The sequence below is a fragment of the Diabrotica virgifera genome, chromosome 7, assembly GCF_917563875.1.
Source record: "Diabrotica virgifera virgifera chromosome 7, PGI_DIABVI_V3a".
Taxonomy (NCBI): Eukaryota; Metazoa; Arthropoda; class Insecta; order Coleoptera; family Chrysomelidae; genus Diabrotica; species Diabrotica virgifera.
In genome coordinates, this window is record NC_065449.1 from 161347880 (window position 1) to 161924595 (window position 576716).

Consider the following 576716-nt stretch of genomic DNA (forward strand, 5'->3'; position numbering starts at 1 on the left):
GATGAAATCTGTTCTGAAATGTATAAAAAAAGGTGGTGATCAACTATTTGCAGCAATCCATAAATTAATATTACTTATATGGCAGAATGAACTTGTACCAGAACCCAGGCAACCAAGTGAGGTCAATAACATCGAGGAAACGTCAGCTTTTGGTTGAATATATACACATGTTTGAACATTACGTAGTATAAACGTCTTTTGTAGGAGATTTTAAATACGTAAGATTAATGACGTTAAAATACGTTTAAAAATAAGTTTTCATTTCAGACAGCCCAAGTCTGACGTCACAAAAATGGGAGGAACTTAACGGGTAAATGCTTATAATGTTTGTATATTGACGTTTATAAGCTTAAATTGTCATAAGAAATTTTTCATTTATTGTTTACGTGCTTTATGTGGTAAAACAGGACTTTTCATTTAGATAGTTAGTTGAAGAAACGTGTTAATTAAGAGATTTTTATTCGTTTTTCTCAAGTGAGTAGTGACAGTTTAATGCAATAGTTCGTCTTGAAAACGGTTTGAGGTTATGTGTTTTGTTTTGCCGAATATTTTCTGTTAATGAACTAATTATGTGTTATCGAGTTTAATTAAATTAATTTGTTAATAAATTATTTATTAGATAGTTTACATGTTATTTAAATTTTGACACAGTAAGTATACCTTAGCCTATAAGCTAAATTTAAAACAGTTAAATGGAAAATAGCAATACCAACAATAGCCATACAAATAATTATTATTGTGTATTTTTAAAATAATAAAATGAAAATTAATCTAAAAAAACGACATAAAAAGTACGTTTTTTATATCACCTATTTAAAACGTGATAAAAATGACGTCAATTATGGTGGGACATATTCACGTAACTTTCGACGTCGAGAAAACGTGACAAACTGACGTGGTTTGGTGATCATTATGACGTCTTTTCAACGTGTTGTAAACGTTATTTGGTTGCCTGGGAAGAGTGGCTGAAAGGAATAATATGTCCGTTGCATAAAAAAGGTAATCAACTGAATTGTAAGAACTGTAGAGGCATCACTCTGCTAGTATCTGCGTAAAAAATCTTCGATAATGTATTGTTTGAAAGACTGAAACTTTTCACAAAGGATATTGTTGGTCAATATCAATGCGGATTCACTTCTGGAAAGTCAACTATACAACAAAGTCAAGCACATAGGCAAATTCTAGAAAAGTCACTAGAATATAACATAGATACCCAGCATCTCTTCGTCGACTTCAAAGCAGCCTATGACAGTGTTAAAAGAACTGCATTATATAATGCAATGATAGATTTTGGGATCCCACCTAAGTTGGTTAAGTTGACCCAACTAACAATGCAAAATGTAAGCGCGTGCGTTTGAATTCAAGGAGAAAATTCGAAGTTCTTTGAAATTAATAATGGTCTCAGACGGGGAGACGCGCTGGCGTGTCTCCTCTTTAATATTGCCTTGGAAAATGCAGTCAGAAAATTAAATATTAGAATGAATGCAACTATTTTTAATAGATCGGCGCAAATTCTCGCATTCGCTGACGATATCGTTATAGTGGGCAGAAGTATGAGAGACATGGTGCAGTGTTTTATAAGGCTTGCGGACGCGGCAAGTGAATTAGGACTTGTGATAAATGAGGAAAAAACCAAATATATGTTGATTTCTAAAAACTCCCGAAATATCGAACAGATAATTCAAATTAACAACCATACCTTTGAGCAAGTCAAATACCTTTGAGCAAGTCAAGGAATTGACATATCTTGGATCGCTAGTAAACTCAATAAACACGACAAGCGACGAAATAAAAAGACGCATATCAATAGCAAACAGAACTGTTCGCGGTCTCCAGAAACATTTAAAAAATAAAAATATAAAACGTGCAGTAAAGCTCAATATATACAAGACCTTAATAAGACCGGTATTGATATATAGGGCTGAAACGTTCACCTTATCTCAAATTGATGAAAGACTTCTTGGTATTTTTGAGAGAAAATTCTTAGAAAGATTTTTGGAGCCGTAAATGAAAGTGGGCTATGGCGTCGAAGATACAACTTTGAACTCTATCAGTTATACACCGATCCAGATATTGTGAAATTCGTTAAAGTGCAGAGACTTAGATGGGCTGGACACATTGTTAGAATGCCAGATCACAAGTACACAAAGATATTAACTTTTTCAAAACCAGAGAGCACAAGAAGTAGAGGACGACCACGAAGAAGATGGATTGATGATGTGGAAGAAGACCTAAAGATTCCAGGGGTCCAGAAGATGGAGGGAAGTTGCCAGGAATCTACAGGCAGTGGCGGTCTCAAGGACGGGGGCGACGGGGGCCATCGCCCCCCCCCCCAAAACCTTAGTTTTCTGAAAAATTGAGAAGTTAATATACATATTAATCCGAAGTGTGAGATCGAACTAATGCAATGCTAATCTAAAGGAGCTGTGCAAGAAATCAAACAGGAAGCCAAATTTGCCGTTAGAGCTCCTTGTTTCAATCACAGTTTAAATCTATCACTGTCCAAATCATCTCAAGTTCAGGCTGTTAGAAATGCAACGGGTACCATACAACAAACAGTTTCGTTCTTCACGTCTTCCTCAAAGAGAAATCAAGTTTTGAAACACTATGTAGGTGGCCAGCTACCTGGATTGTGTGAAACACGTTGGGTGGAAAGGCAAACATCGTTTTTGCAATTCAGACTTAAGTTCCCTGAAATCATTCAAGCCCTGGAATCAGTAGCTTCATGGCAAGATTTAAAAGCTGCATCCAAGGCGAGAACCTTGATTTGTGTCTTACTGAACAGTACTTTCATTATCACTGTAGTGTGTATGTGTAACATATTTTCACTTACACTGCCTTTTAGCAAGCTACTTCAAAAACCTGACATTGACTTGAAATGTGCATTGAAACATTTTACGGACATGACCAAAGCACTTGCCAATCAACGGAACACAGCGATTGTTTGCTTTAAAGATTTGTTCCAAGAAGCAAAGGACATCGCTGAGAAGACAAATTTTGATATTAGTATTCCAAGAATATCACAAGTGCAGAAGAATCGAGCCAACCACGCAACTAAAGACCCAGAGACATACTTTAGAGTATCAGTGTTCCTTCCCATTTTAGACTCTGTAATAGAAGACACAAGTCTCGTTTTCCTGAAGAAACATTGGAGTTGTACAATCTTCACGTATGCATGCCTGAATACCTGATAACCAACTCTGTTCAGGACATGTCTGAAAAAAATTGAGTGTTTAGTAAGGAGGTACAGTGAACTTTTTGATATGTCTCAAGCTGAAATGAAATGCTTATTGAAAGGTGAACTACAGCTTTGGAAAATGCAATGGAAAGACACGGACGAATTTCCAAAAACAGCGCTGGACGCGTTAGACAGTTGTAACAGAGATTTGTTCCCTACAGTCAGCAAGCTACTTCTAGTCTTAGCTACACTTCCCATCAGCAATGCTTCTGCAGAGCGTAGCTTTCAATCTCTAAAGAGAATAAAGTCGTGACTAAGAACACGGATGCGTCAAGACAGGTTGACTGGACTTGCTCTACTCCATGCCCATCGAGACATCCCTGTAGACCCAACGAAAGTTTTAGAACGATTCGCCAAAAGTGGCCATCGAAGACTTGAATTCGATTTGTAATTACATTCTTTTTAAAACCTTATAACTTGATATTTTATTACTTATAACCTAATAAAACTATAACAATGTATAATGTGAACCTCATTTTTTCCATTCTAATAGACTAATTTGTATTGTATATTTATTGTAAATTTTAACATTTTAAAAGGTAAAATGTGTTTTGAGCTCTTTCAATTCAAGCGTAAAACTAACATTGTCAGACCAAACCTCTGAAGTTTGACGTTTGTTCGTGATAAAGTAAAACCACCTAAATCGTCAAAGGTTTAGAAAGATGAGACTTGCTTCAGAGGCTTGCCATTGAAAAATAATATCACCCACAAACCTTTTCTATTAGACTTTGAGTTGTTTTCAATAGTTCTAAATTGGTTTTTGATACAATCACAAGAATACAAAATATATTTTGAATATTTTATTTGTAAGTTAGCCGAACAATATTTACAACAAGCTTTAGAGGCTAGCTTTTTTATTTTTTATTATAGTGTAAAACTGTTTCCACTCATACTAATTGTAATAATAAGTGATTTTCCTTTTTCTCCGTTCGTCACAACCACTAAGTGACAGTCAGTCCATATTCGGTCCATCAACTGTTCAAATGAATAAAATGCCTTTAAAACTCTCAAAATCTTGCCATATTTTTAAAAATTTTCCGGACCCCCTTTCCGGCTGGGGGCTGCACCCCCAGACCCCCCTGCAACAGACCATCGCCCCTCCCAAAATCTGACTCTGAGACCGCCACTGTCTACAGGAGTGGCGATTTCTTTGCGAGTAGGCCAAGATCCACAACGGATTGTCGAGCCACTTATGATGATGATTATATTTCTACAAAGGTCATTTAACACTACAAATTTAGAACTATTAACTATCAAATTTAGGGGAAGTAGAAATAAAACAGTAAATTAATATAATAATATTTTTCATATTTTTAATTGTCATAAGTTTTAAGCTGAATTTAACAATTTAACGTCATGCCGTGTCATCTCCCATAATACAAAATCAACTGACTAACTGGCGATGAAACGGACGGCGATGTAATTGATTGGCGATGAATCGGCGGCATCGAAAAGGTAGCGATGAAACGTCTCATTTCGAAATTTTTACCATTTTTTAACTTTGGGGGGATTTTTGGGGAAAATAACTGCTACCCTCCAGCCAGACTGGCATCTTTGTATTAGACTATCATGGAAGAGTCACCAGAAATTTTGTCAGATTGCCTAAAATACCTAGGTACCTACTCAAAAATGTCTAACAGCTGTCATGCTATACAGGGTGTTTGGTAAAGAATGGGCCATAGCTTAACCTCAGGTTCCTGAGGATAAAATAGGCCGATTTAAGCTAACTTACCTTAGTACAAAGTTTATAATAACCGAGATACAGGGTATCAAAGTTAAACTTTTTTTTTATTTATTATTGATTATTTCCTGACAGGTATGAGATAACAACATGAAATTTGGTATGTGGGGGTTTTTTGGGTCGATAAAACTAAATTCCCTACCAAAAATTATGCATTGCCCAGAGGGCGCCACGTACGCCTTTCAGCACTCATTTATTACGTTCAATTTTTTTTATCCCTCACTCTGTATAATTTTGACATTAAAATTTTTATTCTGCTATTAGTTTTACTTAAAAAAGGTATACTTCTTTCATCTCCCTAAACTCAACCGTTTTCGAGATAAACGCATTTTAATTCTGCGATACACCATCATTTTTAGCATAATATCATTGTAGTTACACCCGAAAAATAACTTAAAACCATAAAATTATCCAAAAATGTATCGCAAATTTCTTCAAATAGAATTTGCGATGCAGTGACATAAATTTAAGAACTGGCACAATTATTATGGTTTTAAGTTATTTTTCGGGTGTAACTACAATGATATGCTAGAAATGATGGTGTATCGCAGATTTAAAATGCGTTTATCTCGAAAACGGTTGAGTTTAGGGAGATGAAAAAGGTATACCTATTTTAAGTAAAACTAATAGGAGAATAAACATTTTAATGTCAAAATTATACAGAGTGAGGGATAAAAAAAATGAACGTAATAAATGAGTGCTGAAAGGCGTATGTGGCGCCCTCTGATTTTAATGATTATCTCCAACATGGACTCTCAAATGCTTTTTCAAACTTCTTGCTTCACTAAATTGCTTAAAACAAATTTCACATTTATAAGGCTTTTCCCCAATGTGTATTCTCAAATGCCTTTTCAAATGTCCTGCTTCACTAAACTGCTTAGCACAAATTTCGCACTTGACTAGCTTTTCTCCAGTGTGTACTCTCAAATGCTTTTTCAAACAGATTGATTCAGTAAATTGCTTACAACAAATTTCACACTTGTAAGGCTTTACTCCAGTGTGTACTTTCAAATGCTGTTTCAAACCGCTTGCTGAAGTACATTGCGCCAAACAAATTTCACACTTGTAAGGCTTTGTTCCAGTGTGCATCCTTAAATGTTTTTTCAATTGTCCCTTTTGACGAAATTGCTTAGAACACATTTCACACTTGTAAGGCTTTTCCCCAGTGTGTACTCTCAAATGTATTTTCAACTGTCCTGTTTCACTAAACTGCTTAGAACAAATTTCACACATGTAACGCTTTTCTCCAGTGTGTACCCTCAAATGCTGTTTCAAGCTGACTGCTTGAGAAAATCGCTTAGAACAAATTTCACATTTATAATGCTTTTCCCCAGTGTGTACTCTCAAATGTGTTTTTAAAGTACATGAAGACATACTTCACTGAACTTCTTAGAACAAATTTCACACTTGTAATGCTTTTCTCCAGTGTGTCTTCTTAAATGCTTTTTCAAAAGCCCATCTCGACTAAATTGCTTAGGACAAATTTCGCATTTATAACGCCTTCCTCCAGTGTGAGTTACTAACGTTCTTTCTGAGTTCGTTTTAACCTCCTTCTGGCGTAAACCTAAAATAAAAATTAAGTTATAATACTTGGCACGCAGAAATGTCATCTAATAAACAAAGATGTAACAACTCTAGAATAAATATCGACGTCTGTTAGTATTTTGTGGCCCAAACTAGTTGGTGCACTGTCACGAAACCAGTGTTTTTATGTATTTGTATACATTGACCGATAGGAAAAGTCAAACAATAAGGAATTCACGTAATTTTACTCTTGTTGCCATATTCTAAATTTAAAAAACTATAGACGGAATAATCAGATTTTTGTCATGCCATTCCTATTACAGCGAGCATTTCATTGGCTAGAATTAGTGATGAGTTTTTATAACTTCATTATTATATTTGGTTATATTGTAAATGGTAACTGACGTCTGTTATAATATTGGAGTATATTATATATTGGAGTCAAATTATTGTTTTCAAATTATATTTTATTAAAAATGTATAGACATTTTCAATTTCTTTGCAACACGGAAATGCTTTAGTTGCATAATACTCTGGTTAAATCGGAGAGTTCAGGAAGAGTCTATACCGGTTTCGGAGGTTTTTCCTCCTCATCAGTAGGTAAGTATGAAATTCTATAAAATATTTAAAACTATGGACATTACAAACACTGATTTTGACGAACGCACTTTTTTAAAAAAATATTAGCCGGCAAGTTTTTAATCGCTTGAACAAGCTTTTTTTTCTCACCCATTACATTACCCGTCGCACCCTTCCAAACGATCCACTTCGGAGCGTAGTCGCCGGCGTTAGAAAATCGCCTGTTTCAGCCACTCTGTGGAATGCAGAGTAGCGCTGCAGCGTGGTCCGTGTGGTTTGGGCGTTAGTGTCTTCATTTTCCAATTGCATAAACGAATTTTGAATAAACCTCGACTTTAGGTAATTTAAAAACCCATAATAATTATATGTAACACAAATTTGTTTTAATAATATAATAATTGTAGGAAAAACATGGAAAGAAATACAAATATATTTAAAAATCAAATTAAATACATCCTCTAGATTAAAAATACAAAATTATAGGTACCCACTAGTTTGATCGTTTGAATTTGATGCAGCGCAAGACAATAGTGGCAAAACTATGAACAAGCTAGGGCGATCGATATATTATTATCGTCTTTTCACGTCGGAATCAGAAACTCGCATTAGGTTTCTGGAATAGGTTCAGTTCCAACCTATTACCGAAAAGACCATTCCAGGGTGACGTCATTTGACAGCGACTGGTGGGCAAAATATTGTAAACAAACTAGGTTAAGTGTAGAAAACCATTTTTTAATTTAAGAATATGATTAAAATACCAGCGTTTTGTTCAGTTTGAAAGTGTTCCAGTAAAGGTAAAAGAGATAAAGTAAGTTTTTTTATAATACCAGCCGCATTTAAAGACCGAGATGTTTTAAATCACTATAAGCACAATACACTGTAAACAGAACGACGATATGGGCCAAGAAAACTGATTTTCTGATTATACCGGGTTTTGCATCCCCTACGAGGGTGTCCTATATCCAATATTTGAAATTTTTGTAGTTAAAACCACAGATAAGGCGAGAAAATAGCAAAAATAACACCAAAAACACAATTTTTGCCCCTCAGCAACGGTGTCGAAAGTCACGTGACCTGGAATGGTCAATTCTGTACCATCTCTAACTTCGATTGATAACTTATTTTATATTTTAGTAATTTAGTTTATATTTTAACGACAGTTTATTTTTTAACCAACTTCACTTTTCCTTCCCTATTCTTGATTGGCCAATTAGTTTGTAAGAGTCTTGTTGTATGGTAGGTTTAGTTTGTTAGGCGTTAATTTTAAGAAATGTTGCTGGCTAAATGGGCACAGGTCCCAAAGGCCATAAAAGAAGAAGAAAGTAAACAAACAAAAATCTTGCATAACCTTCTATAGGACAATGTCAGTTTGACACTTATAGTACAGATAGTTATCTTTGTTGCACAAATATGCAAGGCAAGAGAGTAAGAAGTTATGGTATTCACACTCTTTAATAGGTCTGAAATTAGCAAGCTGAAAATTTGTTAATAGCTTAAGGGTGTCTAGTCGGACAAACTTTGATATATGGGAACACTGGAACAGGAAAGGTTTTAATTGTGGAACAGGTTAAAACTTTGGAATGGTCAGATCACGAAAATGGCACATGTATTTTGTCCTACAGAAGAGACGTAAACTCTCCCAACAGAGATTATACTCTCATGCAAAAATCAGACTGCTATTTATCACCTGTCATAATTCCTGTCATTTGACATATTCTACGTGTTCCACTCATTAAAACGCCCATTTGATGATAAATAGCAATCTGATTTTTGCATGAGAGTTTAATCTATGTTCGGAGAGTTTAAGCCTGTTCTTTCGGACAAAATACATGTGCCGTTTTCGTGGTCTGACCGTTCCAAATTTTTAACCTGTTCCACAATTAAAACTTCCCCTGTTCCAATGTCTCATATATCAAAGTTTGTCCAACTAGACACCCTTAAGCTATTAACAAATTTTCAGCTTCCTATTAATCAAACTTTTTTTTCATACGCGGGATCCAGACCTATAAAGACAAAGAGAAACAGTCTAGCAGGTAACATACATACAGTATGGTCCAAATGAAAGGAATAAATTCGTTATTTCGTAAACTGGCCATTTTACGAAAAAAATCCCGAAAGAGGTCGATTTTTATTTTTGAATTATGATATTTTGGCATATATATCACACAAGTGACGTCATCCATTTGGACGTGATGACGCAATCGATGATTTTTTTAAATGAGAATAGGGGTCGTGTGCTAGCTCATTTGAAAGGTTATTTAATTCTCTTTAGTCATAAACATTAATATCGTTATTTATACAGGGCGTCCAAAAACAATTTTTTTATATTAAATTAATTGACAAAAAAAGAAGAATGCATGTAATTTATTTAATTCAAAATACATTTACTACTGTCAGAAAAGAGGAAAAAATGTTTATTTCAAAAATTAACATTTCTTTTCGTTTAAATTAATTGTTCAAACTTTCAAAAAGCAGGTGCCTAGCGCGAGATGGCTTGAACATTGAATTTAAGCGAAAAGCAATGTTTATTTTTCAAGTAAACTTTTTTTTCTTTTTTCTGACAATAGTAAAATGTATTTTGAATTAAATAAATTACATACATTCTTCTTTTTTTTTGTCAATTAATTCAATTTAAAAAAATATTATGGAAACTCTGTATAAATAATTATGTTGATGTTTACATTACTGACTAGAGAATTGAATAACCTTTCAAATGAGCTAGCACACGACCCCTATTCTCATTTAAAAAAATATCGATTACGTCATCACGCCCAGATAGATGACGTCACGCGTTTGATATACAGGGTGTCTGCGTTTGCACCATATGGGAAACTTTTTTAATATCAATTTTCCGAAAAAAAGTCATTCTTTATAAAGTGCTCTGCATAGTCTAAAACCTAAGATGCAATCATCAGATATCAAATTTTGTCAACAGTATACGAGGTATGTCAAAAAATATTAATTTCGCTCAAGAGCAAACTACCTTTATATTTCAAAATATCAAAAAATTTTATTATAAAAAGTTATTTGTAATTAAAAACCATATTCAAATATGCAATAACAGCCTTCTACGTGAAAAAAAATTTCTGAGATTTTCCTAAATTACCGATTCCGAACATCATTTTTATTTATTAGACATGTAATAATTCTTTTATTAATAATTTTAGAAAAAAACTTATTCTTCATAAAAATCTGTGCATGGTCTAAACCTCAAGATAAAACCATCAGTTTTCCAAGTTTGTTAATTTTATACGAGGTGTGTCAAATAATATGAATTTAGAAAGAATATAGAAAGAATTCTTTCTAAATTCATATTATTTGATACACCTCGTATAAAATTAACAAACTTGGATAACTGATTGTTGCATCTTGAGGTTTAGACCATGCACAGATTTTTATGAAGAATACCTTTTTTTTCCTAAAATTATTAATAAAAGAGTTATTACAGGTCTAATAAATAAAAATGATGTTGGGAATCAGTAATTTAGGAAAATCTCAGAAATTTTTTTTCTCGTAGATGGCTGTTATTCCATATTTGAATATGGTTTTTAATTACAAATAACTTTTCATAATAAATTTTTTTGATATTTTGAAATATAAAGGTAGTTTGCTCTTGAGCGAAATTAATATTTTTTGACATACCTCGTATACTGTTGACAAAATTTGATATCTGATGATTGCACCTTAGGTTTTAGACTATGTAGAGCACTTTATAAAGAATGACTTTTTTTCGTAAAATTGATATTAAAAAAGTTTCCGATATGGTGCAAAGTTACGCAGACACCCTGTATACGCTAAAATATCATCATCTAAAAATAAAAGTCTACCTGTTTCGGGATTTTCCTGAATGTCGTCGGTTTACGAAATAACGAATTTATTCCTTTCATTTGCACCATACTCAGTGCCGGATTTACCACTAGGCCGACTAGGCCGCGGCCTAGGGCCGCAAGCAAAGGGGGGCCGCAGCGTTTTGTAAAAAAAAAAGAATGTGTGTGTACTTTGTACGCACGTAAGAAGTTATACTTCTATTATAATATAATTTCAACGAAATAAATATACCTACTTAACAATTTTTCAAATATGAGAATATCTATTCTACTAAACATGTGGTACGGTATTTTACAACGTTTTGACAAGAGTAGCAAAACATTAACTACTACAGACTTGAATGTGACTTGCAATATACAAATCTCTAAAGGAGTATGCATTGAGTCTGAGAGACAACTTTAATTAATATGAAAAAACAGGAAAAGAGTTGTCTAAAAATTAAACCTATATTCTTGAAATAAAAAGACGTCCGAAAAGAAAAACACTTTCTGGCTAAGAAAAAGAAGATAAATCCACTGAACCCCACTTTAATGGCAAATAAACCTTAAAGATTCAATGTTGTAATTGACACGCTTTATTCAGAATAATTGAATGAAAGGTCCGAAGTTTATTTCAGTCTTAATGAAGAATATGGATTTAAAACAACTTATCATCAATTTTCAATGAAGAAATCGGGGTAAACGTTTCTATTTTGACTAAAAAGTATCTAATCGACATAGATGACGACTTTGGAGAAGAGTGTGTACAGTTCAAATGCTTTGTTGAAGGTATATTTGATGAAGAAAGAGAACCGCGTGACAAAAAAATTACCAAGCCTCCGAGAAATACACTTTTGGAGTATCTGAAAATCATTCATGAAAAACAGTTGACAACATTATTTCCGAATATGGACACGGCTTTGCGCATTCTACTATGCATGATGACTTAATGTGACCAACTCCAATTCAGTCGAATCCGGGACAATGCTGAAAAAAATACCTAAAATCCGGGACTTTTAAATGAAAATCGGGCCATTTGTTATTTTTTTAAATATAGGACTCTAATATCATCATTTTATTGGTTATTTAACATTTTTATGTTGAAAATGATATTTTTGATGGGCTTAATCAAATGATAACGCGCAAACACCTTCCCGAGCTGCTGTCTCTAAATCAATGCTCGATGAAGCTGTTGGCTTGAAAAATTGAGTCAATTTTTTTCTGCTGAACGCGGAGCAGATACCTCTTCGGTGTTTTTCACTTTTGATGTGACTTAGTATATGCGCTCTACCACTGTGGGCGATCGAAAATTCCGATCAACAAGTATCACACTTCATGTCACTGTTAGAGTTACTTTTTTTTTAAATAGAAATTCTTCTTCCAATATTTTATTGAAAGTGCAATTTTGTTTTTTGTTTTTACTTTCTTGTGTTGGTTCCATATTCATATTAACAATAATAATATATTGGAATGAAAAAGTCAGGTCAAAAACAATAATTCCGAGATGGTCACTAATCGATTTTCGGATTCAAACTGATTACTGTACTGACAATAAAATAAATGTTTAGATAAAAAAATCATATTGCAACGCAGCAGATTTGAATTTGGCTCAAAGCATGCAACAGTTTGGAAATTAATCATATTTCGCGAACGAACTCCAGAGGTTTATCTACTTAAAGTGGTTGACAACACCGAAAAAAAAGATGCATCAGCAATCATACATTACATCGTTCGATGCATGTAGGCATGATTCATTGTGACATGAATTATTATTGTTTTTGAATGGTCTTTTCGGAAGACGATAATTAAAACACACAAATAAAAAAAATTCCACAGTTTTCGTTTTCTTTCATAGAACTATTAAAATTTATACCACGATAAAAAAATTTTTTTTCGTCTCAACAATTTATATATATATATATATATATATATATATATATATATAATGTTTTTGAACTCCTAAGTGGAGCATAGAGCTTCAGTGAAAACGCGCCATCGGGTTCTATTTTGCCAGATCTTCGTTTCTGATGGTGTTTGGCCAGAAAATACGAACAATTCTTCGTAGACATTTGTTAACAAAGACCTGCAAAGACCTGCAATTCTTAGACCAACATTTTAATTTGATGTAAATTCTTAGAATAATAACGAAAATATAGATTTTTATCAAAAAGTTGAAAATTCGGATGGCCCGGAAGCCTTGTTCGGGACGCCGGGACACAACTTCGTAATTCGGGCCATGTCCCGGATTTTTCGGGTTAGTTGGTCACACTAGATGACTGATGACATCTATTGCATCTGGAGAAAGATCATTCAGAGTGTTGAAAAGAATCAAAAACTACTTGAGTAACTCGACTTCTGACGAAGATTCTAGATTGTCTAGTTCGGCCAGTTTTGTTTCAAATGCTTTTTGAAGCCTTAGACTTGAAAAATTAATTAAAGATTTTGCAGCCAAAAAAGCTTGAAAAGTGAGTTTTTAGAGTTTAGATATGATATTTATTATAAGAGAATAATTAATAATGAATTGAACGATCTAGAAGTTTATTTGTTGTATTCTTATGCCTGGTTGCACCAACAGATCTAAAGCTTAAGGCGTGCATTAACGAAAAATATGCGTTGCACCATTGAGTCTTAGATCAATTTTCAGCTTGCCACAATGGATTGTCACGTGGATTGCATTGATAAGAATTGAAAATTATGGTGCAACGTATGTGACACTTAAATCGGCCCTATCTATAAGCTGAGCTAGATTAAGACAAGAATCTACAGGTCGAGCAAGTCTCGTAAATTTCACGATTGCGAGCCACGCTTCACGCAACCGTGTTTGCGTACTTGTGTTTCGAGTTGCGTGGTCGTGCGGAGTTATATTTACCAATTCGCGCAATCGTACTTGAGACGCTGTGTCGTCAGGTGAGGTGTTTGAAAATTTGTGTAACTTGATTGCTTGATTCTGTGGTGTGAAGGTGGTTAAACTTTTGTTTTATTTTTTTTTTGTTTTGTTTGTTTTTGTTGTTGCGAATATATCGCAGAAAGTTTTTAGATGAAGTAATTGTATGATGAAGATAACACAGAAAATACAAGAGGGCAGCATACTTTGCAAAACAACTGCTACAATTTGAAATCAACAATTTGTTAAGTTGTTGTCTTGCAGGTAAAAAAAGTGACTTTTTAAAAAAATTATATCTTGGAAACTAAAAATTATTTTTATTTATAATTGAAACATGTAAAAGTATAGTACTCTCAAAAAAATTTCAGCCAAAAATATTCATTTTTGTAGAGTGGACTGCAATTTTTCGACAACAGCCCTTTTTTGCGGTGAGCAGCATAACAAGTCCAGTCTCATCTGAAATCAAAGTTTCTTGTAGTTTATACCTCTGGCTAGTGAATGAACAAAGGATTTTTTATTAGATGAGGTCATTTTTGTTTTATAAAAAAAACTACTTTAAAAATGAGAAAAATTGGGGTCAAAAATGTGTTTAAACTTATGTAAAATCTTCAAATTTCATTTTTTTTAATTCCTTCGTTCATATTCTAGCCAGAGGTATAAACTACAAGAAACTTTTTGATTTCAGATGAGACTGGACTTAGTTATGCTGCCAACGCAAAAAAACTTAAACTCTACAAAAATGAATATTTTTGGCTGAAACTTTTTTTGAGACTACCTTAAGTACTATACTTTTACATGTTCCAATTATAAATAAAAATAAATTTTAGTTTTCGAGATATAATTTTTTTAAAAAGTCACTTTTTTTACCCACAAGACCTATGTAACCCCTTAAAAAAATGTTTGGAAGAATATGTTTGATGGCCAAGATGCATACATATATTTAGAAGGAAAGTTCCTGATTTCTGTAGTATAATACATAATACTGAAGAGGAAGTAGCTCTAAGTGCCGGACTCCACTTGCGATTTGTAGTTGTGAAGATTGAACACATTCTTTCAAATAGAAGTCAATCCATGATTATTTAGTCACAAATGGATTGACTTGTATTTGAAACAATGTGTTCAATCTTCCTGATTACAAATCGCAAGTGGAGTGCGGCGGTAATAACACCAAAATATTCCATATAGGTCCATAGAAGGTACACAGACATTGAAAAATTCCTGGAATATCCCCGAAAACATGTTCCCTGAACATCCCAGGAAAATCCTGTGTCAGCATTTTAAACATTACCTGAATGTTTTATTGGAACATTCCATGAATGTCCACGAATGTTCTCTGGACATTCAAAATATATTTTGTAGACATTCCCTGGATATACCAGAAATACAGTGATGAGCGCTGTAATAACCGGCAAAATAGCACAAAAGATGTATTAAGTAGTGAGATAAAAAGACATGAAACTAGTCGAGCTGGGTAGCGATATTAACTTATACATTTAGATTGTATTGATTGTGTACCACCTTCAGACGTATCAGACGAGTTTGGAAACTACCACTGTCACAGTGACAGTTTTAGTTGACATACTCCTCCGATATGTGTAAAGGTGGGATCAATATAACGTAAATTTAAAGGTTAATTTCGCTAAATTTCCCAGCTCAACTAGTTTCATTTCTTTTTATCTCACAACTAAATATGTCGCCCATATTTTGCCGGTTATTAGGGCACTCATCACTGTACATTTTTGCTGATGTGACAATACCTCCTATCTGTTTTTTCATGAGTTTTGTATGAGAGATGGAAAAACATGTTTTAAGGTCACCTCCTGTGTTCATATGTAAGTTTTGACTTGTTTTGTAGTTCATAGATAGTTTAATTTACTACAAAACAAGTCAAAAAATATATGAAAACAGGAGGTGACCCTAAGACAAGTTTTTAGTCTCTTACAAAACTCATGAAAAAACAGATAGGATGTATTATTACATCACTGACGATATGTGGCCATACCAAATAATACATCCTTGATAAATATAAACATTTTTATTGAACAAAATCTTTTCATACATTTTTTAATGCAATTTACTGATATTCCTAAATATTTCAAAAAAATGTGTCACATTTGCTTTGTAAACCTTTCTTTTGCCTTTCGTAGCCACATATTCCGTTTCCTTCCTGGTTTTTTGTAGACCACTTCTCTCAGCTGATTCTAAAAAAAATAAAATAAATGGTAATTTTTCTATCCTTTACAATTAACAATCAGAAGAAATATTATTTACAGATAATGATATGCATAATAATAATAGGTTTGTTCTAGCATCAGTTTGAAACCATTAGCGAATAGTGGACCAGCGCGAGTAGAGGGGATCGCACTGGTGACTGCATTATGTTCTTTTACTGACCAACTGTTTGCTGATGGTTTTTGACTAGTTTGACTGTTTGCTAGAACAAACCTAATAATAATGAATATTTTGTATTTTGACAATGACATCTGATGTGGAAGTCAAAACATTAATAAAATTATTTTTTCAAGTTAACTTTCACATGCGCGTCTTAAAATTGTACTTTTAATACTTATATCATAAATAACTATTAAAACTATCTTAAGAGGAAACAGTATCGATCAACAGGTAGCGAAAATGTGTTCCAAGATTGCGGCTGTAATTTTGAATATTTTTTCAAGATATTTGGCACACATATTCGTAATATAATAAAGAATGGCGGTACAGAGCCCAATTTGAAAAATATATTAATATGTGGAAATTACTCTGTAATTAAATACAATATAAAAAAACGAGCTTGTACCGCTATTAAGAAGAACAAAAAAATACACTTTTTTCAAATACAACTTTTTTATCCGATTTTGTGTTATTTTGGAACTACTAAAATTTTTTATTTCATTAGTAGTTCCAAAATTACACAAAATCTAGGCATCGGATAAAAAAGTTTATTTGAAGAAAGTGTATTTTTTTGTTCTTCTTAATGGCGGTACAGGCTCGTTTTTTAAATATTGTATAATTACAGAGTAATTTCCACATATTAATATATTTTTCAAATTGGGCTCTGTACCGCCATTCTTTATTATTTTACGAATACGTGTGCCAAATGCCTCGAAAAAATATTCAAAATTACAGTGACAATCTTGGAACACGTTTTGACTATACTACATTCGCTCTCGCGAGATTTTTTTTGAGACATTAGGAACAGGAAACCTACAACACAAAAATTCCTACCTCACACTATTAACTGCTAAAATCAACTCAAATCAACTTAATCTTTCATTAAAAAAAGAAGAATTATTAGAAATAGTGGGAGTGTCTACTAATCTCATAAAATTTTGTGAAGTTTATTTCTACAAAATATTTTTATTTTGTACAATAAATAATTTTCTCATTTGCTATCAATACATTATAATGGTTTAAATAAATAAATATTGATTGGCGTAAGGTTTATGTTATTTTTATGTCTGTATACTATTAATAATATTGGATATGAGCAGGTGCGTTGGTTTTGTAGTAATTTCCAGTCACTTCTGACAACTGAATTTTTCAAAAAAGAAATTACTAACGTCAGTGTCAAAAAAAATCTCGCGAGAGCGAATGTAGTATACCTGTTTATCGCTACTGTATTACCTTAAAACATTGTAATTTGCTAAACCAGTATATTTTACTCTACTACTACTCTACTAGCTACCTCATTTTCCACTGTTTCTAAAGACTTGTTTACATGGGTAGAGTTTTGAGGAGAGTAGAGTAGTGGTAGTACTCTACCAAAAATGGCTTGATACCATTCACATGAGGAGAGTACAAGTATAGTACAGGGTGATCAGTTAAGGGTAGCGAGCGGCCATATCTCATAAGATATTGGTCGTATAGATTTGAGAAAGAAAAATCATGATAAAAGTCGCCAAGAGAAATTACTGGAAATTATTTTCGAGTTTGTCAAACGTCCGCTAGAGGGCATAACAACCAACACAAAGTAGAAAAATGGAATTTTTATAGAATTTTGTCTAATGAAAGTTTATCGATGATATCATTTTCATATTTACAGACCATTTCCCTACATTTTTTGTCTAAAACGTTTTGTTCTATCTATCAAAATAAAGCGGTGGGGGAAGTTCAATTGTTTTTTTAAACAAACCAAGATTTCTTCCGTTTCTTTTGACCGATTTTAGCAAACTTAGGCTCATATGAAAGAGCATAATTTGCACTACAAAACGCTTATTTGGTTTTGAATTTTTACGTTTGCTGTCGCCGCTAGATGGCGTTAACTGAAATGGTAGCAAATTTTTGAGTTTTTAAAAAAAAAAACAAATGTAATGGTATATTAATTTTTATATATTTTAAAAGAGGATAAATTTCTCTATAATTTAATGAAAAGAATTTATTATCTACCTTTTTTTGTACCGTTGATATTGACCAAAATATAATTTTATTACATTAAAAAATGGCACGCCACTGTTTTTTATCAAAATAAAAATCAGTTTTGTAATCTCTTATTAGTTGCTAACAAAAAGAACCTCTTGACTTTTTTCGTTAGACAAACGGTTTTAGATTGAAAAAAAAGTAAATTAGTAATGTTTCGAGATATGGGCGCCCCATGTAAACATATCTTATTTTCTCAATCCAAAACCGTTTGTCTAACGAAAAAAAGTCAAGAGGTTCTTTTTGTTAGCAACTAATAAGAGATTACAAAACTGATTTTTATTTTGATAAAAAACAGTGGCGTGCCATTTTTTAATGTAATAAAATTATATTTTGGTCAATATCAACGGTTCAAAAAAAGGTAGATAATAAATTCTTTTCATTAAATTATAGAGAAATTTATCCTCTTTTAAAATATATAAAAATTAATATACCATTACATTTGTTTTTTTTTTTAAACTCAAAAATTTGCTACCATTTCAGTTAACGCCATCTAGCGGCGACAGCAAACGTAAAAAATTCAAAACCAAATAAGCGTTTTGTAGTGCAAATTATGCTCTTTCATATGAGCCTAAGTTTGCTAAAATCGGTCAAAAGAAACGGAAGAAACCTTGGTTTGTTTAAAAAAACAATTGAACTTCCCCCACCGCTTTATTTTGATAGATAGAACAAAACGTTTTAGACAAAAAATGTAGGGAAATGGTCTGTAAATATGAAAATGATATCATCGATAAACTTTCATTAGACAAAATTCTATAAAAATTCCATTTTTCTACTTTGTGTTGGTTGTTATGCCCTCTAGCGGACGAAACTATGCCTCAAACTCGAAAATAATTTCCAGCAATTTCTCTTGGCGACTTTTATCATGATTTTTTTTTCTCAAATCTATACGACCAATATCTTATGAGATATGGATGCTCGCTACCCTTAACTGATCACCCTGTACTGATGCTAGTATAGTGAAACCGATTTTTGTATTTTTAAACACTCTTGATTATAAGTGCACCTTAAATTCTTAATTTTTTGCTTAAGCTCGTTTACTCCAAAGCCCCCTTTGCCATTCTTTCTACGATTTCATCCTCTGCAGCTTGCTGCAAACTTTTATTTCTGTAGTATACACTACCTAAATTCCATAAACACTGGTATTCGCCGTATTATAGCTCTACAAGTTTTAAAGTTTCATCTTCAGTGAACTTCATTTTCACTATTTACACAAAACACAATTCCAGCCAGAATGACAGCGCCCCCATGTACTCTCCTACCTACTCTATTCTGCCATAATTGAGCGTGTTCCATGGGTAGAGTGTGCAGCCGAGTAGACATTTTGGCAGTAGTGGTGGTCATAGAGTAGTTACTTTGCCATAGGTTGCTAGTCACTCTACTTTAACTCCAACTATACACTCTACCAGCTATTCTACTGTGCTGAGCATTTTTACAGGTAGAGTTACTCTACTCTATCAAGTACTTGCATCATTACTCTACCTGTGTAAACAAGTCTTAAATCTACTGAATGAAAATCTACTTAATCTTAATCTACTCTTAATGAAAAATGTCTAAAATCATTTACCCACCTAGTATTATTGTAGAATTTAAGACAGTCCAGTGCCTTATAAATAATTTCAATATGAATATTTTTCACTTTAATTCTCCTTTGATACCACTCCATTTTAGATTTTGGGGAACTTATTTCATTGTGTTTATAGACCATATTTATTGAAGGAACCCAATCTGGAGATTGTTATTATCGATTAAGTCGGCTGATTTTCCTATAAGATTAAAATGTTAACATCTTCAAAAATCGTTACTGTTGTAATTGTAACTTACCAGATATAAAATGATTACAGCAGACAGGACAGGAAAATTTTCATTTCGCTAGTAAAACCTGTACATTGTATTGCATTTAACCATTGTTGTCTCTCAGATACCTTATTTAGTTCAGTTTAAAAGTGAACTTTATCTTGACTTTATCACAATTACTTTGCATTTCACACTTCAAAACACAACACAACACCAATGAAGCATATTATCTTTCTAAATTAATACTTCCAGAGAAAATGTTAAATTAATCTTTGTACAACACAAAATTACAAAGAAATACAACTAAAATTATCTAAAACTCATTAAGAACAGATAGAATAAGATTTATCTTTTACACCCAGTAGCCATATTGACATATTGATTTAATTTTGAAAACGATTATATTTAAATTTGGTAAATATAACGCCGCACGACCACGCAACTCGAAACACAAGTACGCAAACACGGTTGCGTGAAGCGTGGCTCGCAATCGTGAAATTTACGAGACTTGCTCGACCTGTAGATCCTTGTTAGATTAAGCTGGAGCTTAAGATTTGTCGGTGCAACCAGGCATTAATATTTTTATTTTTCAGTACCGTAGCCTATTACTATTAGTACAGTTCATATTATTTTGCTTGTTCTTTTACTTATAATGTCTTTTCAACTCGGCTTTTTTTAGTTTTTTGTTGTCATCTGTACTTTTCCCTCCGAATGAAACAAATAGTATTTAATTTTAACAATTGACTACAATACTAATTATTTATAATATAATCAATTTAGCAATATTAATAATTTTACAAATAACTGTTGTTTGCTAACATTTTGAATTATATATTTTCTATCTTCTTCTTAAGGTTCCTTCTCCATTACTTAAGGTTGGCTATAACTACAGCAAATTGCTCTCTATCTTGAGCGGATCTTAGTATCGAATGTGTGTCCATGTCTGTCCAGTTTCTCACGTTCTTCAGCCAGGAGCATTTTCTTCTTCCTGAACCTCTTCTTCCTTTCACTTTCCCTTCTATTATCGAAAAAGTTGTATCTTTCTCCTATGTAAATTATTTCCTAGATAACTCGTTTTTCTTTTTTTTAGAATTTTTAGTAATTCTCTCTCAGTCTCCATTCTTCTCAGCACCTCGTTGTTGGTCACGTGATCTGTCCAAGAGATCTTCAGCATCCTTCGAAAAACCTCTCAAAGGCTTCTGTAAATATAGAATTCTTTCTATAAATTTTCTTTTTCGAAATTTCTATAAATATAGAAATTGTTAGAGCTGTTTTGGGGTTTTAGCCAAATTTTCAAACCAAGATTATTTAATTAGTAAACACATTTCAACCTACATATTTATGTCCGTATTCAAATAGAACATTAGAGGCATTTCTATTCATTTATGTTATACTTTGTATTACGAATTTTAAAAAGTAAAATTAAAATAAAAGTTTTAATTATTATTATTAAGTGGTTATGCTTTAATTACATAATCGTGAAGATATCGGGGGCCGCTCGGAGTAATTTGGCCTAGGGCCGCAAATACCCTAAATCCGGCACTGACCATACTGTATGTTTTTTATTTATTAACAGCAATTTCCTGTTAAACGTGACGGTAGCGAAAAACTAATATATTATGAGGAAAATTTTGTTGAATGTTTGCCGTCAAGTTTGTATAGGTTTGTGTTCACAAAGAGGGGATGGCATTAGATAAACTTTTTGCCACAGATATTTGAAAGTTAAAGATGTCATATTAAATTTTTATTTTAGACTCTAAGAAATTGTATGATAATATTATTAATAGTTTTGGTGTTGAAGCTTAGTAGTTGTGAAATATTCAGCGGTAAACTTACATTCTGCTCTTGAAGTCTAGCAATTAGTGCTCGCGTATGGTATTTATTAAGGTCACAATCAAATATTATATGATTTAAATCTGCATTAGTGTAGTTATCACATGAACAGGGCGAGTTGATACGCATTCCAATTTTAGCTAAATGTGCAGGAAAGTTGCTATGGTTTAATCTTAAGCGACTTCGAGTAACGTGATAATCAAATATACATGGTGTTCGGTAAAGAATGGGCCATAGCTTAACCTCGGATTCCTGGGATTGAAATAGGTCGATTTAAGCTAACTTACTTAGTACGAAAGTTGATAATAACCGAGATACAGGGTGTCAAAGTTAAACTTTTATTTTAATTTTTCTTGAATATTTCCTAACAGGCATGGGGTAATAACACCAAATTTGGTAAACAAGGGGTTTTTTGGGACGAGAAATCTAAATTCGCCACCAAAAATTATGTATTACCCAGAGGGCGCCACATACGCCTTTCAGCGCTCATTTAATATGTTATTTTTTTAAATACCCCCTCTAGATACTTTTTGGATCAAAACTTTTATTCTCTCAATATTTTTACTTAAAAAAGGTATACTAGATTCATCTCGCTAAAATTAACCGTTTTCGAGATAAACGCATTTTAAATCTTCGAGGCAACATAATTTTTTGCATAATATCATTGTAGTTACACCCGAAAAATACCTTAAAACCATAAAAATTTCTAAAAATGTATCGTTAATTTCTTCAAATGGAATTTGCGATGCAATGACATAAATATGAGGACTGGCACAATTATTGTCGTTTTAAGTTATTTTTCGGGTGTCAACTACAATGATATTATGCAATAAATTATGTTGCCTCGGAGATTTAAAATGCGTTTATCTCGAAAACGGTTAATTTTAGCGAGATGAATCTAGTATACCTTTTTTAAGTAAAAATATTGAGAGAATAAAAATTTTGATTGCAAAAGTATCTAGAGTGGGTAATAAAAAAAATTGAACATATTAAATGAGCGCTGAAAGGCTTATGTGGCGCCCTCTGGGTAATACATCATTTTTGGTGGAAAATTTAGATTTCTCGTCCCAAAAAACCCCAGTTTACCAAATTTGGTGTTACTATCCCATACCTGTTGTATTCAAGAATAAATAAAATAAAAGTTTAACTTTGACACCCTGTATCTCCGTTATTATCAACTTTCATACTAAGGTAAGTTAGCTTAAATCGACCTATTTTAACCTCAGAAATCTGAGGTTAAGCTATGGCCCATTCTTTACCAAACACCCTGTATATTATGTGGGATATTTTGCGGAAGTTGTGGATATACGTGTAAGTGTATGGATTCCTCGAAGATTGAACAAACTTGAGCCAAATAGTTTCTCATTTCTTTCTTAATTTTTTATGCAATAGGGAACTTGCACATTTTTATTTTATTACATAATAATGTTCAGTTTTGTATAAAAATTAGATTTCCAAAATTCCAAGCTTCAAAAACCAATAATAACTTAATAACTGGAAGCTCAGGGATCTGCTCATCATGGATTTCATTAGAGACTTGATCTAAAACTAGCCCTTGGTTGTTAATCTCCCGTTCGACTTCGCTTTTGATGGTATCGCGTCTAGTCTCTGGGATAAGGTTGTTTCTTATGATTACCCGGTATTGATCTGATACTCTTTGCTCCGATATTTGAATAGCTGGGCACTCCCTGCAAAATTCGGCATACAACTGTTGTCTGTAGTACAAATTATTAGAAGTACAAATTTAAAGTCTTCTGTATTTTAAAATAGTTCAAACGACCCATGACATCACATAGTTTAACTAGGTATATGGTTCCGTTTATGGTTATATTTAGGTACATTCTTCTTCTTTAGTTTATTGGCCTCCACCTACTTGGGTATTTGGCCAGTTCGTCGTGGCCGAATAAAGGAAAAATATTTATCTTCTAATGACATTTATCGTATGTCATTGTAAAAATATATACCAGTTTGTTGAGATTGGAGTTTGATACAGTTTTTGAAGGAAAGGAAAGAAGGTTTACTATGGGAACAAAACCATTTTGTAAAAGTACAAGTTTTCTATGAATTGTTCAAACGATCAAAAACACTTGTAACGTCACATAACTGTATTTTTTACTGACGTTTATAATGTCTAATTTAAAATTATATACTCTTTTTCTCATGATCATCTGTCAGTGCGTCACAGTTTTTCGATTTCTTTCTAACGTATTAAATTGTATATGACAGAAAAAGGCACGTCGGTGATTACTTTGGTAATTATTCTGGTTCGGTGATTATTCTATTCGGTGACTATTCTCTGTCGATAGATGGCGCCATAATAAAAAAAAATATATTTTTTTAATTAGATAATAATATTACAAATATAATTTGTATAATTTATAAGACTAGACAAATCAAAAAAATACCATTTTATAAATGCAAGAAACACATTTGATTTGTTTATATTCCTTATTGAAAATAAAATGTGACAACTGTCAGATTTAACTAAAATGTCATGTTAGAATAAATGTCATAAATGTGTATTATCACTGACTCACGGTTCTTAGACATTACTACGGTAGCCTAAATCGACTAACCAATGAACATTAAGGGTGATGTTACGTCACGAGAGTTTACTGTCATTTGAATCGTAATATGATTTTTTTCGAATCCTGAGGAAACCAAGTATTTTAGAAAAATTTAAACGCAGGATGCAAGATTACATTATTACCGAGGGCGGAAAGCCCCTTAGAATAAACAAGCAGATTCTATTGAATGAAATATTTGAAATTAAATATCACACTTCTCTTTTATTTTCAGCCCTGTAACTTATTAAAATAAACATTATAGAAGTTTTCAGGGACTTTCAGCCCTCGGTAATAATGTAGTCTTTCATTCTGAGTTTAAATTTTTCAAAAATATTTATTAGTTTTCTCAGGATTCGAAAAAAATGAATACAATTAAAACACATTGGGAATTTTGACATGCGTCAAGGTTTTGCATTAACTCAATGTAAAATTCTGAACTGTTGAATTCCAGCTTCCCTAATAATTATTTTACATCAAAAGACATTAGAAACTATTTGAAGAGGATTGAAATCTGTATTGGAAATAACTGTTAAAATTGGTCTACGTAATTAAACATATTCCAAAATTTTGTAAAAATGTAATACATTTTAGTTTTCAGCCCAAACTTAGGCCACACACAATGAAATAATCTTCACATTTTTGAACTGTCAATATTTTTATTTTATCATCTATTGTTTAAAAACAATACAGTTGATAAGATACCCTCAGTTGCGGAGAAAGGATTAATAATAAAGATTTTTTTATTCAGTCAATGGTGTGAGCACTGTCAGTTAAATAGTAACGTGTGGCCTTACTTTTACACGCATACCTATTGTGGCAAATGTATCATATTTTTCAAAATTTTGGAATGCATTTAAATCGTAGAACAATTTTAACTTTTGATTTGAATACAGATTTTAATTCTCCAAGTATTATCTCATGACTTTTGATGTAGAATAATTAGGGAAGCAGGAATTCAACAATTCAGAATTTTACATTGAGTTTCCTATGGCCCTTTTTACGATTCGCCACCCGGTATAAGATAAAATGTGTACTATTTGTCTTATTATTTCATAATAACACAAATAATACACATATATACACAATAACACACATTCAATGATCGAAAATAATTTAAAAATATGGGAATGCAAACTCTTGTGACGTAAGGTCAAAAATATAAGTCTCCCCACCACCGTCGGACAAGACAACCGTAATAAAGTCTAATAACCGTGTCACTGACTTACCCTTTTTCCTATCATTTGTTAAGCACTGAAAAATGATCATGAAAAGGACAATAGTTTTGTTTACTTTGTTGGTGTAGAATGTAAACAAATAACCCGATGACGTCACGACGCGTTTTGGGCTGGCTGGTATAATTTGAATTTTTAATCGTCTTTAGGGGCCAGACGAAAGACAAACTAAACTTTTTTTTATCTTTGATACATGTTTTAAATTACGTTCTATTGTGATTTATAACATTTTTTTCGAATTTAAAATTTTTTGCAAGTTCCCTATTCTGGAATGTAATCGCTGGAGATTGTTAAATTTACTATTTCATTTAAATTTGCTGAATTCTTTGCCATTTCATCCACTATCTCATTTTCTTTGAGTCCGGCATGCCCTTTTACCCAGATAAAGACCAAGTCATTGCTATTATTTTTAAATCGAGCGATTGTCTTTTTAATATGGCATAACTCATTGTTATGTTTTTTGGTTATTGGTTGTGATATTGCCTCAAGAGCAGATAAAGAATCTGATAGTATAACCGTGTCTCCAAAGTTCTGTCCAACCGCGTAAGTTAGAGCTCTTTCAATAGCATAAAGTTCGGCAGTGAAGATAGATGTAAATTTAGGTAGTCTAAAACAGTGTTTCCCAAAGTGTGGGTCGTGACCCCCTGGGGGGTCGCAATGAGGTACTAGGGGGGTCGCCGGAAATTTCCAAAATAAGACAAAAACACTACTTTGTTAAATCATGTATTTTTATTTTAATAAAGCCGTAAATAAAAATTAACAATTAATTATCAAACGAAACATAAAACTAAATATTAAAAGTCCTTAAAAGTAAAAGAAAAAAATAAAGTCAAATATTACAATGTTAATGAGACCCATGCGCCTGTTTTTTTTTTTGAAACTAGTCTTTCAATACTAGGCTGTGTATTTGAGACACACACAATTATATCGTTTTCAAGTACGAGACGATTTCTCACTTTTGTTTTAATGGCAGTCATAGACGAGAAACTTAACTAACATAAATATGATGTTACAAATGGAACCAAACATTTTACAGCTTCATTCGCCAACTGAGGGTATTCCTGCATCTTTTTGGTCCAAAATTCGTCCGGGTTCTGGGAAAAAAATTGGAGCTTCAACATTCCATCACTTGATATTTCAATAAGTTGTTCTTTCATGTTTATTGGTATTTCAGCATGTTGAAAGGAATCGGCTAAAAACGGATTCAGTATCCATCTGCAACTGTCGTAACTGTTTTGAATTTCTTCGGGGAAATAATCACAGAGCTGTTGTTTTAAATTAAGCAAAGTAACTTGCATGCCTGCATAAACTTGTTCAAAATTTGTAGCACTGTAACATACATTTTCTATAATTTCCTGAACGCACTGGAATGAATCGAGCTGCTTTTTGCCAAGTGAAGTTGACCATAAATCGATTTTTCTTATAAATCCCTTAATTTTATCTGTGGCTGTAATTATATTAATGTCGCGACCTTGCAAATTACTGTTCAAAATATTTAATTGTTCGAATATATCAGCAAGGAAACCTAGTTTCAAAAGCCAAATAGGATCGGAAAATTGATTTTCATATGGGGACTTCTCATCTTTCAAATACATTAAAAGCTCTGCTCTTAAGTCAAATACTCTTTTTAAGACGTTGCCCCTTGAAAGCCACCCAAGTAGCAATTTGTCGACGCGACAACGTTGTCTACCGCGTGGCAACGTTTTCTTACAACGTTGTTATTGCCTAGAAGACGACCCTATTCTGCACTGATTTGGTGGACGATTTTTGAGTTGTCTTGACGTTGCCTAGGCAACCTCCTGTTTAAGCAACATCGTTTCGTAAGCGTTGCATAAGGCAACTGAAGCGACTATAAAAAGCACCTGCGCGTGCAATGGTTGCTCAAGGAGTCAGACTAGTTATGTTTTTTTACCTATATTTTTAACACCTGTATGGTGAATGCGAAAACCAAAAAGTAAACTGTTTTGACATCGCATTGGGTATTTAAATTTATATAAATACATAAAGGACTTATTACCTGATGTGAAATTTTTAAACGCATCTCAGATTACCGTCAATATGGATATTTCACCTTTAAAAAATACACGCGCTCCTTTTTTATGACATTTTTGATAAAAAATATGCGAATTTAAAAAATCAAATTTTAATATAAAAGTCAAAATTTATGTTAAAGATGTTCTGTATAAATTTAATGTATTATATGGTGCTTTTAAAGGTATCAGAAAATGCCTGCATTTTTATATTCTGTGTTTTCATTTTCTTTACATCCCAAAAATCTCAAGTAAAACCAAAATGGCGCATTAAACAATATTACCAATATTACTAAAAAAATACCTTATTCCCAACCTTAGACGGATAAGACAACTTAGAAGTCCAATCGCCAACTAAACCCGGCCGCGCCGACTATCAAAACCATTTTAGAACGCACCCTCTTATTGGGTGACAGAGGTCATGTGACCAGTGTCAAAAGTGTATCATTCTCATTAACAGAGTTGCCACATTTAGTAGATTTCTACTTTTTGGTAGATTTTTGATATTTTTTAAAAAATTCTAATTAGGCAATATTTTTTAGTAGATTTTTGGTATATTTCAACAGAATTTGATCCATTTTTTCGAATCATGAGGAAACTATAATAAGTATTTTTGAAAAATTTAAATCCAGAATGAAAGACTGCATTATTTAGAAAAACCAAAACGTTTCTTTTGAACGAGATATTTGGAATTAAAAGTCACACTAAATTTTTTCTTTTTTTCACCCCTGTAACGTATTAAAATAAACATTATAGAAGTTTTCAGGGACTTTCGGTCCTCGGTAATAACGTAATCTTTCTTTGTGCGTTTAAATTTTTCAAAAATACTTATTAGTTTTCTAAGAATTCGCAAAAAATGAAAACATTTAAAATACATTGAACATTTTAACAGACGACATTTTGCGCCTATCCCCTTAAGTTAGCTGTTGTTTTTATTATAAAAATCCCAAATATATCCCAAAAATCCTTAAGTATATTTTAGTTTTTGATTTAGTAGATTTTAGCTAAAAAATGGTAATTACCAGTTGGTGGTTTGGAATAATTAGGTAAACCTCTTGGGACATTTAGGACGGATGTGCATATCACTGTATTACTGTATTTACATGGCCTAAAAAGAATCTACTGATTTTGTGAAAACAAAACTACTGAAAGAGTAAAAACTAACCTGGCAACCCTGTCTACCACAAAGCAGATATACAAAGATTAAGGTTATCAAATCTCAAATCTACTGATAAAACAATGGAATGGAAACCAGCTATTAAAAAAAAACAAATAAACAGGTTGTTAAATAAATCGAAAATTTCCATCAAAATAAAATATATAATAATAAGAAAAAAATAAGGTTATAAAGTAAATTCTTTTTCTCCTCTGGAAGTTGCCGCAAACGTGTCACACCTCTAGAACTAGAACAACACAGGGTCGTGACGTGACAGACAACTATATACTCAACTACAGAGTCGGCCAGGGCGTAAATTAGTTTAGCATTATAACATTTATAAGTCGTTGCGATTGTTGAAAAAACTGAACTGTGATATGTAGTTGTCACACTGGTAATAAATTAGTTGCCCGTATAACTACAGGTTGTAACATCGTAATGTCAGTCGGGGTAGGGGACGTTGGCCGAAACAACTGAAAATGCTCTCGGGCAACGTTGTAGACAGTGCATTTGTTTGTACTGACAACCAATGCGTCGCAAAATTGCTACTTGGGCACCTTACTTCGGTGTGATAAAGAAGATTTTGAATGTTGTTCTGAAGCTATTTTCTTGTGGCATTTTTATAATCAAGTATATTCAAATGGGAAATAAGCCACAATTTTACCTAAAAATGATTTTATTAACGTTTCGACGCCCAAGTCGGGTGTCGTTGTCAAAATACAAAATAATACTAAATAAACAAAAATGTTGTTGCTTAGTAAAAAATTCTTCTAATAATTTATTTAATCTGACTTATTTATATCGGCAATTCAGACACGTATTATACATTTTAAAGTAAACGACTTTAAAATGATATTGCCAATATTGATGAGTTGCGTTCCTGGGACGACTTTACTAAAAGATAGTTCATTCGATTACATGAAATCAATCCCAACTCAAGAATATCCGCCACAAAAAATCACATGCTATGATTTTTTGTGGCGGATATTCTTGAGTTGGGATTGATTTCATGTAATCGAATGAACTATCTTTTAGTAAAGTCGTCCCAGGAACGCAACTCATCAATATTGGCAATATCATTTTAAAGTCGTTTACTTTAAAATGTATAATACGTGTCTGAATTGCCGATATAAATGAGTCAGATTAAATAAATTATTAGAAGAATTTTTTACTAAGCAACAACATTTTTGTTTATTTAGTATTATTTTGTATTTTGACAACGACACCCGACTTGGGCGTCGAAACGTTAATAAAATCATTTTTAGGTAAAATTGTGGCTTATTTCCCATTTGAATATACTTGAAGATTTTGAAATATAGCACCCATGTCTTCGCAGATTTTTCGAAAAATACGGGTCTGTAAAGCTTTTCCTTTAATGGAATTTACAACTTTAATGATGGATTTCATAACACGGTCCATTTCAGGAGGTAAAGCTTTTGACGCCAGAGCTTCTCGATGTAAAAAACAATGTCTCCATGTGGCATTAGGCATTATTTCTTGTAATCTGACGACAAGACCAGATTGATGTCCTGTCATAGCTTTAGCGCCATCTGTGCATATAGCAATACATTTTCCCCAGTCAATAACATATTTACTTGTACGTTTCACAAAACTGTCGAATAAACATTTTCCAGTGGTATTGGTCTCCAATGGGGAACAAAATAAAATATCTTCTTGAATGCCATTATTTGTATCATATCTTACAAACGTAAGAAATTGGGCACAGTTAGATATATCCGTGGATTTGTCCATTTGAAGAGAGAAGTACGTGCATTTATTAAGATTTTCCACAACTTGCGCTTGAATATCTTCTGACATATCACTAATTCTTCTTTGGATAGTATTATTTGAGAGGTATTGTTTTTAACTTTGCAGACTCTTTTTCACCAATCATTATATGTACCATTTCAACAGCTGCTGGCAAAATCAGATTTTCAGCAATTGTGTGCGGATTACTAGTTTTGGCAACGCGATAAGCAACTTTATAACTTGCTAATAATGCTTTTTCGTTAGTAGTGGTTGCCAATTGAAAAGTATCTTGCTGTTTGTGAAAAACGTTCAGCTTTCTTTCAAAGAATTCTACGGGTTTGTCTTTTTTATCTGGATGTTTGCTATTTAAATGTCGAAGTAACTTTGATGGCTTCATGCTTTCGTTTGACAATACTTCTCCACAAATAACACATTGTGGTTTATTGGAAATAATGGTAAAACCATATTTAAGATATTCATCACTGTAAAGTCTGTTTTTCTTTTTATTACTGCCACTTTCAGACGTAGATGGTTCTGCACTTCTTTTTAAAAACTTATCCATAATTTGTAATTTATCGTAGACGTAAATACGTAAACGGGAATACGTAAGTCGCAAAATATTTACTCATTACTTAATACCGCTGCATTCGCCACAACGTGCTGTTTCGAACTGAGGTCTCATTGCACATCGCCGCTTATATAAAGCCAAAACGAGGCTACGAGAACGTTCCAGAGTGCCATCTAGTAGCGAAGTAAGGAGTAGAGCCTTCGCGAATATCATGGAAAAGTATTGCGATGTAGACACAAAGATGTCGCGGTGTACAATGTGCAGTCGACTTTTTATTATTTATTTTTATTGTAAATGCTAGTCTGGCAGAAGTACTACTAGTGTACTAGTGGGACAGATCGCAATTATTAAAATAATTGTTGAATTTTTTAAATGTATTTAGTTTGAATTTAAACAGTAAAGTAAAATAAAATTTGAGAAACCATCAGTTGTAAATTAGGCACGCTATTTTTGTCGCTATTTTGGTTTGGGTGATGAGTAGGGGGTCGTGAACAATTTTTTTAACAAAAAGGGGTCGCGCTTTAGATAAGTTTGGGAAACACTGGTCTAAAAGAATTACCACTTTTTATAGTAGAAACATAATAAGCGCTACCTACACTATTACATGTTTTGGAACCATCTGTATAGATGTATTTATAATTAGAAAATTCAGATAAAATTAATTTTATAGTTTTGGCATGGTAAGTTTCTGTATGTAGGTTTTATGATCTTTGGATTTGTATAGGTGGGTTATGATCAGAGGCGTGCGGTCCATGGAAGCGGGGGAAGCACCGCTTCCCTATTATACTTCGATATAACAAAATATATTATTAACTAATATTTAATTATCAAAAATTTTTCCCTAATCACAGTAATCTACATATTATTACCTAGCTAGACAATAGGCATTGAAAAAGATAAAAATTAATCGCATAGGAAGGAACTCAATACGCACACAATTCAACTATTCGGTCCACCCCTGACAGAAGCGCATCTCAAAATCGCTGCTTGTCATGCAGTTGTCCCGTTTAAAAATTGGTCAGGGTTTCAATGACCGCACCCACTAGTTGCGCGAATTTTGGTACCCTGGAAGCAATCGTTCGAGCGCTTCTAAAAGTGGGATGCTCTGACTGTTACTGCTACTGCTAAGGGATGCTTAGGTACATACATTCGCTAAAAGAATATTTTGATTTAAATTTTTTGAAGAGATTTTTCTTTTTACTGGTCTTTTATTTGACATTTTACAGATGAAGTCAATTGACATTGCATTTTGTATAAGACAAATTGATGACTTTATTAATACGATAATTAAAAAACGAGAGCAGTTTAAAAATATTTGTGATAAAACTGAAAATATGGAGTTTGAACATGAAAGAAAAAGAATGAAGACTGATAATGTCGGCAACAGAGAGACCTTTTGATAATATTCTACAACAAATGAATTTTCGCATTCAAAATTTTAACGAATTAAAATTTGTAGAATTATATATAATCCTAATATTTCTAATTATAATTCATCAAAATTTCCCGCAGAGGAATTTATTTCACTACGATTAAATAATGAACATATTTTGATATGCCAGCTTTGCATTATAAGTTAAGTGTTGTTTATGAAACAGCTGACATTAGTCATAAGGCTGTACTCAGAAATCTGGGTATTTCTTTATAACTACTGGTTTAAACAAGTCCCTGTGTGAAGTGTCCAAGTTGTGTAAATTACTACTAACTATCCCAGTCACAAGTGCATCAGTTGAATGTGAACGAAGTTTTTCAGTATTAAAATGCATTAAAAGTTTTACAAGATATTTAACAAGCGAAGACAGACTTTACAAGTCCATTGAAAAAGACTGCATTCAACAATTATCATAAGTTGATAGGAGGATAGAGCTCAAGTATAAATAAGTGTCATATTATTGAAAGTTCTGTGTTGTGAAAATGCCTCGGAATAAAAAAAAAATTAAATAGATCTCTTCTTTAGCAAACGAAGCCCGGAGCGAGGACTTAAGGCCCGAGCAAGCAATACAGATCATTGATAGGTTACTAATAACTAGAAATAGTGGGAATAGAGTGCCTCACGCATTGATCGGGGTAGGATTTAGTGTGTGACTTCTTGTACCCAGGACGTCTCACATAAGCACTTTGCTGATAGAGAGCCCCTATAGCGCATCAGAGTGTTATCAGGTGGGAAGTGGCTCGACCCTCGACCCTTAAGAAAATATTTTTATATCCTTATTGAATCGCTTCCCCTTTAGAAAAAGTCACCGCACGCCACTGGTTATGATGTTATTAAATATATGACGTACATTCCTAATTGTTTGACTTTTAGTTTACCTCGAATATAACAAATAAGGATTTACAGTAATAAACTGTTGTAATTTTATGTTCTATTTTTTATTATTGATCAATCAAGTAACCACCAATTTCATAAATAATTATACATATTATTATTTATCTTATAATTACTTTACATTTTAACGGTTATCTCCAACATGTATTCCCAAATGGCGTTTCAAATAATCCTTTCGACTAAATTGCTTAGAACAAATTTCACATTTATAAGGCTTTTCCCCAGTGTGTATTCTCAAATGCCTATTCAAATGTCCTGCTTCACTAAACTGCTTAGCACAAATTTCGCACTTGTAATGCTTTTCTCCAGTGTGTACTCTCAAATGCTTTTTCAAACCGCTTGCTTCAGTAAATTGCTTACAACAAATTTCACACTTGTAAGGCTTTACTCCAGTGTGTACTTTCAAATGCTGTTTCAAACCGCTTGCTGAAGTATATTGCGCCAAACAAATTTCACACTTGTAAGGCTTTGTTCCAGTGTGCATCCTTAAATGCTTTTTCAATTGTCCATTTTGACGAAATTGCTTAGAACACATTTCACACTTGTAAGGCTTTTCCCCAGTGTGTACTCTCAAATGTGTTTTCAACTGTCCTGCTTTACTAAACTGCTTAGAACAAATTTCACACATGTAAAGCTTTTCTCCAGTGTAACGCTTTTCTCCAGTGTGTCTTATCAAATGTCTTTTCAACTGTCCTGCTTCTCTAAACTGCTTAGAACAAAATTCGCACGTGTAAGGCTTTTGTCCAGTGTGAATTCTCAAATGTGCTTTTAAATTACTTTTATCACTAAACTGCTTAAAACAAATTTCACACTTGTAAGCCTTTACTCCAGTGTGTACTCTCAAATGCTTTATCAAACTGCCTGCTTGAGAAAATTGCATCAAACAAATTTCACATTTATAAGGCTTTTCCCCAGTGTGTATTCTCAAATGTTTTTTAAAATATCCTGCTTCAGTAAACTGCTTAGAACAAAAGTCACACTTGTAAGGCTTTTCCCCAGTATGTATTCTCAAATGCTTTTTCAAACTGCTTGCTGCAGTTAATTGCTTAGAACAAATTTCACATTTATAAGGCTTTTCCCCAGTGTGTATTCTCAAATGTTTTTTCAAATAATTTGCTTCATTAAACTGCTTAGAACAAATTTGACACTTGTAACGCTTTTCTCCAATGTGTATCCTTAAATGATTTTTCAAATATCTATTTTGACTAAATTGCTTATAACAAATTTCGCACGTGTAAGGCTTTTCCTCAGTGTGTAGTCTCAAATGTCTTTTCAAATTACATGCTTTACTAAACTGCTTAGAACAAATTTCACACTTGTAACGCTCTTCTTCAGTGTGTGTCCTTAAATGACTTTTCAAAAGCCCACCTCGATTAAATTGCTTAGAACAAATTTCGCATTTATAACGCCTTCCTCCAGTGTGAGTTACCAACGTTCTTTCTGATTTCGTTTTAACCTCCTTCTGACGTAAACCTAAAATAAAAATCAAGTTATAAAACTTTGGATGCAGAAATGGCAGATAATAAACAAAGGTGTAACAACTCTATAGTGTCTGTCACTCCGAGAAGTCAGTACAGGTTCTTAGGGAGCGCAACGAAGCCAGTTCGCAGCCTCAGCTTGCTTTGATCATCGTGCTTGGAGTACAGGGATGAAGAAATATTACAAAGATTTGTTTGTACTAATAATTTATGAACAGTGTTTTATTTACATCATTTTAATGAAAATAATCTGTTTACTGATAGAAAATCTTAAATATTGCGGTAATTCTATAATGAAAATGACAGATGAAAATACGATACAATCAATCATATATACAGGGTGTCCCAGACTAATTTAGCCACGCTATATCTCTTAAACGAATAGAGATTTTCGAATGGGACAAAAAGTGATATATTCTACTTGTAATACACTTTTATATGGCGTACAAAAAAATCATTCCCTAAATATTCATCCCTTAGTTACAACCCCTAACTTTAATTTTTTTAATAGCACCCTGTATATTTTTTTACAGTTTTGGATGTGGTCTTTTCTCGTCTATTCAACACATTTTTTCAAAATAAAATCGGTTCTTAAATAACCAAGAAACTATCAGTTTATTTTTGTTAATTGTGTGTCCCAGACTAATTTATCCAGGCTATATTTCTTAAACGAATAGAGATTTTCGAATGGGGCAAAAACTGATCTATTCCATTTGTAATACACTTTCATATGGCGTAGAAAAAATTTATCCCCTAAATATTCATACCTAACTTACAGGGTGCTAATTAAAAAAAAATAAAGTTAGGGGTTGTAACTAAGGGATGAATATTTAGGGAATAATTTTTTTTCTACGCCATATTAAAGTGTATTACAAATGTAATAGATCAGTTTTTGTCCCATTCGAAAATCTCTATTCGTTTAAGAAATATAACCTGGATAAATTAGTCTGGGACACATAATTAACAAAACTAAACTGACATTTTCTTGGTTATTTACGAACCGATTTTATTTTCAAAAAATGTGTTGAATAGACGATAGAAGACCACATCCAAAACTATAAAAAAATATACAGGGTGCTATTAAAAAAATTAAAGTTAGGGGTTGTAACTAAGGGATGAATATTTAGGGGATGATTTTTTTCTACGGCATATTAAAGTGTATTACAAGTAGAATAGACCACTTTTTGTCCCATTTGAAAATCTTTATTCGTTTAAGAGATATAGCGTGGCTAAATTAGTCTGGGACACCCTGTATACTCTCGGACAAAAATATTGCATATGCATGTGGAATGAAATTTTTTGTGCTGCTTTCCTTGCCCCCCCCCATGTATCATAGGAATAGGATTTATTTTCCGAATGTAATGTTTTGAAGTATCATATAAATGGTATAATCGGATTTAAATCTGATCTTGGCTAGATGCTGGCCAGTATAATTTTTAAATTGAATCTCATCAAGTCAAGTATTCACTATGCTAACGGCATGAAGACTTGCATTAGCACCAATATGTCATATCCAATATAGCTTGCTTTCAAATGGCAAAACATGATATAAAATGTTTTCAATATACAGCTGGTTCCAAAAAAACTGATACGACTCTTAGTAAGATTTGATCATTTTGAGCAGTGTATTAAATACCGACCAATCAAATTTTGACTGGTCTGACATATTATATTTATTATGACAGACAAATAATAAAATAAACAAACAAACAACAAACAGCTGATTACATGTTAATTCATAAATTATAATAATTATTAAGGTCTAAATTTTGATATTATTTTGAACTCCTGCATTTTATAAAGAGTATATAAATGATAGTTTTTACATAATAATAGGGTTGTTGTTATTATTTTTAATATCATTAAGGAATAAAACAAACGACTTAACTCAACAATATATTAAAGTAAGAATTGTTTTAAAACTGTTGTTCTGCTTACGTTAAAATGGTTCGCTATGGCAGATAGTGACCAAACATCTTCTAATTTCGTTACAATTCTTGCTTTTAGTTCTTTTGCTAGCATGTGGAGCCATTTTTTGAGGTTGAATAGAATAAGTTATCTGACAAATTTTAAGATTTGGCAGTGACAGTGACAGTATGTAAATAACAAATTTTATCCTTCAAAATACACTGCTCAATTTTCTACAAAATACGCTTTAAGAGTCGTATCAGTTTTTTTAGGAACCAGCTGTACATATGAATTCGCACTCGCCTAATCACCTCCACGTGTTCGGTATGTCATTTCAAAGCAATACCGCTTTGTAGCACTATATGCAGCCACCACAAAAACTAACGCTCTGTATGAGGTTACAACTGACATACTGTCGCCAACTCTTCTGTAGACATCTTCTGTGACATGTCAGATGTAACATCATAGAGAGTGTTAATTTTGGTGGTGGCGGTATAGTGCTATGGAGTGGTATTTCTTGGAAATGAGAGACCGAACTTGTTGAGGTGAGTGGGTGAATGACCGCTGATATGTATATTAAAAACATTTTAGATCATGTTTTGCCATTTATCAGCCATATTTGATAACAAATTTGTGTTAATGCACCATGACGCAGGTCTTCATGTCGGCAGAATAGTGAATACTTACCTTGATGAGATTCAATTTAAAAATTATATTGGCCGCCATATAGCCCATATTAAATTTAAATCCGATTATACCATTTATATGATACAATAAAACATCGCATTCGGAAAAGAAATCATATATGACACTGGGGGCAGCACAAAAAATTTTATTTCACACGTTAATTTCAAAATATGCAATATTTTTATCCGTGGGTGTATGATGAAATAAAACTTTTGAACAGAAAATTATACTTTATTTATAGTACCTATAGGCGCTAATTACAAATATGTATACAGGGTGAGCCACGCTCAACGGGACGGAGCCTACCGGGGAAACGGCTAAAGATATTCAAAATTCCTTTCGTAGGAATACGTAGGTCAGTACCGGCTACAAATTAAAATTTGTGAAATATATACAGGGTGTCCCAATTTAGCGTAATGATATAAAGTTATATATTTTTAAATGGAACAACCTATATTTCACTTTAATTTTGAATTCTACTGAACAAAATAATGTTATTTTATTCAACATTCCCTATACGTATTCTTGACCGATTTCGATTTATTTGGGTTTTTCTGAAAATGTATTATTCGCGAAATTAATTAATTACACATTATCGCATGAATTTTAATTAACGTCGTTTTGACACTTAATTGTCAACTGTCCATGCTTTACATCAGAATATTTACCATTTTAAACTAATCTACAGAGTGTTCGCAATCTGAAGTGTCAATGCCGTACAATATTTTGTATAATTACTTTCTTAACTTAAATCGGACACCCTGTATTTTACTTTAATTTTGAATTCTAATAAAAAAATTATATTACTTTATTCAACAATCCCTATACCTATCTTCGATAATTTTCGATTTATTTTCGTTTTTTTGAAAATGCACTATTCTTGAAATTAATTAATTACACTTTATTACATAAAGTTAAACAAAACACACTGGAAAAAATTAATTTACATTAAATGTTCAAAATGTTGTCCATTTTCTTCAATACATAACCTCACTCTGTGTTCAAAATTTTGTTTTACTTTTCTCAACATTTCTGGAGTAACTGTTGCAAACGCATTACGAATACGCGTTTTCATGTCTTCCGGGGTTGTAGGTGGAGTTTGATAAACCAATCCTTTAATATATCCCCCCAAAAAAAGTCCATTGATGTTAATCCAGGTGATCTAGGAGGCTAATTGACAGCACCACCCCTACCTATCCACTTTCCGGGAAATTTTCTGTCTAAATATTCTCTAACATTACGCGTGTAATGTGCTGGAGCACCGTCTAGTTGCAGAAACATTGTTCTTCTAATATTTAAAGGGATATTTTGCAAAAGTATCCAAAAGTCTCTTCGTAGAAATCTTAAAAACTTTTGTCCATTTAAATGGCCATTAAAAAAATACGGTCCTATCACATGTTCTCCTATTATTCCACCATATACATTAAGGGACCATAGGTTTTGTCGATCAATACATCTATATTCATGTTGATTTTCCGTATTATAATAGTGAAAGTTATGTCGATTCACGAGTCCATTATTATGGAAAGTAGACTCATCAGTGAACAAAATTTTATCAAAAAAATGTTGATCTGCTCCGTTTTTGTCTAGAAACCATAAACAAAACTCTAACCTACGTTCAAAATCAGTTCTATACAAATGCTGATGCATTTGAATATGATATGGGTGATATTTTATATTTTTTAAGAATTCTGCGTATAGTTTGGCTAGTTTGACTTACACAATCTGCCTGCTCACAATTGACAATCTCCCTGGCCATCGTCCTTGTACTTGTATTTGGATTCTCAATAACTGATTGAATAACTTCTAATTCGGTATTTTCATCTTCAGTTATGGGATTTATCAATTTTCGTTTAGTATAAACAACACTACCAGTTTCACGAAACCTTGTTAAGACTCTTTCAAATACTTCTTTACGAGGATGACGTTTTAAGGGAAATCTCTCAGCATAGACTCTTGATGCTAACAAACTGTTTTGATCACATTCACCCAGTATTAAAATCATACTAGCTATAATACCCGGCTTCGCCCGGGAGTTGATATGAGATTACGCGGTAGTTGCAATAAAAAAATAAACTATGACGTAATAGTAAAAAAATTTATTGAAAACATTCGCTCATTTTTTACACTATTTGCTTATAAACAACGTTTTTCATTTTATTGTCTGGAGTATATATATATATATATATATATATATATATATATATATATATATATATAGATTTTTCGGATTTCCTACTCTTGAGCAAGCTACATATAGCTGACCGTGAGAGAAGCAGGGTTCTTTGAGGTTAATGCCACAATATTTTAAAGTTTGTCCTTGCGCTTTGTTAATTGTAAAACTAAAAGCTAATTTAATTGGAAATTGCAATCTTTTAAATTGAAATGGCAATTCAGAAGAGATCAGTGGTATTCTAGGTATAAATACTGTTTGTCCTTTGTTCTTTCCAGAAATAAGTTCAGCTTCAATAATATTATTCGATAGCTGTTTTACGATCATCCTCGTTCCATTACATAGTTTTGGAGAGCTGAGATTTCTCAGTAGTATGATTGGAGATCCAATTTTCAGACGAAGGCAGTGTAATGGCATTCCTGGTACTTGTAAAGAGTTCAGAAATTCTGTGGGGAAGTTGACACTTTCCTCGCTGGATACCATCGTGTCCATCGATTTATATATTCTCTCTTCACCAGGTATTTTCTTTAGAATATTAAAATTGATAACGTCAACAACATTATTTTTAGTAGCCAAAATTGCTCTTTGAAATAACCACTCTACGTTGGTATAGTTCTGAACAAAATTTGGATAAATTTTGTCGATTAGATCGTTTTCAGTAGTGGCTATGTTACAGAAATCACTATTGAGTTCAATGAGGCTGGTCGTTTGGTTAGTAGGATATGTGTCTTCACCTATTTGTAAAAGTATTTTAGCAAAATGTGCTGTTGTTTCATCTTTTGATAATTCAACTCTCATGTTTTTTGTTAATTGCAGTATTTGTACTTGTGACCAGAGATGTGACTTTTTTAAGCATGCATTGATTTCGTCTGCTGGTGTTGACTTGGGAATAACTGGAAGTGTTTGTCGAAAATCTCCCGACAGTATGAGTAGAGCTCCTCCCATTATTTCAGAGTTTTTTCGCAATTCTTGTAATGTTCTGTCCATTGCTTCAAGTGATTTTTTATGGGCCATGGTGCATTCATGCCATAAGATAACTTTAGCTTGTTTTAGACATTGACCCCGTCCAGATTTTCCTGAGATTTTACATACCGGGAATTGTTGTTCTGCTATATTCAACGGTAGTTGTAAAGCAGAATGGGCAGTTCGTCCTCCTTCCATAAGTGTGGCTGCAATGCCGGATGATGCTAGTGCCAGTGCGATGTGTTTTTTAACACGTATTTCTGCCAGTATTAGATTTAGTAGAAACGTTTTACCGGTGCCTCCTGGTGCGTCCAAGTAAATAATTCCACCAGTGTTGTTAATTATCCGGTCCATTATAACGTCGTAAACTTTTTTTTGATTGTCATTGAGGAGTGGTTTGTTGTGAGCAATGTATTCAAGCAGTTCATTGACGTTGTAGCTTTTTTCTTTGCAATTTCGTAGTTTAACACACTGGTTATTTATTGCTAAACATTTATCTTCTAAGCGAATGAGTGTTTCATTGAAGATGTCATCATTGAATTCTATAGTCAGTTCTGGATTAGTTTGTCGGATTTGGTACAATATATCATCACTCATACTCCTCTTGAAAGCGTCCCATAGTTGTTTTGGGTTCGATGGGTTACATGTTGTTAGAATTATGGCGAATAACTCTCGAAGTTGTTCAGCTGAAGCTATGAGTGTAGCTTCTTGTAGTGTTAATTCCCAGTGGTTATCGTTTTCCAATAATCCTAAGCGTTGACATGCTTCTCTGTACGTCTGGCATAGGTAGCCGTTAATAGTCCTGAGATCTGTGAAACTTGTTGGTCCCCGTATTTCGTGTAACAACATCCGGAGATAGAAACATTCGGCATTGTTTGGATGTACAGTGTATACTCGACCTATTGTGTCAGCTTTCATGATTTCTGGATGACCCTCCTCTGGCATTCCTTGTTTTCGTCGTTGAAAAATTTTCCTTGTTTTGTCCCACGTATAATAAATAGGGACGTCAACATACAGTAATGTCTTTGCGAATGAATCCGTTTGGCACAGTTGGAAAAAAGCTGTTAATGTTGTGTTCTCAGGTGGTTCGCTTGCAATTTTTCTAGCCGAGTCTCTTGTGAAGTAAACTCTTTGTCCATTCTCCAAATGTACTGCTAGATGCTGCACAGCTGGTTTGCGTTCATGTATGGGAAAACTAAAAATCCTCCATGCTGCTTCGTTATTGTTGATGTATCTTCCCATTTGGTACATAAGAATCTCATCATTTCTGTTATTTTGTTCGCTATTTTGGACTATTTGGAATACTGCCATATCACTACCTTTGTTTACGTACTTACATATGTATTTAATAGATTTTACTGAATTGCAGTATTCAACGTTTATGTGAGCTTGGAACATTTTCGAAAGTAGTGGGTTATATGGTACTACCCATTGGTTATCTATTTCCAGTTCGTCTTTGCATTGTATTCTTATTTTTGCTGTGAAGCCACCATTTTTCGGTGATCATCTTCTATATTTCGGATAGCCGTCTTCTTCAGTTTTTGTATCATCCAAGTATGGTTTTGGATATTTTTTTGTACATTTTCCATCACTCATGCATGGTGCATTGAAGTTTAATGATCCACATGGTCCGTGAATCATGTTTTTCACTACTATGTTGTACAGTTCCGGATCTTTTTGTAGATTGGGAAATTTTGCTTGGATGATTTTGTCAATATCCGTGGGATAAATTTTATCGTGTAGCCATATGAGATTGTGTGAGTGAGGTAATCCTCGTTTTTGCCACTCAATTGTATACATCCAGCATCGAACGGTTCCAAAGATGTGGTATTTTGTGATGACTTCAATAAATCTTTTTTGTTTTTGTCGAAAAACTCGGGCTATTATGTCGTGTCGATCCATGGAGGTTTGTCCGTATTTTAGTTGTTCTTTGATGTCTGGCCATGATGAGTTGCATGTAAATGTTATGAAGAGATCAGGTCGTCCATATTTTCTTACGTAAGTCATGGCATCTTGAGTATATTCATGCATATGTCTTGGACTTCCTGTGTATGATGAGGGTAAATTACCATTGTTCCAATATCGTCAATATTGCCGTCATTCATGATCGCGTCTCGAAGATGGATGTATTCTTCTGTGCGTAGTTTCTTCTGATTCAGTCTTATGTAAAGCATCCGTTCTGCTTCTATTTTTGCGTACATATCTACCAGAAATTGTTGAAATAAACGGCGAGTGTTGACTATGTGATTGTATGTTTCATTGTCTCTGATCATTAAGCGGTAAGCATAGAACTCCTTGGAAGTGACTTTTTTGTTTGTTTCTATGCCTGTTTCAGGATGCAGTTGTTTTATATTGAAATGGTATCCGTCCTCTCTTCGTAGTCCGGTAGTCCTTTTCCTCTTCGTTGTACAATTATGTCACGGCTTGTATTTTCATTGTCTACAATTACGATGGCAACTTCATCTATCTGAGGTGCATTAAATCTACGTTCGTGCTCTCCAGGTGGTCTTTTATCGGCTCGAATTACAATTTTATAGTCATCAGAAAGCATGCGGTCTAATGTTGTTTTGAATATGTAAATCAATTGATTGTATCTGTGTAAGATCTTCTGTACATTTCGGATTATTTCGCGACTCAATCCATTAAAATTTGTGCATCGTTGATCAATTTCTTGTTCTTCATTTCCGATGAAATATACTTGCAGAAATTTATAGTCTTCGTTAGGCATTGGCAGTAACGATCCTATTTTGTGATAAATTTGCCCCTGAATTGAAAATACATATTCAAATTTATTTCTATTAGTGTTGGTCGAAGTAACACCGAAAGAAGTCATTTGAAAGCAGGAGTTATATGATCTTATATTTTGAAGAAAGTGTTTTGATTCTTGTGTTTCCCCGGTCATGTAATGTAGAAATTCCTGTGGAGGTGCTTCCAGTGGTGGTAGTCGAATTTTTCCATTCATGCAACAGAGACCTGCTGTTTCTTTACTGAATTTTTTTGCGTGGCAAAATTGGCAAATGTTATCCATTTTTCCGATCACAACATGTTTATGACTGTAATATTTTTTCGTCGGTTCGTAGTGGAATGCTTCCTTTGTTAAATTATCTTTTAAAATTCTCGATTCTTCTATACTTTCGTTCTCTTTTCTTTCTTCATTTTTTGTGCTTCTCAGAGTTCTCATCCTAGTTCGTTGATTTTGTAAACGTGCTTCGCGCTCTTCTTCCGTTTCATTTCTTCTATGTTCTTTTTGTTTCTGCCGTTTCGCTGCAGAACTGGCAAGATCTCCTCCTTTTTTACGTCTAGGCATTGTATTCTGTAAAATATAAATTAAATAAACATTTTATAGACAAACAATTAAAAGAAAAAGAAAAACAACCATTAGAATTAATTAAAGACACTATTAATTATCTTTTCAAAAATAATTATTTTTTCAAAAATAATTAATATAAATAATTAATAATCAAACTGAGAACTTCCTTTTTCTGAAGTCGGTTAAAAATACTTACATTTGATATTTCACAATAAAGGCTCACAGACGACTTTTTTCTTCTCGGCTTCAAAATCGAGAATTAATTAAACACACTATTAAAAATACTGACACGTGATACTTCAAAATAAATGCTCACAGATAACTTCTTTCAGTTCCTTTCGCAATCGCTTTTCAAATCGAACTAACTCTGGCGGGTGATACCGGGCCCTTATATATTCAGAGAGCTAGGCTCTAGCATATTCGGAAAAGTTCGAGAGAATTTTCTTTTACACATTCTAGAATGTACTCGACATTATCGTCCGCCGTAACAATAAGTTCTGCAGCTATAGCATAAGTAGTAAAGGCGCGAAATTTGAAAACTTAAATTTTTAAATATTTTCAGAATTAATAATTAATAATTTGAATAACTAAACTTATCTCGCTTCAACTCCAAAATATATATATTTATTATATATAATGATGATAATGATGTTAATACCGGAATATTTAAAAGTTTGGCGAAGGGGCGAAATTGGGAATATTTAAAAATTTGGTGGAGGAGCCAGGTCTAGGGCTAGCCAAGCTTGCTAGGAAAAGCCCTTATATCTTTAAAAATACGCCCTTTAAGTTAAAACGGGAACTTACTTGTTCGAGGGGGGATAAAGGGCTATTGCACTATATAAGTCCCTTTATCGTATCGGGAATCCTTTTTAAGTTTTATCGGCACACACATTTTATCAACTTAGTTTTATTATATATAATGATTTACTCGGTCTTCAATAGGGCTTTTCATTCACAGTAATTTGTTTCGAGCTTCTGTCATGTGCCACATAAAATTAATATGTCTACGTCATACGTTATTGGTATATACCAATGATACAAACCAAGACGTATGACGTAGATATATTAATATTATGTGACACATGACAGAAGCTCGAAACAAATGACAATCGATGAAAAGCCCTATTGAATAATCTGCCATTTCTATTAATTGAAAGCAATACAGTTAATAGTTTGACTATTAGTTTGACAGCTAGGTACCTTTTGTTTTTTCATGGCATTCTTTATAATTTATAATGAGCTATGTAATTAACGACATTTAATGTTCCGGGTAACATAATGCAAATAGATCTGAAGATACTATATATTAATATAAAATTTTATAATAGCTTGATTATAATAATTGTTACAGCATTCAAACATAGGGTATTTTGTTTAAGTTAGAACTTTATGTAATAAAGTTAGCCCAGGGTAATAAGGTTTTTTCCATGACACTCGAGCAGCCAGGGTACTGAAGCGTTTATTCGACAGGTAATACCTATGAGAACAAATTGTAACTATTTCCTGCGTAGGATCTGGCGGCCATTTTTATTTATAAACAATTTAATGTTGAAAAACGGCATTTTTTCCGTTTTTTGTCAAATCAATGGAAAACAGTGTATCTTGTGGTTACATTAGTACAAAAATCGTCGAGAGCATGGAAAAACCTTTAAAATGACGTATTACAAAGGTATATATACTTATTTATTGTTAATATAATTGAGAAAAAAGGTCTAAATTTCAAAAAAATTAATTTTGCAATAACTATTGTAATAATTAGTGTACAACTTTGAAATTTTTGTCACATGAGGGTTTATTAGTTCTTAACACGTGACAAAAATTTCGAAGCGATTCATTCAATTGTTTATATTTTATTCAAATTGTTTATCCCAGAGAGCTTTTTTTTGCAATGACATAAGTCAGAAAAACAGAAAGCTAGAACCATCCTTCAGGTGTCAAATGAAAGAGCATAAGCTAAACTTTGAAACCTGTTTAAAAAAGGTTAATAAAGAGTACATTTATTAGTAATAAATAATTATGAAAAAGTCTCGTCAATTTTTCCTTATAAACAATTTGAATAACTTTCTTGTTATAGCCGGTACGAACATTTTTTATGTACATTTTAAAAGACGGCATTTTTATACGAACTTAGGAAAAAATAAGTTAGCCTAAGTCACTTAGGGCCAAAGTTAGCAACATTTTTTTTTAAATCCACAGCTAATTTGTTTATGATAAAAAAGAATCGAAAGTAGCGCTCTTCCACTTTCAAAGAAACGAAATATTCAGAAAAATTTTTGGATTTATTTGCTCTTTAAGGGAGTCGTCAATAAAGCTTCAAAAATGAAGTACAAACGCGACCCGCTTGCTACCGACGAAGTAAAAGCATAAAATCCGTGCGACCTAAAATTGAAATATCAACTTCAAAATCCTACAATTTTTTGTAACTTGGGAACCAACCAATGGATTTTAATGTTTTTTATTTTAATTTGTATGTACTTTTAGCGTACTTTTCAAATATGGAGTCTGTTGATTTATAAATTATTTAATAAACAATTTAATTTGTTTAAAAAAATTTTTTTCAAAAAAATTTTTTTTTACTGTATTTTAGGTGAACAACTACAATGTTATGTATGTAATAATTAATAAAAAATTGTAATAACTATATTATTACTACACTCACCGGCACAAAATTCGGCCACCCAAAATTTTTGATTAAGTTTAATAGTTTATAACTTTATTATTTGTGCTCCGATTTTTAAGATTCTTGTACCAATTTGTAAATACATATATTGATATATGATAACAAAAAAAATTTTCTTGCATGGCATTATACAGGTGTGAATGGAAGCGTTGTATTTTCTACTAACTTTAAAAAATTCTGTGGAAAAACGGAAGGGCTCATTTTGTGTCATAGTCCTGTCATATTATTCCAGAGACATCACTAAAATTTTGTCTTTTGAATTATCCGAATATCTCTTTTCTTGTAAGAGCTGTATCATTTTTTGTAAGTAAAACACTGATTGACTCATAAAATAGAGGTTCAATTGATAAGATTAGAATGGCCCGCATGCAGCCCAGATCTCAATCCTGTTAAGCATTTGTGAGATGAATTAAAAAAGGTTATTCGCCGTTATCACAGGCCTCCAGAAAATTTGGTACAGTTATGGCCTTGGTACAGAAATATCGGACTATTCCCCAGGCAATATTAACACACCTTTATTCGATGCCAAACAGATTGCGAGAAGTCGTTGCTGCAAGAGATGGACATACTCACTATTGAATTGTTTCGTTTTGTTGTTAATTTTGTTTTGTTTTTTTTTTAATTTTAGTGCGCTTGATATTTTTAATTAAATAAACCTTCAAAGCAGTGTTTTCATTTACAGATCTTACAAAAAAAGAGATATTCGGATATTTCAAAAAATAGCTTACAAATAGATGTTTACATGTACTTTTTACAAAAAAGTAAAAAATGTCTCCACTTAATAGTAGCCGTTGTGCATACTTTCCAAAGGAGTTCTTCTCACATGGAATGTTTTTTAATAGAAAATTCGTATAAATAGTTTCTATATAGGTACATTTTAAAAAATCTTCTTAATTTGTAATTGAAAAAAACTTTATATTTTTTATTCATATAAATATAAAATCTAAGACATAAAAATGATTTGATAAACAGTGAATCAGAAAACTCAAATTACTGCAACTGTAAGCAAACTTATCGAGTAAAAGTCGCACTTTGATAGAAATTTTTCTTTTATTATATGATATATATATACCAAGAGGGGCTAAATTAAAATTTTTTTGGCATATATTTTGTAGTTTCGTCATCCATCTGAGCGTGATGACGTAATCTGTTTTTTTTTAATGGGAATAGGGGTCATGTGGCACCTCATTTAAAAGGGTGTTCAATTGTCTATTCAGTAATATAAACAATAATATCCTTATTTATACAGGGTGACCAAAATAATAATTTTTGAATTAAATTAATTGACGCAAAAAGAAGAATGTATGTAATTTATTTAACTCAAAATACATTGTACTGCTGTCAGTGAATAAAAAAAAATATTTCACAAATAAACATTTCCATTCGCTTAAATTAAATTACAAACAACCTCTTTTCATTTTTAACATTTAATTTGAGCGAAAATCAATAGGCCTGGATCCCGCGTAAGAAAGAAAAGTTGATTAATAGCAAGCTGAAAATTTGTTAATAGCTTAACGGTGTCTAGTCGGACAAACTTTGATGCACGGGAACACTGGAACAGGGGAAGTTTTAATTGTGGAGCATGATAAACGTGTCGTCCTGACAAGTTTATGATTGTGAAAAATAGCAAGTTGTTTTTAATTTTATTCGATAGCCAACGTTATGTAATATATACGAAAATGTTTGTCCGACAAAAATGTTGGGCATTTTAACGAGTCCGACACGTAGAACATGTCACATCACAGGAATTATGTTGGTGATGAATAGCAGTCTGATTTTTGCATGAGAGTTTAATGAAAGGTTAAAAAAGCAATTGGAAGTTCTGTCCGACAAAATTAATGGGAAGTTTTCGTAGTCGGACATTCTAAACAGGTAAGATATAGACAAAAATGCTGGTGATAAATAGCTTTCCGACAAAGATAAAATTTAATTAAGTAAATTATTCCTTACCAAGAATGACTGTTGTCGGAAAAAAATAAGGGGTAGATTTTGTAGTCGGACAATTTAAAAAAATAATTTTTGAAATTTCAATAAGGGGTGATTATTCTATGTCAAAAGTACCTGCAATCAATTACAATCGATATCTTTCGATTTATCTCAACATCATTTAGATACCTCACTGTAATACATTTATAGTAGATCAGGCAAATTATATTATGGATTGAGTGGTCTAGCTATCTTTGTCTGCCACATGCGCGGGATCGCTTGGTTAAAAGAGATAGATAGACCACCTATCGACTTTTTGCACTGTATTCCCTGTCTACCCTTATGTCTACGAATACATTTCCATTTAAGAAAAACTGTCACTTTTGACAATAATTCATAATAAATTGCAATCGTAACTTCAAATTTAAACTAATCGATTTATTTTGGCAGCAAATTATTTCTTGCCATGTGACATATTAATTACATTATTATTTCATTTGTAGAAAGTTGAGAAAAATTACGTTATACAATTTTAGTAATAATTTATTTAGGTACCCTTTTTCAATCAAGCAAAGCATTATAGCACGAAGAATGATATTCAATAGAACTTTCACAATTATCTGGCAACTGAACCTCATTGAATTGATGACCAAGTATTTTACTAACTTTGTAAAATGTTCGAAAATTACTCAAAAATGTTCCGTTGAATGGTTTCACTTTTGATCTGGCGACTTAAAATTTAAACTGTTAACACTCAAAAATAGACACAAAAACACTCCATAGTTAATATAAATTTTAATTTCCAACACACGTGGCAAACAGAAACTCAGAGACCATGTACTTTCAAATACTACTTTGTATAGCACAAAGTGTCACACTGACAAATGCAGCCTTCTAATACATACTTCTAAGCATAATGTGTCATATTTACGTCTATTCTTATAAGCACCGAAGTTTTAGACTCTTCACATTTTTCAATGTCGTTTACAGGGTTAAGATTTGAGTATCGAAAAAAATGTATACAACGTTTTTTGTAGGAAATTTTCCGTACTTTTTGATGCGCCTAATTAGAAAACCCTAAGAGATTGCTTTCACATGTTCTTTGACATTTTTTTTTATTGTCATTTTGAGAATATCTAGAACAAACTCCACCCAGAAAAATAATTCTTTTGCAATATATACATGCATTGATACTTACCTTACTGTTTTTGGAGTGTGCATGTATATATATGCACATGCAAATATGTGAATATAAATAATAATATACAACTAAAATAGCTTTATCAATATGTGACTAAGTCATTCTGAAAAAATGTTTTTTATTTATTTACTTCGATTTGCCCAAACTTTTTGTCCGACATATAACTTTTTGCGTTACAAAATATAATTTGTACATAAACAAATCAAAATTAGCTTGCTATTTATCACCAACATTTTTGTCTATATCTTACATGTTTAGAATGTCCGACTAGGAAAATTTCCCATTCATTTTGTCCGACAGAACTTCCAATTGCTTTTTTAACCTTTCATTAAACTCTCATGCAAAAATCAGACTGCTATTCATCACCAACATAGTTCCTGTGATGTGACATGTTCTACGTGTCGGACTCGTTAAAATGTCCAACCTTTTTGTCGGACAAACATTTTTTCATATATTATATAACGTTGGCTATTGAATAAACTTAAAAACAACTTGCTATTTTTCACCATCATAAACTTGTCAGGACGACACGTTTATCATGCTCCACCATTAAAACTTCCCCTGTTTCAGTTTTCACGTGCATCAATGTTTGTCCGACTAGACACCGTTAAGCTATTAACAAATTTTCAGCTTGCTATTAATCAACTTTTTTTTCTTACGCGGGATCCAGGTCTACAATGTTTATTTGCCAAATAAACATTTTTGTCAATTTTCTGACAGCGATAGAAAGTATTTTGAGATAAATAAACTGTATACATTTTTCGTCAATTAATTTAATTTAAAAATTATTTTTTGCCACCCTGTATAAATAATGATATTAATGTTTATATTACTGAATAGATAATTGAACACCTTTTAAATGGGGTGTCACACGACCCCTATTCCTATTTAAAAAAATCATCGATTACATCATCACGCTCTGGTGGATGACGTCACTAATATGAAATATATGCCAAAACATTGTAATTTAAAAATAAAAATCGACCTGTTTCGGGATTTTTCCACAATCCTCCATTTTAGAGAAAATTACTTTTTTTCCATAATTTAGCCCCTCCCTGTATATATTATATATATTCATAACAATTTTTTATCAATTATTATATACATAACATTATTTGGTAGTTGTGCACCTAAAAGACGGTAAAAAATTTAATAAATTGTTTTCTTTTTGTTTAAATAAATTAAATTGGTTATTATAATTTATGAATCAACTGACTCCATACTTGTAAAGTACGCTAAAAGTACATACAAATTAAAAAAAACATTAAAATCCATTGGTTGGGTCCCAAGATACAAAAAACTGTAGGATTTTGAAGTTAATATTTCAATTTTAGGTCGCATGGATTTACATACTTCATTTCTGAAGCTTTATTGACGACTCCCTTGAAAAGCAAATAGAGCCAAAAATTTTTTATAAATACTTCGTGTCCTTAAAAGTGAAAAAGCGCTATTTTCGATCCTTATTTATTATAAACAAATTAGCTGTATATTTTTAAAAAAATGTTGCTAACTTTGGCCCTAATTGACCTAGGCTAAATTATTTTGTTTTAAAGTTCGTGTAAAAATACCATTTTGTAGAATATGTAAAAAAATGTTTGTACCGGCCATAACAAGAAAGCTATTCAAATTGTTTATAAGGAAAAATTGACGAGACTTTTGCATAATTATTTATTACTAATAAATGCACTTTTTATTAACTTTTTTTAAACAAGTTTGAAAGTTTAGTTTATGCTCTTTTATTTGACACCTGCAGAATGGTTTTATCATTCTGTTTTTCTGACTTATTTTATTGCAAAAAATAAGCTCTCTGGGATAAACAATTTGAATAAAATATAAAAAATTGAATAAATCGCTTCGACATTTTTGTCACATATTACGCACTACAGAACCCTCATTTAACAAAAATTTCAAAGCTCTACACTAATTTTTACAATAGTTATTGCAAAACTAATTTTTTTGAAATTTAGACCTTTTTTCTCAATTATATTAACAATAAATTAGTATATCAATCTGTGTAATACGTCATTTTAAAGCTTTTTCCATACTCACTAAGATGTTTGTACTAATGTAACCACAAGGTACAGTGTTTTCCATTGATTTTAGAAAAAACGGAAAAAATGCCGTTTTTCGACATTAAATTGTTTATAAATAAAAATGGCCGCCAGATCCTACGCAGGAAATAGTTACAATTTGTTCTCATAGGTATTACCTGTCGAAAAAACGCTTCAGTACCTTGGCTGCTCGAGTGTCACGAACAGGGTATATTTTTGCCTTATTACCCTGGCCTAAGTATAATTAATTGATTTCAAGAATAGTGCATTTTCAAAAAAAAATGCTAATAAATCGAAAATTACCAAAGATAGGTATAGGGATTGTTTAATAAAGTAATATTATTTTTTTGATTAGAATTCAAAATTAAAGTAAAATACAGGGTGTCCCATTTAAGTTAAGAAAGTAATTATACAAAATATTGTACAGCAATGACACTTAAGATTGCGAACACTCTGTAGATTAGTTTCAAATGGTAATTATCCTGATGTAAAGTATGGACAGTTGACAATTAACTGACAAAAAGACGTTAATTAAAATTCATGCGATAATGTGTAATTAATTAATGCGAATAGTACATTTTCAGAAAAACCCAAATAAATCGAAATCTGTCAAAAATAGGTATAGAGAATGTTGAATAAAATAACATTATTTTGTTCAGTAGAATTCAAAATTAAAGTGAAATATAGGTTGTTCCATTTAAAAATATATAACTTTATATCATTACGCTAAATTGGGACACCCTGTATATATTTCACAAATTTTAATTTGTAGCCGGTACTGACCTACGTATTCCTACGGAAGGAATTTTTAATATCTTTAGCCGTTTCCCCGGTAGGCTCCGTCCCGTTGAGCGTGGCTCACCCTGTATACAAAAATTTAATAAAACTGAATTAAAATTAAATAAATAGGTAAATATAAAAAATTCATTTGCTTAAAATTAAGACTGCTTGTATGCGTATGGTATAATAAATAAAAATAAATACATGTAAATAAAAGTATGTTTCAACTACATCACACTTTGTAGCAATGTCTTCGATTTTATACCGATCATGTATTTCCTTATATGCATTGGTAACTTCCAATAACTCTTATTTTAAATAATCATCAAAGTATATGAAGAATGCAGGGGAAAACAAGGAATGTCACATTTTATACATTATGAGATAAAACCAATAAAGGTTCCATTCTTATTATATCTAAAAACTACTTAGATTTTTAGCAGAATTCTAGCAATTCTTATTCTATAATTTTAATATAATATGAATCTATATAAACTTATTAATTTAATAAGACTCGATAACCTAGTCGATAGTACTCAGTTTTTGCTACCATATAGCGAAAAAACCCAAAATTAATGAAAAAGTGATATTCCTTGTTTTCCCCTGTACTCTTCATATATCCTTTTCTCTTCACCATTCACTGATTTGGAGTTTATTCCAAGATCTTCGAGGAAAATCAAAGGCTATAGCGGGATAAGACGGTGAAAATTGCACCAGGCTCGACTCAGTTTTGGGTTTGGCCGTTCGAAAAGATATAATTGAAAACTCACTTAGTCAAAATTTCAAGTCTCTAGGTACTTCTGGTGGCCCGCTAAGGAAAAGAACGTGTTTAAAAAATATTTTTTTTTCAGGCGCTCTTTTCCGGTCAAAAATCTGAAAAAAATTCATGAATGGGTAACTTAATAATACAAAGCTGTCTGATTTTTTTCAGATTTTTAGCTTGAAAATTGAGCCCAGGAAAAAATTTTGAAATTTTCAGGGATTTTTAGGTTATTTTGTAAATTTTTCGCCAACTTTAAAATCATGTTTTTATTATGTGCATTTTTTCCATTCCTTCGAATGAAATAGGCATAATTATAATTTTCAAGGTGGAAAATGCCTAAAAATCGAAAAAACTGTTTTTTTTGGTATTTTTTAGAACTTTTCGACTCATGACCTCAACAACATACAGCTAAATTAATGATAATTTATATGTATTCTTACTTTTAAAATCAAAATCAGCTATTTAAACTTTTTTTTTAAGTTATACTTCTTCAGGCACGAGGGTGAATTTTTATTTTTCTGGGCGCATGCGCACACCAACAGTATGGTATTAGTCGCTACATCTTTTAAGTTATGTAGCGCAAATAAGGTGTGCGGTGCGTGAAAAGAATATATTATTAGTGTTTTTAGTAAATATATTTGTTACAATTTTTGTGTCTGGATTTGTCTTCCTCGGGATATTTTATAATATGTAATAGTAAAATATTTAAAGTATTTTTATACTTGTCTATTTCTCAGTATGTATGAGAAATCTTGTAACCTGTCAAAGCAAAGGGAGTATAGCTCAGTGGTAGAGCGTTCGACTGGAGATCGAGTTGTCCCCAGTTCGAATCCGTGTGTGTTTTATTTATTTTATTTTTGGTATTGTTTTAATAAAAATTTTTGGAAAGTAGTAAATAAAAATTAATTTAATATTTAAATAAAATACAAATAACCTGTTGAAAGCATGTTTATTTCGTTGAAATCATATAACAGAAGTATCACTTCTTACGTGCGTACAAAGTACACACACATTCTTTTTTTCTAAGGCATGCACAAAACCCCAAAAAAAAAACGTTTTCGGCGTTATTACTAAATAACCTCGAAAATCTGTCAAAAAATAATGTTTTTAACATTTAACAGATTAAAATTTTCTTGTGATCGATAAAATGTAATAAATTAATACTTAAAAAATGATTTGTCTGCACGATTATTTGAATTTCATATATGTACATATAATAATATCGTCCCACTATCCCTTACCAGATATAAAAAAATATTATAAAAAATTAATAAATTAATTCTTTTAACGTTTAAAAATTAACATTTTTGTAGTGATCGATAGAAAATGTTCACTTATTATAAAAATTCTCGTTGCGGTTGTGGTTTTAAAAGCGTGCTTAGGTTAAAAAAACGCCACTTTGGTACGCTAGGAAGCGCTCGTAGCCATTTTTTTTGGAAAAACTCAAAATTTAGCCCTTTAAGTACCTGCCGTCAAAGCCATTAACTACTACGTAATAATAGCTATTTGTATAACAAGGGAGGAAAGTGCTACTTTTCCTCCCGAGAATGAAGTTTACTGTAAGTAATCATAATGTAAGAAGTAATCATTCAAGTAAGGCACTTTACTCCCATGTTATACATATGGTTTTTCCACCTTCCTCAAATAACAAGTCATTTTTTCATTTTTACTTAATTTATTTATGTAACTAACCAACAAAATTTATTAGAACTAAAACTAACAAGTAGGTACAATATAACTATCAAATATAAGTCAAATTATTAATGTACACATTGTTAAATCAAAATAACAATTTACTGTTTTTATCATTCTGAAAATACAGGGTGTTTTATAAATAAATGTTAAAATGTATAGATACTTACGTAATAGAAAATAGATATTGTACAGGGCGTCAATAAGTTATATTTCATGAATAAAATACCATGACGTCACTTTTACTTTTCCTCCCTAGGGAGGAAAAGTACAACTTTGCTCCCTACAATCAGGTCCGGAAAAGTATACTTTCGGTAGAGGTAGGTGGAAATAGTTATTTTCCTAACAAGTGCAGAAAGTCATAATTTTCCGCACGCGACTGCACATTGCCGAACGACGCGAAGTGGGAGTTCGGCAAGCAGTCGAGTGCGGAAAAGAGACTTTCTGCAAGCGTTAGGAACAATATTTTTTCTACGAGTCTTTAAAAAATGACCAAATCTTAATCAATTAATTTCATTAATATGAAAATACATACACAAATTAATTCTTTGACAAGGTTGTCAAAACCAAACTTTCAGCATAATTGATTAGCATGACGACGATCTTGGTTTCCATGACGACGATTCAAAACCACTGTTATTGTCTACTGATTTGACTTTCGAATATTATGTCAAAATTATTTTATTTCATCGAATTCTGGCGTTAATTTCATTAAAACATGAACACAATAAGATATATTTGAAATAAATTAGTAAATAAGATCTCAATATTAGTTTATTGCTGTATTATAATTACTTTAAGGCCATATTAACATATCTAAATTAACACGCGTGCGGAAAAGTAAAAAACGCGTGCGGAAAAGTAAAACGCGTGCGGAAAAGTAACACGCGTGCGGAAAAGTAAAACGTTATAAACTAAAACTTGTGCGCGAAAGTAGACATTATTGCACGCTCGTAGAAAAATAGCTATTTGTATAACAAGGGAGGAAAGTGCTACTTTTCCTCCCGAGAATGAAGTTTACTGCCCGACGCGTAGCGGAGGGCAGTAATCATTCAAGGGAGGAAAAGGCACTTTACTCCCATGTTATACATATGGTTTTTCCACCTTCCTCAAATAACAAGCCATTTTTTCATTTTTACTTAATTGATTTATGTAACTAACCAACAAAATGTATTAGAACTAAAACTAACAAGTAAGTACAATATAACTGTCAACTGTCAAATATAAGTCAAATTATTAATGTAAACATTGTTAAATCAGAATAACAATTTACTGTTTTTTACCATTCTGCAAAATACAGAGTGTTTTTAAATAACCGTTAAAATGTATAGATACTTACGTAATAAAAAATAGATATAGTACAGGGCGTCAATAAGTTATATTTCATGAATGAAATACCATGACGTCACTTTTACTTTTCCTCCCTAGGGAGGAAAAGTACAACTTTGCTCCCTACAATCAGGTCCGGAAAAGTATACTTTCGGTAGAGGTAGGTGGAAAAATCTTTTTATAATATTAACGTTAATGAGGAATTATTATTTAAGTAAATTATTCAATTATTTAAATTACTTAATTGATTGAATAGTGCAACCTAAATAGTGCAGAGTGTTTAAAGGGATTAATAAATTAATTATTAACCCGCCGTTACACGCGCTATGAGGGAATCCCTCACCATATTTGTTTATAACCAATGAAATTGTGTAAACTAATACGATAACCTTAAGCACCCAGGAATGCCTTTAGCATGGTTCATGAGAGGGTATGAAAAAGTTATAGAATATTTCAGGCGGTCAGTGCGCTGTGTGATAGTTGAAAGGAGAGACATCCCTCTTCAAGTGAGGGAATTCCTCACTGCGCGTGCAATCACAGTGAAATCACGTTTCTATTATCTCAAAGAAACTTTTAGGTTTTTATTTAATATTTAGGTAGGTTTAATTAAAATATTATTGTTTGGATTAGGTTAGGAACAGTGGCACACCGAGGGGGGGTTTGGGGTTAAAATCCCACCCAGAGCATATAGAAATATATATAAAAGGAAGTAGGAAAATGTAACTTGTCTTTCACAAATAATACAAAAAACTTTCGGTGCCCAAGCAAACCCCCTCCCCCCCAGAGGAAAATTCTAGGTGCGCCACTGGTTAAGAACCCATTTTTAAATTTACCTATTCTAATTGGGAAATAAGCCACAATTTAACTTGAAAAATTGATTTTATTGACGTTTCGAATTCCACCTCGGACGTCGTTATCAAAATACAAAATATTAATTACATAAATGCCACAAAGAAATAGCTTCAGAACAGTTGTTAATTTTAATTTGTATTTTTAGTAAAATTAATTCGCATAAAGAACGTTAATTTCTTCAGTGGCTTGCTGAAATTGAAAATTAAGAAAACTTGCTTTTGATCTATATTATTTTTACTTTCGTTTTGTTAAATTAATATAAAAAATGGTTTACGAGACTTTCTATAATATGTGAGTACAACCCATTTTATATTTAGACATGTTGACATTCATTCTTCCTCGAAATAAGTCGAATTTATGTAGGTGAGGGCGACGCTCATACGCGTGCAACCACGTCACAATAGAAGACGCGTGTAACGGCGGGTTAAAAAGTTGCTAGGTGCTCATGAAATAACAAAATTCAAATTCAAATTAATATACAGTATGGTGCAAATGAAAGGAATCAATTCGTTATTTCTTAAACTGTCAACTTTAAGGAAAAATTCCGAAAGAGGTCGATTTTTTTAATTGTGAATTTTTGGCAATGTATCATACTAGTGACGCCATCCATCTGGACGTGATGACATAATTGATGATTTTTTTAAAATGAGAATAGGTGTCGGGTGCTAGCTCATTTGAAAGGTTATTGAATTCTCTATTCAGTAGTATAAACATGAACATTATTATTTATACAGGGCGACCAAAAATTTTTTTTAAGTTATTCTTCTTTAGGCGCGATTGAGAGTAAAATTTCATAAAACAGCGCGCATGCGCAAACAGCCAGTATGGCGTTTAGTTGATAAATCTTTTTAGTTATGTATAAATATATCAGTGCAAGAAAAGGTGTGAAAAGAATATATTAATGTTTTTAGTAAATATATTTATTATAATTATTCAGGAGTAAGATGAGTATTATTAAAATATTTTATTGTATATTTATTATACCTTGTCTGTTTGTTACCGCGAATTGTCATTAGGTACGTCCGAATCAATATATATATATATATATATATATATATATATATATATATATATATATATATATATATATATATATATATATATATATATATATATATATATATATATATATATATATATATACGTCTTCATATCAAGGCGAGATCCGACTAAATCGAGGACAACCCGAGATCCACCAATAGGAAATTAATTATTGGAGTATATTGTTCATAAGTATCTTTATAATTAACATATTAATCATGGCACACTTAGAGGGGAAAAGATTTTTGTACTTAAATTTTTCTGATAAATTTACAGCGAAACGAGATCCGTCGCTGAAAAGTAAAGGGGAGGACTTATATACGAAATTTTAGATATTTACCGTTCAACGCGAGATCACACACTGATGCCAGCTCTAAAGAGTATTAGTCGATCGGTTGGAGCTCGTGTTGTATTGTATATTTCCCACGATATAAAGATATATAATGGGCGTAACTTTTAAGTATCGCTTCTTTTGTGTCTTTAAAGTCTACGATTGACCTTTCAGAAAGTCCCTTAGTTTTATTACATACATAAGGGTGTGAAAAAAGAAAAAGAATACTTGACAAATAATAACCATTTAATAATGATAATTATTTGCAATACAATATTTTAAAACTATACATTAATATTCTTAAAAAAACACTTACTACGAAACCAAAATGTAATTATTATATTCTTAAATAATACAAATTGTTACAAAATAATTATTTAAATGATTGCTTGTTTTAAAAATACCTTACAAGAAAGTAAAATTTTTTATAAATATTGTTAAAGTTTAAAAAATAAAATAACTCAATATGTAATTATTATTTGATAGTTAAAAAATGATTTTATCTACGACTGATACATAATATATGTATTATACTTGTGGTGTTTGCACTATAATGCCATATAATAATCCCTTAGGGATTAATAATGCGGGATTAGTAGCTATTAATCCCTCTGGCACAACAATCACAAAATTCACCACGGAAACAAAATAATCAACCTCAAAAAGTGTCACTGTCAAACGAATAGTATATTTGACAGTTTGTGTTGAGATGGACGAAAATGAAGAATCTTTTAATTGTACACCACCAGAAATTGTAGAACTACCTACAGCAACAGCATCTACCTTAATACCTGAAACATCGAAATCCATTTATAATAAAACGTACGCAACCTTCAACGAATGGCGTGTTCGAAACAACGCGAAATCATTTTCCGAAAATGTTCTGCTGGCCTATTTCGCTGAATTAAGTGCAAAATATAAACCGTATAAAAATACATCGATCTCCGTCCGTCATATGTGAAAATAAATTCATTCTTTCTAAATTATCAAAAATCTAAATGTACAATACAACGTATAGGAAAGAACAAATTTGCAGATATTGGTAGGCAGATTGCCAAATATTTAAACTTGCCAAATCCTCAAAGTTATACCGGCCTTTGTTATCGCAGATCATCTGCCACTCTGTATATTGATGGAGGAGGCGATTTAACTGGATTAAAGCGTCATGGGGGCTGGAAGTCAACACAGGTAGCTGAAGGATACATTGATCAGTCTATGGGAAACAAGGCAACTACAGCAGATACTATCGCTAAAGAGATAAACAGTAATGTACCATCTTCTTGCTCTACAGCAATCGAGATCCCAAATATTTGTATTAAAAACTCTACTAAAGTTAATGATGATTCTCAACCAATTCAGTTTATTAATTGTACTATTACTAATTTTAATGTTTTTAACAAATAAAGTTGTTCATTAAAAATCTTAAATTAATTAATTTGTCGTAGATAAACTAGAGTATACTACTCGCAATAATGGCTCTCATTCCCTCGGAATGTTATTCCCTCGCCGCTAACGCGGCTCGGTTCGTAAATATTCCTCGGGAATAATAGCCATCATTATTGACTCGTGGTATAATCTACTATTAAGTAAAATGATTTAAAAGATAAAAAGAAACACACATAATTTTCAGGGTCAACTCCTAATTGCATGAAAATTTGGATTTAGATTCTACCCATCCCCCACTTCAAAGTTGAATTTGTGCCGTTGATTGTTTTTACTTGGAGGGTGAAAAAATATACGTTTAAAATAAGTCCGGAAACAGATCTGACTAAGTTTAAGCAACTTTTGTTCTATAGAGTTTTTTTAACTTAGGTACTAGGTTAATTTAGTAGTAGGTACTAGAGTCACTTGCGACTAGAAATATTTACTTTTCAACAAAAAAAAACACGATTTTCGGCGGTTTTTCGCAAATACTCAAAAAGTAAGTATTATATCGAAAAAATATTCTTGGAAAAAATGTAGCATATAAAAAAACGAAAAAATGGTATATTCTTAGTCTATAGAACCAGTAAAAGTAAATTTGTAGCTCATAAAAAGACGATCTTATCCTTCAAATTCCAAATCAAATATTTTAACGTGATACATAGTACCAAAAAATGAAGCTCTTTTCGGGGAAAACCCATTAAAATTTTTTTAAAGTGTTAACAAAAAGCTTTATTTTATTTTATAAAAGTTATATACGGGTAGGAGAGACAACGGAACGAATTTTCGAACGTTTAGACAGACGACATCCCAGATTTACCAATTTCTGGACAATTGATCCAAAGGCTGGATTCTAACAACGAAACAGTTGTGGATTTTCAAGTTTTCAATGAGAGTTAGAATGAAAAAACATTAGTGACCTCGAGTATGATGGTTTGGAGAATTTGGCTGGTTATATCTGCCATAAATTGAAGGACTCCAGTATTCAATCCGAAGATGTTTCAACGTACACGTGGGTTGATCATTTGAGTAAGTGTGGTTTATGTAAACCATCAGACACTCTCTTGTCATATATTAAGTAACTGGAGACAATTTTTCCTTCCACATGAATGGTGATTCCATTTTGGTAACTAAAAATTATTTAGAAAACCTTATGTCCAAAAGTGTAACTGTAGACTGTTCTAACAAAGCGAACAAGTTATTTTTTAGGTCTCGGATGTACTTCCGAATTAAAGAATTAAACAAGTCTCTTAACAACCTGACATTGCGTAAAAGAAAAATTATGAAAACTGCTACATAGTTGCTGTATGTACGTCTATTTCACATGCACAAAATTTAAATAAAGTGCATGGCATGAAAACTGTAAAACTTATTTTTGTCTTTCCAAGCCTCTTACTTAAATCTGATAAAATACATTATTTAAAAAGTAAAAAATTTTGTTTTTTTATCAATCCATTAAATTTATGGTTTTATTTTGGGGCTTTTCTTCCCCTTGGTAAAAATTATATTTACTAATGTGTAGGCCACTAATCAATTTTTGCCAACTAACGAAATATAATAATTTTAGTAGATATCGATTATATGAATATTTTTATTTTCCGGATACCAATATAATCAAGAAACTGGGAACTTTACAAATAACTGAAAATCAATTTAAATAAAAGTAAATAGTTTAATAATTTTCCTCTAAACTATAAAAATCACTTAGTTTCTTTTAGTCATAATTCATTCATTTGTACTATTCTCAAATTTCATTCGCGTTCGTATTACGAACGCATAGACGGGACTATGCTTTACTCTGTTGTTAACGTCATGCGCCAATCGGACGAGCTTACGTAACTAGAATATCAGGGTGTGCATATTTCCGGGTCCCGGTGAATTCGTATCTATTTTAATCCCCATCCTAATTACAGACCAACTGGCAACTCTGGTGCGCAGGTAATTTTTAAATAACGCATTAACTACCGGTGAATTGGTAACTTTCATTTTTTAAGTATTGTTGATAATCTAATATTGGTATTCCAGGTATTTAGCGCTGCACTCCTAGAAAATGGAAAAAATGTCACAGGAAGTGAAACCGATGATGAAACGAAACGCAAAAGAGGAAACTTGGATGATTGTTTTAATAGAAGTAAAATTAAAAAACGGTCACCAAGCAAAGCAGGCAACGAAAACAAGGAAGACATGGAAAATGTTATGATTACAATAACGAAAGAGCTAATGAATAAAAACGATGAAATGCTTCAGGAAATAAAACAAATAAGGAAAGTATAACAACAAACCAATAAAGAGTTAATGGGTGTAAAAGCAGAGAAACAAAAATTAAAAAAAGAAGTAAAACAGCTACATGAATGAATTTAGCAACTGGAGAAATTTAGCAAAAAGAAAAGCTTGATCGTAACTGGGTTGAAAGTAGAAACAAATGATTATAAGAAATTAAAAGAAGAAATGGAAAATTTCAGAGCCCAAGAGTTGCAAATACAAATAAAACTAAGAAGTGCAAAAAAAAAATAGGAGAAACAGTATGCGCAATAGAAACAGAAGCCCTCACGGATAAAATGGAAATCCTAAACAAGAAACGTAAACTAAAACAGCATAAAGATCGTATCTATATAAACAACGATTGGACATCGAAAGAAAAAGAAATACAAAAGGAAATAACTAAAATAGCAAAGGACGAAAGAAGCAAAGGTAAGCAAACGAAAATCGGCTACAAGAAATTAATAGTGAATGGCAAAATCTAGATATGGGACGAAGAGAGAGAACAGCTGATAGAAAATTCAAAAAACTAATAAACGAAGAACAGCGGCTGAAATATGATATTGACATGGCAAAAAAAGACTCGGAAATGCAAACGGTTAACGAAAACAAAATAACGCACACAAAATAAAGAAAGAATCTCAATAAGAAGAAAATAACAAAACCCATTAGAATGGGCTCTTGGAATATTAGAACCATGCTGGCAGCAGGTAAGATGCAAGAAATAGCTCTTGAAATGGAAAAATACCAACTAGAAATCCTAGCCGTACAGGAAATACGATGGAAGAAAGAAGGAAAAATTGAGAAGAAAAACTTTAGCATGTATTATTCGGGAGAAAACAAACAGGGAACGAATGGTACGGCATTTATGGTGAACAAAAAAATGAGGGAAAAACTGATACAATTCAAAGCAGTTAATGAAAGGATATCTTACATAAGAAAATAAACAAGCCCACATCTCGATAGTCAATTGCTATGCACCCACCGAAGAAGCAAACCAAGAAGATAAAACAGAATTCTAAGACATCCTGAAAGAAACCTGTGAAAATATTCCGAGGAATGACATATTAATAATATTGGGTGATTTCAATGCAAAGATCGGAAAGGAGGACTATAATCGTAATGTAGCTGGCAAAGAAACCATTCATGAAACTACGAATGATAATGGAGGAGAAATCTGCAACCTAGCAGCAGCAACAAATACATATATAGTTAGTACTGGGCATAAACATAAAAAAGAAAACAAAATAACATGGATGATACCAGGAAGAATGGATGGAAACCAAATAAATCATACTCTAATTTCGAAAAAGTGGACACAAATAGTACAAGACGTAAGGTCATATAGAGGGGCAAATGGAGGCACTGACCACATATTGTTGATAGCAAAACTTAAGATGAAAATAATCAAAGCAAATAATCATAAGGAAGGAAAAAGGAGGAAATGGAATATAGCCAATCTGAAAACGCAAGAAACAAAGCAACAATATGGAGAACAACTGGAACAGAAATTGGGTCAGTACGAGCACATAGAAATAGAAGGAGAATGGAAAAACATAAAGAACAGCATAATAGAGACAGCAGAACAAATAATAGGATTCCAAAAAAACAAAGAATCGAAAGAATGGTTTGATGAGGAATGTCACCAAAAAAGTCGACTGAAGCACCTCACAAGAAACAAATGGCTACAAAGTGCCGAACAGGAACAACTGGACCAATATAGAAAATAAAAACAAGAAGCATTGAAACTCTATAGAAGAAAGAAGAATACATGGATCTCTGAACAAATGCAAGAATTTGAAACGAATAATAAAGACAACAAGAAATTGTTCGAATAGATAAAACAACAACACAGTACCAAAAAATCTGTCACAAAAATAAACAAAAAAGATTGGGAAAAACATTTCACGGACCTATACAAAAACGACAATAAGGCATATTCAGAGGATGAGGATATAAGAGATAACAGAGATGAAGAGGAAGTCGCACGTACTTATTAGGAATTCATGGAGGTATTAAAACAACTAAAAGTAAACAAAACGCCAGGGCCAGATGAAATCAACAACGAACTGATCATCAACGGCGGAGAGGAGCTCACGAAGCGAATGCACAAGTTAATGGTTACAATTTGGAAGGACGAAAGCATGCCCATAGAATGGAAAAACGGACACATCGCACCAATCTTTAAGAAAGGAGATCCAACTAAGTGCTGCAACTACAGACCAATTATGCTACTAAATACAAAGTATAAGATATTGACCACAATTATAAGAAACCGACTAAATCAATACACAGAAAAAATTATAGGACCATATCAACAGGGTTTTAGAACAATAGATCAAAGGAAGATCAACAATAGATGCAATACACGTACTGACACAAACAATTGAAAAAAGCTATGAACATGACATAGAATTACACATACCTACTATTCATCGACTTCCAACAAGCCTTCAACAGCATATACAGACAACAATTATTAAAAGAAATGAAAAAAATGGAGATACCGGCAAAATTAATAAGACTAACTAGAATGACAATAAAAGACTCAACAGCAAAAGTTAAAACAAATGAGGGCGATACAAATGACATCAAAATAGAACTTGAAGTAAAACAAGGAGACAGTCTGTCAACGATAAACGACACTATTTAATATCGCTCTAGAAGGAGTAATTAGGGACACAGGGCTGAAAAAGACAATTATTCAAAGCTCAACACAGATCATAGGATATGCAGATGAACTGGGACTGGTAGCACGAGATAAAAAAAGACTAGAAGAGGCACTTTTAACCCTGGTAAGAGAAGCAAAGACGAGAGGACTAATAATCAATCAGAATAAAACAAAATATCTTATAAGCACACGAGACAATGTAAACAGAATAGCAGAAATAAAGATAGGTGAAAATACATTCCAGAGAGTAGATTGCTTCAAATACCTGGGGGTGATGGTGGACGGCAAAAACGGAAGGAGTATAGAGATAAACGACAGAATTAAAGCAGGTAATAGAGTGTATTGGAAATATCACCAACTACTCAAGGACAAAAACCTGAGCAAAAAAAACAAAATCAGCAGCAATCAGATCAGTGATAGCCTATGGAGCAGAAGTAATGTGCCTTACGAAAAAAGACGAAGAAAAGTTAAAAATAATTGAGAGAAAAATTATAAGGATACATGGCCCAGTAAAGACAGAAACAGGGGAATATTGAAAGCTGATGAACCATGAAATAATAAATATAAATAAAGGAGAAGATATAGTAAAATTCATTAAAGCACAAAGCCTCAGATGGTTTAGGCACACACAAAGAAGAGGGGTAGAAGAACTGATCAGGAAGATAATGAACTGGAAACCAGTAAAAAATAGACCAAGAGGAAGACCAAAAATTAGATGGGAAGATCAACTGCTAGACGATATATCAAAGATGGAAATTGCAAACTGGAGAGAAAAGATTCAGGACCGGAGAGAGTGGAAGAAGATAGTAGAGAGGGCAAAAAAACATCACAACCTATGAACTAAGACCTAAAGGAAAAGCGGACTAATTTACCGCGTGAAATGGATTAAAAGAGCTCATATTTGAGCGAACTATACTCTAACAAGAGTGAACGGTCCATATAATAATTCCAGGTATGTACCTGTATAAATTACCCTCCTTGAAGTTGGTGTAAAAGGTATTCACCATTTATGTATTGTCTTTTGGAAGGATTACTAGAGAAAATCCAAATAAATTTTGAAAAAATGGCTGAAATCGCTGAAATTCTTGTAACAGATTCCGTAATGAGTGTACATGGGTGGTAAATGATTTTAAATTTCACTTAAAGAAAGTGCTAAAAAGTCTAAAACATTTATGGTACTGTTCTGCATCTGGTTTCCAGGCAACCTGTTATACCGACGGTTAGTTTTTTTAATATTTTGAGTAGTAACTATGTTGGTTATCAACAATTTGATGTCAAAAATGCACATTTTGCCATTTTTTGTCTACCAGTAAGAAGAAAAACATTCAAAACAAAATTTAAGATAACCGCATTCTAGAGCATGTAAAACAATTTAAACAAGGTTTTATAAATTTCGCTATACTTAATTGTTGCTTATAAAACTATAAATTAAGTCAGTTTAACGTTAATATAACTTATGTAAAAAATACAACTTATATCTCGATATTACGTGAAATAGCTCAAAGAAATGAGTAAAAATACATGGTTTTTATGACACTCAGTGTAACTACGTAACAATTGTTTTAGTTTCTATATGGACGGAATAACAAAATTTATGTAAATCTGACCAATTTTTTCTCAATTTAATTATTTATTGACAATTTAAATGAAAAATAGCCGATTTTAAGAATTTTCGTCTATAAGTTACAATGTTTTACCAAAAAACTGAAAAAAGAACCGATTAGTTTATTGAAATAGCCTTAAAATGAGTTGAAGTAAAATAGAATTGGAGCTTTGTTTATCAATAAACATTAACTATTCAAATGTATTTCTTACGTTTTAAGCTAACTACCTGAGGTACCCCTAAACCCTAAAAATGTCATCAAAACGACGATTTTGAAGCTCTTCCGACTGGATTAAAGAAGCTATTATCGATTCAAACAAAAGTTGTGTATTTTTAATTCTAAATTTCAACTATTTAATTAAAAATAAAGTGTTTCAGTTGAAAATTCAAAGTTGCTACACCCACCGCTTTCGCAGGCAGAATAAGAACCCTGCTATTGCATAAGTATATAGATTTTGAAAAACCATTCAAAAAGCATTCCAAAGTTTTTTCGATATGCCGTCTAGTTCTCGAGATATTTGACAATCGCCTTTCTGGACAGAGCCCTTAAATAATGTAAACATATTCAAGCTAGACATAAGCCGAGTGAGAGAGCTGACCGTGAAATTCATTTGCGATGTTTCCAAATTTACCGGATCTCGGGTTGTCTGCAAAATATATATTTACCATATACACAACGGATCGCGCGCGCTGCCCTCTACAGCAGATTTAGTGGAACCACTGCAATATAAAATTCACCAAAAGGGGTGCAAAATGAGGTCCAGACAAAAATCGATTTCCTTGTACCCTAACCATTGTTACATCGAGATGTCACTATATACACGTGAATACAAGGTGAGATCCAAAATCGGATCTCGCCTTGCAAAACGGATCTCATCTTGTATAGCTTATGATACAAACGGATCTCGCCTTGATATGAAGACATATATATATATATATATATATATATATATATATATATATATATATATATATATATATATATATATATATATATATATATATATATATATATATATATATATATATATATATTGATACATGTATCCATGTAACTTCCAAAGTAGATACTCGTAATACGTTGTCACTTCATATATACCGTTATGACTTCCGATTTCGGAAGTCACAACGTTTTGCCTAAATTTTTACGAATTTGGCTACTAGATGGTATTAGAAGGCTTATATCAAAAATTTCACTAGAAGTCACATCGTATCTAATATACTCATAAGATCAGATTTTAGTACGACGGTATATCATCAGCGCTAGTGTCGCTCCCGTACGAGAATACACGTGATATACACAACGCGTAGGGACTTCCGTATACCACACCGCTCGTTGTGACTTCCGTTATTTGGCAACGCTGTATAAACGTTCCCAGACGCCAGACATTTCATTGTTATAGATTTGCGGTCGTAGTATTTTGTGCAGCTGTTATTTAAATATGAGTAATAGCAGATCTGCTTTACTTTCATAGTTAGCGTTAAATTAAATATATTATCTTTATAATTAGTATATTATACATGTACAAAATTCAAAGTGTCCATTAAATAATATAAATTATTTTTTAATAACCTTATTAAAAAATAAATTTAGGTAAATATTTTCATTTCACGAAATTGCCGAAAATCGCGTATAGGTATTTTGGACCTAGGCTGAAAAGTCAATTTTACTGATTGTTACTTCGGAAGTAAGTAAAAGTATAAAAACACCCAAAAAAATTGAAACAATGAATTAAAAGTGATAAATAGCTCTAATAAAGTAATAAATTCTAGTAATAATATGAAATACAGTAAACTCTCTCTTAACAGACACCTCCCTTTGCCGGGCACCTCCTCTATATGGACGGTTTTTCAAACAAAAATAATTCGGCGATATATGAACCTGTACCCTTCAACTGACAACTGACACTCAACACCGGACGTTGACAGTAAAAATGATGTGTAAATGCGGATCTTCTTCTTCTTCTTATGCCGTCTTCTAACCAAGGTTGGCGATCACCTTTTTAAACGCTTCTCTGTCTTTTGCAAAGTGAAATATCTGTTCAACACTGAGGTTAGTCCAATCTCTGATATTCCTCAGCCAAGATTTCTTCTTTCTTCCCAAACCTTTTTCCCCGCTACTCTTCCTTGCATGATGACGTGTAGCAGAGAGTATTTATAGTTACGAAGTATGTGGCCCAGATACGATGTTTTTCTTATTTTAATTGTGTTCATAAACTTCCTGACATGTCCAATTCTTCTTAACACTTCTTCGTTTGAGACTTTTGCAGTCCAAGGAATTTTCAGAATACGCCTATACAGCCACATCTCGAATGCCTCCAATTTTTTTACGGATTGTGCTTTTAGAGTCCAAGCTTCTACCCCATATAGTAGTTGCGACCAAACATAACATTCGACGAACCTCAATCTAATGTCCATACTCAATTTCTTATTTGTAAACATTAACTTGAATTTTATAAATCCTTTTTGAGCTATTTCTATTCTCACCTTTATTTCCTCATCTTGATCTAATTGTGAGTTTATAATTGCTCCTAGGTATTTATACCTCTCGATTCTTTCTATCGGTTTACCTCCAATGTCAGATGTATGTTGTCAACAGGGTTTTTTGAGATCACCATTAATGTGGTTTTATTTATATTCATTGTTATTCCCATCTTTTTGCTTTCTCTGTTAATGATATATAGGAGAATTTGTAAATTGTCTATATTCTCTGCCATGATTGCGTTATCGTCTGAAAATCTTATGTTATTAATGATGCTACCTCCAATCCTTACACCTTCAATTCTTTCCCATAGTGCCTCCTGAAATATTAGTTGGGAGTACACATTGAATAATTGTGGCGACAGCACCCATCCGTGCACGACAGCACGTATCCGCAAATGTGGATAGTAAATATAAAATGAAGAACTTTTTCCAAATATTTTACGATATAAAACTACATTTTTTATTATTTATTAAGCTCAATATTCCTTGTTGGCCTAAGAATAAAACGTTTACATTTCTGATTACATTTTATTTTAGTCTTATAAATTTTATTTAATTACAATTCAGTCCATTTATACAATCTTTCACCACCTACTTCCCTCTCCTTCAGTTCAATGCTAGTTGTTTCCATCTCGCAATGTTACTTTTCTTCAGGTCTTCGTACACACTGTCCTCCCATCTTTCTCTTGGCCTGCCTTTCCTTTTCTTTTGTTATGGTCTACGTAAGAGTACCATTTTGGCATTCTTTTACTTCTCATTCTTTCGATTTGCCCCAAATGTTATTCTCTGTGCTTTGATCGTCATCGTTATCGTTGGCTCTTTATACAGTTCTTCCAGTTCTTTATTGGTTCTCCTTCTCCACTGATCTATTTTCGCACCTCCATATTATATTGCTCTTAGCATTTTTCTCTGCAATCTTTCTAAAAGGTCTGTTTCTGACTTTTCAGCACCCATGTTTCGCATGCTCTGCGTATGATACTGTAGGTCATTTTTTATCGTTTCAAATTGATACATAGCCCGATCAAAGAACAATCTGACCCAAAAAAAATAAAGGATGGATGAAAATTTGGGAATAGGTAGTTGAAATTGTCTATTATTATATAAGAAAAAGTTAACTACTCTACGCACCCTCCATTTTACAAAAATTGAGGGGAATACCCCTTCTCGGAGGTGAAAAATATAGAGTTATTTGCGAGTGAATATATTCATTTTCAACAACAAAAAACATGTTTTAGACGGTTTTTCGCAAATAACTCAAAAAGTAAGTATTTTATCGAAGAAGATATTCTTAGTAAAAATCTAGCTTATAAATAGTGAAAAGAATGGAGTACGCATGAAATCTGTATACCCAGTAGAAGCGGAGTTGTAACTAATGAAAAGTAAGTCCTTATTCGTCCAATTCCAAATCGAATATTTTAAAGTGAAATAACCAAAAAACGGAGAACTTTCCGGGGAAAACTTTTTAAAAATTTTTTTAAAGTGTTTAAAAACAGGTTTATTTTTGTTTTTTTTAACTTCTAACATTAAAAGTAAGTGAGTTACGCTCAAAATATTTTTGCTCCCTTTTATATTTTGGTAAAAACAATCGCGAAAATCACCCCCTAATTAGCATCCCAAATAAAATGAATCGTTACTGCTTCACAAGGTATTTTGTTTATGTATTCTTTATAATGATCTATAAGTTTTATTGGTTCAAACTGTTCAATTTTGAAAAAAATTGGTTTTAAAATAAAAAAAATTTTCTGATTTTGAAAAAAATTCCTTTTTTTTTCAAAATAACTGAAAAATTATTAGTAATACCAAAAACCTCAAACAGTAATAAAATGTACGTTTTGAGTTCTGATTATTTTGGATTTTTTGTTTTCCTGGTAGACAAAAATTGGTTATGCTAAGACTGTTCAAAGTTTGCATACACTCGTGATTAGTGACTTGTTCAAGCCATTTTAACTAAAGCCATTTCAAAAAGAAGCACTTTGAACCGATGAAACTTACAGATCATATAAAGAATACATAAGAAAAGTAAAATGTGAAGCGGTAACGATTAAATTTATTTGAGATGCTAATTAGGGGGTGATTTTCGCGATTTTTATACCAAAAAATAAAAAGGGTTGAGCCCTTTTATTTGCGTAACAATATTTTGAGCGTAACTCACTTACTTTTAACGTTAAAAGTTCCTTTAAAAAACAAAAATAAACCTTTTTTTAAACACTTTAAAAAAGTTGTAATTAATTTTCCCTGAAAAGTGCTCCGTTTTTTGGTTATTTCACGTCGAAACATTGGATTTGACGAAGATGAAATTTAATGAAAAAAGAAGATTTGATGAAATTTGACGAAGAAGGACCTACTCCTCATTAGCTACAACTCTGCTTCTACTGGTTCAACAGACTTCATATGTACACCATTTGTTTCACTTTTTTATAAGCTATATTTTTGCTAAGAATACATTTTTCGATAAAATACTTACTTTTTGAGTTACTTGCGAAAAACCGTTCATAAGCATAAAAATGAACATATTCACTTGCAAATAACTCGAAAAGTATTGACTTAGTGAAAAAACTCTATAGAACAAAAGTTGCTTAAAATTAGTTATTTTATCCAATTCCGGACTTATTTTGAATGTATATTTTCAACCCCAAGAAGGGTGTATTCCCCTCCATTTTTGTAAAATGGAGATGTAGAATTGTAAACATTTTCTTATATAAGAATAATAGACAATTTCAACTACCTATTCCCAAATTTTCATCCTTAATTTATTTTTTGGAGGTTTTCGATAAGTTTTGTATTCCTTGATCGGGCTAACAGATCTTTACACAAGTGATATTTGATATTAGGTATGAATACTGTTTACGCTATATTAATTATGTAATACAAATCTGTTCACATCTTTTAACTGTTAGCAACGCAAGCAAAATTTTAATGTGTATGTCGATCCATGAAAGAATTGCTGACCCCATTATTACTCTGATAATAAATACCTCGATAAATTTTTGTGTTTTGACTGAAATATGAATCTTAACTTAATTGTCGAATGAAGATATTTGGGTTCAATAGACGTCATTGTATTAATTTGTAGGCCTTAGCGTTTTGGTTAAAATTTCATAAATTATTTTCGGATTAAATTTCACAATAAATTTTGTGCATGATCTGAGCCATCAACCTATACATATAATTAAAGTAACTGAAATAATTTTAGTTATTAAAAATTTTAAATTAACAAAATACAAAATATTACTCTAGTAATACATTGTTACTCTAGTAATATTTATTTTGATGACACCCGACTTGGTCGTCGAAACGTTAATGAAATAATTTTTTTTAGTAAAATTGTGGCTTATTTCTCATTAAAAATAATTAATTATATCATATTTATTTTTCCCTTAAACGGACACCTGCCTTAAACGGACAGTTTATGCGGATCAACTACTGTCCATCCAAGGGAGAGTTCACTCTATAATAGAATAATTGTATCTAATTATTAAAAGTATTTGCTTTAAACGTGTGCAGAAATACATCATATTAACAGAGCTCGGAAAATAAGCACTTAAAAATTCTAAAAATGTTTTAAACAAATTGTTACAGTTGCTATTTTTGTGCCGTAAAAATTTTTTTGGATCACTGTTACTGTTAAAAAAACTGACACTGACACTGACTTTGGATAACTGACAAACTCCCTGAGCGTTTTTTGCAATTATAGGATTTGCAACATTTTGTTTTTTATTTGTTACTAAGCTCGATTTTCTTGGCCGGAGTGTATCTACCTTTATATTGTTCATAATATTTTATTATTCAATATTATATTATTAAATTTAAAATGTCGTTAGTAAACTCCAACTCCGACGACAACCTGGAGCTAAAATAAAATCACTAAAAATATTTGTTAAAATTACTATTACCTAGCATCATTTTATTCATTATATTCATTTATTCTTCTTCTTCATCTTTTTGTGTAGACATAACTCTGTCTGTTTTTCAATGTGACTCCCGTAAGTTGTCATTCCATCGTTTTCGTGGTCTTCCCACTGATCGCCTTCCTATTGGGGAACCGTCTCTCGCCGTCCTTACTACTCTGTTTATTGTCATTCGGCTTTTGTGGTCATTCCACCATTCTACTCTTCTGTTTTTCACCCAGTTATTAATGTTGTCCACCTTGCATCTCTGTCGTATACGTATATCTGCACTTCTGGCTCTATCACATAGTGTCTTACCATCGATTTTTCGAAGTGTTTTCATCTCTGCTGTTTCTAGCATTATTTTTGTCCTTTCTGTATCAGATTGTGTTGCTGTCGCGTATGTCATTATTAGTCTGAGGACTCTTTTGTAAATTCTGCCTTCCATTTCTTTTCCGATATTTTTATTTCTCCATATTGTGTCATTCAGGCAGCCTGCGGCTCTGTTTACTTTATTCACCTGAGCTTGTACTTCGGTTTCGAGCTTTCCGTAGATAGAGCTAGATAGTGTGATGCCTAGATATTTAAACTCTATGACTTGTGCTATTATCTGACCGTCCAGCTCTAATTTACAACTAGATTTGTTGTTATAACCATGCATTTAGTCTTTTTTGGGGAAATCAACATGTTAAATTTTCTAGCGGTTATATTAAATTGGTGCAGCATACGTTGTAAATCATCTTCACTTTGAGAGATTAGTATTGCGTCGTCTGCATAGCAGATTATTTTAAGTTGTTTTCTCCCATTTGGTATCTTTCTTTTGTTCTTACTTTTTTTTATTATTTCATCCATGATCAGGTTGAACAATAGAGAACAAGACAGGGAGTCTCCCTGTCTTATCCCATTGCCAGCTTCAATTGGGTCAGTTAGTTCTTTATCTACTTTTACTCTGATCGTGTTGTTCTGATAGATATTTTCGATCGTTTTAATTATTCCTAGAGGTACCTCTCTTGCGTAAAATAAATGGATAACGTCTTTTAATTTGACTCTGTCAAATTCCTTTTTAAAATCGACGAAACATAAGTATGCCGGTTTGTTGTATTCTACTGATTTCTCTTGAATCTGCCTCATTATAAATATAGCGTCGGTACATGATCTTCCCGACCTTAAACCTTGTTGTTCTTCTGCTAATCTTATAATTGTATTCAGTGTGTTTGTTATCACTTAGTGTTGTGTTTAATAAATTAATTCCTCTGTAATTCTCCGGGGGTCCGAATTACAGACTCATATTCATTTACAGAATTATGTTCATTAATAGCTGTAATTGACTAATGCATAGTTTTAATTATTGTAACAATTATTATTACAGTTAAACTATATAATATTAATGATATTTTATATATAGAATTAAGCCGTTTAACCAATTAAGCCAATTAACCAATTTCGATTTCCAATGCGAAAATGACATGTAATGAGAAATCAAGAAAGTTACCGCCTTCTCCAACGGATTTTTCAAGGGAAGGTAAGTGGTAAAAGAGGACGTGGTAAAAGTGGTAAACTTTACGAACGTGGTATAACATGACTACCACTGAACTGTCCCGCGCTGCGGTAAACAAAGTCAAGATAGCCATGATGATCGCCAACATCCGGAACGGGTAGGCACTTTAAAAAGAAGACATTCTTATTGGAACGCTAGATACCAATGAATTCCACTGCCAAGTGTGAGACTCTAAGATAACAGATCACGCTCAAACTACGAGGTAAATTTGGCAGAAGAGACGTTGTGACTTCCAAAAACATGACAACATCGCTGGAAGTGACAACGCGACTTGAACTACCCTATTTACAGAAGCCACAACGTATTATGTCCGCTTCCGTATATACCTATATATATATACAATATTTATTATGGTAAATCCTTTCCCCTCAAAATGTAGATCTATCGTAGCACCCCCCCCTCTTATCAAATATACAATTTTTAAAAAATAATCCCAAGTAGAAAAGGTGGAAGCCAAACAGCCTCTTCTGTATACCGGAAGTCACAACTTAACGTGCATCAATATATATATATATATATATATATATATATATATATATATATATATATATATATATATATATATATATAAAGTAATTAGGTAATATTGACTGATACTATGTAGATTATAGTTTTGTTTTGGGGTTGCAGTCATTTATTTTTTAGGGGCAGGATAAGTAAAACTCTGTGTTATTACCTAGCTTTCGTTATTATTTAACTTTTATTTTATTATTAAAAAAATAACTTTTTTTAGGAATAACCTCAAGTTGTAAGTCTTTTTTGTTATTTTTTATACAATGTATTTTAACTTAATTTCATTGTATTTATAATATACTCATTTCAGCTTACCCTGAAGAAGCAAATATATTTTGCGAAAGCTAGGTAATAACACAGAGTTTTACTTATCCTGCCCCTAAAAAATAAATGACTGCAACCCCAAAACAAAACTATAATCTATATATATATATATATATATATATATATATATATATATATATATATATATATATATATATATATATATATATATATATATATATATACAGTCCTCGTAGCCTAGTTGGTATATCGTTCCGCCAGGGAACGAGAGGTCTTGAGTTCGAATCCACTGCGATCCTATATTTTTTTTATTTTTTTGAAAGCGGTAAGCACAAAATTAGTTTGGTGTTTAAAAAAATTAAAACAAACTTTTATTTAAAGTATATTTATTTTTAGGAAATCATATAATAGAAGTATAACTTCTTACGTGCGTACAAAGTACACACACATTCTTTATTTTTAATAAATTAATTTACGAAAAAAAATAATGTATGTAGATTATATAATTCAAAATATATTTTACTTTCAGAAAACGGAAAATAGCTATTTGTATAACAAGGGAGGAAAGTGCTACTTTTCCTCACGAGAATGAAGTTTACTAAGTTGAAGTAATCATTCAAGGGAGGAAAATGCACTTTACTCCCATGTTATACATATGGTTTTTCCATCTTCATCAAATAACCAAGTCATTTTTTCATTTTTACTTAAGGCTATGGGTACATAATTCGCAAATATTTTACGGCTATCCCTACCTTTTTTGTCTTTACATGGCAAATTACGTGTAGTAAAATTCACACTGGTATGGATATGTGTACATATTACTAAAATGTCATTCTACTTGACAATGTCATAACTAGCTTAAAGAGATGGCTTTTGAATGTTCTTGGATAACTGGTATTTTTTGTATAATTGCAAATTATTAATTCAGTTAATAAATGTGATAATTATTTCACTAGCAATGTATTCAGTGATTTTAATAATATGTACCTACAACAAAAACTAATACTCAATCGAGAAAAGAGCAAAAGTGTTAAAGTGATATTTTAATAATATATTGTTACTATGGAACGCTTACAATTTTGAACATCTTTAAAAACAAAATACTTGGATCACAGAATATATCTTAATGTATTCTCTGCTTCTATCTTCCATAAATAATACACAATAAATAACTTTTTATAAAGTTCACCTCTTAAATCAATTATTTATCAAATACACTATATATCAATATTATTTAATCAACAACTAAAAATATTCCCGATTCATGTCAAATAATTATTTAAAATTGTCACTGATTGTCAGTGTCTGACTGACAATATTCTATTCGACTAAGTGCGTTGTATGACAAAGATAGATTTGGAAAATATTACCACGGACATTGTGTACGTTTTTTTCGAATCCTGAAAAAACCAATAAATATTTTTGAAAAATCTAAACGCAGAATGAAAGACTAAATTATTACCGAGGACCGAAAGTCCCTTAGAATAAATAAAAAGTTTATTTTGAATGAGATATTTGAAGTTAAAAATAACACTAAATTTTCTCTTAGTTTTTCACCCCTGTAACTTATTAAAATAAACAATATAGAAGTTCTCAGGGACTTTCGGTCCTCGCTAATAGCGTAATCTTTCATTCTGCGTTTAAATTTTTTAAAAATACTTATTAGTTTTCTCAGGATTCGAAAAAAATGAATCCCCATTTGAATAGCATTGCAGCCGAAAAAACGTACCGATCCTCTTAATTTATTTATGTAACTAACCAACAAAATTTATTAGCCATTAGAGTGAAAACTTAGTCTTTTTTTTTTCATTTAAATTCACGTCAATGATATTTTTTGTAATTACAAAATTTTTACCATTTTTTTAATTTCGGTTGGGATTTTTGGGGAAAATAACCGCTACCCTCTAGCTAGACCGGCATCTTTGTATTAGGATATCATGGAAGAGTCATGTTATTTATAGTATAATGGGAAGAGTCACCAGAAAAATTTTCAGATTGCGTAAAATACCTACTCAAAAATGTGTAACAGCTCTCAGGCTTTTAATTTAAAATTACTTTACATTTTAACGATTATCTCCAACATGTACCCTCAAATGATTTTTCAAACTGCTTGTTGCAGTAAATTGCGCCAAACATATTTCACATTTATAAGGCTTTTCCCCAGTGTGCACTCTCAAATGTCTTTTTAAAGTACCTGCTTCACTAAATTGCTTAAAACAAATTTCACATTTATAAGGTTTCTCTCCAGTGTGTATTCTCAAATGTTTTTTTAAATTTTCTTTTCGACTAAATTGCTTATAACAAATTTCACACTTGTAAGGCTTTGCTCCAGTGTGTGTCATTAAATGCTTTTTCAACTGCTCATCTCGACTAAATTGCTTAGAACAAATTTCGCACGTGTAAGGCTTCTCTCCAGTGTGTGTCATTGAATGCATTTTCAAATTCTCATTTCGACTAAAATGCTTAGAACAAATTTCACATTTATAAGGGGTTTCCCCAGTGTGTACTCTCAAATGTGTTTTCAAATGTCCTGCTTCACTGAACTTCTTAGGACAAATTTCACACTTGTAAGGCTTTGCTCCAGTGTGTGTCATTAAATGCTTTTTCAAATTTTCATCGCGACTAAATTGCTTAGAACACCTATCGCACGTGTAAGGCTTCTCTCCAGTGTGTGTTATTGAATGCATTTTCAAATTCTCATTTCGACTAAAATGCTTAGAACAAATTTCACATTTATAAGGCTTTTCCCCAGTGTGTATTCTTAAATGCCTTTTCAAATGTCCTTCTTCACGGAACTGCTTAGAACAAATTTCACACTTGTAAGGCTTTTCTCCAGTGTGTGTCCTTAAATGCCCTTTCAAAAACCTATCTCGACTAAATTGCTTAGAACAGATTTCGCATTTATAACGCCTTTCTCCAGTGTGAGTTACCAACGTTCTTTCTGATTTCGTTTTAACCTCCTGACGTAAACCTAAAATAAAAATCAAGTTATAAAACATTGCATGCAGATGTGAGATAATAAACAAAGATGTAAAAACTCAGAATAAAGTAGGAGTACGGTACGTGCATTCACATCTCTAAAAGTTTATCGTTGTCTGTTAGTATTTTGTGGCCCAAACTAGTTGGTGCAATGTCGCGAAACCAGTGTTTTTATGTATTTGTATACATTGACCTTGAAACGTTTTGAATGCTTGCTCAGATAGGGACAGGGGTTAATAAAAACTACTTGGATACTGGGGTCGAAATGGGACTTTAAAGAAGAAGGAGCAAGAACACTCAATCTTTCAATGCGAACGGCAGCTCAGATTTAGTTAGGTGGCGGGCAGTGAGTTTGTTTTAGGGGATTAAAGGGTTTAAGAACAGCTAACTAGCATTAAAAAATGAACAAAGAATACTTACAAAGACTAGTACCTTCCTACTATATAAAAAAAAGGACGCCGTTTGGAAAAGGTCCTCTAATTCTCTACTAGATACTTACTGGACAGATTTTTCAACTTACGGATACTATTTCGGGCGACATTCACAGGATGTTATTCTTTTGGGTCTAAATTGGCAATTTACATCTTTTTGGGCTGCTATGCCACCTTCTATTTTTTCTTTTGCTCATTAACTCATTACAACTTGCATTAGTATTTTTGTTAATATTTTTCCCAAGGGTAGCACAAATAAAAAATACTGAACTAAAAGACACAAATAAATGGACATGATCAATCTGTTTATTAAAAACTTTTAAAACTTTCTCTAGTCAAAATCATATTCAACAACAAAGGAAATACATGACTTTTACAACAAGAATGACAATATAAAACAAGAAAGACAAAAATATTCAAGCTACAAAAATAATTGAAAATGTTTCAATATTTATCGAGCAGTGTAATTATTTGAAAACAAAACTTGACCTACAAAATAATTTAATTTTACAAACAAGTTATTACTTTAAACAAATGCTTACGACAGTTAACAGAATGCTACAAAAATTTATATATTTAAGCTTCTAAAATTATTATTCTCACAGATTTTTAATGACCACGAAAATAATTTTTATAATAAAAAAAAAACAGATTAAAAATTTTACCAATTGCACATCTAAATGTTTTCTTGAAAGTCATCACTTTTATTAAGAAAAATTGTACCATACCTACCTTATTACGAAATAATTTGTCACACACCAAAACCCAAGAGACATCTGTATCCTCTAGACGAGGCTAATCTGTATCCTTGACACGAGGCTAAAAAACAAAATGGACGGCTAATCACACGGGACTCTAAGCATGAGGAAGGCAGTATTGCGGGACTCCTGAATACCAATAGGGGATGATTATGGCACTGACCGGCAACCACACTAAACATGTCCAAACATATCACCATATCCTCCAACAGTCAATAATTCAGGCTGGATCGTCAAAGGTCATTTTTCAAATCCTTTATAGAAATGGACCATTGCTCCTAATCAGTCATGACGTTACAAACAAATCACCACATCCGATATTCAACTCTGGCAACTATTCATGCCGGTGTTATGCAAATTAAACCAATTCGACGCATTTTATGCTATACGTCTCATGCCGGCATGCAGGCGCAATCAGACGCGCGCTGCCCTTGCGAGTTTCTTCCTTCGATGTTATAGCGAAACTGACCTCGAGCTCGAGCCTCGAGCCCATCGTTGCCACATTTTATTTACGAAATCTACTGCATGTTTGGCCAAAATCTACTAAATCAAAAACTAAAATCTACTAAGTAAAAAACTAAAATATACTAAAACTTTATTAACATATTTATATAAATACTTTGTTTTTTTTTTTATAATAAAAACAACAGCTATAGTTAGAAATTTATGTGAATTTGATGGCAGTAATCGATTATTTATTTGAGTAAACTTAAAATTTTTTGTTAATTATTAAAAATATTGTACAAAATGTACGTTATTATTAATTAAATTTATGTCAAAAATTGAAATTCAGTAGTATTTTGTAATTATATCCATAGAAAACAAATCAAAACTTTACCGATTTAGTAATTATTCAATATTGATAACTATCGATTAAAAATCGAAAGCGGCCATCATGTAAAAGTCATCTGTCATTTGTCATATGAAATTTTTATTTTATCTATAATTTAAATAATCTTAAATTGTAAATTACAAATGTAAGTAAATTCCACTTCAGGAATTAATGTCTAAAATTCTAATTAAAACATTCTTAAATTGTTAATGCAAGTAAATTCCACTTACACAATAATTTTAGAGCACAAAATATCTATAATATTGACCAAATAGAGGTTATGTTTATATTTATATGTTTACTAACAAACAACCCAGACGAGCAGAAGGCACAAATGGAAAGGAAGTAAAAACGTAAAGTAAGTAAGAGCCGAAGACGAAGGAAGAGGAAAGAAGTCGGAAGCCATTTCCGGTTGTTTCCTGTTTCACACGTGCCATGACGATGAAAGAAAAGCGACGTTGTCAGCTTTTTTTGAAACAAGAAAGCGAAAGCTTTAAAATTAATTTAAAAATGTGATAAATACTAAAAAAATCATTTCATTTTATTCATAACAAAATGTTGAAATCTACCAAAAATCTGCTAAAAAATATTGCCTACTAGAATTCTTACAAAAATGTGAAAAATCTGCCAAAAAAGTAGAAATCTACTAAATGTGGTAACGCTGACTCGAGCCTCGAGATGGCTTCCTACGCGTCGCCTCTCCTCGCGTGTCGAGTCGAAGCGTTGTGGCACAACCACCGCGTCCAATCAAAAACTATCCTCTCCGCACTATTTTTCAAAAATAGCGTATCATAGGAGAGGACAGTACAACGGAATTTTACAAAACTCGTTCAGAATGGTTTTACAAAAACATTCTCAGGAAATTCGAAGGATAAACAAACCAATTAACGCAGATGTTTTTCTACGCAGCAATTTGTATGAACAAAAAGTATTATACAGAGTACTGTAACCATAATTTTCAAAATTCAATGGATTTATAAAAAAAATATTCGAGTAGTTTTTTGAACCCTTAAATGCTACAACGTACAACCCTTAGGAAAAGTCAAAGAATAAGGAATGCACGTAATTTTACACTTGTTGTCATATTCTAAATTTGAAAAACTATATATAGGGCAGTCAATGAGGATATTTGGCTCCGAATTCCATCCTACTGAATCGATTTACTTGATATTTTCACAGTAAGTAGGGCTCAAGAAAAGTCTACCCTATGCCGAGATGTGCTTTTATCTTGGTGGTGGTTTCCACCATAGGCGTAACCAGGAGGGTTTTGGGGGTTATAACCCCCCATTGGGATGGAGTTTGAGCTCTATACGCTTAACACCATACCACTCAGAGACCTTTCAGTAGTTGTAACCCCCCCTTTCAGTAGTTGTAACCCCCTCTTTCCAGTAGTTGTAACCCCCCCCTAGGATCATCCTGGTTACGCCTATGGTTTCCACCCCTTCTCGGGGGTGAAATATTTTTTGGTTAAAATAGCCACGGAAGAGACTAGAGAACCTAATTCTAAGCAAAGACTGTTCTATAATTATATTTTTAAAACTCAATACTTTTTGAGTTACTCGTGGTTGAAAATTGGCCATTTTCATTGAAAAATGACACCTTTACGGACGGATTTTTGCGAATACCTTAAAAACTATGTATCTAACAAAAAAAGTATACAAACTATTTTTGTAGCTTACAGAGAAACAAAGAGATTCGATCCTTCATAAATCTTCTAGTTATAATACAAAAAGGGATATGGTAGGTGAGAAGAGTTTGTTTTTTGGTGCATGCTCAAATCGGTGTATTCAACTTGAAATAACAGAGAAACCGTCGATTTTAGGTGTATAGTAATACTAATAACTTATGTAGTACTTGAGAAGACCTTTAAAATGAGCAATATTAAATGTCGATTACCTTCAAACTAAGCGGGATATGCTGCAAAAAAAAATTATGACTAATGTATTTTAAGAAGAAATGAGAAGTATATTTAACTCCTCATCCATCAGAATTTAAATACATCGTTTTCCTTCTACAATACTTTTATTATAGTTTTATTTCTATGTTAAAAAAATTAGACTGGTATAAAATGAATGGTTTTTGAAAAATGTTTTTCAATGGTTTTCTCCATGTAACTAGAAAATCATATGAGATACGAAAAAAAGTTACTACACAAAAATGTAGGGATTTTTACATAAAAATTTCGTTTTTATTTTTCATTACAGTATCTCTTATCGTTTTCAAGTTACAAGGAGGAAATGGAAGATTTTTAAGAAAATTTAAAAATACGCTTATAATTTTATCTATTTTAAAAAAAAAACATTCATTTTAAACCCGTCCAACTTTTTGAAGATGGAAAGAATACTATAATCAAAGATATTGTAGGAGTAAAACGATGCATTTACATTCTGGTGGATGGGGGTTAAAATTACTTCTCATTTTTTCTTAAAATACAGTAGTTATCAATTTTGTTTGCAGCATATCTCGCTGAGTTTGAATGTAATGGACCTTTAGTATTGCTCATTTTAAAGATCTTTTCAAGCACTACAAAAGGTATTGGTAGCATTGTACACATGAAATCGACCGTTTCTCTGTTATTTCAAGTTGAATACACCAATTTGAACATGTACCAAAAAACAAACTATTTTCACTTACCATACCTCTTTTTGTATTATAACTAGAAGATTTATGAAGGCAAGTGTCTCTTTGTTTTTTTATAACCTACAAAAATGTTTTATATAGTTTTCTTAGTTAGATGCATGGTTTTTAAAGTATTCGCAAAAAACCGTTCGAAAAGGTGTTATGTTTCAATGAAAATAGCCAATTTTCAACCACGAATAACTCAAAAAGTATCGAGTTTTCAAAAAAATATATACAACAGTTTTTGCTTAGAATTAGGTTCTCTAGTGAATTCCGTGGTTATTTTAACTAACAAATTTTCCACCCACGAGAAGGAGTGGGAACCACCCCAAGATAAAAGCACACGGCATAGGGTAGACTTTGAATTAGGAGATAAGTAGAGGCTATTTCCAAAATTTCATTAAAATCCATGCAGTAGGATAGAATTCGGAGGTAATATCCTATTCTTGTTCCCATTGACTGGTGTAATAGGGAATAATCAGATTTTTTTGACATGCCATTCCTATTACAGCATTTCATTGGCTAGAATTAGTGATGAGTTTTTATAACGTCATTATTAAATTTGGTTATATTGTAAATGGTAACTGGCGTCTGTCATAATATTGGAGGTTATAAATATATGTATAATGCCAAATTATTGTTTTAAAATTATATTTTATTAATTTAGTTTATATTTTAGGTTTGTTTCAACACAACGAGAAACCGTCCATGTAACGATCACCGTCCTGCACAGTAAACAAAATAATCCAAGGAACGCACGATATACAGGCACAGAACGCATGGAACGTATTATTTTATAGTAACCTGATCGTTACATGACGGTTCTGCGTTGTGTTGGAACAAACCTTTTAACGACAGTTTATTTTTTAACCAACTTCACTTTTCCTTCCCTATCCATGATTGGCCAATTAGTTTGTAATAGTCTTGTATGGTAGGTTTAGTTAGGCGTTAATTTTAAGAAATGTTGCTGGCTAAATGGGCACAGATCTCAAAGGCCATAAAAGAAGAAAAAATAAAGTAAACAAACAAAAATCTTACATAACCTTCTAAAGGACAATGTCAGTTTGACACTTATAGTAGTTATCTTTGTTGCACAAGTATGCAAGCCAAGAAAGAGAGTAAGAAGAAGTTATCTTTGCTTCACACTCTTTAAAGACAAAGAGAAACAGTCTAGCAAGTGGCTGCTTTCGTAAATACATATGTTTTTTATTTGGTAACAGCGCTTTTCTGTTAAACTTGACGGTAGCGAAAAAACTAATATATGAGGAACATTTAGTTGAATTTGTTTGCCGTCAACTTTGTATACGCTGTGAGCTCGTACGTAGAAGGGATATTTACAAATTCGCGAGCGCCAGTAGTGGCAAGTCTGTAAACGATTACTGGAAATTTGACATAAATGTCAAAGTGATTAATTTAAAATTAAAATTAAAAACATTAATTATAAAAAGTATTAGTTTGTCAAAGCTGTGTTATATATTTTTACCTTAAATATACAATACGTTTTAAATACTGAATTTAAGTTTTTTTAATGTTCCGTAATATCTAATTATAAATTAATATATTAATCTTACCGCCATCTACACGATAATTGTGAAAGTATCCGAAGTACGAAATTCATATTTTATCAATAGAACGTCAAAATGATTAGCAAAATCTTAAAAAAATCGATTATAATTTAATTACTTTTTTGCGTTGTAAATATTAAGCGATAATAATTAAATAATAAATTTAAAAATTACCAGTGAAAGTTGATTAGTAATCCGCCAGGAGCGACACCAGCGAAGCTCACAGCGTATACGCTGTGAGCTTCGCTGGTGTCGCTCCTGGCGGATTACTAATCAACTTTCACTGGTAATTTTTAAATTTATTATTTAATTATTATCGCTTAATATTTACAACGCAAAAAAGTAATTAAATTATAATCGATTTTTTTAAGATTTTGCTAATCATTTTGACGTTCTATTGATAAAATATGAATTTCGTACTTCGGATACTTTCACAATTATCGTGTAGATGGCGGTAAGATTAATATATTAATTTATAATTAGATATTACGGAACATTAAATAAACTTAAATTCAGTATTTAAAACGTATTGTATATTTAAGGTAAAAATATATAACACAGCTTTGACAAACTAATACTTTTTATAATTAATGTTTTTAATTTTAATTTTAAATTAATCACTTTGACATTTATGTCAAATTTCCAGTAATCGTTTACAGACTTGCCACTACTGGCGCTCGCGAATTTGTAAATATCCCTTCTACGTACGAGCTCACAGCGTATAGGTGGGTTATGATGTCATTAAATATATGACGTACATTCCTCATTATTTGACTGTTAGTTTACCTCGAATATAAAGAATAAGGATTTACAGGATACATTAAAATTTATCTTCTAAGAAGCTGTTTCTGCAGCAGACATGCCCAGTTGGCCATATTCTGTGCAAATTAATAAACTATTGTATTTTTTATGTTTTTTTTATTATTGATCAATCAAGTGACCACCAATTTCATAAATAATTATACATATTATTTTAGAATTACTTTACATTTTAACGATTATCTCAAACATGTATTCCCAAATGCTTTTTCAAAGTTCCAGCCTGACTACATTGCTTAGCACAAATTTCACTTGTAACGCTTTTCTCCAGTGTGTACTCTCAAATGCTTTTTCAAACTGCTTGTTTCAGTAAATTGCTTACAACAAATTTCACACTTGTAAGGCTTTTCTCCAGTGTGTATCCTTAAATGTTTTTTCAAATGTTCGTTTGTACTAAATTGCTTACAACAAATTTCACATTTATAAGGCTTTTCCCCAGTGTGTATTCTCAAATGTCTTTTCAAACATCCTGCTTCACTAAACTGCTTACAACAAATTTCGCACGGGTAAGGCTTCTCTCCAGTGTGTACTCTCAAATGCTTTTTCAAACCGCTTGTTTCAGTAAATTGCTTACAACAAATTTCACACTTGTCAAGGCTTTTCTCCAGTGTGTATCCTTAAATGGTTTTTCAAATGTTCGTTTGTACTAAATTGCTTACAACAAATTTCACATTTATAAGGCTTTTCCCCAGTGTGTACTCTCAAATGTGTTTTCAAATTACATGCTTCACTAAATTGCTTAGTACAAATTTCACACTTGTAAGGCTTTTCTCCAGTGTGTGTCCTTAAATGATTTTTCAAAAGCCAATCTCGACTAAATTGCTTAGAACAAATTTGGCATTTATAAGGCTTTTTTCCAGTGTGAGTTACCAACATTCTTTCTGATTTCGTTTTAACCTCCTTCTGACGTAAACCTAAAATAGAAATCAAGTTATAAAACTTTGCATACAGAAATGGCACATAATAAACAAAGGTGTAACAACTCTATAGTGTTTGTCACTCCGAGAAGTCAGTACAGGTTCTTACGGAGTGCAGCGATGCCAGTTCGCAGCCTCAGCGTACTTTGAACATCGTGCTTGGAGTACTGGGTCGAAGCAATTGGCAGTTCGTCCTAAGCAATACGCCCTCTAGTGGCTATTGCAGTAACGTTGCTAAGAGCCATTATTTATTTTCTTTCACGTTGAAGGAATATTGTGTTTGTCTTTTTCGAGTTTTCTAGTACTTTATTTTAGCTTTAAAAATAAATTAATATTGTTGTGTTCCCGTTGTAATAGTTGGGTCAAAAGGAACCCAGAATAAGTTTTCATCTCTTCCCAAAACCAAAGAAAACGAATCAGACTGAAACTCAGGTGGGTTTGACATGTGCTTTTTACAATAATTACAAATGCTGAATGCATGATTTGAATTTCTACTAGACTTGTGTTATGGATGGATTTTACGGACTGTGATTGGTCCTATTCAAATCATTGACATTTAAAAGAAATACGTCAACAACCCTGTTTTCTCGTTTGTTTTTGTTTATCACTTGTTTATGCAGTATTTATGTTATGTAATATCATAGAAAAGAGGGTTTATGTATAATGTAAAAAGTTTAATGTTTTTTATTTTTAATAAAGGTTCTAAGAAAAAAATTCTTGAAAAAAATGATTATTTTTGGTCTTCTAAAGTGTACTAGTACCTTAAATACTTACAACCAACCACAATGGTTGGTTCCTTTAAAAAGGAGGAAAATTTCTGCTGCACCACATTCGTTATAAGTGTGTTGAGCAGAATATATCATTAGGTAAAACTCATTAATATTTTTAATTGTTTGGTATTGGCATTCACATTAGTGATTCAGCCAGTTAGAAGTTAATGTAGTAGTCCTCTAACCTAAATAGCCCTAACTACCCTAAGGGAATATCCATAAGAAAAATTCAATAATTATAGCAAAAGGAACAAGCGTGACATACAAGACGACGGGTGAAGCAGTTGACACTTCACCTGCTTCCAATGAAAATGTAAATTATACATGTAAACATTGCTCCAAAAAAGTTAAAAGTAAAGTGACGTGCATAAAGTGCAGTGAAATATTCCACCCAGCATGTTTAAAACAAGCTAGTGAACTAAAAAACAGACTGGAAACATGAACCATCTCAACAAGTTGCTGAGATTGACATAAATGAAGACTCCTACCTTAGAGAAGAAATCAAACTCTTGAAACAAATAACAACAGACAAAGACACTATAATATCCGATAAATGCCAGGTAATACTTTTACTCAACGAGAAAATAACGTCATTAGAAAATAAAATTTCCATCATTTAATAAAAATCTACCAAGACCATATCAAAATAGCAACCAACCAAAAAACTTGCTTCCAATAGATAAGGTAAGTGATACAAAAACCTTATCTGTAACAAAAAAACCAAATCAACAAAAATAAACATCAAGGCAATTTGTCATCACCAACACATATTGGAACTCCTAATTTACAGGGTGATCCAATAATAAAGATTAACCAGGTAGCAGCTGAAATCATGAGAGTACAAAGTGAACAAAAATTAAATGAAGTAATCAACTTAACCAATGACAATCTGGCAGGAATGAAACCTTCAACATCAAAAATAAATTAAGCTAATCATCACCCGTCGGAAACAGAAGGTTTTACCTCAGTAAAAAGGAAAACTAGGAAAACCCGTAACCATAATATAGGCAGTGGAGATGGGGATGAAAATTTCCAGGGTACAGATAAAACTGAGAAGAAAATCTGGCTTTTCTTGTCACGAGTCCCTGATACTGTAACAGAAGACAATATAAAGGCCTATATTACGAAACAATCAGGAGAACAAAATACTTATGTAAAGAAACTTCCAACATACTTTGTCCGATCCAATAACCAAGCCTTCATGATAGGAGTCGATCCCTTTCTACAAGAAAAAGTTTAACGAAAAAAATTTCTGGCCGAAAAACGTATATTTTAGTCGATTCAACTTCAGGCAAGGTCAACGGTTCCTGGAACATCCTCAACCTAACCAAGGGGAAACTTTTCAGATCAGTTGAATGGAACTTTTTGACGAATTCATTGGCTGGAACAATAGCTAGCAACTGATTCCGATATTTTTATACTTTTAACAATATTTTATCAGTCTCGTAATCTTGTTCTCTACTAAATGTTTGTTACCATTAATGTTTTTAATAAGATAACTTTAGTTTACTTTAGTGTAGTATTTTTTAATAACCTACTTATTGTACTATAAGTATACCATGTTTGTGACTTGTCTTATGTCATGTAAATGATACAAAAAGATCAATAAATTTATCTATATATCTATCATTAACTGGGACACACTCTTCTCGTCCACGTCTTCTTACCCCGTAAGGCCGCGTTCAGAGTGGACGAGCAAAGAGCAAAGAGCAAAGAGCAAAGAGCAAAGCGGAGAAATCAAACTCATACTGGGAAATGAAGGTACACAGAGTGCTAGCAAAGAGCAAAGCGGCGAAACCAAACAAGTTTGATTTCTCCGCTCGCACTCTTTGGTCCATGTTGTGAGACCGCTCCCGTCTGAAAAATTTTTTGATTCGGTTTCTTTGTCAATTCATATTCAAAAATGTCCCCTTTAAACAAATCTGAAGAGCACCGGGCGGAATTTTTGGGCAGAAATTGTTTAAACAATTTTATCTACTCTATGTTATATTATGTGTAAGTTTTTAGTTTGTGAAAACTGTCATTCTAGATAGCAGTGCGTGAAGTGTTTAAAGTGAGCGTGAAGTAACAATGTATTTTAAATGGGACTTACTTTTTCGCATTGTAACACACTTTCATATAATCAAATATCCTTAACTTTGGCGTTGTCATGGTGATGACATAATGAGCAATAAATTACGACAAAAGTTTTTACAGTTTTGTGGTTTGAAAGAAGTTAGAATTTTTAAATATCAAAGTTCTAAAAATTGTAGAATAGAAATGAATTCCAGTGACGAAGAGTTACAGTTTTTTTATTTGTTTATGGTAGAGTAGATAAAATATTGTATGAAACTGTACGTGAAGTACTTTTTGCGAACTTACGCGATGTATAGCACTCGCGCCGCTGTCGCTCGTGCTCTAAATATCGCGTGCGTTCGCAAAAAGCATACTTCACGAACTGTTTCATAAATAACTATTTTTAAACAAATACAAAAGATCACGTTTTTTTGCTCCGAAACATATATTTTTAGGTTTTTTGGGTTATTCTAAACAAAAAAGGTATCTTGTAATTTTTCCCAAAAATTAATAGTGTTCGAGTTATAGGCGATTTAAAATCTGAAAAATGCGAAAATACGCATTTTCGAGGCTTAAAAATTCATATTTCAATTAGTATTTTTGAGGTTGCCAGATACTTAAATTGATGATTAAACATTCAGCTTCGATTCTGAAGAGTGATCGCGTCTAACCTTAATTTATACCGTTGTTTTTTAATTGTTAAATATGCGTGTTTATCCGATTTTTTTGCCGGTGCGGCGCGCTCTATTTCAAAAATCTCCTATTTCCTCCGAAAATTATTTTTCCTAGATTTTTTGGGACATTCTAAATAAAATAAGTTTCTTGACATTTTTCTCAAAAGTTAATAGTTTTAAAGTTATAAGTTAATAAAAAACTCATTTTTGGATTTTAAATCGCTTATAACTTTAAAACTGTTAACTTTTGAGTAAAATGTCAAGAAACTTATTTTATTTAGAAAATCCCAAAAAATCTAGAAAAAATAATTTTCGGAGGAAAATATGAGATTTTTGAAATAGAGCGCGCCGCACCGGCAAAAAAATCGGATAAACACGCATATTTAACAATTAAAAACATCGGTATAAATTAAGGTTAGACGCGATCACTCTTCAGAGTCTTGAAGCTCAATGTTTAAACTTCAATTTAAGTATCTGGCAACCTCAAAAATACTAATTTAAATATGAGTTTTTAGGCCTCGAAAATGCGTATTTTCGCATTTTTCAGATTTTAAATTGCCGATAACTCGAAAATTATCAATTTTTGAGAACATTTACAAGATACCTTTGTTGTTTAGAATGACCCACAAAACTTAAAAATATATGTTCCAGAGCAAAAAACGTGATCTTTTGTATTTGTTTAAAAAAAATTGTTTAAACAATTTCTGCCCAAAAATTCCGCCCGGCACCCTTCAGATTTGTTTAAAGGAAATTATAAATATTTTTAAATAGGAATCCACAAAGAGACCGAATCGGAAATTTTTTCAGACGGGAGCGGTCTCACTACATGGACTACTGTGAGAGTAAAGAGCAAATATCCTACCGCTCCTATCCATACTGCCGAGTGGAAAAAAACTAAACTCTCGTCTAGCGTAACTACCCGCTATTAGCACTTCTTTGCTCTTTGCTCTTTGCTCGTCCACTCTGAACGTGCACTTTTTGCTCTTTGCTCGTTGCTCTTTGCTCTTTGCTCTTTGCTCGTCCACTCTGAACGCGGCCTAAGAGTTAAAGGCGCCTGTGTGCAAAAAAAGGTTTTGGCACCCCTTAAGTTATTTTGGATCAGATGGAGATTTTTATTTATTTTTTTGACGTTAGGTAGGTATATGCTTAAAATAAAGCAAAAAATTGAACATTTAGAAATAATATTCATAGTCCATTCACCCACGGTCGAATATTGCAAAACCTCCGAATTTTAAAGAACCGCTTGAATTGACATGAAATTTGGTATACACATAGCTAATAATGTCAAAGAAGGAAAGTGCTATTATGCTGATGTGTGCTTTCTCCCTGGATGTGAGTTTCACCCCTTCTCGGAAGCGAAAAAACATACGTTCAAAAAAGTCCGGAATTGGATAAAACTCCTAATTTTAATCAACTTTTGTTCTATAGAGCTTTTTCACTAAGTCAATACTTTTCGAGTTATTTGCTAGTACCTAAATATATTCATTTTTCAACAGAAAAAAAACAGGCTTTTAGACGGTTTTTCGCAAATAAATCAAAAAGTATTTTATCGAAAAAAATATTAACACTAGCTACTAGATGTTTGTGATGCAAAAAATATACTAGGTGAATTGACAAAAACAATATACATATTTTTCATAATAATTATAATAATTTGACCCATATCTAGTATTTATTTTTATTTCGGTTTTTGTAAATATAGAAAATTCTGGCCGAGAATATTCTCTTCTTACATCACTATTTGGGAGTTAACTTAGACTGTAAACTTTTATTTGAGTCACATTATACGTCAAAAATTTCCAAATCTTTACAATTGCTTGGTTTTATAAAAAGATGCACTAGAGATTTTCAGAATATTGAAGCAATTAAACTACTATATTGTTCTTTAGTTAGACCTCATCTAGAGTATTGTTCTTGTGTATGGTCTCCATCTTATAATATTTACATATCAAAAATCGAGACAGTCCAACACAAGTTCTTGAAATATGTAGCATATAAACTGGGTACACCTTTTGAGTTAAATCAAGTAAATTATCATCAAATTGAAACCCAACTTGGCATTTTCTTATTGCGAAACTGACGAATAATAATATAAGATGCAAAGATGGTTAATGGCGAAGTTAATTCATCAGTTTTGTGTCCTCAGCTACTTGAGCACGTTGGTCTCCAGGGCGCATCTGTTTTGAGATGGACTTTGAGAGGTGACTCAAATTTTTTTGCTGAAATTGCTTGAAAATAACTTAAATAATAATATTTAAGTTATCCTCCTACTCAAAATAGTCCGGAACATTGTTTAAATAATCAAAATGTCAAAATATTAAGGAAAAATTCGATTTTTTTATTGGTTTTTTGATTATAACTTTAAAACTATTCATTTCTGAGAAAAGTTGTACTGACATAAAGGTTGCATAATTAAATTTCCTACAATACAGAATTGGTTAAAAATTTAAAAAATAGTCACCCTTGTTGCAAAATAGCAATAATTGCGAAAAAATTATACAAAAACAAGTATTCGCATTTTACATTTTTCAACCATTTACGCTACACTTAGGACTTTCATATTTTACCCAGAAAAACTTTATGATATAGTGAAACAGTACTGTAAATTTCATTAAGATCGGTTTAATAGATATTGCAAAATAAATTTTGCAATCCAGCTTTCGCATAAAAAATCATTTTTTTTAAATGTTGCAGAACTGAAAATAAAGCAGATAGCAAGTTGATTTTTTTTTTGCTTATAGAAGTGTACTGTACCTTTCATTTGCAATTTGCAAAATTAAAATCGATTAATTACCACGGCGTCAGGAATTTTTTTAAATAAACAATAGTTTTTGGTGCTACGCGCAGGACAGCGGTGTTCGATTCACACAAGTTGATTTCCACCAAAATTTCTTCCAATCTTTATCTAATATATTATTTTCTTACTCTATATTTTGTTGTATTTGAATATTTTAATTCCACAAAAATCAAACTAATTTTATTAATAATAATAATAATAATGTTTATTTAGGAATAACAATAAAGATTTACAAAAAAAATAAAAAGCATAATGTTTGTGAAATATTGTTTTTCTACACGGGGTGGCAACGTGGCATTAGATAGAAAACAAAGTGTTTTAATTTTCGCCTGCATTTTACCCGATTTTCGCGTGGTGCAGCGAACATTGAATGCTGAGTGAGTGAAAAAGGTAAGGTATAAACTGTGCCCTACCTAATGCAAGAATAATATAAGTAAAAACGGTAAAAAATAGTATAAAATACTAAACGGACAAATAAAAGTGAGGTTAACAGCTAACAGATAAGCTTATAAACACTGGCGAACGCTGGTCAAATTTCAAGCGGTGTTGCCGGATTTAAAAAAAATAGAAACACCTGCCGAAAAACAAAAGCAATTTTGGTGCGTGGATAATTGGGCATACCTCCTCGTGGTTGAAACGGGTGTGCCCAGTTAACGCTACGTACAAAATGGCTGAGAACGAGTATAGTGTGGACGAAAAGACAAGAAAAAGAGGAGATGAATCGGAAGATGAGGCAGACGATAGCAGAAGTAAAAAAGTACATCGGTCGCCTGGGAATGATAGGCAACTAGAAAAAATATTGGAGAGCCTAAATATTATCACAATGGAAATAAGGGAACTAAGAGAAGAGCAAAAAGAGTACAGAGCGGAAATGAAGGAACTCAGACAAGAAAATGAAAAGCTGAAACAGGAAAACAGAGAAACCCAACAAAAAGTGGAAGAATTGGAAAATAAAATAGACAGAATGGAAAAGGACAAAAGACGAAATAATATAATACTGCAGGGAGTAGATATGGATACCTACGATCAAAACATAACAAAAGATAACGTCCAAGATTTTTTATGCAATGCACTAAAAGTTGAGACAAAAATAAAAAGCGCAAGAAAAATTGGAAGTAAATCCTGCTTGATTGAGCTCGAAAATGCAACGGACAAAGAAGAAATTATGAAAAATAAAGGCAAATTGAGAGACATAAAGGGAAAAGAAATATATATTAATGACGACATGGACAAAAATGAACGGATGATACAGGGTAAAATCAGAACGAAGGCAAAAGAGGCTAAATTGGAAGGAAAAAACGTCAAGGTAGGATTTCAAAAAATAAAAATAAATGAGGAGGTATGGACATGGAATAAACATCAGCAACAACTCTTAAAAATAGAAAACCAAAACAGAAACCAAAAAAACTAAACGACGTAAATGAAACGGTAGCAACAATGGCAATGGACAAGGAGACGATTGGGATTAAAAACAAGAAAATGAAAACTAATTTGGGAACATGGAACGTAAGAGGCACTTATGAAACGGGAAAACTTAAAGAATTAATTAGAGAAACAAAAAGATATGAAATAGATATATTAGCTTTACAAGAAACAAAACAATTAGACACAGAAATAGTAGAAATAGATGATATAGTATTTTTTAAAAGTGGGGGGAATAACAGATTGCTAGGAACAGGCTTTATCATACAGAAAAGATGGAAAACCAGAGTGATGAATTTCAAGCCGATATCAGATAGAATGTGCACAATCAGGTTAAAAGGGAATCAACGAAACATAAGCATAATAAATGTACATGCACCAATAGAAGACGCCACCGAAGAAGACAAAGATGCATACTATGAGCAACTAGAGAGAGAATATGACAGATTACCAGCATTTGATATCAAAATAGTAATGGGAGACTGCAATGCTAAAGTGGGAAAAGAGGATATATATGAAAATATAACAGGAAAATACAGTAAACACGATGTATCAAATGATAATGGTCAACGAATTATAGGTTTTGCCACAGAAAGACAAATGGTAATAAAAAGCACATACCAACGCAGAAAAGATATACATAAAGGAACGTGGATTTCCCCTGACAAAAGGACAATAAATCAAATAGACCACATATTAATAGAGAAGAAGCACGCCCATAATATAATAAATATAAAAAGTATGAGAGGAGCGGAATGTGACTCAGATCACTTTTTGGTAAGAGCAGCCTATAGAATAAATGCTAATATAAAGAAAGACAATCAAAGGGACAAAGAAATCAAAAAACAATTCAACACAGCAATACTAAAAGATAATATGACACAGAAGAAGTACGAACAACAAATAACCAGCAGACTAAACGAAGAACCAGAAACACTAGACCCGGAAGAAAAGTGGGAAAGCATGAAAGAAGCAGTTTTAAACACCAGTAAAGAAATATTAATTAAAGGTAATAGAAAACAAAAAGCAAAAGAATGGTATGATGAGGAATGTCAAAAAATAGCAGAAGAAATTAGAAAAATAAGAATAAAAAACTTAATAAATAATAGTGACATTAGCACACAAGAATATAGAGAATTGAAGAGAATTATGAAGAGAACATGCAGAAATAAAAAAAGAAAATACAACGAAGAAAAACTCAAAGTGATAGAGGAAAAATTCCAAAAAAAGGAAATAAGATCCTTTTACCAGGAAACAAGAAAAATGGAAAGGGGATATCAGAAACATAACCCATATATGAAAAATGAGGAAGGAATATTAATAAATGAACCCGGGGAAATAATGAGAAATTGGCAAACTTATTTTACACAACTTTGAAACAAAAACGAAGAAGAAAGGGGAACAATCCAGGAAATTGAAGATGACCATATAGTAATAGAAACACCTACGAGGGAAGAAATAGAAAATGAAATAAGAGGGCTAAAAAACAATAAAAGCCCAGGAATAACGGAAATATCGGCGGAAATGATAAAGGCAGGAGGAAAAAGACTACACAAGGAGATACATAGCCTGATAAAAAGTATATGGGAAACAGAAAGAATGCCAGGAGAATGGACTAGGGCAAGGATATGCCCCATACATAAAAAAGGTGATAAAATGAGATGTGAAAATTATAGAGGTATCGCGTTGCTAGAAGTCGTGTACAAAATATTGACAAACATCTTAAGAAAAAAGCTGAATCAATACACGGAAAAGATATTGGGCGAATATCAGGCAGGATTCAGAAGTAATAGGTCGACGACAGACCAAATATTTGCGTTAAAAGAAATCCAAACTACGTGCTACGAACATAAAATAGCAGTATACGTCCTGTTCGTCGACTTTAAACAGGCCTATGATACGGTAAAGCGGCAACAGATGTACGCACTAATGAAAGAAATGGGCATACCAAGTAAAATCGTCAGGATGGTAAAGATGACTATGGATAACTCCACAAACGAAATAGCATGGAAGGGACATAAATCAAATAATTTTGAAACAAAGGAAGGATTAAGACAAGGAGACCCACTATCAACGACTCTTTTTAATGTAATACTGGAAGGAATAATCAGGAAAAGTAAAATAAGCACACAGGAAACGATTTTTAAAAATGGCCACCAATGTATTGCATTCGCAGATGATCTAACATTATTATCGACAAGTAAGAAAGAGCTAACAAAATTAATGAGCAATATAATAAAACAAGCCAAACCTTTTGGTCTTCTCATAAATAAGGAAAAGACAAAATACATGATAATGGGAGAAACAGATAAAGAAAATGAAGACAATTTCACATTGGAGATAGAAGGAGAAAATGTATGCGCATTTAAAAGAGTTTCAGAATTTACATACCTGGGTGTAAAAGTAGATGAAAAGGGACATGGGGAAGGGGAAATAAAAGCAAGAATAGCAAAAGCAAACAAAAAGTATGGAGCATTGCGTCCATTAATGAAATCCAAAGATGTGTCAAGAAAAACAAAAATAAGAATCTACAAAACAGTTATCAGACCTACAGCTACATATGCATGTGAAACATGGGTGCTTAAAAAATCAGAAATAGACCTTTTAGAAAGATGGGAGAGGAAAATACAACGAGCAATATATGGAGGCGTGAAAATAGACGGTCAATGGAGAAGAAGAAATAATAAGGAACTTGAAGAACTATATAATGAACCAAAAATAACGACGGCAATCAAAGCACAGAGAATCCGATACTTAGGACACATAGAAAGAATGGGAAAGGCGAGAATGCCAAAAATGGTTCTATTACGTAAGCCAATACAAAAAAGAAGAATAGGAAGACCAAGAAGGAGATGGAAGGACAGCGTATATGAAGACTTAAAACAAAGTAATATTGTAAACTGGAAAGAAAAAGCTTTGGACAGAAAACAATGGAAGGAAGTGGTGAAGAAATGTATGGAAAGACTATAATGTTAAGTGTAGTATTAAGTGTTTTATACAAACAAATGTAATATTGTATATATTATAGTAGTATAGGATATAGCATTATATATAAATATGTAATAGTAATTGTAAGGAAAAATTAAATCTTTCAGCCCTAGGCCTTCACGGCCTGTTGAGCTTAATAAATAATATAATATGTTTTTCTACAACCGTGTTAAAAATGCACTTTTTAGCACTCCGTGCGTGCGTTAAAAATGCTACTTTAAGGCACTAGTGCTTTAAAATATTTTTAAGGCCCTGCAGTTCGTATTGACCGTATAGACAATTTTGATGTAATGTCAAAAAAATAATAAAATGGAATGTCAGTCAAGTTCAAGTAGAAGTTTTTGTAGATATTGTCCTGTAATTACGTTTGTAGAAAAAATATTGTATGATATGCGTGTTAAAAAGTACATTTTTAAGGCACTCATTAGAATTGCAGAACTCGCTATCGCTTATTCTGCAAGCTTTCACATGCGTGCCTTAAACGTGTACTTTTAACACTTATATCATAAAATAACTATTAAACAACTGCATATGTTTAAAAATAATAAACTTTTATTCTCTAAGTTAAAATATATGAACAAAGGAAGTTTTTGCTAAAAAAAATGTTGTTTTAAAAGATAGAGTATGTGATTTTATTTTGCAATAAACAAATTTATTTATTTATATCGAAATGTAATAAAAATTAAAATGTATCAATCATTATCAAAGGCCATTGGAATGCCCAATCAACTATCCGCTGTCCTGCGCGTTGCACCAATATAATTAATGTTTATTTAAAAAAAATCCTGACGCCGTGGTAGTTAATCGATTTTAATTTTGCAAATTGTAAATTAAAGGTACAGTACACTTCTATACGCAAAAAAATTTCAACTTGCTATCTGCTTTATTTTCAGTCCCGTAACATTTTGAAAAAATAATTTTTTTTTGCGAAACCTGGATTGCAAAATTTATTTTGCAAAATCTATTAAACCGATCGTAATGAAATTTACAGTACTGTTTAACTGTATTATATAGTTTTTCTGGAAGAAATATGAAGGTCCTAAATGTAACATAAATGGTTGAAAAACGTAAAATGCGAATACTTGTTTTTGTATAATTTTTTCGCAATTATTGCTATTTTGCAACAAGGGTGACTATTTTTTAAATTTTTAACTAATTTTATATTGTAGAAAATTTAATTACGCAACTTTTATGTCAGTACAACTTTTCTCGGAAATGAATACTTTTAAAGTTATAAACAAAAAACGAAGAAAAAAATCGAATTTTGCCTTCATTTTTTGACATTTTGATTATTTAAACAATGTTCCGGACCTTTTTGAGAGGGAGGCTAACTCAAATATTATTATTTGAGTTATTTTCAAGCAATTTCTGCAAAACAACTTGAGTCACCTCTCAACGTCCAAATGTACTAATATTTTTACAGATGCGCTCTGGTCTAATGTACCTCTCCGCAGAACATGATTAAACCAAACTTTCTATTCACAGAACCAACTATGCTTATAACAACTTTTTATCTCGAGCACTAAGATGGGCAAATATTCACTCTGATCTTGATTTTTTTGCACCGAAAGCTGAATTAATTTCGGGCCTCAGGCGTATGTTTATTTGAGTAGTTGTGGAATAGATAGTCATTGTTGTGATACGTAAATCGGTAAAAATTTGATATAAACGCACCGATTAAGATATGCAATTTTATATACATTCACACTGTTGCCATATCTAGAACCGCTTTTTATGGAGTGAAAATGTAAAAAAAAATATATATGAAATAATAATATAGAAAAAGTGAAATAATAATTTATAATCATTTGAAATAATTCTTAAGTTCTCAATATTTTTTAGTGACCAAAACATAACCTGACCAAACCTAACCTAGCGTAATCGAAAATGATATAAACAAGCTAATAACGGAAGATTTAAGCAGCATATTACCTTTAAAATATGCTTTAAAATGACTAAATTTTTAACCTGATCAAACCTAATCTAATCTAAAATAATATAAACAAGTTAATAGACCATTCCAGGGTGACGTCATTTGACAGCGACTGAAGGGCAAAGATCTTGTAAACAAACTAGGTTAAGTGTAGAAAACCATTGTTTAATTTAAGAATATGATTAAAATACCAGCGTTTTGTTCAGTTTGAAAGTGTTACAGTAAAGGTAAAAGAGATAAAATAAGTTTTTTATAATACCAGCCGCATTTAAAGACTGAAATGTTTTAAATCACTATAATCACAATACACTGTAAACAGAACGACGATATGGGCCAAGAAAACTGATTTTCTGATTATACCAAGTTTTTGCATCCCCTACGAGGGTGTCCTATACCAATATTTGAAATTTTTGTAGTTAAAACCACAGATTTTTTATAATAAAACGAGAAAATAGCAAAAATAACACCAAAAACACAATTTTTGCCCCTCATCAACGGTGTCGAAAGTCACGTGACCTGGAATGGTCAATAACTGAAAATTGAAGTGACTTAGTACCATTCAAATACATATTATTTAAGTGACTAAAACATAACCTGATCAAACCTAACCCTAATATATTTTTCTAATTTTTTAGATTAAATTAAACGTCGCCTTTCACCTCAAACACCCAAATAATTATAATTAAATGATTAACACTTCTATATTTCCATAAGGAATTATTTTTTTTTAATTTTATTTACGGGCGAACCCATTTTACAAAATAAGTACAATTTTTAAACAAGTATGATAATTTAAAAAAATACAATTACATAACATGTTAAAGGTATAAAACAAAATAAAACATTTATAAGCTAAAAATTACAAGACAATTCAACATGAAAGTATACAGACAAATAATATAAATAATAAACATAAAAAGTAGGTACCTACATCTGATATAACCGTCGTCAAGTGATATTTGACAATACGGCCTTGAATCTATTTAAGCTGAAGGAAAAGTCGACTTCCTGAAATTGATTTGCAATTCTTTGGCTTCGAGATAAGAACGAATAATGAGCATAATTTGTTCTATGCATTGGTACAGAAAATGAAACCAACTGTCTTGTCTGGCGGTTGGGAACTGCGAAATTAATTTTGGCTAACATATCTGGGCAGTGGATTTGTGAGTTAACCAGCTTAAATAATAGAAATAAGTCGTGATGTAATCGACGGCTTTTTAATGTATTCATATTTAGCATCTGTAAAATATCGTCATAATGCATATACTGGCCAAGTTTAAACGCAACATGTCTAAGGAAATTATGTTGCACATTCTCAATTTTATCACTAATTTGTTCTATATCTATAATTTATCCATAATTATGGTATCTATAATTTGGTCTTACTAACCTGACTGGTTTCAACATAACTATATCTGATATTTATCTAAAATTATCAGAACTGGATGCGAATAAGGGTCCTGGTCCTGATGGATTGCCTCCCAGCTTTCTCAAAAACTACTGTTTTATATTATCCAGACCTCTTTTTCACATCTATAATCTATCCTTAAATAAGGGTGAATTTCCAGAATGTTGGAAAAATAGTTTTTTAACACCTATTTATAAAGCGGGAGATAATTCATTGGTGAATAATTACAGGCCCATTAGTATAATTAGTGTAATACCAAAGATATTTGAATGTTTTGTATGTGACTATCTTAAAACTTCACTTGAAAAACAGCTAGCAGACCAACAATTTGGATTTCGTAATAGCAGATCAACGGAATGTAACATACTAGTGTTTGTGGACTTCCTGAGGAAGGCCTTGGAGAGGGGCTGTAGGGTACATGCGCTATACACCGATTTCTCCAAGGCCTTTGATCGGGTCAACCATAATATTTTAATATTTAAACTTAATCAAATGGGTGTTAATGGTCCACTTCTTGAGTGGCTGAGAACATACTTGACTGACCGAGTTCAGATGGTGCGTTTCAGGGATTTTGTTTCCAGTGAGATTAAGGTTCATTCAGGAGTACCTCAGGGTTCGCATTTGGGGCCCCTGTTATTTAACATATTCATCAATGATATACACCACTGCTTCCGGCACAGTTCACCTCTTCTTTTTGCAGATGATCTAAAGTTCTACACAATTATCAACAATACAGAAGATTGTATTAATCTTCAACATGATCTTGATCGGGTGAGTGAGTGGTGTGTGTTGAATGCCATGGCCCTGAATGCATCCAAGTGTCATGCTATTTCTTTTGGACGATCGAGAGACCCAATAGAATATAATTATAATATACAGAATATTTCTGTTGACTGGGTTACTGAAATTCGTGATTTGGGAATTAATTTGGACTGTAAACTTTTATTTGAATCACAGTAAAAAATTTCAAAATCTTTACAAATGCTTGGTTTTATAAAAAGATGCACTAGAGACTTTCAGAATATTGAAGCAATTAAACTACTATATTGTTCTTTAGTTAGACCTCATCTAGAGTATTGTTCTTGTGTATGGTCTCCATCTTATAATATTTACATATCAAAAATCGAGACAGTCCAACACAAGTTCTTAAGGTACGTAGCATATAAACTGGGTATACCTTTTGAATTAAATCATGTAAATTATCATCAAATTGAATCTCAATTGGGTATTCTCGCATTGCGTGACCGACGAGTAATTAAAGATGCAAGGATGCTTTATGGCATAATTAATTCAACAGTTTTGTGTCCTCAGCTACTTAAGCAGGTTGGTCTCCATGTACCTCTCCGTAGAACTCGATTGAACCAAACTATCCATAGTTCCTATGTTCCTATCCATAGAACCAACTATGCTTATAACACCTTTTTATCTTGAGTACTAAGATGGACAAATATTCAGCCTGATCTGGATTTCTTTGCATCGAAGTCTGAATTCGTTTCAGGCCTCAGGCGTATGTTTGAGTAGTAGTGGAATAGGTAGTCATTATTGTGATATGTAAATCTGTTTGTGATATTTATATTTTATTGTATTATTATAACTATTTTATTAAATTTTAACAATTATTGACACACATAAGTATATTAAAATATTATTGTGATATATAAATCTGAATAATGTAATTAAGGTTGTGATATTTATATTTTATCGTATTATTGTTTGACTATTACTATTTTATTGTATTTTAATTATTGACACACGTATTATGTATATTGGAATATATTATAAATAAACTTGTAAGCTTATTGGGCTGCAGCCCGTTGAAAATAAATAAATAAATAACTATACAACTCACAATAAAACACTGAAAAACGTTTGTTTTTCTATACTTCCACAAAATTTATTACAACTATGTTATTACTACAGCTGTTTCGGCAAAGTGCCTTTCTCAAGTGATATATTTAACACTTTGCCGAAACAGCTGTAGTAATAACATAGTTGTAATAAATTTTGTGGAAGTATAGAAAAACAAACGTTTTTCAGTGTTTTATTGTGAGATAAAATGAACTTCCCATCAAGTAACGGTCGAATCCATCAACTATACAACTGATAATAGGGAGACCACACCGAAGAGCAATATTCCAAATGAGATCTAACCAACGAACAATATAGAATCTTTAATGGTTGGATGGACGTAAAATCAGAAGTAACTCATTTGATATATCCAAGAAGCCTCAAAGATTTGTTAATGATGGTTTTAAAGTGCCCATGAAAAGTTAGTGAGGTATCTAGCCATATTCCAAGATCTTTGATTACACTTTGCGATGAAAGAACAAATGAATTAATGCTGTAATCATATAGTAAAGGGTTATTAGTTCATAATTGATGGATTCGACCGTTACTTGATGGAAGTTCATTTTATCTCACAATAAAACACTGAAAAACGTTTGTTTTTCTATACTTCCACAAAATTTATTACAACTATGTTATTACTACAGCTGTTTCGGCAAAGTGCCTTTCTCAAGTGATATATTTTACAATGTGTTTGCCTTTTTAAGTCTTTAACTGAAGAGGTTGAGGAGTGGGGAGCTGTTTGTCTCGAGTTGGTCATTCAGAATTATATCTGTATTTTTCAATTTATTAATTTCCATTGATTCTAAAAGTGATAGCTTAAGGCCTTTATTTTGAATATGTAGAATTTGAAACTCTTCATTGAAAGAATGATTATGATCTAGAAGGTGAAGTGCGTATGTAGAAGTGTCTGTTTTTCTATTGTTGAAAGCCCTTTTGTGTTCTGCTATCCGTTTGTCAAAAGTTCTGCCAGTTTGACCGATGTAAGTTTTCGGACAGATGTAACGATTACCAGACTACACAACAAACATGAGTTCTCCGTATATCATAAACCTACCCATACTGACACAACTATACACAATTCATCATCCCATCCTACACAACACAAATTAGCAGCCTACCATAGCATGATACATAGACTGACAGAAATTCCTATGACAAAAAATAACTTCGAGACAGAACTAAATATCATTAGACAAATAGCAGTAAACAATGGCTATAACGAACAAACAGTTAACAACATTTTAAACCAAAAACTCCATAAGAAAGCCTTGAAATTAGTGTATCCACCACCACAGAAAGAACCCAGTACCTTCTGCTCTCTCACATATACTGGCAAAATAACAACAAAAATAGCCAGATACATAAAAAAGAAAGGAATAACACCAGCTTTCAGAACTAACAACAACTTAAGCAAACATATTAAAAACAATAAAAGCCGAAAGAGAAAGCAACTACAGAGTGGTGTGTACAAACTAACTTGTGGTGACTGTCCGAAAACTTACATCGGTCAAACTGGCAGAACTTTTGACAAACGGATAGCAGAACACAAAAGGGCTTTCAACAATAGAAAAACAGACACTTCTACATACGCACTTCACCTTCTAGATCATAATCATTCTTTCAATGAAGAGTTTCAAATTCTACATATTCAAAATAAAGGCCTTAAGCTATCACTTTTAGAATCAATGGAAATTAATAAATTGAAAAATACAGATATAATTCTGAATGACCAACTCGAGACAAACAGCTCCCCACTCCTCAACCTCTTCAGTTAAAGACTTAAAAAGGCAAACACATTGTAAAATATATCACTTGAGAAAGGCACTTTGCCGAAACAGCTGTAGTAATAACATAGTTGTAATAAATTTTGTGGAAGTATAGAAAAACAAACGTTTTTCAGTGTTTTATTGTGAGGTTATTAGTTTGATAAAAACGCATGACATGACACTTACTTGCATTCAGTTCCATACCATTACTGATGCACCACCAACTTTGAAGTTTAGTCAAGTCGTCTTGTAATTTTTCAGCATCTTCACTTGACCTTATTACAGAAAATACCTTTAAATCATCAGCAAATAGGAGTACCACACCATGGTGAAAGTTTTTAACTCTATCATTAATAAACAGATTAAACAATAAAGGTCCCAAGTGGGATCCTTGTGGTACGCCAGAAGTTACAGAAATTTCATTGGATTTAATACTGTTTTTTTTTGGCACAGGCTTTTGCCATTCAGCCAGTCACAACTTTTTTAAGTTCTTCCTAAAGCAAATAAAAGAAAGTAATTATCACAATACCCATTTGATTATCAGTAAGGAATAACATGGTTACTCGCTTCTCGTCTAGGGACCCATCAAGACATTAAATTAATACACAAACTAGACTGGGTCACGGAAAGAAGGTTTTAAACAAATGGGGTAAATCAAAGGTTACTAGTTTAACTGTGCTCACAAGTTAAGGTTACTTTTTGAAATAAATTCTGTTAAATAGTCATATACGGTTTTATTATTTAATGACAAAAGGTAGCAAATGTTATAGGGAGGAAGGATTTTATGTTGGATTAAATTTTTTATTAAGTCATCAGTTTGTTGTATATATTTTGTACATTCAAAGAAAATTTAATACTGTTAAAACGTACAATTTGTTTTCTATTGGAAATATAATCTGCAAACCAGTAACGATCCAGTGATACCAAAACTTTCAAGTTTAGTTAATAGGAGCTCATGATTAACTCTGTCAAATGCTTTTGATAAGTCTGTATAAAGAGCATCAACTTGATGACCTACCTCCATTGCTTGTGTTATATAACTAATAAAATATAGAAGGTTGACTTCTGTAGATCTGCCACTGCAAAATCCATATTGTTGAGACGCTATTTTCTGCCTAAATACTAATGATAGATGCTCTGTTAATATGGCTTCAAACAGTTTGGGAATGGTGCTTAGTATAGATATAGGACGATAGTTCTTTATATCACGCTTATTACCGCTTTTATAAATTGGTGTTATATAACTCAATTTCCAGTAAATTGGGAATTGACCTGATGATAATGACTCATTGAATATATAATATAAGGGACAAGCTAATACAAAACTACAGTATTTCAATAAGATAGGAGGTACTGCATCAGGACCTGGACCTTTCCTTGATTTCAGATTAGTTAGATGTTGATAGACTTCGGAGATGCTAACAGAATAATTAGAAACATTATGATCACTATCAGTTACGAGTATTTGATGTTGAGTTATATTATCCTTACTATACACGGATAGAAAATGAGAAGCAAACAGATTGGCAGATTTAGACATAGAATTAGACCTAACATTATCAAGGAACATTTCAGATGGTAAAGAATTCTGGTCCTTATTGGCATTTGCAAATTTCCAAAACAACCTACTGTCAGCCTGTATAGAACACTGGGCATCACTCACATACTGATTATAGCATTGTTTAGTTAGAGAGTACTTTACACTGAGATCTGAGACACGAAAATTTGTCGTAACTGTCTAAATTCAACAATGTCTTATGTTCTTGGTGTGCCATTTTTTTTCTGTATAACTAGTTCCCGTAATTCAGGTGTAAACCACGGAGGAAATTTCTTAGCAGAATTTTTTTTGATGGGGACATGAATCTCGATTATTGAATATAAGACATCGTAAAATATATTAATCATTTCATCTAAAGATTCAAAGATTTAAGATTCAAAAATTTATTGACTACGTTTACAAAAAAAAAAATTTTTTTTGAATTGTAGCAAGTCAATTTGATATATATAAAATACATGAGATAATGTGTACATATACACAATATAACATATAGAAATATAAATACATTCACGCACATTTACAAAATAAAACATCGGAAAACATAGTGAGTAATATTCATGTCCATGACACTGCACTTTAAAATGATCGAAATATTCACTAACAGAGTAAAAAGCAAATCTCAGTAGATATTTTTTCAGAATGACTTTAAATTTATTGATTGTAAGGTTTTTAAAATCTATAGGTAAGACATTATATATGTTAAAATCAATTGAGTTTTTTTGTGATTTACTCAAACGATATTTGACTGTTCTGATATTATTTGCACCTCTTGTGCTGTAATTATGCAAGTCAGACTGTAACTAAAGTATCTGCAGTTTTGTGTGTTTCCACGAGAACATTGTATAGCCATAGTGTTGGCAAGGGCATTATTTTATATTTAATAAATAATGGTTTGCAAGATTCCAAGTAACCAACTTTTGCAATTATTCTAATTGCTTTTTTTTGCAATTTAAATATTGTTAGTGCATTGCAAGAGTTTCCCCACAAAATAACGCCATAGCTTAAAAACGAATGGAAGAGAGAAAAATAAATTGTTCTTAAGGTATCAACACTTGTAACAAGTTTTAGTTGTCTAAGTAAAAATAAAGTACTGGAAAGTTTACCTTTGAGATGGTCAATATGGTTATACCAAGTCAGTGTGTTGTCAATTGTCATGCCCAGCAATTTTACAGTATTTTTTTCCACATGAGCGTCGAATGGATTAGATGAAATGAATAAATTTTGAGTTTTGGTGTCATTTAGTCTAAGTTTATTTGCTGCGAACCATGATTGTGCATTTGAATTTACGTTCGTAGAATTGATTTCTAAAAGAGAACGATTTCTGTCAGAAAAAATAAAAGTAGTGTCGTCTGCAAATAATACTGTTTTACATGGAGCCATAAAATTGGGCAAGTCATTAACATATATAATAAATAATAGAGGGCCCAAAACAGAACCTTGTGGAACTCCATGCTTAACATGCTTAAATTCAGAGAGACAATTTCCGTATCTGACTGCTTGGTATCTATCACTTAGATAAGATTTAATTAGTTCTAGAGGAATACCTCTGATACCGTAAAAGTGCAGTTTTTTTAGTAAAATTTCATGAGAAACACAGTCGAAGACCTTTGAAAGATCACACAACGTTACAGCAGTTTGGTTATGCTTCTCCAGGCCATCCACTATGCCACTCATCACATCTAAGAGTGCATGAGTTGTGGAATGATCCTTTCTAAACCCATATTGTGAACTGGTAAGAAAGTTATTGGTTTCAAAGTACGATATTATGCGTTGCTTCAGAATTTTTTCTATTATTTTACTGAATATGGAAACAATAGAAATTGGTCTATAATTGTCTACAAGATCACGATCGCCCTTCTTAAATACAGGAACAATTTTGGAGTATTTAAATCCAGCTGGAAATATCCCGATTGAAAAAATGTTATTAATGAGATGTGTTAAAGGATCAGTAATTATTTCACAAGTATTTTTTATAAAAGAAGCGTTTAGCTCATTTGTATCCAAACAATTTGAATTTTTTAATGAATTTATAACCTCCGATACTTCTTGTTGAGTAGTTGGAGATAGAAAGAATGCACTCGATGGAGCTGGGAAGTTTTGATAGTTCAAGATTATGTCGTCTGATGTATTAGGAAGGGTTTTTATAATGTTCTCAGCAATTTCAACAAAAAAGTTATTGAAAGTGTCACAAGATTATAATGAAACTAAAACCAAATTGTAAAGCACATTCCAGTGATAGGTTAGAGAGATAAACAAGGTCAAAAATTAAATTTTTAAATACATTTGCAGTAGAATTCTTATATCTGGCGTACAAAATATGCCAGCGCGTGTAGTTAAAGAGGTTAAATAATTTTTTGTTAAATACGGCAACATTGCAGAATCAAATGCGCTCAACCCATGTTTAAACCAAATTTATACCAAATGCGCAACTGTCATGGCGGCCATATTTTGAAATTGTGTGAAAATATCATATTTTTAAATGAGATAAACACAAAAATTAATGCTGAGCGCACTTATTTGTGAATTTTAAATTGATAAAAAAGTAAGGCAGATATCATATACACAGCTGTCAGACTCGTGGGAGGACTGAGTCAACACCAAATAAATACCGTATACTGAAATATATTAGGATTGTTCTAGCATCAGCTTCAAACGGTTTGAAACTATCAGCGAATAGTGGACCAGCACGAGTAGAGGGGATAGCAATGGTGATTGTATTATGTTCTCTCACTGACCAACTGTTTGCTGACGGTTTCTGACTAGTTTGACTGTTTGCTAGAACAAACCTATTATAAACTTGTAATCATATTGGGCAGCAGCCAGTTGAAAATAAATAAATGAATAAAAAATAAACCAGTTAGTAATAAATTTTTAAGAATCGTGAAATCAACATATTTCATCCCTGCTTTGTTATCTACCACATACCGAAATTGTTGTAAGTAAACATCACTAGACAGTTGTGTCTCAGATAGGTCCGTGAACCTGGCCCCCCGAAATGCGAATATTCGTGTGAAAATTTGCGCATCGTTTGCCCATCGTTTGACCATGTTTGCCCTCTAATTACTTTTTTTTGCCCACCTTTACAATAAGAGATACATACATGACATAAAAAACATAAGACCCAAATTTGCTCCGAATTGAAAAAAAAGATATGCTCTCGTTTGACCATCGTTTGACCACGTTTGCCCACCTTTTAATTTTTTTAGATATTTATTATTTCTCGAGATATGACATAATTGACATAAATGACATGAAATAAAATTTTTTCGAAAATCAAACTCGCGCGTTCGTTTGTCCATCGTTTGACCACGTTTGCCCACCTTTTAATTTTTTCAGATATTTATTGTTTCTCGAGGTACATACATGACAATAAGAGATACATACATGACATAAAAAACATAAGACCCAAATTTGCTTGAAAAAAAAGATATGCTCTCGTTTGACCACGTTTGTCCACCTTTTAATTTTTTTAGGTATTTATTATTTCTCGAGATATGACATAATTAACATAAATGACATGAAATAAAATTTTTTCGAAAATCAAACTCGCGCGTTCGTTTGTCCATCGTTTGACCACGTTTGCCCACCTTTTAATTTTTTCAGATATTTATTGTTTCTCGAGATACATACATGACAATAAGAGATACATACATGACATAAAAAACATAAGACCCAAATTTGCTCCGAATTGAAAAAAAAGATATGTTCTCGTTTGACCATCGTTTGACCACGTTTGCCCACCTTTTAATTTTTTTAGATATTTATTATTTCTCGAGATATGACATAATTGACATAAATGACATGAAATAAAATTTTTTCGAAAATCAAACTCGCGCGTTCGTTTGTCCATCGTTTGACCACGTTTGCCCACCTTTTAATTTTTTCAGATATTTATTGTTTCTCGAGATATTACATGATTGACATAAATGACATAAAATATAATTTTTCGAAAATCGAACTCGCGCGTTCGTTTTTCTGTCGTTTGACCACGTTTTTCCACTTTTTCGTTTTTCGATACACTCATTATTTTCCGAGATACGACATACACGACATAAATCACAAAAAATCTATAAAATAAATTTTTTTCGAAAATCGAACTCGCGCGTTCGTTTGACGTCAAATAAACGTCAAACTGATAGTTTCGAATTTATTCTGCTCTCAGAAAAATTAACTTTTTTAATAATAAAAGTGTGTTATTATATAAAAAAAATAGTGAATTTGATGAAGAAAATCGTGGCTTTAAACTGACGAACTAACGTGATAAATATAAACTAATTTAACTATTTTATTTGTGTTTATAAGTGACGGACAAAAAAAAACTAGACTGACAGTGTAAAGTGCTAAACAGCAGGACGGAAAGGGGCTCTTGGCCCACGACAGAGCCTTCCAAACACCGGATGACGACTAAGATAAGTACCTTAGATGATTTTATAGACAATAACATTTTTGAAATCTGGCCTGAATTGACAGATGACGAATTAGCTAATGATTTAGAAAATTCAAAATTAAATAAGACAAATAAAGTAAATTCAACCCATAACAATAAACTCAAAACAAAATTAGGTCCATCAGACAAATTAAAAATAATAAATAATTCACAAACAAATAAAACGAAAATAGATATTGCAGACATTGAATTTCTAAATGAAGCTAATTCTACAGATTCTATTGGTAGCATAGTAACAGTAATTACTGATTCCATGTCTAGTAATAGTAATATATCCAAAGATATTTCCCATAATAATGCTAGCGAGGATGAAATAAGTGAAAGCGAAGATGAAATCAGTGAAAATAGTACAAATATAAGCAACGTACAAAAAGAGAAAAGAAAAAGACTTAATTCCTTAGGAAGCGGCTCAGACAAAGGAGAAATTAAACGAGCCAAAGAAATGGACACATACCACAAAGAACTAGTTCGATCATTGGACACATTGACTGAACAGATGAAAAAAATGGAGACGGAAAATAAGCGCCTAATGAATCAAATCTATCAGATGCAAGAGAAAAACAAGTTCCAAATGGCCAAACTAGAAGAGAAAATAACCGGCAAAGATCAAGAAATACAGAAACTAACTCAAAAGCTACTTGAGACGATAGACAAAAATGCGGAAAAAGAAAAGCTAATATCAAAATCGAACGAAAAACCGACCCAAGCTGAAAAACAAAAGCAGAAGCAAACAACGGCAGAAGAACCAACAAATATGCATGAAAAGGGAAGACGTAAAACTTCTGCTAATAGTCCAAATAAAGAAAACTTGATTGAAATGGAAAACAACAATACTGAATGGACAGCCCAGCAGCAACAGAAGAAAAAACAAAACAAAAAAGGCAAAATGACAGAAAAAAACGTCACAGAAGAAGAACCGAAAAATATTAGCGCTGCTGAAAAGCAGACATTAATAATACAAAAGAGAAATGAAGAAGCATGCGTAGCCAGAGGCATGCTAAGAAAGAAATATGAACAAGAGAAAGATCAACACACTGAAACAGAAATGGAGACTGAAAACGAAAATGAAAAAGAAAAATCGAAAAAGGATATTCCCAAACTACCAGCACAAAAACAAAATACTGTAACAACAACAGAAAAAGAACAACCAACGAAGGCTGCACCCAAACCACCGGCGATTATCCTCAAATCAATAGGAAAAAGCCAAGAGATATTACAAAAAGCCGCAGAAAGGGGAATCGGATCCGCGAATAAATTCGCTAAATCCGGAAGATCAATCGTCATCCAGACAAATAACAGAGAAGGGTACCTAGCAATGATCAAGATACTTGAAGAACAAAATACAAAGAACCCTGAAAGCCCTATTGAATACATCGCTTATCCAATAGATTCAGAGCGCACCACAAGATTAGTAATCAGAGGATTACATGAAACAACAGAAACAAGCAATATACAAAAAGAACTAAACAAAAACGGAATCACGGCGATTAAAGTTACAAATATGATCTCCAAGAAGGAAGACAAGAAAAAATTGCCACTTTTCTTAGTTACAATCATGGACGTATAAATAAAGATATATCTTTATTTATACGTCCATGGTTAGTTCTGTTTACACCAATATTGCCCATTGCACTCACTACATTGGCCATCCTCTCGAACATCAACATAAAGTTTTTCATCTGTTCGTTTACAATTGCTATGAGATTTGCCGTTTCGTTGTCCTGTTTAGATTCATCTGTCTTCTTTGTTATTTGTGCGTAGCTTTTGTTGGTACTTCTGTCTGTAGGTGCATGTTCTTCTGTTCTGTTTCTTGTTTGTGCCTGTGCGGTGTATGTTTTTCTTTTTGGTGTTTTGGAGCATCCTCTGTAATTAGCAGTGTGGGCTTCGCCACAGTTTGCACACTTTGGTTCGGTGTTCCTGCCCTTTGTGCACTCGCTGCTAATGTGTGATCCGCCACACTTAACGCATTTAGTTCCACAGTGACAGGCTTTGGATTTATGGTAGAATCCTTGGCAGTTATAGCACTGCATAACTTCTGTATTTTTTCTTATTTCTTCTTCGATATATATTTTCATGTAACAGAGAGTTGTCAAGCTTTTCATTTTTTCTTTATCTTCTTCGTTTATTGTAACCATGGACGTATAAATAAAGACGTCCATGGAACTAACTAATCGGTTGGCAGATCTGCGTATTGGGTCATGGAATCCAAATGGGCTAAAACAGAAAATTAACACCTTGGACGAGTTTTCCAACAGACTCGAACTAGACATCATAGCCTTACAAGAAACTAGGATAACGGAAAAAACAAAAACAAAATTTCCAGGTTATGATGTCTATAGAAATGACTACACAGCCACATCAGGAGGCACGGCGATTCTGGTGAAAAAAGGAATCAAACACCAAGTAATTCCTACACCAGACGGACTCATCACTATGGAAGCCACCATAGTGAGGATCAAGACAGGAAAAGATATACTGAAAATTGTTTCAGCATATGTTAGACCAAATGATCCAATCTTCAAGGAAGACTTGAATGTCATATTAAACACAGTAGAGCCCTCTATCATTATAGGAGATCTGAACGCAAAATCGCCGAACTGGTTCGATAGAACCACAAACCGCAACGGGAGAATATTGTGTGGCTATCTCGAAGAACGACCAAACACCGTGGTGGCGGGACCCATAGAACCTACATGCTTCCATGGTGGAAACAGACTTCCCACATTCCTAGACATAGCAATTCTACAAAATGTAGGTCAACAATACGAAATATATTCAATGAATGAGGGTGACTCAGATCACAACCCAATTATACTGACCCTGGGAGCAGTAGAAACAAGCAACTTGCAAACCTATAAGAAAAAACGAACAAATTGGCCAAACTACAAAAGAATAGTAAGTGAAACTATTGGTGCAATACCAACAATAAATACAAAAGAAGAACTAGAGGAATGCGTTAAACATCTAGAAAAAACGATACAAAACGCTATCGAGACCAGCACCACAGAAGAAAAAACTCCAACAACAAAAGGAAGATTCAGGGAAATCAGCAATGAGCTGAAAGAACTGATAAACGAGAAAAACAGGAAAAGAAGAAGAGCCAACAGAACAAGAAACCCAGAGGACAAAAGAATTGCTAATGAGCTGAATAGGGAAGTCAAAAAACAATTAGACGATCATCGAAATGAAAACTGGGACAACTATATCCAGCAACAAAACCCAAATAAATCCGCGTTCTGGAAGCTATCTAAAATACTAAGAAAAGATAAAAAAAACCAATCCCTCCTTTACACGGTGAAAATAGAATTGTCTACACAGAAGAAGACAAAGCGGAAGTAATGAAAAACACGCTAGAAAGAGAATGTAGGGAAAACTATCATCCCGATGAAGATCTAGACTTCACAGAAGAAGTCGAACGAAGATGTAGAATTCTAAAAAGAAGAAAGGGTATTATAGGTATTACACACAGCTCCCCTGAAGAGGTCAGACAACTGATCAAGCGTACTAATGCCAAAAAAGCTCCAGGACCGGACCAGATTACGAACAGAGCTCTGAAAAATCTGCCAGGAAAAGCAATAGTGTACATAACAAATATAATAAATAACATCTTAAGACTAAGACATTTTCCTGACAGATGGAAAGAGGCTCACGTAATCATGATTGAAAAACCAGGAAAAAATGGCACATTTCCACAGAATTATAGACCGATAAGCTTATTACCAGCATTAAGCAAAATCGCAGAACGGGTCATAATATTAGCTAGGCTAAAAGAATAATCTGAAGCAATCGGAACAATACCTGAAGCACAGTTCGGATTCAGATCCGAGCACTCGTGTGAACTTCAAGTGCTGAGGTTAACAGAGTATATCACGAAAGGGTTCAACGAAAAGAAATATACAGCGGCCGCCTTTCTAGACGTCAGTAAAGCATTCGACAGAGTCTGGCACGACGGCCTGCTGTATAAAATGAACCAATCTGGTTATAGTGAGGCGATGAGGTGTCTTCTCTCGTCATACCTAGCCAACAGGAGGTTCAGAGTTCGGATAGGGCCAACCCTGTCCGAAGTTGGGAACATGGAGGCTGGTGTACCACAGGGGGCAGTGTTGTCGCCATATCTATATACCATATATACGGCAGACACCCCAACTGAACCCAGATCGTTGCTAAGTCTATACGCAGATGATACAGCGATAGCTTTTAGCAGTACACACCCAGATTTTGCAACAAGACATCTACAAAGAGCTCTTGATGGACTACAAGAATGGTGTGTGCAGTGGAAAATAGCTATCAATCCTGACAAAACACAGGCCGTCATGTACCAAAAAACAAGAGGCAGGCCAAATGAGGTACTATCCCTATTTGATACCCAAATTGAATGGTCAAATCAAGCCAAATACCTAGGCGTAATGTTGGACAAAAGGCTGACCTTTACAGAACACGTAAAACAAACAACCAACAAAGCTAAAGCCCTTAGGAGTCAACTCTCATCGCTAATAGGTCGAAAGAGTAAACTGAGATTTAAGACAAAGATTAGGATGGCAAATTGTATAATTTTGCCAACACTAACATACGCCTCAGCCGCATGGGGACACACGTGTAATACCAACAAGAAAAAAATACAAACCATCCAAAACCACATGATCAGAGAAGCTCTGAATATACCTAGATATGTCCCATTCAAGAGAAGTGGGGAAATGTCATTGAGTGTTAAGGAAGATTTAATCAGTGAAATTATGGATAGAGAGAGGAGAGCTTCTAATATTGTAGTGTTTAATGTAAATGAGTCCAAAATGAAGACCCAACAGGACAGAAATGATGAAGACTTGACTACGGTAAACAAGATATTGGAAAATTTTGATATAGACAGAAAGAGCATTAAAGTTTTTAGACTTGGAAAGTTTACACCAATGAAAACTAGACCAATTAAAGTTATACTACCATCTAAAGAAAAGGTTATGTCTGTGCTGAAGAATAAACAACTGATTAAGGAAGCAGGTATCAAGATCTTTGCAGATCAAACCAACCAGCAACGTGAGTATTATAAAAAAGTACAAAATGAACTACAGAATCTGATCGATTCGGGTGACCATAGTAAAACTATTAAATACATTAATAATAGACCCACGATTGTCAACAAAAATAATATAAATAATCAAAAAAAACTAAAAATTGCACCTGATATACAACTTAATACAGATGTTATATATATAAATGCTCAAAGTGTTTTGCAAAATTTAGATCTAATTAGGGAAAGTCTGTTATGTTTTAATCCGAAGGTTATTTTATTAAGCGAGACCAGGACCACCAAGGACATAGAAGATAATGAAATAAGAATTGAAAACTATATGTGTGTTCGTTGTGATTCATCAAGTAGGTATACTGGTGGAGTGTTAGTATATGTTAAAAGTGACTATAGATGTTCTGTTGTAAGAAAGTATGTCCTTGACAAAAATTATTGGTGTGTAATTTTAAAAGTTAATTTTTTAACATCAACTTGGTACATAGGTTGCATATATCATTCGCCTTCATCATCAGATGCTAGGTTTATGGAAGAACTGGATAATATTTTTGATTTTATTGTTTCAACGAACCACTCTTTCATTTTAGTGGGCGATTTCAATTTAGATCAATTGTCAAGAACTTTTTATGTCAAAAAAATAAATGATCAAATGTTGAGCTACGGTATTTGCCAATTAGTTACAGAACCTACTAGAGTGACAAATGTATCTAAAACACTGGTAGATTATGTCCTGTCAAATACTAATAATATCATAGTAAATGTTCATGAAACTCCAAAATTAACTGACCACTCCATTATTTCTGTTAATCTAAGAAATACTAAAAGTACAGAGCATTATAATGTTAAGAAATTTAGAAATTTAAGTCAGAGTAATATTTTGACAATTCAAACTAATTTAATGTATTATAACTGGAATTTGAATTCTGTTGATGTTGACTCGATTTTTAATGAGTTATTTTTAAATTGTGAGATTGAAATCAATAAAACAGCACCTATTCAAATCTGCCGGTTTAACTTAAAGCTACCTTGGTTTGATAACGAAGTTTACTCTCTTATAAAATTACGTGATAATGCTTATAGAACTTTTAAAACAGCACTTGAACCGTTTAAACAGGAGTTGTGGAGTAATTTTAAAAGATATCGTAATGAAATTGTTAATTTGTTAAAAACTAAAAAAAATCTTTATCATTTTAATAAAATAGATAGATTTAGACACAACCCCAAAGAAATGTGGAGAACATTAAAAAATTTAGTGAACATTAAATCCAAGGGTTCACCTCAATATGTTCAATTTGAAACAGGTATGTATTCAACATGTCAAGATAGCAAAGAAATCGCTAACCAGTTCAACAGTTACTTTGTTTCAAGTATCAACAATATTGTTGGAGCTTTGGATTTGAGGCAAACCTGGTGTAATAAAAATAGTAACTTATACCTACCAATAAATAAATTTAAATTAGTATCTTTAAACAAATTATGTATGTATGTTAATAAATTAGACAGTAAATGCTCAGTTCATGATATATTAAACGCTAAAATTCTCAAAGACATTTTTGAAACAATTGGGCATATTATACTAAATTTAATCAATACTTGTCTGTCTACTGGTAAAATTCCGAATCAACTTAAAGTTAGTACAATTGTACCAATTCAAAAAATCAATAATACAGTGAAAGCTGAAGAATTCAGACCCATCAATACACTACCCCCAATTGAAAAATTGATTGAGCTTGTTGTGTATGATCAAATTATTGAACATGTTAAAACAAATGCTATTTTGATAAGTAATCAATCTGGTTTCAGAAAGCAACACTCTTGTGATTCGGCACTTCAATTGACAATTAGTAAATTTAAAACTGAATTGGATCAAAACAAATATGTAGTATCTGTATTCTTAGACCTTAAGAGGGCGTTTGAGACCATAGACCGTAATATTTTACTGGCAAAATTGTGGCAGTATGGCATTAGGAGTGGAGTTTTTGACTGGCTGAATAATTATCTATCAAATCGCAAGCAGAAGGTTAAATTCCATAATTGTATGTCAGATGAACTTAACATTGATCTAGGTGTACCTCAGGGCAGTGTCCTGGAGCCATTACTTTTTATTCTCTACTTGAATGATATAGATCTGTTTGTGGATTGTGAGTTTGTCAATCTTTTTGCTGACGATACGTTAATAGCTTGTAGTGATGTATGCTTGGAAAATGCAGTGGCAAAAATGAATTCAATTCTAGAGGCTGTTTATAATTATTTAACATTAAACAAGTTAAAATTAAATGTATCAAAGACAAAAGCTCTAATTGTAACCAGTAGATATAAGTATAAAAAAATCAATATAAATAGCATTAATTTATCCATAAATGGTGAAAAGATTGAAATAACAACAACTATTAAATACTTAGGATTTCAACTTGATAACACTCTTTCATTGGAAGATCATTTTGTTTATATACACAAAAAAATCAGCAAGAAATTATTCTTTTTTACAAGAATAGCAAAAAATTTATCTTTAGAAACTAGACTTACTGTATATAATTCAATAATCCAACCACATTTTGATTATTGTGCATCAGTCTTATATTTGTTCAACCTAAATAAAATGGGGCAACTTCAAAAATTACAAAATCGTGGCATGCGTATAATATTAAGAATGGGTCGATGGACACCAATAAATTTAATGCTGAATACATTGAACTGGTTTTCGGTATATCAAAGGTTTCAATATTTTGCATTGATTTTTGTTTATAAAATTAAAAACAATATAGCTCCCGATTATTTTCAGCAATTTATTAATTTTCCTAATACACACATACACGATACTCGAAATAAAAATAACATATACTCTTCTAAAATGAATTATAGCAGCTCAATGAATTCATTAATATTTAGAGGTTTCAGAGAATTTAATGAATTGCCTAATGAATTAAAAGACTGTAGGACAGTTAAAAGTTTTAAAGATAAATTAAAGGTTTTCCTTAAAAATTTAAAGTAGTATGTATTTGAATTGGCGGTGAACGTGCACAATATTTTTGTTTATTTTTATTGACTTTTATTGGTTGGGGAACTTGTTAATTTGATTATAATTCGTTATTAATTTTGATTATAATTGAAGAGCTTATTGCAACATAATGGTAAGCCACAATTCTACAGAATTCTCTTTTATTGCATTATGTATTTGAAGAAACCTATGTTAAGCCATATAAAAATTATTTGGCGATTACTGCAATAGATGGCGGAGTTATTGCTGTATCGTGTTTATACAATCGCCCATTTCTGTTCACTTTTTCGCGTAAAACGTGGTAAGCCACATTAAAATGGCGTCGACATCAGGTGCACGTGCTGAATTAAGAGCGGTTTTAAGCGAAAATAGCAGTTTAAATGTCAATTTTATTGATGATAGGGATGACAGTGTAGCAGACAAAGACCAGTGTAGCCCAGTGGCGATGATTTTCCGTCTCAATCTAGTGAGGTAAGCTTTATTTTCTGATTTTTTGGCTTACCATGTTTTTGCACAAAAATATTCATATATATTACATGGAACAATATGGTATGTCATGTGGCTTATCGAGTTATTGATATAAAATTTTTGAAATATTCGCAAATTCTAGAGTGTAATACAGTCTCTTTTTGTTGTTCTAGGATGAATTGCAGGAACCAATACCCAGGCTTTTTAAAGATAAGGAGGTTAATTCAGAGAAGAAAAAACCAACAAGATGGAGACAACGAAATGAGGAACACTATGATCGAAATGAAAGAAAAAGAATCCGTAATTCAGGACAGCAGTATACTTCTAAGAAAACCAAGACGATTATTAGTTCACGTGAAATTGGCGAAGAAAATTCCGTTTTACGGAAAGGCAGACCTGCAATAATAGAGTTGTCAAACATTCCCAAGAAATATAACGAACCTCTGAAAATTGCGAAAAATAAACTGGACAATATAAAAAGTTTGTTTATATCCCGCCAGTGTACCACACTTTTTATAATCAGTTAAACGCAGCTTCTGAAGTTAATGAAGAAGTGGAAATTGTAGAAACATAACTTAGTTGATTTTTTTGTATTGCGATTTTTTAAATTTAAGAATATGTTAAGCCACTTTTTTTTTAATAAACCTATTTTTTTAATATAAATATGTGTTTTTTTGTGAAATAATAAATGTACATGTATTTTAATAACTAATATAACTAACTAACAAGCGTTCAGGTTTTTACATTTAAACCAATATTTTTTAGATTTTTTTAAAACTTTAAACATTGATATCTCGGTTTTATTATTTTGTGGCTTACCATTATGTTGCAATAAGCTCTTCAATTTGTTATTATTTTTTAATTTATTATTACATTTATTATCTTTTTTTTATTGAATTTTTTTATTGTGAATCATTGTATTTCACTCACGACTAACTTACGCAATCCTTTCCTGGGGACACTCTTGCCATATAGATAAGGTGTTTGGTCAGCAGAGAAAGTGTATTCGCATAATCACAGGTCAGGGTTATCGGGACGATTGTAGGCAGTCTTTCAGAAACCTGAGGATTCTCACACTACCTTCTGTGTACATTATGCAGTGCCTGTTGTATGTTCATCAAAATGTAGATCTGTATAAAACACAACAGCATACTTATCAGACTAGAAATCATGATGCCCTTGTACCAGACTTCAGTCGACTTGAGAGGACCAGAAATGGAACCAGATACCTAGCATTGAAATTTTATAACTGTATACCAATATCTATTAAAAGTCTTGATTTTAACCAATTTAAGAGACAAATTAAAAATTATCTTCTGATGGGTGCTTTCTACTCATTTGAGGAGTACTTCAGATCTAAATTTTGTTTTGTCCTGTAATTTAATTAGTGTTTAGTTTTTAAATTTTAGTAATAGGTTTTTTTTTACTGAAGTACTGTCAACTTTTAATGTAATTTTAGACAATTTTAATTATTGCTGACCCGTAAAAGTACATTTGTACATTATTACCAATAAATACTCTACTCTACTCTACTCTACTATTGTATTTTCCTTCGTTTTATATGTAAAAAAATGTATTTAAGTTAAATTTGTATATTAGGTTACCTATTTTGAAATAAAGATATCTATCTATCTATCTATTAAGATACGTATTTGGACATACGCAACAAAAGAAAGTCCTGAGAATGATAGACGAAAGAGCACAAGAAATATTTAATAATATCAGGAACCATCCTAGCAGATTATTAAGAGAATTGACTAATTACGACAAAAACCAAAGAACGGTACATAGACGGCCTAGACAGCAGTTAGCTGGATATAGAGGAAACCCTTAAGAATGAAAAATTGAAATAGCCACATGATATCGAAAGACAAATGTCGCCCTTCAGGCACTAAGTACCCTTCAGGTAGGTCAAATGGACCATAGCCGCGGAATGTGAGCATCGAGGTCACGTACCGACAGACGTGGGCTTGATGGCCACACCTTTCGGGCGCTCAGCTGTCGAGGAGAACAAAATTTATTTTGTCAATTCACCGGCTGAGTGATTGAGCTCACACGGTCTGGACAGCGAGACACTGATTTAGATCGGTGCCTTGATGTCCGGAACACATTTTTTTTAGGACACAAGTCCAAAGTAAAGTAAAAACTTAATTTAGTCATTAATAGGGAGAAAAGCTTCTTCTAGCTACCCCTAAAACCAGGTGGCTTAACCACATGAAGTAATACAAAGGATGTCCCATTACCCAGGGCATCCAAAGTAACGTTAAGGTCAATGCCTCCCCATTCGGTATGTCCTTCGATGGGGAGGGGTGGAGGTATAGCTTGGGGGTCAGATAGGTACCACTCTATTACGGGGTGTGACCGGTTTGATCTTCAGACATGTGGGTTCCACTTTTCCATTGGAACACACATGTTCCCCGGGGCTGGGGTTGATACGAGCATGTGTGTGTGTGTGTGTGTGTGTGTGTGTGTGTGTGTGTGTGTGTGTGTGTGTGTGTGTGTGTGTGTGTGTGTGTGTGTGTGTGTGTGCGCGTTCGTTTGTCCATCGTTTGACCACGTTTGCCCACCTTGGTCAAACGAAGGAAAACGAACGCGCGAGTTCGATTTTCGAAAAAATTTCATTTTATAGGTTTTTTGTTATTTATGTCGTGTATGTCGTATCTCGGAAAATAATGAGTGTATCGAAAAACTAAAAAGTGGAAAAACGTGGTCAAACGAAGGACAAACGAAGGCGCAAGTTCGATTTTCGAAAAATTATATTTTATGTCATTTATGTCAATCATGTCATATCTCGAGAAACAATAAATATCTGAAAAAATTAAAAGGTGGGCAAACGTGGTCAAACGATGGACAAACAAACGCGCGAGTTCGATTTTCGAAAAATTATATTTTATAGGTTTTTTGTTATTTATGTCGTGTATGTCGTATCTTGGAAAATAATGAGTGTATCGAAAAACGAAAAAGTGGAAAAACGTGGTCAAACGACGGACAAACGAACGCGCGAGTTCGATTTTCGAAAAATTATATTTTATGTCATTTATGTCAATCATGTCATATCTCGAGAAACAATAAATATCTGAAAAAATTAAAAGGTGGGCAAACGTGGTCAAACGACGGACAAAAGAACGCGCGGGTTCAATTTTCGAAAAAATTTCATTTTATAGGTTTTTTGTGATTTATGTCGTGTATGTCGTATCTCGGAAAATAATGAGTGTATCGAAAAACGAAAAAGTGGAAAAACGTGGTAAAACGACAGACAAACGAACGCGCGAGTTCGATTTTCGAAAAATTATATTTTATGTCATTTATGTCAATCATGTCATATCTCGAGAAACAATAAATATCTGAAAAAATTAAAAGGTGGGCAAACGTGGTCAAACGATGGACAAACGAACGCGCGAGTCCGATTTTCGAAAAATTATATTTTATGTCATTTATGTAAATCATGTCATATCTCGAGAAACAATAAATATCTCAAAAAACTAAAAGGTGGGCAAACGTGGTCAAACGACGGACAAACAAACGCGCGAGTTCGATATTCGAAAAAATTTTATTTCATGTCATTTATGTAAATTATGTCATATCTCGAGAAATAATAAATATCTAAAAAAATTAAAAGGTGGGCAAACGTGGTCAAACGATGGTCAAACGAGAGCATATCTTTTTTTTCAATTCGGAGCAAATTTGGGTCTTATGTTTTTTATGTCATGTATGTATCTCTTATTGTAAAGGTGGGCAAAAAAAAGTAATTAGTGGGCAAACATGATCAAACGATGGGCAAACAATGCGCAAATTTTCACACGAATATTCGCATTTCGGGGGGGCCAGGTTCACGGACCTGTCTCAGATAAGCGAATCGACTTGAACTGTTTACTTAACTGAGGCAAAATTATCATAAATTTTTCATTCATTAACTCTATATATAGACTAAAACTTACTTTGTTTGTCAATGTTGGACAGTAATTTCGATCTTTTCGTATTTCTACAATGTTCTCCATGATCATGATATATCTCTGTTGAAGCTCCTATCTGTAATTTTATATCTTTGTCCGAGTCCAATTCTTTCGTATTTGTAATTTTAAATCGAGATTCACAGCCATGATTTACCCCTAAATTATCGTCATCCAGTTCTTTTTTTATTTCTGTCTTAACTTCTTGCTTGATAATGATGGAGAATGAGCTACTTATTTCACATTGTAATTCATGTTCTTCTATTTTAATATCGTCCGAACAATACGAGTCTGGTAAAGAATCCTCTGTGTAATTACTCTCAAACATGCATTCTTCCAGTTCTGATTTAATTTGTACATTGTCATGTTTCTCTAGAGAAACACCATCTTGGTCAGATATTAAAACATTTTGTTTCCTTTTTATAGAGTCTTCACTTAACTCCATTTCGAATTAAACCGTATTGTTAAATAATGGTTGTAATGTGTAAAATTAATACAAAAAAATATAATTAAATCAAATCAAAACCAAGACGTCAAGCTACAAAAACCAAAAATATTCAAGATATGACAGATGACAAATGTCACACACACTCATACGTGCTCACACACTACACACTTATTTGATACTTGACAGCCAAAACATCATACTGAAAAAATAGGGCAGTATAATATGTTGTCAAAATTAAATGTGACAGCCGGGATCCAAATATGGTTTATCTTCATTTATCTACATATTTTAGTTGTTACCAGTTGATCTTGCTTTTATAATAGGTTTAGTTATAGTCCAGAAAGCCACTGTGCATCCGCTAGGAAAAATATTCTAATTCAGATTTTTTGCACAATCTTACTCAAAAAGGACTCCTTTTAACAAATTTGCATGTTGCCAGGACCAAAAGGTGGTCAAAAATTTTTTAAACGTTTTTTTTTTGTTTTTCTCCTAAAATTTTTTTTTTTGTATGGAAAAAGTTTTTTTTAGGTTTTTTGGATCATTCCAAACAGAAAAGGTCTTTAGTGACTTTTCTCTAAAAATGATAGTTTTTGACATATAAGCGATTAAAAATTGAAAAATTGCGAAATCGGCCATTTTTAACCCTCAAAAACTATGTGAAAAACTGAAAATTTGAATGTTGCCAAGGTAGGTAGATATTCTTTAAACATCTGTTGATGAAATCCCGGAGAGTTTTTTGCAATACAATATTCAAAACTCCTATTTTTTTTTAATTGCTAAGCAAGCGTGCTCGACACTATTTTCCACCGACAGTATGGTGCAAATGAAAGGAATAAATTCGTTATTTCGTAAACCGGCGACTTTAAGGAAAAATCCCGAAACAGGTCGATTTTTATTTTTAAGTTATGATATTGTGGCATATATGGTATACTAGTGACGTCATCCGTCTGGGCGTGATGACGTAATCGATGATTTTTTTAAATGAGAATAGGGATCGTGTGGTAGCTCATTTGAAAGGTTCTTCAATTCTCTATTCAGTAATGTAAACATTTACATAATTATTTATACAGGGTGTCCTTCTACTTCTTTTTTTGTCAAATAATTTAATTTAATAAAATTTTTTTGGACACCCTGTATAAATAATTATATAAATGTTTTTATTACTGAATAGATAATTGAAGAACCTTTCAAATGAGCTAGCACACGACCCCTATTCTCATTTAAAAAAATCATCGATTACGTCATCACGTCCAGATGGATGACGTCACTAGTATATCATATATGCCACAATATCATAACTTAAAAATAAAAATCGACCTGTTTTGGGATTCTTCCTTAAAGTCGCCGGTTTATGAAATAACGAATTTATTCCTTTTATTTGCACCATACTGTCCGTGGAAAATAGTGTCGCGCACGCTTGATTAGCAATTAAAAAACAAAGAAGTTTTGAATATTGTATTGCAAAAAACTCTTAGGGATTTCATCAATCGATGTTTAAATTATCTACCTACCTTGGCAACATTCAAATTTTCAGTTTTTCACATAGTTTTTGAGGACTAAAAATGGCCGATTTCGCAATTTTTCAATTTTTATTCGCTTATATGTCAAAAACTATCATTTTTAGAGAAAAGTCACTAAAGACCTTTTCTGTTTAGAATGATCCAAAAAACCTAAAAAAACTTTTTTCCATGCAAAAATAATAATTTTAGGAAAAAAACAAAAAAAAAAACGTTTAAAAAATTTTTTACCACCTTTTGGTCCTGGCAACATGCAAATTTGTTAAGAGGAGTCCTTTTTGAGTAAAATTGTGCAAAAAATACGAATTAGAATATTTTCCCTAGCGGATGCGCAGTGGCTTTCTGGACTATTAACTTTGAATAGAATCTGAAATTTAAATTTTAATTAATGCACTTAGATCATTGTTTTAGGCTGCATAGGGATTACGAACACTCGATATGAATCGTATCCGCCATGTTTTATCATAAAGCCGGCCTCAAACGACTCGTGTATTGTACCTTCGGAGATCCGTGGAAAAAATGTACACCCAAAATAACAAAATTCAGTCTGGCAACACTGTGCGAATGTTGATAGGTTTGTTCCAACACGACCGAGAACCGTCACGAAACGGTAACGCTTCTGCGCAGTAAACAAAATCCGTTCCAACAAAAATATGATCGTCATCGGATCGTCCTTCCCACTGTTCCAACAAGAATTGTGATCTTTCGGTGACGGTTTCGTGATGATCATTTCAGTAATCGGGCAAGTGCATAATGTGCTGGTTGGACTGACTTGCGCACTAGGACTTAATTCTTTAAAGTTTTTGAGCCTTTGATCGACTAAAAGCACACAAGCTGTCACCAATAAAAATGACAAATATATGATTACCGTCATGGGACGATAACTGGGCGATACAATTACGAACATGCGCACAACAAACGGTACAAGTAGTTTCGTGACGGTTTCTGGACCGTCCAAAAGTTCATGTTGGAACAAACCTGATAGTAACATATTCTTTTTAAGATAAGCACAACTGTAATTTAGTCCAAACAAATTAATATATTTTTTTGCCAACAAAAATGAGATTTTTCAACCAAATAATGGTTCAAATATGATGTGCAAAATAATGTTTAATTGGGTTCTGCTAATGGGCTTACTTTTTTTGTCATTAAAGTAAAAAAAACTAAATTTTACTCATTAAATCAATGTTGTCCGGTTATCGTCTAAATTATTTTAACTGTACTAATGTCCGTTGAGTAATTCTGAATGATGAATAGGTCGTTAAAACATCTTATCTATAGCGGCTTCTGAAATATCTTAAAGATATCGAATTTCATTGATAAAATGCGCATATTCCACCGATCTTCGCTTCGAGATTACTTCGCAAATACAGAATTATTCGAACAAACTAAGGGCCGGTTGTTCGAACGCTAATCAACAATGATCATTATCAAATATTTAATTACTGTCACCAACTGTCAATGTCTACTTTGTTTGGGTTGCTGAAAACATAATTGATTACAATTATGAAATTACTTAATCAATTATGTTAATAATTGTTATGTTAATTGATTAACTAATCTCATAATTATAATCAATTATGTTTTCAGCAACCCAATAAAAGTTGACATTGGTGACAGTAATTAAATATTTGATAGTGATCATTGTTGATTAGCGTTCGAACAACCGGCCCTAAATGTTTATAGTGGCTTAATACCTCTTTTAATACTAATACAATTAACAGCCCATAAAGAAGGAGAAGTGAAGAGCTGGAAAAGTAGCTAACTTCGTAGTATAAAAAATTGATATTTGTCAGACTAAAAACAACAAATCATTTTGAAAATGGCATCCCGGGAAGATTGGTCAGCAGAAACGCAATCAAAACTTTTACAAGAAGAACAGAGGGTTTCGGTTTTAAATGAAATTAAGGATCATTTAATATCAATTCCACAGTCTGAAGCCTCTAAAGTTGCCAATAGTTTTAACATACCTCTGGTCTTTGACTGTTTAAATAATTCCAATACGTAAGTACATTACTTATAAAATAGTCATTACCTCAAATTTATTTTACCTTTTTTACAGAGAAGAAGTTGATCTAGCATGCGAAGTCCTTAGTTTGTTTATGAACAACTTGAGCATTGGAGAGAGCACAAATAAATATGATGTACCATTAGAAAGAGCTTTGCACCACCCTTACCCTGGCGTAAAAATTATGGCTCTCAATGAAATACACAGAAACGTATCAAAAGAAGAAGGTCTTATAAATGTGTGTCGAAGAATTTCCTTGTTAAGCAGTGTAATCCAATGTGTTGGGGATAGTGAACTAGCAGTTGCTCAAGAAGCTGCAAAAATTGTTTCAGATGTTGGTATTTCGGATTTAGGCTTAAAAGTTTTGGTGTCTGGTGATATTGTTAAGGAGATACAAGAAATCATGTGTATAAATGAACTTACAAGGCTTAGAGTCTATGAGGTAATCCTTTTTACTACTACTACTACTACTACTACTACTACATGTCGTTTGTATGGTTTTTAACATTTTCTGACTTCCAATCGCTACTTGTGCAGTTGTTCCAAAGGTTCTCTTCTATTTCTCTTTCTCTCAGCTCGTTATTTATTCCTTTACTCCAACTTTTTCTCTGGCATTTTAATATGTCCTCTTGTATTTGTTGTCCATCCATTCTTTGTATATGTCCGAACCAGATAAATTGTTTTGTTGTTAGGTCATTGATGATTGTTCATTTGATTCCCATTATTTCTCTAATGCATTCGTGGGTAACCCTTTCCATTCTAGATCTTCCTGTGGCTCTTCTTCAAAAATCTATTTCTGTTGCTCTCAGAGTTGCCAGTGTTCTTTCGTTCAGTGGCCATACCTCACAGCTGTATAAAGTGGTACTTTTCACTATAGTCTCATATATCCTCTTTTTATTTTCTTTGCTAATGGATTGGTCCCATAACATGCTGTTTAACATTGTGATGACTTTTCTCCCTGACATATTTCTATCTCTTATGGCTTTGTCTAATGTTCCATTGTGTGAAATAGTGATATCTAGATACTTCACTTAATCATAGCAGTGCTTTATTGTGGTGTTATGGTCTAATATGATATATTTTTTTTTCTCCTCCAATGCACAAGTATTTGGTTTTTTTTATTTACTTGGAGACTAATCATACTCTTCAATAAATTTTCTGCCATATAGTTTAATTCATAAGTCATAATCTTGAGCCATTATTACTTGATCGTCTGCGAAGTTGAGTGTATTTTGTATTTTGACAATGAAACCTGATTTGGGCTTCGAAATGTTAATAAATTCATTTTTTTAGTAAAATTGTGGCTTATTTCCCATAGAAAATACCTAATTATAAAAATGCTACAAGGAAATAGCTTCAGAACAACATTGAGTGTATATACCACGGTGTTGGTGAGTGGTATCCCCATTGTTGTACATTTTTGAAGATATTCTTCTTTAGCGGCGAATCGATTGAGGGTAAAATTTGATTGATCCGCGTGCATGCGCACACTGACAGTATGGTATTAGTCGTTATACAGGCTCTGATTGGAATTTTGAAATGATCTGTCAATAATTGTTCAATATGGAGGTTATCGGTAAACAAAAATATTGTATAATATTAGTTTTTATTGATGTGTGGACAGAAATAAAATCAAATTTATAATTATAGTGACTTTTTAAATAGTTTTGAAAAGCCGCAGGTACGTAATTCTAAATGTTTCAGTTGGAAATACCTAATAGTTTCAATACATATCTATTTGGAAAATGTAAACAAAATAATGTAGTTACATATTAGTAGGCAATGCTTTAATTTACATAATCTGATTACGAACAAACTTTCTACAAATCTTCATCTCATATATCGTTTTCTTACTCTATATTTTGTTGTATTTTATTTCGACAAAAATCAAACTAATAATAATTTTATTAAATTCATATAAATTTATGGTGTAAACATTTAGTTTGTGTATATTCCCACATGACATATACGCGAATGTGGTGCAGTTTGAAATGCCGTCAACTTTCGTACGGCACGGTAGACGTGAAGTGGGTTCAAGCCCCAAGCAAGTTATTATTTTTTTATTTTTTTTATAGATTTTATGATTGTAAGTATATTATTATATAATTTTTGAAGATATTTGATTTTTAAATAAAATAAGTACAAATAACCTTTTAAGTATATTTACGTCATTTAAATTACCTATTATATAATAGAAGAATATCTTCTTACGTGCGTACAAAGTACACACACACATTCTTTTTTTTTTCTATCTTGGTATTTAAGGGGGAAGTCTACTGTGACAAGGGAAAAAACAGGCCGAGTTTCCGGATTTTTTTTTCTAACATATGACTCGTACATTAAACTAAATTAAATTGTCATCTTTATTATATATTCAAGTATTTGTAAAAAACATTTCAAGTCGAAATATTCAAAATTGCTGTCGTGGCACTCCCTCAAGCGCAGGTCCTTCTTTTTTTAGGTGCCCAAACAGTATACATGAAATCTCACGTCTGGGTGATCTGAAACAAAAAAACAAAATATGGTTATCATCTACATAGTATTGACTCTCGTCTGATGGAGGATTCTTTTTAAACATTACTAAAAAGATATTTACTCATACTGTAGGCTTTTACAGCAGGTATATCACTGACGAAGCGTCCATGTAACCACTGTTACCATTGGTAACAGTTAAAAATCTTGCAAATAAATATTTTATGACGATGAATGATTCTATTTATCAATATTTTTACCAATACAAATATATCATTATATTATGTGTTAATAGCACCTAATTCAGTAAATAGCCAACTACTCGAAGACACATGAAAATATTGGTGAGTTTATGTCAGTTGCACTTTATTATACTGTTACCAGTCTCATTTGTAGTTACAATAGTTATATACTCGCTGTCGCTCGGGACTGGCTAGTGTCTGAAAATTTTGAAAGAGCGACTGCGTAAGTGCGCTGTGTATATCAGTAGCCCTGTTACCAGATTTAAATGTGGTTACAGTACCTATAAAAAGTGTGCGTGCAATTTACCATGGATGAGTGTCGCTGCGTAATCAATCAACTACTTGAAAAGTATTTCTCCTTATATGATTTTGAAGAAAAAAATGAGATTATTGAAAATGAAAGACCTATTTTAAAAAATTTAAAAAAGGAATCAAAAAAAGTAGTTCGATATTTTAAATTTAGTTGGTACAGTGAAAATCCTTGGTTATGTGGTTGCAAGAAAAATAGACTGTATTTTTGGCCATGTCTTCTGGTTTCTAAAGAAAAATGGGCGGACCAGGTTCACGATTTAAATAGTTTTAGAGTTTTAAAAAGGAGACATGAAATTTCTCCGTTACCTACATGTAAGATGTATACCCAATTTGATTTAGTTTGGCAAAACAAGAATCGAAAGTTCTCTTAACCAAGCTAAAGCAAATATTGCTAAACATAATGAGTTTGTTAAAAAAATAGATAGGTATATCCTTAGCATACTTATAATAGATAGGGTCAGTCAGGGTAATTGGAAACACTATTTGAAATATCATGACATCTAAGCATTTGAAATTTATTTAAAAATATACTGTTTTATTTTATAATAAAATAAAAGCTTTTAGCTATTATACGATAAGTCTACAGTAGAATGTCTTAAAAACTAGTAAGAAAAAGTCACAAAAAATAAGATATTTAAAGTTTCCATTTACCCCATAAATTTTAAGAAAAAAACTAAAAAATGGGGTAAAAGTAAACAACAATCTCAGGCTTTTAAACAAGTAATAATATGGTGTTTAATTTTGGTTACCATTCAGTAGGCACACTAGTTCCATCTTATCAGTTGGTATGTTTCTACCCTTTATGCAGTTGTAAATAACGCAATGTGGAATACTGTAGTAAGCGGCAGCCTCCCTATATGTTATTTTTTTTTTGTTTGAACATCTGACACCTCATTTTTAAATCATTCAAAGAGTATTTCGTTGGTATCCATATGTACTTCCTCAACATTTTAAAAATGGCAAGACCTGTAACCTTAATATAAAAAATTGATTTCTATTTACCTCACATTGTTACCATTTATCGCTAACAGACGTTTTCATTTACCCCATGCTCAAGATTTGAGAAGGTAATTGTGAACACTTACTGTACTGACTTCTTGTAGTAAATAACATTCAAATTAACATTGTAGGCAATATAAATATTCTTGTACTAGCTGTAAATTATACAGGGTGTCCCGAAAAGATTGGTCATAAATTATACCACATATTCTGGGGTCAAAAATAGGTTGATTGAACCTCACTTATTGTCGAAGCGAAGATCGGTGGAATATGCGCATTTTATCAATGAAATTCGATATTTTTAAGATATTCCAGAAGCCGCTAGAGATAAAATGTTTTAACGACCTATTAATCATTCATAAATACTCAACGGATATTAGTACAGTTAAAATAATTAAGACGATAACCGGACAACATTGATTTAATGAGTAAAATTTAGTTTTTTTTTACTTTAATGACCAAAAAAGCAAGCCCATTAGCAGAACCCAATTAAAAATTATTTTGCACATCATATTTGAAACATTATTTGGTTGAAAAATCTCATTTTTGTTGGCAAAAAAAATATATTAATTTGTTTGGACTAAATTACAGTTGTGCTTATCTTAAAAAGGATATGCTACTATCAACATTCGCACAGTGTTGCCAAACTGAATTTTGTTATTTTGGGTGTAAATTTTTTCCACGGATCTCCGAGGGTACTATACCTACCTATATACAATAGTGCACACAAAAAAAGTTACAGCCCTTTGAAGATACAAAATGAAAATCGATTTTTTTTTATATATCGAAAACGCTTAGAGATTTTTTATTGAAAATGGACATGTGCCAATCTTTTGGTGGTAACATCTTAAAAAAAAATTAAAGTGAAATTTCTCCACCCCATAAAAATTTTATGGGGGTTTTGTTCCCTTAAACCCCCCCAAACTTTTGCGTATGTTCCAATTAAATTATTATTGTGGCACCATTAGTTAAAACACTGTTTTTAAAACTTTTTTGCATCTTAGTACTTTTTCGATAAGCCAGTGTTTATCGAGATATTTTGAATATTTGTCTAATCCACCACATATTTGTATACGGTTAAGTACCATTATAGAGACTTGTTAATCATCTTAAAATTTGTTTATAATTTACATTTTTAGGTATACTTTGAAAAAGAAGCCACATCTCGATTAAAGGTGACTTTTCAAAAAAAGACTAAGAGGCAAAAAAGTTTTAAAAACACTGTGTTTAACTAATGGTACCACAATAATAGTTTAATTGGAATGTACACAAACATTTGGGGGGTTTAAAGGAACAAAACCCCCATAAAATTTTTATGTAAATATATTAAAAAAGAAGCTGCATCTCGATAAAAACTGGCTTATCAAAAAAATACTAAGACACAAAAAGTTTTAAAATCGTTGTGTTTAACTAATGGTACTACAATAATGAATTAATTGAAACGTAAACAAAAGTTTGGGGGGGTTAAAGGGAACAAAACCCCCATAAAATTTTTATGGGTGGACAAATTTCACTATAATTTTGTTTTAAGATGTCCCTGCCATATGTCCATTTTCAATAGAAAACCTGTAATAGTTTTTGAAATATTGAAAAAAATCGATTTTCATTTTGTAACTTCAAAGGGCTGTAACTTTTTATGAGCACATTTGTACTAAGGTAAGTTAGGTCCAATCGAACTATTTTTGACCTCAGAATGTGTGGTATAATTTATGACCAATCTTTTCGGGGCACCCTGTATAATCACTATGCGTACCTAATACAGAGAGATAAAATTTGTAAAATATTGTCACTGTTCTAAATCGATTTATGTGTTTAAAAACAATCAAATTTAAATTGCACAGAATGGACATTCACTTGGTTTGTAAACAAATGAATAACATACCACACAATAAGCAAAGATGGAATTGTAATTCTGTGTATGTGATATTGTTTCAATATTTCATTTCTACTAGGGAGAACTGTTTCCAATCACCCCTGTTTCCAATTACCCTGACTGACCTTACCATATGTTTTTTGGCCAAATAAGAATTAGCGTTTCGTGGTCATTTTGAGGGCGATGATTCTGATAATCGAGGCAATTACAGGGAATTGTTAACATTAATTGCCAAAAAAGATCAAAAATTTTGCCAACATCTAGAAACATCAACTGTTTTTTCGAGAGTTTCAAGTGATATACAAATTAATATTATTGAAGCTATATATACATTTAGCCATATCTTAATTTTTTTAAATAAGATTTTTTGCATCTGGTTTTGGTAATATTTTAGAAAAAGTCACGCGTCGCAACTGAGGTATATGCATTATCGGTGCTAGGGTATAAGGTGCCTACATGCACCTTATAATTGATTATATATTATCATTAAAATATGTCTATATGTATTGTCTATCAACCCATTATAGCATATACCAGACAGATAAGTGCTCTAAACTTTGTTGCAAACACACACTAAACACAGTTGCTCGAAATGACATAGTGTAGTTTACCCCCAAGGTCCAATGTGCCTCCAGTAAGGTGTCATTCCATCGTTTTCATGGTCTTTCCACTGACCATCTTGGATCTAAGATTGAACAATAAAGGACTAAAGAAATCCCCCTGTCTTATCCAAGTGTCAGCTTCAATTGGGTCAGTTAGTTCATCTTCTACTTTTATTGTGTTGTGAGATGTTTTCAATCGTTTTAATTATACCTAGAGGTACCTCTCTTGAGTATAACAAATGGATAACATCCTTTAATTTGACCCTGTAAAATGCTTTCTGAGGTCCCTGAAACATAAATATGCCTGTTTGTTGTGTTCTAAAGATTTCTCTTGAACTTGCCTGATTATAAATTCACAAGAGGTGGTCATTGTGACTTAACATGGCGAATTTTCACATCACCAATGATATTTGCATTTTTATTTTTAGATAGTTGTTAATATTTCTAAAGAATCGGAGGCTAATTTGGAATTACTAAAATCGACAGGCATAGTATCCCAAATTTTAGAAGAACTGAACAATAATGATGTGTTATTGAAAATGAATATTGTGGAACTTCTTACTCAGCTTGGACTAAATATACATGGTTACAATTACTTAGAACAAAATGGAGTTCTAAGCAAATTGTTTGCATTAATTGAAGATGATGAAGACCAAATTACTGTAAAGTTTTGTGAACCAGGTACAATATTTATATTACAATTATTAGAATTTACTTTATTTCATTCTTTGTTACTTTAGATTTGGTGAAATACTATGCTCTGTTTTTAAACCAGGAGGAGTCATTCAAATGTACCGTGCTGTAATGCTTGTTTGTAACTGGTCTAACCTGATGCAAGTTTACTCTACTGTTATGAAATTTTGACACTAATGACATTTATGAAATTTTGACGCTATTGGCATTTCATAGGTTAATTAAGAGGATCGGTACGTTTTTTCGGCTGCAATGCTATTCAAATGGGGTTACATTTTTTTCGAATCCTGAGAAAACTAGAAAGTATTTTTAAAAAATTTAAACGCAGAATGAAAGTTTGCGTTATTAGCGAGGGCCGAAAGTCCCTGAGAACTTCTATAATGTTTATTTTAATAAGTTACAGGGGTGAAAAACTAAGAGAAAATTTAGTGTTATTTTTAATTTCAAATATCTCATTCAAAATAAACTTTTTATTTATTCTAAGGGACTTTCGGCCCTCGGTAATAATTTAGTCTTTCATTCTGCGTTTAGATTTTTCAAAAATATTTATTGGTTTTTTCAGGATTCGAAAAAAATGAACACAATGTCCGTGGTAATTTTCCAAATCTATCTTTGTCATACAACCCACTCAGTCGAATAGAATATTGTCAGTCAGATACTGACAACCAGTGACAATTTTAAATAATTATTTGACATGAATCGGGAATATTTTCAGTTGTTGATTAAATAATATTGATATAGTGTATTTGATAAATAATTGATTTAAAAGGTGAACTTTATAAAAAGTTATTTATTGTGTATTATTTATGGAAGATAGAAGCAGAGAATACATCAAGATATATTCTGTGATCCAAGTATTTTGTTGATAAAGATGTTCAAAATTGTAAGCGTTCCATAGTAATATATTATTAAAAAATCACTTTAACACTTTTCCTCTTTTCTCGATTGAGTATTAGTTTTTGTTGTAGGTACATATAAATTATTACAATCACTGAATACATAGTTAGTGAAAAATTTATCACATTTTTTAGCTGAATTAATAATTTGCAATTATACCAAAAATAACAGTTGTTATCCAAGAACATTCAAAAGCCATCTCTTTAAGCTAGTTATGACATTGTCAAGTAGAATGATATTCTAGTAATATGTATATATCCATACCAGTGTGAATTTTACTACACGTAATTTGCCATGTAAAGACAGAAAAGGTAGGGATAGCCGTAAAATATTTGCGAATTATGTACCCATGGCCTTAAGTGTATCAGCGATTTTTTGTGTTTTCTGTGTTATTCCTTGTATTTTTAGAATTTTAGTCTGCTTTTATATAAAAAACAGTTGTTTTTAGAACTCTTTAGTAACATATTATATACTGGTACGGAAGAACCTCGCAAAATGTGTATATGAATATCTCCCAATAAATGAGCGCCTAATTAAAATTACTCTTGATGGACAGCCAACAAAGGTTCATGTACTACAAGTATATATGCCAATATGCGACGGGACAGATGAAGAAGTAGAAGAGTTGTACCAGTTAATAAACAGTAACATCGCTAACATACCCAAAAAAGAGCCAGTCATAATATTGGGTGACTGGAACGCAAAAATAGGCAAAACAACATCAGAAGAGCTGCTGAAAGGAACAGTTGGTGGGTTTGGAATAGGCGAACGAAATGAGAGAGGAGAAAGGCTATTACAATTTGCCATCGACACTGAACTTAGTATCACGAACACCATGTTTAAACATCACCCGCGAAGACTATCAACTTTGACTTCACCAGGGGGAAGATATAAAAATCAAATAGATTATATTCTTGTCAGCAAACGATGGAAAAGTTCGGTAGTAAACGTAAAGACAAAACCAGCGGCGGATTGCGGAACAGACCATAAACTGTTACAATCCGAATTCCGTATCAAATTTTGTAAGAACAGTTAAATATATTCCTAAAGAGCCTGGAAAATACAAAGAAACACTAAGACATAGTAACACACCAAACATTACTGGCGATCCCAATCAAACATGATAACATACAAAGACGTGGATTATAGACGCAATAAATATTACAAACCCCAAAGAAACCCAACGGAAAGAAAAACACTGGATGACTGATGAGACACTGAACCTAGTAGAAGAACGAAGAAACATTAGAAACAACGCTGCAAATCCAACAGAAACTGAAAACAAGATAGCAGATGTAAACAGACGCATAAAATCATCAAGTAGAAGAGACAAAAATAATCACATTAAAGAAATATGCAAACAACTAGAAGAACATGCCGACCGTCAAGAATCTAGAGAACTGTTTGCTAAAGTGAAATACTTAACTAAAGAGTTTAAACCACAAACGCAGGTCATTAAAGATAACTTGGGAACGATCATCACCAATGCAGAGGGCATAGCAGCGACATGCCCAATAGAAACCGCAATAAAAAAATTGAAAACTGGAAAATCTCAAGGAGAAGACGGAATCACGGCGGAAGCACTTAAAGAAATGGGAGACGTAGGAGTTGAAGTGATGTTCAAACTGTGTAATGAAATCTGGAACACAGGAAAATGGCCAGATGATTGGTGTAAGCTTACTTTCATACCCATTTATAAGAAAGGCTCACCAACTGATTGTAATAACTACCGCACTATAGCCCTGATCTCCCACGCAAGTAAAGTCCTTCTAACTATAATTAACGAAAGATTAAAATCAATTCTTTTACCACAGATCCCACAAGAACAATGTGGATTTGTCCCTGGAAGAGGCACACGAGAACAAATTCTTAATCTCAGACAAATTATAGAAAAATCTAGAGAATTTAATCTAGAAACATATTTGTGCTTCGTCGACTACTCGAAAGCGTTCGATAATGTAAAGTGGCATAAAATGTGGGGAATACTGAGAGACATGGGTACCCCCGAACATCTAATATACCTGCTGAAACAACTGTATATTGAAGCGTTTTACATGTCTGCTCATTATGGGGACAAGGAAAGAACTAACTATAAAAATACTGGGGGGGTAGAAGTGGGGCTAGTAGAAGGAACAGACACGCAAAACCTTCATGCGAGACGGCAGCTCATTTGTTGTGCGGGAGCTAGGTCGTAGATTCGTTAGGGAAGGGGAGGGGTGTTAAGATGACTAAACTACCATAACCAAATACAAAAGGGTACTTACTCTGACTAGAGGATCTTTCTACTATTTAAAAAAAAAAGGACGCCGTTCGAAACAAATCCTCTGGTTCATATATGGGTACTTACTAAGACTTTTTTCTCACTTACGGGGTACCAAATGGGGGGACATTCATCATTGATTCCTCTTTGGGGTTAGACTGGGCAACATCTTTTCCCTTACTGGCTTCTATGCCATATTCTTTCTTCTGTACTAAAACTTACACACAGTTGCATTAGAATTTAGTTAAAATTTTTCCAAAACAAGGTTACAGAAATAAAATGGTAGATACACTTACAAAACGTTTATTCAAAACTTTAAACTCTTACCAGGTTTATTCAAAATTTTACTACAAAAACAATGATTACAATGATTACAAACAAAACAATTACAATTGAACTTGTTGGGCAGTATATGTCAAATAAAATTTGACCTATTTATTTCAACACAAGATTTGACGTAGCTGTCAAATGTCATAAGTCTCTGCCTTTTTTTACCATTATGAAAGCAAATTTCTTTATACAATTATTTACCAGCAATTTATCCACTTGAAATTAAAATTAAAAAAACGTATCATACCTTAAAAACAAAAAAAAACTCTTCGTCACAGTCACAAACTACAGGGGAGGGGTTCATCAACAAACAGGGTCATCGAACTGAGGCAGGGGGCAGGGGGAGGACATGGCTTCTTTCTTCAATTTCAGGACAAATGGGGACTTGGAGACTTCATTTCTGGGAACTGGAAACAAAACATCACGGAACAGGAACGACATTTCTTCGATGAAATCAGGGCTTGACCATCATACATAACACAGGAAAAAATGGGCAACAATGCGGTTTGTAGAACTGCGTGTTTGACTCTCAAGAGGCTTCGATTTTCCATTAAATCCAACACTATATGTGGAAAAAAATCCTCTCAGAGCACTCACCACACATTCAGATCTTCACAGCGACCATTCTACATTTTACCGGCGGGGAACAAAGGGACTACGCCCTACTTCGAGCGAGTACCAGCCGAGGAGATGCTATCACCTTGGGACGTAAAGCTGGACTAATTTGCGCTTCGCTCTGAAGCTACTACAGGGGAAAAATACGACGGAAGTACCGAGCGATTTTGATCCTTAGGGATGCTTAGTTGACAAGAACTCAACTTTCAGTTCAAGATTTCTTCTAGAAAGTTCATCTACGCATCTCACTTCTTACAAATTGTAACAAATTGAAATGTTATGCAATACTTCATGGCTGTGTACAGGGACGGCTTGGGATCTTATAATGATATTGAACTTCACAAAATAAATTTAAAAAAATGGACATTCTTTTTGGGAATTGGGATATTAAATTAATGTTGGAGTTTTTTCAAACGTTACAAAGCCTCCGCACAAAAGAGAAACCTGGATAAGATTATCCAGTTTTCGATAACAAACAGAAAAAAATCCAACATGGACATCTTAGGTGTGACAGGACAACAATATCAAAATATTTAGATAATGGCTAGTGGGGATTAAACAAAACAAAAAAGTCGTTAGGGATTGGGCTAGCGTGCCATCAATCGCCAGACTCTTTAAAGTCGAGTAGACTTAAATGTTTTATGACTCTACTAAGAACTGTAGGTGACAAGAGTTTCTGTGCCTTGGGAAAGAAACTAAACTTATGCCCTGTGTGGACCTCGCTGACATCCACAGCAGTAACACAAGCGACATACCAGGGCAGACACAGCCTTATCACCTCGTTGCCTAACCGCGAGCGGTTCTCAAAAACTAAAAAAAATATGACAGATATACATCTGCCCAAACTCTGCTAACACCTAGCGAGTTTCACGGGACAATTTGGCAACGGTTCTGCAAAATGAGGATTTAGACAATCCAGTCTAAATACCTCAGTGAGATAAAATCTCACCAACAACTTACCTCAACAACTCATTCAAATAAGACAGGGTTAGACAAAGGGGTATATGACAACAACAAGGACTAAAATCAAGACAATATTAACAAGGGGGGAGGGGGGGATACGTGTGACAACAACAAAAGACCAAAAAGACTAGTATACTGGGTTCAAACGGGATATCAAACATTTTAAACAAGACTAGTGGAAATGAACGCAACATACGATATAGAGAACACTACATCATTACGTTTTCAAACAACAGTCCAATCTAGGACATAAGAACCTTTCATGAACGTTCACTAGACAACTCTCTCATTTTCAAATCACAAACTGGGGGAAGACTTCATTTTCAAAACAGGGCTACACTTCACTTTTCGAAACAGGGGATATGACTTCATTTCTCAAGACAGGGGGGTTGGGCTTTACTTTTCAAAACTGGGCATATACTTACTTTTCAAAACTGGGGGCATTTCATTTCTCAAGACTGGGGGTGGACTTTATTTTTCAAAACGGGGGGGCTACTTTTTCAAAACAGGGGATGAAAGCAACACACAAGGGAAAGACCAAAGGGACATTGGAAAGTATGACAGTCCTGACGAACAACCGCTTCCATTTATCGACCGAAAGCAAGCTTCACCTGTACTCAACGCGGCCAGATCCTAACCTCACCAGCCTTGTCACAGCTTCTGCTCTTGGCCTACTTTCAATCAACAAACAGAAGAGAGGTCAACTAACTATTCGCCAAAAAAAATCAAACTCCAGCACGGACACGGGCTAACAAACAACACGGGCTAATAGACAACACGGGCTAATAGACAACACGGGCTAATAGACAACACGGGACAACAGACAACGGGCTCTAAAATTTCCAGACAAAACAGGGATAGACAAACAAACAGGCAACAACATACTCAATGACTTCTAGATACTCAGGGGCTTACAAACACAAACAATATTGAAATTTGGTTCCTATATGAGCTCACACGGGATAAGACATTTCTTGCTCCGACTACTAATGAAAGTGTTCACAGATAGCTGAACAACACTTCCTTCATCACGAGTATTACACTTGTGACATGTCAGATACAAAAAGACATACTTCATTCACGGGGGGACTTCTACTACTTCACTGGGGGGAGACTTCAACTACTACTTCACGGGCTCTTTTTAACTAACCTCTGGCATCCTTTTGACACCTACAAAGATAGATTAGTCAAAAAAACAAGGGGCAACACAGACAAGGGGGGGCTTTTTCTTGAATAAGTGGGGGGCCTCTCGACGGTTTCCCTCTTCACTTCTTCATGAATAAGTGGGGGGCCTCTCCACGGTTTCCCTCTTCACTTCTTCACGGGGTTACTTCTACAAGGGGTGACTTCTTGAATAAGTGGGGGGCCTCTCCACGGTTTCCCTCTTCACTTCTTCATGGGGTCACTTCTCAAGGGGATGACTTCTCAATGGGATGACAAAACTTTCACAGACAATACGGGACTAAGCTCATACACGGACCATACCAACAACATTACACATCTACTCAAATGACCAAATCAATAAATCACAAAAAACGGTTATTCTGTAAAAAACTGTTGATAATTTTGGATTTCGAAAAATGAAATCGGTTTTTAAAAAATATTTTTATTTCTAAACTACAATTTTAAATATGACTGAACTCGACAAGACCAAGAATAATAATGAATTTTACAATGCAAATATAATGAAACAATCTAACAAACTTCTGGTGGAAACTGCAGAGTAAGCTGCAGGTGTTGGTTGGGATTCTGCCAGGTCCGGACTTTCGTACCATGTAACTCCTCCGTCCTTAAGAGGAAAAAATAACGGAGGTATTTTTGGATTCCAAATTTTGGGGACATCTTTCTTCCAATGGGATTTCGTCAGGAACCTTCTTATTTTTGTAATATTTTCGGCATCTAGTAATGACATAAATTGTAACGATTAGTATTAATATAGTTAGGATGACTGAACCAGTGCTGATAATGGGTGTAGTTGGAAAGCCAATTTCTTCTACAGGTGAAAGATTTCTGGTGATTCTGTTAATTTCGTATAGTCCTTCCACATCGATTTTGCTTAAATTGGTTACTTGATAATTTACCTTTTCAGTCGAAAAATGTTCTAATTTTGGTAATATAATGATTTTTCCAGATTGGATACGTGGGTTGTTTGAAAATTTTAAGGTTCCAACCTCTATTTCACATTTTGGTGGGATTTCTATTAACGAAGGTTCTTTTATTTCCAAAAACGAATTGGACACACATTTTGAGATGAATTTGACAGTACTGGACGGACTTATCAAGATTTGGTTATCCATAACGTGTTCAATAATGGGTTCTTGTAGATTTATTTCAGTGGCGTAGCATTTCTCTGGATTACGTCCATCAATCAATTTATAGGTGCAGGTATCTATTTGGGTGTAGTCCTGTTGACAGTAGTATCTGGTTTCGAGGATGGGACATTCTTCTTTTATCGATAGTGATTTTTCTCCTTTTGCCAAGTAGGGATATAAAGGAATATATGTTTGATGATTTTGTATTACGGGGTAAACATGGAAGAAGTCGTAATTTTCTGATTTGAATATAGGAACATGGATAGCGAATATAAGCTTGGATTCATAAAAGGTTACTTGGGTACTGAGAAAGAGATAGTATGTTAGCACATTGTTAAATTTTGCGATTTGTTCTTCTTTGTATATATGTGATAAATATGACATCATTTCTGAGATTTCTTGGGTAGATATTATTGAATTGTGAAGAGTATTTAATTTAGAGAAAACGATCGAATTTTCAATATTGTCAATAAATGTTATTAAATTTTGGCAATCGAGATTAATTTGGTAAAGGATACTTTGATAAGTTATGTAGTTACCCAAAGTAATTATTTTGGTTTCTAATGAATATTTAAATTTTTCAATATTGTCTTGCAATTTTTGTTGATTTTGCCACAAGGTTGATAAAGACTGATTATAATGATTAACAAGCCTTTTGTACAAAGTTGACTGAAGGTTAAGTTCATGAATTACATTTTTCTGATTTAATTGTAAAATATTGATTGCTTTATCGTATCGTTCTCCATCGTCGGCATCTAAAGTTCCAAAAGCCCATTTATTAATTTTGCCTATTCCATCTATTAAACCTCTTTTAGAGCGAATATGTGGATTTAAACTTTCAAATTTTCTTTCAAGAATTTTTATTAAGAATTCGGTTCTTTTTGTCATTTGTTCAGCTAAGTTATGAAAAGATATAGGGTTAGAAGCATTACTTACTATTAGACTATTCTTAAGGCTATAAAAATGTTTAGTTAAACTAGTTATCTGTTTAGTTACTTCTCTTAAATCTAGATAGTGTATAAAAGTATGCTTAGTGTAAATAATTTTACAGGGTCCTAACAATATGGGTAACAAAGGGTTCGATATAGGAGTAATTTTTACATCTTCTCCTTCACATCTATGTTGAAGTGCCAGGAATATCAGGAGCAAACACGTTGTCCGGATTTTCATTTTCCTGAAAAGATATTTTTGGTTTTATTTTGGGTTTTCTGATTATATTTTTATGGTAATTTCCTTTATTAGTTTGTAATATAAGACCTGAATCTTGAACAATTTCAGTCTTTTTAAATTTGGGTGCCTTTTTATCGCGCAATTTTGTTTTGACGTATGCAACGTCTTGGTTAGAAAAATCTGGAGGGTCATTTCGATTTTCATTTAATTTATTAATTATTTTTTCTTTTGTTTCTTCGTTTCTAGTTTTTATTATTTCATATAACTGTTTACTTGCTTTTTTATGATTTTGTACATAGTAAGATAATATAAGGTTATCGTCCAAGTCAAAAGGATCTGGACTATTAATATGTCCTTTTATGATTTCAAATGGGGTAAATTTAGTGATGGAATGAATTGAATTATTATAACTTAGAATAGCATGTTTTATTAATTGATTAGGGGTTAATTCTTTATTTTCCTCTCTAAGACAGCGAAAGCATTCTATTAATGTAGAATGAAACCTTTCTACGGGAGAGTTGGAATTACTATTTTTAGAAGTTGTGAAATGTAGTTCTATATGGTGAAGTTTACAAAAATCTTTAAGGTCATTATTTTTGAATTCTGTGCCACAATCGGCGGTAATTTTATATGGTAAACCATGGTGGCTTACAAAGAGAAGTAAATTTTCCACTACAGAGGTGCCATTGACACTAGGTAAAGGGTATGCTTGGGCATATCTCGAAAATGAATCTATGATCGTTAAATATGATTGATTAGAAATTTTAAAGACATCTACATGAATATGTTCAAAGGGTTTTGATGCAGTGGGAGTTAAACTAAATTTTATAATTGGAGGATTTCTATCGTATTTATTTTTAAGACAGGTTTCGCAATTATTTATAAATTGTTCGATATCTTCTGCCATTTTTGGCCAATAGTAACGTGATCCTAAAGACATTTTTACTTCGTTTATACCACGATGTCCTTTTTTGTGTACATGATAATATTCTAATTTTCTTTTTGTTCCTGCGTATTTATTATGTCAGTTAAAAATTTTGTGGAATGTACAAATTTAAAAGCAGAATTTTTAAAATAATTCTGAACTATTACTACAAATGTTTCTGGTAAAATATTTTCTCTAAAATACAATGCATAAATCTTTTTGGGGTCTATATATTCTTTTACAAATTTAAAAATACTTTCTTCAATATTTCTTTGGGGTAAAGTAACATAAAATCTATTATTATCAAATATTTTTTCATTTTTGCATTTTATTTTATTTATTTCTCCACCTATTATTATAATTTGATTTTTATAAGTATTTAAAGCTCTTTCGGTTATGGGTATACCTAGAATTGGATTTTCTAAAGAAGTATGACACGTTTCTAAATCTGAGTCTTCTGTTTCTGGATTTTCGAAAGGGGGTCGAACTTGTATGTCCGAAATAATATTTATTTTATTTGTTGATCCATCATTTAGTAAGGAGTCAAGGTCTCCTTCTGAAAGTTGCGGTAAATCGTCTAAGTTGCTTAGTTCATTATCTATTATTTCATTTATGTCGCCTAAATTAACATCCATCGATTCTGTCTCGATAGCATTCAAGTCGGAATCTATTTTAATTCTAGAAAGTGCGTCGGCTACTTTATTATTTTTTCCTTTTAAATATTGAATATTATAATCAAATTCTTCGAGCTTAAGTCTCCACCTTACTAAGCGAGAGTTTGGCTCTTTAAGTGAGAACAACCACTGAAGGGGTTTATGATCAGTTAAAATTTGGAATCTGCGACCGAAGAGATAAGGTCGAAAATATTTGCAACCATATACAATCGCTAATAACTCTTTTTCTATGGTTGAATAATTAATTTCGGCTGAATTCAAAGTACGTGAGGCGTAACATATAGGATGGTTATCTTGCATTAGAACAGAGCCTATTGCGAAATTAGAGGCATCTGTTATTAATTGAAAAGTTTTATTAAAGTCAGGATAAGCTAAAATAGGTTCTGAAGTTAAAAGATTTTTACAAATATTAAAACAGTCTAAGAATTCTTTATTGTGGATAACTTTCTGATCCTTTTTCAAACACATGGTCATAGGTTTAGTTATAGCTGCAAAGTTTTTAATAAATTTTCTATAGTATCCTAACAAACCTAAAAATGATTTTATTTCCTTCTGTGTACGAGGGATAGGAAAATTTTTAATAGCTTTAATCTTTTTTGGATTAGGCTTAACTCCGTCTGGGGTCACTATATGCCCTAAAAATTCAACTTCCTTTCTGAGGAATTCGCATTTATCAATTTGTATTTTTAATTGTGCATCTTTTAGTTTTGCAAACACTAATTTTAAATTTTGAATGTGCTCTTGGAGACTTGTGCTAAAAATAATTATATCGTCCATATATACCATACAGATTTTATTTTGTAAATCCTTTAATATTTCATCCATTACCCTTTGGAAGGTGGATGGTGCGTTTTTTAAGCCAAAAGGCATTCTTAAAAATTCGTAGTGTCCATTATTAACGCTGAATGCTGTTTTTTCTATGGAGCAGGGGCTCATCTCGATTTGATGAAAACCGCTAGCTAAATCAAGAGTAGTAAAATATTGTGCTCGTCCTAATTTGTCCAATATTTCGGTAATATTGGGTATCGGATATCGATCACTAATGGTTTTATCGTTAAGTTTCCTATAATCTATAACGCAACGAAATTTTTGTTGATTGGAAGAATCGAGTTTCTTCTTTACGATCCAAAGCGGCGATTCCCAAGGACTGCTGCTGGGTCTAATAATCCCGTCGTCTAACATTTTGTCAATTTGCTTTTTAATTTCTTCCTTGTGGACATACGGATATCTGTACGACTTTACATGTACAGGTTCTTCGTCGGTTGTTTTAATAACATGTTTTACTTTTGACGTAAATGTAAGTGGGTCACCGGGTTTCAAAAATATATCTTTATATTGAGAGCATAATTTGATAATTTCGGATTTTTCTTCTGCGTTCATATGATCCGTTCTAACAAGATTTTGTATTTGCATTTTATCTATTTTATGTTTATTTTGTCTATTAGAAAATTCAAATTTATAACATTGATAAACATTAGAATTATATGGATAAGCGTATAGGGGTTTTAATAAAGTTATAGATAAATTTTTATTTGTTTCATTGACAAATTCTACTAAAGCTAAACCATTATTTGCTACAGTTAGCATTTCTGGTACATACATATCACCTAAAATTATCTTATCAATTAATATTTCACCGTTTGGTACGGTCACAGGCACTTCCTTTAAAATCTTTTCATAAGGGCCAACAGATATTTCAAACTTTATGTCTGATGGTTTTCTAAATTTAATAGGGATTATTGCGTTAGTGCTAACAAGACATTTATTATTAAGGTCAATATTAAACCTCATTGATAATAGGTCATTTATACCGACCACGCCGTCGAAAAATTCGTGGAAGTCGTATAATATGAAATTTAAGATATTGTCGCGGTTAAATTCTTGAAACGCTGGTATCGCAGCTTGGTATTTGATATTTTTCGTACCGAGAGACGTGGAAATTGAAACGTTGGAATGAAATATACAATCTGAATAAAATTGTTCAGCAATACTTGGTTTTAAGATTGACTTAGTACTACCGGTATCTACCAATAATTTTAATGGAGGATTAGAAATAGTAATATAAGGTAAAGGGTTATTAGAGGTTAAATTCAATTCGATTAAGTTATTTGGTTTTCTGAGGCGGCTTCCTGAAAATTCTGAGAAAAATAATCTAAATCTACTTGCTCACTGGAATGGATATCTGCGTCGACGTCGCTATGCGTCTGTTCGCATTCCTGTCCATCGTAATCATTATTATATAATTCTTCAGCTATTATATTTGGCTTTTGCCCATTATTTTGAAAATAGTTTCTCCTAAAATTATTTGTTCTTCTATTGAACGTTGACGGGAATCTAGAATTTGTAGACATATTCATCGGTTCCGGTTTCGGAAGGCGATGCTGGGGAATTTGATTTGGTCTGAAAATATTCGTATTTCGGGAAGGTCCGAAGACTTCTGAGTTCGTTGGGAGATTTTTAGGGGGTAACTGTTGAGGCTGTACGTTAATAGGTTGGCGAGGCCATGGGGGATTTTGAAAATAATTATTATTTGTATTAAAGTTTGGATTTGGGGGAATAGAAGAGTTTGGTTGAAAATATTGATTGCTCATAGGATTATAAAATTGCCTGTTTGGATTAGGGAAATTCTGCTTTCTGAAATTGTTTCTATTTTGGTGTGATTTATTGTCATTAATATCGGAATAGAGTTTTTCGAAGTTCTCGAATTCATTTACATAAGCTATGGCGTGTTCTAAAGAAGCTGGTGCTTTTAAATGCATATTATTTCTTAATGTGCCGGTACAACCCGCAATAAAAGTATTTAGTGCTGTATTTTCGCAAAATTGTATGAAAACAACTTTTTGATTTGCATCAAGATTAGTATCATTGCTAATTCTTTGTACTATACTACTTCTCAATAATTGTAATCTATTTCCAAATTCTATTAAATTTTCATTTCTTTGTGGCCTAGTTCTAGTCAGTTCTTGTGTTAAACATTCTAAGTTACGTTTATCAGAAAAACATTGTATAAGCGCGGCTTTTAAAGGTGTCCAATCATTTAATTCTACCCTATTTCCTACCATAAGCTCAGCCTTTCCTACAAGTTTATTTTGAATACATTCAAAAATGTGATTATTTAATTCTTGGTCATTATATGCTCTATATGTAATAACTAAATTATCGCAAAGAGAAATAAATTTGTTTAAGGTATTAGTATCGCCATCATAAGGTCTAATATTTGAAATTTTTGATTTAAATAATTCCCAATTAATAGGACGACGTTCAGCTTGACTAGTTGCCATTTTAATATTTTTCTTATCTTTACTCTTTTTACTTTTAAAGCTTACTTTTAAATTCTTAAGAGATTCTACCAAGGAATCTTCATCAATCATAAAAATTAAAATATCGTTTCATAAACAATGTCTTAACAAAACTATCTTCCGAATTTATGAAAAATAAATAAGGAAGGCAAGAAGGAAACTTGGCACTCACCTCGATAGTCTTTGCCAACTACTTCTCCAAATTCGTCTACCCAAATGAAGGTCTGCTGTCACTGAAGGGCTGCTTTCCACTGGGGCTGCTTTCCACAAAACGGAATGTTCGTTTGGATTTGCACTTAAGGTGTTAAAACGCCAAAGTCCCGAAAAGTTCTGTTTTCCGATAAATACGAAATTCACAGTTTCGCGACTCGCACAAATCCTACTGACTGCGCCAATTTTGGATTTCGAAAAATGAAATCGGTTTTTAAAAAATATTTTTATTTCTAAACTACAATTTTAAATATGACTGAACTCGACAAGACCAAGAATAATAATGAATTTTACAATGCAAATATAATGAAACAATCTAACAAACTTCTGGTGGAAACTGCAGAGTAAGCTGCAGGTGTTGGTTGGGATTCTGCCAGGTCCGGACTTTCGTACCATGTAACTTGATCTATAGGAATACATGCAAAAAATACAACATACTGTTATACTTCATAAGTGGATTCAATATTCAAAATATTTAACGTTACTTTTTAATCAAAATTTTCAAAAAGATTTTACGTTACTTTTTTATTCAACTGTTTGTCTATATATTTCATCAATATTTTCAAAAGATTCAAATCAATGCTTTCATCATGGGTACAATATCAATACAATACAGTTAGTACGCTACAATAACATACAATTCTGTTCTACGATACTTACAATACAATACAATACCAGTATACATATGGGGTTACAAGTTAAATACACTATGATGTATGAAATGGTACATGCCTATACAATCAACAGCATGACCAAATCAACATCACAACAAAATGTGTACATACTTACACCTCTTTGGAAAAATCATTAACATTCTGCAACAAAAACTACAAAAATGGGCTCTTTCATGGGGACTAACAGACTGAAACAGTTTCGGGGGCACTAACAGACATGAAACAGTTTCTGGGGGCAAGACAAGAGGAATCTGGGCTAAACTACATGGGAAGACTGGGGCGATATTTACTCAGGTCAAACTTCAGGGTGAACGTTACAAATGTAACACTAAGTGGGGGGTGGCTAAAGACATTGGGGACTAGTAGATAGGCTAACTACTAGTTGAACATGTCTACAAGCTAGACTTGTAACAGTGGGCATACAAAACATGACACGAGTCAGGCTTCCATGTTATCGGAAACACCTGCACCACAAACTGAGATCGGCTGCCCAAGGGGACGGGCACTGCCTAACAGTTGTAGTACAAATGAGACCGAAAGGAGGCTAAAAGGACATGGTAGTGGGCACATGCTAATGGGATCTGAGGGAGGCCAAAAAAGTACAGGCCCCACTTTGCCGGGGCCATTTGTGTGTGTGTGTGTGTGTGTGTGTGTGTGTGTGTGTGTGTGTGTGTGTGTGTGTGTGTGTGTGTGTGTGTGTGTGTGTGTGTGTGTGTGTGTGTGTGTGTGTGTGTGTGTGTGTGTGTGTGTGTGTGTGTGTGTGTGTGTGTGTGTGTGTGTGTGTGTGTGTGTGTGTGTGTGTGTGTGTGTGTGTGTGTGTGTGTGTGTGTGTGTGTGTGTGTGTGTGTGTGTGTGTGTGTGTGTGTGTGTGTGTGTGTGTGTGTGTGTGTGTGTGTGTGTGTGTGTGTGTGTGTGTGTGTGTGTGTGTGTGTGTGTGTGTGTGTGTGTGTGTGTGTGTGTGTGTGTGTGTGTGTGTGTGTGTGTGTGTGTGTGTGTGTGTGTGTGTGTGTGTGTGTGTGTGTGTGTGTGTGTGTGTGTGTGTGTGTGTGTGTGTGTGTGTGTGTGTGTGTGTGTGTGTGTGTGTGTGTGTGTGTGTGTGTGTGTGTGTGTGTGTGTGTGTGTGTGTGTGTGTGTGTGTGTGTGTGTGTGTGTGTGTGTGTGTGTGTGTGTGTGTGTGTGTGTGTGTGTGTGTGTGTGTGTGTGTGTGTGTGTGTGTGTGTGTGTGTGTGTGTGTGTGTGTGTGTGTGTGTGTGTGTGTGTGTGTGTGTGTGTGTGTGTGTGTGTGTGTGTGTGTGTGTGTGTGTGTGTGTGTGTGTGTGTGTGTGTGTGTGTGTGTGTGTGTGTGTGTGTGTGTGTGTGTGTGTGTGTGTGTGTGTGTGTGTGTGTGTGTGTGTGTGTGTGTGTGTGTGTGTGTGTGTGTGTGTGTGTGTGTGTGTGTGTGTGTGTGTGTGTGTGTGTGTGTGTGTGTGTGTGTGTGTGTGTGTGTGTGTGTGTGTGTGTGTGTGTGTGTGTGTGTGTGTGTGTGTGTGTGTGTGTGTGTGTGTGTGTGTGTGTGTGTGTGTGTGTGTGTGTGTGTGTGTGTGTGTGTGTGTGTGTGTGTGTGTGTGTGTGTGTGTGTGTGTGTGTGTGTGTGTGTGTGTGTGTGTGTGTGTGTGTGTGTGTGTGTGTGTGTGTGTGTGTGTGTGTGTGTGTGTGTGTGTGTGTGTGTGTGTGTGTGTGTGTGTGTGTGTGTGTGTGTGTGTGTGTGTGTGTGTGTGTGTGTGTGTGTGTGTGTGTGTGTGTGTGTGTGTGTGTGTGTGTGTGTGTGTGTGTGTGTGTGTGTGTGTGTGTGTGTGTGTGTGTGTGTGTGTGTGTGTGTGTGTGTGTGTGTGTGTGTGTGTGTGTGTGTGTGTGTGTGTGTGTGTGTGTGTGTGTGTGTGTGTGTGTGTGTGTGTGTGTGTGTGTGTGTGTGTGTGTGTGTGTGTGTGTGTGTGTGTGTGTGTGTGTGTGTGTGTGTGTGTGTGTGTGTGTGTGTGTGTGTGTGTGTGTGTGTGTGTGTGTGTGTGTGTGTGTGTGTGTGTGTGTGTGTGTGTGTGTGTGTGTGTGTGTGTGTGTGTGTGTGTGTGTGTGTGTGTGTGTGTGTGTGTGTGTGTGTGTGTGTGTGTGGTGTGTTGGTGTGTTGTGTGTGTGTGTGTGTGTTGGTGTGTTGGTGTGTTGGTGTGTTGGTGTGTTGGTGTGTTGGTGTGTTGGTGTGTTGGTGTGTTGGTGTGTTGGTGTGTTGGTGTGTTGGTGTGTTGGTGTGTTGGTGTGTTGGTGTGTTGGTGTGTTGGTGTGTTGGTGTGTTGGTGTGTTGGTGTGTTGGTGTGTTGGTGTGTTGGTGTGTTGGTGTGTTGGTGTGTTGGTGTGTTGGTGTGTTGGTGTGTTGGTGTGTTGGTGTGTTGGTGTGTTGGTGTGTTGGTGTGTTGGTGTGTTGGTGTGTTGGTGTGTTGGTGTGTTGGTGTGTTGGTGTGTTGGTGTGTTGGTGTGTTGGTGTGTTGGTGTGTTGGTGTGTTGGTGTGTTGGTGTGTTGGTGTGTTGGTGTGTTGGTGTGTTGGTGTGTTGGTGTGTTGGTGTGTTGGTGTGTTGGTGTGTTGGTGTGTTGGTGTGTTGGTGTGTTGGTGTGTTGGTGTGTTGGTGTGTTGGTGTGTTGGTGTGTTGGTGTGTTGGTGTGTTGGTGTGTTGGTGTGTTGGTGTGTTGGTGTGTTGGTGTGTTGGTGTGTTGGTGTGTTGGTGTGTTGGTGTGTTGGTGTGTTGGTGTGTTGGTGTGTTGGTGTGTTGGTGTGTTGGTGTGTTGGTGTGTTGGTGTGTTGGTGTGTTGGTGTGTTGGTGTGTTGGTGTGTTGGTGTGTTGGTGTGTTGGTGTGTTGGTGTGTTGGTGTGTTGGTGTGTTGGTGTGTTGGTGTGTTGGTGTGTTGGTGTGTTGGTGTGTTGGTGTGTTGGTGTGTTGGTGTGTTGGTGTGTTGGTGTGTTGGTGTGTTGGTGTGTTGGTGTGTTGGTGTGTTGGTGTGTTGGTGTGTTGGTGTGTTGGTGTGTTGGTGTGTTGGTGTGTTGGTGTGTTGGTGTGTTGGTGTGTTGGTGTGTTGGTGTGTTGGTGTGTTGGTGTGTTGGTGTGTTGGTGTGTTGGTGTGTTGGTGTGTTGGTGTGTTGGTGTGTTGGTGTGTTGGTGTGTTGGTGTGTTGGTGTGTTGGTGTGTTGGTGTGTTGGTGTGTTGGTGTGTTGGTGTGTTGGTGTGTTGGTGTGTTGGTGTGTTGGTGTGTTGGTGTGTTGGTGTGTTGGTGTGTTGGTGTGTTGGTGTGTTGGTGTGTTGGTGTGTTGGTGTGTTGGTGTGTTGGTGTGTTGGTGTGTTGGTGTGTTGGTGTGTTGGTGTGTTGGTGTGTTGGTGTGTTGGTGTGTTGGTGTGTTGGTGTGTTGGTGTGTTGGTGTGTTGGTGTGTTGGTGTGTTGGTGTGTTGGTGTGTTGGTGTGTTGGTGTGTTGGTGTGTTGGTGTGTTGGTGTGTTGGTGTGTTGGTGTGTTGGTGTGTTGGTGTGTTGGTGTGTTGGTGTGTTGGTGTGTTGGTGTGTTGGTGTGTTGGTGTGTTGGTGTGTTGGTGTGTTGGTGTGTTGGTGTGTTGGTGTGTTGGTGTGTTGGTGTGTTGGTGTGTTGGTGTGTTGGTGTGTTGGTGTGTTGGTGTGTTGGTGTGTTGGTGTGTTGGTGTGTTGGTGTGTTGGTGTGTTGGTGTGTTGGTGTGTTGGTGTGTTGGTGTGTTGGTGTGTTGGTGTGTTGGTGTGTTGGTGTGTTGGTGTGTTGGTGTGTTGGTGTGTTGGTGTGTTGGTGTGTTGGTGTGTTGGTGTGTTGGTGTGTTGGTGTGTTGGTGTGTTGGTGTGTTGGTGTGTTGGTGTGTTGGTGTGTTGGTGTGTTGGTGTGTTGGTGTGTTGGTGTGTTGGTGTGTTGGTGTGTTGGTGTGTTGGTGTGTTGGTGTGTTGGTGTGTTGGTGTGTTGGTGTGTTGGTGTGTTGGTGTGTTGGTGTGTTGGTGTGTTGGTGTGTTGGTGTGTTGGTGTGTTGGTGTGTTGGTGTGTTGGTGTGTTGGTGTGTTGGTGTGTTGGTGTGTTGGTGTGTTGGTGTGTTGGTGTGTTGGTGTGTTGGTGTGTTGGTGTGTTGGTGTGTTGGTGTGTTGGTGTGTTGGTGTGTTGGTGTGTTGGTGTGTTGGTGTGTTGGTGTGTTGGTGTGTTGGTGTGTTGGTGTGTTGGTGTGTTGGTGTGTTGGTGTGTTGGTGTGTTGGTGTGTTGGTGTGTTGGTGTGTTGGTGTGTTGGTGTGCTGGTGTGCTGGTGTGTTGGTGTGTTGGCGTGTTGGCGTGTTGGCGTGTTGGCGTGTTGGCGTGTTTGGGGTGTTGGCGTGTTGGCGTGTTGGCGTGTTGGCGTGTTTGGGGTGTTGGCGTGTTGGCGTGTTGGGGTGTTGGCGTGTTGGGGTGTTGGCGTGTTGGTGTGTTGGTGTGTTGGTGTGTTTGGGGTGTTGGCGTGTTGGCGTGTTGGTGTGTTGGTGTGTTGGTGTGTGGGTGTGGGTGTGGGTGTGTGTGTGTGTGTGTGTGGTGTGTGTGTGTGTGTGCCACTCCGATGGTCAGACCAAATAAAATGCGCCACCGGGTACTCTCTGTCTAAGGCAGCACACCGCGCCCAGGAGAGAGAAGAATGGATAGCAACCATTCGTCAAATACCATAACGTCACCACATCCTTACGAAGGATAAAGGACAGAGGAGGAGGAGTAACATATTAGTATAATATCATACTTATCGATTACCATCGAAGGCCGATATGATCAAAACCAAAAAAGAAGATGTATTTGGTAATTTTTCTAGTGACTTTTTTGGGTGTGAATCTGTCTTTTTAGTTTACTCCTCCTGGTTTAACAAACCATGGTAGCATGTGCAGTGAAATTACATGATTTTCTTTTTTTAATATGTCCTTTATGACTTAAGACCAATGCAAAGTGTCCGAAGAAAGTGCATATCCATACTTAATAAATTATTAATCACAAAATTTCTATTTCTTCTTTGTTATTGAAGTATATACGTGGCTTGTCTTTTTAGTTTTGCATATAGCCACAGAGGGCGCCATCAACAAAACCTTCCGACACAAACGTAACCTCAATCTTTTTTGACATAAATCGAGAATTTCATTGCGATACAACTAGTCGCGTAGATACAGTGAATTTTTGAAATTAGCAAGTCGGTCGAAAAATGGATTTTAGCCGAGAACATTTTCGAGCAATAATTTTTTACAATTATCGGAGAGGATTATCCCAACAGCAATGTCACGCTGAAATGGTTTCTGCGTTTGGGAATGAAGCATCACACCAGTCAACTATTTCCCGCTGGTATTGCGAATTTCAACGTGGTCGCTCCAGTCTCAGCGACGAATCCAGGCCAGGTCCACCCTAGTGATGTTAGAAGAGAATATTCTCGAGAACGAGAATATTCTCGGCCAGAAAATTCTCTCGAGAATATTCTCGGCAAAAATTTTCTATATTTTCAAAAACCGAATCAAGAATAAAAACTAGATACGGGTCAAATTATTATAATTTAAAAAATATATGTAGGTATATTTTTTTGCCAATCCCATGAACCACTAGCCAGGGTGTTTACAGTGCCAATATTTATTGTTTTGGTGCAATATTAACGTGCAAATATTTAGAATGGTGTTCATTTAAGCAGAGAAGAACAAGTTGAGGAAACTGAGTTTGTAGATAATTTAGCAACTTTAAAATATGGTGATGAGTTGTCTGAAATAATGGCAGATTTGGCACTTTATCGGTCTAAGGAGGGATTTTTTGGAAAACCATACGTTGTAAAATCAATTGAAAAACTAGACTTAATCATATGGTGAAAAGGTACATGTTTCGGAAAAAAATTAACTAAAATAATAGTTGATATATTAAGCATGCATTCATCCAGTGCAGCGACTGGAAAGAAGTTTCAGTACTTATGGTTTTTTTTATCCACTCCTCTAAAAGAAACCGGCTCACTGTTGAACGGGCTCGTAAGGTAACTTTTACTGCTCACAATTTAAAATTGTTAGACGTAGACCAATCCATGACTGGGCTGGCCACTCGTGAAAAACAAAATCCCACAACTCATCATTACATTGAAATACAGATTGTAGATTACTAGGATGAGCTAATGATAGAAATAGATTCTGAATCTGAGGTCTCATCTTTTATCATGCCAAATCGATTATTTACTGTTAAGAAAATTTCATTTTTTTTATCAAAGAAATTTTGTGTTTTCTGTTGTTTTCGTATTTTTTTTATATACAAAGAACACTGTTGTTTCGTCTCATAATTTTGTATATAAGATCATGAGTTTTAAAACCCTATTTTTCATCTTCAACAATATTCTTAAATGCGTCATGGGGTTCATTCTCAGAAAATTCTCCATATCGAGAATATTCTCCGATTTTTCATTCTCGAGAATTTTCCAACACTAGTCCACCCAAAACATCAGTCACGCAGCAAAACATTGATGCGGTTCGTCAGATAATTAAGGAATACCGCCGTGTAACATACCAGGAGATAGAGGCATCATTGGGCATTTCAAAGACCTTGATCCAAAAGATCCTACATAAAGAACTGGGTGTTAGGAAGTTGGTTTGCCGTTGGATCCCTCATTTGCTTACAGAAGAACAAAAAGCGGCTCGCGTCAATTGGTGTTGAAAAACATTGGAAACGGTTCAACAAAGGAAGGTCAAAAAACGTTGTTAGTGGCGATAAATCTTAAACCGGAAAATAAATGACAATCCGCTGTGTGGGTGTTTCAAGATGAGGAAAAACCAACAAAAGTGATCCGTCCTCAAAGTGTGTCAAAGAAAATGGTCGCAACTTTTGTGTCAAAATCTGGTCATGTGGCAACAATTGCTCTAGAAGATCGAAGAACGGTTACTTCTGATTGCTAGGTAACCGTTTGTTTACCAGAAGTTATCTCGAAACGCCGACAAAGCAACATGACAATGCAAGTGCTCACACTGCCCAAAAGATAATAGAGTTTTTGGAGCTTGAAAACATCGAATTGTTAAACCATCCACCGTATAGCGCCGACTTAAGTCCCAACGACTTCTTCACGTTCCCAAAGATCAAAAATTCAATGCATGGGCGGCGATTCCAGTAGCCAGAAGAAGCCATCGATGCCTTTAAAACAGCCATTTTGCAGGTGTCAGCTGAAGACTGGAATAACTGTTTTACCAATTGGTTTGAACGTATGCAAAAGTGTATCGATATTGGTGGGACATATTTTGAAAAGCAATAAAGTACTTTAAGTCTATATATTTTTTGTTTTTATGGCTATATGCAAAACTAAAAAGACATCCTATCGTATAAGTATGATATAATATGTACAATAGTTAATAACAATTAGGTACTTTTATATAGGTACATAGTTTTGTTTGGTGTATACTAAATTTTATTTAATTTTAGGTATTTTAAAATTTTTTGGAAACATGGCTCACTGGAAGCCCACTGAACTGCTACTAAAATACCCTAAAATATTTGACAGACTATTTGCTAATATTGAAAGTAGTGATCTAACGATAGTAGGCATTACCTTAGACACACTAGGTATTATAGGAGTAACGACTGAAGGAAAATGTGCTTTAAAGTCTACAGGTAAGGTCAAATGATTCAACGATTTTAAGTGAAACCAGTTTTATTGCATTTTTGAAGTGAATGCTTCTTATCGCTCGGGATGGAATTTTCACGAGGCCAAAATCCTTTTTGGCGTCATTCAAAAATCTTGACACGATTGCTAACCTTGCGGTATATGTACATATTTATACACTTATTTTAATTTAGTAAACTAAATACCGATCCTGAATTTTCTATTGTTTTTTTTTTTCAGTTTTTCCAAAATTAAAGTACGACACATGTTTTTATGGTAAAACTAAATATAGATTCCTTGGCTGGTTTTGGGGAGGTTTTAACCCTATAGGGGCGATTTGTTTAATGTTTTCAAAAAATATGGCGCGACACATGATTTTATGGTAAAACTAAGTATATTTTTCGAATATTGTAATATTGGCTTTTGTTCCGGTGGTTTCAATTCTTTGGGGTTGATTTGTTCATTTTTTTCCAAAAATTATAGTGGGACACATGTTTTTATACTAATAGATTCCAAATTTTCTATGATTAGCTAGCGTCGGGGTGGTTTCAACCTTAGTGGTGGATATGTTCAATGTTTAAAAAAAATAGTGCGATATATGTTTTATGATAAAACTAAGTAGGGATCCCGAATATAATATTCACTGTGTTCAGGGTGGTTTGAATTCTATAGGGGTTGATTTGTTCTGTGTTTTTCAAAAAATATAGTGCGACAAAATGTTTGTATACTAAAACTAAATATAGATGCTAAATTTTCAATTCTTCAGGCTTCGGGGTGGTTTAACCCTATAGGGGTTGATTTGTTCAATTTCTTTGGAAAAAATTGTACGACATAATTTTTGTGGTAAAACTTAATATCATCATCAATGGTGTTACAGCCCTATGAAAGAGCCTCGACCTTCCCAAGTCTATTACGCCAGTCAGTCCTATCCATTGCCAACGGTTGCCAGTTTCCTGCGCCTATTTTTCTCCCATCCTCATCTACACCACCCTTCCATCTGAGCTTTTGCCTACCCGTATTTCTACTTCCCACAGGTTGTGACATAAGGATTCTTCTAGGAGGGTTGTTCTGCTGTGATTTTGCTAGATGTCCTGCCCATCTTAGTCTTCCTATTCGTATAAGAGATACTACGCCTTTATCACCAGATATATGTGAGTGCCGTTTGCCAAAAGCTGATGTCCATTTTCGATATTTTTCAGGAGAGCAAATTCAAATGTCCACGATGTCCATAAAATCACAGTTTTAGAAATATCATAATATTTGGTTTTGAGTTTAATGTTTATACAGCTATTTATATGAGTTCACATATAAGCTAAAACTATAATTTTATGGCCGTGGTGGAAATTTGAATTTGCTCACATGAAAAGTACCAAAAATGGACATATCTGCTTTTGGCAAACGACCACTGATGTTTATATCTGTTATATACCTCGTAGTTGTACCTCCTCCTCCAAACACCATTTTCACAGATGCCACCGAATATTCCTCTCAGGATCCTTCGTTCAAATATAAGCAGCAGGTTTTCATCTGCGTTGGAGATGGTCCATGTCTCCGATCCGTATGTCAACACTGGTTGTATAAGGGTTGTGTATATGGATATTTTTGCTTTTTGGCTTAAGTTTCTGCTTCTCATATGTCTACTCAATCCAAAATAGCATTTGTTTGCTAGGATTATCCTTCGCTTGATTTCTTCCGTCATGACGTTCTCCTTGGTGATCAGGGAGCCTAAGTATGCAAATTTGTCCACCATTTCAAATGTAGAGTTATTAACCGTGAATCGGTGACCGATGTTTCTGGCTCTATTGTTGGGTGTTGATCTTAGTTGTCATCGTAGTTTTCTCCTCGTTTACTTGCAGGCCCACATTTTTTGGGGCATTTGAGAAGCTGGTATACATTTCTTCTAGCTTGCGTGTTGTGCGGGCAACTATGTCCACGTCATCTGCATATGCCAAAATTTGGGATGATTTATTAAAAATATTTCCTCTGTTGTCTATTCGGCCATCTCTGACCGCCTTTTCCAGAGCTATGTTGAAGAGTTGCTGTGTTTCGACTTTGCAAACTTTACGCATTGTAACCTTAACCAATCTTATCAGTTTACCGGTTTATCAGTTTATCATCCATGGCTTCATACAATTTATTTCTTAGGACACTATCATAGGCCGATTTAAAATCTACGAAAAGATGGTATGTGTCGATATTGAATTCATTGGTTTTTTCCAGTATTTGCCTTAATACAAAGATCTGGTCTGTTGTTGATCGACCAGGCCTAAAACCACTTTGATATTCTCCAAGACGCTCCTCTGAATGTGCACTTACGCGCACATGTAAGATACTCGAAAATATTTTGTAATCTGTATTAAGGAGGGTTATTCCACTATAGTTTCTACATTCCAATTGGTCACCTTTTTGTGTAGCGGGGAAACGATTCCAATACACCATGCTTCCGGGATTTGTTCCTCATTCCAGGCTCTCAGTATTATTTTATATATTTGATTAGTCAGAGTAGCACCTCCATATTTACTAAGTCTACCATCACTTCCTGGAGATTTATTATTTTTTAGGTGTTTTATTGCATCCCGTACTTCTTGAATTGATGGAGGCTCTAATGGTGTATTGTTGCTTGCTCCTGGGGGTAGTTGATTTGGATCTTCTACTTCGATAGTAAGTAGTTCTTTATAGTGTTCCACCCACCTTTTCAATATTTCTTCTTTTGTATTGAGTATGTGCCCCTCCTTATCCTTACATAGTCTTAGCCTTGATTTGAATTCCTCTCTTGCATTATTCAGAGTTTTATAGAATTTTCTTGTTTGATTTTCCTGTTTTAATGCCTCAAGTTCTTCCAGTATTCTATTTTTATAAATTCGTTTTTTTCTTCTATGAATCCACTACTCTTCTCTTCTAAGGTCTTTTTATTTTTGTTGTTTTTCTCGGGTTCTTCTTTGCTGCGTCTGTTTATATGCATCGTTCTTTCTTCTTGTAATGTCCTCACACTCAGCATCGAACCAGTCATTGCTTGATGGTGGTTTTTCTGGCCCTAGAATATTATTTGCTGCGTCTTTAATATTATTTTTACACATTTCCCGTTGTTCCCTGATTGTTAGATTCTCATTAATTATGTAGTTCTAGCATCTATGATCACATGATCAATTTGGTTGTTCGTTAATCCATCGGGCGAGGTCCAAGTCCTCATATGTATTTTTTTGTGTAGAAAACATTATGCTTCCTACGATCATGTTCTTTGCGGCTGCGAAGGTGACTGCTCGGTGTCCATTCGAATTCGTATTATTATGAAGACTATGTTTACCGATGCGCGGTAGATATATTTCTTCCCTTCCGATTTTTGCCTACCGATTACTATTTTAATGTCACTTCTGGGTCAACTGTCATATGTTCTTTCTAATTCATCATAGAATTCGTCTCTTGTCCTCTGTTGGGGCATGTACATTAATAAGACTAATATTAAAAAAACTTCCCCCTGATCCTTAAGCAGCTGACCAGTGGATTAATCGGCTTAAAGTCTATAACCAAGTGCTTGACTTTATTATTGACTATAAAGGCTGTCCCAAATTCATGTCTAGTTATATGGCAACTATAGTATATATTGTAGTTTGTTTTTTGGATTATGCCATAGCCTCTCCATCGTACTTCTTGCATCGCAGTAACATCGGCGTTATATTGTGCTAATATGTCGCACAGTTTGCGGATGTTTTCAGGTTCGATGAGTGTGCGAACGTTCCAGGTAAATACTTTAAGATCATTGTCCATATTTTTTTGCATATGTTGTCGTCGAGATTTCCTTCCAGCATTTTTAACTTTAGATTTCGTAACTATGGGTTTTTACGGGGTTGGGTAGTTAACCCAATGCTAAACCCTCTTTTCGGAGGGCGATTTCACCCGCTCTCGTCAGTTTTCGACCCAACTTTCCACCCAGGGTTGGATACCGGATCTCCAGATTGGGTTGCTCGGTTAACAGGGGCACCAGCAAACATACGTCGATTTAATGGATTTACGCGGCCAAAATTATTTTACAGCACATTTCTACTAAAATTGGTACAAATCAAAGAAAAATATTGTTTTTCAAAAATTTACTTGTATTTTTCATAGAAAAAAATCAAAATTTAAAATGAATACAAAATATGCGGGTTTTTACTTATACCTCAGTCGGTATCTGACATATCGGACTTAGTATTTGGATCACCCGGTAGGTAACAGCATTTGAATTGTTTCAGAGAAAAATGACCCTGGTTTGACCTTTTTCTGTACACGTTTCTTACTGCTTAAAATTGTTAATAGTGGGTTAGAAGTTAAAAGAAGTTTAATTTCCTGTATGCAACTCTGTATTTCCCTGTACTAGATTGAATCTCTGAGATGTCTTTTAGTATTTTTGAAGCACTCCTTTTTCCACGAATCTGTAATGTCTGTGGCGCATGAAAGATAACTTCATCATCAAGCAAAGAACGTATTTCTTCTATTTTCTTCTTTTTATCCTTTCACTGGAGTCCCCAAATAATTTAGAAAGATGACCTGGTTCCATTTATTTGTTTTCTATCAGTTTAAAAGTTACATCTAACCAATCTTTAATTGTTTGTAGAAATATCGCATCTTTTCGTGAGTCTTTAACTATTTCTCTATCATCGCCGTTTTAAAATCTCGAAATTTTTTCTTTAAATTTATTAAATTATCAGGTATAAGAGGTCAATAAGTTAATTTTTAAATATTTTAATTTGTCCTCTAGATTAGGAAAATCTTATAGCTCCATTTGGTCGAAGAATTTTATGTATCACTATTTTTACGCCAGCGCAAAGGCACCAGATGTAGCTGAAACAAAAAAAAATCGTAACTTATTACAATTAAAACAAATAAGTAGGTACTTTTATTTTCGTAACGTCATCCTTTCTAGCAAAATTAAAACCTCTGTATTTCGAGCATCCGCAGCTAAATTGTACACCATTAATTAGCCAAATATATACAGTATGCTATAAAATAAATAGTATTGCTCGATCGGAGGCGATAATATAACTAAATAAATGTCTTATAAACATAAAAATTAAACATGTCACTAGAAAATTGCTTGTTTTTGACTTTCTAAAAATAATATAAAATAACAGTAAACTTTCTATAAATATTTCCAGAAATATTGATTCTTACCTGAATTATTCGATTCCATCACAATCACTTTGAAACATAAGGTGAATATTACAAAATATCACATTTTTTAAAAAGTTGAATACTAAGCTAAGAGAACAAAAATTCACTAACAATTACCTGCGCGCGCATTCGCACGTGCACACGTGCGTGGTGAATAGTTCTGGAGTGGGGATGGTAAGTTTTTGTTAAGACAAACCATCAAGTGTCTCTGGGACGTGTCTTGAATTTTTAACGTCACTTTTGAAATTTGACTTTTGGCCGGCTAATTATTGAAAATCAACGTATGTGGCAGCGTGAAGGTGAGAGTCGGATTTGAGCAGAAGAGGCTAATTGGAGTAAACTGGAATCAACTCCATGTTTTCGCATTCTACCCCTTTATCCCCCAAAGCTTAATATAGATTCAGAATTTTTTATTGTTGTCTAGCTTTGGGGTGGTTTCATCCCTGTAGGTGTTGATTAAATAAAATCGAATAAACATACAGAGGGTAGCGAAACCATGGCGACTTTTGTTACATTTGGGAAAAATGAAATGAACATAACAACTAGAAACTTCCAGAATAATAAAAAAAGAAGGATGGAATAAATTGAAGAAAAGACATAAAGTATAATAATATAAGGTTAGCTCTTCCTGTGATATCTTTTATATACCCAGGAGTGAAGAATGTGATCTATACATTCTTCGCTCCTTGGCGTATTTACTGCTATAAAAATTTTCATTATGATCTTTTCTCCTTATTGTTGTTTCTGTCGGAAACATGGTGAAGTATGTGACATATATTTGTGTTTTGTTATTTTATGTTACAAATATTGAGTAGTATTAGCATATACAGTGATGAGCGTGCTAATAACCTGCAAAATAGCGCAAAAGATGGAAAACATTAAATTGTGAGATAAAAATAAATAAAACTAGTAGAGTTGTTAAATTTAGCGATAGTAACATATAAATTGACATTATATTGATTGTTTCCCACCTTTAAACCTATCAGAGGAGTATGTCAACTAAAACTGTCTGTGACAGTGGCATTTCTCAAATTCGTCCGATACGTCTAAAGGTGGGAAACAATCAAGATAATGTCAATCTATAAGTTACTATCGCTAAATTTAACACCTCCATTAGGTTCATCTCTTTTTATCTCTCAACTTAATATGTTTTCCATCTTTTGCGTTATTTTGCCGGTTATTAGTGCGCTCATCACTGTATACTGATAGTTATATTAATAAAGTTGTTTTTTAGGAAACAAAATTACTTATGCACTAAAAACCATCATGAAATTGTTATCCTCATTTCCAACTGAGATAAAGCTTAGAGCCTTGAAATGCATAGAGAATCTTTTGTCAGCGTCTGGCACCCAACCTATTGTGAGCCAGATAACAATGAAATGGTTTTCCTTACTGACTGACCAGCCAATGGAAGTTATTGTGAAATATGCTAAGAATCCTTTTACTGAAATAAAGTTAGCCGGTCTGGGAATTATACAAATTATGGCATCACAACAGTGGGGACAGGAGGAAATAAAAAATAGTCCAGGTAAAACTAACAATTTTTTTTTATTCGAGTTTATATATTTTTAAAACGAGGAAGACGAAAAGTCTCAGTTATAAAGTTGACTACAATTACACAATTAAAATAATTGTGAGCGGCCGTGGGTAACGGCATAAACGCTGGCCTCATACGCCAGTAGACGTGGGTTCGATCCCTGCCAAAGACAAGCCATTTTCATTTCCAATAATGACACGAGCCGTCTCACCGTGCCTCGGAGAGTACGTTAAGCCGTCGGTCCCCCTGGGCTAGTGTACATCGACACTAGTTACTTGAAACAGGGTTAAAGATGTAATTGGCGCTGGAACTATCCGAAAGGATCTCCCCGGCAAAAATGCCATACGATATTATTATTATTATTAAAATAATTGAAATAAAAATAATAAACAATATTTTAAATCTAATTGCGTAGAATTATATCATCTGTGATTCTTTCCGTTTCTCACGACATCGAATATTGTGCTGTTTATCTGGCTTACATTCTCAGGGTTTTGGCGTGGATATCATATTTATTTTTGTCTGAGGGACTTTGAGTTTGTACTTTCAAAATAATGAAAGTCGTAAATTCTTCATAATGTGTTTTTGACGACGATGAGACTGGACAATGTTTATCTTATAAAGATAAGTAGTTCTAAGTGTTACCAACGAGTCCAAGTGTCCTTTTCGTTGATTTGGCATTTTTCGTGGGAATCAGGAGAGCCTTAGCTGATGTGGCTCTATGATTTGGATTCGTCAAAAGAAGATTTACAAGTTTAGTGGGCTGTGACTTAGTAACATATCCTGGCTATTTTATTGGTAGAAGAAATATTTGGCTTCTTTTAATTGGATAACTATCTGGTGATTGCCAGAATGGGAGGTAATTTCTGTGATTAAGAAGGAATATTGTCTTGAATTGGGACGAGAACGAGGAAGTCTAGTTTGAGCTGTATAGGGCAGTCAAGTTGGAGCCGTAGCGAGTTCAAGTTGAGTTAGCGTCGGAGGTCTGCAGGGTTGCAGTACCTGAAAGGTTTAATTTCCATTTTAAGTTTGTGTAAGGTGAAGTTATTGTGCAATTTTATTATAGAAGTCTTTGTGTTGGAGTTCCATGATGGTCTAAGCAAGTTGCTAGATCACCGCGTTTTCGCTGTTTTTCTTCGAACCCGACTTCGTATAAAAATGCGATATATAATCTTTTAGGGTTCAAGCAGGAGTTAGAAGTTTTTTTTGTGTTAGCAGTTTCTAACATCATAGTTAAAACATGGAGTTGCTTTTATTTTTTTTATCCTGTTTAATATACGAAAGGACTAATGAGTTCTTCAGTATTTTTGTTCGCGCAGTGACGATTTGTTTTAAGAAATAAATGCAGAATTTTTCTATAAACTATGGGAGTACCTAACCATTGATGTACTTTTAATGTATCTATTTCTTTGTAAAGTGACATTTACTGAAGTGAACTGTGCCTTGAACTTAAAACCAACCAAGAGAAGATACAGGACTAGTATACAAAGTATTATTTTTTTTTGTAAACTTTTCATTTTCTTTTTGGTATGCAAAATGCTCTCTTTATGTAAAATCGCGATCTTATTAATTTTGTTTCATTGTGTTTCAATAAATAATGTTTGATTTGCAAAATACAATTTTAATATTGTCTTTTCCCTTTCTCTTGTTTCGTAAGTACAACAAAGATTTAGCTGAGTAAAGACATAGATAAGGTAAGTCACGCCATAAGTATTTTATATATTTTGTATTGACTAGGTTTTTGCTTAATTTTTGATTTAGCTGTCTTTTCTTTTACGTTTCTATTTTTGCATATTTATGGTTCCCACAAGGAAACCAGTGGCGCCCAATATTTTATTTCTTTTTATTTGATATTGTTATTTGATTTTTCTATTTTTTTTTTTATTTTATTTTAAGCTAATAAGAGAATATTAATAATATCCCGTTAAGAACCAGCCCATATCTCTTCCGTTACTGAGCAACCGAGGACATGTTCTTCAAATTGTGTAACACGTTTACATCCGCTTATATGACATATCAACGTCTTGTCAAATTATATTTTCCATTATTCCTACAGGTTGAATTTCGTCCTTACAAGATGAAAAAGGGGGAAAGGCAGTTTTTGTTTTTATTTGACCCAGAGGACTACCATCTCCAGATGGCTGGTTCTGCCTCTTAGGCGTTATCAATAGAGCTATGCAGTAACAACTCTGAATCAAACACCAACAGAGTGCCTTATTTAAGGGAAATTACCGCGAATGCAATAATTCCACTTTTGAGACGCAAATCAGCTACATCTCTCGTAAACCGAGGAAGACGAAAAGTGTCAGATACAAAGTTTACTACTATTAAAATAATTGTAATAAAAATAATAAACAATATTTTATGAGATGATGGTCCAACTCTGGGTCAAATAAAAACAAAAACTGCCTTTCCCCCTTTTTCATCTTTACTCATATTTTTGAGTACTTGAAACTGTCTTTCGGACCTTTTCCTAGACGAAAAGAGAGTAGATACGTGGCCGTGTCCTTTCTGCTTTCTTCTATATTCGTCGTCTCCGTGCTTATAAATTGTAAAAGCCGGAGATTCAGGATACAGCCAGAAAGCAGTTTCTTTTAACGAAAAGTCTTAGATTTAAAATACCTTTTTAAATTAAAATTTTAACTAGCTGACCCGGCAGACTTCGTACTGCCTTAATAGATAAAAACAAACTTTTGTATACAATAAACTTAAAATCAACAAAAGGAATTCGTAATTAATAAACAAAAAATGCTCGATGTGAATGAGGTTTCATTATTAATTTTAATTAATTACACGTGATGTTTGAAGTAATAAAGTTTAGTTAGAAGTAACAAAATAAAGTTTGTAGTGCAACAGTTACAATCTTAAATTTGTTTATCTTATAATGAATATAGCAGCTTTATTTTATTTAAATTCAAAACAACCCTGTATTTATAATTGGGTTCGGGGTTGTCCAACTATATAGGTGTTAATCAAAATAAAATTAAATTAAATATCATTAAATAAAATGAAATAAAAATACTAAATAAATAAAAAAAATAGTAATAAAATTAAATAGAATCTAATAAAAATAACTAAAATTGAATAAAATGAAATAAAATAAAATAAACGAAAATAAATAAAATACTTAAAATAAATAAAATTAAACAAAATTAATTAAAATTAAATAAAATTTTATAATTTGCTGCTTGTTCTTTTCGTGTGCTCAGAACCTTTCTCCTGCTTGCCGTTCGTCAGAAAAGTTCGGTTTGTATCTGAGACTTTTCGTCTTCCTCGGTTTACGAGAGATGTCGCTGATTTGCGTCTCAAAAGTGGAATTATTGCATTCGCGGTAATTTCCCTTAAATAAGACAGTCTGTTGATGTTTGATTCAGAGTTGTTACTGCATAGCTCCATTGATAACGCCTGAGAGGCAGAAATAGCTATCTGGAGATGGTGGACCAACTCTGGGTCAAATAAAAACAAAAGCTGCCTTTCCTCCTCTATTAATTTTTCTTATGAGCATATTATGAGAAAAGCAATTGATGGATGGAAAAATGGCATCTCAATAAATAGTCATAAGATATACGTACGTTTTACAGATGACACAGCCCTTCTTGCAAAAAGTCAAGCAGAACTGATTTTGATCTTATACGTCTGGTCGAAAACAAAAGTCAAATATTTGGTCTGCAGTTAAACATATCAAAGACAAAGATCGTGATAGTGGATAGACGACATAACAATCATCCACACATAACCACAATTGACCGGTTTGAGGTTGTGAGCTCATACTTATATCTGGGATCATTGATCACAAACACAGGGTCACTACAGGAAGAAATAAAACGTAGATGTGATCTAGCAAAAGCTGCCACAGCAAAAATGACCACAATATGGAAGGATTGTCAAATATCATGAGCGTTAAATATGAGGTTGATCAACTGCTTAATATTCCCTATAGTGACCCTCGGATGTGAATCTTGGACCCTAAGACAATCGGAAAGAAGAAAGATAGACGCCACTGAAATGTTCAGTTGGAGACGACTGCTACGAATTCCTTTTACTGACCGTAGAACAAATAATTCAATTTTAAGAGAGCTAAAAGTTAGCCCTTTCCAGTAAAGTCCATATCCAACAATTAAAATACTTTGGACATGTTATGAGAGTAAACATGTTATAAGGGAATGTTATAGACATGTTATGAGGGGAAATATTACATGATCGGTCATATTACACGTATGCGCGCTAATGGTGAATATTAAATTCTTAATTTTATGTCAAAAAATGTGCAATAACTACGTCTTAAAGCCCACCAAATTTCATTGGCATATCTCAACCGGTTTTAAAGCAATAAAATAAATCGTCAGTTTGTAAGAAAAAATTCAACATCCCGTATCTCGGAAACGAAACATTTGCGGACATACATTTATAAAGCCAACTGTCATTATTTTTTCATGCAGAATTTCCCCTTAAAGTTTGTCGCACTTATTTAGAAACACCGTGTATTGATGAAGAACATGTCTAGTTGTTAAAGTACCTAACTTTTTTATTATCCAACATAAAGGAATGAAAAATGAATAACCATTTTCAGTTTCGTTGCAAAACGAAAATACACCCGCACCATATTCTAGTCCAATCAGAGTGCAGCAAGCACCTCTACCGGTTTCGAAACTTATTAGTCTCTCATCAGGAGGCACATATGCCGCTCTCTCTGATCCAACCAAAACAAGCCCCGGCGTGCAGTCACGGATTGCAACGAACGAAATGGCATAGATGCCCTAGCGGCAACTGCTAGCAAAAGACTAAGTTTTCACTCTAATGGCATATAAAACAAAATAATGTTATTCTACATCCCACCAGACTGAAAACAATGGGAACCTTCTCTGGTTACACCTCCGAGGCTTCTACAATTTGCAAGCCATGCGGATGCCGAGACTAAGGAAGATTAGGGAATTTTACAATTTATAATTCACGTCCCATCTGCTCAGCGCGGTAAAGTTCCAACGAGAATGGTTCCCTTCGTACTCCAATCAAAGTAAACATGTAAACCAAAAATGAATAACCATTTTTAATTTCGTTGCAAAACGAAAATACACACGCACCATATTCTCTTCTATAAACGAATGAATCAAAAAACAGAACGTTAAGAAAACCTGAGGCTATAGTTGGGTTTTAATTTCAGTACATATTTTATAATTAACTATTTAGATGGGAAATAAGCCATTTAGAATATTCCACAGGGTGATGCGAACTTTTAGAAAAAAAAAACACAGTTGATTGGTACACCCAGTATACAATAGAAATTTACCTGTTTAGCAACAATATTATTACAGTGGTATTGTTAAAGAATCAGGCTATAACATGTTTAAAAAATCACTTAAATCGGCCAACCGGTTTAGGAAATATGAGACATCAAAAATGACCAAATTTTTAAGTGGGCCGATTACTATGCACGTAAGTTTAGATTAATAAATTATTTTAATATCATCAGTGATTAATAAGCAAATAAACAATTTATAAAAAATTCAATAAAATATTTTCTTTTTGTCATTTCTTTCACTTTTGCGAAAACGTAAACAAAACCATTTCTTAACTGTGTGAATAATATAACTCCAATATAAATTTAGTTGTGAAAACAACTGTTTGTGTAATATATAACCTCTAAATGCAAAAACAGGACAAAAAAACAGCAAAAAATCCAACAAAGTGACAGCTACAAGTAAACGAACCAGAAACTTGTACTTAAACTCTGAAAACGTACCCAAGCGTCTTTTTTGTACCTATCTCTTTTCGATGTACTTAGTCTAGAGCATTCATAAAATTAACATGTGTCTTCACTTAGTAACAGGCGGTAGCTGGTTTGTTTTTAGTTTCATGCATGGAAGACAAGACTAGATAAAAACTATGTATTTTATCTTGCCAGGTATTAATGACGCATGGGTAAAGAACCATATACTCAACTTGTACAATATTTAAAAAATCTGAAATTTATATTTTTATTCGATAATTTAATATAATATGTCATTTTTAGGACTTATTGAATATCTTTTGGATAGAAACATCGAGGTAATTAAAGAATGCAAAGAAGTAAAATACGAAATCATTAAGCTATTGTCTAGCAGTACCATTTTTGATGAATTTACTTTAAAAAGGCTACAGAAATATGTGAAAGAAGGGCCTTTCCATGTGGAGGCTATTACGGAAGTTGCATTTGAAAGCAATGAATAAATGGGTTTTTTATTTTTGTTTTAATATATTTTCAGCTAATAATAATAATAATAGATATTTATATTTTATTGTAAAAATATATTGAGTTTCATTCTACTCCTTTTTCTGCAAGTTTAAGACTGAAATTTTTACCAAATAATGTCTGATTTTCAAGAAAGTCCCAATGTAAAATTCAGATATGAATGTATCATTAGAACAGTAGAACCTTGTATTATAATAGTTTGGTCCACTATTATTATCAAGAAAATATCAGACATGTTTGAGGAAACGAATGGGATACAAACAGAATTTGAAAAAATATTTCGCAGGTCCAGGATTGATTTTTAAATAAGATTTGCACGTTTATACATATTGACACAGACAAAATGTATTACAAAATTCCTAGCTGACTTCCATGGACTGTCTTAATACATCCAACTAAATTATTTTCATCCAACGTCTGCTAATGAGGGTTCAGTAGAAGTACAGTGGAACCTCGATAACTCGGATTAATCGGGACCGCGGCCGATCCGGGTTATCGAAAATCCGGGTTAGCCGGAGAATATGGTAAAAATTAATAAAATACGGTATACGTACAGATAAACTCCGTTATAATTGAAATAACATGAAATATATGCACATTACCTACACATCTAAATTACTAAAAACACGCAAACACAAACCTAAGCAAACGGAAGCGAACAATACAAGCCTGTACTACACATACAATCGGAACGATGTTATGTTATTTAAGAACACTGAAAACATAAGACCATTTAAAAAAGAATTTTTTAAATAGTCTTTTAGTCTTTTTTAAACAATGCTAAGACAGTTTGAAATAAATAAGGAATAACAGGTGCTTGTTGTTTCCGATAATAACGTCGCTCTGCTGCCGGCGCCGTGTGTTATGAGTCATTTTTACTATCGTATAGTTCAAATTCCACAAACACACATCTTTCAAATATTACATTACATACATTTTTATTGTTAAAATGTTTGTCTGACGAAAATCGGTCCGGGTTAGCCGGACTTCCGGGTTATCGGGGTTCCACTGTACCTTTAAAGTCAAGGGGTAACACCATTAAGTATTGTACATGAGGCACATTATTTTTCAACAGTCGAAAATAACGTTGTCTTGACATTTGAAACTTGACATTTACAACTTTTTTCCAATTTGTTCGGTCTTCCATCAATCTAGGCTCAAATAGAATGTTCATTTTCCGGATATCTGCTTGGATGTTATCTCTCCATCTCATTCTGGGACGTCCGAGTAGTCTTTTGCTTGTAGGAATCTCCTCCCATGCCAGTCTTACAAGTTTCTCGTTATGAAGTCTGTGCACGTGGCCTGCCCATCTTAGTAGCGGTGATTTAATTTCTTGGACAATATCGGTGTCATTGTATAGTGCTTTTAATTCGATATTGGTTCTGATCCTATACTGGTTTATGTTAATGTTATGGTGAGGTCCGAATATTTTTCGTTCAAAACGTCTGAGCTTTTCCTTGTTTGCTTTGCTCATGGTCCACGTTACGCATCCAGTACAGGTCTGACGATGGAATTATAGATTTTGATCTTGGAACTCCTTGTAATATTTTTTGATTTTATAAGCTTATCTAGTGCGAATATGCGAATAAGCTTATCCAGTGCGATTTGCCGACTGGATTCTGTCTTATTTCTTCAGTAACATCGTTGTCAGCTGTGATTACGGCCCCCAGATACTTACAGAGGTACTTAAAGATACTTTGGTATTGAGAACTCCCCTAACCAAAGAAATTCTCGACCAAACTCCAAGTATGTACTCCGGTACATGCTTGGCTTCTTTCTACGCTATCATATGTCTGTCAAAAATCTATGAAGAGATTGTGCATGGGTCTGTTATACTCCCATCCCTTTTCTAGAAGCTTTCTCGGCGTGAATAGTTGATCTATTGTTGATCTGTTTGCCCTAAAACGGGCTTGATATTCTCCTAGGGGATTAGTCCACTAAGAATGATGCTTGAGAGGATTTTATATGCCGTGTTCAGCAGTGAAATTCTTCTATAATTCGCGCATTTTGTTTTGTCCCCTTTTTTTGTGGATGAGCACTATGATGTTTTCCTTCCTTCTTGCTGGTATTCTTTGTTCTAACCATATTTGTGTTATTAACTGGTGGATTTGGCGATGTAGTGCGTCTCCACTATATTTCAGAAATTCTGCTTCTCGTCCGTACTCGGCGCTTTGGGATTGTTCAGCTTATTTACGGCCTTTTGGGTTTCTTCAAAGGAGGGATCCTTGACGTGCATGTCCGCTGTGATATATCGTCGGTCGAGCGTTATAATGTGGTATTAGCATATGTTACAGTTTAGCAGGAAAAAAATTTAAAAAAATGCTCACTGTATTTTTATTTTGACACGCTTTAGTTATAGAAATTTTTCATTTTTATATGTATAATGACGTAATAAAGAGTTATTTCTTTCTACTAGTTATTTATAACATTTTATTTATTTATTTATTTTTTTATTTAACAAACAAAAAGTATTTTGAAAAAAAATCATAAAATGTTGATAGAACATTATGATGTTATTGAAACATCAACTTTTACAAAAATGTAACGAAATTGTTCTAACTAACAACATCGTGTCCTGTAATATTCTAATAAACATAAATTAAGGACAACATTTAAAGTAAATAAAAGAATCAAGTCTCTAAATAATTTTTTACAAGAATTTGGCTAAATTTACTACTGCTTTGGAATGTTGGAAGAATTGCATTTTGATGTTGAGGGCAGTTCATTGTCTAAATTGTCATTAGTTAAACGACCTTTGTTTGTTTGAATAAATGCGCTACAAAAACTTTCGCATAATTGACATTGCTTAAAAAAAGTTAATGTGAACTGGGAGTCCACAGGCGGCAAAAACTTGAAAAGCTTTTTTAAATGCAGTAGTTTATCTAAAGGTAGTAAGCATTCCCTGGGTTCATCACAAGATTTTATCGATGGTAAAGATATTGAAGTGGTGATTAGACAAGATCCGTTTGTTTTTCGTACTGGAGGCTTGCATAGAATTGAAACTTCAGTGAAGGGTCCATCATGTTGGTATTTCAGCTCAATATAATGTATTCTGGAAGAATAATATCTCAACTGCTTTACTAGATTTCTTTCAGTACAAAATTCTTGATACAAATCATACAACTTTTGCACATTCAACGAAGTTTAAAACTATTCCTCATTCGAATCTCGAAATTATAATGTCTAACAGAAATACCGGATTGCTATTGGTCTCATTTGATAGAACATTATAATGTTAAGCTATTTTTAAATTTGTCATTTAGAACAATTTAGTATTGTCTAAATTTAAAGATACGATCAAATATTTATGCAGAAGTCAAATTTAATAGAACAATATGACATCCCTAAGTGTTGATAGAACATTATAACACTCGACCGACGATATATCTCTTCTTTGTGCGGTTCTTCCTGTATGATTTAGAAGGTCCCTGAAATACCTTTTCCATTCTTCAGTTAGTTCTTTACCATCGATTATCATATGACCTTGATCGTCTCTCAGTGTAGGGATAGAATTGGTTATATGTCCTCTTTTCCAGTGGAAATTGCTTTATAGAAATCTCTGGAGCCTGGTTTGGGTCGGTCTCTCTCCATAGTTTCATATTTTTGTTGTTCATAGTTTCTTTTCTTTATGCGTATTATTTTTCTTATTTCTTTTCGGCAGTCATCGTATTCTTTTTCACTTTTGTCTGTTTGTAGTTGTATCCATGTCTTCCTTACTGTTGGTCTTTTGTCCAGCTGTTTCCGACATTCCTCGTCATACCATGTTTTTGTCCTTTTCTGCCTACTGCTTCCAAGATTTCCATTTGAAAAGCGTGAGAGAATAATAAAATGACTTAAAAAATGTTCAGAAGAAGTCAAATTTACTGACAGCTCTAGACTGTTGAGCCATTTCTGAATTTAGAGTTTCTACATTTTATATTGGTGACTTCGAGACGAAAACTTTTTTTTTTCTTCTCTGGTAGTCGTCTTTTCTACACTGGTCGAATTACAGCCACTTGACTTACAGTCGGAAAAATGAAAGAATACCCATGAAAGAACATATAAAACACGCTGTATTTTTCTGTCACTGTGTCACAAAGAAAATTGCCCAGCGCAAGTACATGTAATAATAATTATTACATGTACTTGCGCTGGCCAATTTTTTGTGTGACACGGTGACAGAAAAATACAGCGTGTTTTATATGTTCGTTCATGGGTATTCTTTCATTTTTCCGACTGTATCAACTATTGTACAAGTCCTCAGGACTTCGGCAAACGTACTATAAGCACTCCGCAAACACCAGTGGACTTTTTATCTGGTCCAGGTATAACCAAGGCTCTTGCATCAGGATAACACAGAACTTACACAATCTAGCATAATCTCATATAAACATAATATGTACTTAGAATTAGACATCTTTCCAGAAAGCAGTTTCAGAACCTTATTATCCATCTCCAGTTTTATTTTTTTTTTTTTGATAATTCTTGTAAATCTTAATGTATATTATTAATAGTTTACTTTTCCACATTTTTGATGTAGTTCTTTATTTGGAACTCTTGCAACTTCCTATTATCCAACAGGATTCATAGCAATCAGGACGTATTTGGATTCACTTTATATATATATATATATATATATATATATATATATATATATATATATATATATATATATATATACAGAGTGTCCCAAAAGTAGTGGAACGGTCGAATATTTCGCGAACTAAACATCGGATCGAAAAACTGAAAAATACGTGTTCAATCATTTTCAAAAATCTATCCAATGACACCAAACACCAACCCCCACTACACCCCCTGGAGGTGGGGTGGAGGGTAACTTTAAAATCCCAAATGGAAACCTCTAGTTTTTCTTGCAGATTTGGATTTGTTACGTAAAAGTAAGCAACTTTTATTCAAGACATTTTTTCGAACTGTGGATAGATGGCGCTATAATTGAGAAAAACGATTTATCCTGATACCATAGGTAAATTATAGAAACGGTCTAATATCTCGAGAAATACACTTCCAAATGAGAAACCAAAAAAAAAAGATTTTTAATACTTTTCGAAAACCTATCGAATAACACTAAACATGACCCTCCAACCCACCCCCTGGAGGTGGGGTTGGGGGTAACTTTAAAATCTTAAATAGCAACCCCCACTTTTTATTACAGATTCGGATTCATCATGAAAAATTAAGCAACATTTATTCGAAACATTTTTTAGAATTATTGATAGATGGCGCTTTAATTGGAAAAATACGATTTATTAGCGCCATCTATCAGCAATTTTAAAAAATGTTTCGAATAAATGTTGCTTAATTTTTCATGACGAATTCGAATCTGCAATAAAAAGTGGGGTTGCTATTTAAGATTTTAAATTTACCCCCCCACCCCGTCTCCAGGGGGTGGGTTGGAGGGTCATTTTTGGTGTTTATCGATAGGTTTTTGTAAAATATTAAAAACCTGTTTTTTGGTTTCTCATTTGGAAGTGTATTTCTCGAGATATTAGACCGTTTCTATAATTTACCTATGGTATCAGGATAAATCGTTTTTCCCAATTATAGCGCCATCTATCCACAGTTCGAAAAAATGTCTTGAATAAAAGTTGCTTACTTTTACGTAACGAATCCAAATCTGCAAGAAAAACTAGGGGTTTCCATTTGAGATTTTAAAGTTACCCCCCACCCCACCTCCAGGGGTTGTAGTGGGGGTTGGTGTTTAGTATCATTGGATAGATTTTTGAAAATGATTGAACACATATTTTTCAGTTTTTCGATCCGATGTTTAGTTCGCGAAATATTCGACCGTTCCACTACTTTTGGGACACCCTATATATATTATTAATTATCTGCAGTTCTTAATAATTTGTTACGTTTCTGACTGTTTTTGTCTCATCAATGCCATTTTTCTTATGATATGCAGTAACAGGTATCTACATAATATTTGTTTTTCATGATAGGAAAAGTAATAATAGAAAGTTATTTTTCAAGTTATATTTAAAACATAAGTTATCATCTTACATCACAATGTTTTAATATCTAGTCTTTTTGTTTTTTATTTAACAATACTCTCATCAGGCTCATACAAACTCTAAGATTACTTAACAAACCATACATATCATTCTACACCTAAGTATGTACTTAAAATACTAAAAATCGTTAAAAATAAAATGAAAAATAATATCCCTTTAGAAACAGTGACTTCCTGTCTCATGGCAATTTAGTGATAGACCTTATAGGTCCACACTTAAAAAAATATTACTTCCCTCATGAGACTTTTTTTATTCGGTTATTCATATCGAGTCGGACAACTTTTCTATGTCGGAAAATTTTCGAGAGGGAGCGTTTTGTAAGTAGAGGTTTGTAAACTTTGGTGCTTCTGACAACTGGAGTACCCTTAAAAATTTGTCGGACAATATTACCAGTAAATTGTAAGTATTTTTATCAAACATTCCTGAAAAAAAAAATCATCATTTATGACTCACAATAAAATTTATACCCTCACAGCTGATTTTTGCAGAATTGTTTGTAAAAAATATTTACAAATAACTGGTAATATTGCCCGACAAATTTTTAACGATACTCCAGTTGTCGGATACACCAAAGTTTAGTGGTTTCTAAACTTTGGTGCTTTCGACAACTGGAGTACCCTTAAAAATTTGTCGGACAAATATGACCGGTAAATAAGTATTTTTATCTCAAACAATTCTGCAAACACATCATCATTTATCATGATGTTATATATGACTCCTAACGAGTCCTATAATTTATACCTTCAAGATTGTTTGATAAAAATATTTACCATTTAATTGTTAATATTGTTCGACAAAATTTTAAGGATACTTACTTCAGTTGTCGGACTGAAGACAATATATTTACGGAGGACTATATTTACGAAAGGCTCCCCTCCCGAAAATTTTTCGAAATAGAAAAGTTGTCCGATTTGCCATGAGTAACTGAATAAAAATGGTAATATGAGGAAGTTAATGCATATTTTTTAGTGTGGGCCCAAGGCGCCTATTAAGTGAGGTTAGTAAAAAGTAATAAAACTATACAGAACAAGTAAAAACTTCGTTTGTATAATGGTATAAAAAGTTTATTGAAAAACTATTAAAAAGTCATCCAAAAGGATTTGCAAAACGTTTTCAATCTAGATCAGATCATCTTCAGTGCGTTCTGCTTAGTACATGAAACTAGCAACCTTATAGAATAGGTGACATCGAGAAATATGATTTACATTTTTAAAAACTGATGTTAGTAGCAACTCTAAGTCGATGTTAAACGATAAATTTAAGAGTGCTCAAAGGGCAACATGATTCACTGCTCGATGGTAACGTGTGGTACTTGCCAGTTCGATGGACACAGACCAACCGTTCACGTTACCATCGAGCAGTGAATCATGTTGCGCTTTGAGCACTCTTAAATTTATCGTTTAACATCGACTTAGAGTCGCTACTAACATCAGTTTTTAAAAATGTAAATCATATTTCTTGATGTCACCTATTATATAAGGTTGCTAGTTTCATGTACTAAGCAGAACGCACTGAAGATGATCTGATCTAGATTGAAAACGTTTTGCGAATCCTTTTGGATGACTTTTTAATAGTTTTTCAATAAACTTTTTATACCATTATACAAACGAAGTTTTTGCTTGTTCTGTATGATTTTTAATTATGGTATACAGCCAGATACTGGGACTTTCCCATTGATTTTTAATAAAACTTTCTACTAGGTGGACAAAATTTTTGCACACAAATGTACCTAATTAGTTAGTTTAAAATTATTATTCTTCTAAGGAAGTTAATGCTTCAGAGAACCATGTCAATTTGACTATACTCTATGGAAATTAAAAGCAGTATATTTTATGTTTTGTTATAGTAGCACTAGAGGTCCGTCCCAGGACGAGATGATTAGGTAAAATTAGGCATTAACAAAGCAAATGTAATAAACAGTACTGTATGTGTACCCGGCCATCAATAAAAATGTAATGTTGGCGCGTTAAAAACGTTAAAAGAAAGAAATAAGAAATTAAAAGAAAACTAGATCTGATAACAGATGGTGCTAGCATTAAATATATTTATTGTGATTGTTTTAGTATAATAGGCGAAGCAACGAAGCACTAAAAAGCCCAAAACTTAGGAATTTTGTGCAGTAAGATGAATCGTCATGCAACTTTTTGCATTCGATTCGAGAGAGTGTCAGGCAATTTTGTGAACTAAATTGATCTCCGGCAAAAATTTTTGTGCATGAGAAAATGCACTTTCAAAGTGCATCTCGAAGAGATGGAAAATGAAAAATTTAGAACTCGGGAAATATTGATGGAAACGAGTTCAATTTTTATACTTGGGGGTTTTGGAGGTCACTGAACACGAATTTCATGACGGATATGGCCTCCGAGGCACCTGGTGCCCAGGGTGGAACTCATCGCCTGGGGCGATCGAATAATTCGCGAAATGAAGCTTGGATCGAAAAACTGAAAAATACGTTTTTAATATTTTTCAAAAATCTATCAAATGACACTAAACACGACTCCACCCCTTGGAGGCGGGGTGGGGTAACGTTAAAACCTTAAATAGAAACCCCATTTGTTATTGCAGATTTGGAATGCTTACGTAAAAATAAGTAACCAAGTGGATACATGGTGCTATAATCGGAAAAAAACAATTTATGTGATACTATAGGTACATTATAGAAACGGTCTAATATCTCGAGAAATCCACTTCTAAATAAGAAACCAAAAAATACTTGTTTAATTTTTTTCAAGAACCTATCGAATAACATCAAATACGACTCTCCACTCTACCCCTTGGAGGTGAGGTGGGGGGTAATTTTAAAATCTTAAATAGGAGCCCCCATTTTTTATTGCAGATTTGGATTCCTTACGTAAAAATAAGTAACTTTTATTAGAGACATTTTTTCGAATTATGGATAGATGGCGCTATAATCGGAAAAACACTATTTATTAGCGCCATCTATCAACAATTCTAAAAAATGTTTCGAATAAATGTTACTTATTTTTTCATGAGGAATCCACATCTGCAATAAAACATGGGGATTCCTATTTGATTTTAAAGTTACCCCCACCCCACCTGTAGGGGGTGGAGTGGATGGTCGTGTTTAATGTTATTCGATAGGTTCTTGAAAAATATTAAATAAGTATTTTTTGGTTTTATATTTGGAAGTCTATTTCTCGAAATATTAGACCTTTTCTATAATTTACCTATGGTATCACGATAAATGGTTTTTTTCCGATTATAGCGCCATCTGAACAAAAGAACAGAAGAACAAAATAGTGCCGGCATTGCTAATGGAGAAGAAAAGGTCCTCAGGTTCAATGCAAGTGTTGCCAACATGAGTCATGTTGCCAGATGATATAAATTTGATGGAAATAACCGCAAGAGACATAGAACTTTGTGTGGAGCTTAAAGAAAATGCGAAAGAAATAGGGCTAACCGTCAACGTAGATAAATCTAAATAAACCCCTAATACAAGCAAGAAACCAAGGAAACTTGCAGAATTTGACAATAGGTGATGCTAACATAGAAGTAGTAAAACATCTCACATACCTGGGTGTACAGATAACTGGGGATGGCAGCGAAGAGGAGGAAATACGGAAACGGATAATGCTTGCTAACGAAGCATACTTCCCTCTGTTGCAGTGTTTGGATCCAAATACATCCATTGGAAAGTTTAAAATATAAATAAAAACATCATACGACCAATAGCAACATATGGAGTATAAACATGGATCATGACTGAAAAGAACACCTAGTAGAACTAGCGAAACTATGGTGGAACGTCGGCCAACAGGAAGACCAAGGAAGGGGTGGATAGACGAAGTGAGAACCGATGCTAAAGAGATATTCAGGGTGGACAACTGGAGGAGAGCAGCCAGGGACAGAGATACTTGGAAGTGGATACTGGGGGAGGCCAAGGCCCGAGTTGGGCTGTAGCGCCATAGGAGACAGAGAGAATTGAACTATAGAAATAAGTAAATAATGAATAAACTATTTGTTTAAGATCAATTTTTTAACCCCAGTAACAAAATTAGAACAAAACTTGTTGTATAGATTAATTATTATAATCGGTTCAAAAGCGGTCCAAATTCGTTTTATATCCAAATGGCTACAGCCTGTAGAGTATTTGGAATGAAATTGAATACAAAGAAGACAAAAACGATGGTCATCAGCAAGCACCAAAACAGAAGGTTGAAGGTCAATGTCGACTGTACAGATTTGGAAAAAGTAACAAGAATAACGTACCGTGGAAGTAATCTTGATGAAACTTGGGACCACTCACTAGAGATGAGGACTCGTCTGGAAATGGCACGTACAGTGTTTTACAAAATGCAAAAAGTTCTATATACAACCGCCAGCTGGGTATCTCATTAAGAAATATTATACGTAAGTGCTATGTTTTCTCCACCTTGCTCTATGGTGTCGAACCCTGGACAATGACAGCAGCAACACAAACAAGAATCTATGCATTCGAACTCTGGTGTTACCGTAAAATGCTCAGAATATCATGCATGAGCCATACAACAAATGCGGAAGTCTTGCGGAGGATAAACAAGAAAAGAGAGTTTATGCTTATAATAAAAGAATGAAAAACACAATATTTTGGTCACATCGTAAGAAATCAAAAGTATGAACTGCTCCAACTTATAATCGAAGGCAAAATAAATAGCAAAAGGGGACCAGGAAGAACACGCAACTCTTAGCTTAAAACCTACGACAATTGACGAATATGACCTCCATAGAATTGTTCAGGGCGGTTACAAATAAGATTAAATGGGCAAATGTAAATGCCAACGTTCTTAAGGATAATGCATCGTAAGAAGAAGATGTAAATAGTTACGTTACACCGACCTGTATAGTTCGAGGTTTGGTGAAATCAGCTGTTTTTCAGGAATCTGTTTCATCAAGTATTTTCATCAAGTAACCGGCTACTGCCATAAAATATGTTAAAACTTTGGTGAGAAAGCAAAGAACCCCGCAACACTCGGTTATTAGGCCGCGGAACAAAAGTGCGGAAAAGTGGCCGCGGTCAAATTTAACGAAAGTTCGGTCAATGGTAGTTCTCAGTGGGTAGATTAAAAAAGTCCATGGGACCCAGGTGTGAGAAACTATTATTTTGAAGTTGAAGCAACAGCCTTCTGAAGTTATTGGCTTCAGGTGCTCGATTTATGTTAAGTGCACTAATTCACTATCAAGTGAACGAAAATATTTATTATTGAAAGAAGAGAGACACATTTTCTTCATGAATATTTGCGTGTTGCATATGTATTCGTGGTCCAACATAGATGCATCGTATTTTAGTCTTCAGAAAACCTCCCGAAAAGTCCTCAGAAAACTGAAGAAGTTAGATAAGAAATGTGTTGCTAGAGCGACAAAAGAATTATCATGTTTTCACGATTGCTTTAGCACACATATCCCTATACCAGCATAGCTGCAGCTTCGTCTTATCTTAAGAAAACTGCTGAACAGCGGCGGATCTATCAAAATCGAATAGGGGAATTCCCCCCATAACACGGTCAAGAAGTAAAGAAAAAATTATTGAAACATAAAAGTACATTAGTTGACATGAAACTGAAACTATAGACAGGCAAATTCAATCCAATAAACTCGATACTTAGGAAAACAAAAGGAAGTTATTGCAAGTTGTTATCTGTCTTTTATTGGAAGTCTCCCGCAAAGGCAAATGTTCCACCACCGCTACTGAATTGCCTTCAGTACAACTGAGTAACAACTAGAACAAGTGCTGCTAGAGCAGCACAAAACATCTCACGTTTTTACGCAAGCAGAATAAAGTGCGTCTAAAAACCATTAGATATTCCGACAAAGCAGTAGTTTGTGCAAATAAATTAGATGGTTTGCAACATGGACTTGATCTCAATACGAAAAAAAAAAAACAAAGTAAGTACATGGTAGTCAGTAAACGCGAAATATGAATTACAATCATTAATGGAATAATCGGGTTTTAGTCTTTTCGGTTAGATGCATCATATATGTCGTTTTAACTCTAACTGACGATCTGTCAGGATACTTAACATTGGGTTGATGTTTTACAAAGCCTAAAACTGAAATAAACAACGCAGGAAAAGCAAGATCAGCGTTCGGAACGATTAAGTCTCTTTTCAGAAGTCACGACTTACCGCTTGGTATCAAAATCTTTATCATCAGATGCTATGTATTTTCGTTGTTATTTAGTGAGGAGTAGAGGTCTTGGACACTTTCTGAAGCTTCTTTAAGAAAAATCGAAACACTTCGAGATGTGGTGACAGACACATTTTAAGAATTTCATTGGTTAAGAATTTCACTAATGAGCGCAAAGAACGCCAGATTATTAACACAATCAAGACCGTAAATTGGAATACCTTGGCCGTGTTATACGCAATAAATAGAGATGTGGCTTGTTGCAATAAATTCTTCAGGGCAAGATATTTGGAAAGAGAAAACCAGAATGAAGAAGAATATCTCCTCTTCAAAACCTAAGGAAGTGGTTCAATACATCTACAATCAGACTATTCCAAAGAGCAGCAATAAGTTAGGATCGACAGGCTGATCCCCAACATTCGGAACGGATAAGAAAAAGAAGCGAAGGTCATGCTATGCTCAATTTAAATCGTTTATGTTAATTTATTTTTTTCTTTAATTCTGGACCGTTTTGGGAGTAATTCCCCTATTCTCCCCCCTCTCTCGTAGATTGGCCACTGTTGAGTAGGTTTCTAAAGATAAGGCGAAACTGAAGTTATGCTGCAGTTTTGGATAAGTGTGAAGCATTCATGAAACATGATAATTCCTATGTCGCACTAGCAGCATATTTTCTTTCGCACTTCTTCAGTTTTCTGAGGAATTTTCGGAGGTTTTCTGAAGATTAAAATACGATGCATCTATTCTTGATCATGAATTCATAAGCAACACGCAAATATGCATAAAAAAAATGAGTCTCTCTTCTTTCAATAATAAGGATTTTCGTTCGCGTGACCGTGAATTAGTGCACTTAACATAAACCGAGGACTTGAATTCAATAACTTCAGATGGTTGTAGCTTCAAAATAATAGATTTTCAGACCTGGGTCCCATGGACTTTTTTAAACTACTTTTCCATAAGGAGTGCTGCGAGGTCCTTTATCTGTTTAGAAAATAGTTTGTACTGAGTTCTAAAATATATATCATTCTTCATAATATTTTTCTTTTAGATTTTCCTAAAAAACTAAAAAATAACGGTAACCCTTACATACTACTTACACATTACAGTACAAAAATAAATATATACAAATATTCATATACTTAGCCTACATCATTGAGATACAACGTTCATATTATTGTTGTTGATATTACTAATAGCTAAAGGCTTTCTCATTGTTACAACTTTGGTAATAATCCTCAACATTGAGACGAGTGGCGCTTCAAAAGCAACTGAAACGAAGAACGATAGGATATAAGAGAGCATCATTTGTCCGAGGTAAATAATTATGGTGATTATACTGCCGAGATGTAAAGGTCCATCCATGCACATTACCATAGCTCTGATCGCTATGGGATGGACTAAGTAAGCGCAGTAGGTTACTCGACTGAAAGGGTAGAGTATGGTAGCTGAGAGAATTTTGTCGACCACACCTAAAATCAATAAAGTACATCAGTAAAAAACAAATTATTGGGTAGATTATATAAAAGATATCGTCTACAGATTGGTAACTATAGGGCTTTTCATTCACAGTCATTTGTTTCGAGCTTCTGTCATGTGTCACATAATATTAATATACAGGGTGAGTCACCACTAACGCGACGGAAGATTACAGCGAAATGGTAAAAGATTTGAAAAAAATTTTTAATTAGTGGTTTGTAAGTTGATCAAATCTACATTTTAAAATTATTTTGAAGTATACAGGGTATTCCAATAAATGGCGGCGTATCAAAGTTATATTTTTTCTTATGGAACATCCTATATTTTATTGAATTTTTTAATTGTCCGCAAAAAATAAGGTATAGTTTCATAAGGCTTCTCTATACCTATGTATAGAGTGTTCTGAGTTATGGTGACTTTTCTTAAAATGTAAAGTTTTAAAAGAAGGCTTATTCCCAAGTTATTTAAGAAATTATAAAAAAAAATACTTTTACATCTAAATATTTGGATATTGGTTGAATGTATTTCATGATTAATTGTTACACATTTATTTACAGGGTGTTCAAAATTTACAGTTTTATTATTGGAATATTCAATGTGTCATATGATTGTTATTTTAAATGGAACACCATGTATATTAACAAATAATTATACTAAACAAATCTACCTCTTTCGAATGGTATATGGATGTCCTATACCTAGGTGTCATAGTTTTTGCGTAATTTACAATTATTAAAATTCTTAATCTGTAAATCGATTTAAAAAAAAAAGAAGTTAATTAATGGCATTGTATGACATTGTCATTTTATGACAGTACGGTCTGGTAATTAATTTATAATTAATGTATTCCATGATTGATTATTACACATTTATTTACAGGGTGCTCAAAATTTACGGTTTCGTTATTGGATTATTTAATGTGTCATATGAAGCTTATTTTAAATAAAACACATGTATGTTAATAAATTATTATACTAAACACAGGTTCCTCTTTCAAATGGTATAGGGATGTTCCATAACTAGCAGTCATAGTTTTTGCGTAATTTACAATTTTCTTAAACAGTAAATTGATTTTAAAAATAATATTTATGCACTCTCGATTTTTAAACTGTATGAAATAAATGTTTGTTTACTGTATCAAAATTATGTCTATTTACTAGACCATTATTATGAAAATGAGGTAGATTGGTCTGTATACAATATATTTAAAAAAAAATCAGGATCTGCTCCAAAGTCTAAAGTCCATAAACGATAAGTTAAATATTTATCATAATCCTGTTCGGTCTAATGCTGGTGTAGGACACGTGTAGGTTTTATACGGACACGGATAATAGTGGTTTCTCTTAAGTATTCTAACAGTCGTTTGACCGATTTACCCTAAATTTTTTCTTTGCTAGTATTTGGGTTTTCCGTAACAGAAAGCAGGACATCAAGTTCCTTGACGTGATCACAAATAACTGGTTTATTTTTATTTAACTTTCCGAAATTTCTCAAAAACGTCCTTTTTTGGGTGTCTTCTATCAGGATACCTACTTTTGAGCGTAAACTTTAGAAAGTAAGATACAATTTTGCAAACACTCCTCAATGCAAAGTACCATGTCTGCTCTTTCGTAGATAACGTGGTTATTCATTTTTAGGAACAATTAAATTTGAATATCATACATGGATATTTATTTTTTTGATAATTACCAGACCGTACTGTCATAAAATGACGATATCATACAATGAGATACATCTTTTGTTTTAAAATAGATTTACAGATTAAGAATTTAAATAATTGTAAATTACGCAAAAACTATTAGACCTAGGTATAGGACATCCATATACCATTCGAAAGAGGTGACTTCGTTTAATATAATTAATAATTAATATACATGGTGTTCCATTTAAAATAAGCATCATATGACACAATGAATAATCCAATAATGAAACTGTAAATGTTGAACACCCTGTAAATAAATGTGTAACAACTATTTAAATGTAAAAGTATTTTTTTATAATTTCTTAAATAACTTGAGAATAAGCCTTCTTTTAAAACTTTACATTTTAAAAAAAGTCAACATAACTCAGAACACTCTGTACATAGGTATAGGGAAGCCTTATGAAAATATACCTTAGTTTTTGCGGACAATTAAAAAATGCAATAAAATATAGGGTATTCCATAAGAAAAAATATAACTTTGATACGCCGCCATTTATTGGGACACCCTGTATATTTCAAAATAATTTTAAAATATAGATTTTATCAACTTACAAACCACTAATTAATTTTTTTTCAAATCTCTTACCATTTCGCTGTAGTAATCTTTCGTCGCGTTAGTGGTGACTCACCCTGTATCTATGTCATACGTTATTGGTATATACTATATACCAATGATACACACCAAAGACGTATGGTCTAGATATATTAATATTATGTGACACATGACAGAAGCTCGAAACAAATGACAGTCGATGAAAAGCCCTATAGTAACTCAAGAATATCGCAGTAAAAGATAGAAATTAAAATCTACATGTACTAAAATTTCTTGTCAATTAGATTCGGACTAGAAAAAGATAGCCCCATAGTAAGATATACTAGATAGCAATAGTAAAATTTTCTCTATTAACAAATTTGGACCTCGGAGGTAAACTAGTAGACCTGGATCCCGCGTGCCAAAAAAAGTTGATTAATAGCAAGCTGCAGCTTTCATGAAAATTTGTTAGTAGCTCAACGGTCTCTAGTCGGACAAACTTTGATATATGGAAACACTGGAACAGGGGAAGTTTTAATTGTGGAACAGGTTAAAAATTTGGCACGTCAGACTACGAAAAGGTTCCATGTATTTTGTCGGACAGAACTTCCAATTAATTTGTTACCATTTCATTAAACTCTCATGCAAAAATCAGACTGGTGCTTATCACCAACTGGGCATTTAAATGAGTTCAACACGAACATGTCAAATGACAGGAATTATATTGTTGATAAATAGCAGTCTGATTTTTGCATGAGAGTGTAATGAAACGGTAACAAATCAATTGGAAGTTTTGTCCGACAAAATACATGGGGCGTTTCCGTAATCTGACGTTCAAAATTTTTAAACTGTTCCACAATTAAAACTTCCCCTCTTTCAGTATTCCCGTATATTAAAGTTTGTCCGTCTAGACACTATTAAGCTAATAACGAATTTTCAGCTTGCTATTAATCAACTTTTTTTGGTATGCGGGATCCAGGCCTATACACCAGTGGCGGCTCGTGGCTTTAGGGACAGGGTCGGCAAAGTTTTGTCTCCGCAGATAGGTATGCCATCTAATTAAAAGGCTTCAATTTCATAGAAGATTTTTGGTTTTTGTTTTTTTTATTTTTTTTTTGTTTTTTCCTATAAATTTAGAACCTAAACCTGTTTATAAATTAACTCTAGTCTATGTTGTTTCGAAGTAGCAAAATGGGTTATAACGTCATTGTAATAGTATCCCAAGAAGCAATTGGACGTAATATTACGACGTCTTAACGTTGGATTAAATGCCCCAACGTTAATACGTGACGTTGCGACGACGGTCAGAAAACCGCTATTGGCACCTAAGTGTGGAATAGAAATACGGGTTGCCTCGACGTCCCCCTCTCGACTTCTCAGCTCGAGATATTTTATCGTCAAATTACGTTAGTTTTTAGGACTTTGTTCTTGTAAAGTAATAGTATAAAATTCTCTAGCACAGAAGTACGGCCGACACACTTCATTTTTACCAAATAGGTTAATAATCTTGGAGGATATTAAATCATCAGAAACTAAGGTTCCTACTCTATTCAGAATATAACCTAAGTGACTTGTATAATTATTTTATTAATCATCTGCCTCATTCCATAATGTGGTCGAAAATTTACAAACGCAAGGAAGTGTACTGTTAAACGAGGTACATATAAAAATTGCTAAAAACTAAAAGCGCCTCAGAAATTTACAGGTTTAATCGAACAAAACGGTAAAAATAGAAATAACCATCGTAATTAAAAAAAACATATTATTATGTCTAGACCCATACAAAATTATCCTTGATTTATATATAAACAAAATTCGTTAATTAAAATCAAATATTCATTAAAATCTAGCAAAAAAATTGCCAAACATCCAGGCAACCAAACGACGTTTTTATAACGTAGATAACACGTCATAAAAATGACTAATTGACGTGTTTCTATGACGTAGTAGTGACGTTGAAAATCACGTGTATTTGTCTCATCGATTTGACGTCATAATTGTGACGATTTTAAAACGTAATCGTATCTACGTTTAATCTTTAATACTTTCAAAAAGTGACCTCTTTCAGATGTTTCAAAATAGTATAAAAAATAGGTACAGCCGGTTCCTAAAAAAACTGATACGACTCTTAGTAAGATTTGATCATGTTGAGCAGTGTATTTGATTGATCTGACATTATATTGATTATGACAGACAAATAATAAAATAAACAAACAACAAACAACTGATTCATGAAAAAAGTAATAAGTATTTTAGAAAAATTTAAACGCAGGATGGAAGATTACATTATTACCGAGGGCGGAAAGCCCCTTAGAATAAACAAGCAGTTTCTATTGAATGAAATATTTGAAATTAAATATCACACTTTTTTTTATTTTCAGCCCTGTAACTTATTAAAATAAATATTATAGAAGTTTTCAGGGACTTTAACCCCTCGGTAAAATTGTAGTCTTTCATTCTGAGTTTAAATTTTTCAAAAATATTTATTAGTTTTCTCAGGATTCGAAAAAAATGAATACAATTAAAATACATTGAGAATTTTGACATGCGTCACAATTTTGCATTAACTCAATGTAAAATTCTAAACTGTTGAATTCCAGCTTCCCTAATTATTTGACATCAAAAGAAATTAGAAACTATTTGTAGATGATTGAAATCTGTATTGAAAACAACTGTTAAAATTGGTCTACGTAATTAAACATATTCCAAAATTTTGTAAAAATGTAATACATTTCAGTTTTCAGCCCAAACTTAGGCCACACACAATGCAATAATGTTCACATTTTTGAACTGTCAATATTTTTATTTTATCATCTATTGTTTAAAAACAATACAGTTGATAAGATACCCTCAGTTGCGGAGAAAGTATTAATAATAAAGATTAATAATAAAGTCTAATAACCGTGGAACAGAATAAGCTATCTGACAAATTTTAAGATTTGGCAGTGACATTGACAGTATGTAAATATTAAGTATTTATCCTTCAAAATACACTGCTCAATTTTCTACAAAATACGCGTCAAGAGTCGTATCAGTTTTTTTTGGAACCAGGTGTACATAACATGAAACCTATAGGCCTACGTCTCATGTGTCGAAGATATAAGTGCTACCACTTGTTTAAGATCGCTTATGCGCTAGGCTAGGAGCAACATTGATTCTGCATGATTTTACCAGCCTTCACATTATAGAATTTTCACTAGTTATATATACCTACTTACTGTGTCAAAACTGAAACAACTAAAAATATGAAACAAAAAAATATGAAACTAATAAATAATTTATTAACAAATTATCCAGCATACTTAATATCTTAATTTAACGCTGTCTTAATACCTTCATTTAACGCTTAATTAAAAACAAATAACCATAACCTCAGATAGTTGACATAAGAAGAATTACTGCATTAAACTAACTCACTGAGCAAAAACGCATAAAAATCTCTTAATTTACACGTTTCTTTAACTAAACATATAAATGAAAATATTGTTTTATCACACAAGACACAAACCGCGTAAACAATAAATGAGAAATTTCCTATGAACACTTAGCGTTACCTATACCTAAACAAAATTGTTTGAAGTCAATACAAACAAGCAAGCTCCTCCCAATTTTGTGACGTCAGACTTAGGCTGTCTGAAATTAAAACGTTTTTTAAACGTAATTTTAACGTCATTAATCTTACGTATTTAAAATTACCTACAAAAGACGTCTATATGACGTAATGTTCAAACACGTGTTATATTCAACCAAAAACTGACGTTTTCTCAACGTTATATGACGTCACTTGGTTGCCTGGAATTATGTTTCAAAAAATGGCTGAACCATGGCGATCTTTCATTAATGGCGGATTTGACTCGCGACCTAAATTGCACTACATTTTAACTGATTTGGTTTCGGCAGGGACACCCCCTGCCGACCTTTAGTATAACCTATTTTTACCTTGCACACCTCGAATTTACCTATTGGTATACCTAATACGTCCTAAAGTAAGCGCAAACAACCTGGTCTTGACGACAGACTCCCGACGTCCGGTCGTCGTCGTGAACACACCTTAATCTGGTGGACGATTTGAGATTGACAGTTGACGTGTGACTTGCATTTTCTTTTGTGATTTTTATAAACAAAAATAAACTAATTTTCCAGTTTTTAATAACAACAGTAAATTTAATAAAAAATAGAAGATTTACTTAAGTACTACGTTGTTATTACCTACGTTGTATTGTCGTTCTCACCTTCCCGCAAGTACACGCAGCAATCTACCATATACCTACTGAGAAAACGCCCGACGTCTCCTGAACGTTAGGTTCGATACTAATAAATACTCTGTAATCCCCGACGTTGAGCAGTCGTTAAATGTCTTCCAGTAAATTACATTCTAGTATAGAGGTTATACCCGACGTCAGCTTAACGTTAAACCTTAACCTAATAATTAACGTTGGTATTCTCAACGTTGGATTGTCGTTGTCGTCTTCCCGAAAAATACGTCTACCATACTCGATAAAACACCAACGTCCTCTGAAAGTTGGCATCTATCCTAAAAAATACGTTGTAATTCCCGACGTTGAGTAGTCGTTGATGTATGCCACTTAATTGCACTTATACTACAGATAGGTTAAGACCGACGTCAGCTTAACGTCAAACCTTATCCTAATAATTGACGTCGTTATTCCCGATGTCGGTTGGTCATCAGATTATATTACTTATTAGCAGCAACGTTGGTCCATAGGAAAAACAGACGTTGTCCTTGGTTAAGGCTTATTCTGCCCTACTAAGCGAAAAGGGGGTAATCTACATTTTATAAAAAAAATGAGGTACTATTGTTTAGTCATTAAATACACCTTCATACATGCTCCAAACCCACATAGAATCTGTGAAACTATATACCTCATAATGAATTGGACCATACAGTAATAGAAAAATATATAGAATCTTTAAACTCATTCATATATGAGACAATATATAAATGAGTATCCGAAAAATAAAAATTGCAGATACCCCCTTTTCACTTAGTAGGGCAGTATTGTGAACCAATTTTGTCCTTAAATTTAACGTCCCATTAGGACAAAATTGGTTGCAGGTCGTAAAATTGCTACTTGGGATATTACATACCTAGCGGGAAAGTACTCTATTTCAGCCGAGCGGCAAGGTAGTTTACCGAGGTGCGAAGCACCGAGGTAAACTACAGACGCGAGGCTAGGATCAGTTCCCGCGAGGTTTGTATACTATTTTACTCACAATCGGTTAGTAGTTTATGGATTTCTAATACTCACAATCTACCAATAATAATTTCGTTTCAAATATCTGTATCCATTTTCATTATGTGATAAGATGAACTATTTTAAGTAATTTTAACCCACGGTTATTAGATTTTATTACGGTTGTCTTGTCCGACGGTGGTGGGGAGACTTATATTTTTGACTTTACGTCACAAGAGTTTACATTCCCATATTTTTAAATTATTTTCGATCATTGAATGTGTGTTATTGTGTATATATGTGTTATTATGAACTAAATATATATAAATATATATATATATATATATATATATATATATATATATATATATATATATATATATATGAAGACAAATAGTACACATTTTATCTTATACCGGGTGGCGAATCGTAAAAAGGGCCATAGGAAACTCAATGTAAAGTTCTGAATTGTTGAATTCCTGCTTCCCTAATTATTCTACATCAAAAGTCATGAGAGAATACTTGTAGAGAATTAAAATCTTTATTAAAATCAAAAGTTAAAATTGTTCTACGATTTAAATGCATTCCAAAATTTTGAAAAATATCATTTGCCACAATAGGTATGCGTGTAAAAGTAAGGCCACACGTTACTATTTAACTGACAGTGCTCACACCATTGACTGAATAAAAAATTCTTTATTATTAATCCTTTCTCCGCAACTGAGGGTATCTTATCAACTGTATTGTTTTTGAACAATAGATGATAAAATAAAAATATTGACAGTTAAAAAATGTGAACATTATTGCATTGTGTGTGGCCTAAGTTTGGGCTGAAAACTAAAATGTATTACATTTTTACAAAATTTTGGAATATGTTTAATTACGTAGACTAATTTTAACAGTTACTTCCAATACAGATTTCAATCCTCTTCAAATAGTTTCTAATGTCTTTTGATGTAAAATAATTATTAGGGAAGCTGGAATTCAACAGTTCAGAATTTTACATTGAGTTAATGCAAAACTTTGACGCATGTCAAAATTCTCAATGTGTTTTAATTGTATTCATTTTTTTCGAATCCTGAGAAAACTAATAAATATTTTTGAAAAATTTAAAATCAGAATGAAAGACTACATTATTACCGAGGGCTGAAAGTCCCTGAAAACTTCTATAATGTTTATTTTAATAAGTTACAGGGCTGAAAATAAAAGAGAAGTGTGATATTTAATTTCAAATATTTGCTTTCCGCCCTCGGTAATAATGTAATCTTGCATCCTGCGTTTAAATTTTTCTAAAATACTTGGTTTTCTCAGGATTCGAAAAAAATCATATTACGATTCAAATAACAGTAAACTCTCGTGACGTAATCTCACCCTTAATGTTCATTGGTTAGTCGATTTAGACAACCGTAGTAATTTCTAAGAACCGTGATTTTAACCGGTGAGATCGTTGCTAGGTAACAAAACGAGTTTGTTGAATGTGACATTTAGGCGATACACGACGCCATTAATTGTACATATAATCAAATTGTGTTTATTTTACAAAAATGTCTGATAGTGAATTTGAATGTACGCCACCAGAACTGCGGGTAGCTGCAGAGAGAGCTACTGAAGGAATAATTCCTGAAAAAAGCAGGGAGAGGTATGAACAGGGCCCCCGTAAGAACTACTGGCGCCTGTGTGCAAAAAATGATTTTGGCGCCCCTTAAGGCATTTTGATAATTTTTTTTTTATTTATTTATTTTTTTGAAGGTAGGTAGGTAGGTGCAAATAAAGCAAAATAGGAACAAATAACACCATAGCAAATCTTAATTAAATAAAGTTTAAGGGGCTTTATTGAATCAATTCTGCTGGACCATCTTGTCACACATAGAGGGTTTAGACTTAACCCGAGAACATTTTTGCTCACCTCACAACATCCCACCTTTTTGTGGATGGCGAACCCAGAGTAACGCGATTTTCAAATTTTGTCCATTTAAGGTACGTTTTTACTGCAACGGCTGGCTCGTTAATCGCTGAAAGATCGTCGCTGAATCTGAGCATTGATTGCGGTATACTGCTTGTGTGATTTGTTGGCGGTGCGTGTTTCGGAGTTTTGTATTTGAGAAATTTTTGTGAAGTGAAGCTTGTTTTTATAAGTATGTATCATTTCATAATTTCCTAATAAATGGTTGTTTATCACAATTTTGAAGTATTCTTCTTCTTGTCTTCTTTTCAATATTGCACGTTTTTCTAATCTTGTAGCATTGGACAATTCTTTCTTCAACCTCTATTTCCTCTGCTCGCATGTATTTTAACAATAATTGTTTTCTTTGAATAATAATATTACTATTGTCCGTCTGTCGTCTGTCCGTCCGTCCGTAAACATAACTCCTCATTATACCAGGTAGAATGAAAATGAGGTAGGTGTCCAATGAAAGCTTATGATCCAAGGATACTACTACAGGTGAGAAAATTTGACCTAAGACTTCCGCTTTTAGAAATGCCCGTCTGTTCGTCGTCCGTGAAAATAACTCCTCCGTCATTCCACTAGGTAGAATGACAGATGAGATGTCGAACGAAAGGTTATGATTCAAGAATGGTACTAAAGGTGAGAAACTTGACCTAGGACTTCCGGTTTTAGAAAGGCGACCGGGAGTACTATTTTAAATGTATACTTCCGGTTTTCTGACTATCTGTCCGTCTGTGAAAATAACTCCTTCGCCATGGCACTAGGTAGGTATAATGGCAAATGAGATGTCGAATGAAAGCTTATAACCCAACGATGGTAATAAAAGTGAGAAATTTCACCTAGGACTTCCGGTTTTAGCAATTCGACCGAAAGTACTGTTTTAAAGTCGTCGGAATAGTACAAGTGATATATTATTCGACGCGGCTCAGCAATACGAGAACAAATATATTTTTCCGGTTTCATGATTGTCTGTTTGTCTGGCCGTCAACGAAATACGCCACTATAACCGCCCAGTGTCTACGATTTTGTCTGATCTCATAGTCTCAGAGCAGTCACCAAAAATCGACACTTGCTGCCCCTGGGTACAAAGGTTATAGACGCTTCAGTCAAAACGGCTCCTACAATTCACACAACCACACGCACAATCAGATATACCGCATTCACTGTTCAGCTACAGAGTTGCCAGATGTGATTTTATAAATCTCCCACTTAGAAACTGAAATTCCCTCAAATTGAAGCTCAAATCTCTCAAATTTAAATTTTTGGCACATTTTAATGAAGTAGTAGTCATATGTAAAGAAGAGTAAACCAAAATTATACTACTTATTACCAGAGGCCCTGGAAATAATTCATAGGTCCTATCGTCTTCGATTATATGAGAGTATAATATACAGTTCTATCGTTGATTGAAATATTGATATGGGTTCCAATACCTCAATCAAAGGTTCTATGTACATTCGCAAATTTAATTCCCCTAGACGGTTTCAAATTAACAAAAAATTGTGGGAAAATACCCCAATCTGGCAACCCTGTTCAGCGACGATCTTTCAGCGATTAAACGAGCCAGTCGCGCCAGTAAAAACGTACCTTTAGACGGGACTTACCATAATACTTATAACAGATCCACAGGGTACCAGGCGGTGCCGTGGACGAAAAATTGTTTAAACAATTTTTTTAAACAAATTCACAAAAGAAAATTTTTCGTTTTGAACAAATTTTTTTTAGATAACTATGGTCATTCTGAGTAAAAATGGTTCCTTGTCATTTTTCTCTAAGATTGATTGTTGTCGAGTTATACGCGATTTAAGATTTGAAAAAATGGCCATATACCTAACTCGACAACAATCAATTTTAGAGAAAAATCACTAGAGACCTTTTATTCTCAGAATAACCCAAATTATCTAAAAAAGATTGTTCGAAGTGAAAAAATTATTTTTGTGAATTTGTTTAAAAAAGTTGTTTAAGCAATTTTTCGACCAAGGTACCGCCTGGAACCCTGTGGATTTGTTATAAAGACCTCTTTTTGAGTAAGTTTTTGCAAAAAAAAAACATCGAAATAATTTCGCTAACGGGGGCAACGATACAGCTTGGGCTATAGCGCTAATTGTTAATAATTAAAAACAACAGCTTTGTAATAAAATAATGACAAAAATTTCTTCAGGATCTTGAAGGAGGGGTTTTAAACTTTGACTTCGTCACTTTTTGACTCTCATATTAATAATTTTTAATCGAGTTATTAAGCCTTAAAAATGGCCATTTTCGCATTTTTAAAGTTTAAATCGCGTGTAACTCGGCAACAATCAATTTTAGTGAAAAATGACAAGAGACATTTATTACTCAGAATGACCCAGGCGATCCAAAAAAATTTGTTCGAATGAAAAAAATTATTTTTGTGAATTTGTTTTAATAATTTTTCGACCAAGGCACCGCCTGGCTCTCTGGATTTGTTCTAAGGACCTCATTTTGAGTAATGTGCAAAAAAATCGAATCGAAATAATTTCGCTAACGGGGACGACGAGACAGGCCGGTCTAATTAGTTATTTGATGGGTATGCTATTATCAAATATTGTCGATTCATCATTTGAGTGTCACACAATCGTTGGGTTATCGATGAGATAGAATTACCGCCCACACACTACTACTTACATGTTTAGAATTTTTCCACGAAATCAGGGCTTAGTTAGGTATTTCTTATCTACAGTTTTGTCTACGGAATGGGTGTTTGTTATTTTTATAGCAGGATTTTTTATTTTATATCTATAGGAAGACTAATAATTAATAATGTCATCCAAACAAAGTAAAACTGATCTATTTAATTTCTCAACTTTTATTTTAAAATTAATTTTTGCTTTTTGATTTTTTTTTTTTTTGTAAATATTTTTGCAATTTTTGATCCTCAATTTTTGCGCCCCTAAAGGATGGCTCCCGTGTGCATTGCACACTTTGCACTTATGGTAGCGGGGGCCCTGGGTATGAAAACACCTATGAACTATACAGTAAATGGTGCGTGGCTAAAGGTGTGCTACTGTAACTATTAATATTTATAATTCCAAATAGTTTTCTTTTTGTTATTGTTGTTGTTGTCTCTTAATTAAATAAATGTTAAGTGGATTCTATTCTTTCTAAACCATCTTTTAATCAAAAATGACATTGCCATTTGCAGGTAGAAAAGTGACAGATGCTAGCTGGGAAAGTATACTTTCCCGGCTAGCTGGAAAAGTAAAGTAAGTAATAAGTCGCTTCCTGATTACTTCAAAGGTTAGAAATCCATAAATTACTAACCGATTGTAAGTAAAATTTATTATTGTTTTGGAGAGGTTTTAATAGCTATTTGTATAACAAGGGAGGAAAGTGTAACTTTTCCTCCCGAGAATGAAGTTTACTGCCCGACGCGTAGCGGAGGGCAGTAATCATTCAAGGGAGGAAAAGGCACTTTACTCCCATGTTATACATATGGTTTTTCCACCTTCCTCAAATAACAAGTCATTTTGTCATTTTTACTTAATTTATTTATGTAACTAACCAACAAAATTTATTAGAACTGAAACAACAAGTAGGTACAATATAACTGTCAGCTGTCAAATATAAGTCAAATTATTAATGTAAACATTGTTAAATAAAAATAACAATTTACTGTTTTTTACCATTCTGCAAAATACAGGATGTTTTATAAATAAACGTTAAAATGTATAGATACTCCGTAATAGAAAATAGATATTATACAGGGCGTCAATAAGTTATATTTCATGAATGAAATATTATGACGTCACTTTTACTTTTCCTCCCTAGGGAGGAAAAATATTTTCCTCCCTAGGGAGGAAAAGTACAACTTTGCTCCCTACAATCAGGTCCGGAAAAGTATACTTTCGGTAGAGGTAGGTGGAAAAAGTTTTTTTCTATTGACATTTGAGACAAGTTTGACATTCTCTCTTGTTTCATGGTGTTTCGACAATACGTTTTGACTCTTTTGAGACAAGAGAAATCCCGTTCATTTGAGGCAGAATTTAACCACATTTGAGCACAATAATTTATTAATTTCGGGAACAGTTTGTTATACCTGATGAATTGCAGTATATAAAATTATACATATTTTGTAACTTATCCCACGTTCCGAAAATATGTAGATCAGCATATAAAACTGTTCCAGCATATAAATCCATTTTCTTATTTTATTTGATTAAAGAATAATGGATAATTTTTAATGAACTTGTCTAATAGATATTTTGAAAATTCTTCGGAAATAATAATTGAATTATCCTTCCACTCAAAAAGGTCCGGAACATTGTTTAAATAATCAAAATGTCAAAAAATGAAGAAAAACTTCGATTTTTTTCTTCGTTTTTTGATTTTAACTTTCAAAGTATTTACTTCTGAGAAAAGTTACACTGACATAAAAGATGCGTAATTAAATTTCCTACAATATAGGTTTGGTTAAAAATTTTAAAAAGTGTCATCTTTGTTGAAAAACAGCAATAATTGCGAAAAAAACATAAAAAATAGTTATTCGCATTTTACGTTTTTCAACCATTTATGCTACACTTACGACCTTCATATTTTAACCAGAAAACCTTTATAATACCTTTATAAGATCGATTCAATACATTTTGCAAAATAAATTTTGCAATCCAGCTTTTGCAAAAAAAATTAATTTTTTCAAAATGTTGCAGTACTGACAATAAAGCTAATAGCAAGTTCAATTTTTTTTTACATATAGAAGAAAGGTACAGTATTCTTCTATGCGTAAAAATAAATTCAACTTGCTGTCTGCTTTATTTTCAGTTCTGCAACATTTTGAAAAAATGATTTTTTTGCGAAAGCTGGATTGCAAAATTTATTTTCTAAAATCTATTGAACCGATCTTAATGAAATTCACAGTATTGTTTTATTATATGATATAGTTTTTCTGGATAAAATTATGAAGGTCCTAAGTGTAGCATAAACGGTTGAAAAACGTAAAATGCGAATACTTGTTTTTTATGATTTTTTCGCAATGTAGTACTGCTATGGTGCAACAAGGGTGACAATTTTTAAAATCTTTAACTAATCCTATATTGTAGGAAATTTAATTACGCAACTTTTATGCCAGTGCAACTTTTCTCGAAAATGAATACTTTTAAAGTTATAATCAAAATGTTTCCTTCATTTTTTGACATTCTGATTATTTAAACAATGTTCCGGACACAATGTCACCTCTCAACGTCCAAATTAATGTTACTAATATTACAGATGCGCGCCTGGTCTATAGGTACGTGTCTTGTTGCCGTTTGCAGATCACCGCTCGGCAGATTGTTTATGTGCCGTACTTGCCATTCAAATAAATACGGGGAATGTATAATTGGTTGCCTATCGGCTAATATTCCATAGCTTGTTATTACAAACATAGCTTGTAAATGGTATTTTTGGCCGTAAATAAACTATTTATTTATTATTTATTTATGACAAGCAAATGGTCAATCTGGGTACGGCTTGCCGAAGCGGGCCTTATAAGAATTCACACAATCGCAATCGGGTGCATGGCTAGGATCATTAATTTGAAAAGTCTCTTACGCACAGCGCACAGGGATCACTTAAAATATCGGATCGATCGAATTCTTTTAAAAACAATGAATAAAATTTAGTCTGTATTATCTCACAGATATTTTTTTATTTCACAGAAACGAATATCATCAACTCTGATTAACTTATATATTTAAAAAAAAAATCTATAATGTGTCCATAAATGTGTGGGTCGACACTGCCGACCCTGCCGACCCTGACTAGCCGCCACTGCTAAACACTATGTCATTTCGTGCAACTGTGTTTAACGTGTGTTTGCAACAAAGTTTAGAGCACATATGATGTTAATAAAAATATGAGACCTATATCGAAAACGGCATATCATGCGAAACGAAAAATACCAGTTCCTTCAACTTATAATCCAGGTTAAAATTGAAGGCAAGAGAGGAATAGGACGCAAGAAAATGTCCTGGCTCCGAAACATAAGGCAATGGACAGGGATTAACGACATACAATCTCTGATACACATTGCAAGAAACAGAGAGTTAACGGAAAATGTGATCGCTAAATCCATTAGTGGATTTGCATCTGAAAAACAAGAAGTTTAAAATGATCTTTAATATGACGTGGCAAAATTATTTCTGCTTTGAATTTTCTTTTAGGGAGGCCGCACACCTAAGAAACATGAAACAAATAAATTGTGAAAAACGAAACCGTTTCATGTTATATAGGTACTAGTTAATCAAAGAAATAAAAATAAAATTTGTATAGTCAACAATGGAAAATGATGATGACGAGGTCGTTGCTGTCGTAGGCGACAGTTTTATTACTGTCCAAAACCAAAAACAAAGAAAAAAAAGAGAAAACGACGATATTGGGTGCATCCATATCTACTTATAATGATCATAAACATTTGCCAGGTATTTTCTTGGTATTCCCTATTCGAATACCTCTACATTCTACAGGTTATAATTGTACAACTCTTCATACTGCGCCATCACAGAAACCAATGCCTTGGTTTCATATGCAAAGACATGATTTATTTCATGAAGCACATTTCAGGAAGATGTTTCACGCGCATGAATCACACTCGTTGCATTGGTAGGCGGACTGCTATTTGTTTAGCAATGTTTTATTTTCATGAAACGTATTTCACGTTTCATATTTCTTTGGTATACGGCCTCCCTTGGTTTATAGATTTAATTTGGACGCTCGCTCCCTGCATCGAGTACATATAGTTTGTTTCTTTATTCGTGTTCACTTAATTTACGAACTCACTATATCGATTTATTAACCTAGTAGGAAATTACATATAATATAATATATAATATTATATATAGTATTATATAATATTAACCGAGTATGTTCTTAACTAGATGCTAGATGTTAGAGGTAAAAATATTGTGAAAGGTAAAAAATAGGCAATCATACAAAAATTAGACAGACTTCCAAAAGGAGAGCGTTCTGTGTTTTGATTTGCTTAATGTAATTTTGATTTCTGATATCGTTCGATTAGTCGAACGACTTTTACAACCAAAGGGCATCATAGATCCATACATGAAAAATTGAATCCCAGATCGTAAAATACACTTTCAGGAAATACTCAACATTAATCAAATACACACGCGATATATCAAGCATTAGATGGTAAGAAATATTTTATATCTAACTTATTATTATGTTAACCAACATTACCAAAACCGCAACCAAATGAATACGAAAATAAAAGACTGGAAGAGAATTATAATATAGCCACCATAGTACAATACTAAATGATTGGCATTATGTAATCGAAAATATTTTTTTTTATTTAGCTAATGCCTCGACAACTAATGGCCATTGACATGGTAGGTACGGTGAATTGTTGCAGTTAGGTACCCAGTGTGGTGTGTGTGTTGAGTCAGTCATTCAGTCTTTAAAAAAGTAGATGACTTTAAAATAATGATATTGTCAATATGTTTGACTCGCGTTCCTGTGAAGATTTTATTGTAATAGTGATTCGCACCAGAATGTTATGTTGCTACGTATTTTTCTCATTACTATCATTATGCCGCACTGTCGTTTATGACTTGAAAGAATTTTTTTTCGATGGTATAAAACTGAAAAGGGCCAATCTTACCTCCATATCCTGTCATACAGGCGACAACAATCCAAGCCAATGATAGAGCCCATGCAGAATGACTTAACGAACTGTAAGCAGCTCCCATCCAAGGATTTAATTTTGTTTCATATAAACCATAAACTAGGGATAATAACATTCCAATTGATATAGTCCATCCCGTGATTAAAACGAGCTGAAAAAGAAATTAATTATTATATAACCAATAAAAGGGAAATCCCAGTTGTTGGCTGCATACTGTAGTTTAAAACAAATGACTTTGATTCAATCGAAAGGAAAACTATGTGGGAGAACCTAGCAAACAAACAAGTAAAGAAAGACCTGATAGATGCAACAAAAATTATATAATATGAAAACAATAAGTACAATAAGAACACAAAATATGCAATCGCAACTACATATTTCAAACCACGCAAGGAATTAGACAAGGAGGTAGCCCAAGTCCAACTATAAATGTAATAGATGAGATAATGAAAGAATGTAAGAAAACATAAATAGGGAAACCCATCTTATTGGCTGTATACCATAGTAAAGATACTGAAGACCGAAGAAGTAACAAAGAGTTTCTTTTGTAGCTGGTAGGTACCTACATAAATTTTTATTAAAAATTTCTTGAAAAAGATCCAAGTTGGACTAAAAGTACATCATAGAATGACAAACGTTTTCGGTCTTAGCAGACCATCATCAGGTTAAATTATCTAGATCATAGTAGTTGAAACTAGCCACAGAAATTGGTCACATGACCTTTAACTTACAAATTGGAAGCCATTTGGACTTAATCAGATGCGACGATACGTCGATGTTTAAAGATTAAAAATTTTGTAAGTATGTATGTCTTATCTTTGCTTAAGACTACACCGTGTACGTCCTTGTTAAGTGAGAAAGCCGGAACCAACCTAGTTGGGTGCACTATGGAGCAGAAAATTGGATCTTGAACAGAAGACACCAGAGTAGGATACAAGCAGTAGATATAAAATACCTCAGAAGAACGATAACAGCAAGAAGGACAGACAGACTCAGAAATGATGAAATAATAACAAACATACTTAAGTTCAATCCGTTACTTGACACAATAAAGGAGGAGAAATTAGCATGGTTTGGTCATTTAACCGAAAAGGATTGTAACAGGGAAATTAAAAGAGTATGGGAAGCTAAATCCCTAGGGAAAAACAGAAGAGGCAGACCAATAAAAGAGTGGAACAGACACATAACAGATATATTACAGAAGAAGGTCAAATCTTGGCAAGAAGCTGCACAAATGGCGAAGAACAGAAAGAATGGAGACAATTCATCAATGGCTAGAAGCATCTTCCTCGACACCTAACGATAGAAGAGAAACGATTCTGTATGTATAATTCTAGAACGGAAAAATTCAATACTTTCAATAAAATAACAAACTAAAAACTTTTTAAAAAATCCCAAGGAAAAGAAATTTCCCTGTGTACCTAACCATCAATCACAAACAATTTAATTATTTATAAAAAATATAAAATGTATTAAAATCCCTTTAAGGGCTACATCACAGAAAGTTTTCGATATTTAAAATATCATCTTCAGTGTTAAGAATTAGTTGATCACAAGCTGAGCCACCAAAAAATACCAGGGTATAAATTATTTAAATGGTAAAGAAGTTTGTTATATTAGCATAGTTGCTTAACATTCCAAAGGATTGACAAAATTTATAAAAATTGGGTCCGTAGGCACCAACGACTCCCCTCCCCCATCACGTGGGTTGCTGAACAAGTGAGTTTGTCTCTCAGTTGACTGTTGTTGACATCTAACAGTCTTCATGTAGAGACAAACTCACACAGTGTTCTAAACACTGATGATGATATTTTAAATCTCAAAAATGTTCTATGATGTAGCCCTTACAGGGATTTTAATAAATTGTATACCTTTTATAAAGGATTTTTCATTAATTTTTTTTATCTTTTTATTACCTTTGACATTTGTATTTTGCAGTTTTTCTTAAACAGTAACCATCCAGTACACATTCCAATCAAGTATGGTCCTAAACGTGTCCAGGGTTTGTCGTAAATTTTGTCGAAAAGCGCTAAAGGATCATCAGAGCCAGGTATATGGCTATTGCTGTAAGCTATATAGCCGGTAGTCATCCAAGAACTCACCATGAACGTGATTAGCAAAGCAGCAGCACTTTTGAAGTGACTAAAACAACAAAAAATATAAAATTAACCGCAAAATTTTTGCACCACCAAAAATTATGCTTATTTTTAAAGTTGATTTTATCGTGAACTGATTAACAGACTCTGCTAATTTTAGACTTTTCTTTGGTATTTACACTGGTGGGCAAAGGTGTACTTAAACTTCTTTTTTCGTAGAAATAAATAATCATTTCGTTATAAAAGGATACAAGAGCCGTCTTATATTTCAGTTTGTTCATAGAGTACCATAAGCACGCTAACCGGTTTCGAACCTTGTTAGGTTCTCATCAAAGAGAGCATATGTTACCGGCCAAACCCGATTTTAGGACAAACTAGTCTGGCCTAGGCCAAACTAGTTTGTCCTAACCGCGTTAGGATAAACTAGTTTGTCCTGAAGTGTATGTTTTTATATCAGGATAAATTAGCTTAGCCTAGTCTAAACCAATTTAATCTAGTCGAAAGTAATTGATTAGCTACATATTGATTGCCGATTTAAACGTAAGTTTAGAAGACACTATTAATAGTTGTAAGACTTTTAAGTATTTAGACACCTCATTTTGTCATTCTACCTGGTATAGTGATGGATGAGTTATATTCGCGGAGGTGGGCAGATAGCCTAGATCAAATTTCTCACCTTTAGTACCATCCTTGGATTATAAGCTTTCATTTGACCCCTCATTTACCATTCTACCTGGAATAGTCACGGAGGAGTTATATTCGCGGCCGGCGGACAGACAGTCTAGGTCAAATTTCTCACCTTTAGTACCATCCTTGGATTATAAGCTTTCATTTGACACCTCATTTATCATTCTACCTGGTATAATGACGGAGGAGTTCAGTTCACGGACAGACAGACGGACGGACAGACGGACGTGGATAATTCAACGTTTTCACATGTTTTCAAAATTGGTGAAAAAAATATTAATTCGTACTCGATTTTATGCGTAAGTGTATCTTTTCTTTTAATTTTTGGAGAAAACCTCATCCTTTTATTATTTTTATATTATTTAATTATACAAGAGTATATTGATTTATAGCATGTATCAATATCTTCATTCGATGTATCATACTATATGATACAATATATCGATGTATAATTTTTTTTTGCCATCCCTGTTGGGACGTGATTTGGGAATTTTCCGCATGTAAAAGTCCTTTTACATGTTCGCTAAATTACTTTCGACTCAGCTAAATTGGTTTAAACTAGGCAGTACTAGTTTATCCTAAAGTGTGAGTATTTATTATATCAGCATAAACTAGTTTGGCCTAGGCCAAACTAGTTTAGCCTGAAGTGTGCGTCTGTATATCAGGATAAACTAGTTTGGCCTAGGCCAAACTAGTTTAGCCTGAAGTGTGCGTCTTTATATCAGGATAAACTAGTTTGGCCTGAAGTGTGTGTATTTATATCAGGATAAACTAGTTGGCCTACGCAATACTAGTTTATCCTAACGCTCTTAGGACAAACTAGTTTGTCCTGAAATCGGGTTTGGCCGGTAACACATATATTATTATCTCTGAACAAACTGAAACAAATTGGGCTGTTAGTATCGATTCACAACGAAATAACATTATACGGGTGTCGTGGCGACATCTGCTAAAACCAAGAGACAGTTTTAATTTAATAAAATTAAAATAATATTAAAAAAAAAGCTTTATTGCGACCAAGCTCCTCGTAATACCTTCGTGGTTTCTAAATAGTTTTATTTTTAATATTATTTCGATTTTATTAAAGTAAAACTTTTACTTGCTTTTCTTTTTGTTCTTTGTGGAAGAAGAGAAATGTTTTTCTTGTGTTAAGTTTGAGACACCTTATAGGGAGAACAAGCTACAAGGGTGGGGATAGATACATCAAAATCATGTTATAGTCTTATATTTTGTGAACATTTTGTTATTTGAATTACCCTGATAACTAAAAAATATAGAAAATAGGCGGTTGCATTCTTTAACATGTGTTAATTGAAACAATACTAAATTCACAATAAAAAATATCAGTTAACAACATTTTAAAAACAGAAAGACACCTAACGTATACAGCGCAAAATAAGAGAGACGGAATTTTTTAATGGAGGCTCTGTTATAATTTGAGGTGAAAGATACTTGACAGCAAGAATTGAGTTGGTGTCTTTACGTAGAGGCTCTTTAAATACATTTAGGTACATTATAGATTTTCTTTCTTTGAACACATTCTTTCTTTCGTGCCGTATATAGGAAATCATTTTATCTTAATACATGAAAAGGCAAGGTCTCCTCACGTATCGCGTGTCGTTGCTCAACATTTAAGTGAGGGAAATATTTAGATAATGAATTGGCCCCCTCAGTCCCGACATGAATCCTATTGATAAACTTATGGGATATTGTCGGTACAAAATTAAGACTATGTCAGCCTGTTCCTGTTTCTCCTGCAAGATATAGAAACTATACTTACGATATTCTTCGAAGAGCTCTCGATATTCTTCTTCTTCTTTTGGTGCCTATTCGTTTCGAATATTGGCGATCATTCTGGCTATAATTATTTTATTAACTGATGCTTTAAATAGATTAGTTGTTGTCGTGGAGAACCATTTCCTCAGGTTCTTTAACCATCATATTCTTCTCTCGATATCAGTTCCTGTTATGTAGAGCTTAAGCGCAAAATTTCGGACCAATGCTTCTTAAATGCATTATTTTTTTTCGAATCCTGAGAAAATTAATTAATATTTAAAAAAATATTAAACGCAGAATTAAAGATTACATTATTACCCAGAGCAGAAAGTCCCTTAGAATAAACAAAAAGTTTCTTTTGGATGAGATATTTGAAATTAAAAATCACACTAAATTTTCTCTTTTTTTCACTCCTGTAACTTACTAAAATAAACATTATAAAAGTTTTCAGGGACTTTTGGCCCTCGCTAATAATGTAGGTAATCTGTCAATCTGCTTTTAAATTTTTCAGACATACTTAATAGTTTTCTCAGGCATTGAAAAAAATGAATTCATTGAAAAAGCATTGTCCCGAAAATGAGAGTAGAGCAAAACCTTCTATTTTCTTTGTTTTTAAGATATCAGGGAAATTTAAAAGTTACAATGTTCATAAAACATGAGACTACAACATGATTTCGATGTATATCCACCATTGTACCTATTCTGCCTATAGAGTGTCTTAATGAGAAAACCATTTCTTTTTTTTTCACCTAGTATAAGCTGAAACGAAAAGATTGAGTAAACCTTTGCTTAACAGTGTAAACAAACACCAAAGAAAATTTTAAAACAATAAAAAAAAATTAGTGAAACCAGTTAATGCATTCACGAGAAAATCAAACATTTTAGTAGTGCAAAACTTTTCCGCTTAAGTTTATAATATACAGGGTGCGCCAAACCTCTGGTTTTCTTTGATTACGGCTAAACTATGAGATACATAAAAAAATGTTTATAACAAAATTAATGTGTATCAAAGATGTCTATAATTTAAAATTATTTTCGATTATACAGGGTGAGTCAGAACGACGGTATGAACCAAAGTTTTATTTTTTTAAATAGAACACCCTGTATATTAAATAATTTCTGAATGTATTATTTAAAAATATGATAAATTTGTATAAGGTCTTATAAGCCTAAAGTTAATAATTTTCGAAATATTTACATGTTTATTGAGAAAAATGGTAATATTTATAGTGTTGTGGATAGTGTGTGTTTCCAAGGTAATAAAATTTAAGTGATAGGTCAACGTTTTTATAATATAGTGTTATTTTTAAATAATTTAATATCTTTTACTTTTAGCCATAAAATATACAGTGTGGTCACTATTTGAAAATACAAAATTTTCTCATTTTTTTTTAATGGGACACTCTGTATATTAGTTTTGCATTTTGTAGTAAATGTTACAACCTTTCTTTTGGTAAAAGGTTGTATGTACCTAGCTTATTTCGTTTTGTAGATATTTAAAAAAAACTATAGATTTTACGTTTTTGCGGATTTTTTATTAAAAAATTTTCTTGCAAAAAAAATAATTATAATCTGGTTTTAGAAACATACACTAAAATATAAAATATGAAAATAAAAACGTAATTAAAGATTAAAATAAATCGTATGCTAGTACAATTCAGTTGAATTTAATAACTAAATTATTAAAAAAATAGTTTACCATACTAATGAATGCATAAATTAGTTACTAAATTAAATAAACAACAAAATTTTAAATCTGTCCTAGTAATTTTTCTACCGCAGCAACTTTCCTGTACCAAATTAATTGTTAGTTATATTGTATTTACGATTAAGATCAGTTAATAACTTTTTAATTTACCTACATCTTGAGAACGTATAAAGTATGTTTTGAAACAAATAAACGTTATGGAAGTATATTAAGAAGTAAATAGTAAGTATCTATGTACCTACTCGTGTCACAAAAGCTGGTAATAATTTCTAATTGTTTCGCTCAAAACAAATATCATATCCACCAATTGTTCGATTGAAAAATTAAAATTTAAAATATAAAAAATTGTTAAAAAATTTCAACTACAAAAGTATTACCACCTATTGTGACACCATTTAATACTATTTATATTAATAAATAATTTGGCTGATACATTTAACATTCAATTGTTTCAAAGCATATGTTATAATTATTATGTTCTCAAGATGTAAGTAAATTTAAAAGGTAAATTAAAAGTTTAACTGATCTTACTCGTAAATACAATATATCTAACAATTAATTTGGTACAGGAAAGTTGCTGTGGTAGAAAAATTACTAAGGTCGATTTAAAATTTGGTTGTTTATTTAATTTAGTACCTAACTAATTTATACATTAATTAGTATGGTAAAATATTTTTTGTAAAATAATTTAAAGTTATTAAATTCAATTGAATTGTACTAGCATACGATTTATTTTAATCTTTAATTACGTATTTATTTTCATATTTGATATTTTAGTGTGTGTTTCTAAAACCAAATTATAATTATTTTTTTTGCAAAAAATTTTTTAATAAAAAATCCGCAAAAACGTAAAACCCATAGTTTTTTTAAATATCTACAAAACGAAACATGCTAGGTACATACAACCTTAACCAAAAGAAAGGTTGTAATATTTACTACAAAATGCAAAACTAATATACAGGGTGTCCCATTAAAAAAAATGAGAAAAATTTGTATTTGCAGATAGTGATCACACTGTATATTTTATGGGTAAAAGTAAAAGATATTAAATTATTTAAAAATAACACTATATTATAAAACTTTGACCTATCATATCACTTAAATTTTTATTACCTTGGAAACATAATCCACAACCCTATAAATATTACCATTTTTCTCAATATAAATGTAAATATTTCGAAAATTATTAACTTTAGGCCTATAAGACCTTATACAATTTTTTCATATTTTTAAATAATATATTCAAAAATGATTTAATATACAGGGTGTTCTATTTAAAAAAATACAACTTTTTTCATACCGTCGTTTTGACTCACTCTGTATAATCGAAAATAATTTTAAATTATAGACGTCTTTAATACACATTAGTTTTGTTATAAACATTCTTTTGTATCTCATATTTTAGCCGTAATCAAAGAAAACCAGAGGTGCACCCTGTAAATAAAAAAAATTTCATCCTATAAAAGCGAAAATTTTATTATCAATATGGTTGTATTGCTAACATAGATTTACCTTGTGGCTAAAATTAATATGACAGCTCCAACTACATAAAATTGTGTGTCATCTGAGAGGTACCAACTCCAAAGCATACACTAAAAATACAAAAATATTATAATTAAACACTGTGATTATACAATAAATGCAGTTACTGTTTTCTTACCATTTGATCTACTGGAAATAGTGTATTAATATAAAGAATATTCCTCCACCAATAATTTGGACAGTTTATGTGGTCACTGGTGGGAGGTTCAAATACTGAGTTGTAGGCAAACCATTTCATGCTAACTTCAACTACCCCGAGAGTGAATAAATAGGGGAATGTCAATCTGTAATAAAAATGATTGGTATTGATTAATAATTCGTTGTTAGTCCAGACGCTAGGGATGGGAAAAACCTACCGGTTTAAACCTAAAACCGGTTTTTTACTTCGCAATAACCGGTTTTACCGGTTGTTTTTTTGTCCCGGTTATAACCGGTTTTTTTCTTTTTAAAGTAAAAACCGGTTATTAGGTTTTTACGGTGATTAGGATTAGGTTAGGTATTATTTCGGATCCCAATCATAATTATTATTCTCAAGTAATTATTCCAAACAAAACCATAATTCAAATTTTATTTTATTTTATAAAATACAGAAGAAAACTGAAAGTGCAATCTCACATCAGCAAGAAACAATTATTAAGTTTTATTATAATATTTCCTTGAAAAGGTATTTGTAATCATAATATTTACATGAGAAGTGATCTGGTTGAGTTAGACGCAAACATCATCTATTTTTCACACTTAACTCTTGACATTGAAAGTGGGTGAATGACTTTTTCTGATTACCAAAAATAATGCTCCGATCATGATTACCGAATTACTGATTACGAATACGAATCTCTAAGAATTTCGCTAAGTTTTCAAAACGATACACTCATACAGGAAGTATTAAATGAGTTAAAATGTACCTATTCTACAAACATACAAACGTGTTAAAAGTAATACATGTTCTTTCGATAGTACTAATTTTGATCATATTGATATCGAGTATCGAGTCGAATGGAGTATCGCAAACTTAAGTGTATTGTAAATGTAACTTTGTAACCTATTGGATTAAAAAAAACCGAAAACCGGTTTTTCCAAAAACCGTTTTTTTTGGCCGGTTATAACTGCCAGGTTAAACCGTAAGCAGAAAAACCGGTATAAACGAAAACCGGTGTTTTGTCAAAAACCGCCATCCCTACCAGACGCGTAACGCGATCTATAGGGCTTTTCATTCACAGTTATTTGTTTCGAGCTTCTGTCATGTGTCACATAATATTAATATATCTATGTACGTCATACGTTATTGGCCAATGATATAAACCAATGATATAAACCAAAGACGTATGACGTAGATATATTAATATTATGTGACACATGAAGGAGGCTCGAAACAAATGACAATCGATGGAAAGTCCTATTTTGACGACATTTTTAGATTACAAATGTCGTAATGGAGTCTATGAAATATATATGTGAAAATAGGATCACATAAATTACAGTAGATAAAGAAACTGTAATCTTTGTGCTTTTTTGATTTACAGATTTATAGCTGAGATTGCTGAATTTTTAGATTACAAATGTCGTAATGGAGTCTATGAAATATATATGTGAAAATAGGATCACATAAATTACAGTAGATAAAGAAACTGTAGGTAATCTTTGTGCTTTTTGATTTACAGATTTATTGCTGAGTCTAGATTTGATACCAATTACTTTTCTTCAGTGGCAGATTTTATAGTGTTTAATCACGTTCTCGTAGACCGTAGACCTTTTTACAGATTTTTGATGTAGCTCTCATCATCACTGCTTTTGACTTTTTCCTCATGTGGAGTCGGTTTCCCTAATTACATTTCTTGATCAGTTTCTATTTTGGGTCATACAAATATCTCCTTTATTGCTTTCCCGTTCCAGGTCTTCTTCTGTCTTCTACTACTACTCCCCCCAGAAACGTACGAATCAGCAATTATTGGATAATATACACATTCTTAATTTTATCCTTTTTTGTCTCTCCACTTATCTATAAAAGTGTTATTATTTTCACCAAAGGCATTCGTTGTTCCTCTTTCTTTTTAAGTGACCAACATTCAGTTCTGCATATCAATCATAGCTGATTTTGTGGCAGTTTTATAGAATTTTTGCTTCAATTTCATTAAAATCTGTCTGTTACAAAGCACTCCACCCGCTTCCTTCCACTTTCTCCACCTATTCTGATTCTACTGCATGAATCTCCATTCATTTAGAATTAAGCTACAATAGAAATTGTAACCTACGAGCAATGGAATCTTTAGATGCCCAAAATATATACTTATGTGAACTTATTAGTGATCAAAGTGTACAGCAACGTAAACTACGAATATCAGAGGACTCCTCACGCCTTCATGTTTCTATTGCTCCATGTCTCTGTAACATCGATGCTATAGGTACTGAAGACTATCAGTTTTTACAATAATTTCACCTTCAGAGTTATCATTTTATTTGTAGTAACTTATTTGTTTATTTGTTTTTAAATAAACATTCCAAATTATTTCTTTTTGCCCTACTAAGATTTAATACTTTTCCTCAAGTACTTGTCTCTATTGTTAAAGTTTTTTGTTCCTTCCCTTTCAATATTTCCTACTAACACTACATCATCACCATACGTTAAGCTACAGGAAATATTACCCAGTAGTTTTCTTGTTTTCTGATCTGACACTAATAAGAATAAATAAGGACTATAACCTAAGCACCGAGCCCTGTGCAATCCTACTTTTACATGGAATTTATCAGTCTCTCTCACACCTTTACTGACACTAGTTGTTATCCCTCATATAATATGTGTCTTCCAATTTTCACTTATTCAATGGTAACTGATTTTTTATTAAGCGCCCACCATAGAATCTATTAAAGAACTATATCAAACGCTTTCTTAAGATCAATGAATACCATACAAGCTTTGTTTCTTTACTGCTGTATTTTTATGCAATAAAATTTACAGAAAATATAATAAAATTACATCTCTTGTTGATCTGTCTTGCATAAAACTAATTATTGGATATTTCGGTTTCTTCTAAAGAATCTACAGGGTCTCCCAGATTAATTTAGTCACGCTATATCTCTTAAACGAAAAGAGATTTTCGAATAGGACAAAAAGTGATCTATTCTACTTGTAATACACTTTAATACGGCGTAGAAAAAAATCATCCCCTAAATATTCATCCCTTAGTTACAACCCTAACTTTAATTTTTTTTAATAGCACCCTGTATATTTTTTATAGTTTTGGATGTGGTCTTCTATGGTCTATTCAACAGATTTATTAAAAATAAATTTGGTTTGTAAATTATCAAGAAATCAATTAATTTTTTATTTTTGTTAATTAAGTGTCCCAGACTAATTTATCCAGGCTATATTTCTTAACAAAATAGAGAATTGTTAAAGGGACAAAAACTGGTAGATTCCGTTTGTAATACACTTTAATATGGCGAAGAAAAAATCATCCCCTAAATATTCATCCCTTAGTTACAACCCCTAACTTTAATTTTTTTAATAGCACCCTGTACATTTTTTTTATAGTTTTGGTTGGGGTCTTCTATCGTCTATTCAACAGATTTTTTAGAAATAAAATCGGTTTGTAAGTAATCAAGAAAATATCAGTTTATTTTTTATTTTTGTCAATTATGTGTCCCAGCCAGACTAATTTTTCCAGGCTATATCTCTTAAACGAATAGAGATTTTCGAATGAGGCAAAAACTGATCTACTCCGTTTATAATACACCTTACGTTTTCTCCTACAAAGACCAAATTTTGAAAAATAAAAAATAGTGTTTAAATAAAAAGAGTGTGTACTTCGTACGCACGTAAGAAGTTATACTACGGAGTTAAAATAGTAAAATTTTCAGTGACAATAAAGCATAATATTTCTTTTCTATTCTATTTTTTAGGGCTATCTTGATTAATTTAACAAAAATAAAAAATAAACTGATATTTTCTTGATACCTTACAAACCCATTTTATTTTTAAAAAATCGGTTGAATAGACGATAGAAGATCACATCCAAAACTATAAAAAATGTACAGGGTGCTATTAGAAAATTTAAGTTTGGGGTTGTAACTAAGGGATGATTTTTTCTTTGCCATATTAAAGTGTACTACAAATGGAATAGACCAGTCTTTGTCCCTTTAAAAAATCTCTATTTTGTTAAGAAATATAGCCTGGATAATTTAGTCTTTGACACTTACTTTACTTTACTTAGTCCTAAGCCTTTCTACCTTTAGGTGTAAGGCTGGTGGAGTTGAGTTTGGCATTGTAGTCTCCATGCTTTCCGATCTTGCGTTAGGTTTCTTGCACTTTCCAATGTCAATCCCTTCTTCTCGACTTCTTTCCTGATTTCATCTACCCACATAACTCTTGGTCTCCCTCTTTTGTTTTTCCCCTGCACTCTCGTTTCGAACACTCGTTTTGTTAGCCTCTCGTTCGACATTCTACACACGTGCCCGAACCATCTAAGTTGTCCTTCTACTATTTTTTCATTGATTGGTTCTAGTTTTAGGTTTTATCTAATTGTTTCGTTTCGTATTTTGTCTGTCCTCTTTCTGTTTGCTATTTTCCTCAGGAACCTCATTTCCATAGCATTGACTCTGGATTTTTGTCTCCCCGTCAATGTCCATGTCTCGCTGCTATACATGATTTTTGGTCTAACTACTGATTTAACGACTGCCGTTTTTACTTTTTCCGGTATCTCTTTTTTCCCAAAAAATGTTGTTTTCATAGTGTTAAATAAGCTTCCTGTTCGTCCCATTCTCTCGTTTATTTCCATGTCTTGTTTACCATTTGATTCGATTATTACTCCTAGGTATTTAAAATATTCCACTTGCTCTAGTTGTTTCCCGTCTAATTCTATTGCGTGTGTCTTCCTCGTATTTGAAATTATCATTGTTTTTGTTTTCTCTGTATTAATTTTCATATTTATGTTTGATAGTTCTTCTTCTAGGATTTCAAGATTGTTCTGTAAGTCTTCTCTGTTTTCTGCTATCAATACCATGTCGTCTGCAAATAGTAGCTCCGATAGTTGAGTCTGTTTCATTTGCCACTTAAGTCTTTGACACTTAATTAACAAAAATAAAAAATAAATTGATTTCTTGATTATTTACAAACCGATTTTATTTTTAATAAATCTGTTGAATAGACGATAGAAGACCACATCCAAAACTAAAAAAATATACAGGGTGCTATTAAAAAAATCAAAGTTAGGGGTTGTAACTAAGGGATGAATATTTAGGAGATGATTTTTTTCTACGCCATATTAAAGTGTGCAAGTAGAATAGATCACTTTTTATCCCATTCGAAAATCTCTATTCGTTTAAGAGATATAGCGTGGCTAAATTAGTCTGGGACACCCTGTATATCCATAAAGGAACCATAAAGAAGATTTATAGTCACAAAAATCACATTTTTATATAAATTTAAGAATAGGAGAATACATTGGATAACAAGTGGTCAGTCAAAAAGTAGCCGCAAATAGTTTTCATTAAATTAGTGGTAATTCATTTTTGGAACAAAATTTCGTTCATGACGTAGCTGCATGTTTTTTTTATATCGAATTGAAGCTAATTTTTAATACAATCATCGTGAATCGATGATGAATATATATATATATGAAAATCCTATATTGTGAATATGAAAAAACAGTTATTGTAATTCGTAAGTGATGTATCTTGATTATAAGCAATAACCTGTACATGTACATATCTATGGAATACGCATATCCCAGAAAATAACTCTGTGTAATACCTTCACAAACTACTATGACTACTGTAAAGTGTACCTACCGAGCAAACCTGTAAGTTACCAATCCAAGGAAGTGTAGTATCCCCGCTATAAATCCATTACCTTTATTCAAGGAATCTAATTTTCCTTTAGCATTTGTTCTAAAGTAAAGAAAAGAGACTAAAAGACCACTACAAAAGAAAAAAGTGTCCACACTGAATGTTCCATTGGTCACTGTTTGAAAGAGGAACTCTTTCTGTACAATTCTTCTATATTCCATATTATCTAAACAAAAATAGGATTTAGTTAACATAATAGTAATATGCGTATCAGTAAATAGGAGTCTCAGATGAGGGTGTTAAAAATTATTTTGGAACACGAAAATAACAGTTATTTTATAACATACTTATATTTTTTATTTCTAAAGGCTTAGTTTAGTAAGGTAAAGTTTTCAATCCTAATAGCAACATTATTAATATTAAAAAATATTAAAAATACAGTAGTAGTAAGTAGTAAGTCTCGTTTTATGCGGTGGATACGTTCTTCAGAAAAGCGCATATAAAAAAATCGCATAAAAAAGACTTTACTTGCATTGAAAAGGTAGGGAAACGTTCCGTGGTTTTCTAAAATCACATAAAATGGTGGACGTTTGTCCACCAAAAATTGTGTCTTTGATGTTTTTATTCCACTGGGCCAAATAAAATCTTAAAGAAGAAATTAAAAACGCATATTAACGATATTGAGATTGCAAAAACCTCTTCTTATGGAACATAAAACTTTACGACACTTAATTAAATGTTTCAATCTAGAAATCACGTGCTGTTTATTATACTGCTACTTGAAATCAGCAACATTTAAACTCTTACAGACTAAACATTTAAATTTAATTTCAAAACAATTACAGGTTATACCTTTCAACTTTCAATACGAAACTCAGATTGATGTAATAGCTACATGCTACATCATGTAACAAGGGGAATACCCGAATTGCAAATCCTCAGATTACTGACATCTGGATGGGAATAATTATTAATTATACTAGTTGTTAATAATAGGTCTGGATCCCGCGTATGAAAAAAAGTTGATTAATAGCAAGCTGAAAATTTGTTAATAGCTTAAGGGTGTCTAGTCGGATAAACTTTGATATATGGGAACACTGGAACAGGGGCAGTTTTAATTGTGGAACAGGTTAAAAATTTGGAACGGCCAGACCACGAAAACGGCACGTTTATTTTGTCCGACAGAACAGACTTAAACTCTCCGAACAGAGATTAAACTCTCATGAAAAGATCAGACTGCTATTTATCACCTGTCATAATTCCTGTCATTTGACATATTCTACATGTTCCACTCATTAAAACGCCCATTTGGTGATAAATAGCGGTCGGATTTTTGCATGAGAGTTTAATCTCTGTTCGGAGAGCTTAAGTCTGTTCTGTCGGACAAAATACATGTGCCGTTTTCGTGGTCTGGCCGTTCCAAATGTTTAACCTGTTCCACAATTAAAACTTCCCCTGTTCCACCCTTAAGCTATTAACAAATTTTCAGCTTGCTATTAATCAACTTTTTTTCACACGCGGGATCCAGACCTATAATATAAATTTTTGTATGAAATACAAACCGCACAACTTCAAAATCGCATAAAAAAATCCGCATAAAAAGAGACCTTACTGTATTACTAAAAGATTTTTAAATTGAAAACTTATTGGTCCATTTCTTTTAGTGTAATATATAATATAAAATCTTTTAGTAATATTTTTAATATTTTTCAATATCATTAATGTTGCTATTAGGATTGAAAACTTTACCTTTCAATTGCCAGATGACTCTAGTCACCTAATCCATACACGTCAGTTGCAATGTGGAGATAAACTTTCATGGTTTGGTCACTTCGAGCAGAGAGCAGCAGGCCTACGCCTCTCCGATGATGACTCCAATAAGAGTCGAAAATCGTCGATTCAGAGTACTGGACTGCGCTCCCTGTTCTAAGTGAAAAATAAGATTGTTTTGCCTTCGCATTGCAACTGAATAAAAATGGTATACGTTTTTATTTTATTTCAAACTTCTAAGTTTAATGAAATATTAAAGAGAATAGACGGGAATAAGGATATTCGTTTAATTACTAAGCTTGTAAGACGACCAAGAACCTAAATAGAATGACTTAATTAGTTTTAATAACGTCACTCTAAATATTTTACGTTGCAGTTTTATTTTAGTTTATTTTGCTAATTAGAACTATTATTCATATGATTATTAAATTTTAATAACATCCAAATACATAGTCAAATGATCGCCAAATATTTGTTTTATTTACTCTCTCATTATGGTCAGGTGGTTCGCAGATATATTCCAATTTTTATAGTGGATTCGCATAAACAGAAAGGTTGGGAACCACTGCTCTACAAGATAATACCTTACAAAAATAATTGTATTGTATTTTAGAACTGAGAAGTCCCAGATGTAAATAATAAATCTCAAAATTCTCGTGGAACCACTTTCTAGTAACATCCTTAATCTCTCCCTTTGTCAATTTATAGGGCAAGCAGATGACGAATAAAAGAGAGGAAAGAGACTCTACAATATGCAATCACATTTCGTCTATTCGGCTAGAAAAAATTTCAACGAAAGTTGATTCCGTGGACTCAAAATAAAATATGAGTAAATTGAAAAATAATGACAGCTTATGTTTCATTTCGTTTCAGGGATGATCCTCCACCCCATACGTCTCCCAAGTAGCACAATAAAAACATTTTAGTTTTATTTAAGGTTTATAAAGGTTTTATTGTGGTAAATAAGAAGATAATGGTTTTAAAGTTACCTTGAAGATATACTGGCAGAACTTTAAAACTGTTAAGCATTTGTCACAAGTTTTAAAGTGTCTAATAAGAGTATCAAATAAGACTAATTAATCTTAATAGAATAGATAATTTGTCTTATTGTAGTTTTAAAATGGTTTATTCTCAGTTCACTTTAAAACTAATCAGTTTTATGAAGAACTTCCGGACTATTTGGTTTTATTAGATTCTAGTTTGTTACCTTTTAGTTTTATTGTAGTTTTAAAGATTCTCCTAAAATGACTAATAAAACCTATTATTAAAACTACTTGATCTCAAGACTATTATGTCAGTAAAACATATGCCTTAAAACTACTTTTTTAGTTTTCTTTAAAGTTGCTTTCTTAAAAGCAATTAGTAGGCTATATTAAAACCAAACGCTCTTAACTGAATCAATTTGATTACCGTAAAGACTAAAGTAGGCTTCTTGTTAGAAACAATAAAACTAAACTCATCCCCTCTTCTTTCATATCCAAAGTGTTGTAAAAAGTGGAAGCACAATTAGTATGGAAGAAATAAGTCGCACAATAAGTATAAAATAAAACCATTTGATCTTAACAATTCTCTGTCGATAGACCAATTAGTTTTGTTTGGATTTCGGCCATATTGCTTTCTGGAGATGCTGAAAGCCATGATAGATTACAATATAAGGCTTACATAAATATTATAAATAAGCGTCTTAAAGATATAAATTCGATTTCTTTTAACATTATAACATTAAACTGGTAGATAAAATTATTTTTCTTTCAAATTAATATTTTTCGCATTTTATTTTTTTTATTTTTTAATCGCCAAAAGTCAGAAATTTTAGGGGGCGTGAGTCATTTAGACCTATTTTTGTTAACATTATCAATAAAGTTGGGTCCGCAAGTGTTTTTCTACCTTGACAGTCCGAAATAACCAAGTACTTTTTATTATTTTATGGTTACAAATACGTATCTACCTATCATAACACATGTAAAAATTTGTTGGCCTACATGGAGTATATGGGTTTAAAGAATCATTTAATATGGTAAATTGTCTTTAAAAGTCTCCATGTAAGAAACCTTTTTAAGTTTGCTATAAAACTGTATGCACTTAAAGTGTCTTTCAACATGGTTTTAAAAGCACCTTCACAGCAGCTTTAAAACCAGTTGCTTAAGAAAACAAAGTTTTAAGAAGGTTTTTATTTTTGGTTTTATTGACCTCTTTCAGAGTGGGCCCTTTTATGCTGAAAGCGGTTTTATTGCAACCTTAAGGTTTACTTAAAAACCAAATGGTTTTAATTTTAGTTTTATTCTACAGTTTTAAAGCATCCTTAAAAGACTTAATAAACCCGTTCCATGCTACTTGGGCTGTTTGGTCTCTGCAAACCTCTTCAGTGGGGCTACATGAACACCTCTGAATCGAACGAAACCAAGCTGCCTATGCCTATCTACGCAGAATTATAAAAATAATGAATTTGCACCGAAATGAAACATAAGCTGTCTTTAATTAATAATTAATAATTAATAATTAATAATTAATAATTAATAATTAATAATTAATAATTAATAATTAATAATTAATAATTAATAATTAATAATTAATAATTAAGAATTAATAATTAATAATTAATAATTAATAATTAATAATTATTAATTAATAATTAATAATTAATAATTAATAATTAATAATTAATAATTAATAATTAATAATTAATAATTAATAATTAATAATTAATAATTAATAATTAATAATTAATAATTAATAATTAATAATTAATAATTAATAATTAATAATTAATAATTAATAATTAATAATTAATAATTAATAATTAATAATTAATAATTAATAATTAATAATTAATAATTAATAATTAATAATTAATAATTAATAATTAATAATTAATAATTAATAATTAATAATTAATAATTAATAATTAATAATTAATAATTAATAATTAATAATTAATAATTAATAATTAATAATTAATAATTAATAATTATTAATTATTAATTAATAATTAATAATTAATAATTAATAATAATTAATATCTTATATTTTCTAAGACTTGAAAACAAAACATTATTTATACATCTTTAAAATCTTTACAAAATACTAATATTGTGAACAACATATCTTACCTGAGTATTTGAAAATAACGATGCATGTGTGGCCTAAAATAACCCAAGCCATACTGATGGCTTTTAAACCGTGAATTACTGATATGGTATCGCTTCCAACAGTTTGGTCACAGATGTAGCTCATGTTTATCCTAACTGAGAATGATAATAGCAGTTCCTTTAAAATAAAATCTAAAAACAATAAAATTTAAACTTGAGTCCTAAAGATTGAAACAGTAAATACCAAAAAATAATCTTTATCTGATGTGTTTGAACTATTTTGGTTTTTTGAAATTTCTTGAATAACAAAAAAAATATTATTTTTCTTACAAAATGTTCTTCATTAATATTTCATCTAGTTAATTACTATTAGCGCCTTCTTTTCTCAGTTCTCGAATTTGTCTGAAATGTCGCGAGCTTCAACAAATTATTTCTTCTGTCTACATAAGCACATATTTTCATTCTCCGGTTCTGTTTGGTAAAGTTTCGTCACTACTAATTGTTAAAAGCTTATCCAAAGTGAGTATCATAATATTTTTAAAATGAATCGAATGCACTTTTCTTCGAAATGTTTGTTTTACAATAATATTTGCTGGAGTTTTTTCCTGTTGACGTTTTAGCTTTTTCCATAATAGCTCCTTGATCCTTGCATTTGTTATTTCAAAAAGTCTATAACTTCCTCGAACTCCGATCTTGGTTAAACACTTAGAAGCTATAACTCTGAACAGTATTAGTGAGATTTTAATGAACAAGAACGTCATATATATGCCTTCAATAATAATTACACTCTTGAATGAAACTATTTCACTGGAGTAATAGTATGGGCAGATTATCGGAGAATAGGCCATTTTTGGGAAAAGTTATTTACCAGCAATTTTATTGCAGGAATCGAATCTTATGATTCTATATAGTAATAATATAGGTATGCAAAGTCCGCAGATAGTGTGCTACTTTTTTTTTATAAACAAAATGGCGCCAGAAAATGGTAGTTTTTTCAATTATTGCTCTATAACTCCAAAAATTTTAACTTTGCAGCAAAAACACCCAAATAAAAATTCACCGTAATTAAATTCTACATCGAAATAGCTATTTGTATAACAAGGGAGGAAAAGGCACTTTACTTCCATGTTATACATATTATGGTTTTTCCACCTTCCTCAAATAACAAGTCATTTTTTCATTTTTACTTAATTTATTTATGTAACTAACCAACAAAATTTATTAGAACTAAAACTAACAAGTAGGTACAATATAACTGTCAAATATAAGTCAAATTATTAATGTAAACATTGTTAAATCAAAATAACAATTTACTGTTTTTTATCATCCTGCAAAATACAGGGTGTTTATAAATAAACGTTAAAATGTATAGATACTTACCTACGTAATAGAAAATAGATATTGTACAGGGCGTCAATAAGTTATATGTCATGAATGAAATACCATGACGTCACTTTTACTTTTCCTCCCTAGGGAAGAAAAGTACAACTTTGCTCCCTACAATCAGGTCCGGAAAAGTATACTTTCGGTAGGGGTAGGTGGAAAAATGTTTTTCCCGATTTACTTCGACGAAAATTTTCCTCGGAAAATGCGGGTTCTTCCAACAAAATCTTGAATTTTCAACTAAAATTTTAGGTAAGTAATTATGTATCAATAATTAAATAACTTGGTAAAATAAAAGCCCTTTTTGTATAGATTATATTTTCAGAAGCTGATGGAAATTGAATGAACAGTTTAGCAACAATTAAATTGTTAATCATCAATTAACTGTCGCTATAATAGCCACAATATTTATTATACATAAGAATAACTTTAATTTTTGTATAAAAAGATACCATACCTATCTAATTTACTTTACAGAATTGAAATTGGACTATTTAAGTGGCCTCAGGAATATTTTAAAATTGTAATCAATTTTTTGGCTTATAAACAATTAGAATATCTCGGCAACTGTTAAATAACATTAAATTATGAAAAACGTATTGGAAAGAACGCAGCACGACGCTTCTTTTAAAATAAAGAACGTTAAATTGTCATGACTGGTTTCTGAGACACAATCGATCAAATTTGACCGGCATCTACGGCAAAGATATCAACAATAGGATGGTAATTTTTAAACCATCACCTTTATATTTCGGTTCTCTTTCCCCGCACAAATTTTCATATATTTAAAAGATTCATAACATGTATTATAATAATAAAATCTATCGGAATTACGAGTGAAAAGTACCAATAATACCAAAATTTCAATCAAAAATTAGGTTGGAGAAAATGGAATCTCAAAGTTCAAAATTGGTATACGTTAAAAAAATATATGTATTTTCTCGGCTCGAATAGAGCCACCTGACTAATGCATTATTAAATGTCAGAGTTGCTTTTGTTTTGTTATAATAAATTAATTTATTTTTACGATAATAAAACTACATATTTTTTCCAGTTGTAGACTTTGTTTTAGATAAACTTACCACAACGTACCTTTGAACGCTTAAAATACAAATCTTCTCGTTTGAAAGTTGTATAATTATTTAAACAATATTTGTTTAAAATAATTAAACATTTTTGTTATAACAAATTATTTAATTTATTATAACAAAACAAAAGCACCTTTGACATTAATAATGCGTTAGTTAGGTGGCTCTATTCGAGTTACTTGGAACCAAAAAAAAAGAATGAAGAAAATTGCTCCATGGGAAGCTGAGAAAATGCATTTTTTTAACGTAGGTACACCAATTCTGAACTTTGAGATTTCATTTTCTCCAACCTAATTTTTTATTGAAATTTTGTCATCTTTGGTACTTTTCACTCGTAATTCCGATGGTTTTTATTAATATAATATATGTTTGAGTCTTTTAAAGATACGAAAATTTGTGTGGGGAAAGAGAACTGAAATAAAAAGGTGATGTTGTTCTGAAGCTATTTCCTTGTGGCATTTTTATAATTACGTATTTTTTATGGGAAATAAGCCACAATTTTACTAAAAAATCGGGTTTCGTTGTCAAAATACAAAATACAGTATTTTGTATTTTGACAACGAAACACGATTTGGGCTTCGAAACGTTAATAAATTCATTTTTTAGTAAAATTGTGGCTTATTTTCCATAAAAAATACGTAATTAAAAAAAGGTGATGGTTTGAAAATTACCATCCTATTGTTGATATCTTTGCCGTACATGCCGGTCAAATTTGATCGATTGTATCTCAAAAACCGCTCAAAACAATTTAACTTTTTTTCTTTAAAAAAAGCGTCCTACTGCGTTCTTTCCAATACCGTTTTCATAATTTAATGTAATTTAATAGTTGCCGAGACATTCTATTTGTTTATAAGCCAAAAAATTGTTTATAATTTTAAAATACTCCTGAGGCCGCCTTAAAAGTCCAATTTTTGTAAATTACATTAGATAGGTATAGTACCTTTTTATACAAAAATCAAAGTTATTCTTATGTATCGTAATTATTGTGGTTATTATAGCGACCGTAAATTGTTTATTAACAATTCAATTGTTGCTAAACTGTTTATTTAATTTCCATCATTTTTTGGAAATATAATCTATTCCAAAAGGACTTTTATGTCACCAAGTTATTTAATTATTAGTAAATAATTAAGTCAAAAAACAAAAATAACCATATACAAAACCGTGTTTCGGGGTCTACCCCTTTTCAAAGAGGCTATGCAAGTAGACTGAATTGAATCATAACGAAACGAAGAAGAACTGCATATATTAAAATATTTTCAGCAGAGTGTGGTTAGACTGTCCTCTAACGGGGAATGACAAAATGAGTAAAAATAAATTTCGACCAAGAGTCAGTAATCTGTTAACCGAGATACAATAGTACCAAGCGGCGCCGCTAGGAGAACACTCCAACAATGTGTCTCAGATTACTTTAACGAAACGTGGTCATTTTGTACTCTAAACCGAGTAAGGTATGAAAAAGAAAAGAAAATAATCGTTTTCGTTTTAATTCAATTCGAGTCTCTTGCCATCCTCTGACACCGTGTTTCGGGGTCTACCCCTTTTCAAAGAGGCTATGCAAGTAGACTGCAAGTAGACTCTTGGTCGAAATTTATTTTTACTCATTTCGTCATTCCCCGTTAGAGGACAGTCTAACCACACTCTGCTGCAAATATTTTAATATATGCAGTTCTTCTTCGTTTCGTTATGATTCAATTCAGTCTACTTGCATAGCCTCTTTGAAAAGGGGTAGACCCCGAAACACGGTGTCAGAGGATGGCAAGAGACTCGAATTGAATCAAAACGAAAACGATTATTTTCTTTTCTTTTTCATACCTTACTCGGTTTAGAGTACAAAATGACCACGTTTCGTTAAAGTAATCTGAGACGCATTGTTGGAGTGTTCTCCTAGCGGCGCCGCTTGGTACTATTGTATCTCGGTTAACAGATTACTGACTCTTGGTCGAAATTTATTTTTCCTCATACACAAAACCCTTATACAACCAGTGTTGACATATGGATCGGAGACATGGACCATCTCCAAGGCAGAAGAAAACCTTCTGCTTATATTCGATCGAAGGATCCTGAGAGGAATATTCGGTGGCATCTGTGAAAATGGTATTTGGAAGAGGAGGTACAACTACGAGGTATACCACAGATATAAACATATATTTGGTGGTAAAGACGTAGTATCTCTTATAAGAATAGGAAGACTAGGCAGGACATCTAGCAAGATCACAGCATAACAACCCTCCTAGAAGAATCCTTATGTCACAACCTGTGGGAAGTAGAAATAGGGGTAGGCCAAAACTTAGATGGACGGATTGTGTAGATGAGGATGGGAGAAAAATAGGCGCAACAAACTGGCAACGGTTGGCAATGGATAGGACTAACTAGCGTAATAGACTTGGGAAGGTCGAGGCTCTTTCATAGGGCTGTAGCACCATTGATGATGATGATGAAATAATTACTTAGGTACCTAAAATTTTAGTCGAAAATTCAAGATTTTGTTGGAAAAACCCGCATTTTCCGAGGAAAATTTTCGTCGAAATAAATCAGTAAAAACATTTTTTGATACAGAATTTAATTATAGTGAATTTTTATTTAAGTGTTTTTGGTGTAAGTTAAAATCTTTGGAGTTATAGAGCAATAATTGGGAAAAACACGATTTTCGTGCGTCATTTTGTTTATAAAAAAAGTAGCACACTATCTGCGGACTTTGCATACCTATATTACACAGGCCTACAGAAAAAAAAAAATTGTTTTGGTGCCGTGAATCCTTAAGCTGATTTTTACTATATTAGGGGCGATAAATCGAAATATGGATTTCGTTTTTTTGTATCAGCTCTAGTTTTATGGATATGGCAAAATCCGAAATTAGAGCTTTAATATTTGAGATAATGAAGAATGTGCTATTCAAAGGAATGAACATTGTTAATTAAACTTATTCCTCAGTATATATTTGTTGTCCTCACTGTATTATGCCTTATTTATGCAAGAAATAATACTTTATTATCGTTACATTACTATTTTATAAGGAAATAAAACAGCTTGGAGAGTATTTTTAAACTTTTAAAATGATATATTTACCACTTGTAAACCCATTCAGCCTCCATCTAATAATGGCTCATAGCCCATGGACCATGCGTCGCCTACATAGGAAGGAAGCTTCCCCAGATAAGTATGGAAAAACTTAAAGCTGGAATCTTTGATGGACCACAGATCAGACTTCTTACAGAGGATCCGGCTTTTGTGGGGTCAATGAATGAAGTAGAGAAAAAAGCTCGGCTTTCATTTGTGGATATTATGAAAAATTTTCTGGGAAATCACAAAAGTGAAAACTATGCTGAGCTGGTAAACCGTTTGCTGAATGACTTCCAATCACTTGGATGGAATATGAGCATCAAAGTCAACTATCTTCACAGCCACCTGTACCGTTTTGCTGAAAACTTAGATGACACAAGTAATGAGCAAGGTGAGAGACTTCACCAAGAGATAAAACCATTGAGGACCGCTACCAAGGAAGACGGGGCATGGGCAGCCTATGGAAAACTCAAAGACATCTTCAAAAGCGATATACCAATTTCTTTAAAACGTAAAACATGTGACCAATTTGTGTTGCCTGTGGTGACTTATGGTGCCGAAACTTTGACATTGATAGCTACAACTTCTAAAATGCTGCAAATAGCTCAGAGGAAACTGGAAAGGTCAATGCTGAGTATATCGCTTCGTGACCGAGTGGGAAATTAAGACTTAGACTAAGAACATGAGTTACCGATGTAATTTCCCGAATTGCCACCCTGAAATGGAACTGGGCCGGGCACGTCGCCCGAATCAGTAATTGGAGGTAGACGAAGAGATTACTTGAGTGGAGGCCGAAATTAGACAAAAGAAGTAGAGGAAGACCCCTACTCGTTGGACTGACGATCTTAAGAAAATGTCAAGAAATTGGATGCAAAGTGCTCAAAATGGAGCACAATGGACAAAAATGAGGGAGACATATGTCCAGCAGTGGACGCAAAGGGCTGGAGGATGATGATGATGATGAAATGGCTTAAAATATACGTATTTTTTAATTGTTTGGCTTTTATTTTAATTTAGTATATTCATATCAGCATATTCCAATTTTAATGCATAAAAGCTGGCATAATCTACGTTATCTTGAAAACTAGAGCTGATAGAGCAAAACTAAGGCCATATTCGGAATCAGCACCCCAAAGATACCCAAAATCAGCTTTAAATACTTCGGCACCAAAAACACTGTAGGCCTGTGTTATTATTACATAGAATCATAAGATTAGATTCCAGCAATAAAATTGCTGGTAAATAACTTTTCCTTGTATTTTGCTAATCAGCCCAGAGTATACATTTAGACGTATATTCCATTGTTATTAACAGGCATACAGGTAAATCTTAATTGAAATAAATAACAATAAGAAATATGTGGATTGGAAATTTTAATCGTAGGTATTAAGCTTAGGTGCTTCTTAATGATACCTAATATTTTATACTTGAACCAATTATGTAGGTATCCACATAATTGATTTATTAAAATTCATGCAACATTTGAAACAATAAAATTTTTTTACATATTTTTGAAGTTTTAGGGAAAACAATTATGTACTAAAATATATTTCAAAAGTCTCTATAATCTAAACCTAATTAACAAAATAATTTAATAATAATTAATCTTTTAAAAATACAGATTTACTATTATTCGTTATATTAAACTCGTATAAATATTATGTTTATGGGATTAAACCACAATTATTATTAATTGTAATGAAAATTACATTTTTCTAGTTCCATGTAAGATTAGGATATTTTGTAGGTAGATGGAATATTTATTTATCATTATTAAAAAATGGTTTTTGTCCGAAAATATTCAATGTTTTATAGTGTTGAAAATAAACATTTAATTTAATCCTAAATTGGTTATTAAGAAGCGATAATGGTTATTTATGATATAAGTGTTAAGAGTACAATTTTAAGGCACGCATGTGAAGGTTTGCAATTCACATGAGTGCCTTAAAAATGTACTTTTAACACGTATATCATACAATATTTTTTCTACAAACGTGTTAAAAATGCAATAATACAGTTTAAATTAAATTTTAAAAAACCTTTTAAAAAACCTTTAATACATTGAAAGGAGATAGTTTTAAATTGCACCGTATAATATTACGGACATTATCAACCATTGTTGACTTAATTGTTTACGGAAGTTTTGAAGCATCTGTCAGACGCCTGTTAGTTTTTTAAAACGCGGTTGTGGATTTTCAAATTGCAAAATAAATTCATTTTTCAAGTTGCGCAAATTAATATTAATGTTAATAAATAAAATATACAAGGTGTCCCAAAAGTAGTGGAATGGTCAAATATTTCGCGAACTAAACATCGGATCGAAAAACTGAAAAATACGTGTTCAATCGTTTTCAAAAATCTATCCAATGACACCAAACTCTAACCCCCACTACACCCCCTGGAGGTGGGGTGGGAGGTAACTTTAAAATCTCAAATGGAAACCCCAGTTTTTGTTGCAGATTTTAATTCGTTACGTAAAAGTAAGCAACTTTTATTCAAGACATTTTTTCGAACTGTGGATAGATGGCGCTATAATTGGGAAAAACGATTTATCCTGATACCATAGGTAAATTATAGAAACGGTCTAATATCTCACGAAATACACCTCCAAATGAGAAACTAAAAAACAGATTTTTAATCTTTTTCGAAAACCTTTCGAATAACACCAAACGTGACCCTCCAACCCATCCCCTGGAGGTGGGGTGGGGGGTAACTTTAAAATCTTAAATAACAACCCCCACTTTTTATTACAGATTCGGATCTGTCATGAAAAATTAAGCAACATTTATTCGAAACATTTTTTAGAATTGTTAATAGATGGCGCTTTAATTGGAAAAATACGATTTATTAGCGCCATCTATGAGAAATTTTAAAAAATGTTTCGACTAAATGTTGCTTAATTTTTTATGACGAATCCGAATCTGCAATAAAAAGTGGGGGTTGCTATTTAAGATTTAAAAGTTACCCCTCACCCCACCTCCAGGGGGTGGGTTGGAGGGTCATGTTTGGTGTTATTCGATAGGTTTTCGAAAAAGATTAAGATCTGTTTTTGGTTTCTCATTTGGAAGTGGATTTCGTGAGATATTAGACCGTTTCTATAATTTACCTATGGTATCAGGATAAATCGTTTTTACCAATTAGAGCGCCATCTATTCACAGTTAAAAAAAATGTCTTGAATAAAAGTTGCCTACTTTTACGTAACGAATCCAAATTTGCAAGAAAAACTGGGGGTTTCTATTTGATATTTTAAAGTTACCCCCCACCCCACTTTCAGGGGGTGTAGTGGGGATTGGTGTTTGGTGTCATTGGATAGATTTTTTAAAATGATTGAACACGTATTTTTCAGTTTTTCATTTTTCATTTTGCTTTCAAAATTTGACATTTTACTTTTAACTGCAGTGCCTTAAAAATTTTAAAGCACCCAGTGCTTTAAAGTGACATTTTTAAGGCTCCTATGGAGTGCTAAAAATTGCATTTTTAACACGTTTGTAGAAAAATTTTGTTAAAATGCAAAGATATTTTGTTTTCATCATTTAATAGAATGTAAATAATGTTTTGAATTAAGAAGTTTTATTAATCTACCAAATGAGTATCATCTTAATATGACACGTACTCAGGAAAGCGCATAATTCACATTTTTCATGGAATTACAATGAAAGCTTAACTTTTAAAAAGCGATATCTGGTAAACCCAGTATAAAAGTAGTACCGTAGAAATACAATAATTTTTTGGTGAGTATAATAGTAGTAATTATTTCTAACTTTAAGACAAGAAAAATTATTAATTTTCTTGATTCTTGATTAAAAATGTATGTAATCACAAACCTATTACAACCAACGTTATAATGATACATGATACATTTATTAATTGAAATTTTGATGTTATAGTCAATTTCAACGGAAGTAGAAAAATATATAGGGTGAGGCAGATAACTGGCCTATTAGAAATATCTCGAGAACTAAAGGCAACAGAGTTATGAAAATTGGAATAAAGGGGTTTTGAAGGATGATCTATTAAATGAAAATATTTTCATCTCTTTGCAACTTCCGGTTATACCGGAAGTTGCTTATAACTTCGTTTTTTTAAATGGGACACCCTGTATATTTTTACATTTTTGGATTCTCTTCGATGTCTTCTTTCTTAAAATATGAGGTTTTGTAATATTATACAGGGTATTTTAAAAGATAATTACGTTTTTTTTTATTAATTTCGTAGCAAAATTCACACCCTGTAGAATTGTAGTAGTTTGACATCTAAAACTCTACTTACATTCAAATGATTTTTAATATACTCTACTATTGTTAAGAATCATTAGTATAGCTATATTTTTAATTTTAGTATACAGGGTTGGTCGAAACTCGGAATGAGTATTTTCTGAGTTTTCTTAAATGAAACACCCTGTATTTTGTATTGTAGTGAAATGATATTTTATAGTACTTTTTTATTTTTTAAGCATTCCCTATACCTAACTGCTTTAATTTGTGAGTTATTGGTGATTCAAGCTAAACATTAATTGCAACAAAAAATAAGTAAAATTTTATTAGGTTGGCCGTGAAAATACTCAATCCCAAATAATTTTTCAGAAATAAATACATATTAATCCAGACAGGTCCTTAAAATTACCAATAATGGTTTACAATCAAAATACCTACGTAGTTAAGATTGTTGGTGCGATTAACAATTAAGCACAAATTAAAGCAGTTAGGTATAGGGAATGCTTAAGAAATAAAAAAGTACCATAAAATATCATTTCATTACAATACTAAAATACAGGGTGTTCCTTTTAAGAAAACTCAGAAAATACTCATTCCGAGTTTCGACCAACCCTGTATACTAAAATTAAAAATTTAGCTATACTAATGATTCTTAACAATAGTAGAGTATATTAAAAATCATTTGAACGTAAGTAGAGTTTTAGATGTCAAACTACTACAACTCTACAGGGTGCTAATTTTGCTACGAAATTAATAAAAAAACGTAATTATCTCTTAAAATACCCTGTATAATATTACAAAACCTCATATTTTAAGAAAGAAGACATCGAAGAGACTCCAAAAATGTAAAAATATACAGGGTGTCCCATTAAAAAAAACGAAGTTATAAGCAACTTCCGGTATAACCGGAAGTTGCAAAGAGATGAAAATATTTGCATTTAATAGATCATCCTTCAAAACCCCTTAATTCCAATTTTTATGATTCTGTTGTCTTTAGTTCTCGAGATATTTCTAATAGGCCCTTTATTTGCCTCATCCTGTATAATAATGTAAATCCAGCGTTAGTAATACATATAATTATTATCATCATATAAGCTATGCGGTCTCGATTCAAAAGTAGCATCAAAAATAGCAAAATTCATTTTCACCTAAACAGTGTGTTTTTTTATGGAAGATCGGTCCATTCTAATTCTTTCTTTATAATTTGTTCTGTATCTTTGTATCTCTTCGTAACCTGTAATCTCTTCGAGTGACCCACAACCCGCGATTTTACGCTTTACCGTCCTATTGCATCCGTTGCGATGGTTTGAGTTACGGAACTTATAATGTAATCTCATAATAATATTCTCATAGAGAACTCCAAATAGAAAATTATAAAAGATTTTTCTGACGAAATATACAGGGTGTAACAAAAATACAGGTCATAAATTAAATCACATATTTTGGGACCAAAAATAGTTCGAATGAACCTAACTTACCTTAGTACTAATATGCACATAAAAAAGGTTACAGCCCTTTGAAGTTACAAAATGAAAATCGATTTTTTCGAATATATCGAAAACTATAAGAGATTTTTTATTAAAAATGGACATGGGCATTCTTATGGCGGGGACATCTTAAAACAAAATTATAGTGAAATCTGTGCACCCCATAAATATTTTATGGGGGTTTTGTTCCTTTAAACACCCCCAAACTTTTGTGTACGTTCCAATAAAATTATTATTGTGGTACCATTAGTTAAATTCAATATTTTTAAAACTTTTTTGGCTCTTATTATTTTTTCGATAAGACAGTTTTTATTGAGTTGTGGCTTCTTTTTTAATATGTTTACATAAAATTTTTATGGGGGTTTTGTTCCTTTAAACCCCCCAAATGTTTGTGTACCTTCCAATTAAACTATTACTACGATACCATTAGTTAAACACAGTGTTTTTAAAAATTTTTTGCCTCTTTGTATTTTTCTGATAAGGCACCTTTTATCGAGATGTGGCTTCTTTTTTAATACGGTTCAAAATATACCTAAAAATGTAAATCATAAATAAATTTTCATAATATTACAAAGTTTCCATAATCGTACTTAACCATATACAAATATTATGTGGTGGATTTGACAAATATTCAAAATAACTCGATAAAAACTCGACTTTTCGAAAAAGTACTAAGAGGCAAAAAAAGTTTTTAAAACATTGTGTTTAAGCAATGGTACTACAATAATAATTAAATTGGAACGTACACAAAAGTTTGGGGGGGTTTAAAGGAACAAAACCGCCATAAAATTTTTATGGGATGTCTAAATTTCACTATAATCTTTTCTTAAGATACTACTGCCATAAGAATGCCACATGTCCATTTTCAATAAAATATCTCAAATAGTTTTCGATATATTGGAAAAAATCGATTTTTATTTTGTAACTTCAAAGGGCTGTAACTTTTTTTATGTGCACATTTGTAATAAGGTAAGTTAGGTTTAATCGAACTATTTTTGGTCCCAGAATATGTGATTAAATTTATGACCTGTATTTTTGTTACACCCTGTATAAATATCTTTGCATAAAAATTCATAAAGTAGTATGTGAGTGAATTTCGAATTAATGGAGTCAGACGGAGTTATTGGAGGGTGTTATCTTTTTACAAAGATACCACTTCGGAATTTTCCTCAGTGGAACTCGGAACTACAAAATAAACTTATTTTAAAGTACAGTTTTTACTCATTTCCAGTAAAAATGGTAAATAATATTGTGGTACAACAGGAAAAAATCTTCGGAAAAATAATTTATTGCCCCTACTATTTTTCTGAGGATTTTTGTCTTGAATATTAATAATCTGTTTTATATCTATAACCATATCTTTTAGATCCAATGGTTGGATACTATGGGAGACTTTAATTTAGAAATTAAACAATTTTCATGCATTTGTTGAATTTATTTTGGCTTTTACTCCACCATATCCATTTTTACGAACAATAATAAATTAATTGTTATAAGAAATACTCATCATCATCATCTTGGTGCTACAGCCCTTAGAGGGCCTCGACCTTCTCAAGCTTTCTACGCCATTCTGTTCTGTCCCTTGCTTGCATTTTCCAGTTGCCAACTCCGATCTTCTCGGCATCCTGTGTTACCCCGTCCATCCACCTCAGCTTTGGTCTACCCCGTCTTCTCATTCCCACGGGTTGCGCTGTTTGAATTTTTTTATCATGTTCGATTCAGGGGCCCGGGCTACATGTCCTGCCCACTGCAGCCGGTTTCGCTTAATTATAGTGATAATATCTTTTCCACCAAACGTATGCTTGTAGATATTCTGCAGTTCAAAGTTATATCTACGCCTCCATATTCCGTTCTCACAGACCGCTCCGAATATCTTACGTAGCACCTTTCTTTCAAAAATCGACAGAGCGGATTCATCTGTTTTAGTTAGCGTCCATGCCTCTGATCCATATGTGAGAACGGGGACTATCAATGTTCTATACAGCCTTATACGAGTTTTTTGAGACAGACGTTTGTTAGCTAAGTACTTTGATAGACTATGATAACACCTGTTTGCAATTATTATTCGTCTTTTTATTTCCTCTGATGTGTTATTATTGGGGTTAACCGATGTCCCTAGATATATGAACTCTTTGACCGCTTCGAAATTTTGGTCATTGATGATTAAATCTGCGTCAACATTTCCAGCTCTTATGTTTGTGTTAGTCGCCATGCATTTTGTTTTATATAAGATTTATATTTGTTTTAGTATAAGAAATACTAATATTCAATAAATATTTTCAGAAGAAAAATGCTTGATGTTGGTTAACGAACATACGACAGTAGTTGATGGCCATTTTAATTTAAGATACACACGACCTAATTAATGCACAAAATAATTTGTTACAATTATAGCAAACATTCAATAATCACGCAGGATAAGGTTGGCAAACCAATAAGTTAATAATGTACCTCTTTTATGTGCTCAAATATTTTATAGCCATTTTTATATCTTTCATGAGAACGTTATTTAGCTTAATACCTCGACAACTAATTCAGAGAGAGTAATGTGTAGTGTGTGTTGAGTAAATGTCTTATTATTAGTAAAGTAGACGTCATTGTCTTTACAGAGACGTTTAGATTTATTATGAAACTAACTTTACTATGTCCTTCTGTTCAAAATAATTTTAATTTAATCCTGTAACAACTTTTGAAATATACTTTAATATCAGGATGGGAATAGATTAAAACTACATATATACATACTCATAAGATTTTCACGCGGTTTTGAAGCGTTGCTACTATTAATATCTATGCTACGGCTGTGATCATCATTGCTACCATTTGTAGTGTTATTGTTGTTCACTACATAAAGCCCTGTAAATAATAAATTATGTACACAGTTAAATTTTTTGTACGTGACCTAAAGCAAAAGCATTTTATTTATTTACATGATATATACGTTATTTAATATGCTTCCACCACATACCTACATATCTCAGTAACGGCTTTTGGGGGTAGGCAGGATAGGCCGGGCCTAACCAATAATTCTAAGAGCTTTAAAATAGAAAAAAACATATTCAAAAATTATGTTGAAGCATGTACATAACTTTTAAATGTACTAAATCACTCAATACATTAGCGTCCGTTAAGACAACTTTGTTATTATCAAATTCGCAGAAAACATCGAATCGTATTCAGGCATTTTAAATATCATTAATAGGCCCGCTCGAAGCTGGCCGACTCCGCTGACATAAGATCTCCGTACAAAAAGCTTTCGAAGTGAAGAAGCTTGCCGGACAACGATTTTAATATTGTCGTGTTATGCCTGGTATATAGGCCCGATTCAAACTGGCCTTCGCCCACTTCGCCGTGCCTCGTTGCTACTTGTAACAATTATCGAATTGTAACTGACAAATTTGCACAAAGCAAAAAAAAAGGATAAACCTGCTCTATAAATAATAAAATATGTAAACTATTTGTATATTTTAGTTCATAATTTGATTTAGTTTTAAAAATATAATTAAATATAAATCTGTTACAGTTACCTTCTAAGTATTTTTATAGTGTGAGAAATAGAGGTTGAACCTCGCAAAATGGACACAAGTCCGGTTTTATTTTTTTTTCTGGTATACCAAGGGGCGCTCGTTATGAAACTAACTTTTTCTTAAACAATTTCGCCCAGGAACCCCCCTTTTCATCCCTTTAAAGGGGGTAATTTGTGGTTTTTGCGAAACGTAGCGCTTCCTGTACGTTTTGCAAAAAATTTACGTAATAGTAAAATGAAGAGGACTATATTTCCTACTATTTATTTAAAGACAGCATATGTCTATCACCCACCGTTTAGCGGGGGTGGCGCCCCAACGTTGACAAATTTTTAAAAAAGATGTTTTAAAAAAATATTTTTGAAGTGAAAACTTCTTTAGGGACGTTGTGCGATTTTTGGATAGGGGAAAAAGCATTGAATTCGCGACCGTCATTGCGACCGTCATCGCGACCGTCATTGCGACCGTCATCGCTTATGCTATATATTATTTGTATGTATATATATAAATTTTATAGAAATATTTAAATTTAAAATAAATGTAAAACCTATTATAGGATGGGGAAAAAAAGATTTATTTCGCGACCGTCATAGCGACCGTCATCTCTTCGACGAAATAAATTTTGTACGTATCTATATTATGGGTATCTATACATAAATTGTATAAAAGTATTTAAATTTAAAATAAATGTAAAACCTATTTTTCGATAGTGAAAAAGGATTTATTTCGCGACCGTCATCGTGACCGTCATCTCTTCGGCGAAATAAATTTTGTAGGTACCTATATGTATTGAAGTGAAAACTTCTTTAGGGACGTTGTGCACTTTTTAGACGGGAAAAGTATTAAATTGGCGACCGTCGTTGCGACCGTCATCGCTTCGAAGAAATAAATTTTTGAAGTGGAAACTTCTTGAGGGTCGTTGTGCACTTTTTGGATGGGGAAAAATTATTAAATTAGCGACCGTCATCGTTTCGACGAAATAAATTTTTGAAGTGAAAATTTCTTTAGGGACGTTGTGCACTTTTTAGATAGGGAAAAAGTATTGAATTAGCGAACGTCATCCCGACCGTCATCGCTTCGGCAAAATAAATTTTTAAAGTGAAAACTTCTTTTGGGGACGTTGTGCACTTTTTAGATGGGGAAGAAGTATTGAATTAGCGACCGTCATCGCTTCGGCGAAATAAATTTTTGAAGTGAAAACTTCTTTAGGGACGTTGTGCACTTTTTGGATGGGGAAAAATTATTAAATTTGGATGGGGAGAAAGTAATAAATAAGCGACCGTCATCGCTTCGAGGAAATAAATATTTGAAGTAAAAACTTCTTTAGGGACGTTGTGCTTTTTTTGGATGGAAAACGTATTAAAATATCGACCGTCATCGCTTCGATGAAATAAATTCGTGAAGTGAAAACTTCTTTAGGAACGTTGTGCACTTTTTGGATGGGGGAAAAGTATTGAATTATGGACCGTCATCGCTTCGACGAAATAAATATTTGAAGTGAAACTTCTTTAGCGACGTTGTGCACTTTTTCGATGGAAAAAAGCATTAAATTAGCGACCGTCATCGCTTCGACGAAATACATTTTTTAAGTGAAAACTTCTTTAGGAACGTTGTGCACTTTTTGGATGGGGGAAAAGTATTGAATTAGGGACCGTCATAGCTTCGACGAAATAAATATTTGAAGTGAAACTTATTTAGGGACGTTGTGCACTTTTTAGATAGGGAAAAAGTATTGAATTAGCGAACGTCATCGCGACCGTCATCGCTTCGGCAAAATAAATTTTTGAAGTGAAAACTTCTTGAGGGACGTTGTGCACTTTTGGGATAAGGAAAAAGTATTAAATTAGCGACCGTCATCGCTTCGACGAAATAATTTTTTTAAGTGAAAACTTTTATAGGGACGTTGTGCACTTTTTGTATGGAGGAAAAGTATTGAATTAGGGCCGTAATCTCTTCGACGAAATAAATGTTTGAAGTGAAACTTATTTAGGGACGTTGTGAACTTTTTCGATGTAAAAAAGTATTAAATTAGCGACCATCATCGCTTTGACGAAATAAATATTTACGTGAAAATATTATAAATATTAAGTGAAAACTTCTTGAGGGACGTTGTGCACTTTTTGGATGGGGAAAAGTAGTAAGTCAGCGACCGTTATCGCTTTGACGAAATAAATTTTTGAATTGAAAATTTCTTTAGGGACGTTGTGCACTACTTGGATGGGGAAAAAGTATTGAATTTGCGACCGTCATCACTTCGCTGAAATAAATTTTGTTTTGCTATAAATACTTTGATTGGTTATAGGATACAGTATCGTGGTATGAGCTAGATCAAATAGTGAACAAAAAGACATATATCTGGAAAGTTTGAGCTCTTTAGTACGATTTTTATCTTAGTATAGTCTTGTAAAAACAATTTCATATATCATTGTTATTATCCAGTCGAACCCGCTGATTAGAATACCGGTTATAGGAATATCCCGGTTTAAGGAACAGAAATTTGAGGACCCAAAACATTTTTACTAGCTACCAATGATCGGTAATTAGAATATTTCGGTTATAGGAATACATTTGCTTGGTACAAAGGACATTTCAATAAGCGGTTTCGACTGTATTATAGATATGTCAGTGGCGGCTGGTGGGGTAAAATTTTGGGTAGGCCAAGCCAGCAAATTACATATAGCTATGTATAATAATACATAATATGCAAATATAAATTTATTTTTATTTATAATGGTGTAGGAAACAGAGGTTGAACCTCGCAAAATGGACACAAGTCCGGTTTTATTTTTTTTTTCTGGTATATCAAGGGGCGCTCGTTATGAAACTAACTTTTTCTTAAACAATTTCGCCCAGGAACCCCCCTTTTCATCCCTTTAAAGGGGGTAATTTGTGGTTTTTGCGAAACGTAGCCCTTCCTGTACGTTTTGCAAAAAATTTACGTAATAGTAAAATGAAGAGGACTATATTTCCTACTATTTATTTAAAGACAGCATATGTCTATCACCCACCGTTTAGCGGGGGTGGCGCCCCAACGTTGACAAATTTTTAAAAAAGATGTTTTAAAAAAATATTTTTGAAGTGAAAACTTCTTTAGGGACGTTGTGAGATTTTTGGATAGGGGAAAAAGCATTGAATTCGCGACCGTCATTGCGACCGTCATCGCGACCGTCATTGCGACCGTCATCGCTTATGCTATATATTATTTGTATGTATATATATAAATTTTATAGAAATATTTAAATTTAAAATAAATGTAAAACCTATTATAGGATGGGGAAAAAAAGATTTATTTCGCGACCGTCATAGCGACCGTCATCTCTTCGACGAAATAAATTTTGTACGTATCTATATTATGGGTATCTATACATAAATTGTATAAAAGTATTTAAATTTAAAATAAATGTAAAACCTATTTTTCGATAGTGAAAAAGGATTTATTTCGCGACCGTCATCGTGACCGTCATCTCTTCGGCGAAATAAATTTTGTAGGTACCTATATGTATTGAAGTGAAAACTTCTTTAGGGACGTTGTGCACTTTTTAGACGGGAAAAGTATTAAATTGGCGACCGTCGTTGCGACCGTCATCGCTTCGAAGAAATAAATTTTTGAAGTGGAAACTTCTTGAGGGTCGTTGTGCACTTTTTGGATGGGGAAAAATTATTAAATTAGCGACCGTCATCGTTTCGACGAAATAAATTTTTGAAGTGAAAATTTCTTTAGGGACGTTGTGCACTTTTTAGATAGGGAAAAAGTATTGAATTAGCGAACGTCATCCCGACCGTCATCGCTTCGGCAAAATAAATTTTTAAAGTGAAAACTTCTTTTGGGGACGTTGTGCACTTTTTAGATGGGGAAGAAGTATTGAATTAGCGACCGTCATCGCTTCGGCGAAATAAATTTTTGAAGTGAAAACTTCTTTAGGGACGTTGTGCACTTTTTGGATGGGGAAAAATTATTAAATTTGGATGGGGAGAAAGTAATAAATAAGCGACCGTCATCGCTTCGAGGAAATAAATATTTGAAGTAAAAACTTCTTTAGGGACGTTGTGCTTTTTTTGGATGGAAAACGTATTAAAATATCGACCGTCATCGCTTCGATGAAATAAATTCGTGAAGTGAAAACTTCTTTAGGAACGTTGTGCACTTTTTCGATGGGGGAAAAGTATTGAATTATGGACCGTCATCGCTTCGACGAAATAAATATTTGAAGTGAAACTTCTTTAGCGACGTTGTGCACTTTTTCGATGGAAAAAAGCATTAAATTAGCGACCGTCATGGCTTCGACGAAATACATTTTTTAAGTGAAAACTTCTTTAGGAACGTTGTGCACTTTTTGGATGGGGGAAAAGTATTGAATTAGGGACCGTCATAGCTTCGACGAAATAAATATTTGAAGTGAAACTTATTTAGGGACGTTGTGCACTTTTTAGATAGGGAAAAAGTATTGAATTAGCGAACGTCATCGCGACCGTCATCGCTTCGGCAAAATAAATTTTTGAAGTGAAAACTTCTTGAGGGACGTTGTGCACTTTTGGGATAAGGAAAAAGTATTAAATTAGCGACCGTCATCGCTTCGACGAAATAATTTTTTTAAGTGAAAACTTTTATAGGGACGTTGTGCACTTTTTGTATGGAGGAAAAGTATTGAATTAGGGCCGTAATCTCTTCGACGAAATAAATGTTTGAAGTGAAACTTATTTAGGGACGTTGTGAACTTTTTCGATGTAAAAAAGTATTAAATTAGCGACCATCATCGCTTTGACGAAATAAATATTTACGTGAAAATATTATAAATATTAAGTGAAAACTTCTTGAGGGACGTTGTGCACTTTTTGGATGGGGAAAAGTAGTAAGTCAGCGACCGTTATCGCTTTGACGAAATAAATTTTTGAATTGAAAATTTCTTTAGGGACGTTGTGCACTACTTGGATGGGGAAAAAGTATTGAATTTGCGACCGTCATCACTTCGCTGAAATAAATTTTGTTTTGCTATAAATACTTTGATTGGTTATAGGATACAGTATCGTGGTATGAGCTAGATCAAATAGTGAACAAAAAGACATATATCTGGAAAGTTTGAGCTCTTTAGTACGATTTTTATCTTAGTATAGGGTAGACTACCCAGTGATTGGCCGGTCACATTTCTATTAAGGGATTAAATCATAGAATTATGTAATAAATGTTTATCATTAGGAATATTACGTTCCTCCCTATAAAAAATCAGTTGTAGGTTATACAAAACCAAACATTTCTAGTCTAGATTCAAATTTAAGTTCCAAAAAATCTTGTGTAATACCTTTCTGTCAAAAACTAGTTATTGGCATGGCTTCTCCAGTAATTAGCCACTAATTTGTCAGTTATTGGCCAGGACGGATTATGAAACTTCTAGTGATTAGCCACCACCAATCAGTTATTGGCCGAAAAAGATAATCAAAAAAGAAACAGGTTTAGGTACTAATTAAAATATGTAGTATTTATTCACAGTAAAAAATAGTACACAAAATCAAAATAATTCCCTATTAATATAACTCCCTTTTAATATAAAAGTAAAAAATGATACATAAGTATAAGACTTAATTAATTTTATGTTGGTTTTTTAGACATATATTGCAGCTAAATGTTTGTGAATTTGATTTATGCATATTAAGTCTATTTATGCAAGAAATGTGGTAGGCCCTTCGGCAAAAGTTACATTTAATTCCAAGATTTTGCTCTTTAAAATTATAAGTACACGAGAAGCAAAGACCCTCAGTCAGCTTAGGATTTTTAAATAACGAATTATTCTTGTAGGTTTCCATTACCTCATCGGTAAATAAACTCTTTTTTACCTTCTCTATTGCAATATTTTTCAAATCACATTTTTTGTTATCTTGAAAAGACGAGGAAGATGGTATATCTGACAAAAATTTATCAAGAAGCCAATTGTCTTCACATGTATTAAAAGAATCCTTCTCTGGTAAGATAGGTTGCTCGGTAAGTTTGTTCAACATTTTAGGCTTATCATCATCTTTTATTTCTCGGTTTATACTTTTCTCTGTTTTTTTACTTTGTGTTTTTTCTTTCTTGGCAGTTTTTAAACTTTTAACCTTCTTGGAAATTTTGCTTACTGTAACAGCCTTCTTTTCCAAACGTTGTCTTTTTCTCTCCTCCTTTTCTGCAGCAATCTTTTTTTTAGATTCCTCCTCCTCAGCTTTTCTTTTAATCCACTGGGTAGATGTAATTGCATATGTTATTTTTTCGGTGTTTCTGTTTCCTTTTCGTTTAGGTGTCTTTGCAAACTGCAAAGTCTCATTCAGATTTGGAGGTCTTTGTTCGTTTGTGTTTTCATTATTATTAGGCCTTGATAGTTCAATTTGCTCCGTGCCTGTATGTTCAGGGGGCATATCTTGGACATTAATAATTTGAATATTTTCATCCAGCAGCCCATCTAATATTTGATCGTGACTTACAATTAATACAGGAATCTCATTAATGTTGAAATCGGAAGGTTCAGGCTCTTCTGTATGGACAGTGCTATCGGTAGGCATATTTAAAGTTTGCTGTTCCACCGGAATCACTTCTATGGCCTGAGGAATGTGTTTAAAACTTTTCCATAACTTAAACAACAGTGGTTGTTCATTTTCTGTGACATCCTTATAATCATTGTTAAATTCTTGAATAATGCGATTTCCTACTATGCGAGAGAAATCTTTGTAACTTAAAAATGTGTTACTTAGATTTTCTGACTTTGTTTCGGATTCAACTGTCAATATTTTTTGTCCTCCAAGACACTTGGAATAATCTAAAGCGTTTGGATTCCAAGGGTATAGTCCGCAAGCCTTGAATCCACTTTTTATTGTTTCTGACTTTCCAGTTTGTTCCACGGCAATTTTCAGAACATTTGCAAAATGCTCTTTTGATAATGTCTCTGAATGATGATCTCGTCTCCATTGTATAACAGCCTTTTTCCATCCACTTTTGATAGGCTTGAAAGCTGACACATCTGCCGGTTGAAGAAGTCTCGTAGAGTTAGGATATAGACATATTAAAACAATATTTAGTTTTTTACATAAGATACTAAGGTTGTACGTCATGTGTGTTCGATGACCGTCTAAAAACAAAATGACCGGAAAAGACGTATTCACCTTTTTTAAATGCGGATAAAGTATGTTTTCAATATAATCACACATTAATTCTGCTTTCATCCAGCCCGTATCAGAAAGGCCAATGCCCCATTCACCAGGAACAGACTTGGCGATATTCGCAGGAAGCCGTTTATATGGATACACGACCATCGGTGGTGTTATTCCTCCAGATGCTGTAAAAGTAAACATCACAGTGATGTTAGATTTAGACGATGCATGTTCTACTTCATAAACATTTGATGCCCCCCTAGGCGCTAGAACTTTACTGTTTTTCGGGCACAGATTAAAACATGTCTCATCTGCATTCAGAATACGATCGGGGTACTGTAACACTTCCGTAAGTCCTTTTTCTATGAAAAAACTTTCAACTTCAAAAAACCATTTTCGTATGTCACTTTCCGAAACATTTGCGCTAGCCGCGGTTACAGCTTCTGTTGTACGCAAAGAAATCTCGGGATTTCTTCGTAGGAAAGCTTTGTACCAAGTTTCGCCAGGACGATTGTTAATAAAAGGATTATCTCTGGGATTACTATCAAGAAACTGCTTAACTGATTCCTGCACATCTTCCTTTCGACGTGGAAACCCTTTCCTATGATTTTCGAAAATCCAGTTCACCAAAATTTTTTCTTCTTCTGGTAGAAGAACTGGATTAGGTCCTAAATTTGGTTTCGTAAATTTTTTACTTTTTCGAAATTGTAGGGTTGCCCTTGGAATTTTATAGCGCCTTGAAACTTCTCGTAATGAAAACCCGTTGTTTATTTCATCTAGGGCAGTTTGAAGCTCTTCTTCTGTATACTTTTTTTGATATTTCTCTCCGTCAATAATTTTAGGCATTGTTCCAAAAAAGTTCAGTTCAATATTACCTGCAAATTTGTAAAAATCAGTTATTGGCCCTGTGTAACATCAGTTATTGGCCCCCGGCCAATAACTGATTTTAATGATTTGTTTGTAGCATATAGACTAGCAATAGAGTTAATACGCCAAAAGAGTTCAAAATCATTTATAGAAAATATAATTTCGTCGAGATATTTAAAATTCAGTTATTGGCCATCAGGCCAATCACTAATGTAGTATGTGTTTTATAATCTAGAGATTGGCCGTCATTTATTTTCTTAAATTTACTAGTTATAACATAAAAAAATTATTTAATTAGCCACCAATTACGTAACTAACACAATCAAAGTAAGAAAATCAGGGTTTTAAAGAAAATAAACTGCACAAACACTTACCAAAATGTAGTCGCCCTTAGCAAATACTTTAGAAATCTAACTAATACTACACATGACTGAGAGACCTGTTAACAACGAGTTGTAGCACGCAAATGGCAGACTGTTTAACAACGAAATTTTATGGAAGTGGCCTTGAATGTTGGAAGACGAATTTGATACTGGTATTTAGTATTAGTTGTACAGTGGTGCCTTGTTTTTAAAAGTTTTTTAATGGGGGCCAATGACTAACACAAATATTAAATATGGCCAATCACTGGGTATTCTACCCTAGTCTTGTAAAAACAATTTCATATATCATTGTTATTATCCAGTCGAACCCGCTGATTAGAATACCGGTTATAGGAATATCCCGGTTTAAGGAACAGAAATTTGAGGACCCAAAACATTTTTACTAGCTACCAATGATCGGTAATTAGAATATTTCGGTTATAGGAATACATTTGCTTGGTACAAAGGACATTTCAATAAGCGGTTTCGACTGTATTATAGATATGTCAGTGGCGGCTGGTGGGGTAAAATTTTGGGTAGGCCAAGCCAGCAAATTACATATAGCTATGTATAATAATACATAATATGCCAATATAAATTTATTTTTATTTATAATGGTGGAGGAAACAGAGGTTGAACCTCGCAAAATGGACACAAGTCCGGTTTTATTTTTTTTTCTGGTATATCAAGGGGCGCTCGTTATGAAACTAACTTTTTCTTAAACAATTTCGCCCAGGAACCCCCCTTTTCATCCCTTTAAAGGGGGTAATTTGTGGTTTTTGCGAAACGTAGCCCTTCCTGTACGTTTTGCAAAAAATTTACGGAATAGTAAAATGAAGAGGACTATATTTCCTACTATTTATTTAAAGACAGCATATGTCTATCACCCACCGTTTAGCGTGGGTGGCGCCCCAACGTTGGCAAATTTTTAAAAAAGATGCTTTAAAAAAATATTTTTCCCTAAATGTAATTAAATTTAAGAAGAAACCCTGCGGCAATTAATCACAAATAAGGGGCTGATTTTTTGATATAGGTTTCATTTAAGGGAAATTGCAAATTTTTTAATTACAGGGTGTTACATTTTAAAAAACCCCTTTTTATACCATTTGAACCGCCCATGCTAGAGTAAAAAAAATTTTCAGCGATTATCCATGTACTAGTGGTATTTACAAATTTCTATAATGCACCCCCATATTTTCCTCAGAACCACCCCAAAAAAGGAGAATTAATAAAAAAAATAATAAAAAATTGATTTTGAGCCACCACTGTGGTTTTAGGGTGCAAAGAAAATAAAATATGCATAAGTCATAATGTGTATCAGACAGTGTGTTCTTTTATTTTCCATAAGTACGTTATCCATAAAATGAATGTGACGAAAAAATAAAACAAAAACTGGAGCCCGCCAAAGCATTTCTGAGGTTTACGGAGCCACTGTGCCGTAACGGTTGCTTATACGAAAAAAATGCATAGAACCTTAATTGTTGAGAAAATACTGGTCTTTAATTCTGTATAAGTTTGTTTTAAAAAAATGCATAGGTAATGAGAAAATCGTCAAAACATGCTCTCCAAGAGATAGGGGTAGTTTCTGCAGTTTATTTTCAAGGATAGGGGTAGTTTCCGCAGGGATGTTGCAATAATCATATATATTTATGAAAAGCCCTATTGATGGAGCATATATCCATATGGGTCAAAAAGCAAAAAAAAAATTTCAACCCCCCTTATTTATTTTTTTTGGCTACAGGGGTTGCATTAAGAAATCGCTTTTGTTGTCGATACATGGTTAATAAGAACGTGCACAAGAAAATCACTTTCTTTATTAATTCTCCTTTTTTTTTGGGGTGCTTCCGGAAAAAAATGGGGGAGCATTATAGAAATTTGTAAATAACACTAGTACATGGATAATCGCTGAAAGTTTTTTTACTCTACATAGCATAGGAAGTTCAGATGGTATAAAAAGGGGTTTTTTAAAATGTAACACCCCGTAATTAAAAGTGGGCAATTCCCCTTAAATGAAACCTATACAAAAAAATCAGCCACTTGTGATTAATTTCCCTAGGGTTTCTTCTTAATTTTCATTACAATTAGGAAAAAAAATTTAAGGCACTCATGGGAGTGCCGACAGAAGTGAAAACTTCTTATAGTATATAAATTACGAGCTCAATGCTTTTACCATATCCTAAAAGAAGTGCTATACCTATATCATATACGATATACGCGATGCGTATGCCCTATGCTATTTATGTATAGATAAACATAATTTATATATGTACAAAATTTATTTCAGCGAAGTGATGACGGTCGCAAATTCAATACTTTTTCCCCATCCAAGTAGTGCACAACGTCCCTAAAGAAATTTTCAATTCAAAAATTTATTTCGTCAAAGCGATAACGGTCGCTGATTTACTACTTTTCCCCATCCAAAAAGTGCACAACGTCCCTCAAGAAGTTTTCACTTAATATTTATAATATTTTCACGTAAATATTTATTTCGTCAAAGCGATGATGGTCGCTAATTTAATACTTTTTTACATCGAAAAAGTTCACAACGTCCCTAAATAAGTTTCACTTCAAACATTTATTTCGTCGAAGAGATTACGGCCCTAATTCAATACTTTTCCTCCATACAAAAAGTGCACAACGTCCCTATAAAAGTTTTCACTTAAAAAAATTATTTCGTCGAAGCGATGACGGTCGCTAATTTAATACTTTTTCCTTATCCCAAAAGTGCACAACGTCCCTCAAGAAGTTTTCACTTCAAAAATTTATTTTGCCGAAGCGATGACGGTCGCGATGACGTTCGCTAATTCAATACTTTTTCCCTATCTAAAAAGTGCACAACGTCCCTAAATAAGTTTCACTTCAAATATTTATTTCGTCGAAGCTATGACGGTCCCTAATTCAATACTTTTCTCCAATCCAAAAAGTGCACAACGTTCCTAAAGAAGTTTTCACTTAAAAAATGTATTTCGTCGAAGCGATGACGGTCGCTAATTTAATGCTTTTTTCCATCGAAAAAGTGCACAACGTCGCTAAAGAAGTTTCACTTCAAATATTTATTTCGTCGAAGCGATGACGGTCCATAATTCAATACTTTTCCCCCATCCAAAAAGTGCACAACGTTCCTAAAGAAGTTTTCACTTCACGAATTTATTTCATCGAAGCGATGACGGTCGATATTTTAATACGTTTTTCCATCCAAAAAAAGCACAACGTCCCTAAAGAAGTTTTTACTTCAAATGTTTATTTCCTCGAAGCGATGACGGTCGCTTATTTATTACTTTCTCCCCATCCAAATTTAATAATTTTTCCCCATCCAAAAAGTGCACAACGTCCCTAAAGAAGTTTTCACTTCAAAAATTTATTTCGCCGAAGCGATGACGGTCGCTAATTCAATACTTCTTCCCCATCTAAAAAGTGCACAACGTCCCCAAAAGAAGTTTTCACTTTAAAAATTTATTTTGCCGAAGCGATGACGGTCGGGATGACGTTCGCTAATTCAATACTTTTTCCCTATCTAAAAAGTGCACAACGTCCCTAAAGAAATTTTCACTTCAAAAATTTATTTCGTCGAAACGATGACGGTCGCTAATTTAATAATTTTTCCCCATCCAAAAAGTGCACAACGACCCTCAAGAAGTTTCCACTTCAAAAATTTATTTCTTCGAAGCGATGACGGTCGCAACGACGGTCGCCAATTTAATACTTTTCCCGTCTAAAAAGTGCACAACGTCCCTAAAGAAGTTTTCACTTCAATACATATAGGTACCTACAAAATTTATTTCGCCGAAGAGATGACGGTCACGATGACGGTCGCGAAATAAATCCTTTTTCACTATCGAAAAATAGGTTTTACATTTATTTTAAATTTAAATACTTTTATACAATTTATGTATAGATACCCATAATATAGATACGTACAAAATTTATTTCGTCGAAGAGATGACGGTCGCTATGACGGTCGCGAAATAAATCTTTTTTTCCCCATCCTATAATAGGTTTTACATTTATTTTAAATTTAAATATTTCTATAAAATTTATATATATACATACAAATAATATATAGCATAAGCGATGACGGTCGCAATGACGGTCGCGATGACGGTCGCAATGACGGTCGCGAATTCAATGCTTTTTCCCCTATCCAAAAATCGCACAACGTCCCTAAAGAAGTTTTCACTTCAAAAATATTTTTTTAAAACATCTTTTTTAAAAATTTGTCAACGTTGGGGCGCCACCCCCGCTAAACGGTGGGTGATAGACATATGCTGTCTTTAAATAAATAGTAGGAAATATAGTCCTCTTCATTTTACTATTACGTAAATTTTTTGCAAAACGTACAGGAAGGGCTACGTTTCGCAAAAACCACAAATTACCCCCTTTAAAGGGATGAAAAGGGGGGTTCCTGGGCGAAATTGTTTAAGAAAAAGTTAGTTTCATAACGAGCGCCCCTTGATATACCAGAAAAAAAAATAAAACCGGACTTGTGTCCATTTTGCGAGGTTCAACCTCTGTTTCCTACACCATTATAAATAAAAATAAATTTATATTTGCATATTATGTATTATTATACATAGCTATATGTAATTTGCTGGCTTGGCCTACCCAAAATTTTACCCCACCAGCCGCCACTGACATATCTATAATACAGTCGAAACCGCTTATTGAAATGTCCTTTGTACCAAGCAAATGTATTCCTATAACCGAAATATTCTAATTACCGATCATTGGTAGCTAGTAAAAATGTTTTGGGTCCTCAAATTTCTGTTCCTTAAACCGGGATATTCCTATAACCGGTATTCTAATAAGCGGGTTCGACTGGATAATAACAATGATATATGAAATTGTTTTTACAAGACTATACTAAGATAAAAATCGTACTAAAGAGCTCAAACTTTCCAGATATATGTCTTTTTGTTCACTATTTGATCTAGCTCATACCACGATACTGTATCCTATAACCAATCAAAGTATTTATAGCAGATGCTCAGTTCTTCAAATAAATAACACCGTTCAGGATCAATTTTCACAGAAATAAGCATTAAGAAGATCTTGTTCTTCACGTGTCATATCATAATTATTATCCGACGTTGACGATCACCATTGCGAAGGCTTCTATTTGAGAGTCTGTTATTTGAGTCCATTCACTGGTTAAATGTTTTTAACCAAGAAACTTGTTGTCTTTCTACACCTCTACGGCCCTGTATTATGCCTTTAAGGATCAGTTGTAATATTTTATATCGATTTCCCCTTACTATATGCCCCAGATAAGACATTTTCCGGTGTTTACCAGTATTTAGCAGTTCTCTATCTTTGTTGACTCTCCTTAGTACTTCTTCATTAGTGTTTCTTGTTGTCCAATGTATCTTCAGCATTTCCAATGCTTTAATTCTGTTCATGGTCGTTACTTTCAGCATCCACACTTCTGCACCATACACATCAAACACACCAAATATAGCACTTAACTATTCTTTGTCGTAGTTCTAAACTGAGATGATTATTGCAAAGAAACAAAGAAAGAATGAAAGTAAGAAAGAAAAAAAAGAAAGAAAGAAAGAAAGAAGGAAAGAAGAAATAAGAAAGCATTCAAATGAATGCAGTTATCCTCAAATTTAAGAAATGACTTCCAACATTCCTAATGATCACTTCTCTAGAAAAAGATTGGATATTTATCAGTTATACAACGGAAACCAAGTGCAAATCCTGGATTAACACCGTTACATAAAATAAATAAAATTTCAGTTTATAATTAAACCATCATATTTATTGTTTTATCATTAAGTAAGATCGTCACTCCATCTCGTCTTACTTTTCTCTTCATCTTTTTATTCTCATCGTTGCCAATTTATTTTGTGCTCATTTCATCATTTATTAGATATTTTTTCGAGTGGTACAATCTGCAAATTTTCACTTACTCAGTAACGTCTCTGATTTTTGTCACCTCCATATGCCAATTTTTTTATATCGCTGGTACGCTCACATATGGGAAGCGAAAGTAGCTTTAGTCAAAGCTAAAGCAGGAACGTATAAAAATCAATACGATAAACTTGATACCACAAAATCCTAGAAAAAGTATATAAATAGCCAAGCATAGAGCTAAGAAAGCACAAGATTTTAATCAGGATATAAGGAAACTATACGAATCTATGAAGGAGTTGGAGCTTAAGTATACGGAGGGAAACTTTTATATTTATCATAAATGTTATATTACTTTATCAGAAATCCATCATTGTTTTTACTGTATTAATATTGTATTGTGTTATTTATTGTGTATTGTATTAGTATATTGATTCTGTTTAATTTTGTATTAGGGATAGGATTGTACTTATATTCTTTATTGCAAGTGGCTGAATGACTAACGTCTATGCCATTAAATAATAAAACAAAAAAGTATACGGAGGGAAATGCTAATCCTTAGTGAAAGCCTAAGTCTAGTGAAATTTATGCTATAGAGATGTGCCAGCAGACAGCAGTAACTCACACAGAGGAACTGCAGAAACAGGTCTTCAAAAATTATATCTGGCAGCCAGGCGGTAATAAAGGCACTGGAATCGATCTTTAGAATCGGATCTTTAGAATCTGATTCGGATTGTAAAAAGTAATAAACTAAGTTTAATCTGGGTGCCTGGGTACACTAGTGGTGAAGCGAACGAAAAAGCGAACCAACTTGCTAGAGCAGGAACAAAAGGAAGTCATAGGCTTAGAACATCTCATTGGAAGAGCAAGAAGCACATCCAAAAGAACAATATCAGACTGGGTGGAACAGATGAACTATAACCACTAATACTAACAAACTGGCCTCATACATTCGAAGGATTTTATACGTGAACCTTCGAAGAAGAGATCCAAAGATCTACTAGATATGAGTAGGCATGATTTGCGAGTCATCGTAGGTCTCTTACTAAGACACTGATGTTTCAACGGGAACATGAATAAAATCAGCCTAAGAAAAAGTACGAATTGCAGATACTGTCAGACTGATAGCAAGAAGACCGAACACGTTCTGTGCAACTCTCCAGGATTGGATAGGATAAGGCTCAATAGATTTGTCAACTCAAGCACTATGACTTCGTTAGAAGTATCTTCTTCTTCTTCTTGTGCCACTCCTATCGGAGATTGGAAATCATCAAGGCTACCCTGATGATAGAAGTATCTCCTTTGGCCATAATATACTTTGTTAAAAAGGCTGCGCTGAAGGGACAACTTTAACCTAGGGATGGTCCACAATATACCTCTTAGGTAGAGTTGAAGCTTGGTTAGACTCCCACTCAAATTGAACCTAAGTTAACCTAACCATTGGATTACCTTCAAACGTGATGCTGTGTTTTCAACAAAACTTTTTATTAATTTTTTTATTATCACCAATATCTCAATATTTATATACCCATCATATCCCAATAAATGACCGTTTTGGGGTGTAATTTTCAGGGGCAACTCCGAATTGCATGAAAATTTGGATTTAGGTTCTAATTACCGTCCACTTCAAAGTTGAATTTGTGCCGTTCGTTGCTTTTACTTGGGGGGTGACAGTCACCCCTTCTTGGGGGTAAAAAAGAAGTGTTTAAAATAAGGAAATGGATAAATTGACAGATTATAAGCAACTTTTGATCTATAAAGTTTTTTACGTAAGTCAATACTTTTCGAGTTATTCGCGATTAAAAATGTTGATTTTTCGACAAAAAAACTACGTTTTCAGACCGTTTTTGGCAAATAACTCAAAAAGTAAATATTTTATCGAAAAAATGTTCTCAGCAAAAAAATAGCTTATAAAAAAACGAAAAAAATGGTGTATCAGTAAAGCATATAAATTGAGTAAAAGCAAAGTTGTAGCTCATGAAAAATACGTTATTATTCATCTAATTCCAATTTGAATAATTCAACGCCAAATCACCGAAAAATTGAGCAATTTTCGGAAAAAAGCTTATTAACATTTTTAAAGTATTTAAAAAATGATGTATATTTGTTTTTTACAAAAGTTTCTAGCATCAAAAATAAACGAGTTACACTGACAAAAATAGTTGGCCCCTTTTTTTTTGGTAAAAAAAATCGTGAAAACCTCCCTCTATTTAGCACCCTAAATAAAATTAATTGTTACCGCTTTACCATTTATTTTTACTGTATGTATATTGTTTATATGATCTGTAAGTTTAATTGGTTTGAAGTGCTTATTTTTTAAAAAATTTGGTTTTATATTAAAAAAAAATTTTCTACAAATTTTTGAAAAATTTCCTTTTTTCAAAATAACTTTAGAAGTATTAGTGATAATAAAAATCTTAAAGAGTAAAAAAATGTAGTCGTGAAAACCTCCCTCTATTTAGCACCCTAAATAAAATTAATTGTTACCGCTTTACCATTTATTTTTACTGTATGTATATTGTTTATATGATCTGTAAGTTTAATTGGTTTGAAGTGCTTATTTTTTAAAAAATTTGGTTTTATATTAAAAAAAAATTTTCTACAAATTTTTGAAAAATTTCCTTTTTTCAAAATAACTTTAGAAGTATTAGTGATAATAAAAATCTTAAAGAGTAAAAAAATGTAGGTTTTAGTATTATAAATATGCTAATTTCATTTTGTTTCTCCGTAAGATAAAAATTGGTTAAGATATGGCTGTTCAACATTTGCATACCCTCGTGATTAGTGACCCGTTCAAGCTTTTTCAACTATAACCTTTCAAAAATAAGCACTTTTAACCTGTGAGACTGACAAATCATATAAAAAATAGATAAGTAAGTAAACTGTCTGTAAATCGGTAGCGATTAATTTCATTTGGGGAGCTAAACACGGGGAGATTTTCATGATTTTTTTTACCAAAAAAATGAGGCCAACTTTATTTTGAGCGTAACTCGCTTATTTTTAATACTATAAACTTTTATAAATAATCAAAATAAAGCTTTTTATAAAAAATTTAAAAAAGTTTGAATGTGTTTTTTCCGAAAAGTGCTTAATTTTTCGATGATTTCACTTTGAATTATTCGATTTGGAATTAGACGAATAAGAACGTATTTTTCATGAGCTACAACTTTGTTTTTACTCGATTGATAGACATTACTGATACACTATTTTTTTCGGTTTTTTATAAGCTACACTTTTGCTAAGGATATTTTTTTCGTTAAAATATTTACTTATTGAGTTATTTGCGAAAAACCGTCTGGAAACGTATTTTTTTTTGTCGAAAAATAAACATTTTCAATCGCAAATAACTCGAAAAGTATTGACTTACATAAAAAACTCTATAGAACAAAAGTTGCTTAGAATCAGTCAATTTATCCATTTCCGGTCTTATCTTGAACGTATGTTTTTTCACCCCCGAGTAGGGGTGACTGTCACCCCCCCCCCAAGTAAAAGCAACCAACGGCACAATTTCAACTTTGAAGTGGAGGGTAAGTACAACCTAAATCCAAATTTTTGGTGCAATTCGGGGTTGCCCCTGAAAATTACACGGTATTGCCGTATTTCCCGTTCATTTACTGGGCTAATACCTAACCTGTCAATATTGACAAAAAGTAATTAGTTACTGAAACTATTGTGCAAAATAAAGCAGGTTAATTTAGTTTATTTAAAAATCTTACCATTCTTGGCTTTTAAATCTGGCATAGCCATATCAAGCTGTTTGTTAAAATGAGAGAAATGTTTATCTTTCATATTACACTTTTTGAGATGCTCCAAATAGTAATCAAACGCTGTACCCAAAATCAACATGAAAACAACTCCAGCGGTGGTAACCCTAGAAGTAAAAAAATGTTCGTAAAAATATCACATAATCTGACTTAAACTTATAATTATTATGCCCATAACAAATGTGGACATCCTGTATAGTAGTATCAGCTGTCTAAGAGACTCGTTAATATTCAGCTCAACGGGATGCTGTTGTCCGAGATGTGAAATTACGTAAACAAGGGATAATTTCATAAAACATATACAGGGTGTCCCATAATTAATTGGACATTAACTAATGGTTGATAGTTGACATTGAATTAAAGCGTTTGAACTCAAATTGCTGTGGCAAAATGTTGCTAGTTTTCGTTCTACAGGGTGATTCATTAGTTTTTTTTTGTATTATTTTTAGGAATATATTGAAAACTGTTCAACCGATATAAGTAAAATTTGGCATCTTGCTGTTATTTAATATGCATAGTAAGAAAATGTTATTAGTTTCACCTTTGACACCAGGTGGCGCCACCTACTATAACATTGGTTCATTAATATGACCATATTTTTTTTTGTCCGTCCTGTATGCACATTCTCGGAAAAAACATAAAATAGCATTCAATTATTCTATTCAATTTTTCGCAAAACGTGTATTCTGTGATCTTAAAGACAACGTCAAGGCGTAACTACGAATTTCTTTACTATTAGTTGTCAAAGAGCTGCGCAGGGCGAGTCTTTTATTTGTCAAAGTACAATGTTGTTAAGTTTTTTATAAACCACTTAAGAGGAAAGGCGCAAAATGTCGCCTATCAAAATTTTCAATGTGTTTTAAATGTATTCATTTTTTTCGAATCCTGAGAAAGCTAATAAGTATTTTTGAAAAATTTAAAAGCAGAATGAAAGATTACATTATTACCGAGGGCCAAAAATCCCTTTACCTAGAATAAATAAAAAATTTCTTTCAATGAAATGTTTGCAATTAAAAATCACACTAAATTTTCTCTTTTATTTTAACTTCTGTAACTTATTAAAATAAACATTACAGAAGTTTTCAGGGACTTTCGGCTCTCAGTAATAATGTAATCTTTTATTCTGCTTTTAAATTTTTCAAAAATATTTATTAATTTTCTCAGGATTCGAAAAAAATGAATACCTTTAAAACACATTGAAAATTTCGACAGGCGATATTTTGCGCCTTAAGATAAAGATAAAATGCCACATCATAATGCCACATCATAGTGAATTTTCGAATGCACAAATGTGCGATATGATCGGTCTGTGTGCCCAGGAAATTTTTTGTTCTCGTAAAGCAGCTCAACGCTATTTCGAATTTTATCCCAATAGAAGGCAACCAAAAAAATATTAGGTCATTGTTCGACAGATTAGGCGAAACAGGGTCATTTCATGTCAAAAACAGGAATGCCGGCAGACCGAGAGTAATTGATGCGGATATGGATGATGGAATTGTTGTTGATGATGGAGTGTTACAGAAGATCCAGAAACCAGCACAAGGCTTGTTTCTGCGGCTACTGGTATAAGCAATTCTACGGTGTTCAGAATAATACGGACAGAAAATCTGTATCCGTATCATTTTACTCCAGGACAGAATCTTTTAATTCAGGATTTTCCAGCAAGGCTCCGATTTTGTCAGTTTATGAGAGGGCGGCATTTAGACGATCCAATGTTTTATAATAAAATTTTATTTACCTGAGGCCACATTTACTAAAAGAGGTGTGTTATAACTGGCGCGATAGACATACCTACGCGACAGACGCACAGACAATCCTCATGCCTTATTAAAGAACATTCTTTTCAAATTGAGTTTTCCATAAATATCTGGTTTTATAAATTTGGGGAATGTATTATAGGACCATTCGAATTACCAACTAGGCTTGACGGAGTAACGTATCTAAATTTTTTGAGAGAAAATTTACCAACATTTTTAGAAAATATACCTCTAAATTTGAGACCTAACTCTTGGTATATTATGCATGATGGTGCACCACCACATTATAGCTTAGAAATTATAAATTATCTAGATGAAATTTATCCTCACAGGTGGACAGTCCCGAAGATACTTTTGTCGTTTCCCTCCAAAACCTGGGATAACCCCTCCATCCTCGAGCGGTATTCATTGGATATATTAATGGGCATGTTATAGATTTAAACTTATATTTTTGTTTTATTTTGTTAAACGTGTTGCTTGAAGAAATAAAACAAAGATATAGTCAATCATTACTTTTATGGTATTGCGCGATATTTGAATTTTTCAACAAAATATGTTGAAAATAAATATAATTTTTATTTTTTTATTTTGCGGCCTGCGAGGCCCCCTTCGAGGCCTAGGCCCCTAGGCAGCTGCCTACTTTGCCTACTGGTTAATCCGGCACTGCAGGTGGATTAGAAGAGGTAGTATATACTGATTGCCAGCCCGGAGTCCCGAACTAAATCCCCTAGACTTTTACTTTTGGGGCTACTTAAAGTTACTTGTTTATGTAAAAAAATAAACCATTAAGAATTATGGCAAACTATTGTAGAGGGAGTTAACGTTATTAGGGCCCAAAAAACTCACTATTAATAAAACAGAACTTACACAAAAGATTTAGATTATGTATTCTATCAAATGGCCTTACACCACTATGTGGTAAAAAGGTCTTTTGAAAATATATTCTATCAAATGGTGAACATTTTGAACGTTTATTGTAATTTGTTTTGGTTTCGTTTTGAATTATTTACTTTCTCAATTGTTTTGAATTCACTTTGTTTTTGTTAATTGTTTTTCTTTTAATTTTTCAATTGTTTTAAATTTGTTACTTTGTAAAAGGTTTACTAAAAATAATTGTTTAAATCATATGCCTTTTGTTTTACAAAAATTATAAAATTATCACTAACTACTAATAAATTTAACATTTACTGATATTTAAGAAGTTTTTAATAATAATGTTTTAATTTACATTTTTTTATAAAAATTTTTTTCATTTTATGCACGTCTTCCAAAAAATACGTTTATTTCGAAAACGGTGTACTTTTTTGATTTGAAAGAAGAATACATTTGTTGTGTAGAATTGAATGTTATTTCATGTTTTTTCCGAGAATCAGCTTACAGGGCGGACAAAAAAATGGTCATATTAATGGACCAATGTTATATAGTAGATGGCGCCACCTGGTGTTAATAGTAAAACTGGGCCTTAGCCGCCGGCAGTTTCTCAACTGTCATCAATACGACTAACTTCACGCGTAAGTTTGATACGAGAATTATAAAAAAAATATGAGCATTATTTTGAGCATTATAAAGTGAGTGCAAAGCAATGAACTGTCAATACGGATGGAATAGGCAGGAAGACAATTAATGCAGCCACGATACAAGAGAGAGGTCCTAGAGAGAGACAGGCAAGGTGCTGGAGACTTTGACAGGCCGTGTAATTTGAGTTGCCTATATCAACTTAAACGGGGAAATATAAAAGTAAAATTCTAAATATAAAAAAAGTAACATAAAAACATAATCAAGGACTTCTTCACTTTATATAAAACAGTCAGTAATTTAGTATTTAAATAGTTTTAAAATTATTTAACTCCCAAATACTTTGGGAAAGTAGGTATTTGTTTTGATAAATACAAATAACAATTCTGAAAAGTATTTAAACTGATTTAAACACCAAATATGGTAATCTGTACTCTATTTACTCTGTAAATACAAAAAGTATTTAAATTTTGAAATATGTACTGCCAATCAGCCCTGAAAGTTAAAATATGAGGTCCATTCAACGAAATGTCAATACTGATTTAATCGGGTCCATTTATATAGGCAACTCAAATCACACGGCCTGTCAAATTCTCCAGCACCTTGTCCGTTTCTCTCTAGAACCTCTTTCTTGTATGTTGGTGGTAATCTCGCTTCACTATTTGAATGGGACAGGGCCATTCCATCCGTATTGACAGTTCATTGGTGCAAAGACATATTTTTTTTTGTAATTACACTTTCAATTTACCGTGCACTTCTCGTAGACTCTGTCGAAAAGGGTTGTCATGTTGAGAAATTGCAGCGTGCCCAGTAAAACTAATAACATTGTCTTATTATGCATACTAAATAATAGCATGATACCAAATTTCACTTAAATCGGTGGATTAGTTTTCACTATATCCCTAAAAAGAATAGAAAAGAATATTAATGAATCACCCTGTGGAACGAAAACATAGCAAATCAATTTGGGCTCAAATGCTTTAATTTGATTAATTTGATGTCATCTATTACTCATTAACTAATGTCCAATTAATTATGGTACACCCTGTAGATCCCTTGTTTATGGAATTTCATACCTCGAGCAATAGCACCCCGCTGAGCTGAATATTAACGAGTCTTTTAGACAGTTAGTACTAATTATATTTATTTACTCGATGAAGTATACCCTGTCCTATTGAAAAAACACTACCTATTTTATTGCAATCCCAAGCGTCACGTTTAGGAGAGATATTTGATATTTTTACTAATAAAAGTGAAACAATGCATCATACAGACTTGAGAAAAGATTAAGTTCTGACTAAAAAAGTCCAATACTCTTCCCAAAGGTGCTGTAAGTATATAAATAAGCTTTATTCCTACCCTAAGGCAATGAAAGTGGGATCTGTCCAGTAATTATATCTATTGTGTTCAGATCTGACTTGCTCCACTTTTACGGTCATATTAGCAGAAGATGATGACGTCTCTTCCATAATTTTTTGAGCATCATTAGCAGAACAAGCATGAGGTAAACATAATCCGATATGGAGAATTCTTTCCTGAAATATAAAATTTATAATTAGTTGAAATAATAAGTATAGAATTAAAAATAATATAATTAATAACACAGCGTTGAGAAAGCAGTTGATCGCATTAAGGGGGAGGGGGGTATGGTTTGAAATATTTAATTTTTTTATTATTTCCAATAAAAGTACATACTTTCAAAAATACTCCCTGAAAATTTCAGATTGATCGGAGTCAAATTACCAGAGATACAGCGTGTTGAATATGCCTATCTACCTTCGACTCGCTTTGTAGTGCAGAGACATGAGATTTTTCTCGAGACACATCCCCCTCCAGGCCTAAACCAAATTTTTGGGTAGTATGTACATCTATATTAATCACCTATATTATGTTTCCTGCAGCCCATTTTGATGATATACATAGTTATAAACAAATGAAGATTAAAAAACGGTAAATTTTCGCTTTTTTCGTCTATTACTAAAAAGTGAAGCATTCTAAACAAATTTTAGGATAAAAAACTCATAAATCATATAAAAATCTTCAATATGGCGTTCTCTGAATATGTCTATCCTTAGAAAAATAAATCATAAATTTTGAGTTTTTATAAATATTCATAACTTATGTAAAAATTAACTTAGACCTTCTTATTACACGGAATGCTGAAACTTCTGATGCTTAAATCATACCCTAAATTTCAAAGCAATTGGTCAAATAGTTTAAAAGTTATTTAATTTGTTTTTCCAAAATTATTTTTTTTGCAACACTATAAGTCAGAAAATTATAAGGTTACAGTAATACTTCGGACAGTTTATGAAAGAAAAATATTTATACTATTAACGTAATTAAAAAAAAATGACAAAAATTAATTTTTTCTTCAAACGTCAAATAATGATGACATTACTTATCTAACTTGATCCTGTCAAAGTTTGATGTCTCCGCCGGCAGCAGTTTTTTTCCCATTTCTCTACGGCGTAGGGAAAAATGTCATGGCAACAATATGAAACATGTCACAAAGCAACAATACAAATGTCATTAACAACAATTAAACATCATTTTTATTTATAGTAATATTAAAAGTACAATTAGTTAATGAGGCATTTTCAAAATTGAAACCGTGCAAAAATGTTCCCGACTCTTGGTACGCATTGGTAATTGTTGATGATACTCCTCTTGTATCGCACCACTCTTGGAAGTGCTTGTACGCTAACCGATACTTTATTCCGGACTTGGAGGGCCCCAAACGTGCTACTGCATCATTAGCCGCGGACTCAATTTCGTTTAGGTTTTCCATTTTCGCACTAAATTTGCGGTTGCAACAACAATAAGCTGTCTTTAATAATTGCAAACAACTGTCAAACAACTGTAACCAGGGAGACGCAAATCCCACCGACGACTTAATTATTTTAATTTCTAACATCTAGAAATCTAGACGACTTTGATAGTTGTCACAGTTAATTTCGAGTAAAAATAGCGTATGAATTGTACTATTTATGGTTGAAAATTGCTACGTTTGAAGAAAAAATAGTAGTATTTTTCGGCAAAGAAGCGACTTTTCTTGACTTGCTCTCTATTACGCGCCTCACTTCGTTCGGCGCGTAATATCGGGCGCGTCAAGAAAAGTCATGCTTCTCCGCCTCATAAAGTAATATACTATTAAACAGTGTAAAATTATTTTGCAAAAACATGTCGATTTTTTGCTTACTTATAAACAATTAGAATAACTTTTTAACCGTTACCCGTAGAAAAAATATTTTTGCATATTTAGAAAGACTGAATTTTTGTACATATTTAGAAAGAGAAACAATTGTCCTAGGACAATTAGGGAGAAAGTTAGCCCCCCTCCTTTTTTAATTCACATGTTCTTGCAAAATAATTTTGCAATATTTAGAATTATTTTTTGTATTTTTTTTTTAATTTAATTAATAGTGTAAATATTCTTCTTTCATAAACTATTCAAAGTATTACTGTAACTTCATCATTTTCTGACTTATAGTGTTGCAAAAAAAAAAATTAATTTGGGAAAAACAAATTAAATAACTTTTAAACTATTTGTAGAATATAGATAATATTTATAGAAACTCAAAATTTATTATTTATTTTGCAATTTTCTAAGCAACCAATAAGGATAGACATATTCAGCGAACGCCATATTGAAGTTTTTTATACGATTTATGAGCTCCTTACTCTCAAATTTGTTTAGAATGCTTAACTTTTTGATAATAGACGAAAAAAGCGAAAATTTATCATTTTTTGATCTTTATTTGTTTATATCTATGTATATCATCAAAATCGGCTGCAGGAAACATATGTTATTATTATAGATGTCCATACTACTAAAAAATTTGGTTTCGGCCTGGAGGGAGTTGTGCCACCAACAGGATATTTTTTTTCCTTATTTCTCTGAACTATTGCCGCGGCTTCTCTGTTACTGTTCGCCTTCTCTTTTGTAGATTAGGCACTCCGCGATTCAAAAAACATATTCCAATGTTCATCACTTTACGATTTGGCAGACAAATCCGAAATTGAAGATGCAGTTGTCAAAACTTTAAACGCATTTTTCTCAAAACTGCTTTTTCAAATGCGGTGGACATTGTAACTGAAAAACTACTTGACCGATCCATCTGACTTTTTGCACAGATTTTCTTTAGGCATTTCATGGGGTAACAATATCGAGATATTTTTCGTTTTGCACTAATTTTTGTTCAACAATAATAAATCTAAAATCAATGGAAAAATTCCAATAGTTGGCTGTATACCATAGTTTAAAAAAAAAACTCATACAGAAGTAAAAACTTTAAGTTGTATACTGGTATAAGAGGGTTTATTAAAAAACTTCATAAAAGTCGTGCAAAACGTTTTCGTTCTAATTCAGAACATCTTCAGTGCCTAGAATGAAGTATTTCCACGTTAGATGAAGGCAAAAAAGGTTAAAATTGTGACTGTTAATTAGAAAAAAACATGTGGAGAATACTTACCTACATTCCGCTAAGTAATAATAAATAATAAATCTGTTGATTTTCACAAAATTTTTACCAAAAATTTCGTATTTTTGACATTTGAGTGATACCAAAAATTCAAAAATCATTAAAAATAAAAAAAAAATCGACGTTGTTACCTCGTGAAACTTATAAGCTAATTAAATCTTTTTAAATTTTTTGTTTCGTATGATCCAGTGACGAGTTCTGATGTCCACCGCAAAATCCATTTTTTTAGCTGCCGGTCAAAATTTGTCACCAATGGCTTATTTTTCAATATTTTGGATTGAATTTTTTTGTAAATATTCTTTGAATTGTACTTAATCTGTTTATTTAATTTAAAAATAAAATAATACTACCATAGCTTCGAAAAAAATTCACAAAAATGTGCTTGATACATACGTTGATTTCAAACCACACCCCCCCCCCCCACCCTTAACAACGAAAACCAAAAGTAAGATGATAGATGAAATTGACTGGAATCTGAAATCAATACATACCACAATCGAGTATACGGCATAATATAATATCAACCATGAATGGAGTTTGTAAACAGCATTAATGTAATCACGTAAAAACACAAAAGAGAAAATTTTAAAAATGGATGACAAAATAAGATATTCATTTTGATAAAAGAAAAAAACAAACCAAAGTATAAAGCCCTATAAATGGAATAATCCTAAGTCCGAAGATACGGAAAAAAGATATATTATGTAGCTGACTATTATGACTACCTAACGAAAAAATGCGAGGAAATTGAACAAGTAAACACAAATATCACAGCAGATGTACACAAGAAATTTATTGAAAAATTAACGAAAATGTAATGATTTTATATATGGATTATTATTCTAGGTATGAATGTATTGAAGATCTTCTTCTTGTTGTGCTCTATTCAATTAATGGATATTGTCGATTACTTCCGCAAATTTTTCTTAATTCTCTGCTATTCTAGTCAGTTCTTCATAATTTAAACCCATCGAATGTCGTATATTTCGGGTCCAAGGGAGTTTTATCGTCACGACATCACGTTTTCCTACAACTTTGCATGTTGTTATGAGTTGGGCAGGAAATATTTCTAATTCCTTAAATATTTCCAATTCGCGGACTTTGATAATGTGGAGTAAGTTTCTTTCTTTGCTTTAAGGATCGAGATCCTGTTTATTTGTTATATGGTCTCAATTATTCTGGTCTTATTTTCCTGTAAGTCTAAAATACCTCCATCTTGTTCATGGTTGGAATTGTTAGCGCCTATGATTCGTATTCGTATCTTAGTTGATGTGTTGTCCTTGCATAGTTGTCCTTTCATTTACATATATGAATGCGCCTCTTTTGTTTGATCCATTTTGCATTGAATCTTGAGATTCGCGTCCAGTTTGTTATGTATCCAGCAACCCAAGTACTTTAATTTGTTTACTTTTTCTAAGAATATTCATTATTTAGATAGATATTCATATTCACCTCTGTAGTAAAGCTGGAGTTGAGATGCAATCTGAGTTTGAAAAAAGAGACTGGAAAGGGCGGTCCATTGGTATACATCACTGGTCCTGGTATATATCCCATAGTTAAACCAGGGCTCTGTGGTTTTAGAGACGCTTCGGCAGCTCTCGCTGATCTGGAGTGATTCTAAAAAAGAAAATAAATAGTGAGAAATAAGTGATAATTAGGTACCTATATTTTAAATATTAGTTTAAAAAATCAACCTCTTTCGGAATTTTTGCATAAAGTCGGCGGCTTACGAAATAACGAATTTATTCCTTTCATTTGCACCATATTGTATATTTAATAGAGCCCCAATATATTCTAAGTTGAAATCTACTGAAGAAAACAATGCTTCAAAGTTTGTAAGTGCATATTATTTTAAACAGCAATATATTTATATATACACCGTTATTTAGGCGTCAACGCCCTTCCAGTATGGGAGTATCAGTGAGCCGCAAGCCCTTATCACTTGCCGTACTGCTCCCTCATAGACCGATCAGACGCCCGCATATTCTAGTCAGATTCTTATGAATTTTATACTGACGCGTTAGCATTTTTGTTTTTCGTTCACCGGGCTGGGGATTTAAGTCGCATTCATCACAGTGACGTGATCCCGCTCAACAAAGCGGCCAATCGCTCGTCCCGCTGAGCTATCCGATCGACATTAGATCGACATAAATACATAAAATACCTACATAATATCGACATATTTGATCGTCTTGGTTTAAAGTTTTCAATTCTTCTGCAGTATTCACAAAGAGATCAATCGATTCAGAGTATTTACTTTTGTTAAATTATCTTCGCCACTGTAAAAAAGGAACGAAGGAAATTTTGGGTGCATCCTTATATACACGAAAACTACAACAGAAGTTTATTTATTGCCACCAAAGAGTTCTCGGAATATGACTCTAAATTACCAACATTTTACAGAATGTCGAAAGATACATTGAAAGAATTGGTGTTCATTCAGGGCCGTAACTACTATGTTGGGGGCCCCGGGTCAAATGTGATCTGGGGCCCCTTTACCCCCAGCGCAAGGGGGGGTCCAGAAAAATGTTCGATATTTAACCCCTTGAAAGCGCATTTTCCCTCCTATGGGAACACCACACTCTCTTCTTTATTTTTTTTTCAGCATGTTCTGCAATAACTATAAAATTAGCAGCGCTAATGATTACAGCTTCATCTGTATCTGACATTGCGGACGGATTATCAACGAATGCGTTCGTTCGCTACAATGTAAATCAGGGGCGGCCTGTCGGGGTAGGCAAGGTAGGCGCCGCCTACCCTCTTCAAATGTAGTACAATAATATAAATTATTAATATAAATTACTTATTTAAAAATTGTAATTTATAAATTTTGACACAATACCTACAATAAAATAGCAAAGATGATCCAAATTATTTTTAAAAATATCCAAAAAATTTTCTTCGTAGTTATAATTATTATACGCTCCTTGTAGTATCAGTAGTACTGTATAAGATTCTATATTCTTCCTTGGTCAGGCACTTGAAAACGTAGCCTGAAATAGAACGACGCCAACACCGAATTGACGTGCGATCTCTCTCTCTGTTTACGCGAGCAGGCCTGCTGCAGGTCTGCTGGTAGCGACCGTATTCTACGATTTTGAAAGGGCGGATAGGCACAGAGTCTTATAGCCGGACCTACAAAATTTTATCAGTTGCTTCTCTTGTGTCTTGTGAAACTGTTTTAAATAATTGTTTTTTGATTTTGGCTGTTATTACTAGGTTAAGTATTAAATAAAACTAGTTAGGACAATTTAAATTTGTTTATGAAAACTGAATAATAAACAGGTAAATTTGAGATCGGTCTACTGAAGGGCATTTTAATTTTATATTAATTTAGTAATAATTCACTAACGACAAATAAATCTGTGAATAGTTATTTGTCAGTCGTCCATTAAATTTTTATTGTGTTTCAATAAAATTTGGATAATTTAAAGTTAAACTGACGAATTGTGTTATTAGATTATATAGATAATTAAAAATTTAAAGCGAGGTTAATTGTTAACTTATCAATTTATTCGAAGAGTAAATTATTATTTGATACATAAATAAAATAAGTAATATTTGACGTTGTTGAAACGTAGGTGTGTTAGTTTTATTGGTGGAAAAACTTTAGTCATCGAATATGAATATTTTAAACGATGTAATATGCAGTTTGATCGAGACGCCTTTTTCAAGGCGCCAAAATCAAGAAAGATCAGAAATTATTTCAACGGGCCGGCCTTTACCAAATTTAACAATTTTATCCACAGATAAGACAAAAGACAATCGACCATTTTCGAGATCGTTTAAAACAATATGGTATGAAAATCATAAATGGCTAAGCGGAAGTTATTTTAAAAATTCACTTTTCTGTTGGCCTTGTCTGTTGCTCTCAAATTTGAAGCAAAATGTTTGGGTGAGTCAGGGATATTCAGATTTGAAAAATTTATCAGCTAGTGTAAAAAAACATGAATCTTCGAAAGAACATTTAAACAATTGCTTAGGTTTAAAACGGCTAGAAAAAAATAAACAAACTATTGACAGTGCTTTAGCTGGACAAATTTCTCTATCTAATAAGATATATAATGAAGAAGTTGAAAAAGATTGAACAAGTTGAAGAAATTGATGTTACAATTCTGTTAGTAAAACAAGAACGTGCATTTCGCGGTCGTGATGAGAGCCATAATTCTTCAAACATGGGTAATTTTAAAGAAATTTTTAATTTAGTAGTTAAACGCGATCAGGAAATCCAGGATCATGTTAAAAAATAGAAGGGGTGTTCACGGGTTTGTCAAAAACAATACAAAATGATTTAATAGATTGCCTTGCCGATTACGTAAAAAATGAAATTTCAACAGAAATTAATGAAAGTCAATTTTTTTCTATACTAGCGGACGATACTACTGATATAACCGAAAAATCACAGTGTACTTTAACAATCCGTTTTGTTAACAAAGTTGGTCAGGTAACAGAAAGGTTTTTAGGGTTTTTTGATGTTAGCGAGAATAGATCTGCAGACGTCCTATATAGTTTAATTTCAAACGTGCTTGAGCCATATGATTACAAAAATAAATTAATTGCTCAATTTTACGATGGTGCAAGTGTAATGTCTGGCTCTTTAAACGGATTACAATCAAAAATTAAAGTAGATGCTCCAAAAGCAATTTTTACACATTGTTGCGCCCATAGATTACATTTAGTATTGCAAGACGGCTCAAAATGTATTACAAATTGTAGGATATTTTTTGTCGCCTACCCGAAGTATATGTGTAGCCTACCCGCATACTGAGGTCACGAGCCGCCACTGATGTAAATGGTCTTACTTTGTACCGAACGAATCACCAAGCGAACACATACGAATTCGTTTCTTCGTTCGTGTTCACTTTGATTTAAATGCACCTTAAGGTGCTTTAAGCTACTGCAGTGTGAGCCAAGCACACTCAGTGAAGCTAATCAGTGTACTGGTGGGACTGATCCTAATGCGCTCATTTTATCTTATGTATACCTTTCTTTTCAATATGTGGTTCCTTTCACGTACCAAGATGTGGTCTGGGGTAAATTGATTAAGACAAAGTAGCTGGGACCTGTTGTCCCTATTCCGGTTTCATTTTAGTTTTTATTTCGCCAAAATAACTAATTTCCTCAGTCACAATTTAAATGTTTACGAAATGTGTCGGGGACCCCAGCTTAGCCTAATGGCATTTTAGGTTTTATTACGCCGAAATAACTAATTTCTTAAGTAATAATTTAAATTTTTATGTTAAGTTCTCGGGGGCCCCAGCTTAGCTCAGGCCTCAGGGGACCTGTTATGTTCCAATTGCATTTTAGTCTAGAAGACTAATTTCCTAAGTGAAAAATTAAAACTATGTTGCGGTCTTTTTAAAATTGTGTCATATTTCGTTGGGATCGGCTTTTAAAATACATATTTTTTTTCCCGTTAAAATCTATGAACGGGGCCTCCGTGGTCGGGGGCCCCGGGGCACTGCCCCAGTTGCCCCAATGGTAGTTACGGCCCTGTGTTCATTGTAGGTCCTACCATTTAAAAGCAAAATACTAATATTGTCATAAATTCCGCCAAAAAACGTGTTCTATACTTTATTTCAACTTAAGAATGGAACGTTGAGCTTATGCAGATCAGTGTTGCCAAATCTCTCAGGCACGTGTTGCTACTAGACTGTCGATATACGATTCATTCTAATCAGACGGCGTGCGCATTCTAATCAGAACGTTCCGTTCTTAACATGAAACAGTCTATAGCACTTAAGGCCGTGACAACATATCCGCACCAAGCAGAGATAGCAAGGCAATGCATAAATGGGGTTAAAAATACGATGAAGACATACACTGGACCTAGACATGGCTGTCGAACAATTTCCAAAGTTTATCATGTCGTATGAAATATGAAATATCAGTAGTGAAAAGTAGAGAATAAAGCCATCACATCAAAATGTGTTAAAGTGACTTTTAGTAACCGTAAAGTAATTATCCACGAATAAAACTACAAGATTATTAACTGCCGCATTAAAATAAATCAAATACCAATAATATCTTACAAAACACCTTACACAGACAAAAACACTACGAGTATTCACAAAGCGAAAGTAACTTAGCCATAAACTCACTCATTTTTACTGGTTGTGGGAAAGAGGATCTGTATCCAATGTAAAAATTTCATAATGCTTTCAATACAAGCTATTGAGACTAATGACTAATGGACCATCGTTTTGTCCAACTTTTATGTAAAAATATCAAATACTTAAACATTAGTCACAATAAAGTAGCTTTTATACGTCTTGGGCCCACCAAAAAAAAAATTTACCTCCCTCATGAGACTTTTTTTATTCAGTTATTCATGTCGAGTCAACTTTTCTGTTTCGGAAAATTTTCGGTAGGAGGGTGCGTCCTAAATTTTGGTGCGTCCTACAACTAAAGTACAGAAACCACAAAAACCTTATGGGAAATGACTCTCTGTCAAATGCTCTGAAACTTTGGGTTCTGTTAGTACTTGATGTCTATAACAAAAGACTCAATAGGCACGTAGCTCCAAAAAATCATGGTTTTAAGATATAAACCTCTGAAGTTATAGGTACAGTGAGGACGTTTGAGTTGGAATAAATTCATTTTCTTAAGAATGGGCGACCTGTAGATAAATTACGAATCAAGTCGATTTTTATTTTTAAAATATAATATTTTGGCTTATATATCATACTAGTGACGTCATCCAACTGGGCGTGATGACGCAATCGATGATTTTTTTTAAATAAGAATAGATATCGTGTGATAGCTTATTTGAAAGGTTATTCAATTCTCTATTCACTAATATAAACATTAACATAATTATTTTTACAAGGTGCCCAACATTTTTTTTTATTAAATTAATTGAGACAAAAAGAAGAATGTATATGTATAATTTATTTAATTCGAAATACATTTTACTGCTGTCAGAAAACAGAAAAAAAATGTTAATTTGAAAAATAAACATTGCTTTTCGCTTAAATTAAATGTTTAAAGTGCTAAGAGGCAGGTGAATGGCAGCTTTAATATTGAATTTAAGCGAAAAACAACATTTATTTATCAAATAAACATTTTTTCTGTTTTCAGACAACAGTAAAATATATTTCGAATTAAATAAATTATATACAGTCTTCTTTTTGTCTCAATTAATTTAATTCAAAAATTTTTTTTGGGCACCCTGTACAAATAATTATATTAATGTTTATATTAGTGAATAGAGAATTAAGTAACCTTTCAAATGAGCTACCACACGATCCCTATTCTTATTTAAAAAATCATCGATTGCGTCATCACGCCCAGGTGGATGACGTCACTAGTATGATATATATGCCAAAAAATTATAATTTAAAAATAAAAATCGATCTGATTCGCAATTTATCTCCAGAGTCGCCGATTCTCGAGAAAATGAATTTATTCCAACTTAAACGTCCTCACTGTACCTATAACTTCAGAGGCTTATATCTTAAAGCCATGATTTTTTGGAGCTACGCGCCCATTGAGTCTTTTGTTCTACACCTACACATGAATGACTATCGGAACCCAAAGTTTCAGAGTATTTGACAGAGAGCCATTTCCCATAAGGTTTTTGCGGGGTCCTTTGTCGGACGATATTACCAGTTAATTGTAAACATTTTCTATCAAATACTCCTGTAGGTAAAGCTCAACTGCGAGGGTGTAAATTTTAGTATTTTTTAAGATGCGTGCGCACCCTATGGGGGCGAATTACGGAGTCATAAATAATGTTTTTTTTGCAGGATTGTTTGATAAAAATACTTAAAATTTACTGCTAATCAACATCATCAACCAGTCTCAAAATTGCATGGCTGAACATAGGCCTCTTCCTCCTGTTTCCAACCTCGTCTGTCTTGTGCCGGTCTCATTCAGTTTTTATTTAGCCTTATTAAATCGTCGGTCCATCTTGTAGGTGGTCGACCGACGCTTCTCATGTCTTCCCTTGGTCTCCATTCCAATAACCTCTTTGTCCATCGCCCATCTGTCATTCTGGCTATGTGTCCTGCCTATCTCCATTTTAGTCTGGCTATCCTTTCAGTGACGTCAGTCTCGTTGGTTCTTCCCCTGATCTCTTCGTTTTTTATTCAGTCTCGCAGAGTTATTCCTAAAGCCGCGTTTACACGATTACAATTGGCGAGACAATTGTCAGAAGACAACTGACTGGCATGAAATTATTGTCTTCGTCTAAATACCTCAGGCCAATCGCCTTGCCAACTGCCCTCACAATTGGCCCAAAATTCAGTTGCTCCGGGAGTAGCGACAATTGGCGCCGTGTGAATGGTGTAGGCCGGTAAAGCTGATTTAACATTAGTTTTAAGTCCTCACCGGATACAACAGATGACGAGCAGTCGGCCATATTTTAGCTGTCTACTGCCATGGCAATAGTTGGCCCCGTATAAACATCTTCTCCTTCAACTGGACTGGCCTCCGACAATCCGCAACCACGTGATGACAATTGTCTCGCCAATTGTCATCGTGTAAACGCGGCTTAACACTGACCGTTTTATTTTTCTCTGTGTGACTCTCAGTTTGGTAGCCGCGGCTTTTTTTAAGGTAAGTGTTTCTGCTTCGTATGTCAAGACTAGGAGGACGCACCTTCCAGGATCAAATACCTTTCTCTTTAGGCATGTGGGTAGCTACTGGTAATATTTTTCGACAAGTTTTTAAGGGTACCTACTCCAGTTGTCAGAAGCACCAAAGTTTAGAAACCTCTATATTTACGAAACGACCCCCTCCCAAAAATTTTCCGAAATATAAAAGTTATCTGAGTCGACATGAATAACTAAAATAAAGTCTCATGTGTGAGGTAATAATTTTTTCTATGGATGCTATACAATGTGCAATTTCTCTCACTACTTACATATATACTCAAAACGAACAATTTCTCATGCAGTGAGAAAAGTCGGCTATTGCAGTGAGAAATATTTTTTCTCACGGGTTGTCGTACGGTTTTGCATATATGATCGCCGTTTCAATGGTAACATGCACAATACAAACACAATTAATGTTGTCAAATAAAATGTGTTGGAGCAAAAACTTACCAGGAATTACCTTTCAAGACTGTCCGAAAATGACTTTTAATTAGAATTTTAAGTAAATAACGTAAGTATATAATTTTTAAGAATATTAAATACCTGCAGGTGTATGTATTTTATTTCAATTTATGTATACAGGGTGTCCCAAAAAGATTGGTAATAAAGTATACCACATATTCTGGGGTCGAAAATGGTTCGATTGAACCTAACTTACCTTAGTATAAATGTGCTAATAAAAAAAGTTACAGCCCTTTGAAGTTACAAAATGAAAATCGATTTTTTTTCAATATATTAAAAACTATTAGAGATTTTTTATTGAAAATGGACATGTATCATTCATATGGCAGGAACATCTTAAAACAAAACTATAGTGAAGTTTGTCCACCCCATAAAAAATTTATGGGGGTTTTGTTCCCTTTAACTTCCCCAAACTTTTGTGTACGTTCCAATTAATTCATTATTGTGGTGCCATTAGTTAAACACAACGTTTCTAAAACTTTTTTGCCTCCTAGTATTTTTTGGATAAGTCAGTTTTTATCGAGATGCGGCTTATTTTTTAAGATATTTACATACAATTTTTATGGGAGTTTTGTTCCTTTAAACACACCAAATGTTTGTGTACGTTCCAATTAAACTATTATTGTGGTACCATTAGTTAAACACAATGTTTTTAAAACTTTTTTGCCTCTTAGTCTTTTTTTGACAAGTCACCTTTTATCGAGATGTGGCTTCTTTTTCAAAATATACCTAAAAATGTAAATTATCAATCAATTTTCAGATTATTAACAGGTTTCTATAATCGTACTTAACCATATACAAATATGTGGTGCATTCGACAAATATTCAAAATATGTCGATAAACACTGGTTTATCGAAAAAGTAATAAGAGGCAAAAAAGTTTTAAAAACATTGTGTTTAACTAATGGTGCCACAATAACAATTTAATTGGAACGTACACAAAAGTTTGGGGGGGTTTAAAGTAACAAAACCCCCATCAAATTTTTATGGGTTGCACAAATTTCATTTTAATTTTTTTTTAAGATGTTGCTGCCATAATAATGCCACATGTCCATTTTCAATAAAAAACCTCTAAGAGTTTTCGATTTATGAAAAAAAATCAATTTTTATTTTGTAACTTCAAAAGGCTGTAACTTTTTTTGTGCGCACTATTGTATATAAGTAAGTGAGGTTCAATCAACCTATTTTTGACCCCAAAATCTGTGGTATAATTTATGACCAATCTTTTCGAGACACCCTGTATAATATACGTAAAAGCACCTAAATTATTTAATTTTAAAGTTTGAACTCTTGACAAAACCGCATCCATAAAAAAAGTACAGTGTACAACACATGAGAAAATAACATATTTCTCCCTCGCTTGATTTGCGGCCCTCGCCTCGTGCTGCGCTCGTGAGGAATATGTCTTTTTTCTCACTTGTACAATATACTATTTTTTTTTAAATATTGGGCCCAAGAACTAATACAACCCACATATCAAAAAAAGTTTTAAAATAAAAAACTACATATTTCCAAATCTATTTCGGAAACGAAATTGTGCATGAGGTATAAAAGTAGGCTGGTTTTTTTAAAACCTAATAAAATTATATTATAATGCATTTTATCTGCATTAGTCACATAAACAATGCACGGATTATTACCACTAGGACTAGGTAAAGGTCAGATTCTGCAATGAGTAATTCGTATTGGAAATGTAATAATGCGTTATTTCGTTGTTTCTATCACATTGCCTTACAGTTGCATAAGTTAAGTTAAAAAGTTTCTTGTGTATGCATTAAGTGTATTTCAGAAATAAGATTTTAATGTTAACAACTCCATTAATTAAGCGATTTTACGCATCTGTTTTAGTAAATCTGTGTGATTTCATCCATTAACGATCATGTACTCATATACCTACTCGTATAATTAAGCAACAAAATACAGGGTGATTGATTAGTAGGGTGAAGCTCAATAGCTCCGCTATAGTAATAGATAGCAATAAAAGTTAATAACAAAAATTTTAGCCACCTTTGAGCTTCACATTACAAAATTAGTTAGAGTATTACAGGGTGTTCGATAACACAGTGGCAGACCAAACTTATGTTTTTTTAAATGGAACACCCTATATTTTATTTTAAATTCGAAATCCTGTTCCCAGGATTCTTCTCCATCACAAAAATATAAAGGTTTGTTATGTTATACAGGGTATTTACAAAGTTATAACCAATTTTATATGAAAATCGTAACAAGTTCAACTCCCTCTATAAATAAAAATAAGCAAAACAACAATGGTTTATTAATGCCATATTTTTTAACGTATTGTCAAAATTTTCAAGAATGGTCGATATTGCTAATTTTCTTTATATCAAATACAGGGTGAGTCAAAACGCAAGTACATTATTTTCTCAGTAATTTTAAATGGAACACCCTGTATTTTATATCACTATTGAAAAGTACCATTACCGTACTTTAATTTTTAGAAACATTCCCTATGTCTAAATTTATTAGTTTTCGAGATATTTTCATTTTTCAATGGACCAGTAGCGTGGCCACCCAAATCGCCAGAATTTAATAAACTGGACTGATTCTTTGGGGTTACGGTAATAATGAAGTTTATAAAATACCTCCAACAACAAGGGATGAGATGAAAAATAGAATACAAAGTGTATTTCGATGTGTTAATTTACAAATGCTTCGTAGAGTAAGTAGCTCATTCAATGATCGTTTTTAAATGTGTTAGGAGATAATTTTGAACACCTTTAATATTTATGTAATTAAATATTTAAAATATTTTATTAAAAGTAGCTTCTAATTTTTTCAAACATGTTTTTTTGCAAAATGTGTTACTGATAAATTATGTTTCGTTCTTTATTTGTTACATTGTTACATTTACATACAAAAGTAGTGTTTAATTATTGTCTTCACAAAATATTGTATTTTGTGTTTGTGTGTTTTTTGTAAAATTTATTACTAATTTTCTTTGTTTATTTGTTGCATTTACATAAAAAGATAGTTTTTAATTGTTTCAAAAATATTGCATGTAGTGGTTGTGTTTTTGCTTGTAAAATGTATTACTAATAAATTATTTTTATTTCTTTATTTGCTACAGTGTTACATTGATTACCGGATTGATAATCGGTAATCTTCAGTTGTCAATTCAGTCATGGCTTACTTAAAATTTAGATTTTAAACACCTAAAATAATTTGCTCTGAAAAATGAAAATATCTCGAAAACTAATAAATTTGGGCATAGGGAATGTTATATAAAAATTAAAGTACGTTAATGTTACTTTTCAATGATATAAAATACAGGGTGTTCCATTTAACATTACTGAGAAAATAATGTACTTGCGTTTTGACTCACCCTGTATTTGATATAAAAATAATTAGCAATATCAATAATTTTTAAAAATTTTGACAATAAATAAAAAAATATGGCATTAATAAACCATTGCTGTTGTGCTTATTTTTATTTATACAGGGAGTTGAACTTGTTACGATTTTCATACAAAATTGGTTATAACTTTGTAAATACCCTGTATAACATTACAAACCTTTATATTTTTGTGATGGAAAAGTTAACAGGATTTCGAATATAAAATAAAATATAGGGTGTTCCATTTAAAAAAACATAAGTTAGGTCTGCCACTGTGTTATCGAACACCCTGTAACATTTTAACTAATTTTGTAATGTGAAGCTCAAAGGTGGCTATAATTTTTGTTATTAATTTTTATTGCTATCTACATATTACTATAGCGGAGCTATTGAGCTTTACCCTACTAATCAATCACCCTGTATGTATATTATCAAAAGTACACGACCAAGGCTCCCACTTAGTAAATTCTACAGCTGTGATCATCTTAAGGTACTGTGCTTTGTTTTTAAACCATGAGGAGTAAACTAAAAAGACAGATTTACGCCCAAAAATGTCACTAGAAAAATCACCAAATACCTACATCTTCTTTTTTGGTTGATCATGTCGGCTCTCGACGGTAATCCATAAATATTATATTATACTAATACGTGTCGCTAAATAGTTCCAAAAACAACTGTTTTTTTATATATAAAAGCAAACTAAAAATCTAAAAAGGAACATCGCAGAAAACACAAAAAATTGCCGATATAACTTAATCAGCCTATGAAACGCCAATAGTGTAAACATTATATAAATGTCAATAGTGTCAAAATTTCATTACAGTGGAGTAAACTTGCCTGCGGCTGGACCAATTTCAAACAAGCATAGAGCACGGTAGACCAATTACAAACAAGCACGGTAGATTTGAATTACTCCTCCTGGTTTAAAAACAGAGCACATATATCTAAAGGTATCATCATCATCATCAATGGTGCTATAGCCCTATGAAAGACTTTCAACCTTCCCAAGTATATTACGCCAGTCAGTCCTATCCATTGCCAACCGTTACCAGTTTGCTGCGCCTATTTTTCTCCCATCCTCATCTACACCATCTTTCCATCTGAGTTTCGGCTTACCCCTATTTCTACTTCCCACAGGTTGTGACATAAGGATTCTTCTAGGAGCGTTGTTCTGCTGTGATCTTGCTAGATGTCCTGCCCATCTTAGCCTTCTTATTCTGATAAGAGATACTACGTCTCTACCACCAAATTTTTGTTTATATCTGTGGCATACCTCGTAGTTGTACCTCCTCCTCCAAACACCATTTTCACAGATGCCACCGAATATTCTTCGCAGGATCCTTCGTTCAAATATAAGCGGAAGGTTTTCATCTGCCTTGGAAATGGTTCATGCCTCCGATCCATATGTCAATACTGGTTGTATAAGGTTTTATATATGGTTATTTTTGTTTTTTGGCTTAAGTTTCTGCTTCTCATAAATCTGCTCAGTCCAAAATAGCATTTGTTTGCTAGGATTATCCTTCGCTTGATTTCTTCCGTCATGACGTTCTCCTTGGTGAACAGGGAGCCTAAGTATGTGAATTTGTCCACCACTTCAAAGGTAGAGTTATCAACCGTGAATTGGTGACCGATGTTTCTGGCTCTATTGTTGGGTGTTGATGCCATCATCTTAGTTTTCTCCTCGTTTACCTGCAGGCCCATATATTTTGAGGCATTTGAGAAGGTGGTATACCTACATTTCTTCTAGCTTGCGTGTTGTGCGGGTAACTAGGTCCACGTCATCTGCATATGCCGAAATTTGGGATGATTTATTAAAAATATTTCCTCTGTTATCTATTCGGGCATCTCTGACCGCCTTTTTCAAGAGCTATGTTGAAGAGGAGGATCACATGCGTTTCAAACGCATGTGATTGTTCGCCCTGTATTTTCACTTTGCAAACAACTTTACGCATTGTAGCCTTAACCAATCGTATCAGTTTATCAGGAATGTAAAACTCATCCATGGCTTCATACAATTTATTTCTTAGGACACTATCAAAAGTATTTCTGCATTGTGTGAATTTAGTTACAATTGAATAAATTGTATAAACTTAAAAGTATTGAAAAATTCTTATAAAATTCTAGGTAGTCTCTTTTTAGTGACGCGCAGTGTATTTCAGATTTGATAATTTCTGATTTTAGAGACACGGTACAGTATGAGGCAAAATAAACAGTAGGTACTGAAATGAATATTGAGATGTTTATGATTATTTATACAGTATGGTGCAAATGAAAGGAATAAATCGTTATTTCGTAAACCGGCTACTTTAAGGAAAAATCCCGAAACAAGTCGATTTTTATTTTTAAGTTATGATATTGTGGCATATATGGTATAATAGTGACGTCATCCATCTGGGCGTTTTAAAATAGGAATAGGGGTCGTCTGCTAGCTCATTTGAAAGGTTCTTCAATTCTCTATTCAGTAATATAAACATTTATATACTTATTTCTACAGGGTGTACAGAAAAAGTTTTTAACTAAATTATTTGAAAAAAAAGAAGAATGTATGTAATTTAGTTAATTAAAAATACATTTTACTGTTACCCGAAAACTAAAAAACGTTTATTTTATAAATAAACATTGCTTTTCGATTAAATTCAATGTACAAGCCAGCTCCCGCCAGCTACCTGTACTTGGAAGTTTGAACATTTAATTTAAGCGAAAAGCAATGTTTATTTGTGAAATAAACTTTGTTTTCTGATTTGTGAAAGCAGTAAAATGTATTTTGAATTAAATAAATTACATACATTCTTCTTTTTTTGTCAAATAATTTCATCATCATCATTCTCTTTGCCTTATCCCTATGCAGGGTTGGCTTCCCTAATTTTTGTCAAATATTTTAATTTAATAAAAAAAATTGGACACCCTGTATAAATAATTATGTAAACGTTTATATTACTGAATAGAGAATTAAAAAACCTTTCAAATGAGCTGGCACACGACCCCTATTCTCATTTAAAAAAATAATCGATTACGTCATCACGCCCAAATGGATGACGTCACTAATATACCATATGCCGCAATATCATAACTTAAAATAAAAATCGACCTGTTTCGGGATTTTTCCCCAAAGTCGCCGGTTTACGAAATAACGAATTTATTCTTTTCATTTGCACCATACTGTATACTATCTAGTATACATGACAATATAGCCTTGCAAACATTATTCACGACGACGCACGTTCCCGATAAAACAGATGTTAAAGATGCCCTCTGGTCAGTTGCGGATCTACGGGGAGGGAAAATGAGGAAATTCCCCATCCTAACACGGTCCAAAATTAAAGAAAAAAAATGTTCAAACATAAAAATATATTAGCTGACATGAAACGGAAACAACAGACAGACAAAATCAACCCAATAAACACGCTAGCTAGGAAAAAAATTAAGGGAACTTAATGCCTATAAGTTTATTTATGTCTTTTGTGTAATTTGAGTTTATCTTTTTTATATTTGTTGGGAAGGTTTTTATTGGAAGTTCCCCCTAGGGCAAATTTTCCCTCCCAAGGCAATTTTCTAGATCCGCCACTGCCTCTGGCACGAAAAAATCTTTAATTCTAGTCCGTAATTCCGAAATGGCAGACGGTGGATCTGTCTGACTCCTTCAGCATTCCCCATATGTACGCATCTGATGACGTTAGTTCTGGTGAGTGGTAACTCCCAAAATGATTGCGCAGAATTCGAAGAGACTCCCTGGCAGCAGTGCCGGTTTAACCTAACTTCGGGACCTGGGCGGTGCAGGTTTAGGGGCCCCCTCATTGCTAATCGTTGTCAGGTTTTTAACCAGAAAACACATGTATTAACTATAAAGGTTTATTGTAAAATCCATAAAATATATTTTTTTAGACAAGCAAGAAGAATAGCAAACGTAATAAATAATCCAAAAAATATTTTTAAAAACATAAATAAAAAACAGAAAGTTCCACAAAACAACACATGACAAACAAAAACACATATTCTAAAAAATACATAAAGACAAAAATTAGATCACTTTTTTTCTTGACTTGGCATTCGCAAACTGCCAAATAATAATTATATATCACAATTCAGTTTCTCCAGTTCTTCATTCTCTATATACAATAGTGATAATGCGTCTAGGTTTTTTTGACCCAACTTAAATATGTTTTTATTCTTTTTAAAGCCGAAAAAGACCGCTCACCTGACGCGTCAAATAAATTTGCAGTAAAGTTAAGATATTGGGAAAAGTTGCCTTTACATCCTGGATGACATCAAACATCTCATAAATTGTATGTTTATTCAAATTTTGGCATAACGTTACAAAATAGGTACCTAATGGTTTCCTCTTTTTTTTTTTCATTAACATCGTTTTTATGTTTCTCGCATAAAGTATTAATTGACGTATTGACTTGTTCTTTATCTAGAGTAAAAAAACATCTAAAAGCTGATGTCACATCCTTGTAGCATTCAATTCGCGGTTCTGAAAACAGCGACTAATTTTCTAGACTCTAAATTTTCTGCGACAGCGATTTTTTTGTCGCCGCGACTACAAATCGCAAGTGGAGTGCTAGCCTTAGAGGCCACGGTATAATGCCAAATTGCAATTTTTGTAATCGCTTTACTTTTGAATGTTTGAAAGAGTGCGTACCTATTAATTGTTTGGGTATTGGCATTTTCGAGAAAAATCTATTTAGTCCAGGGTAATAAGGTTTTTTTCCATGACACTTGAACAACCAGGGTACTGAAGCATTTTTTCGACAGGTAATATCTGTAAGAGCAAATTGTAACTATTTCCTGCGTAGGATCTGGCGGCCATTTTTATTTATAAACAATTAAGTGTAAAAAATGGCATTTTTCACTTTTTTTTTCAAATCAATGGAAAACAGGGAAACTTATGGTTTGTTTAGTACAAATATCTTAGAGATTGTGGAAAAAGCTTTAAAATGACGTATTACAAAGTTTGATATACTCATTTATTGTTAATATAATTGCAATAAAAGGTCGGAATTGCAAAAAAATTATTTTCGCAATAACTGTTGTAAAAATTAGTGTACAGCTTTGAAATTTTTGTCAAATAAGGGTTCTTTGGTGCTTAATATGTGATAAAAATGTCATGGCGATTCATTCAATTGTTTAAATTTTATTCAAATTGTTTATCCCAGAGAGCATTTTTTTGCAATAACATAAGTCAAAAGAAAATGACGTTAGAACCATTCCACAGGTGTCAAATGAAAGAGCATGAGCTATATTTTCAACTTGGTTTAAAAAATTGAATAAAAAATGCATTTATTAGTAATAAATAATATGCAAATGTATCGTAAATCTTTCCTTGTAAACTTTTTATTTTGTTACATAAGAAATTATACATATTTATTACAATTTTTTATCAATTATGATATAGATAACATTACTTGGTAGTTGTGCACTTAAAACAGGGTAAAAAAGTTATTTTTGGAAAAAAGATTTTGACACCTGTGGAATGGTTCTAAGGTCATTTTTGTCTGACTTATGTTATTGCAAAAAAATGCTCTCTGGGATAAACAATTTGAATAAAATTAATTAAATGAACCGCTTTGAAATTTTTATCACATATTAAGCACCAAAGAACCCTCATTTGACAAAAATTTCAAAGCTGTACACTAATTTTTACAACAGTTATTGCGAAAATATTTTTTTGCAATTCCGAGCTTTTTTCGCAATTAAATTAGCAATAAATGAGTATATCAAACTTTGTAATACGTCATTTTAAAGCTTTTTCCATAATCTCGAAGACATTTGTACTAAAAAAATCATGTTTCACTGTTTTCCGTTGATTTGAAAAAAATGGGAAAATGCAATTTTTTGACAGTTAAATGTTTATAAATAAAAATGGTCGCCAGTTTCTACGCAGGAAATAGTTGTAATTTGTTCCTATAGGTATTACCTGTCGAAAAAAACGCTTCAGTACCATGGCTGCTGAAGTGTCACGAACATGGTATATTTTTGTCTTATTACCCTGACCTAATTCTTTATCTATAAATTAGATGTATGTATATCTATATATTTTTGTCTTTCGGTTAACTATTTTAAAAGAACTTATTTTGTTCCTATTTTAAAAGAACTTATTTTTTCTACAACCGTGTTAAAAATGTAATTTTTAGCACTCCATACGAGCGTTAAAAATGCTACTTTAAGGCACTAGTGCTTTAAAAAATTTTTAAGACACTGCAGTTCGTATTGACCGTATAGGCAATTTTGATGTAATGTCAAAAAAAATATATAAAAATGGAATGTCAGTCAAGTTCAAGTAAAAGTTTTTGTAGATATGGTCCTGTAATTACGTTTGTAGAAAAAATATTGTATGACATGCGTGTTAAAAAGTACATTTTTAAGGCACTCATGTGAATTGCAGAACTCGCTATCGCTCATTCTGCAAACTTTCACATGCGTGCCTTAAACGTGTACTTTTAACACTTATATCATAAATAAATATTAAAGCCGAAAAGTGAGATATACTTATTATTATTTAAGCCCCAAAATTCAAAATAAAATTATTAGAAACTAAAAAAACTCCGTTTATGAGATTATTTTGGATGCAATTCGAGACATAGCTAAGTCTGACAACTTTCTGTAGTTTTTGGAAAAGGGCCCCGCCACAAACACTGACGCCCCTGTGGGGCTAAACTACGCCGGTACGCCACTGTGTATAGGCGTGAAGAGATGTAACAATAGAACATAGGCTTTTGCAGTGTATTGGCGTATCTGCCTATGAGATTTTTTTCGGAGAATATGTAGATTATTTTAGCGTCTTAATTTTTTTATGATTAAAAGGAAGGGCGGGCCCCTGGGCGCCCGCCCCAAGCGCCCAGTGGATAAACCGGCACTGCCTGGCAGTGTGACAGGTTGTCCCGTCCTGCTGAAACCATTGTTGATTTTAAGCTTGGACCGTTTTTGTGACCTTTTCCGTATAAGCGAAAATAGTACCCCACCATAAATTTTTTTCTGCAAAACTGAGAACCATTGTGAAGCACCTAACATTATCACCACATTCACATACGTTATAACGACGTTCGGAAACAACTCAGTACGTTTCCGCGCCTGACACATAAAAATTTGAGGCATATGAATTTTTACGTATGTCGATATACGTTTATTTTGCCGCATACCGTACATCCTGTGATCTGTTATCTTTATATTGTATATATTTTGTCAGTTGTCTTTTAATTTTTCGTCATTTTTTACTTATGTAAGTGCTTATTTTAAACCTTATATTGTGCAAATAGTGGATCAAATGCCGTTCAACTAGAGGAGTTTTCCATTTTCTCTCTGCATTTCTTCTTCTATCAAATTATTTAGCCAGTCTTATTGTAATAACATCCGATTTCTAATTTTTTTCATGACTAAAATATCAATAACAAATTATTCTTATTTAAAATTAAATTATTGTTATACAACTCTGCTGTTTTATAATATTATATTGAACTATTTGTGGTTAATTTGCAAGTTAAACAATAGCGCTATTGTTGTTTTGTCTTGTAATTAAATCTCTTTATAACCACTACACTAACCACAGTTAATAGTTTAACGAAATTTGGTAACGCGTGGTATAAAACAACCTTTAACTTTTATTGCAGTGGCCAATGACCAATAAAAAATATTACACATATTTTGATACATTTTTATATTTTTCAGTTTTTACTACTTTGGTCCATATTGAAAACCAGTTATTTAAAAATTTTGATGAGTTTTGTATTTACGTTTTGAATTCTTTTTGAAATTAGACTTCTTTAGGCGCAATTGGGAAAAATGTTGAAAGTGAATTTTTATAAAACGACAGTAGGCCCTATATGAACTACGCGCACACAGACAGTATGAAGTTAATTGTTAATTGCTAAATCTTTCATGTTACGTATATATCAGTGCAAATAAAGTGTGAAAAAATATATTGGTGTTTTTAGTAAATATATTTATTATACTTTTTGTGTCTTTGGATTTGTCTTCGTCGGGAATAGGATAATAGGTATTAAAATATGATGAGAAGAAGATTAAAAAGCAATCTTAATATTATCTGTACAATCTGTCTAAATAATGCATTTGGTATCAATTTTACGGCCATAACACACTGACTTACACAGTTGTCACCCGATAACCGTAGTCAAGCAGTGTTTAGTGCGGTTATGTTTTGGATGGGTGACCGCTTAGGAACACCACATGTTGCCTTGCCTTTTTTTTAAGTTTTGGTATTGTTTTAATAAGGTTTTTTGGAAAGTAGTACCTAAGTATTAAAATTAGTTTAATATTTAAATAAAATACAAACAAACTGTTTAAGTATAGTTAATTCATTTAAATCATATAATAGAAGTACAACTTCTTACGTGCGTACAAAGCACCCACACATTCTTTTTTTTTATTATGTTTTAAATTTTTTCGTTTTTATTTAACGTTTATGTTTTATTTTTCATATGCATGTGTTTGCTGTATGGATGAGAATATTTATCCCTGGCATATCTATCATACGTTTTACAATCCTTTCTAAGGATATTACATAAGGAAGAAATATGAAAAGTTTATTCAGATTTTGGTATATAGATAGAAATCCACTTTTTGTAAGTATAGTTTTCGAATGTTAACATTATAATATTAAAAATTAGAATATTAATATTAAAAATAAAGAATACAACCGTAGAGGTGCCTTTTTGTAGCAAGTTTTTCCGTGACGCTGCCTTGGGAAGAACCAGGAATTAAAAATGCATTAAATTATTAGGACACTATTGTTATTTTTAGTACATTAATTTAAGTTTTCTACACTAATAGTATGTTACTCTAATTTGACTCTTATAGGTACTACAATTATTATTATGTCCCTTCTGTTAAACATGTCTGTGCTGATTTGACGATTCCTTATTCAATATTATTATTTACAATTGTTTATTGCCCCTAAGTGATCTTTCGTCCACTTGATTTTAGAAAAGCTTGTGTCTATGAGGTCAAACCTTTCACCGATTTATCATTTTTATTAATATACTAAATTTACAATCAAGATGCATAGAAATAAACAAACCAAGACACGATGAATGCTACCAGGAGCACTTTCGAATCATAATTTACAATGTATAAACTTTGGAAATCATGACTTGGACTCGGGATAGTGCCCTTAATTTAACGTGTCTTGGTTTGTTCATTTCTACTGTATCTTGATTGCAAATTTAGTATAGATACTGCTATCAGTTCATTTTCGACCAGACAAACATGAAAACATTTATGTTTCTTTCTACACTAATATCATTTACTATGTTATTCACATTAATTATTATTCATTTTTTAAATATAATGTTAAAAACAATAAATACGGTGTGTACGCCTTAAATCAATCCAATCCAAAGTCATCTTATCCAATGTGATACTTGTACATACACAGCACCAGAAAATTAAATCTAAAGCTACTACAATCTGCTGGAAATAACAATAAATAAAATCTCGAACGATAATAACTAAAAATTATTATCGTTCTCTTAGAATTTAATGCAAAGTTGTAAAAGCAATTGGACGGTGATACACACCTTTATAAGAATATTGGAATGGAACTTGCACTTAAAGTTTTTTTTGCATAAAATTGTTAATTTATGTTTAAAAATGTTATATTCAAAATATTACGTCTTAACAATGAATAGTGTACGTACAACAACTGATAATATTTCCGCGCCAAAAATTTCCGTTTCGAACAACTTCAAAAGCGCGAGCTGGGATCTGACGTCACCAACCACTCGTATCGTTCGCCCGTTCGGTGGGCTATTGCATTGAATGCAGTTTGCCATTGTCAGTTGTGCGTGTCGAATAACTGTGTTGTTTGCTCGGTATTTATGTTATTGTATTTAGTGTAGTTTAGTGTATTTAGTGTATAATATATTTTATCAAGATGGAAAACAAATCTGCGCAATATAAGTACTTTATAGTGCCGGGATGCAAAAGCACAACTGTTAGAACATCCAACAAACATTTTTTTACTCTACCAGTAGAACCAAAACGTCGATTAAAATGGCTAAAGGCATGCATGCGAGATAAAAAGGATATTTCACAAAAAAGCAAAGGTCTTTATGTCTGTGAGGATCATTTCGATGTGAGTATTTATAGTAATTAGGTACCTATTTTCTATTTAAAAAAATATTAGTTGTCGTTTCATGAAAGGTGCCTACTTAAACTTGTTTATTTGTTGCAGTTGGAACAAGATATGGATAACTATATGAAATTCAAGATTATGGGTGGTCCCAAAATTATTAAGCCAGTTGTTGTCTCGCACATATTTGATTGTCAACTAGATAGAAAACGAGCTTTTTCTCAGCCTGTGAGGGAAGAAGCCCTTAAAAGGGTTAAACGACAGCTTCTTGAAGATGCCGCTTCTACATATAAGTCTGTTTTAGAGGACAATGATGATAAGAGACAGTGTGATCCTAATTTCACAAAATTAGTACAATCATTACCTGAATTAAACCAATCAGCTTTACCTCAAAAACTAAATAATGCATCAACACAAAATCACATCAAAATCAGAAGTAAAGATATTCAGTGTAAATTTCAAAGGAGTGTTACAGTCGGGTTGTCGCCATTGAAATTACATAATAAGGATGCAGGAAATTCACATATAAAAGACTTGCAAATATTATTTGAAGATACAAAAAGTGAATCAAGAAGTTCTGTATTTGAAGATAATAGTGAATATAGTGGTAGTGAAGACTGTTGGTAAAATAAAAGTGATTATTTATCTTGTGATGAAGATGCGAAAGAAGAGGAAGCAAAACAATTTAAAAGTTTGTTTCTGAAGTGTACAGAGATGAAGTTACAATACAGACCTAGATTGTATAAGGGGCTACCAGAATATGCATTTTATACGTTTATGGAAGAATATTGTAAGACACAAACAATGCATCTATTTTTAACTCTTAAAAAGATAAGGACATGACAAACATTTATGTCTCTTGGAGATGATGATTTGGAGATGATATTTGCAAAATCTGTTCCATTACTTAGTAAATATTTAAGATCTTGTATTTTTAATCCCCACGTGAGTTCAGTTAAATTAAACTTACCCTTAGCATTTCGAGCTCGTTATAGTAAAGTATTTTGTATTATCGATTGCTTAGAAATTGAAATTGAAAAACCATAAGATTCTGTTAAACAGTCCTTAACATGGCCTGAATACAAAAAGTGCAATACTAAGAATAGCTTTCACTACTTTTTATAAAATTTGCCACCATAAAGACATCAACGGTAGGTAAATTGTCAGATGGACCTTTTGAAAACCCCTCGTCCGTCATATTTATTATGCGATTTAAACTCTTTACAAAGTATCACTCAACTTTATCAATTTCAGTTTGAAACTAAGCTGATTGGGGAACTACTTACAATATAATATAAGATGAACATAAATAATACCTAGGAATTTTCAATTAAAGTAAATAACCTATATAATCGCTTTCTTTTGAAAAACCCTCGTGAGTACTTATACGTTTTAAACACATTAGTAATTTTTAAAAATTTATAAATTTCACTTTGAAACTAAATAAACTGATTGTAGAACTATGCAAGAATACAAATAATAGTTGGTAATTTCCATTTAAATATGATTAAAATGTAATAAACAATAGCCGTAATACCCTAACCGCGTTGGTTTCGACTGCTAGCCCGGTTGACTGTGGTCCGTGACGTCAGATCAATAGAAGGACGTTCAAGAGCCTCCTGAGATATTTGAATTTTATAGCATTTTCAAAGCGTCGCAATAAGCGTACGGGTTAAAAATATTTGTTTTTTTCGCATGCAAGTGTTTTAAGATCATGTTACCTTATGTTTTTTAATATTATTTTAATATTTAAAAATTTATGCAAGTTCCCTATTGGAACAGGATTGAGCGAATAGAAAAACTTAAGGAAGAGTCGGCTAATGGTGCGCGTCGGGGAATTGTGCGTATCAATGTTTCTAATCTCGTATTTAATAAAATTGCAAAAACTATATTGTCGCGCAATCTATTAACAACTGCTAGATAAAACGAACATCAGGAGGGGCGCGACCCAAAATAATGACAACTCTACCTTATCGATAATAGTCTACGAGAAGTGCAGGGTAAATTGAAGATAGAATTACAAAAAAAAATTTGTATGTCTTTGTACTCACTTTATAATGCTTAAACGATTAGGGGATCTGGATTTCAATGCATTTTTTTTTATAATTATCGTATCAAAGTTGCGCAGCTCATAAATATTGGCAATATCATTTTAAAGTCTTCTAGTTTAAAATGTATAATATAACTATGTCTGAATTGCCGATATAAATGAGTCAGATTAAATCAATTATTAGAAGAATTTTTTACTAAACAACAACATTTTTGTTTAATTCATTAATATTTTTTGTATTTTGACAACGGCATCCGATTTGGACGTCGAAACGTTAATAAAATCATTTTTTTAGTAAAATTGTGGCTTATTTCCAATCAAAATCTGAGTTTTCAATTTTTTTTAAAAATAATATCTGTTTCGAAGTCTTCCTTAATATAATCATCATCATCAGTGGCGTTACAGCTCTTTATGAGCCAAAGCCTTCTTCAGAACAATCCTCCATTCGCCCCTGTCTCTGGCAACTCTTCTACATGCTCTAATTTCAATAGATTTTAAATCAGTTTCTAAGTTGTCTTGGTACCTAAGTCTCGGTTTTCCTCTTGCTCGTTGTCCTATCGGCCCTCTTCGGTCAAAAACTTTTCTGACTATGGCATCTTCCTCTCGCCTGATTGCATGACCTATCCATGTAAGGCGTGCTACCTTAATGAATTGTACAACGTCAGGTTCTCCAAAATTTCTATACAACTCAAAGTTGTAACGCCTGCGCCCAAACCTTGTTCTTTTATGCCACCATATATTCGTCTTAAAATTTTTCGCTCAAAACGCTTGAGCAGTTCTTGGTCATTCTGAGTAAGTGACCAAGTTTCTGAGCCATATGTTAGCACTGTTCTTATTAGTGTTTTGTAGACAGTCAATTTAATTTTTCTAGGTATTTTTGAGGCCATCTGTCTTCTTAAGCCATAGTAGCACTTATTGGCGAGCACTATTCTTCTTTTAATTTCTTCACTGACATTGTTATCTTTAATTAGCAGCTAGCCTAAATATACGAAGGTGTCGACACCTTCCAGTTCACCCTTAATATAATAATGGAAATAAATCAGAGCTTTTGCCAGATCAAAATGTTGTTTACAGAAATAATTATTTAATTGAAACCGTGACTATGCATATATTTTGAAGTAGGTATTTGTTTGAGGTGAAGCAAATGCTTTTTCTTTGCTTGTAAATCAATCGCTGCAAACTTATTTATCCTAGACTTTAAAGGATTTGCTACGTCCATTTGCAATATGTAGAATATTTTTACAACGTTTCATGAGATCCAATATTAAATAATGTTTTCCACCTACCTCTACCGAAAGTATACTTTTCCAGAGCTGATTGGAGGGAGCAAAGTTGTACTTTTCCTCCCTAGGGAGGAAAAGTAAAAGTGACGTCATGGTATTTCATTCATGAAATATAACTTATTGACGCCCTGTACAATATCTATTTTCTATTACGTAAGTGTCTATACATTTTAACGTTTATTTATAAAACAACCTGTATTTTGCAGAATGGTAAAAAACGGTAAATTGTTATTTTGATTTAACAATGTTTACATTAATAATTTGACTTAGGTATATTTGACAGTTGACAGTTATATTGTACCTACTTGTTAGTTTTAGTTCTAATAAATTTTGTTGGTTAGTTACATAAATAAATTAAGTAAACATGAAAAAATGACTTGTTATTTGAGGAAGGTGGAAAAACCATATATATAACATGGGAGTAAAGTGCCTTTTCCTTCCTTGAAACGTCATTCTCGGGAGGAAAAGTAGCACTTTCCTCCCTTGATATACAAATAGCTATTACCTACATTTTGCGATTTACGTGTTGAATAGGTACCATTTGTATTTACGTTTATTCATTTTTTTGTAAATATACGTTTATGATCAAACTTAACATTTATAACCAAACAGAAAAGTTTAAATGTCATTCAGTGAATAACCTTTCAGTGCTAACGCATGGTCTCATAGACGGAGCTAACCTATTCATACCGAAAATTAACGATCTATTTCGATTTTCGGGCTAGGTCATTCAATAGCTTCATATTTTACCTAATTGTTGTTAGTATTAAAATATTGTTGAACGTAGATGCATAGTTCGTTAGTTACACAAGATTTCGGTCTCAGAGACGGATGTTAGCTTTTGCGGCTGTGCTAAAGGAAAGGATTGTAACTTTTAGCGTTATATTTTTAGTGAATAAAATATTATTTTTTTACTTTTTAGAAATAGAAATGAACTACGAAAAGTCGAAAAACAAAATACAGTTGTTACTCATGTAATAAATTTATGTGCTTAGAACACATAAAGGGTAGATGTGTGGAATGTTCACAAAAATATTGACTTTTTTTAGGTGTAAAGTTACTTCGTATTATTAACCTTTCAGTGCTAACGCATGGTCTCATAGACGGAGCTAACCTATTCATACCGATAATTAACAATCTATTCCGATGTTCGGGCTAGGTCATTCAATAGCTTCATATTTTACCTAACCGTTGTCAGTATTAAAATATTGTTGAACGTAGATACATAGTTCGTTCGTTACACAAGATTTCGGTCTCAGAGACGGATGTTAGCTTTTGCGGCTGTACTAAAGGTAAGGATTGTAACTTTTAGTGTTGTATTTTTAGTGAATAAAATATTATTTTTTTACTTTTTAGAAATAGAAATGAACTACGAAAAGTCGAAAAACAAAGTACAGTTGTTACTCGTGTAATAAAAATGGATGTGCTTAGAACACATAAAGGGTATATGTCTGGAATGTTCAGAAAAAGATTGACTTTTTAAGTTTAAAGTTACTTCGTATTATTAGAATTGCTTAAGTATGGCTATTATAAGTGGATAATTTCATCTTTAGTTTAAAAACAACTCAGCAAATTTTTTGTTTATATTAAGATTTTAGGGCTTTTTTTCTCACTTTTTAGAATAGTTGCTTGTTTTTGTTAAGAAATTATTTTTGACAAAATAAATGTTTATAACTATAATTTTTAAATAAAACTGCATTTATTTTAAATAAAAAAGTATTTAATAAGACCCTTGAAGTAATTAAATTTTAAAAATTTGTAAAATTTACAGCACTAGGGCATGTATAAACATACGGTCCCAGAGACGGACGTTAGCACTTATGTCAAAATACTTCACGTTAGCACTGAAAGGTTAAATTGCTTAAGTGTGGTTATTATAAGTGGATAATTTCGTCTTTAGTTTAAAAATAACTCATCAAATTTTTTGTTTATATTAAGATTTTAGGGTTTTTTTTTCTCACTTTTTAGAATAGTTGCTTGTTTTTTAAAGGAATTGTTTTTGTCAAAATAAATGTTTATAAATATAATTTTTAAATAAAACTGCATTTATTTTAAATAAAAAAGTATCTAATAAGACCCTTGAAGTAATTAAATTTTAAAAATTTGTAAAATTTACAATACTAGGGCATGTATAAACATACGGTCCCAGAGACGGACGTTAGCACTTATGTCAAAATATTTCACGTTAGCACTGAAAGGATTGGTGGTAACTAAACTATCAAGAAGTCTCATAAATACGATACGTCAGAGGTAATCCTAATTAAGATTTGTTTCGATGACTCTAGATAAATTTTATAATATATTATGTGAAATTACGTGATCACTTACTTGAGAAATTATTATAATCTGCTTTTTTGGATTGATGTGCTCACACAAATTTTGGGATCCAATCCAGTAATTGTTTCCCCAAAACCACCCACTTGAGTATCTACCACTTGCATCGTCCACTGTAAAAAAAATAAAAAATGTATTAAAATCTTAATAATACAAATATAATTTTTATGGACCCTAACTACACTTGTACTGAAAATTATTATAATAAAATTAGAAGTTATAGTATACCAAAGTACGGCAAAAATAAAATAAATTAGTCAAAAGTTGTAATATTACCTCAATTGTTTCCAAGTTATTTACGTCTAAATAGCAATAAATAATACTGCTGGGCAATTAATCAAAAAATAAGGAAACGTTGTCTAGCGGTTATTTTATTGCTCGAATCGAATCTTAAGATTGTATATGTTACAGTTCAAGTTGATTCTCAGTTAGAGTTGACTCCAACTAGTTGGAGTCAACTCTAACTGAAACGAGCAGTAAAAGTTGATTTTAAAAATTTAAATCAACTTTTACTAGTTAGAGTTGACTCTTCCTGGATCGATTCAGTAAATGTTGATTATACGAGAATCTCAAGTGCATTTTTGATGAGTGTACGTTTCTTTGTTTTGACCGTTTCAACTACTTATTAGTATAGTCTGTAACGTCGCCCCCGTTAGGTAAATTATTCTGATTCGATTTTTTGCACAAACTTACACAGGGTGTCACGCGGTACCGCGGTCGAAAAATTGTTTAACCAATTTCAGTAAAGTCAGTCAGTAAAGGGACTCTTTATCGAACGAGTCTGATATTACGAGCAGAGGAACAAACGCGTTCAATAAAGAGTATTGAGGTGGTGCGTACAAAATTGTATCGTCAATCATAAAAAACATTAACACTTACTTACAACTTTGAGGAAATTTTTTTAATTTTAGACGAAATAAAAAATTCGTATGACAGTAATGACAGATGACTTTTGCATGATGGCCGGTTTTGATGTTTAATCGATAGTTGTCAATATTGTATACCTACCTAATTGGACTAAATCTGTAAAGTTTTGATTTATTTTGTATGAATATAATTGCGAAACACTACAGAATTTTACTTTTTGACATAAATTTTATTAATAATAAGATAAATTTTGTACAATATTTTTAAAATTTAAAGTAAATAAATTTTAATTTCACTCAAATAAATAATCGATTGCTGCCATTGACCACTTACATTCAATCTCGGTTAATTTGATTAATTATCGCGGCAGGTAAAGTAACATTCTTCTTTCAATACAACAAAGTCTTATTTTACTGCCGAAAATGAGGGCAAATGAGTACAATAATGAATGATTTTAGTGATGTTTGGCGATAAACAATGATTTTAAACAAATTCGAAAAAATACACACACCGGCAAAATTAGCCGAACACCTTAAAAATGGGACATGTTTGATGTCTCGAGTTTCCTAAATCACTGATCCGATTTGAGTGATTCTTTTAGTAGGTTATAGCCTTATTATTTAAGAATATCGTTGTAATAATATTGTTGCTAGACAGGTAAATATCATTTTATACCGGGTGTACAAATCATGCTGTGTTTTTTTCTTAAAGTTTGGAACACTCTGTGGAATATTCTAGCACATGTAAAATATCAAAATTAATACTCGATTGTAGATTTAGGCTTTCTTAACATTTTTCTTTTTGATTCATTTACTTATGTGAGATAATAAAAAGTTATGTGCGTTAACAACTATCCAGGGTTTTCATCAATAAATCCTCATAGTAGGGGAGGAAACTATACTAAATTTGCAGTTACTCGAGCTTTATGGGAACCTATTAGATTGTGAAGAGTATGTGCTAAAATCAGAAAAAGGTTAAGTTAAATTTTCCATAAAGTGGGGGACTTTTCATTTTTTAATTTAATTTTCCATTTGAAACAATAATTTTTCTCCGATTATAGCGCTATCTATGCATAATTAGAAAAAATGTGTCGAATAAAATTTGCTTATTTTTACGGAAAGAATCCAAATCTGCAATAAAAATTGGGGGCTCCTATTTAGGATTTTAAATTAAATCCCCCACCCCACCTCCGTAGAGGTTCGTGACAACCCACGGAGAGGGGAGGGGGTAAATTAAAAATTTTAAATACGAACCCTGCGATATTTCGCGAAATGAACATCAGATCGTAAAACTGCAAAATACACATATTCAATATTTTTCAAAAATCTACCGAATGGCACCAAACACGACCCCGACGGAGGTGGGCTGGGGGGTTACTTTAAAATCTTAAATAGGAAACATCTTTACAAACTGCAAATTTAGCATACTTTCCTCCCCTACTATGAGGATTTATTGATAAAAAACATGGCTAGTTGTTAAAGCACATAACTTTTTTATATTCCAACATAAGCAAATGAATCAAAAAAGAAAATGTTAAGAAAGTCCAAGTCTACAATCGACTTTTAATTTATTTTAAAATATTATATATACTAGAATATTCCACAGGGTATTCCGAACTTTAAGAAAAAAACACAGTATGATTGTAACACCCGGTATAAAATGACATGTACCTGTCTAGCAACAATATTATTACACCGATATTATTAACTAATAAGGCTATAACTTACTAAAAGAATCACTCAAATCGGACAACAGGTTTAGGAAATTCGAGACATCAAACATGTCCCATCTTTAAGGTGTTCGGCTAATTTTGCCGGTGTGTGTAATTTTTTCACTTCGTACAATTTTTTTTTAGATCCGTTGGGCCTTTTTTCTCTAAAATTGACTGTTTGTCGAGTTATTAGCGACTTAAAATTTGAAAAACGCCAAAATAACCATTTTCAAGGTTTGATAACTCGGTTAAAGATAATTATTGTGAAAGTCGAGCGAGCGGCCGTGGAGTAACGGCATAATCGCTGGCCTCATACGCCAGTGCACGTGGGTTCGAGCCCTGCTAAAGTCAAACCATTTTCATTTCCAATAATGACACGAGCCGTCACCGTGCCTCGGAGAGCACGTTAAGCCGTCAGTCCCCTGGGCTAGTGTACATCGACACTAGTTACTTGAAACAGGGTTAAAGATGTAATTGACGCCGGAACTGTCCGAAAGGCAAAAATGCCATACGATACTATATATTATGAAAATCAGAAACTAAAAAAAATCAAAGATTAAACCTACCTCTATAAGATCCTGAAGAAATTTTTGTCATTATTTCATTATTAAGATATTATTTTTAATTATCAACAATGAGCGCTAACCGTGTATTGAGGCGGCCGTCAATGTGAGTGCGAGTGAGATTCACCATTAGACGGCTGTAATGGTGCATCTCTTTAGCACTCACCATTGACGGCCGCCTAATACGCACTTAGCGATCATTGTTAATAATTAAAGATAAGGCTTAGTAATAAAATAGTGACAAAAATTTCTGCTGGATCTTGTAGAGGGGGCTATAAACTTTGATTTGGTCACTTTCTGACTTTCATAATAATGGATTTTAACCGACTTATTAAAGCCTTGAAAATGGCTATTTTCGCATTTTTCAAATTTTAAATCGCGTATAACTCGACAACAATCAATTTTAGAGAAAAATCACAAAATACCTTTTTTTGCTCAGAATAACCCAAATGATCTAAAAAAATTGTTCGAAGTGAACAAATTATTTTTGTGAATTTGTCTAAAAAAAATTGTTTAAACAATTTATCGATCAAGGTACTGCCTGGCACCCAGTAAATTTGTTATAATGACCTCTTTTTGAGTAAGTTTGTGCAGAAAATTCGAACCGGAGTAATTTACCCAACGATGGCGACGCTACAGCCTAGACTAATTTGAACATATTCAGTAACATTTAATTTCTAGAATCGGCTGTTTGTGTGAATCAGAATCAACTTTTACTAAATGGCATTGGGAAGAGTATACTTTTCCTAGTTGGAGTCTACTTTTACTAGTAAATGTTGAATATAAATCTTCATTTTATATTTATAATCAACTTTTACTGAAACCAGCCGTTAGAGTTGACTCCAACTAGTTGGAGTCAACTCCAACTGGATAATCAACATGAACTGTAACATATATACATACTAGGTTGTTCAATAAGTCTTGCGGTTCGATAAGAGAGAGCATTGCTACTAGCCTAATTTTTTTTTGTTACGTTGATACACTCTTCACATGAATGTATGGGTAGTTTTATTTCAATCTGTTAATTCATTATTTTTTTTAGAAGCCATTGAGTATCGATGTGTCACAGTATTTTTTACAATGGAAATAATCAAGTAGCGTGCAGTGATTGAATTTTTATTTTGGAAGGTTTAAAGGCAAAGGAAATTTATGAACGAATGTTAAAAGTGTATAAAGACTCTTCGCCTTCAATTATTACTGTAGAAAGTGAGTTGCTCAAATTAAACGTGGTCGTTCAAGCCTTGAAGACGATTCACGTCAAAGACGCTCAAAAACAGCAAGACCACCAGAAATCGTAGAAAAACACAGGATCTGGTATTGGAAACTCGTCGAGTAACTAAAAATGATTTAGTAGAATCCCTAGGCATCTCAATCGGCAGCGTAAGCAATATTTTGGCAGAAGTATTGGGTTTCAAAAAGCTGTGGTCACAATGGGTGCCGCATTTGCCGACAACGGACCACAAACACATTGCGACTTTCTCAGCAATATTTAGGGTATTTTCGAAAGAATAAAGTAGATTTTGTGCGTCGACTCATCACAATGGATGAGACTTGGTCTATCACCATGATCCTGAATCAAAACAAAAGGTTGAAAAGTGATAGAATCTGGTTTTTCGGCTCCAAAACGAGTTTGTGTCCAGAAATCGACCAAGAAAATTTTAGCATTAGTTTTTGGGATGTGAGAGGAATTTTTTTTGTGGATTACTTGCAAACTGATAAAACAATAAATTCTGGATATTGTTGTAACCATTTAGACCAGCTTAAGAAAAAAAATCGTAAAAAAAGACCCGGTTTGCAAAAGAAAAATATCCTTTTTCATCAGGACAATGCACTGTGTTATATGAGTATTTTACCAATGGCTAAAATCCATGAATTAAAGTTCGAATTGTGAGAGCATTCACAGTATTAATCAGATTTGATTCTTCCTGATTCTCTCTTCAGGGATGGAATTAATAAATTGAAATCTCGGTAGAGTAAGTGTATGGATGTTCAGGGAGACTGTACTGAATAATAAAGTGTATTTCAAGTCATAAAATTGCATTTTTCTTATCGAACCGCAAAACTTATTGAACAACCTAGTATTAATATCTAGTAATATAGGTAAACAATGTCCGCAGAAAAGTTCCAAAAGTGTGCCATTTTGTTTGTTAAATATCAGCGCTCCGAAACCTTCTTTTTTTTTAATTATTGCTCTGTAACTCCAAAGATTTTAACTTTATACCAAGAACACCCGAATAAAAGTTCACTTTAATTTAATTCTGCACAGAGAAATTTTTTTTCTTCGATTTCCTTCGACGAAAATTTTCCTTGGAAAATCTAGGTTTTTCCACCAAAATCTTTTATTTTCAACTAAAATTTTAGGGAAGTAATTATTTAGGAATAATTAAATAACTTGGAGAGGTAAAAATAGTAGTGTTTTAAAAAACTTTTTAAACTTTTTTTTGTAGTAGTTTATATTTCCGGAATTAACAATTTAATTGTTAATTATTAAGAATTTACTGTCGCAATAATAAACAGTATGGTGCAAATGAAAGGTAAAAATTAGATATTTCGTAAACTGGCAACTTGGTGATACAGTAGCGATCAACAGGTAGCCAAAACGCGTTCCAAGATTGCGGCTGTAATTTTGAATATTTTTTCGAGATATTTGGCACACGTATTCGTAATATAATAAAGAATGGCGGTACAGAGCCCAATTTGAAAAATATATTAATATGTGGAAATTACTCTGTAATTAAACACAATATTAAAAAACGAGCCTGTACCGCCATTAAGAAGAACAAAAAAATACACTTTCTTTAAATAAACTTTTTTACCCGATGCCTAGATTTTGTGTCATTTTGGAACTACTAATGAAATAAAAAAATTTAGTAGTTCCAAAATGACACAAAATCTAGGCATCGGATAAAAAAGTTTATTTGAAGAAAGTGTATTTCTTGTTCTTCTTAATGGCGGTACAGGCTCGTTTTTTTAATATTGTATTTAATTACAGAGTAATTTCCACATATTAATATATTTTTCAAATTGGGCTCTGTACCGCCATTCTTTATTATATTACGAATACGTGTGCCAAATATCTCGAAAGAATATTCAAAATTACAGCCGCAATCTTGGAACGCGTTTTCGCTACCTGTTGATCGCTACTGTTTCCTCTTAAGGAAAAATCCCGAAACAGGTCGATTTTTATTTTTAAATTAAGATAATTTGGCATACATGGCCTACTAGTGTCGTCATTTATCTGGGCGCGATGACGTAATCGATGATTTTTTTAAATAATAATAATAGGGGTCGTGTGCTATCTCATTTGAAAGATTCTATAGAAAGAATTGTATATTCAGCAATATAAACATTTACATAATTATTTATACAGGGTGTCCAATTTTTTTTAATTAAATTATTTGACAGATAAAGAAGAATTTGTGTAATCTATTTAATTTAAAATCCATTTTATTGCTGTCAGAAATCAAAAAAAAAATGTTTAAATCACAAATAAGCATTTCTTTTCGCTTAAATTAAATGTTCAAACTTCCAAGACGCAGGTGGCTGGTGGGAGCTAGACTGGTAGATTGAATTTAATCGAAAAACAATGTTTATTTGTGAAATCAACTTTTTTCTTTATGTTTTTGGGCAACAGTAAAATGTATTTTGAATTAAATAAATTACATACATTCTTCTTTTTTGTCAAATAATTAAATTAAAAAAAAATTTTGGAGACACCCTGTACAAATAATTATATAAATGTTTATATTACTAAATAGAGAATTGAATCACCTTTTCATTACGTCATCACACCCAGATGGATGATGTCACTAGTATGATATATATGTCAAAATATCATAATTTAAAAATAAACATCGACCTGTTTCGGAATTTTTCCTTATAGTCGCCGGTTTACGAAATATCGTATTTAATTCCTTTCATTTGCACCATACTATATGTATACAGGGTGTCCCAGACTAATTTCTCCAGGCTATATCTCCTAAACGAATAGAGATTTTCGAATGGGATAAAAACTGATGAAAGAGGGTCGGCGTAGCGCAGGCGGTAGTATGCTTGCCTCGAGCGCTAGTGTTTCGGAGTTCAAATCCCACCGCCGGCAAGAACAACTAGACATTTTTAAAAAATGTCTATAGGCCCCAGGTCGACTCAGCCTGAATAAAATGAGTACCTTGGGTAAAACTAGGGGTAATAATAGGCGGTTGAAGCGTAGCACTTGCCCTGTTACCTTCCTTGTATACCGTAGGCCCTAGATATAGCAGACTACCCTGCTATACTCCCAAAGCCACGTGAGCGGTATAAAATGGGAGACTATTATTATAAAAACTGATCTATTGCATTTATAATACACTTTGATATGGGGTAGAAAAAACCATCCCCTAAATATTCATCCCTTAGTTACAACCCCTAACTTTAATATTTTTAACCCTGTACATTTTTTATAGTTTTGGATGTGGTCTTCTACCGCCTATTCAACAGATTTTTTTAAAAATAAAATCGGTTCGTAAATAATCAAGAAAATATCAGTTTATTTTTGTCATTTATGTGTCCTAGCCTAATTTATCTAGGCTATATTTCTTAAACGAATAGAGATTTTCGAATGGGATAAAAACTGATATATTCTATTTGTAATACATTTTAATATGGCGTAGAAAAAAATCATCCCCTAAATATTCATCCCTTAGTTACAACCACTAACTTTATTTTTTTTAATAGCACCCTGTAACTAAGAGATGAATAGTTAGGGGATGATTTTTTTCTAGGCCATATTAAAGTATATTACAAATGGAATAGATCAGTTTTTGTCCCATGCAAAAATCTCTATCCGTTTAAGAAATATAGCCTGGATAAATTAGTCTGGGACACATAATTAACAAAAATAAACTGATATTTCTTGATTACTTACAAACCGATTTTATTTTTTAAAAATCTGTTAAATAAACGATAGAAGACCACATCCAAAACTATAAAAAATGTACAGGGTGCTATTAAAAAAATTAAAGTTAGGGGTCGTAACTAAGGCATGAATATTTAGGGAATGATTTTTTCTACGCCATAAGTAAAAGTGTGTTAAAAATGAAATAGATCATTTTTTGTTCGATTTGAAAATCTCTATTCGTTTAAGAGATAGAGCCTGGATGAATTAGTCTGGGACACTCTATATATTGTACATAGTTCAATAGGCCTTAAAGGCCCATGGCTTTGAATTTCTCCACGGTTTTCCTCCATTTTCTCCTGTCCATGGCCGCAGTTCTCCAATTTGTTAACCCGATTGTTTCCAGGTCTTCCTTTCAGGCTTCTAGCCACTTTTTTCTTGGTCGTCCTCTTCTCATCTTTCCTTTACCTCTCATCAGCGAGTCCTTTGCCAACCTTCCGTCAACCATTCTCGCAAGATGACCTGGGGTCGCAATAATAACCAGAATCATAATTATGATACACCATAATAACTATGAATTTCCTATAAGACCTATCTAACGTTCTTTACAAAATTGAAACTGGACTATTCTATTCTGTTTGTAAAAAATAAATATTAAAAAATATTATTTTGGAATTGTATTTGGAATGAAATTGTGAAATTACCTATAGGTACCATAAATATACAGTGAGCACGTAAAGGTTGGAATGAATTCATTTTTTCATGCATGGGCGATTTTAAAACTAAATCCTGGAAGAGGTCGATTTTTATTTTTAAATTTTGACTTTTTCGCATATATTATATCATACGAGTGATGTCATCCATCTCGGTGCGATGACGTAATTGATGATTTTTTAAAATAAGAATAGGTGTCGTGTGCTAGCTCATTTGTAAAGCTATTGAATTCTTTAGGTACTATTCAGTAATATAAACATTATCTAATATAATTATTTATACAGGGTGTCATTTTTTAAATTAAACCCTGTATAAATAATTATATTAATAGGATAAAGATAAAGGCAGTTTTTGTTTTTATTTGATTCAGAGTTGGACCACCATCTCCATATAGTCTATTTCAGCATCCCGTGCATCCTCAGTGAAGCTATGTAGTCACAACTCTGAAAGAAATATCAACAATCCTGCCTATTTAAGGGAAACCATCGCGATGCAATGATTACACCTTTTGAGACGCAATCCAGCGACATCTCTTGCAATGCGAGGAAAACAACGAAAAGCCCTAGATACAAAGTTTACTACTTTTTAAACAATTAGAATAATTGAAATAAAAATATAATAAACAATATTTTAAATCTAAGACTTTTCGTTAATAAATTGCTTTCTGGCTGCATCCTGTATCTCCGGCTTTTACAATATATAAGCACAAGAGACGACGAAATTAGGAAGAAGCAATTAGAGGTCACTTTGGCTACGCATTTACCTTTTCTTCGTCAAGGAAAAAGGACCGAAAGACAGTTTCTATATAGGGTGAGGCAGATAAAGGGCCTATTAGAAATATCTCGAGAACTAAAGGTAACTGAATTATGAAAATTGGAATAATGGGGTTTTGAAGACTGATCTATTTAATGAAAATATTTTCATCTACTTGGTACTTCCGGTTATACCGGAAGTTGTTTATAACTTCGTTTGTTTAAATGGGACACCCTGTATATTTTGACATTTTTGGATTCTCTTCGATTTCTTCTTTCTTAAAATATAATGTTTTGTAACGTTATACAGAGTAGGTTAAAAGATAATTACGTTTTCTTATTAATTTCGTAGCAATATTCACACCATGTAAGATTGTAGTAGTTTGACACAATAAACTCTATTTATGTTGAAATGATTTTTAATATAGTCTACTATTGTTAACAATTATTAGTATAGCTAAATTTTTAATTTTAGTATACAGGGTGGGTTTAAACTCGGAATGAGTATTTTCTGAGTTTTCTTAAATAGAACACCCTATATTTTAGTATTGTAATGAAATGATATTTCATGGTACTTTTTTATTTCTTAAGCATTCCCTATACCTAACTGCTTTAATTTGTGCTTAATTGTTAATCGCACCAACAATCTCAACTTCGATGGTATTTTGACAGTTCAACCATTATTGGCAATTTTAAGTATCAGTCTAGATTAATATGTATTTATTTCCAAAAAATAAGGAGAATCCAAAAATATATAGGGTGTCCCATTTAAAAAAACGAAGTTACAATCAACTTCCGGTATAACCGGAAGTAGCAAAGAGACCAAAATATTTTCATTAAATAGTTCACACCTCATAACCTCTGTATAACAATTTTCATGATTTTCTTACCTTTAGTTCTCGAGATATTTCTAATAGGCCCTTTATCTGCCTCACCCTGTATACTCAAATCTGAGTTAAGATGAAAAAGATAAAGGCAGTTTTTGTATAATTATATTAATGCTTACATTACTGAATAGAGAATTGAATAAATTCTCAAATAAGCTAGCTCATGACCCCTATTCTTATTTAAAAGAATGATCGATTACATCATCACGCACAGATGGATGACGTATTTGTTATCTATCATACCCGTACGTCACTAGTACGATATAGCGAAGCCGAAAAATCTTAATTGAAAAATAAAAATCGATCGAAAATCTATTTCCGGAATGATTTATTTCCAAAACCGCCCTTTCTTGAAAAATGAGTTCATTCCAACCTTTACGTGCTTACTGTAGGTATATTTCGTTTCGCACTTTAAAATTAATTAGTCGTGGCTGATGCTTTCGGATGTCGTATATTCTTTTCCAAACAACAAAATTAGTGTTTACTATGATAGTGTTTCGCAAAAATAATCCACAACAACGAAGAATCAACTAATTGTATAATATAAGTAGCGCGACACGGTTGAAGAATCTATTCCTGGGTGATATAACGGTTTCATGTTGCAAAAAAGATTAAAGCTGTCTTAACATTAAAAATTATTAAGGAAATTACAGTCTTATATAACTATTGTGCATTTTGTTTAACTTGCATTTTTATAATTTAAACAATGAATTAAATGAAAGTTATAGTTTTTGATTTTTATATGGAACAGTGAATAAACAATGAACAGTGGAGAGAAGCCCTGATGTATCCAATACCAATACACAAAAAAAGAAATGTCACGGAATGTAAAAACTACAGGAGTAGGTATAGCATTACAAGACACAAATATTATTATAAACGTCTAGTTATATCGATCAGAAATATAGCCCAGTAAATGAACGGGAAATTCGGCGATACCTATAATTTTCATGGGCAACTCCGAATTGCATGAAAATTTGGATATAGGTTCTACTTACACTCCACTTCAAAGTTGAAATTGTGCCGTTGGTTGCTTTTACTTGGGGGGTGACAGTCACCCCTTCTCGGGGGTGAAAAAATATACGTTCAAGATAAGACAGGAAATTGATAAATTGACTGATTTTAAGCAACTTTTGTTCTATAGAGTTTTTTACGTAAGTCAATACTTTTCGAGTTATTTGCCATTGAAAATGTTGATTTTTCGACAAAAAAACTACGTTTTCAGACGGTTTTTCGCAAATAACTCAAAAAGTAAATATTTTATCAAAAAAAATATCCTCAGCAAAAGTGTAGCTTATATAAAACCCAAAAAAATGGTGTATCAGTAAAGTCTATCTATCAAATAAAAACAAAGTTGTAGCTCATGAAAAATACGTTATTATTCTTCTAATTCCAAATCGAATATTTCAAGGTGAAATCACCGAAAATTAAGCACTTTTTGGGAAAAACCTGTTTAAACTTTTTTAAAGTGTTTATAAAAAGCTTTGTTTTAATTGTTAATAAAAGTTTTAGCATTAAAAATAAGCGAGTTACGCTCAAAATAAAGTTGGCCCTCTTTTTTTTTTGTAAAAAATCATGAAAATCTCGCCGTGTTTAGCTCCCCAAATGAAATTAATCGCTACCGCTTTACAAACAATTTACTTACCTATCTATTTTTTATATGATCTGTCAGTCTCACCGGCTTAAAGTGTTTATTTTTGAAAGGGTTATAATTGAGAAAGCTTGAATTGGTCACTAATCACGAGTGTATGCAAATTTTGAACAGCCATATCTTAACCAATTTTTGTCTTACGGAGAAACAAAATAAAACTAGCATATTTATAATAGCAAAACCTACATTTTTTACTGTTTAAGATTTTTCTTATCACTAATACTTTTTAAGTTATTTTGAAAAAATTAAATTTTTCAAAAATTTTTAGAATTGTTTTTTTTTAATATTAAACCAAATGTTTTCAAAAATAAGCACTTTAAACCAATCAAACTTACAGATCATATAAACAATCCACATACAGTTAAAATAGATAGTAAAACCAAACGATTAATTTCATTTAGGGTGCTAAATAGAGGGAGGTTTTCACGATTTTTTTTACCAAAAAAAAGGGGCCAACTTTATTTTTTCAGTGTAACTCGTTTATTTTTGATGCTGTAAACTTTTGTAAAAAACAAATGATAAGCTTTTTTTCGATACTTTAAAAATGTTAATAAGGTTTTCCCGAAAAACGCTTCTTTTTTCGGTGATTTGGCGTTGAATTATTCGATTTGGAATTAGACGAATAAGAACGTATATTTCATGAGCTACAACTTTGTTTGTAGCTCATGACAACTCAATTTGTAGACTTTACTGGTACACCATTTTTTTCGTTTTTTTTATAGGCTACACTTTTGCTAAAAATATTTTTTCGATAAAATATTTACTTTTTGAGTTATTTGGGAAAAACGGTCTGAACACGTAGTTTGTTTGTCGAAAAATCAACATTTTAAATCGCCAGTAACTCGAAAAGTATTGACTTACGTAAAGAACCTTATGGAACAAAAGGTGCTTAAAATAAGTCAATTTATCCATTTCCGGCCTTATTTTAAACACGCGTTTTTCACCCCCCGAGAAGGGGTAAATGTCCCGCCAAGTAAAAGCAACCAACGGCACAAATTCAACTTTGAAGTGGAGGGTAAGTAGAACCTAAATCTCTCTCTAAGAAATTACTCTCCAAAACCGTCATTTATTGGGCTAATAGAATTAATGCCAAAATTGGAGATAAACCAAGCTTATTTTAGAGCAAAAAGATCAGTAATAAATCAAATTTTTACAATCAAACAGATCCTGGCTAGCTCATATGAATTCAATCTGCCAGTAAATATATTTTTTATTGATTTTCGACAAGCATATAAAACAATTAAGAATATGAAAAATGGGGCCTAAATATGAATATGTCAAAGACAGAGTATCTTAAAATAGGGGATGATGAAGAAGATCCAGATTTAGAAACTAGAACCACAAAACATGTAAAGAATATAAATATCTCTGATCTATAATATCTAAAGAAGGCACTACCAAAAAGAGACATCAAAAACAGAACGCAGCAGGGCAAAAAAGCGGTAAACATTCTACGCTCTCAACTATGGTCTAAAGATATAAGACAAAAAATGAAATTGACAATCTACCGTACCTTGGTAGAGCCTATTATGACTTATGGGACAAAAGTTTGGCAGATCACGAAGAAAGATCGAAAAAGAATAGAAGTAGTAGAAATGGATTATCTAAGGAGAGCGTGTGGTATATTTAGAAAAGATCACATCAGGAATGAAGATATTAGAAGGAGGACAAATACTGCATTTTCCAGTGTAGATAGAATTGAAACGGGATAACTAGTGTGGTATGGTTACGGGAAACGAATGAATGAAGATACATGGCAAAAGAAAGCTTTAAATTACATACCACAACAAAGAAGAAGAAGGGGAAGGCCTTCAGTTGCCTGGGAAGAAAATGTACGGCACATCATGAGAGATAGAGCCATCAAAGAAGACGAATGGATGGACAGAAAAAGATGGCGGTTAAAATGCGAGAAGCGGCAGAGGCTGTAGGAACCTCGCTTATAGATAGATAGATAAAAATATAAAACAATTGGTAGGGGAATCATAAAATCATATGGGGAGAAACCTTGTACCATGTAAAAGTACCCCTACCATATATTGGATCTTAATACAGAGGAGTTCGTTAAGTGGGTTCCAAAAAAAAATCTATCCTTAGAAAAGCTCGAAATCGTCAGATTAAGATAAGGTAAGTTAAGTACATGCTGAACAGTGTATATTTTAAAAAATCTGACAGTTTGAGCGGGGCGTAAGGAAATGGGTGTCACAAAATTTTACAAGAAAAAAGCGAATATTTCGAGAAATAAACACCAGATCGAAAAACTAACAAATAAATGTTCAATATTTTTCAAAAGTCTGTCGAATAATACCAAACACGACCCCCGATGGAGAGGGGGGTGTAAATTTAAAATTTTAAATAGGAACCCCGGGATATTTCGCGAAATGAACATCAGATCGAAAAACTCCAACATGCACGTATTCAATATTTTTGAAAAATCTATCGAATGACACCAAACACGACCATCCACGGAGGTGGGGTGGGGGAGTACTTTAAAATCTTAAATAGGAGCCCCTTATTTTTATTGCAGATTTGACTTCTTTACGTAAAAATAAGCAACTTTTATTCGAGAAATTTTTTCGAATTGTGGAAAGATGGCGCTATAATCGGACAAAACGATTGTTGGAAATGGAAAACTAAATTAAAAAATGTAGGAGCCCACATTTTTTATTGCAGATTTGGATTCCTTTCGTAAAAATAAGTTACTTATATTCGAGACATTCTTGAATTATGGATAGATAGCGCTATTATCGGAAAAAACGATTGTTTGAAATGGAAAATTAAATTAAAAAAATGGAAAGTCCCCACTTAAATGGAAAACTTAACTTAACTTTTTTGGTTTTAGGACCTGATCTTCACAACCCAATAGGTCCCCCATAACGTCCGAGTAACTGCAAATTTAGCATACTTTTTTTCAGGGGGGGGGCTTTAAACTTTGATTTAGTCACTTTCTGACTCTTATAATAATAATTTTTAACCGAGTTATTAAATCTTGAAAATGTCCATTTTCGCATTTATTAAATTTTAAATCGCATATAACTCGACAACTGTCAATTTTGCAGAAAAATCACGAGAGACCTTTTTTGCTCATAATGACACAACGAAATCTAAAAAAATAAAACGGGATAATACCCGAAGGTTGGCTGTATACCATCTAGTTAAATAAAATTTAACGTGAAGTAAAACTCCCTGGTGTAGTTGGTATATTTAATAAAAATTTTTAAAAAAATTTAAAAATCCAAAAGGAATACGTTCAAAACGTTTTCGGACTTATCAGTCCATCATCAGTGAACCTAAAAGTAAGTAATCCCACTTAATAAAATTAAAAAGGGTGAAATTTTGAATGTTAAAAATTGAAAAGTGTGGTTAAGATTACTTACTCCCTGTCCTTGCTAAATAGCCACAATGCCAAAAACTGGTTAAGATGTATGTTCCAACTACATATTAAAATTTGCAAAAGAATTTGACCTAGATTGGATGCCAATGGATTACTACCAGCAACATGATGCTCTATTGTATCACATTAAGAGATTTTTTATAAGTGATTAGGTCTTCATTGAACCACGTTTAGTCTGTCAATGATTTAAGGAAGTAGAAATACTTCAAATGTCAGTGACATTGACATCCAGGAAAGGGCAATTTTTAATGTATTAATCCAATGCGATTACGGAAATTTAAGTTTTGTCTGTGTTGAAATTTTAATTTTAATGTTAGAATTTAAATTTCCCACTTTTTTAAATATTACAACAATTACTATAAAATTAACTATAAAATTAAATTTGATCGAAATTATTGTACTATGGTAATGAAAACAAAAAGTAAGTTTGAATTCGAGATTATAAGAAAATAAAATTTTTTTTATGTATATAACCTTGGGGATGAAAGTTAGAACTTTGAATTGATAGAGTAGGTGTTTAGGCCAGATAAATTTGTTAGATTTGTTAAATTTGTTTAACAAATTTATCTGGCCTAAACACACTATTCAACTACTCTTTCAATTCAATATTCAAGATAAATTTGATAAACAAATTTAACAAATCTAACAAATTTATCTAGCCTAAACACACTATTCAACTACTCTTCCAATTCAAAGTTCTAACTTTCACCCCCAAGGTTATATACATAAAAAAATGTTACTTTAAAAAAATTATTAAGTAGGATTACTTACTTCTAGGTTCACTGATGATGGACTGATAAGTCCGAAAACGTTCTGAACGTAATACTTTTGGATTTAAAAAAAAAATTAAATTTTTAATAAATATACCAACTACACCAGGGAGTTTTACTTCACGTTAAATTTTATTTAAATCTAAAAAAGATTGTCCGAAGTAAAAAAATTGATTTTTTGATAAATTATTCGACCGCGATACCTCCCGGCACCTTGGGGATTTGTTATAAGGACCTCTTTTTGAGTCTTCTTCTTAAAGTTCCCTCTCCTATCGGAGGTTGGATATCATAATGGCTATGGTCACTTTGTTGGCTGCTGCTCTGAATAGTTGTAATGAATTACAGTTAAACCATTCTCTAAGGTTACTCAGCCAGGAGATGAGTCTTCTTCCTATGCTTCTTCTTCCTTGGATCCTTCCTTGCATAATAATTCTCAGCAACTCATATTTTTCTCCTCTGGTAATGTGACCAAAATATTCCAGTTTTCTAGTTATTATACTTTTCACAATTTCTAACTCCTTTTAAACGTCGTAGCACTTCAACATTGGTAATCCTTTGAACCCACTGAATCTTTTTGAGTAAGTTTGTGCAAAATAATCGAATCGGAATAATTTAGCTACTGGGCCTACTGGGACCTACTGGGTATACACGACAACGATTTTTCGCAATGATGTGACTGTACAGTGCGTTGGTGTCGATTCATAGAATTTTGTTCTTCCTGCCGACCGTTTCCACCGACCAAAAATTTGCCTCGATTCGCGTCCACACGTTCGATGAATCGACACCAACGCACTGTACAGTCACATCGTTGCGAAAAATCGTTGTCGTGTATACGGCCCATAACTGGTGCGACGATACAGCCTGATCTAACAGATATCCTGCCTTTTCCTGGCGATTTATTATTCTTCATCTCCTTAAGTGCTCTTCGTATCTCATTCTTACTGGTTTCTAGTTGTAAGTCGGAGTTGACATCTTTTTTATTAAACGATTTTCTTTACTTCAATAGTTTGCATCAATTTTTTAGACGTTAATTTGACTGACTTTTCTTCAATGCAAATGAATGAAAATTTGCAGATATATGCATTCGCGGGAACAATACACGAATAGTCAATAATAGTTATGTATGATATAAGTGTTAAAAGTACACGTTTAAGGCACGCATGTGAAAGTTTGCAGAATGAGCGATAGCGAATTCTGCAATTCACATGAGTGCCTTAAAAATGTACTTTTTAACACGCATATCATACAATATTTGTTCTACAAACGTAATTAAAGGAAAATATCTACAAAAACTTTTACTTGAACTTGACTGACGTTCCATTTTTATATTTTTTTGACATTACATCAAAATTGCCTACACGGTCAATACGAACTGCAGTGTCTTAAATTAAAAAAAAACGATTTTAACAGAAAATGCTTAAATTCTCTTGTTTTTTACAATGTACAAACTTGAAAATTTTACGGATTGTAGCTAATGATATGAACTATACATAATTTCACTTTTTCCTTTTATTGTTTACGTTATGCTTCATAAATAAACAATAAAGTTTCAAATTTTGAACGATTATATATTTGTTTATATACAGGGTGTCCCGAAAAGATTGGTCATAAATTATACCACACATTCTGGAGTCAAAAAGAGTTCGATTGAACCTAACTTACCTTAGTACAAATGTGTTCATAAAAAAAGTTACATCCCTTTGAAATTAGAAAATGAAAATCGATTTTTTTCAATATATCGAAAACTACTAGAGATTTTTTATTGACAATGGTCATGTATCATTCTTATAGCAAAAACATCTTAAAACAAAATTATAGTGAGATTTGTCCACACCATAAAAATTTTATGGGGGTTTTGTTCCCTTATACCCCCCCAAACTTTTGTCTACGTTCCAATTAATTCATTATTGTGGTACCATTAGTTAAACACAACATTTCTAAAACTTTTTTGCCTCTTAGTATTTTTTCGATAAGTCAGTTGTTATCGAGACGCGGCTTCTTTTTTAATATATTTACATAAAAATTGTATGGGGGTTTTGTTCCTTTAAACCCCCCAAATGTTTGTGTACGTTCCAATTAAACTATTGTTGTGATACCATTAGTTAAACACAGTGTTTTTAAAACTTTTTTGCCTCTTAGTCTTTTTTTGATAAGTCACCTTTTATCGAGATGTGGCTTCTTTTTCAAAATATACCTAAAAATGTAAATTATAAATAAATTTTCAGATTATCAATAGGTCTTTATAATCGTACTTGACCATATACAAATATGTGGTGGATTTGACAAATATTCAAAATATCTCGATAAACACTGGCTTATCGAAAAATTACTGAGAGGCAAAAAAGTTTTAAAAACATTGTGTTTAACGAAAGGTGCCATAATAATAATTTAATTGGAACGTACACACAAGTTTGGGGGGGTTTAAGGGAACAAGACCCCCATAAAATTTTTATGGGGTGCTCAAATTTCACTTTAATTTTTTTTCAAGATTCTGCTGCCATAATAATGCCACATGTCCATTTTCAATAAAAAATCTCTAAGAGTTTTCGATATATGAAAAAATATCGATTTTCATTTTGTAACTTCAAAGGGCTGTAACTTTTTTTGGGTGCATTATTGTATATAGATAAGTGAGGTTGAATCAACCTATTTTTGACCCCAGAATTTGTTGTATAATTTATGACCAATCTTTTCGGGACACCCTGTATAAATCGGCGTTTATTCTTCTCTATATAAATCGGCTTCTTCTTCTCCTTATATGCCCATCTTTTACGAAACAAAACTTCAACCAAAACTCGAATTCAAAAAATTCGTGTTTTTATCGTAGTCTTAGAAAACCCACCGGTAGAGACGTTTTGTGCTACAATTAACATTAGAATTCGTTTTGTCGTATTCATTAATTAAACGCTTTTCTTTAGTTCAATCGTTTGTAGGCCAATCAAGTTAGGTTTTTTCTAGACATAACGGAAAAGACGAGGTTTGACAGTTGAAATGTGTAGTATGAGATATTACAAAAAGACTACCATCTTGGGATTCATCAATATTTTAGTGGAACAATTTTTAAATAAACAATCAAAACGTCAAACTTAGTTTTGTGCTCATAACTTAAAAACTTGTTTATTTAGAGATTTGACGTTCACAGGTAACTTTTTTAGAATAAAAAGATACATCGAATGAGATACGCTAAATGAAAATCGGTTAATAAACAAAAAAGTTATTGCAAAACAGACGACAAAATCATTGTTTTTTAATATTCTTAATAACAATTTTATTGTTTATTAGAATATGTTTAAATATACCTAAACGTGAGGGCATCATGGTGTTTGAATGGTGTGCAAAAAATGGTCCAGATCTGTTTAATAGTTTTCGCAAAATTGAATTTGTTTATAAATTTTTTTGAAAAACGAGCTAATTTCTGAGGCTGGTCCAGTTAATATAGCTGAATGTATCTCAGTAATCCGGAGCTCATTTCCTTCGTTAAGATATATACTAATAGCCTATGAAAAAAAAAGTAAAAAAAATTACATATACGTACACAAAATTATTTGTTAATAAATAGCAGTTTTTAAGCTTATAAACAATTACAATAATTTCGTAGAAATTAGATCAAATTAAATGGCAATAAAAAATACGGAAAGCTGGTTAAAATACACAACTTCTAAAAAAAATTTTAGGTCGTACGACCCTTGGGGTCTGAGAAAGCCCCTTTTTTTGAAAAAATCACTGTTACGTTAATTAACAACACTAAGATCTGAAATTAACCAATATTTTATAAGAAAAGTCAAAGTTTTTAACAAAGTTTTTAGCAAGAAAAAATGTTAAAAATTGTTTAAACAGTAGTGTTATAAACAATAAGTATTTTGCGTTCCGACTAAAGTAAAAAATAGCGGGCGTAGTCGACTGACTGAATAGTGGGCGCGGTTGGCGACCGGCAGCAATTCCTAAAATTACGTTATACCGACCACAAAAATCAACTTTAAAGTGAATAACAAATTTTCATCATTCCTTACGTTTTTGAGGTCTCCGAATCCGAATATGGAGTTTATTTTTTTCTAGAATTAGTGGAACATGTTCAAAAATCAAATTTTATGCCAAAATGCGATAAATCAATTTTGATGATTTTTCAATTTTAACTCACTGTATTTTTGGTCGCTGTAAATATTTCCTTTTGAAAATTTTCCTGTGTTATCTTTGAAGCCTTTAGATAACAATGAGATTTGTCCAAAATGATTAAACACATTAAAAGAGAAGTTGTTAATTTTTAAACATTTTGTCGTCAGATTTCGTTAGTTTCATGCTCACTTAAAAAAGTTGAGTGACAAACTTTTTAGTTTATAATTTTAACTAACATATAAATAAAATATAATTCATGAAGAAGTTTTCCAAAAAAAATTTAATTTAAAATATGCAACAGGAAAAATGTTATGTGATTTTATAGACGAGCGCCACACTGGCACACCCCAAAAAAGCTTATTTCTCGAGATACTGATACTAATTTTGGTAATAGGTACTTTATATTTTTGATGGTGATGAAAACGAAAATTAGGGTTGTTTTGAATTTTACGTGGGGGAACATTATCAAAATCGCAACTTTACCCTATAAATAAAAATCACGTTTTTTGCCTTTAACTTGCTACAACTCAGTTCCATTGTAATATTTTTTTTTTGAAATTTTTATAGTATCTATTTCTCACCATTCTGAAGACAATGGGACCTGCTTCAATATTTCTGTCTTGCTACAAAGAAAGTTATAAATTGTTTGAAGTAAAAGGTGCAGATTCTTGAATTGCAAAGTTTAATCGCAAAAGTTGAGTGACAAAATTTGAAATTTAGCTGTTCAATTAATTTTATGTTAAAATCTAGAGTACAGAGAACAAAATGTTTTATAGAAATAAGGTGGTGTAACTTTTAATTTTAAGAAAAACGTGATTTCATTTTTTTTTTATTTTTAGGGTAAAATTTCGATTTTGACAATGTTTCTCTATCTAAAATTCAAAATAAAACTCATTTTCGTTTTCAGCACCATGAAAAACATAAAGTAAGACCAAAATTAGCTATTCACCACAGTGTGGTTGATATCTCGAGAAATGAGCGTTTTTTTTTTTGGGAGTATCACTCGTCTATAAGGTCGCGTAACTTTTTTTCTGTTGCATATTTTGACTTTAAATTTTCCAGAAAACTTCTTCAGGACCTATGTTTTAATGCTGCGTTGATTAAAATTATAAACTAAACAGTTTGTTACCCAACTTTTATAAGTTAACAGAAAACTAATGAAAAAATTGTTTAAACAATTTTTCGGCCGCGGTAGCTCTTGGTACCCTTTGGATTTGTTGTAAGGAACTTTTTTTTGAGTAAGTTTGTGCAAAAAATAAGAATCTGAATAATTTACCTAACGGGGTCGACGATACAGCCTGGACTACACACGGATTCAAAATAGAGAATAAAAAATGGCCTATGCCTACCAATCGGGTTCTACTGTACCAAGATTACTATTTTTTATCTATGGTACCACATTAAAATAATAATGTTTATCTTATTTTCATTGCAAAATGATCCAAAACAAAGCAGCTAATGGGATGTATAAACCTTTTTTAAGTGGCCTTTTTATTGTCATTTTTTAAATTTATTTATTTAAAATATAATTTTACTAAATAAATGTGCAAGATAATAATATTCATAAAATGCAAGTTTCTACCAAAATATATAAATATAATATTAAGCTTCAAATCCGGTATACTGTCAATGTTAAAAATGGGCTGCAACGGTCTAGCGCTAGCGAATTTATTCTCAATCGGCTACGCCCATTATTTTTTTTTTTACTTTAGTCGCAACGCAAAATACTTTTTGTTTATAACACTACCGTTTTAACAATTTTTAACATTTTTTCTTGCTAAAAACTTTGTTTTTTCCTTATAAAATATTGGTTAATTTCAGATCTTAGTGTTGTTAATTAACGTAACAGTGATTTTTTCAAAAAAAGGGCATTTTTTCAAAACAACCCTAATTTTCGTTTTCAGCACCATCAAAAATATAAAGTATTACCAAAATTAGTATCAGTATCTCGAGAAATAAGCTTTTTTTGGGGTGTGCCAGTGTGCCGCTCGTCTATAAAGTCACATAACATTTTTCCTATTGCATATTTTAAATTAAATTTTTTTGGAAAACTTCTTCATGAATTATATTTTATTTCTGTGTTAGTTAAAATTATAAAAAAAGTTTGTCACTCAACTTTTTTAAGTAAGCATGAAACTAACGAAATCTGACGACAAAATGTTTAAAAATTAACAACTTCTCTTTTAATGTGTTTAATCATTTTGGACAAATCTCATTGTTATCTAAATGCTTCAAAGATAGCACAGTAAAATTTTCAAAAGGAAATATTTACAGCGACCAAAAATACAGTGAGTTAAAATTGAAAAATCATCAAAATTGATTTATCGCATTTTGGCATAAAATTTGATTTTTGAACATGTTCCACTAATTCTAGAAAAAAATAAACTCCATATTCGGATTCGGAGACCTCGAAAACATAAGGAATGATGAAAATTTGTTATTCACTTTAAAGTTGATTTTTGTGGTCGGTATAACGTAATTTTAGGAGTTGCTGCCGGTCGCCAACCGCTCCCACTATTCAGTCAGTCGACTACGCCCGCTATTTTTCACTTTAGTCGGAACGCAAAATACTTTTTGTTTATAACACTACTGTTTAAACAATTTTTAACATTTTTTCTTGCTAAAAACTTTGTTAAAATCTTTGACTTTTCTTATAAAATATTGGTTAATTTCAGATCTTAGTATTGTTAATTAACGTAACAGTGATTTTTTCAAAAAAAGGGGCTATCTCAGACCCCAAGGGTCGTACGACCTAAAATTTTTTTTTAGAAGTTGTGTTTTTTAACCAGCTTTCCGTATTTTCTATTGCCATTTAATTTGATCTAATTTCTACGAAATTATTGTAATTGTTTATAAGCTTAAAAACTGCTATTTATTAACAAATAATTTTGTGTACGTATATGTAATTTTTTTTTACTTTTTTTTTTCATAAGCTATTAGTATACATCTTAACGAAGGAAATGAGCTCCGGATTATTGAGATACATTCAGCTATATTAACTGGACCAGCCTCAGAAATTAGCTCGTTTTTCAAAAAAATTTATAAACAAATTCAATTTTGCGAAAACTATTAAACAGATCTGGACCATTTTTTGCACACCATTCAAACACAATAATGCCCTCAAGTTTAGGTATATTTAAACATATTCTAATAAACAATAAAATTGTTATTAACAATATTAAAAAACAATGATTTTGTTGTCTGTTTTGCAATAACTTTTTTGTTTATTAACCGATTTTCATTTAGCGTATCTCATTCGATGTATCTTTTTATTCTAAAAAAGTTACCTGTGAACGTCAAATCTCTAAATAAACAAGTTTTTAAGTTATGAGCACAAAACTAAGTTTGACGTTTTGATTGTTTATTTAAAAATTGTTCCACTAAAAAATTGATGAATCCCAAGATGGTAGGTAGCCCTTTTGTAATATCTCATACTACACATTTCAACTGTCAAACCTCGTCTTTTCAATTATGTCGAAAAACGGCTTATTTTTTACTAACTTGATTGGTCTATTGGGTCAAATCTTTGGACGTTAATTTGACTGTCTTTTCTTCAGTGCAAATGACTAAAAATTTGCAGACATACAAAAACAATACACGAATAGTCAATAATTTTTTTTGTTTATTAATTGTTTAAATAAAACACGATTTTAACGGAAAATGCTTAAATTCTCTTGTTTTTACAATGAAGAAACTTGAAAGTTTTACAGATTGTAGCTAATTATATGAACTATATATAATTTTGCTTTTTACGTTAATTGTTTACGTTATGCTTCATAAATAAACAATAAAGTTTCAAATTTTTTGCCGATTCCGACTACTTTTCATGTTTGTACATCACATGTTTTATACATACCTATTTCAATAAACATGACGATATCTTTTAATGTTTGAAAAGTGTAAGACTAAAAAGTAAAAAATAAAAAAATATGAAAAAAATATTTTTAAGAAACGCTTTTCTTTAGTCACGAGTGACTAAAATTAAACATTATAAAAAATCAACTAAAAACCAAAAATAAAAAAATTGAAAAAATCTAATACATTCGTTAAAGAAAAGCGTGGTGCAAAAACCGTTTATTCTATGAAGACGCGCCACGCTTTTCTTTGACGAATGTGTTAGATTTTTTCAATTTTTTTTATTTTTTGCTTTTTAGTTGACTTTTTTATAATATGTTTAATTTCAGTCACTCGTAACTACAGAAAAGCGTTTCTTAAAAATATTTTTTTCATATTTTTTTTATTTTTAGTTGCTTAAGGATTTCTTGTGTTGGTTTCTGTTGTGTATTGTAGAGGTTTTTATAATATTCTTGTGTTATCTCTATAATTTCTTTTATATTATTGTTCTCTGTGACTTATTTATTCTTTTTACTATTAATCTAGACCTGGATCCCGCGTACCAAAAAAAGTTGATTAATAGCAAGCCGAAAATTTGTTAATAGCTTAACGGTGTCTAGGCGGACAAACTTTGATGTATGGGAACACTGGAACATGGGATGTTTTAATTGTGGAACAGGATAAAAATTTGGAACGTCAGACTACGAAAACGTTCCATGTATTTTGTCGGACAGAACTTCCAATTGAATTGTTACCATTTCATTAAACTCTCATGCAAAAATCAGACTGGTGTTTACCATGAACTGGGCATTTTAATGAGTGGAACCCGAAGTATATGTCAAATGACAAGAATCATGTTGGTTAGTAATAGGAGTCTGATTTTTGCATGAGAGTTTAATGAAAGGGTAACAAATCAATTGGGTGTTCTGTCCGACAAAATGCAAGGGACGTTTTCGTAATCTGACGTTCCAAATTTTTAAACTGTTCCACAATTAAAACTTCCCCTGTTCCAGTGTCCCCGTATATCAAAGTTTGTCCACTAGACATCGTTAACCTAATAACAAATTTTCAGCTTGCCATTAATCAACTTTTTTCGGTACACGGGATTCAGCCCTAATCTGTATGTTTCCAAGCTCTGGTTTTAAGCACTTCATATTTTTATTTTGTTTAATCGATTTTTCTACTTTTTGTTCCTGTACTCTTCTTTTATATTCCTTGTCCTTGTTTTATAGTCCTTGACTGTTTACTGTCTAATTACCGAAAGAGCAATTAGTCTCTGCATGAAGTATCAAATTAAATTACTTAATTAGCAATGAACGTATCAATAATTTTTGTATTTATTAACCAAATCGGTTGTTGATTCTTTTATTTATAACTATAGGTATTGTTTTGCATGTATCGAAAGTAAGTATATACCTACTTACACAACATGTTAACGTGTTTACGGTAAAATTAACATGACCATAACCATTCTTTTACTTTTTATATGTGTAAGTTCACTTTCGTTCCAAGAAAGCGAAGAAAATTAGAATATTTGGTCATTAGCGCGATTTTAGTGATAATAATGATGTATATTATTGTAAGTAGTAACGCTTACGCTATATTAATTATGTTACATCTTTATGTTAAGAAAAGTAATAATTTTTTTATATGTAATAATATTAATAACGAAATATTAAATAATGCAAAAATCGGTTGAATGGAACAAAATCCATATCGCAGATACTGCCTGCGAAGTAATTACCAGAGAGGTAGGTATGCACCTTGATGCGAAACTGTGTTAGAAGGTCCATATAAGTAGATAAAAAACAATAAGAACTAAAATACAAAAAATTGTACTGTTTGCTTGGAAGAAACTTAAAACTCTCCGTGGAGAATAAATTAGATGTACAAACAAATGCTTGGGCCGGTATTGTCATGCGGTTCTCAGCTCCGGGAATATGCCAGCAAGAACAATATTTTAAAGATACAACGCTTTCAGAACAAAGTATTAAGGCGTGGTGTCGATACACGTTAAAAACAATTGGATTCACCGAGACTTGAAAATGGAGACTGTTGAGAAAAGGTTAAGTAAATGTGCTAGCAATCATAAGTAAAGACTGGATTATATGCAAAATGCATATGCATATATATGCTGCATATTTCTCATGTTTTTCATAAATGCATATGCCTTGCATATTTGGAGATTTAAGAGCATATAAATGCATATTTTGATGGGAATTTACTCTACCCCATTTAAAAATAAGGTATATATTAGTAACATCAACATCCATTAAAATAAAATGTGAAAGTAAATATTTTGCTGTTAAGCTCCTTTGTTGTTGTACCCATAAACATAATGGGCGTTATTTATAGCTGCAGGTATCATTATCCGGATATTTAAGATTTATAGACTTCTCAGAATTTACAAATTACCTAAGTAAATACCGATTATATTTTGAATAACATTACAAATATTACCTGTACTTTCTGCTGGTGTCGGCCAACTATGAATTATTCTGGGAAAACCAACCAAAACGAAATTTTAAGGCAGCGTTGCCAATTTAGCTTATTTTATGCTAGATTTGGCATATTTTTGTGTTGTTTAGCTTATTTATTTCTTGTTTAGCATATAGCATATTTTCTAGCATATTAAATAATATAAAAATTATTTAGTAAAAATCGAAAATCTTCTAATTCAGAACAAATTTTTATGTTGGCCTTACAATTACTAAAACAACTTAGGAACTCTCTCACAGGAACTTGAAACTGATATCAGTGAGTCAAATCTGATTCCTAACAAAAAATGTTTAACCATTCACACATACACACCTACATCAGCAAATCCCTTCGCCTTCAATAATGTTTATATTAGTACTTATGTCTGTGGACCATGAGATTACTATTAACTACAGGATCATGTTTCAGCATTTTTTAAAACAAATAATTTATCTGTACTGGGTTATGCTTGCTATAGGGATTTTTTATTAGTTGATAATGGAATACCTACTGTTGAACTGATCATTCCATCATTCTTGTGAGGTTTGGCAAATACTATATTGGTCGAGTTGGCAACACTGTTTTAAGGGTAGGATAGATTATTTTATTTTATGAATGGTTAGTCTTAAATCAATCGCCGATTATTCAACTTTTGTGATTGCAAGTTATTGACTATACTGTGTAAAAAAATCATTTTATTATTATTGTGAAAATGCCTAAAGTAGCAAGGGAAAAATCAAGTCTTCTCAGAAGTTGGATTGGAAGTAACAATCATCTAAAAGTTATCGACAGTGAAAGTATGTTTTGCACCATTTGTGATAAAAAGGTAAGTTCTCCACTTCAATAGATTTTTAAACTTATCAAACTTCTTTGCACATCTATGTGTCTGTCTATTCTAAAATGACAAACCGTCCCATTTCTTCAAAAACTGTTTTTTAAAGTTCGCAACGGTTTGGCTTATACAGAGCGAGGTGTTGAGAGTGGCCCACCCTGTATACTACGGTACACTGACTGTACTTTATTGTTTGACGATTTCAATTTCACTTTGAGAAATAAAAAAAAATTGGGGGAGGTTTAAAAAGTTTGATCATTTTAATGTAGGTATCTATTTACGAAAACATCTAAAACATCATTATCATTATATTCCAGATTCCATGTCAAAAGAAATTCCAAGTAGTTCAACACATAAAAACTTCACTTCACCAAACTAAGCTATCAAAAAATGATAATAAACCTCGCCAGCAGATTCTACAGAACAGTTTGCAGATTCAGAATACGTCAGTTGGGCAAGAAACCTTTGCAAAGGATTTATGCCATTTTTTTTTGAACTGCAATATCCCTCTGCACAAGTTAGAACATAAATCGTGTCAAAACTTTTTAAAAACTTATTGCAAGATTAAAGATAAACCAGCTCAAATACCAAGTTCTTCAACTCTTCGGAAAAAATATGTCAGTGCATGTTACAAAGATGTGATGACGAGTATTAAAAATCAGTTAAAAGCCGATTATCTTTGGATTTCCGTCGACGAAACAACGGATACAAAGGGTCGACAAATTGCGAATCTAATTGTTGGAGTTCTTAACGACTCTGGCGATTTTAAAAACTCATACTTAATTAGTGTAAAATGTTTGGAAAAAACAAACTATGCTACAATAGCTAGATTTGTTAACGAATCCCTAACAAATTTTTTTTTACCTGATCAAGTACCATTTGAAAAAATATTATTAATGCTTAGTGATGCCGCCTCATATATGATGAAAGCTGCATCCAATCTTAAAATCTTTTTCCCTAATTTAATTCACTGTACATGTTTGGCGCACGGCCTAAACAGAGTTGCAGAGAAAGTTAGAATTGAATTTCCCAATGTAAACACCTTAATAAATAATGTAAAAAAAGTATTTCTGAAAGCACCACTACGTGTACAGGTATATAGGGAGATGCTTCCCGATATTCCTTTACCACCAGAACCAGTATTAACCAGATGGGGAACTTGGCTTAAAAGTGCTATATTTTTATCTGAACACTACGACGACATCAAAAGCGTTATTTCAAGTTTTGATCCGACTTGTACCGCTATTGATAACTGTCAAAATATTTTTAAAGAAAAGTCTATTAAAAATCAATTGTTGTATATAAAATCGAATTTCGATATCATTGAAAGTTCAATTACAAAATTAGAGGCTCAAAATTTATGTCTTCACAATAGTATGTCTATTGTTGATTCGGTTAAACAGAAAATAACAAATCTGAATGGGGAAATTGGAGTAAAAATTAAAGATAAACTTGATGACGTTTTAAACAAAAATGAGGGTTTCACTTTATTGCGTTCAATAAATAATATAATCAATTTTGGAAACTTCGATGAAAATATTAATATGGATCCGTCTCTAATAGCAAAGTTTAAATATGCCCCAATTACATCTTGTGACGTTGAGAGATCTTTTTCTGCCTATAAACAAATATTAACAGATAGAAGACATAATATTAGTTTAGAAAATATGAATCAATATATGATTATTTATTGTAACAATAAAAATATGTAAATTTGTTTTATTGTACTATTTTTATAATATTAGTTTAGAAAATATGAATCAATATTGTAACAATAAAAATATGTACATTTATTTTATTGTACTCTTATTTATCTTGTGGTCAAAATAAAATATTTTGCCGTTTTATTTGTCACAAAACCTGAAGTTAAAAAAATATATTAAGAAATAATAATACAATTTGGTTTAAATTCAAACCTATTTATTTATTTTTATTATTTTTTATTTATTTATGTATTTAACGTAAACCATAAAATTATTCATATAAAAATAAGTGCATATATAAATGCATATTTGCATGTTAATTGTGCATATTCAGCTTGTTTTAAAATGCATATTGCATGCATATTTTAGACATTTTTTAGTGCATATTTTCCAGTCTCTAATCATAAGGAAAGATTGTATCAACATGTCAATATCGAGGCTCTTTAACTCTTGGATAACAGACTCAGTATGAAGATTGAAAAGAGTGAAAACTTTGAGTTAGTGTATCTAAATAATTAATGTAAGTAAGACCCTGTAGCAGCATGATTGAAAGTAACTATAGTTCTATGTACCTACATATTTGTTAATACAGTGGAGTCCCGATATAACGAACCCCGATATAGAGAATTCCCCGATATAACGAATTTTTTTAAATCCCCTTCAAACGTCCATAACACTCAATGTAAAAAATACCCCTATATAATGAATTATCTCAATTTTAACCCTCGATATAACGAATTTTTACAATTTGCGGACATAAATTAAAGCCCCTGTATAATGAATATTGAGTGTAGCAAACCCCTATATAACGTACACAACCCCTGCATTACGCATTTCTCCGTTCCAAACCTCGGTTTAGCGTAGTTGAGTATAGATAGTGGCGACTCGCAGACATGTCCAGACATGAAAACAATCGGACCTGTGCAGCATTGACACTGTGTTTGTTTACACTGTGATCAGTACCTACCTAGTGTACTCCTAGAGTACACTAGGTACAATACCTGTACTATTCAGATTTAAGAACCCCATTTTAACAAATATTGGCCGCATTTTTATCACGAACTCCGTTATTGAAAAATTCCCGATAGGTATACGGTATACCAAATTTTTTTCGGACCCTTCAGATTCGTTATACCAAGGTTCTACTGTATGTATTAATGTACGATGGAACAGAACTGCTCATTGATATTTCTGACCAGATTGTAGTATCTCAAGACATCCCTTTTTAGGGTTAATAGAAAAAACTATATTATCAAAATATATTAGTAAATGTGTGGATTTTCTTAAACTTAGCTTAAGGGCAAAAACAGACGGACCACTCTGTGGATCTACAAAGTAGCTTCCGATGATTGGCCGTGGGTTCTTATGTGAAGTAGACCTTCCACCCCAGACGAGTGACTGTGGCCAGCCACAGTCGCCGATCCTCACTGCTAGTGGCGTCCACTAGTCGCAAAACCTATTCAGACGGACCACTTTTGTAGCTGCCACAGATATGAGAGTTTACACGGTGAGCACGTAAAATGAATTTTGATTCGGAAAGATTGAAGTGCGAAACAGACCGGCTACATAGAGTACAAGAACCCGAGGGTATAGTTATTGAGGGCATTGAAAGGAAAAGCGAGGGAAGAGATCTTTTAATTATTTGTTCCTGACTTTAAAGAGGGTAGCCCTATCGAAAAGAATAAATCCCGTAAACAATATTTTCTCTATTTTTTATATTTACATTTCATTATACATTGGATGCATTCATAGTGATCGTCGTATATGACGATGTTAACTTCGATGACGCCGTAATAAAAGAAGTAGAAAAAGACCTTCCTCGTCTGAATCCATCATTGAACTGAACAAAACAAATACTCACAATTTTGTTTGTTTATTTATGTTAAATAGAGGGGTTCCATCCGTAGGCCAAAAAAGGTTTTATTGTTTGTTGTTAAAAACATAACAATAAGATATTAGTTAAAATCGGGTTGCAAGTTAACATGTTTAGATATATTTAATAGTTTTGTTCTAGCAAACAGTCAAACTAGTCAGAAACCGTCAGCAAACAGTTGGTCAGTGAGAGAACATAATACAGTGCTATCCCCTCTACTCGCGCTGGTCCGCTATACGCTGATGGTTTTAAACCATTTGAAACTGATGCTAGAACAAACCTAATATCATCATCTTCACTCAGTTGTCAGGTTTGGAATCTTACTATTTATATGTGTTTTTTGTTTTAAAAATTGTATCAAACTATTTTACGCCTCTAGGATAGGATAGCAGATATAGTGGTTGATTTTTTATGTGCTTCTTTTTGTGATATAACTGTTTCTGTCTGGTTTTTCTTAATTCCATTTATGGAGTTTATTGGTACTTTTTCAAAAGGGTTGAAATTTTATAAAATATTTAAAACTATGGACATTACAAACACTGATTTTGACGAACACACTTTTTAAAAAAAAATATTAACCGGCAAGTTTTTAATAATTTTACACTCATTACATTAAACGTCGCACCCTTTCAAACGATCCACTTCGCAGCGTAGTCGCCGGTGCCGGTGCTAGAAAATCGCCTGTTTCAGCCAACAGAGTGGTCCGTCTGTTTTTGCCCTAACTTTTCACGAGTTATCTATTAGTTCAGAGAAATAAGGAAAAAAAATATCCTGTTGGTGAACCCCCTCCAGGCCGAAACCAAATTTTTTGAGTAGTATGGACATCTATAATAATAACCTACATGTTTCCTGCAGCCGATTTTGATGATATACATAGTTATAAACAAATGAAGATCAAAAAACGGTAAATTTCCGCTTTTTTCGTCTATGACTGAAAAATTAGGCATTTTTAAACAAATTTGAGAGTAAGAAACTCATAAACCGTATAAAAAACTTCAATATGGCGTTCGCTGAATATGTCTATCCTTATTGGTTGCTTAGAAAATTGCAAAATAAATCATAAATTTTGAGTTTTTATAAATATTCATAACTTATGTAAAAATTAACTTAGAACCTTCTTATTATAAGGAATACTGAGACTTCTGGTGCTTAAATCATCCCCTAAATTTCAAAGCAATTGGTCAAATAGTTTAAAAGTTATTTAATTTGTTTATCCCAAATTAATTTTTTTGCAACACTGTAAGTCAGAAAATGATGAAGCTACAGTAATCCTTTGGATAGTTTATGAAAGAAGAAAATTTACAGTATTAAATTAATTAAAAAAATTACATAAAATAATTATAAATATTGCAAAATTATTTTGCAAAAACATGTGAATTAAAAAAATGGGGGGGGGGGGGGGGCTAACTTTGTCCCTAATTGTCCTAGGACAGTTGTTTTTCTTTCTAAATGTGTATAAAAATTCAGTCTTTCTAAATATGAAAAAATAATTTTTCTACGGGTAACGGTTAAAAAGTTATTCGGTTATTCCAATTGTTTATAAGTAAGCAAAAAATCGACATGTTTTTGCAAACTAATTTTACACTGTTTAAAATTATTTTTTGTAATTTATTTTTAAGGTAATAGTATAAATGTTCTTCTTTCATAAGATGTCCGAAGTATTATTGTAACCTCATAATTTTCTGACTTATAGTGTTGCAAAAAAAATGAATTTGGGATAAACAAATTAAATAACTTTTAAACTATTTGACCAATTGCTTTGAAATTTAGGGTATGATTTAAGCACCATAAGTCTCAGCATTCCTTATAATAAGAAGGTTCTAAGTTAATTTTTACATAAGTTATGAATATTTATAAAAACTCAAAATTTATTATGTCTTTTGCAATTTTCTAAGCAACCAATAAGGATAGACATATTCAATGAACTCCATATTGAAGTTTATTATACGATTTATGAGTTTCTTACTCTCAAATTGGTTTAAAGTGCTTACCTTCTTGGTAATAGATGAAAAAAGCGAAAATTTACCGTTTTTTGATCTTCATTTGTATATGACTATGTATATCATCAAAATCGGCTGCAGGAAACCTATAGATTAATAATATAGATGTCCATACTACTCAAAAAATTTGGTGTCAGCCTGGAGGGGGATGTGTCATGAGAAAAATCTTATTTCTCTGGACTATATGAAGGCATGTTTTGTCTTAATTTTGACTGTTTAATTTTTTAATCATATGGGAATTTTTTCGTATAGATAATAAACATAAACTGTATGTTGGCACGGACAGAGATAAAACAACTAGAGAAAGAAGTATCATGCATAATCAATTAGTTGAGTAATGGTCCAATAATTGACATGCATCAGAAGCAAGACCCGGCGTAGCCGCATCACAAAAGCTCTGAGAAAGGGCATAGTTGAAAATACTGAGAAGAATTACAGGAAATACGCTGCGAAATCAAGTAATCTATCTAGTAACAAGTAAGGCAAATCTAGTAATGAGCGGAAATATAACTCTTGACAATAATGCTATACAATACAACAAACAGGCACTTAAAAATATCTTGAACACGAGATCAAAATATACAGAGAAAATCAAGCGAATGAAATTAAAAACAAATGATATGAGTATCATTTGGCAAACCAATCCATAGTCTAAAAGAAGTTAAATTCCCATGTGTCTCAAGTAAGTAAGGGTTTGTAACCAATGTATTTTGCCCGTAAAAACTTATGAAACAGGAACTTTATACTGAAGTAAAAATCCACAAATAAACTCATAACCAGCCACGAAATATTAAATGTCTGGGCGTCTATCGAGACCACACAACAAACCAACAAATTAGGCAAAGATCAGGCGTTCAAGAGGTCATCTAAAAAATCACGACGCGACGCTTAAATAGAACTGATCAGTGTACTTAGCTACACAAGATGGAGGGTGAACAAGATGAATCATAGAAAGAATAGCCCAGAAACTATAAAAGAAGCTGAGGACGACCACCGACTAGATGAACCGTCGTCATGAAAAGAGTAGCTGGAAACTGGCTACAAGCGGCCCAGTGTAGAGAACAATGGAAGAAATTGAGGGAAGCCTATGATGACGAGCTTGATGATGTTGATACTCTCAACAATCTGTATTACAGATTTCGTTACCCGTTATACTCCTCCTCAATTTTCAGTCTACCAGAATGAAGTGCGGTTTCTTTATGATTTGTTAACCTTCCGCAACTAACATAGGTTTTCTGAACATTAAAGCTAACATCCGTCTCAGAGACCGACATAAAAAAATGTTTCCATTGACACACTTTCAAGCGTAGGGTTGTGTTTATTCCTTGAAGGAGTGAGATTTAACAAGAATGATACCTATTTTTAATTTATCAAGCCTCTTAAACATTAGCAAATTACTAAAGAAAATAAAAACAATTATATAACATCCCATTTGTGAAAAACAAGCTCAATTCTTCCACTGCCCTTATTTTGTACCTAGCTTCACCTTTTGCTGCTGATAATTGATTTACTAAATTATCAGCACTTGTTCGCACGTTGTTTCGTTAATATAAATATTTTTTTCATCGAGTATGTCACGTCCAACATCGGTCTCTGAGACAAAATTTGCCGATTCATAGGCGTAACCAGGATGGCCCTAAGGGGGGGGGGTTACAACTACTGGAAGGTCTCTAGCGCGTATGGTGTTAAGCGTATAGATCTCAAGGTACATCCCAATGGGGGGTTATAACCCCCAAAACCCCCCTGGTTACGCCTATGCCGATAATTACATAATCACTTGACACCAAAGACTCAAACTTCAACACTAAAAACAGGCACCTGAATCATGCAGCTACTGATTGCGGCGAAGATACATAACGAACAATTTGGATATAATCGTAAAAACTCTAAGTGGTCCGTCTTACAGACCGAATGTTAATCACGGAAGGTTAATGGTTTATGACCTATTTCGTTCATGCTAGTTAAGTTCTAGACGAACATAAAAAAATCAGAGCGTGTATTGAGAAATGTCCTGAGAGCCTTTGCTTTGGTGTGTTAGGGCAGTCAATGAGGGTATTTGGCTCCGAATTCCTACTACATCGAATTACTTGATATTTTCACAGTTATTAGGGAATAGCTCAAGAAACAAAGTCTACCCTATACAATACGGTGGTTTTAACTTGGGGGCAACTCCCCGTCAAGGGGTGGAAAATTTTTTGGTCAAAATAACCACGGAAGTGGCCAGAGAAAATAATTTTAAGCAAAAACTGTTCTCTAATTTTTTTTGAAAACTCAACACTTCTTAATTTTTTCGTGGTTGAAAATTGCCCATTATCATTGAAAAATTACACCTATTCCGATGGTTTTTTGCGAATATCTTAAAAACCATGCATCTAACTAAAAAAACTATATACCTAATATATTTTTGTAGCTTATAAAAAAAAACAAAGAGATTCGTTCCTATATAAATTTTTTAGTTATAATAAAAAATGAGATATGGTAGGTGATAAGAGTTTGTTTTTGGTGCATGCTCAAATCGGTCTATTTAATTTGAAACAGAGAACCGGTCGAACGAAGCGAGATATGCTGCAAAAAAAAATCGATTACTAATGTACTTTAAGAAAAAATGAGAAGTATATTTAACCCCTCACCCACCAGAATTTCAATATATCATTTTTCTTCTACAATACTTTTTAGTATGGTGTTGTTTCTATGTTCAAAAAGTTGGACGGGTTTAAAATAAATAGTTTTTGAATAATATAAGATCAAATTATGGACCGCATTTTTAAATTTTCTTAAAAATCTTCCTTTTTCTCCATGTAAGTTGAAAATGATAAGAGATACAGTAATGAAAATCAACAACAACATTTTTATCTAAAAACACCTACATTTTTGTGTCATATCTTTTTTCGTATCTGTTATAATTTTCGAGTTACATGGAGAAAAAAGAATATTTTTAAGAAAATTTAAAAATGCGCTCTATAATCAGATCTTATATTTTTCAAAAACCTTCTTCTTCTAAAAGTGCCTATCTTCTGGAGATGTTGGCGACCACATTGACCCATCTTATTCTATTTACGGCAGCTCGAAATAGATCAGTTGACGTTAGACCAGTCCACTTCCTAAGATTGGCCAGCCAGGATATACGTCTACGTCCAGGGCCTCTCCTGCCCTCAATCTTGCCTTGTAGAATCAACTGCAGCAGTCGGTATTTTTCATTACGCATAATGTGGCCGAAGTAAGCCAATTTTCTGTTCTTTACGGTGTTAATTATTTCTTTGTCTTTTCAAAAACCATTCATTTTAAACCTGTCCAACTTTTTAAACATAGAAAAAATAGTTTAATAAAATGTATTGTAGAAGGAAAACGATGCATTTAAATTATGGTGTATGAGGGGTTAAATACATTTCTCATTATTTCTTAAAATACATGTCATCAATATTTTTTTGTAGCATATCTCGCTTAGTTTGAATGTAATCGACAAAATATTGCTCATTTTAAAGGTCTTTTCAAGCACTAAAAAGGTATTGGTAACATTATACACACAAAATCGACCGTTTCTTTGTTATTTCAAGTTGAATACGCCGATTTGAGCATGCACCAAAAAAACAAACTCTTTTCGCCTACCATATCTCATTTTTTATTATAACTAGAAGATTCACATGGGAACGAGTCTCTTTGTTTTTTTATAGGCTACAAAAATGTTTAATATAGTTTTTTTAGTTAGATGTAGTTTTTAAGGTATTTGCAAAAAACCGTTCGAGAAGGTGTTATTTTTCAATGAAAATGGCCAATTTTCATCCACGAATAACTCAAAAAGTATTGAGTTTTAAAAAAAATTATAGAACAGTTTTTGCTTAGAATTAGGTTGTCTAGCCACTTCCGTGGTCATTATGACCAAAAATTTTCCACCCCCTTGAAGGGGTTGGAACCGCCCCCAAGATAAATACACACATCAGCATAGGGTAGACTTTGAATTAGGAGATAAGTAGATGCTATTCCCAAAAATTCATTAAAATCCATTCAGTAGGATAGAATTCGGAGGTAATATTCTGTTCCTACTCTCATTGACTGTCGTATGTAGATACTTTAATAAAATAATTCGCTTCATATGTTTCTAAAAACAGGACATTTAGATTCCATTAGGATTTCAAAATTAACTCTTCCGTTTTGTGTGTAATCACTTATGCTTTATCTGAAGTTGTTTTCAACAAGTCAGTTACAATACAATTTTCAAGTAAAATGTTGCAGTCCATTTAACTTTCACGATTGCGTGCCAAAACATTTGGCATATTGCAAGAAAATAATTGCAATGTCTATTTCCTGAAGTGATCGTATGACAGGTATTGTCACAACCGTTAATGGTGTATTAAATATTTGCATATAATTATGATTGCTACATGGACTGTACCTTTCAATCAAAAACATAAACATAATGAATGCATCTAGATTATGGTATATTAGTATGAATAATGAGATGGTTAATATACATTGCATATTTAAATATGCGGACGAGCAAACGTAAAAATTAAAAAATATTGCATTGAAAGTTTATTTGAAAAATGAACAGAACGTGAAAACATGAGAAACATAAAATTACAGATACTGTTTCACATTATTACCTTAGGTGCTACTAACTTTGCCTTCATAATATTTATATATGCTATGTACTTACTCATTGTAAATGGAAACTTGTATTTTGGCAAATTTTTGTTGATATTTATTCGCAAATATAGAACATATAGAAGAATATCGTGCTCTTAAAGTCTTTTAATGTTTAGCCTTTAGCCATATGGCTAAGGATATTCAAGAACAAGTAGTCGAAAAATTAAAGAATAGCCAACGTTTTGCTTTGCAGTTTGACGAATCTACAGATGTTTCAGACTGTGCACAATTTGTAGTACTTATTTGTGCGCTTTGAAGCAGATGATAGTTCAACGGAAGAAATCTTATTTTACAAAGCACTTCCTGCAAACACTACTGGCCAGTGTTTGTTCGATATGTTTTTAGAAGCACTTGCTATTATTTGTAGCGATGGTGTTAAGCTATGAGTGGCAAAAATAGCGGACTCATTGCAGAATTAAAATCGATAATACCGAACATCTCCTGAACATACTGTTTTTTTCATTGACAGGCTCTAGCTGCTAACTTAGTACCTTCTGATTTAAATGTCGTGCTCAGTGTTCAAGGAGGTAATAAAAATTGTGAATCCTTCAAAGGTATATATTTGCAAATCCGGATATTCAGAATCGTTTGTGAAGAAATCGTTTGTGTGATAAAGGAGATCAGAATCTCGTTTATCACACAGAGGTCAGGTGGCTATCCAAAGGAAAGGTATTGATAAGAGTTCTGAAACTGAGAGCTGAATTGTTAATGTTTTTACAAGATGCAAAATCTGAATATGGCTATCGTTTTTCTGACCCTATTTGGCTCTTGAAATTAGCATTTTTGGCAGATATTTTTAGTCGCTTTAACAGTTTAAACAAGAACCTTCAAGAAAAAGGAGAAAATGTTTTAACAGCTAAAGATAAAGCGAACTCATTTCACACAAAACTTCGTATGTGGTCAACCATTCTGCAAAACAAAATGTTTGACTATTTTCCATGTTTTAAGATGATTGTTGAAAAGAATGCAACAGACTAAAGTTTTGCAGTATTGGCTCACATTCCTTGCATGATACAGAGCTTGCATAATTAAAAGAGCAACTTTTGACATACTTTACAGACTTACACTCTGAAGCTGATAATGGATATAGATTGATTTTAAACCTTTTTTGGGCAAATCAATAGATCTGGCTGATGTTACCATAAAAATGAAAGAATGACTTCTAAATTTAGCTGCTGATGGCATGCTTAAACTGGAATTTTATTCGCAAAGTGTCGACGTACTAACACGAATATCCAGAGCTGGCAAGGGAAGCTCTTAAATTATTAGTGCAATTCGCCACTTCATACTTGTGTAAAACGATATTTCCTTAATAATAATAATAATAATAATAATAAATGTCTTTATTATGGTAGACATTCAAATTAAAAAGAGAAATAGAGTGCAATTAGCAAATGATTTGATTACTAACGTTTTAAAAATAGCACAACAATTTCATAAACTTTTGAAAAATAAATAAGGACATCCTACTAAAATTGTGTTTATATTTGTGTAAGACCCTCAACTTTTTCTTTCATTCGGCGACCCTCCGAGTAAGGCTTCGTGACCCCCATAGGGGTAGCGACTTACAGATTAAAAAACACTGCCTTAGGCCAACTCTTAATCTTCGGACTTCCTCAGATCCTCCGGAGTGAGTATAAGGGCTCTGCGTTTCAGAATAGGCTGTTCATAGAGGAGTTTTTTTGTCGTTAATTCTGAAATAATTCTTTATCTCGTAGCACTACAACCCGGGATGGGTCTTGACTGCACAACTCATCGCTTTCATCTCGAACGGTCGTCCATGATAGTTGATATGTTATATCTCCATCAAATTCGTGGACGTTCTAAGGGCCTTCCCCTGTCACGTCGGGGCTTCCTCCCTTATAAATTTGGTAAGGCAGTTATTAGGGCGTCTATAGGCATGACCACTAACTATGACCAGCCCACATTAGATTAATCCCTTGTACTACGTCGCTAGTGTTATATAAATATCTGTTTGACCCCCGCATTTTTTTCGCATTCGGTATTGGTTAGTATTCGGGTCGTAATAGGGTCTCCAAAGATCCTTCTGAGTATTTTTCTCTTAAAACATTGCTTTGTCATGAGTTTGACAACATGAGTTTTCTTTCCATTACTTTTGCCAGTGTCCTCGTCTCCACGTCTATTGTTACATTTTTCTCTATTCTATCTTGTCTCTTTGGTCTGTTAATGTACATATATTTGGATGTTTGTTCATTGGCCCTTAGACCGGTTTGTTGTCTCTAGTTATAATTTATTGAAAGTTTTCTTTACATTCAATGTCAATATCATCCGCTATAGTTATATTCTAATTTGTTCTGATCTTACTTATTGCTCCAGAATTATATTAAAAAGGAAAGGTGACAGTGCGTCTCTTTGTTTCAAGCCACTGTTTATTTCAAGCGATTCTAGCAGTTTGTTACCTATTCGTACTCTGGATCTACATATTCCATTTCCACATAACCATTTTCACATATTTTAGCGAGCTGGATAAGTTTTTTTGGAACTGGAAGCATTCCACATCTGACCCCTTTTAATGCTGTCGTGTAAAAAATCTGTGAAGAGATTATGGAGAGTCCTATTGAATTTCGAATCACTTTTCAAGCAACTACTTTAACTAAAAATCTGATCTATGTTTTCTGAATCCAGGGGCCTGATTCTAATTCATTTCGATGTCGCAATTTAATTTCGACTCGGCAATGACAGATGCAATTTATAGCTATTATTGTTCATTTCGATAATAGTTCCAACTGGGGATATTAACGTTATCATTTTGACACTGCTCAGAATTTCGGTTGGTCCTCCTGTTTAATGGATTTATTGGCTATGCAACCACCGCAACGTTTGTTGATAGTCTGGGAAAATTATCAAAAAAATGTTATTTTGGGAAAAGTTATTTACCAGCTATTTTATTGCTAAAATCGAATCTTAAGATTGCATAATATATTAGTAATATGGGGTATGACAAGTCCGCAGAAAGTGTGATATTTTTATTTATAAACAAATTGGCACTCCCAAATCTTCTTTTTTTTCAATTAGTGCTCTGTAACTCCTAAGATTTTTCCTTTAAACCAAAAACACTCAAATAAAAATTCCGCGCAATTTAGTTCTGCACAAAGTTATTTTTTTTTTCCGATTTCCTTCAACAAAAATTTTACTCGGAAAATCTGAGTTTTCCAAAAAAAAATCTGCAATTTTCAATTAAAATTTTAGGAAAGTAATTATTTATCCTTCTTATTAATCCCTCTGGCACAACAATCACAAAATTCAAGGCAACTACAGCAGATACTATCGCTAAAGAGATAAACAGTAATGTACCATCTTTTTGTTCTACAGCAATCGAGATCCTAAATATTTGTATTAAAAACTCTACTAAAGTTAATGATGATTCTCAACCAATTCAGTTTGTTAATTGTACTATTACTAATTTTAATGTTTTTAACAAATAAAGTTGTTCATTAAAAATCTTAAATTAATTAATTTGTCGTAGATAAAGTAGAGTATACTACTCGCAATAATGGCTCTCATTCCCTCGGAATGTTACTCCCTCGCCGCTAACGCGGCTCGGTTCGTAAATATTCCTCGGGAATAATAGCCATCATTATTGACTCGTGGTATAATCTACTATTATACCTAGTAGATTATAAGTATATCAGGAGGCCGGCAACAATCTAACTAATAGTTTAGCAATAATTAAAATGGTACATAATTAAAAAATTTCGGTCGAAATAATATCCAGAAATATTATGATACATCAGAGTAACTATGATTTTCGTATAAAAAAAGCTCTATACCAATTCAACGTACTTTACAGAATTGAAATTGGACTATTTGAGCGGTCTCAGGAATGTTAGAAAGAAACATTTTTTTGGCTTATAAACAAATGGAACCCTTTAAAAAATATCAGATTAAATTAAATTAAGTTAAGGCTGTTGAAAAGAGCACGGCTTCTTCTTCGAAAAAAAAAATCGAATTGAGTGGTTCCAGGTATAACCGGTCAAATTTGCGAAAGAGTTATAAACAACAGGATTTCAATCTTTGAACCGTTACCTTTTTATTCCGGTCCTATTTGTACATACAAATTTTCATAACTTCAAGACACTCATAACAAAAAAGATTTATGTCACCAAGTTATTTAATTATTGATAAATAATAATTACCTCCCTAAAATTTTAGTTTAAAATTAATGATTTTGTTTGGAAAACCCGAATTTTCCGAGGAAAATTTCTGCCGAAGGAAATTGAAAAAAGATACCTATCTATGTGCAGCATTAAATTACAGTGAATTTTTATGTGAGTGTTTTTGGTTTAACGAGCAACAATTGAAACAAAGATTGAGCGCTAATTTGTTTATAAACCAAATACAGTAAAACCTGTCAGTAACGGCCACTAAAAATTAAATAACTATTGGCCGATATAGAAAGGTGGCCGCTATTGCCAGTTATTGTAGTATACATAATATAATTGGTTTGGTAAATTTTTAAACTGGCCGTTAGGACAGGTGGCCGCTGTTGGCAGGTGGCCTTTAACACAAGTTTTACTGTAGCATACTTTCTGCGGACTTTGTATAGCTATACTACTAATATATGAAATCTTAAGATTTGATTCCAGCATGTCAAGTAATAAAATAGCTGGTTCATAATTTTCTTTGTTTTATACTAATTTTCCCAGATTATTACCTTACATCTTTCATTGAGTTGATAATTCACGTTGTGAACATTCTCAATTATTATATTTCTAATTTAATACTATTCTATCTAATTCCTCCAAAACCAGCAAATTTCCATAAAACCCAGCCATAATACCTTTTGCTTTAGTTTTCCTTGCAAGAAACAAGCAAAACACATCTAAACTAAACCTAATCTCATTTTCAGCCATTCATTCATGTCCGTGTAACAATAATTTCGACTCGAAATTATAATATGAACCACTTTTTTGGAGTCGCTATTAATTTCGATAAGTCGCTATTTTATGACATCATTTCGTTAGTATAACTAAAATCCACAAGGCTCCCACAGTCGCATTTCAACGTTGCCATATTGATTGCGACTTGTTTTGAGTCGAAATTTGAATTAGAATCAGGGCCCTGCTTGGCATTCCCCTATGAAATTTTCTACAAAATGTGTCAGCCTAATTAATAGGATGTTCGATAAGATTTTGTACACTGTAGTGAGTAGGAAGATGCCTTTATAATTAGAGCACTGCTTTTGCCTCACTTTTTATGGATGAAGATGATTGCACTTTCGTGCCATCTTTTGATATTTCTATCTGCGTTTCATGTAATTATTTTGTGTAACATTCTAAGAAAAGTTTCTCCTCCGTACTTAAGGAATTCGGCAAGGGGACCGTGCAAGTTCGGAAAAGCGACACCTGGTTTCATAGCTCAGCAACATTTTTCGCACTTTTAATTGTATTGGCCAATTATATTAGTCCTGGTTGCTGGATAATTGTCAAGGACACAGCCCAAAAAAATTATAAGAAGAAAAAGTAAGACTCAGGTTATGTTACTAAAAGGTAAAAAATTGTAAATAGTAAATAAAATTAATTATCTAAATGCCGTACTGCAAGCAAAATACAATTAATTAAATTTTATTTTATATAATATTTGCATATCATATCAATATTGTGGAACAACATATAATTTTTCTTCTTCGATGACAGTGGGTATGAAATATACGTCAATTTGACAATTTCAATTGACAATATGATTATTTAAGAAAGTTTCAAGATTTCTCCGATATTTGCGCACGATCATTTCTCGTATCCCCTCCAAGTACTTGCATAGCGCGACTTTGAAATAATTCCTGTATCCATTCCTTTTATCTACGTATTTTTTTTTTCTATTTGCATAATAATTTCTCCCTCTCAGTTTAGTAATATATTTTGACTTATTCCGTTTTCTTACTCCAGCTAGTTATTTGACCTATTTATGAAAATTAAAGTTTGTCATATTTGTTTTGCAAGTGCTCAATTTCTTTATATTTTTCTGAATAGATATGCTTTATTTGCATGTAAATTTTCTTTTTATTATCCGTTACACCTTTTGGTATAGGATCTTGTTATTCTTGAATTTTCTTCTTTCCTTCATTATCTCAAAAATTTTGTTTGTCCTCCAGTATTGTTCCTTGTATCTATTACCGTTGTTTTAAAAATCTGTCACTGATACTTTACATTCTCAACTTTTAAACTAGATTTAATTTGATATCTTTGTATATTCTAGATTATGAATCAGAAATAAAGAAATGCAACAGGATTAAATTATTAAACACTAGTAGTAGGGGAGGTACGTGAAATACTATTTTCTTTATTATTGCTTGTAATGTTATTATCATATAAAAATAAAATATCTAGGGTATAAAATATCATTTATATTAGTAAAAACAAGATATAGAAGTACAGTTACAGCTTTTTTAACCCTCGTAAGGCGGTGCTTAGATTCTTATGTAAACAACGGTGCGGGGTGCATTTGCACCCCATCTGTATATCCATTTTTTTATATGTAACCGTCGGAAAAATTGATTTAAAACATAATTAGGACTTGTTTATTATCCTATGAAACATAATTTTACAACAAAGTACTCATTTCTTCTTAAAAAAAAAATTATTATCGTTGCAAGACAACAACATGAAATTTTTCACAGAGTGAGCAACACAAAGTTTTTACACACAATACAGTTAAGCCGGGACTTTCGGTCTTTTTCTCTGACATAAGTAACACCGACCTTGTCCCTTAGCTGTCTTAGCTCCGCAGGTGGAATATCAGAAACGTCCAATTCAGGATATGAAATTTTCATCATTTGTACCCTACAGTCATTTTTCCAAAAAATCACTTAGACCCTAAGTGTTTTAAACGGTGTAATGGGTGGAATGCGTTTAGAATTGAATTTAACGCGAATAAAAAAATGGATAAAAATCAAAAGAAATTAAAAAAGATAGGTGACAAAAACGAGGTCTGAGGTGCATTTGCACCCCGCATCGCCTTACGAGGGTTAATAAAAAAAAGGAAGAAATCATAGTTAAAAAGATCGTAAACTCTTACACAAGAAATGGTTAAATAATTGCACTACATGTCATCATAATGCACTACACAAATCTACTTAATGATGAAAGTGATTTATGTAGGCTGTTCAATACTTATTTGGTGTGAATGTAGTTATTAATTTCGATATGTTTTATGTTTAGTATTGCTGAAACTGAAGAAATCTTAAATTTAAAATAAGTGGCAGTGCAAGGTGAAAAAATCTGATTGTTTATATAACTAACACAAATACCAACAAGACATGAGCGTGTGAGACTTGTTAGTCATTGACAGGGCCTATTTTACCACTAGGCCCGTGAGGCACCTGCCTCGGTCCCGCATTTTAATGGGGCCCGGAAAGATCACCAAAATTTTTTTTATTGCAATAACAAAATAAATTTTCAAAATTCTTTCATTTTACGAATAGGAAATGATAAATGATGACTTCACTGTTGATTATGAAGTGCTTTCACTTATCACAACTAGGTACATCTCCCTCATCTCATATAAAAAACGACAATGTCAATAACTCTTTTCCTAGCGATATAGGGGATTGGCCAAAACATTTAAATCTGGAATTTCAACATTAGATTATAAATAATCGACCGAATCAATACATTGATCAAATTAGTGAATGTGTTACACAACTGGATAATAATAAAACCAGACATTTGCAAAGTGCGATTTTTTATAAAATGAAAGCTAATGGGGAAAAATTCTTCGCGAGTGGTTAGTGTACAGTCCTAAATGTAGTCGTGTTTATTGTTACGTTTGTAAACTGATTTCCACGAAAATTATTGTTCTTCTAACTTTCGATGTACATAATGACTCGAAAAATATATAAAGAAAAGTTATTCAACATGAGCGACCTCCTGAACATATTTCATCAATTAATTGGTACGTTTAATTAGTCAAGAGAATTATATATAGTACAGCAGGACAATTTGTAACATTAATGGAACAAAATTATTTAGAAGAAAAAGAAACTTGGAGAAACGTTCTTCAACGAATAATAACAACCATTAAATTTTTGTCCAAGAACGGTCTATCCTTTTATGGTTCAACAACCAAATTATTTACAAAAAAATGACATATATACAGTGTGTCGCATTTAAGATGAAGACAGCCCTACATTTTGGCTATCAAACTAAATACAGATTTAAAGTTTTGCACAGTCATACAGGTTGAATGTTCACATCTTTTAAGATACTCAGCTGAAATTTAAATTCTAAACGCAGCCTACTGCGACTCCACAAACAGGGTAAATTTTCGATTATTGCTTCGTGATAGAGAGATCGGAAAAAGTTATTTGAAAAAGTTGTTCCAAATATTATTCTAACCCCACATAAGTACCACATTTCATAACAAAATTCGCACTTTTAATTTTTTCATTATTTGTAGTCAGGACCCTAAAACGTAAAATTGATTGGCCCGAGATGCATCTCGGGACAGCTGAGATGAATTTTAGGGTCCTGACTACAAATACTGAAAAAACTAAAAGTGCGAATTTTGTCATGCAATTTGGTATGTGGGGTTAGAATAAGATTTGGAAGTTTTTCAAATAACTTATTCCGATATCTCTAACGCGAAAAAAAATATAGAAAATTTACTCTGTTTTTGGATTCGCAGTAGGCCGCGATTAAAATTCAAATTTCAGTTGAGCTGTCTTCATCTTAAATGCGACACAGTGTATTTAAACAATGTTTAATAGTTTAAATAAAAATTGTATTTATTGTTCATAAAAATTTAAATTTCTGGTGCAACTATATTTCTATTAAATAATTAATTCACTTAAAAAAGTTATTATTATTAAACCATAATTAGGGCCCGAAAATTGTGTAGTGCCTCGGGCCTGATTTGAAGTAAAATAGGCTCTGGTCATTGAAGATTACTCTCTACGAACATCCGGCACTGGCACTGTTCCGTGGTGAGGAATATGTCCTTAACACATTCGCGGACACGCTGTCATTTTATACACGTATTCTTATGGAGTAAATGACTTCATATGCAGTCATGACCGCGAGTGTGTTAATAAAACAAAAATCGTACAACCAGGAATTTTTTTTTTATTTTTCTTTTGATGGCTTTGGTAATGACCAATTAACCAGAACTAGCATATCTTAGAGCTCAAATGGTTTCATTATTTTTAATTATTATTAATGATAAACTATAATAATTTGTTTGTGACACTTAACTTTTCAATAAATTTCTGACTGTATGAAAATTTAGTTGTTGTGAATCATACTATGCGAAATCAAAGATATAAATTATATTAAGTAGGTAATCAAATGAAAGACATGAGTAATAAAACGTAATTCCTGCAGACAAAAAAATAATATTTTGGTTAAAAAGTAAGTACTAACTTAAATCTTGTTTGGGGTATATAATTGTCGACTACTCATAGTTGTTCAGAAATAAAAATTACAATGTGCACTAGATAAAAAAGAATCAATTTCATCCAAAATTGCGGCAAAATACTACCTTTATTGTTTGACGGAACATATAGATCGATTCCCATGTCTGCACAATTAATAATAATATGTTAAAAGAGTATGAGAACATCAATACTTAATTATATTGCAAAAAACAGTTCACGTGCAAATTATTTAAAGACGTAAAGGAAGTAAACAATACAAAAAAGAACCCAGAGCAAATGGGCTCTGCTAATGTCATAATGCCCTATAATTATTTGACAATAATCTACACAACTTGTTTGATTACAGTGTTTTCTCCTTTTTCCCTTTTTTGTGAGAAGTTTCATCTCTAATGAATGCATTATTTTTATATCGGTTGTTGACCGAACTAGTTAATATAAATACCTACTTGAAGCGACAGAATGTTATATAATTTAGTATTAGGTATATATAATTTGTTCTGGAAAAAGTACGACCGTAATTATTATTTTTTGTTACATTCATGAACGATAATGCAAAGCTGGAAAAATGGGTCCCGCGGTGAGTGTAGTGGACAGCCAGATTGAGCTGTAGATATCGCTGCAGCAACATAACGACATAGGGTAGAACCCATTTTTCGAAGTTCATTTTACTGCTCTTACAGCGCTGTAATTGTTGCTTGTCTGGCCGTAGGCTTAGTAGTAACTTTACTGTTTCATTTTCCTTCAACTTTAATGCATACGCCGTCGTATCGCTGTATAGCTTCTTTACAGCGTTTTTGCATGGCCACCGCATGACGGTCCACAGTCTACTACTTGGGTCAAAGTAAAAATGCTAACCGATCTTTCTACTATGAAACCATTTTGTTCTTCGACTTTTTTTACCTCTTGCTCGATTGTATTCTTAATTATTTTCCTGTAGACTCTAAAAAGTGAGTATATTACGCTTAAGCCTCTCTAGATTCACAAGTATTTCCCATTGACCTTTTTGTAGATATTACTAATGTTTGCTTATTCTGGTGGAAGAAGTTACTTCTTTAGGTGTAGTAGACTTTATTATTTACTGATCAGTATTGTTCACATCGTGTTCAGTACTATCATCACCGTTTTTGGCTTAGTTATTATTTTCCATTTCCTGATTTTTAAAAACATTCTCCAAGTATGATGCGAACGGATTTCCTTTTTGTTTTTCGTCGGGTGCCCATATATTCCATCGTCTTTAGTAATCACGGAATCTGTTGCGTTGCTCTATTTAGAGGATAGTTAGTAACATGGATATCTTCTTATGGAAGAACAATGACTCTTAATAGATTCAATACATGAAACAGACGTATTGAACTGCGGAAGTTATAGAGGCGCAAACATATACTCAGATCATTGCCTAGTTGCAAAGGAATCAAAATGTAATTGAAGAGGACCAGAAAGATAAAGACTCCTGCTGGACCAGAATAAAGGAAGATATTGAAGCAGCAGCAAAAGATGAAAGAGGAACAGAAACGTAAAATATCATTGCTTTGACGATGACTTAAAAAATGCTACAAAAGAAAAAAATGAAGACTACAAAAAGATTCTCACCCGACGAATTAGAAAACTTGTAAGCAATTGCCAGACAAAGAGAAGAGAAGAAAAGATGATACTTACATAAACAAAAACAACGAAACCGCTTAAATAAGGAACTTAAATATGAAGGGTACAGGGAAAAAATGGGTTAAGTCAATGGCGAATTTAAGATCCTCTATCCTCTAGAACCTACGTTAGATTTTGTTGCAAACATACATTTCAAGACAATAATACAATACATTAGGAAATATTTAATAAAAAAAATATCCTGTGCATGGGAATAACGTGATAAGTCCGTGCATTACCGTGCAAAAACAAGCTAAGTTGGGTCTCTCAGATAGTTCCTTGGACCTTGGATCTCATAATGATCAAAAACAAATTCTAACTCCAAAAACTTTAGTGTTTGTAGCATTTTGAACCTTAAAATTTCTTTATCTTAAAATCATAAAATTTGACTTAGCTTGTTTTTCCCATGTACCCTTCATATATAAAAACCTTATAAGAAAAAGAAAAAATTTAGAACATTCTAAGTATAAGACAGATAACATCAACAGAAAAGAATTCAAGGCAACTAGAACCCAAACCCAAAGCAGAAGTATGAGTCGGTGGGTAAAATACTTTAACCGGGTACTTAATATAGAGGAAGAAGAAGAGAACCTCGAAGACGAAAGGGATTAGGTGAACGGAACAGACGATAGGGAAGAGGAACCAAAGATAATTTTTATTTCTCGACTTTTATATTTTGCATCATTAGGAGTAGTTTTAAGGGATGTAAAATTACTGAAAGATATTTTTATTGTAAATAACAAAAAGGCATCAATTTTATGTACCTGAGTAAAGAGATGCATAAATGATAGGTATGTTCAAATGTGTTTTTTATTTTTTTTATTTTATAAAGATGAGGTTTGTTTTAACGGTTGAAAAATGAAACAAAGAAAAATAACAGTGACTCAAAATACCGATACAAAATTGATTTATATTATTTATTATATTAATTAAAAATATTAATAAATCACTTTTTTACAGATTTTACAATTAAAGGATTAAATTATTCAGCCAACCAACAATAATGTCTTAAAATATAAAAATACTAGACGAAGTAAAATATATTTTATAAAAATACTATCTAACTTCATCAAACGCTACCAAAGCCTAAAAAATACCTACTTTGATTTACGTTACAACAACTATGAACTATCATACAGTTGAGTCCCTGAATGTTTACCCGTGCGTCATCATTTATTAAAGCATAGGAAATAAGTCGATGATAAGTCGGAAATTGAAATTTACAAAACGCAACCGAAAGTGATAGTAAGTAACTTGCTAAGTAAATTTCAATTTCCGACTTATCATCGACTTATTCCGTATGCTTTAAATGATGACGCACGGGTAAATATTCAGGGACTCAACTGTAGTTTTATTCAATTTTGGCAAATAGGGATAGTATTCACCCCTAAAAAATAAAAGGCATATATCGGCATAGGGTAGATTTTGAATAGGAGGTAAGTGAGCCTATTCCCAAAATTTTATCAAAATCCATGCAGTAGGGTAGAATTCGGAGGTAATATACTATTTTTGCTCTCATTGACTGGGGTAATAAACCGCTTTATCCATATGGTTGACAAAGACACTATTTTATGTCCTAACTAAAACACTATAGAGACACTATATTCCAAGAAATTAGTTGCAACTTCAGTAATACGGATTGTTTTTTTTTCTATGGCTCTTAGTATAGTTTTATTCTCATTAACTTACATCTGAATCCTATTATTATTTTTAAAAGATGACAGATCAATACAAATCAACCAAGGTTCACCAGATTTCCTTGAGTATGAACACAATTTTAAATGATCTTGAAAGTAAAAGTCACTATTTGTAATAAACCAATAAAAACACGAGACAATAATAAGGTTATAGAGTGCAGCGGCCACCTCAATGACATTAGCACAGAATGCAATTATTGTCTTATTACTGAAAAATTGCAACAGCTATGCAGTTAAAATCAATACCTGATTGAACTGCAAAGTCCCTTTTAACGAAAATCAAACCGACAAAATAATATGTAATTTGCACAATCCGATGAAATAATTTGAAATTTGTTTCAAAACATACAACTGAATGAAGGTGTAAATATGACCTCGATGTGCAACTTTGAATTGTTGAAATTTATTGATAGGACATTTACATACTTTTCTCGGCATTTTTTATTGTAATAATCTATTGCTACATGAATTGCTTAAGGAAAAACGTTAACCCTATTTGTTCACTATAACTTTATAAACAAAAACTATACGTATCAAAAATTTATACATGCTACTTGCAGGTATATTAATTTTAAATAGCTTTAAACCTTCCTCTTCTTTATTACACTCTACCTGCCGGTCAGTCTTCGCAAGGGTTTTTTGTGTAATCTTAATATCACTTGTAATAATCTCTTGATATATCGTCGTTTGAATAGTACCTAATCGAGTAATTCTGGGTATTCTTTCTTTTTCATTATATGAAAATGTTTCCATTTATAAAGTTTTATAAATTTAAAGATTTATAAATAGATTTATAAAATTTAAAAATGCGCTCTATAATTTGATCTTATTTTTTTCAAAAACCGTTCATTTTAATCCAGCCTAACTTTTTTAACATAGAAATAACACTATAATAAAAAGTATTGTAGAAGGAAAACGATGTATTTAAATTATGATGGATGAGGGTTTAAATATACTTCTCATTTCTTCTTAAAAAACATTAATCATTAACTTTTTTGCAGAATATCTCGCTTAGTTTGCATGTAATCGACAAATAATTTTACTCATTTTAAAGGTCTTTTCAAGCACTACAAAAGTTATTAGTATCATTATACACCTAGCATCGTCAGTTTCTCTGTTATTTCAAGTTGAATACACCGATTTGAGCATGCAGCAAAAAAACAAACTCTTCTTACCTACCATATCTCTCTTTGTATTTTAACTAGAAGATTTATGAAGAACGAATTTCTTTGTTTTTTTATAACCTACAGAAATATTTTATAAAGTTTTTTTTGGATGCATAGTTTTTAAGGTATTCGCAAAAATCCGTCCGAAAAGGTGTCATTTTTCAATGAAAATGGCCAATTTTCAACCACGAATAACTCAAAAGTATTGAGTTTTCCAAAAATAATCACAGATCAGTTTTTGCTTAAAATTAGGTTATCTAGCCTCTTAGAATATAAAAGAACAGGAAGGAGTCTGTCATATATCAACAACACCTTAAATTTCTAGCGGAACTGGCCATCTTGAACGTCTGTGGATGACTCATATAAGTTTTTGTCAAGGAGCTAGAAGGTGTTTGTGTATTGGATCAGCTGTGTGCATAGGCGTACCATCTGGTAAAGCTCCTGGTATATGCAATCAATTAACTGAAGTTATTAGTATAATAAAATGTTATTTAACTGACTTTTCAACAAAATATTATATTAATACGTATTTTCTCTTGATCTATAGCTGTTTCTTTAACATCAAAGATGTAATAAAATCGTTAAGAATTTATTTTTTCCCTCTTTCAAAGGTACGTCACTGGAGATAGATAGCAAATCTGACAGCTGATCGCCATTTGCAACCTCCTTCCTGGCTCGGAGTCATTTCGCATTGTACTCCTTCCTGATTTATTTTATATTCTAAGTCTAGCCTTTTCCGTGGCTATTTTAACCAAAACATTTTTCACCCCCGAGAAGGGGTGGGAATCACCCCCAAGATAAAAGCGCACATCGGCATAGGGTAGACTTTGTTTCTTGAGCTATTCCCTACTTACTGTGAAAATATCAAGTAAATCGATGTAGTAGGATGGAATTCGGAGCCAAATACTCTCATTGACTGCCCTAATACAGAAAATCTGCTTCTCATATAGTAATGGTAAAGGTATAGAAAGAGAAGTGTCAATACCAATCCCAAACACGAAATTCAGAAAAAATGTTACTCTGACGATGACATAATAGTGACGGAAAATGTAAGTTGTTCGAAGATGCGGTTGCTCTCAATATCACGTGTTGATTTCAATAAAAAAAAAGTTAAAACCATATCTTCGAAATCAAGAAAATGAAAAAATTATTAAAACTTATTGAATATAGCGATTATCTCCAATAAATAATCAATGTTTAATTATATCTTTAATAGCTACATCAAAAGTAGGTATTTGTACTACTTTATGGAGTAGAAAAATACAAAAAGTATAAAACTACAACTAAACAACTACAAACTTTTGTAAACAAATATTTAAGAAAAATCCTGAAAATATAAGGTTTGTTCGTAGAACGATCAGCAACCGTTGCCAACCATCAGACGCATGCGCGTTCGTAGTCTACGAACGCTAACTGTTAACTGCGTAACACTAAATGTTCACTGCGCATGCGTCTGATGGTTGGCAATGGTTGCTGATCGATTGGATCGTACTACGAACAAACCTATACTTGCTTAACAGAATAACTAATAGCAAACTTTGGGAAAGAACAACAGGAACAAACATAATGTTAGCTATCTACTACAGTCAGGATAAAAAATGGTAATGGATCGACCATACTTTGAGGAAATATTATAAAGAAAAAAGAAGATCAGCTGACCCGGCCAGTCTGCAATCTTACACTTTTGCCCAAAAAACGCATAAGCGCCCAATACTCCACAGGGAAGGATGGAACTAGAGAAAGAGAAAGAGATTGGGAATAGCGGAAATTAAAATCCTACGAAAGACGAAAGATAACCAACAAAATGCCGAGAAGCAGATTAAGAAGTAAGGATTAGAACGAGATGTAAGAAATATAGTCCAGTCGGGTTAGACGAATAACAGGCCTAACCTTGCATTAGGAGCTGCCCCAAATTTTATTTTTTTAATCTTTAGGGGAGGTCAATAGTAGTGTAAATTTAAAATCTCGACTGAATTCCGCCATTGCGTTAGCCGCCATCTTGATTTTAAACGAGAACCGTTTTTGCTCAATATCTCCGCAATTTTCAACTTTTCGACAAAAAGTATAACAACCAAAATTGTTGAAAATGTAATTTTCTATCATTTCTATTTTTACAATTTTTTCGTGTCATCGATATTTTCCGAGTTATAGCGGAAAATAGTGACAGTTATATATAAATAGAGCATAATTATTGAATTATCTCGTTTATTGTTAGTTTTACGACAAAAAGTTCCGGTACAAAAATGAGAGAATTGAATTCTACACAATTTTAGTTTCTTTCATTTTTTTGCTAAAGTTAATTTTTAAGGTATAGCCCAGTAAATGAACGGGAAATACGGCGATACCGTGTAATTTTAAGGGGCAGCACCGAATTGCATGAAAATTAGGATTTAGGCTCTACTGACCCTCCACTTCAAAGTTGAATTTGTGTCGTCGGTTGCTTTTTATTTTTTAGGGGAGGAAACAATCCCTATTATAAAAAAATCGTATAATTGTAAATTAAAGCGGGTAATTGATTCAAATCATATTTTAATAAAATGAAGGAATGTCAATTAACATGAAATAACATAGTTTAAGATTTTGTCACAGTTTAACCCTTAAATTTCACCCCCTAGAATAGTTACAATTCAAACAAACAATGTAATTGAATACCATGTCGTTACTGATTTGCATTCAAATTTGGATTTAGGTTATATTTACCTTTTATTTCAAAATGTGAATACTGCCGTTAGTTGACTTTAATTTTTTAGGGGTGAAAACTACCCCTATGATAAAAAAAATCATATAATTGTAAATTCAAGCAATTTGGAATTATCTAATTATACGGTCACATTAAACTTAGATTCCTTTACTGATTAAATTTTTTGCCACATAATTTCTACCGTTATAAAAATGACCCCTTGAGAAGAAATTCGAATAGTTACATTGTGTATACAGTGTGGGCCAAAGAAAACAGTCCACCTCGATATTTGGCAGTATTTATTAGATTTTAACGAAATGACGAAACAGGTTGATTTTTGATCTAATGGGGACACATTTTTACGGTACATACATCTGTCATTTGTCAACCCCCTCCCTTCCACTTCCCCCACCCCTTATCTTTACATAGGGAATAGGACTCGTGTGGTAGCGCATTTGAAAGGTTATTCAACTCTCCATTCAGTAATGTAAACATTAACATAATTACGGAGTTCAATTGCTTGAATTATACATTATAAATTCGATGACTAAAATGATACTGCCAATATTTATGAGTTGCGTTGCTTCGACAACTTTATTGGAAGATAGTCCTTTCCTCTGTAAATCAACTTTAACTTTTGTAGTAAAAATTGTAGTATTTGATCAAAATTCTCGTGTTAGTGATCTCATAACAAGTCACGAGGGAAAAACCAGGAAAATAAACCTTATTATACTAACCCGGCATGGTAAGTATTTGGCCTTACATTTAGTTTACTCTCAAAATTCACTACAAACTCTGATTTTATATGTAAGTTATTTTAAAATATAAATGTATCCTAATATGTTATGGACTTACAACGAAATTACAAAAACCATAGATAAATATCTTTTAAACTATCTCATATAATAGTACAAAATCCTTTATTTTAAGAGAAAATACATCAAGGGGAATCCAAAAATGCAAAAATATACAGAGTATTCCATTTAAAAAAACATAGGTTTGTGTCACCCTGTCAATACGAGTGGCCTTGTATATTTGAAAATATATTTAGGGTATATGGTCCTATCTGTGCCCCGACTTTATCTAAATAACTTTTTTCGTATCTCTTACTACTTACTTACTTACTTTCCGTGTCCGGAACACCAACAACTTTAAATTCTGTATTTCCAATGGTTGGCCACATAGATGGCCCTGTCATTTGCTATAATTAAGTCTTGTTCTGTGCAGGTCTCTCTCATCTCTGTGCATGATAGTAGATGCCGGCTGGTCTGAACCGCGCCACAGTCGCAGGTATCGTCCTCCTGGTATCCCCATTTTTTCAGGTTACTAGCACAACGTGAAACGCCGGTTCTTAGTCTGTTTAGCGCTTTCCAAGTCGGATACGGTAAATTGTGTCCAGCAGCCATTTCGACCAGGACGACCACCAACACGCTGGATGGACGACATTAAACGAATATCCAAGAAATGGCAACAAGAAGCACAGAACCGTGAAGAGTGGCGAAGAATGGGAGAGACCTATGTCCAGCAGTGGACAGAAGAGGTTGTATGATGAGCCATTTCCTCCGAGGGAGGAAAATGTGTCGCAGTAGTTGACGCTTGCCATAGGTGTATTCGGCGCGTCTCTGGCGCTTCGGGGATGGATCTTGATGTTTTCAGGAAGCTTTTCCGAGATCTTAGTCTGCTTGGCTGAGTTTGGTGGTCATATAAGGGGTGTCTTCGGTCCGTCTCCTGCTTTTTCCGTTCTACCTCTGACGTGACCTTTCTCCTGATTGGTGGTGGAGCAATTCCAGCAATGGGGTATACCTCTTCGATAGGTGTCGGTTTCAGGCAACCCGATATTATACGGACCGTTTCATTTAGAGCCACGTCGACGTTCTTTGCGTGAGCAGAGTTTGCCCATACTGGTGCTCCAAACTCCGCGGCCGAAAAACATAATGCCAAGGCAGAAGTGCGGAGAGTGTGTGGTTGTGCTCCCCATTTTGTATTAGTTAGCTTGCGGATGATATTATTTCTGGCACTTACTTTCTTCTTAACATCTTGACAGTGGTATCGGTAAGACAGAGTTCTATCCAGACGGACGCCAAGGTATTTTGGCGTCTTGTTGTGTTCCAGCATCTGACCACGCCATTCCACCTCCAGCGACCTTCGGGCATGCTTGTTTCTCAGGTGGAAAGCACATACCTGGGTTTTTGTGGGATTGGGTTTCAGCTGGTTTTTATCATAGTATAGAGCTAAGTCTCCCAGGGCATCTGTCAGCTTCACTTCGACTTCATTGAAGGTTCTTCCCTGAGCTGCCACCGCTGTATCATCAGCGTAAATAAATTGCCTTGTTTGTTGGTGTATGGGTTGGTCGTTGGTGTATATGTTGTATAGAAACGGCGCGAGGACACTTCCCTGTGGTAGCCCATTTTTTTGGTCCCTCCACCGACTGTTCTTGGACTGGAGCGTTACGTAGAAGCGTCTATTCTGGAGGAGACATTTCACTAACCTTGTTAGTCGGAAGTCCTTTGTAGTTTCGTAGAGTTTTGCGAGTAGCCGTTGATGGTTAACTGTATCATAGGCGGCAGTTAGGTCTATGAACGCTACTCCTGTTATTTCCTTCCGTTCAAAACCATCTTCAATATGTTGGGTGAGATTAAGAATTTGACTGCAGCAGCACTTTCCGGGTCTGAATCCTGCTTGTTCTGGAATAATTTTAGTCTCCACATATTCTGCGATCCGGTTCAGTATCATTCTTTCAAAGGCCTTGAAAAGGTGGCACAAGAGAGATACAGGTCTAAAACTCTTTGTATCCGCCGGATCCTTCCCTGGTTTTAAGAGGGCTACCACTCTAGCTTTTCTCCAGATTTTGGGGATTTGTAATGTACGGATGCAGCAATTCATCATTTTTACGAGCCACTCTACGGTTTTTAGTCCAAAGTTCTTTATTTGCTCTGTTCGTATGTCGTCCAGGCCAGCCGCTTTATTATCTTTCATTTGATGGATCGCGCCTCTCATCTCCTCTAGACAAAAAGAGGTACCTAGAACATCTCTTTCTTCGTCGATATTCCGTTGAGCTCTCACCTTGTTCTTTCTTGATGTCGTCTTACCGTTCATTAGAAGATGATGGGCTATCTGATCGGGTGTGACTTCTGTCATGTTGACTGCCGGAGCAGCGGGATCGTTGCCAAGATTCCGAATCAGCTTCCAGGCACGTCTGCTGTTTTGTTTCATGTCCAGACTCGTGACCAGCTTGCACCACCTTTCCGTTCTGTTGGCGGATATCGCATGTAACATTTCCTCCCCAGCCTGTATTGTCGCTTCCGAGAAAGGGTCTTCTTCATATAGCTGTTCGTATCTTTTAAGTAGGGGTTTAGATTCTTCATTGAGCCCCGCTATGTACTCAGTTCGACAACCTCTAGGGATAAATTTCCGTGATACTTGCTTTACGATTTCTACAAATTTATCGTATGAATCAGGGCAAGGTTCTAGCTGGGAAACTTCTTGATCCAATGTTTCAGAGAATTTTTCCCATTTTGCTTTAGTAAAGTTGAACCTTCTCTTGAAAGGAACAATTTCGTATCTGATTGCCGCGTTGGAAAGACAAATTATTGGTCTGTGCTGTGTCTTTGGGAGAGCGCTTCCAACGATTTTTGTCACCTGGTCTCCAATTCTGTCGCTGACAAATATATTGTCTGGGTTGTAACCTCTGCGCCATCTTCCGCTGTTGAACGACGCAGGCTGCTTTGGATCGTGAATAAGTTTTAGGTTCATGCTTTCAGCCCATTTTTCTAGTTCTTCGCCATTGGAATCTGTTTCGTTGTAACCCCACGCGACACTGTGACAGTTGAAGTCACCCAGTACGAATTTGATTTGCTGTGATTGAAAGTTATTCGGTTCCTCAAAAGCAAAGTCAGCGTTTGGTGGTTTGTACATTGACGTTACTGTACAGGAGTTTATCTCCACTGTGAGGATCTCGATGTCATTTTGATCTGTTAGAGATGTGGATGCTACGTCGATATCTGGTCTGACGAAGACTGCGCTACCATATTGGTCGTGTGGTCTCTCCAGTATGAGCTTCATACCCCGAATCCTTGGTCTGCGGCTTGCAGTACCTCTATGGGTTTCTTGAACCAGTAGAACATCGACACCATGTTCTCTGCACATATTAGACAATAGGTCTTCTTTATCTGCTGATAGTCCTTCAATATTAATTGAGGTCGTCATCAAAAATGGCCTTGATAAAGACCGTTTTGATTTTGATTGCATCTGTGTTGTTGGTGCACCGGTGTTGAAAGGATTAGCCGACATTACTCGTTTCCAGGGGACGCCCGATTGTATTCACAAGTGATCACAATCTACGTGGAGGCTCCTTTCATGTCCCCCGTATCTCTTACTACAAACGAGTAATTGGACTTCCTCGCACTAATGCCCCATCCTGTATGTTGTTGGTTTTTTACTCATAACTAGGTTACTTTTTAAGCTTTAAAGTGCTAAAAAAAACCAATTTGTAGCTTTTTCTAAGGGCAATAAGAGTACGTAAATATATTTTTTTAATCCCTTATGTTTTAAAAGAGTTTGAGTTAAAAGGGCTTGAACGAGTTACTAATCACCAGTGTATGCAAATTTTGAACAGCCATATCTTACCCAATTTTTATCTTACATAAAATTAAAAAAAAAACGGAGTGTTTATGCGAGTAAAAACTATATTTTTTTACTGTTTGAGATTTTTCGTAACACTAATACTTTTGAAATTATTTTGAAAAGAGTGTAATTTTTCCAAAATTAAAAAAAAAGTTTTTTTAATATAAAACCAAATTTTTCCAAAAATAAGCACTTCAAACCGGTCAAACTTACAGATCATATTAGCAATACATATATAAAGTAAATGGTAAAGCAGTAACGATTAATTTCATTTGGCATGTTAAATAGGGGGAGATTTTCACGACTTATTATATATAAAAAAAAACGGGCCAACTTTATTTTGAGCGCAACTCGCATAATTTTGATGCTACAAACTTTTATGAAAAATAAAAATAAATATATTTTTAGACGCTTTAAAAGAGTATTTATGAGTTTTCTGCGAAAAGTGCTTCATTTTTTGGTTACTTCAGCTTGAAACATTCGATTCAGAATTTTACGAGTAAGAACGTATTTTTCATGATATACAACTTTGCTTCTTCTGGGTTTATAGTCCAAGTGAATACACCAATTTGTTCCTTTTTTTACAGAATATTCTAAGAATATTTTTTTCGATAAAGTACTTAGTTTTTTAGTTATTTGCGAAACACTGCCAGAAAACTTGTTTTTTTTGTTGAAAAATGCACATTTTCACTCTCAAATAACTCGAAAAGTATTAAAGCAGTTAAAAAACCTTATAGAACAAAAGTTGCTTAGTTAGTCAATTTATCCATTTTCAGACTTATTTTAAACATATGTTTTTTCACCCCCGAGAAGGGGTAAATTTCACCCCCCAAGTAAAAGCATCCAACGGCGCAATTTCAACTTTGAAATATAGGGTAAGTAGAACCTAAATCCAAATTTTCAAGCAAATCCGTCTTGCCCCTGAAAATTACACGCCAAACCGGTCATTTACTGGGCTAGTAGTATGTAGGGTAACGGGTACAGTTGTTGGCCGGTCACTAGTAATTGGCCACTTTCACAAAAATCCGAAATATTAAGATTTTTAGAAAGTATAAGGAAATAAATGTATTTGCATTGCAATTCGGCAACTTTGCGGTATATTTGGTCTAGCCATTATCTCTCTCAGTTAATATTGTCTAGTTGTGACAGCGTGTGTTGTTCGAAGCTTAACAGGTGCATCCAGTTTTAAGAGTTTTTTAAAGAATTTGTTAAGGAAGGCCATTCATGAGGTGAGTTATCTTGGCTAATAATATTGTGTATCTGCTTATATTAATGTTTTGTGATGATTTAGTGGGTTACATCTTACGTTATCGGTGGTTTTAATAGTAAGGTTATAACTTTTTCACGGTAAATTTTAGTGGCCAAGCACTGTATCTTAAATATGTCCGCATTATAATGATTGGCATACCGGCCAATTACTGTACCTACTTTAAATTAAAATATTTATTATAATTTAGGCTCTTTTAGCTTAGTTTGGCCCAACACAACATATTTCAAGCAATTTTGCTTATTTTTTATGGCAATAACTAGTGGTTGGCCGACTGCCAATCACTAAACCGCAGGGTGGCCAATAACTGTAATGTGTAATAAGAATATATTTTTTGTCCGGATTCGTTTTTATTAAATTACAATTATTTTAGTTGTTATAAAATTAATGCCAATGCGGGCAATCTGAATCAAATTTGAAACGTCCGTATTGTAGATAACATTATTAGATACTATTAAATGATTTTTATTTTTAGAATAAAAAATGCCAAATATCCGGAAAGATAAAACGTATCACAAAAAATATACAGAACAAGATCTTCAGTCTGCTTTTCAGGCCATAGAAAATGGCATGAAAAACTAACCTTGGTCCCAATCCTATTCTTTATTTGGAGGAAGAGAATCGTTTAAAGAATTGATCGTAACATGCCAAGACAAAGGTTTTCCAGTAAGAGTGGAAAATATACAAGACTCGGTTAAAGGTTTTCTTGATGCAAATCCACGTGCTAATCCTTTTACTGACAATCGGACCGGAAGAGATTAGTATAGATCCTTTTTAAAGAGACATCCAGATTTAAGCGAGCGAACTCCAGAAGCGGTAACAGCAGCAAGTTCAGTTGTGTCTGAAAAAGATATAAGAAAATGGTTCACTGGTGTTCAAGAATATTTACACCGTAAACGTTACATTGATATTTTTCAAGACCCTTCACGTGTTTTTAATGGGGATGAAACCTGCTTCCTCTTGTTCCCAAAAATAAACGAGTGTTGGCTGTAAAGGGAAGCAAAAATGTATATCAAATAGAACATCACTCCAAAGTTAATTTGACGGTTATGTTTAGGTTTGCAGCATCTGAAGAAATAACAGCACCGATGATTATTTACCCATACAAACGACATCCTAGCAATGTTATAAATTCAGTTCCTCAAGAATGGGGCCATAGGCTGTAGCGATACGGGATGGATGAAGAATGAAAACTTCTATGAATACATAGGGAACGTCTTATATAAGTACCTGGTTGCAAAAAACACTAAATTTCCAGTCATTTTGTTCGTTGATGGACATAAAACTCACTTAACCATTCAAACCAGTGAATTATGCCCAAAGTTACAAATTATTTTATTGGCATTATATCCCAATGCGTCCAGAATTATACTGTCTGCAGATGTTGCTGCATTTAAACCATTAAAGGCAAATTGGAACCTTCTTCTTCTTTAAGTACCGTGCCCAAATTTTTAGGCGTAGGTAGCTTCCATAACAATTTGCCGATATCGTTCTCGATCTTGTGCAGCATGTAACAATTGATCTGCTGATAAGCCAGTCCATTGACGAAGGTTTCGGAGCCATGAATATTTCTTTCGACCAATTCCTCTTTTTCCGTCGATCTTTCCATTGAGTATTAACTGCAGCATCCTGTATCTGCTACCTCTCATTATATGCCCCAGATATTCAAGTTTTCTCTTTTTTATCATCTTCATTTCGCCTTGACCTACTCTGTTTAAGACTTCACTGTTTGAAATGCGTTGAACCCAAGATATTCTGAGCATTCTACGATACGACCACATCTCAAAGGCTTCTAATTTGTTCATCATGTTAACCTTCATGATCCAGGTTTCACATCCATATAGTAATACAGGATACAAATAACATTTTAGGAACTTGATTCTTAGTTGTAAGTTCAGCTGAGAGTTGCTCAGAATAGATCTAAGTTACATAAATGCTCCTCTTGCAATTTCTATACGAGTTTTAATTGTATTAAATATATTAAATTTGAACCGGGCAGTATTAAAGTTTAGACGAGAAAACCCAAACAAAAGGATACTATTGTCACAGAAGATACAATGACTTTAGATATTCAATCGACATCCGATAATCTGCCTTTAGTAAATCAAGACAACTCATTATATAAAGAAATTGACACCTCAATTGACAAATTCGTTTTTGCCCAACCCCAGAAAGAAAGGGTAAAAAGCAAACAGAACGGTTGCCTTTCATGCTCACTTCTTCAGATCGTCAAAATGCAGAGAGGCTTAAAATTGAAGAGAAAGACGAACAAGAAAAAATAAAATTAGAACGAAAACAAAAGCGAATTGACGCAAAAGCAGACAATAAATGTAAACAAAATAAAGAAACCAAGAAGAAAGTAATAAAAAAAATTGCGACAAGAGCCAATTCCGAGAGCAAAAAATGTCAAAATGTTATGAAGAATAAAAAAATGTTCACTAAATACAGGTGATATTGTAGATACAAATACTTTTAAATCAGACACACTTCTTAATCATACAATTAAAAACACTACTTTGAGAAGTGGAGTAAAACCACGAACTGCCACGGAACCAATTTCCTGATTCTGTAGAGGAAAACGCTATTCTGCCCTCAATTGATAACGTATCTTTTGATGTCTCCAACAATAAGAATTCATCAAATTTGAGGAATACTTCCCAAAGCAAATGTACAAATTTGGAAACCAGCAAAGAAAAACGTGCTGGTGACTCGGCTAAAAGAAAGTTGTTTTTCGAAACAGAGGGATATCCAGAACATGAAAAAATACAAATTCTCTCAAATATATTGGTGAAACAATCAGACAACCCCAACATATCTGTAAATAATAATCTTTTGTATACAGGATTGTGCTATTCTTGTTCCTAAAATATTTCTAAATCAAAAGTTGGAATAAAATGTTTATTTTGTGTCAGAGGCTCCCATATTGGTAGTTGTGTTAAAAAACAACAAGAAATTGAAAATCTAAACCCTAACTGCACAAACAAAAAAAGAAAATTAGGAATTTTATGAGTGGCCAATAACTGTAATTCTATATGCCAATAACTAGGTTTGCATGGCCAATAACTGTGTAATTTTGTATGTTTTTAAATTTGTGTTAATTTTTTATGTACATTATTATTTTTACTAAAATAACCTGAGTTTTTATAAAATTTGATGTTTCATTGTTATTAAAAAACGCTTACAAAATATTTCACATTAAAATATACCAATTTACAATTTTAATTCAATTTGAAATCCCTTAAGTGGCCAATCACTGTATCCGTTACCCTATGCGATAATGGCACGAGCGTAAGATCTAATTGATTTTGTAGCAATTGTTTTTGTTCAATATGTACGCCATTTTCAACTTAATTGTTCCAAATATGATTTCCTACAATTTCTTTTTAACAATTTTTTTCATGCGGTTGATATTTTCCGAGTTATGTGGGAAAATTGTAAAAAGTGGTGGGGGGAGAATAATTACTGAATTGAATCTTTTTTCCGAGCTGCCCCAAATTTTATAATTCTATCCTTTAGAGGAGATCAATAGTAGTGTAAATTTAAAATCTCGACTGAATTCCGCGGTTGCATTAGCCGCCATATTGATTTTAAAGGAGAACCGTTGTTGCTTAATATCTCTGCCATTTCCAATTTTTGGACAAAAACGGTGGGAACTAAAATTGTTGGAAACGCAATTTCCTACAATTTTTTTACACAGTTTTTTTATGCGATCAATATTCTCCAAGTTAAGGAAGAAAATAGTGGAAGCGGAGGGAAGCATAATTATTGAATTGTCTCATTTATTATTAACTTTACGACATAATTGTACATAAACAAAAATAAAGAGAATTATATTTTATACAATTTTTGAAACTTCCAATGAAACACCAACCAAACTAAGTACATAAAAGACATAAATAATAACTTATATGCATTAAGTTCACTTAATTTTATTAACTAGCGGGGTTTTATTGGTTGAATTTGTCTGTCGATAATTAAGTTTCATGTCAGCTAACATATTTTAATATTTCAACAATTCTTTTTTAATTTTGGACCCCGTTGGGGGGAATTTTCCCATTCTCCCCCCCCCCCCCTCTTAGACCCGCCTCTGGTTCTCTCGAAAAATTGTAGTAAATCGTAATCGTATTTGCAACAATTTCAGTCCTTACACTTTTTGTCGAAAAGTGGAAAATGGGGAAGATATTGAACAAAAACAATTGCTTTAAAATCACTCGGGTCTTACGCTCGCGCCTTTACCGCATACGTACTACCTTAAATATTGATTTTATCAAAAAAACTGAAAGAGATCAAAATTGTACAAAATTTAATTCTCTTCCTTTTTGTATAGGTTAAAATTTGTTGTAAAAGTAATAATAAACGAGGTAATTCAATAAATCAATAATTATGCTTTAACTGTCATTGTTTTCTTCCCATAACTCGGAAAATATGGACCACACGGAAAAATTGTAATAAACGAAATTATAGAAAATCGCATTTTCAACAATTTCAGTTTGTATATTTTTTGTCGAAAAGTTGAAAATGGCGGAGATATTGAGCAAAAACGGTTCTCGTTTAAAATCAAGATGGCGGCTAACGCAACGGTCAAATTCAGTCGAGATTTTAAATTTATACTACTATTGACCCCATAAAGATTAGAAAAATAAAATTTGGGGCAGCTCCTAATGCAAGGTCAAATGGTATCCCGACTCGGCTAATAAACTAGTAGCCCGAAAACTGAAAAATAGAATGGAATGAATAGCCAAATGAGAGAAGGGCAATAGGACGGTCAAACAAAATGTGATCATATAAAATTAATTGAGACTAAAACCGACGCGACGTTAAAATATCCAGGTACCTGTTAAAGTAGTAATAAAAAAAAAGATATTAATTCTTACAATGCATTTACGTGCGCATCGCACCTTCTTATTATCACCTATAAAAAATAAAAAAATAATTTAATTTTATGTCAAATTGTAATGACCTAAATAATTGATTAATATTAATGAACTAACATTAAGTAATAGCTTCATTAAAAAATAAGAATGTGAATCAGAGACTGGTAAATTCTATATTGCCAGAAGCATAATTTTACGTTGGTCCATGTTGCGAGGATGCTCCCGTATGAAAAAATTTCTGATTCTGTTTCTTTGCAGATTACTTACTTACTTACTTAGTCCTAAGCCTTTCTACCTTTAGGTGTAAGGCTGGTGGAGTTGAGTTTGGCATTGTAGTCTCCATGCTTTCCGATCTTGCGCTAGGTTTCTTGCACTTTCCAATGTCAATCCCTTCTTCTCGACTTCTTTCCTGATTTCATCTACCCACATAACTCTTGGTCTCCCTCTTTTGTTTTTCCCCTGCACTCTCGTTTCGAACACTCGTTTTGTTAGCCTCTCGTTCGACATTCTACACACGTGCCCGAACCATCTAAGTTGTCCTTCTACTATTTTTTCATTGATTGGTTCTAGTTTTAGGTTTTGTCTAATTGTTTCGTTTCGTATTTTGTCTGTCCTTTTTCTGTTTGCTATTTTCCTCAGGAACCTCATTTCCATAGCATTGACTCTGGATTTTTGTCTCCCCGTCAATGTCCATGTCTCGCTGCTATACATGATTGTTGGTCTAACTACTGATTTAACGACTGCCGTTTTTACTTTTTCCGGTATCCCTTTTTTCCCAAAAAATGTTGTTTTCATAGTGTTAAATAAGCTTCCTGTTCGTCCCATTCTCTCGTTTATTTCCATGTCTTGTTTACCATTTGATTCGATTATTACTCCTAGGTATTTAAAATATTCCACTTGCTCTAGTTGTTTCCCGTCTAATTCTATTGCGTGTGTCTTCCTCGTATTTGAAATTATCATTGTTTTTGTTTTCTCTGTATTAATTTTCATATTTATGTTTGATAGTTCTTCTTCTAGGATTTCAAGATTGTTCTGTAAGTCTTCTCTGTTTTCTGCTATCAATACCATGTCGTCTGCAAATAGTAGCTCCGATAGTTGAGTCTGTTTCATTTGCCAGTATCCTAATGTTAGTTTTCTCATTCTTCTCTTGGCTTTCTTTATCGCTTCATCCAGTACCACTGAGAATAGCAGTGGACTCAGCACGCATCCCTGTTTGACGCCTTGACTTGTAGAAAATTCTCTGGATTCCTCGTTATTGGTTCTTACTGTATTTGTATTATTTTTGTACATATCCTTTATTACTTCTATTATGTGTCTGTCGACTCCCCTTTCTGTTAGTGTCTTCCAAACGTCCTTTCTTCGGATTCTGTCAAACGCCTTTTCCAGGTCAATGAAGCACATATGTATCTCTCTATTTTTCTTGATTACCTTCTCACTTACTTGTCTTAATGTGAATATTAGGTCTTGCGTGCTTCTGTCCTTCCTGAATCCACACTGTGTGTCTTCCATAGTTGTTTCTATTTGTGTTTTTATTCTTGTCTCTAGTATTCTTGCTAATACCTTCCCAGGGATACTTGATATGGTGATACCTCGGTAATTATTACAGTTTCTCTTGTCTCCCTTTTTGTGTATTGGTAATATAATGTCTTTCTTCCAGTCCTTTGGTAATTCTGCTCTATTTATGATATCATTCATTAGTTCTTTCATGCTATCCATTCCCTCTGTCCCCATGAATTTTATCATTTCCGGGGTGATATGATCCTTGCCTGGTGCTTTGCCCAGTTTTACTCTTTCTATTGCTTTCTCTAATTCCTCTCTTGTTATGGATTCCACTTGTTGTTCTTCATTCCTTTCTTGTATCTCCCCTATGTTGTCCTTGTCTACATGAGTTAGCTCTTTGAAATGTTCTCTCCATCTTTCCATTATTTGTTTTTCTTCTGTTAGTACGTTTCCATTCTTGTCTTTTATATTCGGCATCGTGTGCTCTTTCTTTTGTCTGAGTTGTTTTAATGCGCCGTAGAAGAGTTTTTGGTTTTCCCTATAATTTTTTGTCATTTTTTGTCCAAATATCTCCCATGACCTTTCCTTTCCTGCTTTCACCGCTATTTTAACCTCTTTCCTTTTTTCTTTATATGCTTCGTAATCTTCCGGGTGTTTTGTGCTTAGGTATCTTTTCCATTTGTCTTTTTTGTTCTTTATTTTCTCTCGTATTTCTTCCGTCCACCATTCTGTTCTCCTCATGTTAGTGTTTGCTATTTTTGCTTTCCCGCAAGTTTCCTCAGCTGCTTTGATTATGCTGGTTTTTAGATATTCCCATTTTTTTTCTATATTTGTATTTTTTGCCCTACCTTTCAAAGTATTATCTAATTTTTCTTGGAATTTCTTCTTATATATTTCCTCTTTTAATTTGTAACTTTTTATTTTTTCATTTACTACCTTTCTTCTCTTTTCTTCTTTTTCCTCTGTTGTTCTCATTCTCATTATTACTAGATGGTGGTCACTGCCAATCTCCGAGCCTCTTTTCACTTTCGTATCCTGTACTCTTTTCCATTTGTTGCTGCTTACCAAAAAGTAATCTATGATTGATTTTTCGTTTCTGCTGTCTTGTACTCTTGTGTATTTGTGTACTTCTTTATGTTTAAATTTTGTATTTGTTATAACTAGTTTATTCTCCATACATATTTCTATTATTCTTTCACCATTTCTGTTTAGCATTTCTTCTCCTTCTTTTCCCATGCACTCCTCTATTCCGCTGTTGTTGTTTCCGACTCTACCATTTAGATCTCCCATTACAATTATGTTTTCTTCCCCATTATCAATTTGCATTTGGAGCTCCTCGAAAAATTTATCTTTCTCTTCCTTTCTTGCATCTTCATTTACTCCGTAGGCTGTTATTATTGTCCATATTTCTTCGTCCATCAGTTTAATTTTCACCGATAATATTCTCTGGTTAACATATGTTTCTTCTATAACGTGTTGTAGTCTATTCGGTGCAATTATTATCCCGACTCCTTCTTTTGCTCTCTCTTTTGTATCCGCTCCTACCCAAAGTAACCAATATCCTTTGTGTATTTTCTTAAGACCTTTTCCTTTCATCTTCGTTTCTGTTATTCCTAGTATTTCTATTTTTTGTCTTATCATATCTTCTACCAGTTCTTCCTCTTTTCCATTGATGCTTCTCACATTCCATGTTCCCATTTTTATCTCTCCTTTTTTCTGCAATCTAGCTTTCCCCTTTTTCCTATTTTCATCCTTGTTTACCTTTGCATCATCTTTTTCCCTATCGCTTTTCCCATTCATTGCCTTGGTTGTCATTGTTGTGGGTCCGGTCTCATTATTTTCTTTTAGTTTTTTGAAGTCCCTTCCCCGATATTTCTGTGAGTTAGTATAAGTTTCTCTTTATTATGGTCCCATTTCCACTCCTTTCCATTAATCTCCAGTTTCATATATCCTATCTTCGTAGTATTACCTTTGTCTTTTTCTTCTTTTGCCATTTTCCTAATTTTTGCTTGTATTTCCCTTTCCTTTCTTGTTAAATCTGATTCTATATACACCTTTTGTCCCTGTAGATTTTTCAGTTTTCCTTTGTTTTTTAGTACACTCATCTTATCCGTTAGGTTTTCCATTTCTGCTACAAAGATTTGGTCGCCGATCTTCACCGCTCCTCTCAGTCTGACCTCTAATTTCAGATTTCTTCCTATGAAGTGTTCTACTGACTCCTTTACAGGCTTTCCGTCGGTAGCATCTAGTGTTAGGCCTTTTAATACTATATTATTTCTCCGTCTATCTTTTTCCAATTGTTCTATTCTATTGTTTGCCATTTTTAAACCTTCTTCCAATTTTTCGTTTTTTTCTTTCAGCTCCTTAATATATTCCATCGTTTCTTTTTGGTCTTTCCGTATGGTTCTTATTTCTGCCATCATTTCATCATTTTTCCACATAACTTCCCGCATCATTTTTATCATCTCTTCATTTGTGTCGTTGCTTTTATTCGGTGTTCGTCTCGTCAGGTTACTCTTTTCAAAATATAATTTATCTTCTTTATATTTTTTCTTCTTAGATTCTTCGTCGCCACTATCAGATAGTTCTTCATTCTTTCTATAGGTTTCCTTTCGGATTGTTCCTGTTCCGCCACTGGCCATTTTAAATTAAATGTTAACCTCGGCACTAATATAAATATTATTATTATACACTTAGAAGTTTATTTTTATTTCGCACAAGAACGCTTTTTAAGTTTAACGATTATCGATAACGATAGGTCTTTTAAAAAACCGGTGTTTTTATTGTGATAGGTTTCGAATTCGAAATTACCTTATCGCCAATACACCTGCCACACGACCTCTCGCCTCGCTTGCCAAACTCGAACTCCGAAAAGTCCTTTTTGTCGAAAAGTTGAAAATGGCGGAGATATTGAGCAAAAACGGTTCTCGTTTAAAATCAAGATGGCGGCTAACGCAACGGTCAAATTCAGTCGAGATTTTAAATTTATACTACTATTGACCCCATAAAGATTAGAAAAATAAAATTTGGGGCAGCTCCTAATGCAAGGTCAAATGGTATCCCGACTCGGCTAATAAACTAGTAGCCCGAAAACTGAAAAATAGAATGGAATGAATAGCCAAATGAGAGAAGGGCAATAGGACGGTCAAACAAAATGTGATCATATAAAATTAATTGAGACTAAAACCGACGCGACGTTAAAATATCCAGGTACCTGTTAAAGTAGTAATAAAAAAAAAGATATTAATTCTTACAATGCATTTACGTGCGCATCGCACCTTCTTATTATCACCTATAAAAAATAAAAAAATAATTTAATTTTATGTCAAATTGTAATGACCTAAATAATTGATTAATATTAATGAACTAACATTAAGTAATAGCTTCATTAAAAAATAAGAATGTGAATCAGAGACTGGTAAATTCTATATTGCCAGAAGCATAATTTTACGTTGGTCCATGTTGCGAGGATGCTCCCGTATGAAAAAATTTCTGATTCTGTTTCTTTGCAGATTTCTTTTCGAAAATATCCTCTTCAAAGAAATCAGAAGGGTGACTGGCGAGGTTTTTAGACAGAAATTGTTAAAACAATTTTTTAAACAAATTCAAAAGGTCTCCTTTTTTCCCCCGAAAAATATTTTTTTAGATTTTTTGGGTCATTTTTTAGGTCAAAAGTTGATAGTTTTCAAGTTATAAGCGATTTCAAATCTGAAGAATGAGAAAATACGCATTTTCCGAGGCTTGGAAACTAATGTTGTTCTAAAGCTATTTCCTTGTGACATTTTTATTATTAACTATTTACATGGGAAATAAGCCACAATTAAATTGAAAAAATAATTTTATTAACGTTTGGACGCCCAAATCGGGTGTCGTTGTCAAAATACAAAATACTACTAAAATAAACAAAATTGTTGCTAAGTAAAAAAATTCTTCTAATAATTTATTTAAACTGACTCATTTATATTGGCAATCCAGACGTATATTATACATTTTAAAGTAGAAGACTTTAAAATGATATCGCCAATATTTATGAGTTGCGTCCCTGGGACGACTTTACTAAAAGATAGTTCCTTCGATTACATGAAATCAATCCCAACTCAAGAATATCCGTCACAAAAAAATCATAGCATGTGATCTGTCTTTAAAAAGACAACCAAATGCAACGATGACAGTAAAATTCTCGCGTTAGAGATTCCATAGTAAATCACGAGGGAAAACCAGGAAAAACCTCGTGATACTATCCCGACATCGTAATTATTTGGTCTTACATTTAATTTACTTTCAAAAACTAATACCAAATTCTGACTTTAATATGTTTAAATTATAAATAATATTAATAATACATAGATATGCAATAAGTAATACTAAAATATAAAATATGTACTAACTCGATATGTTATTGACTTACTAATCGTGGTATTTTCTTTCTATTGACTTCCTCTTTCAGTATGTAACCACATCCTACTGCATTCTACCGAGGAATTTGCGACACAATTGGTTTCATTTAGCATAATTAAAAAACAAAATTATTTTTTCAATTTAATTGTGGCTTATTTCCCATGTAAATAGTTAATTGAAAACTCGTATGTAAATGATTATTTCTGGGGTTGCCAAGTGCCTAAATTGAAATTTAGACATTTATTTTCAAAATTCTGAAAGTAATCGAGCCTATTTCAATGTAGACCGCTGTTTGTTAATTGTTAATTGTGCGCGTCCTTTTGACATTTAAGATACCGCGGCAGCGTGCCGCCTCGCGTCTCACTATATGGTGCACCTCTGTCACACTTATACATATTATACGTACCTTTGAGAAGATTTGAAATATTATTTTGATACATATTTATTTAAAATTTATTAAAATTTTATAATTTTTTATTAACATGGTCTTTTTCATTCAATTCATTTATTTATTCAATTAACTATTGCCAAGCTGATATTAATACGCCCATCATATATTGCGACAGAGACGTACCATATAGTGCGACGCGCGGTGGCTTAAAAGTCTAGTGTACGCGCATAATTAAAAATTAACAAACAACGGTCTAAATTGAATAAGCCATGACTACTCGTCAGAATCTTGAAATTGAATGTTTAAACTTCAATTTAGGTAATTGGCAACCTCAGAAATAATAATTTACATATGAGTTTTCAACCTTCGAAAATGCGTATTTTTCCATTCAGATTTTAGATCACTTATAACTCTAAAGCTATCAACTTTTGAAAAAAATTAAAAGAGACCTTTTTTATTTATAACGACCCAAAACACCTAAAAAAGTACCTATTTTTGGGAGCAAAAAAAACGATCCTTTTTTTTCTACTTCTTCTTCATCTTCTTCCTCTTCTTCTTCTTCTTCTTCTTTCTAGCATGATCGATTATGCTAGTAGGCTACTGCCTGTTCATTGCCATCATGTCTTCCACGGACGATGAGATCCAGCATTGTCGCCATCGTTTTGGTGGTCTACCCTGTGGTCTTTTACCTACTGGGTTATTCGTTTTTGCACGTTTAATCAGTCTGCTGTTTATATGTTTGTTCCAATATCTTTGTCTCTGTCGAACCCACCTTCCTATGTCCTGTATTCCACAGTTTTGTCTGATGTCTTCACTTATTATTCTGTCACGTAGAGATTTACCTTGTATACTCCTTAGTGTTCTCATTTCAACTGTTCTCATCATTTGTAACGTTCTATTTGTGTCTGGTTTTGTTTCTGCCGCATATGTTATAATAGGTCTTATTTTTGTTTTATATATTTTGACTTTGCTTTCACTATTTAGATATTTGTTCTTCCATACGATTTTTTTTCAGGCAATCCAAGATTCTAGCTGCTTTCATTGTTTGTTCTCTGATCTCTTTTGAGAGATTTTCATAGCCTGTTATTTCCGCTTCAAGATATTTGATGTGATTCACCTGTTCCACAGTTTTGGAGTCAATTTTCAATATACATCGTAAAGGTTCTTTGGAAATTACTAGGCGGTGTTTATGAGCATATTTAGTTGTTTAACTTAAGTATTAAATGCATGCAGTCGCCTTTGGATAGAGGAAAGTCGCCAATTATGGAATAGCATTTTGTTTTGGGGATATAAAATAATAACTTTATAGAAATGAAAACAATTTAATTTTTATGTAGTAATTAAAAGCCTTCTATTAAATATCTTAATTAACAAAAAAAAATCCCAAATGAGTAACAAAATATGGAATAGGTACCCATATATGGAATATAGGCATAAACCAACATATCAATAACAAAAATGAAGTGTGGAGTTTAGTGCAACTGAGTCTCATTAGGGAGTTTTGAGATATTCATCTGTTAAGTGAGATCTCTACCGATTTTTAATAAAGTTCATTCTTGATAAAGCGGCTTCGAACACATAAGTTGAGCCAAACATAGTACACAATTTCATGGCCAAACATTTTCAAAATTGCCAAACACTTAATCCACTATTCCATAATTAGGCACCAACGAATGTCCATATTTGGATTTGTACATTAGTTCTAACTAGTATCAACATTTTTTCAAGTCGTAATGTTTTAATTACAGAAGGTCATAAAATATCAAAATAAAGGTACTATTGATATATGCCATACCATAATAAGTCTGTATTCATGCATAATAACCAATAATACTCATTGAATATATTTACCTTTATACATACAGCAATACAGATAAAACAAAACGCGCCTGTCAGACACGTATCGTTCGCGCATCTGACACAGAGGTGTGAGTACGATAATAAAGAGAGCGACTGAAATAGAGGTTGTCTTGTAGTGTGCTTCCAACTTATATTTTCGGAGAAATCAACGAATTCCATATTAGGGCACTATTCCATATTTGGTTACTTTCCTCTATTGTCTTCAGAATCGGCGACAGAAGGACAGCATCGTCAGAGTGGCAAACGACTCTAAAGAATATGTTACCCATCTTAAATCCAGCTGTTCTGGGAAGGTTTTCTAGTATTTTGTCCATTATTAAATTAAATATGAAGGGGCTCAATGAATCTCCTTGACAGATTCCTGTGTTTATAACTCTATCTTCTGTGGTCAAATGTCCTACTCTTCTTTTTGTTTTACACTGTTAATATCGTGTACTAGTCTGTGATTTAGCCCTTCTTCTCCCTTTATTTCTAACACGTCCTTTAATCTCACTCTGTCAAAAGCCTTGGTCATATCCTTGGGATCTTTTTAATTTGTTATTTGTTTAAACTGTTTAAATAATATCTGCTCAAAAATGTGACCCGACATGCTTCTGATTTCTTTAAAGGGACATTTTTTAACAGGAATCCTCAAATAAACCTAAACAGAAAGTTTTTCATACTGGAGCGGCCTTACAACATGGACTACGTACTACGTCTTTAATACTCGCATCTACATGTTATATAATTCAACTGAAAAGACTTTCACCCAGTCGCGAAGATGAAAATAAAAAATAAGATTCGATACAAGCAGCAGGCACAGCCTGCCTCATCGATGTGTAGGTAACCAGGTCATATATTATTGTTTTGTTTATAAAAAAGATGGACCTGGTGGTGCAACTGCAACTGCTGGGTATTTCTCAAGGACGTATCTACTCAGGTGATAAGTAAGCAAACGACACATCCTGGAGCCGATGTAATAAGAAAGCGCCACTTTTCAAAAAAAAAAGAGTAGCTGAAATTATTACATAAGCCTTCTTTATTAATTTAAAATATTGATCAAACATATTTATATATCTACACGGTCTGTTAAAATAAGAGGGTCGGTCGGAAAACTGAAAAACACCTGTTCAATATTTCTTTTTTATAAATCTATCGAATGATAGCAATCCCATGTTACGTTTGGTCTGTTCTCTTGTACGGAATGGAAGCATGGACGCTAAAGGCCAGTTCCATTAACAAACTTGAAGTCTGTGAAATTTGAAAGACTGCATCGAATGCTTAGAATATCATCGACGGACAGAGTCAGAAATGAGAAAGTATTATATATGCTTAAAAAATTGTTTCACCAGGCACCCTTCTGATTTGTTTAAAGGGAACATTTTTGAACAGGAATCCGCAAAGAAATCGAGTAAGAAACATTTTTCATACAAAAGGAAAACTAATAATATCTGATCGTTTTTTGGTTACTGTATACTTTCCTGTAAGTTTTCCTGGTACAATAAATAAAATATAAATTCATTGTGTATTGTTTTGGTGTTATTATCAGTATATGTATTTTGAAAACAGCAGTATTGTAAATTATTGTTACTGAGAATATTTTAAAAATTAGGAATTTATATTTTAAATGCTAATGAAGTTTTTAGACATCTTCAATTTTTGTAGAAAGGAAACTGCGGAATTATATCGCGGAAATAAATAATCATAGTACAAAATGTCAATTAACGTTATGGTAGGGGAGCCCAAGCGGGGATTTTTGCAGTTACTCGAGCGCGTCAGATTAGCATATGGGAGAAACCTGGTACCCTGCAGATGTACCTCTACCATATATTGGCTCTTAACACAGGGGAGTTCGTTAAGGGGGGCCCGAAAAAAAAATCTATCCTTAAAAAAACTCGAAATTGTCAGATTAAGATAAGGTAAGTTAAGTACATGCAAAAGAGTGTATATTTCAAAAATCTGACGATTTGAGCCTGGCGTAAGGAAATGGGTGAGTCCCAAAGTTTCACAAGAAAAAAGCGAATATTTCGCGAAATGAATGACAGATCGAAAAACTAAAAAATATGTTCCCAATATTTTTTAAAAATCTATCGAATGATACCAAACACGACTTCCCACGGAGAGGGGTGGGGGGTAAATTTAATATTTTAAATACGAATCCCGCGATATTTCGCGAAATGAACATCAGATCGAAAAACTGTAAAATACACTTATTCAATATTTTTGAAAAATCTATCGAATGGTACCAAACACGACCCCCCCCACGGATGTGTGGTGGGGGGTTACTTTAAAATCTTAAATAGGAGCCCTCATTCTTTATTGCAGATTTGGATTCCTTACGTAAAAATAAGTAACTTTTATTCGAAACATTTTTTCGAATTATGGATAGATGGCGTTATAATCGGAAAAAACGATTGTTGGAAATGGAAAATTAAATTAAAAAATGGCAAGCGCCCACTAAAATGGAAAACTTTACTTAACTTTTTTTGGTTTTAGAACCTACTCTTCACAACCCAATAAGTCCCCAAAGCGCTCGAGTGACTGCACATTTAGCATACTTTGCTCCCCTACCATTACCTTTTCTATATTAGTTTCAATGCAAGGTGTTTGTTGCAAACTTATTAAATCTGAAAATTATTTTAATTAAATGCACGTCTGAAAAGTACTCCTACTTAACATATAGTAGAGAGGAAATGAATATATATAAAAAAAACACATGACAATTTTATATTACAGCTTACTTAATTTCAAAATTAATGATTAGTAAGTATAACAATAAGGGGAAAACTCTTTACAAAATTAAATTATCAGAGAGAAAAATGACATTTTTTATGTACAACCTGTCTGAAGTTTGGAGTGAGTTTAGTGCAACTGAGTCTCATTAGGGAGTTTTGAGATATTCATCTGTTAAGTGAGATCTCTACCGATTTTTAATAAAGTTCATTCTTGATAAAGCGGCTTCGCACACATAAGTTGAGCCAAACATAGTACACAATTTCATGGCCAAACATTTTCAAAATTGCCAAACACTAGCTATATTCTGAATTTATTGACGGTCCGCACAGAACTAGCTCACGGTCCGGATGCGGACCGCGGTCCGCTAATTGGTGATCCCTGGTCTAGTGTCTAGAAAACGTAAAAAGATATGATGGCTGCGTAATATTCGCTAATGGACAAGAATCCGCAGCTATGAAATGGTTAAAAATGCTGCTAAAAACACAATAATTTAATCCTGAATATACCTCGTCCAATTTACTTACCGTTGCACGTCATCCGCGCCATAGCCTGTGACACGATACCAACACGAAATACCTAGGCGGTAGGTGTGTTCCCCTTTAGAATCATTTTGATTTCAAAAAAGAACACACCCACCGCCTAGATATTTCGTGTTGGTATCGTGTCACAGGCTATGGCGCGGATGACGTGCAACGGTAAGTAAATTGGACGAGGTATATTTAACATCTCACCTAACAGAACAATGTATGGTGGGCGCCTACACGGAAACGGCACCTTGAAATGAAGAAGAAGAAGATAGCAATCCCGACCCTCCACCAATACTTCCTGGGAGTAAGGCGGGAATAACTTTGAAATTTTAAACAGGGTACCTCATTTTTTTATTGCAGGATTCCTGGATTCCTTATGAAAAAGTAAATTGCTTTTATTCAAGACATTTTTTCAAATTGTTGATAGATGGCGTTATAATCGGAAAAATATGATTTATTCTGATACCTTAACAAAATTTAAGCATAATACCTCGAGAGATCAGTTAAAAAGAGGAACAACTCAAAAACGCATGCTTAATATTTTCCAAAAACCTATCGAATGACACAAAACAGGGCATTCTACCCCATTCCATTCTACACCGTTGAAATCTTATATGAAAACACTAATTTTTATTGCAGAATTGGATTCTGTATCCGTAGGCGAGCTTCAGCAACCCCTAAAATCATGTTATACCAACCAAGATCAACTTTCAAGTGAATGACCAATTTTGGCAATGCTTTATGTTTTCGAATTCGTTGAATCAGAATATGAAGTTTGAATTTATCTAAAATTGGTGGAACATGTACAAAAATCAAATTTTATGCAAAAATGCAAAATAGTTATTTATCTACTCTATATCATATTATGTATCAATTTTTAGTTTGTGAAAACTGTCATTATAGATAGCAGTGCGTGAAGGGTATAAAGTGTGCGTGAAGTAACAATGTATTTTAAATGGGATTTACTTTTTCGCACACTTTCAATGGGTTTTTTGGCACACTTTCATATAATCAAATATCCTTAACTTTTGCGTTGTCATGGTGATGACAATATGAGCAATGACTTACAACAAAATTTTTGACAGTTTTGTGGTTTGAAAGTAGTTAGGATTTTTAAATGTCAAAGTTTTAAAAATTATAGAATAGAAATCAATTCCAGTGACGAAGAGTTACAGTTTTTTTATTTGTTTATCGAAGAGTAGATAAAATATTGTATGAAACTGTGCGTGAAGAACTTTTTGCGAACTTTCGCGATGTGTAGCACTCGCTCCGTTGTCGCTCGTGCTCTAAATATCGCGTAAGTTCGCAAAAAGTACTTCACGCACAGTTTCATACAATATTTTATCTTCGATAAACAAATATAAAAACTGTAACTCTTCGTCATTTGAATTCATTTCTATTCTACAATTTTTAGAACTTTGACATTTAAAAATCCTAACTACTTTCAAACCATAAAACTGTCAAAAATTTTGGTGTAAATCATTGCTCATATTGTCATCACCATGACAACGCGAAAGTTAAGGATATTTGATTATATGAAAGTGTGCCCAAAAACCCATTGAAAGTGTGCGAAAAAGTAAATCCCATTTAAAATACATTGCTACTTCACGCACACTTTAAACTCTTCACGCACTGCTATCTATAATGACAGTTTTCACAAACTAAAAACTTATACACAATATGACATAGAGTAGATAAATCAATTTAGATGATTTTTCAAATTTAACTCGCTATATCTTTGGTTGCTGTAAATATTTCCTTCTGAAAATGTTGTATCATCTTTTTGGTATTTAGATTACAATGAAATTTGTCGGAAATGTTTTAAAAAAATTTAAATAAGGAGTTGTTAATTTTTAAACATTTTGTCGCAGGGCCCAGAGCACGCCAAATAGAATTCTATTTTGCTGACGTCACAAAATAGAATTTTATAATGGAAGAATCGACGCTTGCTAGGCAACGTGACGTTACTAAAATAGATATTTGGCATGCTCCCGCACCTGATTTCGTTAGTTTCATGTTTACTTAAAAAAGTTGAGTGGCAAGTTTTTTAGCTTATAATTTTATCCAACACAGCAATAAATCATGAGTCATGAGGAAGCTTTCTGGATTGCGATTTTGACAATGTTCCTCGACATAAAATTCAAAATAAACATTACTTTCGTTTTCTACACCATCAAGAACATAAAGTATGACCAAAATTAGCCATTCCCCACACCGTGGTCAGAGAAATAAGTTTTTTTAGGGTTGAGTGCCACTCGTCAATAAAGTCACATAACTTTTTTTCTATTACACATTTTGACTTAAAATTTTCCAGAAAACTTCTTTATGTGCCACGTTTTAATGCTGTGCTGGTTAAAATTATGAGCTAAAAAGTTTGTCACTCAACTTTTTTAAGTAAACATGAAACTAAAGAAATCTGACGACAAAATGTTTAAAAATTAACAACTCCTCTTTTAAATTTTTTTAAGCATTTCGGACAAATCTTATTGTAATTTAAATACCACAAAGATGATACAATAACATTTTCAAAAGGAAATATTTACAGCGACCAAAAGATACAGCGAGTTAAAGTTGAAAAATTATCAAAATAAATTTTTCGGATTTTTGCATAAAATTTGATTTTTTAACATGTTCCACCAACTCTAGATACAAATAAACTTCATAATCGGATTCAGCGATCTCGAAAACATAAAGAATGACCAAAATTTGCCATTCACCTATCATGGTCGCTTTTTCGATTTCTAAGCCTCAAATTAGGGGTGTGCCGCTCGCCTACCGAGGTTATAATTAAGAGGAAATCTAGTTCTTGTACGAAAGTATTTATAACAATTAAAATAATCAATATTGTAATATTATTTAATTTTTTATGGACGATTTTGTTATCATGAAAAATAAGATTTGTGTAATGTATTTTTATTTTTCGAAAATATCATCGTGTAAATTAACATAATAAAAATCCTTCAAATTACTTGTTGAATTCTGGAATTTTTGTTGTAATTTTTGTGCTTTATCAATTTTGGTAATAATTAGTTCTGTGTTCGTTTTTCTGCAATTAAAGCTCCATCTGTCGTGAATCGGAAAAAAAATTAGACAAAACTTGTTTACTTTTCATGTAGAATCCGAATCTGCGATGAAAAATGGAGATGTCTATCTAAGATTTTAAAGTTGTCCCCCGCCCCTCCCCCTTCTAGGGTATAGAATTGGGGGATCGTGTTTGATGTCAATCAGAGATTTTTGGAAAATAATATGTGTTTTGGTTTTTTATTTGGAAGTGTATTTCTTGAGATATTAGACCATCTTCATCATTTTTCTAAGGTATCACGATAAATCGTTCTTTTTTTCGATTATAATGCCATCTGCAAAAATAAAAAATGGGGGGTTCTCATTTAAAATTTTAAAGTTGCTCCATCCCTAGGAGGTTGAATACTAGTTGAATATTGAACATGTGTTCATACGTGTTTAATACGTCAAAGTGTTAATATCAACTTGACATTTGGAAAATACCTCACAGTTACTCTTCTAATATTTTAGCAATGCTGTGGGGTTCTGACGTCAGCGTATTTTTGTAGTAGAAAAGTTATACTTGCTAATTTATCCTTTTTTAAAGAAGACTTCAGATACCATACAGAGCCACTTTGGCCGATAATTTTAAATGAGACCTTATGTATATATGTAGGTATATTCAATTATACTAATTTTGTTTGGGGTTAAGTTGATTTTGATGAATTAATTAAATAAACATAGTATGCTTACTTGTCAGAAAACTTGAAGTTATTAAAAGTTGACGTTAAAACCTAACGTAAAAAACAACTAAAAAATTGAAAAACGTCAACTTCTTTAGATCCCGAGTCGAGGACAGTAGGTTTTGGGGTACACATATCTTTAATAAATTATAACTATGCATCCAGATTACAAAAGAAGCAATAATTTTTTCAGATGCTAAAAGTGCTATCCAAAAATTATATAGCACCACCTGGGGGACAAACAACCATATTGTAAACCTAACTAAAAGACTCATTATTGAGTCAATGGAAGCAGGATTTAATGTAATTTTAGCTTGGATCACAGGCCATACTGGAGTAAAGGGGAATACAGAGGCTGATAAATTGGCAAATATAGGCAAGACTTTAAATGTTCCTGCAGACATTAAAATAGATAAATTTGACTATTTGACTTTTATTAAACAAAAAATTGTAAATGAGTTTAAAGTTGAATGGACAAAACAGTTTAAAACTAAAGGGAAATGGTATCAACAACGCCAAAGTGATTTTTCTATAAACCCTTGGTTCCACAAATTCACATTTGTGGATCGAAGGCACTTGACATCAATTATTAGAATGCGAACGGACCATTGCCATACACCAGACCATTTGTTTAAAATCAATTGTAGTGATACTCCTTTTTGTGAATGTGGACAAATAGAAGGTATAACCCATATGTTACTTGAACGCCCAATTAACAAAACAAATCAAACCTGTATCAGGAACTTGTTAATATAGGAAGTCCAACCCCCATTTCAATACAAAATCTCCTACATAATATTAATGACCAAACCTTAAGAAAGATCAATCAATTTTTAACAATATTTCAAATTAAAATAAAAAATAGTTTTTTGAAAATCATATCACAATAAATTTAAAGAAGGGAATATGGAAAACTCCAGACCATTTGAAAAGAGGATTCCCTTCCAATTACAGTCTAAATACGAGGGCTGGCCAAGTACCTAAGAGGTGGAGTCCATGAAAGTAAAAGAAGAAGAAAAACGTCAACTTTTTTACAAGTAATCATAGATAGGCGGAAGTTTGAATTTTTATTAAGTAAATGCGAAACTACTATTTTATGTTGATTTAATTTCATTAAAATTAACTTAAACCGAAACAAAATTAGCATGATTAAATAGGTCCCTATTTTAATACCTTTCAAATAGATATCGCCATAGAGTTATATATTAGCATAGAGAGAGTATCATTCAGAGCGAAGTGACGACACCATCTTTTTTATTTGGATTAGTGCTGTTTCACTCTTACGCATAGTAGAGCTGCTACAGTTGTCCTCCTCTTCCGTGCCTATGTTCACACTGAATGTCATCATAGATTTTCGATACAATGTGTTAGAAAGAGATGCAGCAAACCAGTCCAAGAGATCTTGTCGTCAGGAAGCGCGAAAGGTAGGCTCCCTCTATGTTAATATATACCTCTATGGATATCGCCTGCCATATGGTCCTATTTAAAATTATCGTTCAAAATGGCTCTGTAATGTCATTTGTCACTATTCCGTCATGATTTGTGATGTTATGACTATTTGAGAAGCCTACGCCGCGCCCGTTCATTTCCTTTCTTCAAATTTTACTTATGTAGATATAAGTACCTAGGTATAACTGTTCAAAAGATACGAGGACTTTTGACTAGCACTATATTGACTATATTATTGCATACTGAGCGTAAAGAGAACTAGCAAATATTACAACACTTGTTTTTCTGCTTTACGTAGATTGGCATACTTATTTTTGGAATTTCCGACATTACAAAAAGGCCAGTACTTGTCTTGTACTTACAAAAAATTAACGGATAAATAGTCATGAAAACAAGAACTAAGCAATTATGTAGTAATTTAATAGGTATTTACTAAGTGTGAATGTATTTCTTAGTATAAAAAATAATAAGAGCCAATATGAAAGTATTAATTTATTTATTGTTAAGAAATAATTTCTTTGCATTTATGAACAAAAAAAACTCAAAATTATAAAACATATCTTATATAAACTAGAATAGCGTTAAATGTAATTAATTATACCTCAACATATTTCGCAATGTGATGGTTTACTAAACCAAATATATCTATCGTAACAAAATTCTAGAAACAGGTAGACATTTAAATAGTAAATCATCGATAAACCTACTTTAAAAATTAGCTAATAAATTCGGCATATCATTACTAAGCGTCTTCTGGATTTGTTCCGCATTATTTTTGGTTGACATTATAACGATTTATGGCTTAAATTTGTGCTGTCTTTATGATTTCATTAAAAATAATGTATTGATTTCAGTAAACATACAATGCAGAAAAATTAAGAAGAACACATTGGTATAAGAATGATTAGAATGATGAAAGAACTGGGGAAAAATGAAGACATAAAACAAGTGAGGAAGGAACAAACCGAAAATAAGAAGAAATTAATGGAAATGAGTCAAGACAATCAGAACTGGAAAAGCGAAGTAAAGCAACTATGTAGGTACAGGAAAAAATCGAATACATAGTAAGAACAAAGTATACAGTAAGAAGAAAACCTGATAATATCAGGATTAAAAATGGACACTAACGACGACAGAAACATAAGAGAAGGAATCGAAAATTTCTTAATCAGTGAGTTGGAAGTTAACGTGAAATTAAGCATCGCCACAAAGGATTGGGAAGAATATCTGCCGTATAAAAACGGAAATAATGACTGAAAAACGGAGATATTGAAAAATAAGGACAAGTTAAAAAACCACCACGACCGCATTTACATAAACAGTGAGCTAACGATGAAAGAAAAAGAAATGCAGAAACAAATAAGCAAAATGGCGAAAGAAGAAAGAGAAAAGGGAAAAATTACAAGAATAAGATACAAAAAGTTAATAGTAGATGGTAGAGAATGGAGATGGGATGAAGAGAAGGAGCAGCTACACGAAATAAAAAAGGTGAAGCTGCAAGAGAGGGGTCAAGAAACTAATAACTAGTAAACAACAAATGAAAAATGATAACAACATGGCTACAATAAGGACGACGATTTTGGCGGTAGGAAAAAAATAAGAAAGGAAACAAACAAATTGACAATGGATTGAAAGTGAGCACATGGAACGTAAGAGGGACCTAGAGGAAGGAGCATTAAGAAATTTCGATGAAATAAGAGATAGAATCGAAATAATGGCCTTGCAAGAAACCAAGCCACTAGGAAATGAGATAGTAAAAGTTAAGAAAAGTACTCTTTTTAAATGCGGCGGGCCAAATAGATACCTGGAGATGGGTTTTATGGTATCACAGAAAATAAGCCTTGACTTTCAAGCAGTATCAGAAAGAAAGTGCTATTTAATATTGCGCGGGAAATACAGAAAAATCAGCATAATTAACGCACATGCTCTTACAGAAGAGAAAGACATGAAAATAAAAAATGAGTTATATTTATGAACAACTCGGGGAGCTAATTGAGAAAATACCAAAATATGGCATTAAAACAATTGTGGGATATACGAATGCGAAAGTAGGAAGAGAAGATATTTATATGAATATAACAGGGGGTAAAAACCTACATAAAGTAATGACAATGGTAAAAAACTAATAGAAATTTCAATGGAACATAACATTAAGATAGTAAGTACACAATTTGATAATAAAGATGTACATAAAATAACCTGGATCTCTCCCGATGGGAAAACAAGAAATCAAATAGACCATGTTCTCATTGAAAGAAAACACAACAGATCAGCGACTGATTGTAGAAGCTACTGATGAGCAGATGAGGACAGTGATCATAATATTATATTGACGATAGTTAATCTTAAGCAAGAAATTCCCAAACTACCAAGAAAAGGAAAACAACGGAAAAAATACCAATTAGAGCCGCTTCAAGCTAAAGAGGTAGCAAAAAGAATAGAGGAAGAGATAAACAAGAGATTTGGAAGAATCACAATGGAGAATATAGAGGAAGAATGGAAACTAATACAAACAGCCGTGGTAGAAGCGACAAATCTTAGGATTGGGAAAACAGAAAAAGAAAAGAGAGTACAGTGGTTCGATGAGGACTACCAAAAAATTCTAAAACAGAGGAACAACGCAAAAATGGAAAATATTAAAAACAACAGAGAAAAAGTAAAGAGCATTATAAAAACAACAGACGAGAAGCTAAACGATTATGCAGGAAAAAGAAGAGAAAATTAGTGGAAATGCAACTAGAAATAATAGAAAAAAACTATGTATAAACAGAAGTTAAAAATATTTATCAAGGAGTAAAAAAGACACGAGTGACACAAAATAAATGCGCAATGTTTTGCAGAAATAAAGATGGTATGTTATTGGGAGACAAGGCAGAAAAATTAAACAGATGGGCAGAGTATTTCGAAGAATAAACGATAAAGGCCAAACAGAAACAAAAATACAAAAACAAAGACAAGAAATAGAACAACAACAACAAATACAAGAAACAAAACCACAACCAACACAAAATCCTACAGAAATGTAGATAATGTAATAAAAGACCTAAAAAATAATAAAAGTACCGGAGAAAGCGGATTCCCAACAGAGATATTAAAAGTATGGGGAAATATACTGCAACAAAGGATAGGTCGACTAATAAAGAAAATATGGGAAAACGAAAAAATGCCGGAGCAATGTAACACAGCAATCATCTGCCAAATTCACAAAAAAGGTGATAAAACTATCTGTGAAAATTACAGGGGAATCACACTGTTAGAAGTGGTATATAAGGAATTGGCAAAAATCAAAAGAGCCATAATAAAAACCTATGAATCAGAAATAATAGGAAAATACCAGGCTGGTTTCAGATAGGGAAGATCAACTTAGCAAATTTTTATGCTAAAATTATTACAAAACAATAGTTACAAACAAAATCTAGGCTTGCGTATGCTCTTTATTGATTTTAAATAGGCTTACGACTCCATCTCACGAAACGAACTATATGAAGCAATGAGATCACTAGGAATATCAGAGAAACTGATAAGATTAGTTAAAATGACGCTAACCAATACACAGTCAATAAAGTCATGATAGATGAAAGTTTTTCAAATCAGTTTAACGTTAATAGACCATTAAAACAAGGAGACTCACTGTCAACAGACTTATTTAACTTAGTATGTACTAGAAAAGATAATTGAGGAGCCAATATCCATACAAGCGGCACGATTCACAACAAAAGACAACAATGCATAGGTTTTGCAGATGACTTGGTGTTTCTGACACGTTCAAGAATAGAACTTCGAAAAATGTTCAAACAATTTGAAGAAGAAGCTAGAAAATATGGTCTGATTATCAACCAAGAAAAAACCAAGTATATGGAAATGAGAGGGGAAAATAGAGAAGAAAATAAAAAATGGATCACCCTAAGGACTAATGACAGAGAGTATAAGTTTGAGAAGGTAACTGAATTTGAGTAATTTGGAATAAGTAACAGTTACAAATAGAGGAGCCGAAGCGAGAGAGAGAGAGAGAGTGAGCGAGAGAGAGAGAGTGAGAAAGAGAGAGAGTGAGAGAGTGAGAGAGAGAGAGAGAGAGAGAGAGAGAGAGAGAGAGAGAGAGAGATACCGAGTCATTCCACCACCAAATAGAAAAATTTCTACAAAAATCAAAGAAAGTTTACGACTTTTCAGATTTCAAAAAAACTCTTCTACAAGCTAATTCTGGGAGGGTTATAGTTTTGAAAGTGGAACTCCGTAATTTCTACAACTGGCAGAATTTTTAGTGCGCTTATAAACTTCAAAAAGCACACAGTGAGTGGCCATTATAATATTCAGGATATATTTGAAATCACAGCCCACGGTGTATCAATATCACTACTTTATAAAAGCAATTTTGTGGCCCTGGTTTAATATTAAATGTTTTGATCACCGAAGTTACAACAACTGGAATAATACTAGTACAAAGAATACAAGAAAGGCCAAAAGGCATCACAGAAGAAAGGCATAATAATGTTATCTCAAAGATTTTAGATGCCGACAATGCTATCATGCCAAAAAATCGATTACATTTGGGAAAGAAACTCCTACCACTTTAAAGATATCTTGAACAAAATAATAATGAATGATCCGAGAATCCAATAATGATTAAATTTAGGGTCCGAGTCATTGTCTAAGTCGAGAAAATAGTGTTATTCAAACTAAATCATAAAAATAAATTTGTATATTATGTAGAAAATGTAGATACAGTATTTTTATCTTGGAATTATTTCAGTAATTATTATTTCAGTTATTTTATTATTTTTATCAAAGAAAAAGGAAAAACTACATATACAGGGTGTTTCATTAATAATTGGAAATATTTTAACTGTACATTCTTGGGCTCAAAATATTAAGATTAAACCTAAATAACTTAAATAAAACGAGGCTCATTACTGAGTTACAGGGTGTTTTATTTAAAAATTATTTGTAGGTACCCAGTACTTTAAAACCGTTTGACATATCCTTGCCATACTTGGCAGCAAGTGTAGGTACTGTACCCCCTACTAAATTGTAATAAACATTTTTTTTGGCTACTACCAGAGGCGTACGATAGGGGAAAGTCATTGATTGACCCTTACCAAATTCTACGCCACTAGCGGAATTGCTATTTTAGTGCAATTTTTCTATTGTCCAATACTTTGTATGTAAATAATATACTCTTCATTTGTAACGTTAAAGTCATTAGTTTTCGAGATATCTGAAGTTAAAAATGAAACAACACAGTTATTTTGATTAATGTATTATGCGCCTTCGTTTTTAACTTCAAAGATCTCTAAAACTAATTATTTTATCGTTACAAATAAAAAGTATATTATTTACATAGAAAGTATTGGAGAATCTAAAAATTATGCATAAATTAATAGTTCCGTCAGTGGTATAGAATTTGAGAAGGGTCAACCATTCACTAGCCCGTGTCGTACGCCTCTGGTGGTAACCAGAAACGATTATTTAACATAATCTAGTCGGGTGTATAGTACCTACCTACATTTTCTTCCAAGTATGATAAGGATATGTCTAATAGTTTTATTTAAAGTACCGGGTACAAATAGTTCTTAAAGGTGAACCTTTAAGAATCCGTGTGATCCTTGGCAGAAAGTGTAGGTACTGTAGATTCTACTAAATTATGTTATTATTTTATTCTGACTATTCCTGAGTATTCTGGCTACTATCAGAGGCGTACGACAGGGGAAAGAGAATGGTTAACCCTTCCCAAATTCTACGCCACTGACGGAACTGCTATTATTGCATAATTTTTAAATTCTCGAATACTCTTTATGTAAATAATATACTCTTCATTCGTAACGATAAAATCATTAGTTTTAGAGATATTTGAAGTTAAAAACGAAGGGGTATAATACATTAATAAAAATAACTGTGCCGTTTTATTTTAACTTTAAATATCTCGAAAAATAATGACTTTATCGTTAAGAATGAAAAGTATATTATTTACATATAGTAGAAAGTATTGGATAATCTAAAAATGATTGCAATAACAGCAATTCCGCCAGTGGCGTAGAATTTGGGAAGGGTCAACCATTCTCATTTCCTCGTCGTACGCCCCCAGTAGTAGCCAGGAAACGTTTGTTTAATATAATTTAGTAGGGTGTACAGTACCTAGACTTGCTGCCAAGTATGACAGAGATATGTCAAATGGATTTAAAGTACTGGGTACAAATAATTTTTAAATTTTTAAATAAAACACCCTGTAACTCAGTAATGAGCCTCGTTTTATTTAAGTTATTTAGGTTTAATCTTAATATTTTGAGCCCAAGAAACTACAGTTAAAATATTTCCTATTATTAATGAAACAGCCTATATTTTTACTCTGAAATTAAATATTGTACACAAAATAATAAGTGCAATAAATGAAATCTAAATACCTTCTTAACTCAAAACAATATAAATTACAGACACCCCCTTTTCCCTTAGTAGGGAAGTAAAAGAGTAAAGAGTATTACTTTCTTTTTTATCAATTTTTTTTTATTGTGTACGCCAATACCAATTTATTTCCTATAAAATCTATATTGCAATACTCCTAATCAAGATTACCTTGACTCCGTACTTGCAGGTATATATGCGCATACATTGCAAGAGATTTTAATAATATTTCAATCTGTATACTTGAACTCTTTGCACGATATATTTGATGAATATCAAATAAGTCACCAAACTTTCCCTGTGACAAAAAAGTGAATCTTCTATCCGAGCTTGTAAAAGGCCAAGACTTCCTTCAACTTGACCTGATTTGGTTCACAGGGATTCATTTGTATGCTGGCCCTGACTTCTATCGAACTTTATTAAGTAGCTGGCTACTAGTTATGACGTCGTGGGCCATACTTTTTATTAGACATAAATAAATCGGCCAAATTTTTAACTAGATAGGTATAAAGTTATACGAACTTTTAAAGTAGTTAAAACTATACAGTGAGGGGCAAAATTATGGAATAAATTCATGTTTTCGAGAATGGCATATTTTGGAGAGAAATCGCGAAACAGAGATTTTTATTTTTAAGTTGTGGTTTTTTGGCGTATATATCACATTAGTGACGTTATCCATCGTGATGACGTAATTGATGATTTAAAAAATACGGGTCACGTGCTAAGCTTATTCAATTCTCTATTCAGCGACGTATTAATTAGCATAATTATTTATGCAGAGTAACCAAAAAAAATTATAATTTTTGTATTCAATTAATTGATACAAGAAATATGTATGTAATTTATTTATATTCAAAATACATTTTGCTGAAGCCAGAAAACAAAAAAAATGTTTATATTATATAAATAAATAATCATTCCGCTGTAAAACGAAACAAGAGCCATCTTATATTTCAGTTTGTTCAGAGAGTATCAAAACCACCCTAACCGGTTTCAAACATTATTAGGTTATAATCAGAGAGTGCATATTTGATTATCTCTGAACAAACTAAAAGTCAGTATCGATTCTCGACGAAATAACATGATGGTGTGGGTGTCGTGGCGACATCTGCTAAAATCAATCGAAAGTCTTGCTTTTATAAAATTAAATAATATTAAAAACAAAAATTTGTTGACACCAATTTTCTGGTAACACCTTCGTGGTTGCTAAAATTTGCAAACCAACGAATTGCCGGAGCAAAGAAGACTGAGAGACATATAAGAGGTGATATAAGAGGACAGGCTTCTCGCCTGTCTACTATGTGCTACCACAAGGTCCATTGTAAATCAAAATTAAGATAAAAATTTAGAGCAACTGGACACGTGAAACATGTTGCAAATGCTGGTCGTGTGGTCGTGTATCAATAAGTGGTGACGCACACAATTTTCAAATTAATTCAAGGTAAACTCCAGTTGATACAAACTTTTGTAAAAGGTCTCTTTTGCTTGTACTAAAAAGAGAGAAATCATCCGTACAAAACGTATTAGGTGTGGATCCAGCATAAGAAAAAAAAAGTTGATTAATAGCAAGCTGAAAATTTGTTAATAGCTTAACGGTGTCTAGTCGGACAAACCTTGATGTACAACAACACTGGAGTAGGGAAAATTTTCATGGTGGAACAGGTTAAAAATTTGGAACGTCAGATGTATTTTGTTGGACAGAACTTCCAATTGATTTGTTACCATTTCATTAAACTCTCATGCAAAAATCAGACTGCTATTACTAACCAACATGATTCCTGTCATTTGACATGTTCTTCGTGTTCCACTCATTAAAATAAGCAGTTGGTGATAAACACCAGTCCGATTTATGCATGAGAGTTTAATGAAATGGCAACAAATCAATTGGAAGTTCTGTCCGACAAAATACATCTGACGTTTTCGTAGTATGACGTTTCAAATTTTTAACCTGTTCCACCATTAAAACTTCCCCTGTTCCAGTGTTCCCATAGATCAAAGTTTGTCCGACTAGACACCATTAAACGATTAACAAATTTTCAGGTTGCTATTAATCAAGTTTTTTTTTATGCGGGATCCAGACCTATATAACATCCAGGATATCAATGAGGATGATCAAGATCGACAAAAGCAGTCTTTTGAAATAATACAAAATTTATATCCCTAATCAAAATCCATCCTTAATTGGCTAAATCTTTTTTTATGAAGTCATCTACTGTTTACATGAAAGAAACAAATGTTGAATTCTCGCTCCAAGATCTCCAGATCTCACACGACTTAATTTTTTCCTATGGGTTTACTTAAAATCTAAAGTTTACATCGATTGACCACAAAATTTACAAGACTTAAAAATATAATTAGATTGGAAATTCGTACCTAATATAACTTCAGAAATTATCCATAAAGTTAAACAAGATTGTCGTCCTCTGTTCAATTATTGCTACAAGATATATTATGGGAGGCAATTTGAATATTTAATTTAAGCCAAAAACAAATTATAATTAGTCAAATAAACATTTTTTTCTGTTTTCTCTCAGCAGTGAAATATATTTGGTATTAAACAAATTGCATACATAATTCAAATTAATATTATGTTAATATTTATTATTTAATTAAATAACTTCGTGTCAATTGCCAATGCAGCCGAGACTCATACCTATGTAAAAAAAGAATAACCCTTCAAATGAATAACTACGTCATCACGCCCAAATGAATAACTTCACTAGTATGAAATACATGCAAAAAAGCCATAATTTCGAAAATAAAAATCGACCTGGTTCGGATTAGTCTCCAAAATCGCCCATTCTCGAAAAAATTTATTTATTCCATAATTTTGCCACTCACGAGCCACAAAAAAGCCTCAAAAAGCCTCAAAAGAGCTTTTCAAAGGTACTCATCTTTTGTAGTGAGTTTTACTCCAAATTTAGCAGATATGAAAAAATCTTTTAAACGAAAACTATAATTTCATTTTCCATCGAAATGAAATAGTTATTTATGATATAAGTGTTAAAAGTACACGTTTAAGGCACGCATGTGAAAGTTTGCAGAATGAGCGATAGAGAATTCTGCAATTCACATGAGTGCCTTAAAAATGCTCTTTTTAACACGCATATCATACAATATTTTTTCTACAAACGTAATTACAGGACAATATCTACAAAAACTTTTACTTGAACTTTACTGGCATTCCATTTTTATATTTTTTTGACATTACATCAAAAAATTGCCTATACGGTTAATACGAACTGCAGTGCCTTAAAATTTTTAAAGCACTAGTGCCTTAAAGTAGCATTTTTAACGCTCGAATGGGGTGCTAAAAATTGCATTTTTAACACGGTTATTGATTCAGTCAATTTGTACTCTACGAGCTCCCTAGTGGGAAAGTTTTGGGGTAGTTCGAATCCGAATATGAGGTTTGCGGACAAAATTTCTTGCCGGAACATTAAAAAAATCGCGAAAAAAGCGAAAAATTTCAGCTTTTTTCCGCTTTTTTGCTCAAATCTCGAAAACTATTAACTTTTAGTAAATGGTCTGTTAACAGAAATTAAAGTACTTAAAATTCTCTACAAACATCACTATTTACTTTTTTTTTCAGACGAACCGTTTGGTCTAAAGTGAAAGTTGAAAATTGCCAATTTTTAACGGTCTCAGCAAAACCCACTTTTTACATTCCAAAACTTTAGTTTTTATTAGAATGCTGTCATTTGATAAATTTCTCTAAGTTTTCTGTACAAATAATAAATGTTAGTTCATAATATAAATATGGTATGTCTCTTCTCACAGCTTCCATGAATCCATTCCATCCTAAAATACCGAGAATGTATCTGCTTTTCCCTTAGAGCCACAGAAGATCAGGCACAGATGGAGTCACAGTTTCAGTTGGTGTGAACATTCCCTTTGGATCTTGATTTCTGATAAACCTTGAGGTTTTGTCCTTTCAAAATGTATTAGTTGAACTCTGACTTCCATAAACCTCAGGTGCATGTTTAGTTTTTAGCCGAGGAATGGATTGGTTAGGAGCTATTGCATGTTTTGGTGCAATACAAGAAATGTCACCCATGACGTAAAAAGTGTGGTATCCGTCGATTATATGTACGTTAACCCTTTCTGTCCCAAATCTGCATATATATGTTTTTGAAAAAGTGGGTCTGTATTCCCAGCCGCCGTATATTATATGCTATATTGTAGCACTGGTGGCAACGCTTATAGGTAGCTGCTAGAAGATGAAGCGTTTGTAGCCACAGAAAAGACCAGAAAAAAATAAGCGAATCGAGATTCATGTGTCCAAGATGCGGGGTCGGCATTTGCGTGGTGTCATGTTTTGAGGAGTACCACACAAAAGAAAACTTTTAATGTTTTGCTCTCTGATGAGTACTTTTGAAAAGAAAACGTTTAAGTTGGTTAAAAAAAACTTATTAAAAAACATGTTTTGGTCATTTATTTGTTTATTTATATGCGACGTATATATAAGGCAATGGGACTCCAAGCATGAAAAAACCTTTGGGATTGAGGGACCAACATGCAAATTAAGGCCTCGCAGCCTCGCACAGAAAGGGTTAAAATCAGCGTTTTCGTACACCTGTTGTGTAAAGCACGGCTGGTCAATTTTCTGCGGATCGCCTGCGATTACTGACATTTCCAGATAAGCAACGCGCTTGCTAAGTCTTGTAGCGGCAGTAAGGCCCAGATAGATGGTCTCACCATTCCTTGCAGGGTTGGCCGTTTTCTCTACAAAAAGTACGGCTCAAGAAAATAGGTTGATGTAGTTTCCTCTTTGGGGTTTTGTTCATCATATACAGAAGATGTTCGCCTGGAAGTGTCAGCATTCGCAGGCGATCCGCAGAAAATTGACCTGCCGTGCTTTACACAGCAGGTGTACGATAACGCTGATTTTAACGTACATACAATCGACGAATACCACACTTTTCACGTCATATGTGGCATTTCTTGTATTGCACCAAAACATGCAGTAGCTCCTAAGCAATCCATTCCTCGGATAAAAAAGAAACCCACACCTGAGGTTTATGGAAGTCAGGGAGCTGTTCAACTAATTTATTTTAAAAGGACAAAACCTCAAGGTTTATCAGAAATCAAGATAACAGATCCGAAGGAAATGTTCACGCCAACTAAAACTGTGACTCCATCTGTGCCTGATCTTCTATGGCTCTAAGGGAAAAGCAGAGACATTCCCGGCCTCTTAGGACGAAATGGACTCATGGAAGCTGTCACAAGAGACATACCATACCTATGAACTAACATTTATTATTTTTACAGAAAACTAGGAGAAATTTATCAAATGACAGCATTCTGCTATAAATAAAGAGTAAAGTTTTTATTAAACATATAAAAAATAAAGTTTTGGAATGTAAAAAGTGGGTTTTGCCGAGACCGTTAAAAATTGGCAATTTTCAACTTGTAGTTCGTCTGAAAAAAAAGTAAATAGTGATATTTGTAGATTTGTAGATTCATGGAAGCTGTGAGAAGAGATATACCATATTTATATTATGAACTAATATTTATTATTTGTACAGAAAACTAGGAGAAATTTATCAAATGACAGCATTCTAATAAAAACTAAAGTTTTGGAATGTAAAAAGTGGGTTTTGCCGAGACCGTTAAAAATTGGCAATTTTCAACTTGCACTGTAGACCGAACGGTTTGGCTGAAAAAAAAGTAAATGGTGATATTTGTAGATAATTTTAAGTACTTTAATTTCGATTAACAGACCATTCGCTAAAAGTTAATAGTTTTCGAGATTTGAGCAAACAAGCGGAGAAAAGCTGAAATTTTTCGCTTTTTTTGCGATTTTTTCAATATTCCGGCAAGAAATTTTTTCCGCAAATCTCATATTCGAATTCAGCAGCCCAAAATCCATATATAATGAAAGAAATCAGAACTACCCCAAAACTTTCCTAGTCAAAACACAATTTTATTGAATCATATAGAAAAATAAATTTTTGCGCCACGTAACATTCATATCTAATCAGTTCTGGATTAATATTAATAGCTGGAATATTGTGTGCGCCACTCATTTTTACCGCGTTTAGCGGATTTTTTATTCTTGATTTTTATGTATTATTTGAATAAAAAATAGCATTTTTTCACATGTAGTTAGTAAGAAATTATATAAAATTTCTAAATTAACAAATTTGTCCACTTATTGACAAACTAGACAAATGTTTTGCAATACAGAATAAATAGAAAACTGACACTAATAAGCAAATATTAAGAATGTGTGTTATATAATTATGTATATTATGTACAAAATTTAGATCGCTTTGGTCTGACCTACTATTTCTGAATTATTTTCTAGTATAGTGGAATGTTAAAGAAGGTTATGGTTGCGTCTAAAAATAAGAAAAAGAGTTCATACCAAATCGGAGACGAAGTTCAATCAACCAAAAATAATATAAAATAAAAAAAGTGTCATGATGTATAACATTGATAAAAATATAGATATAACTTGAATTGATTAGTCTACGAACGGTACACCACAAAAAATTGTTTTTTTGTCATGTGCCGTTTTATTTTTATTTTTCTTTTATTTCTATTTTCTTTTAAAATGTCGAGTTCCATTCGTTTTCAAAAAAATTCTAAAATAAAAATTGTAAAACATAGATTTATAATCCATAAATATATAATAATTTTCAATTGAAGCCAAAAAATATTTAACAGTCAAACTTATTTGGCCTCGGTCTTACAGGCAACAGCTGTGTTTATACTCTCAGAGTTGAAAAGTTGAGAGATGTTGTTATACTGTCAGTTGATATCAAATTCTGATTTTCTGATCAAAAATTTCTTAATCTAAAATTAACTAAGATTCTGTCATAAAAAACGAGACAACTTACATATTTTGGGAATTTTATGAAAAATTTTCTCCTACTGATAATACAAGGAAATATGCCACATAAGCACTGACATTGTAAAAGAAGATTCTCGTTGAGGCCTTAAGTGACACAATGATCTACGGACACATATTTCAAAATGGTAAAAAGATCTTTATATATTTCTATGGTCACGTTGAATCTTGTTCTTCTGTCTGCATAGTTGTGAAAGTTGTGAAAAAGCACAAGTTCAGGGCACTCGACTTTAAGTGCAATTGAATCGCTTATTTAAGAAAGGATATAAGTCACAATAATGAAGTTTTGAGATGTCTATTAAGCTAGAATGACCATTTCATAAGGGAGCCATGAGACTTGCCCCCTATTTTTTTGCTATTTTATTGCTAATTTATTACGCAAATTAAAAATGTATTGCTTCATCCCCTTCAGAGAAACAGGTGGCTATTCCAGCTTAATATTAAGCTAGAATAGCCAACATTCATATTTCCGGAACGAAAGTAGATAGAGGGTAGCTTCCGGCGGCCTATTTTATTGCTAATTAATTGCTAATTTATTACGCAAAACAAAAATTTATTGCTTCAACCCCTTCAGAGAAACAGGCAGAGGGTAGCTTCAGGAGCCATGAGGGAATTTTAAAAAATGGTTTATATCTGAAACAAATAAAAAAAATTTGTGATTTTTCTTGGAAAATGAATTATTTTATTATAAGTTTGATAACAATATTGTATGTATATTGATTTTTGTTAGTTAATATATTTATTATATTTTATTTAATATTCTATTCTTCTGACATATCTTTTCACGAATTAATTATAAAAAAATGTCTAAACTATTATTTTTGGCCGTATTTGTTCAAATTAACAAATAAAAAAACGTTTATTAGCCAACTTTATTACCAGTTATTAACAAATGAAATATTTTAAACTAAAAAAATAATAAACTAAGTTTTCAATCGAATTTTACAATTTATAATTCACGTCCCATCTGATTGAACTAGAATATAATGCGGTGTAGTTTCGTGTTGCAACTAAATTGAAAATGGTTTCAATTCAATTCAAATTCATTTAAAAAAAATAAATATTAAAAGCAGTTTTTTATAAGATACTCATACGTGAGTACTTTCTACTTCAATGGTTGGCTAACCAATTATTTTATCATAAAATTATTGATAATTTTCAGGAAGATACCTAGTAATCTTTCGAATATCATTGACTTTTCTAATGTTAATTGGAATTTTTTCCATGGGATAAACTCGTTCCTTTGGAAGTTGAACATTTTCGTTGTTACGACTTTTTAGAACAAAGGGACTGGTTAGTGCTCCATCGATAAAATTAAATGCTTCAACAAATCCTGTTTCTATATTATTGTAGCGGAATTCCATAAATCCGAAAACTGCGAATGACTCGTTTTGTGAACGCTGAATAGATGTAGCGGAAGTTTCAACAGAATGGCACGTTTTTTCGTAATATTTGGATCACCAATTTTTAAAATCCAAAATGTCATTAGTTCTGACCATTTGTACAGTAAATTTCTGCCTCTTTGCAGAACTTACAGATTGCTTCACAAACTTCCATTGGTGTATACAGCCTATCCATGCGATTAAGTTTACGTTTTACCAAGCCAAAATGCCAGTCAAAGATCAGCGGCAAATTTATGAAACGATATAAGTCAATGACTTATATCGTTTCATAAATAAATGGAATATTCTGTTAACTGCCTATCTATCAACAGTACTGAAGACTTATCTTCTTTTATGACTAAACGTTAGATGTAAGTATTGAAAACAAATTTTCGTCATAATCTCAATTTACATAAAGTAGTGACTTATATCCTTTCATAAATAAGCGATTCAATTGCATTCAAAATAACCTTGAAGTGAAACAAGACCAATAATTGTTCCTTAAATACTATCTAATATCCCCATAACATAACAGTATCTTCACAATACCTTTGAAATTCGTTAGCTACCTCTAGCCGGCAAATTGATCCTGGGTGGCTCTCGTCAAATTCTGGGTGGTGACTATCTCGCCTGGGTGGTGACTAAATCGGGAATCGTATATAAACAACTTTGTTTATCATCGAATAATAGTTCTTACAATAGTAGAAGAACTCTTAGAGGCAGTGGTGTATGAAGATTAGCTTTATGTATAAGTCTTCTGATAGGTTGACTATTTACAGTTGCATTATGGATTAACTGCAAATTCAAAAACTAACTCGTTAGCAGTAAAATGTCTGGTTCTTCAGTCTCGAAAAACGATAAAACGGCTTTGTATTATTTTCCTTTTTATTGTGCAGATATGACTGACTATTTTTCAATGTGACTCCAATAACTTGTGGTTCCATCGCTTTCGTGGTTTTTCCATTGATAGTCTTCCTATTGGGGAATCCTCTATTTCCGTCGTTACTAGGGGAGAGTCGGCTATTGGTGCGCACCTAAGGCAAATTTATAGGTCCGGATCCCGCGTATGAAAAAAAAGTTGATTAATAGCAAGCTGAAAATTTGTTATTGGCTTAAGGGTGTCTACTCGGATAAACTTTGATATATGGGAAAACTGGAACAGGGTCAGTTTTAATTGTGGAACAGGTTAAAAATTTGGAACGGTCAGACCACGAAAGCGCCATATTTATTTTATCCGACAGAATAGACTTAAACTCTCCGAACAGAAATTAAACTCTCATGCAAAAATCAGACTGCTATTTATCACCTGTCATAATTCCTGCCATTTGACATATTCTACATGTTCCACTCATTAAAACGCCCATTTGGTGATAAATAGCAGTCTGATTTTTGCATGAGAGTTTAATCTCTGTTCGGAGAGTGTAAGTCTGTTCTGTCGGACAAAATACATGTGCCGTTTTCGTGGTCTGACCGTTCCAAATTTTTAACCTGTTCCACAATTAAAACTTCCCCTGTTCCAGTGTTCCCATATATCAAAGTTTGTCCGACTAGACACCCTTAAGCTATTAACAAATTTTTAGCTTGCTATTAATCAAATTTTTTTTCATTCGCGGGATCCAGACCTATTAGGATATTTCACAAACTTGAAACATTTCAGTTTCCAAATTTTTTGAAGATATACTTCAAAGGCTTTGGTATATTGGTAGGGACCGCATTTAATGAATGGTTAAACAGCAGAAGAGTGAGAGGCGAAATTTTCAATTAGAGTAATGCGCACAATTTCCCGACTTATTCGGCTAATGGTGCGCATATGTCGGATAACTGAGCGCAATAATAGAACTTAAAATTACCTTCGAATATGTAGCTTATTGAACATAAATATTAAAGGAACAAACAAATATCTTCTGGACTATCCTGTCGTATACACATGGCATGAGACTATTGAAAATATATCGAACACTTGCACCATACCTCGTCTTTTTTGCTACCATCACCACAATACACAGAAGTAGTTTTGATCTGACACGAGATCGTCCAACTCATCATCATGACACAGTTCACTTTTTGAAATAACTTCGGAGCTGTTGTGTTGAAAAAATTTCCTTTTTGTACCTTTTTTCAATTTCGTGGCTTTCTCTTTGCCTCTTTCTTTATTATGACGGTGGTTTAACGCTTGTTTACGTTTTATGACGTAGTCAGAAGACGTAAAAAATGCCTTTATATACCTTGCCGGATAATGGTGCGCAAAGCGCACCATTAGATGACGTTACACTTCACTACATAACACAAAATTTGATAAAAACAAAAAATAATCGAGCAAAACTAACTATATCAGTGTTTAAAATGGTAAATAAATAAAGGAGATAAGTACTATTTAAACTATATTTCTGTCAAGAAAAAAAGTTATCGCTTATTTTCTCAGACACATAAACATCATCATACCACGCGAAAACATGTAAACGATAACTGCCAACCGGTAAAGTATCTCCCGACGTTCGTTTGTGTCGGATAGATATGGCAGTTGCTACTAGATGGCCCGAGAATATAGTTTTTGCAATTTTATTAAATAGGAGATTAGAAACATTGATGCGCACTATTACCCGACGGGCACCATTAGCCGACTCTCCTCTACTATATTTGTTGTCATTAGGCTTATGTGAGCGTTCCATTTTACTTTTCTGTTTCTTACCTAGTCCTTGACGTTCTTCACCATGCATCTCCGTCTTATCTTTACACTTCTAACTGTGTCTCATAGTGTCTTACCATCGCTTTTTCTAAGGATTTTCATCTCTGTTGTTTCCAGCATTATTTATGTCCTTTCTGTGTCAGTTCGTGTTTTGCTCGCGTACGTCATTATTGGTCTTATTTTTTAAAATTCTGCCTTCCATTTCGTTTCTGATATTTTTATTTTTCCATATTGTTTCATTCAGGCAACCTGCCGCTCTGTTATTTGCTCTTTTCACTTGATCTTCCACTTCTGTTTCGATCTCTCCCTATCTAGTTAGTTTGATGCATTTAATCATTTGTGTTATCTGGCCCACCTGCTCTTATTTACATCTTAGGAGAATTATTGCTGTTATATCCACGCATTTTATCTTTGTTTGGGGAAATTAACATGTTAAATTTTCTGGCGTTTTAATCAAATTGGTGCAGTATACGTTGAAAATCATCTTCACTTAGTATTGCTTAGTTTGCATTGCAGGCTTTTTATCATTTCGTCCATGATTAAGTTAAACAATAGAGGAATAAGGGAATCCCTCTGTCGTATCTCATTGCCAGTTTCAATTGGGTCAGTTAGTTTTTCTTGTACTTTTACTTTTATTGTGTTGTTCTGGTAGATATTTTCGATTGATTTGATTATTCTAGAAATATTTCTCTTAGTAAGTGGATAACCTCATTGAATCTGACATTGACAAATACCCTCTTAAAGTCCACGAAACTTCTGCTAGTGTATTTTGGTGTCTTGTATTCGGTTAGGAAATTTTTATTGGGTTAGATGTCTCTCTCCACATTCTAAATTTTACCATATCGTTTCCAAAACCTGCTTTTTAAAGACCTGCTTTGTAAGGCTTTTTAAAGTTTCTAAACGCACAGCGACTGCTTGTTTGGTGACACTCACAACCAGCATTCCAGTTGCTCTCAATATTTTTGTCTTTTTATAATCCCAGTATATAGGTAGGTACTGTACATGTTGGGCCAATGAGTTTGGTCAATGTGTACAGGTCCACCTGGCATACATTTGGGATTGGCGGTCAGCGTTGATCTATAAACCAAATATTATCGGTTTTTCGTGCACATATTAAAGGATTTTTTCGCGATCTGCCAAACAGCAATTGGTTATGTTCGGTGATTCAAACGTTGGTCGTTGAGTTATTTGTTTTTTCTCGTACTGTTTTAATATTTTATTTTATTAGTACTGTTTTACTAGAGTCTTCACATCCATAGTCAGAGTACACCCACTATAAATGGCTAATGCAGATGGTAGAGGATCCGATATAAGGTCGATTTGCACCGATCTGTTTAACTGATAAAAATTATTGGATATGTAATTTAGCATGTTAACAATTACAAAAACATCTTCTTCTAACTATAGTTAATTAATAATTAAAACTTACATTTTTTTATGATTTAAAACAAATTTCGACCCAGGCAGATATTATTTCAGATTTTTTCGATCATTATAAACAAAAAGTTATGTTGTAATTTTTCTCTTAAGTTGATCGTTTTCGAGTTATAAACAATTTAAAACTGAAAAAAGAACGGAAAATGACAATTTTCAAGGCTCAAAAACACAAGTAAAAAATATCATTTTCGTAATTATCAAGTACATAAATTCAAGTTCAAATCTTTTTCTACCAGGTCTCGATAAGAATTTTAGCCATGTTTTATTCTAAACCATATTTTTTAATTGTTAATGAGGAAGGTTTTTTATGGGGAGACAGGCATTAACAACTAAGGTTCAGAATGAAACAATGGTTCAGAATGAAATAAGTCCAAAAGGCTTATCAAGAACTAATAGAATAAGGTTTGAACTTGAATTTAGGTACTTCGTAATTTCAAAAATTATATTTTATACTTATGTTTTTGAGCCTTGAAAATCGTCATCTTTCGTTCTTTTTTCAGTTTTAAATTGTTTATAACTAGAAAACGATCAACTTTATAGAAAAATTACAAAAGTCCTTTTTTGTTTAGAATGTCCTAAAAAATCTGAAATAATATCTGCCCGGGTCGAATTTTTTTTAATGTATAAAAAAATGTAATTTTTTAATTATTAATTAATTATAGTTAGAACAAGATTAGATCGGGCAACCCATGTTTTTTGTAATTGTTAACATGCTAAATTACATATTATCCAATAATTTTTATCCATTAAACAGGTCGGTGCAAATCGACCTTATATCTAAGGGTTTGTTCACTACGGAAACCATCGCATCGTATCCTAGCCTAGAGCTTAGTATCCTACTCTTCATTTTGGTGAACGCTCGCATTTAAAATAATGCATCTGCCGATCAATAATATGGTACGAGCAGTACGAGGGATACCAGGGAGCAAGGGTCGGCGCCTCGTTGTGAGCACAACTTTAGACTAAGACAGCAACAGCAAGACAGCAACTCCACCAACGTGTATTCACTGTTCTTACTTGTCCCAACTTATTGCCCGAACTCATTGGCCAACTAGTTGACCAACCTGTACTGGAGCTATTTATATACATATATACGTTAAATGCCCTCTTACCAAAGTAAATGTTTCCTAAAGTATAATAACATTATTTATGGACAAAACAATTAAGAAGTTAATTTACTTTCCAATTGAGAATTTTGGATTCGATGTGTCAATAAAGTCCCACAACTGCAACACCTGCTTTTATAAATAAAATTGTGCAATTATTCATTACCTCAAATCACTTAAAGCGCTTATTCCGCTGAATTTTCGTAACAATAGAAAATTAAGTTAGCGCAAGTTGACATTTGACATAGAGAAATCTTTTATCAGATGAATCATGCACAAAGCACACACATAATATAACGTATTATTTTGTTTCCGCGAAAACAATAATGTCGAAACCATTCATTAGAGTAGGTAATCCTTGTTAAAAAAGTAGGTATACAAATATGCATTTCTCTTAAAATTGACGAGGTAGAATAATCGACATACTTACATCGCTTCTTGAATTTCTCCGGTGGACTTCCTCAAGGTCGCCCAGATTATGAGAATTTCGCGGTTATATAATTTCGGTGTTCGTGTTATGTTTTGTAGCAATAATGTTCTTACTTTCTGCAGCACTCCCATGCTCTGGTTATTTTAATTGTTGGGTATCTTAAGTCACTACGACATTTTTGTTATTGTTATAAAATATAACATGGGTTTTTCTTTTAAGATCAGATACCTTTGTTTATTAATAAATTATAGATTACACAGAATATACTTCATCATCATCATTCATAATCAACCAACAGCTGTGCCATCCATCGTCGGATGTAAGCCTCCGTAGCAGTGCCGGTTTAACCTAACTTCGGGCCCTGGGCACTAGAGATTTACCCTTCATTGCTATTCGTTGTCAATTTGTTTAACAAAAAACACATGCATTAACCTGCATTAACTGTAAACGTTTATTGTAAAACCCATACATTTTTAAAAATTTTAAAAAAGATATTTAAAACAAACGAGAAAAATAGCAAACATAAAAAATATTCCAAAAAATACATTTAAAAATATAAAAAAACAGAAAATTTTAAAGAACAACACATGACAGACAAAAAAACATATTCTAAAAAATATATAAGACAAAAAGCTCACTTTTTTTGACTAGGCATTAGCAAACTGCCATATCAATACTATCAAAATTCAGTTGCTCCACTTCTTCCTTCATTTTTTACAATACGATAGTGATAATGCGTCTAGGTTTTCTTTATCCTTTGACCTTCAATATATAATATGTATCTTTTTATTCTTTTTAAAGTCAAAAAAGGCCGCTCGCCTGACGCATTAGAAATTGGTATCCTCAAATAAACTTGGCAAAAAAAAATAATAAAAATTGGCAAAAGTTGCCTTCACATCCTGGATGACACCAAATTTTCAGATGTTTATTGAAATTTTGGCATAACGTTATATTATAATGAATAATTTCATTATGCAAGTTCTCACTTTTTATCTTTTTTATATTCCTCGCATAAAATATTATTTCACTTTTTGACTTCTTCTTTATTTAGCGTAAAAAAACATCCAACAGTTGATGTAACATCTTTGTAGCATTATATTCTCTTTAAAAGATCTTGAGAAATATTGCCTTCACAAAAAAATTTTTTTGGCTTCTGGTTCAATTTCGCTTAATTTATTTCTTACGTCTCCAACAAAACTCAAATGTCATTCATTTTACTCCAATTGACACGTTTAAGTCCACAGTTTCTAACGTTTTGCTTGTTGGCTTGTTGCATTCACTCGTTTTAAAATCCTTGCCCAAATCAGTGTTACTAGAGTATCCAAGTTAGCCTGTCTCAAAGGTATCCATTCTATTATGCAGTGCCTTGGCTTCACTTCTAACTGCTGATTTTTTGTCTCTATTATTGCTTAACTGGAAAAATATGGTTGATGGATCCGTAGTTTTTAAGTAAAGCATTTACAGCGTCAAAAGTTTCTACATGTTTTGTTTTCATCGCTTCCAGGAATTCATTGCAAGTTTGGTCAGACAGATAGCTAACTGAACCTTTTTCTTTATTCGCATTCCGCTGTAAATGCCAAGCTAAGAAGTTGTCAAAAGCAAAGTATACAAGATAACTTAAGTAATTTCCCTTATGACAACTCGTTAAATTCTCATGGGATCAACGAAAAGCTAGTCCTTGAGAAGCAAGTAAGTTAATGGTGACAACAACTCTTCATATGTCTTAGGACCTTTACTCAATAGTCAGCTTCGCGTTCTACTTGCTCTTTTAAGCCAGCGTCTTTAACTCCAATTTAACTGGTGATCCATCTAACTCCAACTGATGATCTTGTTATTAATGTAACCATAAAGTTCAGATGAAATTTACTTTGTTCGTGAGATTTGAGTAAACTATTCAAATATTTCTAGTGGGTAAAATATATCTAAAATCAGTCTATGTTTTTTTTTCAAATGAAATAATTTGCACGGGTAACAATAAACAGCTTTAACACTCCTCTTCGCCTCCATTGGGTTTTACTCCATAAGAGTTGCTTTCATTTAATCTTCTATAATAAGCTTTGTCTCCAGTTTCATAAATTTTGTCACAGTTCTTATTTATCAGTCTTAAAATCAGACCATATCGAAATCGCAGGTATTTCGTAGTATTTTTCTCTATTTAAAAAAATATGTTCCTCGATTATTTAGCGGACATTAATTTGTTATTAATAAAAGGAAGCGCCCCTACGGACCCCTCCGGGGCCCGGGCAACTGGGCGCCCGCCCCAAGCGCCCAATGGATAAAACGGCACTGCTCCCTAGGCCTCCTCTACACATCGGCAGACGCATCTGCAACACATCCGATCGCTGTCGGTTTTTCCAGCACAGATCAAAGAAATTCAGTGCCACAGACTGAACGACCTAGGTACAGATGTGTAGTCAGTTTATGATGATACATCCGCAGACGCGTCTGACGATGTGTAGAGGAGGCATTAGGTGTGTCCATTCATATCTGTTTGCTGTTTTTTTGCATCCATTCGTGGCCAGCCATTCGATTGATATCATCAGTCCATCTTGTTTGAGGTCTGCCTCTACTTTTTTGCTTGCCCTTGGTTGCCACTCGAGAATTCGCTGTGCACAACGGTTGTCTTCCATTCTTCATATGTGTCCTGCCAAGTTCCATTTTAACATGGCAACCTTCTGGATCACGTCTGTTACTTTTGATCGTCTTCTTACCTCTTCATTGGACTTGCGATCACTGAGCTTAATGTTGAGAATTCTCCGTTCCATAGCTTTCTGAGTCACTTAAGGTTTGTGGACCACGCTTTTGTTAAAAGCCCAAGTTTCAGTTCCGTATGTCAGAAGTGACAACACGTACCGATCGAAAGTTTTTGCCTTTAAAGTGTTTGGTAAAAAGACTGTTTGTAATCGACCAAATGCTTTTGAATTTGTTTGTCGTCAAGTTTGTACTGGTGGGTTATAATGTTATTACATCTATGACGTGCATTCCTAATTGTTTGACTTTTAGATATGTTTTCTTTCTTTTTCTTTCTGTGAGATCAATTTAAAATTTTTTTTTTGCTACCTCGTATCTTATCTCCCTGGAGGACCAAACCTGCCGTTATAGGCTGTGTCATGTTATAATTATTTTTTCTTTATCCGTATGCGGGGTGGACTTCTCTAATTATATTTCTATATATTATATACGCCGGTCTTTTAGGCGTCAACGCCTTTTCGGTAGGGATCTATGGGAGAGTATCACCGAGCCGCAAGCCCTTATCCCTTGCCGTACTGCTCCCTCATAGGCCGATCAGACGCCCACATATTCCAGTCTAAGCGCCAGATGCATATTTAGAATTTTATACTGACGCGTTAGCCTTTTTGGTTATTCCGATGACCTGGGTGGGCTTGCACGCGCATACCTCACGGCCAAGTGAAGTGCTGTCCGCCGCTAGTCGCACTGAGCTATCCGATCGACTAATTATATTTCTCCATAAGTTAAATATATGCCCGAACCATCTTAACCTATGCTTTTACAATTTAACATCAATTGGTGCCACCCCTAGACTGTCCCTCATGTACTTATTCTTAATTGTATCCTTTTTTGCCACTCTACTCATCCATATTAGCATTCTCATTTCGGTCACATGCAGTCGTTGTTCTTATTTCCTTTTAACTCTTCAACCTTCAGTTCCGTACATCATAGCTGGTCTTATGGCTGTTTTATAGAATGTTCCCTTCAGTTTCATTAGAATTTTTCTGCCAAACAATATACCAGTCGCTTCCTTTCACTTCGTCCATCTAACCTTAATTCTACTGTATGGATTCCCATCTAATTTGCTAGAAAATTTAAACTGAATATAACAAAATTCAATTTGGCAACAATGTGTGAATACCAACATAACCGTAATGTGTCCTTTGATATCAACATAACCGTAATTTCTGTAAGAAATATATCCAAGTGATGCTACGCCACTGGTAGCAAATCATTTCGACTTCCATAAAACCCACCGATTAACTGTCCCGAGCAAATTCCCCAAAAATCCTTGGGCCTGTTGTCCCCCGCTAACCCCTTTGGCATATATTATATTGATATTAAATTATATTTTTAAGTAGTCAGTGTCGAATTGTAAGCCATCTTAGATGGACGCTTCTTGGTTAGAGTTTTTAACTCTCGCGTATTTGTAGTGAAAAAGTATCTTGTTAGTATTCGATCAGTCGACGCAATTATTATTTAGGGTTTTCAACTTTCTCGTATTTTATATAGTTATTGTGTGTGTCTTGCTAATAGTTTAAAAGCTACATGTCTAGCAAACACTTATTGACAATCAAGTTTCTTAATAAAAAAGAAAAGATCCTTGGTTCATGTGTTAATCAGTGACATTTAAACGGTAACCGTGCTCTCGTGTGGAGTCGCAGACTAGTGTAAATGTAGCGGTTTAAGTTTAAGAGCTTTACGCTAAAGCTTTGACCAGATCTTTATATAAAAAAATGTTTGTCCGACAAATATGTTGGGCATTTTAATAAGTCCGACACGTAGAACATGTCAAAAGATAGGAATTAAATTGGTGGTAAATAGCAGTCTGATCTTTTCATGAGTTTAATGAAAGGGTAACAGATCAATTGGAAGTTCTGTCCGAAAAAATACATGGGACGCTTTCGTAGTCTGACGTTCCAATTTTTTAACCTGTTCCACAATTAAAACTTCCCCTATTCCAGTGTTCATGTACATCAAATTTGTCTGATTAGACACCCTTAAGCTATTAACAAAATTTCAGCTTGCTATTAATAAACTTTTTTTGGTACGCGGAATCCAGGTCTATAAAGTATTTAGACTTTGAAATATTTCAAAATAAATTTCATCTTGGGGCTACAGCCATTAGTATCATATTCTACGTAAAGTTTAATAAAAAAAAGGAATGGAAATTCCATTTACATATTACATTCACTCTTGCATATTTGCAGTTTTAACTGACGCAAATAGAAGAAATTATATAATCACCCAAGTCACTATAAACCGATAGTTTGAATGGCTTTATGTTTTAGTTTAGAACGATATCGGTTGTTTATTGTTGTGTAACATTTGAATGTACCTTGACTGACTTAGTTGCACAAACCATATGAATATTTTGGGCAACACGATTAATAATAATTGGCCTCTTTGTTGCGTATTGAGGTTCCAAAGTCCAAAAAAAAGTTAATAAACATTGTAAGTCAGTGAAATGTTTCATTTTGTTGTTATTTAACAGCTAAAACGTAAAAAGTGACTTGTTACACATTTCGTCTGGGCTCATTTTTGTTCATCGAAGTAGATAAGTTCAGTAAAGCGTTAAGAGACGATATGGTGCTGATTACTAAAATTGATTATTAATCTGGATGATTAACTCCCCCAACAAATAACTAAATTATATAACAAAGAGAAATAAATTAAATTTGGCATACTTTATGACACCCACATTTCTTAGAAGCTAGGACAAATAATCCCGGACAAAAAATCCCCACAAATTATCCCTGGACAAAAAATCTCCAGACAAAAAGTCCCCTATAACATCCCGACAAATAATCCCCACAAATAATTCCCAGACAAAAAAACCCCACAAAAAATTCCGGACAATTAATCCCCACAATTTTTTTTTTGACAAAATATCCCCACAAAAAATCGCGGACAAAAAATCCCCAAGAAACATTTGCTGCTGAATAGTTCTCTAAAAAAGTTTTCCGAATCTCCAAATGTTTTCCAAAATTTTATTACACTAATTTCAATTCCAATGAGAGAAACACGCATTACCCCAGGCTGTGGGTGAAAAATAGGTCGATTTCAGGATATAATTAAGGAATTTTTGAAACCTATCAGGTGTTGTAAAGGACGATGCCAGGAATAACTTACACTAAAATGTAACCAAAAATATTGTGCGCTTTTTTTATTGCGATTTTCATTTGTCAAATTTGCAATTTTTAACGATTTTTAATTTTGCAGCTTAGCATATTGATTTTAGAGAAAAACTTTTTGATAGAAAGTTGTAGTAAATTAAAAAACATACAATTTGAGGTATGGTAAGTTTAATTTGGTTATTTGGTTATTGCAAAACAGCCTGCGAAAGGTCCAAAATGGCCGTTTTTTACAATTGCATTATTTATTGTACAAATAATTTTTTTTATTTTTTAAAGCTTTAAAATGAAGATCTTTCAATTCCAAACATAAAAAAAATTGTAAAGCCAGATTAACGAATTTGTTGCTTAGACATTATAAATTGTTTATCCCAAGAGGTCAAATGTCGAAGGCTATAACTTTTTGAAAAAAAAATCGTAGAGAGTTGGTGAAACATCTAATCTCCTTCTAAAGAGTTATATTTTCATATTCTGATGTAAATAAATGCGTAAAAGATTTTTAAAGCTCTAATTTTTGGGTTTGAAAATAAGGACTTTAAACTTTAAAGGACTTTATAGTCAAAGTTGGCCTAAGATGGTTGATTGAGGTTTTGGTAGGGTTTCACCATGTTCCCATAGGCAATATCCTGTAACATCGGCGTTTAGCCTGTTGAATATTATTTTTAAATAATGTAAATCGAATTTTAAATTCAACCATTGTTTGGTTCTGGGGCTATTTAGCAAGTATGCACATTCACTGATGATGGACCGATAGGTCTGAAAACGTTCTGAATTGGACATATTTTATTCAATCCATTGGGATTTTTAAGTTTTAATAAATATACCAATTTACATAGAAGTGGTTTTACTTCTTGTTAGATGTTTTTTAACTATATGGTATACAGCCAACCTAGGGAACTTCCCTTTTAGTTTATCAAGAAAAACAAATACAGTGGTAAATATGGCATATTATAATGGTAATATTATTAAATTGTTTTCTGTCAAAATTTAATACAAGTTACGTAAAAATTTTTCGAGCGCGCGGATTTGAAGCGAGCCGGGCGATTTGCAAAATTCGGCCGCTTGCAAAAGCACCGATTTAAAAAATAATTTTTAATAATTAACTGTAACTATATTTTATAATAATTTTTATTTTAAGATAATATAAGTCTTTCTTTAGTCAATGACTGTAAAATAATTTCTTAACTGTTATATATAAAGGCACTACGATTTAAGACCCACAGCCTAGGGTACATTGCGAGGAAAGTTATAGGGTAAAGGCGGGTAATATCGGACGCTTAAGGTATTTTACTTATACTTACTTCATAGTATTTAAAACATGTGCAAATTAAATGATAAAGACTACTTATTGATATTTTATTTAAAAAACAGCATAAACAACGATAAAACTAGTGTAATAAACATTAAAAAAATACAGTTGTGTCCGGTTTTAGCCATGATTGTCGGGTTATGGCGTCAGAGGGCCGCTATTAGCCGTATCCCAATTTTATTGGCAAAAGTCACACACAAATATTTTTTGTGCATCAGTACATGCTTTATGAGCCCAAAGTGCACATAATGTACATCTCATCCATACCTCGTTGTTTTTTCCAAATTCTCCTCAGACTAAGCAAATATCTTCATTAATATCTTTGTCTTCTTCACTGTCCCAAAAAATTTTTTCCTGATCAGTTTCGTCCGCATAGTTCACTTTACCTTTGTTTTTCTTAGATTTTTCTTACTTCTCGGTTTGCTTTTCTTCCACAATTCTTCTTTTCGCAATAATTCGTTTTGAAGAGTCAACTTTTTTTAGACATTTTTCTTCTAGTTCTGCTTTAAATGGTGTTGAAGTAAAAATTTTAGAGTGTTGTTTTTTGCTGTTTCGAGTCTTCCATTTTGTTTCTAATGTACAAGGCAATGCTAATATTTCTGCAAAACTGGTTCCGACAGCATCGTTTTCTGTCTTATTTACTTCAGCTGACGCTTTGTTCTCATTGTTAGTTGAAGTCGAAGGAATGGGAGATTTCTCAGTTGTTGAACGGCCTTTGACTTCAGTTGATGATTTTTCAGACGTTGTTTCATTCTTCTTTTGAACAACACGTGTAATATTTAAATTATTTTCGGTCTCTTCACTTGGTCTGCTATCATTCAGAGTCGCTACAGGTAAGAAAATGGGTCAGTCCGCAATTACCCGCTTGCCCGCCATTAACCAAAATCATGTGTCCGGTATTAGCCGAAATGCATGTTCAAAAATATTAGGTTATAACGGCGATCTCCTAAGTAATTAATGAAAATAATGATGTTCAAATGCTCACTAAGGAATCACATTCACATACCTGCACTGGAGAGACAAATATTACAATACTTAAAAATATTTACCTACCTTTAAAAAACACAGTTTGTTGTAATGCACACTCAAGAAATCACTTTTCGTTTGAGAAATTTACAAGCGTAGCACTACTCAATTCAAAACTTGTCAGACGACTGACCTTGTGTATTGCTACACTTAGCGCGTCAAAGTAAATATTAGGGATGGGAAAAACCTACCGGTTATAACCTAAAACCGGTTTTTTCCTTTGCAATAATCGGTTTTTCCATTTGTTTTTTTGTCCCGGTTATAACCGGTTTTTTTTTAAGTAATAACCGGTAAAAAATCGGATAAAAGGAAAAAATACTGAATTTAGAGAAAAAATGGGAAAATGTTTCGCCCCCGTATATAAATGGGGAACTTTAAGCTGACCGAAACCTATTTTACAACACTGATGACTGATTTCTATACTGATATGGACTGATATCGATTCGAATGTAGTATCGCAAACTAAAGCTCAATGTAAATGTAACTTATTTGGTATCGGCTATGACTAAAAAAACCTAACACCGGTTTTTGGAATAACCCGGTTTTTTTGACCGGTTATAACCGCCAGGTTAAACTGTAGGTGAAAAAAACCGGTATAACCGAAAACCGGTGTTTTTGTCAACAACCTCCATCCGTAGTAAATATTAGAGAGTTAGTCTGGCCAAAATATAACGTGTCCGGATTTAGCCGCGTGTCTTTTATTTAACCCGACTTCACCCCGCTTGTTTTTGAAAGCTTTTGCAGAAAGTTTTTGAAATGTTGTTTCCATTGAATTTAAACTGATGACTAAATATATTTCGGTGTTACTAAAAAGATTACTATCAGATGGAGAAACTATGCACATGCTATCAGAAGAAATAGTTGATGACTACCAGTGTTGTTTCAGGCCTGGAAGATCGACTGTTGATCAAATATTTACTATTAGAGAAATGCTTGGAAAGTATTGGGAGTATAATCAAGACGTGCATCAGATCTTTATAGATTTAAAAGAAGGTTATGATTCAGTTAATCGTCCAACACTATGGAATGTAATGGTCAAGCTGAGCGTATCCAAGAAACTAACTGGCCGTAACGCAAATGTGTGTAGGTAACTCCTTTGCACGAGTTAGAATAGGGGGAAAATATCAAATGCTTGTGTAAATTCTGGACTGAAACAGGGAGATCCAATGTCCCCGTAGTTTACCTGGTATTAGAATATGTCTTGCGAAAAATGTATCCAAAAATCAAACCAGACATAGAGCTACTCGCGGAGAGGCCAGATGGGAGAAGGTCTGTAGGACGGTCTAGAAAAAGGTAGAAAGATGCAGTCAGAGAAGAACTGGAGAAATTGGGAAATAGTGGCACAGGACCGACAAACATGATGATGACTAAATATTTTTGACGTTAAACTTACAAAAAGGAACAAGTTTTTTTGCATTACAATCAAAATTTTCATTTTTAGGACCATCAGCTTTCATCACGAATAGGCAATGTTTTGAACAGAGTTATTCAAAGCAAAGTGAGCAAAAGATTTAAGCGAATATTTCCGACATGATTTCCACAGCCTTAGGTCAGTCCACATATCATTATTTAACTACCGAAAAAGCGGTTTCATGGCGATTGCTATTACTCCAGGCTGTAGGTGAAAAATAGGTCGATTTCAGGATATAATTCAGGAATTTTTGAAAGCTATCAGGTGTTGTAAAGGACGATGCCAGGAAGAACTTCTACTAAAATGTGACCAAAAATATTGTGAGCTTTTTTTGTTATTGCGATTTTCATTTGTTAAATTTGCAATTTTTAAAGATTTTTAATTTTGCAGCTTAGGATATTGATTCTAGAGAAAAACTTTTTAATAGAAAGTTGTAGTAAATTAAAAAACCTACAATTTGAGCTACGGTTATTTTAATTTCGTTTATTGGTTATTGCAACACAGCCTGCGAAATGTCCAAAATGGCCGTTTTTTACAAATGCGTTATTTATTGTACCGGGTGTCCCAATAAGAATGGCTCTCGGCCATATCTCAGTAACCGTTTATAGTAGAGCTTTGAAATAAAAAATTTTATAACAAAAGTTGCCTAAAGAAAAGCCTGGAAATTATTTTCATAATTGTGGGACCACCGCTAGAGGGCGTAATTGAATATCAAAAATTAAAAAATCTAAATTTTACAAAATTTTCCTAATGAAGGGGCACTGGAAATCCGATCGTCGTATTCTTCATAAAATTCTACGCATATTTGATGACAAGTTTAGGTCTACCTTTGGAAATAAGAGGTGGGGGTGAGTGGGAACCTTGTTATGAAAAACTGGCTGTGAGTCCGGTTCTGCTTAATCAAATTTTGCAAACTTGGTCTTGTTGAAGACAGATCTTTTTCGTCAATGTAAAAGTTATGATTTCGAACCAACTTACTGAGTAATATGCCAGCTAGAAGGCGTTATTTAATTTTTTTCAGAAATCTAGTGTTCCTTGGAAAATATTAAATACAAACATGCATTTTTAATACCATATTACAAAATTAGACAAAATTAGCAACAGAATAGCGAAAACCGCATGTTAATACCTTTTTTCTATCTCGAGATATCTTACAAAACGTGTAAATTTAAAAACATAACTGTTACTGTCACCGGTAAACGAAATTCATTAAAAGTAGTGTGCTATGGAAACAACAAAGAAACATTTTCCAGCTGTCAACGTATATTAGGTCTTTTCAACGCTTCTCATTTGTTTCGAGCCTCGTTCATATCTCGTATATTAATATTATACACGGATTATACGGCATATGACAGAGGCTCGAAACAAATGAGAAGCGTTGAAAAGCCCTATTACAAAGAAATAAAAACAACTATTTAGTGATGACATAAACGTTCAAATTTTTGCCCATCATTTTCGTTGCAAACATTTACTCTTTCAAGAGTAGATTGAACAGCAGTCTCAATTTCTGCTCTCGATATGCTTTGAATGGCGTTTAGTATTCTCTGGATAATGTATTCTAGAGAAGTGTATGATGGGCAACAATTTGAATATTTAGGTCGTCACTAAGTAGTTCTTTTTGTTCTGTGTTATATTTAATTTTAATAGTATTATTTCTCTTTATATTGTTGTTTTAATTAATTATATTTTTATTCGTTGACATCTGGAAAATGTTATTTTCTTTTTTTCCACAGCACACTACTTTTCATTAACTTAGTTTACCGGTGATAGTAACAGTTATGTATAAAATTTACACGTTTCTCGAGATATCTTGAGATAGAAAAAAGGTATCGACAGGCGGTTTTCGCTATTCTATTGCTAATTTAATCTAATTTTATAAAGCATGATTAAAAATGCATACTTGTATTTAATATTTTCCAAAGAAAACTAGATTTCTGAAAAAAATTAAATAACGCCTCCCAGCTGGCTTAATACTTATTAGAATGGTTCAAAATTATCACGCTTACATTGAAGAAAAAGATATGTCTTCAACAAGACCCAGTTTTCAAAATTTCATTTAGCAGAACCGGACTTAAAGCCATTTTTTCATAACAAGGTTCCCACTCACCCCCACCTCTTATTTGCAAAGGTAGAGTTAAACTTGTTAAATCAAATATGCGCAGAATTTGATGAAGAATACAATAATCGGATTTCCAGTGCCCCTTCATTAGGAAAATTTTGTAAAATTTAGATGTTTTTATTTTTGATATTCAATTACGCCCTCTAGCGGTGAACCCACAATTATGAAAATAATTTCCAGGCTTTTCCTGAGGCAACTTTTGTTATAAAATTTTTTATTTCAAAGTTCTACTATAAACGGTTCCTGAGATATGGCCGAGAGCCATTCTTATTGGGACACCCGGTACAAATATATTTTTTTATTTTTTAAAGCTTTAAAATAAAGATCTTTCAATTCCAAACATAAAAAAAAATTGTAAGTCCGGATTAACAAATTTGTTGCTTAGATATTATAAATTGTTTATCCCAAGAGGTCAAATGTCGAAGGCTATAACTTTTTGAAAAAAAATCGTAGAGAGTTAGTGAAACATCCAATCTCCTTCTAAAGAGTTATGTTTTCATATTCTGATGTAAATAAATGCGTAAAACATTTTTAAACTTCTAATTTTTGGGTTTGAAAATAAGGGGGCAAATTTCGTTATAAACATTTAGAGCTGAAGCGGCCCTGTACATCCTATGAGTTTTTAACTTACAGATTATTGTTGCTAAAAACGAGACGAAGATTTATAAAAAAATAAAAAATTTCTACGACCAACTGAAGCTGAGCTAAATGTTGGGCTTGAAAATAAGGGAGCAATTTTCGTTATAAACATTTAGAGCTGAAGCGGCCCTGTACATCCTATGAGCTTCTAACTTACAGATTATTGTTGCTGAAGACGAAACGAAGATTTATAAAAAAATAAAAATTTTCTACAACCAACTGAAGCCGAGATAATTGTTTCTTTTTTCTTAAATCGTAGTGCCTTTATTTACAACAATTAAGAAAAATTAAAAATAATTATAAAATATAGTTACATTTAATTATTAAGAATTATTTTTAAAATCGGTGCTTTTGCGAACGTCCGAATTTTGCAAATCGCCCGGCTCGCTTCAAATCCGCGCGCTCGGAAAATTTTTACGTAACTTGTATTAAATTTTGACCGAAAACAATTTAATAATATTACCATTATAATATACAGTCTATTTACCACTGTATTTGTTTTTCTTGATAAACTTTTATATGTGAAATCTCATTTCTGAAGAAATAATATTACAAAAGTGATACATATAAGTATATGAAATATATAACTATATTTTTAATTTTTTCATTTTTATATAAATATAATAATAATAATCTTACTTCTTATTATACATTATAAAACTTTTTCTTTTTGTAGTGACTATCCGTTTTGGATGTTGGCGACCATCATGGCAATCAGTACTTGCACACTAAATCGGTACTGCTGCTCTAAAAAGATTTGTAGTTGTGTTGAACGACGTACGTAAATTTTCTAGCAAGGTAATCCTTCGCCTTCCTGATTCTCAGTTTCCAAATGGGGTTTGCCAAATTGCCATGATGGTCGCCAACATCCAAAACGGATAGTCACTACAAGAAGAAAAAGTTTTATATTGTATAATAAGAAGTAACATTATTATTATTATATTTATATAACAATGCAAAAATTAAAAATATAGTTATATGTATCATTTTTGTAATATTATTTCTTCAGAAATGAGATTTCACATATAAAAGTTTATCAAGAAAAACAAATACAGAGGTAAATACACTGTATATTATAATGGTAATATTATTGAATTGTTTTCGGTCAAAATTTAATACAAGTTACGTAAAAATTTTCGGAGCGCGCGGATTTGAAGCGAGCCGGGCGATTTGCAAAATTCGGCCGCTCGCAAAAGCACCGATTTTAAAAATAATTTTTAATAATGAAATGTAATTATAGTTTATAATAATTTTTATTATAAGATAGTATAAGTCTTTCTTTAGTCAATGACTGTAAAATAATTTCTTAATTGTTATAAATAAAGGCACTACGATTTAAGAAATAATAAACAATTATCTCGGCTTCAATTGGTTGTAAATTTTTTTTATTTTTTTATAAATCTTCGTTTCGTCTTTAGCAACAATAATCTGTAAGTTAGAAACTCATAGAATGTACAGGGCCGCTTCAGCTCTAAATGTTTATAACGAAATTTGCCCCCTTATTTTCAAACCCAACATTTAGCTCGGCTTCAGCTGGTCGTAGAAATTTTTTATTTTTTTAATAAATCTTCGTTTCCTCGTCAGCAACAATAATCTGTAAGTTAAAAACTCATAGGATGTACTGGGCCGCTTCAGCTCTAAATGTTTATAACGAAATTTTCACCCTTATTTTCAAACCCAAAAATTAGAGGTTTAAAAATGTTTTACGCATTTATTTACATCAGAATATGAAAATGTAACTCTATAGAAGGAGATTGGATGTTACAACAACTCTCTACGATTTTTCTTCAAAAAGTTATAGCCTTCGACATTCAACCTCTTGGGATAAACAATTTATAATATCTAAGCAACAAATGCGTTAATCCGGCCTTGCATTTTTTTTATGTTTGGAATTGAAAGATCTTCATTTTAAAGCTTTAAAAAATTAAAAAAAATTATTTGTACAATAAATAACGCAATTTTAAAAAAAGGCCATTTTGGACCTTTCGCATGCTGTTTTGCAATAACCAAGAAACGAAATTAAACATACCATACCTCAAATTGTAGGTTTTTTAATTTACTACAACTTTCTATTAAAAAGTTTTTCTCTAAAATCAATATCCTAAGCTGCAAAATTTAAAAGCTTTAAAAATTGCAAATTTAACAAATGAAAATCACAATTAAAAAAAAGCTCACAATATTTTTGGTCAGATTTTAGTAGAAGTTATTCCTGGCATCGTCCTTTACAACACCTGATAGGTTTCAAAAATTCCTGAATTATATCACGTTTTTTCACCCACAGCCTGGGGTATATAACTTTCATGCACTGAGGCTGAAAAATATTTGCGTCGATTGCATTCACGGGAAAACGTTTAGGGAACTATTCGGCAGCAAATATTTCTTGGACTTTTTTGTCCGGGATTAATTTGTGGGAATATTTTGTCCAAAAAAATTGGTGGGAATATTTGTTCGGAATTTTTTGTGGGGATTTTTTGTCCGTGGGATTATTTGTCCGGGGATTATTTGTGGGGTTTTTTTGTGGGGATTTTTTGTGAGGATTTTTTGTCTGGGGCTTTTTTGTCAAGGGATAATTTTGGGGGATTTTTTGTCCGGAGATTATTTGTCCGAACTCCATTTCTTATGATATAGAAAGAACATGAAAAATAAGAAATCGAAAACTAAATAATTGGAAAGGTTCAGGAAATTATAAAAAATTGAGGGGATTGTATATTGGTCTCAAAAATGGTGACAAATAATTATATATAATATAACAATTATATTATCAATAAAATAACAGCAAAATAGCTTAAGACAGCTTATAGCAAAGTGCCTGGAATATATCGTTTGACTAGACACCCTTAATCCATTAACAAATTTTCAGTTTGATATTAATCAACTTTTTTTGGTACGCGGGATCCAGGTCTATAAAATATGTCTAATGCTATGCGTGGGTAATTCCCACAAAACAAAGAAGTTAAAACATAAGTATTACAAGAAAATATCTTCAAATCAAATTGAACATATAGGTAACGCAGAAAGCATTAAAAAAGCAAAAAATTATTGGACGCTATTTTTTAACTGGAGTATCTGGGAAATCTCAATAGAAAAGGTCGACATTTTTACTGCGTCATGACTTTTTGTAAAAATTATTACCAAAAAAGCTATATTCTTCATTCATTTAAATGTTGTGTAAAATCTAGGAATTATAGATGAAAACGCTTAACAGACGACTTTCTTCAAAATACTTGCTCTTTAAAACGAGATTTTCTTAATTAAAAAATGTTTATAAACAAGAAAGCTGTAGCAAATTAAACCCGAAAGTAAGAAATTGTTCAATTGTTTATCATTATTAAAATAAACAATAAAAATATTTAAATCACATTTCACAATATGAGTCTTTATGTAGTTCCTAGCTGTGCAAAAGATGAACTCGATCGGTCAAGTAGTTTTTAAACAATTCTACAACGTGAGTCCAGGGTTCTTTGCCCGTGCGTCATCATTTAAAGCATACGAAATAAGTCGGAAATTTACTAAACGCAACAGCAAGTGACAGTAAACAGCTATTGCTCCGATCACGGGTTAAAATTTGACGTTATCAAATAAATAAAATGTCAAATGAAAGTTTTTCATTAAAATTTTGGTCCAGAATTACAGCTACATTTGAAGTAGGTAGCTTAATAAATTATTTTAATGTCATCTGTGTTGGGTTAATCTGTGATGTCATTATGGTAGGGGAGCCCAAGCGGGGATTTTTGCGGTTACTCGAGCGCGTCAGATTATCATATGGGGAAAAAACCTGGTACCCTGCAGATGTACCTCTACCATATAATGGCTCTTAACACAGGGAAGTTCGTTAAGGGGGGCCCGAAAAAAAATCTATCCAAATACTCGAAATTGTCAGATTAAGATAAGGTAAGTTAAGTACGTGCAAAAGCGAATATTTCGCGAACGTCAGATCTAAAAAGTAAAAAATAGGTCTTCAATATTTTTCAAAAATCTATCGAATGGTACTAAACATGACACGCCACGGAGAGGGGTGAGGGGTTAATTTAAAATTTTAAATACAAACTCCGCGATATTTCGCAAAATGAACATCAAATCGAAAAACTGCAAAATACACTTTCAAAATGTTTTTGAAGTATCTATCGAATGGTACCAAACACGATACCCCACGGAGGTGGGGTGGGGTGTTACTTTAAAATCTTAAATGGGACCCCCAAGTTTTTATTGCAGATTTTATTTGATTCTCTACGTAAAAATAAGTAACTTTTATTCAAGACATTTTTTTTGAATTATGGATAGATGGCGCTATAATCGGAAAAAACGATTGTTGGAAATGGAAAATTTAATTAAAAAGTGGAAAGTCCCCACTAAAATGGAAAATTTTACTTAACTTTTTTTAGTTTTAGGACCCAATAATCACAACCCAATAGGTCCCCATAACGCTCGAGTGACTGTAAATTTAGTATACTTTGCACCTCTACCATAGTGATTAATAAATAAATGGGCAATTTATAAAAAAAATCAATAACATATATTTTCTTTTTGTCATTTCATACACTTTGGCGGAAACTTAACACAACCTTATATTCTTATTCCTTAACTCTCACTTAACAAAACTTTCTTAACAAAATAAAATACTTACCATAAAATTTCAAACTCCAATATAAAATTAGTTGTAAAAAAAACTGTTTGTGTAATATAAACAACTTCAACATGCAAAAATTCGACAAAAAAAACAGCAAAAAATTCAACAGACTGACAGCCACAAAAGTAAACAAACCAGAAACGTCACAATGTACTTAAAATCTGAAAACAATCCTATAAGCGTCTTTTTTGTACTTATTTCTTTTCAATATTCTGAGACTAGAGCGTTCATAAAAATAACATGTGTTTTCACTTAATAACAGGCGGTAGCTGATTTGTCTTTAGTTTCATGCGTGGAAGGTGGAAGAGAATGATACGAGATAAAGGGTATGTTTTTTATCTCGCCAGATATTAATGGCGCACGGGTAAAGAACGAAGTGTATATACCAGACTCAAGTGTATTTGTTTATCCAATTTGAGAGAGAAAATGCAATATTCAAATGGTTGTACAGTACTCTGGGCTAATTAGCAAAATTCATGAAAAAAATTATTTACCAGCAATTTTGTTGCCGGAATCGAATTATAAGATCCTATATATTAATAATATATGTATGCAAAGTCCGCAGATAGTGTGCTACTTTTTTTATAAACAAAATGGCGCCGACAAATCGTATTTTTTCAATTATTACTCTATAACTCCGAAGATTTTAACTTTACAACCAAAACAGCGTAATAAAAATTCACCGCAATTAAATTCTGCATAGAGATATGTTTTTCACGATTTGCTCCGACGAAAATTTTCCTCGGAAAATGCGGGTTTTCCTAACAAAAACTCTAATTTTCAAATAAAGTTTTAGGTAAGTAATTATTAATCAATAATTAAATAACTTAGTGACATCAAAGCTTTCTTGGTATAGATTGTAATTCCAGAAGCCGGTGAAAATTAAACGAATATTTTAGCAACAATTCAATTGTTAATTAACAAATTACGATCGCAATAATAAACAAAATAATCACGATACATTGATCAAACTTATAAAGATTATAAAGATGAGATGCTTATTTAATATTTTATCGACAAAATATAAATTTTTCTTTTTTTGCATAATCTTTAAATTTTGAAAAAAAAAATAGTTATAATACGCTGGTCTAATTAGTAAAGTACAAAGAAAGGTTATTTACCAGCAATTTTATTGCTGGAATCGAATTATAAGATCCTATATATTATTAATATAGGTATGCAAAGTCCGCATATAGTGTGCTACTTTTTTTATAAACAAAATGGCGCCGACAAATCTTATTTTTTTCAATTATTGCTCTATAACTCCGAAGATTTTAACTTTACACCAAAAACACTCAAACAAAAATTCACCACAATTTAATTCTGCATAGAGACATGTTTTTCCCGATTTGCTCCGACGAAAATTTTCCTCGGAAAATATGGGTTTTCCCAACAAAATCTCGAATTTTCAAATAAATTTTTTGGGCCAGTAATTATTTATCAATAATTATATAGCTTGGTGAAATAAAAGCTTTCTTATTATAGATTATAAATTCAGAAGCCGGTAAAAATGAAACGAATATTTTAGCAACAATTCAATTGTTAATTAACAATTTACAGTCGCAATAACAACCAAAATAATCATGAGACATTGATCAAACTTAGAAAGATTATAAAGGTGTGATGCCTATTTAATATTTTGTCGACAAAATATAAATTTTTCATTTTTTGCATAATCTTTAAATGTTTAAAAAAAATTGTTATAAACAAATTAACATTTCTCAGAAATTGTTCATTATATTCTAATTTAAAAAAATACTTAAAATGCGTATTTCATAGATCTTGAAAATGAATGCTTTAAAAAAATTTTCCAACCATTTGCAAAAAAGTTATGAAACAGCAAAGTAAATATACGAAATCTCCGTTGTTTATAATTAGTTTTAATTGTTTCAAAGCTTAAAAGTGAATCTATGGTACAGCCTAATTACTCACAAAGAATGTCAAAAATTCCTGCAATGGTTATATTTTAATCAAAGATTAAAAACACTATTTTTTGTAATTTTTAGCGCAAACGTAGGCCTGATACAGAGTCGCAGCTAAAATGTTCACTCGAAGCGACTGACACGCAGCATGCATTATTTATTAAAAGTGTACATCACGCGGCCGGTCGTCGCTCCGAGTGAAAATGTTAGCTACAGTACTGTGTTACTCTAGTTTCGCGCGTGTAAATTACAAAAAAATATATTTATAATCTTTAATTAAAATATAACTATTAAACTGATAATCGATATTTTTTCGTAAATAATTTGCTTGTACTTTAAACTCACTTCTACGCTTTGAAAGAATTAAAAAAAAGTATAAACACAGTAGTAATCGTGTGATTACTTTGCTGTTTCATAACTTTTTTACAAATGGTTGCAAAAAAGTTTTAAAGCATTCATTTTAAAGATATTTAAAATGCACATTTTAGCTATTTTTTAAAATTATAATATAATAAAAACTTTCTGAGAAACGTTAATTTGTTTATAACTATTTTTTTTTAACATTTAAAGATTATGCAAAAAAATAAAAAATTCAAATTTGGCGACAAAATATTAAATAGGCATCTCATCTTTATAAGATTTCAAAGCTTGATCAGTGTATCATAATTATTTTGGTTATTATTGCGACCGTAAATTATTAATTTACAATTGAATTGTTGCTAAAATATTCGTTTAATTTTCATCAGCTTCTGGAACTATAATCTAAACCAAAAAGGCTTTTAAGTCACCAAACTATTTAATTATTGGTAGATAATTACTTATCTAAAACTTTATTTGAAAATTAAAGATTTTGTTGGGAAAACCCGCATTTTCCGAGGAAAATTTTCGTCGAGTCAGATCGTAAAAAACGCGTCTCTATGCAGAATTTAATCACGGTGAATTTTTATTTGGGTGTTTTTGTTGTAAAGTTAAAATCTTCGGAGTTATAGAGCAATAATTGAAAAAAACACGATTTTCGTGCGCCATTTTGTTTATAAAAAAAGTAGCACACTATCTGAGGACTTTGAATACCTATAATATTAATATATAGGATCTTATAATTCGATTCCAGCAATAAAATTGCTGGTAAATAACTTTTCCCAAAAATGGCCTATTCTCCGATAATCAGCCCAGACTACAGGTGCATTGTCAATATTTAGAAGGGCTTTTTGGTCTCATTCTCTTATATTATTTTATATAGAATATATTTATGTTTAATTCAAGGCCGCCGCCAGAAAAAAAATTAGGGAAGGTCAAAATCTTTAATGATGTTCTGAAGCTATTTTCTTGTGGCATTTTTATAATAAATTACTTTTAATGGGAAATAAGCCACACTACTAAAATATTTTGTATTTTGATAACGAAACCCGATTTGGGCTTCGAAACGTTAATAAAATCATTTTTTTGGTAAAATTGTGCCTTATTTCCCATTAAAAGTAATTTATTACAAAATCTTTAAGTCTATTCTAGAAATGAATGAAAGAACAAGAAATATTTATATTTTAATAATCATATATTAACACAAAAAATATTAATCAGTAAATAAAAACTGTAATCTCCTTCGATCTTGACCAAATTTATTGAGACGGATTTGTTTGATCTTAAGTTGTAATTATCCAGGGGGGTCGGCGTATCCTCCCTGACCCCCCTGCCGGCGGGGCTGGTTTAATTGTTTACTTACAAACAAATGATGCACAGTGAAGTACCATTTTTATAAATATTACTTAAATTATAAACAAGTAAATTATCTGCTCCGCTTTACCGTTTACAAAAAAAAAAACATCTAAATAATTATAAAAAAAAACACATTAAAAAAGAAATTTGTACGACTCATATAACCGGAGATGTATTTTTTTTTAATAATAGCGCAGTTGTTTTAGGCCTTGAAATTGTTGGAATATTTTAAGACGAAAGATATTTTTTTGTAAAAAGCTTACTTTAAGCGTAAAATTCAAATAAACAATTAAACATGCCGACATGCCGAACGAACTCAGATTTTAGCGTTTCTCGAGACCATTTTTCAATTGTTTGGACATCGAATTAAAAAAAAAAAAAACAAAAAATATACGAAATTTGGTCAAGTATTATCAAATTGCGGAATTCTATTTTTATTTTGTGTGGCAAAAGTTAGAAGAGCGTTGGCGCGAAATTTCGGACCAATGCTTATTAAATGCATTATTTTTTTTCGAATATTAAGAAAAATAATAAATATTTAAACGCAGAATGAAAGATTACCGAGGGCAGAAAGTCCCTTAGAATATAAACAAAAAGTTTCTTTTGAATGAGATACTTAAAATTTAAAATCACACTAAATTTTCTTTTTTTTCACCCCTGTAACTTATTAAAATAAACATTATAGTTTTCAGGTACTTTCGGCCCTCGGTAATAATGTAATCTTCCATTCAGCGTTTAAATTTTTCAAAAATACTATTAGTTTTCAAAAAAATACGAGATCGTTTGTAAAAGTCACGGTAGACAGAGTCTCTGTCTACCGTGGTAAAAGGTATATTTAAAATGCCCTAAATAAGGGCTACATTAAATCACAGAACATTCGGATTAAAAAATCCACCATCAGTGTTACTAAAAGACAAAACAGCATGCCTGAGCCACCAAAATGTTTTTTGGTGGTAAAAACCCTTTAAATATTGAAAATTGATGGGTTACACTAGATATATTTTTAATAATTTAATGACGTTGCAAATATTCCTGGATGTTACCCAGGGCAACACAGGACTCCTGTGCCATGTGGTTGGAATTTAAGGATTGAAACCTTACATATTGGAGTTAAATGACCAACTAGTCAGTTGGCCAAAGTAATGTATTACGTGTAACGTATTATTAAAAATATACAGAGTGAGTTTTATGTATGGAAACACTCAATTATCTCGGAAACGGCTTGCACGATTTTTATAGGTTTTGGTGGGTAAGGGTTTTCTAATGCGGCCGATATTATAGTGATAATTACATTGTTGCCAGATTTTCCGTTTTTCTGGAAATCTACTAAACTTTCTTATTTCAAATAGAACACCCTGTATATTTTTTACGTTCTAAAGTCCTTAAGAGATACTGATTATTGTTGATGGTATATTCTCTATACATAAATGCCATAATTTCGGAGTTATTGCTACATTTATTTAAAAAAAAAACTTAAAAAAATTATAAAAATCAATTTTATTTGGCCCTGGTAAACATTATTTTAGGTTGCTTGGATCATTGTGAACAAAAAGACCTTTTGTAATTTTTCTTTAAAATTAATCGTTTCCGAGTTATTAACAATTTAAAACTGAAAAAAAAATCGAATAATGACGATTCTCAAGGTTCACAAACACAAATAAAAAATATTATTTTTGAAACTGCGAAGTAGCCAAATTCACGTTCAATCCTTATTTTATCAGTTACCAATAATATAAGTATATTACCAATAATATAAGTAATTTGAGCTTGTTTCATTTTAAAACAATGTGTTTTAGTTGTTAATGCAGCCCGATCGCCCGTCCTCTCATATGCACGTCATTTACAATTAAAAAGCAATGATTTAGAATAAAACGAGCCAAAAAATCTTATGGCAAGCTATTAGCAGGAGATTTGAGCTTGAATTTAGGTACTTCGTAATTTCAAAAATTATATTTTTTAAATTGTGTTTTTGAACATTGAAAATCGTCATTATTCGATTTTTTTCAGTTTTAAATTGTTTATAAAGAACAAAGAACGTAAAATAATGTCTACTCAAGCCAGAAAAATTGATTTTTATAATTTGTTAAAAATTGTTTTTAATAAATGTAGCAATAACTCCAAAATTATGGCATTTACGTATAGGGAATATAGCATAAAAAATAATCAGTATTTCTTAAGGACTTCAAAATGCAAAAAAATATACAGGGTATTCCATTTGAAATAAGAAAGTTCGTTAGATTTCCAGAAAAACGGAAGATTTGACAACAATGTAGTTAGCACTATAATATCGGCCGTATTAGGAAACCCCTACCTGCCAAAATTTATAAACGTCGTGCAAGCCGTTTTCGATATAAGGTGAGTCGGGGTAAGATCGCACCAAAAAATGTAAACATGAAATTTGTCTGACAATTGTAAAATGAAAATTAGGCATATAATTATAATACTATGCATACTCTACTTTCAAGACATACTCTATTCATCTACAAGATTAGATTTATAGTTAACAAAACCGTATTACTGAAATATTAAAAATAATAATATATAGTCAGTGTCCGATCTTATACCTACTTATGGGGCAAGACCGAACAAGAGGTCCAAATTGTACAGAACATTCATTTGTCCTAATAAGGTGGAAGTTCGAATTCCGGTCTTCCCCAATGAGAAAATAAATTGTCTGTGCAAACGATGGCAGTAATTTAGTATTTTATTTAAGTCAGTATATAACAAGAAATAATGTAATGCTTATGAACAAAACTGGACATAAAGGAAAGTCCCATTATAACTAAATGTGTGCTTAAGTAACTACAAAATAAAAAGTAATTTCTGGTGAAACTTAAAAAATACAACATTAATAATTTTAGCACAAGTTCATGCCAGAAAATTCAATATTGAAAGTCATATATGAGCCTCGACGATCTTTCTCAGGTTCTGGTAAAATCGTTACAATTGTATCTTTCGTTACAGTATCTTCGTCAGGTTACTCGGGCCAAAAAAACTGGGCACTGTTATGCTTATGTTTTAAGCATTTTACCAGGTATTCATCATTCAATGTGTTCACCTCGAATAAGGATTTATTTTCTGTGGGGCAAGACCGAATAGCTAAATTTAGTTAAAAAAACACATTAAATCTAAGAATATTCACTTCCTAAAATAAGTGTAAGTAAGCACGCTCCAACTTTGGTACCATCCAACTAATTCGTAAAGCAAGCGAAAGCACTACCGGTGACGTGATTTTACAAAGTAATCCAAGTTACAGCGACTGTGTACGGTCTTCCCCCAGATTCGATCTTACCCCGACTCACCTTAATTGAGTGTTTCCATACATAAAACTCTGTATGTAATATAACACATAAATTTTCAACATTTAAAGGGTTTTTACCCAAAACATTTTGGTGGCTCAGGCATGCTATTTTTTGCCTTTTAGTAACACTGATGATGGATTTTTTAATCCGAAAACGGTCTGTGATTTAATGTAACCGTTATTTAAGGAATTTTAAATATACCTTTTACAAAGGATCTCGTATTTTTGTGATTTATGTTATACAGCCAGCTACAGGAATTTTATTTTTCTGGTGTATTTTTTTACTAATAGATAGTTTTCTCAGGATTTAAAAAAAATGAATGTATTTAAATAGCATTGGACCAAGATTTTGCGCCTATCCTCGTAATAAGTAGGTATATTAAATTAAATACATAGTTCAATTTCATATTTAAACTTATTAAAAATAGAGAGCATATTAGAACAACAATTAAGAGTAATGTTTATAAATAATAAGAAAATGAATGTTCTTATGTAATAATAATAACATAAACATATAATTACAAACGCATAACAAAAAATAAACAAACGAAGAAGCATACATGGACTAAACAAACAATATAGTTTTTGCAAAGAGTCCGTAATCTTTTGCTAGAGGTTTATTATAAAAAATATTAAATAGTGCAGTCACTGAAGATGGATATGAGCTATTATCTACGATTTCGTTGAACCTACATCGATTTACATCAAAATTGGTGAGTGGTTAGAGGATATTTCAACGAACAAAGGTGACATGGTGCCAACTTGCGCTTTTACCCTGGGGGTGGATGCCACTCCTTCTCGGGGGTGAAAATTATTTTATTAAAAATAATCCCATAATTCAATAGAGGGACTAACTCTAAGCAAAATTTGTTATATAAAGTTATTAAAATAAATCAAAACTTTTTGAGTTATTAAAGATTAAAGATTTTAATTTTTCGTGAGAAAAATGCATGTTTTTAACCGATCTTTTATAAATAACTCAAAAACTATAGGTTTTTGCAAAAAAGTTATACCAAAATTGAAGCTAATAAAAATTGAAATAAATTCCTTACCAGAAAAACCCTTTAGTGTTAACTAAAAGTGAGTTATAGGTAATTGTATGTATATTTCTTTCGGTGACTACCCAAATCTAAGTATTCAAGCTTAAATAACGGGAAAATGATGCATTTTATAACATAAACTTATTAAACATTTGTCAAAGAATTTAAAAATATCTATCAAATGAGCTCCCAAACAAGTTGATAGGATTAAAATTTATGCTCCAAAAAATTTTCAAAAGTTATCTTTTAAAATTTTTTCCAAAAAATGTTATTGTTTTTTTTTTAGTAACTCCGTTAGTTTCGAGATATCAGATTCACCTAAGAAACATTTAAAAGTCAAAACTAAGGGCTTTTAAACCACATTAAACTTAATCTTTTAAATCCCTTACTTTTTTAAAAATAAAAGGTTAAATGGCCCCGGTTGCAGGGTTCTCGCAGCAAAATTTAAGCTTTAAACGTTTCTATCTCGGTTATTTTGTACCCTAGAGAAATGGTAAAACAGGTATAATATTTGATTCAGAAAAAGATAAAATTTGGTTATATGTATGTTTTTCTTTTATTGAGTATTTTTGGAGTTATTATTAAAGAAAATAAAAATTACGATAATTTGAAAAATTCCGATTTTTTTAAATGATATATTTTTTTCAAAAATAGGCATTCTAAACCGGTCAAAATTGTTGAAATCATTACTTGTCAGAATTTCTATAAATTTTAATATTTGTGGAAATGGCGTATGTTTTATTTTTCACTTTTTCAAAAAAAAATTCGAAAGGGTTCTCTTGTTTTCGTCATAACTTGTTTAATTTTGATTCTATTAACTTCTTCTGGAGTTCATTTGATAGGTATTCCGCAGTACTTTGACAAGTGCTTACTAGGTATATTTTATAAACTGCATCGTTTTCTCGTTATTTAAGCTTGAATGCTTAGATTTGCGTACTCGTCGAAAAAAATATACCTTCAATTACCCATAATTCACTTTGAATTAACATTGGTGTAGTTCTTTAAATAGGAATTGTATTCAATTGTTTATTGTCTTTAATTTTGGTAATTATACCTTTTTTTCAAAAGCTTATAGTTTTTGAGTTATACGTGAATAACAGCTTTAAAACATGCATTTTTTACGAAAAAATAAAATCTTTGCTCTTTAATAACTCAAAAAGTATTAATTTATATTGATAACTTTATATAACAAAGTTTGCGTAGAATTTATCCCTCTTTTGATTTGTGGTATTATTTTTAACGAAATAATTTTCACCCCCGAGAATGGGTGGAATCCACCCCCAGGGTAAAAGCGCAAGTTGGCATCATGTCACCTTTGTTCCTTGAGGTATCCTCTAATTACTCACCAATTTTCATGAAAATCGATGGAGGTTCAACGAAATCGGAGGTGAAAACCTTCAGTGACTCCACTAAAATACTTGAGAATTTTTTGTCCATCCCGCCGTCTCTCTAATAGTTTCTATATTTAATATTCAATTTCATGAAATACATTTAGTAGAGAATCCGATATAAGGTTGATCTGCACCGGTCTGTTTAACGGATAAAAATTATTGGATATAATTTAGTATGTTCACAATTATTATTATAAAAAACCTAATGCCCAACCTAATTTTATTCTGACTATAATTAATTAATAATTAAAAAATTACTTTTTTTTAATAAAAAAAATGACCCGGGCAGATATTATTTGAGATTTTTTGAATCATTCTAAACAAAAAAGTTTGTTAAAATGTTTCTTTAAGTTGATCGTTTTCGAGTTAGTTATAAACAATTTAAAACTGAAAAAAGAACGAAATGTGACGATTTTCAAGGTTCAAAAACACAAGCAAAAATATTATTTTTGTAATCATTAAGTACCTAAATTCAAGTTCAAACCTCTGTCAGGTTCCAATTAGAATTTTTGCGATGTTTTATTCTAAAATATATTTTTTAATTATTGTTATGACCGATAAAATACTAGACCTTATTCAACAAAGAAGAAATTGGAAAAACAAAGACGAGATTCGGTATAGAGAGATATATCAACAAATAAGGTACGAGGTTAAGCGAGCAAAATAGGACTGGATGGAACAAAGATGTCGTGAAATGGAAGAACTACAAATAAAACATGGCGAGTTTAATATACATAAAAAGCTTAAAGAAATTACCTACACTCAGAGAAAAAGAACTCCTCACTTTATGAGAAACTCGAAAGGTAAAATAATTCTCGACTTGGATGAAAAAAAGGAAGAATGGACTAACTATATAAAAGAGCTCTTCCTGGATACGAGGCCACCACTTAACACCACAAAGTATACGAATACTGGTCCTAGCATTTTAAAAGCGGAAGTAGAGAAAGCCATCAAACAGAGCAAAAATGGGAAATCTCCAGGCCCTGACCAAGTACCATCAGACTAGCTCAAACTTCTGGGTGACGACAATGTCTCACAACTAACAAACATTTATAACCATATATACGAGACTGGAATGATGCCACATATATGGTTAGAGTCTACATTTATTCCACTCCCAAAAAAACCTAATACATCATCATGTAAAGACTTTAGACTAATTAGTCTCATGAGCCACTCTCTCAAGCTACTTCTTAAGATAATTCTTAATAGAATCAAGCAGAAATGTGAAGAGACAATGGGAAACAAACAATTCGGTTTCAGAGAAGGATTGGGAACAAGGGAAGCTTTGTTCTCAATGTTAACATTACTTCAACGATCATGGGAAGTACAGAAACCAATTTACGTCTGCTTTATAGATTTTGAGAAGGCGTTTGATAGAGTTCAACATGATAGGTTGTTTCAATATCTAGAAATGATTGGAATAGGTGATAAAGATCTGAGACTTTTACAACATCTATATTGGAATCAAGAAGCTTCTATTCTGGTAGACGGCAAAGAAACAGACAAAATTTGCATTCAAAGAGGTGTCAGACAGGGTTGTGTGTTGTCCCCAACTTTGTTTAACGTATACTCAGAAATAATTTTTAATGAAGCCTTGGAAGGACAATGTGGAGTTCGAATCGGGGGTGAAACTATTAACAACATCAGATATGCAGACGACACCGCGATCATGGCTGAAAACATCGAAGATCTTCAATTCCTTATAGATCGAGTCACTAGAGAATGCTCCAATAATGGACTTAACATAAATGCAACAAAGACAAAGTTACTTGTGGTTAGTAAACAAGACGTCGGCCCTATGCAACTAATTGTCAGTGATGAATCAATAACAAAAGTTAACCATTTTAAATACCTAGGATGTTGGATAAACGAGGCACTAAATCCGGATGAAGAAATTAAAACTCGTATAGAAATTGCAAGAGGAGCATTTATGAAACTTAGATCTATTCTGAGCAACTCTCAGCTGAACTTACAACTAAGAATCAAGTTCCTAAAATGTTATGTGTATCCTGTATTACTATATGGATGTGAAACCTGGATCATGAAGGTTAACATGATGAACAAATTAGAAGCCTTTGAGATGTGGTCATATCGTAGAATGCTCAGAATATCTTGGGTTCAACGCATTTCTAACAGAGAAGTCTTAAACAGAGTAGGTCAAGGCGAAGGTGACTTAATGAAGATGATAAAAAAGAGAAAACTTGAATATCTGGGGCATATAATGAGAGGTAGCAGATACAGGATGCTGCAGTTAATACTCAATGGAAAGATCGACGGAAAAAGAGGAATTGGTCGAAAGAAATATTCATGGCTCCGAAACCTTCGTCAATGGACTGGCTTATCAGCAGATCAATTGTTACATGCCGCACAAGATCGAGAACGATATCGGCAAATTGTTATGGAAGCTACCCACGCCTTAAAATTTGGGCACGGTACTTAAAGAAAAAGAATTATTGTTAATAAGGAGGTTCCTTGTGAGAAGACGGGCATCAACAACTAAAAAACAATGTTTTAAAATGAAACAAGCCCAAAATACTTATCAGAAATTGATAGAATAAGGTTTGAACTTGAAATTACGTACTTCGTAGATTCAAAAATAATATCTTTTACTTATGTTTTTGAGCCTTGTAAATCGTCATCTTTCGTTGTTGGTTCAGTTTTAAATTATTTAACTCAAAAACGATCAATTTTCACAGAGAAAAAATGCAAAAGACTTTTTTTAGAATGATCCAAAAAAAACTGAAATAATATCTGCCCGGGACGAATTTTTTTTTAATTTATAACAGTAATTTTTTAATAATTAAGTATAGTCAGAACAAAATTAGATCGGACACCCATTGTTTTTTATAATTCGATGCCTCAGAAGCTAATCGGTGTAAGTCAATAAGTGTTTAAACGAGATACTAAGATGTTTCTGAAAGTAGTTGCAGAAATATAAGTAGTAAGTAAAAACAAATAAACCGTCTTTATTTATCATAATATTGGTCATTCTTACAGAATGTCCACTTTACTCGTATGAACGAAGTAGCTCGTATGAACCAAGTCAGCTAAGAATAGGTATGTTAAATTATAATTTATCCAGTGCAATTAGTTCTCTTAAGGATATAAATTTATTTTATAAAATGTAATAATAATATTGTAATTGTTCAACATCCGCTAATAACCTTCCATGGTTGATGCGGCTTTATGTAAATAAAAAAAATATTTTTAATATATTTATAAATACAAAGAAATTTATAATATTATTATATAGTCCCGAAAAGATTGGTCATAAATTATACCACAGATTCTGGCGTCAAAAATAGGTTGATTGGACGTCAATTACCTATATACAATAGTGCACACAAAAAAAGTTACAGCCCTTTGAAGTTACAAAATGAAAATCGATTTTTTTTTTCATATATCGAAAAGTCTTAGAGATTTTTCATTGAAAATATGTAACAAACATATGGCAGCAACATCTTAAAAAAAATAAAGTGAAATTTGTGCACCCCATAAAAATTTTATGGGGTTTTGTTCAATTAAACCCCCCAAACTTTTGTGTACGTTCCAATTAAATTATTATTGTGACACCATTAGTTAAACACAGTGTTTTTAAAACTTTTTTGCCTCTTAGTACTTTTTCAATAAGCCAGTGTTTATCGAGATATTTTGAATATTTGTCGAATCCACCACATATTTGTATATGGTTAAGTACGATTATATTAATATAATAGAGACCTGTTATAATCTGAAAATTTATTTAGAATGTACATTTTTGGGTATATTTTGAAAAAGAAACCACATATCGATAAAATGTGACTTATCTAAAAAAAGACTAAGAGGCAAAAAAGTTTTAAAAACACTGTGTTTAACTAATGGTACCACAATAATAGTTTAATTGGGACGTACACAAACATTTGGGGGGTTTAAAGGAACAAAACCCCCATAAAATTTGTATGTAAATATATTACAAAAGAAGCCGCATCTCGATAAAAACTCGCTTATAGAAAAAATACTAAGAGGCAAAAAAGTTTTAAAAACGTTGTGTTTAACTAATGGTACCACAATAATGAATTAATTGGAACGTACACAAAAATTTGGGGGGGTTTAAGTGAACAAAACCCCCATAAAATTTTTATGGGGTGGACAAATCTCACTATAATTTTGTTTTAAAATGCTCCTGCCATGAAAATAATACATGTCCATTTTCAATAAAAAATCTCTGATAGTTTCCGATATATTGAAAATAATCGATTTTCATTGTGTAACTTCAAAGGGCTGTAACTTTTTTATGAGCACATTTGTACTAAGGTAAGTTAGGTTCAATCGAACTATTTTTGACTCCAGAATGTCTGGTATAATTTATGACCAATCTTTTCGGGACACCCTGTATATTAATACATAAATATGTGCTACATCTCATACCTATGTCATTTTTAGGGAGAATGTGACTTACACCGTTTGACTTCTGAAGCATCCAATTGTTACCTAACACACTGAATTTCATATCCAATACAATTTTTATCCATTAAATAGATCGGTGCAGATCGACCTTATATCGAATATTTGACTGATTAGTTTGTTTTAAAAAACAGTAAACAATAAATAATTTTAATGTACTTACTTTTAAGGGCCCAATTTTCAGCTGTCAACAAACCCTGTATGTACGCATCGACATCCTTTTGACACCCCTGGCTTAAACCGTTCTTAAATCTTGGAAAATTTGCAGAAAGTAATTCCGTGTTGTAGAAATCCAAAACTCGGGCTAAACTCGCCCTCACAATTTGAGTACCATTCCAGGCGCCACTCACACTTACGTTAACAGGGGGTAGAGAATAGATAGCCTCCACGGAAGTACCCTCACTGTACTCTATTTGATGCACGTCAGCGCCCAAAGGGATAGTACTAGTAGTACTAGTACTCGGGGTAGTTTCGCTGAGAGCGTAATTCAAAAAAAGCAGCACTAGCAGTGCTTTGGCGGCCATGGTCTACGCGGTACGACTATTTTTTGTGTAGTACTCGCGCTCGTTGAAGAAGTGCTCTTCGAGTATAATCAGCGGGATATGTCTGGTGCAACGAAGAACTTTCTCTCTCTTCAGAAGGATTATTACCATTTCTTCGATAATGATCCCCTCTTAAGGTGTTATTTAATAACAAGGAAAACGCGTAATATGCGATGCAAATGGTCGATTCGATAAGGATAGAATTGCACTACAGGGTAGGTCGAAAATAACTATACAAGGTGATTGATTAGTGTGGTAAAGCTCATTGGATCCGCTATAGTAATAGCAATAAAAGTTAATAACAAAAATTGTAGCCAACTTTGGAGCGTCACATTACAAAATGAGTTAGAATGTTACAGAGTGTTCGACAACACAATGGCAGACCAAACTTATGTTTTTTTTTTTAATGGAACACCCTATATTTTATTTTAAATTCGAAATCCTGTTAACTTCTCCATCACAAAAATATAAAGGTTTGTTATGTTATACAGGGTACTTACAAAGTTATAACCAATTTTATATGAAAATCGTAACAAGTTCAACTTCCTGTATAAATAAAAATAAGCAAAACAACAATGGTGTATTAATGCCATATTTTTTAGCGTATTGTCAAAATTTACAATAATGGTCGATATTGCCAATTTTCTTTGTATCAAATACAGGGTGAGTCAAAACGCAAGTACATTATTTTCTCAGTAATTTTAAATGGAACACCCTTTATTTTATATCACTGTTGAAAAGTACCATTACCGTACTTTAATTTTTAGATAACATTCCCTATGTCTAAATTTATTAGTTTTCGAGATATTTTCATTTTTCAATGGACCAGTAGCGTGGCCACCCAAATCACCAGAATTTAATAAACTGGACTGATTTTTTTGGGTTTATGTTAATAATGAAGTTTATAAAATACCTCCAACAACAAGGGATGAGATGAAAAATAGAATACAAAGTGTATTTCGATGTGTTAATTTACAAATGCTCCGTAGAGTAAGTAGCTCATTCAATGATCGTTTTTAGGCGTACATAAATGTGTTAAGAGATAATTTTGAACACCTTATGTAATTAAATATTAAAATTATTTTATTAAAAGTAGCTTCTAATTTTTTTAAACATGTTTTTTGCAAAATGTATTACTGATAAATTATGTTTCGTTCTTTATTTGTTACATTGTTACATTTACATACAAAAGTAGTGTTTAATTGTCTTCACAAAACATTGTATTTTGTGTTTGTGTGCTTTTTTGTAAAATTTATTACTAATTTTCTTTGTTTAGGTATTTGTTGCAAAAATGTTGCATGTAGTGGTTAGTATTACTAATAAATTATTTTTATTTCTTTATTTGCTACAGTGTTACATTGATTACCGGATTGATAATCGGTAATCTTCAATTGTCAATTTAGTCATGGCTTACTTAAAATTTAGATAAATTTAAACACCTAAAATAATTTGCTCTGAAAAATGAAAATATCTCGAAAACTAATAAATTTGGGCATAGGGAATGTTATATAAAAATTAAAGTACGGTAATGTTACTTTTCAATAATGATATAAAATACAGGGTGTTCCATTTAACATTACTAAGAAAATATAGTACTTGCGTTTTGACTCACCCTGTATTTGATATAGAGAAAATTAGCAATATCAATAATTCTTAAAAATTTTGACAATTAATAAAAAAATGTGGCATTAATAAACCATTGCTGTTGTGCTTATTTTTATTTATACAGGGAGTTAAACTTGTTACGATTTTCATACAAAATTGGTTATAACTTTGTAAATACCCTGTATAACATTACAAACCTTTATATTTTTGTGATGGAGAAGTTAACAGGCTTTCGAATATAAAATAAAATATAGGATGTTCCATTTATAAAAAAACATAAGTTAGGTCTTCCACTGTGTTATCGAACACCCTGTAACATTCTAACTAATTTTGTAATGTGAAGCTCAAACGTGGCTAAAATTTTTGTTATTAACTTTTATCGCTATCTATTACTATAGCGGAGCTATTGAACTTTACCCTACTAATCAATCACCCTGTATATTTTATTTTATATTCGAAATCCTCAGGGGCGTCATTTGGGCGTCCAGGGGGGGCATTTGTCCCCCCCCCCCCTGGCTCTGAAAATGACTGAAATTTACAGAAAATACATCAATATTCATCATAACATCATATATAATGTATTGTATATATAGTGCTTGCCCCCCCCCCAAACAAAATTTCAAATGACGCTCCTGGAAATCCTCTTAACTTCTCCATCACAAAAATATAAAGGGTTGTTTTACAGGGTATTTACAAAGTTCACTAATAGCTCACGACGTCCTTTGGACGCGACGTCCAAAATAGGTCCATTTTTGGTCCTAACGTCCATGGACTATAAACGGACGTCCTTCGGGTGGAATAAATATGAACGTCCTTCGGACGTACGACGTTGGACGTACTTCGGGTGGAATAAATAAGAACGTCCTTTGGACGTCCGTACTCGGACGTCCGTACTGGCTGAAATACGGACGATTTCTGATTTATGTTAATAAAATAATTTAAATCGAAAAGATTAAATCATATTTAATTCAAAATTATATAGTTTAAAATGCTTATGTAAAGTGTGAAAATCTTATTTGTAAATTATTCGTTACAATGTTTTATTATTCTATAGTTACCAAGATGATATAAGTTTGCTAATTAATTCTAATAAGCAAAAAATTTAATTTTCATCAATGTATCCGTACTACAGATGAATCTTTTTGAAGTTGAACATACGTAGGTATGTTCAACCTACCCAAAAATAGGTCCAGTTTTAGTCCTAATGCCGATGGACTATAAATGGACGTCCGACGTTGGACGCACTTCGGACGTCGGACATATTAAAGTAAATAAAATAATAAAATAATTCAAATGGAAAAGGTTAAATCTAGTGTTACCCACAATCGGTCTTGGTCTTGTTTTTGCGTTTTCGCAAGACCAAAACCGCCTAATTTTAGCAATACCAACACCAAAACTTACCAAGGTTGGAGCAAGAACAAGACTAAGCCTGCGAGACTTTTGCGTCTTGGAGTTAGAATTCAGGGACGTTTTAAGGAGTATATTAGTTCGGGTATATTCTTAGACACTCTATGAGAAGCAAAAAATTTGTAACAAAAATTTGGAAAATTGGACTTATGCGCATTACGAACAATACAATAAATATGCATAGCGAATCAAAATATCCATTAAAAGAACACTTAGTCAGAGGACACTTGACACGACAAAGTCGTTTAGATAATCCACAAAAACATTACCTGCCTATCAGATTAACTTTTGTAACAAAGATTTAGACTTTAGGTATAAATACAAATAGGGTCCGACGGGCCAGTGTTGCCCCTTCCGACGGGCCCGTGTTGCCCCTTTACGTGACAAAATTCTTTCGACGCAATAATTTCAAAAATGATAATGGATAATCCCGAAAATTCGGGAGTTGCAACGAAAAATAATTTAGTGCAATAAGCCGATGTGTATAATTAAAATAATATATGACGTTAATGACAGTATTAAACCCATATTGAGCTGCCCCCCCCCCCGTCACTTGCAAAAATTAAAAAACACATAGCCCTGATTTATGAGCTATTTATGAGCGATTTCTGCGGCAGAATTACGAGCTGTTTATGAGCTCTTGAAATGATATAGTTTCGATTTTTGAGCTCATCTCCTTCACCCCCAAACAACCCTTTAATTGATTTAACTTAAGAGAAAAATGCCGAGAAAACTTAAAATATATCGTATTGCGGATATAATTCCTATAGCTTATATATTCTAAGAATAAAATATTAAATCACGTGCATCTCGATTATTGAGCTACAACACCTTCGCAAGAAAACCGCCCCATCTTCCCGGCTTAAGAGAGAGTTGTACTTTAAATGCAATAAATTAATTATTTGGCGATTACATAATATCATTTAATAATTTATGAGCTCCCAAATTACGCGCATTTAGATCAGTAAATTGCAATTTATTTTGTATAGTGCAGTCACTGAAGGTAAAAATCAACGATTACCTTCAATTTCGGTGAACCTTCATCGAATTTCACGAAAATTGGTCACTGGTTAGGGGATACCTCAAGAAACAAAGGTGACATGGTACCACCTTGCGCTTTTACCCTGAGGGTGGATACCGCCCCTTCTCGGGGGTGAAAATTATTTTATAAAAAATAACTGCACAAATCAATAAAAGGGCAAATTATAAGCAAAATTTGTTATATAAAGTTATTAAAATAAGTCAATACTTTTTAAGTTATTAAAGATCAAAAATTTTAATTATTCGTGAAAAAAATGCATGTTTTGAGGCGGTTTATCGTAAATCACTGAAAAACTGTAAGTTTTTACAAAAAAGTTAATAGTAGTTTAATTCGTATAGCTTATATTCTAAGAATAAACTCTTAAATCATTCGCATTTCGATTATTGGGCTACAACCCCTTCGCAAGAAAACCATCCCATATTCCCGGCTTAAGAGAGAGTTGTACTTAAAATAATTTAAATTAATTATTTGGCGACTACATATCGTTTAAAAATGCGTGAGCTCGCAAAATATACGCATCTCAATTATTGAATTGCGATTTTCTTTCTATAGTGCAGTCACTGAAGGTAAAAATCAACTATGACCTTCGATTTCGGTAAATCTCCATTCATTTTCACGAAAATTGGTGAGCGGATAGAAGATACCTCAAGAAATAAAATTAACAATAACAACTTGCGGTTTTAGCCTGGGGTATATGTCACCCCTTCTCGCGGGTGAAGATTACGTTATTAAAAATAACCCCACAAATCGAGAGAGGGACAAATTCTAAGCAAAATTTGTTATATAATGTTATTAAAATAAATCAATACTTTTTGAGTTATTAAAGATCAAATATTTTCATAGATAATTCAAAAACTGTAAGTTTTTACAAAAAAGTTTTCATTACTAAAATTGAATCTAATAAAAAATATAAAAAATTGCTTACTTGAAAAACCCTTTAATGTTAATTTAAAGTAAGTTATAGGTAATTAAATGTATATTTTTTTCTGCGACTATTCAAATCTAAGGATTCAAGCTTAAATAACGGGAAAGAGATGCATTTTATAACACTTACTAAATACTTGTCAAAGTACTTAGAAATACCTATCAAATGAGCTCCAGAAAAAGTTGATAGCATTAAAATTTATACTCCTAAAATTTTTCCAAAAAAATGAATTTTTTTAAATAACTCTGTTAATTTTTATATCAGGCACATCCAACTATTTGAAAGGTAATTTCAAGAGCTATAAAACTGTATTACGTTTAATATTTCAAATACTTTATTTTTTTTAGGATAATAGTTTAAAAGGCTCCAGTTGCATTGTTCTTGTAGTAAAATTTAGGTTTAAACGTTTCTATCTTTGTTATTTTGATTCATACATAAATCAAAAGACAAGTAGTATCTTTGCTAATAAAAAAAACTCAAATTTCGTTATTTATCATTTTTTACGTGTATCGAGTATTGTTGGAGTTATTATCAAAAGCCAATAATTTACGAAAATTTGAAAAATTTTGATTTTTTTAAATCATATTTAAAATAATAACTCTAACAACACTCGATACACGTAAAAAATGATAGATAACGAAATTTGAGTTTTTGTATTAGCAAAGATTTTTAGACCTGGATCCCGCGTAAGAAAAAAAAGTTGATTAATAGCAAGCTGAAAATTTGTTAATAGCTTAACGGTGTCTAGTCGGACAAACATTGATGCACGGGAACACTGAAACAGGGGAAGTTTTAACGGTGGAGCATGATAAACGTGTCGTCCTGACAAGTTTATGATGGTGAAAAATAGCAAGTTGTTTTTAAGTTTATTCAATAGCCAACGTTATATAATATATGAAAAAATGTTTGTCCGACCAAAAGGTTGGACATATTAACGAGTCCGACACGTAGAACATGTCACATCACAGGAACTATGTTGGTGATGAATAGCAGTCTGATTTTTGCATGAGAGTTTAATGAAAGGTTAAAAAAGCAATTGGAAGTTCTGTCGGACAAAATGAATGGGAAATTTTCCTAGTCGGACATTCTAAACATGTAAGATATAGACAAAATGTTGGTGATAAATAGCAAGCTAATTTTGATTTGTTTATGTACAAATCATATTTTGTAACGCAAAAAGTTATATGTCGGACAAAAAGTTTGGGCAAATCGAAGGAAATAAATAAAAATCATTTTTTCAGAATGACTTAGTCACATATTGATAAATAGGTCTGGATCCCGCGTATGAAAAAAAAGTTGATTAATAGCAAGCTGAAAATTTGTCAATAGCTTAAGGGTGTCTAGTCGGACAAACTTTGATATATGGGAACACTGGAACAGGGGAAGTTTTAATTGTGGAACAGGTTAAAAATTTGGAACGGTCAGACCACGAAAACGGCACATGTATTTTGTCCGACAGAACAGACTTAAACTCTCCGAACAGAGATTAAACTCTCATGCAAAAATCAGACTGCTATTTATCACCAAATGGGCGTTTTAATGAGTGGAACATGTAGAATATGTCAAATGACAGGAATTATGACAGGTGATAAATAGCAGTCTGATTTTTGCATGAGAGTTTAATCTCTGTTCGGAGAGTTTAAGTCTGTTCTGTCGGACAAAATAAATGTGCCGTTTTCGTGGTCTGACCGTTCCAAATTTTTAACCTGTTCCACAATTAAAACTGCCCCTGTTACAGTGTTCCCATATATCAAAGTTTATCCGACTAGACAACCTTAAGCTATTAACAAATTTTCAGCTTGCTATTAATCAACTTTTTTTCATACGCGGGATCCAGACCTAAAAGCTATTTTAGTTGTATATTATTATTTATATTCACATATTTGCGTGTGCATATATATACATGCACACTCCAAAAACAGTGAGGTAAGTATCAATGCATGTATATATTGCAAAACAATTATTTTTTTGGGTGGAGTTTGTTCTAGATATTCTCAAAATGACAATAAAAAATGTCAAAGAACATGTGAAAGCAATCTCTTAGGGTTTTCTAATTAAACGCATCAGAAAGTACGGAAAATTTCCTACAAAAAATTAGGTATACATTTTTTTCCATACTCAAATCTTAACCCTGTAAACGACATTGAAAAATGTGAAGAGTCTAAAACTTCTGTGCTTATAAGAATAGACGTAAATATGACACATTATGCTTAGAAGTATGTATTAGAAGGCTGCATTTGTCAGTGTGACACTTTGTGCTATACAAAGTAGTATTTGAAAGTACATGGTCTCTGAGTTTCTGTTTGCCACGTGTGTTGGAAATTAAAATTTATATTAACTATGGAGTGTTTTTGTGTCTATTTTTGAGTGTCAACAGTTTAAATTTTAAGTCGCCAAATCAAAAGTGAAACCATTCAACGGAACATTTTTGAGTAATTTTCGAACATTTTACAAAGTTAGTAAAATACTTGGTCATCAATTCAATGAGGTTCAGTTGCCAGATAATTGTGAAAGTTCTATTGAATATCATTCTTCGTGCTATACGCTGTGAGCTCGTACGTAGAGGGGGTATTTACAAATTCGCGAGCGCCAGTAGTGGCAAGTCTGTAAATGTTTACCGGAAATTTGACATAAATGTCAAAGTGATTAATTTAAAATTAAAATTAAAAACATTAATTATAAAAAATATTAGTTGGTCAAAGCTGTGGTATATATTTTTACCATAAATATACTTACGTTTTAAATACTGAATTTAAGTTTTTTTAATGTTCCGTAACATGTAATTATAAATTAATCTTAGCGCCATCTACACGATAATTGTGAAAGTATCCGAAGTAAGAAATTTATATTTTATCAATAGAACGTCAAAATGATTAGCAAAATCTTAAAAAAATCGATTACAATTTAATTACTTTTTTGCGTTGTAAATATTAAGCAATAACAATAAAATAATAAATTTAAAAATTACCAGTGAAAGTTGAATTAGTAGTCCGCTAGGAGCGACACCAGCGAAGCTCAGAGCGTATAATGCTTTGCTTGATTGAAAAAGGGTACCTAAATAAATTATTACTAAAATTGTATAACGTAATTTTTCTCAACTTTCTACAAATGAAATACTAATGTAATTAATATGTCACATGGCAAGAAATAATTTGCTGCCAAAATAAATCGCTTAGTTTAAATTTGAAGTAACGATTGCAATTTATTATGATTATTGTCAAAAGTGACAGTTTTTCTTAAATGGAAATGTATTCATAGACATAAGGGTAGACAGGGAATACAGTGCAAAAAGCCGATAGGTGGTCTATCTAACTCTTTTAACCAAGCGATCCCGCGCATGTAGCAGACAAAGATAGCTAGACCACTCAATCCATAATATAATTTGCCTGATCTACTATAAATGTATTACAGTGAGGTATCTAAATAATGTTGACATAAATCGAAAGATATCGATTGTAATTGATTGCAGGTACTTTTGACATAGAATAATCACCCCTTATTGAAATTTCAAAAATTATTTTTTTAAATTGTCCGACTACAAAATCTACCCCTTATTCTTTTCTGACAACAGTCATTCTTGGTAAGGAATAATTTACTTAATTAAATTTCGTCTTTGTCGGAAAGCTATTTATCAAAGGTAATACCACGAGTCCTCTAAATTTTATCGATAAATTTTTTTGTTTTCACGAAAACTTCTTTATTTGGTAAAATTACTAAAACAAACCGAATGATAAAATCACGAGTCCGAAGGACGAGTGATTTTATCCATTTTGGTTTGTTTGAGTGATTTTACCCTAAATAAAGAAGTTTAAGTATGAAAACGAAAAAATTTGTTAAGCAAAATTTAGAGGGCGAGTGGTATTTGAAAAGATTATTTTGTGAACCAATATGTATTATTAGTAAATACGGGCATCTGTGAAATATTTTTAAGACAACTAGGATCAATGTCTTAAGTAGGTTGTAGATAAATTATTTTATGATTTAAAAATGAACTAATTTATTTATTATATTGTTAATACATAAAAAACTGTTTAAATCGAAAATGAACAATTATTAAAAACACAATTTTTATAACTAATATGAGATTTTCCAATGTCGTTCGTAACGTATTATGTGAAATTTAGGGTACCTTAAGTTTTATCAGGGAAGAGACTGTTTTATCAAGGAAGAGGCTGTTTTATCAGTATTACACTCAATAATTGGCTAGAACGACGCGTGGTGATTGGCTGAAAAAGCAAAAACGTCAGAATTTGACAGGTGAAAAAAATAATCACCAGAATTTTTGTCTATATCTTACCTGTTTAGAATGTCCGACTACGAAAAATTCCCATTAATTTTGTCGGACAGAACTTCCAATTGCTTTTTTAACCTTTCATTAAACTCTCATGCAAAAATCAGACTGCTATTCATCACCAACATAATTCCTGTGATGTGACATGTTCTACGTGTCGGACTCGTTAAAATGCCCAACATTTTTGTCAGACAAACATTTTCGCATATATTACATAACGTTGGCTATCGAATAAACTTAAAAACAACTTGCTATTTTTCACAATCATAAACTTGTCGTCAGGACGACACGTTTATCATGCTTCACAGTTAAAACTTCCCCTGTTCCAGTGTTCCCGTGCATCAAAGTTTGTCCGACTAGACACCGTTAAGCTATTAACAAATTTTCAGCTTGCTATTAATCAACTTTTCTTTCTTACGCGGGATCCAGGTCTATTTACTTGTCTTTTGATTTCTTATCTGTATGAATCAAAATAACGAAGATAGAAACGTTTAAGCCTAAATTTTACTACGAGAACAATGCAACTGGAGCCATTTAACCTATTATCCTAAAAAAATAAAGTATTTAAAAGATTAAACGTAATACAGTTTTATAGCTCTTGAAATTACCTTTCAAATAGTTGGATGTGCCTGATATCATAAAAATTAACAGTTATTCAAAAAAAAAACAATTTTTTTTGGAAAAATTTTTGGAGTATAAATTTTGATGCTATCAGCTTTTTCTGGAGCTCATTCGATAGCATTTCAAAGTACTTTGACAAATATTTAGTAAGTGTTATAAAATGCATCGCTTTCCCGTTATTTAAGCTTGAATCCCAGGCACATCAAAGGCACATCAAAGAAATATGAAACGTAAATCACGTTTCATGGAAATAAAACACTGCTAAACAAATAGACGTCCGGCCATTTATGAAACTTTCCGAAAATAAAAATGTGTTATGAGCATGAATCACCCTCGTTTCATTGGTAGGCGGACTTCAAGATTTGTTTAGCCGTGTTTAATTTTCATGAAACGTGTTTTACGTTTCATGTTTCATGCATGTTTCGTTGGTATGCGGCTTGCCTTAGATTTGAATAGTCGCCGAAAAAAATATACATTTAATTACCTATAACTTACTTTAATAGTTATTTATGATATATGTAAGTGTTAAAAGTACACGTTTAAGGCACGCATGTAAAAGTTTGCAGAATGAGCGAAGCGAGTTCTGCAATTCACATGAGTGCCTTAAAAATGTACTTTTTAACACGCATATCATACAATATTTTTTCTACAAACGTAATTACAGGACAATATCTACAAAAATTTTTACTTGAACTTGACTGACATTCCATTTTTATATTTTTTTGACATTACATACATCAAAATTGCCTATACGCTGTGAGCTCGTAGATAGAGGGGATATAGCCTAATAAAATAAAAAAAAGTCAAAATGTAAATTCGTACAGGTTAAAATAAGTTTTATATCAAAGCTTAGGTGGGTACAAAAGATATTTTCAAGAAAGTATCCAAATCATACAAGGGGATCATTGTTTAAATAATTAAAAAGGGGTCATTTTTGCAAAAAAAAATACTTTTTTAACTGCTGAGGTAATTCACTTATCAATGAAGGTCTATGGGATTTTTTTTCTACAAAGCTGAAGGGTAAATATTTCACATAAGACTTACTAAATTAAATTTGACCCCCTATTTATTTAAATAATTGTATATAAAACTTAAAAAACAAATTCGCAAATAATTATTTTTTGCGTTTTAAATAAGCACTATAAAATATTTTATTTTACAGACTAAGTTGCACTATGTTACCAGTATTAAGCAAAGAAAAAATTGGTCAAAAAATATTTAATATTTTTTGAGATATTGAAGTTGTTTATTAAATGTTACTATATTTTCAATTGCAAAAACGCGGTTGTTGCCAAATAAATATTCACCTGCTTAAGATCTCATTATTTTCATTTTTATGTATATTGTCGATAGTTGTATGGATACATTCAAATTTCAATTAAACTCCCCCCTAAAATGGCATTTGAAAATCATACAAATTTGTTTATAATTTGTTTTTTTAATAACGTTGCGGAGATTAAGTATTTTAAAATGCCGTTTCGATAATTGGGTTCCTGGGAATTTTTTACTAATTAACACAATTTTTTTGTCGTTTTTTCTTCTTCTTTTTTTTCCTTGGAGTTATATTACTACGGGCCCTTTTAGGGTTAAATTTTATTAAGAATGTCGAGTCTATGAGATCTAGATTGTAGACCTAAAAATATTAAGATTTAACTAAAATCTCTTAAATAAAATATGGCTACTTACTGAGTTACGGGGTGTTTTATTTAAAAATTTAAAAATTATTGTTACCAAGTACTTTAAAACTATTTAACGTATCCTTATCATACTTAACAGAAAGTGTGGCCATTATACACCCTACTAAATTTTGATTAATAAACGTTTCTAGCTAGTGCCAGAGGCGTACGACAGGGGATAGTGAATGATTCACCCTTCCCAAATTCTACGCCACTGAGTGAATTACTATTTTAACGAAATTTTTCGATTCTCCAATACTTTGTATGTAAATAACTTTATTGGTATCGATAAAGTCATCAGTTTGAGAGATATTGGAAGTTTAAAATGAATGAATGAATGAATCAAAATAACTATGCCGTTTCATTTTTAACGTCCAATATCTCGAAAACTAATGACTTAATCGTTACCAGTAAAGAGTATATTATTTACATATAAAGTATTGGAGAATCGAAAAATTTTGCTAAAATAGTAATTCCCTCAGTGGCGTAGAATTTGGAAAGGGTCAACCATTAACTATCCCCTGTCGTACGCCTCTGGTAGTAGCTAGAAACTTTTATTTGTCACAATTTAGTAGACTGTATAGTACCCACACTTTCTGACAAGTATGATAAGGATGCGTCAAATAGTTTGAAAGTACTTGGTAAAAATAATTTTTAATTTTTAAATTAAACACCCTGTAACTCAGTAACCAGCCACATTTTATTTAAGTGATTTGAGACCAATCTTAATATTTTTAGGTCTAGAATCTATAACTTAGAGATTCGACATTCTTAATGAAACTTAACCCTACACGGGCCCGTAGTAATATAACTCCAAGAAAAAAAAGAAGAGGAAAAAAGACAAAAAAATTTGTTAATTAGTGAAAAATTCCCAGAAACCCAATTATTGAAACGGCATTTCAAAATATTTAATCCCCGCGACGTTATTAAAAAAACAAATTATAAACAAATTTGAATAATTTTCAAATGTCATTTTAGGGGGAAGTTTAATTGAAATTTGAATTTGTCAATACATTTATCGAAAATATACATAAAAATAAAACTAATAAGATTTAATACAGGTGAATATTTCTTTGGCAACAACCGCGTTTTTGCAATTGAAAATAGGGTAACATTTAATAAACAAATTCAATATCTCAAAAAATATTAAATATTTTTGGACTAATTTTTTTTTATTAATACTGAAAACATTGTGCAACTTCTCCTGTAAAATAAGATATTCTATAGTGCTTATTTAAAACGCTAAAAATAATTTTTTGCAAATTTGTTTTTAAAGTTTCATGTATAATTATTTAAATAAATAGGGGGTCAAATTTAATTTAGTAAGTTATATGTGAAACATTAACCGTTCAACTTTGCAGAAAATAATCATATAGACCTTCATTAGTAATTGAATGACCTCAGCAGTTAAAAAAGTAATTTTTTTGCAAAAATGACCCCTTTTTAATTATTTAAAGAATGATCCCCTTGTGTGATTTGGATACTTTCTTGAAAATATCTTTTGTACCCACCTAAACTTTGATATAAAATTTGTTTCAACCTGTACGAATTTACATTTTGTTTTACATGTAGTGAAATTTTATTTTCCTAGACTAATAATTAAAAAGCCGCGAGCGCCAGTAGTGACAAGTCTGTATACGCTCTGAGCTTCGCTGGTGTCGCTCCTAGCGGTTACTAATTCAACTTTTACCGGTAATTTTTAAATTTATTATTTAATTGTTATCGCTTAATATTTACAACGCAAAAAAGTAATTAAATTGTAATCGATTTTTTAAAGATTTTTCTAATCATTTTGACGTTCGATTGATAAAATATCAATTTCTTACTTCGGATACTTTGACAATAATCATGTAGATGGCGCTAAGATTATAATAGATTATTTATAATTAGATATTACGGAACATTAAAAAAACTTAAATTCAGTATTTAAAACGTAAGTATATTTAAGGTAAAAATATATACCACAGCTTTGACCAACTAATATTGTTTATAATTAATGTTTTTAATTTTAATTTTAAATTAATCACTTTGACATTTATGTCAAATTTCCGGTAAACGTTTACAAACTTGTCACTACTGGCGTTCGCGAATTTGTAAATATCCCCTCTACGTACGAGCTCACAGCGAATACCTTTACCGGAAATTTGACATAAATGTCAAAGTGATTAATTTAAAACATTGAAATTAAAAACATTAATAGGAAATAATATTAGTTGGTCAAATCTGTGGTGTATATTTTTACCTTAAATATACTTACGTTTTAAATACTGAATTTTTTTAATTTTTTTAAGTTTTTTAATATTTCGTAATATGTATATATTGATCTAAGCGCCATCTACACGATAATTGTGAAAGTATCCGAAGTAAGAAATTAATATTTCATTAATAGAACGTTAAGATGATTAGCAAAATCTTTAAAAAACGTATACGCTCTGAGCTTCGCTGGTGTCGCTCCTAGCGGAATAATAATTCAACTTTCACCGGCAATTTTTAAATTTATTATTTAATTGTTATCGCTTAATATTTACAACGCTAAAAAGTAATTAAATTGTAATAGATTTTTTTAAGATTTTGCTAATCATTTTGACGTTCTATTGATGAAATATTAATTTCTTACTTCGGATACTTTCACAATTATCGTGTAGATGGCGTTAAGATTAATGGATTAATTTATAATTACATATTACGGAACATTAAAAAAACGTAAATTCAGTATTTAAAACGTAAGTATATTTAAGGTAAAAATATATACCACAGCTTTGACCAACTAATATTTTTGAAGTGAAAACTTCTTTAGGGACGTTGTGCACTTTTTGGGCAGGGGAAAAAGCATTGAATTGGCGACCGTCATTGCGACCGTCATCGCTTATGCTATATATTATGTGTATGTATATATAAATTGTGTAGAGGTATTTAAATTTAAAATAAATGTAAAACATATTTTAAGATGGAGAAAAAAGGATTTATTTCGCGTCCGTCATCGCGACCGTCATCTCTTCAGCTAAATAAATTTTGTACGTATATACATTATGTGTATGTATATTATACATATATATTCTATAGAAGTATTTAAAAAAATAAATGTAAAACCTATTTTTGGACGGGGAAAAAGGATTTATTTGGCGACCGTCATCTCTTCGGCGAAATAAATTCTGCACGTATATATATTATGTGTATGTGTATGTATATATAAATTGTGTAGAAATATTTAAATTTAAAATAAATGTAAAATCTATTTTAGGATGGAGAGAAAGGATTGATACCGTCATCGCGTCGACGAAATAAATGTTGTACGTATATTATTATAATGTACGTATAATAATAGTAATATTATTGAAGTGAAAACTTGTTTAAGGACGTTGTGCACTTTTTAGATGGGAAAAAAGCATTGAATTCGTGACCGTCATCGCTTCGGCGAAATAAATCTTGTACGTATACATATACTGTTATGTGTACGTATATTAAATAGTGTAGAAGGCACGCAACACGTATATAATATTGGTATAACACCTATTTTTGGATGGGGATAAAGAAATGATTTCGCGACCGTCATCGTTTAGTTGAAATAAATTTTGTATGTATATACAGGGTGTAACAAAAATACAGGTCATAAATTAAATCACATATTCTGGGACCAAAAATAGTTCTAATAAACCTCACTTACCTTAGTACAAATATGCACAAAAAAAAAGTTACAGCCCTTTGAAGTTACACGATAAAAATCGATGTTTTCCGATATATCGAAAAGTATTTAAAAGTATATAAAGAGATTTCTTAATGAAAATGGACACGTGGCATTCTTATGGCAGGAACATTTTAAAAACAAATTATAGTTAAATTTGTACACCCCATAAAAATTTTATGGGGGGTTTTGTTCCCTTAAAACCCCCAAACTTTTTTGTACGTTCCAATTAAATTATTATTGTGGCACCCTTAGTTAAACACAATGTTTTTAAAACTTTTTTGCCTCTTAATATTTTTTCGATAAACCAGTTTTAATCGAGATACGGCTTCTTTTTTAATATGTTTACATAAAAATTTTATGGGGGTTCTGTACCATTAAATCCCCCAAATGTTTGTGTACGTCCCAATTAAACTATTATTGCGGTACCATTAGTTAAACAGGATGTTTTTAAAACTTTTTTGCCTCTCAGTATTTTTCCGATGAGGCACCTTTTATCGAGATAAAATATTATTTTCTAATATGGTTCAAAACCTCAAACTGTAATTTATAAAAAAATTTCATATTATTACTAAGTCTCCATGAACGTACTTTACCATATACAAATATGTGATCGATTTGACAAATATTCAAAATATCTCGATAAAAACTAGCTTTTACAAAAAGTACTAAGAGGCAAAAAAGTTTTAAAAACATTGTGTTTAACTAATGGTACCACACTAATAATTTAATTGCAACGTACAAAAAAGTTTGGGGGGTTTAAGGGAACAAAACCCCATAAAATTTTTATGGGGCGCACAAATTTAACTATAATTTATTTTTAAAATGTTCCTGCCATAAGAATGCCACGTGTCCATTTTCATTAAAAAATCTCTAACAGTTTTCGATATATCGGAAAAAATCGATTTTTATCTTGTAACTTCAAAGGGCTGTAACTTTTTTTGTATGCTCATTTGGACTAAGGTAAGTTAGGTTCAATCGAACTATTTTTGATCCCAGAATATGTGATTTAATTTATGACCTGTATTTTTGTTACACCCTGTATATTATCTTCTTCTTCAGCCTGTTTGCATCCACTCCGGGACAAAGGCCTCCCCATGAGTTCTCCATTTTTCTCTGCTTTGTGCTATGTGGTGTCAGTTTCTCCCCATTTTTGCTTTGATGTCGTCTAGCCAGCGTTTCTGCGGTCTTCGCGGTACAACTGTTGAATACCATTTTCTTTATATTTATTGGTATCTTTTTCTTCTTTAACACATCACTGAGTCTTGCTACTGCTGCACAAGTCATTCGGATTCTTCTAGTTATTTCTACCGTTTGATTGTTTGCCTAGTTTGATCGTGTGACCTAGGTATACTTTTCGACACTTCCATCTAAGTCGATTGTGATATATTGATTTGTCATCACTTTTGTTTTATTTGTTTTTGTCCTAACCTCTCTCTCCGTTAAAAAATGTTAAAAAGTGTTATTTCAAAAGATAGAGTATGTGTTTTTATTTTGCAATAAACAAATTTATTTATTTATAACGAAATGTAATAAAAATTAAAATGTATCAATATTTATCAAAGGTCATTGGAATGCCCAATCAGAGCAAACTATCAGCTGTCCTGCGCGTAGCACCAATAATTAATGTTTATTTAAAAAAAATCCTGACACCGTGGTAGTTAATTGATTTTAATTTTGCAACTTGCAAATGACAGTTACAGTACACTTCTATACGCAAAAAAATGTCAACCTGCTATCTGCCTTATTTTCAGTCCTATGACATTTTGAAAAAATGAATTTTTTTTGCGAAAGCTGGATTGCAAAATTTATTTTGCAAAATCTATCAAACCGATCTTAATGAAATTTACAGTATTGTTTTACTGTATCATAAAGTTTTTCTGCGTGAAATATGAACGTCCTAAGTGTAGCATAAATGGTTGAAAAACGTAAAGTTCGAATACTTGTTTTTGTATGGTTTTTTTCGCAAATATGGCTATTTTGCAACAAGGGTGACTATTTTTTAAATCTTTAACCAGTTCTATGTTGTAGGAAATTTAATTAAGCAACTTTTATGTCACTAAGACTTTTCTCGGAAATGAATACTTTTAAAGTTATAATCAAAAAACCAAGAAAAAAATCGAATTTTTCCTTCATTTTTTGACATTTTAATTATTTAAACAATGTTCCGGACCTTTTTGAGAGGGAGGATAACTCAAATATTATTGTTTGAGTTATTTTCAAGCAATTTCTGCAAAAAAATTTGAGTCACCCCTCAACGTCCAAATGTACTAATATTTTTACAGATGCGCCCTGGTCTATATGTATAAGTTCAAACGAAGTTATGATGGTTGAAGGAGGGATAGAGTGTGTACCTGAAGGAGCTTGCGAAGCAAGCGCATAAAAGGCCACACGGTCCCTATTCCAATCATTATAAGTGATTAAAGTTTAAAGTATTTTTGAAGTGAAAACCTCTGTAGCGATTTTATACATTTTCTGCATGGGGAATTTATTGTAAATTCGTATTGTGAGACGAAATCTAACACGCGACTATTCACGTTACAGAAGTGAGCGCGACTACTCCCGGGTTAAAATAGCGACCGTCATCGCTTCGGCGAAATAAATTTTTGAAGTGATAACTTCTTGATGAACGTTGTGCAGTTTTTGGATGTGGAAAAATTATTAAATTAGCGACCGTCATCGCTTCGACGAAATAAATTTTTTAAGTGAAAACTGCTTTAGAGACTTTGTGCACTTTTTGGATGGGGGAAATGTATTTAATTAGCGACCGTCATCGCTTCGACGAAATACATTTTTGAAGTGAAAATTTATTTAGGGACTTTTTTAACTATTTATAATGGGAAATAAGCCACAATATTATTAAAAAATGATTTTTATTAACGTTTCGACGCCCAAATCGGGTGCCGTTGTCAAAATACAAAATACTACTAACATAAACATACATGTTGTTGCTTAGTAAAAAAAAATCTTCTAATAATTTATTTAATTTGACTCATTTATATCGGCAATTCAGATACATATGATACATTTTAAAGTAGAAGACTTTAAAATGATATTGCCAATATTTATGAGTTGCGTTCTTGGGACGACTTTACTGAAAGATAGTTCATTCGATTACATGAAATCAACCCCAACTCAAGAATATCCGTCACAAAAAAATCATAGCATGTGATCTGTCTTTAAAAAGACAACCACATGCAACGGTGACATTAAAATTCTCGCGTTAGAGATCTCATAGTAAATCACAAGGGAAAACCAGGAAAAACCTCGTGATACTATCCCGACATCGTAAGTATTTGGTCTTACATTTAATTTACTCTCAAAATTAATACCAAATTCTGACTTTACTATAATTTTGTTTAAATTATAAATAATATCAATAATACATGGATATATAAGTAATACTAAAATATAAAATATGTACTAACTCGACTATTGACTTACTAATTGTGGTATTTTCTTTCTATTGACTTCTTCTTTCAGTATGGGTATCCACATCCTACTGCATTCCACCGAGGAATTTGCTACACAATTGGTTTCGTTTAGCATAATTAGAGCCGCTTCTTTGATTTTTCTCTTTTTACTATCTGTTTCTTTCAGGACTATACTTGAATCTCTCCACTGAATTATTTAGCGACGTTGTGTACTTTTTGGATGAGGCAAAAGTATTGAATTAGGGACCGTCATCGCTTCGACGAAATAAATTTTTCGGAAAAAGCATTGAGCTCGTAATTTATATACTATAAGAAGTTTTCACTTCTGTCGGCACTCCCACGAGTGCCTTCAATTTTTTTTATAATTAATGATTTTAATTTTAATTTTAAATTAATCACTTTGACATTTATGTCAAAGGACCCCGCACAAACCTTATGGAAAATAGGTCCCAGTAGATTTCGTTCATACTTTGGGAAAATACTCTTTGAAGCATCCTGATAAAAAGTTCTCATGGGCACAACTCAATCGTATGAAGAATTTTCAAGATATAGAGGCCCAAACTCGGAAAATTATAAGATTTACGGGGCATTCCAATTCCGTGAGTTACTGGTTATTTGGCAACATGTAGAAGTTTGGATCAAGGAACAGTACTAGTAGTCTAGGATTTTTTCCTAGCTATCCAATGGCGACCTTTACTTTGACCTTGACCTTCGACGGACGTCATCTTCTAGAGTTTCGAGGGTTTTAGGTATTCAATTGATATAAACAGATTACTCATGGGCCAAAAAGGGATCGCTAAACACGAATATGCCATCAGAATTGCCCTCCGGATGACGTGGTGGCCAGGACCTCTGCAAGGGACGTCATCTTCTAGTTTCGATGGTTTTCGGCATTTAATTGATGCAAATGAATTACTGGAGGGTTTTTTGAGGTCGCTATACACGAATATGCCACCAGAACCGACTCCCGGAGCACCTTATTTCCAAAGTCAATGAAAGGGGCTCCTGGAGTTTCGAGGGTCTTTGGTACTACATTAATGCAAACGGATTAATTATAGGTTTTTGGGGTTGCTGAACACGAATACGTGATCAGCACAGACACAGGAGCACCTGGTGCCAAAGACAGGTTATCTTCTGGAGTTTCGGAGAAAACAAATGGATTACTCTTAGGTTTTTGGGGTTGCTCTTTTGGATTACTCTTTGGTGTGTGTACTTACTAAGTGAGTAACTTAAGTACTCAGTTGTTTTAATTATTTATAAAAAATATAAACTCAATTTATATCTGACAATGTTTTTCCTTCATTTATTTTAATATCGACTTACTACATTCTATTTTGATAGTGGTATTCATCGTGGCCACTAAATACTTCACAGTCTTTTATCCAAGTCATATTCGTGTTCAGCAACCCCAAAAACACAAGAGTAATTCACTTGCATCAATTTAGTACCGAAAACTCTCGAAACCGCAGAAGATGACGTGCCTTAGACACCAGGTACCCCGGTCTCTGTTCTGAGGGCGTATTTGTGTTTAGCAGATCCAAAAACTAATGAGTAATACCCATCTGCATCAATTTAATACCGAAACCTGTCGAAACTTCAGAAGAAGACCTGCCTTAGGCACCAGGTGCTCCGTGGATCGGATATGATATCGAATTCACGTTCAGCAGACCCAAAAACCTGTGAGTAACTGGTTTACATTAATTTAGTACCGAAAGGTCTCAAATCTCCAAAGCATGACGTGCCTTTGGAACCAGGTACTCCGATGTCTGTTCTGATGCGGTATTCGTGTTCAGCAACTCCAAAAACCTATGAGTAATCCGTTTGCACCAATGTAGTACCAAAGACCCTCGAAACTCCAGGAGCCCCTTTCATTGACCTTTTAAACCAGGTGCTCCGGGAGTCGGTTCTGGTGGCATATTCGTGTTTAACGACCTCAAAAAACCCTCCAGTAATTCATTGGCATCAATTAAATAAATGCCGAAAACCATCGAAACTCTAGATGACGTCCCTTGCAGTGGCCCTGGCCACCACGTCATCTGGAGGTTAATTCTGATGGCATATTCGTGTTTTGCGATCCCAAAAACCCATGAGTAATCTGTTTATATCAATTGAATGCCTAAAACCCTCGAAACTCTAGAAGATGACGTCCGTTGAAGGTCAAGGTCAAAGTAAAGGTCGCCATTGGATAGCCAGGAAAAAATCCTAGGAAAAAAGTACTTTTTCTTGATCCAAACTTCAACATGTTGCCAAGTAACCAGTAACTCACGGAATTGGAATACCCCGTAAATCTTATAATTTTCCGAGTTTGGGCCTCTATATCTTGAAAATCCTTCATACGATTGAGTTGTGCCCATGAGAACTTTTTATCCGGATGCTTCAAAGAGTATTTTCCCAAAGTATGAACGAAATCCACTGGGACCTATTTTCCATAAGGTTTGTGCGGAGTCCTTTCCGGTAAACGTTTACAGACTTGTCACTACTGGCGCTCGTGAATTTATAAATATCCCCTCTACGTACGAGCTCACAGCGTATACCTATAGAGGAGTGCATTTAGATTTTCACTTCAGAAAAAATCAAACAAGATAGAACTTTTTGTAATTTGATTAAGAAATGTTTAATAAACAACATATATCAAAAAGTTCTACCCTAGAAGTGGGTGCTTCATTTTTAATTAAACAAATGAACTGCGAAATTAGATGTTTTTTAAGTGACTCCGAAAATATAAACTTTAGAAAAAAACTGACTTGACCATTGAAAAATTCAGAAAATTTTACAAAAAAAAACATTAAATAAAGATTTTTCTAAAATTAAATCTGTAGTCTCTATAATTTTTTTATTTATAGCGCTAAAGTCACACTTCTCACAAACATTGGCGCACTGTAAACTAGCGTTCGGAGAAGTGCACGATCGAGTTATTTTAATGTAATTCTTTAACTAATAGATCAAATGAAATTTTACAAATTGGACATGAAAGAATAATATTTTTTTCTATTTTATGGTTATAATAAAAAAAATGTATGGGCATAAGTACGGTGTGGGCGGAAAGTGAGACTTACATGAATTTTGTTTAAAAATGATTTAAAAATGTGTAATTAATACAATTTTTCTTATAAAACTCTCAATTTTACGCAACTTACCTTTAAAACATCTTACTAAACGATGCTTTGTTCAAAAAAAATCTCAAAAATTTATTTCAAATGCTATGACGTCTCAAAAAATGTAATTTTTGAAAACTTCGTAGTTTTACAAAATTACCACCACTTTAAGACGGTATTACTCAAGTTTTAACAGATTTATTACAATTTTATAGGTGCTTTTTTAAAGATTAGCATGTAATCATTACAATGCACTAAATTATTTTACTTTAGAAATGAAATACACTATTTCTTTTTGAGAAAATTAAGAAAGATAACAACAATGTAATACAAAAATCGAAAATTACCAGCTAAAAAAATGTTTATACAAAGTGATCAAAACTTTTTTCTGTAAAACTTACCTAAAATACATTTAATAATCATTTTCAACAATAATAAATGTTCAACAAAAAAAAGCTCTTATACAGTATGTCCGCGTAACTTGGAACCTATTAATAACTTTTTTATTATCAGTTTTACGAAAAAAAGTTATTCTTTATAAAATACTTTGCAACGTATATAATCTAAGATGCAACCATCAAATATCAAATTTTATTAATTTTATACGAGGTATGTCAAAAAATATGAATTTCACTCAAGAGTAAAGTACCTTTATATTTCACAATATCGAAAATTGTTATTAAGGAAAGTTGTTTCTAATTAAAAAATATGTTTCAGTGTTTAATTACATCCTTTTAATTAAAATATTGTGAATAATAACGGCACTTCACTCTTAAGAAAAATTAATTTTTTATATACCTCGTATAAAATTGAAAAAGTTTGTTATCTGATGGTTGTATCTTAGATTTTAGACCAGGCAGAGCATTTTATGAAGAATAACTTTTTTTCGTAAAATGGATAATAAAATAGTTATCATAGGTACCTACTTGTAATAAAATGATGATTGGTATCCGTAACCTAATTTGAGAAGAAATTGATTTTTTTTTTCGATTAGAATGATGTAATTGTATATTAAAACATAGTTTTTAATGTCAAACAACTTTTCCTAACAGCATTTTTTGATGTTCTGGAATATAAAGGTATGTACTTTACTCTTTAACGAAATTCATATTTTTGACATAACTCGTATAAAATTGATAAAATTTGATATCTGATGGTTAAGTTTTTGATTTTTGACTATCCGGAGCATTTTATGAAGAATAACTTTTTTTCGTAAAATTGACAATAAAAAAGTTTTCCATGGTTCCTAGCTACGCAAACATACTGTATAAGAGCTTCTGTATAAGAATTTTCAGATTGTAATGCCATATTCGGATTCAGCATATTCAAAAACAAAATAGAAACATATTTGATCAAAGTAAAATGATGAATTCAACTATATTTTTAAAATTATTTATACAAAACAATTGTTATTGTTTGAACAATTAATAAACAATTAGCGGCCAAATCTGCGAGTAGAACTTTTTACTTTAACATGCTGGGCCGCGTTTACGTCAATTGACGTCCTAGGCAATTCTCTAGTAGGAGCCCTTCAAGTATGTACCATTTTTGCAAAAAAGATTGCAAGCAGATTTTTTATTTAAATAAGAATACATAAAAATTGTCATTCCAGTTCGATCACATCAGATTTCTTTCTTGACTTTTATTTAGAAAAATCATCTATAATGTCGTCATAATTTATCGCCTTTGTTACGTCACTTTCTATGGACAAAATCGACAAATTGTTAAGACGTTCTTGCGTCATACTTGATCGGAAATTATTTTCATGACTATTTTAAATTCTTGACATTTTCCAAAATTACCTTTCAGCGGACACATTGGTTGGCAACTTGGAGGCACAAATAAATGGGCAAAGCAATATCAAAATTAGGGAGAATATCTTTCAATCCACTCTTCTTTAAATATTTTGATATGTCAATTATTGGTGATTGGTGATTTTATTGTGGTATCCAAATGAACCTTTAAGTGAAGGCATTCATGTATGAATGATGTAGGTATCTATTAGTGCAGTCAGTGAGGGTACTTGGCTCCGAATACTGCATCAATTTACTTGATATTTTCACTGTAAGTAGGGAATAGCTCAAGAAACAAAGTCTACGCTATATCGTAGGACGCTTTTAACTTAGGGGTGGTTCCCACCCGTTCTCGGTGGTGAAATTTTTTTTATCAAACTAACACCGGAAGTGGCCAGAGAACCTAATTCTAAGCAATAACTGTTTTATAAATTTTTTTGAAAACTCAATACTTTTTGAGTTATTCGTGATTAAAAATTTACCATTTTCATTGAAAAATGACACTTTTCGGAGACTGTTTTTTTTTGGGAATACCATAAAAATTGTGAATCTAACGAAAAAAAAACTATATAAAACATTTTTGTAGTTTATGAAAAATCAGAGAGATTCATTTTTTCATAAATCTTCTAGTTCTAGATAATAAAAAAAAGAGATGGTAGTTGAAAAAAGATTTTTTTTTTGGTGCATGCTCAAATCGGCTCAAATTGTCGATTTTAGGGGTATAATGCTAAGAATACCTTTTGTAGTGCTTGAAAAGACCTTTAAAACGAGAACTGTTAAATGTCGGTTACATTCAAACTAAGCGAGACATGGTACAAAAAAAATTATGACTAATGTATTTTAAGTAAAGAAAAATGAGGAGTATATTTAACTGCTCATCCACCAGAATTTAAATGCATCGTTTTTCTTCTAGAATACCTTCTACTATAGTGTTATTTCTATATTCAAAAGGCTCGACGGGTTTAAAATGAATGGTTTTTGAAAAGAATAAGATCAAATTATAGAGCGCATTTTTAAATTTTTTTAAAAATCTTCCTTTTTCTCCATGTAATTCGAAAGTGATAAGAGATACGTAAAAAAATACGTTACAAAAATGTAGGTTTTCTTGTAGATAAAAATTTTATTTTTCTTTCATTACTGTATCTCATTATCATTTTCGAGTTACATGGAGAAAACGGAAGATTTAAAAAAAATTAAAAAATGCTCTCTATAATTTGATCTTATTTTTTTCAAAAACCATACATTTTAAACCCGTCCAACTGGTTGAACATAGAAATAACACTTTAGTAAAAGGTATTGTAGAAGCAAAACGATGCATTTAAATCTGGTGGATGAGGGGTTAAAATATACCTACATACTTCGCATTTTATCTTAAAATAAATTAGTAATCCATTTTTGTTGCACCATATCACGCTTAACTTTGAATGTAATCGAAATTTAACAGTGCGGTCGTTTTAAAGGTCTTTTCAGGTAGTACTTACAAAAGATACTGATAGCATTATACCCTTAAAATCGACCATTTCTCTGTTATTAAGTTGAACACACCCATTTGAGCATGCTTAAAAAGAATTTATTTTCACCTACCATATCTCTTTTTATGTTATAACTATAGAAGACTTATGAAGGAACGAATCTCTTTGATTTTTCATAAGCTACAAAAATGTTTGATATAGTTTTTTTCGTTAGATGCATAATTTTTAAGGTATTCGCAAAAAAACCGTCCGAAAAGGCGACATTTTTCAATGAAAATGGCAAATTTTCAGCCACGAATAACCCAAAAGGATTCATTTAAAAAATATATATAGAACAGTGCGCCCGCCGCCTTTGCGGTGCTGCCGACGCCCCAATAATACCTAAATTTACGACTTTTGTCCTTTTTAAATGAATAGTGTTAAGAAAATGCAATTAATTTGTTTTCTAGAAATGAATGCCCACTTATATTCCATTGATGGATGTACTATGAACTTAAATGTTATTCGATTTTAATTTTTATATACAAATATTTTTGTACAGTATTTTTGCCGCCCTTTTATAATTTGCCGCCCTAGGCAACTGCCTATATTGCCTAATGGATAAAGCAGCCCTGTTAACATGTATATAGACTAACAAAATAAGTTTTAGAAAAATATAAATGTGCAGTTGACCCACTACATGGTAAACATCAGCCATTGTTTGTCGAGTACTATACCTCAAAAATAGTGAATTAGCATCGTTTAAAAATAGTGAAAGTGGTCCAGCAAGAACATTACACTATCCACTAGCTGGGTAAGTGTTTGCCAAATTCAAAGTGTCCAAATAGACTATTAATTAGAATTAGTATTACACAAAGACTATATATAGACTTTTTATCAGCAATTTATTTTCAAATGTTTTTATTTTATTATTCTTGGGTGCGACTCAATTGCCCCAGACAAGAAATATTAATCATCCATTTATAAAAATGTTTTTGGCTGGAAATGGGAACGGATCCGGTCCAGTCAACAATATATATAATGCACAAATGAATCAACCCTATGCAACCAAATCATCAATATATGCAACAACACAACTCTGTATCAGCAGACATGATGCACTATTATCAAAATCAATTCCCACCTCTTCCAAATATCCATCTAATTTCCAAAATTTATCCTTACCTCAAATGAGCCAAAACTCAGTTCCTCCGCAGCCAGAGATACACTCAAAAACTTTCGAAGAAGGAATAGATTATTCCCTACCGTCCTCATCAAGTGACGATGAAAACATGGAAAGTGATGCAAATGTTTGTCCGTGGCAACAACTAAAAGAGTCGAGATCAAAAAGAAAACGTAGAAAAATAGCAGAAACTACTGAGCAAGGTGCTTCAGTAAGCACATCTAATAGGTTTCAAACTCTCTCAAAAGAAAACGCAGATACAAACCAAATCCATACCAGTAAAAGAAATGATGACAACCCAAATACCCAAACGAAAGATCCCAAGCCGCCCCCTATTTATGTTTACGGAGTAATAGACCACAAAGCAATGACTGACTCTATAGCGCAAGTTACTGAAGATGAAACATATTATACTACCACTCTTCCTGAAAATGTTGTTAAAATAAATGCCAAAACACCTGATTCTTATAGGAAAATAATAAATTACATGAGAGAAGAAAAAATAGTACACCATAGCCATCAACTCAAACAAGAAAGAGCATATAGAGTCGTCCTAAGAGGTTTACACCATTCTATACCCTTAGAGCAAATAAAATCTGAATTATTAAGGCAAGGCCACACAGTCAGAAATGTTTTAAACATCCGGCACAGAGTAACAAAAGAGCCCCTACCATTACTTTTCGTCGATTTGGAACCAAAAAACAACAATAATAAAGTTTTTAATGTGGAATTTATATACAATACCAGAATTAGAGTAGAAGCTCCGAAACACAAGAACACCATTGTGCAATGCACTCGATGTCAGGCATACGGACACTCTAAGTCATACTGTTATAAACCTTATAAATGTGTTAAATGTGGAGGATCACACGACACCAAAAGTTGCACAAAGCCGAAAGACACACCTGCAACATGTACTCTTTGCAAGGGCAACCACCCAGCGAACTATAAAGGCTGCACTGTTTATCGAGAATTATTAAAAGCAAAGAACAGGAATAACGACACAACTGGACCTAGAAACACACAAGGATACATAAATCCCAATCCAGCACTGCACCAAATGACTCAACAATATGCGCAAAATGGAATCAATTATTATCAAGTAACCTCAGGAAACATCAACAGACCAAATAATGGTGAAGATTTAACACACATGGTGACAAGCTTCTTAAATTAATTCAAAAATCTATTTAATCAACTTCTGAACCAAAATAGCATGATCCTGAACATGCTAACAACAGTCATTAGTAAAATAACGAGTTAATGGCTCCATCAATTAGAATAGCCGCCTGGAACGCCAACGGGCTACCAAACCATGTACAGGAAATCACAGCATTTTTAAAAGTAAATAAATTAGATGTTCTTCTCATCTCAGAATCACACTCAACCGAAAGAACAGTAGTAAATATCCCTTTATACACAACGTACCTTACTCATCATCCTGATGGAACTGCTCACGCAGGAACAGCAATTATTATTAAATCTTCTATTAAACACTATTTCCTACAAAATTACGCCAAACCTAAAATACAAGGAACCATACTAAAAATAGAAACATTCACATGGCCACTTGCCATTGCAGCAATTTACTGTCCTCCTAGACACTCCATATCAATTGAAGAATACGAGACCTTTTTTCAAGAACTAGGACCCCGATTTATAGCAGCTGGAGACTGGAACGCCAAACATACCGTATGGGGATCGAGGCTTATAACACCAAAGGGTAGAAATTTATTGGCGTGCTCGCAGAGAAATAATTTAAACTTCCTTTCGACAGGTCAGCCAACGTATTGGCCGACCGATCAAAACAGGATTCCTGACCTGCTAGACTTTGCCGTTATCAAAGGTATCTCAAATATACATTACAAAATAGAACCCAGTCTTGATTTAAGTTCAGATCACACCGCAATAATCATAATGTTTAAAATTAATGTATCCACATATACTAGGATATTTTAATAATTGGATAAGCTTTATAATCATTTATTGAAACCCAAATACAAACTTATATTTTAACAGATAACATTTTAATGGTTGACATTAACCTTGACGGTTGACATCCCGTCTGTCTCAGGGTATGTTCGGTTTAGTAATACATAGTTAAACACCTTCCCCTCAAAGGTCCATTCTATGGGGGGGTTTGATTAGACGACCTGATTTTGAGCTGTTGGTCCTTTTGGGGCTAAGATTGTTTGAAGTATTTATAGATGTTTTTGGGGGCTTAATAATTCCTAAGTTGGCAGTACTGTGAGGATCGTGATGGTGGTCATGATTCTGTTTATTTTTTGTTATGTCACTGCCATTTGGATGTGTGTTTACATTGTTCTGTTTATGTAAATTATTTTGTTTATGTCTTACGACAATGTTTTGCTTTTGGGCATATAGATTATCGGCTTGAGCTAAGTCAGGGTAAAACTCAGGTTCTAGTAGCAGCTCACTAGCTTGGGATTTTGTTATCGAGTGTTTCATTTGGTTTGTATTACGCCTAACTATTCTATTGTTATACTCTTTTCTGACCCAGTATGATCTTGGTTCCTTAGCTTTTTCAATAACCACTGCTTTGTGCCATATTTCATCCCTTCTACTTTTCACTACTACCTTATCACCCTTTTTAAACTCAGTTACTGCTTTACGTGCTGTTTTATCATAATGTATTTTCACCTTTCCTTGTTGTTTGCACAGCAAACCATATGTTGTTTTCTGTATCTGAGGTTCTAATTGTTTACTAGTTATGGGTAGTTGAGTCCGTAAAGTCCTGCTTTGAAGAATCTGGGCCGGAGAGGCATGCAGTGCAATTATTCCTGTATTGTTATATTCCATTACAGATTCACGAAAATCAGTGTTTGTTTCTACACTTTTCCTTAATATTTGTTTTGAGATGCTGACAGCCTTTTCTGCAAGACCATTACTTTGGTGCCACTCTGGAGTACATGTTGCAATAGTTATATCTTTTTCACGGTAATAATTCAAACATTTCTGTGACACAAAGGGTAAGTTGTCAGCAATTAAAAACTGTGGGTATCCAAATTTACTGAACAGATCTTGGAATGCACTGATTACAGAATTTGAAGTCTTATCTTTTAAAATGGCAAGATCTATCCAATGGGAAAGATAGTCTACAGTTACAAGATAGTATTTAGCTCCGAACTCCACTATATCAGAGGCAACTTTATTAAATCGTAACTTAGGTACAGAATGAGGTAACATGGGTTCCTTGAAATTCTTGGGTAAGTACTTTTCACATGTCCTACATTCTTTTATGAATGTTGTGATGTTGTCGTTAAGGTGGGGCCAATAAAATATTTTTCTTGCCTTATTTATGGTTTTGCTTATACCTAGGTGTCCTTTATGCATTATTGTCATGTAATTCTTTCTCAGAGCTGTAGGAACTATAATTTTGTCCTCAAGGAAGACTATACCAGCTTCAACGAAGATGCTATCTTTTAGCTTATAGTATGGTCTGCAATTTGCTGGTAGCATATTCTCTTTTGGCCATCCATTGAAGTAGTAGTCAAAAATTTTTGAAAGTGTTTCATCCTTACTCGTGAATTCTCTTAATTCAGATCGTTTCTCAATACTCATTGGTAGATGTTTGCTCACAGAATGTACCATTTCAATCATTTCAGGGTCATTTTCCTGCACTTTTAAACTAGCACGTGACAACATGTCTGCGAAATGGATATTTTTACCTGAAACATATAATGTATTCAAGGAATACTTCAGAAGTTTCAACCTTAATCGTTGTAATCTCACAGATCCAATTTTACATATAGGTTTTGCCATAATAGATATAATTGGTTTATGGTCTGTCTGTACATCAACAATAGATTTATAAATGAAATCATGGAACTTTTGGGTGCCATAATGAATTGATAAAAGTTCTTTCTCTGTTTGGCTGTAGTTCACTTCGTGATCATTCATATTTCGAGAAGCGCAAGCTACCAGTTTTAAAATTTTATTCTCATGTTCTTGGAACATACAGCAACCTAATCCATTCTTGGAGGCATCACATTGTAGTATAATCTTCCTCTTTGGGTCAAATGGCGTTAATGCAGGAGATTTAGTAATTATTTCTTTTAAGTTTTCAAAACACTTTTGTTGTAATGGGAGCCATTTAAATTCTACGTCAGATTTTAAAAGTTCACATAAAGGTTTAATATGCTCTGCCATGTTCGGGATGTATTTTCTAACATAATTAAAGCTTCCAATTATTCTTTGAAGTTCAGTTTTGTCTTTTGGTCTTTCCAATTTACAAAGAGATTCAACCCTATCTGGGTCTATTTCCATACCTTTCTCTGAGAATACTTGTCCCATAAATTTTACTTGCCTCTGGCAGTATTGAAATTTTTCTTTATTGAATTTGGCACCGGTTTCTTTGGCTCTTTTTATCACTTGTGCAACTGCTTTATCATGTTCCTCTTTATCTCGGCCAACTACTATCATGTCGTCATGTAAGATCTGAACATTTTCTAAGTCTCCAAAATTTCTTTCAACTTGTTCCTGGAATAAGTCTTGGGAGTTTGAAAGCCCATAAGGCAGAACCACATATCTGTAGATACCAAAAGGTGTAGCAAAACTACATTTCCAAGAGGAGTTCTCATCTAATTCTAAGTGGTGGTACCCTTCAGCCAAATCAAATACAGTGAATATTTTTTTCCCAATCATATTGGAGCACACTTCTTCAATGGTCTTGACTGGTTGTGGTTTTCGTATAATTTGACCATTAAGGTTTTGTGGATCTAGACATAATCTCAATGTACCATTACTTTTTTCAACAATTACTATACGGTTTATGCTAGCACGAGGGTCTATCTCATCCAGTTTTACTATGGCTTTCCTCTGCACTAGCCTCTCAAGCTCGTTTTTTAGAGCATCTTTTATGGCGAATGGAACCTTTGTAGGTGGATAACTGACTGCTTCGAAATTTTTTGTAGTAGTTATCTTAAATTTCCCTTCAAATCTTCCATAGCCAGAAAATATTTCATGATGATCTGCTATGAATTGATCTTTCTCAACATTGTTGTTACGTTTTTTAATATTTACCCTGTTTATTCGTTTTAAAAGACCAAGATCAACACAAGCCTGCCCACCTAGCAAAATTTTGTTAGCTCCTTCAACAATTACAAAGTTTTCATATATATTTTTGTTCTTATACTTACAATGAAGGCTTACAATACCAATAGTTTTTGCCTGAGTGCCTTCAAAACCCTTTACAATAAATTTATTTTTACATACCTTAAACTGCTTGTTAATCCTTTTAAAAATTTTGTTTGGTATTACTGAAATGTCAGCCCCTGTGTCTAGCTTTACTTTAAATTTGGAATTCTCTACTTCAACAATCTCATCCCAAAGGTCCCGTAACTGATCTGAAACATTAACATTATTTATCACTAAACTAGAACTACTATCACTATCACTGTCGGATTTCTCTTGGTTGTCCACATTCTCTACATTTCTTACTCTACAAGCAACTGCAAAGTGGTTCAAGATTCCACACCGTGAACATGATTTTCCAAACGCTGGACACTTCCTTGGCCCATGCATTGTTTGACAGCGCCTACATTTAAATTTGTCTTGCTGTTTTCTGCTTGTATGTTTATCCTTGGGAAACCTCTTGATAGCATGAATTTCTGCGATGCTCTCTTCTGCAAACATTTTGTTCTGGTTCTTACTGATTTCACTTGCACTGCAAATTTCTATGGCTTTGTTTAACTTTAGCTTGTCGATTCTTAGTAGAGCTTCTCTTGTGACTGTATCACGAATGCCCATGACAATTCTGTCTCTTAGAGCTTTCTCCTCAGTTGTTTCATCTGGGTCTGTTACATTAAAATTACAAGATTTCACCAGGTGCTTTACTTCAGTGAGGTAATGCTCAAAAGATTCGCCCTCTTTTTGGTTTCTGCTTAAAAACTTGTATCTTTCAAACACTTCATTGGCTCTTGGATTAACATATACCTCTAGCTGTTCCATCATGTATTTGTAGGGCTCAGCAGTTCCATGGGGGATTGCAATTGTGCACATTATTCTAGCGGACTCGGCTCCTATTATATTTCTGAGGATTGCCAGCTTTATATTATCGGCAGACTGATCTTTCCCTGTGGCTACTAGATAATCTTCAAATGAGATTTTCCAAAACTTCCATGTGGTAGCGGCATTCTGCCCCTGTAAGTCGAAATCTGGAGGCAATTTTACAGGTCCATGTATGTGTGACTGTGCCATGTTTAAAATTAATGTATCCACATATACTAGGATATTTTAATAATTGGATAAGCTTTATAATCATTTATTGAAACCCAAATACAAACTTATATTTTAACAGATAACATTTTAATGGTTGACATTAACCTTGACGGTTGACATCCCGTCTGTCTCAGGGTATGTTCGGTTTAGTAATACATAGTTAAACACATAACACTAAGTACAACTGTAATTTGGAAGGAACCTGTGGCAAAACTCTGCAATAAAAGAACCAACTGGGAACAATTTCAAGCTATTATTAACACAAATATAAACTTAAAACATCGAATTAAAGAACCCCATGAAATAGAAAAAGCAGTGCAACATTTAACAGAAGTAATACAAGATGCTGCATGGAAGTCAACTCCAGATGATAAAAAAATTACCACCCATGATCATAACATTCCTTTACAAATTAAAAAAATTTTAAATGAAAAAAGAAGAGCTAGAGCCAAATGGCAGCGGTTAAGGAATCCCCGGGATAAAACACAATTAAATCGGTTAACACATCAACTGCGTACAGCTTTAATCCAGGCCCGCAATGAGACTTTTAAATATTACATCTCCAACCTACCACCTAATGACCATTCATTATGGCAAGCGACCAAAAAATTCAAGAGACCAATAGCATCTATTCCACCAATTAGAAAATCGGATCTAAGCTGGGCAAAAACTGATGAAGAAAAATCAAACACATTAGCACAACACCTCGCCCAGGTATTTAGTCTACATACAGAAGTCAATGCTGAAGATGAAGAAGTATACACATTTCTCGACGCTCCTTGTCAATTATCACTACCACTGAAACCATGTACACCAACAGAGAAAGGCGATAAATAAAATAAACCCTCATAAGGCTCCAGGTTATGACTTAATTAATGGTGATGTACTAAAGCATTTGCCTAGAAAAGCGATAGTCCTGCTAACTATTGTATATAACAGCATGATAAGACTGTGTCACTTTCCTATTCAATGGAAATACGCACAAATAATTATGATTCCGAAACCGGGCAAACCGCCTACAGAACCCTCCTCCTATCGTCCTATAAGCCTTCTACCAATAATGTCAAAAATTTTCGAAAGACTTCTTTTAGTCCGAATTCTCGAAAGAATAAACATAAATAACATAATACCTGACCATAAATTTGGCTTTCGACAGAACTACTCAACAATACAGCAGTGCCATAGGATTGTAAATTATATAAAAGAAACTTTAGAGGGAAAGAAAATGTGTGCGGCAGTATTCCTTGATGTGGAAAAGGCATTTGATAAGGTGTGGCATAAAGGCCTGTTGTATAAAGTGAAAAAGAATATGCCTAATGAAATATACCTGATATTAAAATCATATCTGAATGAGCGATTTTTCCAAATCAAAGTAAATACCTCACTTTCCAAATATCATCCTATACAATCCGGAGTACCTCAAGGTAGTGTCTTTGGTCCCTTCCTTTATCTCCTTTACACTGCTGATATACCTGCTGATGATGACATTACTATGGCCACATTTGCCGACGATACAGGAATCCTTACATCAGACGATAACCCAGATAGAGCTTCTAACAAACTGCAAAACTATTTAAATTCACTTCAAACATGGTTAACAAAATGGAAGATTAAAGTAAACGGTGAAAAGTCTTCACAAATTACGTTCACAACAAGAAGGATCGACTGTCCACAGATTCATATTAACAACATTCCTATCCCCTTAAAATCAGATGTCAAGTACCTGGGACTCCATTTGGACCGAAAGCCGACATGGAAGAACCATATCAAAACCAAGAAAGCTCAACTAAATTTAAAAGTCAGACAAATGTATTGGCTGCTAGATAAACGATCCCAGTTATCATTAGAAAACAAAGTATTATTATACAAAATTATACTAAAGCCGATATGGAGTTATGGTATAGAGTTATGGGGCTGCAGCAAACCCAGCAACACTAAAATACTGCAAACTTTTCAATCAAAGACGCTGCGCATGATAGCGAATGCACCATGGTACGTCTCCAATATAACTATCCATAATGACCTTGGGATACCATTCATCGAAGATGTTATTAAACTACAGGCAACCAAAGCCCAAGAAAGAAATTTCGCCCATGAAAGTCAAACTATTCAACAACTCTACCAGCCGCCACTTGTGGGAAGAAGACTGAAAAGGACATGGCCAGAGGACCTAACTGATTAGGTGTATTGGAGCACCATCGATGGATGGTGCCCAAAGCATGCCAGGATTCAAGACTTTGCTACTATTTGCTAAATACTCTGTGTTGTAATTGGAGTAGATTGTAAATTTGCACTTAATAAAATGAAAAAAAAAAAAAGAAAAATATAAGCTTGTTTGAATTATTCGGAAACAATGCATGTTTTCGTTCTAATTGCACTCCCCTAATACGGTCAATACGAACTGCAGTGCCTTAAAAATTTTAAAGCACTAGTGCCTTAAAGTAGCATTTTTAACGCTCGTATGGAGTGCTAAAAATTGCATTTTTAACACTGTTGTAGAAAAATTAACATTAAAGGGTTTTTCGAGTAAGCAATTTATTACATTTTTTATTAGCTTCAATTTAAGTGATGAAAACTGTTTTGTAAAAACTGTAAGTACAGTTTTTGAGTTATTTATGAAAAATCGCTTTAAATCATGCATTTTCTTTCACAAAAATTAAAATATTTGATAAGCTAATTATTATTGAGCTGAGTCGTTAGTTGACAGCGTACTTATTTGTATTTCGAGATCTCTATACTTGGCGATCTTTTCGTTGTGCTTAAAATGCAGATTATTGTTGTTAGATATCGCCACCTCTATTAATGTTGTTTGCCTAGTAAGTTTATTAACTAGTATGCGATCCGGTCTATGCGTGCCACTGTTTGGTCTGTGAGCACGGTGCGATCCCAGTATAGCTTGTAGTTATCATCTTCAAGCATTCTATCAGGGACGTATTGATAATGAGGGAGATGTCGGTTTGGAGAAGTCCAAGTTTGCTAGCTAGTTCTTGGTGAAGAATCTTAGTCTTGTAAAGGTGTTCATTTAGAACCAGCTTTTTGATATTTTCTATGAGTTTCTTCGGAATGACTCCAGTAGTAGAAAGAATAATAGGTATTGTCTGGGTACTTTCCATTCTCCATTGTCTCCTTATTTGTACTTCGAGATCTCTATATTTGGCGATCTTTTCGTTGTGCTTAACATGCAGATTATTGTTGTTAGGTATCGCCACCTCTATTAATGTTGTTTGCCTAGTAAGTTTATTAACTAGTATGCGATCCGGTCTATTGTGTGCCACTGTTTGGTCTGTGAGCACGGTGCGATCCCAGTATAGCTTGTAGTTGTCATTTTCAAGCATTCTCTCAGGGACGTATTGATAATGAGAGAGATGGTCGGTTTGGAGAAGTCCAAGTTTGCTAGCTAGTTCTTGGTGAAGAATCTTTCCTACTGAGTCGTGGCGTTCTTTATAATCACTTCCGACAAACGCCTGGCAGCACCCGGTAAGATGTTGGATGTTGGATGGATTCCTGGGCTTGACATCCATATCAGCATTTGTCGTTTTGGACTTGAGGATCTTTCACAATGTACTTCAGGTAATTTCTAGTTGGAATAACCTGATCCTGAAAGGCAAGTAGGAAATCCTCTGTTTCGGGAAACATCTTTCCTGATACCAACCAATGGTTCGACTCTACTGTCGACATATTCCTTGTTAACCTCATTACGATGCCGCCCATGCAGGGGTTTGCCCATCCAGATGTTCATTTTTTCTTGCTTAGATAGGTGATTTATGCGCATTTCTTGTTCCTTCAGTTTAAGCGGCGTTGGGTCATCTATTGTGCAGATTGCACGATGTAAAGTAGATGTTTCAGCCTGCGCCTGAAAATAAGTTCTCAAGTTAGCAACTTGTTTATCTAATTGCTCACCTATGTCCATGAGTCCTCTTCCCCCTAGATACCGCGGTAATGTTGTTCTCTCTACTGCACTGCGAGGATGATGTTTTTGTGCCTTTGTGAGAAGTGTTCTTGTTTCCCGCTGAATACTTTCTATATCCGTTTTTGACCACCTGATAATACCAAATGAGTAGCTAAGCGCGGAAAATGCATATGTATTTAATGCCTTAAACAAATTTTTACTATTGAGATATGACCAGAGCATATTAGTACTTACTATTTCTCAGTATCTGGCCCAGGTATGATGTTTTTCTGACTTTCACTGCGTTGAAAAGTTCTCTTGCCTTGCCTATTCTATGCAGCACTTCTTCGTTTGAGGTATGCGATGTCCACGAAATTTTAAGAATTCTCCGGTAGATCCAAATTTCAAAGGCCTCTAACTTATTTATGGTTGATGTTTTAAGGGTCCATATCTCAACTGCATAGAGAAGAGTCGACCAGACGTAGCATTTGGATAAACGTAGTCGAATTTCGAGATGTATTCGAGAATCACAAAGCAATTTTTTTATTTTTTTGAAAGATTTTCTGGCCTGTTCTATTCTCGATCTTATTTCTAGATCAGGATTTAAGCTGCTATCGATCCAACATCCCAAGTACTTAAATCTATTGATTTGTTCTAAAATGTGCCCGTTTATTGTGCAAGGTTGAGGTACGTTTTGGTTTTTTCGGATTGACATCACTTTGGTTTTTTTAATGTTTATTTTCATACCAAACTGCTCACAGGTCGAGTTGGTCTTGTCGATGAGTCGTTGTAGACCCAGGTCGGAATCCGCGATCAACACCGTATCATCGGCGTATCTGATGCTGTTGATATTTACGCCATTCACCTTGACTCCATCCTTGGAGTCCTCCAGTGCCTCTTTAAATAGAAACTCGGAGTAAAGATTAAACAGCAGAGGCGACAGAACACATCCCTGTCTAACTCCCCTCCTAATTTCTACTTCTTCGGATGTGGAACCCTCGATCCTAACTCTGGCGTTTTGGTTCCAGTACAAGTTCTTCAGTAAATTGATGTCTTTTCCATCTAAACCGACTTCTTGCAAACGTTCTAATAGTAGGTCGTGTCTTACTCTATCAAATGCTTTTTCGAAGTCTATAAAGCGTATAAATATATCTTTCTGTTGGTCGTAGCATTTTTGCGCGAGAACTATTAAATTGAAAAGGGCTTTTCTCGTTCTCATGCCGGCTCTGAATCCAAACTGATCGTCTCCGATGATTGTTTCGCACTTTCTATAGATACGATTATGTACTACTTTTAACAGGACTTTTACTGCATGACTCATAAGGCTTATCAGACGGAACTCATTGCAGTGTTGTGGGTTTGGCTTTTTTGGTAGTGGGATGAATATTGACTCTAGCCAGTCTTGGGGTATTTTACCTGTATTATAAATGCGATTGAATAAAAGGACAAATATTTCGATATTTTCTTCACTGATTAGTTTCAACGTTTCTGGGTATATTCCATCTGGACCTGGGCTTTTATTTGTTTTGAGTTGGTTAATTTATAATTTCAGATTTCAGAATTGCTGGCCCTTCGTTGTTATTTTCCAATATTGGTTCTTCTCGTATGTCATGAAAAAGAATTTTAATATAGTTTTCCCACTCTTTCAGTTTGTCTTCCGTTGATTCTAGCAGTTTGCCATCAGTGTTCAGCATGGTATGAAAAGTTGTTCGCTTGGTAGTTGATGTAAACTCTTTTACCTTTTTATGTAAATTAAAAAAGTCGTGCTTTTGTTGCAGTTCTTCTATTTCGACGCATTTTGTTTCCAGCCACTTTTCTTTTGCTGCGGTTATTTTTCTTCGAATTATTCTATTTTTGTATTCTCCATCCTGATCATCTTTTCCTTTAGATTCTCTTCGTTTGTCCATTAATTGTAAAATCTCATCTGTCATCCATTCCTGTTTGTTATTCCTGGATGATACTTTTAGATGTAAGTAAGCTTCGCTACAACAGTATTATTATTTTTGATGCTAATAAAGCCTGAGTCAGTGGAATTCAGTAGCTGAGATAGTGGGTTCATTGCTAGGCACAACCAAAGTGGACTCAAGGAGTCCCCCTGGAAAAGCACCCGGTTAATTGGGATGTCTTCAGTCTCGATATTGTTTTCACCAGGTATTTGAAGGTGAATTTTTGTCTTCCACTCAGTCATTATATGCTTTAAAAAGGTCACTATATTATCATCGACTTTATATATTTTCAATATATCTATAAGCCATTCATGCGGCACTGAATCAAACGCTTTCTTGTAATCAATAAAAGCGGTAAAGAGATTTCGTTTTTTGTTATATGCCTGGTTAGAAATGACCGAGTCGATAATAAGTTGTTCTTTACAGCCCATGGAGCCCTTAGCGCATCCTTTCTGTTGAGGCTCTATGATATTGTTTAGAGCAGTGTTGGTAGATGGAGAGTTTTTGTTTTAATGTGTCCAGGCAATGTTGGGCTGTGTTGTTTTCTGGATCATGCTGTGAGTATCTAGGCGTATTTCTCATTATTTCTTCAGCTCTTCTAATTAGTTTTCTACTCGTTGTTCCTCGAATATATTCCATTATTTGACCAATATCCCTACGCAAAGATTCAATTTTTCTTTGCAGCCGTCTTTCCCAAGGTGCAATTATTCTGTCACTAGTCTTTCCGTTGTTAGTACGCTTGAGCTTATGTTTGAGCTTCTACGACATAATTATGAGTAGGACTTCGGTGTTCATAATTTGTAACAGCGCACCTAGTTTCTTACAAGAGTTTATTCTCGGTAGCGGTGGTCCGCTAAGTGGGTTTGTTCCACTAAACTCTTGTACCTACGGCTCGTGCCATTTCGTGTAACAGGCTATCGCGCAACTCGTTGTTGTTCTCCTGTGTGTTCTCAGGTGGAGTTTCTTGTATGGCAGGCTCAGGAATCTGCTTATGTGTTTCGTTAGGGACTTGATCCACAACTTCTTCTTCTAAAGGTGCCTATCTTCTGGAGATGTTGGCGACCACATTGACCCATCTTATTCTATTTACGGCAGCTCGAAATAGATCAGTTGACGTTAGACCAGTCCACTTTCTAAGATTGGCTAGCCAGGATATACGTCTACGTCCAGGGCCTCTCCTGCCCTCAATCTTGCCTTGTAGAATCAACTGTAACAGTCGGTATTTTTCATTACGCATAATGTGGCCGAAGTAAGCCAATTTTCTTTTCTTTACGGTGTTAACCACTTCTTTGTCTTTTCTTAGCCTCTGGAGAATAGTTATATTAGTTGTGTGGTGTATATATGAAACCCTCAACATACGTCGGTAGCACCACATTTCAAACGCCTCTAACCGTTTTATGGCATCTTCTGTCAGGCTCCAGCTTTCAACTCCGTAGAGAAGGACACTAAAGACGTAACATCTAATAATTCTTATGCGTACATTGATACTTAAAGACAAGTTGCACAGAATTTTCTTAAGACTGTTAAAAGAGCTTCTGGCTTTTTCAATACGAGTTCTTATTTCGTAGCTATGATCCCAGGTATCCTTAATGTTGCAGCCGAGATAGCATATTTTCTGTACTCTCTCTAGGGGTGTATTGTTTACGGTAATTTGGGCGTTTATGTTGGTGTTTTTACCAATGATCATTATTTTTGTCTTCTTACAGTTTAGTTTTAGGCCGTATTTGTTACATCATGCTTCTACAACATTATCCATGATCCTTTGGAGCCCCTGCGCACTATCTGCCAGCAATACTGTATGGTCTGCATATCTAATATTATTTATAAGTTGTCCATTTACTGCAATACCTTCTTCTGATTCGTCCAAGGCCTCTCTAAAGATGTTTTCAGAGTATATGTTAAATAATGCTGGTGACAGTATGCAACCCTGTCTAACTCCTTTTTCGACTGTGAAAATTTCGGACAGTTCATTTTCGAATCGAACTGTTGCTTTTTGTTGGAGATATAAGTTTGAGACAAGTCTTATATCCTTACCATCGAGTCCTGATGTTTTTAGGATATCGATTAGTTTTCCATGTGGGACTGTATAGAACCGTCTATAATGTTCTAAGGTCCTACTAAGAAATAAGAAAAGTCAATTACCTTAAATCTACGACTTCCGAAGTCTCAGCAAACACACGAACTGGTTGACGTCCTCTGCGATGGCGATGGGACACCACCTCTAGTATCCGCCACTGTCTTACTGCTCCCGGGTCCCAGCTAATCCGCCATTTAGTGTTCCAAGTCTACACTCTAGACGACAACTTCGGACATAGTTAGTACGGTATTACGCGAATTCGTATTTTTTTCCGCCGATCACTAGTAGTTCCGATCGCACCCCTTTCCTCAAGGAATTAATCCGTAACAAGAAAAAAAATTACCCTTCGTTCGCTTACACACACGCCGAGCAAAACAAAACATTCCAATCGTCTTTTATTTTGACCGTTCTTCGCAGCGCACTCCCCAAAGAACAAAATAACACTGCCATAAAATCCTCGAATCTGTTTTTCTCTCGTCTCTTAGAAGTTTCAACACCCAACAAACGAAATCGTAAATCCCTTTTACTATCCTCCAAAATGCACCTGCTCCTATCGCGTGTCATAAACATTTCCATTCTCAGCCGCTGACGAAAAACACCTCCTTTTACACGGAAAGAATCTGTTACCGCGACCAACAATACAGGCACCAGGCTGACGGCCGTAAAACCAGGGACGTTACATCACTCCCCTCCACATAAAAAGATTGCCCCAAGGGCAATCCTTTTCAATCCTCTATACGATATCTAAGGGGTTTTCGCCTCTCTCGCTGAGGCCGGCCTCCTCTTGATAACCCAGGTTCCTCCACGGTTGCTTCGTTAATTATGTCTAGGATTTCCTCGTCACCCGAACTTTCCCCTACTTCTGCCGCTACCATCTGCTCTTCTTCACTGCTGGTGTCCGCAAGCTGCTGCAAGTCCCGCAGTTCTTCACTGAGACCGGAGTCATCTGTCCAGAACTCACTCTCGCCAATTCCATCGGAGGTTGGAGTGTATCGCTGTGGAGGCCTTCTCGTTCTTGGGGCTATCACTCTCGATTCGTCCGGAACGTCTCCAATATCTGCCGTACCCCCTAAGTCATCGTCGTCAACCTCTGGCTCTCTTGCATAACCCCATACAATCTCTCCTTCCTCGTCGCTTCCCTCGTCGTCGGTCATCCTGGGTCTCTCCTCTACTCCATCTTCTATTATTCGCGGAAGGGATAACGTAGGTTTTGCTTGGTTGCCGATTTGTTCTTCCGATACGTCTGGATCTTCCCAGGCTTTATAATATTTTAGCCGATCTATGTGGTAAGTTTGGGTCTTACCGTCGCCCTTATCTACCACGTAGTTCACAGCCCCGCGTTTTTCTATGATTTTGTATGGCCCACTCCATGGTTTGAAAAACTTCTTACTGACTCCGCTGGGCACGATCGGATTTTGAATATATACATAATCACCCTCCTTTAAATTTCTCTCGTGCCTTCCCCGATTCATTCTCTCGGCATTAGTTTGTTCTAGTTTCCGCGCTTGTTCTGCTGCTAATATATAAGCCTCGTCCAGTCGCCTTCGCAGTTCCGCTGGGTAGCTTAACTCTCCTCGGTCATCTATTCTCGGTCCCACGTCACAGTCAAAAGGAATATGTACTTCCCTCCCAAAGGTTAACCAATTTGGGGTGAACCCCGTAGCATTATGTTTCGCACTCCGGTAAGCCATTAGCGCCAGTCCTATATGTTCGTCCCAGTCCCGTGCCTTACTGTTCACATAATGCTTCACCATTCCAATAAGTGTTCGGTGCAATCGCTCCACCCGTCCATTTACTTGGGGCCGATACGCCGTGGTTTGAATCTTCTTGATTCCCAATAGTCTACAAACTTCTTTCATTAGCTCCGAAACAAAATTTGTCCCTTGATCCGTCAGTAACCGCTCCGGCGCTCCATGCCGAAGAACGACCTCGTTCACAAAAACACGCGCCACAGTTTCGGCCGATAAGTCTTTTATGGGTATCGCCTCAGCATATCGCGTAAAGTGGTCTACGTACGTCAAGAGATATTTATTACCTCTCTGCGTTTGTGGCAAAGGACCCACTATATCCATTCCTACCATTTCGAGAGGTCTAGACGTATGGTATGGTTCACAAATGGGCACCCTATTTACACTTTTCGTCCGTCCACATTCTCTACAGTCCTCAACATGCTTTCTTACGTCCTTTTGCATGGTTTTCCAGTAAAACTGTGACTCCGCCCGCTGAAGTGACCGCTGTACCCCACAATGTCCCGCACTCGGTTCATCATGTGTCCGCTTCAACACCCGATTTCTCATTTTCACGGGTACTACGACTCGCCACCTACCGTCCGTCACTTTGTATAGTATGCCGTCCAAATCCTTTCGATATTCCTCGCTCCCACTGTTGACATAACGCTGGCACTCGTTATCAGACTCTTGAGTTCTTTTGATCCACTCCCGATCTATTGAGTAATCTTCATCGCGCCTAACATTTGCTACGGCTCTACTTAAAGCGTCCGCGTTTACGTGTCTCTTTCCCGGCTTATACACTACCTCATACTCGTACTCGGCCAGTTTCATTTGCCATCTCGCTAGTCTAGACGACGGATCTTTCACCTGCAACGTCCAACGTAACGGCGCATGATCGGTGATTACGCTAAACCTCCGCCCGTATAAGTAGCACCTAAACTGACCGATTCCCCAAACCATCGCTAAAAGTTCCTTCTCCGTTACCGAGTAGTTTCTTTCCGCCGTGTTGAGTTGCCTTGAAGCGTAGGCTATCGGATGCTCTTCTCCTTCAAGTCGCTGTGACAAAACCGCACCCAAAGCTAGTCCCGACGCATCAGTCGCTAGAATGAATGGCAGTTCAAAATCTGGATAGCGCAATACGGGGTGTTTCGACAAACTCTCTCTTAGTCGGTCGAACGCTTCCACTCTAGTTGGGGTCCACTCAAACGTAGTTTCCACTTTTATTAGTTCTGTTAGCGGCTTAGCTATTTCCGCATACCCTTTTATGAATCGCCGATAATATCCCGTCAACCCCAGAAAGGCGCGTACTTCTCGCACAGTCTTCGGCCGCGGATATGTGCGTATTGCTACAACCTTCTGTGGGTCAGGTTTTACACCTGCGCTGGTGACTAAATGACCCAAATATATTAGTTCACTCATCATGAACTGACATTTCTTAAGGTTCGCTTTAACACCTACTTCACGTAGCCGCTGTAAAACATTTCGCAACCGCCTATTGTGTTCCGTCTCATCCGCTGCAAAGATCACTACGTCGTCCAAGTAAACATAGCACTCCGTCCCCTTTATTCCCATTAGTACCGCGTCAATGAATCTCTGGAACGTTGCTGGTGCTCCTGACAGTCCAAACGCCATCCGGTTATATTCATAGTGTCCATCAATCGTATTGAACCCAGTCTTCTCTCGGTCCTCTGGTCTGATCTCAATCTGATGGTACCCGCTGGCTAAATCAATGGTCGTGTACCACTTGCATTTTCCCAACCGATCCAATGTTTCATTTATGTTGGGAAGGGGATAGGTGTCCGCCCTTGTCACCGCGTTCAACCCCCTAAAATCAGTACAAAACCTGTACTTTGCCTCCTCCCCCTCCATAGCCTTTTTCTTTACCAACACCACTGGCGCTGCCCACGGTGAAGTCGACGGTGCAATTATACCCTTGTCCAGAAGATCCTGTATTTGCCGTCTCATCTCGTCCTGCAAACGGAAAGGTACTCTATAAGCCGATTTAGCTATCGGGGCAGCATCCCCCGTGACGATCTTATGTTGCACCTGATTAGTACATGAGAATTCCCCCTCCGTCTCTGCATCCATCACATCGCGGTATTCAAGCAATATCTCCCCTATATTTTTTTCCTGCCCCACTGACAAGTGGGCCAACTTCTTGTGAATTTCCTCTGTGAAGTCGGACCCTTGAGATTCAGCTCTCACCTGTCTCACCATCTTCGTATTATCTCGAGCGATTATTGCCGTCTTTCCTACGACTCTTCCCGAACTTAGCTCCACGGGTTCCTGGTTACAATTTATGAACTTCACCCATACATTATCTCCCATTCGCGTTGCCATCACTCGGTTCACTCTAACACCTGATGGTAGGTGTCCAAACTGCTCGACAATTATTTCCTCCGGTTGGTTCGTTCCTCTAATTTTGGCTTTTAGTATAGTTTCGCTCCAGGCTGGCAGGTGGGCCCTACTTTTTAGTACCACTTCAGCTGGCTCCCAATTTTTCTGACAGACTCCGCCGCAAATTGCTCTTATTCGCCGATCCTTTGGTGCCCGCTGAATCTCGCCATCTATTACTTTAAAATACTCTCCTTCATCCATATGATCTCCCTGAATCTGAATCCTCTGCAAACACACAAATTCGTCTCCCTTGCTCCTTCCATTTTTCCTTGTTTCTTTGAAATATTCCCGTACAAACGCGACATGTTTCTTTTGGTTCTTTCTATGCTCGTTGTTTAGGTGAGAACGTATTTTTTTGAAATAATCCCGTATAAACTCGACATGTTTCTTCTGGTTCTCTCTATGCTCTTCGCTTTGGTGCGAAATAATGGGGATATTTTCCTCCTCTGCCTCAAATAACTTAAAGCGATTCTTCAATTCTATTCCACCACGTATCCCACTTTCATCAGATGTACGCTTTATCGTTTTCTTTCGCTCCCTATTCGTTTTGCTTTTGCTCGCTGTACGCTGCTGTGCATTTTCTTCCATCACTTCTTTGATTACTTCCCAATATTTATCCCGCATTACATATTCTGTCAATGCTTGCATCTCACAGCATCTCTTGTCGGGTTGCAAGACCTCTCGAATCCTTTCTGCTAACTTAATCTTTCCCTTAAGGTTAAAATGGAATCCCTGCTTGGTATAATCGCTTCTCCTTGTGCCGCTGTATATATCGACCAGATCTACATTCATATGTATCTGCATCACCATTAACAAGTCCAAATTATGTTGACGGACGTCTTCAACAACAGTAGAACTTGATACTACGTCGAATCGTTTTGGTAGATTGCAGAGAATAATCTTAGGTTTTTCTGTCTTCACAAATAACCTCGCTCTTGCATCATTTGCTTGCTCTTGTTGTTTCCGCCGAATATCGTTGGTGCCCGTTAGCAAAACGAGACAATCATTAGTTCCAAGTGTACTCGTCCGTTGCTGTACCCCATTAATAATATCTACAGTGCCATGACCTGGCCAAACCATTTCCTCGATTTCCCATTCATCTCCAATCCATCGCTGAAGAAGTGGTTTCAGAAAGCGTCCATGACTATCCGCTGCGATCACTAATGTTCGCCGAGCAGAAGTTTCCTTACGGTTAACCCCACTACCGCTATTTCCTAGCTTTTTCATTGTTGTCTCCACATGATACTCCTTGATTTCGTTTCGCTGTAAATCAAATGTTACTTTTCTCCTTTTATCTCCCAGTATCTCGTGAGTGACTTTCCGTATAACAGGTATCATGGCCTGCTTCGTCCGCAATTCATTTCTATTAACGTCGATTACCAGTCCAAGTCGTTTCATCAGATCGAGTCCCAATATACCTTCAGCTCCACAGTCCACATCGACTATCCATACCTCATGTATGGCTGCGGTATCACCGATGGTTACGTTTAGCTTCTGCTTACCCTGGATGCGTTGACATACCCCCGTCACCCCCGTAATGGTCTCGCTTCGGCCGGTGATGACTGGTACACCCTCCACAGCTTCTCGCAGTAAGGTTACATCGGCTCCCGTATCCACTAAAACTTTTCTATTAGCCCCTTGAAAATCGGCCGTAATTATCAAGGATGTTACTCCCCCTGCGGTTACGGTCGCTTTCCCAATATATCCCCCTCCAGTTTTCTGGGCCATCTCCAAGCTAGGGGAACCTGGAGGGCCACCTAGTTTGGGGAAACGCTACGGCTTTCAGCCCGTCTTCCGGCTAGGCTCGCATAATCTTCCACCTCCCTGTCTGACTTATCTGATTCCCATGACCGTTGTCGCCGCGAAAATGAACCCCTCCTCGCGGATGTTCCAGTATTTTGGCACTGTCTCCACACGTGACCGCCATATCCACAATTATCGCATATGGTCTGTGGACATGTGTTTATAAAATGGCCCGGTCGCCCACACTGATAGCATTCTTCGTTGCTCGCCCTTTTCCCCAACCGTGTTCGTTCTTCCGGTTTCCAACGTGAATCCCCACTCTTCTGGTTGCCCAGATGTATCGTGCACTCCCGTGTCCAGTGACCAACCTGTCCACACCTCCTACATGGGGTATACGGTACCCTGCGCAGTGATCTCTGCCGCTCTCCTTGCACTTCTCCAGCCGGATTCGCCCTATCATGCCATTTACTTCCGGCCGCTACTATAACCTCTGCACGGTCCATCTTTACAAATCCTTCCTTCTTCTCACCTTCTATCCGCCGAATTCCTCTTCGCTCGCTGCTATTGCTTGCTACCGTCGCAAAGCTCTTCTCAGAATCGCTGCTGTTTGCTTCTTCTTCCTCTAGTTCCTTCCTCACCTTCCTTACTCTTTTCCGGTCACCTTCCTCTCCTATGTCCTTCAACATATCTAATACTGCCGTCAGGGTATTTACTCCCTTCCTAGCCTTCACCACACGTCGTACCTCGCTATTTAAACCCTCCATGAATACTCCCAAGATCATTTCCTCTCGAATCTCATTCGCTACTTTCTTTTCCGCTTCTTTCTCATATTCTTTCACAACATAGCGCGCCGCTGTCCTACACCTATCAGCGAATCTCCGATAATTTTCCCCCTCCTTCCGTCGGATGTTCATTAGTTTCACCATTTCATCCACTCTGTCTTTCTTCACCCCAAACCGCTGCAATAGCAGTCCTTTTATCTCCTTCCATGTCCATCCCTCTTGCTTCTCACTCGTCGCATTTCGCAAAAATTCCGCCGCCTCGCCAATCATCCTTCGTCTCACCAAATCAGCTGTGTTCTGCTCAGTCCACCCATTAATTTGCTGCAACATCTCTACTCTCTCAACAAACTCCTCTACACCCATCTCTCCTTCGCTTCCACACCATTCTTTTACCTCTCTAGCACCTATCATTTCCGCCCTCCTACTTCCGGCCATTCTCAGTTCTTCCATCTCCTTTCTCAAATAGTTTAGTTCATTTTGGGCGACTCTCTGTCTCTCATCTTGTAACTTGCATACTTCCTCTCTCGCCTTTTCTAACTCTTGTTTCAATCTATCTACCTCGTCACCAACTTCCGCCATGGTTTTTAGAGGCAAAACAAAACCCCAGTCTTACACCCGTCGGCACCGTGCCCTTCGCTTGGTTCTCGTCACACCTATACCCCGAGTAGACAGCCCAATGTCCACGACAACTAATAACTAATCTATCCCACCGCTGCCACCATTGTATAGAACCGTCTATAATGTTCTAAGGTCCTACTAAGAAATAAGAAAAGTCAATTACCTTAAATCTACGACTTCCGAAGTCTCAGCAAACACACGAACTGGTTGACGTCCTCTGCGATGGCGATGGGACACCACCTCTAGTATCCGCCACTGTCTTACTGCTCCCGGGTCCCAGCTAATCCGCCATTTAGTGTTCCAAGTCTACACTCTAGACGACAACTTCGGACATAGTTAGTACGGTATTACGCGAATTCGTATTTTTTTCCGCCGATCACTAGTAGTTCCGATCGCACCCCTTTCCTCAAGGAATTAATCCGTAACAAGAAAAAAAATTACCCTTCGTTCGCTTACACACACGCCGAGCAAAACAAAACATTCCAATCGTCTTTTATTTTGACCGTTCTTCGCAGCGCACTCCCCAAAGAACAAAATAACACTGCCATAAAATCCTCGAATCTGTTTTTCTCTCGTCTCTTAGAAGTTTCAACACCCAACAAACGAAATCGTAAATCCCTTTTACTATCCTCCAAAATGCACCTGCTCCTATCGCGTGTCATAAACATTTCCATTCTCAGCCGCTGACGAAAAACACCTCCTTTTACACGGAAAGAATCTGTTACCGCGACCAACAATACAGGCACCAGGCTGACGGCCGTAAAACCAGGGACGTTACAGGGACTTTATCAAATGCCTTCTCGAAATCTATGAAACATGCATACACATCGCAGTTGACATCCCTGGCTCTCTGTATTAGAACTTGCAAGCTGAAAAGTGCTTCCCTCGTTCCGAGTCCTGCTCTGAATCCAAATTGAACTTCACTTAGCTGTTCTTCTAATTTGGTGTATATGCGCGAGTGAATGATAGTAAGGAGTACTTTAAATACATGGTTCATCAAACTAATTAATCTATGTTCTGCACATTTTCTAGCGTTGGCTTTTTGGGGAAGTGGAATGAATATCGATAGTAGCCAGTCTTTTGGTAAGTAACCAGTCTCGTATATGTCGTTGAATAACTTCGTAAGAGCTGTAATTTGGTGTGCCTCTAATAGCTTTAAAATTTCACCATGGACCTCGTCAGATCCTCGTATGTCAGGAGTCGTATGGTGATATTTGCAACCAATAGACTATGATCTGAGAAGACATCGGCGCCTGGATATGTTTTTGTTGAGGTGACAGAATTTTTAAACCTTTTTTGTTTATGTTAATAAAATCAATTTGGTTTCTTATGATTTTCCCTGGGGTATCACCGGGTGTTTTCCATGTATAAAGCCTTCTTGGATGTAATTTAAAAAATGTGTTCATTACAATCATATCCGTCTCTTGGCAGAATTGTACACAACTAGCTCTTGGTTATTAATCTCCCTTTCGACTTTGCTTTTGATGGCATCGCGTCTAACCTCAGGGATAAGATTATTTCTGATGATTACCCGGTATTGGTCTGCCACTCGTTGTTGAGATACTTGAATATTTGGGTACTCCGTGCAAAATTCGGCATACAATTGTTGACTGTAGCCGATTGTTTCTTAACCGAGGTTTGTCACCTTATAGTAAAAGCGCAAAATGTTTTCGTTCATGGACACAGTCCATTTTATACGCTGCCTCGGTCGTCCGCTTGAGTGAGCGCCGGCTGATGTTCCAGCGTAGCACCTTCAGTGAGTGGAGCTCTTGTTGTTGCTTGGCTCACTTCTGGTGGTTGTTGTTGTTCGGCTGTAGCTGACTGTATGACAGGGGCCCGCCCCTTCAACACCCTGCCACCGACGTCCCGCATGCTATCACGTCCAGCGCCGGCTCTAGACGTGCCCTGGCGATCCCCAGGCAGCGATCCTAAACATAAATCATTATTCACCATATTAATGGGTTTGCATTTTGCAATTTTTATTATTATTATTATCCAGATTTAGCCATACGGCTCACACTCCCTCTAAGGGGAAAATTGACTCATCCCAGATACCTACGGTATCAAAAGGATTGAGCTCTGGTGGGACTCTTTCCATGTTATCGAGCCCTAGGTGACTTGGTACGCAGGTGTATCTCCCAAAAATTTTCGTACACCTCTGGCCGTCGCGAGTAGTACAGCTTTCTGCATGGTCTTATAAAGATTTTCATTGAGACCCACCTTTTTTATGCTTTCGATGAGGGTCTTCCGAATGACTCCAGTAGTAGACATAATAATCGGTATTGTCTGGGTACTTTGCATTTTCCATTGTCTCCGTATTTGAATTTCCAGATCTCTGTACTTGGCGATCTTTTCAGTAAATTACTACGTAGATTGTGCTACTACGTGCTACGACGTTTAAATAAGGAGTTAGAAATTTTGAACAGTATAAAAACAAGAAAACTAGAATATTTGGGTCACATTACCAGAGGATAGAAGTATGAGCTGCTCAGAGTTATTATGCAAGGAAGGATCCAAGGAAGAAGAAGCCAAGGAAGAAGAAGCATAGGAAGAAGACGCATCTCCTGGCTGAGGAACCTTAGAGAATGGTTTAACTGTAGTTCATTACAACTGTTCAGAGCAGCAGCCAACAAAGTCACTATAGCCATTATGATATCCAACCTCCGCTAGCTAGGAGATGGAACTTTAAGAAGAAGACTACGTAGATTATTGTTGTTAGGTATCGCCACATCAATTAGTGTTGTTTGTTTTGGTAATTTATTAACTAGTACGAGATCTGGTCTATTATGTGCCACTGTTTGGTCTGTGAGCACAGTGCGGTCCCAGTATAGCTTGTAGTTGCCGTCCTCAAGCATACTCTCAGGGAAGTATTGATAATATGGGAGACGGTCCGTTTGGAGAAGTCCCAGTTTGATAGCTATCTCTTGATGAAGGGTCTTTCCAACTGAGTCATGCCGTTCCTTGTATTCAGTTGCAGCAAATGCCTGGCAGCCCCTGGTAATATGGATGGTTTCTTGGGATTGACATCCATATCGGCATCTGTCGTTTTGAACCTGAGGGTCTTTGACGATATATTTCAGGTAATTTCTGGTTGGTATAACCTGAACCTGAATGGCCAGTAATGAACCCTCCGTTTCAGGGAACATTTTTCTTGATGTCAACCAATAGTTCGACGCTGTATTGTCGACATAGTCTTGGCTGACCTCATTGGGATGTCGCCCGTGCAGAGGTTTACCCATCCAGGTGCGCATTTTTTCGTCTTTTGTGAGGTGATTTAAGCGCATTCCTGGTTCCGTCAGTTTGATCGATTTTGTGTCATCTACTGCGCAGATAGCACGATGTAGAGTAGATGTCTCAGCCTGCATCTGAAAATAAGTCCTTAAGTTAGCAATTTGTTTGTCTAATTGCTCACCTATATCCATAAGTCCTCTTTCTCCTAAATTCCGGGGTAATGCCGTTATCTACTGCACTTTTGGGATGGTGTTTTCGTGTCTTTGTGAGGTGCGTTCTTACTTTTCGCTGAAGATTTTCTATGTACGTTTTAGTCCACTTAACAATGCTAAATGAATATCTAAACGCGGAGCATGCGTAGGTGTTTAAGTTGGATTTATAGTTTGACGTAGCGTAGTCGTAGACGCAACGGAGACGCACTGGAAAAGATCAACACCGCATTTTGTATACTCGTGCTTATAAATGAACGCAAGCGCCTGACGGAACGTAAGAGAAACGTAACGGAACGGAAGAGATGACCAACTTTCATCTTTTACAGTGCGTTTCTAACGTCTGGCCAATCAAAAAGAAAAATTTTGTTCTGTCACCCAAAGTGGACATGCCCTCATCAATTTTGTAAAGGAGTTGTTTATCAACATATTCAAATTTTGTTAATTATTTGTTAATACAATGGATGTTAAGTTATTAATTTAATAAAAATATATATCATAGTCATTTTAATATTTCAGATAAATATGAGTTGTTTATTAGCTTAATTCGGTGTTATCCACACATATTATACGCGATAGGTAAATCCAATAAACATTTTGAAGACCAGGAAATAAAACAAAATAGTTGGAAATCCCACGGCATGCGGCACCAAGGAGCATACCTTCGTTTATCTCCTAATCCATGTAACACACAAAACAGATAAATATTATAATAAATAAAAGTATAAGTATAAATAAATAAACACAAAGTTTGTTTACTGTTCGTATAATTTATAGGCTATATGTTGTTGAATTAGAATTAAGTCATTGTTTACTGTTTCTACTCATGCGCAAAAATTCCGCTACGTCGATTTATAAATTGGCATATTATTTTCTTACGTCTTCAGTCCGTTTCTTCCGTCTCCGTTGCGTCTACGTCTACGCTATGTCAAACTATAAATCCAACTTAGTGCCTTAAACAAATTTCTACTGTTAAGGTGTGAGCGAAGCAGCTGTTTTACCCTTCGTATAAACTTAGTAGTTATCTCCGTTTTTATTTGTTTATGGTCAATTTTCCGCGCTTGCTTTACTCCAAGATATTTATACATATCGTTTTCACCCATGGCCTCGATGTTCTGGCCATTTTGCATATCGAATCCTCCGGGCTGTACTTTTCCTGTGACTATATTTAAAATACGGCACTTGTCTAGTCCGAAGTGCATACTAATATCATTAGAAAAAGTTTCTACAGTTTTTAGCATCTTATCGAGTTGGTTTCGAGTGGAAGCCATTAATTTCAAATCATCCATATACAATAAATGATTAAGCTTCGCCACCACATTGTTGTTATTTTTGATGCTAAAACCTGCGTCTGTGGAGTTCAATAGCTGAGATAGTGGGTTCATAGCTAGACAGAACCACAGAGGACTCAACGAATCTCCTTGAAACAGGCCCCGGCTGATTGCGATATTTTCAGTTTCGATGTTATTTTCACCAGGTATTTGAAGGTGAATTCTAGTCTTCCACTCTGTCATTAAATGCTCTAAAAAGGTCACTATATTATCATCGACTTTATATATTCTCAGTATATCTATAAGCCATTCATGCGGAACTGAATCAAAGGCCTTCATGTAATCAATGAAGACAATAAAAAGATTCATCTTTTTGGAATATGCCTGGTTAGAAATTACTGAGTCGATGATGAGTTGTTCTTTGCAACCCATGGAACCCTTAGCGCATCCTTTCTGTTGAGGCTCTATGATATTGTTCAGAGCACAGTGTTGGTAGATTATTATCATAGTATTATTATTATCCAGATTTAGCCATACAGCTCACACTTCCTCTAAGGGGAAAATTGACTTATCCCAGATACCTACAGTATCAAAAGGATTGAGCTCTGGTGGGACTCTTTCCGTGTTATCGAGCCCTAGGTGACTTGGAATGCAGGTGTATCTCCCAAAAATGTTCGTACACTTCTGGCCGTCGCGAGTAGTATAGCTTTCTGCGTGGTCTTATAAAGATGTTCATTCAGACCCAGCTTTTTTATGCTTTCGAGGAGGGTCTTCGGAATGACTCCAGTAGTAGACATAATAATCGGTATCGTCTGGGTACTTTGCATTCTCCATTGCCTTCATATTTGAATTTCCAAATCTCTGTACTTGGCGTTATTTTCAGTAAATTTACTAAGCAGATTATTGTTGTTAGGTATCGCCACATCAATTACAGTTGAGTCCCTGAATCTTTACCCGTGCGTCATCATTTAAAGCGTACGAAATAAGTCGATGATAAGTCGGAAATTAAAATTTACTAAACGCAACAGCAAGTCACTTACTGTCACTTGCTGTTGCGTTTAGTAAATTTCAATTTCCGACTTATCATCGACTTATTTCGTATGCTTGAAATGATGACGCACGGGTAAAGATTCCCGGACTCGGGAATCAGATTCCCGGACTTATCATCGATTCACAGAGTCGATGATAAGTTGTTCTTTACAACCCATAGAACCCTTATAGCGCATCCTTTCTGTTGAGGCTCAATGATATTGTTTAGAGCACAGTGTTGGTAGATACGCCGGGTTATACAGGATATGACCAATTTATACAAAGTTGGAAGACAAGTAATTGGGAGGTACTTGGCTGGATCTTGGGTGATATTTTGATCCTTCGGTATCAAATAAGTGGTTCCCTGAATTAGAAATGATGGTATTTTCTGCGGGTTAGAAATAACATGATTAATTAATGTTGATAAGCACTCATGAATACTCCAGAGTTTCTTAAGACAGAAGTTCTGAACTCCATCTGGTCCAGGAGATTTCCAGTTATGAAGCTCTTTGATGATATTTGAGACCTCTTCAGTAGTGAATGGTTCGTAGTTAGCTGTGACGTAGTGGTGACAGTTGTGCGTCGTATTTTCTATCCAGCCAGCATTGTTGTTAGAGCAGCTGGTGTGGAAAGTTGATTTCCCCAAAACTCATGAATCTCTTCTTGGCTTAGGTAAGACTTGTCGACACTTTCTACGGTGGAGTTAAGTTTTCGGTAGAACGCCTTCTCAGAGTTCTCAAAAAGTGCATTGTCACATTTTCGGTTGTTACTAACTTTATACCTTCTTAATCGTTCTGAATAGATGGATAGTTTTTGTTTTAATGTATCCAGACAATGTTGGGCTGTGTTATTTTTTGGATCGTATCTCGAGTGTCTTGCAGTGCTCCGCATTATTTCTTCAGCTCTCTTAATGACTTTTCTACTTGTTACACCTCTTATATATTCTCTGACTTGACCAATATTCCTACGCAGTAATTCAATTTTTCCGAGAAGTCTTTTTTCCCAGGGTGCAATTCTGTTACCAGTCCTTCCGTTATTAGTACCCCGTCGTGTTCTGATCTTAACGCCCATTACATTAGCAATTGCTGTTGCTGCACAGTAAATTAGCATATGCAGATATTCCAATGTGTGGGCTTCTACGACATAATTGGGTAGGACTTCAGTGTTCACAATTTGTAACAACGCACCTCGTTTCTTATAAGAGTTTATTCGTGGTAGCGTTGGTCTGCTAAGTGGATTTGTTCCATTAAACTCTTGTATGGTACGAGCATTTCGTTTGCTAGACTCTCGCGCAACTCGTTGTTTTCCTGCTGTGTATTGTCAGGTTGAGTTTCTGGTATGGGAATCTCAGGAATCTGCTCATCAAGGATTTCATTAGGGATTTGATCTAAAACTAGCCCTTGGTTGTTAATCTCCCGTTCGACTTCGCTTTTGATCGTATATTGCGTCTAGCCTCTGGGATAAGGTTGTTTCTTATGATTACCCGGTATTGATCTGATACTCTTTGCTCCGATACTTGAATATCTGGGTATCCCCTGCAAAATTCAGCATACAGCTGTTGTCTACAGCCGATCGTTTCTTGACCGAGGTTTGTCACCTTATAATAGAAGCGCAAAATACTTTCGTTAATGGACACAGTCCATTTCATGCGCTGCCTCGGTCGTCCCGCTTGAGTGAGCGCCGGCTGATCTTCCAGCGCAGCACCTTCAGCAGGTGGAGCTCTTGCTGTTGTTTGGCTCGCTTGTGATTGTTGTTGGGCTGTAGCTGATTGTATGACAGGGACCCGCCTCCTCAACACCCTGCCACCGACGTCCCGCATGCTTTCACGTCCAGCGCCGGCTCCAGACGTGCCCTGGTGATCCCCAGGCAGCGATCCTAAACATAAATCAATATTCTCCAGATTAATGGGTGTGCATTTTATACCTACTGCCAGGTGTCAGTTTTTGTTCCACGGCAAGTATCCCTGCTACCCTCTGGGTATTGGCGCTACGAATACCCGAGAGCATCCCCCATTCGCAGGGGCCGCGCCTGATAGAAGAACTGACAAAAAACTCCCACAGGAAATTATTATTATTAGAAAAATTATTATACTTTAAAATTAATCGTTCGTTTATTGATAACTATAACAAAAAAAAAAAGCTAAAATAATTTCTTGTATTGCAGAATTTAAGCAAAATTATATAAATTAACAGTTTCTTGACTATTTCTTTGTTATATTTCTTCAAGTAACACATTTTACAAAATGAAACCTAAATTTAAGATTAAATCTACAAAATTTCCACTAATATACCAAAGGAATACCGCTCGGAGATGGAGGGGTTATCCGAGGTTTTGGAGGGAAAAGACAAAAGTTTCTTAGGGGGCCTCCTAGCTTGGGTTGCCTAGAGGCCTCAAGATTCTTAACCCGGGACTGCACCGTATTATAAGTTCAGGATCATACTTTTCACCGCGTATTATTAGGAGTTATAATCTTCATGAATACGTACAGAATTAGAAATAATTTTTTTCAATGTTATTCATCGAAGATTAATTATTTTCTACGAGAACTTTTTAGTAATTATAATTTTTGTGGACCCACAAACAGAAATGATGTTTTTTGCTGATACTCCTCAAAAAATAATTTTTTTCACTAACACTTTATTAAGGATTCTAATTTTTACAATTATATAATCAAAAATAATATTTTTTCGCGGCGTTAATTGAAAGTTATACTCTTAATCGCATTTTTCGGAGTTATACTTTTCGTAGGCGGCGGCGATATATGTTATTCAATTTAATAAGTCATATTTAATTAAATCTTTATTGAAAAATAAACGTGATTAGTTAAAATAGTGTTTTGTTTGCTTCCAATCCAGATCTTCATCGTTCATATTTTTGATTAGGACAAGACATTTTTGGAATCTGAGCTAGGCTAGGGTGAACGATAACAAAGCTATCATAGTTGATTGAAATAAATAAACTATGTTTTCGACTCGAATCCGAGAGATGAGCATCAAGCATTCAGCGCTGCTGACTCGGTCCGAATTATGCGCACTTAACAAGTTAAAACAAATTTCACACCTCTATGGTTTTTCTCCAGTGTGTTTTTTCAAATGTACTTTCAAATTACTTGCTTGACTAAACTGTTTAAAACAAATTTCACACTTGTAAGGTGTTTCTCCAGTGTGCACTCTCAAATGTACTTTCAAACTATTTGGTCGGGCAAACTGCTTCAAACAAATTTCACACTGGTAAGGTGTTTGTCCAGTATGCACTCTCAAATGTCTTTTCAAAGTACCTGTTTCACTAAATTGCTTAGAACAGATTTCACACTCATAGGGTTTTTCTCCAGTGTGAGCTCTTGAATGTCTTTTTAAATAATTTATTCGAGAAAACTGCTTCAAACAAATTTGACAGTTGTAAGGTTTCTTTTCAGTGTGCACTGTCAAATGTGACTGCAATTGACTTAATGAAGTAAACTGCTTTAAACAAGTTTCACACTTATACAGATTTTCTCCAGTGTGTAGTCTCAAATGTGTTCTCAGACTACTCCCTACACTGAACTGTTTAAAACAAATTTCACACTTATGTGGTCTTTCTCCAGTGTGTTTTCGTAAGTGTGTTTTCAGCATACCTAACGTAGTAAACTTCTTTAAACAAGTTTTACACTGGTAAGGTGTTTCTCCAGTGTGCACTCTCAAATGTACTTTCAAATTACTTGGTCGGGCAAACTGCTTCAAACAAATTTCACACTGGTAAGGTGTTTGTTTAGTGTGCACTCTCAAGTGTCTTTTCAAAGTGCCTTTAGCAGTGAAGTGCTTGCTACAAATTTCACATTTGTAAGGTCTTTGTGCAGTCTCAACTTTCATATTTTTATTTTTTGTTTTTCCTTCAACTTGTTGATATTCATATGTTCCTTTATGAGATGAAGGTAACGTTTCCAGTATTTTCAGTTTGTTATCATCCTGGGTAAAACCTAAAATAAAATCCAAATACAGTATGCGGCAAAATAAACAGTACTAAAATGAACATTGAAATGTTTATGATTATTTTTGAACTGAAGCCGTGTTAGCAACCCTATACATGTGAAATTCTTGTACCAGGACCTCAAAATTACAGTACAATAATCAATATTATTTTGGATATTTTTTTTGTCCTTATTGGCTTTGGATTACTTGATCCATTCAGCCACGATAGATAATAAATTACTGTTTCCTACAATAATCCAAATATAATAACATTACGTAGATGTGCGCACGTATAATACTTATGCACGCACATACAGACATAATAGGTAGATACTTAAATAAATAAAAAGCAAAAAAATACAAAAAAGGAGGTGTGAAATTGACCAGCAGGTTTACTCTTCATTCATGGCCCTAACCAACTTAAATTAATTTACAAATAATGAAATTGACAAAAATGCGAAATGCTAATACTAAATACCAATAAATATTACACAGCGCTAAGGCTTCAATCCGGTTCAACACCTCGGAGGTTTAGACCTTCTTTGTGTTTTTTTATATAAATATATGCTTTTTTTAATTTGGTTTTTACTGTTTTGTTGTTTTTTAATATTGTTTGTTTTTTTTAATTTTTATTTATTTTTTTTTTAATTTTTTCAATATAAATTTTTATATAATTTTATTCTTATTACCTCCCTGTAATATTTACTTAATTTTATAATATGTTATGGCAGTGTTTGACTTCGCAATGCTTTGGAGTGAGACGATCAAGAAATCGTTCGTTCGTTCCTTCAAACCAAAATTTTACGACTAAGTTTTTAAACATAGAGAAAAACCATCCAACCTGATCCTGCGATGGGTTTTATGGATAGCGAACCTTTCAATGCCATAAATATTCCTTTTTAAATAGGTTACTTGCCACAATAAAATTTCATTCAAAATGTTTTTGTGGTGAATTAATAAAAGCAATTATTTTTTAATATATGTATGATTATTATCATATCTTATGTGATACAAACACATGCTTATCTAATCGTAAACTGGTAACGCAGCGAAACTACACTCACCAGCACAAAATTCCGCCACCCAAAATTTTTGATTAGGTTTGACATTTTATAGCTTTATTATTTGTACTCCGATTTTCAAGATTCTTGCATCAGTTTGTAGGTACAGGGTTATTCACTATATTTTGACCCCCTGTAAACTGCTTTATTTACAGAATTAGAAAAACATGTAAAATACAAAAGTTATTCGATTTTTAAATTATGATTTTTGACATATATATCATACTAGTGATGTCATCCATCTGGGCGTGATGACGTAATCGACTATTTTTTTAAATGAGAATAGGGGTCGTGTGCTAGCTCATTTGAAAGATTATTCAATTCTCTATTCAGTAATATAAACATTAAGATACCTACTTATTTTTACAGGGTGTCCAAAAAAAATTTTTATTTAAATTAATTGACACAAAAAGAAGAATGTATGTAATTTATTAATTCAAAATATCTTCTACTGCTGTTAGAAAACAGAAATAAAAATTTATTTCACAAATAAACATTGTTTTTTTCTTAAATTCAATGTTCAAACTTCATCAAGATGCAGATGGGTGGCAGCTTGAACATTGAATTTAAGTGAAAAGTAATGTTTACTTGTTCAATAAACATTTATTTCTGTATTCTGACAGCCGTAGAATGTATTTTGAATCAAATAAATTACATACATTCTTCTTTTTGTGTCAACTAATTTAATTTTAAAAAAAATTGGATACCCTGTATAAATAATCATGATAATATTTATATTACTCAATAGGGAATTGAATATCCTTTCAAATGAGCTAGCACACAACCCCTATTCTCATTGAAAACAATAGTCGATTACGTCATCACGCCCAGATGGACGACGTCACTAGTGCGATATGTGTGTCAAAAAATCATAATTTAAAAATCAAATAACTTTTGTATTTTACATTTTTTTCTAATTCTGTAAATAAAGCAGTTTACAGGAGGGGTCAAAATATAGTGAATAACCCTGTACATGTTTTCATGTCGTGTGTTATTATCCCGATAACAATTTTTTTGCTCAGATGGCATTATACGGGGTGAATGGAAACGTTGTATTTTCTCCTAACTTTAAATAATTTTGTGAAAAAATTGGAGGGCTGATTTTGTTACATACTCCTATTGTATTATCCTGGAGGTATCCCCAAGATTTTATTTTTTGAATTATCCAAATATCTCTTTTCTTTTAAAAGCTGTAAATAAGAACACTGCTTTGAAGATTTACTTGATTAAAATTACCAAACGCACTAAAATTAACAACACAAAACAAAATTAACAACAAAACAAAACAATTCAATAACGGGTATGTCTACCTCTCGCAGCAACGACTGCTCGCAATCTGTTTGGTATCGAATAAATATATGTTCTCCTTTCCTAGGGATTAACCCGATATTCCTCTACCAGGACCATATCTGTACCAAATTTTCTGGGGGCATAGGAGACGGAGAATAGCTATTTTTAATTCATCCCATAAGTGCTCAATAGGATTAAGATATGGGCTGCATGCGGGCCCTTCTAATCTTATTAATCCAACCTCTATTTAAGATACATAGTCATGTTTATGAGTCAATCAGTGTTTTTATTTACGAACAATTGTACAGCTCTTACAAGAAAAGAGATATTCGGATAATTCAAAAAGCAAAATCTTAGGAATATCTCCAGGATAATACAAAAGGAGAACAAAATCAGCCCCCCAATTTTTCCACAGAATTTTTAAAGTTAGGAGAAACCGCTTCCATTCACCCCCGTATAATGCCATCTAAGCAAAAATTGTTTGTTACCGAAATAACACATAATATACCGTAATATACAAACGACACCATAACATGTAACTATAAACTGATGCAAGAATCTTAAAAATCGGAGTACAAATAATAAACTAAAAAGGGTAGTTCCCTAGGTTGGCTGTATACCATATAGTTAAAAAACTCAAACATGAAGTAAAAACCACTTCTATGTAATTGGTATATTTATTAAAAATTTTAAAAATTCCAATGGATTGAAAAGTCGTGTCCAATTCAGAACGTTTTCGGACCTATCAGTTCATCATCAGTGAATTCGAATACTTGATAAATAGCCCCAGAACCAAACAGTGGTTGAAATTATAATTCAATCTACATTATATTGTAGTGATATTGAACAGGCTAAACGCCGCTGTTAACAGATATAACCTCCGGGAACATGGTAAAACTCTACCAGGAAACTTAATCAACCATCTTAGGCCAACGTTGACTACCAAATATTGTTTGGTTCTGGGACTATTTAGCAAGTATTCGAATTCACTGATGATGGACTGATAGGTCCGAAAACGTTCTGAATTGGACAAAATTTTTCAATCCATTGGGATTTTTAAAATATTTAATAAATATACCAATTACATAGAAGTGGTTTTTACTTCCTGTTTGAGTTTTTTTACAAACAATAAAGTTATAAATTGTCAAAGTTCATTAAAAATTTTGGGTGACGGAATTTTGTGCTGGTGAGTGCTAAAATCCTGGCCCGGTTTGGTAAACATGACATAAATTGAACATTTTGCGTTTAAACGGAATCACTGCTATATTTAGTTTATCGGTGTCACATGAACGGACCTACCCGAATATTTGTAATAAGTGATGTAGTTATAGTAGAAATAAACGCATTCATTACAATGTGTGGAATTTGTCTTGGGAACAATAGGTCAAAAGGAGTTCTACAATCACATTTGGCCGGATGTCTACACACACTAGTTCCAATATCACAAGAAGTCAAAGCTAGGCTGGCCAGTGAAGGAAATAGGTTTTTTTAGTCGTGGAAATCGCAATAATAAAAAACTAGGCATTCGTATTTGCTATATATTAATTGTATAGTAAAAGTAAACATATTTACAATCAATTAAATTTAAAGTTTTATTATAAAGCCATGGGCAAATAAAAATAAACTAAATTAGAGGGCTCTATCAAACATATTCGAGAGATTTCAAATATATCTAAAGATTTTTGGCATCGGCGCTACAGATGTATTCACTCTTCAAAGCTGATACTCGATGTGTCTGTTCGACACTGTCATTAATCCGGTGGATGGTCATTTTTACCTTGCAGAATTTAAATGTGAGTTTTCATAACTACTCACCAGTGAGTATGCATATGTGCTTTGTGATTTTAAACTCGCATACTCACGAGTGAGTATGCATATGTACTCGCCAGTGAGTTTGCATATGTGCTTTTAAACCAGAATTAGGTGAAAATTGTCTGGAGCATATTTTGCATGTTAAAGGGTTGTCACCAGTATGCTCTGCATTATGCGATTTTAAAAGTGGATTCGTTGAAAACTATTTGGTGCAAATTTCAAATGCAAATGGTTTTTCACCAGTATGCCCTGTCATGTTTTTTAACTTAAGTATTCTTTGTTGAAAATTGTTTACTGAAAGTTTCACATTCAAACAGTTTTTATCATTGTACACTTATTTATGTTACTTTAGATTATCCTATGTTAAAAATTTGACATTCAAATGGTTTTTCATCAATATGCACTGCCATACTATGTGCTTTTAAATTAAACTTTGACGTACATTGTTTGGTACAAATTCCACATTTAAATGGTTCTTCATCAGTATGCAAATTCATATGTATTGTTAAATAACTTTTTGTTGAAAATTTCATATTCAAATGGTTTTTCACCAGTATGCACTTTCATATTATGTGCTTTTAAATTACCCTTTGTTGAAAATGGTTTGGTGCAAATTTCACATTCAAATGGTTTTTCACGAGTATGCACTCTCATATGTAATTGTAAAGTATGCTTTGCTGAAAACTGTTTGGTACAAATTTCACATTCAAATGGATTTTCACCAGTATGCACTCTCATATTATGTGCTTTTAAATTACCCTTTGTTGAAAACTGTTTGGTACAAATGTCACATTCAAATGGTTTTTCACCAGTATGCACTCTCATATGTGCTTTTAAAAGTGTTTTCGTTGACCACCGGTTCGAGCAAATTTCACATTCAAATGGTTTTTCACTAGTGTGCACTGCCATATGTGCTTTTAAATTAAACTTTGATGCACATTGTTCTACATTTAAATGGTTCTTCATTCGTATGCAATTTCATATGTATTGTTAAATAACTCTTTGTTGAAACTTTTTTGGTGCAAATTTTACATTCAAATGGTTTTTCACCAGTATGCACTGTTATATGTGCTTTTAAATAACCCTTTGTTGAAAATTGTTTAGTGCATATTTTACATTCAAATGGTTTTTCTCCAGTATGCACTCTCATATGTGTTTTCAAAAGTGTTTTCGTTGACCACCGTTTGGAACAAATTTCACATTCAAATGGTTTTTCATCAGTATGCACTGCCGTATTATGTGCTTTTAAATTAAACTTTGATGTACACTGTTTGGCACAGATTCCACATTTAAACGGTTTTTTATTAGTATGCAATTTCGTATGTATTGCTAAATAACTCTTTGTTGAAAATTTTTTGGTGCAAAGTTTACATTCAAATGGTTTTTCACCAGTATGCACTACAATATGTGCGTTTAAAAGACCCTTTGTTGAAAATTGTTTAGTGCAAATATCACATTCAAATAGTTTTTCACCAGTATGCTCTCTCATATCGCACCCTTAGTATTAAAAGGGCACATCTCGAAAATTAGCGTTTCTGAGTTTTTGGCATAAATGGGCACAAAACTACTAGTACTACAACTTGGCCTTGACAGAAATTGAAAACGGAGAATATAAAGCAAGTCCCGATATAATGCGACCCTTTCGTACTCCCCTCTCCGCCAACACATCTTCCCGCGAGATAGACCCATTCAGTAAGGTGCCGATGTCTGTCGAAGCAGGTGTGTTAGTGAGCGCTCTCATTACGAGTTGAGCCCTTGTATTACAAAACTTGAGGTACGTGTTGTTTTATATTTTTTGTTTTATAAAGGCACATTAAGATTAAATGCTGTATATTTCTAAAACTTCCGAAAATTTATGGGTTTATTTAAAAAGAGTTCTTTATATTACTAAAACTATTGTATGATTTTTGGAACTATATCTAAAGGATTCTTGTTATTACAAAAATATCTGTTTGATTTACAATATCATTGAAAGTTAAATCCTTGTAATACTAAAATAATTCAACGAGTTTCTTAGTTGTGTCCATAAACTATAAAGTTTTTTGGTACTAAGGCCTTAATTATTGTTATTATTTTATGTACTAACAAGTATTAAATAAGAGGGTAACCATATCTTAACCTCTTACAGATACATTGCAAAAAAATTGAAGAAATATGTCATCACGATCGCGAAGAATTATGAACCTTCTTAATGTTTCACATCTACCTGATGAATGGGAAAACAGTTGCGATAAGGACCCAAACGTAAGTTTATAATTTACTAACATGTATAAACTACTTACATATTATTTTGCATTTTTAGGTCAGCAATGAAGAAAAAGAGAACATCCCTTTAAGTTCAACATCAAAACGTTCGTCGAGATCGTCATCTAGTAGTTCCAGTTCGTCTTCTAGCGTCAACAGTAGTAGTTCGTCATCTTCTAGCAGCAGCTCTTCCTCTCGATGTTGTTCACTGGAACAAGGACGATTTGTTTCCCATATCTTAAAAGGTAAAGAAATTGAAGCCCAGCCTCAGTCTTTATCGTCTAGAACTACTTCACCTTCAATACTAGAATCAGTAATTTTAACACCACGAACTCCAGCTGTACATTACCGTATATCGCCAATGAATTCAGAAGAGAGTGATGCTGATATTAGTGACAATGATCCCACTTATAATGAACATCAAGGTAGAAAACGTTCGCCAAGCTCATCTTCAAGTTCCTCTGATGATGGTACTTCTGAAGTAGTTGCAACATCGCCCAGGAGATCGAAGAAACGTAAAGCTGATCCTACTAAATGGAAGCAAAATAACCAAAAGATAAAACGAAATGCAGGAGAACAATACATTTCTACTAAGACTAGAAACGTTGTTCCTGCGCGTCAAATGAAGAGTCCATGCAATCAGAAATGCAGATTGAAATGCAGCGAAAATTTTGATGAGGCTAAAAGACTTCAACATTTCAAATGTTTTTGGGCACTAGAAGATTTGCAATTACAGCGTATGTTTATAAAAGCAAGAATGGCTTTAGTTGAACCTAAATATAAGTATTCAAACGCTCAACATCCCAGAGCACCAAATGCTGCTTTCTACTTGTACGATGATAACGCCAAAATCAGAGTCTGCAAAACATTTTTTATCAATACGTTGGGAATAACAAGTAAAATGATTCGCACAGTAAGATATAAGACTAACAATTGCAATTCTGTTGAAGAAGATAGAAGAGGCAAACATAATAGTCATAGACGCGTGGATGACAATCTGAAAGAAGATATCATTAGATTTATCAATCTAATACCACGAATTGAATCGCATTATTTAAGAGCGTCGACCTCAAGAGAGTTCATAAGTGGATCGAAAAGTATTACTGACTTGTTTAGAGACTTTCAAGAAAAACAGAAGAATAATTCCCGAGATTCTGGAAAGTTTCATTTGTTTTATGAGATTTTTACTACCCATTTTAATTTGGGTTTTTTTCAACCCAAGAAAGATCAATGCGATCTTTGTTTACAGTATAACAACTCTTCTGCTGATCAGAGGCTTGCTCTCAAAGTCAAATATGATACTCACCTAGAAGAAAAGGAATTAAGCCGAGCAGAAAAAAAGAATGATAGAATGACTCTTGACAAATATAATTTATGCGTTTGCTACGATGTTCAAGCGATAATGCAAAGTCCCAATGGAGAAACATCATCGTTTTATTATAAATCCAAATTGAATAGCTACAACTTTACTTTGACTGTGTTAAATAAATTACCAGAGAATGAAGACGATTTTAAAGGCTATGGTGACGTGCATTGCTATTTCTGGGATGAGACCCAAGGAAAAAGAGGTGCAGTGGAGATTGGAAGTTGCGTTTTAGACTTTTTAAAGAAGGTTTGTGAGGATGCAGGTGAACATGAAGTTAACGTAACATTTGTAACAGATAATTGTTGTGGCCAAAACAAAAATAAATACATAGCTTCTTTATACATGTTTGCAGTCACTACTATAAAAAACTTAAAGGGCATAACTCACAAATTCCTTATAAAAGGTCATACGCAAAATGAAGCCGACAATGTACACATGCTGATACAGAAACAAATATCAAGAGATTTAAAAGCTGGTCCAATCTTAACACCACTTCAATACACCACCGCAATTCAGAGAGCTAGGAAAACGGGGAAACCTTTTATCGTTCATACTTTGAATCATGATTTCTTTTACGACTTGAAAGATTTACAAGTCAAGTGGGGATATAATTTCAACGTTGACGAAGAGAAGAATACCATCGTATGGAATCACATCAAAGTTATGAAATTTACGAAAGGGAACCCATTCTTTTTTCAATATAAGACATCATACAAAGACGCGTTTAAACAAATAAATGTTAGAAACAAAAGAAAGAAAATGTTGGATAATAAAGAAATATCTATCAAAACAGTTTATAGTGCGCCATTTGAGTTAAGTTTAAATAAGAAACAGGATCTCAAAGAATTAATTTCTAAGAGACTTATTGACCCTTATCATGCCTGTTACTATAATAATATGTTAATGTAACTGTTTTCTAATTGTAATTTTTAATACTTTGTTTTATTTTTGAAATGATTTATGACTATTACTTAAAACTTAAACCTGCTGGCTATTTTATATTTCATAGTTCTTTAGCTACTATTCCAGTCGTTAGCTATTCTATTCTATTCAAACACGACTGATTGTAAAAAATGAATATGATAGATCTTAAGCGCTCGCACAAAAGAAGAATGATTTTATGTTGAGAAAATTTGTTAATTTTTTTGTCTAGTAAATTCAGTAATTTTTTGTGAGAACTATTTTAGTTTTGTGTTACATTATAAACGTTAAGACAATTCTGGTTTTTTTTATATGACTGTCCCAAAAAGAGTGTTATAGTTTTTGTTATTGGATTTGTATGCTACATGCCTATTACTTTTTGGTTTTTGAGAATAAAGTTATTTTTTGTTAATCTTTTACGATTTAATGTTTTATTAATTCCTTTACAAGAGGCACTTTTATCATTGAAAGTAGTTAAACATTATTATTACACAGCCATATTTAGATTTGTAACTTAAAAAATAGTGTATATTTAATCATTAAAAGGCTTAATTCGTAAGATGCCTTCAAAATTTAAAGAAATTTAGTGGGAGAGGGGCCTATCTTGGGAGAGATTTTTTGAAACGTTTTTTTTTTAATTAAATTATTTTTTTTTTGTAATATTTCGATTATCCATTATAGAGTACAAATACTGTAAATTGTATACCTAGATTTTTATTTATCTATCTTTTCAAATAAAAATGTTATAGGTGAGTAAATGAAAACGATGAAGTTGCTTAATCTTTAATCTCGTTTTCCCAAAAGTAACGATTTTCGAGATGTGCCCTTTTAATACTAAGGGAGCGATATGTGTTTTTAAAAGTGTTTTCGTTGAACACTGTTTGGTGCAAATTTCACATTCAAATGGTTTTTCATCAGAATGCACTGCCATATTATGTGCTTTTAAATTAAACTTTGATGTGCACTGTTTGGTACAAATTCCACATTTAAATGGTTCTTCATCAGTATGCAATTTCGTATGTATTGTAAAATAACTTTTTGTTGAAAATTTTTTGGTGCAAATTTTACATTCAAATAATTTTCCACCAATATGGACTGTCATATTATGTGCTTTTAAATTACCCTTTCTCGAAAATTGTTTGGTACAAATTTCACATTCAAATGGTTTTTCAACAGTATGCACTCTCATATGTGCTTTTAAAAGTGTTTTCGTTGACCAACGTTTGGAGCAAATTTCACATTCAAATGATTTTTTATCAGTATGCACTGCCATATGATGTGCTTTTAAATTAAACTTTGATGTACTGTTTAGCACAAATTCCACATTTAAATGCTTCTTTATCAGTATGCAATTTTGTATGTATTGCTAAATAACCCTTTGTTGAAAATTTTTTGGTGCAAATTTTACATTCAAATGGTTTTTCGGCAGTATGTACTATCATATGTGCTTTTAAATACCCTTTTATAGAAAATTGTTTGCTGCAAATTCCACATTTAAATGGTTTTTCTCCAGTATGTATCGTCATATGTAGTTGTAAACGATAATTGTTTGACAATGGTTTCTGACAAATGATACATATAAAACGTTGTCCTCCAGTGTTCACATTGGTAGTGGAAGTTATATACTGGTTCAAATTATTGTCACTTTTATCATGATTTGCTGATAGGCTGCTGACATCAGTTTTCATGTCTTTACAAGAGAAACCTAAAATTATAATTGTGTTAAATCAGAATAATGCAATTGAATGAAAATTAATAATTTATGATTGTCGATGTATGTATATATTGTAATAAGTATTATATTATATTATAATAAGTATTGGCATGTTTCATTATCCTCTACACTACACTACTACTCTACACTATAAGCCAAAACTACAGTCTTCAGGAGGGAGATGTTACATCATCCTAAGATAATATGGCCAGCGCGCCACTGTGTATATATTGTAATAAGTATTATATTATATTATAATAAGTATTGGCATGTTTCATTATCCTCTACACTACACTACTACTCTACACTATAAGCCAAAACTACAGTCTTCAGGAGGGAGATGTTACATCATCCTAAGATAATATGGCCAGCGCGCCACTGTGTTATGTAATATTTTGTTTATACTATATGGATGATCAACACCCACGTTTATAGTTGTTTCACGAAGTCAGCGAAATGTTCATGTTCATGTTCAATAATTTAGTATCGTTTATACACCTAAGCTGAAAACATCGTAATAAATTTGTACACACTTTAATTCTCCAACGAACATATCATTTTATGCAGAATAAAAGTAGCGCAGTCAGTAGAACTCCCAATTAAAAAAGTAAAGCCTTTTTTATTCGATTTTGATCATAAATTGGGAAATTGGAGAATTAGTGACTTTTGAGTTCAGGGTTCCGAAAACTGAAGGAACCCTTAAGCAACTTTGAAGAATTCCAAGCGTTAAGTCACTTGATCTGGGAAGGTACAACGTGCTCGATCCGTTCCAGTGTAAAGCCACTTGATCTGGGAAGGTACAACATGCTCACTCCCGTTCTCGACCCGTTCCGGTGTAAAGCCACTTGATCTGGGAAGGTGCAACGTTCTCACGGAAGTACTTGAGGTTAGTCGAATTATATTAATTTTAACTTGTTTTCATTGTTTAAACATTATTTTGTTGTAAAGAATAAGAATTTATTAGTAATAAATTTTACAAAAAAAAACACAAACACAAAATACATTTTGTAAAAACAGTTAAAAACTACTTTTAACCCCCTCCGTGGCTCAGTGGTAAGAGCGCCTACCTTTGGATCGAAAAATCCGAATGGTCGTGAGTTCGAATCTCACCAGGGTCATAAATTTTTCGTTTATTATAAATTAGTAAATGAAAATAGTTTCTGTCCTTGTGGGATCGGTACTCACCGGAGGGACCGCAGACGTTCGGATACAATTAGCGTCTCTTTGCAAAGACAATGACGTCGACTTTGCAAAAGTAACAATACACTTACTCAACACACTCACTACACATGACACTAGATACCTAACTGTAAAAATTTACCGTACATACCATGCCAATGGCCATTAGTTGTCGAGTCATTAGATAAATAAAAAAAAACTACTTTTATCTACTCTATCTCATACTATGTATAAGTTTTTAGTTTGTGAAAACTGTCATTATAGATAGCAGTACGTGAAGGGTTTAAAGTGTGCGTGAAGTAAAAATGTATTGTAATTGGGATTTACTTTTTCGCACTGTGTTTTTGGCACACTTTCATATAATTAAATATTCTTAACTTTCGCGTTGTCATGTTTATGACATGTGAGCAATAAATTAAAGCAAAAGTTTTGACAGTTTTGTGGTTTGAAAGAATTTTTAAATGTCAAAGTTCTAAAAATTGTAGAATACAAATGAAGAGTCGGCGGGAAAACGATGAAACTCCATTTTTGGGCGAAAAGGAGTTTTCGCAATAGAAATATAGGTTTTTGTGAGCTGGATTCATTGATATCCAAAGTTCCAATAATACTCGTAATTGCCAGCAGTATATTGGTCATCGTGACAGTCAACATTTGATGTTTGTTAGTTTGGTGTATTATTAGATTCATCAAATAAGTAGCCAACAAGAAATCGGGTAAGATTTCAAAATAACACAAAAGAAGCCAAAGAGACGCCAAATTGAGCCAAGGAAAATAAGAAAAAAGCAGAAAAGAAAACAAACAAATAAAATTATCAAATTAGTGTTACAATCTAATTCTTAATTTTATTAAAATGTTTAATACAACTCTGTAATCATATAAAAGCCATTAATTTTATAACAGTTGAAAAAATAACGTCTAAGAGACTCCCTCTGTGGAGCTTCATCGTTTTCCCCCCTTAAAAACTAACGTTTCATTGAATTTTTATTTTTTTATAAAAAACTAATAGTGCTTTTTATATCAAAATTAATAGATATGTTCATTTTAAATCCGGCTTGCTCCAATTTAATTTTTATATTTTTTGAACATTTTCTAACTAGTAGGTGTAAGTTTAAAGTATAAAAATGCTCTGGAGCAATTTATGAAATTTGCGACATTCATTGTTTTTCCCGCCGACTCTTCAAATGTATTCCATTGACGAAGAGTTGCAGTTTTTTTATTTATTTATCGTAGATAAAATATTGTATGAAACAGTGCGTGAATTACTTTTTGCGCATAACTTTACGAACATACAAAAAGCATACTTTACGAACTGTTTCATAAATAACTATTTTATGTAAATTTAACAATGTAACAAATAAAGAACGAAAAATAATTTATCAGTAATAAATTAAAAAAAAACATGACCACGAAATACAATATTTTGAAAAAAAATGAAAGCTACTTTTAATAAAATATTTTAAATATTTAATTACATAAGGTGTTCAAAATTACATCATAATACATTTATGCATGCCTCCTAAAAACGGTCATTGAATGAGTTACTTACACTACGAAGAATTTTTGTAAATTAACACTTCGAATTACACTTTGTATTCTATTTTTCGTCTCATCCCTTGTTGTTGGAGGTATTTTATAAACTTCATTTTTAACGTAACTCCAAAAAAAGGAATCCATTTTATTAAATTCTGGTGATCTGGGTGGCCACGCTACTGGTCCATTGAAAAATGAAAGTATCTCGAAAACTAATACGGTACGGTAATGATACTTTTCAATAATGGTATAAAATACAGGGTATTTGATACAAAGAAAATTAACAATATCAATCATTTTTGAAAATTTTGACAATAAATAAAAAATATAGTATCAATAAACCATTGCTGTTGTGCTGATTTTTATTTATACAGGGAGTTGAACTTGTTACGATTTTCATATACAATAATTGGTTACAACTTTGTAAATACCCTGTATAAACTGTATAACATAACAAACTTTTAAATTTTTGTAAGGGAGAATTAAGAGGATTTCGAATATAAAATAAAACATAGGGTGTTCCATTAAAAAAACATAAGTTTGGTCGACCACTATGTTAACGAACACCCTGTAACATTCTAACTAATTTTGTAATATGAAGCTCAAAATTGGCTACAATTGTTGTTATTAACTTTTATTGCTATCTATTACTATAGCGGACTTACGGAGATTAATCACACTAATCAATTAACCTGTATATACGATGATACTCAAAGAAACATTTAAGGATGAGAAAGTGCTCATTCCTAAAATTTAAACTAATTTAATATCCAATTTGTACAACAAATGACAAAATTTATGCACAAAGACATACCTACACAAACATACTAGAGAAATCTTCTCGAGAAAACAAAAATCCTAATAGACTATTCCTAACAAAAAGAAAAGAGTTAAAGATGATAAAAGACATAAAGCTACAAAAAAAAATAGAAAGAAGACCAGAAGAAGTTAACCAAACAGTTTGAAACAATAAAGGCAATTTAACACAGGAATAGAAAATAAATGGAAGCAATTTAAAGAAATCATACTGACAACAGCAAAAGAAGTATGCGGAACAGCTAAAATCACAAACATATATTCGAAGAAAAGCAAATGGTGGACAGCACACATACAACGCAAAGTGAAAGAAAAGAAAAATATTTGGACGATTACAAAAAATACAAAATGGCCAGAAACGACGTTAAACAAGTAACAAAAATGGCAAAAAGCAGTCCTGGGAAGCTTTGGATACAAGCTGAATGAAAACTATTTTAATAACCAGAAATTGTTCTATGGTACATTGAAACAGCTAACACAAAAGGAAGCATCTAGATTAAAAAATATAAGAGATAAAGAAGGAAATATATTAACTACAGAAAAAGAAATAATGCAAAGATGGAAGCAGTACTTTGAAGAGCTAACAGAATGGAAACAATATCAACAAGAAATAAGAGAAAAAGATATATAAAAAGCATTTTTTTCAAAATTAAAAATTTAACAGTAGTGTAGGAAACAGAGGTTGAACCTTGCAAAATGGACACAAGTCCGGTTTTATTTTTTTTTTCTGGTATATCAAGGGGTGCTTATTATGAGATTAACTTTTTGGCATGATTTGGCAAAATGAGTGGCGCATACAATATTCCAGCAAAATTACGTGGCGCGAAAATGTATTTTCATTTGATGCAAAACAAAATTCTAGTTTTATTTTAAAAGATTTTTCCATATTATTTGCTAAAGAAGTAAACGCGCCACAAAAGAGTAAATTTGATACAGTTTGAATTTTGAAACTCTTTTGTGGCGCGTTTACTTCAAATTTAGCAAATATTATGGAAAAATCTTTTAAAATAAAACTAGAATTTTATTTTGCATCAAAATGAAAATACATATTCGCGCTACATCTTTTGTAGCTGGAATATTGTATGTGCCACTCATTTTTACGGCGTTTAGCGGTTTTTTTTATTCTTGTATCAGGAGTTTTTCAAGTTATATACAAATTAAATGTATGAAGTTGAATGCAATTTTTCTCGATTACACGTTAAGCTTTATAAATGGTCACCTTTGTCGCATTATCTCCCAAATGATCTAGTGTCGATCGAATGTACACTAGATTTTTTTTCTAGTCGAAATAGATTGAATAAAAATATTGGGATGGCCGGTAAATGAACTCGGATTGCCAGCTGCAGATCAAATTTAGCGTCGTAACCACTACAACTACATAAACCATTTCGGGAATAATCGTTAATTGGATTATACTTTTGTAGCTTAATAACTTCTAAACGGCTTAACCGATTTTGATCACTAAACATGAGCCTGAAACGTATTGACAAGTAGTATCTGATGCATCTGAGGTCAAGTATGAAAACAAAAGCTGTTACAGCAATTATTGAGCTTGAAAAACTATTTTTCCCCATAGGAAATAGATTTGATCATACTTATGAAGCGTATAACTTAAAATTTCGAATTTTCCCGAAAATGAGGTACACAACGTTAGATTCGCCTAGAATCCTTCTACAAACGCTCAGTTATTGGCGCAATTCGTAGGTTGAAATTTTGAGTAATTGTCGAAAAACCACAATTTTTAAAGTTTAGTTTTTCAATTTTTCGGCTATACTGAGCCGTGTGTATGTCTGAGCTTGATCGCTTAGGCACCATTTGAAAGCTTAACTCAACCCTATTGATGTGGTGTATTTTCGATTTTCCTGTCTGTCTTTGAACCTAAGATATATACGCCCAAAAAATTTGCCATTTTGTATCTACCTAGCCCTATAGCTGGATTACGGGTAGTCAGAAGTCAAAAATTACACCGGTTCTAAATCGGCCCTCACACCCTCTTGAAACACAGAAAAAAAATTCAGATCGGTGTAACTTTTCGACATACATACATGCATATACATACATATCCACAAACATGTTTCCCCTTTTTAAATAAAAATTGAGTTCTAATTCTGAGCTCGGTAACTTTTGAACGGTATAACCGATTTTCAAAATGAACATGCGTTGGAAAGGTAATGATCTGTGCTATCAGAAGCCGCAAAGGTCGAACTTAGTTTTTGAAATTTTTGGGAGTTTTGGGGACGAGAACGAAAAACAGACCCTAAATGGGAAGGGCCGTAAAATCCACAGCCTTGGACCAAAATGGAGAAGTAATATATGGATTGACGAATCTTTTCCTAAACTTTAAGATGGGATTTGGCTCAATTTTCAATTCAGTCAGGTTTAGAAAATCGAAAATTTCGTGTATATACAGGGTGTAACAAAAATACAGGTCATAAATTAAATCACATATTCTAGGACCAAAAATAGTTCGAATAAACCTAACTTACCTTAGTACAAATATGCACACAAAAAAAGTTACAGCCCTTTGAAGTTACAAAATGAAAATAGATTTTTTCGAGTATATCGAAAACTGTTAGAGATTTTTTATTGAAAATGAACATGTGGCATTCTTATACAAGGAGCATCTTAAATAAAAATTATAGTCAAATTTGTGCACCCCATAAAAATTTTATGGGGGGTTTCTTCCCTTAAACCATCCCAAACTTTTGTGTACGTTCCAATTAAATTATTGTTGTGGTACCATTAATTAAACTCAATATTTTTAAAACTTTTTTGCCTCTTAGATTTTTTCGATAAGGCAGTTTTTATCGAGTTGCGGCTTCTTTTTTAATATGTTTACATAAAATTTTTATGAGGGTTTTGTTCCTTTAATCCCCCCAAATGTTTGTGTACGTTCCAATTAAACTATTACTGCGGTACCATTAGTTAAACACAGTGTTTTTAAAACTTTTTTGCCTCTTTGTATTTTTTTGATAAAGCATCTTTTATCGAGATGTGGCTTCTTTTTTAATATGGTTCAAAATGTACCTAAAAATGTAAATCATAAATAAATTTTCATGTTATTACCAAGTCTCCATAACCGTACTTAACCACATACAAATATGTGGTGGATTTGACAAATATTCAAAATATCTCGATAAAAACTGACTTTTCGAAAAAGTACTAAGAGGTAAAAAAGTGTTTAAAACATTGTGTTTAACTAATGGTACTACAATAATAATTAAATTGGAACGTACATAAAAGTTTGGGGGGATTTAAAGGAACAAAACCCCCATAAAATTTTATGGAGTGTCCAAATTTCACTATAATTTTTTCTTAACATACTACTGCCATAAGAATGCTACGTGCCCATTTTCAATAAAAAATGTTTAATAGTTCTCGATATATTGGAAAAAATCGATTTTTATTTTGTAACTTCAAAGGGCTGTAACTTTTTTTATGTGCACATTTGTACTAAGGTAAGTTAGGTTAAATCGAACTGTTTTTGGTCCCAGAATATGTGGTTAAATTTATGACCTGTATTTTTGTTACACCCTGTATAGTGCCGCATGTAGGGGTGTTGTGCGCCACTGGCGAGAACTGCCGTTCTCTGGTAATTTTCAGAATTAGATGTGCGTTGGAAAGGTAATGATCAGTACTATCAGAAGCCGCAAAGGTCGAACTTATATTTTTGAAATTTTTGGTAGAAAGAAAATAAGACCCTAAATAGGAATATACGTAAAATCCACACCCTATGACCAAATAGTCTGGGCTGATTATCGGAGAATAGGCCATTTTTGGGAAAAGTTATTTACCAGCAATTTTATTGCTGGAATCGAATCTTATGATTGTATATATTAATAATATAGGTATGCAAAGTCCGCAGATAGTGTGCTACTTTTTTTATAAACAAAATGGAGCCCGAAAATCGTGTTTTTTTCAATTTTTGCTCTATAACTCCAAAGATTTTAACTTTACACCAAAAATACTCAAATACAAATTCACCGCAATTAAATTCTGCATAGAGACGTGTTTTTCTCGATTCACTTCGACGAAAACTTTCCCCGGAAAAAGCGGGTTTTTCCAACAAAATATTTAATTTTCAACTAAACTTTTAGATAAGTAATTGTTAATCAATAATTAAATAACTTGGCAATGTAAAAGCCCTTTTTGTATAGATTATAACTCCAGAAGCCGATGGAAATTGAATAAACAGTTTAGCAACAATTGAATTGTTAATTAAAAATTTACGGTCGCTATAATAACGACAATAATTATGATGCATAAGAATAACTATGATTTTTTCATAAAAAGACACTATACCTATCTATTTAAGCGGCCTCAGGAATATTTTAAAATTGTAAAGAATTTTTTGGCTTATAAACAAATAGAATATCTCGGGAAATATTAAACTAATTAAATTGTAAAAACCGTATTTGAAAAACAGCGGCAAGACGCTTCTTTTAAAAGAAAAAACGTTTAACTATGATGAGCAGTTCCTGAGATACAACCCGTCAAAGTTGAACGGAATTTACGGCAAAGATATAAACAATAAGATCATAATTTTTAAACCATCACCTTTTTGTTTTTGTTCTCTTTCTCTACACCAATTTTCATATCCTTAAAATACTCATAACATATATTATTATAATAAAAACTATCGATAATACGTGAGAAAATTGCCAAAAATAGCAAAATTCCAATCAAAAACTAGGTTGGAGAAAATGTAACCCTCAAAGTTCAAAATCGGTATACGTTAAAAAAATACATTTTCTCGGCTTCCCGTGGAGCAATTTCCTTCATTCTTTTTTTGTTCCCAAGTAACTCGAGTAGAGCCATCGAACTAACGCATTAATAAATGTCAGACTTGCTTTTGTTTTGTTATAATAAATTAATTTAATTATTACAACACAAAATTTTAATTTGTTTAAATAAAAACTGTTTAAATAATTATACAGCTTTCAAATGAGAATATTTATGTTTTTAACTTTAAAAGGTACACTTGTAGTAAGTTTATCTAAAAAAAGCCAACAACTGGAAAAAATATGTAGTTTTCTGTTCTTATGAATAAATTAATCTATTATAACAAAACAAAAGCTAGCTTGACATTTAATAATGCGTTAGTTCGATGGCTCTACTCGAGTTATTAGGGAACAAAAAAAGAATGAAGGAAATTGCTCCAAGGGAAGCCGAGAAAATGAATTTTTTTTCGTATACCTATTTTGAACTTTGAGGGTTACATTTTCTCCAATCTAGTTTTTGATTGGAATTTTGCTATTTTTGGCAATTTTCTCACGTATTATCGATAGTTTTTATTATAATAATATATGTTATGAGTATTTTAAAGATATGAAAATTGGTGTGGAGAAAGAGGACAAAAATAAAAAGGCGATGGTTTGAAAATTATGATCCTATTGTTTATATCTTTGCCGTAAATTCCGGTCAACTTTCACCGGTTGTATCTCAGGAACCACTCGTCGGAATTAAACGTTTTTTCTTTTAAAAGAAGCGTCCTGCCGCTGTTTTTCGAATACCGTTTTCACAATTTAATTTAGTTTAATATTTCCCGAGATATTCTATTTGTTTATAAGCCAAAAAATTGTTTATAATTTTAAAATATTCCTGAGGCCGCTTAAATAGTCCAATTTCAGTTCTGTAAAGTACATTAGATAGGTATAGTGTCTTTTTATGAAAAAATCATAGTTATTCTTATGCATCATAATTATTGTCGTTATTATAGCGACCGTAAATTTTTAATTAACAATTCAATTGTTGCTAAACTATTCATTCAATTTCCATCGGCTTCTGGAATTATAATCTATACTAAAAGGGCTTTTACATTACTAAGTTTTTTAATTATTGATTAACAATTACTTATCTACAATTTTAGTTGAAAATTAAAGATTTTGTTGGAAAAACCCGCTTTTTACGGGGAAAGTTTTCGTCGAAGTGAATCGTGAAAAACACGTCTCTATGTAGAATTTAATTGCGGTGAATTTTTATTTGGGTGTTTTTGGTGTAAAGTTAAAATCTTTGGAGTTATAGAGCAAAAATTGAAAAAAACATGATTTTCTGGCGCCATTTTGTTTATAAAAAAAGTAGCACACTATCTGCGGACTTTGCATACCTATATAATATTTTAAAATTATAAACAATTTTTTGGCTTATAAACAAATAGCATATCTCGGGAAATATTAAATTTAATTGTGAAAACGGTATTAGAAAAAACGCGGCAAAACGCTTCTTTTAAAAGAAAAAACTTTTAATTGTGATGAGTGTCCTGAGACACAACCGGTCAAGGTTGACCGGCTTTTACGGCAAAGATATCAATAATAGGATCATAATTTTTGAACCATCACCTTTCTATTTTTGTCTCAACACCAGTTTTCATACCTTTAAAATAGTCATAACATATTATTAAAATAAAAACTATCGATATTACGAGTTAAAATTGCTAAAAATAGCAAAATTCCAATCAAAAATTAGGTTGAAGAAAATGTAATCCCAAAGTTCAAAATCGGTATACGTTAAAAAAATGCATTTTCTCGGTGTCCCATGGAGCAATTTTCTTCATTCTTTTTTTGTTCCCAAGTAACTCGAGTAGAGCCATCTAACTAACGGATTATTAAATGTCAAAGTTGCTTTTGTTTTGTTATAATAGATTAATTTATTTATAAAAAAAGGAAACTACATATTTTTTCCAGTCGTAGATTTTTATTTGATAAACTTATTACAAGTGTACCTTTTAACGGATTATTAAATGTCAAGTTGCTTTTGTTTTGTTATAATAGATTAATTTATTTATAAAAAAAGAAAACTACATATTTTTTCCAGTTGTAGACTTTTTTTAGATAAACTTACTACAAGTGTACCTTTTAAAGTTAAAAACACAAATATTCTCATTTGAAAGCTGTATAATTATTTAAACAATCTTTATTTAAACAAATTAAAAATTTTGTTATAATAAATAAATTAATCTATTATAACAAAACAAAAGCAAATTACATAGGTACAGTGTCTTTTTATACAAAAATCATAATTATTCTTATAGGTCTGGATCCCGCGTATGAAAAAAAAAGTTGATTAATAGCAAGCTGAAAATTTGTTAATAGCTTAAGGGTGTCTAGTCAAACGTTGATATATGGGAACACTGGAACAGGGGCAGTTTTAATTGTGGAACAGGTTAAAAATTTGGAAAGGTCAGACCACGAAAACGGCACATTTATTTTGTCCGACAGAACAGACTTAAACTCTCCGAACAGAAATTAAACTCTCATGCAAAAATCAGACTGCTATTTATCACCTGTCATAATTCCTGTCATTTGACATATTCTACATGTTCCACTCATTAAAACTCCCATTTGGTGATAAATAGCAGTCTGATTTTTGCATGAGAGTTTAATCTCTACTCGGAGAGGTTAAGTCTGTTCTGTCAGACAAAATACATGTGCCGTTTTTGTGGTCTGACCGTTCCAAATTTTTAACCTGTTCCACAATTAAAACTTCCCCTGTTCCAGTTTTCGCATATATCAAAGTTTGTCCGACTAGACACCCTTAAGCTATTAACAAATTTTCAGCTTGCTATTAATCAACTTTTTTTCATACGCGGGATCCAGACCTATAATGTATCATAATTATTGTGGTTATTATAGCAACCGTAAATTTTTAATTAACAATTCAATTGTTGCTAAACTGTTCATTCAATTTCCATCGGCTTCTGGAATTATAATCTACACGAAAAGAGCTTTTATATTACCAAGTTATTTAATTATTGATAAACAATTATCTAAAATTTTAGTTGAAATTTAAAGATTTTGTTGGAAAGACCCGCATTTTCCGGGGAAAATTTTCGTCGAAGTAAATCGGGAAAAACACTTCTCTATGCAGAATTTAATTACAGTGAATTTTTATTTGGGTGTTTTTGGTGTAAAGTTAGTTTTTGGAGTTATAGAGCAAAAATTGAAAAAAAAAACACGATTTTCGGGCGCCATTTTGTTTATAAAAAAAGTAGCACACTATCTGCGGACTTTGTATACCTACATTATTAATACATACAGCCATAAGATTCGATTCCAGCAATAAAATTGCTGGTAAATAACTTTTCCCAAAAATGGTCTATTCTCCAATAATCTGCCCAGACTAGTAGTAAAGGTTTATATTACTAAAAAAAGAATTTTAAAATGAGCTAGCACACTACCCCTATTCTGATTTAAAAAAATTATCGATTACGTCATCACGCCCAGATGGATGACGTCACTAGTATGCCATATATGCCAAAATATCATAATTTAAAAATAAAAATCTGCCTATTTCGGGATTTTTCCTTAAAGTCGTCGGTTTATGAAATAACGAATGTATTCCTTTCATCTAACAATAAAACACTGAAAACGTTTGTTTTCTATACTTCCACAAAATTTATTATAACCAAGTGACTACAGCTGTTTCGGCGGAGTGCCTTTCTCACTCCGCCGAAACAGCTGTAGTCACTTGGTTATAATAAATTTTGTGGAAGTATAGAAAACAAACGTTTTCAGTGTTTTATTGTTAGATAAAATGAACTTCCATCAAGTAACGGTCGAATCCATCAAGTATTCCTTTCATTTGCACCATACTTAGTGTGACCAACTAGCCCGAAAAATCCGGGACATGGCCCGAATTACGAAGTCGTGTCCCGGCGTCCCGGACAATGGTTCCGGGCCATCCGAATTTTCAACGTTTTGGCAAAATTCTCTTTTGAAATTTTTAGTACGTTATTTTTTTAAGAATTCACATCAAATTGAATTCTTCTCATTTTTACTTAAATTCAATCGGTCGACAAATAATATGATAGTAAGAAGTAATCAACATAAAAATGTTCAGAAACTGTTTTCTTGTTGTATGTTTGACAATTATATTTTTGAGAGGATTAAGCCACAATTGGTTGTAATGATAATTACATTTTTATATTCCAATATCAATCCAACAGAAGTTGATTTTCTAATTTTTCGTTTTTGAGGACGATTTTCGGATTTGAAGCCGAAACGTCAAAAACTAACAAAAATATAATTGTAATCATTACAAACAATTGTGGCTTAATCCGCTTAATCCCATCAAAATATCATTTTCAACATAAAAATATTAAATAATCAATTAAAAGATGATATTAAACTTGTATTTAAAAAAATGGCCCGATTTTCATTCAAAAGTCCCGGATTTTAGGAATTTTTTTCAGCCCTGTCCCGAATTCGACTGAATTGGAGTTGGTCACACTAACCATACTTTATGTAATTTGTATTGTTTATATATTTTAACATGTTGAACGCCTCACGAATCAAATATGCGATTCACGCTTATTTTACTTACAGTGCTGAGCGAATCACAGTTGCTTCGCAGTGACTGGTATTGTATGAACCACAGCTAAGTTGGCCCAGAGAGCCATAATATTATATACATTGCAGCGTTCAACGTGTTAATGTAATGTTAATATATATTTTTTAATATGTGATTATTAGTAATGTGACGTTATTTGCTCATGTTAAAAGTTTATGCAAATAAAAATTTACTCTACTCTCTACCCTACTTTGCCAGTTATTAGTGCGCTCATCACTGAATAACTTAATTGACCTATGATATGCTGGCAGGGCTGCTTTATCCATTAGGCAATATAGACAGTTGCCTAGGGCGGCAAATTATGAGGGGGCGGCAAAAATACTGTACAAAAAATATTTGTATATAAAAATTAAAATCGAATAATATTTAGGTACATCGTACTCGTACATCCATCAATGGAATATAAGTGGGCATTCAGTTCTAGAAAACAAATTGCATTTTCTTAACACTATTCATTCAAAAAGAACAGAAGTCATAAATTTAGGGATTATTGGGCCGTCGGCAGCACCGCAAAGGCGGCGGGCGCACTGTTCTATAATTTTTTTTAAACTGAATCCTTTTGGGTTCTTCGTGGTTGAAAATTTGCCATTTTCATTGAAAAATGTCACCTTTTCGGACGGTTTTTTGCGAATACCTTAAAAATTATGCATCTAACGAAAAAAAGAGCTTATGAAAAATTAAAGAGATTCGTTCCTTCATAAGTCTTCTAGTGATAACATAAAAAGAGATGGTAGGTGAAAAGAAATTTTTTTTGTGCATGCTCAAATGGGTGTGTTCAACTTAATAACAGAGAAATGGTCGATTTTAAAGGTATAATGCTATCAATATCTTTTGTAAGTACTGTCTGAAAAGACCTTTAAAACGACCGCACTGTTAAATTTCGATTACATTCAAACTAAGCGAGATATGATATGGTGCAACAAAAAAGGATGACTAATTTATTTTAAGATAAAATGCGAAGTATGTATATTTTAACCCCTCATCCACCAGATTTAAATGCATTGTTTTGCTTCTACAATACCTTTTACTGTAGTGTTATTTCTATGTTTAACAAGTTGGACAGGTTTAAAATGTACGGTTTTTGAAAAAAATAAGATCAAATTATAGAGAGCATTTTTAATTTTTTTTTAAATCTTTTTTTTTCTCCATGTAACTCTAAAATGATAATGAGACTCAGTAATGAAAGAAAAATAAAATTGTTATCTAAAAGAAAACCTACATTTTTGTAAGGTATTTTTTGAAGTTATACTTCTTTAGGCACGAGGATGAAAAATTTGATTTTACTGGGTGCATGCGCACACCGACAGTATGGTATAAATGTTATACGGGATCTGATTGGGTGTTAAAATCATCTGTCAATAATTGTTCAATATGGAGATTTTGGATAAACAAATTAATGTTGTGTATATTCATATTAGTTTTTATTGTTGTGATGGCAGAAAAAAAAGTTTATAATTGTAGTGACTTTTTAAATAATTTTTAAAAGCGGCAGGTAGGTACGTAATAACTGTAAATGTTTTGAGTATCCTAATAAAAAATTTCATAGGTACCTACCTATTTGGTAGAACCTACCAAAATAGTATGTAATGCTTTGATTTACATAATTTGATTACCATCAAAATTTCTATCAATATTCACTTAAATATTATTTTCTTACTCTATATTTTTCAATTCAAAATCAAAATAATTTGATTTAATTCAGAACTGTCAAAAGTTTAATCCGTTTAGTTAGTTGATCTTCGTACATGATGATGCATGGTCTCCGTGGGTAAACGTTTAAGGTGAATGAATTTCAATACTAACTGCGCTGATAAGCGGGTTAGAACCCCAATAGAAACTTTTATTATTTTATTTTTTTATACATTTTATGATTGTAAGTATATTTATTATATATTTTTTTTTTCAGAAAATACGTATTTAGTTAAAAAAATTTCCGACAATTATTGTTCAGAAATCATTTGTGGCATTTTCAATGTGTTAGTGTGTTTTTTATTTTTTATTATTTTAATTTTTGGCACTGTTTTAATAAAAAATTTTGAGAAATAGTAAGTATAAGTTTAATATTTAAATAAATTGTTTAAAGTATATTAATTTCGTTGAAATCATATAATAGAAGTATAACTTCTTACGTGCTTACAAAGTACACACACACATTCATTTTTTTACGTATTTCTTAGCACTTTCGAATTACATGGAGAAAAAGGAAGATTTTTAAGAAAAATTAAAAATGCGCTCTATAATTTGATCTTATTCTTTTCAAAAACCATTCATTTTAAACCCATCCAACTTTTTGAATATAGAAATAACATTAGAGTAGAAGGTATTCTAGAAGAAAAACGATGCATTTAAATTCTGGTGGATGAGGGGTTAAATATATTTCTCATTTTTCATTAAAATACATTAGTCATAAGTTTTTTTGCACCATATCTCGCTTAGTTTGAATGTAACCGACATTTAACAGTTCTCGTTTTAAAGGTCTTTTCAAGCACTACAAAAGGTATTTGTAGTATTATACCACTAAAATCGACAATTTCTCTGTTATTTTAAGTTGAATACACAGATTTGAGCATGCACCAAAAAATATTTTTTCACCTATCATCTCTTTTTTTATTAAAATTAGAATATTTATGAAAAAATGAATCTCTCTGATTTTTCATAAACTACAAAAATGTGTGATATAGTTTTTTTCGTTAGATGCACAATTTTTATGGTATTCCCAAAAAAACAGTCTCAGAAGAGTGTCATTCTTCAATGACAATGGCAAATTTTTAACCACGAATAACTCAACTCAAAAAGTATTGAGTTTTCAAAAAAAATTATAAAACAGTTATTGCTTAGAATTATACTTACTATTTCTCTGACCAATAGGGAACATGCATAAAATTTTAAATTCGAAAAAAATGGTATAAATCACAACAGAACCTAATTTAGAACCTGTATCAAAGACAAAAAAGGTTTGTTTGTCTTTCGTTTGGCCCCTAAAGACGACTAAAAATTCAACTTATACCAGCCACCCCAAAACGCGTCGTGATGTCACAGGGTTGTATGTTTACATTCTACATCAATTGTATATATAATTTTAAATTAGACATTATAAACGTCAGTAAAAAATACAGTTATGTGACGTTAAAAGTGTTTTTGATCGTTTGAACTATTCATAGAAAATTTGTACTTTTACAAAATGGTTTTATTTTCAATAGTAAACCTTCTTTCCTTTTCTTCAAAAACTGTATCAAACTCCAATCTCAACAAACTGATATATATTATTACGACGACATACCATAAATGGCATTAGAATATAAATATTTTTCCTTTATTCCCCGACGACGAGCTGGCCAAATACCCAAGTAGGTGGAGGCCAATAAACTAAAGAAGAAGAAGAATATACATAAATATAACCATAAACAGAACCACATAGTCAAACTCTGTGACGTCACGGGTCGATTGAACTATTTTAAGATAAGGAAGACTTTAAATTTGTACTTCTAAGTTATTATGAGTTTTTCAAGCGTGAAATTTTGCAAATCTCATTTTTTTTTATACAATACTGAACATTATTATGTAATAAAAAAAATGTGCAAGTTCCCTATTCCGGTGTTATCTTGATAAAAAAAAATTTCCACCCCCCGAGAACAGGTGGGAACCACTTCTAAGTTAAAAGCGTCATAGGATGTAGCGTAGACTTTGTTTCTTAAGCTATTCCCTACTTACAGTGAAAATATCAAGTAAGTTGATGCAGTAGGATGGAATCCGGAGTCAAATACCCTCACTGACTGCACGAATAGATACCTACATCATTCATACATGAATGCATTCACTTAAAGGTTCATTTGGATACCACAATAAAATCACCAATCACCAATAATTGACATATCTAAATATTTAAAGAAAAATGGATTGAAAGATATTTTCCCTAATTTTGATATTGCTTTGCGCATTTATTTATGCCTCCCAGTTGCCAATGAACGTGTCCGCTGAAACGTCATTTTCGAAAATGTCAAGAATTTAAAATAGTTATGAAAATAATTTCCGATCAAGTATGACGCAAGAACGTTTTAACAATTTGTCGATTTTGTCCATAGAAAGTGACGTAACAAAGTGATAAATTATGACGACATTATAGATGATTTTTCCAAAGAAAAATCAAGAATGAAATTTGATGTGATCGAACTGAAATGTTAATTTTTATGTATTCTTATTTAAATAAAAAAATCTGTTTGCAATTTTTTTTCGCAAAAATGGTACATGCTTGAAGGGCGTCAATTGACCTAAACGCGGCCCTGTATGCTGGTAGTGTCAAAATTTCATAAATGTCATTAGTGTCAAAATTTCATAACAGTGGAGTAAACTTGCCTGAAGTTGGACCAATTACAAACAAGCATTACTTTACATTAATTTCAAAAACAATGAAATTAGAGGGGCTTACGAATACCTAAAAAAGATAAAAAGTGGGTATAAACTTCTGACAAGTCTATGCAAAGATGAAAGTGGACAAATAATCAGTAACCAACAGAAAGTCACAGAAACCTGGAAACATTATTTTCAGACCCTACTTGGAACACAAGTAGATATAGAAGATGAACTGAGTACGAACCACGTAGAAGAGAATGAAGTAGAGAGTAAAGTAGAAGCTCCAACCATAGAGGAAGTTCTCAAAGCTGTTAAGGCCCAGAAAAACAATAAAGCCCCAGGAGTTGACGAAATACCAGCAGAACTGTATAAGGTAAGTGGCGAACACCTAACAAGTCACATCCACGCGCTCATCAAAGACATAATATGGCAAGAAGAGAAAATACTCGACAACTGGAAGAAAAGTATAGTATGCTCGATCTATAAAAAAGGAGACAAACTCCAATGCAAAAACTACCATAGAATTTCTCTACTATGTACAGCATATAAAGTCCTCACATATATTATAAACCAGCGGCTCCAACCACTAGCAGAAAATATTATTGGAGAGTATCAGACGGGCTTCCAAAGGGAAGTTCGACACTGGATCAAATATTCAGTCAAGCAGATCTTGAGCAAATCATGGGAACACAACATTGATGTTCACAACGTGTTTGTAGACTTCAAACAGGCAATACCACATAAGCTAATTAGACTCATTAAAGCCACAATGGATGAAACTCAGGCATCTGTACAAATACAACTACTGGACAGACTTTTCAAAATTTCACAGGGACTGAAGAAGGAAGATGGGCTGATCCCAACATTGTTTAACCTGGCACTGGAGGATGCAGATAGGCAAATGCAAACTGGATGAGGAAACCTACTGGACCAACCAAACGGTTCAACTGGCTCTTATGCCTATGATATTGATATTATGAGAAAAACCTCAACAGGAGCACAAGAAACATACACAGAGTTAAAAATGGAAACAAAAAAGCTAGGTCTGGAAATTAACACAGAAAAAACAAAAATAATGATACAGACGAGAAGCAATATAGTCCCACAAAACATTATACATGAAGATGACATTGAAACGGTTAGAAAGTTTACATACCTGGAAGTAGAAATATATGCCGACGGATCAGAAGATAGAGAAATATGGAAGAGAATAACGCAGGCAAACAGATTTTGCCCAGGCCACTCCCATATATTTCAGTCTAAAAGTCCACCGAAATACAAAGATGAGAATCTATAAAACCTTAATTCGACCAATAGCATGCTATGGCAGTGAAGCATGGGTTCTGAAAGAAACATCCAAAAACAAACTCGACACAATCGAAAGGAAAGTACCTGTGAGGGAAAAAGGAATCTTCAGAAGTAAATACAACAATGAGTTATATCAACTTTATAAGGAAACACCCCTGTCAGACTTCATTAGAATACAAAGATTGCAAAGGACCGGACATGTGAAAAGAATGGGAGAGGATAGGCTACCAAAAAGAGCACTGACTGCTAGAATGCAGAGAAAGAGACCAGTTGGAAAGCCAAGAAAGCTCTGGAAAGACACAGTAAACAGTGATGCACAAGCCCTTTTAGGACTCCGTGTATGGAGAAGAACAGCCAGAAGAAATCCGTGTAAGGAGACCAAGGATCAATTTGGGCTGTAGTGCCTTAGAAGAAAAAGAAAAATTACAGCGTTGTAAATTTAAATTACTCCTCCTGGTTTAAAAACGGACCATAGCCAACTGAAAGTATGTTGTTCTGAAGCTATTTCCTTGTGGCATTTTTATAAGTAACTATTTTTAATGGGAAATAAGCCAAAATTTTACTAAAAAATTATTTTATTAACGTTTCGACACCCAAATTGGTATTCAAAATACATTTTGTATGTATGGGTGTTGAAATGTTACTACAGTAAAAAGGGAGTGTTCAAGTATTACGTAACGCAGTTTGGGGGGAAGGGGGTTTTGTAAAACGTTACGGCGCGTTACATGGGGGGAGGGGGGTTCGGACAGCGCGTTACGTAACATTCTTTTTAACTTAAGGGGGTATGTAAACGCCACAGTCAAAATGGTTGGTGATCATAGGAACTAAACGTTTAACAATTCTTTCAGTAGATGGCGGCACGTATATATATTCGAACATTTTAAAATATATATATATATATATATATATATATATATATATATATATATATATATATATATATATATATATATATATATATATATATATATATATATACAGTAGACTCCCGTAAGTTCGGCCTCGGTTAGTTCGGCCTCCGCTTAGTCCGGCCGGCTCTCTGAGCATTAGTCACACACTTTGCACATCAAAAATCATTAGAAAAGAAAATTCAGAAAAAAAATTACTGACTTTTTTTAAGTGTTTAAGAAGCCAAACCACCAATGTGCAATAATATTTTTAAATTTCATTAGGTATAGAGTTCTGTAAGTATTGTTTTATAGTATTTTTGTAACGGTATATCTTTTCATATTATGTTAAATATATGTCATAGTATTCCTCTGTGTTGTCTTGTACTTAATGTACAAGTGTTTTGTTTTTGCTAGATCCATATAAACAATAAATGGGCATTTTTTAGATAAGCATCGGTTAGTTCAACCACTTTTAAGTTCGGCCTAGGGTCCGGTCCCGAGGTGGCCGAACTTACGGGAGTCTACTGTATATATATATATATATATATATATATATATATATATATATATATATATATATATATATATATATATATATATAACAATTTATTGTAGTGGTGTATCGGGTATGCGGTCTGTTATTTGAAAAAAAAAACTCTTTTTTTCTTTTATATCTCTATATTTCGCTGATTTTTGTCAGCTTCATCAGGAGACAACTAAAATATGAATAAAATTTTGTATAACTATAAGATGAGAATAAACAATGAATTACTTACAGATTTAGAGTTAAAAATATTTAAAAAGGTTCTTGTACATAATATGTTCAAAACAGTACTAACAATATTAGTTAAAAGCAACTAGATCATTAGTAATGAAATATAAAAAGCAAAAATAAAAACAACTAAGAAACAATTAAAACACAATAAAATTACACATTAAAAATATACAGGATGATTTAAAATGTAATTGTAAACGGAAAAATTATTTTAACATACTAAGATTCTAACTACTAACATCAAATCATCCTACTCATCAAAAGTTTAATACAGTGATTGCAATGAAGAATAGGGTAAGGCATATTAGTGATGATAAATTCATAAACAGAAACTTAAATTTGCTGTTAAACATCTTCGAAAATAATGGATACCCGAAACATATCCTTAAAAAATTGATATTTAACTCAGACATTTTTGACGGTCCCTCTGATATCGGTGCAGTACAAACAATCCGATATAAAAAACTACCATTAATAAAACATTTAACCCCTTCCGTGACTAGTTTATTTAAACAATTTACCAACATCAAAATTGTTCAATATAATTTGTTAGAAAACCGACAACTGTTTTCTAAAGTAAAAGACAAGACACCAACTGTGAATAAAACTAATGTTATCTACAAACTGCCTTGTTTGGATTGCCAGAGCTGTTATGTTGGCCAAACTTCTCAATGGCTAAAACAAAGGGTTACACAGCACAAAAGTGACTGTACAAAAAAGAAGAATACATGTGCAGCAGTTGACCATTACTTAAAGACTGGGCATCAATTTGACTACTCAAATGTCAGGGTTCTACAGCAAGAGAATAATTACAAGAAAAGGTTGTTCTTAGAAATGTGTCATATTAATAAAGAAAAATATGCAGTAAATTACAAGGCAGACACGGGACAGTTGAGCAATATCTACTGTAATATTCTTAGTATGTTAAAATAATTTTTCTGTTTACAATTACATTTTAAATCATCCTGTATATTTTTAATGTGTAATTTTATTGTGATTTAATTGTTTCTTAGTTGTTTTTATTTTTGCTTTTTATATTTCATTACTAATGATCTAGTTGCTTTTAACTAATATTGTTAGTACTGTTTTGAACATATTATGTACAAGAACCTTTTTAAATATTTTTAACTCTAAATCTGTAAGTAATTCATTGTTTATTCTCATCTTATAGTTATACAAAATTTTATTCATATTTTAGTTGTCTCCTGATGAAGCTGACAAAAATCAGCGAAATATAGAGATATAAAAGAAAAAAAGAGTTTTTTTTTTCAAATAACAGACCGCATACCCGATACACCACTACAATAAATTGTTATTTACGTTTCGGTCGATAATCCTACCAGTTTTATATATATATATATATATATATATATATATATATATATATATATATATACAATATATATACATATATATATATATATATATATATATATATATATATATATATATATATATATATATATATCTATATATATATATATATATATATATATATATATATATATATATATACATCTTCCAGACATTGATGCGTCCATACATTTATATTTTTGCATGTAATGCTGCATCCACCGCATTGTTGCGTCAATATACTGACGCAGTATTACAATGGCTTATATTTCGGTAATGGTCGTTGCCAATTTCTCTTAGGTGATATAAGGGGGCACTATTAATCCAAACAAGTAATGTGGCCAATTTTCATGGAGTTGTGATGCACAGCAAAAAACTTATTGAGGATTTTAAGTGACGCAACAATAATATTAGCATGAAATGTTTGTGTATACATTAGTTCAAGATATCCCCTTCAGGAGGCGCATGAACCAGTCGAGTATAATTCATTGGTGAATATTATTTTCATTCTTTCGATTATTCTGCGTCTTCTTAATTTGGCAACATTGCTAACCGTCTGAAATACCGTTATACAAGTATTTTAAATGTCGATATTGGATCAACGGAAGAAATGGATAACGAAAATGAAATATTTATTGTCATCACAGAACTCAGGTAGGCCTTTGCGAAAATAAGTTCAATAAGTACAGATGAAAATTGTTTTTATAAGGAAAAATAATGCATTCTTTAAAATATTTGCGTTTTTATAAGAAAATGATGCGTTTAATTATATTTACTGATAGGTACATTTTTTTATTTTACTTTCCGTTTCAATGAATGACAGTTTTGTAACGAATAATGAAATAATATGCTTAAATGTAGTCAGCTTTACAGTTCAGACAGTATCCCTGATACATCTGATGTAGACTCTGATGAAGGCATGTTGGGAAAACCACTAAGAAAATATTTTACTTTAAATCGATATGTTTCACCCGTAATAAAGATTATATGTAATATAGGTATTATTGTGTCCAGAAAATTTAGAGAAGTCTAATAACACGAAAAAGCTAAAAAAAGAGAATGAAAAAAAATTGCTAGATGCTAAGCACATTCTAAGAAGTCATTCAGGACGTTCAGAAAATTATTTCCTTTATTTCATGTAATTCCTTGGATAGAAGAAACCTTCAGAGACTGACCGATTAATCGGTTCCGCCAGCTTCGGTCAGCATAAATCTTCAGCTAAAAACTTTCGGCGAAACCTTCGTCTTCACTTTGGCTGAAGGTGGAATAATGAAACGATAAAATATAAAAGTAGTTTGCCACCGAATCCACATGCAGTTTTCTTCTTCTTTTTCAGATGCAAATCCACTAATGGATGTTAGCGATCACATTTTCCAGTAACTCTCTGTTTCTTGCAATGCGTATCAGAGATTGTATGTCGTTAATCCCTGTCCATTGCCTTATGTTTCGGAGCCAGGGCATTTTCTTGCGTCCTATTCCTTTCTTGCCTTCAATTTGCCCTGGATTATAAGTGGAAGGAACTGGTATTTTTCGTTTCGCATGATGTGACCCAAATACGCCGTTTTCCTTTTCTTGATGTTTTCGAAAAGTTGGCGCTCTTGGTTGATTCTTTTAAGGACATCTACATTTGTGACTTTCTCTGTCCATGGTATCTTTAGGACACGGCGATAAAGTCACATTTCGAAGGCTTCTAATCTGTTTATATCCCTCGTTTTTTATAAAATGCTTCGCATTGTATATAATCTAAGATGCAACCATGAGATATCAAATTTTATTGTTTTATACGAGGTATGTAAAAAAATATGAATTTCGCTCAACAGTAAAGTACCTTTATATTTCACAATATCGAAAATATTTCACATATCACCAAGACTTCACCAAAATCATATATAACAGAATCTACAAGAGTGAAGCGGAAATCAACGAGTCACAATTTGGTTTTAGGAACGCTTTGGGCACAAAGTAGGCAGTGTTTTATCTGCAAGTATTAGTACAGAGGTATAGAGATATGAACAAGGACGTCTACGTGTGCTTTGTAGATTACTCGAAGGCCTTTGACAATGTAAGACATGACCAACTAATTGAAATTCTACAAAATATAGGAATTGAGGACATTCGAATTGTGACAAGTCTCTACTGGAATCAGACAGCCAGGGTAAAAGTCGGCAATGCGTCCACAGAGAGCATTGATATCAGAAAAGGTGTGCGACAGGGATGTTTTCTCTCCCCTTTCCTTTTTAGTATTTACTCCGAAAATTTTTTTAAAAAAGCACTGGATGCAGCAAACGAAGACATAAAAATCAATGGAGAATTGACAAGTAACATCCGATATGCGGACGATACAGTCGTACTTGCCAGTAGTATCGATGAATTACAGCATCTTATGGACAGGGTACAAAGAGCGAGAGAAGAAAGAGGACTTAACCTCAACATAAATAAAACAAAATGGATGCTGGTCAGCAAAATTCAAAAACCTGCCAGATAATTGAAAATAAAAAACCAATCAATTGAACACGTTGACTCGTATATATACCTTGGAACAGTCGTCAACTCGAAATGGGATCAAACAACCGAAATACGATCTAGAATTGAAAAGGCCAGAGCAACATTTAACAACATGAGAAATATAGACACCAATTCCGACATATCACTCCCACTAAAAATACGGCTGCTAAAATGCTATGTATTTCCAGTCTTGCTGTATGGCGCAGAGGCATGGACACTAACGAAGACATTAATAAGGAAGTTAGAGGCATTCGAAATGTGGGTGTATTGAGGTCTCCTCAAAATATCCTGGACGACTTACACCACCAACGTAAATGTATTGCGCCGAACAAAAAGAAATCTCTTTCACAATTAAGAAACGGAAACTTGAATACCTCGGTCATATTATGAGACATGATAAATATCATATACTCCAACTGGACCGAGTGGATCAACATGGATCGAGTTATTCAGAAACGCCGAAAACAAGATTAAAATTGCTATGATGATAGCCAACGCCCGCAACGGACAAGGCACATGAAGAAGAAGAATATCGAAAATGGTTATTAAGAAAAGTTGTTTGGAATTAAAAACTATGGTTAAATATTCAATTATGGTGAACTATAAAAGTACTTAACTGTTAAGCGAAATTAATATTTTTTTACATTCTTCTTGTTCCGTCTTCTAATGAAGATTGGCGGTCACTTTTTTAAACGCTTGTCTGTCTTTTGCAATGTGATATATCTGTTCAACACTGAGTTTGGTCCAATCTCTGATATTCCTCAGCCAAGATTTCTTCCTTCTTCCCAAGCCTTTTTCCCCCTCTACTCTTCCTTGGATGATGACGTGTAGCAGAGAGTATTTATCGTTACGAAGTATGTGGCCCAAATACGATGTTTTTCTTATTTTAATTGGGTTCATAAGCTTCTTGCCATGTTCAATTCTTCTTAACACTTCTTCGTTTGAGACTTTTGCAGTCCAAGGAATTTTCAGAATACACCTATATAGCCACATTTCGTAAGCCTCCAATTTTTTACTTTTAGAGTCCAAACTTCTACCCCATATAGTAGTTACGACCGAACATAACCTTTGACGAATTTTTTTTTACATACCTCGCATAAAATTGAAAAAGTCTGATATATGATGGTTGCATATTAGATGTTAGACTAGATAGAGTATTTTATGAAGAATAACTTTTTTCGTAAAATTGGCAATAAAATAGTTATCTATCATAATTGAAGTAAAATAATGTTGGGACTCCGTAATTTGAGAAATGCAATTTTTTTTTCAATAAGAAGGATATAATTGCACATTAAAACATAGTTTTAATTACAAACTACTTTTCATAGTAACAATTTTTGATATTCTGAAATATCAAAACCTTTTATTTTTTAAATGTTTACCCTTTAACGAAATTCATATTTTTGACATACGTTGTATAAAATTGATAAAATTGTGTATCTGATGGTTGAGTTTTAGATTTTAGACTATGCAGAGCATTTTATGAAGAATAACTTTTTTTCGTATGATTGGTAATAAGGTTCCTATATGGTTCCTACTTACGCAGACATACTTTATAATAGCTAAAATTTTTTGAATTTTCAAATTGTAATGCCATATTCGGACTCAGCGTAATCAAAAACAAAAAAAGAAACATATTTTATCAAAGACAACTGATGAATTCAACGATATTGTTTTCATCCATTTTAAAAAATGTGAAATATAATTATATACATCCTTCTGTCTGTCTGCGAACACAATTCCTCCGTCAGTATACCAGGTAGAATGACAGATGATGTGTCAAATGATAGATTATAAGCGAAGGATCCGTCGAACTCCCAGGATAATGACAGCTTAAGATAAAACAAATCCGTCTCAATTAATAAATTTTACAATATTGTACGACAATCCAAAATTTTACGTTTAGTTAAAATGTTAACAGAAATGTTAACAGAAAATAAATCACTTATGATGATTATTAAACATAAATTTTTCTTGTTTTTCATTCTTTTCTAGAATAGAAAATCGACTTAAAGATTTTGACCCTTCCTTATTTTTTTTATGGCGGCGGCCCTAAAAGGATAGTACTAAAGGTGAGAAATTTAACCTAGTCTGTCTGTCCGTCTATCCGTCCTACCGCGAATAAGACTCCTCATCACTATATCAGGTAGACTGACAAATGAGGTGTCAAATAAAAGCTTATAATCCAAGGATGGTACTAAAGGTGAGAAATTTGACTTAGGACTTTCGGTTATAAAAATGCGACCGAAAGTACTGTTTTAAAGTCACCGGAATAGTACAAGTGATAGATTATTCGACGCGCCTTCGCAAAACGAGAACAAATATATATTTTCGGTTACATGACTGTCTGTCCGTCGGTCCGTCCCTCCGCGAATACAACTCTTCCATTATTAATACAGATAGAATGACAAATGAGGTGTCGAATGAAAGCTAATAAGCCAAGGATAGTAGTAAAGATGAGAAATTTGACAAAGGACTTCGGTTTTATTTACATATGAATGTAAATAAAGATGACTCAAAATTAGTAAAATCGTATATTAATCGACGCAAAGTTACACGAAGAGTTCAACTATCGACTTCCAGTTCTACTTTCGATTACTTTGGGTGAAAAGCTAGGACTTACGAAGTCCACTTACTTGTTTCTAAAATTATTTATACACAGAAATTGTTATTATTTAAACAATTAATAAACAATTAGCAGCTAAATCATTGAAAAGAACGTTTTACCATAACATGTATTGTTATATTTCTTTTTGATATGAAAATTAAATTTTGATAATTATAAACAAAATTCAATTTAATATAAAATATTTTCAATTTTCTCAACCACGGGCATATAAATTTAAAACAACCTGTATACAACAAATTGTTATATGTAATTTTAAGAAGTGATTAGAATAAGCGTACGAAACTCGGAACAATGTGCTTAGATAAACAAAGTGAATGACGCGTACCATTATCGTTCTTCTCGGAAGGTCGATCATTAGCCTATGCTCAATAAAACTCAGTGAAATAGATGATAGTTCATTATCGTTTTTCGCGGAAGGTTTCGATCATTAGCCTATGCTAAATAAGACTCATTTGAAAGAGAGAATAGGTCATTAAAATTTGTAAATAGTTAGAAAGTATTTTAGAATGGGAATTAAATATTTTCTTTTGAAATCCATTAAGCATATTTAGAAAGATTAAAAATTGGTTTTGAGGAATATTACGAATGAGAGTTGGTGGTGGAAGATTGATTTGTGAATCTGGAAGGGATATTTAGAAAGTAGGGGAATGGATGACAAAGTTAGAGCAGAATGTTTTGAGCTGTCGAGAAGTGAAGTCGAGTAGTAGACGGTAGTGTACGGAGAGTGAGAAAGCCGGTAGTTCCGTGAGTGTGGAGTATCTATCGTGGAACGAGAAGTAGGCCAGGTCGAGAGTAAAAGAACCTCCTTGAGCCAAGAGTGTCCCGGTAGCTGATAGCAGTTTCGAAAAAGGTAGAACACAGCATCACGACCGAAGCAGGAACGAGAGCTATTCGAGCTAGTTTTTCAAAGGAGTACATTACTGGAAGCCAGGACGAGGTTTGATCGCAGCCAAGGATAGCAGGAACGGGTTTTGTGTGAGGACATTTTCAGTTCACCAGGAAAAGGTCAGTCTCATTTGTTTGGACATGAATGTATGGGTTTTTCGTATTAAATTCCACATAAAAATTGAATAACATAATCAATAATATCAGAAAAGCTTCATCAAACTTAAATAGAGTTGTTGCTAATAACTCCTAAGAGTTAAATGTTAATAAAAACTTTCAATTGAAAACCAAAAGGAAATAAGATTCCCATTTGTAAATGTTATGTTTTAATAGCAAATATTAAGCAGTGATTGCTTTTTAAATAAAATAAAAAATATTTTGATTATAATTGTAACCCATATGTGTATTTTTTTTACTCTTTTCTTTTCTATCCCGATTAGGAACCATTAAGAAATATTTAGAATCCACGAAAGTAAGTAATTAATTTATAATTCGCCCTGAGATTGAAAACATATTGATATGTGATCTGGTTAATTAATTAGATTAGTATTAATACATTGATTAAATTAAGTGACATATAAGAATATCATCTCATATCAATAATCAAGATCACATCAACTGTCGTCCAACGTGGAAAGCATTGTAAAGTATTTCTGGTGGCAAATTTGAAGGATAGAAAGAGTAAAGCCGGTATTTGAAAATTTATATGCCTGTGGTAAAAAGTGAGATACTTACATTTGATAACATAAAATTTTAGATCTCTTTAGGTACAAATTTTACATAACTGATTTAATATTTTATGTTTACGATATTTACATTTCATATATTTATTGACAATTTATAATATTTGGGTGAGAAAAAGTCGTCTTGGTAACATACTAGTAAAATTTCATATTTGGCGGGGACAGTACTTCTTGAAAACAAATGTCTGTGACAAGAAGCCAAAGCAAAGACAACAAAAAACAAAAAGAACATTCAGACCAAGAAGAGATTTTAGACACGACAATCATGGCATCAGAACAGCAAGAATTATCAGGAATAGATAAACTATTACAACTGATGCAACTCCAGTCACAAAAACTGGATGACAATCAACGAAAAGTGGATCGAAAAATGGATGAAACACAACAAGTAATGAAAGAAAATCAGGAGGAAACAAAACAAGCCATAGAAGAAAACAACAGAAATATAGAGAGTATTAAGAAGGAAATGGTTAAAAAAATAGAAGAGATTGCAGAAAAGAGCGAGAAACAGGAGTTAGAGATTAAAGAAATCAAAATCAAAATAAAGGAGATAACGAATTGCCAGCAAAAGGAACTAGAAAATTTGGAAAATAAGTTGGAAAATGCTATCCAAGTAGACAGAGAAGAAGTGGAAAAAAGAATCACAGAAATAGAAAAACAAGTCACCGAAAATAGGACGCAACAGAATGTCGGAGAAAGAAGAGAAATGGTTATACATAGCACAGATGACGTGAAGATAAGGTTTGGCGGGGATGTAAGAAGATTACACCCAGTGCCGTTCATAAAGAGCCTGAAAAAGAAAACACAGCACATCGGAAATTTCGAAACAGCAAAAGAAACTATCAGAAACCATCTCAAATATGAAGCAAGCCTATGGTTCGATAGTAAAGAAGAAGAATTCGGCAATTGGCAACAATTTGAACAAAAATTTTTGAATTATTTCTGGGGAAAAGTCCAACAATTGGAAATTAACAAGGAATTGCAAAATGGGAAATACAATGATAGGATGGGTGTATCAGAAAGGACATATGCTTTGCAAATTTACAATAATGCAAAACATTTACAATATAATTACTCATCGGAACAATTAGTCGAACTGATTGCAAGACATTTCGAGGAAACGCTGGAAGACCATATCACATTGCAAAATTACAAAGACATAGATAGTTTATGCCAATTCCTACAAATAAGAGAATCACGTCTAAGAGAAAGAAAATCAAGAAGGTCGCGAGAAGATTACAGGCCCCGAGAAACACAGGAGTACAGAGATAGAAATGAAAATAGGAGGGACTATACAAGACGAGATTTTAATCCCAGAAGGGAAAACGAAAATAGAGACAACGGAAGAGGAAATTATGAACAAAGAAATAGGCAATGGAATGAGGACAGAAATCGAGAATACCAGAATAGAAACACCACACGCTCAAATCAAGAAAACAGAAATAATGGTAGACAAAATGAACAGGGATATCGAGAAAACCGAAACAGATCCGACAGACCAAGAGAAAATAGAAGAGAAGTAAATAATACCCAGACAGATGAATATGACGGAGAGAGACATTATGACGAAAATATAAACAACGATGAGCAACCGGCGTCTTTTCACGACGGCGCTCACTAAAAACCAAAAATCAAACAGGAATCTTTTGTCACCCCAAGGAGTTTATTAAATTGGCAGGAAACAACGAAAAGAAAAATGGAATTAATTTAAAATTTGTGGATGGATTTATCAACGAGAAACCAATTAAAATTATGATAGACACTGGATCTGAAATAACATTGGTCAACAGAAAACTAATAGAAGAAGTTAACTTAACAAATTTAATTTATAAAATACCTAGGGTAAATTTAGTGGGCGCAAACAAACGGACATTGGCAACTATAAATGAAGGCATACGAGTAATGGTACGACTGGGCAAGAATATGTATGCACTACAATGTGTAATAATGCCAAACATGTCACATGACATGATAGTAGGAGTGGACGAATTGGCAGAAAAACATGTAGTGATAGATTTTAAAAATAATACGATGAAACTAACAGAAGAAAAAGAAAAAGAACAGGACAAGGAACATGAGAAACAAAATACGGACGAATCAGGTAAAGAACAAACAGTGGAAATGAATTTGGCAGCGAAGCAAGGACAAAGAAGAAAAAGGAGAAAAGGTCAGAAAAAGATAAAAGAAAATGAAACCTGTGGCTCCTCAAAAGAAGAGTTGAGCCCAGAAGAAGAAAATTTGAGAGTATCAGAAACAAAGGAAACCTGGGATTCCTCAAAAGAAGAGACGGGCTCAGGAGAAGAAGAAATAAAGCTAAAAAATGAAAGTGAAAAGAATATGATTGAAACAGTGGTATTTGAAGAGGAGGTATATGCAAACGAGGATGCAGAATGCACGGTAAACATGTGTGAAGAATCTGAGAAAAAAGACAGAAAATTGATATGTGGAGAAGGGAAAGAAAAAGAATTGCGGTTGATGTTAAGAAACTACGAAAATTTGATCAATGAGGAAAACAGAGTGGCTAAAAAGTACGAACATTCATTTGAGGTGAAAAACTTGGGAAATTTTCGATCAAAGACTTACCCGATTCCATACAAGTATCGACAAGAGGTGAAAGAAGAAATAAATAAAATGTTGGAAGATCAAATCATCGAAAGATGTGATTCACCGTATGTTAACCCGATTGTGATAGTAAAGAAAAGCAGTGGAGAATTGAGATTATGTTTAGATGCCAGGAATATCAACCAGCACACTGTATCACAATATGAATCACCTCTAAACATCGAGGCCATTTTTGGAAGAATCACCGGGTCACACATATTTTCGAAAATTGACTTAAAACACAGTTTTTGGTTGATACCGTTAGCTGAAAAGTGTAGAAACTACACCGCTTTTTCTATTGATGGTATTGTCTACCGGTTTAAGGTAGTGCCGTTTGGATTGCAGAGTGCTTGTGCTGCACTCGTCCGAGCTCTACATACCATTTTGAATCGCCACGAAGATTTCATAGTTCATTATATCGATGATTTATTAATTTTTTCACAAGATACTCAGAGTCATCTGAGACACATAGAAATAATTCTGCAAGAATTGGACACAGCGGGATTGAAATTAAACATTGAAAAATGTCAATTTTTTCAAAAAGAAGTCATTTATTTGGGTTTTCAATTGGACACCAAAACAGTAAGATTATCCGAAGACAGAGTCAAGCTCATAGATGAATACCCAAGACCAACGAATTTGAAAACATTGAGAGGTTTTCTTGGCACGATTAATTATTTTAAAAAACTGATTCCCGATTTGAGCCAAAAGGAAATCCCTCTGATAAAGTTGCTTAAAAAAGGAATAAAATGGAATTGGAAAGAAGAACAGGAGGAAGCTTTCGAAACATTAAAACGAGAATTCGCAAGAGGAACGAAAATATACCACCCCATTTACAATTTACCTTTTATACTCCGAACTGATGCGTCCATACAAAAATTTGCAGGAGTTCTGTCTCAAATACAAAACGACCAAGAAGTGCCGATATGTTTTATATCGCGAGTGACTAAAACACATGAGAGAAAATATAGTGTTACAGAATTGGAGTTTGCCAGTGTACTATATTGCGTAAACAAATTGAGGTTTTACTTATTGGGAGCAAAATTCACAATCGAAACAGACCATGCAGCTTTAGTACATATCATGAAGAATAGATTAGTAAATAATAGAATACATAGAGGCATTCTATTATTACAGGAGTATGATTTTGAGTTCCGATATATAAAAGGAAAAGACAACATAATAGCCGACGCTCTAACACGGGATGAGGACACGGGAAAAAAGGAAACAATTACTCTACAGGTGGGACTAAATAGATTAATACAAGAAGAAGGGATATATTCGTTAAATGAGATAAGGACAAACCAAGAAGACCTAGAGGAAAGAGAGAAAAGAAGAGCGGAAGTAGAAAATGACATATATTTTAAGAGAATAGACGGAAAGGAACTATATTTAGTGACACAGACATTGGCCGAAAAGATAATAAAGAAATTACATGAGGACAATGGGCATATCGGTAGCAGAAAAGTTTGGCTCGTTTTTAGGGAAAATTACATCAGCCGACAGGATTACCGCATTGCAAAGGAAATTACCCAGAAGTGCGATGTATGTCAAAAATATAAGAGTCGGAATTTCAAAAACGAAAATGTTGCCAAAAATATTGAAGCCCGAAACAAACTAGACATTGTAGCAATAGATATGTCAAGCGATCTAATTATGACCACTAAAAGGAACAAACATATTCTGGTAATGGTGGATGTGTTTTCAAAATACGTAAAATTATATAGTTGCCGCACCACAAAGGGGGAGGAAATATTAAGAAAAATCGACAATTTTATAGCCATAGTAGGAACACCAAAAAAGATTCTACTGGACAATGCAACGTATTTCCGAAATGATCGTTTCAAGGGACAACTTCGAGAACGAGGAATAGAGACAAATTTTGTCAGCATCAGGCATCCACAGAGTAATCCTTCGGAACGATTCATACAGGAAGTGACGAAATTTCTTCGCATTGCAACAGATGGTCAACATCGCCACTGGGACAGGAAAATGGCGGAAATAGAAAGGTATCTAAATACAATTCCGAGCACAGTAACAAAAGAGACCCCAGAATACATCATGAAGGGTGTATTGCCGATAAGGCCATGGGAAGACCAAGAGCCAAAAGAATATCAACAGGTGATTGAAACCGTACAGAGAAGATTACGGCGAAGCAACGAAAAATATATCCAAAGACAGGAACAAAATAGAAAAAGAAGACCAGTGACTTTCCAAAAGGGTGAAAAAGTACTCGTGAGGGCATTACGAGTATCAAATCTTCCTGGGGGCATTTGCGCAAAGTTGATGCCTGTTTTCGAAGGCCCGTACATCGTGAATAATGAAAATGGGATAAATAGTTATGAGTTGAGGCATAGGAACTCGGAAAAGATCCGAGGAATTTATAATATTCACGATGTATACAAATATCACGAATAAAAGACAGAATTACATGAAGTAGATAGTAAGTTAGGATATAAGACGTAGATTAAAGTAAGGAAATATACAGGGAGTTGGTTTTGCCTCGAGAAAATTTATTTAAAAATGCAGATAAATTTTATCGAATACAAGGCGGGGATTTGTTATATTTCTTTTTGATATGAAAATTAAATTTTGATAATTATAAACAAAATTCAATTTAATATAAAATATTTTCAATTTTCTCAACCACGGGCATATAAATTTAAAACAACCTGTATACAACAAATTGTTATATGTAATTTTAAGAAGTGATTAGAATAAGCGTACGAAACTCGGAACAATGTGCTTAGATAAACAAAGTGAATGACGCGTACCATTATCGTTCTTCTCGGAAGGTCGATCATTAGCCTATGCTCAATAAAACTCAGTGAAATAGATGATAGTTCATTATCGTTTTTCGCGGAAGGTTTCGATCATTAGCCTATGCTAAATAAGACTCATTTGAAAGAGAGAATAGGTCATTAAAATTTGTAAATAGTTAGAAAGTATTTTAGAATGGGAATTAAATATTTTCTTTTGAAATCCATTAAGCATATTTAGAAAGATTAAAAATTGGTTTTGAGGAATATTACGAATGAGAGTTGGTGGTGGAAGATTGATTTGTGAATCTGGAAGGGATATTTAGAAAGTAGGGGAATGGATGACAAAGTGAGAGCAGAATGTTTTGAGCTGTCGAGAAGTGAAGTCGAGTAGTAGACGGTAGTGTACGGAGAGTGAGAAAGCCGGTAGTTCCGTGAGTGTGGAGTATCTATCGTGGAACGAGAAGTAGGCCAGGTCGAGAGTAAAAGAACCTCCTTGAGCCAAGAGTGTCCCGGTAGCTGATAGCAGTTTCGAAAAAGGTAGAACACAGCATCACGACCGAAGCAGGAACGAGAGCTATTCGAGCTAGTTTTTCAAAGGAGTACATTACTGGAAGCCAGGACGAGGTTTGATCGCAGCCAAGGATAGCAGGAACGGGTTTTGTGTGAGGACATTTTCAGTTCACCAGGAAAAGGTCAGTCTCATTTGTTTGGACATGAATGTATGGGTTTTTCGTATTAAATTCCACATAAAAATTGAATAACATAATCAATAATATCAGAAAAGCTTCATCAAACTTAAATAGACTTGTTGCTAATAACTCCTAAGAGTTAAATGTTAATAAAAACTTTCAATTGAAAACCAAAAGGAAATAAGATTCCCATTTGTAAATGTTATGTTTTAAGAATAATAAGAAATAGCAAATATTAAGCAGTGATTGCTTTTTAAATAAAATAAAAAATATTTTGATTATAATTGTAACCCATATGTGTATTTTTTTTACTCTTTTCTTTTCTATCCCGATTAGGAACCATTAAGAAATATTTAGAATCCACGAAAGTAAGTAATTAATTTATAATTCGCCCTGAGATTGAAAACATATTGATATGTGATCTGGTTAATTAATTAGATTAGTATTAATACATTGATTAAATTAAGTGACATATAAGAATATCATCTCATATCAATAATCAAGATCACATCAGTATATAAAATAACAAAAATAATTTTAGGAAACTATAAGTTTGTTTGAGTTTTTCGGAAACAATGCCTGCTTTGTATTGTACCTTGCAACCCAAGGTAAAAGTTATTGTACCCATTATCTAGCAAACAACCTTGAGAAAATAAAATGACCTTTCCTACACGGACATTTCTAACAGAGCACAAATAGCATTTAGGATCACATTAAAATGAAATGATAAACTGGACCAAGGTATTTGATAGTGGCAACGTTGCGGACGCAGAAATAGCTTTCCTATGAACAAAGATACCCGTTGCGGACACAGAAATGCCGGCTTGCTGTAATATGATATATTGGGACGTTCCAACGATAGCAAAATATTGTGGATGCAAAATTGCTATCGCAGTGAAAGTAAAACTCATCTCCTTTATTCTTAGAGTATATAGAAAACTGAGTTGATGCCGAAGTAGCCATGGTTGCAGGATAGCCAACAATGTTCTAAAATATAGATATACATCAATTTTTCGAGTGGACGCACAAACATACCTATGGTAAAAGGATGCAGCAATGATGGTAGGATTTATATATATATATATATATATATATATATATATATATATATATATATATATATATATATATATATATATATATAAAGTTTTGACGAATATGTGCTCCAATGCCATGTATTATGGCGTTCTAATTCATAAAAGCAATAGCAAGCTTTGCTAGAAGCTTTATTCTTTTTGCACATTCCGATAGCTCAGAGGATAGGAGACGGTATTATTAAATCGTCTTCGTTCCCTGCCATCAAAAGAGATGGCGCCTCTGTAAGCTGCCACTAGAGTGGCGAAATTTTTGGAGACGTTCAGAGAAACTTCCGTGATTTAATTTGTAGTACCAGCTCGACTGACTGATGAGAGGGAGACCTTGAAATATCGATATATCAGTCTATTGGTACCAGTTAAATCACGGAAGTTTTGACGAATATGTGCTCCAATGCCATGTATTATGGCGTTCTAATTCATAAAAGCAATAGCAAGCTTTGCTAGAAGCTTTATTCTTTTTGCATATATATATATATATATATATACAATAGCACTAAAGGCCTTAGAGGCCCATGGCTTGAAAAGTTTGTTTTTTTTCTTCATTTTCACGTTTCTTTATGTGCTGAGCTCTTCTCTGGCTTGATATGTGATTTTCCTCCATTCCTTCCTGTTACTCATTTTTCTTTTTTGGCCCTCTAGCCCCATTCTTTCCAAATCTTTTTCGACGTCTTGTTTCCATCTATTTTTCGGCCTTTCTCTTCTCTTTCTTGAAGTTATAGTGTAGTTTAGTACCTTTTTTGGAGTCCTCGTGTTTGGCATCCTTTCAATGTGACCTCGCCATCTAAGTCTCTGAGCCTTTATCACTCCTATTATATTAGGTTGGTTGTATAATTGCTTTAACTCATCATTTGATCTTCTTATCCATAAACCGTCCCTTATTGTTCCTCCATATATCTTCCTTAGTATTTTCCTTTCCCAGATCTCCAGTAAATTTTGTTCATTTTTTGTCATTGTCCATGTCTCACTGCAGTATGTTACTATTGGCTGTATAGTTGTTTTGTATAGCTGTACTTTTGCCCTTCTTGATAGAAACTTGCTTTTCAACATTACATTAAGCGCATTTACACTTCTATTGCCTGCCATTATTCTAGCTTGTATTTCTTCTTTAATGATAGGTTTACGTGATATTATTGCCCCTAGGTATGTAAATCTTTCTACCATTTCGAATTCGTATGATGTTCCTTCTTCTACTTCTACTTTAAACTTTTGTCCATTCCTAAATTGACCATCTGTCCACTCCATACATTTTGTTTTAGTTGAATTTATATACAGTCCCATTTTCTTCGCTGCTTTTACTATTCTCTGTACCATTTCCTGTAGCTCTTTTTTTCCTCTTGCCAGTAACACCACATCATCCGCAAACGCCAAAACTTGGTGTCTTCTTTGATATATAAGTCCTTCTCTATTGATTTTCGCTTCTCGCATTATTTTTTCTAGGCATAAGTTGAAGAGTAAAGATGACAGAGGATCGCCCTGTCTTAATCCTTCGTTTACTATAAATTTTTCTGATGATTGATTGTTTATTTTGACTCTGTTTTCTGTATTCTCCAGAGTAAGCTGTATCATGTTACGTAGCTTTCTGCTAACTCCCAATTCCTCAAGCGCCTCTTTTAATTTCTTCCTCTTTATTCTATCGTATGCTTGTTGGAAGTCGATGAATAGTGCTATAGTTGGTAGGTTGTGTTCATAGCTTTCTGCTTGTAATTCTCTGATTACGAATACTTAGTCCGTTGTGCTTCTCCCTCTTCTAAATCCGCATTGATATTCGCCTATTATATTTTCAGCTTCTTTTTCAAGTTTGTCTTTTATGGATTTTCCTCGGATTTTGTATACGGTGTTTAGTAATGCTATTCCTCTGTAATTACTGCATTCTGTTTTGTCGCCTTTTTTATGTAATGGGCAGATAATTGCTTCCTTCCAGTCCTCTGGTATTCGTTCTTTTAACCATATATCTTTTATGATTCTGTGTATCCAATCATTCAGCAATTTTCCACCATATTTCATCATCTATGCTGTTATGTTATCGCTTCCAGGGCATTTGTTGTTTTTAAGATTTTTAATTATTGTTGTTTTTAAGATTTTTAATTATTTCCTCGATTTGTTCTTTGCTCGGTGGATTATCTTCTATGTCTTCTAACTGTTCATTTTCTGTCTCTGCTTCTATGGATTCATTTTGGTTTGGCTTATTCTTGCCATTTAGTAATTCGTCAAAATACTCTTTCCATCTCTCTACTATTTCTGCTTTGCCGCTTATATTATCTCCAGCTTTGTTTTTAACGAATATGGGTTTTTGCTGGTATCCTCTTTTCTCGTTTCTAGCACCTTGATACAGGTTTTTTATTTCTTTATTTCTGTAGTTCTCTTCTATTTCTTTTAGCTTATTATCTAAGTGTTTTCTCTTGTTTTCTCTCAACAACCTCTTTACTTTTTGTCTTTGTTCTATATATCTATTATGCATCTCTTTTGTTTCTTTCTTGATCACTTCCATCCTTAATGATTGTCTTAGTTCTATTTCTTTTTGGCACTCGTATGTCGAACCACTCCTTCCTCTTTTTAATCTCTTGTTTATTACATTCTTTTGCTGCTTTGTTCATTACTTGCTTTATGATTTCCCAGTTGTTCTCCGTTTGTTCTTCTATTTGTATTTTTTTTAGTTCTCTTTCCATTGTTTCTCTGTATGTTTCTTGCTCTTTTTTTGTTGCAAACCGAATTGGTTTATTTATACATTTCTTTTCTTTCATTTTGTTTTTGTTTTCAGGTATCAGTTGCTTCATTTTGATACCCACCATGTAATGGTCGGAGTCGGCATCTGGTCCTCTGTATGTTCTAATCTTCTTTATACATTGCTGCTCTTCTTTTTCGATCAGCACGTGATCTATTTGGTTTTTGGTCTTTCTATCTGGCGATATCCATGTTTCCTTGTGTATTTCTTTTCTTTCGAAATATGTGCTCATTATGATCATATTTGTTTCTCTGGCCAAATCTATGAGGAACTGTCCGTTTTCATTAGTTTCATTGTGTTTACTATGTTTTCCTATTGTCGGTCTAAAAACTTCTTCCTTCCCTATTTTGGCATTTGCGTCTCCTAAAATAATTTTCATGTCGTATCTGGGTATACTTTCGATTGTTCTATTTAGTTCACTGTAAAAAGATTCTTTGACATCATTATCTTTTTCTTCAGATGGTGCGTGAATATTTATGAGTGATTTTTTTGGTATTTTCCCTTGATCCTGATACTACATATTCGATCTGATATTGGTTTGAATTCTACTATTGCTTCCTTTAGTTCTTTTCGTAGCATAAAACCTGTGCCTAATGTTCTATTCTTTCCGCCGCTATTAAAAAACACTGTATCTTCTATTTCTAATATATCATTTCCCAGCTGTTTCGTCTCCTGCAAGGCTACTATGTCAAAATGGAACTTTTCAATTTCTTTCGCTAGATGTTTAAGTTTACCTTCTCCATATGTGCCTCTTACATTCCATGTTCCTAAAAGTAAGTGTTCTTTTCGACATGTTCTCTTGTGTTTTTCTCCGGTTTTCATTTTTTTCCCTTTTGTCCTTTTTTTGTATTATCGTTATCCTTTTTCTGTACTTGTGTCGTCATCGTTATTCCCATGGTACAATTGTCTGCTAGTTTTTTGATGTTGTTTTGATCATTTTTCCTTCTTTGTCGTTCCACTTCCATTCGTTGTTGTTTACCCATATTTTTTTTACTCCAATCTTGACTTCATTTCCTTTGTTTCTTTCTTCCTGAGCAATGTTTCTAATTGTTTTCTGTATTTCTCGTTCTCTTATGGTTGCATCTTCGTTAATATATACCTTTAGCCCTCTTATTTCTTTTAACTTATACTTTTTTCCATTATTTTTCTTTTTTCTTCTTGGTTTTCTAATTCAATGAGGCATGTTTTTTCTCCTAGCTTGTGAGCATTCCTGATTTTAACCTCTACTCCTAAGTGTTGTTTGATGAAATTGTTAGTTGTTTCTTTTAACCCTGCTTGCTCATATGTGTCTATCCTTAGACCGTTCATGACTACGTTATTTATTCGTCGGTGTTTTTCCATAACTTCCATGTGGTTTGTTATTTCTCTGAGTTCCTCCTTGATTTCTATATTCTCTTGTTTTAGTTCCGCATTTTCTTTTCTCAGCGCTCTGTTTTCTATAATGAGCTTTTCTATTGCTTCCTTGCTTTCTTTTTGATTTCTTTTTATTTCCTTAATGTCATCGGTGAGGTGGCTCAGCATTATTAATAATTGATCAATTTTTGTTTCTTCATTTCTTTTCTCTTGATTTTTTGTTGGTGTTCTCGAGAACTTTTTGCTCTTTCTAAAAATATCATCTTCCTCGTTATCCATATATCTGTCCTTCCTTTTTGACCCTCCTTCTGACTGTGTGTCATCACTGTCTAAAGTTTCCAGATATCTTTCCATTTTCCGGCGCCAAACACTGTCTTCCACCTCAACAGTGCAGAGAAGACAGCGTTTACCGTATTTATTTTGTATGTTTATTATCGGTTGTTATTTTCTGTGGTTACCTGGAAAATCTACTCACAACGGCAACGTCGCAATTTTATCGGCCAGAGTTTCGTGACTACGTTTTGTTGTTAAACAGGCTTGACAATTTTAGCGATCTTACTTTTGTATGTCCTTGGTTCTATTTTGATGTTATTTCACCGATTTTAATGTTTTTAATTATCACTAACCTTAACTTAATGTCTTATATTGTTCACTGGATACTTTTAATAACTTATTTCCCGTTACAACTCTCAAAAATTGAGTTTACTGCAGACGGTAAATACAATATTTGTTTTCGTTTTGACTACCGTGTTGCCAACCGTGAACATTTTAATAACGACGAATTTTAATTCTATTAACGATGGCGTTGTTGCCACGTACTAAATAGAACTTATGATCGTTACCGATCGATCTGGGAGTCAATTCTCGAGAACGATCGTTCGCTGAACGTATACGTTCGTGACGTAATGAGCGAACGTTTCTAAAAAAATGCAATTCTGGAGGAATGAATCTTGAACGATTCGTTCGAAATCATCGCTCAAAGTGATCGTTCGACAACGAGTGGTCTTCATCATACGTTCGATAATAGTAACGGCGTTCTTCTTAACCTCAACTCTGTTTTTTGTTGTAAATAAGATTTTGGGCAAATGAATGTGGAAGATTTGATATTAGAAAATATGATGAGTGTTGTGAGGGAAACTGAAATTTTAGTGGAAGACGGCCGCGAAAGACATTTTTATGATAGATTTAGGTTAGATTCCTGGTAATTTTACATTCTTTCAAAAATTGATTGGTACAGTAAATAAGTTATTTTTAGATATATGTAGTAATTATAAGATAATGAATGTAAATACACGTTATCCAGGCGCTACACATGATGAACTTATTTGGAAACACTACAACTACCAAAATGTGCCACGAAATCTTTTTTGAAGATCAAGGTCGTTTTACCTATTAGGTCAGAATTTATTTATAATATACCACAAGGTATGGCCTGAGAATTGACCCTGAATTAGTAGAATAAGATTTAATTAGTACTGTTATATTATTATGAATTATTTTCACAATTCAAGAAATAAATTGAAAATTTACTCACTGTTACTAATTATTAAACTGAAACCATTTTCCATTTTCATAATGTAATATATTTCAATATTGGTGAATGAATGTGACAAATCAGGTTTTACATAAACACCGAAACAGTTTTATCACATGGAACACAAATTTTTCAATAATATTTACCACGATGCCAAATCTATAGATCTGTTAAAATGAGCGAATACGTTCATCGGAGCGAGTAGTTAAAAATATCCTCGAGAATTAACATTGCGGGAACTATACGTTCAATTTCATCCGTTCGTGAGCGTGTACGCTCAGGGAACGATCATTCTCGAGAATTGACTCCCGGTACTGTTCGCCTTCAATCGTACTTGTATTGTATTTACAGTGATGAGGTTGTTTAATTATTTACTTGGAAATGGTAAATTCTTACTATTAATAGATACTTACTATAACTAGACAAATTTTTATCTTTTTTTAAACAATGCTAATACAGTAGAACGTCGATAATCCGGACGTCAAAAATCCGGACCGTCAATAATCCGGATTTGTATCCAGCAAAAATATCTGATTCTTTTAAAATAAATTAAGAACTTCGCTGCGAAAAACGAACCTCTACCGCAGTTCAAAAATATTTTACACAATTTTTTTAAATCCCAAATAGTGTCTGATGTCTTTACTGTACACATGGTGCTATTATAAATTAATTACAATACAGTGTTTAAACACAAAAAAAATGTTTTGATTAATTTCACCTCTAGACACTTTACTGTACAAGATAAAACATTAAATTTTAAAACGTTTGTTGTACTTTAATGTGTATACTGGCCTTTTTTGAGGTAATTTTGATAATCCGGATAATTTGATAATCCGAATGGGGTCCGGTCCCAATTAATCCGGATTATTGACGTTCTACTGTAGATACAAAACGTTTCATTTGGAAATATTTTATCACTTATTGTATTTAGATTATATTTGTAATAATGTGATTTGTAATTTTGTGACAATTATTAATTCTTTACCTGGTCAAAAATTTTTATTTTAAACTGATAAAGAAATTTGCAATTGTTTGAAATACAAGTATGTAGTAAATATATACATTGAATCACACTTTTTGCTCTAAATTTTTAATAATCGCTTGGATTAACATGAAATTTAGCATACAGATAGGTAACATGTCAACCAAGAAAAGTGATAGTGTGCCGATGTAAGATTTTGCCCTGAGGGTGAGTTTTATTCCATCTCGGGGGTGAAAAAATATACGTTCAAAATAAGTCTGAAAATGGATAAACTAACTAATTCTAAGCAACTTTTGTTCTATAGGATTTTTTCACTAAATTAATATTCGAGTTATTTGCGAGTAAAAAACACGTTTTTAGGCGGCTTTTACAAATAACTCAAAAAATAAGTATTTTATCCGAAAAAAACATTCTTAGCAAAAATATGTAGCTTCTAAAAAAGTATAAAAAAATGGTGTAATAGACCTGGATCCCGCGTACCAACAAAACTTGATTAATAGCAAGCTGAAAATTTGTTAATAGCTTAACGGTATCTAGTCGGACAAACTTTGATGTACGGGAGGGAACACTGGAACAGGGGAACTTCGTAACAGGGGGTTACGAAAACGTCCTAGGTATTTTGTCGGACAAAACATCCAATTGATTTGTTACCCTTTCATTAAACTCTCATGCAAACATCAGACTGCTAAACAACCGACTTGATTACTGTCATTTGACATGTTCTTCGTGTTCCACTCATTAAAATACAGTTGGTGATAAACACCAGTCTGATTTTTACATGAAAGTTTAATGAAATGCTAACAAATCAATTGGAAGTTCTGTCCGACAAAATACATGGAACGTTTTCGTAGTCTGACGTTCCAAATTTTTAAGCTGTTCCACAAATAAAACTTCCCCTGTTCCAGTGTTACCATACATCAAAGTTTGTCCGACTAGACACCGTTAAGCTATTAACAAATTTTCAGCTTGCTATTAATCAACTTTTTTTAGGTACGCGGGATCCAGGTCTATATATTATGAACTCTATGGACCCAGTTGAAACAAAGTTGTAGCTAATAAAAAATAGTTTCATATCCGCCAAATTTCAAAGTGAATAATTCAACGTGAAATAACCAAAAAATGATGCACTTTTTTTTTGGAAAACTCATTACAACTTTTTTAAAGTGTTTAAAAAATATTTATTTTTGTTTTTTTTAGTTTGTAGCATCAAAACTAAGCAAATGCTCAAAATATAGTTGGTCCCTTTTTTTGGTCAAAAACCTCGGGAAAATCACCCCCAATTATCATCTTAAATCAAATCAATCGTAACCACTTCACAAGTTACTTTCTATCTATCTTTGAGCCTTAGGACCAGTATTTTATGTCCTGGTTAGCTAATCGGGGTTTAATCGGGACAGAAAACTACCTCTTAGGGTCTCTTGCGTTGTCCTCCTCCTCCTAAGTGCCTTCTCTATTGAGGTTGGCGATCAATATGGCAAATTTCTCTCTGTTCTGGGCTTGATGAATTAAGTCATTGCCTGTTGTGTGGGTCCAAACTCTGCTGTTTCGGAGCAAAGATTTTTTCTTTCTTGCTATACCCTTTTTACCTTCGATTTTGCCTTCTAATATTACCTGAAGCTACTCAAATTCCCTATGGCGCATTATGTGTCCTAGATATGACGTCTTTCTAGTTTTGATTGTATTGACCAGATGAGGACGTGTGTTCATTATTTACAGTACTTCTTCATTTGTAGTTTTGGTGGTCCAGCTTATTCTTAGCATTCGGCGGTACATCCACATTTCGAATGAATTCAGTTTGTTGACATCATACTGTTTTAATGTCCAGGTCTCACAGCCATATAGTAATAGAGACCACACATAACACTTTAGTGTTCTCAATCTTATTGTGACTGATAGCTTGGGGTTACAGAGCATTTTAAGCATGTTCATGAAGCCAGATCTTGCTATTTCAATGCGTCTTCTAATTTTTTTGAGTGGTCTAGCTGACTGTTTAGCTCTGTGCCCAGGTATATGAACCTTTGGGAGCTCTGAAGGGTGATACCATTGATTTGTATGATGGAATGTCAACACGGGAAGTTTTTTTCCTCGGAAAATTTTACATTTTCATCTCATTTCTAATTCTTGTTCTTCATGTGCCTTGTCCGTTGTGGAAGTTGGCTATCGTCATAGCAATTTTAATTTTGTTTACAGCGTGTCTATAACTCGATCGATGTTAGTCCAAACCATTGGCGTAAGTTTTGAAGCCATGAGTGTCTTCTTCTTCCAGGTCCACGTTTACTCTCTATTTTACCCTATATTATCAGCTGCAGTATACGATATTTATCATGTCTCATAATATCGGTTTTTTGATCCCATTTCGAGTTGACGACTGTTCCAAGGTATATATACGAGTCAACGTGTTCAATTAATTGGTTTTTTATATTCAATTGTCTGGCAGGTTTTTGAGTTTTGCTCACTAGTGTCTATTTTTGTTTTATTTATGTTGAAGGTTAAATTCTCTTTTTTCACTCGCTCTTTGTAGGTACCCTGTCCTTAAGATGCTGAAGTTCATCAATACTGCTAGCAACCACAACTGTATCGTCTGCATATCGGTTTATCTGATTATTACTCCAGTAAATTTCAATATTTTTTTTCACTTACGGAAATTTTTGACATAAATTAATCAATGATTATACAATATTGGTTTGTCTACAATTTTTTTATTAGGATAATGCCTCAACAAATACTAATGGCCATTGGCATGTGTAATGTGTGTAAAAATGTCGATGTCATCGTCTTTACAAAAAGCTAATTGTATCCGAACAATGCATTATTTGCGTTATTATAAAAATTAAATTTGCCAGAAAGTGAATAAAACTTAAATTGTTTTTAGATACGCCCCACATAACATACTAGAGCTTAGGTTATCTATGTATTATGTCAAAACTAGTATAATCCCCCAGTAAACACTTTAAGACATTTTGAGCCTCGTTTAACTTTCAACCATTTGTATAACGTCACGGTTTCAAGCATAAAATATGTATATTTGTATTGTTAAGACAATGAGACGTTATACAATCATGATTGAAAGTAAAACAAGGCCCAAAATGTGTACTGAGAGGGGGTGGGGCCACTTTTCTAAACAAAACCGCGTGATTCATCGTATTTCCGTGGTTACAAAACTCGTTTTCAATTGTTTGCAGATTTTCTTAAAATCCGGCAAACGCGCATCTGTCGCCATTTAATACATCACTGCTGCCATCTACTAAATGACACGTGAACTCATCTTCTCATCTATTAAGTGACAGCGGAACTAATTTATCACTAGAAAAATGCCAACTTAATGCTGTAATATGAACAAAATCCCCAGATTGCAGCTTTTAACAATAATTTTTACCTTTAGGTACAGTTAATTTAAAAATTATGGCAGTACGGACAATGAAATTTTGTTTAAAATAAAGCTTTTTGCGTAGTTAATCGTTTCTGATAGTTATTTTCTACCGAAGTTCAAAAATTATTATGCAAAACGAATTTTTACAACAAGTTACTTAGTAAGTTATGACATGGACTCCTTTAAGTAGTTATAAAAAATATACTACTTTCTTTGGAAATTTTAACTAGATACTATTAAAATAGAAAGTCTACAGTTCACGTACATACCCCTAAGTTGAAGATTGGTTTTGAAATAGTGACGGTAACTGTACCTAAAAACTATATAAATTTTAACATTGTGTCATACCACCTTAAATAAAAAAACTACATAATTTCTTTTATGTTTTACATAGACCAATGAATTGTATTATGATTTGTCTGCTGATTTTTCAGTAGACATACTGATTTGACCTCCGATCTACTGAAAACTGTATAAAACCTACTGATTTGAACTCCAATCTACTTATCTACTGAAAACTGTATAAAATCAACTGAAAACTTAAAAAAAAATTCATTGCTCAAATGTAAACCATTTCTCATTTATATTATACAACCCAAAGCCCAACATCCAACAGTGCATAATCTTCTAATCTTCTTTCGTTTCACTTCACCTAAATTATATTTGATGGTTTAGGGACATAGGATTTTCAGGGTCAAGTCAAAATGATGTCAAGTGCATCACCTAAAGGGATTCTTTCGTTGAGAATTGTTTTGTTTTCAAAAGACCATATGTTTCCACTATCCGGAACTGTTCCCTCGGAGTTATTTATGAGTTTATCTGATGAATAGATAGGTAGGTACTTTATATTTTGGTAAAAATGAAATGGGTAATTTAAGTCCATAACATGCAGTATCGTTTTCAGCAGTAGGTAGGTATTCATTAATGTTTTAAATATGTACGCAAATTTTCAAATTATTTAAAAATGTCTTTAAATAAAAAGCATTAAATACAAAACCCACTATATTGATACTTAGTTTAGAAAGGTGATAGATATTTTAAAAAATAATACCCTTATTTAAAGTGTGATTCCTGAATTATTAATTTCAAAGTTTTATGTGATTAACATCTTGACGAAAATTATACATAATTTCAAAATTTCACCTTGCATTATTCATAATAGACCCTACATAATACACATTTTTGAGATGAGGTTGTTAAGCAGCTTCTAAAAACAAAAATATACAGGGTGTTTAATTAGAATTAAAGATAATGGACTACGCTAGGCTTGCATGAATCACCCTGTACATTTAAATTTATGTTTAAAAAGCACACATTTTTATATATGAAAATCTACGGGTCCCAGCGTTTTTTTAAATTATTTAAAACAAGGACAGAAATAATTTTATTCCATAAGTGCCTTCTTATATATATACAAGGTGTTTCAGAAAAAGGTAACACGATCTCTAGGATAGGTGAAAAAATAATTGGGGTTTGCTTACTAAATAATTTTGGTTTCACGATACAGGGCGTTGAAGAACAAAAAGTTTTACACATTTTCACTATTTTTCCGAAACTACTGGTAACATCGTATATTATTCGTTATACAAAAATTTTTACTAAGCAAAATAAAATAATAAACTTTACATAAGGTTATGTTTGCGAGTTGTTTGTTTATTTTTTCTTGAACAGTTTTTCAAAAAAAAAACATTAAATTAGAGGTTTTTAAATACCTGAGTTGATGTCTAGTAGTTGATCCAGCGATAAATTTTGTTGTTGTTACATTGGATTCTTAGTTTTTAAGCAGTTTAAGTGGAAAAAATCATAAAGCAGAAAAGTGAGGTTAACCATGCCTGGAGATTGTAAACAATGCAACTTGGAAATAAAATCCCAAGACAAGCATATATATTGTGATTGCTGTAGGACGACTTTTCTTCTGAAAGAGGAATGTTCTGGAATGTTAGCATCTGAAATGAGGGCTGTAGTGCTTCAAAAAAAAAACTTTAATGTTTCTATGCGTGGAGTGCCGAGATGCCTTCAAATCGGCTCCAATGGTAGTAAGAAAAATGAATGAGTTACAAGATGAAGTTAACAGTCTTAAAAGGGAACTGCAGGAACTCAAATCTTCTCCAGTATCATCGAACATCGAGTTGATTTTAAGTGAAGCCCATGAACGCTCCATTAGGGCAAACAACCTTATGGTATATGATGTTCCCGAGTCTTCTGCTATTGATTTTCAGGATAAGATTAGACATGATACTCAGATTGTGCATCAGATTTTTGAGAAAGTAGGGCATCAAACCAAGGTACCAGATATTGTTAAGGTACTCAGAGTAGGTCAGAAAGGAAGAAACAACAAACCTAGACCAATCAAGATAATTTGCAATAATTCTGAAACTGTCAAGCACATTTTTCGTTCCAAAAGACGTCTAGAATCATTTAAAATATCATATGACTCAACAAAGCTACAACAAAATGCTTTTAAGTCAGCTAAGGAGGAATTGCAACACAGAATAAGCAATGGTGAACCATCTGAACTGATCTTCAGATTAAATATATAAATGGGATACCAAAGGTTATTGATAAAAGAATTAATCATAGAAATCAGGAAAACTAATCAATACCCCATTGATAGCTTACTACCAAAATGTGGGAGGACTTCGTACTAAGTTAGATGCTCTAAAAATGGCTGTGAATAGTTCCTCCTATGATATTTTAGTATTAGTTGAGAGCAACCTGTGCTGTGACTATTTGGATAGTGAGTTGAAATGTCAAAATTACAATATATACCGTAATGATAGATCAAGTTTAACTAGTCAAAAATCACGAGGTGGTGGCATTCTTGTTTATGTACGTAAAACTATATCTTCTGCTAGAATCCATATAGAACAAGTAACTGTGGAGCAATTATTTATTTCTTGTAATTTTAAAAGTATAAAATTCATAATTGGAGGTCTGTATATTCCACCTCAGATGCCTGAAATATATTACAATAAACATTGTGAAGCAGTTGAAAATATGTTGCGAAGGTTTCCGTTGAATAAAATATATTTATTTGGTGACTATAACTTACCAGATGCTAGGTGGTTTAATGACGATTATGGAGTTCGAGTAGAGTGTCCTGGTACATCGAATGCAGTAGGACTTGCTCAACAATTTGGTTTTTTGCAACTGTATCAATTAAATGAAATACCCAATAGTAGGAATATATATTTGGATCTGTTGTTTACAAATGACAAAAATGTACAACTTAGTAAATCTAAGGATTTTATTTTTGCTGATAGTTTGCACCATTTTAGTTACAAATGTACTTTAAACCTATTTTCTAACAATCAAGACTCTAGTACCTTATATCTACATGATTTTTACTATGATTTTAAGAATGCAAACTATTTTGGTCTTAATAATTTTTTAGCAAGTGTACAGTGGGAACAATGTTTCTCAAATAATATTAATGATTCAGTTAACAATTTTTATGAAATCTTGGCTATGGGAATTGCTCTTTTTGTACCTTTGAAAAAATATATATCTAGCAGTTTTCCTAAATGGTTTTCACCAGAATTGCGATACATAACATCTCAAAAGAGAAAAATGCATAAAACTTACAGTAAATCACAATTACATTCAGATTACCTAAGATTTTGTCAACTACGTACAGAATGCAAACGAGTCAGAGAAGTATGTTGGTCTCAGTATATATCTCATGTAAATAATGAGTTCAAAACTAATCCTAGGTACTTTTGGAAGTATGTGCGCGACCTAAAGTCTAATCACTCACTACCACACTCAATGCAGTATAATGAAGAGTTGGCAGAAAATGGCTAAGACATTGTGAACCTTTTCAGACAGTCTACACTCCTGGAGACCAAAATAGTTCTGTGGATAATTTAGTTTTACCTGTAAATTGTTCACAAAATATTGACTTTGCAGACATTTCTATACAAGAAATTTATAATAAAATTTTGCGTTTACCTAGTAAAACTACATTAGGTCCTGATGGAATACCCAATATTCTACTTAAAAGGTGTATCTGTACTCTTACAAAACCATTGCATGTTTTATATAATTTGTCCCTAACAACATCTGTTTTTCCTGATTACTGGAAAAATAGTTATATTATGCCTATTTACAAGAACGGAGATAAAAGCAATGTTAAGAACTATACAAGTGTTTGCATACAGTCATCTATTCCCAAACTTTTTGACAGCTTGGTTTGTGGTTAGTTAAGTTGGTTATGTCGAAATTTAATAAATAAGAATCAGCATGGGTTTTTTTCGGGTCGATCTACTATTACCAATTTAGTTTTATATCAGAATAGATTAATAAATGCTATGGAAGACTTTAAACAAATTGATACAGTGTATACAGACTTTTCTAAAGCTTTTGATCGAGTTGACCATAGCATTTTCCTTAAGAGGCTCATCGATATTGGTTTTGGCATAACCACAGTCACCTGGGTCAAGAGTTTTCTGTCTGGCCACCAGCAGAAGGTTAAGGTTGGATCCTTTCTGTCAAACTCTATTGCAGTTACATCGGGCGTTCCTCAGGGCGGGCACTGCTCACCGATTTTCTTTGATCTGTTTGTGAATTATATTTTCGACTGCTTTGAAAACAGCGATGGTTTAGCTTTTGCTGACGATTTTAAAATATCAAAGATAATTTCTAGCCCTTTAGACCAACACCTTCTGCAGGAAGACCTGGATAGATTGACACATTGGTGTACAGTAAACAAACTCAACCTAAATGTCTCAAAATGCTGTTACATTAGTTTTTTCAAAGGTAATAAGAAGATCAATACTTAATATAAAATAAATAATGAAGATCTGAAATATGTTTCAAAAGTTAAAGATTTAGGAGTGATTTTTGACGAAAGTTTGAGTTTTGTTGAACACATTAATTACGTAACAGTTCAGTCTTCAAAAATGTTAGGATTTATTTTGAGACACTGTAGTAATTTTTCAGTTGACACTGTAAGAGGAGTTTATTGTTCTTTGGTGCGATCTAAACTTGAATATGGCTCTATAGTATGGTCTCCATACCATGCAGTTCATAATATGACTGTTGAAAAAATTCAACACAAATTTTTGAGGTTCTGTGCATTTAAATTAGGTGAAACTATTGTAGATCACGATTATTCATTAATAGAAAACAGTTTACAACTTAATACACTAGAAAATAGACGTAATCAAGTAGGATTAGTATTTTTGTATAATTTAATAAATGGAAATTTAGATTGCTGTGATCTATTACAGTGTATTAATGTTGATATACAAACTAGAAATCGAAGAGGTGATTTTATAACATTTTATATTCCTTTCCATCGCACAAGTTATGGCCAAAATTCACCTATAGATCGTTACTGTAAACTTATAAATGACAAACACATTGAAATTTTTGATATATCTCTGAATATGTTTAAAAATAATTTAAATAGAGTATTTATTAAATTTTTTTGTTAGTTCTAAGGTTACAAGTACCTACCTATTCTTATTCTAATATTTGTTATCTAATTATAATGTTGTTAAAGTATTATTAGTACATATTTAGCTCGTAAACTTATTATTGTTAATTGTATAACTTTTAATGGGGTAATCCCGTCAATCAATAAATAAAAAAGAAAAAAAATGTTGAAATTATAAATATGTTATTTTATTTTAAGCTTTTATTAAAAAAGATAAAATAGAACAGAGGTGGCCAAACTGTGGCTCGCGAGCCACATGTGGCTCTTTGAAGGATTATTTGTGGCTCTCAATAAATGTCCCTGAATTACTTTTAATTTTTTTGTTTCAAAATGTGGCAACAAATATAAAAGACTAAGCGTAACATGAGGACTTATACAAGGAGACCTATTATCACTGTTGCTATTCAGTTTGGTCAATATCTAATAAGTAAAATATCATATGAGCTGACAGGAGGATTTGCGAATCGAAGATCAAAACTATTGTTGGCCTTTACTGATGATATAGGTGCAGTCGATCATTCTACAAGAGACATGAGAGAGGTGTTTTCACAACTCGAGGAAGAAACAGGTAGTCTGGGCCTTCGAATAAATGAAGAGAACACGAAATACATGCTAGTAACCCAAAATCTAAGACCAAAAGTTAGGTAGAACATAACTATTATTGACAACAACTTCGGAGTAGTAAAAGAGTTTAAATATCTAGGAACGGTAATCGCAGATGACAAACACATTGTAAAAAGAGGTCTAAGCATGGATAGCTGCGTGGAATAGAGCATTATACTCCCTATCATCATTACTAAGATTTAGGGCCGGTTGTTCGAACACTAATCAACAATGATCATTATTAAATATTTAATTACTGTCACCAAAACTGTCAATGTCAACTTTGTTTGGGTTTCTGAAAACATAATTAATTACAATTATGAGATTTATTATTAATTACAGTGGAACCTCGATAACTCGGATTAATCGGGACCACGACCGATCCGGGTTATCGAAAATCCGAGATAGCCGGAGAATATGGTAAAAATTAATAAAATACGGTATACTTACAGATAAACTCCGTTAGAATTGAAATAACATGAAATATTTTTATAAATATGCACAGTACATATTACCTACTCATTACAATTCTAAAAAAAACACCAAACCCAAACAATACAAGACACACAATACTAAAGACCATTGTTTATAAAAGAATTTTTTAAATAGTCTTTCCTAAACAATGCTGACAGTTTGAAATAAAAAGGAATAGATACTACAGACAGCTGGCTGTTGTTTCTGCGGCGTGTCTATGAGTAATTTTTAATCTCGTGTTCAAATTACACACATAAGTACACGACACAGAGAGTCTAGACACATTATCTCTCAAATATTATATTACATACACTTTTATTGTTGATAGGATTGACTGATAATTAACTATTTTGATTGGAAATAAGCCACAATTAAATTGAAAAATACAAAATATTGAAAATCAAAATGTTTATCTGATGAAAATCGGTCCGGGTTAGCCGGACTTCCGGGTTATCGGGGGCCGACTTATCGGGGTTCCACTGTATGTTAATAATTATTGTTATATTAATTGATTATAGTCTCAGAATTGTAATTAATTATGTTTTAACAATTGACATTGACAGTAATTAATTATTTGATAATGATCATTGTTGATTAGCGTTCGAACAACCGGCCCTAAAACTGCTAAAAAAAAACAATCTATTCGCCCAATTGTTAATATGGAAGTGAAACTTGGACTCTACATCAGTGGGAAATAAATCTTCTTCAGATGCAAATCCACTAATGGATGTTAGCGATCACATTTTCCATTAACTCTCTGTTTCTTGCAATATGTATGAGATATTGATTGTCGTTAATCCCTGTCCATTGCCTTATTATGTTTCGGAGCCAGGACATTTTCTTGCGTCCCATTCCTTTCTTGCCCTCAATTTTACCCTGGATTATAAGTTGGAGGAACTGGTATTTTTTATTTCGCATGATGTGACCTAGATACACAGTTTTCTTTTCCGTGATGGTTTCGAAAAATTGGCGTTCTTGGTTGATTCTTTTAAGGAGATCTACATTTGTGACTTTCGCTGTCCGTGGTATCTTTAGGATATGGCGATAAAGCCACATTTCGAAAGCTTCTAATCTGTTTATATCCCTCGTTTTGAGTGTCCAGCCCTCTACGCCATATAGCAGCACCAACCATACATAGCACTTAGTAAACCTTAGTCCCAGTTGAAGATCGAACTCTGAACAGGTCAGTACCTTCCTGAATTTTACGAAAGCTTGTCGAGCTTGCTCAATGCGACCTTTTACTTCCCTGTCCGATGCCCAGCCTTCAAAAAGCCACGTTCCCAGGTATTTAAATTTGCTCAGTTTTTCAATGGACTTGGTATTCTGTGATATGGTGGAGTTTTAAAGTGAATCCATGTTTCTGGAGATGATCATGAATTTGGTCTTTTTGGTATTCATCTCTAATCCCATTCTCTTAATGTATTCTCCGATTATAGTAACAAGTTGTTGAAGATCGGCTATGTTGTTACAAATTAAATAAATAAGCTACTCAGAAATAAACAAGCTGCTGGTATTTGAAAGCAAAGTCCTCAGAATGATATTTGGTCCTCAAAGAGATGAATTGACAGGAGAGTGGTACTGAAAACATCGTCAGACATACAAAAGCTAAGATAGGCTGGGCAGGTCATGTGGTAGATCAGAGGAAGACAGAGCGTTAACGGTGTTTTTGAGAGGCGATAGAAGATCAATAGGCCATCCCAGAAAAAAGATGGAAGGATGATGAAGAATCGAAGTATCCTGAGTTAGTAAAGGCTGCTTGTAGAATTATCTGCATATTTGAAATAATGATGTGAACCATTTTATTTCACTTTAAAATTCGTGAAATCCAAACAGTTAGAGAAAAATTTAATACTTTTTTCACTTTTTAGGTAATTGTTTAATTGCGGCTAGTGAAAAATTTCAAATCTTGAAAAATGGATCGGACTATCAAGGAACTGGGCCACCCATGAAATAGAAGAATGCATGAGAATAACAATAAAGAATGAAACCAAAAACGTAGGTATGTAAGGATGGGGCCAAGTAGGGAAAATGTAAATGTAAATGTAAAATTAAGGTCCGTGAACCTGGCCCCCCGAAATGCGAATATTCGTGTGAAAATTTGCGCATCGTTTGCCCATCGTTTGACCATGTTTGCCCTCTAATTACTTCTTTTTGCCCACCTTTACAATAAGAGATACATACATGACATAAAAAACATAAGACCCAAATTTGCCCCGAATTGAAAAAAAAGATATGCTCTCGTTTGACCATCGTTTGACCACGTTTGCCCACCTTTTAATTTTTTTAGATATTTATTATTTCTCGAGATATGACATAATTGACATAAATGACATGAAATAAAATTTTTTCGAAAATCAAACTCGCGCGTTCGTTTGTCCATCGTTTGACCATGTTTGCCCACTAATTACTTTTTTTTGCCCACCTTCACAATAAGAGATACATACATGACATAAAAAACATAAGACCCAAATTTGCTCCGAATTGAAAAAAAAGATATGCTCTCGTTTGACCACGTTTGCCCACCTTTTAATTTTTTTAGATATTTATTATTTCTCGAGATATGACATAATTGACATAAATGACATGAAATAAAATATTTTCGAAAATCAAACTCGCGCGTTCGTTTGTCCATCGTTTGACCATGTTTGCCAACTAATTACTTTTTTTTGCCCACCTTTACAATAAGAGATACATACATGACATAAAAAACATAAGACCCAAATTTGCTCCGAATTGAAAAAAAAAAGATATGCTCTCGTTTGACCATCGTTTGACCACGTTTGCCCACCTTTTAATTTTTTTAGATATTTATTATTTCTCGAGATATGACATAATTGACATAAATGACATGAAATAAAATATTTTCGAAAATCAAACTCGCGCGTCCGTTTGTCCATCGTTTGACCATGTTTGCCCACTAATTACTTTTTTTGCCCACCTTTACAATAAGAGATACATACATGACATAAAAAACATAAGACCCAAATTTGCTCCGAATTGAAAAAAAGATATGCTCTCGTTTGACCATCGTTTGACCACGTTTGCCCACCTTTTAATTTTTTTAGATATTTATTATTTCTCGAGATATGACATAATTAACATAAATGACATGAAATAAAAATTTTTCGAAAATCAAACTCGCGCGTTCGTTTGTCCATCGTTTGACCATGTTTGCCCACTAATTACTTTTTTTTGCCTACCTTTACAATAAGAGTCAAAAACATAAGACCCAAATTTGCTCCGAATTGAAAAAAAAGATATGCTCTCGTTTGACCATCGTTTGACCATGTTTGCCCACTAATTACTTTTTTTGCCCACCTTTACAATAAGAGATACATACATGACATAAAAAACATACGACCCAAATTTGCTCCGAATTGAAAAAAAAGATATGCTCTCGTTTGACCATCGTTTGACCACGTTTGCCCACCTTTTAATTTTTTTAGATATTTATTATTTCTCGAGATATGACATAATTGACATAAAGGACATGAAATAAAATTTTTTCGAAAATCAAACTCGCGCGTTCGTTTGTCCATCGTTTGACCATGTTTGCCCACTAATTACTTTTTTTTGCCCACCTTTACAATAAGAGATACATACATGACATAAAAAACATAAGACCCAAATTTGCTCCGAATTGAAAAAAAAGATATGCTCTCGTTTGACCATCGTTTGACCACGTTTGCCCACCTTTTAATTTTTTAGCAATATAATTAGTGGGCAAACATGGTCAAACGATGGGCAAACGATGCGCAAATTTTCACACGAATATTCGCATTTCGGGGGGCCAGGTTCACGGACCTCCCAAATTTGCTCCGAATTGAAAAGAAAGATATGCTAAAAAATTAAAAGGTGGGCAAACGTGGTCAAACGATGGTCAAACGAGAGCATATCTTTTTTTTCAATTCGGAGCAAATTTGGGTCTTATGTTTTTTATGTCATGTATGTATCTCTTATTGTAAAGGTGGGCAAAAAAAAGTAATTAGTGGGCAAACATGGTCAAACGATGGACAAACGAAGGCGCGAGTTTGATTTTCGAAAAAATTTTATTTCATGTCATTTATGTCAATTATGTCATATCTCGAGAAATAATAGATATCTAAAAAATTAAAAGGTGGGCAAACGTGGTCAAGCGATGGTCAAACGAGAGCATATCTTTTTTTTTCAATTCGGAGCAAATTTGGGTCTTATGTTTTTTATGTCATGTATGTATCTCTTATTGTAAAGGTGGGCAAAAAAAAGTAATTAGTAGGCAAACATGGTCAAACGATGGACAAACGAACGCGCGAGTTTGATTTTCGAAAAAATTTTATTTCATGTCCTTTATGTCAATTATGTCATATCTCGAGAAATAATAAATATCTAAAAAAATTAAAAGGTGGGCAAACGTGGTCAAACGATGGTCAAACGAGAGCATATCTTTTTTTTCAATTCAGAGCAAATTTGGGTCTTATGTTTTTTATGTCATGTATGTATCTCTTATTGTAAAGGTGGGCAAAAAAAAGTAATTAGTGGGCAAACATGGTCAAACGATGGTCAAACGAGAGCATATCTTTTTTTTCAATTCGGAGCAAATTTGGGTCTTATGTTTTTTATGTCATGTATGTATCTCTTATTGTAAAGGTGGGCAAAAAAAAGTAATTAGTGGGTCAACATGGTCAAACGATGGACAAACGAACGCGCGAGTTTGATTTTCGAAAAAATTTTATTTCATGTCATTTATGTCAATTATGTCATATCTCGAGAAATAATAAATATCTAAAAAAATTAAAAGGTGGGCAAACGTGGTTAAACGATGGTCAAACGAGAGCATATCTTTTTTTTCAATTCGGGGCAAATTTGGGTCTTATGTTTTTTATGTCATGTATGTATCTCTTATTGTAAAGGTGGGCAAAAATAAGTAATTAGAGGGCAAACATGGTCAAACGATGGGCAAACGAACGCGCGAGTTTGATTTTCGAAAATATTTTATTTCATGTCATTTATGTCAATTATGTAATATCTCGAGAAATAATAAATATCTAAAAAAATTAAAAGGTGGGCAAATGTGGGCAAACGTGGTCAAACGATGGTCAAACGAGAGCATATCTTTTTTTTCAATTCGGAGCCAATTTGGGTCTTATGTTTTTTATGTCATGTATGTATCTCTTATTGTAAAGGTGGGCAAAAAAAAGTAATTAGGGGGCAAACATGGTCAAACGAGAGCATACCTTTTTTTTCAATTCGGAGCAAATTTGGGTCTTATGTTTTTTATGTCATGTATGTATCTCTTATTGTAAAGGTGGGCAAAAAAAAGTAATTAGTGGGCAAACATGGTCAAACGATGGACAAACGAACGCGCGAGTTTGATTTTCGAAAAAATTTTATTTCATGTCATTTATGTCAATTATGTCATATCTCGAGATATAATAAATATCTAAAAAAATTAAAAGGTGGGCAAACGTGGTCAAACGATGGTCAAATGAGAGCATATCTTTTTTTTCAATTCGGAGCAAATTTGGGTCTTATGTTTTTTATGTCATGTATGTATCTCTTATTGTAAAGGTGGGCAAAAAAAAGTAATGAGTGGGCAAACATGGTCAAACGATGGACAAACGAACGCGCGAGTTTGATTTTCGAAAAAATTTTATTTCATGTCATTTATGTCAATTATGTCATATCTCGAGAAATAATAAATATCTAAAAAAATTAAAAGGTGGGCAAACGTGGTCAAACGATGGTCAAAAGAGACCATATCTTTTTTTTCAATTCGGAGCAAATTTGGGTCTTATGTTTTTTATGTCATATATGTATCTCTTATTGTAAAGGTGGGCAAAAAAAAGTAATTAGTGGGCAAACATGGTCAAACGATGGGCAAACGATGCGCAAATTTTCACACGAATATTCGCATTTCGGGGGGCCAGGTTCACGGACCTGTAAAATTAATAATAAAAGATTATTATTGTAAGTTTTGAACATATTTCATGTCATGGGACATGAAATTACGAGTGGCAGGGATAACCAGACACATGAACTGAATAGAAGAATCGTTCTTGGGTGGGCAGCATTTGGAAAACTGAGAGAAACTTTTAAAAGTGAGTTGCCCACATGCCTAAAGAGAAAGGTATTTGATCAGTGCGTCCTCCCAGTCTTGACGTACGGATCAGAAACACTTACCTTAACTAAAGCCTCGGCTACCAAACTAAGAGTAACGCATAGAAGAATGGAGCGCTCAATGTTAGGAATAACTCTGCAAAACAAAATCAAAAACGAAGAAATCAGGAGAAGAACAAAGGTGACTGACGTCATCGAAAGACTAGCCAGGTTGAAGTGGAGATGGGCAGGACACATTGCCAGAATGACAGATGGGAGATGGACAAAAAGGTTATTGGAATGGAGGTAAAGCGAAGACAAGAGAAACGTCGGTCGACCGCCTACAAGATGGACTGACGACTTAAGAAAGCTAAATAAAAACTGGATGAGAGTGGCGCAGGATAGACATGGTTGGAAACGAGGGGAGGAGGCCTATGTTCAGCAGTGGACATTTAAGGCTGAATGATGATTGTAAGTTTTTATTATTACCTCAAATGCCATTAAAATAATAACAAAGTTCTTTTACCGAGTTTCCGGTACTTTTCTCAACCTCGTTTTCCATTTAGGTTCAAATAACCACTTGGATGTTACGTAACATTTAGGTAGGGGGAGGGGGGGTACAGAAAAACGTTACGGTGCGTTACATGGGGGAAGGGGGGGTCAAAATTCCTCAAAAATTGCGTTACGTAATACTTGAACGCTCCCAAACCTGTCAGTAACAGCCACTAAAAATGAAACAACTATTGGCCAATATAGAAAGGTGGCCAATATTGCCAGCTTTTGTAGTCTACATCTGTATCTGTATCTGTAGAGTAGGGAGTGTGAGTCAAGTCCCACAGCACTTAGGCCACAATTGACCCATTGTACATCCTCGCAGGGGGTTGTCGTCCTTAGTTCATTATCCATCCTGCCATTTCCAGGAAGGTGGACAAATCACCTGGTGACATCTCCCCTATATCGGCAGGTGTAGACCAAGGCTCGCCGAACGCATACTCTCGTATTGACGATAACTCCGGACATTCACACAGGACATGCTCGACAGTTTCGTCATCTCGTTCACACCTCCTGCATAGAGATGTGTCTACTAGCCCCAGTGTGTGGAGGTGTTTTCTTAGTTGACAATGGCCAGTTAAAAAACCAACAGTCAAGCGTAGGTTTTTCCTGGTCATTCTCAAGTCTTCTCTGATGCTGACCTCCCAAGGTTCCTTAGTGTTACCTTGGCAAGTCTACATCCTGGCCCTTCTTCCCATCTTCTTACGGTTTGCGTGTGGGAGTGACATTTGACAGTTTCCGCGATTGTTGTAGTCGACAAGCCAAAAAGATCACAAGGTCCTAAGAGTCTTAGGCCTGCTGCCCTTCTAGCCAGCTGGTCAGCAATGCGGTTGCCTTTATTTCTATTGTGTCCTTTAACCCACCTCAGGATGATGTTGTTACCATCCGAAGCTTGGGCTAGTGATTCATGACACTCCATTACTAGCCCTGATATGACGCGTGGTCTGTTCAGGGTTAGTAGCGCTTGTCTGCTGTCTGTGCAGATTATTACAGTTTTGCCGGCTATACCTTTCCCGATTATCTCTTTTGTGGCTATGGAGATACCAGCCAGTTTAGTCTGAACTACGCTGGCATTTTTGCCCATGCCCCATTTTATACTAAGGTTCAATGATCTGGAGTATATTCCACATCCTGAGCCTTCTTTCGTTTTGGAGCCATCGGTGTAGATGCAATATGCATTTGCCACGTTTGACGCCCTATGCTGTCTTGTTTCGATTTTGTAGGGTTTGTCGAAGACAAACGTAGGTTTAATTGAGTCGCATCCATGGCTCGCATGCAGCTGGGGCAGTGCCTCCAGCTCACCCCGCCAGAAACGACATCTCAATTGTCCCATTCCTACATCAAGGTTTGCACCCGCTGAGCGTAACCTCATCATCGTCATCAGAGCAACCTCTCTGACATATATGTCTAAAGGGGTAATGCCAATGAGCAACTCCATTGCAGCAGTTGGTGTTGTTTTCATGGCACCTGTTATATTTAGGCAAGCTATCCGTTGAATATGGTTTAGTTTGTTGATCGCTGTTGCCTGTAGCACTTTTGGTACCCAAGCAATGGCTCCGTAAGTTAGCATTGGCCTAATGACAGTAGTGTAGATCCAGGCGACCACCCTGGGCGAAAGGCCCCAAGTGCGTCCGACCGTTCGCCGACACTGTTCATAGGCAATATATGCTCTTTTAGCTCTACTATCTAAGTGAGAGTTCCATGTTAACTTCCTGTCAAGGGTAATACCAAGGTACTTCACCTCTTCAGAGAAATTCAGACTGCAGTTTAGAATCCTAGGGGGTATTAAGCCCGTGATCCTTCTTTTTCTGGTGAAGAGGACCATCTCTGTCTTTTTTGGATTTATAGACAGTGAGTGTTCCTTACACCATGTTTCTATTAGTCTGAGAGCAACTTGTAATCTCTCGCATAGTGTGTTCTCAAACTTACAGCTTTGCAAGACGGTTATATCGTCTGCATAGGCTATTGTGTAGAAACCGTTCTTGCTGAGTTGGTAAACCAGGGTATCCAACACTATGTTCCAGAGGAGTGGTGATAGCACCCCCCCTTGTGGACATCCCCTCGTAACCATCCCTCTAACCAAAACGTCTTCTACATTCATGCTGTCTCTCTTGTAGTCTACATATAATTGGTTTGGGGAATTTTTAAACTGGCCGTTAGTACAGGTGGCCGATAACACAAGTTTTACTGTAAAATCATTTTTTTTTTTTTAGTAAAATTGTGGCGTATTTCCCATTAAAAATAGTTAACTGAAAGTATGTACAGTAAAACCTGTGTTACCGGCCATCTGTACTAACGGCCAGTTTAAAAATTCCCCAAACCAATTATATATGTAGACCAAAAACTGGCAATACCGGTCACCTTTCTATATGGGCCAATAGTTCTTTCATTTTTAGTGGCCGTTACTGACAGGTTTTACTGTAATATATTGAAGTTTTGTTAAAGAAGAATATGTAGTAATAACAGCATTTATTTATAATTTAGATTAATTTTGTGATGTTTTGATTAATAAATCTGTGTGTTAAGCTGCAAAATTTTATTTTCCCCTTCAAAAAGTAATGTTAGGTAGAGGAAAGTCTCCAATTATGGAATACCATTTTGTTTTGGGGATACAAAATAATACCTTTATAGAAATGAAAACAATTTAATGTTATGACACATCAGTCATACATTTTTATGTAGTAATTAAAAGCCTTCTATTAAATATCTTAATTAACAAAAAAAATCGAACAAAAAAACAAAATCCCAAATGAGTAACCAAATATGGAATAGGTACCCATATATGGAATATAGGCATAAACCAACATATCAATAACAAAAATAGACATAAACATTTGAGATCAAATATATTTAAATAAGAAAATTGTGAAAAATGAAAGAAGTAGCTTAATTCACTTGCAGACATCACAGATCCATGTATGAAACTCTGGACCAGCACAATCATAATGAGCCCACTTACACTTAATCCACTATTCCATAATTAGGCACCAACGACTGTCCATATTTGGATTTGTACATTAGTTCAAACTAGTATCAACATTTTTTCAAGTCGTAATGTTTTAGTTACAGAAGGTCATAAAATATCAAAATAAAGGTACTATTGATATACGCAATAGCATAACAAGTCTGTATTCATGCATAATAACCAATCATACTCGTTGAATATATTTACCTTTGAAATTTTCTGCGAGACCATAAAACAAAACGTGCCTGTCAGACACGTATCGTTCGCTCATCTGACACAGAGGTGTGAATACAATAATAAAGAGAGCGACTGAAATAGAAGATGGTCTTGTAGTTCGCTTCCAACTTATATTTTCGGAGAAATCAAGGAATTCCATATTAGGGCACTATTCCATATTTGGTTACTTTCCTCTAGTGTTAGTAATGAGAAGGGATATTTTTATTAGTCTGCAAGATGATAGGAGCTTAAATGTACTTAACTACTATTTACTTACTTACCATCATCTTGTTCTATTTCGGCTTTTATATGGCCTTTCTTAACGTCTAAATTATCAAACGTATCATTTGAACTTTCTCTGATAAGTTCCTGCTTAATTTCAATTTTACAGGTATCCTCTAGAACTGCATCTACTTCATTATCTATTTCTTGTTTGCAAGTCGTCTCACTAACTTCTTCTTTTACTTCAGTTTGATTAAACATGATTATGTATCAAATAATATAATAAAATATCATGTATTGATGCTCTTTCATAAAAAAATATCTAACTGTAAGTAAGTAAACAACAACTAACTTCTTCTTCTTCTTCTCTTCATTTAAATGGCCTTAGCTGCCAGGGCTATCCGGCCAGGATCCGTGAATATAGACTTGAATATTCAAGAGCCGTACCTGAGGTACATCTGGGCTTAAGCTCATAGCTCCTGAATCTGAAATAATTAAGAGATAAAAAAAAACTTTGTAATTGTTTATAAGTTCCATAACTAAAGTTCTACTATTAATGGTCTAGTTCTAGTACTACCACGCAAAACCGCACTAAGCACAAAGCACATGCATTGCAAGCAAGCATAAAGTCATAAAGTTTTTAAGCAAGCTACACACGAGTCATTGTTGATGTTAAAAACTTTTACACTGCGATTAATGTCTTTGAGTTTAAATTTTTAAACAACACATCAGTTAATGTCGGATCACTTTCTAGTTCCCTTCTAAGCAACTGGGACTCTCTTTGGAACCTAGTACATTCCAATAAAACATGTTGTAAAGTTCCTACACTGCCACATAAACACTGGTTTGAATTCACTACCTTCAATCTAAATAAATGTGCAGGAACACTACAATGTCCAGTTCTCATACGACACATTTGTGTGATTATACCTCTCCCCAGGTTGGGAAATTTTGTAAACCATGCCTTTTTATATGGAACTGCAACTTGTGAGCAATAAGTAATTCCTTTTGCCTGTCCTATTTGTTGGAATCGATTTTCCCAACCAATCCATAAGTTTTCTTTATATTTAATTTGAAAATCTTTAAAGGGGGCCTTTGGTTCTTCACTAATAGGCAGCTTTCTTCCAAGATTCGCAAGATGGTCAGCTCTATCATTCCCAATAATTCCAGTGTGACTTGGAATCCATGCAAATTTAATTTCTCTATGTTGGTCATCAAATTCACATAGTTTTTGTTTTAGTTGGAGAGTTTGTGAGTCTATTGCCGCGTTGTAGCTTGGTCTTGTGATTTTTTCTAGAGCACTCTTAAAATCACTACAGATGAGGCACTTTGTAAAATTATTCTGTTGGATTAACTCAAATGCTTTTTTAATGGCAAATACTTCTGCTGAGCAAATTGAATTAGCGGATGGTAATCTTGCTGTTAACTGTGTTCTCTCGTTAAGGTATATCCCAATACCTACATTACCTTGTTTATCTTTGGATCCATCTGTGAAAATAAGTTTATATTCCGACCAGTTATTGAGGTACCATTCCATAAACTTGGTTTGGTTATTTGCCTCTTTGCCCATATTGACAGTTTCATAAGCCATAGGAGAAATCTGAATATTAAGTGGAAAGGAGTGACAAGGAAATAAGGAGCTATGTGCTACCTCATGAATTTCATGTAAAGTATTCTGGAAAGCAGCCAGTATTGGTGGGAAATATTTTCTTCTCCAAAAACTAAAGTAACCCAGAAAGACATTGTGAAATTGCTCAATTGAGGCATATATTGGGTTGTCATAGGCTACTACTTTTAAAATGAATTTAGATGCTAGCCATATTCTTCTGTGATCTAACGGTGTTTCTCCACACTCTGACAAAATTATATGAACTGGAGAAGACCTCATAAATCCACCCACCACTCTAAGAGCTCTATACTGAACCTTATCCAATTTTGCAAGTAGAGAACGTGCACAACCTCCCAGAAAAATGGATCCATAGTTAAGATGTGATCTAATGTATGCCTTATATAGAGTGAGTAAAGTTGCAGGATGTGCTCCCCACCAAGTTCGACACAAACAACGAATAATATTGACTCCACTGGAAGCCCTCAATGCCATCTTTTCAATTTGACTTCTCCAAAACTATCTAGAATAACTCCCAAATGAGAAACTTCTTGTTTCCAATCTAAACGTGTGTTATTCACTGATATTAGTGAATTCGGAATGTTATTCCTATTTCTATCAAAAAAAATTGCTTGACTTTTGCTAGATGACAGACACATTCCCATATCATGAAGTTTATTAGAAATACTTTCTACTGTACCATTTAATTTTTCCACAACACCCACCCAGCTGTTGCCGGAGCAGTAGAGAGTAGAGGGCAACATCGTCTGCATACTGAGTAATTAGAACATCCTCTGGCACACAAAATGAGATTATATTGATGACAATATTAAATAGTACTGGACTCAAAGGGAAACCCTGAGGAAGGCCCACATTGGTAGTTCTTGGTCCTAGCAGATTTAAGGAAATAGGATCACGAACAGACACCAAACGATTAGTCAATAAATGTTTAACCAATTCAATAAGTAACCATGGCAAGTTGAGATCTCCCAAAGCGTCCAATAATTGGATGATTGACACTTTATCATATGCAGAAGAAATATCTAACATAACAGCAGCTGCTGGTTTCCTTTTTGAGATATTCATTGAGATTTCATTGACCAGATGAATTAAGTTTTCAGACACCCCTCTACCTTTACGAAAGCCAGTCTGGAAAGGCGATAGTATCATAAAATGTTCTACATACCAATCTAACCTTATTTTTATCATGTTCTCTAAAAGTTTACTAACACACGATGATAAAACGATTGGTCTCCAGTCCGAAAGACAATTTATATTTTTATTGGGTTTGGGAATTAGACACACTGTTTGTGATTTCCATTGAGTGGAAATATACATTCCTTCCTTTAAACATAAATTGAAAAATTTTAACAGGAACTTGATTGCTGACTCTGGAAGATGTTGCAACATAGAAAATGTTAAGGCCGCGTCTCACCATCAAATAATTTGATCAAACAGTTTGAGCAAACTTGACGTACTTGAGGAAGTACGTCGAAGTGACGTCACAATTGCAGTTTTTTTGAAATTCTAAAAATCTGTGCTCTCACTATCAGTCTAGTTTGATCAAATTTTTTGTATTGAGTTGTCTAACTTGTTTGTACTTTATTTAAAATTAAAATTTTTCATTATTATCCACAATGAACACTCAGGATGTGACGTCACTAACTGTCACTTTCAGTTTGCTCAAACCAGTTTGATCAAATTATTTGATGGTGGGACGCGGTCTTTATACCATCCTGGCCCGGCACAGTATCCTTTCGTTCAACCAAAACCAATGAAAGTTCGTTTAAAGTGAAGAGTTCACACTCGATAGTATTAGATTTCACTGGGTGAGGCGCAATGTCCTCAAATACAGGTGGAGTCAATGAACAAAGCATTTCCTCCCCTAACGATGAATTACTAGGAGTTCTAACTGAGGCTTTAGTGAAAGCCTTATGGAAACTTCTCACTTTTCTCCACATTACTGATATTGGAGTATCAGGGGAAATTGTGGAACAAAACACAACAAATGATTTTTTTCTTTTTGGATTTAAGTTCTTTTTTACAATGTGCCCTAATTTTTTTAAAATTAATGAAGTTTTCTAAAGAAGGTACCTGTTTGAACTTCTTGACTGCCTCCCTCTTTGATTTAATTAAAACTGAACACTCTTCATCCCACCAAGGTAATTGTGGTTTATGGAATCTAACACGCTTTTTCTTAGGGATGAACCTGTTTGCTGCGTCTAATATTAGGTTTTGAAACTCTGTGTAAGACTCATTAGGAATGTTGTTAATGTTAGACTCAATATATTGGTTGAATTGTTCCCAATTAGCTTTTTTCACATTAAAGATACTGCGATCTTGAAGAGGGTCAGTTCTTTGGGGACTATTTCTATCCTGCCCGTAACACACTACAAAAGGAAAGTGATCACTTGCTCCTATCTCTGGATAAACTTCCCAAAGGCAGTCCACAGCCAAACCTGGAGATGCTATAGCTACGTCAGGGACACTGTTTGAGTCAGGCGGTGAAATTCTTGTCGCCTCACCTGTATTGAGAAAACACAAGTTATCCTCCTCCAAAAGATCTGCAAAACGATTGCCGTTCGGATTGTTAGATGATGAACCCCATAAAGAATGTTGGCAATTCAAGTCACCTATGAAGAAAAACGGTTTATCACACATTTGAACCAATTCTCTAAAGATCTCCTTACGAAAACGAACATCTGGTGTCGTATACGATCCTATAATAAAATTTTTTTCAAATTTGACAATGATAGCCTGCCATTTTTCAGGCAAGTGAATATGTGAAATGTCTATCCTATCAGCTACCAGAGACTGATGAATAAGTACCGCTATTCCACCCCATCCATCAATCCTATCATCCCTATAGCAGTAAAAATTGGGAATATGCAAGTGCTGTGAAAATTTCAGATGTGTTTCATTTAGAAGAATGATATTAACATCATATTCGTTAAGAAACACCATTAGATCTTGCTTATTGTTAAAGAAACCATTAATATTCCAATGCAAAATATTAAATATCATAACTATATATACAATTTGTTACTATTATTATTTTTTCTTTTTAATATAAAAAATAATATATTATATTATCTGTAAGAAATAAATGACAATTCAGTCAACACTACTTTTACTAAAATTAGATGTATTATGTGACTCATCAAAACCTGCAAAATCCATATTATTATCAGAGGTTAAATCAACGTTTTTTGAAAATACACTATCCTGAGAATGTACAGGATTGCTCGTTAATGAAAGTGCAAAACTTGAGCCTTGTGATCCCGTATACTTTTGTGAATCATTTAATTTGTTTAAAATCGGTAATCTAGGTAAATTTCTGCTTAGATCCTCATTTAATAAAGCTTTATGCGCCTCTTTGTCATAACTAATGTCTTTAAGAATTACTTTATTTTTCCTTTTAACTGGGACCACATGACTTTGACTCTGGAAATAGGAAGTGGAGGATGGGGATTTTTGAAGTGCTTGAGTAAATGCTCTGGGTGAACTGGATAGTAAAGAAGGAAAATCCCTACTTCTCCTCTGAAACATTCTCGAATTTTCTGGCTTTTCCTTAATTGGGGTAAACAGCTTGGCAGCTTCAAAAAAGGTGAGATCTTGGAAGACCATTACTTCATTTATTTTTTTTTTGTCTTTCGAATTCTTTGCAAATTTTATTTGTGGCAAGGTGTTCGAGATCGCAGTATAGGCATTTTGGTACAGAAACTGTGCAGTTTTGAAATGTATGTTCATCGGAACATTTCGGGCATCTTGCTTTTACCCTGCACTGTCTTTGTGAGTGCCCAAATCTTAGGCATTTGAAACATTGCTGTACAGTAGGGATGTATGGATCTACTGTTACCAAGTTTGAATAGGTAATTATTTCTTTAGGGGGAGTTCTTACGTCAAAGAGTAGTTGTACAGTTCCTGTTGAAATGTATGTAACGGTCCCATTGCTATCTAAAACTCTTCTGTTAGGTCTTCTGGCCGATATAATTTTCCCGTTTTTTTGTAATTTACTGTCGTTAACTATGTTTTCCATTGAAATATTTATACTTACATCTCTAATAATACCCCTTGATGTTAGCATTTTTTGAGGTATATAAGCAAGAAATCCTTTCTCAAGAATTTCTGTGCTATTTAGTGCGATATTTGCCTGTTTGGAGGTGTTAAAAATTACTCCAATTCTATTCATGCCTTTTCTACTAATTTCTTTAATTCCAGTCGTACCCATTGTATGAAATACTTTCCCAATATCCATAGGATGGATATTACCTGCTTTTCCCTTGTCACTCTCTATCATAATAAGGAATGGGCCGAAGTCAGTGTCCTTGTATTCAACTTTTCTTCTACTATTTGAAATTTATTTTTTAAAGCACAGAGTTCTTTTTCTATTAAATTAATGTTATTTTTATGTCTCGGGGAATGTGTATGGAATTTAAAAAATTTTGCGAGTTCAATGAAAGCAAAGCATAGATCCCGCCCCCTTTGTCAGGGGGACCGGGAGAGTTTGTGTCCATCTCCTAAGCCAGCCTCTACTCTGCTATACTACTGCTACTATGATTATATAAAGGCAAAACTTACAGAAAGGTCCTTAGTATTTCTTATTCACTACTAACGTATTATCCCGTTTTAACTTTTAACTTAACTACTAAATTAATGTTCAAACACTAACTAACTATATCTACAGTATAATTACTTAATTTATAACAATTTTAACGCGATGATTTAAGATTTTTCTGACAAAACCTATAATCAAACCCACGCCATCCAAAAATTTTTATCAAAAAAAACCAACAACTAACTTCTAATAGTTCTAACCTCGCAAAAAATAACAATGACAATTCCCGTTCCCGCTCTAGAAGATAGGGTGGGCAACCAAAATTAATGGACCGGATCGCTACATGCGGTCAAATTTACATTTATCTGACAACCGGAAGTCAGTCAGTCAATTTTTATGGGGCTAGTACACGTTGGGCCAATCAGTTGGGCCAACGTGTACAGGACCACTTGGCATGAGTTTGCGATTGGCGGTCAGTGTTGGTCTACAAACCGAATCTTGTCGGTATTTGGTGCACAAATCAAAGGATTTTTGGGACTTGCGCGATCTGCCATACAGCTGTTTGGTTATGAACACTGAACACGTTGTTGTCGTTGAGTTTAAAATATTTGTTTTCTCTTCTCACAATACTGATACTGTTTATAAGTATTAATTTTAAGGTTGTGTTTTAATATGAATACTTTTTTCGGTGTAAAAACACCGTCGTTTGCGCCATTGTTTTTTAATCACTCTTGTTTGGTACACTTTTCTATAAGCATTGAACGCATTGTACAAATTAATTACGGCAGCTGCTACAGTGTCCACATCCATATCCATAATCAGAGTTTTTTTTTGTTTATCCACTAAGAAAGGTTAATGCAGACTGATAACTCCACCAACGTGTAATCACCGTGTAATGTATTCACTGTTCTTACTTGGCCCAACGTGTACACAAATGTGTAGTTTAAAGGCCCCGTCTCACCATCAAATAATTGACAGTTATTTGATCAAACTTGACAGTTAGTGACACAAAGTGACAGTTAGTATGTATAGTTTGTGTCACTAGTCAAGTTTGACTGTCAAGTTTGATCAAATAACTGTCAATTATTTGATGGTGAGACGGGGCCTTAAGGCCTTTAATAACACAAATAATGGGCGCGCGACTTTTCCCCAACACGACACACGACTCTACCTTAACATTGCCATCAACACGTCAACTTCACGCGCAACTTTGATACGAGAATTAAAAAAAATATGCATTGAAATCCAGATCCCATAATTTTTTGAGCATTATGAACTGAGTTCAAAGACATACATATTTTTTTTTGTAATTCCACCTTCATTTACCGTGCACTTCCATAGCCACCTTTACTTTACAAGCCATGAAGAAAAAAGGCAACGTCGCAATTGATGACGTCGGTAGTCTGACTTTCCTACTACCACAAACCATACATACTCATAGACGTTTCACGTAAATTGTCAAGGTCAAGACAGCAAATTAGTTACCATTCCAATCCGGAGATGTCGCTGTCAGTCAATTCTCTTGTCATATTTAACAACTGACAGTTGACAATTAAATTAATTTGTTATTTACTTTTTATTTTATTCGCGATTGAAACGGAATATAGAGGGCAGGTCGAATGCAAGAAAATGGCCGATATAAATGGTATAAACAAACATTCAATTAAGGAATAGAACAATACCGATTTGATTTAAAATATTTTAATGTACTCATAATGCTGAAATTTACTAAAAATTTCATAATAGTGGCCAAATTCCATTCAAATCAACAATTTTCTGGTTTGTTTATACCACTTATAGTAGTTTAAATTTATTCCACCAGAGGTCAGCTACTTTGTTTTTCATCCCCAAGTAGCAATTTTTCGACACATTGGTTGTCAGTACAAACAAATGCACTATATATAACGTTGCCCGAGAGCATTTTCAGTTGTTTCGGCCAACGTCCCCTATCCCGACTGACATTACGATGTTACAACTTTAAGTAATACCTTTAGTTATACGGGCAACTAATTTATTACCATTGTGACAACTACATATCACAGTTCAGTTTTTTCAACAATCGCAACGACTTAAAAACGTTATAATGCTAAACTAATTTACGCCCTGGCCGATTTGGGTTTTCTGGCCGACTCTGAAGTTGTCTCTCACGACCCTATAGGTGTTGTTCTAGGTGTGTGACACCTTTGCGGCAACTTCAGAAGGAGAAAAAGAATTTACTTTATAACCTTATTTTTTTCTTATTATTATATGTTTTATTTTGCTGGAAATTTTCGATTTATTTAACAACCTGTTTGTTTGTTTTTTTAATAGCTGGTTTCCATTCCATTGTCCACTGTTTTATCAGTAGATTTGATAACCTTAATCTTTCAATCTTTGTATCAGCTTTGCTAGACGGGGTTGCCAGGTCAGTTTTTACTCTTTCAGTAGTTTTGCTTTCACAAAATCAGTAGATTCTTTTTAGGCCATGTAAATACAGTATACTTATACAGTAAACTGCATATCCGTCTTAACTGTCCCAAGAGGAATTCCAAAAAATTGGAAACCTAATTATTCCAAAACAACAACTGGTAATTACCATTTTTTAGCTAAAATCTACTAAATCAAAAACTAAAATATACTTAAGGATTTTTGGGATATATTTGGGATTTTTGATAATAAAAACAACAGCTAACTTAAGGGGATAGACGCAAAATGTCGCCCGTTAAAATGTTCAATGTATTTTAAATGTTTTCATTTTTTGCGAATCCTGAGAAAACTAATAAGTATTTTGAAAAATTTAAACGCAGAAAGAAAGATTAAGTTATTCCGAGGACCGAAAGTCCCTGAAAACTTCTATAATGTTCATTTTAATAAGTTACAGGGGTGAAAAAAAGACAAAATGTAGTGTCATTTTAATTCCAAATATCTCATTCAAAAGAAACGTTTTGGTTTTTCTAAATAATGCAGTCTTTCATTCTGCGTTTAAATTTTTCAAAAATACTTATTATAGTTTCCTCATGATTCAAAAAAAATGAATAGGTACGTTTAACAACTAGAATATTTTCTCATCCACTAATTTTAACAGCTGCATGTCTGGATCAAATTCTTCAAACAATTGTTTCACATTTAACATTAGAAACACGTGAACACAATATTCTGTGTTTTGCAAAGTTACATATGTTTAGATATTTTAGTTTTCCATCGTTAGCTTCTAATAGGCTCACCCAATGCCAGAACTCTTCAATAACACCTGAAATACTGCTTGCACTGTTACTTGAAATCTGCAAGTTTGTTACACAAGAATCCAGTTTCATTTCTCTGTAATATTGGGGAATTGTAACCAAATGTGTGAAAATTAATTTAGAAATGGGGTAAATACTATTAAAAAGCAAATTTTATTTTAGTCATAACAAAATGTTGAAATATACCAAAAATCTACTAAAAAATATTACCTACTAGAATATTTTAAAAAATATCAAAAATCTACCAAAAAAGTAGAAATCTCCTAGATGTGGCAACGCTGTTAAGGAGAATGCTACACTTTTGACACTGGTCACATGACCTCTCTGTCACCCAATAAGAGGGTGCGTTCTAAAATGGTTGGGATAGTCAGCGCGGCCGGGTTTGGTTGGCGATTGGACTTCTAAGTTGTCTTATCGGTCTAGGGTTGGTAATAAGGTATTTTTTAGTAATATTGGTAATATTGTTTAATGCACCATTTTGGTTTTACTTGAGATTTTTGGGATGTAAAGAAAATGAAAACACAGAATATAAAAAATGCAGGCATTTTCTGATACCTTTAAAAGCACCATCAATACATTAAATTTATACAGAACATCTTTAACATAAATTTTGACTTTTATATTAAAATTTGATTTTTTTAAATTTGCATATTTTTTGTCAAAAATGTCGTAAAAAAGTAGCGCGTGTGTTTTTTAAAGGTGAAATATCCATATTTGACGGTAATCTGAGATGCGTTTATAAATTTCAGATCAGGTAATTTTGTTATGTCCTTTATGTATTTATATAAATTTAAATACCTAATACGATGTCAAAATAGTTACCTTTTTGGTTTTCGCATTCACCATACAGGTGTTAAAAATATAGGTAAAAAAACATAACTAGTCTGACTCCTTGAGCAACCATTGCACGCGCAGGTTCTTTTTATAGTCGCTTCAGTTGTCTTATGCAACGCTTACGAAACGATGTTGCTTCATAGGAGGTTGCCTAGGCAACGTCAAGACAACTCAAAAATCGTCCACCAAATTAGTGCAGAATAGGGTCGTCTTCTAGGCAATAACAACGTTGTAACAAAACGTTGCCACGCGGTAGACAACGTTGTCGCGTCGACAAATTGCTACTTGGGTCGCGAATGGGGCTAGTACACGTTGGGCCAACGTGTACAGGACCACTTGGCATGAGTTTGCGATTGGCGGTCAGCGTTGGTCTACAAACCGAATTTTGTCGGTGTTTGGTGCACAAATCAAAGGATTTTTGGGACTTGCGCGATCTGCCAAACAGCTGTTTGGTTATGAACACGTTGTTGTCGTTGAGTTTAAAATATTTGTTTTCTCTTCTCGCAATACTGACACTGTTTATTAGTATTAATTTTAAGGTTGTGTTTTAATATTAATACTTTTTTCGGTGTAAAAGCACCGTCGTTTGCGCCATTGTTTTTAATCACTCTTGTTTGGTACACTTTTCTATAAGCATTGAACACGTTGTACAAATTAATTGCGGCGGCTGCTACAGTCTCCACATCCATATATCCATAATCAGAGTTTGTTTTTTGTTTATCCACTAACAAAGGTTAATGCAGACTGATAACTCCACCAACGTGTAATCACCATGTATTCACTGTTCTTACTTGGCCCAACTTATTGGCCACCTAGTTGGCCCAACGTGTACTGGAGCCATTTTACAGTTTGTGGCTTAATTATTTTATTATAATAGTGGCGTTACGTTTTTAATTAGATTTAATCACAATTTTAATCAATTGTATTAACCGCCTCTCCGTTTTTATGAGTAGAATTTTTAGTTTAGATTGATCATCCAGTATTGTGTTTTTTCCACAATTAAAAAAACAATATAATAGATCCTGAAACAGTTTATTCCAATAGACAAGTGTGTCATCAACATTTCGGGCCTATATATTTTTGGAAGTTTGTAAAAGATTATTAGGTATTTATCTAAACAATCATCCTACAAGATTCTTTCAAAAATTTTCATGCAACTCAATATTACATCAGTGCTTTCACGTGACACATGGCAGTAGCGTTTAGCATTTTGAAAACAAATTGGAATATGTGAAGTTTTCAATAAACCTTTGTCTTTCTGTTGTTTTAATTTCCTGCGAAATTTCATCAAAAATCCCGCAAAATCTATAATTTGAAATTCCCACGTAACTAAAATTTGTCAATTTAGTTCCCATTCCAATCAAGAGATGGCGTTAATTCGGTCCAAAAGATTAACATGGTCGTGAAACGTCTATGAGTATGTATGGTTTGTGCGTACTACCGCTTTCGAAACTACGATTTTAAAGTACAAATTCTGGTAAAATTTATAGTATGTATTTTTTGAGTCGAACAAGAAAATATTATTAATTAGAAGTTTATACAAAATAATATTAAAAGTAATTCCTTGTAAGTAACGTTTATTATACAAAAAAAAAACCAATAACAAGAATATAAACGGGATTCATTTTTTTCGAATCCTAAGAAAACTAATAAGTATTTTTCAAAAATTTAAACGCATAGTGGAAAGATTACGTTAGGACCGAGGGCCCAAAGTCCCTGAAAACTTTTATGTTTATTTTAATAAGTTACAGGGGTGAAAAACTAAGAAAATTTAGTGTGATTTTAGTTTCAAATATGTCATTAAAAAACTTTTTATTCATTGTAAGGGACTTTCGGCCCTCGGTAATAAAGTAATCTTTTACTCTACGTTTAAATTTTTCATACTTATTAGTTTTCTCAGAATTAGAAAAAAATGATTACATTTAAAATACAGGCGTCAAAATTTTGCATTTTGTTCCTTTCCCCTTAAAGTTTGTCGCACTTATTTAGAAACACCCTGAATTGATAAAGAACAAATCTAGTTGTTAAACATAAGCGAATTAATCAAAAAAACAGAATGTTAAGAAAACCGGAGTCTATAGTTGGGTTTTAATTTCAGTATTTTATAAATGCCCGTTACACCATAAAAATTTAACTGGTTAGCAACAATATTATTACAGCGGTACTGTTAAAGAATTAGGCTATAACATATTAAAAAATCACTTAAATCTGCCAACAGGTTTAGGAAATATAAGTCATTAAAAATGACAAAATTTTTAAGTGGACGGATTTCTATATGCACGCAAGTTTATATAAAAATATATTATATTATATTGAACTAAAATCATCTTAATAACATACCTTTTAATGTTCTTTATAATTTGGATCACGAAATATTGTAAAATACAGTTGAGTCCGGGAATCTTTACCTGTGCGTCATCATTTAAAGCATAGGAAATAAGTCGATGATAAGTCGGAAATTGAAATTTACTAAACGCAACAGCAAGTCACTTACTGTAACTTGCTGTTGCGTTTAGTAAATTTAAATTTCCGACTTATCATCGACTTATTTCGTATGCTTTAAATGATGACGCACGGGTAAAGATTCGCGGACTCAACTGTATTTCAGTTTCTCTGTAAATGCAGTGAAAATTATTTAAAAACAAATGAGAACTGTCAGAATTAATCGGTCTACCAATAGATGTTGCCAAGTTTCAACTTCATGGCTTGTTAAGTAAAGGTGGCTATGGCACTTCTCATAGACTCTTTACCGGTAATGGTAAGATACAGTGATAGAGTCGTTGATGAGTTGCGCTGCACCGTGTATGTACATGCATGACACGCGTGTGCTTTCTGGACTACCGTGGCACCTGGTCAGACATAAGTTCCAATATTAAAATATTCATAGTAATTTGCCAATGTGCATTTGTATACATGCTTTTTAACTTTTACTATTTGTATACATGCTATAGACCTATGTGAATACTGTCTTCAGCATATTTTGATTCTACATGTGCAATGATTTAACTGTTGGCTAGGTCCCTGTTTACTGAAAACTGGAGCAAATACAATATGCAATGGGGTTTTTCTCGAGTGTGTATGCTCTCATATATGTGTTGTTAGTTGCACATTTCACAACCCAATGATTTTTACCAATATGCCCTGTCATATGTACATTTTTAACTTAAGTCGACTTTACATTACATGATTTATCATTTGTCATATGATTTGGTCATGGGGTGAAATTTACATGTTTACACTGTGTGATTTGAGGGGCTCAAGGCAACAGTGGCGTAACCCTCAAAACGTAGTTTCGAGAAACGCAATCTTTGTATTCGTATTTCGATTGTGCTTATGGGATGGCGCTACAAATTAGGATTTTTTTATTGTTACAAACGCCATCTGATTAATTCAAACCATAAACACTGAGCATTTTTGTTGAACAGAATTTTAACATTAAGAGTGATCGCTCAGTGGATATAACTCTATTGGTTGATTAATTCTCTAACTGGGTACCTATACATTAGTACGACATATCTATTTACTTCACTACATACTTAAATTTAAAATAAATGTAAAACCTATTTCAAGATGGGTAAAAAGGATAAACAAGTCAGTGGTTAAAACAGCGTATCAGTCAACATAAAAGCGACTGCAAAAGAAAAAATAACACATGCGCTGTTGTCGAACATTTTATACAAACAGGCCACCAGTTTGATTATGAAAACGTAAAAATATTAGAATCATTAACAAATTACAAAGATAGGCTGTTTCTCGAGATGTGTCATGTTAATCTAAGTCAAAATTCTATTAACTATAAAACTGACACGAGTAACCTTAGTAACATATATTGCAATATTCTAAAAACTTCAAAGTAACATCAAAAATAATTTTCAAAATAACGTCAAAAAATACCTCTAATAAATTTAATCAATAACATCCAGAAAAATAGTTCATAGTTTCCCAAATTAATCATATAACGTGTTGGCATGTAGTTTAACGATTCCGCTCTGTAAGTTTTGATTTTTTTTGTAAGTATTTTTTATTTATTAATTGTTTCTAATTAAAATTTTAGTGTACTCCTGAAGAAGCCAATAACCATTGGCGAAATATAGAGTTTTCGAGAAAATAGAATCGTTTTTAATTTTGACCGCAAAACCTGATATAAAACACGTTATATATTATATATATATATATATATATATATATATATATATATATATATATATATATATATATATATATATATGTATATCCAACACTTTGAGGACTTAAAAAAGTATAAACCCTACACTTTGAGGACAAATGGTCAGTTTGGGGACAGTCCCCAAACTACCACTGTATAATACCCTACAGTTTGAGGACAGAGTACCCAAAGTGTATGAAATATCAAAATATTTACAAATCATGTAGTTTGAGGACACCTGTAAGTTTTTAATCCTTAGTATTGTGTATAAGGCAACGACTATACGTATAGTGAAATCGATGTGTTTTTTCGCCTGAAATTGTGACATTTTTCTTGGATGCGCCAATGTGTTCGTTATACAGGACGTAGTCAGAAAAGTCCTCTTCTTCTTCTTGAAATTCTTCTTCTTTTTGGAATTCTGCTTTTTTTTCCGTCATATGTCAACACGTCAGCTGACATTCGTCATAAACAGAGTAGTAAAAACGTTCTTCTTTCTTTTTCGAATTCTTCTTCTTCTTTTCTTTTCTTCTTCTTTACGTGCCATCTCTGCGACGAAGGTTGGCAATCATCATTGCTATTCTCACTTTCGACACTACAGTCCGAAAGAGTTCAGTTGAGCTGTATCCAGACCATTCTCTGAGATTTCTGAGCCAGGGCATTTTTCTCCTACCTATGCTGCGCCTTCCTTGAATCTTTCCCTGCATAATTAATTTTAGGAGTTCATATCTGTCACCACGTGTTATATGACCAAGTATTGAAGTTTTCTTATTTTTATGGAATCCAGTATCTCCCTGTTGTTCTGTATTCTCCTTAGTACTTCCTCATTGGTTATTCTGTCTGTCCAGGAGATTCTCAGCATTCTTCGATACGTCCACATCCCAAATGCTTCCAATCTATTGAGGCATTGTTTATTGAGAGTCCATGTTTCCACATCATACAAAAGAACAGAAAATACATAACATTTTAGTACTCGCTTTCTAAACTCTTTTTTTTAACGTCATTTATATATCTTGTAACAAAGTAGTGAAAACGTTCTTCTTTCTTTTTAGAATTCTTCTTCTTCTTTTCTTGTAACGTCATTTATATACCATTCAGTGCTACCTTCATGTCAAACGGCAACTGTCATTCATTCAAAATATATACAGAGTATAATCAGAAACTCGTAACATCCATATACTGGGTGTACTCAGAAAGGCCAAATTGGTAGTGTAGTCATTCGTTTTAGAGATATTTCAAGTTAAACAATTAAACATGTAACAGGTATTTTGATTAATGAATTGTGCCGCTTCATTTTTAATTATCAAAAATAAACAATAATTTTAAACTAATATATCTGATAAAGGAATAACATGAGGCTTTTCATAAGCAAACGATGTGCGAAAATACTTATGGGTTATCATTTTATACGTTAAACGAAAATTTGAAAAAAAGTGACATGAGGCCTTTCATAAATAAGCGATTCACTTATAGGTAACTCGAGAACGACTAAAGAGAATTTTATAATTTTTATGATTTTGGAGTTGCCTTCGTCGAGAATAAAATAATAGGTATTAAAATAAGTTCGTTTCATGCTTGTCCATCCCCTTAAAGTATTAATTTTAAGATAGGGTTTTTATAGTTGTGTCTATAAATATCACTTAAAGTATTGCCAATATTTTACACTTTATTTAGTCATCATCCAATCTTCGCTTGTCCACTGCTGGACATAGTTCACCCTCATAAGTTATTTCGGTCTTGTGCCTTGTGCATCCAAATCCTATGACAACGTTTTAGATTATCAGTCCAACGTGTTGGTTGACGACCTCTGCTTCGGTAGGCATGACCTCTTGGCCTCCATTCCAGTAGCCGATTTGTTCATTTGTTATCTATCATTCGAGCCACGTGACCTTCCCAGTTCCATGTCAGTGTTGCTATTCTCTCTATTGCATCAGCCACTCCTGATCTTTGTAGTAGCTGGCGGTTTGGGATCTTATCTAGTAGTGAAAGGCCCAACATAGCACGCTCCATCGCCCTTTGAGACACACAAATCTTTTGCACTGTTCTCCTTGTCATGGTCAACGTTTCCGCTCCATAATTCAACACTGACAAAACACATTGATTAAAGGTTTTTCTTTTAAGGCATATTGATATATGTTACGACGATTTGGAAATATGATTCAGCTTGCCGAAGGCTGCCCAAATCAGTCTTATAACGGCGGAGAAGCTCAACATTTTGGTTATCTTTTCCTATGCGAATCTCATGACCTAGGCATTTATATGCCTACTTCTTATGGATGTCTAGGGCCCCATAATGCCTTAAACATGTAATTCAAAAAGTTAGCAAATAGCAGTTATTTGTAAAATTATTAATATTGCTAAAATTATTATATTATAAATTAGTATAGCAGTTAAATGTTAAAATTAAATAACATTTGTTTCATTCGGGGGAAAAGTACAGGTGATAACAAAAGACTAAAAAAGCAGAGTTGAAAAGACATTATAAGTAAAAGAACAAGCAAAATAATATGAACTGTAACAGTAATAGGCTACGGTACTGAAAAATAAAAATATGAAGAATACAACAAATAGACTAGATCGTTCAATTCTCACATTATTCTCTTATACTGAAAAAGTTAATGTCATGTTCTTAATTTGGATAAAGTTGGATTAGTGAATAATATTGACACTACTCCATATTCATAATAAATCTCGTATCTAAATTCTAAACACTCACTTTTCTAGCTTTTTTGGCTGCAAAATCTTTAACCAAATCGTTAAGTCTAAGGCTTGAAAAAGCTCAGCATTTGAAATAAAACTATCCAAACTAGACAATCTAGAATTGGCTGATATTTTTTTACTGCATCGTAATGGTTATAGTAGTTAAGTAAAATAGCTTTTACAGCATGTCATTTGGCAGCCCATCTTGTAAAGTTTACTCTTTTTGGAAGGAGTTTCTTTTCGTTATTGCTATTTTTTGACAATGTTTTCCAACACGACCCATCTTGGAGCAGATTCACTCATGAAAACGTAAAATTCTTGAATCAGCATGAATATTTTTGTTACTGCCAAACAACAATCAGCCGCATGTGTGCCTACTAGATTCAATTAAAGAGCGGAATGGAACATACTCAGCTAAATTGTTAAGTTATTTTATTAGAGCTTGTAAACCTATATATTTGCCTGAAATATTCGAGGCATTATCATATGACTGGCCTCTCATATCGCACAATGGAATATACAATTCTGACAGTGTATTTAAATAATTTCCGCCATGTGTGCTTCAGAGTGATCATGAAATTTTCTACAGGCATACCATCACTTAAAACATACAAACATAGTAGGATCACTGTCAACTGGTCTGAATGGGTGATGTCTGGTGTAGAATCAACACTGAGAGAATAGTACTTACTTTTCTTTAATTCGTCCCCAATAACAGAAGCTACTTTTTTGTAAGTTAACTCTATAAACTCATTAGAAATAGTTTTAGACAGGCCGCGGCCTAGTGGTAAATCCGGCACTGGTGGTACGTGAAAGAATACGGGAACCATGTTCGTTCGGAATCCCTGTGACTTGAAAGCAGTGGCGACGCGTGACTTTTTCTAAAGTGTTACCAAAACCAGATGCAAAAAATCTTACTTAAAAAAATGAAGATATGGATAAATGTATATACATATAGCTTCAATAATATAATTTTGTATATCACTTGAAGGCCCCGTCTCACCATCAAATAATTGACAGTTATTTGATCAAACTTGACAGTTAGTGACACAAAGTGACAGTTAGTATGTATAGTTTGTGTCACTAACTGTCAAGTTTGATCAAATAACTGTCAATTATTTGATGGTGAGACGGGGCCTTGAAACTCTCGAAAAAACAGTTGATGTTTCTAGATGTTGGCAAAATTTTTGATCTTTTTTGACAATTAATGTTAACAATTCCCTGTAATTGCCTCGAATGTCAGAGCCGTCGCCCTCAAAATGACCACGAAACGCTAATTCTTGTTCGGCCAAAAAACATACGGTACACATCTATTATAAGTGAGCTAAGAATATACGAGTACCTATCTAATTTTTTAACAAACTCATTATATGTTTAGCAATATTTGCTTTAAATGCTTGATTAAGAGAACTTTTGATTCTTGTTTTGCCAAACTGAATCAAATTTTGTATACATCTTACATGTAGGTAACGGAAAAATTTCATGTCTCTTTTTTAAAACTCTAAAACTATTTAAATCGTGAACCTGGTCCACCCATTTTTCTGTAAAAACCAGAAGACATGGCCAACAATACAGTCTATTTTTCTTGCAACCACATAACCAAGGATTTTCACTGTACCAACTAAATTTAAAATATCGAGCTAATTTTTTAAATTGTTTAAAATAGGTCTTTCATTTTCAATAATCTCATTTTATTTTTCAATCAGAATTACTTTTCAAGTAGTTGATCGATTACGCAGCGACACTCATCCATGGTGAACTGCACGCACGCTTTTTATTATAGGTACTGTTAGCAAATTTAAATCTGGTAACAGCCCTACTGATATACACAGCGCGCTTACGCCCATCGCTCCTTCAAAATTTTCAGTACTAGCCGGTCCCGAGCCGCCCGAGCGACAGCGAGATAACCATTCATTGTCACCACAAATTGCACAAATGAGACTGGTAACAGAATATAATAAAGTACAACTGAGTCACATAAACTCGTCAATATTTTCGTGTGTCTGGCTATTTACTGAATTAGGTACTATTAACACATAATATAATAATATATTTCTATTGGTAAAAATAAAATAAAATAATAAATGGAATTATTCATCGTCATAAAATACATATTTATTTGCAAGATTTTTAACCGTTACCAATGGTAAAGTGGTTACATGGACGCTTCGCCAGTGCTTGAAAGTGTTCGTTCAGAAATTGGATTAAAATAGCCTACAGTGTTTCAGGAGGGAATAATAATTTATTAATTCTTTTCACACAGATAGACACAGGGTGTTACATTATTTACAAAAAATCTGATGGCGTCATCACCTTAATGTGTATCACTCTGTACAATTAAATTTGGTTGTCAAATGTAGGTCATTAAAATTAAAAATCGACGTGTTTTAAATTTTTTTCGACTGGCTTTTAGTTTAAGAAAAATATTCAATTTATTCCATACCAACTTTACGTAATTTACTATTTTAATTGAGAAATAAGCCACAATTTAAGTTGAAAAAATGACTTTATTGACACTTCGACTTTCAATTCGGATGTCGTTTTCTAAATACAAAATGTTAATAAATTTAAAAAAATTAGTTGCTCAGTAAAAAAATTCTTCTAATAATTTAATTATAATCTGACTCATTCATATCGGCAATTCAGATTATATTATACATTTTAAAGTAGAAAACTTTAAAATGATAGTTAATATTTATGAGTTGCGTTTCTGGGACGACTTTATTTAAAGATAATATCGTCATTAACATATTTAGTTAATTTATCGTTTTCAAATGGCAACTTTCTAGATTATATAAAAACTGGCAAGGTGTTACCTACCAATTCATAAAAAAGGTGACCCAAATCAAGTAAGTAATTACCGTCTAATAACAATTTCTTTGATATTTTCAAAAAATTTTGAATACAGCTATTTACAAAGACTTAATTCATTTTTACAGACAACTAAAGTGATTGTTAGTAACCAACATGGTTTCCAGTCCAAAAATCTACCCATACAGCAATGCATTCTTTTTATGATACTCTCACATCTTTTAGATAGTGGAGAAAGTTCTGTTGAGATATTTTGTGATGTCAATTAAAAAATATCGACATTCAAGGACGTGCATTGAATTGGTTAACATCCCATTTAACTGCACGTCGACAATACGTCAGCTTAACAGAAAAAGGCAAATTATCAAATGCGAGTCATGAATCTACTCTAAAGACGGCTGCTTAAAAAAGTAAGGGAATTCAATAGAACTATCCATAATCTCTTCATAGATTTCCGACAAGCATATGATAGCATTAAAAGGGATCAGATGTGGAATGCCATAGCAGAACTTTCAGTTCCAAAAAAAACTTATCCAGAGTTAAGATATGTGTAAATGGCTGTAGACATTGGCATAAGCAATGGCCTGACACAAGGAGATGCGCTGTCACCTCTCCTTTTCAATATAATTCTGGAGAAAGTAGTAAGAACAGCACAAATTAGAACAGAATTACTGACAGTAAATGGACCAAAATTACTACTAGCATACGCGGATGACATTGACTTTGTGGGAAACACAGTCACTAATGTGAAAGAGACTTTCAATAAATTAGAGGCAGAGGCAAATAAAGCTGGTTTAAGGGTAAATTAAGAGAAAACCAAATACATGTGCATCAACAGACAAAAGTGACGAGATAGAATAGGGCAAAATGTTGCGATAGACCCATATAACTTTGAAAGAGTGGATAGTTTTAAATATCTCGGAGCAACAATCACTACAGAAAATGATATCACCGAAGAGATTAAAGGGAGAATTCAGGCAGGAAACAGATGTATGTATAGCCTCCACAATACTATTAAATCTAAGAGCCTAACACGAGCATCAAATATCAGAATATATAAAAACAGTGATTAGACCAGTGCTCATGTATGGATGTGAGACGTGGACTCTGACCAAAGCAATTGAAAGAAAACTTGGATGTTTTCAGAGGAAAGTCATCAGAACAATCTTTGGACCTTATCGCTACCGTAATAGCAACCAATACCGAACGAGAACAAATGCTGAAGTCAAGCTGATGTATAGCGCGGGCGACAGTCCAAGAAATTAAATATCAACGTCTAAGATGGGCTGGCCATGTCCATAGACTCTCTAATAACCGCCTTCCCAAGTTGATCTGGGAGGAAGCCCCCACAGGAAGAAAGACGCCCACGAATGCGATGAAGAGACAATATATGGTCAGATTTAAGAACAATGGGACTACCCACTGACCCAACTATCATGGATGACCGTTCGAAATGAAAGCGAGTTGTGCAGTCAGCCAAGACCCACCCCGGGTTGTAGTGCTACCAAAAGAAGAGTCATAAATCCAACTGTCTCGATATTGACATAGGTGTACCATAAGGCTCAATTTTAGGACCAATTATCTTTCTTATTTATGTAAACGATGTTGTCTCGGTTAACGGAGATGGACATTTCACTATATTTGCAGAAGATATAAATGCTATAATCAACGGATCTGATACTTCCTTTGAGTCCAAATATAACAGTTTACTGTCAGACCTTTGCAGCTGGTTCTGTAATAATCATCTATTATTGAACACCCAAAAAACTCTTTTCAGGCAGTTTCATAATAGGCAACGATGTGATGTGTTAACCTCATTAACTTAAATATAAATAATACATAATCATATTGAACATGTTTCATCAGTAAAGTTCTTAGGACTTCATATAGGTGAATGTCTTGTTGGAGAAAACATTGTGATACACTTGCCGCAAAATTTAACTTAGTAGGTGACGTTTTTGTTTCGAAATCAAGTTTTAGCGGAGAAACAATAATTAATAATGCTTTATTGTGCCTAAGCCGAATCCCGTTTCAGATAGGGCATTTGTTTTTGAGGACCAAGTAGCCATATTAATGGAAGTCTTTTTTGCACAAAAAAAATATTACGGACTATTGCTGGTATCCCCCATAAAACAAGTTGTAGACAATATTTTCAAAAATTCAAAATACTGCCTTTGACCTGCATTTATATTCTGGAAAGTTGTATATATACATTTTAATAACCTCGAAAATTTTAAAACTCATGGGCAAATTCACAACTTGAATACTAAATATAAAGATACCTTACGTGCCCCAATGTGTAGGAGAAATATATATTTCAAGTCCCCTAGTATAATGGAACAAATACTTTATATGGACTACCAATGCATATAAAATTGTGTAAGAGCCTGACAAGCTTTAAACTAAATTTAAAAGAATTTCTGATTACACACATTTTTTTATTCAGTTAAAGAATTTCTTCAACTCTAAATGTATTTTCGTTGTTAGTTTGCGTAGTGTGTACATAGTGTGGTTGTTTATTTGTTTGTTATATTTACTTAATGTACCTAATAATTGATTAATTCTATACAGACTATGCCTGTCTAAAAGAAAATAAAGTATTTATTTATTTACAGTTCATTGGATTACATGAAATCAACGTTAACTTAAGAATATCCGCCACAAAAATCATAGAATGCGATTTGTGTTTAACCCCTTAATGTACACATTAATTTTGAAGGTTCGGTCAAAAAATGAACGAATTTTTTAGAGTGAAAATGTGGTGTTTATATATAATTAAATTGGGTGCTTGGCTGCTAAATATTTTGGGTGCTTCAAATGCACTAACACTTTGTATAAAAACAAAATATATACTGAAAATTCAAGTTTGGACTACTATCATATCCCTTGCAAGATAATTCGGATGGAATTCCCCAGGTTAAGAGACTGGGCTGATATCAAGCACAAAATTTCTGTACTCCCTTAATGTTGTAACGAATAGTCACCCTTAGTCTTTCGTTACATTAGGTTCATTTTTAAATTCTATCCAAAGTTTAAAGGTACTTTACTAAATAATACAAAGTAGATGTAGCCAGGTACGTATTTCAATTTTACATAAAATTAAGCATAATTTTGTGTACCTACTTTAATCCGTTAATTGCATTTGTACTTGCAATAATTCAGAATTACAAATTTGTAGGTACGTAAAGCCATTGTTTATGAGATTAGAAAATTTCTTAGAATTTTATTCAGGTAAAAGGATAATGTTTACTTATGTAATATCAAATTATCACTAAATGGGCTTCTGTGAGAAGAAAGTTTATTTGAAAAGAACTTCATTTTTCTTTTGTCGTTCATTTAGAACAGAAGTCAGTGTAATGACTACACATACCGGCAAAATTAGCCGAAAACCTTAAAAATGGCACATGTTTGATGTCTCGAATTTTCTAAACCAGTGGTCCGATTTGAGTGGTTCTTTTAGTATGTTATAGCCTTATTATTTAAGAATATCGTTGAGATAATATTGTTGCTAGACAGGTAAATATCATTTTATACCGGGTGTACCAATCATACTGTGTTTTTTCTTAAAGTTTGGAACAGCCTGTGGAATATTCTAGCACACGTAAAATATAAAAATTAAAACTCGATTGTAGAGTTAGGCTTTCTTAAAATTTTCCTTTTCGATTTATTTAATTACGTGGGATAATAAAAAAGTTATGTGCGTTAACAACTATCCATGTTTTTCATCAATAAATCCTCACAGTAGGAGAGGAAAATATGCTAATTTTGCAGTTACTCGAGCGTTATGGGGACCTATTGGATTGTGAAGAGTATGTGCTAAACCAGAAAAAGTTAGGTTTTCGATATAGTGGGAGACTCATTTTTTAATTTAATTTTCCATTTGCAACAATCGTTTTTTTTTCGATTATAGCGCGATCTATCCATCATTCGAAAAGATGTGTCAAAAAAAGTTGCTTATTTTTACGTAAAGAATCCAAATCTGCAATAAAAATAGAGGTTCCTATTTAAGAGTTTAAATTTAATGTCTTACCCCCCACCTGCGTGGGGCTCATGTTTGTTGCCATTCGATAGATTTTTGAAAAATATTGAATACGTGTATTTTGCAGTTTTACGATCTTATGTTCATTTTCGTCGATGTTGTATATAAAATTTGTAAAAAAACGTACAAAAATAAAACACGTTACTTTAAAATCTTAAATAGGAGCCCCCAATTTTTATTGCAGATTTGGATTCTTGACGTAAAAATAAGCCACTTTTATTCGCAACATTTTTTCCAATTATGGATAGATGGCGCTATAATCGGAAAAAAAGATTGGTGGAAATAGAAAATTAAATTAAAAAATGGAGAGTCCCACACTTTATGGAAAACTTCTCTGTTTTTGGTTTTAGCACCTACTCTTCACAATCCAATAGGTCCTCATAACGTTCGAGTAACTGCAAATTTAGCATACTTTCCTCCCCTACTATGAGGATTTATTGATGAAAACATGGCTAGTTTTTAAAACCCATAACTTTTTTATTTTCCAACATAAGCAAATGAATCGAAAAAGAAAATTTTAAGAAAGCCTAAGGCTATAATTGAGTTTTACTTTCAATATTTTATATATGCTAGAATATTCCATAGGGTGTTCCGAACTTAAAGAAAAAACAGAGTATGATTGTTACACCCGGTATAAAATGACATTTACCTGTCTAGCAACAATATTATTACACCGATATTCTTAAATAATATACGCTATACGCTATAATCGAAAAAAAAACGATTGTTGCAAATGGAAAATTAAATTAAAAAATGAAAAGTCTCCCACCATATCGAAAACTTAACTTTTTCTGGTTTTAGCACATACTCTTCACAATCCAATAGGTCCCCATAACGCTCGAGTAACTGCAAAATTAGCATACTTTCCTCTCCTACTGTGAGGATTTATTGATAAAAAACATGGATAGTTGTTAACGCACATAACTTTTTTATTATCCCACGTAATTAAATGAATCGAAAAGGAAAATATTAAGAAAGCCTAACTCTACAATCGAGTTTTAATTTTAATATTTTACGTGTGCTAGAATATTCCACAGGGTGTTCCAAACTTTAAGAAAAAACACAGTATGATTGGTACACCCGGTATAAAATGATATTTACCTGTCTAGCAACAATATTATCTCAACGATATTCTTAAATAATAAGGCTATAACATACTAAAAGAATCACTCAAATCGGACAACAGGTTTAGGAAATTCAAGACATCAAACATGTTCCATTTTTAAGTTGTTCGGCTAATTTTGCCGGTGTGTGTATAAATATGAGTGATATAGAAGTGAATTCAGGAAGTGAAGACCAGTCTGAACCTGAAAAACGTTCTGGTTATATTCACCTCACACACGATACAAAGCAAATCGTGCTTAACGTATACCTACAACGGTAAGTACTCGTTAAAAATACTCTTTATTTGGAGCGTCTAATGTATTTTAGGAGTGAAGGGAAGAATTTGTATTATTTGGATGAAACTTGGTTAGACACCCACGATATAGTTAAAAAATGTTAGACCGATGGTAGTAAAAATTGCATCACCAATGTTCCTCCCTCTAGAGGGAAGAGAATTTGTATTTTACATTGGGGGGGGGAGAATCAGGATGGGTAGAAGACAGTACTTTGTTTGAAAAGTGGTTTCAGCAGCAATTACTACCTAAATTAAAAATAAATAGCGTTATTATTTTGGATAATGCTCCGTATCATTCTAGACTAAAGAGTAAAATTCCAAACACTAATTCAAACAAAGCTGAAATTCAAGGATTTTTATTAATAGTCCCAGTAATGAAGCTTAAAATAGAACAAAACCTCGCAATTTTTACAGAATGGATAGATTTACTTGAAAATTTGGGAATAAGTAGTGGATAGTCCAAGAATCAAAATCTATATGATGCCGAAAGGCGCTTTTACTATGGAGGGAGATGCCATCCCATCTCGGAGGTGGAAATTTTTTATTATATTTTGACCGGAAATGTTGGTAAAAACATTCATTCTAAGAAAAAACGTTCAATACATTTTTTTGATAATATTAATAGTTTTCGATTTATTCGCTATCGAAAATGTTATCGAAAAAAGCAATGTGAGTCAATTTTCTGCTAATAACTCAAAAAGTTTTCCTTTTATCCAAACAACTTTGCTAAACTGAAATGTACCTTTTGAAAAAATAAACACAACCGTTTTTTTCTAATTTTTTTAAGACCAATAGTGATTGAGCTATACTTTATTATAATATAACTTTTCTTGAGTTATGGTAGCTCTTTTTCGTCAAATGCTAAATATTGTAGTTTCAAAGTCAAAAGACGGGAAATAGTGCGGCAGATTCGTGCAAATATTGTAAGAATTGCACATTTAATGATACAAGCATATAATTTGGTCCACATATACTGCAAATATAAAGGTTTAAATTTAGATATGAGGCCATCTCAGATTTTGCCTTTTACAAAAATGGCGGGCATTCAAAATGGCGACTATACATATGTGACTAATAGTACGATAACTTTTGAACGAAAAGTCAAATTTCAGCCAAATTTGGCATCAAGGTTATTTTTTTGATGAATAAGATCGAGGTCTTGAACCGGAAGAGTCGGTATACCAGAAGTTGTGTTTTTCCTGTTTTTTATGTAAAAATATGTTGTTTTTTTTTCAATTCTTTCCCCCTGTATATATTAATTTTTCAGAAAAATAATACAGCCATTGAAAAGAGTGTAAAAATATTTTTTAGAAAAGACTTTCAACTTTTTAGTTATATTAATAACCATTTAATAAATGCATAACGTATCTTCACATGTACCTATGTGCGACAGATTCATTTTTACTCCCGCCATTTTTGTAAAAGACAAAATCTGAGATGGCCTCATATCTAAATTTGAATCTTTGTATGTGTAGTGTGTGTGGTCCAAATTATATGCTTTTACCATTAAATGCACAATAATTCTTATATTATTTGCACGAATCTGCAGCACATAGTTTCATAGGTACATGTGAAGATATATTATGCATTTATTAATTGGTAATTAACATAACTAAAGAGTTCAAAATATTTCCTGAAAAATATTTTTACGCTCTTTTCAACATCGGTATTAACTTTAAGAAAAATTAATATATACAGGGTGAAAAAATTGGTAAAAAAACAACATGTTTGTACATAAAAATCAGGAAAAACACAACTTCTGGTAAATCGATTCTTCCGGTACAAGACCTTGGTCTTACACATCAAAAAAAGAACCTACATACCAAATTTGGTTGAAATCGGACTTTTCGTTCAAAAGTTATAGTGCTATTAGTCACATATGTATAGTCGCCATTTTGAATACCCGCCATTTTTGTAAAAGGTAAAATCTAAGATGGCCTTATATCTAAATTTGGACCTTAATGTGTGTAGTATATGTGGTCCAAATTATATGCTTCTACCATTAAATGCACAATAAGTCTTATAATATTTGCACGAATCTGCCACACATAGGTACATGTCAAGATACGTTATGCATTTATTAAATGGTAATTAACATCACTAAAAAGTTCAAAATATTTTCTACAAAATATTTTTACGCTCTTTTCATTTGCGGTATTATCTTTTTGAAAAATTAATATATACAGAGGGAAAAAATTGGAAAAAAACATATTTTTCCATAAACAAGCAGTAAAAACACAACTTCTAATAAACCGATTCTTCTGGTTCACCACATCCATCTTGTAAATCAAAAAAAGAAACTATATACCAAATTTGGTTGAAATCGGACTTTTCGTTCAAAAGTTATGATACTATTAAACACATATGTATAGCCGCCATTTTAAATGCCCG

At 33.1% G+C, this 576716-nt stretch overlaps 5 protein-coding genes and 1 long non-coding RNA gene across 9 annotated transcripts; 1 reads left to right on the forward strand and 5 right to left on the reverse strand.

Annotated features, from left to right (window-relative positions):
• Positions 1 to 15792: 15792 nt before the first annotated feature.
• On the reverse strand, positions 15793 to 20503 carry LOC126888829 (uncharacterized). The gene is made up of 3 exons (XR_007699666.1): positions 20013 to 20503; positions 19760 to 19954; positions 15793 to 15973 (listed from the first exon to the last, which is right to left on the reverse strand). It is a non-coding gene; the product is annotated as an uncharacterized LOC126888829 (long non-coding RNA).
• A 12965-nt stretch (positions 20504 to 33468) lies between these two features.
• Positions 33469 to 122913, reverse strand: LOC126888830 (zinc finger protein 678-like). Of its 4 annotated transcripts, XM_050657249.1 has the most exons (4): positions 122304 to 122913; positions 106536 to 106736; positions 86194 to 86210; positions 75705 to 78250 (listed from the first exon to the last, which is right to left on the reverse strand). In XM_050657249.1, exons 1-4 carry the CDS (start codon positions 122758 to 122760, stop codon positions 77357 to 77359), a joined length of 1569 nt encoding a protein of 522 aa, XP_050513206.1. In that variant the 5' UTR covers positions 122761 to 122913; the 3' UTR covers positions 75705 to 77356. The 4 variants fall into 4 exon arrangements, with proteins under 4 accessions (XP_050513204.1, XP_050513205.1, XP_050513206.1 ...); XM_050657247.1 differs by lacking the exons at positions 75705 to 78250; positions 86194 to 86210 and adding an exon at positions 33469 to 34919 and having other exon boundaries at positions 122304 to 122912; XM_050657250.1 differs by lacking the exon at positions 86194 to 86210 and having other exon boundaries at positions 75705 to 78264; positions 122304 to 122912.
• A 2988-nt stretch (positions 122914 to 125901) lies between these two features.
• Positions 125902 to 168423, forward strand: LOC114338978 (26S proteasome non-ATPase regulatory subunit 5). Its single transcript, XM_050657251.1, has 6 exons — positions 125902 to 126284; positions 126343 to 126730; positions 133217 to 133469; positions 155272 to 155460; positions 161835 to 162128; positions 168148 to 168423. The coding sequence occupies exons 1-6, from the start codon at positions 126103 to 126105 to the stop codon at positions 168342 to 168344; spliced, it is 1503 nt and encodes a 500-aa protein (XP_050513208.1). The 5' UTR covers positions 125902 to 126102; the 3' UTR covers positions 168345 to 168423.
• A 5901-nt stretch (positions 168424 to 174324) lies between these two features.
• LOC114338977 (nose resistant to fluoxetine protein 6) lies at positions 174325 to 419344 on the reverse strand. Its single transcript, XM_028289603.2, has 13 exons — positions 418927 to 419344; positions 286079 to 286197; positions 259369 to 259533; positions 254792 to 254967; positions 250113 to 250267; positions 231423 to 231533; positions 217463 to 217633; positions 212586 to 212808; positions 206917 to 207082; positions 206769 to 206848; positions 200906 to 201131; positions 198966 to 199140; positions 174325 to 181966 (listed from the first exon to the last, which is right to left on the reverse strand). Exons 1-13 carry the CDS (start codon positions 419285 to 419287, stop codon positions 181647 to 181649), a joined length of 2448 nt encoding a protein of 815 aa, XP_028145404.2. The 5' UTR covers positions 419288 to 419344; the 3' UTR covers positions 174325 to 181646.
• On the reverse strand, positions 237655 to 240819 carry LOC126888831 (uncharacterized). Its single transcript, XM_050657252.1, has 2 exons — positions 240556 to 240819; positions 237655 to 240189 (listed from the first exon to the last, which is right to left on the reverse strand). The coding sequence occupies exon 2, from the start codon at positions 240158 to 240160 to the stop codon at positions 237776 to 237778; it is 2385 nt and encodes a 794-aa protein (XP_050513209.1). The 5' UTR covers positions 240161 to 240189; positions 240556 to 240819; the 3' UTR covers positions 237655 to 237775.
• Positions 419345 to 475458: 56114 nt separating the features above from the next.
• Positions 475459 to 549672, reverse strand: LOC126888834 (zinc finger protein 239-like). Its single transcript, XM_050657259.1, has 2 exons — positions 549055 to 549672; positions 475459 to 476627 (listed from the first exon to the last, which is right to left on the reverse strand). Exons 1-2 carry the CDS (start codon positions 549254 to 549256, stop codon positions 475735 to 475737), a joined length of 1095 nt encoding a protein of 364 aa, XP_050513216.1. The 5' UTR covers positions 549257 to 549672; the 3' UTR covers positions 475459 to 475734.
• Positions 549673 to 576716: the final 27044 nt, after the last annotated feature.

Bases quoted from the DNA above. Each gene is read 5' to 3' on its own strand.
- LOC126888830 (XM_050657247.1), bottom strand. From the start codon at position 122,760: ATGGAGTTAAGTGAAGACTCTATAAAAAGGAAACAAAATGTTTTAATA. The intron at 106,737-122,303 runs GTAAGTTTTAGT...GTTCTCTTTTAG, and splicing joins GTCCAACATTGACAAACAAA to AAATCAATTCTACGAACGTA. The intron at 34,920-106,535 runs GTAAACTTTCCA...TTTTTATTTTAG, and splicing joins CCATATTGACCATCTCAAAG to GTTTACGTCAGAAGGAGGTT.
- LOC114338978 (XM_050657251.1), top strand. From the start codon at position 126,103: ATGGCATCCCGGGAAGATTGGTCAGCAGAAACGCAATCAAAACTTTTA. The intron at 126,285-126,342 runs GTAAGTACATTA...CCTTTTTTACAG, and splicing joins TGTTTAAATAATTCCAATAC to AGAAGAAGTTGATCTAGCAT. The intron at 126,731-133,216 runs GTAATCCTTTTT...TTTTATTTTTAG, and splicing joins CAAGGCTTAGAGTCTATGAG to ATAGTTGTTAATATTTCTAA.
- LOC126888831 (XM_050657252.1), bottom strand. From the start codon at position 240,160: ATGCCTAAAATTATTGACGGAGAGAAATATCAAAAAAAGTATACAGAA.
- LOC114338977 (XM_028289603.2), bottom strand. From the start codon at position 419,287: ATGGCCGCCAAAGCACTGCTAGTGCTGCTTTTTTTGAATTACGCTCTC. The intron at 207,083-212,585 runs GTAGGTACACTT...TTTTTATTACAG, and splicing joins GTAACTTACAGGTTTGCTCG to ATTGACATTCCCCTATTTAT. The intron at 199,141-200,905 runs GTAATAAAAAGA...TTTCTTTTTCAG, and splicing joins GCAAAATACAAATGTCAAAG to CTCGTTTTAATCACGGGATG.
- LOC126888834 (XM_050657259.1), bottom strand. From the start codon at position 549,256: ATGTTTAATCAAACTGAAGTAAAAGAAGAAGTTAGTGAGACGACTTGC. The intron at 476,628-549,054 runs GTAAGTAAGTAA...ATTTTATTTTAG, and splicing joins CGAAATAGAACAAGATGATG to GTTTTACCCAGGATGATAAC.